The sequence below is a fragment of the Tympanuchus pallidicinctus genome, unplaced genomic scaffold (assembly GCF_026119805.1).
Source record: "Tympanuchus pallidicinctus isolate F22 unplaced genomic scaffold, pur_lepc_1.0 scaffold16, whole genome shotgun sequence".
NCBI classification, from domain to species: domain Eukaryota; kingdom Metazoa; phylum Chordata; class Aves; order Galliformes; family Phasianidae; genus Tympanuchus; species Tympanuchus pallidicinctus.
In genome coordinates, this window is record NW_026294679.1 from 26,031,470 (window position 1) to 26,608,185 (window position 576,716).

At 43.3% G+C, this 576,716-nt stretch overlaps 7 protein-coding genes and 3 long non-coding RNA genes across 22 annotated transcripts; 6 read left to right on the forward strand and 4 right to left on the reverse strand.

Annotated features, from left to right (window-relative positions):
- Positions 1–374: 374 nt before the first annotated feature.
- JMJD1C (jumonji domain containing 1C) lies at positions 375–146,620 on the forward strand. Of its 3 annotated transcripts, XM_052676596.1 has the most exons (26): positions 375–499; positions 46,046–46,210; positions 91,813–91,926; positions 109,309–109,414; positions 113,871–113,995; positions 115,220–115,363; positions 115,482–115,671; positions 115,764–117,439; positions 120,452–120,624; positions 121,662–123,871; positions 126,718–126,919; positions 128,587–128,801; positions 129,406–129,558; positions 132,179–132,268; positions 133,640–133,767; positions 133,936–134,149; positions 134,595–134,809; positions 135,299–135,577; positions 135,977–136,145; positions 136,567–136,657; positions 136,761–136,891; positions 137,652–137,774; positions 138,816–138,955; positions 140,284–140,460; positions 145,231–145,362; positions 145,707–146,620. In XM_052676596.1, the coding sequence occupies exons 4-26, from the start codon at positions 109,408–109,410 to the stop codon at positions 145,794–145,796; spliced, it is 7,074 nt and encodes a 2,357-aa protein (XP_052532556.1). In that variant the 5' UTR covers positions 375–499; positions 46,046–46,210; positions 91,813–91,926; positions 109,309–109,407; the 3' UTR covers positions 145,797–146,620. The 3 variants fall into 3 exon arrangements, with proteins under 3 accessions (XP_052532556.1, XP_052532557.1, XP_052532558.1); XM_052676597.1 differs by lacking the exons at positions 375–499; positions 46,046–46,210 and adding an exon at positions 88,192–88,322; XM_052676598.1 differs by lacking the exons at positions 375–499; positions 46,046–46,210; positions 91,813–91,926; positions 109,309–109,414; positions 113,871–113,995 and having other exon boundaries at positions 114,045–115,298.
- A 7,333-nt stretch (positions 146,621–153,953) lies between these two features.
- Positions 153,954–168,359, reverse strand: NRBF2 (nuclear receptor binding factor 2). The gene is made up of 4 exons (XM_052677260.1): positions 168,218–168,359; positions 157,647–157,731; positions 156,051–156,091; positions 153,954–155,343 (listed from the first exon to the last, which is right to left on the reverse strand). The coding sequence occupies exons 1-4, from the start codon at positions 168,269–168,271 to the stop codon at positions 154,627–154,629; spliced, it is 897 nt and encodes a 298-aa protein (XP_052533220.1). The 5' UTR covers positions 168,272–168,359; the 3' UTR covers positions 153,954–154,626.
- Positions 168,360–191,874: 23,515 nt separating this feature from the next.
- Positions 191,875–219,114, forward strand: LOC128077754 (uncharacterized). Of its 2 annotated transcripts, none has more exons than XR_008205169.1 (5): positions 191,875–192,048; positions 209,909–210,041; positions 211,872–211,932; positions 216,181–217,848; positions 218,373–219,114. It is a non-coding gene; the product is annotated as an uncharacterized LOC128077754 (long non-coding RNA). The 2 variants fall into 2 exon arrangements; XR_008205170.1 differs by having other exon boundaries at positions 216,469–217,848.
- A 19,209-nt stretch (positions 219,115–238,323) lies between these two features.
- LOC128077756 (uncharacterized) lies at positions 238,324–241,798 on the forward strand. Its single transcript, XR_008205171.1, has 3 exons — positions 238,324–238,383; positions 240,937–241,117; positions 241,667–241,798. It is a non-coding gene; the product is annotated as an uncharacterized LOC128077756 (long non-coding RNA).
- Positions 241,799–242,667: 869 nt separating this feature from the next.
- On the forward strand, positions 242,668–244,488 carry EGR2 (early growth response 2). The gene is made up of 2 exons (XM_052677450.1): positions 242,668–243,039; positions 243,275–244,488. The coding sequence occupies exons 1-2, from the start codon at positions 242,862–242,864 to the stop codon at positions 244,486–244,488; spliced, it is 1,392 nt and encodes a 463-aa protein (XP_052533410.1). The 5' UTR covers positions 242,668–242,861.
- Positions 244,489–246,436: 1,948 nt separating this feature from the next.
- Positions 246,437–249,488, reverse strand: ADO (2-aminoethanethiol dioxygenase). Its single transcript, XM_052677451.1, has one exon. It carries the CDS (start codon positions 249,406–249,408, stop codon positions 248,692–248,694), a length of 717 nt encoding a protein of 238 aa, XP_052533411.1. The 5' UTR covers positions 249,409–249,488; the 3' UTR covers positions 246,437–248,691.
- A 336-nt stretch (positions 249,489–249,824) lies between these two features.
- RTKN2 (rhotekin 2) lies at positions 249,825–435,882 on the forward strand. 8 transcript variants are annotated; one of them, XM_052676627.1, is made up of 16 exons: positions 249,825–250,458; positions 250,909–251,063; positions 251,847–251,956; positions 313,268–313,353; positions 315,660–315,749; positions 404,716–404,915; positions 407,236–407,294; positions 412,368–412,421; positions 413,313–413,430; positions 415,083–415,283; positions 419,688–419,782; positions 421,296–421,402; positions 422,346–422,477; positions 429,770–429,935; positions 431,868–431,975; positions 433,525–435,882. In XM_052676627.1, the coding sequence occupies exons 6-16, from the start codon at positions 404,737–404,739 to the stop codon at positions 434,058–434,060; spliced, it is 1,755 nt and encodes a 584-aa protein (XP_052532587.1). In that variant the 5' UTR covers positions 249,825–250,458; positions 250,909–251,063; positions 251,847–251,956; positions 313,268–313,353; positions 315,660–315,749; positions 404,716–404,736; the 3' UTR covers positions 434,061–435,882. The 8 variants fall into 8 exon arrangements, with proteins under 8 accessions (XP_052532587.1, XP_052532586.1, XP_052532585.1 ...); XM_052676626.1 differs by having other exon boundaries at positions 249,825–250,114; XM_052676625.1 differs by having other exon boundaries at positions 249,825–251,063.
- ZNF365 (zinc finger protein 365) lies at positions 371,071–387,776 on the reverse strand. The gene is made up of 4 exons (XM_052676633.1): positions 386,971–387,776; positions 378,887–379,067; positions 375,513–375,550; positions 371,071–373,334 (listed from the first exon to the last, which is right to left on the reverse strand). Exons 1-4 carry the CDS (start codon positions 387,675–387,677, stop codon positions 373,088–373,090), a joined length of 1,173 nt encoding a protein of 390 aa, XP_052532593.1. The 5' UTR covers positions 387,678–387,776; the 3' UTR covers positions 371,071–373,087.
- A 17,961-nt stretch (positions 435,883–453,843) lies between the features above and the next one.
- Positions 453,844–562,396, reverse strand: ARID5B (AT-rich interaction domain 5B). 3 transcript variants are annotated; one of them, XM_052676895.1, is made up of 10 exons: positions 562,295–562,396; positions 561,800–562,060; positions 553,011–553,236; positions 522,154–522,384; positions 491,360–491,472; positions 484,880–485,084; positions 482,534–482,586; positions 475,108–475,205; positions 463,712–463,910; positions 453,844–459,624 (listed from the first exon to the last, which is right to left on the reverse strand). In XM_052676895.1, the coding sequence occupies exons 1-10, from the start codon at positions 562,313–562,315 to the stop codon at positions 457,483–457,485; spliced, it is 3,549 nt and encodes a 1,182-aa protein (XP_052532855.1). In that variant the 5' UTR covers positions 562,316–562,396; the 3' UTR covers positions 453,844–457,482. The 3 variants fall into 3 exon arrangements, with proteins under 3 accessions (XP_052532855.1, XP_052532856.1, XP_052532854.1); XM_052676896.1 differs by lacking the exon at positions 561,800–562,060 and having other exon boundaries at positions 562,295–562,330; XM_052676894.1 differs by lacking the exon at positions 562,295–562,396 and having other exon boundaries at positions 561,800–562,119.
- Positions 466,532–470,151, forward strand: LOC128077560 (uncharacterized). Its single transcript, XR_008205057.1, has 2 exons — positions 466,532–466,705; positions 468,135–470,151. It is a non-coding gene; the product is annotated as an uncharacterized LOC128077560 (long non-coding RNA).
- Positions 562,397–576,716: the final 14,320 nt, after the last annotated feature.

Consider the following 576,716-nt stretch of genomic DNA (forward strand, 5'->3'; position numbering starts at 1 on the left):
CTTTGCAGCGCGGCGGCCGCTCGCCCCCTCCCCGCGCGCTGCCTGGCGGAGGGAGACGGCGCGTGGCGCCGGTCGCCATGGCAGTGGGCTGCGTGGGCGGAGTGGTCGGGGCCGCAGCGCGGCGGTGAGCGAGCGCGGGAGGGAGGGAGGGAGCGCGCGCCCCCGGCCCTCCCCCGCCCCGCGGTGTTTGCGTCGCGCTGCAGCGGCGGAGCGGCCCCCGGCGCGGCCCGGCCGAGGGGCGCGGACCCACCGCGCCGAGGGAAGAGCCCCGCGCTGCCCCCGCCGCGCGCCATGGGCGGCCCGTAGGGCGGCGGAGCGGGCTCGGCGGCGGCGGCGCTGCGCGGCGGCCATGGCGGTGGCGGTGGAGACGCGGCCGGAGCTGGTGGGAAAGCGGTTCCTGTGCGTCGGCGGCGGCGAGGAGCCGGTGGAGAGCGGGCGCTGGCGCGCCGGGGTGATCCGCGCCGTCTCGCAGCGGGACTCGCACAGCCCCGACCTGGCGGTAAGCGGGGCCGCCGGGCCGAGGCGGGGGGCGGCGGCGGGGCCGGGCCGGGCCGGGCCCGGCGTGACACAGCCCCGGGGCGGGAGGGCGGGCGGCGCCGGGCCCCGCGGGGCGCTCGGGGGCCGAGGCTGGGAGCGCGGAGCTCAGCGCGGGGCCCGGCCGGGCCGGGGGGACACGGCGGCGAGGAGGGCCGCGGGAATGTCATTGTTTCCGCTCCTTTTATGTCCGCTGTCACTGCGCGCTCCGAGGCGCGGGTGCGGGGGGCCGGGCCGCGGCGGGGGGCACGGCCGCCTTTCCCGGGGGTGGCCGCGGAACGCGCGGTCGGTGAGGCGGAGCCGTGCCCTGCTGTGCCCTGCCGTGCCGAGCGGGCTGCGGCGCGCGGGGCCGTCTCGTTCCCCGCTTTTGTGTCGCTCGGCGTTCCTGGAAGCGCGGTGGCACGCAGCGCGGCGATGTGCGGACGGGATCGGGGCGCTGCGTGTGCTGGGGGTGGCGAGAGGCGCGGCGCTGCCATTGGCGCGCGACTGTCGGGCGAACGGCCCCGGGGCTTCCGCGCCGCCGCAGCTCCGTGTGCCCGGCCGCTCGCCGCGCTCCTTGGAGCTCCGGCTCCCACACTGCCCGGGCTTTGGGCTTTGTTCGGAACGTAGAATGCGTGCGACACCTGAAACGCCGCTGCTTTTCTGGTCTGTACTGTGCGTTGTTTGTTGTTTCATCAGATACAACTCGCGTAGAGGTGCCGTAAGGAGGGCTGAAGCGAGGGGCGCTCAACCAGCATCGGGACCGTGGCTCCGGCTCAGGAGGTCCCACACGCTGTCCGCTATATGAGTGCACAAGTGTTTGCTCTTGCAAACTTTGGTGGCCCGGTGTTCTCCCGTGCTCTCCCCTTACGGGCTGGTACCGGACTTCTGGAGCATGGCAGGGCTCGGCGCGTGGCTATCTGGTTGCCTGTTTCCTGTCTCCAAGGCAGGAGCAGGTTTAAATCACAAAGGGTGGAGGAAGCTGCAATGAGGCTTCTGTTAACAACAGGTAGTTTATTGGGTCAGGCTGTCCCACGTAAGTAATTAATCTCTCACTGGTTGATATTTGTTAATATGAACAGCCTCTTCCCCTGCACCCCTGTGAAGAACAGTGGTATTTTTCTGTCAGGCCTGGTTCCATGTGTACTGTCTGTGAGCGCTGCTCTGATTCATCCATGGCTTCTGTTTTCAAGTGGCTATCCCTCTGAGCAGCTCCAGACCCTTCTGCTGCTCATCACTGGAGTGAAGTGGTAATTCCTGCCAGCAGTTTCACTGCACCCCAGGGGCTTTTTATCAGTGCACTGGTAGGCTCCTGGTCCCTCTGAGCTGGATGGCCTTGATGGAATTGCACAGTGCCCATCTCCACAAGGAGGGCATTTCTAAGGTGGTTCCAAAGGATCTGGTACTGAATTACCTCTTTGTTCTGGCTTCATGAGTACTGCCTCTTGGTTAGTGCTGTGCAGAGATGGAGAGGTGATGGGGAATGAGGTGGGTGGTGTGTAAAGATGGAGTTGGGGTTGAGAGGAAGAGCTGAGAGCTAACAAAAGCACAGGTTGAAGTATCAGTATTTGGAAATGGGCATATATGGACTAACAGTTCTGCAAATGTGAAGAATCTTAGGGATGTGTGGGGAAGCCTGGAGGCGAGGTACTTAATGGTAAATGGCCACTGGGTTTCATAGAAGCACATCTGTTGGAAACCAAGTTTTGTTGGTTGTGGAGGAACAGCTCGTTAGATTTGGAGCTCCAGATCTGAATGTTGGACCACCCGCTTTGCTGGGCAGCAGGCTTATGGAGAGTTCAGTTGTGATATACTAAGTTTCAGGGATGCATTTTGATAAGTAAGTACTGAAATATTTTCATAGTTGAAATTACTGTATGGGTAGGAAGATGAAGAGAAGTCAGTTACGTGTTTTCGTCTTCCTAAGATGTCTTTCCTATTCCCTGAAAGTATGTTAAATAGTTGTTCCCTTGCAGTGTAGCTAATATGTGATCTTTGGCTAAAGAAAAAAAAAAAAAAAAAGACATTTTACAAAGACAGAAAAATGCTAGAGTATCTCCTGTAGTTTTATGGAAATGCTGCCTTTATCAGTTTATCCATTGGGCAATCCTATGGGGAATGTGTTATGCACTGCCTGTGAGTACTGTTAGTTCTCCTGGAGATGAGTGCTCTTGCTCCTAACTGCTGGAATCCTCCTTGCCTGGGTTCTTGCCTCTTTTTTTAGTCATCCTGTGATGTTTGCAGATCTTTAAAAAAAAAAAAAAAAAAAAAAAAACAAAACTTGCTGCGCAGGTGCAATATGCATAATTTAACATGGGAGTTTTCTTGATGATTTTCCTGGTCTGAATCACATTGTGATAGCTAGACCTCTTGATCTTCCATTCTTGAACATTCCTGGTGCATGAAGAGTATTTATTTAAAAACAAACATACAAAAAGCCACACGCAAATAAAGGTTTCTTTAAATGCACATCTCTGTATGTGTATATATACATTTCGGTAGCTACTGACAGAATTTGTAGCGCTTTTCTGCTTAAGTAACAGTGAGTGTTATTGGAGGTAGCCAGGAATTGTATTTCTTCTTACTACTAACTGCCTGGAAAAGTCTGTGTGCTGCTCTGATGGCAGCGATAAGCCAGAGAAGAGAAAGAGCCGGCCAGCAGGAAGGAGGAGGGGCGGTGCCATACGATCCCCTGCTCTCTGCTGTCCTGTAGGAGTTGCTTTCTGGGGCACAGGTTGGGAAAGTCCTGTTGAGTGACTTCTGCCAAGATTTGATGTGGTCATGGCAGAGAAAATTTCCAATATTGCGCTTAAAAAATGTTAGTTTAGTGGAGTATGTGTGTATATATACTTCCATTTTAAATCAGTTGAATTATTTTACTTATTGGAGCTACTTCAGAGATCTGTGACCATTCATGGTTTGCAGCTGTATTTTGAGTATACTCACATATCCTGCTGTCTGCTCTCTATTATGAGAGAATGGAGGTAGGCTTTTAAATATATAATATGCAGTCCTTTATATAAAAATACAACGTGGTGATTTGTAATCCCATATGCTTTTATTACTGTTCTGCTGCCATGATGTCTACTCGTTGGAAGACAAAAATCGAGTACTTCAGGAGTCCTCACTGTCTTCTGACAGAGGTACCCTGTGACAGGGTTAGGTGTATTGCATGTACATCCTTTGTGAAACTAACACTTAGGGATTGGAGCAGATGCCTCCTTTTTGTTTACAGTGCAGTTTATATGCGACAGTGGGGGAAATGCATGAGTAATTTTGATAAACCATACTTTTGTAATATCTCAGTTTGTAATTTGCTAATGAGGGATTGTTAATTCAGTCTGTCTACTAAAGCCACCTGAAGGAAATAAGGGCAGACCATGCCTTTACCTGAATTTACCTCACAAGTAAGCCAGGGCAACTCACAGCTGAAATTTGATGATTGCAGTATGGCCTTGTCACACAGTCACAGAACTGCTGCTCTTCTGTGTGTTACGCTGCTTTTCTGCCTTTCATTGATTTTAGTGCCATGTTTTGTGTGTTCCCTGTTTTCCTTTCACTAAGCTACTATTTAAGGAGAAACTGAATGTATTATTATTTTTTTTAATGTGTTTGAGCTATTCCATTTAAACATGAAATATTTTTATTGTTCCCTGTTTTAGAATTATGTGCTTAGCAGCTTTTACTTGTTAACCTTGTAATATACTGAATGATGCAGAAACATCTTCAAAAATATTCTACAGGGTAAATAAAGAAATATGCTTTAATGTAGTTGTGCATAGCTTGGTGGTGGTTAGGGGGATTTAAAGATACTGCATGTTTCTCTCTGCTAGCATCTGGGGTAAAGATGAAGAGCAAGTTGTTGGTGAGAAGCCTGTCACGTTATTTACTCCAGCTCTGGGAGACGATGCTAAAAAACATGCCAGGGTTTATCACATCACTGCTGCCTCTGGATCCAGACAAGGGATATTGTTGCAGGATGTGTGTTGCGTGAGTTCTGAATTTGGTTTGGAATGAGAGGGAGGGGGGAAGCAGCAGGGATTTAGATGATTTTCAATTGTTTCTACTGTTCTGGGTAAGTCCTGAAGCCAAGCAGAGCCTTGTACATTATGGTGCATATCGGCTCGGCAATCTTGGCTCAGCAGTAAAGAAAACTTCCTATTTCCTCTCTGTGTTTCCAATAAGATTGAGTTTGTCATCCTGTGTCTGTGAATGTCACCTCATCTGTCTCCCAGAGTCAGTGCAGTTGGTATCCAGTTTCCTAGTAACCTCACAAAAAGATCAAATGTGGGAGCACTCCTGTGAAGCCAGCTGCGGGGCTCAGGCTTTGTGCTGTCTGTGCCTCTCCTGCTCTTTGCTTTTGTACTCATCGGCTTTGGAATGTGGAAACCAACAGATAAATAAAGCAGTGCTGATGGATTTTGAGGGTTTCTTTGAATATCAAGACTGCAAACAGAATTTAGGTGCCCTAATCTAGGGAACAGGTTAATTAATTGGTTTGATTATTAATTTAGTTTCTCAGTAATGAGGTGATGGGTGAGATACTGGAAAAGGAAAGTTTGTTCCTGTACTCTAATCTTTCAGGAGGCATTCAGAGAGACGCTCTGGGTATTTTGTTCATCCAGAAAGCAGTCATCTTACAAATAATGTATTATTCCTCATTCACATTACAGATTTTTTTAATTCCAGAACTTCACAGGAGCCTTTGGATGGCTGTTAGAAGGGCTGGTGCACAGCCATCTTCGGGCTTTTACAAATTGGTAGTCACTTTGTAAGGAGCCATTCGTTCCATGCAGATGCCAAGATCTTAAAACGTGCTAGAGAGCTGCAGGACTTTGATGGCAAATTAAGTGATGGCAAAGTGGTATTACTAAAATTTGTGCAAAAGTAAGCTCAGCTGCTTTGCAGTCCTGCTGTCGCTGAGCTGCAGAGATGCTTACTTCCCCCAGTGGTCCTGAATCTCTGCTAGGATCAGAATTGAGCTTCCATTTCAGTAGGGTTTCTGCTGCTTCTGGAAGAAGGTCATTGTTGATCGCCTAATGACTTTGCCTGAAGTTGATAGCAAGAAGGCTGTTTTGGAAGAGACACACTGCCATAATGTGATTTTTTTTTTTTTTTTTTTTTTTTTTTTTTTTTTTTTTGCCCATTTTCATGCTGTGAGCACTGATTGCTGCTACTGCAGTGATTTCCATCCTAGCTTTCCACCATAGGAGCTAAGTCATGTTCTGCATGGATGTGTGTGATCCATCTGATCCTTCTGGAGATTACTGTGTTCATGACTGAACTGAAGCTAGCTTGCTTCATTGTATTGACTTATTCAGAAAGTTGCTGTCCTTAATTGATGTGGTGTTCTCATACACCACTTATTTTCACTTCAAGTGGTGGAGTAAGAGCTCAGGAACAAGAAGAACCTCAGAGACCTTGCTGTGTTTTGCTTTATGGCCTTATTTGGAATATACATGTGTCTGTGTGTGTGTATGTGTGTGTGTGTATATATATGTATTTGTTACTACTTTTCAGAATTAAGTGGAATGGAGGAACCTGACTACTTATTTGGAAGCTGCCTGGGTGCATATAGAAACTGATGTTGGTCTATATGGTGCTTCCTGGACACAAGAGCTGCAGGATAAACATGAAGGCCTCTAGCTCTCCTCAACCATAGCAACATTTTTAGGCATTTTGGAGACTGTGGTTCCACAGACATTTCTCTTGGTGGCACTGCTGGCTTAATTTTTAACCCTGAACACTTTCCTGGTCGGTTCACCATATGGCATGCCAGGCGGTGTTGCTGAGGCTGAGGAGGCGGTATGGGATCACCTGGAGGCTGAGGGCAGGAGCAGCTGAAGCTGGCTGCGTTTCCAAGAGAAGTGTTGTTGGACCCATGGCTTAGTGAGGTGGTTGAAAGCTAGCTTAAATTACCTTTGTGAGCATTGCAGTAGCTACTAGATGCCCTAACCTTCTCAGCTCTCGTGCAGGGGTTTTGTGCTGCAGATAGATGGATTATATTTATTCATATTGAATGGTCAATTATTTTGCTTGAATAAGGAAATGTATGTTCAAGATAGCCTGTCACATGATCATCCACTGTCTGTTGATGCTACACTTATTTGCATAGGCAAGTTCTGGAAAAAGATACATGAAGGGAGACATAAGCCTATCCATATGTTATAATGCTCACACCTCTGCCTCAAGTACAATGCTGCATATAACGTTTGTGCATGAATGTGATCTGTGTGCACGTTCTGACCAGCAGTGTATTTGCTGTAGATGTTGCGATGACTGCTGCTAGGCTTTGCTGCCAGTGATGTTGCTGCGTGTGACAGCTCGTGTAGGCAGTGCTGGCCTGTTGTCAGCAACTGCGAGGCAATGCAACACTGGCCTAGGAGTTCAGTTGGCTCGCCAGGTTTCTCTTTCTTGCTAACTGAGCCAGGCTGTTTCGTACAATGATCCTTTAAAATCCAGAGTTGCTCTGCAATAGAGAGACAGCTTGCTGAGTCGTTGCCAGGTGGCCCAAGACAAATCTCCTTAGTCCTGCATGTCTGGTGAGGAAGGAAGAGAAAGCTGTATGTTGGAGGAACATTGGCAAGAGGGGGTTTACTTTGAAGCAGTCCTCCAGCATGTTTCCTTCCTTCTTGTTGTTCTTGGCTTCTCCTCTTTCCTGAAATACAGAATTTACTAAACTTCACAAATAAAGAAAACAATCCCAGTGCTGATATCAAACAGACAAATGAATCAGCACAATCTTAGGAAATGCATAACTGCTGAACTGCTCAGTTCCTCTAGAAAGTCCTGTGGAGTTCTTTGCCTGGAGTTTGTCATCAATCTAATTCTTTCTGAAGTGGAACTGGAAGGTTTTCATTGTGCAGCCTTGGTCAGCCTTGGCAGCTTAATCATCAGAGGCAGGAGGGAGTGGATGCTTGGGGTGCGTGGTTCATGGGGAAGAATGACTGCTGGGCTTTGGGCTCACAATGATCTGCAGAGAATTAGAAGCTAATGGGGGTTGTGCTACCAATATTTCAGTCAAATACAGAAGCTGATGTGTTGGAAAACTGAATTAGAACCACATCACACGATCCTTTAGGCTGCCACCGTGACACCTAGCTCTCCCATCTCTACAGTTCTGCTACGTCCTGGTTCCAGTTGCAACGATGGGCAGCTTCATCCAGCAGGGTCTTTGGGTTTTATAGCCCTTGCTGGATTTTTCCTAAATGAGCTTGAAGGAATCTGTTTTTCAATCTCAGTGGCATCCTGTGGCAGAGATGGCTCAGGCTTTAACTGCGCTTTGTTTGCGATATCGCTTGCTGCTGTTTCAGACGTGTTCTGATTCCTGTGTTGGGTGTACAAGTGAAGTCATCCCTTATTTGCCTTTTGCACACCACAGATGATTCTATTAGCTCTGTTCTACCCTTCCATGCTCCCTTCCTGGTGTGTGTCAGCGTGGCAACTTTCCTTTACTATTTCTTAACCCAGGAAACTTGGAGATATCCATTCAGTGTGTCAGTCCCAACCAGCCCTCAGTGCCTGCCCAAACCAGATTATTCTGAAGTGCAGAGTTTGTTTGCATATCTTAAATGGCTGTCTGCAGTGAGACGTGCAACTGGGTGTTATTTCCTTCCTGCAGGTTCTTTGGATAGATTTAATTTCATACTGTCAAGTTGAATTTAAATGTTTTCAGGAAATAAAGTAACATTTAAAATGAGTTTTAAGTCGTAAACATTTTCTCCTGTGTAGTATATTGATGATTTTTATTTCAGTTAAGGCAACCAAGCTGTTGCAGGTTCATTTGTGTTGGTCAAACCTAGATGATGGTGATCTGTTTAATAACAGTGAAGCAGTGAGTAAAGATTAAAAAATGTGAGGGGAAGGATAATGAAATATTTATGGTTTGCTGACTGTTAATCTGGGTGGTCTGTCCTAAATATATCTGATCCTCTTGTATACTGTCGTATTTTAACGTTGGTATATGGGTCAGAATGTGGCATGAATTTAGACAGTGTCACGACCATTTCTCAATCTGGTGGTTAACTTTTCTGTGTAATGGGTTACTTACAACTTCTGCGTGATTTATTTGAAAAGATAATCAATTGTGGCTAATTGAAAGAAATTTCAGTATCTTTGCGTGAATGGAAAATGGTTAAAGTGATTTTCTGCTTCGTACTGTGTTTTTCTTCCAGATACTGGTAGCCTATATTAATTTCTTACTTTGCTTCCTGTGCGTTTAGACAAAATTTGCTTCTAGTGACAGTCAGGCCTCAAATGAGATGGATTACAACTTGAAAAATATGAATTACCCATTGGGTCACTTATTTTCTAACTCCATCAGATGTTTTTATGTTTTTTTTTTAAGCTAAATTTAGTCCTTTCATAAAACATGGTGCAGGTTCTAGTATTCTAACATGGATAGACTTGCCTTTCACTTGACAGTTGAAAAAATTGCTTACTGACACTTCCTCATTCTTTTGAGCTCTGTAATAATGCCTAGTCCCAGTGAAACAGGTGTGTGTTTGTATACATTTTGCCATGTTTTTTTCTTTGTCAAGAATCTTTTGTCATTGAAGGGCTTTTCTGTTATCAAAGTTGTTTTTTAAATGTTTTCTCCTTCTGGTACATTTGAGTGAGGCTCACACCTCGATAACAAGGCAGCACAGCTCACCAACTGGTTTCAGATGTGGTACATGGAATAGAAGTTGAGCCCACATGTTACTTTTCTGATAAAATAATGAGCACTAAAAAGCTAAGTGCAGCAGTTTGTATCTGAACGTAATGGAGTTCTGCAGCTGTTGCTGTTGATTTGTATGTAGTTGATATCTCTAGGGAGTTCTTGGGTCAGTTGGCTGGGGAAAAGGACAGCACTCCGTAGCTTTTTTGAAGTTGTGCTTCACATTATAGCAGTCTGACTGGTTCCAGGTGCCTCGTACTTGTGAGGTCAGGAATGTTCACTGATATATTTGCAAAAGTTTGCTATTTGAAAGGAAATAAGTATGAGTTGTATCTCAGTGTTTTTCCTTTTGCTCTTACAGAAGAGGTGTGCCTTGGAGAGGAGCTCAGCATGCCTGCTCTTAAGAAGTGTGCCTTCAGCTGAGCAGAGTGCAATGCAGAAGGGTGCAGAATGGCCAGTAGGGGTTTAAAGACTGAGTTGGGCAGCATTTGGAGAGATGGGGAAGAAAGAATTGGAATTGTTAGTATTTTTGCTGAGAACCTTTTGTAAGAGACATTGACTACTCCTGCAGTAGGTGTGGAGTACCTGCAGGCAGTGGGGAAACAGCTCTGTGTGTGTCTGTGCGCATGCAGCCCACTCTGAGTTTGTGCTTCTTGCTGACTGCCCTTGCAGGTGATTTTTAACTAAGGCTGCAATTGAATTGTGTTATTTATGAGAGCTCCAACGGGCAGGTAGCCTTGATGAGGATTAGTTTATCAGATGTCTGGTAAAGTGCAAACTGACTGCAGCTTGATCCACCCTCTGGCTATTCAGAATCTCAAGAGGGTGAGCTTATTGTCTGAACCCATAGACCAACAGAATTAACCTTTTCTTTCAGTTTTTTTTTTTCTCTGAGCTTGGAAGAGAATGATGTCTAACTTGAATATGCAAGCGTGGTACTGAAAGCTACTTTTAATTAATACCAAGTGCTTTCTTCACCACATTGCTGCCAGCATCACCCACAGCCCATACCTTTCTTTTGTAGCCTGCCAGCAGAGCTGTGAGCAGTGCAGTTTTTGGAGCCCTAGGCAGCAGCAGCCTCCTCACCACTGGCACAGGACATAACTGCACATGGTCACATCTGAGTATCTTGCTACAGAACTTAACAATTGCTGCTGTAATTCTTGTGCAATAGAGCATGCAGGACTTCAGTTGTGCTCTGTTTTGCTGGTATTGTTGGTTGGGAAAAGAGAGCTAGGGTTGTGGGTTCTGTGGTTATGGCATTGTCGTGGGGAAGGCTCTTGTGCACACTGAGGATAGACTAAGGGCAGTGCGTGCTGTTACGCTGTGCTTGGAAACGTTTTTCTTGTTTCTCCATTGGTTATTTCTGTATAGAAGCACAGAATGGCTTGGATTGGGAAGGATCATCAAGTTCCAATTCCTCTGCCCGTATAGAACTTTAAACTTTTTCCCAATCTGTCATTAATGTTCTTTAAAATGGATAATACTTGTTCAGATATTGTAGTGAGAGATTTTACTACCAGTCTGGAGGGGAATGAAATCCCACTTCAGTAGAGTCACGCCAAGTGACTTAACAGTGTGAAGGGTGGGTAGCCACCGGGACTGGCTTCAATTCTGTGTCTGTAACTTACAGCATGTGTGCACTGTGGGAGATAGATTCCTGAGGAAAAAGCCATACAGCAGAAAGTGTTCTAAATGTTACCAAAAAAACGAATGACAAAGAAATCTTCAGACCTTCCAGTAGAATGGTTAATAGAATTGCACTTCCAACTCGAAGGCATTGTGAAGGTGCTTCAAAATGCATGCCATAAAATTACATCTGTGTACACCTTGCTGTGTTCTGTGCTTTTTCTTACCTTCTAATGTTAATAATAGCAAACCTCCAAGATAGTTAGCTTAAGAATGTTGGCAAATGTTATGCAGGGAAGGTTATGTCTTACTGTCATGTAAGCATAAATGTGAGAAGATTAGGCTGCTTTCCTTGTGGATGTGTGAGTCAAAATTATTGATATTGCTTTTGATTTTTTATCATCCAAGCAAAACACTCCGTCTGATGTTGTCTTGGGCCTGTTCAGCATTTTCTGTTCTCTCTATACCCCACTGATGAGCAATATTGTAATTCCTCTGTGGCTCGGATCTCTTTACTGCATCTTTTTACGGTCAAAATGTTTCAGGTTTCTCAGGCACATCCTCACAGTGGAAGGCCCACAGGAAACCTCCCTTCTCTCAGGCAGTAAGGTATTATTTACAACTAGCTACTTCCATTTTTAATGTGAAGCGTAAAGCTACTGAAGCCGTTGGTCGTTTGTCTTAACAAAGACGAGAAGGGTACTGCTGTTAGCAGTAGATGATTGCGCTGCTCTGCTGGCTCTTAGGCTCTGTAGGTAATAAATAGAGCAAAGATTTAGTGGAGGGCTGTGATTTTTGTTTTCAGTGATCTGAAAGATTGGGGATGGTTAACTTAAATGGCTTTGTGTGTGTGTGATTTTGTTTGTCTGAAGGTAAGACTGAGATGTTCTAGGGTAAACAGGCTGTGAATCACATGATAAACCTCTGCCAAGTCACTGTGCTGGAACTGCTGAGATTACCATTTCTGTGTATTTCTGTGTCCATGCAACTGTTTGCTTTGCAGGACTCTCTGACCAAGACCACGCTGTGGTAGGTGCTGTGTAAACACAGAACTAAAATCATCTGAGCTGGGGAGTTTACAATCCACGAGGAGAGGGAGGTGGGATGAGGACATCACAATGTGTTGTTTGTGTGCCGCTGCTGAGCCTTTGGGAAACCTTGTGACAGAGGAGATGTGAAAGAGGTTTTTGAAAGTAACTCGAGGACTGTTTCTTGGTTATGTTTGTCAAACATAAAGGACAGCCAGGAAATAAACTCTAAGGTGTTTCTTTTTTTAAAGCAGCCAGTGACAGAGGTTTTGATCCAAGGTGGATCAGAAACAGGACTTGGCACTGTGCAGCTGAGTCTCTGAAAGTTACGTTGATAGAGAAAGAAGGCAAAATGATGAACATAAGACCAATTGCTATCACTGCAATAGGGTATGTAATACAGAATGACTTGTGTAGCAGCATTTGTGAATGGGTGTGTGTTGAGCTGGATTCTCTGAAGTCCAAAGGGAAAAAATGGTGTAATAAGCGAGGTATGAACCTAGGTAAGGCTGAAATACAGGTCTGAGTGTAAGGACCATGATAGAAACAATGCTGAAATGAAAACTGAAAGCTCTGTTTTAGCCACATGTTTCTTGAGAGTGCAAACTACGCAAGTTAGTATCAATGAGTGAGTTTAACTGGTTTCTGTGACCCTAGCCATAGGGTTGTGCTAAGTAGTCTTATTCAGCTCCTATTTTGAGATCGGTCTAGATTTCTTTTTTTCTTCCTGCAGAGGGAAAGTATTGCCTCCACCATGCATCTTCTTTTTCTGTGCTATGAATCTGGGAAGTTGTTTTTGAAATGAATTGCACTGGTGATTTTCAGCTCTGTGTGCAGACCATTTGTGGTTTAGGAAATTGAGTGGTAAGTGGGACCAAGTACTTTCATAGTATTTTTAGTAGAAATTTGAATGATTACTAATCTCAGAAAGCTTGAATGCTCACAATGACTGTAAGCTGGCAGTCACTGGTGTTTTGATGGCAAGGATTGGTGGCCACTTGAGTTATCAGTAGGCTTAGTTATATACTAGTTGGGTTGTATGTTGTGTTTTATGTTATAGATGTGGCTAATGACCTCTTGATTTTCATTTTGTTGTAGCAGTTTAAGCAATTGGGAGTGGCACTAGAGTTGAGTAATGGTCAAAGGAGCGTAGATTGCCTAAGCACATAATAATAGTTTAGTTCCTTTTGCTGTGAAGAGCTGACTAATTTGTCAAGATGTCAAATTGGTCACAAGCCGAGCTCATCACTTCTGTGGTTGCGTCAAGAAAGACAGAAGAAATGCTCCATATGTTCTGATTGGTATTCGTTCAGTTTTGCCTAACAAAATTTTAGGTGTTAAGTAGGGTTTGTGACACCTTCCTGTTTTAACATCTCCAACCTGCTGATGAAATCTGGACCACCCTATCATCAGATATCCTCGTGATTTACTTCTTACTTCTTCCACAGGAGGACAACTTTACAGAGTTGCCAGGGGAGTTAAAACCACCAGTGTGCTTGTAATGCTCTGAGGCTTTATGCCTCTTGAATTAAGAGCGAGGGATTATCCTCATTTGGTAGATTTGGAGCTTCTATGAATATTTTATATTGACCAAGTTGTTGGAACGCTTAGCTGTGTGAACATATTGGTTTAGTTTAACGGGGAAAGAGGAGGTGGAGGTGTCTGGGGAAAATAGGCAGGAGCAGAAAGAATTTTGTCTTGGCAGAAAATGCGAGTGCTCTTAAGCTGTCCTCCCTTGTTTTTTTTTCCTTTGCTTTATTTTTTTTTTTTTTCCCTTTGGCTTCTTTGTTTTTAAGCCTACAGGACTGGTGTTGTTGAGAAGAACCAAAGCTGGATACGTGAAAGAAAAGTATTTTTTTCCATTTTCTACTCCTACTCTCAAGAGTGGGCTGTAATAATTTAAGGATCCAGACTGAGATGTAGGAGTCCTGGAAATGGGTGTGCCTGAAAAACCAACATAGCCTTAGGTATCATTGTGAGATGGTAAAGTAGGTATCCTCTAGACTTATTTCATCTCTTCTGAAGTAGGAAATCAGTTTGTTCACAGGTTCCAAAAAAGATTATCTGAACTATCAAATGTGGTAAATAGGGCAGTCCCACTTGATGAAGGACAGGAGTGCAGCGTGTCATAGGGTTCAGTCAAGGAGCGTGACTGAGGGACTGCATGGGTGAGCAGTTCTGTAGCAGTGCCTGAGTCCTCAGAGGTGGGTGTGATCCATCTGTGGGAGAGAAAGCCAACTGCAGCCTAACCCAAATTCTGTCTTCAGTTCATTGCTCAGAGAATCTATGAGATTTTTCTACCTTACTCTTCTCTGGTGAGAGGAAATGTGCCTTTGTAGGGAAACACTTTTATGGGCTGAATTGAGTGTAGCTTTCCTTCCCTCTGTTTATGTTGTAGGCTGTCTGATAAAAGGACAGATGAGAAGTGAGATCTAAATTTGGAGAACTGTGAAGAAAAACAGTACTCCTTGAAAGACAGACATTATTTTCTAATCTTACTAGAGTGCAGACAAGCCCCATTCAAAAGTAGAGAAACTATTAATAGGTGGTTTGGTATAGTTGAACGCTAAAAAGCTTGTCCAGTCTTTCCCCTCAAGTCCTTTGTATTTGAAAGGGAAGTAATAGAGCTGAGAGGGTGGGAAGAGGGAGTGAAAGAAGTGCCAAAGGAAGTTTATCTTCTGGGAAAAGTAGTGTAGTTTTACTTTTGGAACACAAAGAGTGAATGGAGGAGAGTGAAATAATTGGGGTTGTGGCACTTTATATCTACACAGATCGTGTTTTTTGGTATCCGATGCAGTTAGTCCCCTGCTCTCATTCTTGGAATACATTTTTGAGGTTTCCCCTGTGAATCAGGGCAAAGAGAGCAGAGATGATTATTTTCTGAGCAGTGTCCTGCTCTGGCAGCTGGATATTTCTGTCTTTATAAATATCACCTTAATGAGCTCTACTATCACAGTGACTTAGCTTCCACAAGGCATGGAGTGCCCTGGATGAGGGATGCTGCATTCTGGATGCAGCAGGTGTGAGATCCCAGGATTTTGTTGTCTGTGTTGTGGAATGTGTTTACTGTGGTGGCATTGGATGTGTTGACGAGTCATTGTCTGGTGCTAATGTATCTGCTAAGAGTTGGGATGGGAGCCAGCTTCCTATTTTGGACAAAAGAGCCTTCAAGCAGCACTAACAACATCAACTGATTTGAGCTTTGTGCTGAGTAGTCATTTCTTTATTCGCTGTATCAGTTCTGCTCTCAATTAAAGCAGTTGTGTTGACTGAAAATGTTGACAAACCAAGACATAGTAACTTGCAGATTTGAATCGTCAGGTGGTGCTTTTATTTTTATTTACAGATCAGTGGGTCCAATTTCTCTGTAATGTTTTCTTAGCTGGTCTTTGCCTACCTTCCTTCTAGGCCTGGTTTTGCTAATGTGACACTCTGGCCTAATAAATCTGTTGCCAGGTAGGAGCCCGAAGCCTTTGGTCAGATAAACGAGCTGCTGTGCTGCAGATGGAAGGCAGCTGCAGGATCCGTGTAACTGACACTTGCTGGTATAGTCTGCTCTGGTTTATTGGTGAAACTAGTATCTAGTTGTCAATGCAGCACACAGCACTGTGAAGGCCTGAACCATAATTAGTGTTCAGCACTGTTGGCAAAAAGCGTAATCAATTTAGATGATTATTAATAAGGATTTATTGAACATTTGAGACAATGAAGTTTTTCTCTATGTTGTCTTGCTGGGTTTTCAGAATATATTTAACACAAGCATATCTTCCACAAAAGGCATTCAGGCTTGGTTTGAAGGAATCCATCTTCCTTTGTTAGTGATTAATCACTGGCGTTAAAATAGCTTTCTATTTCCTATTGAGAAGCACAACAGGATGAATTTCAAGCCCTGAGATCCCCTCTGACCATTCTGCTGTATGTTACCAACTCTCTATCTAACCTTAATGTGAGTCTTGACTTTGAATGTGAGCTAAAACTTTCTGCATTACGGATGGAAAAACCCATGAGTTCTTAGAAAGCTCTAGTGCTGCCCTGAGGTGTGCTCTCAGTAACAAGGAAATATAGCTGGACTTTAAAAAGAATAACCTTTTGTTAAAGTGCGGATCTTCTTAGAAGAACTGAAGTCTTGGTGGTTATTGCCAGTGCTTGGCTTGCTGCTCAGAGCCAAGTGTGCTTTGTGCTGCTGGGAACAGGTTTGCAGGCTGTTAGCAACTCAGTTCATCTGGCACTGTCTTCACACTGAAGCTCATACATTGGTAAAACATCTTGATGAAAATGGAGTGGACGTGTTTGCTATGAGATTTGCTGTTGAACAGAGTCTCTGTAATTAATTACTTGAGGATATCAATTTATTAGCTCCCGACTAATGAAAAAGCTGTCTCATGTAGCGTTAGCTTTTGTCATGCAAAGACACTTTGTAGAAGAAGCCTCTGATCCTGGCGATTCAGACAGGATTTTCACTTGTATTCTCAACAGATGAGTTATTTGGATCACATAAATGTACCTTGCCTTCACAAACAGCAAAAAGAGATGAATCATATCCATTTTCTATGAAATGTACGTAAATAGACATATAAAACTTGAGGTTGACTGACTAGGCAGACATTTAAATGCTAACAAGAAACAAAGCCTCTTCCTGGCTTTATGCAGAGGATATAGATTTTTTTTTTTAAAAGCTTAAGCGATTTATTGGCTCTCAACATCAAGTCCTTCCATTTTGTCTTTTTCTGTATTAATGTCTTACACTCTACATAAATCACTTCTGGTGGAGTTCGGATGCATGGCCACACGTCTCCACTGGGTATGTCAGAATTCCGGGTGAACATGAGGATCAAAACTTCTGGCTTGATCCTACCGGGAGGAATTTGCAGGTGTGTTCCAGCAAACACTGGCTCGTATGCAGCAATCATAGCTTTAGTGGAAATCACCTCAGGTCCTGACACACACAGAGCATCTCAAGATGTTCGGCCACCCGCTGCTACCAGCCGCCATTGCAGAGCACTGCCTCTGTTCTCAGCCCAATTCCAGGCCTGCTGAGCGCAGAGAGGAATAGGTATCCTCTGTCTGCTGCTAAGGCTAGATGCTGTAAATCACTGCTGTCTTCTGGTGTCTCTTGTCTGTGGCAGTGCGGCTGCTGGCTCCTGCTGCGTTCCAAGCACGGTGGGAATGGGAAGGCTGGGGGAAAAATGTTACCAGCATGCTTAACTCCAAGTGTAAGGGAAAAAATAATACCATCCCAAAAGCTTTGAGAGGCTGCCAGCTCCTGTTCTAGAAAAAGAAATGGAACACTGAGCTGTGCTGCTTTCTCATGCCTGAGAAAGTTCTCTTTTTTTCTTCCCAGTTTATTAACATTTAATATTTTTCCAGGGTTTTTACTTTTACTCCCAGAGGTAGTCGATTGCTACATTCAAATCCCATCATAAAATAAAAGAGGCAAGTTAACACTTAAAGCACATGCAGGGTTTTTCCTGATGTGGTTATGACTCCAGTTGTGTCATCTTCCTCGTTGCACTGCTGTTGCAGTAAGCAGACCTCCCTTCTGCTGCCTGCGGCTCTTGTGCTGCTGTCCTGTGTGGGCTTGCTGCCCTTTCCTCATGTGGCTGTTGTTACTTCTGTGGTCCTTACACACTATTCCTGTATCTCCAACATGGTTTCAACATCATCTGTACAACTATATCAACTTAGATAAGGAAAAAAAAAAAAAAAGACCCTAAATTAAAGATCTGATAATGGTTCTTTATTTTCTTATTTTCTGTCCTCAAGCAAACCTATTTGCATGGATCACTTTTTCTACTTAGAGACTGACGACAAGGGCCAGCTGTGGTGAAATTTACCCTTCTTAAAACTCTATATTCCAAACTACAGGATAGCCACGTCACTTGGGAAAGGATAGCAGAGGAGTGGTAAAGCCAACAGTGGAGCTGCCCCTGGCTGAGTCTTGTCCCAATTTACACACAGCTCTGAACGGTCTGGCACTGCACATCTTTGGTTCTGATGGCAGCACAGTGGGACCCAGGCCTTCTCTTGTCTCACCTGTGTTTGCTTTGGGCCCTTTGTCCTGTCCTTCTGGAAAGCAGTAGTTATTCTATATCTCAACAAGAGACAGTGCACCTGAAGGGACAGATCAGTATGCTTTGAAATGTCAGCCTAGGGAGTGGGAAGAAAAGCACAGTCGGCCAAACTGATTTCCTTACATGTGAACAGACGCTTCATCTAGACCACAAAAGCAACAACAAAAATTGTTTGGAAGTAAGCAAAAGGCTCTGCTGTGCCTTGCTTATTAATACATCACACAGTATCTGTTTACTGATAAGATTTCCAGTTTCCTAAAGTGAGATGGAGAAAAGTTGGAATGATGGCCTTGACACACAGGCTGGCTTTTAAAGGACTCTTTTGGAAGAAATTTAGTTTGAGATGCATGGCTAACATTTTTCTTTTGTTGTTGCAGCCTGAGGTGTGCACTTGTGCTTTAGCAAATACTGACTGTAAATTGCTTGGCACAAAGCATCCCGGTTCAGAAGAACCTACTTTTAAACTGAAATTTTATCTATAAGAATTTTACTAATTTTTTTCCAAAAGGCTCTCTTGCAGATTGCTGCTATGTGGCTGGAGAGATGTGCTGTGTGGCCTTCATGGATAAACATGAATTTCCTATTTAAAGTGAGGTTTCAAGGTATGGATGCTGAACTGCGAAGCTGCTGTCAGCGTGTGTTGTACAATGGCCTCATGTGCAGCTGTGATTTAGTAAGCTGTACCAGATTTCAAGCCGTCTGCATTGCAGCCTTTTTGTTATTAATAGTTAATGATACCCTTCCCTGGCTGTAAGCAGATCCATGCCCACAGCCCAGCACCCGGCACAGGGGATGGGTGCATGCAGGATCCCCGCTGTGCAGCACAGTGCGTTTTGCTGAGAGTGGTGTGCATGGCTCTCAGGGTGGGAGCACTGCCTGGCTGCAGGGCACCCCTGGGCATGCTCAGCATCGGCCTGCTGCTCCTCCTGCATGGGCACACCCAGCATCGGCCTGCTGCTCCTACTGTGCTGGCCTTGGCCTGCTGCAGGGCCGGGTTACTGTCTCATTCGTTGTATGTCAGCCAGTGCAAGGTTTCAATTAGATTTGCCTTCGGGCAGTTCTCAAGAGACGGAGGGGGAGGAGAAGGAAGGGAAGCAGAGAAATCATTTGTGCAATTCAGAAGTCTTTGGAAAGGCTGCTGATGGGAGGAGATCTGAATTTCCAGGGTATCTCAAACGTGGAAGCCAGAAATGTGGATAACGCAGTGTTGGAAACTACCTTTTATTTCTTGATTTGTTTTTTCTGTCACAAAAGGAGAACGGCCGACTTGATTTGTCCTGGGTTCAAGCAAGTTTGAGAGTACAGCGCTAAAAAATAACAGCTTTACTCTTGCACTTCAGAAACAAAGAAGGCAACTCAACCCCAAATGGGGACAGTGAAAAGCAATCTCACCGTAGGCTTTTCTCTTTTGCTGACGGAATGATGTCACCAAAACTGTTCTGCCAGTGCATTCCTTACCTCCTGCCTGCCTGTTATCTCTGCAGTTTTGAGTCCCTCCGGCTCCTTCCTGCTCTGTACATACAAACAGGCAGGCTCTCTCAGGGCCTGAGGGCAGAGAAGGCTTGAGCCTTTCCTACAGCAGAGAATGGAGGATATTGACATGCCGAGTGCATGACAACACGAACTGTAATTGAGCCATCAATAAGGCTTTGGAAGGGACCATTTGTAGTTTGTCCTCTGAACAGAAATGAAAGAAAAACAGCGTTATGTTTGCAGCTGCAGTAGCAGTCCTACAAATTTAATTTGTATTTTCAGATGGAAAATTTTCCTAATAAATACTGTAAAATCAACATGTGAAGAGAAGGACTTTAAAAACTATGTTTGGTACTGGTTGGCCATAAGCATTTTCCTCTATTTAGCCTTCGTATTAGTGTTCAGACTGCTTGTGTAGTTTCATATTTGCACTTTGAAAAATTAATTCAAGTGGAAAGAGTTTTCATACTTGGAGCAGTTTTAGTTTTTTTCCTTTCAAGATACCTTAATTCCTAAACCTTGAAGCAGTGAAAAAAATCAGACTTTTCAAAAGTTAAATGTCTGTGCTGTTACTGAATTAACCATGCAGTGAGTCTGTAAGTCAAGAGTCACTCTTGGCAGGTGGCCCCCGCACAGGAGGTTTGGCAAGTCTTCACCATCAGTCGTCCATAAAGGACTGAATGTGGGCTCTCACTCCATGCCTTGGTGCTGCTCATAAGGGCATGAAGGGCATTTAGACCTGTCAGAATGTTTTACTGTGCTTGGGCAGAGTGTTGCAGTGAACTCGCTGTCCCTTGTGCCAGGAGGTTTGTTCCTAGTAGCTGCTTTGTGTAGCTTTATGTAGATATCCCTGTGCTTGGTGGTAGTGCACTCCCTTACATTAGAACTGAGATCTGTGTGTCCCAGGTGGGCCCCAGAAAGGCAACAAGATGCATGCAAGACTGTATTGCTTCTCCATTTTGATTAAGCTGCTCTGTGGAAGAAACACTGACTGCTGTCAGTGATCCAGAATGTTTGAGAGCCAATTAAAATAGATAAGGCATAGCCAGCTCCCTCAGCCAGCTTTACAGACTGTTCCTCTTATGGAGCTGGACTCTGTTTTAGGGCACTTAGAGCCTAGATATGAATTTCTAAGTTTGGAGAAGAATGCGTGCAGAAACCAAAGAAGTCTTAGGTAGGGATGCAGGAGGTGAAAATGAAAGAATTGAGATAGAGTCACAGAAAGCCTGTTTGTCCCATAACAAGCCCTTCCAGCCAGATGCAGCAGGGAGGCTTTCAGAAGCCTCAGATGGTGTGTAGAAGGCTTCTGAGAATGGTTGTTTCGTGGCTTTAATAGATGCCATTCATAATCAGTGATTGCTCTGAGGAGACAGTAATCATCTTCAACATTATGAATTTTGTCCTGAGAACAAAGGAAGAAAAGACCTATTAATTGCAAGCTGCGCCTTGCCTTTGCTAAGGTGATGAAAACCTGATCCTCTCATGAGTGCTGGCATGTGCTTTGATGTTTCAGACACCAGTATTACAATCCCCCTGTATTTACGATTGCAGCAAGAGTGTTTGCTTCCTACTTGTAATGCGTTAACTTGTGACATGCCCTAATCTAAAACAACTTTGTTCAGCAGCAAGACATGCAGCTGCTCTTTACTTTGAGCAGCTGTAATCAGTACCAGAGCTCTCATTATTTAGAGGTGTGGCAGAAATTCTTGTCTGATGCCATTTTTTCAGGCTTTTCCTTTACCTATAGTGGTGCTTTAGTTGGCATTCTGGCATGGCAGTGTGAGTGAGGCTGGCTGTGTTTGCTGGCAGAGGGTTCGTAACCTGGGCACTGGAAAGTCTGGAAAAATGAATGTTGGTGCATTTTGAGTGTAAAAGGGCTGAGATGAGAAAGAAGCTTTGTGTGTTTGCACTGAAGTCATTAGCAAAAGGGAAATGGAGGACGAAGCTGCTAAGTTCCAAGGGTGTGGTGCTGTACCTCAGTGTGATGCTCAAGTAAGGCTTATGGAGCTGAGTGAAGTGACACAGAATATCCTTTGCTTGAGGTCTTTCTCTCTGGCTCTCTCAGGAGAGGAGGTTGTGTAATTCCCTGCCATTCCTGTGGGTCTCAGACCAGATCTCTGGCTGCCAAAGTAGTTTTTTATATGATTTCCTCAAAGTTGACTGGTAAACCAAGACTTTATTCCTTCTGTCAGCTGTGATTTCAGTGAGACAAATTATATGAGTGAGGTAAAGCAGGTGTAGTTGATCCATTTTCATGGAAGTTTTTCTTAATCCTGTGTCCAGTGGAATCTCAGTACGTTGGTGCTAGGTAACTTATAAATAGAGGACTTTCAAGAGCTGCTGAAAGGAACCAACAGCCTTGGCTGTCTTCTGGAAATGATGCGGTTCTCCCATGCATTTGGGCAATATCAACTGGCCATATTAACACTTCTCAGATTGCTGCCTAGAATAGACTACTTTTACCATGAAAGAGGATAGTTTAAAGCTTGCCAAAGGTCTGCAGACCACATTATTTTCTGTTTCCACAGTATCACACCATGCCAACCACATAAACTGGATAACTTCCAATGATTTTGAGCATTTTTAAGTATTTACAGTAGAAACTCTTTGTAGCAGTCATGGCATGGTAATTAGAAGTAAAAACGATGCATGAAAGAAATTTAATCCTGTAGGTAGATGAATATCTGTAAGTTTTTCTTTTTCCTTATTTTTCCAAGTAGGGTGGTTTATTATTAAGCTGTGCTATCAAAATTCAATGAAAAACAACCACTGATATCTCTAACAGACCCAGAGCAAGCTTGATAGCAAATTCTACTAGACTGTCCTGGGTAATGGTTAATTATTGAAGATCATCTCAGTGTCTTGATGAAGCAGATATTAGTGTCATTACAAACACAGAATCCCAGTTGGCAATATTTTGGTATTTCTTAGGGGAAGTTGGGTGATAACATGGTAACTCAACTTTGAACAAACTTGCTTAGTGCACAAATAGGTAAAACTTTTGTCTGGTTTTCTCACTGCAGCTTTGTGGATAAGCAATTGGGAAAAGTTGTGTGTTATCTGGTAGCAAAGTCTGCAGGTATAGTTATCCATTGACACAGAGATGCCTGAATCATCTTGTCAGAAAACAGAATCATTTGTAATTTGTTTTCCTTAGAGACCAGCAGGTCAGTGCTAAGAGGTCGAATCTGGCTGCTGCAGTCTGTGTCATCTTCTGCAGTGGATTTTCTGTTCCAGAGTGTAGAAGATATCCATCAAGGCACACTTCCAATGCAAAACAATTTGTTACCGAGCTTACAAGCCACACACAGCAGCAATAAATAGGTGTCATTCTGCACTTGAAAAGTGTATACTTACTTGATGGTGCTTACAAGGGTTATGTTGCTCTGTCAGCTACTTTGTTTAATTAAAAAAACCCCAGACCTATAAAAACCCACCTGCAAGGTCTGTTTTCAGCAGTGAATGAATGGTGAAAAAGTTTGTCTTGGAAAGGTATTTGTTCTTTAGCTGCCAGCCAGTCATTTGATCAATGATTAATAAATTTCACACCAGCTCTTTGAAACAGTCGCAAACATGAAAACCTTTCCTTCTGATTCAGTGTGGAAATAGAGATGGTGAAGAACAGCTGGGCAGGTTGGTGATACGTGAGTGAGGAGGCAAGTAGCTGGTCTGAGGCAGCCCAGGCATGGGTCGATGGGCTGTAAATCGGAAACATTGCACAGCCCTGCAGAGACCAACAAATTAGCAGACCTTCTGTGCAGCAAAACCTCTGGTTCATTAAATAGTCTCTAAAACAGTCTGTTCTGACCAGAGTGCCCCACAAATGAGTAATGCCTCAGGGAGATCTGTTCCTGCTGCAGAGATTGGTATCCTGACAGGAGAACAGGCTCTGTGCTGATGTATTGCTTCTCCTGCAGGACTGGGAAAGGGCCAGGTAATCTCACTAGTTCTGGAATGGCCTCACTGGTTCTGTTTATCTGATCTTGTACAGCGAGATTTATTTACGTGGATCCTCCAGTCAGGGGAATTCAGAATTTACCTCCGTTCAGATGTTAATGGCACTAAATCCATGGGCGCACACTGGAATCTGTGCTGTTTGTTCCTGGCCAACAAGGGGAGGCTTTTAGTGACAGCTGCTTGGGACTGGGACGTAACCCTCCTGTTTGCTGTGCAATGATAGCTTCATACAGCACCTAGCGTGGTATGGGGTTCCTCTGAAACCCGGTGCTTCTTCCTTTCCATTACACCTCTATCTCTCTCAGGCTGGATTTACTGAAGGTGCAGCTGTACGATGCATTCATTCTGCAGGCTGGTACACTGAAACGTTGCTGACCAGTGGCTTAATTTCTACATAGGTTCAGCTTACTGATTGTGCTCTTCTGTCATCAGTAGAGCTGCTGCAGGGAAAACAAACCACAGCTACCTCTGGGTTAAATGTCATGTTGAAATGCTCCCTGACTTCCATGGCTTTTTTTCTGACAGAGTAACAGTTAAGATTTATTTCTCAAACTGTCTGAGAATCATTTTTATCGGTCCAGAATGCCTGTTTCTTACTGCAGTCAGAAACAAAATCGTGCAGTCTGGTTATGCTGTGCTTGTGTACAACAGAACTTACTTGCGTAATGCCCAGATTATTTTGTTTCCTTTGACTGTGGGAAGAGCAATTTTTGTCTCAGAGTACTAAATTGGATTACGAATTGAGGCATAACAAGAAATGATATCAGCAGATGCTTGACTGCGTATTGGGACTTGTTCAGTATCATCGCAGACTGTCCTCTGAGTGTGCTTCAGTGCGGTCCTTGCAGTGAGGGCTTGGAGTGAGGCTACGTGGTCTCCGTGTGTGCGGAAGGCCAGCAATGTGCTGATAGAAGCCCTGAGAACAGATGCAGCGAGAGTTAGCTCTGATCCATCCGCTGAATTTCTAGCTTCCACCTCCTGCACCACCAGGCTGCAAAGCAAGAGTCACATGCACGGATACTTGAGCAAAAAGTTGTTACTTAATATAACTATTGTTCTTAGAAATGTTCCCTACTTGCCAACCTGTGGTCTGCCCTCTGCTCATGCAGCTCAAGCTTGTTTCACTGCAGCCACATGGGTTGCCTTGACCCTTGTGCTGTGGCCGGAGCCAGGGCAGGGAGGGAGCGTGACTCCGAGCCCAGCTGCTGCCCAGAGCTCCCTCTGCTCACGTGGAGTGCGTGTGGAGCTCTGAGGTAAAGGGAACGGTAATTGCTGCCTTATAACTGCTGTTATTATACTGTAATGTAAATGTTTTTGGCAGAAGTGAAGCAGATTTACTGAAACTCTGCAATCTTTGTTGTTATGCTTTGATGTGGTTTTGCTTTTGTTTTTTTTTAAGATGCAATCCTAGCGTGTGAATTAAATACAAGTGTGCTGGAAGAAGCCCTTTGCAACTGCAGTTCTTTACTCCAATGGAATTATGTTGCTTGTTTTAGGTCATGTTATTTAAGAGGCTGAAGCTCACATTGACAGTTGGATCCCTGGAGGTTATTTGGTAGATGTGGTAGGCCCTTCTGTTTACAATTTAGTGTAACAAACACTCACAAATTTCTACTGGCAGGGAACAAAAAAGCCAAACCAACCTTACGTTATAATTGCTTTTTTAATTGCTATCCACTTCCAGGTTATTATTTTCCCATCTTCTTAATTTTAACAGGCCTTTTCAAAATAAAGTGGTTTTGCTATGTCAGAGTCCTTTTCTTGTTGAGGTATACATTATCCAGTTCTTTTCATTTGCATTTGGATATCTAGTTTTACAGAAAACCATCTTTCTAGTATAGTGGGGTGTATTACAGTGGTGAGGCACAGAAAAGCCGTGGATGCCCCATTCCTGAATGTGTTCAAGGCCAGGGGCCCTGGTCTGGTGGGTTGCAGCCCTGCCCTTGACGACATGGGAAGGCCGCTTCCAACCCAGGCCATTCTGTAATAGTAATCTAACATTTCACTCATCTCAAATGATTCCTGGCTTTCATATGCAGTGCTTGCATGTGTTTGTGGATTGCTTACTCTGTCTTCTGGCATGGTTTTTCCAAAACACGTATAATTCTTTCTACCTAGAAGGAGAATTCATAGATATTTTCCCAGTCACACAGAGCATATGTTTTCTTCCTGTTGGCTGCATTTGTGTGCCTGTGCTTTTTTTCTGGCTGCAGGAAAATCGAGCCATCAGGAGGCTTGGTTTTGTAGACTTCTGCTTTCAGCTCTTAAATAAAGCAGTGGGCAGACCAAAGCAGTGAAGTATTTAGTTTTAAAACGTTAAGCTTTACATAATAATGAGTTTCTTAATCATAAGCTCACTGCTTTTTGGATATTTTTGTTCTCTGGAAGAAAGCTGATCAGTAGTTTCTGTCTGACCCGTTCAATAGTTGGAAGCAATCTGAAGCCTGGCTGTTGCCATTTGGCAGCTTCACAGAAGGGGTAAATTACCACGCGAGTCATGACTTGCTAGATGTATGACATTATCTCTGCATAGATAAATCAGCAGCTCTGCAGTGCTTCAGGTCTAGTACTGCTGGGCAGGTACAGCATTCCTAGATAAGCACTGCACAGCCCTTTCAGAAGGAAACTTTCTACGTTGTTACAAGAATTGCAGCTCTTCGTCATCAGGAGTTTCTGAATTTCTCAGACTGTGTCCCAATCCTAATCTATTGCAAGCCGTTCCAGGCTGCTGTGTTTGAAGGGGTAAGTGACTTGGGTGAGGGTGCCTGTGTGTGTGTGAAGTATTTAAATCCTTATGTTCCTTGTCCTCTTTTTTTTTTTTTTTTTTTTTTTGGGCCATGTGTCAGGACAGCTTGACTGATGGCTTCCAAAACGCCCGGGCCCTCTGCCCAACGGGTCATTGCTGGTGCAGCCCACAGAAGCTGTGGATTCCAGCTGACCCTCAGCTGCTGTTAGCTCAGTGTGCTGTCCTAGCACTGAAATATGGCACACGTACTTTGCTGTTGGCTGACAGGGCCTTTCACCTGTTTGGAAGGTCATTCTTGACTTTTAGTGGTTACTTGAGGCTGTGAGAGATGGATGAAGATGCTCTGATAGTGCTTGCATGTATATCTTTGTATATGAAACAGTTTTGATGTTTTACAGTGGTTTGAGTACGTCTTGAAAAGTATCTGAAATGAGTTGGTGTCTTTTCTGCCAAGTATGCTCATCCAGCCAGCAGCTTCTGGTTCTGTTTTTCTGCTTTATTTTCATGTGTTGCTGCTTGCCCCAGAATGGATAGTTACACAAACCACGTCTACACCCACCATAAGAAAAGGGATTGTCCTGTCCCAAGTTTCTACTCACCCCAACTGGCAAGAACATAATTTTAAAGGTCTACTCTCTACAAGCGTTTGAGTCGCTAGCCAAGAGTTTGTCAAAAACATAGAAACTGTTCTTTCCTGTTCAGTAAATGTTAGTGTAGTGGGAGGGAGTTACTAGGTAGCACATGCACTGTCCTGGGAAATGGTTTTAGAGTAAAAAAAGTTATTTAGACGTGTTGGACTGAGCTTTTTGTCTCTTCCCTTTTCTTCATTTTTACCTATTTCATATTTGTAATATAATGGTTTGGAACAAAAATTGTGTAGTGTAATAGAGACTAGTTGTCTATAAGTACTTAATCTGTCACTGCTTTAAGTCTGTTTAAACTTTATAATGATAACAACCCTTCCACCTCTACATGATTAATCTAGAAACCAGAGGAAGTTTCTAGACTTTGTCAGAAAGAAAAAAAAGATCTGTATTTTAAGAACCTTACTTAATTTGCACATGTGTTTTCCTCTTTTCTTTTTAGGTTATCATGTGATAGTGAGTAAATTGTGAGAAGTGAGCCTTACTGCTGAGGCTCATTTTCCCTGCCCCTTCTCTTCCAGCTCTACTGTTTTCTCTTACTTTCAGGTTTGGAGGTCTGTACTATTGGGCACGTCATCTCCCTGCGTCCTTTGTTGGCAAAGCTCTCCAGGAATTTGTCTCACTGCGTTTAAGTGGTGTGGGAGGGAACAAGGTGAGGCTTCAGGATGTTTTGAGAGATTGGAGGCTTGGAGGCAGGGAACTCCAGGTACTGGAATAAAAACGTACATCTCTGAGAAGGATTTTAGAAGGATGTTAGAGGATGAGAGTGTTTTGGAACAGAAGAAACCGCACTTCTGATTCTGGGACAGAAGTTAATACTGGAAAAACAACAGTCATAACAAAGCAGTGAATGGTATGAGAGGCTTGTCCTGTATAAGCAGCTGTTAATCAGTAGAAGCAATGAAGCAAGATATAATCTGTAAAGCTGTCTGTACGTGTGATGTGGAATAGGTCACTGAGAATTTTTTACTACCTACTCCCATGTAACAGCGTTCTGAATTGGGCTGCTACAAGTTGTCTCCTCGCAGACATGGGAACATCGCAGAAAACCAAGTTTTACTGTTGAAATGGCATAGGAGAGTTCAGAATATGCAATAACAAATCCGATTTGCAGATTTGGGGAAATCTGTTCATTCTTCATAAAGTCTCAGTTGTTAGGTGGAAATCAAATTGCTGTTTAAATTATGGCACCATGAATTGAAATCAGAGACTAAACCATTGTTAAATGAGCACGTTCATTATCTACTGTTTTTAAGTCTTTGATTTCTGTTTCAGGTGAAGGAAAATTTTCAGTCTGTCACTGGATTTCTGAGAGAACTAATGGCTTAGGATGTATCCATGTTGCTTGCTGGACTTGAGCTATGCACAAACATGAGCAGGCAGACTCGCTAAGGTAGCATTCCATGTCACTAGTATACCTCATCATTTGTATCTGTGCATTTAGTACTGTGTGCTGGATGCAAACAATCTGTGGGGGTAGACTTTGAAACAGTGGAGTAGAGCTCTGAAAAAAGCCATGAAGTACTGCTTTTGGGGTCTGTTTCCTTGCTGTTGTTTTCTGTCCACGCTCAGATTTAGCTGATCGTGTGATGCTGTTTTGTCTCAGCTTGTTTCTTCTGTGAAATTGGGCTGGCAGGCCGGCTGGTAGATGAATTAAATAAGGAGCTGATGATAGCAGTTGGTAGGTTGTTTACGCAATGCTACTGTGGGAGATAATTGAATACCACCCGGGTATTTAATGAAATGTGGAATGATGCTAATTCTGGGAGGTAAGAATAAAGAGTGTTCTTGTCAGATTTGGTAATTGCAGTACTCCTGTCTATCAAGTGATCCTGAATGTGTTTGCATTTTCTGGAATGAATGAATGTCACAACAATAGAAGTGGGGAGATCCTGAGCAGATAGAGATGAACAGCAGCAAGTTGAGAACTTTTACCTATTCAGAAAGAGCAGAGCACTGTGGGGCTGCTCAAGCGTTTTCCTCATCTTCTCATAGTGTGGTGCTAAGGTGGGAGAATCTGCAGCAGTATGTCAGTAGCTGTTGCTGTCTGCAAGTTGGCTTCATTAGTTTGTGAGAGCCTGATACTGGCAAGTCCCTTCAGCTGCTGGGCTGCGCAGGGTAGGTCTGGTTCTTGGAGTTGATTACTAATAGCTTGTGAGCATAATTAGATATAATGAGTGTAACAATTATATTCATTAGAGAAATGTCTTAAAGATATTCATGTTCTCCAGTCCTACTGTAGCCACTGCTGGGGTGTGTCAGCTGTGTTTAACCTCTGAGATGTTGGTAACTGTCACCCGCGTGAGATTTTATTAATTGGCCCCGCGGGGTCTACTAATTGGAACGGGCCAGCTCTGAGTGCTAATGTGTGAATTACGGGTCAGGTAATGATGCCAGAGCAGTGATGAGATCTGGCATTTGCAAGCTGGGGCAAGGCGAAACTTTTTTTCTGCCCGTGTCTTCAGTTTATTGTACTTGGGCGCTTGCAGTAAGAACAGAATATTCCTTGTGCTGCATGAACCGTAACAAAGCGGTAATTGATTTGGCTGATGTGCAGTAAGCAGGTGTTACATCAGTGCCACTGTTACCTCCACTGAAGTAAGAGGCACCACGTGCATGGTGGCAGCTGTGGCCCTACCCGCTGTGTTAGCAGCACAAGGGCACGTGCTGCTCTCTGGTTTGCCCTGCTGATGGATGCTCACTGCTGATGTTCTGCTTGGTCTGTGGCAGGGTGGGGACTTAGGCGGCTCTTCTTCTTCTTTCCACTTAGGCATTTTGTAATCTCGTGAGGAATATATTGCTGTAATTGTTATGTTGTGTGGTATGCTTGATTAACTTCACAGACTGCCTTCTTTGCTTACAGTTAACTCAAAATTGAGCTATTGTGTGTTCGTGGATTATGTATAATTATACTTTCTAACTTGATTTCATTTTTGATGCTTTGATTAAACTTTCTAACCCTTGACTATTCACATCCTTGCAAGAGTAGGAGGGAGTATCGCAAGTGCTGTGCGCAGGGATATGCAACAAGAAGCTTTAAGGAACAAAACCAATTGATTTAGCAGGCTGTCTAGTATGGTTTTCAATATGTTGAAAAAAAAAAATGAAACTAAAGTACAAAAAATCTGCAGGCATCACTGAGATAAAAGCATCTTGGCAGCTCTATTTAAAGGCATAATTTATGCCATTTTATATTGTCTCCTATTCCTTGTTATTCCAGTGCAAAACTTAATTAAAGATGCAGGTTGCAAAATGAGGCACTGAGTTGTTAGGAATGATAATACTATCAGACCTGCTGAGTGGTCCCACCTGTGGCACTTTGTAGCTTCAATGCACTGCAGCAAAATAAAAAGAGGTAGATCAGTAATTTAGAAGGGGGGAAGGATGTAGTCATCATCCGAACACCTGTGTCAGTAAAACCATACATTTCAGAATAATTCTTTAAGCAAATAGTTTCTTGTTGGTTGGTTGGTTTTTGAGAAATTAAAAGAAAATGGAATACGCCGCTCTGTTTGTGAAAGCCTGCATTTACCTGGTTTTGCTGTTCATTATGGTGCACATGATTAATAACATATTTTAAAGTTAGAGGTTTTTTTGTAAGTCGTGAGCCCATCTTTCCCATGTAGAATGATTCCTTTGATTCTGAGGGAGTGATGAATGAGCAGTTCGTGCTCCATATAAGCAGCTTTTCACCCAGCTTGTACAGGAGAAGGCCCTGTGGAGTGGATCCCAGTTAAACAAAGCAGACTCACTAGTTCAGAAGAGCGTGCTGACCAGAGTGTGATAGCTGCCTTATGCATTCTGGAGCCATGAAGCACTGGGTAAGGCACGGGCAGCCGGGACACATTTGCAGCTGTTTTGCAGCAGAGGGACTGGACCTGCAGTTTAGTTTTGTTCCTGATACAGTCTGAACTGCAGGCTTATTTTTTTCATGCTTCGAATGGGCGTGTGAAACATGCTGCATCTGAATTAGTCATCAAGGAAGGTAGATGGAAGGAGGAAATGTTTCAGTAGTGCATGGCTAGCAGATACGCAGTGGCAGCCTCTGTGCTTTTGTTAGTTTCTTTGCTCACCCTCCAGCTGTTTGGGACAGCTTTTGGGCAGCTTCCTTTCTCTGTTCCCTCTGCTTTGAGACAACCTCTGACCCCACTAACAAGATGTGTGGGTGAGGTGGCTCTGGTCCAGCAGCAACTCTGGGTGCGGTCCCGGCGCACCGAATGACCCCAGCTGAGCACACTGAGCGCTGGGCGTGCGCTGCAGCACAGCACCGCTGCTCTTGGGCTGGGTGGGAGCTGTCGTAGCCACGTCACATGGAGTTCAAAGCAGCGCTTTGGCACTCGGCCTGGACTCATAAAACTGGTCTTTGCAGGTCCTCCAGCTCACTTCTGACATCTCTTCCTTGTTTGCTGGCTGCGGCCCAAGCTGCGCACTCAGTGACGCTGGGCCAGGTGCGCTTTGTGTGCCGACTGCAGTTACCAGGCGGCACAGGCACTGGGCGTCCCAACTCACAGCTGTGTGGGGTTACTGTGATTTCATCCAAAGTTGTCTGAAAACAGGCATGCATGGCTTATAGCCTCTCATAAAAAAATGGTTCTGTGTGCACTGGAAGGCTGGAGAAGTTAACCCCGTTTGGTATCCTTGCCAAACATGGTTTCTGCTAACCCTTCACCACAGTGTTTGGTTTCAGTGGTGGGAGCTATGTGGGGTTACATGTGCCTCTGTGCTCTCATCTGTTTCAGTGTTTGCTCTGAAATTAAAAATGGAATTTCTTTTATTTTTTGAAGCCTAAAATGATCATGAAGATCACTTAGCAGCATGCGCAAGAATTTAAAAAAAAAAAACAACACAAAATTCCTGAATTCCATCAGTGTTTTGTAATTGCCCCCCCCCATCCAGTGTGTGGAAGGCTTTCCTTGTAAATCAGTGCCAGATTATCCACATAAGATGATACTTTATCTGTAAAAATAGAACAAACTCAGCAGTGCTGGAATCGATCATTTATTTCTTATGCATATGCTCTCACTAAAGCACCATTCTTATGGCATGCGATAAGCTGCTGAAATACAGAGCATGCTGTTTTTAGCAGGAGCCAACAATTCCCTAATCTGTTAGGATGCTGGGATTATATTTCTGAGGTTGCTTAGCAAGGATTTTAGGGCAGAGCGTAATGATTTCAGGCTGGTTTTTAACCTTAGGATCTTGCTTTGGAATTGAGCAGGGGAGGGTTTTGCTTTTTTTAAGTCATCAGGCTGAAACAAAGGCCCCGGGTGTGTGAACATTCAGTTTTCTGAAACTGTTTACATGATGATTAACATTTAAATACATTACAGCCCCCTTAGTTTATGTGTGTAGCTGTTCATTGCTTCCTTCAGTAACATTTCTTCTGGGAATGTGGTACTTTCTGGGCGCTACTTGACAAGGCAGGAGTAAGCATGGGTAAGCATGAAGGCACTTGTGTTTGTGGTTAAAAAGCACAACTAGACAAATTGTGCAGACATTGCCAGAAAGGTGAGTGCTGTGTGGTGACAGAAGAGCAGGCTTTGCTAGCAGCGTTAAGGAGATTTCAGGCTGAGTTTCTTCGCTGATGTGAAACAGTGGTCTTTGTTTGGCTCTTCCAATGGCACTGGGAGCGCTGTGTAGCCTCATTGATTGGATCCATGCAGTGGAAATCTGACCTTTAGCAGATGTTTGAGAAGCTGCCAGCATTCAGAGTGATGGGCAGGCGAGACAGCTTGTTCCTTGTTGTGTCGATGAGAACTTCCATTAGATTGGTAACATGCGTGACAACGCCAAGCATTTAAATGATCAGCAAACATTGTGAAGCAAAGCAGATTTTCCTGAGCTGCAACAAATAACTTATTTTCTTGATGTGTAGTTTTGATAATTGATTAGCTGATAAAAGTATTTTGATAATTTAAGTGTATTTTAATTTTATTTTTTTTTAATTTAGATTTTAATTAAGTTTTGACTTTGCCTGTATTTGACTTAAAGGTCAGTTTCAGCACACTGTTAGAGCATCAGTTGGGGATAAATGCTTTCAAAGAAAAAAGGATGAGCCCAAATGGGCTGGGGAGGGGAAGGCAGCAGTGAAACATATCCCATCTGGAGCCCTTGGCTCAGAACAGGATGTTGCATGACTCCATGCAAAGTCTGCTCTCACGAACTGCATTCTAAGCAGTGTAGGAGATTCAGCTGCTCGATGGTGGGAGTTCGGCATGAAACGAGGTCTGTTTTCTCAAACTCCAGCAGTTAGAAGTACAGGAAAGAGGTGGGACCTTACAGGAGATTTATGTGATGAATAACTCAACAACACCAGCAGTTGCCAGATTAAACCCTTTCCTGCAGGTGCTGGCTTTCCTCAGAGCTTTACAATTGTTTTTCAGTGTGTTACATGTGGGAAGAGAAATTATTTAAAGGATTACGGGTTTAATGTGAAAAAAATATAAGGAGCGGTTTGCCTGTTTGTAGGTTTAAGTTGTAGAATCAATTGCAGAAGGATTTCTCTTGTCTTGGCACTAGCTAATTTGTGTACCTGTGTGCCTTTTGGGATTGGCTTAACCAGTTTGGGCATTCCAGATTTCCTTGGGCACAGTGTACCCCACCAGACAAGGCAGTGAGTCATGGATGTGCTGGTGAGAGAAGCCGCATGCTTTAGAAAACCTGGAAATCTCTGCCCTTTGCTTGCAGTGCTCAGGAACACCTAGTTTTTCCAGCGTTACGGAACTCGTTGGGTATGTTCCTTAATGATTCCCATGAATTTGTGCCAGAGTTCTTTGGCAGCTCATTTTGGTATCTAATAATCTGTACCAAACCATATGAAGGATTTTTGGATATGTGCAGTGTTCTTATTGCTTCTTCAGAGCAAAATGAGAGAAATTCCCCTTCCTTGTGTTTAGACCATGGGGCATGACTTGTGAGTCTTGTTTGTTCCGCTCCCATCTCCGCTGATCATGAGGTAGCAGCTGCGGTTGTTCCCTGGATGGGTTAACGTTTGTGTCTGTTGTCTTTTCATCTGTGACCTCTTCCTTCCCACCCTAAGGGGATTTAGGAATGGGTTTTAGCTGCGGCATTCCCTCCTCCCCCCTTCTTTCCTGTGCAGTGACTGGGAGCGGGGCGGCTCAGCATTACCAGCTCTGTGGGAATTGAAATGCATGGGAGGAAGACTGTCTTTTTTTCTTTCTGGCTTAAATGCCATTAGTTTTCATACATCACTGAATAAAAATAGTGGTGCCCGTATTTGTCTGTGAGTGATTGCAGACATTGACAATGCTCCATACTCTGATATGTGAGGTATTGGTGTCACAGTGAGACAAGTCTATCAGAAGCCAAGAGAAAAACAATAATGAACGTTACTTTCAAGAATATTCATCACATTCTTTTGATTTAATACTGTATTAATATGTTTGATGGTAAAGGAAAGATAACTGACTGCCCTTTCTTGTCTTGGATGCTTAGGTGAAATTCTGTGAGTTGGAATCATTCCTTTCACATCCATTGCAGGTATGCTGGAACAAGAGGTGTATTATATGTACTGTCTGAAGGAGGTGAATGTTCAGTTTTTAAGTGGTTTATGGAGTGAAGCAGAAGGCGTTTGTAGGGCACAGCACACACCTCAGGTGATTCTGATGTATTTTGAAAACAGATTCACGTCTTCGTTACTATCAGTAAATACTTGTGTTATCTCACATCACTAAGAATTCTACAGCTGGTGACTCCTTGAGTCAAACGTGTCTTCTTACAGTGTGTTGGTTTACCTGGAGGGGAAGTTATTCAATCATTTAGAAAACTGAAGCAGCTCTGAGGTGCATTAATATTGTGACAGACAAGAACTTGCTGATGATGATACATTTCTGATGGATTCTCATTAAAATCCAAATTTAAAATGTAATTCTCATTTGCAGGAAAGCTTCTAAAGGAAAAAAAAAAAAATCTGCAAATGCAGAATGAGTCCTCAGTACTGAAGGGAGGCTGGTCTTCATTTTCTGCGTATGGCAAAGGTTGAGTCAAGGGTTGCATGAAGCTGAACTTTCAGCCAAGGAGTTCTTACTGGGGAAGTAAGTAAGGAAGGGGAGAGATGAGAAGTACCAGTCTGCACATTCATACTTCTGGCTCCACATTTTAATTGTTCTGTTCTTTAGAGGATTTAAGTAACTTCCATAAATATCAGCCAGTGCAGTAGGTAACCTGTTGTATGTATCCCATCTAGCATTTAGAAGCTGCCTTTGACAAAAAGAAAAAGCTGTTTTGCTTTCCTAGAAACTTGCGCATAAGGTGAGCAAATTACCTGTGGTTCTGAATTGATGCTATTTTGTTTTCTTTAGGATGCCTCCTGAATTGCAGGAGGACTGTTTTTGAAGTTGCAGGCACAGCTCTTACAGTTGCAGCCTGTAACACCATTGTGCAGGAACAAATCTCCTTTTCATTTAGCATTACCATCTTTGAAATGCTGCTTACTTGAAAATACTTGCCTTGCTTTATTACAGGGAGTGCCCATTTGAGCTTTTCAGAGTCAAAAAGCTAGAGATGGCTAATACAGTAATTAAGGTTATTTATTTGCCTAATTTAGCACCTTTTATGTATACTCACTGCAATTGTGTTGTTCTTATGTCTTTACCTGTGGGCTTTAATAATAAGAGTTTTTGGAGCTATCTATTGGATCTATTATTCTCTTGATGTTATCAATGGATCTATTATTTTGCCTTAGAAAGATCTTTACAAAAAAAATTGCAAGGAGAGCAGAAAATCCCTGATGTTACTTTTTTTTTTTTTAGCTGTGGTATATTTGACATTTCTTGGACAATTTCTCATTATAAAGTAAGGTATGTTATGAGATATTTATTTTTTTCACACAGTTAATGTTAGTTTGGAGAATTGTGGTACTGAGAACTGAGATTGGTTAATACTTAGTTAAAGATTAGGTGCACCATAAAAAGTTGAACCACCTTGCTCACGTATTTGAGATATTTGCTTGCAAGATGAAATAAAAAATGAGTGTGCAGAATTGTGTCTTCTGAGTAACGCTAGCAGACAAACATTGAGAGAGGGTGTCTTCATGTATGCATCAGCAGTATTTTCCACCCCTATATTACTGAAGCTAATAAGCATCAAGAACTGTGTATCTGAAGTCTTTTCTGTGCTATGACCTTAGCAGCAGGACGACAAAGCAGGCAGCTGTTCATTGGAGCTGGTCAGCTCTGGTTCTGTGATCATGGCTGCTTTGTACTGAAACACCCCAGCAGCACCTGGAAGCCCACAAACATCTACACTGCGTTATCATGAAAGGACACCTGTCAAAACAGGTAAAATTGGATTGGAATGATTCTATTTCTGTTCTATGATATGGGTACTGCAGCGGTGATGTTGTGACTTGCTCTGCATCATGAACTCAGAGCAGAAACTCCTGACTCTAACCTGTATCTCTAAAGTTTGTTAAAACAAATCTGGCAGAAGATTTTTGGAATACAAAAGGTATTTGGGTAAACTGGGACCAAACAGTCCGTGTGCATAACTAATAAGTCATCATTCTGATTAAAAAACATTTACTTAGTATTGTGAGATGAAAAGAGGATTGCCTCAGTACTGCCGTTTCTTGGTAGTTTAAACACTACCTGCAGAATTGTAATGCTTTGGTCAAATATCTGATGAAATCAGATCAAATTACGGATATCTGTAACTGGGCAGTGGCTGCCGATGCTGAGCAGGTGAATTAAGACACTGTAGGAATTGGACAAAGCTCAGCAGGTGAATTAAGACACTGTAGGAATTGGACAAAGCTCAGCAGGTGAATTAAGACACTGTAGGAATTGGACAAAGCTGTGGTTTTGCTCCCAAAGTTGTGCTGAGTTTTGGCAGCATGTTTACTATTGTTGTTTGCTCATGTGTGCTGCCAGCCCAGATCCTAATCTCCACTAAGGATATAGCTCAGTTCAGAGCTAGAATGAACGGTGCTCCCAGTTTGTAGACCTACATGCTGTGATGTAACAGGACCTGTAGTGACTCAGTTCTCTGTGGAAGGTCTTGTCTTGGAATTCAAATAAAGGAAAAAACACATCTGAAAAATCTTAAATCTTTTGAAGCTTCAACCTGTTAGCATGGATTTTATTTTCCTTCTCTAATGCTACAGCTACTGCATAACTTCTGCAAATTTTGGTTATGGATCTCTTGCTAGCAGGTGTTTTCAAGCTTTTGGACACATCAGCCGGTTATCTGAGCATTTATTTTTGAATGGCTGATGTCTCTGTTATAAAGGAGAAGACACAGATCAGCGCTGTGAGACAGAGGTGTGGTTCTGAAGGATGACATAGAGGAGGCTGAAACCCAGAGGCCTGAAGCAGTCTGTCAGTGAGGCAGCCAAGGAGGGGCTCTGCACATGGGGTAGCACAGAATGCCACCATCATGCTGATAGGAAGCTGCAAGCAGGGTGTGATTCAGGTCTGCAGAACAAAAAAATCAAACACAGCGGTAATAAAATATGTCTGGGCCCTAACTAGGAAGAGCATAGAAATTATGTGTGCTCTTTATGATGCAGCTTACACCTGATTTAGGCAGGACTTGGAGAAGCAGATTGCGGACTGGGGTTATAAATAGCATTTCACACAGAAGAATGGAAATAGTGAGTTACTATTAAGACAAGGTAGATATTACTTCTCAGATGGAAGATTAGGCTTTAATTAATAGAGTACATTAGCTTCTCTACTCAAATATTTCTGGTTCTTTTATGAAGGAATACACTTCAGGGAAATACCTTCCAACATTTTAATGGATAATAATCAATGAAGCAGATAAATATTTAACCAAGTTTCTTTTACCTTTCATGATTCTTGTCTTGATACTCTCATCAAATTTTACTCGGAAAAGGAAAATTACCTGATGAGAATCACTTTGTTTGCTTGTTGTTTAAGATCATTTTTCTTGTGTGTAAGGGTAAATACTTTGTTGTCATCAGAAAACAGAAAAGCGTGACTTGGTAGTTGGAAATAATATATAAAATACAATATCTTGTCTTCTTGCTAGATAATTTTTCCTGCCTGCTCTCATCGTACTTGTGCATTGCTCTCACAGTCTGGCAAAAGGGTAGCAGTGAATTGTGCCAGGCTGCCTGACACCTTGCTGCAGGTGACTGGGAACAGAACTGGAGAAAACAACTGGTACAGTGGTGCTGGGTGACTGGTAAATGCTGCTGCTTCAGCAGAGCTCAAGTCCTGGGGATGAACAGCAGCAGTGAACCACTTCTGTCTGAAAAGTAAGCAATTGCTGTTACCACATGCTTCATTCCAGCCTCCTGTAGTGCTCTGTGTCCTCTGACAACCAGCAAGGCTAACTGTCACCTTGCCTTCATGAGGTATCACCACTGCACTACCAAGATCATCTGATAGCTATTAACATTTATCAGTTAACCCTCAGTGCTTGAAATGGCCTTATCTCCATCCAGTCACCTGTCACATCTGCAAATAAGATGTATATAGTTTAAAAAACAGCAACACCTTTGTAAAAAATAACTGTTTGAGACTTTGCAACAATAGTTTTTAGAAATTAACGTTACATCTAAATTATAGTTAGATATGGTAAGAAAAGTTTCCTGCATTGTCTGATGACAAAGAATTTGAAAGACTTCCTTTCCAAGTCTGCAGGACCAGGAAATTGTTATGTAACTGGTATATTTTAACTAGGTGCTGCCATGATTTAGTAGTTAATACATTCTTGAAATTTCAATATTGCTTTTATTTCTTATTTCAGATGAGAAATTTGCTGTATTTTTTGGCATCTAAAGCATTTTGAAAGCGGTAATACTTGGCTTAGGTGTGCTTGAAAATCCCAGCATGGTCATAATTTAATTTTTGGTTTGTGTGTCACTTGGCTTTGCCGTTTGAATTTGGAGAAAAGGTTTGCAAAGTAAGTATGTCAAGTATTTTAAGTACCGCCAGTGTTTCAGACACATTTTAAAAAGATTTTGCATTCCTGTGGACTCTGTTTGAGAGGCAAATCTTTTTGAGAAACTCATTTAAAACTGTGAATGGCATAAAATATAAATACTGCTTCCTTCAGTGCAATGTAGTTCATGTTTTCTCTTTCTCAGCTGTCTGTGTGGAATATGTGTTTTAAAATGATGTTTGGAAGACATATCTGCTTTTTGAAATGTCCGTCTTTATTTTCCAGAGATGGTATTGAGGCATCTTAGGAGGATGCTTTTTTCTTCACTCACCATCCTTGTGATCTTATTGATACTCTACGCAGTGTGCTGGTTGCTTAGCAATCCAAGCTACAGGCAGCAGCACCTAACTGCAATATACTGGCAGTTTTCTTCACTTCTGCAGCCATTTTTATCTGCATCTTTTCTCCTAAAGTTACTTGTGTTCAGGTATGCATTGCAGAGAATGCAAAATTAGGATTTCAAAATTAAGCCTAAATTATATACATTGTTCATTTCTATGCTTATTGTTTATCCATGTTGCATCGTGAGACTACTATTCGTTTGAAATACATGTTTTTATTTAAATAACTGTTTTGATGCTTTAAGATAGAAGAGAGCTACCTCGAAAATTCACGTTTACTGAAGCACGTATTCTTTGCTCCATCTGTTCCTGTTTCCTCCTGCATATGGCATATATTTAAATGTCTTTCAGCAGGCGTGCATCTCTGGTATATTTAGAGGACTGTACAAGAGATTAGAGTTGTCTTCCTTGTTCATCAGTGTATGAAGCGTATTGAGCTGTCTCGGCAGTGGAAGTCTATGATTACTGTAAGTCCCTGATCTGTGATTATTACCCTTCACTGATGGTTCATGCTGGCAGCAATGAAGTCACTGAGAGAAGCCTCGGGGCTATCGGAAGGGACTTCAGGGAGTTGCGGCAGGGAGTGGGTGGAGCAGGAGTACAGGTAGCGTTCACCTCCATCCTTCCAGTGACAGACAGGGATGCTGAGAGGATTAGAGAACCCATCAGATAAATACGTGGCTGAGAGGCTGGTGCTGTCACAGGAATTTTGGCTTTTTCAACCATGGGGCAGTGTACCCAGCACCTGGCCTGATGGCTGTGGATGGGTCTCGCCTGTCTCAACGGGGGAAAGGGATCCTTGTCCAGCGGCTGGCAGGGCTCATTGAGAAAGCTTTAAAGTAGGAATGAAGGGGGAAGGGAATAAAACGAGGCTCACTGGAGATGAACCATGGGAAGCAATGCTGGGATTGGTGGGACGAGTGGCTGAGCTGAAGTGCATCTCTATCAGTGGCAACAAGCAGGAGGAGCTGGAAGTCACTGTGTGGCAGGCAAACTATGGCTTAATTGCCATTACTGAGACGTGGTGGGATCACATACATTGATTTCCAGGAGCTCTGAAACATCAAAGGCTTGATGCTCTACAGATATGGTTCGTTCTTTGTGCATTTCAGCTTTCTGGGTTGTAACTGAGGGCTGCCTCTAGGATGTAATGTGCCTATACTATGTTCCTTTCAGTAAAGAAGGAATTAATGTATTTAGAATAATTAGTATTATGCTTCGTGGTGGTGGGCTACGTTGAAGGGGACTTTGAAGAGCTATCCCTTTTGCTTTCATAGCACAAATCAGAAGATGCCATCTTTGTCTCAAAAAGCAAATGAGTTGCAGGATGCCCTCATTACATTTAAGAGAAAGTGTTCTAAAATCCTTAGATTCATCGGCTTTGTATGTTGAAAGTAAATACTTTCTGGTCTGCAAATGCAAATGAAGAAATTGTGTTTAAGAAAGAGTATTTTCCAGATTGGTGGAAAAATATAAAATCGTAACTGTTTGTAAGAACGCATAGAGGCAAGAAAACTCACAATAGTGAAGGATTTGGTAGTTTGAAACCAATCCGTTGCTGTTATTCCAACATTTGTTTAGCTTTTCCTTAGGCTATGTGGGCTGATGCCAATATATTCTGAAATACCCATCTTTTTTTCTCTACTGTTTTACTCGTATGGTTTGTAAAATGCAGCCGTATAGCACTTTTATGTATGAAGCAAAGGAGTGTGATGATACTAAGACTTTTGTAATGTGGAGTGACTATGAAAATTGAAATGGGAATGGGAAGGATGGGGAACATTTTGAAAGTATATAACCATATTGCAAGCTCCTTATTAAAGAGAAAAAACCCTTCTGCTATCTTCTGTTGCTATTTCATTGCTTTTCCATGCGGAAATGGGTAGCACTTGTATGACACAGTAATAATTTTACTGCGTTAAGCTGTTTTGCTTTATAGTAAATTGTGCTTTGATTGCATTTGATTAGTTAAAGATATATTTAGAAAGGCTTGGCTGCTGGGTAATGCCATTTCCATCAAAGAAACAATCTGTAAAAACCTGAGAAGGCAGGGATATTGGGAACAGGATGGGAAGATTAAGTTTTATAAAAACACTCTTCCTGGCTCTGTTCCCTGTGTACGTTCAAGTAGCTTTAGTTTATACCAGCTAGGTATTTGGCAATGGCGTCTGTTTCAGAATGTAAATGGAGAAGTTTCTCAGAGCCTAGCTTAATTTGCAGCTCCACAGAATGCTAAAAAAGACTGCTGCGGCCCAGCAGAGCACCGAGGCCGTCTGGAGCTCTTGACTCTGGCTGTCGTTCTCTCCCTCTCTGCCCACAGGGCTGTGCTCGCTGCTCACCTTGGGATGCCTGGCTCCATGGTGCCTTGGCTGGGGCTCTGGGCCTCCCTCTGGGGCTGGGTGTGCAACGGGAACTCCAGCAGCCTCCTCGCTGGGCCAGAAGCGAGCCGGTGCCAAACATCCCATTGCAGATACGAACAGTTGAAGCCTGCAGCTTACATCTGATGCTGAAGGATGTGGGGAGGGAAGTGCTGTTATGGGCTTGCATTTTCATTTGCCAACGTGGGCATCTTGTTCTACATCTTACTGTTTGTTTTCTCATTCTCTACATTGCTGTGTGCTAATTGGAGGCATCCAACGGAAATTTGCTTTTCCTTTGGGTGGTACTATGTTAAAAATTTCTTGTAAGAGATTTTATTTATTGTCATTGAAATGTGGTTATTGTAAACATAGTAGGTTTTGAAGTAAATCTCTGCTAAATTGTATCAAGGCCTGCATTTTTGTGTTTGAGGGGCTGAAGAGCAAGGCTGTCTGGCAACTAGCTGTCTGGATTACATGCCAGGATTTTTAAGCATAGGACAAGGGGGAATGGCTTGAAGCTGTAAGAGGGAGAAATTTGGATTAGATGCTGGGGGGAAAACACATTCCTCGGAGGATGGTGAGGCACTGGCACAGGCTGCCCAGAGAAGCTGTGGTGCCCCATCCCTGGAGGCCTTGAAGGCCAGGTTGGATGGGATGGGCTGTGGGCAGCAACCAGCCATGGCAGGGAGTTGGAGCTGGGTGGTGTGCAAAGTCATCTCCAACCCTAGCTGTTCTGTGATCTTTCAGGCTATGTATCTAAGAATTCTATATTTCAAAATAACTTTTAGCAGCACCTGAGTTTTGAGTTCTCAACCCTTACTTTTTATACAGCTTACAGTACAGCTGTATATAGTGTAATGTTCTTTGTTTTAATTCAGAAGCATTAAGGATAAAACTTAATGGGCCTTGGGAATCACGTTGAAGCCAGTAGTCCACTTTGTGTTGATGAAATAATATTCAACATGGTACAAATTAAGTGTTCTTTTTGCCTTATTAAATGCATATTATAAGAGGCATTTGATTACACTAGACATAAATATTTCAGTAGAAGTCCTTAGGTGAGAAACAGGGAACACATGAGCACATCATGATTTGTAGTGCAGGCTTTGGTATAGCACTGGACTGCATAGTGACTGGTACATCTGCCATCACTTAGGAAAGAAATGACCTGTATTTCTTAAGTACCCATCAGCTAAAGTGAGTCATTTTAGCACACAGGGATAGAAGCTTAGTAGCCACCAACACTTGTCCTCAGATCCAGGCAAGCAGTGGCAGCATGTAGGCAGAGTGACTGCATCCCTAGTGTTGGGTGTGTGGGTGGCACAGGGTTGTGCTGCCCAGCTCTATGTAGCTCTGCTTTCGTGACTGTTCAGAGGGCTGCAGGGTTTGTGTGGTCAGGCATATTTATTTGGAGCAATAGAGACTGGACAAGTCACTATTTGTGGTGCTGCATGTTGAAAATTTCACCATGGTTGTTGTGTTCTGGCTTTGGAATGGCAATATTTTGTTGCAATTGTTTGGCTGACTCTGCTGAACGTTAATTTGTTGTCTTGCTTTACTTGGAAAAACACGCTATGGGCTTATGCTGCTTCCTGTTGGAAAATAGTGAGTTACAAAATTAGCACATTAATGCCAATTATAACTATAATATCATTCCGGAGGGAATTCTCCCTTTCTGCACAAGTGTTTACGTGGTGAGAGGTCTTGAGTGGCTCTGGCAAAACAAACTGCTGTATAGCTGACGAGGCAAGGAAGCACGATTTGGCTGAAAAATCTCAAAATCAACATACTCTCTTAAGGAGGCAGATGTTGGAGGAGCTTTTGCAGTGCACAGTTCCACCAGCGAAGCAAGAAGATGGAGTGTTTTCAGGCTCTCTGCTCCTTGGCGGGGCTCGGGTTGGCTTCACGTTTTGCTTTCTGGCACAGGCTGCTGGATCGCTTTTGTTTTTCTCTCCCCTTTTTATTCCCTTTACTCCCTTTCATACTCTCGTGCTGCTCTTCTCCTTGCAGCAGTGCGGTGTCCAGGGAGTGGGAAGCCCTGTTTGCTTCAGAGCCTTTACTCTTGCCTCGCAAAAATGTGTAACACGTTTTCCTGTTTTGAGCACGTATTTGCTAACAAAGAATGGGTGAAAGGTTGTGCTCCACGTTTTCCCTGTGCTGCTGCTGCCTTTCAGAAATGAACTCTGGAAAGCAGGGGGTAGCTAATAGACTTGGCACCAAGACAGGAGCGCGGTGAGGCTGGCAGTGTGGCTCCCCTTGGGGCTGTGGGCGGGAGGGATGCGGCGCCCCGGGCAGTGCAGCTGGCGCTGTGCCGTGCTCCCTGCCCCGCTTCCCCTGAGCTGCTCCTTTGCAGACCGGGCTGCTCGGTGCCAGGAGGCCCGCAGGCAGCTCACAGTAATTCCCACCACCATTGCACTGGATTTCGGTTTGTTTGGGGTGCAGATCTTGCACACAAAACACTAGATTGCATTGCAGTTATCCACCAGTTCTGGCAGGGGTCCAGAAGGCACAGCATGTTGTAGTGTGACTGTTTCTCAACTGCTGGATCCAGTTTAGGCTTATCTGTGTTTTTCAAAAACATTTGCTCACTTGATTCCCATTGCCTCCTGTTTTTAAACTCTCAGCGGTGCTCAGCCCTGTGCTTGGCCCCCCGCCTCATCACAGGCTGCCCAGGATCACTGAGTGTGATGAGCAGCAGGAGGCAAGGGGAGCAAGAGAACTTCGGAGAACGATTTTGACTATGCTGTCACTGACAGGTGTCTTCACAACGGAGCAAATGACAACATTTAAACATAACTTTCCCTTTAGAAGGGTTCAGTGAAGGTGCAAATACCAGGTGTTGCTGAGATGATTTGGGATATGACATTCTTCTGCTTTAATGCTGTACTGTATTTATTGTTAAATCTGTTTTGGTTGTCAAATTACTTTTCCCTAGCTTTGTTACACATTCCATAGCTTCATTTCTTTAAGTCTTTTTCATAGAATTTTGCCCTTTAATGAAAGGTGGCTGTTGACAGTTTTTAGTTTGAGGCTTTGCCATTGCTTTCCACTCACTTGCTAGAATAACAGGTGGCAGTTTAATAATGAACAGCTGAGGCAAGAGGGTCCTTTCTGTATGAACTAACTATTCAAGTAGAGCTGATATAAATGCTGCTGCAGGAGGGGAGCTGTGGAGTGAGCGAAAGTGGCAGTGCGGGAGGAGCAGAACCATCTCTGTCGTCTGTGTTGCCGTGCAGATTTTAAGTGGAGACGTGACTGTGGGCTGCCACAGAGGAGAGTAGCTGCAGTGGGTTATTATTATCATCAGACTCATGCTTGCAGAGGAATAGGGAGAGTATAGGAACAGGGTGGAAGTCATGTGGGTTTAAAAAAAAAATAAAAATAAAAATCTGTGAGGGGGGAAAACTGGGAAGATGAATTTTGGTATGGGCTCGGTGTAAATTTAAGTTGTATACACCAAAGGGAGAGGGATGAGATGAGCAGGAGTGCTGTGTAGCACGCGTTTCACAAGTGTGAGACAGGCAGTCTAGACAAGGAAGCATGTTGCAGGCCTAAAATTAACTGAAGCTAGACAAGATTTTTTCAGTGACAGCAATGTAAGTTCTCAGAAGGAGATGGAGGAAGAATCTCCAGTTTCAGAAGTTGCCATGGGTGTGAGAGCTGAAATTCAGGAGAGCAAATCATCTTGCCCTGTCCTATGCCAGGCTGAGACAAGCAGTGATGTGTTTTATAGGAAGAGGTGTTTCTTCTTTGCAGTGTTGTAAAATGCATTATAAAAGTGGAAAAGAAAAAAAAAAGCGATCTTGTAATGTAACGCATTTATGAAGTTCTTGTTTTCTAATGTGGATAATATCTGTATAACTTTTTGGCTGCATGTTCCCTCCTCTCTTTACCAGAGGAGACAAATGACTTGGCATGGTCAGCTTGGTAAGCGCAGCTGAGGGGGGTTCTGGTTGTTCTCCAGCTGTGCACTGGGGAGAGCCCTGTAACATGTAGGGCAGCAATGACACAAAATCATACAGATGCAAACTGGCTCCAAGGTGATTTAGCTGGAAATGAGAAGTGTGGTGTTGTGAATGTTTTATTTATTTATTAAGCCAGAAGGATTGGGATCCCGTAAGGGTACCAACGGCAAGGTGCCAAGTGGCTTCTGCAGGTGGAGCTGGCAGTTCAGAACTGTGTATTGGAGGTGCACGGAGCACAGAGGGCTTATGGTGTTCTTTCTGGTTCTCTTCCAACTGACTGCTTTTTTTTTTTTTTTTTTTTTTTTTAATTTAATCCTTGAAGCAGTGTGGGTTTTTTTTTTTGGTTGGTTGATTAGTTTGTATGAATTTAATTATGATAAATATTTGAACAGATAATAGGAATCATCCTCAAAGCTTATTGAAATATATTAGTAAGTATTTAGTGTCACACTTCTCAATCACAGGGTAAGGCACCCAACATTAACAGCTATGTTTTGTCAGATGAACTCTTTCTGTCTTCAGCACACGTGCTCTGCTGAAAAAAACATTTCTTCTGTGGCGCAGAACTGATTGAATTGTCATTTCAATACCATAACAGTAAAAGGGATAATACTAAATAAGCTCTCACGTGAAATTTTAAAACACGTGCTTTCAAAAGTGCATGTAGATTCTCTCATGCTGTGTACAAGTAATAATGTGTATCTTTTCCTGTTTTTAAATTTCTCCAGGTATATGTGGAATTTGATGACCTTGAATGGGAAAAGCGAGAATGGGTTAAAGTTTATGAAGATTTTGCAACCTTCTTGGTGGAGTACCAGCTGGTCTGGGCGAAAAGAAAGGACCCAAGCCAGACTCAGGGATCAAAGATCAAACAAATTCAATGGCCTGCATTGGTAAGATGCTTCAGCAGTCTCGTTTATTTAACTATTTTAATGTCTCTAATGCTATGCTCCTTAGGAAACCAGCTAGTTTACTTTGGTGGTGGTGGTTGTGGAATGTGGTGAGTGTGGAAAGGGAGGAGGGTAAGAAAAGGACAAGAAAATACAAATAAACCATGTTTGTAATGAGAGGCTGAGTGTGATGTGGTAAGTCGCTCAGACTCATTTCTAAATCGGCTTAAAGCACTGCAAAACTAGTCTGAGTCACAGAGTAGAACTAATGGCTCTTTACATGGTCAGAGCATCTAAAAAATATTAACGTAATAGCAACACCTCTTCTGCTCTGTGGAGGATTGAAACTAAGATGAAAAAGAAGCCTGTAACTTTGTAACACCTTCTTTATGGGAGTTGAGCACATCTAATATTTGGATCAAAGGTCAGAAAGATGAGAAAAGTGAAGAAATATCAATAAAGTGACGATTGCTGTCTTGGCTCATGAGGTGATAGTTGTGATGCTTCCTTTCTGGATTGATGCCCAAGCATAGAGTTGCAGAGAATTGTTTGAATGCTGTGTTGTTGATGCATCTTTAGGTAGGTCTGATAAATACCAAAAGTCTGATGAGATAATCCTATAAGGAATAAACATGTACCTGCCCCTCCCCATTTTTTTCCCCAGTATCACTTGTAGTACTGTAAAAATCAGAATTGTAGAATCCTTAGAGTTGGAAAGGACCTTTAAAGGTCACTTCGTCCAACTCCTCCACAAAGACCAGGGACACCACACCTGGACCAGGCTGCCCAGGGTCTGATCCAGCCTCACCATGAACGTCTCCAGGGATGGGGCATCCTCCGCACCTATGGGCACCACCAGTGCCTCGCCATCCTCATGAGAAGACCCAAATAGCTCTGAGGCTTTAGGAAAGATTGGTGTTGTTCATTTATAGAAAGTTGTGGCAGATTTCTCTGGGATTGTCAGGTGAAAAGGGAGCTCTACCATATTTCTCAAAATGGTGAGGAAGGGGACATTTTAGATATGTTTAATAACATGAAGCTCAGTATCTGCAACTTCAATCCTGGCTTTGCTATGGGAAGATGTGGTTTGGAATGGGACTTGCCTCTGCTTACTATTCCTTCTTGACTTACCTTGAATGATTGTGTAAATGTGTAAAACATGATAAAATTTTGGACACGTAGGCTCTCTGAGATACTTCCCCGTACAAACAAATTTTCAGTTTCATCTTAGTATACCCTTGAGAGAGAATTTTTAGTTTTACAGAGTTGTAATGTCACTTGCTCTTTGATAGCACCCATGTCTCCCTGATTGAGATGAGTATTTTAAAATCTGTTAGCAATTTGGAATGCAGTATATGTATACTTGGTTATTTTAAATGCTTTTAGTCTCACCCTCTAGGGTATGGAGATTCTTCTTGGACTTCAAAGAGGTGTCTTTCTAGAAGGTTTTCTAGTTTAGTTGGTGATCCTGTCACCAAGATAAAAGCATGTCTTTACTGATGTGTGAACATCAGTTGCACCTTCTTCTCACTACAGTCTTAATCAAACTTCATCTGATCCAGCTAAAGGCAGAAACTTCTTTCACCCCTGTTTTATCAATTGTTTTTTAAATTCTTGCTTTAATGTTTAAATTCCTGAGGTAGCTGATGGGTCTGGGAAGGAAGGTCTGTACAAGGTCAATTTGCTGCTTTTACATTAAAAAATAAGTAAATGAAATTCAAATCACATAGCCCAACACAGGGCTCAGTAGCTTGTTAGGGGACAGTTTCCAGATGGTAAGATGACAAGTTCTCAGCATTTGTGCTTGGCCGGCTTGCAAATGTTCTAACAGTTGTTTTCTGTGTCAAACTCTCTAGTCATCCATTTCTGTTCCAGAAAACTCTTCTTTAGGGGGAAGCAGTGATACAGAATATTAACTCAGATTAGAGCCTTCCGTGGAGCCTCCCCAAAGTTCTGCTCCTTATCAAAAGCTGCACTGAGCCCACCAGGACTTGGTGAACATGGAGAGTGCTCAAATTGCTATCCTAAGTATGTTCTTTATTTCCAGCCCGTCTGAACACTGATGTAGAGTGTGACATCTGTGAAAAGGCATTTTTAAGTTAGAACAAGCCTTCTCAAAAATAGGGAAGCAATGGAAAAGGTGGTAGAAATGTTGGTTGCACAACACTGAAGGGAATATCTGCACTTTCGTGTTAAGTCCGTGTTGCTAATGTGGTTTAGAAGAGTTGTTTTGCCATAGTTGCTAAATAAAAGTCTCAAATGCGATGCAAGTATATTGAAAAATTATTTACGTACTGTCTTGTCTTCTTATTAACTACCAAAATAAGAGTTTCCGGTACAATTTCTTCTAGGTACCTAATGTATATGTAGCAAAGCAATATTTAAGTATGTTCACGTAGTACATGCTACAGGATCTTGGACTTACTAAACATAATGAATGGAAACTGCTTGTTTATTTAGATGCTAATCACCTTTTGTTTTTCTCTTCTTTGATCAACATACTCTGTATTTACTGGGTGCTATTCAAACTTGATTAGAATGCAAAGTCTGTAATTTCTGTGGGCTTTTCTGTAGGGAATCATCGCTGCATGCTTCACAATTACCAATTTCTTTTATTATTCAATTATGAGATGCGCTGCCATCTCCACTTCACATGTGAAATTGCTGGAGTTCAACTTGGTCACCACATGTGCTAATTTGAATGCCTGTGGTGCGCTTGTTAGCTTTGCTGACCTTGTCCAGCTGTGTTCTAAGGTTGTATGCTCCTAGGCCAGGTGCTAAGAGAGTGAGGAAAGCAGAACTACTGCCTCTTTCTCCTTGTTTAAAACCTCTGTAACAGAGGCAGTGATCAGTTCTCCCCGGAATTCAGTGTTTTTTACCATTAGATTATCCTGTCTGATCCTACCTCATTTGCTCCTGGTGAATTTTCAGCAAATGAGCCTGGAACCTTAGTGGCAGCATGCTTCATTGTATTGGGATGGCTGCTGCTGATGGCTGTCTATCTGTGAAAACCTGCTGCAAAATAAGGGAGGTGTAATGCCCATCCATGCTGTGTTCAGATGCTTTTCCTTCTTGTGAGGTGGTTTTCCTGGACATAGCAGAAGAGAAGCCCTGGGCCGCCTGGCTGGCTGCTGTAGCTGGGAGCTGCCTCTAGACCACAACAAGAGAAGCTGTGATGGCACTGCCCCATAAATAGCTTTACAAGAATGCAGGCTGCATTAACCATAGCATTTCTGAGTTCAAGAGTGCTCAGCTGTGCTGGGTGCTGTATAAGCACAGAAGAAAGGACTATCCCTATCTCAAGAGAGCTTACAGGCAGTATAACAAGTCAAAGTCAGTGCAGGTAAGGAGAAAACAATGACAAGTGATGTCAAGCATAAATGTAGCCTAGGTATTAGGGAAGAGTGTTTGCAAGTAACTACTGGAGATGTTTTACAGATGTCAGTGCAGAAGAAGCCTTCTCAGCTGATGGAGTAGTGTGAAAAAGAATTACAGATTTTGAAAATACAACAAGTGGGTAGTGGAAATTAGTATGCATCTCTACAGTGAATGATAATAAAAGTAGCTTGTATAAAGTGTTGTAACTGAAGGCATCAACTTAGTTTGGTAAGCCAGGGGGCTACAAATAGAAAATACGAAAACAGAGTGACAGGCTGAAGGTGTTGGACTAGAGGAATTACCAGTACCTGGGAAACAGGTAAAATTGCTTTTGAATTTATCTGAAAACAACTTTGAAGAAATTGAGATGAGGGATAATTTTTTTTAGCTGTGGGTGGAAAATAATAGTTGTATTTAAGGGGGAATAAATAATTCTCCCTGATTTAGAAATAGTCTGGGTATTAGGATGTTTCAGATCAGAGATACTGTCACGCCTATTGTACAGTTAAGTCTGGAGGCTTAAGGCTGTGATGGTATCGTCTTAGCAGCCAGCAAGGGAGGTGGATGTGAGTGTGTGGGCAGGGTGACAGTGGGGAGCCAAGATACTCATATGGACAAAATGAGATGCTTCTGTGAGCTGTCAATTTGAATTTAATTATTCTCCCTCTAACTGAACATAAAAATGCCTAAAAATAAAGTGTAGAGAGACAAAAAGAGTGAACTGAGGACAGAATCCACTAGAGACTCTCTCAGAGAATGGTAAAATGATGTGGAAGAAAGTTAAAGGTGATAGACTAAAAGAGCACACCAAGGTGGAAAACTAAATTGTGGGGTTTCTTTAATAGCATCAACTTTATGTTTTTAAGGAAGAGAAAGCTTTGCTATGGAAAAGTGATGGAAATGTCAATAACATGATGAAATTAAAGTTTATCATTGAGGATGGAAATAAAAGAAATTTTAGACACCCATTTTAAGAGATTTTCCCATCATCTTAGAAAGAAAATAGGGGAAGAAGGATAATTGAAAAACCAATTAAGATTAAATGAGTTTAAGATAGATAGATTATGGCAAGGCAAGTTCGTACGTTGAGGAAAAGGAGCCAGGAGTGGATAGAGAAGGATTGTAACTGGAGATAAGGGAAAGCAAATGCCTTGAATGGGAGAACACTTGAGAAACTTCTGCACATGCAAACGGAAATGAAAAGAGTATTGTAGAAATGGGGAAGGAAAACTATTCTTTATTTTGGCAGTTTTCCTTTTGGAAGAAACTGGCAGTCTCCTGCGGGGTAGAAGCCAGAAGAGGGAATTATTTGACTGAATCAAATGTGATGAAAAGTAGGGGAATGGTTCGTTCAGCTGGAGGAGCAGAGCTGGGTACCCGGGAAGGTTGCAGATGGGCAGAGGTGACTGGTTAAGGGTTTTGTGTGCTCTCCTGGGTATTTTGTCAAGTGCGTGGTGCCTATTCTTACATCTATAAATAAAACAGTGATGTCTCCAGAGTTTGCTTTTGAATTCAGTATAAATTCATGTATAATAAATCAGAAGAATCCGTACTAATTCTCTAATGGTTTGAATGTGGAGGCTGTGCTTCACTAGCTTTACAGTGCTTACCTTGTCAAACCAAGATATTTGCCCTATGATCTCAGCTAATGTAAAACCCTGCAGTAACCGTATCACTGCCAGTTTCAAGACTGGCATACGGCAAGAACTGGTTCTACTCCAGTGCTACGTTTCTGAAGAGTGTATTTGAATTTTAATATAAGCAAAATCTGCTTAATGAGGAGATCCAGAATATGCTCACTGCCTGGAGGAGGATGGCTGCAGGAGCAACTCAATTCCCCAGCCCACTAAAAAAAAAACATATGTCTGTTTGCCTGACTTTTTCTTGGAACAAGTGAAGTCATTGCTAAACCAGTGGCTTGAGAACAGTCTTTCCTGGGACACTGTCCAGAGCTCTGCGAGAATACAGGGCCCCAGCCAGGCTTATAACAAAGCCAGGAACAAAGACTGGGTCTTCACATGCGCTCAGTAACTCTTCTGCACTGTGAGAATCTGCAGTTGCTTTACAGTAGACAGTGCCAGTGGCACCTGCGGGTTCTAGGCTGTCAGTCTGAGCCTCGTGCTGATGAGGAGGTTGCCTTACAGAAGAATGAGATTTGTCAAGTGGTAGACTATGCATCTGTTCTGGTGGTGTAGAGAACCTGTGCATTCATGTGCTGACTGTGTGCTGCATTACTTGGTGGTAAAACTGAGGAGTAGGAGTGTTTGTGGTCATGTGGAGGATGGACTCATGCAGCCTTCCCCCCTCCCTGCCTCAGCTGCCCGTTGCAGAATCCATCCACTTGAGTGCAGTCTGCTTCAGCTGGCTTGACTGTGTTGGATTATGAAGCAGATGCTTATATAGTGCCAGATTAATGGCATTTGTGTCACCACTCTAGAGGAAAAAGTGCAGTCTGAACAGCCACTTTCCACAGAGCGTCCGGATATTCTGGAGACAAATATAATTCTTTATTTTTGGTATTACGATGGAAAGTAGAACAGGTCCCTTGTTAGTTCTTTTTTACACTGCGATGCACTACGGCCTTTTCAGTCACTCAAGAATTTGTTTTCTTTCTTGTCTTGATGGCCTAATTTTAGTTTTTAACAAGTTAGTCTTTACATGGTGGTCCCTTGAATCAGACTGGCCTCCTTCAAGGTAGGGAGTTCCTGCAGATGCCACCTACTTGCCCCTGAGTTTTAACACATTTCACGACAGCCCCTTCTGCCTCTGAACAAGGCAAACAGAGGATGGTAGATACCGCAGTTAAGTCATTGTCAGGCATTGAAAATACTCTGTGGTGAGAAAGAAGTTCACAAAGGAGGTTGCTGCGTATATGGAAAATAAGGCAGAGAGAAGTCTTGTTCTCCAGAGGCGTAGGAATTCATGAAGGATTGGAGTTTTCTTCAAATTTGGGGGGAAGAAGTGCTGTTGTTCCCAAGAAAACCGATCAAAACTACTCATGGAGTTTTTCAGCGTCTCCATTGTCTGCGCCCAAAATCTGGTGCTTGTATACCTGCTAGTCTGGGGGCCTGATGGGGTGCATGCAGCAGAGGAGGACGTGCTTGGAAATTGTCAGCTTCATAGGAGATATTTAAGACACTTTTGAGCTTGAGGAAGAGAAAGTTTAAGTAACTGACTCAGCACAGCAGCAGTGATGATTTTTGCTGCATTGTGAAAGACAGTAATGCACAGAATGCACAGAAACAGCACTTGGAGATGGTTCAGATTATTTTGTTGGAGAGTACATTACTGTAATATTCCCACAGAACATAAATGTCTCGAGCAGTACCACATCCCGCCTGTGTACTTTGGCACTGGATTTTTTAAACTGCTGCTTACTGGTAGCTCTTGCTCCCCATGCAGGCTGCAAAGCAGAGGCCATTACCTTCCCAGGACGTGCCCCAGATGAACAGCTGTAGACTGAGATCTGTATCCCCAGACGCCTCCTTGTGAAATACGGGTGTTGTCCTGCAGCCTCCCACTGTGGGAGCGAGTGATAGAGTGGAAAAACATGCTGCAGGGGAAGGTTTGTCTGCGGCCCTTGTACTTCTTGTTCATTTCGCCCTACTGCATACTATTCCTTGTTCCAAAGATGTTGTCTTAAGGTATTGCCAATGGCAAGTTTGTACTTTTTGTTTGTTTGTTTTTCTTTATTCATGTTAATTTTGAGATTCTAAGTAATGGAGATCAGTTTTTGAGAGGATTTAGCTTTGTAAAGCATACTTCCATATGTTAAATAGGTAGTCTGCATTTTGCAATTGAATTGTGTACAGAGAATTGTTTTGAATGTTAAATTCATTTGCAGAAGTGCCAGAATTCCAAATAAAATCGGGTGTTTGGTTTTAGAAGCTAGCTGAGGTAACAGCACCGCAAGTCATTTCGATCATACAGGCCTGAGAGCTGCCATTTGGGCAGATCCTCTAGAGAAAGCCTCTTTACTGTGTCACAGCATCCTGGAAGTTTCTGTGCTTCAGGCTGCTTTGTGCTGGTTAAGTATTTCCTCTTGCTCTCCAAGGATTACTCAAAATAAATAGCAGCGTTCTGCTTAGCATCCTTCAGCTGTAGCATTAAGCGGCACTCCCAGTTGACCATACCTCTGTCACTTGCACCTGTTCAAAAGGCAGCAGTGAAATGCTGATGGTAATTTGTATGTATTTCTACAGAAGATACAAATCAAGTTTTGTGAGATTCCATCATCAAGCTGGACAGTTCAGGCAGCAATTGCACGGAGCTTGGTGCAGGATATCTGCGTGCATATTGGTTTTCCATTAGTGCTGAAGAAAATGAATAGCTTTGTAGCTCTCTGGATCCGTTACAACTGCCTTGAGCTAGAAGAATCAGCTCCACTTTAGAGATGTGGTGGTGAGAGGATAATAGGCAAGTGGATCCCGTTGGCTGTTTCAGCAGTGTTTTGGAAAGTCAGCTTCTGAAGTGTGGGTTTTGTGAGGTTGGAGTAGATAATCTCCTGAGGCCCTTTCCAACTCCTACAATTCTGTGATTTGGAGGAAAAATTGAATGTTTACAGTGCCTTTTGTACATCTCTATCACTCTGCTCACTCATAGCTTGTTTGTTGCTGTTTATATAACTAGTAATATAGAAGTATGGGTTTTAGATGTACTTATGTATGTATACAAATACACACACAGTTATGTATAAAAATAATGCTAGCATCTATTGACCCGTAACTGTTGAGAAGCTGTATAGTGAGAGAAGGATGTCAGCACAGTACTTGTCCGAGTGGTGGCTGCCCAGGATGAGCAGAGCTGTGCCAGAAAACTTCCATCTACAAGCAACAGCTCGGTGTTTTTCTTGTGATAGCAAGGAAGAGCAGCTGGGTTTTACACCTGTCAAATCCACTTGGCAACTAATTTTGAAAGCCACCCACTGCTAAAATCTCCACTGCTGCTTCTGTGCATTAATGACATGTCAGCTGTGCAGTACTGAAGCACTGCTCTCTTCATGCTGACTTGAGTAAGATGACTTACTGAAGGCATAATTAGAGTTTTATGAGTTTCTTTTCCTCTTTTCCCAGAATTCCAGCAGCTTATGCTGGGTGCTGTTGTGAAACCCATGATGTGCTGTCTTAATGCATACCTTCAACATAGAGCAGCATGGAGAACGCAGCCACAATGCAAAGCATTTTCTGAAAAATCATTTCCATCTCTTGTACATTATGTTTGGATACATACGGCCTGGTGCCCTACTACAGCATCAAGGCAGCCATTTCCTCTAAGGTAATCTTTTCTATGGACAATTTTGAGATGCAAGAGCCAAGTTGAGAGATCTTAAAATAAATAAATAAATATTTATTATTATTATTATTTAAAAACAAATTGGTATTGGTACAGGAAAAGAATCGATAACGCAGGCTTTGGAAGACTTCAGTCCTTTGAGTCCTGATGGTGTGGAACACAATGTTAGTGTTAGGGGTAACGAGCAAATTGAGCTGAAGAAAATGATAGTGCTTCAAATCATGGATCATGGTGCCAGTATGTTACCTGCGTTGCTGGAATGCTGTTGGTAGGAAAATGCTGTCATCTTTGTGTTTTTTTGGCAGAGACTGGGAAAAAAAATCTCACTTTGCAGCTCAGAGTTGGAGTTCAGTAGTGTAATGGCAGTAATTTTTAAAGTGCTTCTGTTCCATACAAGGGTCAAACCAACAAAAAGGCTACCAGACTTCTAGCTCCATCAGTTACAGATGTGCTTTCACAACAAGTCCAGCCAATCTCTCACTGCAGTTGGAGGGGACAGTGCTATTACCTCCCCTTTTCCATTCTTCTGCTTGCCCCCTATCTCCCTGCAAATTTCAGAAGATCAGTAATCTGTCTCTTGGGCTGTGTGCACACACTCTTGCTCCTACCACATTATATAAAAACATACCATGTAAGTGATTAAGTGCTTGTGAACAAATCTGTCATTTATTACTGTTATGCATCTGTACCTGAATGTAATTTATCATTTGTGGTTTATTATATTTTTATTTCAGTGTGCCGTTCTGTGCTCTTAGTGCTCAGCATTTGAAAAAAAAGCTTTTTAAAGGAAGAGAGCTCAGTAGTTAGCTATCATTAACAGAAAGTTATTTTGCTGGCAGCTGTTGCAGGCTTTCAGCTGCACTAAAGCAGACTAATTTGAGCGCTTGTAGCAAAAGACTGCCTTTCTTCTTTGTCATAGATGCTAAAACACTATAAATGACTTCTCCACAATGCGTTTAAATCTTTTTTCTTCATCGTATAACAGGTTCTTGTGAGCCACAAAAAGACAAAGTCTCCACAGCAGCTTCCAGTGCTGCCTAGGATGTTCCAGCTGTGACTTGACAATGTTCATCTGGGATTTTTAATTTATATTAGCTTGTGGAAAGCGAGGAGCATGGGGAAGTAGTTGAGGAGCTGCCTGCCTGCTCCAGGTACTCAGCCTGCATGGGATGCTCATTGGGACACAATCTGTATTTCGTATCGTCAGTGCACAGTCTGCGGTTACTTCATTTTTGGCAGGCACCTGTCAGGGGTTCGGGGTGCGTCCCCTCTGAGCGTGCTGGGGCGGTAGGGCTGTGGGAGCCTGTTGTTTCACTGCTTCCCTTCTCCTGCCCTCCCGGTGACATCCTCCTGGCCCTGGGCTGCATCAGGAAGTGGAGTTAAGGGCTGGATGTGCCAAAATGAACTTCCAGTGACTTTTTAAGAGAAAAACCAAAGCTTCAACTGGAGACGTTTGCATTTATTGTTTGCAGCGTGCGTCTTGCAGGACAGATGTCTGTCTGAAGCAAATGATGAACAACGCTGAAGCCATTTTAAAAAGTCATTAGGTATTGATAAGCAACTACTTTGTTATATGCGTGGTTGTGCAGCACTGCTTTCTGCTGCATGGAATGTGCATGTGAGTGGGAAAAGCATACACCAATGTGTGGATATTTTTTTGTGAAACCATTCTTTCTTGAAGTGAAGCATAGCAGTTTCTTCGGCAGTGGCTAGTGGTAATTCTTTAAGATAATTTATCTTAATTTTTTTAGCACGCACTGCAAGTGTAAAACACTGTTAAATGGAAGCAACATTTTTTATACCAGAAAGCAAGTCAACATAATGCTAAAACTGTCAGTTCAGAGCTAACCTCTGCATTTAATACTAGACCAGGCTGCCCAGGGCCCCATCCAGTCTGGCCTTGAACACCTCCAGGGATGGGGCATCCATAGCTTCTCTGGGCAGCTGTTCCAGCACCTCATCACTCTCTCTGTAAAGAACTTCCCCCTGACATCCAACCTAAATCTTCCCTCCCTCGACTTAAAACCATTCCCCCTCGTCCTGAAGTTATCAACCTTGATTCCCCTCCTGTTTTAGGCTCCCTTTAGGTACTGAATGGATGCAATGAGGTCACCCCACAGCCTTCTTTTCTCCAGGCTGAACAAGCCCAGCTCCCTCAGCCTGTCTTCGTATGGGAGGTGCTCCGGTCCCCTGATCATCTCTGTGGCTCTCCTCTGGACCCTCTCCACCAGCTGTCTTTCTTGTACTGGGGGCTCCAGACGTGGAGACAGTACTCCAGATGGGGCCTCACAAGAGCAGAGTAAAAAGGGACAATCACCTCTAAGCCATTCTAGAAAAGTTCATTAGGCTGACTTTGTTAGCAGTCAAAATAATTCATCAGTCTCAGTTCAGGTGGTTTTATTCCACTGATTAGGGAATGGACCTTTGTTTGCAAATAGTATCCTTTATTGGTAATTAATATTTTACTAAAGAAACATGGCTGACCTCAAATGACCCTGAATAAATCTGACTTCTTGTTTACAGATGGGTGAATTATTAACATAAATAAAGATATAGCGTTTATTTTTTTCTACTGACTGTCATAGGGTCTACACCAGTCATGGGCAGAAAGAAGTATTTTATTAAGCTTTTTGATCTTTTATTGGCTGCCTTTGTATTCCGTTTTTATTGCTTTATGAAAAGGGCTTGGTCCATTAGCTAAACAATTATCAGAAATTTACATGAAATCTCTCAACATTCAATTTTTGAACAGAACTGTTCAAGAAAAAATGAACTGTTCTTATGTGTAATGCATCATTCTGAGGAAATCTTTGAGTATTTCAGTTTGAAATTTCTCATCAGTTCTGAGACTAACTAACTGGGTAAGTACCTCATTTCTTTTAATAAACGATGCATGATTGTATTTCTGTTCATGGCTTTAGTTCTGGATATTTTTGAAAAATTTTCGTATTTCATTGAAGGGTTTCATAGGGATTTTAATGCATATACTGCATTGCTATAGATTGTTCCAGTACATCACAGTAAGAGTAAAATATTGCGTTGTAGGACTGGCTGAACAGATCCCTTTGAAACACTTAGCTGAATCCTGAAATCAGCCATACAGTGCTTATAATAGTTGGTTGATGAATTTAGTTACTTTGAAAGTATAACAACAAAGCTATACCTTCATATGAATACAACCAAAATCCATTAATTGTGCTGTATAGATTTTTTTTTTGCATTCATTTTGCATTTAAGAGTGTATCTGTTTTTGGAGAACAACATTTGCATGCAGTTTGGTACATTCACCTGGAATAGCTCAGGGAGGTGGTGGAGTCACCATCCCTGGAGGTGATCAGAGAGGATGGATGTCACACTGAGTGATGTCGCCTAGAGCAGTCGGAGACATGAGTTGATGGTTCAACTAGGTCACCTTAGTGGTCTCTCTAGCCTAAATGACTTTACTCTAATCAACTGTCTAGCGTGGCTCTGTTACCAAGCTAAAGTGTGTTGGCTTTTCTGTTTGTCCAGGGGTAGTTTGTTTTACAGTACTCTCACTATTCTAAATTGCAGTACTTTTATTACTTACAGTGCTTGAAGTAATGATTCATAAAACATTTTTTTTATTACTTTTAATGCAGACTTTCATTTCACACCAAGATATCAAAAGAACTATAAAATTTTGGGGTATATCTTTGTAGCCTACTGGAGGAATAGCTTGAAGACACACGAAAATACATTCCCTTTTAGGAACCTTTTTAGTAATGGATTGTGTACAAGAGGTCTCAGTATCCCCCCCATAAACAGCTGCTGCAAATTTGGCAGAATGAGATCCTTAACTAAGTCCTGAGACATGATGCTAACAGTTTTAGTTCTGAAGAGTGGGCAGTGCCTTCAGCTTTCAGAACGTGTCCTGCAGACTTCTTAGGACAGGCCTAATTATTACTGAATAAGAAGCATTTTTTAAATCTGAGAGCCGTTAAAGCATTGGCTGATGAACCTTTATTGGCAAGCAGGGCTGGCAGGTATTTGAGTGCAGTCATCTTTTAAGACTCATGGAGTCGTATAATGACTTATATTGGAAAGGACCTCAAAGATCATCTATTTCCAGCCCCCTCAACTCATGGTGCAATTAATTTGTAAACGGAGAATTAATAATATTTGGGGCATTTCACTGCAGTTTGTAGGGAAACAGCATTGTCAGGGAGATCTTTTGGAACCTTACTGTAATGGAAATAACCTAACATTTAAGTGGAGTCACTCTGTGTGTTTATTTATTAAGTACTGAGAACTTAATTGGTATTTGTCTACTTCCTGGTAAGATACTAGCTTCCATCCTGTGGAAAAAGCGGGAGTAGATATTGCATCAGAATTTGTAGCAAACAGTAACTTGTGGGGCATCACCTACGAAGAATTGCATGGAGCTCAGCTGGATGCAGCCAAGTGTGCTGGTGGGGCGGGCTGCAGGCAGCGGCGGTGTGTGATGGGGCAGGGCTGGTGCAGCTCTGGCAGAGCAGTGCTTGACTTGGTTTGGCAGCAAAAGCATTGCATCTGGTTGTTATACGTCTGACCGGTACGTGCAGTATGGAGAAAACCTGCTGTGAATTTTTCTTTGCCTTTTTTCATCCCCTTCCAAATGTGGTCAGGTAGAAATGCAGATCAGCTGTCTGCAGCGATTCACTTCCTTCAGACGTGCATCATCTCAGCTGAACTTTTCATAGGGAAGAAAACATTTTTCCAAGTGCTCTCTTATTAACAGTTCTAATCTTCTGTCTGTTTTGTATATATGCTCCATCTTGGCAATTGTTCTGGGTATATAAGCACTGTGGTATTTATAATAGTAGAGGATTATGCTTACAGCAGTGCTTGATGGCATTCCTAATTGATCACACGGTTATTCTACAATGAGCTATTTTCCTTTGTTACTGTCAAAATACCCAGTGAACTGCAATTAATCATATTTTGGCACATGACTGTGAAATTACTGCCACTGCTGTAGAATGTTGATTTCGACATCTTTGGCCGCTGCAATTGCACAATTTTTAACGATAGACGTACTTGGAGTTCCTTCAATACAAATAACATTATTGGCACATGTACCATTGTGTATTAGATTATTTATTAGAAAAACCACTATACCTTTTACTGGGTTTTTAAACCCTCCTCTGAATATCTAAAACAAGCTTGCTTTTGAAGTGGCAAAGTGACCGATGTCACCCCTTTAAACTTGATGAATGCATGCACAAAATAGAAGTGAAAGCAAGAAGGACGACTGTTACAAATGCCCAGACAGAGAAGGTTAACTCTGCTGGATGTCATTTCACTGGTCCTGTGTCTGTCTGCCCTTAGCTACAAAGAAAATTGGTAGGACTGGAAGGGATTACAGGCTCTGTCATATCCTTTAGCGTTTGGTATAACCCCTCCTCAGGGCCTTTGTTTATGTTGCTTTAAGCAAGTTCGGAATGACAGAAGAGTCGGAGTGGCTTTTTTCCCCTTCTGCCAATTTTTATAGGATTCAAGTTTCCTTTTATATATCCATGACACTTTAACATATCCTTTAGGTAATGTATTTATGATGTGGCACTGATCTCTGTTTTGTTTTGTTTTTAGTAATTATTTAAAGAAAGTACAGATCTGTTAATTAGCAGTGGATGCTAGTTGCCTTTTGAGATTCTTTGGCATGAACTAAAAGACCCATTTATTTTCATAAGGGAGAGGTGAAGATGGGAGATAACAGGAAAGTCATTGCAAGATTTATAAAACACATGAAATTCTGAATACTGTTGTTATGCCGGCTAGCAATAACATTTTGACTTTAAAAAGTAAGAGGAGAAAAGCCAGTAACTGTTTACATCAAATTTCTTATGGAAAAGACATCATTAGGCCAAAGCAGATAATTGCTTCTCACATGAAATTCTATTTTCAACCATGATAAAAAGCTGTGAGTAGCCAAAAAATATTGATAATCAAATATGCAGGCGACAGCCATTTGATTTATCAGAAACCAATGCTTATTCTTCCATTTCAAAACCAGCTATGAGAATGTATGAACTACCCACAAATTAATTGTAATTAGTAGGGCTAATTGATACTGTTGTGTTTTTAAGGCTGTAATGTCTTCAGATAGTCTTCTCATCAGAGTAGAAGAGATAAGAAAGAGAAGGAAATCCATATGTAAGATGATTTTCAATCCTGTATGTTTTCAACAGTTGTAATTCTTGACTACTGGCTTTATCATTGCGCTCTTCCAAGTCATCTGTCGTGCGCAGTTCCTGTCTTCAGCACGTTGGGTGTCACTGCCTGTAGCTTGGATCCACCTTCATGGAATCTTTGCCCGTTCCTCCTCTTCCTTAGTGGCTTTGATGAGTTCTCCAGCACATATTTCTGCCTCTCCTGCCTTGCAGACAAAATGTGCGTTATGTTCGCTATATTTTATTGCTTACAGGTTAGCCACCCTCTGAGGGACTAGCTTACAAGTGGGAGCTGTTGTGGAGTGGGGGGAATAACATAGTTCCACACTGCAATGAAATGATCAAGTTCCTTAGTAAGAAAATCCATCTTTCTGCTGTACGTGGAGAAATGCCAGACTTTCACTGCGTGAACGTGGACTGGGTAGTGCTCTGCTCTGAGATTAACGGGGCACTGTACAGACCTGAGTCATTTCTCTAGGCTCACACAAGCAGTGATTTGCAGCCTGGCAATAGTGTTAGGCTCAGCTTGCAACCACGAAGTTTGGAACCATAATTCTGTTACTGAGAAATCATTGTCTTGAGCAGTTTTGTGGCAAGACATGAGATGATTTGTCACTACGTAGGATCCCCAGGCATGGGAATAGGAAAGATTTTTTTCCTCCTTATCTTGGTCAGTTTCCCATTTTGATAAGATTTCAGCAGTCAGCCAGAAATTTTGACTCTGTTAATCTGTAACTGCTATTGGGATTGCTGCCAAGCTGGGAAGGGAGGATGCAGTCACTTCTGCCTTGACTTCAGGATGTGCTGCTTGTCTTGACATGAGGTTGTATCTCATTCTGAAAGGAGATGCTGTCAGTAACAGGTAGGGGTGTCTGCTTGAACTGCTTGTGTTTGGTTCTGAGGTATGACTGGTGCCGGGGTTAGTTCTCTGGTGCTGTTTGATAAAACTGCAAGCAATATCAGCATGTCTTGAGCTGGCTGAGGGGCAGGCTTTGGGATAGAGATTGCTGGCAGGAAAGAGGAAACTGGCAATTCAGCAAAGAAGTAAAAAACTTAGGTGTGATGGGTACTGGGGATGGAATGCAAGCATCGAGCATAGTTGTGTTGGTTACCTCCTTTTCTGGTTGCTTTGATTATTTCTTTATCATTTCACCATCAGCTTTTGTTTGCCTAGATAGAATCTGTTACCACACAAGGCTCAGTCTCTAGCAGGCGCTGCACGCTTTCTTTTCCTACCCGTAGCCAGGATGAGGTATATGCTGAAGCACAGCTTTCTGAAACAAATGACTGCCAGGATATAAGGTCATCCTCCACATTCAGAGAGCTGATGCAGAAGCGCTCTGGTGTTGGAAGAGGGAGTCTTTGTTCTCACATCAGCAAAGAGAGGCTGAAGGTGGATTGAATGATTCTGTGCTGTCACTGCAGCACGTAGCTACAACCTACTGAGTTAAGTGCTGTTGGTGGTAGCTGTTGTCCTCATTTTACCTTTGAAAGGAAAATTATTGCTGCCGTGGAAAACTGCTGATCAGAAGAGAATAGAATTCAGAGGATTTTTTCCTTTTTCTCCATCATGGCAATGTTTTCATGCTGTTATTTTTGGAGGAAAGGATGAGGAGGGTCCCTTGCACTGATCCTAGGGATGTTGAGTCAAGCACTGGCTATCTGAAGGAGGATGTGTGGTTGTGTGCTTAGAATTCCAAGTGAGGGACTCTACATGCACAGCTTTCATCGGAGCTCTTGGAAGGAAAACTGAAAGCAGGACACTGTGACACCTCCGCTGCTTCTGCATGGCCAGGATGGAGGAACTGGGTGGTGGTCAGAGCAGCAGTGTTCCACAAGTTCTTCACAATGCCTAGGTTTGGGGGATTGCTGATCCCTTTTTTGTGAATGTCACTTCAGCCAAACATGATGCTGAAGGGATACAGCATTCTTCTGCATTCTCTTTTTCCTCTCTTTGCCTCATGTTTCACAAGACTGATGACTGGAGGGAGGTCATCTCGGACAGATTATAGATAGTTTTTGTGTAAGACAGAGAAAGCTTTTCACTTCCAGGATGTCCTAAACCTGTAGGGACAGAGCAGTGGCTGCACAGCCTGTTATGTTGTTATGGAAGGGGCTAAGCAGATTTCTGAGGACATTCAAAGATGCCATTTAGCTATGGCTTTCTTCCTGTGGCTGTAGCAGATAGGAGGTCCTGCAGACATCCCTTTTGAACCCCGTGCCTGCAGTATGGCATGCCAGGGCAGCATGTGGAACACGATCTTTGAGATCAGGTCTTAAAACCAGTGCTTCTTGACACCTCCAGTACCTTAAGGGCTGCTCATTAGCTTCACATCTCCCTTCTCAGAGCATTCCCCTTATGGGAACTCTGGTTTCATGTCTGTTAAGAATTCAGCCTCACTAACCTTACTTTTGCAAGGAAACTTGAAACCATAGTAGTCTAGACAAAAAAAAAAAAAAAGAAAAAAGCAGACATTACAAATGTAGACGCAACATGTCAGAGAACCATTTGTTCCTCCTCTCATTCCCTTACAGTTCCTGAGAGCCATTTGGCATTCACTCAGTGACCTGATCCTCCTTCCCCTCTTGTGCTGCGAGGGGCCATGTTGTGGTGCTGGTAACTTGCCTCAGACACAGGGTGCCTGCCTGTAGCTTATTGCTTTGCTTGGGAATTAGCCTGAGAGCAGTGGCACTGGAGCCTGACATTTCTGTGCAGTACAGCAGTGTTTGCAATGACCAGCTCCTCCAAGTAATCCTTAGTATCTTCTGAGGACAGGATTTTTCACGCACTCAGTTCCGCTCCATGGTTCCTCTTTTAGAGCTGAATGCTGCATGCTTATATTGTGCACAGTGAGTTTAACGAGTTCACAGGATGCACAGCATGCAGCTGCTCACAGGCACATCACTAAGACAAAGACAGTGTTTCAGTGTGACAGCCTGCATAGCTGGTCACCTGACAGGGTGCCATCTCGGGGCCAGGATGCTAGCTGTGCCCATGTGTCCAGCTGAGAGCACTGCCATGCAGGCTGCAGCAAGTTAAGGGGCTGTGGCTGCATGCACAGCTCCCCTCGCTGGGCCCAATCCTGGGCACAGAGCGCCTGGCAGGACACGCTGCTGTGAGCCATGGCCTTGCCTGTGCTGCCATGCTCTCGGGTGTCCCAGAGTGGAGCTGATGTGCCACAGAACAGCACCTGGGCTTGTTGATGCAATCCCCAAAGTACTGTGCTGCCTAACAGGAATGAGTTGCTGCTCTGAGAGGAGCATCACTGCCATATCTAGGGGTCTGTGTGTTACCGTACAGCCTGTCACTGCTGTGTGGTGCTGCACTTTGTATTTAAGCCTCTTGTTCATCTCCAGTTGACAGAGGGAGGGCAGAGCAGTACGTTACTCACTAAGTATAAGCTGCTCTGGGAAATGTATTACATAGTTAACAGATTTATTTGGGAGATATTTTTCATATGTATTGACTGTTTCTCTGTGTTTTTCACACCAAAAGCATGGTAAATTGTCAATATAGTATATACAGGTAGTCTTAATTTTATACTAATCATTGTAAAAGCAGAAGGAGGCAAGAAAAGACTCGGTAAGCTAAGTGCCAAAAAAGCATAGTAACTTACTCCATTTCCAGTGTATGAAGGATGAGTGAGGGGAACAGTTATAAGAGATACAGGTAGGTATACAGACAGGTGTAAACATGTGGATATTTTTCTATTTATCAAGCCATGGAGTACCAAAGATCTATCTATATAGGTCAGGCAGGTTGCATCATCCTCTAATGGTAACCTTTTGTGAGAAAAATGAGTTACAAATTTATATTCATACATTATGGTACAGATCTCAAATTGTAGCCTTATAAAATGCATGCATGTTTTAATTATTGCATTGGCATATTCATACCAGTCTCAAATTCTGTTTTTCTGGACAGTTATTTACTGCTATACTTACGGTGGTTGTACTGGGGAGAAGGCAATTTATATTAGTGAGAATGGAAAATGAAACTTCTTCCTAATTAAACCTTTAAATTGCAGTCAGCAGCATTGATTCTTCTAGTCTGGCTCTGCTTTATGTGTAGGAAGGGACAAAATCATATCTAAGAACATCAGAAGAATAACAAGACTTGACTTAGGTACAGATCTGTTCTTTAAGAAAGAAAATACTCATTAGGAGTTGCTGCTTTCTCTGGACAACTGTATTCTCTTGGAAAATGCTGCAAGTAGTGTGTAAAGCCTGTAGCAGGTATCTGGGGGACTGTAACAAGCTCTGGAAATTAATACATATTTCATGACGTGTTTCCAGCACTGTTAATGGAGTCGATGCAGCTCTTTATTGTAGGACCGCATCCTGCCGTGTAGAAAACAGGCAGGACTATTGGCCAGGCCTGTCTGTGGCTTGCTGTTAGCGCTGGAACTGAGTCCTGCCGTACACTCGGCACTGCTCTAAAGTGCTTTGTCACACATTTTCCTTTCCCCCTTTCTAAGAAATGCATTGGCTTGCTTTTTGAGGGGTCCAAAGGAATGCTGGATTGCATGAACTGTGAAGGTGTTCTTTGGCTGTAAAGTGACCCTTTGATGTCAGGACCCCCACCGCAGCCTGCTGGGAGGGAACAGCTGATGGAAAACACTGCCTTCAGTGTCAGGCGCCTCTTATGTTTCCCTGGGGTGCTTACATGGCCAAAACATCGAAGATGGTAAATTTGTAACACGCTTACTGAGGCGGAAAGGCCAGTTATACTCAGAATTACACTGGAGGTTGTTAGCATGTAAGAGTCAAAGAGCAGACTTAGTATTTGCTGTCTGCTCGTGTTGATCTGTTCTTTTGGTTTTGGCAGCGTGCTGCGTGTGAATCATACGCAGAGGCCCCGGGAACACAGCCGCCCGCGCAGCAGCATCTGCCTGAGTCAGCAGCGGCCTGCGGCAGTCGGTGCCCGCGGGGTGCGGTGAGTCACGGCGCTGCTCCTGCGGGCACTGCGGCTCAGGGCAACAGGGCACGGTGCGAAATGAAAGTGAGCTGCTGTGCTCACCGCAAAAGGGAAAGGTCGTACCATAAGGAGGGGGAGGAGAGCCTTCTAATATGGTGTAAGGATGTCGTATTTTTGGGTCGCCAGGGACTAGTTTACAGGCGAAAGATTTCTGTAGTGCGCGCAGGGTCCAGCTGCTCCATTTCTGTGAGACTTGGGTGTTCTTTATATTAGTCAGATTCCTTTTAATGTGTCCTGCTGTACCATGTGCGGTCTTACCATCATCTGAGCCAAGCAGATAGTTCTTCAAATGGCACTCTGCTATTTTGCAGGAAGTGTAAGTACCAACTTAATTATGCATTAATTCTGGCTGCAGCACCTCTCATACGTGCGGTTGTATAGGAATATCAGTATGAGTATGAAGTCACCTCTATATCTTGTAACTGTTACAGGAAAACCTTCAAGAAGTAGTGTCATTTCCCTGCCTGAAGTGGTAAGAGCACTGAAAGCACAAGGGCTGGCTGGAACTGGCCAGGCAGAGGGTTACATCTCTGAAAAGGCATGCTTCCTATCAGAGCTAAAAATAAAACCTGCGAGTCCTGAGCACCAGAACTTGCCTACCAGCTAATTACGGGACTCATTTACATAGGCTTTCATCTCCTTCTAGGGACTGGTCTGAACAGCCTTCTGTTTAAATACTGTTCCAGCTCCTGTGTCTGCCTTGCAGCGCAGGTTTTTAGGCTCCTTAGCTCAAAAGGCAGCTGATGAGGGAGGTTGGTTTTGAGCAAGGTCTTCTGGATTTGTATTCCGTGGCAGCCTGCCAGGGCCTCCAGTTCCTCAGCTATTGGAGGAACAGAGCTGCTTGGCTTGTGAGCAGCCACATGCTTGGTATTCGGTTTTGGAAGCGCAAGGAGATCGTAATCTCAAACTGTAATTTTCTTTCAGGGGAGAGAATTGTTTTAGAGTGAGAGAAAACATGTAGTTCTAGTTAGGGGCCCCCACGCCTTCCACGCCTCGCATGTGCTTCTCTAGGTCGGTAAGTGGAATATTAAAGCTCAAATGAGATTGCTGGTATCTCTGTGAGGTCAGTATACTTCCTCGTGGTTGAGTTTCTGTAATATCCATTTGGAGTCTTGGAGATCACAGAAAAAACAACTCTTGCTTTTAAAGCCATTACCCAGGCTGCAAAGTCAGCCACTGAAAAATTAATACAAACAGTATTTTTGTTGAACTGAGTGTATGGTATCCTGGTGTGTGGTATATTAAATGTTAATCAAGAATTCAGTTGTTCCGTTCCATTGCTGATGCTGTAAAAAAAAAAAAAAAAAAAAAAAAAATAGAAATGATCAGGTGTCTTTAATTAACTAAGCATTTTTTTAATGTTTACTTTAGGTCAAGGACTATCTAGTGCTTATTTCCAGTATTCTTCATAGTTTCTGCTCTACTTTCTAATGCATGGAATAGTTTTCTTATCAAGAAGTATCAGTTATGAAGACATACCCTTTGTTTTCCTCCTTTATTAAAGTTCTTAATAATGCTTTGTGCTCAGATGAAATTGAAGTCAGATTGCTTTTAAGCTGATATAGCACAGAATCAAGTACACTTTTCATTTTGGTAATAAAAAAATATATTTTTTTATAGGCACAACTTTTGGAGAGTAAACTGCAGCATGTTTCCTTTCTGTCCAAGAGGATCTGTTGATGGATACCTCATAGGTTATTGCAGCCATTAAGTATGCTCTTTTAGAATCTAGGACCTTATGAAGGTTTTAGACTTCAAACTTTCAAGAATTGCATAAAGGATTTTTTTCTCATTTTCTGGTGAAGTGTAACAGTGCCTTTCATATGATCTTGGAAATAATATCAATTCGTCTTTCTTCTGTTCCATGTGTGTATTTGCTCACTGCTTTGTTGGCAAACTTCTTTTTGAACACCCAGTCTTAGGAAGTATTTTAATGTAAAGTTCACCCAAAATAATGATTCAAAATGTACTTTGGGTGTTTGGCAGAACACAAAGGGAAGACTAACATCACAGAGACGTGTTGGTGAAGTAAAGAAACTGGGAAAAGTCTGACGTTTTCCTCTGACACTTGTGATGGTTTGAAGATACTGTGTGCTTGCAGTTGGTCAGCTATTGTTTTACAGTAGTATCCTTTGATACCATCTCTTTACATCAGCCTTGTCTTCATAATGTTTTCTTCTAATATCTCATCTGTAAGATCACAAAGATCTTGGAGAAAATTTAGTTATAACACTTTTCTAAGACAAGAGTTTTTATTGGAAACTTCTTTAAATGCATGAAATAAACATATAAAAATGTTCATCTGAGCAACCTTTTTAACTAAGGACAATAACAATGATGTAGATGTAGATCTTTACAAAAGCAAACTTATTTCAGGATTGTAGAGAGGTAGTGCAATCTTAAAATGTTTTATGTGGGATTGTTGCCCATCTCTCACAAGAGAGAGGCGTTGATTGCATAGAAGTGTCAGCTGTATCAGGTTCTCTGTAATTCAGAAGCATTCGCATTTTAAAAAAAATATTTTGGTAGTGGAATACCACTAGCTGTCTCATTTGATTGTTTTACCAAATATTGTATCATTGTTCCAGAGAGCAGATAGTGCTCACATGCCCTTATTTGACCTTTTATACAGCCTGCTGTTTTGGTCTTGGTGTTAGCTCTAGGATTTGTTTGATAGTGGCAAGGGGTACAAGAATAAGGACCACAGGAAGGAAGCAAAAGGAAGTGCTTTGTCCGAAAAGTAACGGAGATATTACTGTGTTGTGCTTGCTGCACAATGCTGTGCTACAGTGATAACAAAATACAAACAAAAAAAACCCACACACAACAAAACTAAGCATGTGGACACAGCAGGCAGTTACACTGACTCAGAGAGGAGAGGACGAAATAGGATGTGGGCTTGGCTCAGGAAGTCAGTCCGTAAACCGCTACTTGCCAGCATTGCCGGGTCACCGTGTGTCCCCTCCTGCCTCTGTGGGGCAACCGAGGCTGCAGGGGGGGTTGGAAGCAGGCAGGCCTCCTTGGCTAGCTGCTTGTGGCTTTGTTAAGAAAGGGGGGAACTGGGGAGTGACCAGTTCCTTCTGCTGTTCTACACCACTCAGACAAGATTGTGTCAGCTAGTTTCTGTAGGAAAGATTGCTTTTTTGATTCCTTTTTAGCTTTCTGATATTTTTTTTTCTCTTAACATCCTTTGTGGTTCAGAGAGCTGTACGTGTGGTCAGAGAGGGAATTAGGCTGTTCCATGTTGACATGCTTTCTTCATGTTCTTTTTCTGCCCTCTTAGAAGTTTCTCTTTGTCCTCTTGTGCCCCTGCATTAAACTGAAGAACTCTCTGTACTGATTTCAGCCTCCTCCATGAAGACAGGTAGGATAGATGATGGCAGCAGCACAAAGAAATGGAGCTGTTAAGCCAGATTTCTGGGCCTGGCTGTTTTCTTCCCCTTGCTAGCAGCAGTGCTAAATGCCCAGATCTGCCCCAGTCCCTTGTGACTGCTGCAGCTTAATGCTGCAGCACTGGCTGCTGTGCATGGCCCTGGCTATTGTCAGCCTGAAGGATTCTTCCCCCAGGACTTCAAGGTGCCTGGAGTAGCTCTTTCATCAAAATCTTCTCTGGTCTAAAGTATGCTTTACCAGAAAAATTAATGCAGCAAGACAAAATACTCCATAGTTTTCAGCCTGTGGTCTTCGTGACGTTGGTGGGAAATCCACGCAATCCCTAAGTTTGTATATGGTTTTGTTTTGAGCTTTGAAAATGCAAGATAGCAAAACCTGATAAGGCTGTTGCTGAGGTCAGGCTTCACAGTGATCCTGCCTGGCCTGTGTTGAGGGCTACCACTGACATGTCTGTGGGGCACAGAGATAAAAGGCAGCGCTTCGCTGCTTCCTCAGCCAGGCCCTTGGGCTCCTCCGTATGAGGGTCATTGGTTTGAATGCAGTTATCAGCGCTGCTGCACGCTGTAAGGAGAAGAGTGGAGCTCCTAGAAGACAGCTTCCTGCTATCAGTGTCTGCTAACAGGGCAGTGCAGTCAGCTGCTCTGAAACCATCAGAGAAGGAAGAGAATTGGAGGGGTTGCCAGGTGAGGGACCAGCTAAGCTGATCACTGCGTTAATGGCAACAAAGCCTTGCCAGAGAGGGCCTGGCATCTCAGGAGCTGAGCAAATTGATACGGGGAAGCCACTCCATATTTTTTTTTTTTCTTCTTTGTTCTCAGAAGTAAAAGTCCAAGATAGTACAGTAACGTGATACTGCCACAAAGTTTCATGGGGAAAGCCTTCTGTAAGCTGCTTTCAAGGAATGGTTGTCCTCTGTGCAAAAGTTGGCAGCCCACTGCAGTGTTCTACCTGCATGAACGGTTGCACATATGGATTTAAGTTGTGCTGTAGGTCAGTATTTTGAAGTATTAAGATACAAAGTGAGGTTTGATGTGCAGTTATACTTCCATGCTTCCAAAGTACCTGCGCATGTGAGCATCTCTTAGAGGAATGCACTTAGAAGTACAACTCAGCACCTGAATCACCCCTTCGGCTAAACACAAATGTTCTCAAAGGTACCGGGTTTGCCCCGGTTTTTTTTTAACATGCATTGTTGTATAATATATATGAAAGCATCTTGAACTTCTTGGGTAGGCACAATGTGCAAATGTGGAGATGTTTTGGTAGAGCTTCAGATGGGTTGCATGTGGTGCCCGTGGCTGGGAGGAGCCACACAGTACTGCAGCACGTGCAGCAAGTCCCAGTGCTGGGTGCACTGTGCCAAGCAGTGAGCATCTCACACGTACAGTGAGCAAACATGCCAGCTGGCATCCCTTGTGTTTTGTGATAGTGGTGTGAATGTTTTGATAGCAGCTCTGCACGTTGAGACCTGTGATGAGAAGCTGCTTTTTTACAGCCCCGCCCTGGGCTGCTCTGTCAGCCAGCGTTCCTCATGTTTGAGGTTTCTCAGCCAGGGTGGTTATCTTTGAGAGGCTGGAAGAGGTTTCTCTGAACTCGGAGGAACATGAAGGAGTCAGTGCAGGTTGTGCTTTGGTCTGCTGCCCCGCACCTATATTTTGGAAGAAGAGTCTTTATTTTTTTTTCCTTAATTCTGAAGAAAATCTCATCTTTGGAAATATACTGAAACACCGTGTTAATGAACAGATGCAGGAACATGTGCTTGATTCTTCAGAGAAGCAGAGGCAGTAGATTGGGAAGTTATAAGAGGAACCACACACTGCAGGATAGAGGTGGCACAGCACATGACTTGCTGGGGAGCCTGGCCAGCCCAGCCTGACAGAAGGCCTCTTGTAGGGGAGGGAGGCACTACCAGCCCAGCCCGGGACTTCCTGGCCTTTGTGCTAAGGTTAAGCTTTCCTCACGTCAAACACGTGCTAGAAAAAGGATGTGGATTTTTGCTACTTGAAACAGAGGAAGCCTGTTGATGCAGCTGATCCTTCACCTCAGCTCCAGATAGACATCAGTGCAGTGGCTGCATCTGTCACCTGCTGCTTCTGTGGGGAGCTGAATGTCATGGGCTGAGTTCTACTGGTGAACGTTCCACTGTTATTTTAAATTACTCAAGTTGCGAGTAAGAAAGTGGGTAATTTTCAGTTCAGGAAAATAATCCTAAGCAGAAGAGGGTTTTCAATCTAATTTCTGTCACGGATGTATTTACATAGGCTCAGGTAAGCTTTTGTAAAAGTACATGCAAAAAAATGTAATGTGGTCACTCTGCAGTACATCTATATTAGTTCAGTTGTTAGTGTAGAAATTGATCTTACGCGTGCTTTTCTGAGCAGCACCTCATATTATTTAATATTTTTCCTTAATTTATGAGGATAGGAAAAAGTCATTCTCTTACGCAATTTTTTAGCTACATTGACATGTAACGCAGTAAGCCTTTTCTGTTTGTTCGGTAGGCCCAAGGATCTCCTGCATAATTTAAGACTAATGCTTTCAGAAGCTTGGTAAGTTTTGATCAGTCTCATTTCAACCCCTTTATTTGTAAATATGGAAATAGGAGTATTTAATTAACAAATATTGATACTTCCTGGGCTGCCTGGCCTAATACCAGGTTCGGAGGTTGGTGGCCTTGCCTGGCAGGGGGGTTGGAACTCTTTGATCCTTGGGATCCCTTCCAACCCAAGCTATTCTGTGATTTTATGGTACTTCTGAGACTGGTATTCATCTAGACTCCATGTTCAGTGTGGGAAAAATGGCAGTAATTTGAGATGTCCTGATGCGGTAGCTGTTGTCAAAACAGACTGCCTATGGAAAATCATTCTGCAAAACTTGGTAAAAGATATTTCTTCTCTGCCCTTCACCAAAGACTTCACAGACTTCAGATTAGCAGAGGGTCAGGTTCCCATGAAAGGGTGGAAGGAAACCTTTCTTCCGAATCAGACTGTAAGAAGATCTTGAAACTGGGCTTCCCTTTTTGGATGTCAGCATTTCATTGCCCTACTGCCCTGTTGTGCAAGAGGTGGAGTGGCTAACGAGTGGTTCAGTGAACGTGGGGGCCTTAGGTGTTGCCACGTAGCAGTGCTGCTTAGGACAGGAGTTCAAAGCAGATAGACTTTGCTAAGACGGGGGACCTGAAGGAATTCAGATTCTGTAAATGTGCAAGAATATGGAGTTGATGATCTTTTTCTATTAAGCCATTCCTTTTCAGACTAAAGGAAAAATTATCTATGTTGTAAGGGTTGTCAAGTGTTACCTCTGTCTCAAGGGAGAATTGTGCTCAATTGTGCTTTCTAAAATGAGCAAAGGCGATGTCACCAGTAACAGGAAATCTGAGTGTGCTGTCTGCATAGCCTCGTTTGGTTACTTGCGTTTTTCGTCTCTAAGCTTTTCCAACAAACTTCACTGAAAGAAAAAAGTGGGGGTATTTTGTATGAGTTCAACTGTCAGCACCATCTGCCCCAGGGATAGAAGGGAAGCTCTAGAGTATGTGTGTCCAGCCTTCTGACTTGCCTGGGCTACTCTGGGTGAAGAGAAAATTGTCTTGGGCCACATACAGGATGTATGTAAGTGGCACCGTGGCCATGCCCTGCATCCTGCTGCAGGCTGCCTTTTGTGGCATGAGGCCTCCTCAGAACGGCTGCCATGAATAGCTTTCTTTCTCTTTCTCACCCTCATCTACTTTGGCCCTTACAGCATAGTTTTTAGCCTTACTTTAGAGTTCTCTGTTTTGAAAAGCCAGCTTGTGCAACAGAATGCCGACTCCAATAAGGTATATATTTCATACTATTAAAGCAGTTCTAGTCTAGTGTTCAGCAAGATGTGTCAGTGCATCGCAGAGAAAGTGCTTTCGTCCTCTAGAAAGAGACAAAGCCCTAAGTGCTTACATGTGAGAGGCAAAGCTGCGAGGTGTTACTGGAGTGGAGAACAGAAAGAATGGTTTTCATCTTTTCTCTATAAGAATCGTGGCTGACAGAAGGAAGGCTGAAATGTGAGTTGGCAGGACGTTTTAGCAGGGAGCCAGAGAAGTATTCCAGTGACTTGCCAATGTGCTGCTAAATGTTTAAACACCTAGGTAACAGCTCCATTCCGGCTATGTGGTCGGCTGTAAGGCTTACATGCATGCTGTGTACTGTTGGGAATTGCCTTTGGGTGGGGCCTAAAGCATTTTCATGTTCTAGTCCTGTGGCTAATAAAATATTTTTTTATATTGCTTTTTGGTATATTCCTACCACATACGTGCAAGTCGAAGTAGATTGTAATACAAAACCCATCACACTTGGCATTGTGCGTTTTTTTTTTTTTTTTTAATTCTTCAGCTTTGCTGAACAAGTTGTGTTTTTTTTCTACTTTTCTGGCCCTGAGTAGGTGGTGTCTGGTTAGAACTGAAATGAAAATATATTGGGCATATTTGGAATGGAACATCTGGAGTTGCTGGAAGTTGTATACACTAAATAAACGAGTTAGGGTCACCTTGACTATTTTTAATAACTGCAGACTGGAAATGTTTCTGTGACAAAGAGAATGAGACCAATTGAAAGGCAAAAGTCACTCATAATTGCTGTTTCACTTGCAGAGGATCAGTTTTCTGAAGTTTGTGTCAAAGGAGTAACTGAGGGCTAGGGAAAAAAAAAACACAACAGAAGAAAAATCCTTAATATTTTTATAAAATAACAGGTGGAGTAAGGCTTGTGGAAGAGGTAATGTGTCGTACTGGCTTGACAGATGGAGAAGAAATTAAACCACTGAGCTTTAATAATGTAAATTTTTCTTCCGTTCTGAAATAGAAGTGTCAGTTGTCACGCATAGACTTAATAAGCACAGCACTACTACTGGAACAGATATCTGGTGTCACTGTAATGTTTTAATTCATTTCTGTTTGATGGGTCATAAATAAAAAGTTCGTAATGGAATGAAGAGCTTTATCCTTTTAATTTCTTTAAAGATCTAGAACTTAACTAAGTTAATCTTCACTTTCAATTTTCATATGCCTCCCATATTCTACAAGATTCGTTTTAATTTTGGTGTTATAATTACATGTGGCAATTACAGTCATTACATATAAATTTATTTCACTTGACTTTCTTGTACCACTCATTCATGTGCAGGAGCTCCTGCATCAACTTCTTGCAAATTCTCTTGCCCTTCAACTCTAGCAGATTACTATCCTCAGAAGAAAGGTGGTGTTTCTAAATATAGAAACCTAATTTAGAGTCTGCTGTGACAAGCAGCCACTTCTTCTTACTTTCATATTTATTTCTCAAGTCCACTGCTATATTCCTGAAATATTTTTCTTTGACTTCAAGCTAAACTTGATGACAGTGGAAGGTGCAATTTTTATAAATATATTTGAATCTGAGAGATCTTCCATTGCTAGAGATTTTCTATTCCACCTTCATACACCAGGTACGTATGTAGTTCTTCATTATAGCCACAGTTATAGCTACTTAATACAAAGTTGCTTCTTCTGAAATAAACTCAAATCTGTGCATAGATCTCTTTTAACCATTTTCTTTTGGTTCTGATTAGCAGACCTGACAATATTTATACACAAGCTCACCTGATGTAGAGGTTGGCAGCCCTGCCCATTGCAGGGGGATTGGGACTAGATGATCTTTAAGGCCCCTTCCAACCTAAGCCATTTTGTGCAACACCACAGAAGTCTCTTTTAGAGACTGAATAATGCCTGGAAGAGAGAAATTACAAATTCTGCAGGTACCCCAGACTGTTTTTTTGTTTGTTTGGTTGGTTGGTTGGTTTTGGGTTTTTTCATTTTTTCCCCCTCTTTTAAGGAAAACGAGTCCTGAGAGTGTCTGTGCTTACTCCTCAGTACTGTCTGATCTTTGATATTTATTGGAAAAGAGTTGTACTTTTTTTTTTTTTTAATAGGCTGAATGGTTATAGTTCACAGCTGATTTTTGACCAGAAGTAGGTCATTCGTTTTGTAGATTCTCCTGTAATAATTTACTGAGCTATGAAACGGAGAGAAAAAAGTGTGCTAGAGATTTGGTGCTTGCCTTGCTTGTCTAGCTCTATTTTTGTGGGTCTTGCTCTGAAGGAGGTCTCTTAAGAAAAATAAGGGCCTGCAAGAGGGAGTTGTTACTCTTGTTCCTTCAGTCCTCAATTCCTAACTTCCTGGAAAGCTTTTTCTTGTCATTTTAGGGGTGGGGAGGGAGTAAAACCTTCAAATCATTTTATCAAAATGAGAATATAAAAGGAAGCTTCATTTGTTAGTTTTCCACCCACTGCTTCCTTCATTTCTTGACTACGTGGAGCTTGAAGGTTGCGTAAGTGGATGAAACAAAACTTCAGAACTTTTGAATGCTCCCAACTTTCACACAGCGCCTGTTCTATAGATTGTTTTCTATCAGCTGTGTGTGGCTTGCTAGGCCGTACCAGAGGAATGTAATTTAAAAAACTGTTAATACACAACTTGCTCTCGCCACCGTTTATTCTTTCTCACCCTTTTTGTGATTCTTTTCCTGTGTCCTGTGTGCTTTCTTCCAAGCTTGCTTCTTCCTTTTGGTTTTGTGCTGGGTGCAGCAGTAGCTGGCACTTGCGGCCCTGCTGGTCAAGAGCAGTGGCCACAGGGAGGGGAGGGAGCCCCTTGCCAGCCCTTCTCACTTAAACGGGCATTGGGGGGGGTGTTTCAGGGACCTCTAACTGCCATGGGAATAGTAAAAACATCTCTGGCACAGTGGTTGGTTATAAAGCACTGAGGTTTTAGTACGGGTCAACAAAGACAGAACAGGACCCCTGCTCAGGGGAAGGAATGAAAAAACAAACAAAAAAACCCAACCAACTAACACCAAGATCTGTTTCTTGAGGATCAGTGAATGAGTGCATCTTCTGTCTGCTGTTTGATTTGGATGAAATTATGGAAGCATTTGAACTCAAATGTGAAATTGATTCGTGCTGTGCTGCTAATCCCAGCTAAACTGATCGAAGAATTGAAGCTGTTTCAGAAGTCAAGCCACTGATGAGCAGTTGCTGTGTGGTGAGTTCATCAAGGGAGTTTGGTGTGTGTCCTTCTTGAAGGCAAGGACATGAAAGAGATGAGTTATAGTCAAGGGAGCAGCGGAGGAAACCTGAAGAATGGCAGATTTAATAAAGATGACTAAATATAGTATGCATGAAATCACTGATAGAGCTTAAGAGTGAAAGGAAGAAAAGAAGCAGGGGGAAGCTTAAGATGCAGCTGGAGATGGTGCTAGTGCTTAAACCGGATCCAAGAATTAAGAGAATGCTTATGGGGCTGAGAAGTTGCAGGCAGCTTGGAGGGACTTTTGAAGTTACTGAATGAGAAGATAAGGGAGAATGAGAAAGCTGAGAAAGGTCCTGAAGGGATTTGAGTGGGAGTGGGAAGGAAAGACTCCATCGTTAGCGTTTGAGATAGCATAAATGACAGCAAATTTTCTGCCACGGTGGATTACAGATTTGCAAACCATACTGGAAGACATAAAGTAGATATTCTGGTGCTCTTAAGTGGAATTACAGTCCCTGGGAGGGAGGAGAGCCCCGACGAAATCACTCTTACAGGCAAGCTTTACCGCCAACTATGCAGAAGAATTACCTTAGAGAAGAAGGCTAGTGCACTGACTGGGAACCTCGCTGTAAGGAAAAAGCTTTTCTCAACCTATTCAACTTCCATTCAGTCTTCAGCTCTCAGCAGGAGGTGCTGGGTAAACCCTCATTTCTGTCTCAGCATATGGAAAAGTGCCAGCGGATTGAAGACTGGTATTAATTGAGAAAGGAAAGAGTTCCAAGGTTAAGGAAAATCATAATCAGGCATTGCAGCTAGGGAAAGATTTAGACTGGATAATAAGACCGTTGTTACTAAGAAACAACTGAGATGTTTTGTATACATATTGAGACCCTGGGCAACAAAATGGAGAAATTTGAGCTTCTGACAGCATTGGGGATAAAACACCAAGTAGCAGAAGCATGGTAGATTACAATTAGTAGTTAGACTAAATGTATTAAAGCGCTTTGTGCTGCAGAAGTTGTGCAGTAGTAATTATATATTAGACTAGAAAAAATGTATTGGTGTGAAAAGGACAGACCTAAATCAGTTTGGCTTAAAATCACTTTTGGAGAAAGATGACAGGAGTAAAGAATCTGTTACTAGCTCCAGGGTGAGACTTGAATAGGGATAGCCATCTCTGTAGTGTTTAGATAAAAACTGCTTGTTATGAGGTGGCTTACTTTCCCAGGTAAAGATTAGAGAAAAAATCCTGGATGTGATCGCTGGCAAGTTTCTTCGTTAAACTAGTCAACCAACAAGAACTCATTGGTACTTCAGACATCGTTTTGCAAAGCAGCAATGATATTCTAGAAAATCATTTTGGATTGAAGAGGCAGTTTCACTTTTTGCTTAATCAGCTGAGGAAAGGGCTGGCTTCACTATTCCTGCCCCTGCCTACGTGATCCCAGCAGTCGTGCAGCCAAGATGAGAGTTACATCAGCGAGGTGACTGCGAGCAAATAAGTCAATCAGGTGACAGGGTGAGCTCTGCTGGACTGGGCTGCAGGGAGAGAGGCAGTGTGAGAGGATGGGGCTGCTTGGGCCGTCAGCGCCTTCCCATTCTGTACTCTGATTAAGCACAGATTAAGATTAGCAGATCAAGCACAGTTGAGCATTGTATACTGGGCAGTTGTGAGATGACATGGTTTAAAGCGCAAGAGAGAAATAGATGAAGATAGGTTAGTTTGAAATTCAAGTTTTAAATCTTAGTAGTAAATTCAAACAAGTAAAAACTGACTGCAAATGTAAGGAGCCCAAGGACTGACTGTTGTGAAGTCAGAGATGAGATTCAGTTTCCAGACAAATCTTAACTAAGTTCTCCTGGTGTGCAAACCAAAAAAGATGAATATCCAGAATGAAGATGTCCAGTAAAGCAGGAAGCCCACGAACAAAGAAGGAGAGGAAGACTTTGGATATCTTTCCTTCTCAAACCAAAATTTGATCTTGCAAATTATGTGAAAACAAAACAAGAAAAATCTTTTGCATGGTAAGAAGGATAGAAAATAATGATAATACGCATCTGAAACATTAAATATAAAGCATTAAATTTTTGGTTGAATTTCAAGTGAGGATGATAATAGCTGTGAAGAAGAAGGCAAGATGTATAATAAGAGAATGGTAATTACTACAACTAGAAGGAGTAACTTAAAGATCATAAAATACTCAGACACAGGGAAATTTCTATCTCAGAATTAGGAAAGAATTAGTGCTGATTGTAACTATTTTAGCTAATCTTTCCTTCAGGGTGGTACCTGTGATTGGAGAAAGCAGTGCCTACATAAGGAGGGGGAAGGGAAGAATTAGGCAAGTAATTAAAAGACTGTCAGTCTGCCCTCTGTGTAAATATGGAAAGCTTTGGAAGGCATTTTTGAAAGTTAGAATAATCAAGGACTTGGGAAATTAAAGAAAACGGAGTAAAGTACGATACAGCTATTTCAAAGAGATTGTTAGTGATTCAGTACCTTTCTTTTAAAATAATTAATTTCCTAAATAAATAAGGCAAGCCTGTGGCCTTCGTGTTGGGCACGAGTTGACAGTGCTTTTCCCAGCCGGCAAGTAAGTCTCATTGTGCTCCGTTGGTGGGAGTCCAAAGATGGGATTAATACAGAGACAATCAGACAACCACAGAATGTCCTGAGCTGGAAGGGACCCACAAGGATCATCAAGTTCTCCACCTAAAACCCAAAACCTATCAGAGCGGTGTCTGAATGTTCCCTGAACTCTTGCAGCTCAGTGCTGTAACCACTGCCCTGGGGATCCTGTTCCAGTGTCCAACCACCGCCTGGTGCAGAACCTTTTCCTGGTATCCAGCCTGACCCCTCTCTGTCTCAGCTTCGTGCCATCCCCTCAGGTGCTGTCACAGGAGAGCTCAGTGCTGACCCTCCGCTCCCTCTGCAAGCTGCAGCAACCATGAGGCCTCTACTCTGCCTGCTCTGCCCTGTGCTGAGCACATCCAGGGACTCAGTTGCTCCTCATACACCTGGCCCTTGAGGCCCAAACCACCCCTGAAGCCCTCCTTTGGATGCTCTGTCGGCTTTCTGTTCCTCTTACATTGTGGTGCCCAAACCTGCCCCCAGTGCTCAAAGTGAGGCTGCAGCAGTGCAGGGTGGAGAAGCTGGCATCTCCAAGCACGTGAAAGTGCTTGAGTTTTTCTAGCAGGGAGTAGGGCTTGAGGTGCTTTATTCTGCACTGCAGCCCCCTAAATACTGCCAGTCTGCGGCTGCTGAGAGAAGCTGGGCTAAGGAGAGATGGTGTAATGAAAGCGGATTTAAATGTAGCATTAATTTGAGGATGTGTTTATAAGTGCTGTTTTATTTGGGAAATATAAGTGAGCCTGCAGAGATGCTTTGGAATCATAAGACTGAAAAAGACCTTGAGATCATCTAATCTAAATGAAGGCTGTTAAAGTTTATTAGTCTGCTATAGAGGCTATTATTCCTTGCAGCATCCTGTTTTCCTGTGTGAAGACACACCCTGCTCCCTTCAGTTTGTATTCGTCAACAGTGTTTTCCAAAGTGCTGCTCATTGTGCTGTTCTCTTTGGAGCACATATCTTTGTCTTTGAAGAGCAGAGTCCATAATCTTCTTATTATGTAGTTCTCCAGCTGAGGCTTTATGGATGCAGAACACAGGATGTACTACCATTCACTTATTCCAGTACTGTGTGTGCATGATTCTGCCAGCTTGTAGCACTTGTGAAGTTGAACGTAACCTGTTTTTTTCATATGCAACTCCTTTGCTGCTCCGTGTTCCTGCAGTTGACTGCTCCTGCCTGTGTGATGCTTTCCCATTTTTCCAGTTTGTCTTTTTGTCCTCCAATGTAATTTGCAGTCCTACCAAGCTGGTTGGTTGTCAATTTAATAAATGTAGTCTGTGTTCTATCATCTGGGTCACTAATGAAAGTACCAAATAAGAGCAGGCCCAGCGTAGGTGACTTTGGGAACTCCATTCTAGATACATATTTTGATGGTGAACTAGTGATGTTTTCTAATTTTTTTCTTGATGTCTGTCTACATCAACGTCGGTTTCATTTGGATCTGATCTCTTTAGTTTGCATACGTAATCGTCACAGGAGATGGTGTCGAAAACCTTATTGAGGTCAGGATATAGATCTGCTTCTCAACTCTGCTCTTCTGTTTGAAAAGGATATTTGCTTTTGACATAATTTATTCTTTTGGAATTCATGCTGGCTTTTACTCATCGCTGTGTTTTATTTTAAGTGTTTACAAATAGACTGATTATATCTGCTTTGTGTTTGCTTCCCTTTTCTTAATCTTGGGCTGGTCTTGTCATCGGCACCTCGAAAAGCTGCATCATGGACCCACTTGAACCAGGCTGGTCGGCTTTGTGCCAAAGCAAGGAAATGCGACTACTATCATTCGTCCTGACTTCTGTAATGCATTCCACCACCACGTGTCGAGTGACGAGCAATCAGAGGAAGATGAGGATTGTTAGTGTGACCATAAATTAGATAGGAATTAGCTCATAAGACATTAGCTATGTAGTGTTGAAATAGGTGGAGCTGTGTAGTGGTGAAGTAAGTCTGAGTGCCAGTAGTTCTTCACACATTTTGGGAATGACGTGCGTAGTATTTTCTCTGAAATGTTTGGGCTAATTGATTACATTTGATTCAATATGCAGATGGTACAAAATAGGAGGAGCCCTTAACACGGAGGATGAGGGGTTTTTTTATGCAGCTAAAATTGAATGCCCTTGAGATATGAAGTAATAGAGGTGGAACAGAATGTTACTGTATAAAACAAAGTCGTGGATTTAGGAGCAGATGGCAAATGTAGATGAGAGCTTATCCACTGGAAGCACTGGCACAGAGCAGGTCTGGTCCTTCTGGTCAGGCAGAGGAGGGCTGTGAACCTGCTGTGTGACGTTCAGAAGATCCCAGGCAGGGCTCTGGCATGCACAGGATGTGTTCCTGGAATGGAGGAGTCCAGTGTCTCTATACAACTATCAGCCACAAGTCTGTTTTTAAAATAAGATACCTAATTCTAGTGGGCCATGCTGGAGAAGGATCAACTCAAACTCGATGGGATGCATGGGAGAGCTGTGAGGCTGGCCAGGTTTGGATCTGCAGTCTAACAAGAGAGAGAGGTGGGAGTAGTTAGTGCAGAATGGTGACATCGTCATGCATGCTGTTATGGGAGGAATGAGGGAATGTAGCTACTGCTATAAATATACCTTGGAGGTAAATACTTCTGATGTACTACACAAACAGATCCTGAAGATCCTGAATTTACAACACAGGCCTGAGAAACAAATTGGAAAAAATAAAGAAAACCAAACACAACAGTGTTCTATAGTTCTTTTCAATAACCACCAGTGTACTTGAGCTTGGAAAAGGAATGCATTTCGTGCTTAGTGGGGAACTTAAGTGAGACACATTGTGACCTTTCGGAGGCCCTAGAGAAAGGAGATGAGCAAGATCTGGATCATTTCAGTTTTATCTTTAAACTCACAGCTGTCACAGTTTGGAGATGAGTGAATTTATAAAAAACGGAAAACTTGTTATCTGAGAGAGAGAGTTTCAACACCATCTGTCCTGTGTTTTCCTGAAAGGAAAAAAGTGCCTGTTGAGGTTGCTGCTGGACAAGCGTGTAGGAGGACAGATGTGAGAGCCTAAAAATAACGCTGCCTGGGGGCGGGGGGTGGTGCAGTGTGATATCCAGGGTAGGTTCTGATTTTTTTTTAACTAGGTGATGCTGGTGGTGTTTCAACACAGTTCAGTGTTATCCTGATGCAGGGATGGACTGACTAAAACACTGCCTACTCTATCAGGCTTTTTATTATCAAGTGTAAACTTTTACCTCAACGTCATGGTGGTTTATGGCTATAGTTTGTCCTGCAAGGAATAAATTGTCTCTGAAAAGTTCTCCCAAGCCTCTTAAACAACAGAGTCAGGAATCGAAGCAGTGTATTAACAACTGTGTAGACAGTCTGACACGGTCACAATACAATGATAAAACAGCATAGCAGTAAAAAATACTGCTCAGAAAGGTTAAAAGATGTTTCCGATTATAGCCTGAAACTAGATTGTATCTCTCCTTGGTTACATGACACGTGAAGGTGAGATGAATGGTATTTTTATTTGAGCACTATAGTTATAGACTAGGATGTTGTCTCGCTAAGGTGGGACGTTGTACAAAGTTAATTGAAACACACAGTATCAATGTAGCCTAATACTTAAATCTTAGTGTTTAAAAATATGAAAACATTATTGTCAAGGTACTCTTATACCTAATGTGGACATATTTAGAATATGAAAAAGATGTATTTCAAAACAAAGATGGCCAAGCGTGACCTTACCCCCGGCAAGCTGGAGCTAAAAGAGTGCAGAGGCACTGAGTCCAGAACAGAGCCATCCCCTCCTGCCCTGACAGGCTGTTCTCCATTAAGGAAATCCCCAGATCGCCAGATAGGAAAAGCAAAGCTGGCAGGTGTAACCTCTGGCTCTCTGGGGACAGTGGGTGTAGGGTAGGAGGAAGGAGCTGTTGCCTCACAACAGTGTTCGTGAAAAAAAAAGCCCTTTCTGAATGTATTGCAAATTTATTATATTTAAAAGTGTGTTTATTCTGCAGCTGTTATGCTTCCTAACAAACAGTGAAATACACTGCTGTCAGTAAAAAAGAGTAAACACAAAGACTGGAGGGATGGTCTTGCTGAGGAGTCTTGCTCTTCTCAGCAAATGAATCTCAGTTTCACTATAATGCGTTCTTTCACGTGATAAGTGTATTTTCCCTTCTCTAGCTCCGGTGGGATGTGTTCTTCTGAAATCCTGCTCTCTGTTCTTGAGTTTTTGGAAAGATTCTTGCACTTCATGTTTCACAGGCTTTTGAGGCTTTTGTTGTCTGAGGTATTTCCAAACATGAGCTCCTATTCAAACTGCCTTCTACTTCCAGCTGTTTTAGGAGACAGTCCTGCTCCCTGCAGAGCCTTTCTGGTTAACTGAGTCATCACAGATGACTGAGGTGACCCTTAAGCATGATGTCAGGAGCACGATGTGTGTCCTGGGTGTGTCAGCAGGCACACAGGGAGCACTTGCTGCTACAGGAGTTGCTTGGATACTGCTGTGGAGCTGTGGGAATGGAAAATGTCAGCACGGGTGCATTCTCAGCTCTGCAGTAACAGGAAGCAGTTCCGGGAGCAAGGCCTCTCCAACCTGCGCCCTGCCCTGGGGCACCTTCAGACTGAGCCAGCAGGCTGTGTGCAGCACTGCGGGGCAGCCCTGGGTCTGCATGGTGAGGATGCACCAAGAGCTCTCTGGAATAAGAACAAGACCGAAAATGTAAAGTGAAATGCAGTCTGCTTAAGAGCGGAGATTCAAATGTAGCAAGTGGACAGCATGGCTTAGATAATGGAAAGGGTTGTAAGGCAGGGGAACTGGAAGAAAAAAACAGCAGAGTTAGGAAAAATACTGCTCTGAAAATTGAAGTTAAAGGTATAGGGAGTGAGATGGAAAAAAGTGAGGCAAGTAGTTGAGCTCCAGCAAGGGAGAACAGAAAGGACGCCTATGACTGTAGGTACAGGTTGCCCTTGTGAAGGGAGTTACGCTCCACAGAAGCACATGGAGTGAAGCATGAGAGGAGGCAGGAAGCAGTGGGAGGGCAAAAGGTGGAGTCCAATGGACTGCAGTTAGTGGGATGTAGGAGACGTGCTGCCGGATGCTGAATCAAAGAGCAGCAATGCTAGAATCCCGAAGCTGGTGTTCTAGGTTGGGTAGTTTTGCTGGAGGCGAGGCTGGAAGGAGGGCAGATAAATGGATCCAGTAAGTTCAAGGGGAAAAGGATGCAAGAATGTTGTGAATGTTGGCAGTAAGCATGGAAAAGAGAATAAAGCCAAGAAATGAGCTGGAGGAGCTTGGCACTGTTGTGAGGGAAGCAAGGAGGCTGAAGGAATGCTGAAAAACATGGATGGCACCCAAGTTAGAAAGGGTTTGATGAATATTGCAGAAGGAGTGTGGGTAAGAACATTATGATCCTGCAAGTGTTGTGCTTGCTTTGTGGAAGGCAGAATCCAGTCCCAAGGTTAATTACTATTGTGGCATGTTACCATGGCACTGGGAAAACCAAGTGAAAGACCAGGATTTCATTGTGCAGTCAGCTGTAGAACAAATGTGGGATGAGAAAGATTCTTTTCCCCAAGGAGTTAAAATCTGAGATTAAGTCAAAAGCAGAAGACATATATATGTATGAAATAAGAGGCATTCTTTATGAGAATAAGATAAGGCTTCCATAAGGTAGTGGCCAAGGCATTGTCAAGGGTTTAGAGGTCATTACCGCAGGGAAGCTGTTGAGAGAGAAAATTGAAAGATGTTAATGCATCAGTTTTGTGAGTGCTGCCAGTAAGCTGTTCCTTAAATTGATAAATGAGCAATAGTCACATCAGGAGACATTGTTTCTGAAAGTGCACTGTGATGTGATGCTGGGAGAAGGAGAGCCAATAGTGGGCTGTGGGCCAGAGGTGTCTGAGACAGCTCTGTGAGCAGATCTGAGCTGGGCACATATGCATTAATTAAGGCTTGAGTAATCAGAATGCAAATAAGTGTGGGTTGGTGCTCTTAACTACAGAAGGAGCAGAAAAACTTGTGTTTCAGAAATGCTGCAAGAGTTTCATGTAATGTAGACCCAGCACTGGGAGTGGGAAGGTCACACTTAAAGATGACACTGATGTGATTGGACTCGAGTGAGCGGCAGAGTTCATGGCAGTGGTACTCAGCTGATGGAGAGAGGGGGTATAGAGAAATGGAGTCTGTTACAGCAGCATCAGGCTTGAGCTGGCAATCCACAGAGGGATGTGCAAGAGACTGCTCAGTATTTTGTCTTTCTATGTGAATTATAAAAATGGCCTTAGAGCACAGCTCTGTAGCTCTGTGTTTCCAGTGTAAGGGCTGGTGTCTGTGAATGGCATAATGCAGGGGAGAGGCAGAGAAAGTGCGTGTGATAGGCTGCTAATGGGAAGTGAACCGTGGAAGGTGTAAATGGGCTGGGAAGAAATGAAACCGCAGAGAGCAATTGTAAAATGTGATTTAGGTAGCTTAGACATGGAAAAGCAATCCTTGTACACAGGATTGGGGTTTGTAATGGGAGAAATGAAAATAACTGTGTCTCTAAAATTATTTGTGAACATGAAAATACGTGGTTTCTGAAGCTCGCTGATTATCTAAGCCCTGCTTTTTCCAGGAAATAAGAAAGCTTGTGCAGTACCATTGCCTTCAGTGGTGGTTTTTTAATGCCATGCTTCTGGCTTTTCTGTTACCAAGACTGCAACAGGGACACCAGTTCAACTACAGAACTAGAGAAAGTTTGCTAACAGACCTCATTGCCAGAGCTGCGATTACAGTGCTGGTGTCAGATGAAGCAATGGGGGAAAACTGCACAGTCATGTTGATGCACGCAGCACTGAGAGCGTTCCACGATGGCTGCTGGTGGAAGGGCACGAGAGATTTTAGAAGCTGACTGAAAATACTGCAACGGTAGAAACTGTGTTTGAAATCAGATCAATTTGAAATGACTGCAGAATTGGTTAGTGCAGATGTGCTAGTATTAGTATACTGATGGTGGTGCTGCTCATGTTTCTCTACACCCCCTGTTGTCTTCTGCTTCTCAATTCTGAGGAATTGCTGAAGATTGCCTGGTGAAGTTATGGCTGTGTGTGGCCGCCCCCAGGCAGTGTCTGCACATCACCCAGGAGGCAAGGTTACACGTGGACTGGCACCGCGGTGACTCTATTACATGGTTGCAGCCCTAGCAGTAGCGATTGTTTCACACACACGAATTCTCCTTTGGAGTTTGGCTCCTGCACTGAAGCGCACCATTTGCACTCAGCTGGTGTGCACGGCGACGTCAGCAGAGCAGCCGTGCAGCTCCGCTCACATGCTGCGCTATTTCTGCAGGATTGTCCCTAGGAAACCATCTGCCTTGCTCAGGAAATGTGGGGCATGCAAAGGAAGGAGATGAGCAGAAAAAGGCTAATTTCAGTTTTGGAGATGGATTTAAACACCTTTGATTTGTTTGTTTTAAAGGTTAAATATTTATTCACGTGTTCTTTCCTAGCGGGCAGCATCGCATGCATGCTCTCTCTGGGTTCTGTGTGTTTGGGGATTAATCCCTTTGGGTGCCCAGAGTGGGGTTCAGCAGAGCCCTGGCCCTGTGCACATGTCGGTGTCCCTATGCCTGTGTGCTTTCCACCACTGAACAAACAGAAGACAAAGCAAAGTGGTATGTCAAGCGGGGGTACTTCATGTGGTCCCTGAACACACAGCCCCTGCGGTGTGGCTGTCATGCCAGCTGAGCCCCCCGTGCTGCTGCTGCGAGCCCAAGGAGAGTGCATTCACCCAACTCCATTGATTCTAACGATTATCTGTAGTGGTAGCGATTATCTGCAAAGTAGGGCAGGCGGTGTGAGCAGCAGTACATGAATCCTGTGGCAGCCAGCCAGGGCAGTAATTGAAGGTCATGGCGTGTTTGCTGAGCGGAGGGCTGCGCGCTGCCTGTTGGCGGGGCCTGGCAGTGCCCGGAACAAAGGCGCTCTGTTCTGCGGGTGGCAGTGGGAGTCGTGCTGCTGTCCTGCGCCTATTAACCGAGCTGTGCCCAGGTGTGCTGCTTGGCAAATGAAACAATCTTGGTATGATTATTTTTCATAGGCTTCAGGACTCTAATGTTTAAAATTGTTGCTTAAAAGTCAGCATTAGTGCTTTTGCATGGCCAATTGGTGCGTGCATATAATGATACATATTGCTGTGTATGTGACCAGCAGTAAGGACATGAACCCAGTGTTATGTTGCCTTCACACATTTAGCACCAGCAGTCACACCGGCGGCAGCTCTGTGGCGTCTGTGCCCTCCGAAGGCATTTCCCTAAAGCAGCCCCAGCTGAAGCAGCTGCTGGGTGGGTCACTGCTCCTTGCAGTACTACTGCCCCTGAGTGCTTGCAGCCAGATCCCGGGGTGGTACTGAATGGGTGCTACCGCCCTGGTACTAATATTCCTTGTTGTCTAGTCATAGCTGTTAGTAAAGCGTCGCCGGCCTGGCCCCCAGGCAGCGTGTGAGCTGTAGGCGTGCAGTGCCCGCGACGCAGTGCCGCTGTGCGCACTCCGGGACAAGCCCTGGTACCAACACCGGCCCTGGGGGCGCGGCCCCGCAGCCCTCGTTGCTCACCGCCCGCAGGTTTACTGATGCATCAGAGCCCAGACTCACTGGAAGGGCTCGGGGTGGGAACGCGGAGGTACTCAGGCATCGACTTCCCATTATTCTCATATTTGTTTGGCAAAGTGCGCGTTTGGTATTTTTTCCACGAATTAAGGAGCGCGCAGCTGCGCTCGTTTAAAGGGCTCGGAGGAAACGATGCCTCTCTCCCCGCCTCCCCCGTGATTTCGTTGTTTCTCTCCAGGCCGCGTACGCGAGCCGAACCCGGGGGCCGCACCCGGCTCTGCCCGGCGTCCCGCACCGCCGTTCCCTCCGCGCAGGGTTACCCCGCCGCCCCCACGTGCCCGCGCTCCGCCCCGCGGGACGTGGCCGCCGCGCGCCGCCCCCCGGCCCCGCTCCGCCCCGCGCCCTCCCGCGAGCGGCGCAGCGCCATGCGCCAGCGGCGGGGACGCGCCAGGGCCTCCGCGGCGGCGCCAGCTGCGCGCTAAGCCCACAAAGGCGGCGGCCTCCTTCCTCCTTCTCCTCCCGGCTCTCCCCTCCTGCTGGCCCGCCCCCGCCGCGGCCGCCCGGCCCGGCCCGACCCGGAAGCGGCGCGGCGCGCTCCATTTTGCTCGCTGTTCAAAGGCGGCCACGGGCGCGGAGGTCCCGCGGGCCGGGCCGGGCGCGCCGCGGGGCGCGGAGCCAGGTACGTGAGTGCGGGGGGCGCAACGGGGATCCTTTCCTCCTCCTCCTCTCTCTCTCTTCCTTCCGCGGGGCCCCGCGCTCCTTTGTTCGCGGGGGGCGGCCGGGCTGGGCTTTGTGCGGCGGGCACGGCCACGCGGCGGGGGCGGACGGGCCGAGGAGCTGGGCGGTTGGAGGTTGCCTTCCGGGGTCGCGAGCCGGGCCGGCCGCCAGTTGTCGGGGAGCGTCGTCGGAAACGGCTCCGGCGGCGGCCGCGGCTCGCGGCGCTGCGGGAAGGGCTCGGCCTCGTGGCGGCCCCGGCCGCCCAACGGCCACGTCGCTCCCGGACCGCGGGGACCGTCCCGTAACGGTCGCCCTGCAGTCCGTCGCGCCGGGACGGGAGGAGAGGGGAACGGAGGGCAGGGGAGCCGGCCCCAGTGCCGGCCCGCAGCACGGCGTTCTCCTCGGAGCACACCGCGGCCGCAGCCGGTTCTGGAGGAGGGGCGGCCATCCCGGAGCGTAACGATTGTCATAAGAAGAGGTGCCAGCGCCGCGCTAACGCCGACCCAGGAGCTCCGCGCCGCGTGGAAAAGTTTTCCTAACGGCACATGCAAATTAACGTCTCCGTGAGCTGCGCCGGGTTGGTGTGCGCGGCCCCGGGGGCCGTGGCGCTGCCTGGGCGGCGAGAGGGGACCTCCGGGATCGGGGGCTTGGGCAGCGTCGGTGGGCAGGGCTCCTCGTGGCCGAGCGGGCAGTCAGAGCTGATGAGATAAAGCAGTGGGACTTCGGGGTTCTTTATTTCAGAGCAGCGGTTCAGAGGAACGCTGAAGTCAGATGTCACTTAAAATCGAGTGTGTGTTCTTCATCGTGGCCTTCAGGGAGAGAAGTTAATGTGGGTGTCAAAGAATGCTCGGTGCCAGCTTGAAGGGGGAGACTTGAGCGTGGCATTGAGTTTGTGCTAGTTCAAGCCTTCCTAGGCTCATCCTCTGCTTGGGAATGGAAAAGGGAGCGCCTTCCTCTGCAGGGAGCTCCTCAGCCCGTGTTCGTGTCGCTGCACGTCCCGCGTGCCTGCCTCCAGCAGCTGGCTGCTGTGTGTGGAGCGCCCGGCCAAGCTGCCTTTGTGCATGCACGGTGTGAGGTTGGGTCACGTCCATCCCTGCTCAAGTGCCCCGGTGCCCTGCCCTGCCCCGAGCCCAAGGACATCCTCAGAAGGCAGATTCTGAAGGGTGGGGTTTGGTGGTGCTTTGGCAATGTGGAGGTTCTCCGGGGCCTGACAGATGGCAGCTTATGTGCGGTAGAGCAGCCATCTCTGTAGGAGGATGTATGTGACATGGCATAGTTTTGCTTTATTTATTTACATATTTTTCTCTGTGCTTGTGGGATGGCCCACATCCTTCACATGTGTATTTAGGGGGCGTTGGCCTGTCTGGAGGCTTAGATCTGTGAAAGCAAATGAGGAGGCATTACGTTTCTCTCCTTGGCATAATCACGCTTGCAGATCTATATTTGGAACTGGTTCTTTTAATGCCAGCAGTAAGATAAACTCGTGGCTCACCCGCACCTTAATCTGTCGTCTTTTCTAAATCCCGAGTGATAACTGCAACTGCATTCCGTGCAGTCTCCTTTCAGCTAACCATGTGGTATGTCCTGTTTGTGCTCAGAAATGCGTTTCCTGACCCAAATAATGGGACAGAAGGGAAGGGGAATGGTGTGAAAAAGTCAGGTGGTGTCTGCTTAGACCTAGGGGCAAATGAAAAACCCAAAGGCTGCAGCACTGACGTTTGGAAGGAAAGTTTATCCACTTGTGGGTTTGTACACTCATGCTTTGCAATGCAGTGGTGTGAGCTCCACCCTCCTAACTCAAACCATTAGCACTGCAAGAGCCAATCTGGAACGATGGGGCAAGAGCAAAGGGCCTTTCTGAGCCATTAGAGGTTAAATAACTATTTGCTATGCAGGCTGCAGTTAGAATATTATCGTGCTCTCCTGCCCTCCTCGCCCTTTCATCCAGTTATCGTGTCACCGAGATGGCTGGCTGCCCGACAGCGTGGTGTTTTTTCCCCTTGCTTGCACAAGAAAGGGTAACAACTGAGGTGAAACCTTAAATAAAACAGAAAGGAGGATGCAGTGTGCTAAATCTGTGCGTTTGTAGCTTGGGGTATGTTTATTAGAAAGTAAGATGCAGCCCCAACAAAAGGCACTCCTTTGCTTGGCAAGGGCATGGCTTCAGCTCCCCAGGGATGTGGGCTGCGCCGGGGAGGAAGCACAGGGCAGCACTTGTACAGAACGGAGCGGCGCCCTGAGCTCCCTCCAAGGCTGCGGCTGACACATGGACGGCTGTGGGCAGCTCACTGTCCCGCAGTGGCCCTGGGGCCTCGTGCTGCCTCACGGAACCATCACCGCCTTCAGCCTGCGTCTGATGGGCTGGCGCAGCTGGGGTGACCTACAGGGCACGGCGGCCTTTGCAGTGCTGTGTGCGGCTGGGCTGGCCTTTGTTTCTCCGTCTTCTCCTGAATTCTGGTTTTAGTCAGGTCCCAGAGGGCAGCTTGCCATTGCTGCTTTCCCTCAGCCCCATTTTCAGTTCTTTCCTGGTGTTCAGTTCCTCCACGTTTTCCCTCGCATCCTGCTCGTTCTGCTGTTCATTAGTGCCTTCCTCTTGCCGCTCGCCGTCTGCCTTCAGAGCCAGCCGCATTCTCTCCCCTCCATCCGCTGGGATTTCCTTTCCACCTGACTCATCTCCTTTCGGCACAGCCGCGCTCGTTCCAGGGAAGCCTGCCAGCACGCAGGGACTGCTCAGCCCCTCTCCGGGAGAGCTCTTTCCGTCAGCGTTCCCTCCGCCCGCCTGCGCAGAGCCCGCTGCGGGGGGGCCGGGGGCCGCTTTGTGCGGCTCTGCGGCCAGATGGCACCGCGGCCTGCCCTCGCTGGTGGAGCGCGTCCAGGCCTCCTGGCACGGGGCCGGCTGAGGCGCGGGCGAGCGGCTGTGCGGAGCAGCTGGCTGCTGCAGGGAGGAGCGGCTGCGGGGGAGGCGGGCAGCCGCCGAGGAGATGCAGAGGCTCAGGGAAATGAGAGGGTTGACTTGAGGCAAGGTGAACGATTTCAGAACAGGAAGGGGAGCATTCTCGTGTCTGCAGTTGTTTCCACTTCAGTGTCCTCGCTGTAATTACCGCTGCGCTAGCTGGTCCTGCAGGCAGAGAGAGGATCTGCGTGCTAAGCTGTATGTTCAAGATATAATCGTGCTCCTGCACTTTGAGCTTCTGTGGTAAACACTCTTGCTCAAGAACAATGAGGGAAAGGAAGAATGTATGTTACAGTTCCCTTTTCTTGCTGTTTTTTCCACCAACGTCGCAAAGGAAAGGCGAAAAACACAAACCTCTCCTTTCTTGTCTAATTAGCAATTGTTACTCTGTTTTAACTTGTTTTGATGGAAGAAGTACTGCGTCAGTGTTTATGCAGTCCTGGGGGTTTGATGTGCTGAGCTTTTTTTAATTTGTTCGTTTTCTTCTTTTTTTCTATAGACATTCAAGCCCTTGGTTGGAAAAAGTGTATACGATTCGATTACTGCAGTAGAATTCCTTGTGGACAAACAGCTGGATTTTATAACTGAAGATAGTGCCTTTCAGCCCTATCAGGTAAGCAGTGTGGTCAGCATATGTGTACTGCATGTTAACCGAGTTTAAATCCTTGTGATTATTATGTGAAGGGCATGAGAAGTCCTTTCCACAGGCGGGTTCTGTGCTGCAGGAGCCATTTCCTATTGATTATTGGCAGTGAGTGCTCCTCATTTTGTGAAACATTACGTCTGGTCTGGGGAATTTGATGATGCTTAGGAGTAGCACGCAGCTAATGTCATTGAACCACCTTTTAAATGAAATATCTGATCCCTTTAAAGGTTAATCAGTGCAGTTAATTGTAGAGCAGATAATATCTGTCCTCCTGAAACCGGGCTTTGATTTCTAGGCCTTTACAGTAGGACAGTGATATCTGACTTATTGTTTGTTTGAGAATGAGCAGGAAAAGTGTTTTTCTTGTATCAAAAATAAACTGTTTCATGCTGTTGTTTCTAAGCCTGCTAAAAGTTCCAGTAGCTTTGATTTTAATGCCTTCTTCATTAATTAGAAATGCAGTCATATATTAATGTGCATGTATTTAATGGAGAAATAATGACTTTTGTTCCCCTCCCTGAAAGAAGGTCTAAAAATCTTTTATGATAAATAGAAAAACATTTGATACTTCAGTTTACATGGGACCAATTGCAATTAGAATAGCCATAAATTCCTTCCTATGGCTGGGACGGTACACTGCAGTGATACAGAAATAGTACTTTGAGTCTTGGAATAACAGATGGCCCTGAATAAATGCTATGTAATTTTGTCCTGACACCCCTTGTTCTCTCCTCCCCCACCAAGACGTTTTTTTCCCAATGCCAAATATAGAGCTAGAAAAAGAGAAGCGACTTGGAGAGAATGCTGGGGAAAGGAGAGGGAGGTTCAGCTCGTGGCAGGGCTGCTGCTTAGCATGTCTGCAGTGGGGAAGCTCACTGCCTCTTCTCAGGGTGAAGTGAGGTGCTGCGGCTCAAGCTGCTCTGACAGCTTGACTTTGGTGAGAAGGACACTTCCCACTGTCAGAAAGCCACGCTAGCTAGGTCAGCCCTGCCTTTCAGAAAGGGAGGTGGTGCTAGTGATCTGAGCTGGATTAGCAGAGGGTGCAGAGCACTGCAGCCTGCTGAGGGGGGGCGGCGTGACGCAACGCAGTGGGATATCCTCCTTTGGCAGCAGCAGCCTCTTAAATCAGCTGAGCCATGAAGTGTAAATTCACCCTCAGAGCCCAGCCGCAATCTCACAGATTCATTTTACAAAGCAAATACTTGCGCTAGCATCTTTCCTTTGCGTGAAATCTGTCAAGATCGTGTCTTTGATAACGTTCATTCCAATAAGAGTAATCAATCTCCTTTTGGCAGTGGATCATTTCTCACAAGATGAGCTGAGCAAAACAAATTGAATCTCAGGGAAGGACTGCCTTTTGTAAAACAGCCTTGTTGCCAAGCCTGGCTGGCAGCAACACAGCTATGCTTTAGGAGATTTGGGGTCCTTCTTCAGGGATTATTTACTGATGATCTGAGACCCTGAACTGCTTCCGTTCGGGAAGGTGCACACAAATGGAAGATGTCATTCTTGAAAACATCCTTTGTGAATAGCTGACTCATTGCCATCTTTGTAAATAGTACTGTAATTAATAGCATTATCAAGTTCAGTTTCAAAGGTTCTTCACCAGAAACCATTAGAATGCAGTAGCTTGTGAAAAATAGTTCCAGGTACAAGCTTCATCTCCCTGACCGTAGCCTTCTGTGGCATGTAGAGGGCAGCTGCTGTGTGAAAGGTGAGGTTCTATCCTCCTCAGACAGCTACCTGATAAAGCCTGAGGTGGGGACTGCTGATTGGCATGCATTGGGAATAGCCTGGGGACAACAGACATCTAAATGCTTCCTTCACTTTATCATTGCAAGAAGGTTGCTGGTGGAGATTCCTTGTGAGCAAAAAGGCATCAAAGATTTTTTTGTTTTTTATTTCTAATGATTATAAGAACTTTTGGAAACTGCATTCATAGGGGTATCTCTTTGCAGACCTGTAAAACCTGAGTGTTACAGTTGAATGATATGGGTGAGAACTTGACTGAGTGATTATATTTTTAAGAGAACGGAAACTATTTTAAAGTGTTAACCAAATTAAGTACTGGGAATGCACTAGACATGTTAATTTTGTCATCGTGTAACTGTTTTCTCACTAAATGTAACTTAAAAGGAAGATTGTTACTATTTCATTCTGCTTGTTATTTTCTGTTAATTTTTGGAAATCGGACTGCGCATTTTTAGCCCCATCTCACTGAATGTATGGTGGCTTTTACCTGCCCACTCTCCTTCCCACCCCCTTATATTGGAGGGCCTCCATTCTCTTTGCCATGAGAACAAGATCCAAGATAAATCCCAAGTAATCTTCCTGTGAGAATCTGCTTTTCTCAAAAGTACAAAAAATGGTCTTTTTCTCCCTTGTTTGGTTTGGAACTGCTGACTAGTTTTTGAGCAGAGGACAAACCGAGGACCCATTCTTTGCAGAGATAACTGTAAGTCTTTCTAAACATACTCAGTTTTTGATTTAAGCTCTCATGGCTGTGCATTTTCAATATGAAGTCCTCCAGAGACCATGGTGATCTGAACGCTTTTTTATTGCATTTTGCTGCTAGTGCCTGAAATTCCAGTACCTTTCTGCCAAAGCAAACAGAGTTTGAATCTGTGTGGGAAGACTCCATTTCACTTCAGATACAATTCTTAACTACTGAGTAATTTTTCCCATCGTTGCGTGCACTTGTAATATTGTAATGGGCAGCAGAAGAGGGTTTGGTATGAGTTCTGCTCAGACCAGTTCTCATCAAAATACAGGGCTGTTTAACATAACTATTGGGCTAAAGGGCTTCATGAATAAGGCGGTGCTGTCGTTTTGAAGGTGACAACTGCTCAAGGCAAAGAAAACAGCGCACTTGGCACACTCTTAGCCTTGGCAGGAACAAAGTTGGAGTAGGCAGAGAGCTAAATTACCCTCGTTACCAGAAGTGGTTCTTCCAGAATCAGACTAAAGACACTTTGGCAGGACTCGCTGGGGAATCATGAACCGCAGATTCCCATGCCATGTCTGCTCTTTGCATAAATATGTTTCAATTGTTACAAGATTCAGCGACCTTCGTAAAAGCTCGGTGAATATCATTACTATAAGCAGGGTGTGCAGCTGCACGATACTAGTCTTTCTCCTTTTTTTCCCCATTTCCACAGTGCTTCGTTTACCAAGTGTTTGTTCTTTTTATCTAAGTTCTCTGTGATGTTTCTTTTTCCCCATACACGTGTAGTCCTTTGAATCCTGCCTTCTCCATAAAAATGCCTTGGATTCTACACGTGTGGTGCCTTAAACACCGACCCACAACTTGTTTCCGGCGGCTTTTCTCTGGGTTGCTTCATAGAGGGTACAAACGGTATTATTGTCTACATGAAACTTGTGTGTGACTGTGAATGACTCATTCATTAATCTGGGCTGGTCAGACCATGTAGTCATGTTGTTCTTTTTATGGTGGTGGCAAGAGGATCCTGAGGAGAAAGCAGATGCAAATATGTTTGCTGTGGTAATTTGCATAGCAATGAAATGAAAATTATATTCCTTTGCAGGAAGCAATGGACAGAATATTTACAGCATGTTGTTTTTTTATTTTTTGTTTTGTTGTTTTTTTTTGTTAGTATCTGTAAGGAATGGACTTATCACATTTTAAGACCACATGCTCCTAATATTTTTCTGTTTTGCAGTCCTAGTGCATCATGTATATTTTGTGACCTCTCTCCAAGTAAAAAGCCACAGTTAGTGGGCTTCATGGTGGTGTTTGCTGCAGACTGAGAATAAACATGCTTTCGCATGCGTTTGTTGTTAAAATAAGTGAAACTGCCCCACTCAAATACCAAAAAGCAAAACTTTTTAACTTAACAATACTATTTTGTGGCCGTTGATGGTCTGTTAGTTGTATTAAATGTAGTAAGTGAAGCAGCAGATGATGCCTTTCTTTCAGCAATGCAATTTTCTTTAAGGACAGTAGATGAGGATAAGAAGAATTGAAGCTCAGTGTGGGGTGCGTGCAATCTCATCAGCCTGGTGTTTCTGTCTGGGTGGTGGTTGGCAGTACCAGGCACCGCTGGGCTGGAGCTGGTGCTTCTGCTCTCAGTGCTGAAAAGCTGAGCTCCAGCTCTACAGCTGGGCTGAGTTGTTTTACACTTCAAAGGAGCAAATGAAAAATAACAAAAACCGTGTTACACTGTACTTTTCCACACCAAAACACCTGTGTGGAAAAACCAGGAAAAAGTCTGCTTTGTTCAAGGCTCAGTGCTTTATAGCTCTGCCTGAGTTGGGCAGAGCAGGAGTGTGCTCACGCATAGTGCTGGGGTTCTGCTGGCTCCCTGCCCTTCCAGCACAGCTGCTCCATGGTGTGACTTAAAGCACTGCCTTGTGGCAGGGGCTTTTTTGTGTGTGTGCATGTTTTAGCAAGATAGTTTCCAGAGGATTTGTGAGCACACAGCACTGGAACAAATGTGCACAGTTGAGGCAGTGCAGAGAATTCAAATTAAGTTCCTTCATAATCGTTAAACTTCCTGTGAGAGGGTATTTCACCACTCAAGGAAGGAAGTGAAAGGGTGTGCACACAGGCTTCAGAAAGTCCCCTGTGTGATGGCTTAAAAAAAAAAAAAAAAAAAAAAAAAGTAAAAACAAAATGAGTCAAGCAAGAGAATGAATCAAGAGCACAATTCAGTTTCTCTGTGATGGAATTTTCTTCACTCCAACCTACCAACTCACATTTTCCTGAAGGAGTATATATTTTTTTATTATTATTATTAGTTTTCTTTAAAGATAAGGCTGATTGCTGATTGCTTTGGTATTTCAAAATGGTAAGGTCAGCCTGTCTACCTCTGTACTGAAGGTTCTGGATGTAAAGATATGGCACCAAGAAATCCCCTGTAGGAGATATTAAATGCAAAATGATAGGTGTGTGCACTTTGCTCCTCTCCTGAATGTGCACTGCATGCTTGAGAGTTGACAGGTCAAATGTCTAACACACCTTAATGATTGTTCTAGTAATAATAATATTAGTAATCTTGCCTACTAACCATGAAATAGAAACTCAGACTGAGGATCTGAGTACTATTAGGTATATTAAAAATTCAAGTTCTATATGCCATGAAGTAAAGCATGAGAAGGGAGTGTTGTGCAACTTCAGCTCTCTCCTTTTCTAGTTATTACAGACAGATACTAGGTATTTCAGGCTTGGATGCTTTGGGGTTTAATTGCCGTGCTCATACAGACAAGCAAGTGGTGTAGTAGGGCCTGTGTAGTAACAACATGCACCTATTTAAGAAAAAAAAAATCAAACATGTTGAAACAGGGAGTAAAATAAGGTATTTTTTTGTATGTAATTTAAGCAGCCCATAATCACACAGTACAGACTTCTTTCAGATTTCTACTTCGGGCTTGAGGCTTAAAAATAGCCTCTGCAGCTACAATTGCTTTTCCCATAAACTTGCACTTCCACTGACCAGGCAGGCAGGAGGTTTGGGGCTTGTCCCACCCTTTGTGGTTGACAGAAGCAGCCCAGGAGCTCCGGGTGCTGACCAGCTGGCAGCTGTGACCATCATGTGTTTGGCTTTGTTTCCTCCACGGATGGCAGAAGCACACCACTTTCTGCATCTTTAACTCTTCTCGGCGTTGTCTCTAAGAGCTGCCTCTATTCCTTACCATATCTCTGGTGTCTGGACCACCCATCGTCAGTCCAGCTGGCCTCTCTGGCAGCATCATAAGGAGCGATGATCTAAACATCTTGTTAGTGACACATCTATGTTCAAGTGTAAGTTCCTAATGTGAAGGAAAGCAAAAGGCTGCATCCAGCTAGAAGTGGGTCAGATGACTCACACCAGCCTTCACCGCCTGCTGCAAGTGTGGTACAGAAGAGTTGCATCTGAGTAAATGTAAGGAGAGAGGAGTGAGGTTGGGAGTCACGTCCTCCGTTTCCAGAACGGAAAGAGGTGTGCATCGATTCCGTGGCCTGTCCCTGTGTCTGCCTTCACATAAGAGTTGCATTTCCAGGGACTTGACCTGTCTTTATTCTCAAAGTAAATGGAATGGAGCTGTACCTATTTTGCCTTAATTTCTTAAGGAAAAGAAAGCTTATTTAGTCACGCTTTCATCTCTCTCCTGTTGCCCCACGTGTTAGTGAAGTTTGACCTGGGAGTGGAGATGCTGTGGGTCTGATGGGCCTTGGGGAAATGAGTGGCATGGGGGAGGCCGGCAGGCAGCACACCTCACAAGCAGGGCTGCAGCCCCAGGGACTGAGGGAGTGCTGCCTGGAGGACCTCAGGCCTCGGGAGGTGCCTGAGCCCCATTGGGGGAGCTGCAGCAGAGCTGGGCCTTGGGGCTGCAGGTCGAAGGAGCATCCCTAGGCCTGCAGCTTTCTCTGTGACAGCAAAGCAAAACCTGTTGGACATGTCCCTTGGTTTTTCCAGATTTGCAGTCACTTAAATGGTTTGACTAATGAATTCTACATCAGTAGGTAGGATTGAAATAAATACTGTGAAAATTGGGTATTTGAAACAGAACGTATGGGACAAAACTTATTTTTTCCCCGCAAAGATGAGGTCAAAGCCTTTCATGGAAGTACTTCTGAAAAGCAGTCTTGATGTTACTGGGTTTACACGTCTGCCCAGTGTTTCTGGGAAGAGAACATCCTGTGTTTGATCACAAATGGTTATTTTTTTTCCACCAGTAAATGCCTGTGGAAAATGCTGCTCAGGAGTCAGAGAGGCTCCTTGTCCTCAGTTCTCTGACCTTGGGCATTGCCAGTCTGCACGTTTGATTTATTAAAAATGGAAGTTTTTTTCATAGTTGTTTTTCTTATGTGACATCTTGACCAGTACTATTTTCATAATGCAGATACAAAGTCAGCTCCTAGAGAAGCTGGTTTCATTTTTTATAACCAGCTGGCGCTTTCCCAATTAGTTGCTGTCTGTAGGACTGGGAATTCCTAGCACCCTGGGGAGCAACTTGGATGAGGAAAATCCTGCAGCCCTTGGGAAGGAGTGCTTAAATGGAGGAGGGAGTAGCAATCTTTCTTGCATTTTGGTTGGGCAGGGAGGAAACTTCAAATTTTATTGATGTGGATTTTTACAAGAATTTAAGTTTTAGCTTAAATTTGACCTGATAATAAACATGATCTGATGAAATGTTTGTGATTATGTTTGTTATTGCTCCTTCCCCTGGTATGACATAGATTTATTGATGCATCTGCTACAGAATACTGCTGCAATCAGTGGTTTCACTTGGTATGCTCTTTAAATGAGGAAAGTATAGGGTTTTGGAGCAGCTTTATATGGGGAAGATCAATTGTGTTCTTCCCCCAAATTGTAAAGTTGAGAAATTGGAGATAAGGAATGGTGACTGACCTGAAGAAAGCCTCATTTATGCAGAGATCCATGAATTTGACTTTAAAGAAAAGGTCAGATTTATGATTTTCTTGGATTTGTGTGGATTTAAATAACTAGCATCACAAGGTCTGTGAGGTAGTATGTTCAGTAGAGTTCCACCGAGGCATGGCAGAAGGCAAATGGAGTACCCCGACTAATTGTAATCTCCACATGGCTGCTACCTTGTAACGTTTTCTTCTACTATACCTGTTTGAAATTACCTTTGTGAGAAGTGCTGGTTTGGAGTCCAGAAGCTGTGCTACATGAGAAGTGTTCTCTGCAGCCTTCAGCACGTTGCAGTTAAAGTTGAGTGCAGTAGTAGTTTCAATGCCTAAGTGACTTCCTCAAGTTTACCTCAAGGACTTTATTGCAGCAACAACTGAAATATCTGTGTTTTCTCATTAACAATTCAATCTTTCCTCTTTACAAACCATTATTCATCTGTTCTATAAAAAGACATAGCTACTGCTTTCTCTGGAGCTGCACAGTGTTGCAGTGTTGATCCAAATATGATATGCATCCCAGCTGGTCAGGCTTCTGTTATTTATAGGGAAATACCTAAAATGGCTCCGGTAGGTCAGAACAGAGCTCTTAGCATGAAAAAGTACACGATGATGGCTGCATCACCACTTTTGCACAGTGATCAGCTAGCTGTTTTACACCCAGCCTCTGTGCCTCTGTCCCTGATACCAGGAGAGTGCAGCTTTCTGAAGGAAGTTCTGCAAGAAAATGGCCTGATTGCTTTCTCAGCCCACATACATTGCTCCTGTGCAGCTTTGCCTTCAATCCTATTGGAAATTAACTTTGAAAAGTTCATTCTTAGTATAGTGGTGGTCATTTACAGCATGAGAGAAATGATTTTTAGTCTCCACTACTTTACTTTTTTAGTGGTATGTTGGTCATTGGTACTTTATAGCAGTAGCTTAGGAAATACAATTTCAGACAAACCTCTGATAGCTGCTGGAACATAAACCATTAATGTAATAGTAATTAAATGGACTAAAGTCCTCTGAAAGGACTGTGAAGCATGTTGTAGCTTACTTTGAAGGATTGTTTAAAGATACCAGATACATTCTTTTCTTCTGACAGAAAAACGGTTAAGATATTTTTATTACTGGGAAAGTTTTGTATTCTGTATCTGTATCTGTAATCCTTGTGAGTTGTGGAAGTCACGTGGTCCCAGAGCTCCTGAAGAGTTTGGAGTTTGTGTAGAAAATAAATAAAAGTTGAGGACGTCTGCAGAATGGCTGCTGAGATTTTTGAGCTAATGGTAATCCACTGCCAAGCTGAGAGTCGGTCACAGGAGTGAGACATTTCGGGAGGCAGTGACAGGAACTGTCATCCAGCTGCTGTTTTATGGTTTTCTTCTGCAGATTGAATGGAGAGACCTTTGCTTTTTAATACATTAAACTTGTAGTTATCAGTAGTTTTATCAAAGAATACTGTGTTGCTGAGCAGTGCAACTGATAAAGACTTGCTGGTAGATAGATCACCTTTAGGCAAGAGGTGCGATATCTGCTGTCTTTTAACTATGCTGGCAGTGCACTGCTTTCCGCCTCAGACAATTCAAGCTGCTGCAAGTGATTTCTGCTGGCCCTAATGCCAGGGTGCCAATTTCAGGTTTCCTGAAAATATCTGTTCCAGATCAAGAACTGAACTCCTAGCTTGACTTCTAGAGATGTTGAGCTGCCTTTTGGGCAGCCCATTTTTTCTGGACTGCTGACGGTCATAGGAGCACACTTTTTTTTTTTTTGCCTGGAGACACCTCCATCTGTGCAGCTTGTCCTTTAGGTGATACTATTTGGAGAGTAGTTAGATACATTCTGAAAGCTGTTTGTGATTCACAAGGTGTCAGAGCCTGTGTTTAAATTTTAATACCAACATAGAAAAGATTTTCTACAATCTGCTCAGTTAGCTACTCTCCTTGTTAGCATTAACTTGTCTCTGCTGGTTGTTTGCTTCAGGGAAACGTCTGCACTTTGAGGTTTCTTTTCCCATAGATAACTACAGTAGTGGCATTGAGTTGCTTAGTAAGTGATTTAAAAGCTTGGTCTGATGTCCCCACATGACTTCAGAATTGCTGGCTGTGGGGTTAGTCTGATATTCCCTGTCTCTCTTCAGGAGTTGAGAAAATGCATAATTGGGAGTAGTCTGGGTATTGCTGAGATGATGGTGATAGGTGTGTGGAGCCTGCAGTAATGGGCAAGAAGCATTATTCTGTGGAAAACAAAAGAGAAGCAAGTGTATGGCTCTGATGGAGGAAAAAGGTGTGGAGGAGTGCTGATCACTTGGGCTTTCTTTTATCTGTAGGTGGAGAAGAAGGTAAGCAGTAGGAGTGGTTACCATGGCTTTGTAAATGCAAGCTGACAGGCCTTCAGCTCAGGGAGTAGGAGCTGCTTATTTGGGGAAGTCTTTAAATCACGGGTGAAGAGAGACATTACATCAGGAGATTCCGCTTTCTGTCCCACGCAGTTGAAGCAAATAGTTCTTCTGTTTCCCTCCTAATCTGCAAATCAGATCAGGACTCAGATTGGGATTACGATGGCAGCATTTATCCCAGATGCTCGGACAGGGTGACATAACCGGGAGTGTAAGGGTCATCTTTTTTTAATCTCTGTTTTTCAAAGAACAAACTACTGTAGCAGTTACCAGAGCAATTTTTAAGTTGTTTGTGGCAGCATCTGTCTGACTGAGCATTGCTTTTGCTTCTGTGTTGACGGCTTCTTGCGTCCCTGCTGCATGCTTGTTCCACGTGCTGCTCTCATCTTCCATCCATCTCTCTGTACTGGATTTTCACCTACAGGTGTGAAATAACGTGCTGCCTTGTAAGAAGCAAGGCTTTCAGTGGGCACGTTCCACCTGAGACATTGGTACTCCTCCAGCAAGGCAAATTTTTCTGCTTGTTTTTGTGTTTGTGAGCTAAAATCAGAGAAAATACTTGATTGTAAGTGGTTTTTCTTTTCTGCTATAATTTTGTACTCCTAACTATAATGTATTTTTCATAGCATAACCTTTTATATTTTTGACAGAAGTTGGTTGATGTTCTTAGCGGTGTGAATTATTCTTGCACAGCTGAACAAATCAGTGCAACAATACTTCGTCTGGCTTGAAAGCATGACTTGGAGAAATGTGCCCTACTCCCTCTGATTTTCAAACCTGGTAATTATAATTCAAAATAACTGTCAACTCTCTAAGTATTGTGCAGATGAAATGAGGAAGGAATTAAGAGTTTGTGGAGAGAAATGTTAGGCATAAGGAAGAGTGAGGAGCAGAAAAGTGTTGATAGCTTTTCCTGACAGATGTTAACTGACAGTTGAAAAGTGACTAAATTTTTAGCCTTCATCACCTTTTCCTGTAGCACTGACTTTCTATTCAGAGGTAATGCTGTTACACACTGCAAAGATCCTGTGGTCTTAAATGTGTGGTGCAGAGAATATGTAAGTGTCTGTCCCTCTGCTAAGACTGCATTCAGAGCCTCTCGTAGAATGAGGACGTGTTTCTACCCTCTTCCTATGCCCCAGAAGCTGCAAGGCAGCACTCAGCTTGATCTGTGCCTGAGCTGGGGGTGAGGGCTGTGCCCTCCAGCCTCATGAAACTGGTTCACGAGTAGCCAGCAGCAGCTGGGTTTGCATGAGCCAAGTGGTGACCGTGCACCCGGGAGCACCAGAAAATAGGTCAAGTGTGGGTTGGGGTTACATAGAGAGCACCAGCATTGCCTACAAGCCTGAGCCTCTGCCCTTTGCGCAGACAACGCCATTTAAGGTAAAGCGGGAAGTTAGGGTCTCCCCCAGAAGCGGTTGTCCTCCTGTAGCCTGTTTGTGGCCAGCAGCCTCAGAGGAGCGGCACAGCCTGCTGCTGGCTGCTCCCAGCATGGCGGCATGGCAGGCAGCTGGCCTTTGGAAGTGGCTCAGAAAATGGCTTCTTAGAAGAACATGCTAGGGGGCTGTGCACGGGTGTAGGAAGACAAGTAGAACAACAGAAGATCTATTAATTTTAGTCTCAGTTAAAGTTGATTTTTGCTTTGCAAGAGTCTGCTGTGGTCCACTTTGCTTTGGCAATGGCTGCTCTGGGTGATGCTGCCTGGAGGACCAGTCGTTGCCGCCGCCTTTGCGTGTCAGTTGGATTCTCATCTTTTGCTGCTGGAGAAAAGTCTTGTAGCTTGGCAGAGGAGAGTTACCAATTCATAGGTAATGTCCTGTGAATACCTCTGGTAACCTGTCTGTCCAGACCTGTTTTTTCTTTTTTAAACTCATTGTCAGGCGAATGCTATTAAGGTGTGAGGTTTGTTAAAAACCAAAGATTGTAATGACTGGAAGATGATTACAGATCAGTGATAAATTGACATCTATGTCAAGTGATACAATAAGTTAAAAAGAGGGGGAAAAAAAAAAGGAGAGGGGGGAGGGGAGGAAAAGAAGGCTATTTACCTAATGGAATGGAAGCAAGGAGACAATTCTGCGCATGTTTCAGATGATGAGTGCATGGATATGGGTGTGTTTGAAGCCAGCTGTTCACATGGCTTTCTTTTTTTTTTTTAATGGGAGAAATTTTTCTTCTAAAAAGATGTCATTAATGAGGTAGTGTAGGTGCTCAGCAGTCTAGGTTTGACAGTCAATACTTTTTGCTGTGTCTGCTCTCTGAAGAGTGCTGTGGCAGTCTTAGACTGTGTTTCTCAGAATACTTCCAAATTGAATCTCCTGCAGTCAAAGTCCATGCAATTTTCAGATTATTTGGTGCAAAAGGGGAAGAAAAAAGAAGCTTATTTATGGAAGCTATCTCAAGATGTTCACTGATGGGATGAGAAGAAACAAGATTTTGCAGCTTGAGGGAAAAATACATCCATCTGATGAATATAGATTTTGGACATCTTTATGGTGAAATGACTCTTTGAGGCAACTTTCACTTTGCTTTGAAGCGTTGCAGGTATGGATGAAGTGAAGGAGTAATGTACTGCACAGATTTGCAAGCAACCTAATGCATTTCTTCAGATGCAGTACGGGCAAAAGCAGTGTTGATAAGTGGTGTGGTCAGAAATACAGGGAAATCTAAATATTAGACAATTGAGCTGGTAAAATGTGCATGATCAGGAAACGGAAGGTGCAAGCTTCTGACTCTTCGAACTCTGAATTTTTCATTCGCACTGTTTGAATTTAAATGAGTGCTTCTACCATTGAAGAACAAATGAAATGCCTATTCTTATGTGCAGCCTGTTCTGTGTAAACATCGTAAGCATGACTCTCAGGTTGGTTATGTACTAGTTTTCATTTAATTCGCGTCCTAAATCATCAGAAAACCTCTAAGCAGCCAGAGGAAGCTATAGTCAATTAAGCCACAGATGGTGAGGACTAATGTGGTGTTGACCTCTGAGAGGACTGCAAAATCTGCTTAGTTGATCTCTGTAAAACGCTAGCTGAAATGAGTTCCTACTGATGCTGAAGAGATGTCCTTTATGCATTGAATCCAAATGTGGATTCTGTAGCCAAGGAAGGAGATCTCCCAAATAAATACTTGCTGTTTTTTAATGTACAACGTGGGTTGAGACTTGGCCTTTGAATCAACAATTTGTTGTTGTTGTTTTAATAACAAAAGCCACAGCTTTCCACAACTGATTTTCCTGAAATACATATAATCAGTTCTCCTCCTTTTCACGGAGAAGAAAGCATTGACAGCTGGTGGTGGACTTAGTGTACCTTTCTGTGAGCAGCACACACTCAGTGTGATTGTGGATGTGGAGATGGAAGCTGTACTTGAACGTACCCTTGAGTTTTTGTGTCATGCACTGGGCTTTCATTTCTCAATTCAGTGAATTTGTTTTTGTCCCTCAAATTTGTGAAGAGTGGCTTTAACGTGCATTTTAAAATGCTGAGAAGACATGTTGGTTTGATAGCACAAAGCCTGTGGGAAAGATAGAGAGCTGTGGGAGCATTCCCACCACAGACATACCCTACTAACCAAAAAGGAAAAGGAACTCGCTGTCAATGGAACCTTTCAGAAGGCACTTGGGATGGCTTTTTGGGCAGCATGCACATTCTGTTCACCTAAGCATGCTTGTCAGTGTGGGAAGCAGTACTTTGTGGGTAGGGCTTGAAGTAGAACTGTGTACGTGTTTGGATTTTGTCTTCTTTTTCTGTGGATGCTCACTTTGAAATTCCTGTTTGATTCACAACTGACAGGAATTCAGAAGCACTGTAAGTGATCTGTCTGCACTTGTTCACCTGGGATTGTGAATTGTAAGTTACTTGTGTCTGAATAAGGTCTCTGAAAATGCTTCTCTGAACAAAGATCGCTGCGTCCTGGGAAGAGTATGAGGTGAGGTGGGCCTGGCTGGAGCAGTGTGGTCTGGAGTTTCCACACACCAGAAGAAAGAATAAGGATACTCAGAAAAACACTGAATACTTCTGTTTTGGAGGGGGGGAAAAGTTCATTCTTGATGCTTCTTAGGACTGGTAGAAGTCCAGCACGTAAGAATTACCATCTTTGAGTTCAGACTCAAGTACTGTTTGAACAATTAAGCAGAGTCCACTCCACCAGAGGTAAATTCCTCTGACAGTCTGGCAGGAAGGAAAAATAGCAGCAGCAAAGACCTGTAAAACCTGGCACAGGTTGGCACACTTGTGGTAGTCACATTAATTCATGTGCCTGGCTCCCAGAAGGGCAGGAAGAATTACCCCTGCCATGTCTTTGTGGTCCATAAGCCCTTTGCCTTCTTCCTGCTGTTGCATGAAGCTGTTCTTGAAACAGGGGCCACTGCTATATAATGTATATAGAGAGCATCCTAAGTAGGTTTAAAAAAGGAAAATTGCAGTCCCGTTTATTTGATTTGCATTTCATAAGGGTTTCAAACCAGAATTAGCATCCTCTTAGGGGATGTATTCCAAGACTTGTGGAAAAACTGCTTTGAGAGAGGCACTGTATTTATTTTTATGAGTAAAACTCCCTTCAAATGGGGAACATTCTAGAAGAAAACTCTGTGGGGCAGTTAATTCTTTTGTGGATTATACTGTCAATCCTTCCAGTTCAGCCAAGAAGAAAAGGAAAACTTGATGGCCTTTATTGCCAGCATTCTTATCAGTTGACTAGAGTTGTTTTTTCTTGAATGACATACATGCAGTTTAAGGAAAGAGAGTGGGTATTGCAGTCATCTGCTCATCCTCGGTACTAAGATAGAGACAAGACTGCAGATATCAGCCTTCTTCTTGTTGCCCTGTTTCTGTGATAAACCAGTTTAGTTAAGGCCGTCACTGCCCAGTTATAACGCGTTATGCAATTAATTTCCTGAATTTAGGTACTCAAATTTAAGACTAATGATGAAAAAAAACATCAATTGTGGCATATATTTTTATATGTAAGTAGGTGATAACTTTTTAAGATTTCAGGAACCATTTTGAGATTTCTGGAAACATTTTTTAAATGTCTTGACATTGAGCTTCACTTGTCAGTTACAATTTTGCTTTGCCATTCTAATTTATGTTGACCAGCATATATAGCATGGGCACATCTAGAAGCAAAATATTTTCTTTAGTGCAAACTGACAGTGTGTTAAATGCATATTCTGTGCGTGTGTGTTTATAAACCTTGGGTTCTCTGTGGTATCTTCCACATAATCTCAGTCTTACCTGCATGCAGTTTGCATAATGGATCTTTGATCTCTTGTGCTTTTTTTAAGCTCATTTTTTACATGGGCTCATAGTTCTCCAAAAGGACAGCAACACAAAGTGATGTTAGCAGTCTCATTTTCTAGGTGTCCAGACAAAGCACTCAGTCAGTGATGCCAGTACATTGTGTGACAGATTAGGAGTTGGAACAAAAAAGGTTCAAGTGTGTTGTCAGTGAGTTCACTGTTATCTTCAGTGTTTCAAGTTCAAAGAAAGCAAAGGTGGTTAGGAAGGATGTGATGTCTAAGAGGAAAGCAGTACCACGTGTTGCCTTCAGAAACAGGACTAATCAAACGTTGTAAAGATCAGAAACTTTGCAGAAGGAACTGATGGAATTAAAATAACATTAGCATTACAAGCCCGATTTCTGGGTGCCTAACTAATGTGTATGGTCTTGACATGAGAGTATTGGTGCTCTAAAGGGGATCGAAGGAACTCAAATGTACAAGAACTGAGTTAGCTGTATTTTGTAAGTCAGCCAGACCAGTGTTGCAGTGCTTCAGTTGATTGCATAAGTTTGTGGATCTGCGTGGTGAAACGTGGTACTAAGTTTAGTGAGCAGCATTGGTGGATGGTTGGACTGGATGATCTTAGAGGTCCTTTCCAGCCATAATGATTCTAAGTTGTGGAGATGGGTGTCTGCTGCAGCTGCAAGTGGGAGTGCCTGGCAGCAGGATAAGGGGTCACTGCATGGCTACAGCCACAGCATTGGTGGGACTCTCTGCCAAATCATACCCTCCTTTCAGAGCTGTTACCTCAGGGTAGGGGATCGATCCAAAGATGGGTTTGCAAGTGAAAGTAGATCATATCCATTCAGATCATATCCATTTTGATTGCCTTAGGAAAGGGAGCATTTTGCTACTCTGCTGTTCCTGAATAAATTCTAGCACGGCCCACCCTGCTCCACTGATAATGTCAGCAGCATGTTTGTGTGCTTTGTGATTTTAACCCAGTGGCCAAGGTCGTGTCAGCTTTTTGCTTTTCTTTCATTCCACATCACATGTGTTATAAAGATCACCTTGACCATTCCTTTCGGATCTGTGGCTGTTATTCTTTTCAAAGCACAAGGAGAGACTGAAATAATTTTCTCTCATAGCTAAAGCATTGTTGCGCTCTCCGCTATGGAGCATGGCACATCTTTAAGTGTCAGCAAGTGAGTGTTGAATTTGCAATAGACATCCTGTGATCAGTGAGTTAGCAGGAATAATCTCGTTCAGATGAATAGAGAGAAATTGCTCGTGTCACTCAAGGGCCTGGCAGCAGAGCATGATTCTCTGAGTGTTGCTTGTATCTTTGTTTGCTGCGGCTGGAGCTCTTCATAATGAATTGTGAAACATCAAGGAACTTGTTGGAGATCAAGGAAAGAAATTACTTGATCTCAGCAGCAGCACTGATAAAGCATTTCACATTTTGTGTGTTGAGAACCACTCTGATGATTTAGCTGTCTGAAGTTCTCTCAGCACAAATGAGCGTTCCTGCAGCTCATGGATTTCCAGAGCCGCCTTTTTACGAGGAGGCACCAAGCTGCACCACAGCTTTATTTCTCTACCACAGCCTCAAAGGCAGGAATAGCAGATTTGCTCTGAAATGCAGAGAAATAGTCATTCGAAGGGCCCAGAGATGAGTGATGGTTTAAGCCGTGCTTTCAGGGATATGGAATGGATGTGGGCCTTTTTTTTTCTTGATACACTGACTGTGCTGACAAATAGGACTTAATTGCTGGAGTTTGTTCTCTCTCAAATAGCGGAAAAGAATCTTTTCCAGAAGTGACATGGAAACTAAAGCATGCCCTAATGTCAAATTGTCTAATTAACAAAGGCTCCTCTAATGGAGAAATAGGAATGGTGTTTCTTTCTCTTGCTGTACAGGTATCTCTTACAAGTTATCTTGTTTTTTTTTGTCTGTGTTTATGCTCAACATGTCTGTATTAAATTTGACAAATATGCAAAAATGAGGGAAATCTTTTGATTCGTTTAATCACAGCTTAATTCTTTCTGCATACCTGTAAACACTGAAGTCTTTGTAGGCTAATTTTAGCTTGTAGTAAGACAGTATTTATGAAAGTGTGATCCTATTAATAGCTTACAAGTCTGGCCACATGCAGGCCCTGACATACTGTGTTCCTGTGAAATAACTTCTAGCACTGCGTTGCACTTCAGAGTTGGTTTTTTGTTTTCTAAAGGTAATACAGGGATTTGCAGGGAATTGGTAAAATTATCATCAAACTACTTAAAATTGTGCCCAAAGATATATTTAGGAAAATAAACAGAAATGTTGCAAGTAAACATAACATATGGTTCTTTTTCTAATCTCTACTTTAGGACGACGTAGACAGTCTAAACCCAGTTCTCAGGGATAACCCGCAGTTACATGAGGAAGTAAAAGCCTGGGTAAAGGAACAAAAGGTTCAGGAGATTTTTATGCAAGGTAATTATTTGGGAAATTGTGTTTTTTTATTCTGTGTTAGCTAGCTTAAGGCCATTAGTTGTGTGGGGCTCTTCCCGTAGCATTTGTAGTATAATGGAGGATGTATTTCTAACTTGGTGTTTTGGGAAGCGTTTGTTAAAAGAAGAAAACAAGCCTGTGTAAGAAGTTGTGCATGACTTCTTCAGACTGTTTGTAACCTGTTTGATGTCAGCATTTACAGCAAAAGCTGAATATCGTCAGTCTGAATTGGAGATGTTTTATAACATTGGTTGTGAAGTATTTGAAGGGCAACCACACCCTCTTTAGTCTGCCTAAAACTGTTGTGTGCACTGTTGGTATTATTGTTCTGTGTGAGAACTTTGCAGATAGCGATTTGTGCCTGATTCTTCACAGTTCTGTCACAGATGAATACATTCAAATTGACCTGGCCCCAGTTGAAAAGCATCTTTCAAATAAGTTACAGTCACAGATACAAGTTATGTGGAAACGGGTATGAATTGGAATAAATTATTTTGGCTCAACCATGCTAATGCTTTAAATACTTGTGTGTGTTTGCAGTGTATTCATTAACTTTCTACAGATTTGACAGCCAGGTAGCTCTATGGAGGCATTTCTAGCAATGGGAAGCAGAAGCTAACATCTGTGGGTCTGGGCTAAAATTCCTGTCTCACAGCAAAGCAGCTTTGGGGCAGAAATGCTTAAGTGCATGTTTTATAAATGAAGATTGGGAAGAGAGCAGTAAATAATCTAGTATTTTAAGAATGGGACTGAGATTTCTGTGCTGTCAGGTTTCTTTGGTAAACTAAGATGAGAAACATGGTAAGTATAATACAGATGCTACAAAACAAAAACAAGTGAACAAACTCAGCCCCACAGTTTTGTCCTTCCTTTTGTGTAGTTTTTAATTTGCTTAGGTAGGTCTATTGTCAAGGGCTGCAGAGGAAACATGCTGAAGAAGCAGTGCACAGAATTATGTAGATAGTAAATTGGTAGGCTCGTATTAGGCATTTTGGATTTTATCTTAATATCATCAGATACAGCATGATCTAATAATACCTGTTGGTGAATTTAATCCACAACTGGACTAGGGGGTAATGTGGAGTCAAATTATGGCTCTATGAAAAGGGAACTGAAACTGAGCTTATTATGTTTCACAAATAATAATAAAAACACATTTATAAAAGTCTGTGTGCACAGGTACAGAAGCAAAGCCCCAGCAACATCAGAACAGTCGTGTAGATGAAACTGCCAATACTTCATACACACAGCTCACTGAGGTCCATCCCGTCATTCCAGGCGCTGCCTTTGTGTCATTCACACATATATATTACAGAAATACACAATGTATATACACAATATATACAATATACAGAAATGTATGTATATAATACATAATTTATCAAATGGATGCTTGGATGCATTGACGGGAACCAGATCAGGAGTATTTTAGATGAAGAGCTGAGACCAGCAGAGGCATCCCTGCAGACCAGCCTCCCTTGTCTGCACTCGTCAGTGACTCAGGGAGAGCTCCCTGGCGGTGCTGGCTGCTGTCAGCTAGTCACGTAATCCTTCCTTTCTCCTCCCTTCCATTCGCTTTTTCTTTACCCTCTCTGTATTACTGTTTTCCTGTTCCCTGTGGCTTGAGCAACATTTTCACTCCTGCTCTGTCCAAACCCATCTGTTAAGGTTGCTGCCATCCTCTACACCATTTTTAGGATTCAGCCTTTTCTTCATTCTCTCACGCTGAAGTCATCATCTCGTATTTGTTGATGTCAGAATTCTTTTTCTGGGAAAACAGGAAGGTTGGAGAAGAACGTTGAAGTCTGGTTCTGAATGGCTGGGAGGAAGTGTGTTAGTTTGAGGAGGGGTCATTCAGTCAGAACTGCTCCAGTTACAAGAAGTGAGACGAGGAAAAAGCTGTCCCAGGTGACCTGTTCTTTGGGTGGCAGTCAGAGCAGCATGCTTCCTAGCTTTGGCAGAAAGTAGTTTGTTCCTTATTTAAAGCAAGCAAGTGCCAAACTTGGCCGCTTCAAAAGCTGTTGGGAAAAATACAGCCAGTTCACGGAACTTATTCAGCGAAGTGGCTTTGATTTTTAACAACTGAAATCTCAGCTATATCTTTTTCCATATCAGATTTATTGTCTCTACAATCCCTGAGACAGAATATATAGTAATTCTCTTGAAACTCTGAGAGTGCTTCAGCAGTGCAGACATTTCCTCATAGTGCTGCACATGCTGTTTGAACAGTGTGTAGCCGAGCATGATTCAGTTGGGGCTGCAGACAAAGGCAGGCCTTTCCTGTAATGGCTGCTTGGGGCTGGGCCGGGCTGGAGCCAGGCCGTCCGGTGTCGTGTAACCGCAGCTTCATCTTTCTCCTTCCTGGCACCCAGCAACACAGAATAGACTACACTGTTTTTAAAGGTGGAGAAAGTCTGTTTTGCAAGTAGATAGGATAAAGGCTGGGTGAATGACAGACACAGATGAGAGCAAGAAGTGTGAGGGAAGAAATTGGCACCGGGTCAGCGCAGAAGAATACGAGAGGAGTTGGAAGTTGATGGAGAAGGGTGGATAGAGCTTGTAAACTGAGAAGACTGGGAAAGGATTTGGAAGCCAGCGATCGGGAATCGTAAATACTAAAATGAGGCAAGAAGCTGGGGAGAGAGGAGAGGCTGGATCTGGTTAAGCAAGACTGAGACTGGAAATCTTTGTGCAGTTAGCAGTAGGATTGAAAAGAGGGAGAGCTGGAGTAGGAGAGTGGGAGTGGAGCATTGCACAAAAAAACCCTGGCAGAGCTGTGGGATGGCTGGGAAGGGCTTGTGACATGGAGAGTGTGGTTGATGCAGGCAGAAGTGTGGGAGCTGAGCTTGAGGCATTTGGCAGGGGCATTTGGAGTAGGGATTGCAGAGAAGCCACCAGGAAATGTGTCCCCATGGGAGGCCGGTCTGGTTCAAGACCAGGAACGTGAGACAAGTTTTTAGATTTTTGCTTTTTTTCTGCCTCTGCATTCTGTGCCAGGCAGCAACTGCCCTGGTGCTGCTGTGACCCTGGGTGTGCAGCTGGAAACACCCTCTGGGGATGAGCTAGCTCCAGTGGCTCGTGTGGTTCAGTGGGACTCAAGTTCGTAGCGGTGCAGTAAGTGGTGTGGATGTGGGCAAAAGAAGGGTGCCATTGGGTGCCATTGCATGTTGTTGCTGTTTTCTCGATACGGTTGTTCGAGGATTCCAAGGTTAAGCCCCTAGACCACTTGGAAACGTCTACATTTAGATTGTTTTGTATTTCTATTCATCTCTTAAATGTTAGCATTAAGAAGTCTTTATGATCACAGTGTTTCTTGTGCAGAGAGTGTATTGGACCAAGAAGCGTGAATATGGGTATTTTAGTTGAGAAGACTGTCACCTGTCCTGTTTGTTGCAGACACTGAAGCTTGCTTAATATGCTGGGCAGGGGCTAGAAAGACAGGGCAGTCCTGTCCTTACCTGTGCTGCTGAACAACCAGGCACTTTTAAGTGAATCATTTAAGTTAGGCATTTCCCAGCTCAACCAGTCAACCCAGTGACTGGTTTGACTTTGGGTTTGGTTACGGAAGTAGCGAAAACCACAGCAAACTGAGCTTAGAGACAGTGCTACTTGATCACGTGAAGTGCTGTATCAAGACTAAGTGCCGTGGAACTTAGAGTCCTGATGGTCAGGTGAGACACAGAACATGAATAGAACTGTTGAGCCTCTATTTCTGGGTCTTGAAATGAGCTGTAAACTAAATACTGTATCATGCCATTTTCTTTCCTCTCTCCTTGTGGGCTTTTGGAGATGAATTCAACTCATCTTTCCAGAAAGTCGGTGTGTAGAGTTTCTTTGCAGTTGGTGTATCTTAAAAGAGAAGCAAAGTCTTCCTAGTGTGTGTATTTTTGAATGTTTTGTGGGGCTGTAGCTGGGCTTGGATCGCTCAGCTGCCTTTTGACTGTTGTAATAGAGAGAAACTCTGTGGTCACTTATGGGAAAGACTTGGCAGATACAGAGTCTAAACACCAAAATCTGAATCATTTTGCCAGCAAAGCATCTGGGCATGTGACGAGCCTATGAAATAGCTTCTGTATAACCTGCTGCTGCCACATTCTAGCCTTTCAGGTTACTTTTCTGTGGTTGCTATTTGTCAACAGGAATTTTTCCATCATTTGTCATTAAAATTGCAGAAAGATTTAGTTAGATAACAAAACTGTATGTTGAAAATGTTGGCATTACAGTGTACCACTTGTGTTTCAAAATGTCTTCCTAAATAAAAGTAAAATGCACAGACAGGGCTCTGGTAGCTTGTTGTCCATGCTGTTCACATCATATTTTTGCTGTGAAGTTTAAAAAAAACAGGGCAAACCTATTAATGCTTCTTTTTTTCCTCTTTTTTTTTTTTTTTTTCTTCCTGATTTTCTTAATGGCTTTCTTATTTCTTCCCTTTCTGAAGGTCCATACTCCTTAAATGGTTATAGGGTGAGAGTGTACAGACAGGATTCTGCCACCCAGTGGTTTACTGGGATCATTACTCATCATGATCTCTTCACTCGCACTATGGTTGTTATGAATGACCAGGTGAGTTTGTGTTGTTGGCACACAGTCTTCAAATAAGCTACGCGTTCTGAGCTTTTCCATTTTTTGTGGTACTCCAAAAAGCCCTAAGCAGTTCACCCCCTTCGAGAGAAGTCTGTCACTTTCTCTGCAGAACATTCAGCCTGACTCTGCACTGGACTGGCCATTCATGCCATCCTCAAGCTGAATGTTTGCGCAATGATACGATTAGTTCCATCCCTACAGTTCTGCTTTTCTTCTGTTGTTGCTGTTTGACTTGCCAAGTCTTTGAAATGAAGCAATCTAGTTCTAAGAACTGGTCTTTCCTCTCAGCTGTGTTGAGAATTTCTTCACTGAAATCTTCTAGTACTCCAGTAACAATTCGTTCTTTTAAGCAATTGAAATGTCCACTTTCCGCAATTTATTGAATAAAGCCTTTGCTGCAGCCTAATTTACATTTACCGTGGTGGGTTTTATTTGTGTTCCTGAAGCTGATGTTACAAAAAGAATTAATGGTGGTGTTTTTAGTGGCAGTAATGAATTGTGTTTCAGGAGACCAGAGCAATGATTCAACATTAATATAGCAAATGACCCATCTGCCTCGAAATGACTGACTAAATCATGTGTGACAGTATGAATTTAAGACAGTCTAGTGCTCAAGTCTGTGCTTTCCCCTCGTTTGCTCTAAAGATTTTGCCCAAATACTCTTTTTACTTTGCAGCACACTGGTTGAAGATCTGCTGAGCATTTCTTTCTTTTTGCAGTATTCTCTCTCAGTAGCGAGAGTTCTCCTAGTTGTTCTGCTTCTTTTCCTTCAGAAGTTGTCCTGCTGCTGGAAGCAGTATTGCAGTGTGTTTCTGCAGTAGACATCACAAAATACTTGATCATTTTAAGTGCTACTTAAAGATTACCCCCTATGAAGATCTCAGTATCTTTTAATTTCAAATTTGAAGGTATTTATGAAGGAAGGAGCCATGAAGTGGTGGCATTTAAAAAAAAAAAAAAGGGGAAAAAAAGTTATCTTTAAAGTACAATTAGAGGATATATTTGCTTTTTTTGTACTCAGTCCCCAGCCTTTGAAAGTGACTTGAGTATCAGTTGTACTTGTCATTGTTATGTAGGCTTTTCTCTAGTTTACCTTTTGCACATAGCGTAGACTGGTGAACACTGGTACAGGAAATGTAGATTGGACAGTGTCCGAGCATCTACTGATTATTTGTTTTCCTTTTTTTCTCTCTCAATAATTAGGTATTAGAACCTCAGAATGTTGATCCTTCTATGGTTCAGATGACTTTTCTAGATGACGTTGTTCACTCTTTGTTGAAAGGTGAAAATATTGGCATCACTTCACGCCGGCGGTCTCGTTCCAACCAGAACAGCAACACAGTTCACGTAGATACATTTATCTTTTTACCTAAATATTCTTGTATACAGTGAATATTAAAAATGTATGTTTAGAGTCTCTAATTAAAATTGCGTTTAAGTCTGTTAACCACAGCATTATTTTTAGGGTCATTATACGCGTGCACAAGCAAATAGTCCCAGACCAGCAATGAATTCCCAAGCTGCACCAAAACAGAATTCTCACCAGCACCAGCAGCAGAGGAATACTAGGCCCAGTAAGCGGAAGGGTTCTGATAGCAGCATGCCTGATGAAGAGAAGGTGAAAGAGGAAAGATTTGATTATATAGGTCGAGGAGGTAAGAATGGTAATGGAAAAGCAAGGGAAAGCTTCTTAGAAAGGTGCCAGACTGAAACTGATAAATATGCATGTGTTTTTTTTTTTTAACAGAAAACCCCAAAAACAAAAATAAACACTTTCTTAGTAAAAGAAGAAAACCTGAAGAGGATGAAAAAAAATTAAATATGAAGAGACTGCGGACAGACAATATCTCAGATTACTCTGAGAGCAGTGACTCAGAAATCTCAAATAAAAGATTAACAGATTCATCCTCAGAGCAGAACTCAGAGAATGAGTTAAAAAGCAAGAACGCTTCAAAGATAAATGGAGAAGAAGGAAAATCTCAAACTGTTGAGAGAGTAGAACAGACACTAACAGATAGGCAGTCTCCATGGGATGAAGTACAGGAGGATAAAAAATGTGAAGAGCCAGAAAGGCTGAAGTCATCGCTCTTAGATCAGCAGGAAAAGCCTTCGCTCCATGCAGCAGAGCAGCCAACACCTTACGAGCAGAATTCCAAGGATCCACATGTTCAAGAGTGCAATGCAGAGAAACATCACGCTGTGGAGTTAAAAAATGAGCAGTTTGTGCCCAAACCTCCTACTCCGAAAAGCATTGTTGATAAAACTAGCAAAAACAACTCTGAAAAGGAGAGCCAGGATAATGCTGCAAGTACCTTTGGATTGCAAACGGTTCAGAAAACAGAGTCTCATAGCAGTGATTTAAAACAGCAGTTTGCAAATGCAAATTTCCTGGAAGCACGAAAGCAGGAAAGTGATCAAAGTTGGGTTAGCTGTGTTGTAAACAAAATGGATTTGATACAACCTGGTGTTGTGAAAGCATTACCAGTAAATGAACATTTAAATCCTGAAAAAGAGAAAGTGCAGTATGGCTCATTTATGTCTTCGTTAAATGTAGCTTCTGTAGCAGAAGACAGTAAACTGCGTAAACAAAGTCCAGTCCCTGATTCTGTGAAGTCAAAACCTAGTGCTTCAGTTGATCATCCTAAAACAAAGTCACCTGATGTTAAGCCTAAATTCACCCCATCTTCTGATACTGTGAAGTCTAAGGTTAGTTCCCAAAACAGCCATACTCCTGGATTAACAAGGTCAGCCAATAAAACCGATCATGATTTGCCTAGGTCTAGTTTTCATCCAGTTCCAGCTAGAGTTAGCGCTCTAGAAGCTACTAAAAGTCCTCTCATAATTGACAAGAACGAACATTTCACAGTGTACAGGGATCCCACTCTGATTGGACAAGAAACAGGAACTAATCACATTTCACCTTTTTTGCATCAGCATAATTATCCTCTGCATTCCTCATCCCACCGAACCTGTTTAAATCCAAATGCTCATCATCCTGCATTAACTGGTTCATCCCATCTGCTGCCTGGGTCTTCAACTCAGACCCCCTTGTCTGCTATTAACACTCACCCCCTTAGTACCGCCCCTCACCATTCCGTTCATCACCCTCATCTACTTCCTGCAGTGTTGCCCGGAGTGCCTGCTGCCTCCTTGCTGGGTGGCCACCCGCGACTAGAGACTGCTCATGCTAGCAGCCTAAGCCATTTGGCATTGGCTCACCAGCAGCAGCAACAGATGTTACAACACCAGTCTCCACATCTTCTCGGACAAGCTCATCCTTCTGCTTCCTATAATCAGCTAGGGCTTTATCCAATTATTTGGCAGTATCCAAATGGAACACATGCTTACTCAGGACTCGGCCTGCCCTCCTCGAAATGGGTCCACCCAGAAACTCCTGTTAACGCAGAGGCTTCCTTGAGAAGGGTAAGTCGTGCTGATTTCCTAAGTACATGCTTAGCTGAGGCTGGTGTCTTCCAGTAGTGGTTTCCTAGGTGCAGACAGGATAGTCATGCCAAGTGTGTCACTGAGTATGCAGTGAGGGCGGTGTTCTTGTGTAGATGTGTAGATGTGTAGAATTAGAAATGGAAATCCAGTGATAACTGTTGTTTCACGATGGATGTGAGTTCTTCCAGACCTTGATTTCCTCAACACTGTAAAGTAAGGTGAAATGTTTGGTTTTACTTAATCACCAAGTGAGGTTGGGCAGCGCACTTGGGACAGGGCAAATGCTTTCTAACTTAAACCATGGAAACCATTGGATGAGAGATGTACTACAGGAGGTAGGATGGTTGTCTGCGCAGTGAAATGTTGAGTGTGCATGCTAGAAAATGGAGAATGGCAGGGACTGAAGGAGTCCAAATCCAATGGGAAGGTCTGAAGAGAAATACTGTGTAGCATTTGTAAATCTGGAGCTGAACACTCATTCCTCTTGTGCTTAACACCTGTCTGTGTGCCTTTCATTGGCACCTCCTTCTCTCCCCCTCTGTTCCTGTTTGCCTTCTCAGCTGCTTTCTTCTCTGTGCTCCAGTCATGAGGATTCCTCTGTCTCCGCGCTAAGTGTATCCACCGCAGCCTCAGGAGAAATCAGTTGTTTTCAACCCAGTGCTGTGGTGTTTGTTGGCAGTCACGCACTACAATTACAGGAAAAGTTTTCTCAGTTCCTACAGGTTTAGGATACAGCATGCTCCTTGCAGGCACCCTATAGGAGCAGCATAAGAGGAGGCATGTGTAACACAGACAAGCCTGGGAGAGCTGTACTGCCAGCTTCACTCAAACTGAGCATGTGCGTACTGATATTAGAGGCTTCCAACTTGGCCTAATTTGGGCAGGTTTTCTCAGGGACCACAAGAGGCATGTCACTGACAGTGGTCCTTCTGCCAAATTGTAAGCCTTTGCGTCAAAGCTTGGAGTTTCTGAATGGTTATAAGGATTGTTTTCCTTTTCATCACGGGGAAGGCAATTCTTCTCCAGCCTCATTCCTGAGTGAAGCCAAACCATTGTGGCTGAGTCTTTCCCAAACATTCAGCTTGAGTTGGCCTTGTAATACAAAGTCAGTTTGATCTAAACTGTGATAAAGTCAAATGCAGCAGCTTTAAGGGAAAACTAAAGGTGGATTTATCTCTTCATGTTGCTGCTTGCTCCACCCTGTACTGAAGTCCATTTTGACGAATGTATGATAGACTGTTTTCACTTTGGCTGCCTGAAGTATGCAGCCATGCATACCAAGGCACGTAGGTTTTTAATTATGTTGATATGTGGCAATTGTCTTGTGGTGACTTGTCTTCTGGCTCGGGCACTGGAGGCCTTTTTTAAATATGTCTTAGAACCTCAGAATGGGTGTTTCCAGTAAGAGTTTGCATGGATGCCATGAAGGGAGGAAGGGTTCTGTACTGCAGCTGGAGCAATAGCAGCAGCCACCCTTGGTGCGGGGGGAGCTGTGCTGCGGAAGGAAGGCTGCAGGTCCTTGGGTTGGGCCACAGCTGGTTGCAGGTGGAGTTGTGAGGCTGTTTGGGCAATGCTTGGTGCTAGGGCAGATGTTCCCCAGCTCCTCTAGGGAGAAGGTGGTGAGTCTTTTTGCATAATACTGTACCACGGCTTACAGGCAATTTGTGGGAACTCGCCACAGCATGGGAACTCCTGGCCCAACAAGTGTGTGCACTCAGACTTGTGCAAAACCCTGATGGTTGCTTTAAATATTCAAAAGTCTAGAAACAATAACTTCAAAGCTGTAGCACCTGCAGATCTATTTTGTACTCTGTGTCCGTCTGTGTCATGAGAGCTTTGCTGCCCTTTACTGCAGCGTTTCTCTTCTGGTAGTCAGCAAGGCTGGGGAGAAGGAGAGGGATGTACTGATGGGGAGCAAAGAAGGGAGATGTGCTGGGCAGCTCCAGGAGTGAGTGGTGGAACTGTACTGAGAGACTTTGGAGTGTGCATGGGAGCTCTGCTTTCTGTCCCCCTCCCTTCTTCCGGGCTCATCCCTGACACTTGACCAGCGTTCCCCAGAAGAGTGTTTTCCCTTTCTGCCCAGGCTGCAAGTCTGCACATATTTTTCCTAAGGAGGCCTCGAATGGGAGAGGGGAAGGAGCCTGAGAGCTCTCAAAATGTGGTCCATTTTGCAGAGCTGTTCAACAACTTTCAGAAAAGATGCACAAGCAGAAGCTGATTGGCATTGCCAGATGCATTTAGGTATACAGTATAAAATTGTGCATTCTCTGCAATTACCATACTGCAAAAATGTATATGCCTATGATTTAATAGTATGCTGATTATGAGATTATGATGTATAAAAATATGTGGCAACATAAAGCAGATTAATTGAGATTATCATACTTAATCATCTGGAGGGGGAGGAGAGGAATCAACCAGAAAAGAGATGCTTGTATTGTTCACCTTGCTACACAGGTAGCAAGGCACTGTGACACTGCTCTGCTTATTTGTCAGTGACCCTTTTCAGAGACTTGTTATATAGTTGTTTTCCAGAAGTACTGAACCTTGTTTGTCCTTCAGAAGTGGCACTTCTTGCAAGATACTGAGCGCCTCATGGGTGTCTTATTAGTAACTGAACTTACATGCTGTCAGGCTGTCATTGGCTTGTTGATTTTGAGGAAGGAACTTGTGATGCTATTCTGTAAATTAACTATTCTGTAAATTAACAATTCCTGATGAATATTTAAATAGTAAACTGTTCCAAGAATGCTTCTGATAGATGTGAATTATTTTTTATGCTGGAAGTCTAGGGAGAAATATAATCAGATGTTCCAGTTGATCATAAAGTCATTTAAAATGTTAAATTTTATTTGCTGAATTTGATTTGATGCTGAAATAAAATATTTCACTGTACTCATCGTTAGACTGGATATGGAACCTCTTGTGGTACTGTGCTGAAGATCCCGTGATTTCCTTGAAATCTGACTTTTTCTGTGTTGTTGTTAACAGAATACTCCCAGCCCGTGGTTACACCAGCCCACCCCTGTGACCTCAGCTGACAGCCTTGGATTGCTGAGTCACATTCCTGTGCGACCATCCAGTGCAGAACCCCTTCGGCCTCTCAAACTGGCAACACATTCTAGCCCACCACTGTCCAAAAGCATAGTAGAGCATCACAAGGAGTAAGTTCACTGTTGTTCTAACTCCCAGTATCACAGCATGCCTGAGGGTGGTGGCACCCTCTGTCTCTGTTTCCACTCTGCTCCAGCAGGGTCACCCAAGAGCAGGTATGCCCAGGACCACGTCCAGGTGACTTTGGAAGGTCTCCACAGAGGAGACTCCACAGCCACTCCAGGCAGCCTGTGCAAGAGCTGTGACACCTGCATAAGGCAGAAGCACTTTCTGGTGTTCAGTAGAAACCTCCAGTGCTCCAGTTTTTGCTCACTGCCTCTTGTCACTGCTTAGAACCTAGAATCACCAAGGTGGGAAATGACCTCTGAGATCATTCAGTCCAGCCATCCACCGATCACCGCTATTTTCCCCTTAACCACATCCCTCAGTACAGCATCTACGTGTTTCTTGAACGCTTCCACTGATGGTGACTCAGTTGCTTCCCTGGGCCCATTCCAGCACCCAGCCAGTCTTTTGGAGAAGAAATTTTTCCTAACGTCCAAACTGAGTCTCCCCTGGTGCCACTTGAGGCCATTCCCTCTAGACCTATCTCTAGTTACGTGGGAGAAGAGGCTGACCCCCAGCTCGCCACAGTCTCTTGCCACAAGACAACACTGAAAAGTGCCAGGCTCCATTGTCTTTGCCCTCTCCCTTCAGCTATTTATAGACTTTGAAAAGATCCCCTCAGAGCCTCCTCTTGTCCAGGCTGAACAGTCCCTGCTCTGTGCATGCTGTAAAAAGAGCGCAGGACAGGAGGGTACGTTTCAGCAGCTGACATTGTCTTCTAGATTTGTTTTAGTTTGTTTGCAAACGTGGATGCCTGTGATAGGGAAAAGTTTGTCAGCGTGCTGCAAAATAGACTCTGCTCTGTTGACTTTTAATGGTACTTGAATTCCTGAGTCATCTGATGACTTTCGAAAAACTGCCTAATAAAAGATTATTTTGTGCTAATAGATAACTTTGTTCAGAGCACGGGAAGAAAAGTCTTCTGTTTAGCTTGTAGTGATACTTTAGACTAAACTGTGTCTGTATGACCTTTTTTAAACAGAGAATTGGAGAGGAAAGCATTTATTGAACCTTTACGTTCTGCTACGGCTGCGCCGATAAAGACAGAGCTGGAGCAAAGCAGAGCACAGGCAGCAAAGGAGAGCCATATGCACAGACATTTTGCAGATCCAATGTTGAACCAGCTGCCAAGGCCGCCACAGGAGACAGGGGAGCGACTGAGCAAATACAAAGAAGAACACAGGCGAATACTCCAAGAAAGTATTGAAGTTGCTCCTTTTACAGCTAAAATGAAGGCGCTGGAGGGAGAGAGAGAGAACTATTCCAGGGTAACATCCTTATCTTCAAGTCCCAAAAGCCATTCAGTAAAGTATGACAAAGATGCAGAACGCTCTGTGTCAGAACTGTACAAAATGAAGCATTCGGTTCCCCAGAGTTTACCACAGAGTAACTACTTCACCACCTTGTCTAATAGCGTGGTGAATGAACCACCAAGGTCTTACCCGTCCAAGGAAGCTTCGAGCGCATATGTTGATAAGCAAACTAATTGTCCTTCAACAGCAGCCAGTCCCCAGTCTCTTCCTTCTTACGTTTCTTCTCTCTCGAAGCCTCCCCCTTTAATTAAGCATCAACCTGAGAGCGAAGGCTCTGTGAGCAAGGTCCCTGAGCAGCTCTCACAGTCCGTGCAGTCTCACTCGGTTGGTTCTTTTAGAAATGACAGCAGGAGCCCTACTCAGTTGTCAGTCTCGTCTTCAAATGCACTCCGAAGCATGCCTGCCTTGCACAGAGCGCCCGTGTTTCACCCCCCTGTGCACCAGAACCTGGAGAAGAAGGAAAGCAGCTACAGCAGCCTTTCGCCTCCCACTCTGACCCCCGTTCAACCTGTTAATGCTGGTGGTGGTAAGATACAGGAACTGCAGAAACCGCCAACTTTAGTACCTGAACCTAAGGAAGCTCAGACTGTTTACAAGGGCTCTTCTGAACAGAATTTATCAGAAGTGTGGAAGTCTAACAACGCCGCCGCTAGTGAAAAAGTGGACTGGCATGCTGAGAGAGCGAGTGGAAAGTCACAGTCCGCCACGGCATCTGTTATTGTGCGTCCTCCTTCGAGCACGAAATACGAGAGTGTAGCAGCGGTGCAGTCAGCTTCCAAAGATCGAGTCAGTGAGAGATCTTCAGCTGTGACAAATCAAGCAGATTGCCTGAAAACAGCGGAAGCCAGGGAGACTGGAAGAGTCATTCTGCCAAATATGAACTCAGACAGCGCTCGCACACAGTATGAAAAGAAATTTCCAGCTGTCTCGCAAGGCACTGTTGCTCGTTCTGTCACCCCTACCACAGCTATGATCTGCAGTACCAAAATGGACGTGACCACATCTGCGGCCACAACTACCAGCGTGTTGAGCTGGGGCAGCTCAGAAGTGACTTATTCCTCATCAAGCACAGCCCTGGCCTGCACGCCGCTGGAGAGTGCCGGCTCGAGAGCTGCAGGTCAGGCGGCAGCACCGGCCCAGGAGCGCAAGGGCAGCACTCCGGCGCCAGCTGCACCCGTCCCTGGCAAGGCAGGCAGCGCTGCGCAGCCCGGCCCGGGGTTCTCCACCTCTGCCGACTTCGTCCATTTGAAAAAGCACAAGGCGGCGTTGGCCGCAGCTCAGTTCAAAAGTAGTAACCCCAGCGAGACCGAGTCCAGCTCTGTGAAAAATCAGACGTTTTCAACCTCTCTCTCCCTAGACAGTGCTATCGTCTGTAATACAATAAACAAAGCAAACTCTGTAGGCAGTGGGCAAGCTTCCCAGGCGAGTCAGCCAAACTACCACACTAAACTGAAAAAGGCTTGGCTGACAAGACATTCAGAGGAGGATAAAAACACTAATAAAAAAGAGAATTCAGGGAACAGCGTTTCAGAAATTATTAAGCCATGTACCGTCAATTTAATAGCTTCTACATCAAATGATTTGCAAAATAACATCGATAGTAAAATCTTGGCGGATAAGTTTGTGAAGGAAGATAAGCACCCTAGAAGAAAAGCAAAACGAACTTACGAGTCTGGCTCTGAAAGCGGAGACTCTGATGAAAGCGAGAGCAAGTCAGAGCAAAGGACTAAGCGGCAGCCCAAGCCAACTTACAAAAAGAAGCAAAACGATTTGCAGAGGAAAAAGGGTGATGCGGAGGAAGAAGTAAAACCAAATGGTGTTCTTAGCAGGAGTGCCAAAGAAAAAAGCAAGCTGAAGTTGCAGAGCGGCAGTAACAGCAGTGAGTATATTAATCTGCTCTGGAAAAGACAAACTCGTGTAAACTGTGGCAGTGTTAATCCTGGAGGGTCTGTGAGGTACGTGCGGTACCTGGGAAAAGAGTGAATGAGCGTGCTTGTGAAAAAGCACACTTTGGGTTTATCAGGCTTGGGGCCCTCTGAAATATCCCGGTGTAAGAAGTTCAGCATTTTTATGCATATGTGTACAAACTGGTTCTTGGCCTAAAAATAAGCCGTAAACAAACTGGTTTATGCTGTCATACTGGAACAGACTGATGCATATAGTTAGCTATGCACCTTGTACTGATTTTTTGGTGTGTCTAAAAGCTCTGCTGCGTTTATTTTTAGAGTAGTACTGGAGGTGGAGATTGTCCATTGTTGAACTTTAATTTGTCCTTTGATCAGAAAGCCGCAGGCAGTTCCTTGAGAGCCTGATGCCGCTGTTACAATTTGGTTAATCTAATAAAGCTCTGAGGGAGAGTCAGTTCACACTCCTGACAAGAATGCGTATTGATTGTGTGGTGCTCTTGTTTAAGGAAATGTAGGGAAATGGGAATTTCAATTTATATGTAATGATGTTTCACATACCAGATTGTAACTGGATTTATCTCAAAAAGAGAAACTGGTCTGTCAGCGGGCGGGATTTTATTCAAGAACTCAACCCTGTTTTTTATCCTAATTTATTCTTCTCTAAGGAGTATTCTTTTGTCTTTGTTCTGGTGAGCATGAGAAAGTCTACAGCTAAATTACTTTTTGCAAGAATTTTGAAGTACAGTTAGTAAGAAAATGAGCACTGCTCCGTGTAATTACATTCCTTGGCTTTTCACTGCCTGGTGTATAAAGTTACTCTTCTTGTATCTGAGAACACTTGCTGCCTAAGCTGTGCCTTGTCCTGGCAATGTTGCAATCTGTCTGAGGTATTTTGGCTTGGGTCCAGCAATGGTATTAGTGCATCTCTTGTTCTTGTTTTTTCTTCCAACTAAAGGGATGATAAGAGAACACGCCTTTTAAATGTCTCTAAGTCCTGGTTTCCCTTCTTTTTTTTTTTTTTCTCTTTAAAGTGAACTGTAGACACACATGTGACATGTTAGGTCTTGATAACCTTTGTATTGTTGCAAAAGATTTTTTTAATGGTTTGTTGTGGAAAGGTTCATTAGATAACTTAAGGGAAAGCAGTGTCTTCTTGTCCCGACTGGGGTTACGAAACTGTGAAAGCAATGTATGGCGGTACGTTATGGAGTTGTTTCCTGGAATGCAGGTCCAAAAATGGACAGGAGCTTTGGGTGTTCTGCTGTGCTGTCAGTAGCACAGGCTGTATACTGTACCTTAACATTGTGGCTCTATCCCATGATAGCAGCCTTGTGAGCTTACCTACTTCTCATGATACCTGGATAGACCCACAGTCCTTCTTAGACGTGACCTGTTAATCAATCAGCGTTTTGATAGTTCTGTCAGATGTCTTGGGTCAGCGTCATTACAGTTTGAGGGACTGTCAGAGCTTTTCTGACAAAGAGGGCTTTCCCCAAAGATTCATCCCAAACCGTACTTGGCGTGGAGCCTGCAGGAAGGGGAAGGCCATGGGGGTCAGCTGCCTGGGCCCCTGCAGGTGGCTGAACAGAACTGCTGCAGCACGGGGGCTCGGTGGCAGTCACCACGTGGGTGGTATGTGGATGCTGCCAGGGCTGAAGGCCGCGTTGTCCCTGTGCCACTGCTGAAAGCTGTGGGAGCTGTGTGCAAGCCAGACCGCTGGGAGCGGCGGGCTGCAAGGCTCCCTCCTGCAAAGCAGGAATGTTGTAGTCCTGCGAGTGCTGGGGGTCCTCCAAGTGCCTGCCCACAGAGCCTGGAGTCTGGCAGCTACCAGATGATTCCCAGCATCTCTGGATCCAAGGCAGTAAATGTTTTTCATGGACTAGCAAACTGTACTTTGGCCTTTTACTCTCGAGTTTTAGTCCAGTTACCTTTGTGCTCCTCGGGTGAGTCAGTGTATTTTGTGGGCAATGAACTGAGGCATAGAGTCTGTCACCTGCAGTGTTTGTACACGAAGTCTGTGGCAAAATAGTGATCTGAACTCAGGTACCAAGTCCAAAGTTAGCACACTCGCCTCTGCCATCCTGCACCAGATCTGTGCTCACAGGACGTGAACTTTCAAGAGCAGTGGTAGATTAAAGGACAGATACTGCTATCTATCTGCAGGTGGAAACTGGCGCTGCTTAGAAAAGTCATTACATCGAAACCCTGGTTAAATAACAGAAGGATTCAGTTTCAAAATGCTTATGTGAGAATTACACGTCTTACTCAATTGAAAGTGGTAGATGGGCAGATCTGCTCAGCCAAAAGTGGGATGTTTCTTCTCGTTTTCCGCAGCTGACATATTTGAAAGAGAGTGAAGGGATTCTGTGCTTCCTTACTCACTGAGCTCAGGTGAGCTATATGGGTTTAGAACTGCTCTTCTGGAATTCTCAGCTTACAACAAATTCTAAAGAAATAGGATTTTTACATTTTTTAATGCTTTCATTCATTGCGTTGTTGCCTTGAACGCATTTTCACTTGAAACAAAATGCAAACCTTTCTTTTCTTGAAGTACTGTATTACCTTGTGCATTTTTAAGAGGGAGATATTGCAAATGGCTTTAGTGGAATCCTTTGTGAATGGCATACTTAACGTAGAAGAAGGCCGTGTGTTTAAGTTTTTAGACTTGTGCTGACAGGGGAGAAAATGGCCGTGATGGTGCAGTATGTTATGGGTGTCAGAGATGCACACGTAGTAGTGCAGAATGCTGGCTGATCTGAGCGTGCTCCGAGTACGAGGGCTGCCTGTGCCTCATCTGAAACCCCTCTCACTTTTGCAGCTGGAATACCTCGCTCGGTGTTAAAGGATTGGCGCAAAGTGAAGAAGCTGAAGCAAACAGGAGAGTCCTTCTTACAGGACGATTCTTGCTCTGAAATTGGACCAAATTTGCAAAAATGCAGAGAATGTAGGTTAATAAGAAGCAAGAAGGGTGAAGAACCAACTCACTCGCCGGTGTTCTGTAGATTTTACTACTTTCGACGGTAAGAGCGGCTGTTTGCTGATCTCTGGTGTTCTTAACTTTTGAAAATGATAATGACAAAGGGCTTTTGTTCTTGAAAGCTTGTCTGATTTTTCCGGCTCACTTTGCCTGATAAACGATGTGGTATTTACATGTATATTTCTTGCTTCTTTTCTGGATTGACTGTGCTTCTATTTGAAGCTTTTACAGCGGTCATGAGAACAGCTGCCCGGTGTACCTTAGGCAGGCAGAAGATGGAGCGCATCACCATCACACAGGTGTCTGACATTTGAAGTGGCATTTTCAAAAGGCAGCCTTCAGTCGCTCTGGACAAGTTGTACAACCGCAGGGTTGTGCTCATTCGTAATTGTTCTTGTGCCAGTAGGTGGTGGGAACGCTGCTTAAGGCCTTATGGGAGTTGTCTGAGGACAGAGGAGTTGTGCCCTCCCTTTTCCCAATTCTGGCAAACCAAGGAGCCTCCTAGATCAGGAGGAATGCAGCGTAGCACGCATGGCACAGCAGCACAACTGTCAGCACGGGTCTGAACGGCATTAATTCGGATGTGGGCTCTGCTGGTGATACAGATCCAGCGTGTGTTGGAAAGGACATTGCTGTTCCCCAGATGGAGTTTTAACTTTTTGGAACAACGCTATAGTTAGAAAAGTCAGTAGTCCTGAAAGGGTTTGTTTTAAGGTTGGACTCAGAATACATTGGCATAAGAATATTTGCTTCCCAGTGTGGCAGTGATAGACTGTGAGCTGCTTCTCCTGCGTGAAAGAGACAACATCAGTAATAAAACTCTGCCAGCGTTTTCAAATGCTGTCATGGAATGTAAAGTACAAATGTTTTGAATTTAATGTGGTATATTTTACAGCTTTTTAATTATTTTCATTGTTTAGATAGTAGGAACCAAATTGTAAATGAGGCTTCCTCTGCTGTTGGTAGTCATTATTGTAACTGAATGCTCCTCTTTTCTTCTATGCACATCTGAATATCGTGTTTTTTGTTCTTCTGAATTTGGGACTGTTTTACTGACATTGCTGTGTTATTCCTTAAGCATTATAATAATCATACATGTTTGTTGTATTAGGCGAGATAGAGTAACTGACTGCTTAAAATAGGCTAAATATAGGCATGGCTAGTCAGGTGGTGTTGAATAGGATCACAGGAAAACCTTTTGTTATTTTAATGGTGGGAAATTAGCTGACACAAAAATGTCATCTTGTATTGGTGATTTTTCCTGCCTCGATAGACTTCGGTGGTGTTCTGACTCCTGTTTTCTGAGGTTGAGAGCAGTAGGATTGGAAGCGCTGTAAAATAGAGTCACTGAGTGATTGCTGTCCTAGATGCTGTAAAAACTAAAGGCGAGGTCTGGGTGGACCCAAACTTTAGGCAAACAAAAAAGACAACTTTTCTGTCTGCCATTTTAAAGCAGTAATAAATGTTACAGAGGGAGAATGAATAGTGAACTGAATCCAGTATGTGGTCTGCCTGAAAAGTTTCATATCTCCTTGCTGTTCATTTTAAAACCATTTTTTGTGGCAAAATTCATTTTTTAAAGTGGGAAATATGACAGAATGGTAAAACAGAGAACGTTTACTTGTTTTAAGACATAAGGTAAAGTAGTAAGTAAAGTGAGCCACAGAATGTAATGACGCATGCAGTTAAACTGTTTGTTTTCATTTGTAGGTTATCTTTCAGTAAAAATGGAGTGGTTAGGATAGATGGTTTCTCCTCTCCTGATCAGTATGATGATGAGGCACTGAGTTTATGGACACATGAAAACTATGAAGATGATGAACTGGACCTGGAAACTTGTAAATATATTTTAGATATCATAGGGGACAAGTTTTGTCAGTTGGTAACATCCGAGAAAACAGCCATGTCCTGGGTGAAAAAAGACGGTAAGGGACTCTCAGATTCTTTGTTCTCTGCGTTCTGCAGTTTTATTGAAGCATTTGCACTTGCTGTGATGTTCTGCCTCCTTCTGAGCACTTGCTTTCTATGGGAATACATGGGGACGGGTCAGGAGCCTTCCTCAGTGGGCTGTGGAGCTGCAGGGAGTTCCCTCCTGGTGCCCAGGGCAGGCACCTGCCTTAGCAACCGCCTTGCCAGCTCAGCTGTCTTGAGATTAAATGTATCCTGTAGGCAACAAGGTGAAAACCCACCTTTCATTTCTTGGGAGTTAAGGGTATGTTTTAAAGAAGTCCTTCATCATACTTGCAGTGCACATATGATGAGAGGGAATATTCTTTCTGTGTTATTTTAGTCTTTGGTTTTGAATGCTTTAACCTCTTTGTAGTGTCTTGACACAAGCATTGATGGGGATGTCGTGTGATGCAGCTAAGGGAATAAACGTTGGTGGCCTATTTATGAAGGATCACTTTCCTTCTCCACGCCTGGTTGCATCTGAGGGGAAAATCACAAATGCTTCATTTATTAAGACCATTCATTCTGTGCTTTGCATTTAAATTTCCGTCCTTTTATTCTGCTTATTTTGTATTTCAGCCAAAATTGCATGGAAGAGAGCAGTGAGAGGAGTCCGTGAGATGTGTGATGCATGTGAAGCCACATTATTTAACATTCACTGGGTCTGCCAAAAATGTGGATTTGTGGTCTGCCTAGATTGTTACAAGGCGAAGGAAAGAAAAAGTTCTAGAGGTCAGTTCTTTGTGAACCAGAGTGTTGTATCTGCTGTTTGTTCTCATTTGTTGCAAAGCTGCTGATCCATTAAGTGTAACTGACTTTCTGTAAAACATGAAGTTAGTACTTCTGTGTTTTGGTGTCTGTTAATTTCTCCTCTTTTTTTCTTTTTTGGTAAGTAAACATAGAATCATTCAGAAGGCAACTGATGAGGGGCTGCTTTAGGTCTTTATCCACTTTTCCTTTGTCTTGTGAGCATCACCTTGGATATTGCTTGTGCCTGCTCCTCAGGGATGAATCTGGTTCTCCAGCTGCAGAACTCTCTTACCTCCTGTTCTATGATAGCTCCCTGCTGTTAGGGCTTGGTGTCAATGCTTTCTGGAGTTTTCTCTTCAGAAGTACATGGATTGTCATACTGACTTAGCCTACTTTCTTATTACTGAAATGCAAGACAGGAAAAAATAGTCCACCGCGTATTTAAAATGAGTATTAATGGAGGTTTTAAAATTCAGCAGCCTCCACATACTCAGTTTGATCTAATTCCTGTGCTTTAATGGAAACGTCCACCTTAATGCATGGTAAGGTGCAACAGGACTGACCGATTTCTGAGCAACCCAGCCTGATTGCAGCTGAGTTGGGGATGGTCTTGGAAGGTGGGTCTGGACATCAGCTCTCTGCCATGACATGGCTGCTCAGGCTGGTTGTTGGGAAGGGCTGCCTTCCCTGGATGGCAGGCATCGTGCCCTGGCACAATCCTGTGGTGAGACGCTGTGCCAGAGAAAGATTCAAGTATAATGCTGTTCTGAGAAGCATTTCCATGTTTGTCATAGCAACTTAATGTCACATATGTGAAACGTTAGTAAAATAGTGTGCAAGTATTAGATGGCAAATCTTTAGTAAGTTTGGAGATTCTCATCTGCTTTGTCCTTGGCTGTCAGCGAGGAGCCTCCAACGCTGTGGTTCTAAGAAATGCTCTGAGATTGTCATCGAAGTTTCTGGGGAATGAACGCTGGTGTTTTCCAACACTGAGAACAGTCGTTAATGCTTGAAGTATGGGAAGCTGCTCCAGCAGCTCTTAACTGGCTTAAGGCCGCGTGTGCACATATGTGTGCATTTGTCTGGTGTGGCTTGGGATATACTCTGAATATTATTTACCCTAGTGGGAACATGCAATCAGAGGCTTTTTATAGCACGTGTTATCCAGCCAGGAAAATGTTAGTAAAACCTCTTCAAAGTTTAAAAAAACAGGGTACAGAAGCAGGCTTCAGTCTTTCAGCAGGGAAGCATTTCTCTTTGCTGTTCATCACAGCATTACAGGCAGAAGCAGAAGTATATCCTCCCTCTCTGCAGCTTTACTTCTCATGATACTGCAGGGTTAGTGTAGACCTTTACTTTGGCAGCCTTTCAAAGCTGAGAACCACCCACCCTTCTCTGTATAATACCACTTTATATTACAGCATTTTTCCTGGAACTGGTAGTTGTTTTTACAGTTGCTAAATGTAATGGAGAATACACTGGTTTCCCACTGCTTCAGCAGGAATGTTAGAGGTTCAAGTGTTCAATATTTAAGTATCTATCAATGACTTTTCTTATTACTTTAGAACATGAATGATTGTGTGTCTGTTTTCACCTTCGTATGGTTCCTGGCACCCTCAAGTGGAGTGCCACGTTATGGCATTCTAGTGATAAAATACGTTAGCTGGATACATGTGGCTGTGGTTTGGATTTATATTCATGTTCAGTTTTATATTTCAATGCGTTACAAGTTGCAGAAACAAGAAAATAGCTAACGGATTGAATGCTTGTGTGCAAGGAACATCTGGTAGGCTCTGTACATTACAGTGCAAAAAATAATGCTCTGAGTATGCTAAATGCATCTTCTGGTGTATTCAGCTTGTGCTGCTAATTACAAAAAGCAGAGCAAACTGGTGAAAAGTTTTGAAGCGTCTCTGAAAAGTAGAGGTTCTGTGGGTGGGATGTAAGGCTGGCAATGGAGAGAGAAACTGTGTTCCTTTTGCGGCCCAAAATCCCGTAGCAGATTGGTGACTGGCTGCCTGGCCAGACATTTCTCACTCTCATTCTTTCTCTGTTGTCTTTACGCTGCACCTTTTTTTCTGGCTGGGACAGAGAATCTCTCTCTCACTGGCTCATGCCCCAGATGATTTTCAACCAGCACACACAGGATGTGGTTTTATGGTTGCTTTAATCTGACAGAAATCTGTGATGCAACTTCCCTCTCCTTTGTGCCACCAGTAACTTTGATGTGGCAGTGTGTTTGCCCGAATCAGAACTTACTCACCTGTCAGTTGATCTTTCTGGCTTGGTTGGCCCTCTCTGAGTCGCTGCCTTACAGTTGGCTGCTCCCTACATATAAAGTGGGTATACTTTGAGGCTCTGAAGTTGTTGATGAGGGTCTGTGTTACTAACCTGGCTACTTCAGATTTCAGTAGTACTGTAAAACTGCTTGTTCTTTTCCTTATTTTGAGAAGATGTTGAATGCAAATATCTGTCACACAGAATACCAGTGCAAAAGGCTTTTACAGTGTATAGAGAACAGTGTTTCTAGATAAAAACAATCAGAATACATTATCTCTGTGTATCATTTAAGCAAAGTAAAACAGTTGGGATTGCTTTACAGATAAGGAACTGTACGCCTGGATGAAGTGTGTGAAGGGCCAGCCTCATGATCACAAGCACCTGATGCCAACACAGATTATCCCAGGCTCTGGTAAGGCCACCTGTAAACAAGCAGGATGGTGTTTTTTATTCTCAGATCCTTCTGTGAAGACAGACCAGAGTGGTTTCTTGAAAATTCCCGTTTTCCATTTAGAAACCTGCCAGCTGTGTCACATCTTTGCAGGAAGGCAAGTGGTTCTGGTCTGCTGAAAGTGGTGATGAGAGGAGGAGCTGTAGGCTGATGGGTTTCTGAAAAGGTTTGGGGGACAGGCAGTGAGGGCACTCAGGGCATTTGCTGAGGCTGGTTGGTACCTTTCCAAAGCAGAATAAAGCAGCCAGAATGTGCTAGTAAATCTTAACTTCAGTGTTAAAAGAAAGTTTCAGAACAGTGCCAACAAAGAGCATTGTGTGGCACCAATTCTTCAGAGCTTTGTTTCTCGCTATTCATTTATCTCTGTGCAGTTTGTTTTTATACTTTTATACTGTGTAGTTTGGTTTTTTTGTCTCTCCTTGCCCCTGAAGAAGAAATAAAAGATTCACAGATGGATTCACAAAAGATGGATGTCTGCTTGAGCATCATCAGGCAGAAAGCAGTGAGGGAGCTTGTGATTAATGAAAAACTGGCAGTAATTCTAAAACAAGTTTCATGCAGAAGTGTGGTTAGATGCGGTCGTTGCACAACTGTCTCTGTGATCTTCAGTAGCACTGATACAGAGCAAGGAGATGAAAACCCAAATGTACCTTTAAGCATGTTAAATAAATTGCCAAGTTATTTTAAGCTGGAAATACAGGCACAGTTGTTTTTTTTAATGATTTGTTGCATGTTAGTTCAGGTAAAAATAAAGGTTGGTTGGATTCTATAATATATTCAGATTGTGTCATTCCCCAGAACAGGTTCTGTTCTGAAACTGGCTTTAATTTTAAACTGTGAATGAACCGCTCATCTGGCACAGTGAAGCCTGCCTGCATGCCCTCTGCTTTTTTGTTCTGTGCATATCTGTTACCAAACAAACTTACAGTACATGATCACATCCTAATTTTTTTTTTGTCCAGACATGGCTCACTTCAGTCTGTAGTTGGGCAGTTTTATTGAATGAAGCAGTGATGTGCCTGCTGACCAGTGCTGGGTGACTGACTGGCCTGCTCTGAGCCATGTGAGGAATACGGAGGGGAGTTCAAAATACACAAGAGAGTAGAATGCACTTACTTAGTTAAAGGTCTCATCTCTTCCAGTGTGACTTTCGTGGTAGATTGGACGGTCCTTATACAGTATTTTTGAGTGTTCAGCTATTAAAAAAAAGCTAAATGGAAGTTTTTAAAAGATATGCAGGTAGCATTTTCAACTCTGCAAGTGTGTGTACTATACAAAGGGCAGCAAAACAACTCACAAATGCTGATCGTTTTCTTCTCAATTGTTCTCTAGTTTTGACAGATCTTCTGGATGCTATGCACAATATTAGAGACAAATTTGAAATAAAATCCCACTGTCAGTGTACTAGCAAGCAAAACATGCAAGCTGGCAAGCTCCCAGCAATGAACGGTGTGTCTCAGGTGAGTCTAAAATGTGTGTGCATGCACAGCAGTCTGTCTGGTACATGTGGATTTTTACATCTGAGCGGTGTCAGTGGCGTTTCAATTTGCATACGCAGTGGTTAGGTGCTGTCGTTGTCTTCTGTGTGCGTTAAAGCAAAGTTATACACTTAAATTTGTTCTTTACAGGTTTTGCAGAATGTCCTTAATCACAGTAATAAAATTTCTCTGTGCATGCCTGAGTCTCAGCAGCAGAATACCCCTCCGAAGTCTGAGACAAACGGCAATGCAAGTCCGAGGAGCGATGTCAGCACAGACAGCAAGCTAACGCCGCCCGAATCCCAGTCACCGCTGCATTGGTTAGCTGATCTTGCAGAGCAGAAAGCCAGAGAAGAAAAGAAAGGTACGGGTTTCATGTTGTCTTACCACATGCATGATTTTGAGGCGCCAGGAATAAGTAATTCAATTCATTAGGAATAGTTCACTCTATTTCTTGATTAGCAAGAAGAAAAGATGATACTGTTTTTCTCCATAATTTTAATCTAGAAACTTTCTCCCACTGGTATCAAAATCAATTGCCAGAAGAACTGCTAGCAGAATGCATGTGTAATGGGGCAGTATTTCCAGCCAGAGCATCTTTCATTTGTGACAGATACTCAGCTGTGTGTCCGAGGTGCTGAGGAAGGCGTTTTCATGGTTGCAGTGTTTGCGCTTTGGAGGATCGCGTTCATTCCCTGTTGCGTTTTCTGGTGCTCCAGTGCTACAGCATTTTAACCACCGCTATAAAATGCAGCATAACGGTGTCTGCATGCAGCAGTGTAAACTCCCAGTGATTATTTTTGTTTTAGAAAACAAAGAGTGTCCTTCTGGAAAACATTCGAAGGAGGAGAAAGACCAGGACAGTTTGGAGTCCCAAAACTGTAAAAGCTCCCCTACTGCATCTCAGAACAATGAGCAGGGCTCAACCTTACGAGATCTGTTAACAACAACAGCAGGCAAACTGCGTCTGGGTTCTACAGATGCTGGTATTGCTTTTGCTCCGGTTTACTCTACGGGAACAGCAGTAAGTGCATGGGTTTTTCCTTTGGGGTTTGAAAATGTGCAATATTTGTTCTGGTATATTGTAATTCCAGCAGTCTGATAGGTGTATTGCTTTAGATAGTAATTTGTAATTAAAAATTCAGTACAGATTTCCTGAACGAGCTGACAGTTATGCGTATATAAATGTGTGCACACATATTTACTTGAATGTAATGTGTGTGTATATATAGATGCACATAATTGGTACATGCTATGAAGAAAATGTTTGTGGAGTTAAATAAAACATTTGCTTGGCAAAATAAAGGGAGGTTATGATAGTTTGAGTTTTGTTTTACCTGTGTATTTCTAACCTGTTCCAGGTAAGAATGTTTGCAACTACCCACAAAGGAAGTAGATAGCTGTAAGCTTTTCAGTGATTATGAAATGTTGTCATTCTGCTGCAGGGGGGAAAGAGTCACAATTCTATTTGTTTTCACATTTTTAAAACACACTTCTGTTTGTTTTCTAATAGAGTAGCAAGAGTGGAAGGACTATGCCAAACATTCTTGATGATATCATTGCTTCAGTGGTAGAAAACAAGATTCCGCCAAATAGAGCACCAAAGATGAATGTAAAATCTGAAGTAAAAGATGAGCCAAAGGAAGACAGAAAATGTATTCAGGATGATGGCAATAAGTTGTACAGTGATATTCAGTATTCTTGGATCTGTGATAAACATGTTTTGTGGCTCAGAGACCATAAAAACAGCAACAACTGGAAGCTCTTCAAAGAGTGCTGGAAACAAGGGAGGGTAGGTATTGGGCAGTTCTGCCTGTAAGATGACCTCAGTATGAAGTATGGTGAAGGAGTTATGTTACAGCACAAAGTTTGCTTGTCTCTGTGTTTGCAAATGTGGTGTTATCACATTTTAGTGCAGTGGGCAAAAGTTAGTCAGCTATTATGCCAGGCATGTACCTTATGTAGTTCAAACTGAAATAAACTGCTAGTAATCAAGAAAGAATTACTGTTACAGAGATAAAACCATCAAAAATCTGTTTGATGCCTTGGGTATGGTTGGAAGTTTTGATAGCAGCTCAGTACAACCAGAGCCTTCAGTGCATCTTTCAGAAGCATTTGTATTACAATTTAATTGAAGGATGTGTTTTCTCCAGAAAGAATAAGTACTTTTGTTCTTTTTTTCTCTACACAGCCTGTTCTAGTGTCTGGTATGCATAAGAAAATGAACTTCAGCCTGTGGAAAGCTGAGTCCATTAGTCTAGATTTTGGAAACCAGCAAGCTGATATCTTGAACTGCAAAGACAGTATTATTTCAAACACCAACGTCAAAGAGTTCTGGGATGGTTTTGAAGACGTTTCAAGTATGTTATTTTGAATATATTATTCCATAGACTCTAAACACAGTCAGTGTTAGAAACAGTTAATAATAAACTTTATCGATCTTGAGGCTTTGAAGGAAATTTAATTTAAAAGAAAGCTCTAGCTAATCTATTTAAAGGGAGTAAGTATAATGAAAGCTTGTGTTTTGTACCTTCGCAGAATTTGAGATACACTAACACACAATTTCCTAGGTTAGATGTTATTAAGAAACCAAACAGCATAACTGGTTCCTTACCTGGTTGAGTTTGTTTTGTGTTTTTTCTTGAATCTCTGACTTAATAATCCCCTCTTTTATGTGTGAAGTCTTGCATAAGCAGGTTAATGTTACAAGCAATGTTTTCATTGAATAAAGTAGAACACCTGCAGTATCCTCATTCTTAGTAATTCCTTTGTTACTTGCAGAACGGCAGAAAGTAAAAAATGGAGAATCAGCTCTACTGAAATTGAAAGATTGGCCTTCTGGTGAAGATTTCAAGGCTATGATGCCAGCAAGGTATTTGAGTTTTTAATATTTAATATTCAGATATTCTAGTTTCTGTTGATTTTTATCTCTACATGTAAATGACACGAATTCATAATTTTTTCCCTTTCTTCAGATATGAAGACTTACTGAAAAGTTTACCCTTGCCTGAATATTGTAGTCCAGAAGGGAAATTAAATTTGGCTTCTCATCTGCCAGGGTTTTTTGTCCGTCCAGATTTGGGACCCAGACTATGCAGTGCATATGGTGAGTGTGCCCTAGAATTGTAGCAGTTAGCTCTTCCCTTATCATTGCAGAATGTTGTTTCATATTGCTTGATAAAAATCTGAGCATGATTGGAGGATAATTACTGACTGAATGTTGAAGAAATCCTTTACTGACTCACTTACTAACAGTGCCTCATGTACATCAGAAACATGAGTTTATATTCTTCTGCCTTTCTTTTCATCTTCTCTTGTGCTGTTTGTTAGTCTCCTAATGCATGTAAATGGTTAGTGACTTTAACACAGAGCTCTCACCTTCAGCAATTCCATATGAGAAAATACTTCATGAAGTATTAGTGTTTATAATCCCAGTCATAAACAAATGGCAAAACTTTTATCGTCATTTTTATCCATATTGTACACTGTGCACTCAAAAATCTGTTCAGAAAATATTGTTTCCCTCAGATCTTTGCCAGCTGCCCCTTCTTTCGCAGACTTGTTCAATTCTGTCCTACAAATCTGTCCTACAAATTGTTTTAATGGCACAAGAAAATAGTTGTGATTTATGAGGACTGTGATATTAAAAAAAAAATATCCGTATATCCTTTAAGATAGCAATCAAGGTGTGGATGTGAAGAACTGAACTGTGATAGTGATATGTAATGCTGCTGTAAGACTTTGTTTTCATTCATTTTGAGTAAACATATCTCTTAGAACTAAAATTTATTTTTCTTTTGGGGGGTTTCCTATATATTCTTCATATTGATCTTAATTTTACCTCAAATTTTTATCTTGTAACATAGGTGTGGCTGCTACTAAAGATCATGATATAGGAACTACAAATCTCCATATAGAAGTTTCGGATGTAGTGAACATCCTTGTTTATGTTGGCATAGCGAAAGGAAACGGAGTGCTTTCCAAGTCAGGTAAAGGCAGCTCATTGTAAGAGGTGTGAATAGGTGGAGTGATAAGTTGCTTTTTAAACTGACGCTGCTTTTTTGAAGTGCCTGAAGCACTTGCCCAAATGTGGGAGATTCTTTGTCTCATGGAAGATTTGTCCACAGATTAATTCTATCTAAAATACATTGCCATTTTTGAATTATGGAATTGTATTTGAAAGTCTTCAGACTTGTATTATTACTGTTGTTATTATTGGTACTGTGTGTAAGTGCTGTACCATTCCTGAGCTGGGGCTGTCAGGCCTAATGGAAGTGCAAGATAAAGGACGTTCTTAGTAACAGCTACTTCTAACACTTATGTCAGGGAGATGTATTTGCCAAATCCTCAGTGCTCCCTTTGAATGCACTGTTTGCCCATTCAGTCTGGGCTGTGATGTCATTTTTCATCATTGGGGAGCTTAAATTAGTGTACGTCAGTCTTCTGTATGAGGTTCATTGCTGATGTGGAAGTCCTTCAATCACAGAAGTAGTTTTGTTTCCTCTCCTTACTCTGTTGTTTTCTGGTTCCATAATAGGCAAATGTGGGTTATGGGTCTGACTAACAGAAGTGCAGTCTAGGGTTTGCTGTCTTTTATTTGCCTTGTAAATGCCCGGAGCAAAACTTAGCACATGAGAAGTCTTGATTCTTGACTAGCTGTGCTGCTGAATGGTATTGAAGAAACAACCACTAACTGCAGAAAAAAAAAACTTCTTATCTTCTATCTTTCTGGTCCAAGCCATGCTTGTTTATTTCGGGGAGGAGAATATTTCAAGTAGGCAGATGTGTTTTGTAAAATTCAAGAGAGGTAAAAAAGAGTTGAAAGACTAAATGTAGGATTAAAGATAATTACAGCACGTGTGTTCTGCTGACTTCCTGAGTACAGAAAAAGAAGAGAAAGGTCATCCGGGTGCTTTTGTTGTATTTGCCAAACTTTCATCTGCGTGGTCTCACACGAGAAGTTGGAAAAGATGTTTTGTTTCAGCTCTGCCACTGTTTCACTCCTCAAAAAATTTTTTGTCAAACCTTAGGAGTACTGAAGAAATTTGAAGAAGAAGATTTGGATGACCTCTTAAGGAAGCGGTTAAAAGATTCAAGTGAATTACCTGGTGCTTTATGGCATATTTATGCTGGCAAAGATGCTGACAAGATCAGAGAATTTCTGCAAAAGGTTAGATTTACAGGAGAACGTGGAGATTACTTTTAACTCTTTTCTAATGTGCTGCTTTTTCTTTTTTTTTTTTTTTTTTTAATTTCTAGTTTTCATAGTAACCCTTTTCTGAAATAGTTGTTATCAGATGCTGGAATACTTGTGAACAGTCCCAATAAAAACAAACCAGCTCCTACAGCCCAGCAGCTTACCAGTCTTCATAAGCACTAGCCTTCATTAGCTCAGACAAAGAACAACATTCCTCATCTCTTAGTGAAGAGGAAAGCAATGGGGATAATATACACAAGGGCAGAATTCTGCAACATTAGCTACTGTGCAGATCTTATTTATGCAGCATGTGATGAGCAAGTCAGAGCCAACTTAGAACCTCTCACGTTCTGTCTCAAAACGTAGGATGAATGTCTGCCACTGGCCTGCTGGCAGCAATCAGTGCCGTTACACAGAGATGCCATGTTGGAGGCAGTTTTCTGAGCCCTGCCTTGAGCATGTTTTTGTGTTCTAGAAGATAGTCTTGATGGATGACCTAGAAATACCAAAATATCACTGAAGCAGTTGGTCATGGGAGAAATCTACAAAAGAAGCTTTTTCTCTTCTACTGTGGCAGTAATTTGATGAGTTTTAGCTGCCTAAACTAAAGGGCTCTGTAAATGAGCTGGAGGCCAGTGTCTCTACTGCAAGTGGGGAACATGTAAGAAATGTAGCAGAAAGATTCTCTTGGACTGTGTGCCTGGGTTTCAGTCCCACGGGAGCTGTCTCTGGTGACCCGAACATTTGCTCTTTGACACAATGAACTGTGGGAGAAAGTGAGCACTAGTGAACAAAAACACAGCTAATTCCAGGAGGCTATGAATTATACATCCAATCTTTTCTGCTTATTCAAAAATGTGACGCTCGTGAAGTAGACGATGGCCTTTCAGTTTGGCAAAGAGAGCTGGGAGTGGCTGTGGTGAACAGACCGGTGAATGCAATGGAATAGGTGGATAATGGATGTTATTTGTAGTTTCTTCTACCAGAGCAACTAAGGGACATCGTGAAAGTCTGGGAGCAGCAGACTTAAAACAGAAGAGGCACTTCTAGTTATGATGGATGGATTGAATATGTCTTATTTTTTTTCTGTAGTCACTATGATTCATTAATTAGCAATTTTTTAAGGTGATGCTTGTTCCCCTGTGTTTAACTTAATAAGAAATGGTTGTTGCAGTACCACTGTGTCAGGAAGTATTTTTATTTTTTTTAATGTCAATCGTGAATGGTACTGTTTTTGTAGGTAACCTGCAAATGTTCAGCTTCTTTTAAAAGTCACTTTGAGATCTTTTCTGTACTTACAGATAGCAAAAGAGCAAGGCTTAGAAGTTTTACCAGAGCACGATCCAATTCGTGATCAGAGTTGGTATGTGAACAAAAAACTTCGCCAAAGACTTCTGGAGGAATACGGTGTAAAAACCTGTACGGTTATTCAGTTTCTTGGTGATGCTATTATTCTACCAGCAGGAGCCCTTCATCAGGTAAAGTACTCACGTTAGAAGACATGCAGGATTAAATAACATCAATATCATAAAATAATTCAGATTTTATTCTCTTACTGGCAGCTATTACTGCATAGGAATGCTCTATAAACTTTACCAGCTTGTACAGATAGCTGCTACTAGCGAAGAATTTCAGCACTTGATATGTAAACTGTTTGATTTTTCCTTCGAAATGAAAGAGTGTTCAGATTATTAGTAAACCCCCCTTTTCCACGTGTCATTTCATTTGCAAATTTTCTAAATAAACTGGTGCTAGTTAAGACAATGTTAGGTTAACTTCCCTGACCTACCTTAGATTTACTTGGGCTAGGTAAACCCAAGGTTAATTTAGCCCTGGAGAGGCAGGGAAGGAACCCAAACAGAGGAATATGTGGATGTCAGGTGTCTTCTTGTTTTCTGCCTTCAGCCACAGGGGAACTGTGGAGAAAGCTTAGGTGTAATTAGCAAGGTGGTTCTGCAGCAGAATTTGGGTGATGGTTTTCCACTGCACCGTAAGTTCCTTTGTACACAGAAGATACATCAGTCAGCAGCAGCTGACTGCAGCAGCTTTCCTTGCCATCAGAAAGAAGCAGCAGTTTAATTTTGGCAGCAGCTAGTCTGATCCTATTTGCAGTTCTGTAATAAGTATTACCAATAGAGCACCTCTGGAGAAACAATATATGGATTTATGTAGCAAGCTTTAGTCCTCAGCACATACATTTTCTTACTTTGCTATTTTTGTCACCAAAGAATTTTTCACCAGATGATTCTCCTTGGTTGTTCCTTCCCCTGTTAATTTTGTCCTGTTAAAACAGGAAGTGGTGCCTGCTCCGTTGCTGCTTTCCTGTCTGCCAACCACCACAATTAGGTGGCTGACAATCAAGGAGTGAGGAGCGTCCTCATCCTGCAGTAGGGGTTGTAAACCATCTTGCTGTTAATGGTTTATCAGTGATCTGCTCTTGGGTTCAAGCAAGGTCAGGCCTTTCTGAAGGCAGCGCTGTTTGGTTGCTGATCTGCAGAGCAGCTTCCAGCCACCATCTCTTTGGAGCACAGAGGGAGCAGGGCTTGCTATGCTGATGCAATGTAGTTTTCTGTGCTTAAAAACTAAAAATAAGAAAATGACATAGCAGTGACTAATGTCAAGTCCCCAGTCTTACTGGCCTTGGAAAGCAAGAAGTCCCTTTCCCAGACTAGTTTCCTCTGTCGTCTTTCTCTTTAGGTGGGCTTCATGTGATGGTATGTTGTGGGTTTGTTTGTGCCAAAGATGTGCCAGATGATCTGTGTGGATTTGTTTGTGCCGAAGAAAGTGAGAGAACCCAAATTATCAGATGTTGGGTTGCAGATTGCCTTTCCCCATGCTATGTTCAGGGGCTGGTGATTTTAAGCCTTTACAGAGGGGTGAAAGAATGTCTGGCTTGTTGGTATTCTTAGCTTTGTTAGGCTGTAGTGATTTGTATTCCCAGAGTCAGTAGGATTTGTATTGTATTCTCCATTAACCTTACTCTGATCTCTTGAAACAAGGGAGATCATCCCAGATACAAGACTGAAAGGGGAACCCACAGAGAATCATAAACATACAGAGAAAATTGTTTTATCAAGCACGAGGCATTTATATAAGGCACACAATACAAAACAAGACTGTTCCAGGCTTCACTGCAGTCTGTAGGTTTCAGAGCCAAAAATAAGACCACTGTTATCTTTATCTCCTTGGCTTCAAACTCCAGATTGCTTTTGAAGTGGTAATGCTCTAGCTTCTGGCACCAAGGAGTTAATAACATGGTGTTTTTAAAACCTTAGTGGGTGAAGCTGAGAACCTTTTCATCTTCAGTAAGTTCCTGCGAATCTGCCACGTAGGAGGAAATGAAAGCATCGTGTTCTTTCATGTACGTATATGCTGCTCTATATAAAGATGTATAAATACTGACCTTAGGGATCAGTACCAACACTTCACACATACAAAATGCATTTAAACACTTAAAAATAAGTCTGAACAAGAATATGTACCAGGTTAAGTTTACATGTTAATCATTTCAGGTTTACATGTTAAGTGTTTTAGATTTACATGCACATAATGAATCTTTAATAGCTAAAACTGGGTAACAGTTGATAGTAAATTTGGTGGTAAATTAACATTTTTATTTTTATTTGCTCATCTGCAATGTTGTGGAACAGAGGAAATGAGGCCAGTGCATGGAGGTAGAGAGCCCATTTGCCTGTGATTGCTGTGCGGTGTAGTCAGACACTTTCATCCTGGAACCAGTTGGGTTTCTTGTCTCATGTTTCTGACTGCTGCCCTAGAATTTTTCAGCTCGAATGTGGCAGAGGTTGTTCAGATTTTTTTGTTGTCTTTCCAGCTTCTGTGGATTTGCATCTGGCTTAATTTGTTGTTGGTATTTTATGGTAGCATAAACTGTTCCTTTTGCTTCCTTTAAAAACAAACCAAAAAGCAATAGCATTGGACTGGTCTCTGTATGGATATGTCCTTGAATATACCTTGAGTCTTGCTTGGTAGGTTTGTATCTTTCTTAGCTGTACCAATAGGGGATCTCTTTCTTTCTCCAGTGCTTGTGACAAGAAGCCCTCAGCTCTCTGGCAAGCATTCCTAGCTGAAACAATGGCTTTGTAGTTGTTCTTTTGAAAGATTCCACCCTTTCTGTGGCTCTGTACTGAGTCATCCTTTGTCACAGTCCTCCTCCAGGGATGCCTCTCTGGTCTTAGTTTCGTGATACCCAAATTTGCAAAATACTGTAGTGATAAATTGAAAGATAGCACTGCTTGAGTCAGTTTAGACTAAATGCAAAAATTGCTCATAGTAGAACAGGTTATTATAATGTTGTTTTTTTTTCTATAGCTGCATTATCTTGATTTAACAGCAGGATTATACATTGTATAATAACCTGCTGCAGGTAGTACGACATCCTGGAGATGTTCCGATAAGCAGGGATGACAGGGCCTGGGGCTTGTGTGTGCAGAGCGTGAGCTGGGGGCTCTGCACGAGGACAGGATGGGGGCAGCTGAGAGCAGGTCAGCCCTGGTCCTGTGCTCCTGCCCCGCTGGTGCTCCGGGATGGCCAAGGGGATCCCATGGGCAGGGGGTGAAGCTGTTCTGTGAGCTCGGCAGGAACTGACAGCCATGGGAGTGTTGTCATCCTCACCCTGTGGGCCTCAGGGGAGTCGCTGCTAAACATACTTGTGTGTGTGTCATTCTCAGTCAGTATCCTAATTGCATACAAGTAGAACTGCCTGTGGGCTGTCGGGGGCATTCCTCTGTTAGCAGGCAGGCAAGGTAAAACCTGCCTTCCCCTGAGATAAGGCACTGCCTGGGAAGAAGGCGTAAGGCACAGCAAAATGAGCGATGTAACAGCAGCAAATACTGTCAGTTCTGTGATGGAGGGAGACTGAATTAGTAACATCTTGTCTCAGTGAGTAGAAAGTGAAAGAGCTGGGTGGGATTTGCATGTGGCAAAAAGCAAAACAGGGACGGGTATGGACTTGAAATGGGTGAGAAACCTGCAAGGGAAGGGGGCTGGAATCAGCCGCCCGCTGTACAGCGCAGAGGTTTCTCCTGCAGCTCTAGCAAGTTCCCTGAGCACCAATGGGTGCCTCTGGGGGCACCTCTGCAGCTCTTTCCTCACCTACGGCTTCTGCAAGTGGGAAGCTGAGGCCGTGTGGCATCCGCAGAAGGGAACAGTTCACAATTCTGCTGTGGCTTTTTATGAGGTTTCAGAAACCTCACGTAATGCTGCTGTCAAGCTACGTCACTCTTCAGGATTTCACCTGCAAGCTGCCTTATAAACCAGGCATTGCTTTTGAAGAATAACTTTAACATGATGTCCTCAGCTGTGTAGGTCCCAAAGGTTCATTGAATATCAGGCATCACGACAAAAACTGGGAGTTGTACATCAAAAACACCTTGATATTGCTAGACATGGGTTTAAGATCCCTGGAGCTCTTATCAGTATGGAGCAGGGTTGGGACTGTTTGCTGCAGTAGCAGAGGCAGCCCTCCCAACACCTCAGAACTTGGTAATTTTGCAGAATTGAGCTTGCACAACTTGATGAGTGGCTGTTAGAATCTGGGGAGAGGATTGTGCTGATGTGCTGAAGAAATGGTACAAGTTGTAGAGGTTTGGGGATGAAGCGCTGTAGTATATTTGTTGGAAGAAGGCAAACAGGAATTGACATCCAGGGCCCAACCAGGGAGCATGTTTTCCCATCTCTTGCCTCTCCAGATGGGACCTGGTGGCAGCAGATGCTGTCTGTTTCTCTCCTAGACATCTCATCTGCAAAAGCAGTGGTTAAAGGAAGAAGTGCTTTTTGCCCTTCTGGACGTGTCCTCTGTTCATGGCTTTTTTTTTCCTTTGAAATATACTGACTTGCACGTCCTTTCCAGTGAGCACAGCAAGTTCTGCCTGGCAGTTCAGGCACAGCCCCAGTGTGTGTGGGTACCTGAGGTGCTGGTCCAGTGCCCAGTATGCTGCTCTGGATGCGGCCGTGCAGTGATGCTGGCAGCAGCAGAGGGGGGAATGGCACAGGAGGCAATGTAGAGCAAATGTCAGAGCCAGCTGTGGGAAGAAGCACCAGAGCAGAGGCAAATGTGCGTTGTCCCAGGCGTAACTTTCACCAGAAGCCAACTTGTTAAGTCTGAGTTAATTGCTCTCTACATTAACAGCATAAAAGTGCTCTTTAGTCTGAGAAGCATGTGGTCATAGAGTAGAATAGAGTAGAGTAGAAAGCACTAACAGTAGCCATCCTATTTTTATTTTGGATAGGTGCAAAATTTTCACAGCTGCGTTCAAGTAACCGAAGACTTTGTGTCTCCAGAACATCTTGTACAGTCGTTTCACCTAACACAGGAGCTGAGGCTGTCAAAGGAAGAAATCAATTATGATGATAAACTGCAGGTAGGAAATGACTCCTGCTCTGGGAGGTGAAGGCAGGGCGTGCTGGGGCTCATTGAGGTGCGGCACAGCCGTGGAGATCCCTCCTTGCTGCTGTTCACACAGAATAACAATGAGCAGCAGCGGCAGCGCCAGGGGGTGTAAAGGACTCTCCCTGCAGTTGCTGCTTTTATTTATGTATTTCACGTTATGTTTTAGAATGTGGAAAAAGGTGTTTCCTTTTCCTCTGACTTGGTTCTTCAGCCTTCTTTTTTTTTTTAGAAATCTACCCAGCTTAGTCCTAACTGCATTTACGTGTAGGATGTCCTGAGGAGCAGGTCTTACTAAACTGTCTGATGTTCTTGCAGGTTAAAAATATCTTGTATCATGCAGTTAAAGAAATGGTGAGAGCTTTGAAGATTCATGAAAGCGAAATGGAAGATATGGAAGAAAACTAAGCTCTCGCTGCTTTTTTGTGTTAATGGCAAAAAAAGGGGTTATTTTTTCTAATAGACGAACGGTATGCACACTAATTAAAGCTTCACAAACCATCAGTGCCAAGAAAATATAGTCATCTTATTGGTAATGACACTGCAACGGTAGAGCTTCATATCACAGCCACTGTGACTCTGTGTTAGACTTGCAAACAACAAAGCAGCGTTCTGCTGTCCTGTATTATAATGTACATGAAGTTTGTTAAATGTTAAAGATTTAAGATGATGTATTTATTTTTGGAAGAAAAAAAAAAAAAACAAACACAAAATTCTATGCTATATTGTTGATCAAATGTAAATGTGACTTGTACAGTTTGCTAAAATAATTCTGATATTTTTCACTACATTGAGACAGTTACTGTGAGAGTAGGACACAAACACCAGCTATTGCCTGCATTTGGGATCTTGCTGAGTCCGCACAGCAGTCATGTCATAATCTGAAAATTACTGCCAAATAATTGTAAACTTTGTAAAATATAAAGTATATAAAGTAGATATTAAATACAGACACTTCAGTATTTTATTGAAGCTATTCAGTGTACAATTAAACGTTTTCAAAAGGTGTAATTTATTTAAAAATTGTCTCATTTTGGTAAAATTTATGTGAACTTTTAAAGCTAAATATTAAACTTAATATGCTATGTAAATATATACATATATACATTCAATGATGTATTTTTTTAAAACATTGGCTTGCTTTAATTTGTTAAAAGTGCAAGTGTTACACATGCTTTGTACATTGAAGTTGAAAGGGGTTTTACATTTTCCATTAAAAGGACTTTATCAGATGTTGTCTCGTGTTCATTTTTTGTTTGTGGCATTGCTGTGACAGCCCGAGTTATTCAGTCCCAGGAACTGCTGATGTGTGCACTGCAGTGAAACAGAACAGAGGCGTTCTGTGTGGCTGCTGTGTGCCCTTCTGCCCTCTCTGGGTTAGAAGCGAAACTGCCAAGGGAGCGCTGCAGCACAGCCCCGGGGCTGAGCCAAAAAGCGCCTCGGAGCAAAACAACTCAAACATTGCTTGCGTTCTGTTTTCAGCAATCCTGCACGTTATTTGGGTGAAGGGGAAAAGGAATTTTTAGATGACGTTGTTTTTAACAGCATCTTGGCTTTTTGCAGTCCAAGTAATAGAGCAAAGTGTTGGTTTTTTTTTTAATTATATGTTTTTAATTAATAATGATGAATTTTCTTAGGCAGAATTCTGCAGAATTCTGGTTCTTTAGGTTGGAATTGTACATCAACTTGTGTCATGATTTGAACTAGCTGAACATTCAGGTTCCTGTGTGAAATGCTGGAGGCAGCTGTATGCCACAGCAGGGCAATCAGTGTCCTGCTCCCAGTGCCAAGGAGTCTGACAGGATTGGGGCATACAAAAAGAAGTTGCATATGAATTACCTGAAGATAACTGAGATACAAGATGTGGGGGTCCGCAAGTAAAGTTCCTTACTGAACTGGTTTGAACTTGTTTGAAGTTGTTAAGAGAAATATTGAGGATAACAGTTGCAGCTGATTGCCTGGTTCACACGCAGTGTGAACACCTTACCTCATGCTGTGTGTAGCACAGAAGCACACTGTTAGCTGCACTTGGAGTTCGGAATGTGCAAATGAGTAAATTTTTATCTCAAGTTCGAATGTTTTTTTTTTCCTCGAGTTTTGGTGCAGTACTTTAAACATCTGTAAGATGTGTGAAGACCACTGAAATGTGCATTCCTGCTGCAGAGCGTCAGGTCCCGTTCCCCCCCACTTATTTTTCCCACACAAAGAGCACTTGTTAGGGCACGGCCTGAGGGCTGTTGAATAGAATTGCTCATTTCTTTGGTTCCTGGCAGAAGGTGTCTGTCCTGGTAAAGCCTCGGGCTCCCTGCTCTGCTTTGAATCGTGCCAGGTGCTTCCCTGTCCCAAAGTGCTGTGCAGGGAGCACCCAGGCGCTTCTGGATGTCTGAGCGCTGGCCCCCAGGGAACTGAAGGCTGCCCTCATCCTGCACAGTTCTGACAGTGCCAGTCCTCATCTCTGCTCATGTCCAGTGAATCGCTGAGCAGTGGCTCATTCTGATTTCCAAGTGTCACTGCTCAAATTCTTTGTGACCACCTGTTCCTCTTCCGTGTCTGTTTATGAATCTGTAAGTATGTAAGAGATGTTAATCCGTGAGAACATGTGGCTGAAACTGGTAAGAAACAGCAAGAATCCTCTCAGAGAGAAAGATCAGGGAGATGGACAGGTTTGAAGACAAAGATCTCACTTTGGAGAGATGGAACGGATGGGATCAAGCTTCATTGCTGAGTGAAATACTGCACAGCCCCACCAGGGTTACTAGATCTTTGCTGCTTTCTTAGCAAAGATAAGTTGATAAGATCAGAAAAAGTTTCAACTGCATAAATAGGACCTCTCTGTAGAGCCACCATAGTTTAACTCTCCATTTGATTTGCTTAGAAGAGTTTATGTGAAGTAAATTGATACAGTAGTTACGCTAGAAGTACAAAGACCTGTGGTTAATGGGTATATCTGATAGATTCGCACTGTAAAAACCTGATGTGTTTTGCACGTTATTTGCAATGTCCTGATAAACTGCCCGCAACAGGGATGGTGTTTCCCCATAACTAAAGGCAGGGAAGATGCCAGAGAACTGAACAAGGAAACATGGCACAAACTGAGCACAACAGGGAGTGCTGTAAAGCGCTTTGTACCGTAGCAAAAAAGCCTGTGAGTCACGTGCTGCGCGCTGCATTAGCAGACCACAGAAAGTGTTGAAGGTTATGGCTACTCCCAGTGCGAGCAGTATGAAAGGCCAAAATTCTGTTCTTTTGAATTGGTATCCCAAATTCAGCTTTTCCGTGTCTTAAGATTTCTGGCTCCTTCACAATGAAGTTGAGCTCCTGGCTGCTATACAGGAAATGAGCGCAGGAAGCGGGGTTAGTGTTAGGCTAATGGCCAGAGCCAAGCGGGATTTTCAGAGCTGGTGTCAGGGCCAGGGGGTTGTTTTCAGATCAGTTTTTTTCCTTTTGGCCATTTTTATGTTCTGTAATTCAGTATTGGGTGTGTTCTCTCTTTTCTAAAATCTTTTTAGGAAATTTTCTGGTCTCTAATATTTTAATGCAGCTGAAGAATTCAGTGATAGCAGACGCAGCTGTTTGAGTGCAGAAATGCTTTCATCCATCTTCTAGAACAAGAATATAAAGTACTATTGTCTTTTACCAGCTTCCCATTCAGATCAAGCTCTGCCTTGATCTACTTTATCCTCTGTGAAACTGACTTTTTTTTTTTTTTTTTTTTTTTTTTTTTTTTTTTTTTCCCTGTGAAAGTTCACATCTCATCATCCTCTCCCCATCCACCCTTCTTACCTCACCCCTTCCAGCTCCTCACTGCCATCCACTGTACGGACACACATTAAAAGAGCAGGGAACGTTCTTCCTGTTGTAACTGCAGAGGTAACGAACAAATAAGTGATCAGCACAGAACAAAGTGGGCTGCCGTGATCTGAGCTGTTTCAGCTTGGGTGGATGTCTGCATACATTTCAGCTCCAACAGAAGTTACGGGGTTGCTGGAATTGCCAGCAGTGAAGCTGTTCCCTGTTACACATCAGGCAATACTGGGCTGTGACAATCTGATGTTAAAATCTGTTTACTCTTGCAGCTTGACGGAAATTGCTCAGATCTGTGTAAGCCAAAGCTCCATCTGATCAGCACTACGTTCTCATGCTCTCCGACCTTCTCAGTAGGTGGTAATTCTGTTCATACTCTCTCCCGTGACATCTTGTGAAGTCCTCTCTTGCTCTCACAACTGACAACCTTCTCCGCCCAGTGCTCATAACTGGGAATTTCCCTTCCTTCCTCCTTCCACAGCCGCTGTGCCCCGTTCTGCCACTTTCCCGTGCAGGATGTTTGTGCTCTCCCCCACATCCGCACTGGATGTGCTGCCTCCTCCTGCTACGACTCACACTGAGGCTTTGCAATGCCGTTCCCTCCTAACCCCCAGCCCTGCCTCAAAGAACAACGTCAGCTCTCCCGCGTCCCACCCTTTGACTCTTTTTTCACAGGAGTGCAGGTCCCCTTTGGTTTCCTTTCTCGGCCTTTTTGTTCCCATGATGCGCGGTGCCCCGTGGGGCCGCAGGGGCTGCTCTGATGCGGTATCCACAGCCACATCCCTTCTTTCCATCTCAGTGGGGTGACCAAGGAAACTCTGACTGAGGGGCAAACGATCCATAGCATCAGACGTAACAAACTAACCTCTGTGCTTTTTCATTTGTTTTTGTAGGTTTTGAAAAGGAAGTTACAACCTATATATAGCTGGTAGGAAAATGTTGCCTCAGAGCAATGTGTTTTACCTGATGCATTACAGCTGCACTTTAAACACGGACCTCTCTAAAGCAAAGTGGTAGACAGAGAATTTTTGTTGTTGCACATCAAAGCAAACATTCTGGGCACCTTTCAACCATACCACATGTTGTATTCTCTGTTGCTTTCTCCAGTCCCGGGCCATGTGGTTTGTCATAGCTCTGTGCTTCCTTAGTGGTATTACAGCGTCGGGTTAGTAGCTCGAAGGCAGGAAATCCTGTATTTGTACAGCTCTGAGGATTTCACGTTGTTTGATCTCAGTATTGCCTTAACTCACGCAGCAAATGGTCCAGGGCTTGGACAAGGTTAGGTTTCTTTGGATTGCAAAACAAAGACTGGAGAGAAAGGCAATGGGGGAAGACAGCCATAGCATTGGGGTTTTAAGAAGCAATGCACTTCTGTATGGTTAGGCCCCATGTGTCACATTCAGAAAGGTCTTGCAAATGCTGCCTGGACTTTCCATGATTTGGGGCACCACACTGCTGCTGATGCCTTTTGGATAGTTGTACTGATTGACTTTGTTTTATACTGTATGTTTAGTTATAATAAGCAAGGGATTTTATTATCTATTTTCTGGCCTGCTTTCATTTCATATTTTTAAAGAACTAACTTTCAATATGTTCTCTTAAAACAGGGAGGATAGACATGAGATAAATCTGGAGTTATTTCAAGCTGTATCAGAGAGATGCTGTCTCTGCCCAGCTGCCATCACCTCTCTGCAAAGCTCAGCTCAGGATCAGGTCTATCACAGCAGTCTCTGGTGCTGGGAGCTGTGCATGGCCAACGAGCTGCTGCTGACATGAGGACAAAGGATTTTAGGACCAGAGATGTCCTGATAACAGAAATGCTCTCAGAGGAAGAGGTCACTACATCCAACTTTCCTGTTATGTAAGACCAAAATGTAAAACCCATGCTGCTACATTTTGGGTTTAGCTGTCATTTTAAGTACCGCTTAAATCTGCGGTCTGGAGATTTAACTCCCAGGAGGCTCCACGTTGCCTCCCAGCTGCTGTTCCTTGGTTTCCTCTTTGTGGGGTGTAGTCAAGGTCTGGGTAATTGCATGTTCTGCAGTGCGTATGTTGGCTGCGTTCAGCAGGGATAACACTTCTGTGCTCCAAAACAGAGTGGTTTCTGCGGTAAATGAAGGCTATGAATAGCAGTCGGTGTCTGGACACATGCTTAAAATTGGTTCTTGGTGAGACACTTTGACATAATGGACCACAGGGTTTTGTTTCATCCTATAAAACAATACTGATCCAGTTTAAGGCCCAAGGGAACCTTTCCACCGGCTGTGCAAGGCTTTGGTTACTCGCTTTATGACCGTTTGTAACCTCACACGGTGTTGCTGCTGCCGTAATTCATGCAGTTTACTTCACTTACCGTATGTGAATGCTGTACTCGTTATCCTGCACAAGCCCGGGGAGAAGCCCGCTGCCGCGGCGACAGCCGGGGACGAGTGGGGCGGGTGTTCCGGTTGGAGCCGCGCGGCAGCGGGCGCCCAGCAGAGGGCACCGGAACGCCGCAGCCGCCCCAGGAGCGGCAGGGCAGGGGGGACAGAACGGCCCTCTCGGGCTGGGGAGCACAGGTTGAGCTGCTGCTGCGGGGAGGGAACGCCCCGAGCGCTTCTGGTCGTTTCACGACGCTGGAATGCGAGCAAACTGAAAAGCAATGGTTACTTAAAGCAGTTCTCAACGGCTGGGGCGCGAGCTGGCTGCAGACAGAGCTCGAGAATTTCCTTAGATCGACCACCGTGCACCTATCAAACTTGCTCTCTCATAGTATTCCTTATACAACATCTGTCATTGTTTAAATACACCACATGACCGCTCATGTACTGAGTACAGACTGAACAGTCCCTTACTTAGCAAAACCACAATATTTGGTCTTATTCCACTCACTCGGCTTTCTGCCTGGAACATAAAGCACTTTTACAGAGAGAAGTCGGCTGTGAGATGTTCTCACAAATGTCTCATGCTGTCAGAAGGGAAGGCTCCATCTGCTCCCACCCTGGCTCTTTGCAGGGAAGGCAGGGCGGAGGCTTGGGCTCTCCTTCCAGCAGGAGCACACAAGTTGGGTGCCAAGCCATGCTGCGACCTCAGAGCTATCATCTGCACCATGTTCAGGACAGGCCGTGCACTGCACAAGAAGCAGTTTTCCCCATGGGCCATGTAATGCCAGCTGTGTTCACACTGCTGGAAGGCCTGTCCTATCACAGAGAATGTGACATCCAGTCTTCGTACTGCACCACTCATGGGAATAGAAAACTGTCAGTGTTAAACCACGATGCCCTAAGTTTGATTTCATCAGCATTCTTGTGTTCAGTGGGTGGCACACAGCAGAAATAAACAAACAGTTGAACTGCAGAAGGAAGAAAAGTGTTAGCAACATGCTGCAACTTTTGGAAGTGGAGATTGCTCCTTCTTGGATGTTTTCCTACAAAGCAGCAGCTTCCTTCAGATCTGCTGTTCTGCTTATGCAGCAACAAGAAGGGACAAGTGGCCACATTATAACACCAGAAGGCAGAGCATGCTGTGACCCTGCCCCTCTGTAGAATCCTGATCCTTCAGCAGGGGCAACCAGGCTGCAAATTGCTTCCTACTCTCCTATCCCTGCTGTCTGCAGGCAGCTGAGATGTTTGTCTATAGCGAACAGCCCTGGCAGTGCCATGAGATGGGTGCTTGCCTAAATAACATATTTCCTCCCTGTGAACATATACCATTTTCTTCGCTTTACATTAACAAAATCAGTGCACTATACTGCTTGACAACCTTAGCAGCTGGGCAGGCAGCAGGTGACAGCAGAAATCATCACCTGCCCTTCTTCGAGAGCACCAGGCTGGGGACTGGCCAGAACAGGTTACCTCATCACCACTGCTCTTCAGGATTGTGCGCTGCAACTCTTGCAATACCAGAGTAACTTTTTTCCCCGCAGGAAGATGAACTGCCTGCTGCAATTCAGTACAAGGGACTTCTTACCTTTCTTCTCTAGCTTTTCCTAGCCTGAAGTCCCTACGTCCTTTCAAGCAAGCAACGCAACAGCCCAGGTACACAGAGACATGGGGAGAACTGCACAGCATAAGGTGCCCTTGCTGTACTTCACACGTGTTCTGGAAAAACAAAAGCAGGCTCAGAAAGCAAGCTCACACTGTAACAAGAAGAACTTAAAACGAATTGGCTTGCAATGCTCAATCTTCTTATTAATCAGTAACAGCTAAAGTTAACTAATGCCTCCCCAACCCATGGCTCCCTCACCTCCTTCCTGCAGGAAGCCTGGACCCAGGGCATAACCAGTGCTGGCCAGGGCTGGCTGATGCTGTGGGCAGCCAATGCCCACCTCGGACACCAGCTGCCACATGCTCTGCACAGCCCTCACAGCATCATTTATTCTGCTCCCAGCAGCCTGGCTCTGTGCAGATACACAGTACTGCTTTCTCTGAGCTTTCCCCTATCTGCTGGTGTTAGAAGCAAGCTGTTAGCCAAGTCACATTATGTACCAGCACGGCACTCTGAGTTCATCCCAGCTTTCCAGTATCTGCTGATGGATGAACACAGAACTTCAGGTGTACATTGTGTACTAACATCATTAGTATAAATTTGTTTTTATACCCCCCAACATCTGCACAGATTAACACATGCTTGGTGTCAGAACACCTTGGTTTTTATTTTCATGTCCTTTTTGGATCAGATTAAGCTGTAAACAATTTCTTTTTCAATCAAATACTGCCAGCTTGAATTACTTCCATTCACGCATCACCAAAAACAAAAAGGGTATTTTTCCTTAAGTATAGATTTCTTTTTTTTGACAATGTCACTTTATACAGAAACCAATAGCTAGATTTGATGCACCCTGATTAGTTATGTAAACAGATAACCCCCCAAAACTTATCAACAGAAGTAATAAGTTGGTTCCTTCATAGAATGGAAATTTCAGTCTCTCCTGACTTGAGGTTAACTCGGTCAGGAGCACAGAGTGTGGCACATAAATCCATCTAGGAGGTGTATAAATTGCACTGTATCTGAATTAACAAAGTTATGCATAATGAAATGCACAGTTTAAATTCATGCTAGAAAGCATTTTTCAATATGAAGTGGCAGCCAACTGGCAACCATAACAGTTAGATTCTGCACCATCATTTATGGCAATATAGATAACTATTACATATAGTATACTTTAAACCCCTGAAGGATTCTGTTACATGAAACATTCTCCAGGCAGTCATTTGGTTTGAAACATTGGGAGAAAGACTAAAGAGCTTGCCATAGTATACCAGTTACGGTACCTTCCGATTTTATGAAGTAGATTAGATATGATGTGTATTTCACAGTAACAAAGTTGCTTTAATGCCTTTTCTCCAACAGTAGGATTGTGTAAGATGTTTCTGCCCTCAGGCCATCATTGTCCTGGTGGTTTTCCCTTTTCTTGGTTCAGGTAACTACATAGAGCACTTTTTTTTCCTGTTTTTTAACTATTCATCAGTCCTTTTAGTATATCTTCAGAGAGTTCCAGCAGAGGGAGTTCAGGGGATGGGATGTCCAGGGGGGGAAGGTTGGGTATTGGAATGTCCTTTGCCTTCCCAGCAGTTGTTGCAAACTCCTGCCAAGATGGAGCTGAAGAAGCAGTTTCTGAGTGTTGCTGCAGACCCCACAACTCTGACTTCTCTACAAAGTCAGCATCTACATCCAACTCTTTCTCTACTGGAGATTTTTGGAGTCTAGCTCTTTCTGCTTTTAATTGCTTATTCTCCCTCCTCAATCTCTCATTTTCAGCTACCAGAAATTCCACATGCCGCTTCAAATCTGCAATTTTGGTTGCCTGCTCTTCTATGATTGTTTTGTCATCTTTTGGAGCTTTACTCCCAATACACGCTTCCACTGGCTCATTTTTTTTCTGAAGCAGAAATAACAGTGTATCCGGGTCCCTGTCAAAGACACCCTGAATATCTTGTAGATGCTTCTCTGTGGAAGGGCTGTATTTCTGAGTCACGGGAATCAACACATTTTGTTCATCAGATTCTTCAGCTGATGGCTTAAAAGAAGTCTGAAGATGTGCAGCTAATTCTCTGTCCACATTCTGTTGAGCTTTCATTTTTTCCTCTCTCTTTGCCCTTTTCCACCTCTCCTGGATGAGCAGTAACTGTTTCATGTGACTATCCCTTTGTAATTCCAGTGATAGCTGAGCCTGAGTAAGAACAAGATTAAACAGTTTAATTGGTGATCCTTAATCCACCTGAATATTCACTCTAGTAAAGTTACAAGCATGTAAACATTTACATAAACAGCATCATGGCATGCCCCAGGGAGAGGAGGAGCCTTTGTTATTCAGATACTAAATCCAACAAAAAATGCTCTCCACTGTTACAATGCAACAGTTTCAGATATGTCACCCAAATATAGTGGGTGGTATTGTTAAGGAGTTAATGTTTAGTACTTTTTTTTTGGGCAAATCACTAGCCAGGCTGTTGATACTCCTGAGCAGATGCACAGGGAGTCCAACTGATCTGCAACAAAACACCAAGGAAGTAGAGATTCATTTGGCATGTCATAGATGAGCTGCTACTTGTATCTAAGGAAAACAGCCTAAGTGCCTCACAGCAAAAGTCAACCATGAAACTAGTTGTATCACCTGCCTTGAATACACCCTGCAGACTAGAAAACATTGCTGGGGAAACCCATGAAAGTATGTGTTACTAGTTCTCTTGTCCCCTGCCTCACTTCAGCTTGCAAAAACTCTCAGGAAAGACAAGCATCTCTGCACTTTTAGAATTCCCAGTGTAGTTGCTGTGGGTCTCAGAAAACAATGCAGATTACAGCAGGGCTATGATCATCAGGGCACAATATAAGACACACATACATAGAGTTCTGGCATCTGCAGCATGTGGCTCTCACCTGCTCTGACTGGGTCAGCTTCATAGCTTCTGTAAGGTATGCTGTGGGAGAGAAAATTAATGAATGTTTAGGGCAAGGTTATAGAGTCTGTACGTTTCTTCAAAAGCTAAGAAAATGCTTCAGACTTTCCATATTCTGAACACTTACATCAAAGAAACAGTCAAAAGGTGAAGTATTTACCAAATTACAGTGGCTGGAAACATCCACTGTTTCTCCAAAGTCCAAAAGTCCATTAAGATCATGTAATACATTCTACACCCTTGTCATGGCATCGTGGTTGCTCAGCTTGAGACAATTTGTATTTGTCTCAAGGACCAGAGCTTACTATCATGGCAGACCTTTCCAGAAAGTTCCCAAAAAAGAACTTTTTCCACGAAGAGAAGAAACATGGCTAAGAAGAACTGGACTATTAATATCCATGCTATTTAACACAAATGTAGTAAGTAAAATACTCTCTTCCTTGATACACCTGTGTTATTAAGTCATGCTTTAGTTATATTCTTGATGAAAGTGTACAGTCTGTACAGTCCACTTTTTTCATTAACTTCCCCTCCAATCAGAAAATGTGCTGGTTTAGTGTCAGAGGAGCACTTCAGACTTCAACCTTTGGTTGCTAGTTAAAAATGACAAAATGTAAGAAATTCTTAACCAAATTCAGGCTGTAAGATAACGATACAGAATCATCAACTGAAGAAAAGCAAGTAACATTCAATACGTTGGGTTTTGCCTTGATAATATGAAGCGAGGGAAACCAGAAAGAAAAGTCTGCATATCAGGGGACATGCTATCCCTTGCTGCTCTTGGTATTCACAAATAACAGGTTTTTCATTCTGTGAGGTTTCCTAGTATTTATGAGTAGAAAGGGAGAATGCCTTGTATCTAGGTTACGATGTTTGGAGAAGCCACTTCTTTTCTGCACACGAGCCCTGTCACTGTAAATGTCCTACTCATTACACCAACTAAGACCTCCTCTTTCTTCTTCTGCCAAGCAGTTGCCGAACTGTCAGACAGCTGATGGACTGCAACACAAATAATTAAGCATGACTGGTTAAATGGACAGGTAAAGGAACAAAGAATCACTTAGGAGAAACTGCCAGTCACAGCACCAAGTTTGTGATGCACTCTGCTGTCCTCGAGTTCTAGGGAAGCTGAGCTCACCACTTGTTTTCAGTTGTCTTGACTCAAACACGAGGAATAAGAAGTAAATAAACTTGTACAAAAGTTTGTGTATTTGCTTTATCAACAGAGAGCATACTACTTCAGCCATGAAAGAACTGAAAAGGAAGTGCAAAGCAAAACCAGCTTGAAGCGGGATCCCAGCTGTAATTTGTACATGACACAAAGAGTTGCCTTTGTCTTGAATCAAGAACTGCCTTAACAGTAATAAACACCCCCAACAACCTCAACTGTGGGAATTTGTGACTTCGGCTGCCCATGTTAAAGTTTCTAAAAGGTCTGTGATCTGGTCTGAACAAAAAACAATTCACACTTGAAGAATAAAAATATATCTTATAAGTAACTAGATAATTAGTCCCATGAAACATGTAGATACACAAACTGATTTTAAAAACTGGAATGTGATGAATACCTACTCACCAGCAGCTTTTCTGTGACAAGAAATTGCTTCTTCATATTTCCCTGCTGCCAACAAGCGGTCTGCTTTTCTGCTCTGCTGGTGAGCCTTAAAATTAAAAAGAGTGTTACATCAATGAGGGTTAACCAACAAATAGTTCTGTATGTTTTAAGAGAATCTTCCACTAATTCCAGTTCCCAGGCTTTTAGGCACAAACCTCCCAGTCCTTTCTGAGGTCTGTAATTTAGTTTATTTTTTAATATTATGTCACAAGAGTCTGCACTGCACAGGTATGAACTGAAGTTTGTTAAAGCAGCAAAGATGGTGTGTATGTGTAAAATTTGTTTGAAGCTCTCTTCTGAAAGTTCATCTTCTTCATCATAGGAAGGCATTCAATGCAGCTGTGTAAAAAGATCACCAAAGTTACCTGATGATGGAAAGTATTTAGGACCATTTTACCCAGAAGAATGTAAGATACTTGAAAAATGCCAGGAAATGAAATGGTTGGGCAGTTTCTGCTTTGCCTCTTTGTTAAAGAAAGTGGAGAAGACCTTGGAATTTTCGCTTCTATTGAACATAAATTAATGGAATCAGCACAGCCACAATTAAAGGTATCAAAGTCACTTCCTTGCTGTACAGCAGTTAAGTCTGTACCAGCGTCTGTAAGCTACTACTGCAAACCACAAGGGTAGGCTGAAGATGTTGCTGAAAGCAAGCAATTGCTGCAAGTATTTGCATACGCTTATTGAGAAAGAGTATGACGTAAACAGCACTGCAGCATTCATGAAAGCAAATCTTTTTGTCATTACTACAAGATACGAATTTTATGGCTCTGTCTCCAAGACAAGTTATCTCATATGATTGGCTGTGACCACCAAAGCAGTAAGACTGTCAGTAATGCACAGGATTCATGACTGCTTTACTACATGCTGAATTTGAAATAAGCAGACAAGAAGCAGCTTTGTTTTCACAGTTTCACTGGCTTTGTGAAACAACAGAAAGCAACTCAAGGAACTGAAGTCTTCACCTGTTTATTTGTGTCCTTAAAGATTTCAGTTTCTCAAGAAAGCCTTTTCCAAATCCAAACAGAAGGAACCTGTAGGGACAACGGAGCTGAAGTCTGCCATCCGCCTCTGCAGTTTCATCTCTGACCAATGCAAATTCTCTATTCCCTCCCAATTAGACACAGTGTATCAGACTCCAGACGTTTTTGAGTGTAAGTCGCTGACTCCCTTGAAGCTTGTTCCAAGAGCACTATCAAAATGGAAGCATTTGTCCATACCTTAAGATATTAGGAACATTGATTCTGACATCTTGGTAGAAGCATCAAAAGTAAGATAATCCATACAAGACAGCCATGTGATTCTATCAAGACTAACATGATACTAATATCCATTTTTAAAAGAAAGGTTCTCAAATGCAGATGAATTATTCCACCTTATTCCTTCAAATCAATTTAACCTCTATGTTGTTACAGTAAATTCTATTTTCTACTAGGATTTTAGCAGCTCTGAAACCATGGAAGACAACAGTGTGTACAGAAAACATCCTTTTTGGAAATATCTGCTCTTAAACCATTTCTAGGAGCTATTTAATCACATTTAGACATTCTGCTTTCTAAAAGCTGATTTTATATGCTAATATAGTATGTATCAAAACAAACCAACACCAAAACCTTGATTCTTCACAACAAATACTAGTGATATTCCTCATTTTCATTCAGTCCTCACAGCACTGTGTCAGCAGTCCCTATTTCTTCTGCCCTGAGGTTAAATAATCTCAGCAAAGTGTTTTTCTATTGGAAAATCATCTATTTTACGGCCTTTTTCTATGGACTCCTCCAAATGACAAGTGCCAAGACAAGAAGCTTATTTCCCATGGGAAACAAGCAAGTATCAGTTCAAATTGAGTCAATTCCTCATTACTCAGGGTAGGTCTTTCAGTTACAAATTAGCTATGTCATGCACACAAAAACACCTGAGCTACATCTTTGCAAAACAATTTATTCGATAAATTAGAATTGATGCAGCTTCTTCTGCAAACTACATAGGCAAGTCTAAAAAACAAGGCAGCTAGAGACTAGAGATCTAAGAAAGCAACTCAATAAGCAAGGGGACTAGTTCCATCTGTTAGTTTCTACATATTAGAATTTGAAACTGACTGTTGTCAAAGGTTATTTTCATACATTTTAAACTACTGGGGGATGGTCTTATTCAACTCACATCTGAACATGCAGAACATCTGAGGACAGTCAGCTGTTCTTTCATGGAGCAATGAAATTATTTCCATTCCCAGTTAATTCCCAGTGAAGTTCAAGGGAGTGTAAGGAAGTTGGGCCAGGCCATGAATGAACAGCTTGGAAAGCAATGCTAGCAAAAAGTCAGGATTCTTTGACTGCAAGGTCAAAATGCCTTTCTCACTGATGCCAGGACATCACACTCTGCTGCAGGGCAGCTGACTTCCCAGTGGAAACAACAGAAGCTGAGTAAAACCAGTGATCCAGCAGAGCCTGCTATGAGAAAGCTAGGTGCCTTGCAGTTAGCTGGGAGGAAAGAAATTCCTCATTCTGAACGTTTGTCTGCCAGCTTGACAAGGAAAAATTTGACATTTATTCCACCTCCTGAATTAGATGATTGTGCAAGGATCAAGGAAATTCTCCCATTTTCATTGTAGAATACACAAAAACCAGCAGTTTGAAGAAAGTTGTGCAGCTGTTTCCTGGAAGCAAGTGAAAAATCTGCAACATAAGTACTTGAATGCTTAATATGCCATTATCATTGGTAAGCATCTACATCTAATCTTTTCCCCTTAGCACTCAGTTACATTTGGCCACACAGCATCCAACCACTGTTAGCAAAGCTATTCTGAACTCAAGAGTGGTCTGTATCCCATTATAAAACTTGCAATGGAAGAATGTATCCTATACCATAAAGTGAAAAAAAAAAAAAGGTTTTGAGTCTATCTCCAAATCAATCTCATGTTACATGAAGGTGTTTACACCTGCAATTCTGAAGTTGCTCTGTTGGTCCCTAACAAATCAAACAGGAATGCCTTGATTTTGGTACTGCTGCTGTAATGACTGCAGAAGCAGCTGATGAGAAATTGCAGCAAGTTTATCTGAGTTTTCTTTCCTCTCCCAGCAGCAGTGTTAGAAATATCTGTAGGATGTTGTGTAAGAATAATTACAATTTCTTAAGAACCTATGGAATTGGAGGGGTGAAGCAGTCAGACAACTACTTCCTGATGTCCCTCTCCAGCCAGAGGAGCAGGAATTCCCAGTAAGCAAATGGACAGGTGTAGCAACTTGACTCATATAAAAGGAAGCAGGTGTGAATGATTGATGACCAACCTAAAAAACTTCCTCAAGTTCCTTCAATGCATTTAGTTCCTAAGGGATTAGTGAGTGTCTTACTGCAATGCCTGAACTCTGCTGGAGGAGCTGCAAAAGGTAAGCTAGACAGCTTTTCTCACTTTCCAGCTGTAGCTGAGATACTAAGGGATGATCCCTGCATTTGTAAGTTAGTACTGGTATTTCAGATAAATAACTCCTATTTGATTTTCCAACCAATTAACCCAAACCATTGCAGATGGCATCTCTGAGCAACAGAATCAAACGAATAACCAAAATCCTCCCAGTGCAGTAATACAGGTTTTTTATTAGTATTATTTTTTTGTCTAAAGATTTCTTTAGTAGTCCAAAATTAATACTTAGATTTTTCTTTCCCATATAAACTAGATAATGGTGCAACTGCAGGCCATGTAAAACAAAGCCACATAGCCCCCGTGCCACACTTATTTCTACTCTCTCAACCTTCACACAAAAGAAACTGAAACCATATGGAAGTCCATTACCCTCTCTCCAGAGCAGTTATTTGCAACAGTTCTCCTGTAGTCAAAATAATCCTGTGTGCGTTTTGTTCTGTTCTTCAGCAGACAAAGCCTTGTGTAAGATCTTAAGCTTGCATCCTTCTTCTTTAATTCTAAGGAACTCTCTAATAAATGATATGTTGTAATGTGATTATGAATCAGAGATTATAGTTAGAGATTACAATAATCAAAAATAAAGACAGGAAAAACCCAGCTGCTAAAATAAGGGAGCCTGAGGAAAGCAGACTGCAAAACAAGTCACATGCAATATATGTTCATAGAAGTTTCAAGTGCAACCAAAATCTGCTGATAACATCCTCTATTTTATGCTATGAATATAATCTGTTTGGTAGCTTGTTTCCTTAAGGACACAGGGCTCTACTTTCTAAGATTGTATTTCGAGGAAAGAAAGAATTAGAAAATGCAGATCGTGTCACTTCAGTAATGAACAAGAGTATGCAGAGAACCTTCCATGTGGATTTTTACAGCAGCAGGCCACAAAGAGGGGCGAGGAGGTGCCTGTTTGCTTCCTTCACACACAAATGCTCTGTCACGCTGTATGTGGCACACGTACACGACCTATTTTAAACTTATTTTTTACCTGGAAAGAGTGAAGTTGGAAATGTTTGTATGGTTGTGTCTGCATCTGCACTGACAAACGGAATGAAGAGAATACTAGTGTGAAACTTGACCTGAAGGGTCCAAGGATAAATTACAGCCATCTATTAAATGTAGATGTATTTTAATGATTTTTTTTAATTAGAAAATGCTTATTTACAGTTACAATAAACACAAAAATATATATTTTTAAGAATTGTGATATAACTTACACGAAACAAGGGCAAAACATTTGCCACTAAACCTAAAGAAACTGCAATGTGTAGCTTTATAGACAGAAGCCAGTCCCCTTAAAAATGCTCACTGTGTGGTTTTAAGAAAGATACAGTCAACTAAAGGAGAAACAAACAAACGCAGGATCTGTTGTGGCTGCTCAACCAATACCACTTGCCACGTGCTAGTTCAATTTTGCATTTTAAAGCCTGTACTTAGCAAGGTTGACAGAACAATGACTCAACTGTAAATTACAGGTTAGTGTGACTGTAGAGCAAAATAAGTATTCTCAATATTAACAGACACTTCTTACTGAACTGTGAAGATGTTGAAGTTCAACGCTATCGTCAGCAGTAGTATCAGAATTTAAATACAGGGCAGACATGCAACCAAGTTATTGTCATTTTGCCAACCAACATTAATTCACTGAATAGCTCTGACTGACTACACGTGTTTTCCCAACCTATTCCAAATTTAAAGTAAAACATTCCTCTCCATGCACATGTGATTAAGAGATCTGGCATGAAATGAACTCAGATTCACAATGGTGGAGTCTGCAAAACCCCATGCAGGCATAGAGGCAGATCTTTTCTCTGATGAAGTTGCGGTATCTTCTTTACCTAATGCATACTAAAGTTAACCTCATGCTCTTCCTTTTTGTCCATACTAAATGGACTAAATGCTTTAAGCTGGTTTTCAAAGCCATTTCATGTATCTACAGTTCTTGTGCTTTTTGTCTCCTCGTATGTAGTTCCACAGATGGTACTACACAGGTCACAGTAACAGGTTATAAGCTAAATGCTTATATGCCGAAATGCTCCCATACGAGGAAAGGCTGAGAGACCTGAGACTCTTCAGTGTGGAGGAGAGAAGGCTGAGGGGGATCTCATCACTGTTTATAAATATCAACTTGACTCCTGCACTTTAGATGCAGGCTCTGCGATGTGCAGCAATGAGGCAGAAACTGAAACACAGGCAGCTCACAGCACAGTAACAAGAGGAAGTACTTCTTTACTGTGAGTGTGGTTCAGCACAGGAACGGGGCGCCCAGAGAGGTTGTGGAGTGAACAGACTATCTCTGGGGCAAAAATTTCAAATGAGCGGTGCAGAAAAGCTTCAGCATGCTGCATCACTGCGCCTCCAGGAGGCTGCTTCATTTTGGTCTTTCAAACTCTACTAGGCGTGCTTCCACAGAGCCACACCGTGCGGCTCTGTAATACGCACGTACCACAGAATCACAGAATCACAGAATCACAGAATCACTTGGGTTGGAAGGGACCTCAAGGATCATGTAGTTCCAACCCCCCTGCCTAGCAGGGCCACCAAACATCCACATTCAGATCAGGTTGCCCAGGACCCCGTCCAACCTGGCCTTGAACACGTCCAAGGACGGGGCATCCACAACCTCCCTGGGCAGCCCGTTCCAGGGCCTAACTACTCTCCTTGTGAAGAACTTCCCCCTAACATCCAACCTAAGTCTTTCCTCCTTCAACTTTGATCCATTTCCCCTAGTCCTGCTGTTGTCAGCCCTTTTGAAGAGTTTACTCCCCTCCTGGGTGTAGGTTCCCTTCAGGTATTGATAGGCTGCAATGAGGTCGCCCCGCAGCCTTCTCTTCTCCAGGCTGAACAAGCCCAACTCCCTCAGCCTGTCCTCATAGGGGAGGTGCTCCAGCCCCCTGATCATCTTAGTTGCCCTCCTCTGGACCCTTTCCAAGATCTCTATGTCTTTCTTGTACTGAGGGCTCCACACCTGGACACAGTACTCCAGGTGGGGCCTCACAAGAGCCGAGTAGAGAGGGACGATCACCTCCCTGTCCCTGCTGGCCACCAGTCAGTAAGGCCAGCGTGGCTCAGCAGAAAGGTGCAGAACCAGCAAGGAAATAATGCTCCTGCAAATGACGTACTGCTTAGTTACTTCTGGACTGGAAGCTATTGTAAGCTGCTATACATACTACACAGAAGAGCTTGGTGTTGTACTTTTAGTAGTAATTATTTGAATGAATACAACGCTATTGAGGTTTCCAAGGGGGTTAATGGTAAAGAGGCTGTTCAGCTGAATAGCCTATGGATCACCTCAGTACCTTCAGTCATTTTTCTCAGCTATGCTGCTGCCTCTGGTGCAAACCTTATTTTTCTTCTAGCTGGAAAGAATACTCCCATATATGTATGTTGTTAAAGAGAAAGCCAATGCTTTTATTACTACAGTAAAAATAAACTTCACTAGGTATTCCTATGACATTCTTGCCTAAAAGCTTGTTTTCTCTAGTCTGAATTCAGAACTGAGTGCATCTACCTTTTTTTCTTTTTCATTTTAGATTGGAAGAGCAAGTACAGCAGCTTTCAAAATGCGCTTTATTTAGAAAATAGAGTAAAAACTGGGGAAACCACAAGCAGGATTCAGTGGGTATTTCTGTACATGAACACTATCTGTCTTCTCCAATCAAAACAACAGAGGTGCAGGGTAGCACTGAATCTCAAACACACTGGCCTGCATGGTTGCAATGTTATGGTCGGTCTCTCGTAAGCTTTCATACGTGCATTCTCTTTTTTCTCTTGCTCTTACATACTGTGAACTTGGACTGCTATTTTCCCCTCATGTGGATAGACTACTCACTTCACTTACAAACCACTTGTTAATGTAGACCGTTGACTGGCTTGCACTGGAATAACTGCTACCAATACCGTACAGCATTAGCATTTAAAAATGTTCACTATATGCAATTCTTGCAGTATTTGCTTTGTTGTGTTATTTTTATACCAGTTGCCAGTTCATGCCTTCCAGTTTTTGTCAAAACAGCTCTTTACACTTCCCTTACACTTCAAGAAATGTGGAGAAAATAGTATTAGTCAGAATTAGGATTGTATCTTATATGCTTTATGAAATGCTATTATCGTGCAGTAGGAATAAAAGGTAGAGGTTCCTTAGAAAGCACCTTACAGAAAAGTAGAGAGGTATTACAAAGTTCTGGGTACCGGACTGCATGCAGTGAGCAACGTTTCTTTTTTAATTTTTTCTTGAGGTTGATACTACTTGCCTCATATATTTACTTCCAAACTTCTTGTGGTCACCCACATGCTTCTTAAGTATAGAATCAAGTGTTCAGCTGGACTAGATAACCACTGTCACGCTGCCTATAGGTGCAGGAACAGGTCTTTGCTCAGAGCAGTTCTAAGTTCCATGGCGTACCCCAAATACCGTATTTGCAGAGCTGAAGATCTAACTTCCTTAGCAGCAAAATAATAAGAACCATGTCTTTAACCTACTCTCTTGTAGTACAATGATGTTTCTTGTCTGCAAAGCATGCAGCACACTGTTCAAGTAGAAGGGGGCAGAAGACAGAGAGAGAGAAGGAAGAAGGCTGAAGTATCAGAGCTTCCCCAAAGCTCCAGCAAGTTGGAGGGTTGTAAAGAATTTTGGAAAAGTTGTTGCTTATTCCTAAATGAAGTAAACTGGGTACAATAGACACCTTGAGGACAGCTCAGTGGAAAACTCAAATTGCTGGTTAGTACTATAGCACAAGCCCTAAAAAGGTTAAAGAAGGAAAGACGGGTTTAGACTCAGAATAATTATTTGTTGTTTTGCCTTTGTTGCATGCTTAATTTTAAACAAAAACACATGAACTAAAGGCCAAACTCTAAAAAGGTAGGTGCATTTCTCATTGAAGTCATCAGATCTGAGGGTCAACTATTAAAACTCCATTAAACTAGAAAACAAACAAACAACACACCACACAGATGCTGAAACCAGCTGGGAAAGCAAAGCAATATTTGTCGAGAGTTACATACATAAATAAATCGGAGATTTATGGAAACCAAAATATAGTTAAACTTAAGAAAAAGAAAACTTTGTTAGTTTAAGGCCTTGATAAAGGCCAGCTACTTTTATCCAAATATTTAACATTTATATTTCAAGGGATAGAAACTGAATGCAACTGAAGTCAGCGGAATATGAGATATGATATGCCACCTGTAATTAGGAAGGCTAAGCAAATAATGAAGTATTTAACTGGACACCACCAATACAAAATTAAAGTGCAGTGAGTGTGCTAAATGTTGGCAGAAATGCAGACATTAGGATACTGCATAACTACTAAGGATTTCTTTTCAGTTCACCTCCCCACAAAAGTTAGGACAGTGTCTATGCTTTCAAGTAACTAAGACTAACAAGCTTGCAAACGCGATGTGAGCAACACCCAAGAACTAGAGCAAGTTCTAACGAAAGGCCTTAACTACAGGAAAAGCTATTTCATTAGAATTAGCAATCACCAGCACACTGAAAGAAGGAAAGTATCTTGTACTTAAAAAAAAAAAAAAAAAAAAAAAAAAAAAAAAAAAAAAAAAAAAAAGAGTCATTTATATCAGATAAGTGCATGCAGTACCACATAGAAGCTTAGGAGTTGTTGCTTTTCTTTCTCCCTGCTGCCCTCCTAATGGCAACTCTGGAAAACACTGTGGTTTTCCAGTCCATGTGACCTAGATATATGTAAGAGATTTTCATGAGAAGCAAGTAAAATGCATGATCAGGAACAGCATTAATAACTTGAATGAACATTCTCTTACTGGAGGATTGGCACCTTCCCTGAATGCAGCAAATCTGAAATTTATCTGCAGAGTGCAACAGTGAACAGAACTTGGAAAAACTTAAGTTACTTGAAACAGCCTGGAAACAGTGTATTTTTCTAAGGTCATCCATAGTACAGCAGTTTCAGAAAAAGTGAGTGTTTTGGGACACTCCCTGCAATGGAGTAGGAATGTACACGCTGGCAACTTCCTAACTTTCTGTATAGGACTATATAAAGCAACATCTTCCTGTATCATCCGCTATGTAGAAGTATCTTGATCTTATTTTTAGTCTGGTGCTAGACAGGTGTGGTAATTGCAGTCTACTGTTGTGGTGAAAAGATCATCTGTTAGGGTTGTAGCCAAGCGTTAGTCATATTCTTGTCATTCGCAATCCTTATGGCACGGCCTCAGTAAGAAACACTGCTAAGCGGTGATATCTGCGCTGCCACTATGTTGCTACCTACAGGCACTTGCTAAAGAACATTTGGTTAGTTCTCCTTACACTGGATCTACTTTTAAGAAGTTTCTAGAATGTCTGCAAACAGCAATAGGCTTTCCCTCCTCCATCGCTATCTGAAAGTTTGTCCGACTTTGTACCCAGCAGGGCTGGCAGCAGGCTGGGGCGTGGACTGGAAAAACTCAACTGACACAGGACGGCAAGGCCTGAACGGCTGCTTCTGCATCCCACACCTGAAGGCAGGACGGTCTTCAGAAACACTCAGCACATCACTGCATCTAAGGTACAGTCAATATGCAACTTCTCAGGTTTTTAATTGGAGAATTAACAGGTCTTCACCCTGGATCTTATCTGTGTGGCAGCAGGCTCCTAGTGCAGGCTGTTTAAAACCCGATTAGCTTCTATGAAGCTGCAGCTTTCACGCACTGTAGTTAAAGCACCGCAGAGACTTATTTTTAGCAGTGTTGTTACCGATTTAACGATATTAAAGGACTTCACCTCTTGAGGGAAAAAACAACCTAGTCAGGAGCTGGCCCGCGCGGTCTCAGCTCTTTGAGCTGGCACAGGTGAGGCCTGCGTCACCTCCACGCTCCCCCCCGGGCAGAGCCTTCCCCGTCCCCGGCTCGCGGCCAGGCCGCCCTCCGCCCCGCTCCTCACGGCACGGCCCTGAGGCGGTCCCCGCTCCGGTACCGGGCGGCACCGCGCGGCCCCACCGCCGCCTCCCTGCGCCCGGCACGGGACGGAACAGGTGCTGCTGGCGGCAGGAAGGGCGCTCTGCCGTCCGCGCTAAGGGCGGGGGTCACCCCGCGCCCGCTGCCGCCCGAGGCTCGGGACGCGCTGACGGCACCGCCTCCCGCCCCGCGGCCGCGCGCTCACCAGGTTGAGGGGCCCCTCCATCACTTCCATGGACGGCGGGGGCTGCGGGCACATGGGCGCGGAAGCGGCCTCCTCGCCGCTCCCGGTGCCCCGGCGCGGCCCGGCTGCCGGCGCCGCTCCTCCCCCCGCCCCGCCCCGGTGGCTTGTAAACACGGCGGCGGCTTCCGCCACGGCGCCGCGACGCCTCGCGAGAGACAGAGTCTCGCGAGACGGGGGGGATCCCGCCTCTCCCCGTCGCGCCCGGCGAGAGTGGGGCACGCGCTCGGCTTGCGCGGCTGACTTCCCGCCCGAGGGCGCGCGCGGCGGTATTACTGCTGGGACTCGGCGTGAGGGGAGCTGCGCTGACTCTGTTGCGGGCCGGTGAAAGTGGGGTCCGGCCCGTGCCTTCAACCCTAAATAGGCGGCTAGTACAGCTCGCTGCGTGGCGGGGAGAGGCAACGACGTGTCCCAGTGTCTCATCACTCATTGAGTTGTATCTGTGATTGCAGTACGTGAAAACATGACAGTGACAGGGGTACCAACACTGCCCCGAGAACAGGTATGTGCTGACAGGCTGCTGGCACTCATCATCCAAATAAGATCCCCTGAGAGAAGTGACACGTTGAGCTAAGGACATTGCTGAGCAGCTAGTGAGCTGGACAGCTAATTGCTGGTGATCGTCCTTATCTGTACAGTGTAACGTTTTACAGAGGCTACAGACAAAACTGTTGTGAGGGGATCAAGTGTAACTTCCACAGATGCTGAGGACGGCCTGAGTTTGTAAAGGTGCAGGTGTAATAGACTGAAAGGGTAAAGAGGGGAAAAAAACAGGAAAGAAAAGAGGACAGAAGTTAGGGGGAAAGGTGAGACACCTCAAGAACAAGAAGTAAAAATCTAATTAACATCAAGAAAAAGCCCAGGACTCTATTTGTTCCCTTTATAGATGTGATCCTCGGACATTACAGGCTTCTGTGGTCTCTCTGAGGGAGCCTATGTGCCTGATGTGCTGCAGCTCTCGGCCATGCCTGCGCTGTGGGGACTGGCTCTGCAACGCAGCAATGCTGGGGGAGTTTTCCTTCGCCTCATGTGGTTAGACAGTATTGTCTCTTCAGGCACAGTACTTCTGTAAGGTACTTTACTAGTTCCTGTTCTCATTTGCAGTAATTTATGTATTGCTTGGTTTAATTATGTATTACCTAGTCAGATCCTATGTAGTCCAGAGCGGTTTTAATCTGAAGCCTGCTGATTGAGTACGAGATAGGTGAAGTTGTCCTTTGTCAGCCAGGATGGGGAAGAAAGACCACTTGGTGCTTCACTGAGGGTGCTTGGACATACGAGCTGATACATTTTAATTGGTTTTAAAAGCTTATGGTTTCCTTCTTCCCGTTAGCTCATGTACACATACAGACCTGCACATACATGTACACTCAGAAAGGGATAATGTTTATTTGTCACCTGAAGGAGTGCAAATTCCATGGTGATCATCACATTTCTTCACCATATCTGTTTTTGTAATGACAAGCCCTTCTCTAGCCCTGATACTCCCTTTTCTCCATCTTGCCAGCAGTGCTATAGTAGGAATAACTCTACTAAAAATCTTTTCACCTGCATACAACTTGTTTTTTCAATTGTTAATGAAATTGTACTGAGTTAATGTGTCACAGTTTGCTGACTTTCTGGTCTCTCTGAGATTTTACGCAGAATCACAGAATTGTAGGGGCTGGAAAGGACTTGTGGAGGTAACCTTATCCAAAGCCCTGCTAAAGCAAGTTCCCTACAGTAGGTTACACAGGAAAGCATCCACATGGGTTCTGAATATCTCCGGAGAAGGAAACTCCACAGCCTTTCTGAGCAGACTGTTCTAGCGCTCTGTCACTGTCACAGTAAAGCAGTTCTTCTTCAGAAACTTAGCTGGTTGGTCATCCTTTTCCTTGCTGCATTAATCCAGTGGCAAATTTTGAAGATTACTAAATATTATGTAGGATGAGACTTTAATATACACTAGCAGTTTAGTTGCGTATTGTCAAGCTGTTATTTCTTACCACTCTACAAGCACCTTTTCTCATCTTTGCTGACTAAACTGCAGATATTTTGTTGTTTGCTGTTAAACTCTGTTGCTGATCTGTTTGTGTATATTTTTGAATTTTGCGTAAAAAGTTTGACTCATGACAAGAAGCTACGTGCTTGTTTTTTACCATGCTCATCAGTTCTCCGTAAATCATACCAATTTGCCAAAGTAGATCATTAGGTCAAATGTTTTCTTAGAAATAAAACAACCTAGTTCTGAGAAATGTTTTCCATTACTCCTGCTGGTGGACAGGAAAGACATTTTGATTTCCTGGGTTTAAAAGACAGTCAATGTCCGTTTCAAGGAACATTATCTTCAGTGCAGGAGGGTAATCTACCACTTGTAGAATGGAAGCTAAGGTAGTGGGGGAAATGTTACCAACAGAATAAAAGTTTAGGAGCCATATTGCTGGACTGAACTCAGATGTTACAGTTTGTTTGTGGTTCGGGAGGTAGCCAGCAGCACTGTGCTTCTAGCAAGGCAGGCAGTGACTGTACAGCCCTCAGGAAACCTGGTCAGGCCCAGCTGGGGACTGTTGGCAGAGGCTTAAACCGGGTATTTTCCACAATTTGCGTATCAAATGTTTTGTTTCTCATACATCTAGAGTAGCTTTGGAGACATTAAAAAGCCCAAGGCAAATAAAAAGAACATTGACAAGTTCATTTTTTAAAATCTTGTGATTTAAAAGCTGCTACTAATACTCAGTTTGCTTCAGAGCTATCATGTTGGTGTTTGCAGTGTTAAAGTCAAGGCAATCGGTGTCTAGTGTGATTTGTTGTTTGTTTGTTTCCTGATGAATAGCTTGTGCTTTTTGACTATGGCAACATGAAAATATCTTTGCTCCCTCATCCTTTAAGAAGCATCATGTTGCCAGTTCCTGAAGCTGCTGTGGAAGACAAGTAATGTCTCAACAATTAACTAAAATTAGTAGCAGTGTAAAATAGTTCTCATTTTTACTAATTCAAAATCTAAATTTGTATGGGAGGTCTCCTTTGCTCAAGGGATAATCTTGGGACATTTTATAGAATTTTATCTAAAATCCTGGTGTGCTGGATGCCATATACCCATTTGAAGTTGTCTCTGTCCTGGGCTGAAAATGGCTTCCAGTTTTTAACAATATCTGCAGAGTTGCCCTAAAAGATACAAAGTTGTCCTTCAGAGAAAACAGAACCACAGTAAATAGCCGACTCCATGATCTGTAAACTCTTCAGTGAAAACAAGGTAATTATTTCTTTTCATTACCATCTTTTCAGTGTTTTGCATGTTTTGCTCCTCCCTAGGGACTGCATGGGAATATCATGCTGACTGTATAAGTGTAAATTAAATGTTTGTCTAAAAGAAGAACTATTAAAATGTAATTCTGGCAGGATGTGCCTGTCAGCAGGAAGCTTCCTAAAATACCCTGTGTTTTAAGGGTGGAATTTTAGAGTAGGAGGGAAGTGTAGAATTGCTATTTACCTGTCTGATGCTGCTTTTGACACACATGATGAGCCAGCTTCATTTGACTGTCACCTCCTTAGGAGGCAGAATTCCTCAGCCCACACTTCTCTTAGCATTGACTACTTCTTTATTTACTCTTTGTGCCTTTGCATTTTATCTGGACTGTGCACTTTCAGTTAAGCTCCAGTTAAAGACAGGCTTCTCAGTCACGGCATTGTAGGAGGGCCTGCAGAGCCTCCCACACAGTGCCTTCCTCAAAGAGAGCTGGGGAAGTCTGTTCCTTTGAAGAAGCACTTCTGAAACAAAAGGGATTCCCCCGTATCTCTGGCAATTTATTTCCCACCACACATGTACAGAGCCGTTGGACTGATGGACCTGCTTCCATCTGTCAGATTGTTCAGAATAACCAGATTCAGGATCTCCTTAGGTGTGCTCTGTCCCTTCAGGTCACCTCTGGGGAATGCCTCAGAGGGGTGGTGCATGAAGGAGGGCTTTGACAACTGGGGCTGAAGGAACCTCTTCCAGAGAGCTGGGAGATCTCTCAGGGAATGAAATTTTGGAGAAGGCGTAAACTAAATGAAATCCCTTTCCTGTCACCTTTCTTCCTCCTTTTCTGTCTATTCAGATTTTGACTTTTTAAGGTTCCCCTTATAATTACATGTGGTTAGCAGTCAGAACAGCAAGCAAACAAACACACAAAAAACACCACAAAAGAGCGAGCCATTAAAATGGACAGAAAACTTTCAACTGAGGTGCCTTTCCATGCAAATTTTTATTTTCAAAAGCATTTTTGGGCAGCTTAGAAAACAGCAACCATGATTTGGCACTTTCCTTAGCTGCTAGAGCAACTGGTAGAATTAGACATCTAGTCAGATTTAGCAGGAAGAACGAACTGGTGAGCTAAAGAACAAGAACACAACCAAGACCATGTCTGAATAAATTTGCAGTCGTGTGTACATAGGCCACTTATTGAGAAAGATAAGAAAAGAAAAACTAAATTTTCATAATCCTGATTACATGCAGAGGATTGACCCAGATGCATGATTTTAGCTGTATTTATTATATTTAAATACAATGTATGCCTTCACATGTGTTTACTGAAAATAGGAACCACAGCCATTTAAATTAAATGCCTTTTTAAAATATTACTATTTAAAAAAGGAACTATTGAATTCCTGCATACTAAGAAGTAAAGTATATGACTGCGGTGTTCTAGAATTAATTAATGTCTTATTTTAGTTTTAAAATCAAGAAGATATTTTCTCATTGCTTGCAGAATAAAATAGCTAAATCCTCTGCTTAGATCTGAAAGTAGTTTTGCCCACAGCAATCAAACTAATATTTTCTTTATAGCTCGTTTTCTCTGTAAGCTTTCTACTGATTTCATTAGGCTTTAGATCAGGTTCCAAGTAACTAATTATATTTATAGTGTGATTTCTTTGCTTGGCATAACTAATTTAGGTAAAGGATCTGGTGGGAATGGTGAAAGGCTAAGTAGTATACTTTTACTCTGCTTGTCCAGGTGCAAGATACCAGGAAATTCTGGACTTGTAATCTCTCAGTATTTAGCTGAGCAGAAACTTAGCTATTTTCAATCCTTTGTGAGTGCATAATGATGAAGAGTTGATACACTGAATCTTTCCTTTGTCTCAACTGGCAGCAAAAGTAGGTGTCATAATCTGGGTGTTTGAAAGTGGTGATAAGAATTCAAGCATGGGGACCAGAGGATGTCTGTGTATTTTGCTCATTCTCCATTGCCCTAAGCTGTCTTCCTAATGTTTCAGAGTATATATCCCCTCCTACAGGTCTGCTGCAAAGCCACCACCCTCCCTTTCATCACTTTCCCATCTTTGCCACAAATCCCCTCTCACCTGTAACACACAGGCCTGCCCCTGTTTCCCCTGATCTACAATTCCATCTTTGAACGTGCCAGCTGCCCCTTTGCTTCTGTTACTGCTTTCCTAAAGGTTGCAACAGGCAGCTGGATAATGCTTCTCTCAGCTGGCCCACTCCTCAAAAATAAAACACCCTTCAGCTCTGGCTTCTGAGGATAAAAATGTTGGACATAAGTAGGTTTGTTTAGCAGCTTTACTTTATTAAAGAATATTTTCTGAAATCCTTTTCAGTGAGCAATGCCTATCTTGACTTCACAGAATCTTTCTGATTTGTTCCGTTTTTTCCCACTCAGATTGAAATACAAAGGCAGAGGCCCAATTCAAGTTGACTTTCTGACGTGAAATATGGTATTTGACAGAACCCTGTAGACTATAAGGCTATAAGGGGGATATTTAAAGGATGGATCAGAGGACTCTCAGAGGAGGCCAGCAGGTTTTTTTGTTTGGTTTGGGGTTTTTTTTTGTTTTTTGTTTTTTGTTTTTTTTGAGGCCTGAGCTGTAACATCATGATCTGATTCTAAACTTTACCGACCTTGAGTTACCTTTTTTTTTTCCTGATATGTTTCAATTCCTGAGAAAAGCAAGAGCTGCAAGCCTGACTTATAATGTACTCATTCAATTAACCACGTGAGAGCAAATCAAACCTTTCCAGGCAATTTTGTTTGAAGTGTCTGCACTCTTCTCTGCATCGTATGAGGTGCCAACACCAGTGGGAGTTTGCCTGCGGTAAGAGCTGTGGGTTTGGATGTATTCTTCCATTTTTATTAGGTCTTACACACATACAGAAATTTTGTGCTATTTAATCTTTTAACTGTACAAAACTTATCTGGCTATGAAGGAAGATAACGTAGTGATTTCCTTTAATTATTCTCATAACTGTTCCCATTATGTTCTATGAGCTAGTTACGCCTAAAAAATTCCAAACTACCTTTTTACAGAAACAAAGTGTTTAACTGAAATCCTTGCACCGTAACTCTAATCAGTATGAGCTTCCCCAATGATGCTATACCAAGATGGCTCATCAGAGCTCCTTCCCAATTAATCCCACTTGGTGATCTCCATTTTAACATTCTAATTTCCTTCTTTCTCTCCATTGATTACCTATATGCTTTCCCTTAAAATATTTTATATGGAATGAAGCTTAGCAAAACATGAGTGGTCCAAAAAAAGAGTTCTAACTAAACTTGTTGAATATTTATTGCTCTTAATAGTCAGGGTATAATTGCAGAATTGCTTAGTTGTTTTTTTGTTTGTTTGTTTGTTTTTTGTAATGTATGTACTGAGAGTTCCCCTCTGGCAATGCGTACACATAACACAAGACAGTCTTACAACCCCCTTTCAAGACAGGAGGAATTATTGAAAGTGAAATCAGGATATGAAGAAACAAACAAACTTTGGAAAGGTCACTTTGCCAGGGCCATACTCTACATTTTCTAATATAATCAGTTCAACAGTTATGCAGGACTTGCACAATACTTCACATACTCATCACAGGATCCAGTGGTGTTTGATGTCTTGATATCAGAGGGTATCAAAAAGATGGTCATATGACAAGAACGCTTCCATTTTTATTCTGTAAGATACAAACAAGTGAAAGACAAGAGCTCTTTACTGTGGAATTAAAATTCTGTACAAACATAATCATGGATTATAGTACTGAAAGTTTAGAATTGACCCCTAAGAACATTTATTTTTAGGCACTCTACACTCTTTGGGATGTTTCTTTTCATTATGGTTTTTGCTTAATTGTTCTGTTACGGTCATCTTTTTTTCACTACTTTTCCCTCTACTACTGGTATTTAGAGTTCATCCCCTTTCTTCTGAAGCATCATCTGAGTCTCATAACATGGAGATAAATTATTCTCTGGGTAAATATGTTCATAGAATCATAGAATGGCTTGGGTTGGAAGGGACCCAAGGATCATGAATCTCTAACCCCACTGCCACAGGCAGGGCCGCCACCCTCCAGATCTGGTACCAGAACAGGTTGCCCAGGGTCCCATCCAACCTGGTCTTGAGCACCTCCAGGAATGGGGCATCTGCAGCCTCTCTGGTCAGCCTGTGCCAGCACCTCACCACTCTCTCGTTTTAAAAAAAGAATAATGCCTTGAAATTGAATCTCCAGTTAAAGTGATTAGAGAGAGAGAGATGTCCGAGGCAGGCATAGGACAATAAAAGCAAATCCCTTCTAACTTTTCATTGGGACAGGAAGTTTAAGTAAATAAATACACTTAACAGCTCTTCAATTTCAAAATGCAGCAGTAAAAAGCTGATTCTGAATTTTGTTTCCTTGCTGCCACTTAAAAGAGCAATACAGGAACGTTGCTAAATATGAGTTCCAGACTTTCAAATCAACAGATTCTTTACTGGCTTAAATCACAGAATCACAGAATCACAGAATCACCTGGGTTGGAAGGGACCTCAAGGATCATGTAGTTCCAACCCCCCTGCCTAGCAGGGCCACCAAACGTACACATTCAGATCAGGTTGCCCAGGACCCCATCCAACCTGGCCTTGAACACGTCCAAGGATGGGGCATCCACAACCTCCCTGGGCAGCCCGTTCCAGGGCCTAACTACTCTCTACTCTACTTAAAGCTGAGAAGAAAGCTATTGCCGGTAGCATTAGAGGCACATTCTCTTGTTTCCCAGGATGAAACCATTTAAAATTTGCACATCTAACATAAGAGCACTAACCCACCATTTATCTCCCTGTACATGCTCTGCAAAGCTGTAACAGCATCATTTGGGTAAAACTGAGCAGACCAACTGTGTTCTGTGTGTCAGACACTCCGCTTAGTAGATCACAGCAATGTTTGACATAAATTGGGATACATTTCTCCCAACTGCAGTGAAGAATAATGCTATTTTTTTTACTACCATGGCCATCTCTTTTGGGAAGGGTCTTTCTGCAGAGTGTATTGAAAGAACGGGACAACTTGCAGTAGAAGGAAACAGAACATTCATATCACAGACATTGGAATACTTTTGATGGATCTCATATTCAGGTTTTGGCTGGAAGGCAATTTTAAAAGAAGCAACTAGTTAAACTTGAAATACTTCTATTTCCTCATAAGATTTACTTCTCCTTAATCTGTAACTCTTCATAGTGAGTTTCTATAACCATCAATATGACAGAACAGCAATATTGCCTCATCTGTCATGATTTACTTAATGTTTTCTGAATTTAGTAATATTTGATTAAAATTTAATGTGAACATATCATGTCATGCCACATATATTATTGCATCCATTAATCAGGTAACCATAATAATGAAATGTCGGAAGATTGGATGAAAAAAGAGCTGAAGTCTTTGATATATGTTTGGCATGGTTTTGTGAGTGATTAACGAAAAGATATCCAGTCAATTGTGTAAAGCTTCATTAATATACATTTACAATCATCTATGCACTGTATCATCAGATATTTTTAACCTTAGTTAAACTTGATTTTTTAATTTACTGAACGACACTAAATATTAATAATGATGAAAAATACGTAGTATTCTATTAACTCTCATAATGCCAGAATGATTCATAATGTGTCTTAATGCTTTTGTAACAAAATACGTACTAAAAATATTGTCAGAGTTAATGGATCAGTTTTGTTATAGGTGGAAAAACAAATGCTTTATGCATGGCTCTATAAGCCTCAAATTACGTGATTGTATTAAAATGAATGTAAGGCAATATTCCCATCTACTTTTTTTAATATATAAAGGTAATGTATGGCCTAATTTAGCAGAGTATCTATTCCAGCTTTGGAGATAATGTGTTGAAGAGAGTAAGACTTCATTTAGGGCTCAAAACTATTTTGATAAACATCTGAAGACTTCCAAATTTTTTAAAAGTCTGTAAATCCTTAATCTTCTGCACATGAAGCAATGAAGGTAAGGTCCAGGTAAACCAAGAGATGTGGCACTGTTTTCCCGATCTTTGTGACAAGGAGCCCTCATCCTACAGTCTGGATCTGTGTAGAAAATTCTTTTTTTGTGAGGTGGATCATCTGTGGAGCTCTCTGTAGCAGCAGAAGCACACATCTGGATCTTCAGCCCTATACAGTTAACATGCAGAATGTTCCCAATGGCTTGCAGTCTATGGCACTCATACAGAACATGAAGTGCACTTACTGTGTGCTCTGGAATCCTGTGTTGATAAGGTGCAGCTTTTTTAAAGGCTATTATTTGCCTCATCCCCTCTTTTACTTTTTGTAAGTATTTCATATTTATCAAGTTTTCAATTCTTGATTGCTTTGTGCTGCAGTTGCAGATAGATGCACACATTTTCACACTATAATAAAACAAAATCCCTTCAAAATATTTTCAGAATGCAGATGCCATGTATTTATCCTGTTCTTTTAAGCTGTCTGTGATTTTAGGCAAATAATCTAAAATTCTACCCAGTGCCTTCTCAACACATGGTCTATGCATTATAGTCCAGATAGTCTCAAACCACTGTTCGTGAGCTGATCTCTAAACTGGAATATTAGCACTATGAAAGGCTGCTCAGAGATCATTGTTGCATGGCGTTAGTCTGTACAAGCAAGGAGCAGTATATCAACATCTAGTCCATATTTTTATCCTACAATGACTTGTGTCCAGCTGATTTGGGAGCTCTGTTCTGAGCTCTGGGCTGAAAGCTGGCAGCAGTCATAAGCTACCTGGATAACAGCTTAGTTTGGAGCAGGGTGGATGAGCGTGCTCATCCATCTACTGATAGAGGACATTAAAAACAGTCAGGCCAGGATCTGTGTACCTTCTAAGCTAAATTCAGCAGAAATAAGCCCAAGCAGCTCCATCTGATACCAATTCTGCTAAGAAAGGTGAAATTACGGATAGAAAAAAAGCAAGGAGGCCAGTTACTACCTATTTGTGAGTTAATACATCCGTAAACAATCTTACTGCACTCTAGCCTGACTTCCTCTGTTTAGCCAGCTTCTTTAGACACTGAGGAAGATGTAAATAAAATTACTACTCCACCTATAAATAAAGTTATTCACCCGTTCTGACAAAATTTTTAATATAGTTTTTACTTTAGAAATATAAGATGTGAGTGCAGAGGCTCTGTGTAGATGCTGCACCAATTACTTCACATCATGTAATTCACACCCTGCCATGGATACACGTAGGTCACAGCGTTTGTCTTGAGCATGCAGACTGGTGATGAAGAAAAACAGGCTATGTTACCTATTTGTGAAGAAGTGTTAAGAAGACACTTTGCGGAATTCTTTCCTGGGCTTTAGGTGGACTTCTGAAAACAAATTTGCTTCTGAGCTCCTGTCAGTTAGACTAGCCATAACTCATTCTCTGTGGCTGTTAATCCTGCCTGTGAGGGGGTAGGGATAGTCATTTTCTTTGTAGCTGAAGGCAGGAACAGCATCATAACAAATAATGACTTTAGGATAAAACTAAATGGATGAACTGCAATTGCAGTTGTCCTTCAAAATTAAGAACAAGAGGAGAAAAATGCAGAAAATATGATCTAAACTAATATTATTTCCAGCTTTTGTGAGTGCTTTCCAACCTAGGACCTGAAATGGCTTGCAAATGCTAAGGCAATGAATGTTGAAACATGTCTATTAAACAGTTACTTGTCCATGTTTTTATACAGATGGATACTGAATATACGTGTCCCTTGTGTTGGCCAGAAAATTTTTGGGCAATGCTGTTCACTACTGTGAAGGTAAAATTACTTGTAATGTAGTTCCCATCCTTCATGTAAAGCATGTTCTTCATATTCACAGATTTGGGCTAGAAGAAAGCACTTCAGGAATTTGGTGTCTCTAAATGGTGCATGATCTTTAGTTATAGCAGGACAAATGGTGTCACCAATTTGCATGGAAAGCCACAGGCAGGAACTCCTAAAAGCGTATAGAAAGATTCTGTTCGGGTCATTTTTTTGATGGAAGGGGTTGAGAAAAGGTCATCCTTGGAAATGTAGCAATTGCTCTGGAGTGCTTGAAGTTATTTCCTCCTAGTAGCATCTGTTTTTTTCCTTCATGAGTGGAAAATGCTGGAGTGATACTACTACTGCCTGGAGCTCTAGAGGAGTCCAAATAAATTAACAGTTGTCAGACTCTGATGCCAGTGACTGGGATTTTAAATGCTTGAGGAAAAAAAAAAAAGAAAAAAAAAAAAAGATTGTAGCCTGTTTTGGCAAGAGGGAAAGTGAGCAGATCAGAGTCTGTTTCTCATATAATTGAGATCATTGAGGAGGTGTTTGAGACCTGGCCTTCTGCTGAGATGGAAGGGAAGTTTCTGCACAATTAAAAGGGTTTGTTACATCCATGTAAAATCTTGGCCCTCCTTTGATGTAAGAAGCTTTGTACTGCTTCTATCTGCAGTTGTGAGTAGTCAAGGGAGCTCTGCACTTTAGCAGTCAAGGGGGATTACATTCTGGGATGAACTCTGAAGGTCAGAGTTGACAGTTCCTTGTTCTTTGGTTGCTGGAATATGTAAATGCTGTTTGGGGCTTGAGGGAAAAGAGCAGTATGGGTTTGCCAGTTCTGATGTTCTTGTCATTACTGCAGTAGTCTCCTATATGATGAATGAATTCTTGCAAGTAATTTTACTTATTCCTTAATACTGTGAATGTGAAACAATAGTAGGGAGGGCTGCTTCTAGCAGACTGCATCTTGCAAGTTGGGGAAATGCCACCTCCACTAAGCTTAGGATGTGAAGATTAACTTTATTCTCTTCCACTCCTTTCCATTTTTATAGGGTTTTATGTTATTGTTTTCAGCTGAATATTTGAGAACCTAATGGTGCTTTAAACATCGGAGACTTTGTCACCTTACCTGTGCAGCTAACTGGGAGAGAGCTGCAAACAGCACAGGTTCTTGTGTGCAGCATAAGTAGGGCTCTAGGCAGGTGTTCTCTGGCTTTAGATTGTTCATTTGGAAACGAGGGCACTACTTTGTGTAAGTCAGGGAAAGCAAGGTGACAAAATGAGGTGATTTATTTGGCATAACTCAGATAACAGTTTGTGCAGTGCCCTCAGAACTGTCCATTGAGAAATTTCTCGCCTGTGCATACACCATCACTCAGCCCCTTTGTGCAGCACTGAGCTGAGTTACAGTACCTGAAATTTCCAGTGAGAAAGGAATCTTGCTGTCAGGCTCTCTCTGCCGCGCTGCTGATACGAAAGGCTGTGGGAGGCGAGTAGGAACGCCAAAGTGTCTTCAATTGTTACCAGATAGCTGTTCACAGAAAGGTCTTCCCAGAGTTTGCTGCATAGAAAGCACAACCCACACATCATTGTTATTCATTCGTTCACTTTAAGAGGCTTGTTTTTCTCAGATGTGCTCTTCCTGTTTGGCATTTGTAGCTTAGGATTGTTGAGATTTACAGCTGATTCACGAGCCGCTTTTGTTACCTACTGCAGAAGAAGGAATATGGCTGAGTCCAAAATGCAGGTTAAGCTGTATTTCCACCCCAGTACATTATACTACTCTGGAAGAGTAAAAAATAATGAAGTCTTAAAGAGTTACACAAAAATTCAGGACCATTTTAATCTCAAATAAAATGGGTAAGGCAATTAAAAGACAGTGGTAATGACTACACATTAGCCTCTCTTACTCATCTGGAGCCTATGTAGAGAGAGATTTTAAAATAATTAACCAAAATTACATGGCAAATGAAGTAAGCAATCAGTGTGTTTCAGTAGGCTTTTGTGCCAGAAAATTTGCCAGACGTGCTTAGAAAAAGGTGGTAAAGCTCGAGAGAAGGGGAGGAAGTTAATTACATCAGAATAATCAGACTAATAACATCAAAGCCATTCATGAGTGTATAGGAAATAAGTTGTGGAGCTTACATTAATATGAATCTAGATATGATATCTAAGTTAAGGCTACAGCCAAGTAGTGTGATCATAGATAAGCAGTTGTTAATTGTTGTTCCAGGGGAGAATTATCAGATAAAGTTATTTCTGCCTAAATTTTCTTCAGCATACAAGTATCATCTCATTTCTAGCTTTAATAAAGGCATCTAAAAAAAAGGTAATACTTACTTATTAAAATATATTTTTTAAGTTATTTGTGTGCAAGTGTAACTGAAAACAGTTCTGAATTGCCAAGTCTGATTTGATAAAGCAGCGTCTTTTCGGCAGTGGATTAAATGGGCTCTCTGACAGTCCCATTCACAGCTGTATCTAGGAGTCCCCTCCATAGGAATTCACGTTTGTCTGAAACAACACTGAGCATGAATCTGATTATTCTCCAGCAGGCTATCGTGGCTTAGGCCTCTTTAGATCAGTGACTTCTAAATGGCAGGGATATCTTTTTAATCCGTACAAATTACGTTAAGAATTGATCCGCATAGAGAAAATGCTTATAACTAAAACAAAAAAGCCAAACAGCAGATTTGCACGTAGAACGAATTTTGAGGGCAGTTTTGCATCAGCGTGAGAACACAATGCACTATCTTTGAAAATCACTTTATTAAATTAAATGTAAAATAATTATTCTGAATTATTTAATTGACTTTTCATTTTCTGTGTTTAATGTTCGTTTTGCAAGCTGCTTTTAAAACTAAATACTGAAGATCTGATTTATTCTATGTGAGCATTGTCAACACTTGGGAGAGAAATATCCAAATGGGAATCAATTGTATTCACTTCATAAATTATTGCTGCATTAACATCGGGTGTTCTGGTATTCTTGGGAATCTTTCTTGTCAGTGAATCTATCACTAAGAAGCCAACAAAACACTTTTATTGATATTAATACATGGGTTGCTCCAAAAGTAACGCCTCCTGTTTTCCCCCCCCACCCATGGAAATGATTGCAGCTATGAAGAACATGATATTAGGTAAAGCACTACTAGGTAAAGCAAATTCTCAGCTACAAAACACTGTTTTTCAACATAGCCACCACTGTGACCCATAGTGGTGGTCATAAAAATCTGCCCCAGTGGAAATGACCCACTATCACTGTCACCACTGCTGAAATACATCGCCCACTGCTTCGCTGTGTTCACATCCACTGTAGGTTTCCACAGACCTACAGCCAAGTGTTGATGAATGTCAGAGGGTGACATTTTTTTTCACATTGGGGAATTCATTTCCACACCTTAGTTTCATATGCACTTCCATGTCAGGCATCATTTTGTCAGACAACGCGTAGCAGATAATTGGTGAGAAGGTTCAACCCCTACTGCTGTACTACCAACATCTGCCTCTGATGTTGTAGGCCAACAGAATAAAATAGGGGGCACTACTTTTGGAGCAGCCCTTGTATAATACATGTTTAGTTTAAAGGATCAGCAGAAGAGAGAGGAGAGACATCTAGACAGTGTAACTTCTGCATAGAAAATATATACACTCAATTATATGGTAGAATAAAGCAGGGTGACTTTTCTGATGCTCTGCAAATCTTGTTTTTTTTCTTCTCCCTATTTTTTTCTTCTGTCCATTTTCTGTTCTGAAACGTGACTTTTCAGATCTCTTTGTTACCATTACACAAGTCACTGTCCTCCCAGTCTCTGAAGATGACTTTTCTCCAGCTGAGATTTGCAGGGTCAGAGGCTATAATCCTCCTGGAAGCCGTCCCCAGCTAATCACATCTTGTCCATCCTGAGGAACACGGGCACTTGCAGCGTGCCCTTATTTCCAGTCAGTCCTCCCATTACCCAGTCTAGGGTATAGCTTCTGTGCTTCTTTTCCAAATGTCCATAGTATACGTCCAGATTTCATCCCAGTGCAGTATAAGGGATCAGTGCAGGCATACTCTTGTGCCTTCAGCCAGAAAGCCAGGATGGCCATGGGTCTCATCACCCTCATTAGCAAAACATCAGAAACCTCTCTTTATGTTTCTTACAAGGAACTTCCCAAACCTGGAGAGCAGCAGAGAGCTTCTAAGAAGCCAGTTCCCTGATCCCTTTCCAGAGTCACCTCCTTAAAGGATCCTCTCATAATGGGAACTGATTACCTGTTTGGTCTTGGTAAGCCTCAGTTTTGCAGCTGTACAGGTGCCTCAGGGCTACTGTGGCAGCACTTATGACTGAGGGTATTTGTGTGTACATGGATTTCCGCACAGTATTCGTTCTGCAGTTAAACACCTTAAGTAACCCTTGGAAATGATTCTAGCTGTATTTAAAAGTGGTAGCATAGCAACTGATTTTTTTTTATTTTTTTTTTTCCCAAACAGTGAGAGAAGTGAATTCTAATCCTCTTGAGGGTGCTGTTTATTAAAATTTCCACAATGGAAATGAAGAGTATCTTCCTCTTTGCCAAAACAGCTCTAAACGAATTGTAACAGAAACATTTTCTTTGGTTGAGATATAGAAAACAAAGAAAACTTTGTTGTTGTTCCAGAAAGCTAAAAAATATAGAAGTATGAGGTTTGTTAGTGCATGTATTAAATAATGGCTTTATAGAATGAGGTTAGATAGGAGAGGATATGGACTGTTTGAGTGTTCTGTGTAATGGGTCATGAACCTATGCTGGGAATTAGGGTGCCTTGTAAATGGGCTGCCATCACACTGTGAAGGCTGAACTGGGTTGCCTGATGAGCAGCGTGGTGACAAAGAGCTGGTGTGCTGTGGCCCCGCTGTGGCTGCCTTTTCTTATGGCTGTCAAGGACTGCACTTGATGGGAAGTTTTCTGCTTACAGCCCACGTTAATTGAGGAGGGGAACTAAGTGTAAACAAACTGGTGTTTTAAGTTTGACTTTTAAACACCCGTCTTAGAAAAGGATGATTATACAGATTTTTCTCTTTTCCTACTGAAGGTATAAATTCTCTTCAATTCTGTTAACCTTAAATGTTCTTCTGGCTTCAGAGGGAGTACACAAAACCCTACAGTCAAATCTGAGTCTTTGTGCTTTAATGTGCTGCATCCTGAGAGACTTGGGCACAGCCAAATATGTAATAAACTGTGTGTATTGAAATCTGTCATTTCACACATGAATTTATTCTATTGGATTATTTTCACTGTATGTGCAAGGTATTTGGAACTCTATTCTGTTAATTATTCTTTTAATATTAGAGATGTTGAAGACAATGTATTTCTTTGTATCTGTTTCAGGCTTCAGTGAAACTGGAATGTCACAATTTAATCAGTTAATATTGCTTTTAATGTCCTCCTCCTTTTCTAAAAAGTCATATTGGTGTTGCCTATTGCAGAAATTGTCCAGAAATGTTCAGTTTACTCAGCATGTTGTAATGGTGCTTCCTCTCCATTTTATTGTACTAGTTGGCAATAAGTCATTCAGAGTCTGCTTTACAAAGGGAGGTATCAGAAGTAGTGAGAGAAAGATGTAATGACAATAAAAATTGAAATGCACAGTGGTGGCTGTTAACCATTTAAGTAGACATGATTACACCGATCGTATCTACAGTAAACGTAATAAATATTGGAAGTGGATTAGTTTTACAAAATTGTAATGATTTTCTGTTGACAGCTGAGCCATATCCAAGCATATAACAGCCTTCTTACTCTGAGAGCTTCTACTGTAAATAGAGTGTCCCTTTTCCCACCACAGCATCACCGTGCCAACCATACTGGTTCTGGATAGTACTGTCAGCAAACATAGGATAGGAGAAGCTGCAACCCTGAAACAGATGCTCACATATCTGGCTGTAATATGGGTCTTTATAGCACACACAGCCCAACAGCCAGTGCTTCCTGGAAGGCTCCTCTCCTCTCTCCTTTGGCAATGCTTCATGCTGCTTACCTGGAAAAGCCTTTCCATTTGTACATTTCAATAGCCACGTGCTAGATGAGAGGACAGAACTAAAGAAGGAATCTTGTTCTGCCATCTCAATAGCAAATCTGTTATATGTGTGGGTTGTCTCCATAATACAAGTGAAATTTTGTAAATGATTTTTGTTTTAATAGTTAGAACTTTAGATGAGCGAGGGGAGGCATTTTAAATAATGATTTTGCTATTTAAAGCTGGAAAGGGGAAGAAAAGAATATGCCAAAGGCCAAATCAGTGAGATTGTCGTGTAAAAGAGGCATGAAGGATGGTCCAGCCTGATGATTGTTTCCAAACATGGAGCAGGTTCTAGTATTAGAAGCAAACAGCATCAGCTCAGTAGAAGAGACTTCATCTTTAACAAGGAGGCAATGTAGTGTAAATGTGATAGAGAACCACATACTCTAAAATGTTTGAACTTCAGGAGAATGCATTAAGCTGTATTACAAACAGTTACGGAGCAAAATGAACTCCATTACTGAAATGCATGTTTTGCTGTCTATCCCCATAATGACACGAGTCAGCGTTGGATTTATCATATAAATAGCACATAAGAAAGATTTTTAACCATGTGCAATTTAATAAAAACGTTTCATGTAAAACCACACACTGAATATAAAAAGGATTGCGTCCTTGAAGAGTCTGCGAAGAGCAGAAAACTTTACAAATTCTTGTGTTTAACATTACTTTTTAATATCCCTGCATTAAAAATGAATGATTACTTTTTAATATTACTTGTAACCAACTATCCCCTACCGTATAGATCCATTTCTTGTATGATTTTATTATATGCTCAATAATAGTACCTATAAGCTCAGATTTCTTTTGAATATAAATGATTGGAAACAATATCTACCCCAAAGCATCTTTAATGTCATTATAGATGGGTAGGAGTAAATTAAGCGGTATTTAGCCACCAAAGTCTTTAATTTCATTGCATTTGAGTGGGAGTTAGACATTATGAGGTCCAATTAAAAAAGTCACTAATGTTTTTACATCTGAGTAGGAGTAAATTAAACAAAATCACTCCTGAGCTGCTAATATCATTTTAATTGAATGTCATTCAGTTTCTAACTGCTGTTACAACACAGTAGATAATGAGTCAATCTCAACAAATCATCTGAGCTGCAGGTACCATGGCTACTAGGGGTGAACACAGAGTTTGGGGATGGAGAGGGAAATCGTTGGAAGTTAGGAAGCTGACAGGAGTGATAGCAGACCTGACATCTCTTGGTTGATGAGACCTACGTTCATCTAAAAATATCACCCTAACTAAGAGCTAATCTAGCAAGGCTGCAAGCTAGGTCATTATTTCTGGTGTTCAGACATTAAAAAAAGAAAAAAAAGGCATTTATCCAGAAGATGCGATTTACAGAGCGAATGCTAGAAAGGCTAATTCCATTTATTCACACCTCATGAATAATTCATTGTTTGATTTAATGTTAATCTTGATGATGAGACAACAGTGAAACAATACTAGACAAATACATAGACTTAAATATGTGAAAAATAAAAAATCATCCTATCATAAGCTTTATTATTTTTTGATCTATAACAGATAATATTGCATTTTCCTTATACCTGGAAATCTTTTTTACTTTGGTAAATAGTAGGTTTAAGACAAGCTGTGGCACTTTGTATAGAGAACGTTAAAGAGATTAGAGTGAAAAATACTTTCCACTGGAACTCGAATTACTATAAAACAGTAATAACAGCAGCTCAACCCATTACAGGATGTTAGGCTTATATAGGGAAAAATGGCAGGGTTTTAAACTAGTTATTAATTTGTGTGAATCTTGTTTGTTCTGATGCTGTACGTGTGCACACCTGACTGCTAAGAGCAAATACTCCTTTCAAATACATTTGACGTAAACTGGCAGAAAATAGGATCTTCTGAATCAAGCTCAACGCCCTGTTCCATGCTCAGGCTGGGTGCTGGCTTTATTTACAGTACATACACGCTTCCTTTTGGCCTGTTTGGCTTAATGCTTTTGTCGCTCTGCAGAATATGGTGACAGCAAAGACGTTATAATCTATGTATGCGCATGTATCTGGGGCTGCATCTTGCTCATGTTATGTGTTCAAACAGTGCTGTCTATTCTATCATCTACTCAGAAACCACAGTGAGTTGACGGAGGCACAACTGACTCTTATGTGTGTAATCAAAACCACAGAGGGAAATTTTGCAGTCCTGACTATTTCTTATATATAGGACAATTAAAGGAAGTCCACTCTGGCAGATAGCATAGATCTGCCTTTTTCCTACCTCTTCTCTGAAGCCCTTTCAAAGGACTTGAGACATACTGCTTGTTCTTCCTAAGGAGAATAGAATGTCAGTGCTGCTGGACAGGGGAATGGGCTGCAGAGTGTCTTTGCAGGAATCTGACTGGAAATCTCTGAATCCAGAGCATGCTCTGTTGCAAAACCTCAGCTGGCAGGTAGCAGCAGCAGCACCCATTTTCCCAGGGCTTCTCCCCCAGCCCCTGCCTCTTGAAAACAGCATGCCAGACTGGTGGAGTGGCAAAAGCAGTCGTAGAGATATCCTTTGTCTTTCCAGGATTTAGCCCCCACATTAGAATAGAATAGTTCAGTTGGAAGGGACCTTCAAAGATACGTAATCCAACTGCCTGACCTTTTCAGCTCTAACGAAAAATTTAAAGCATATTAATGAGAATATTGCACAAGCATCTCTTGAACATTGGCAGGTATGGGGAAACAACCACCCCTCTAGAAAGCCTGTTCCAGTGCTTGAGCATCCTCAGGGCAAATAAATTGTTTCTGAAGTCCAATCTGAACTTCTCCTGGTGCAGCTTTGTTCTGTTCCCATGCATCCTGTCATAGTTTCTCAGGAGCAGAGCCCAGCAACTCCCTCCGCACTTCCCCTCCTCAGGAAATTGCAAAGAGTGAGGAGATCACCTCTCAGTCTCCCCCAGACTAGGCAACCCAAGTGTCCTCAAATTCTTCTTACAGCATATGCCCTCCAGCCCTTTTGCCAGCTTGGTTGCCCTCCTCTGGATACCTTCAAGAGCCTATCAACCTTCTTACATTGTGGAGACCAGAACAGCACACTATTAAAGGTGAAGCCATATTAATGCTAACTATAGTAGGAGAATTGCTTCTTTTGACTGGCCAGTCAGTGCAGGTAACTGCAGAATTTTAGTTGTATAACAGGAAAATTACAATTCCTTCTTGGCAGAAAGAACAGAATTTCCCAAGGACACTGTCTTTTCCACTGCTTCAAATACATTGCTTTGACAAAGATGACTATTGTCAAACTCTGCTTCTTCCTGAGTGTTTCTCTTATTTAATTGTGAGATTCTCCATTGACTATCAATTATAACCCACTATGTGTCAGTATGCAATGCTGGTATCTTTTACCTGTCTCGCAATAAATGGATGTCTGACTAGACATTCTGCACAAGTCTTGAACAGATTTTCTGTTTTCCAGTTCTCTACTGTGTCTCACTGCCTCTACCCCACCTTATTATGGTAAAGTTTATCCGCATGAGAAGTGTTAAAAATAATTTTCTGCCTATCTGGTATGCACAACCCCATTCTAAATCCTGTTGAACACAGATTTTTTACTAGATTTACAGTAAATGTACTTTTTTTCCTATTCTCTGTAGTATATGTTCTTTTTCTTCCTTTCTATTTTTCCATTATTTTTTTATTTTTTATGTTCAAAGCTGGGTGGTAATACACAGCTCTATAGCTCTTACAAAATATGCTGTGTCACTGAGTATCCGAGAAGCTTGGAAACAGTCAACACTTGATTTCCCAGACCAACATCTGCAGATTGTGCCAGTGCAATGAGTTAACATTCATCTTTGAAAAGCTTATGCATCCATCTGCAAAACTTTAGAAGCAGGTAATTTTGTACTTACAACTTTTACTTGTAGTAAGCAGATGAAAAAGAAGTAAGTGCCTGTGGATGTGAAGAGGAGGCAGTCCGCTAGACTTCGGAGTGCCTTTCAAAGGAAAGACTGAAGTTTGGGTCAGTTGGGGAAAGAGAGGTAGAATTGTTCATTTGAGTAAGTCTTGCTTTTAGGACTGACTTTCAAATGAGCAAATATGAGCAGAAGTTCCTGCTCAGAATTCAAGTCTGGCTACTTTTTACATTCTCCTTCTCTGATGTGGAACACCAAGGACACCCAGTCTTGGATTTTGGCTCAGTATTCCCAGCAGGCAAGAGAGCAAGCTCTGTAACTTAAGACTTTTATGGAGGTTTTGAAGAAAAGTTTGTGATTGAGCGTGGGCTAAACTCTGTGTGTAGATGTATTGTTACCAATGTGCTCTGGGACATACCAAATTATATTGTTACTTGAGGGAACAATGATGAAATGTTTTGATGCAGCCTTTTGTCTTTTCTGTGCACTCCAACATGTTACAGCTTGTTTTAAGTAAGCTGTTACATAGGTTGGTTTTGTCTCTTGTCTGTGAAGTTCCTGTGATAGCACTGCAAAAGTAATTACTAAAAACCCTTATCTCATCTAGCTGGAGAACAGTAATGACTCCTGAGGAACTTAATGGCTCTGTCATGCTCAGATTTACTAAGTAGGTAGGATTGTAGTTATTGAAATGCAAGGACACAGATCTCAGTTTGGAATACTGCTTAATGCCATGCCTGTGGCTAAGTGGCATTTTGTGAAACATTTTGAGTGTACGTATACAGTTGTTCTAGTTGGAGTCTGTGTCTGCCAACAGTAGAACAACAAAGCTTCTTCAAGGGGTCTAAGAACTACTAACTCAGTGTTAGAATACTAGATCTCGGTCTTACTTTTCTGAAATTCAACCTTACTTTTCTGAAATTCAACCTTACTTTTCTGAAATACAACCTAACTGCAGTTTTTATTACCACTCTTCTCACACTTCCATTGCATTTCCAATATCCCAGAGACTAAAAGGTTTGTGTGCTTTGAAGTACTGGGGTGGGATGGATTTCCAGGTAAAGAACTTGGGTCTCATACTGACACGAGTATTGCTAGGGTAGAACAGAGCAGAGCTGATTCTTGTGCTCGCAGCAAACAGTTTTTTGGCTTGGGGAATAACAGTCACAATATAGTAGAAGATACAAGTAATAAATGTTTTCATTTTTTCTGATCCTGTTGATCCTAAGTTAAGCATTTGATTCCCTGACCTGCTTTTAGTTAATCAGAGGAAGTTCCTTAGCTGTCAAGGTATCTACTCTCTTTGGTTTAGTAGTCCATTCGGAGAATTTTATCTTAAACTTCATCAGGTTGAGTAAAAAATATTTTTTCTTTCAAATGCACCATTTTAAAACAAAAATATATTTCTCAAAAATGTCTCGATCTAGAAATGGTTAGGCATGTCCTGTGTGAATTTAGATTTCCTTTCACTAATGAAACAGCCCTTTTCCAAGCACTTAGTTTCCTATCACAGAAACTATCATTTCCTATCATTTATCTCCTTCGTAGCTGAAAACTCAAGTTTTGCTCAGTGCATGTCAGTACAGAGCCGAGGAACTCTTTTCCCTCTGACTGGAGCACGTAAGCTATTCTCAGCATGTAACACAAAGATACCTCTGAAGTGTGTGGGCACATAATCAGGTAGAAGAGCTTTTGAAAATGCATCTGGTTTCGAATAAGGGACTTTATTTTTTCTGTAACCATTAGTTATGGAATTAGTTTGATGGCAAGATTTACGTTTACAGTGTGTTCTTAGTTCTTGCTTTGAAGTGCGGCAGCAAATGCAAAAATCAAACTGTCCATTGAATTAATCACCAGTGAATCCAGTTTGACCTTTTGCAAATGGCAGTACATTCAGTGCTAGCAGTAATGGTGATCTTGAGAGGGTTGTTTGTTCACAAAGTCAGAAGGAAGTCACAGAACTGGCTCTTTCTGGCCCCTGCCTGACCGTGGCCTCCAGGAAGCTCAAATAGTGAGGTAATGGGGACTCCGTGTCTGAACCATCTACCCTGTAAACTGCTCTGCCAGAGTTGGTAAAGTTGCACTACAGCTTTTTCATTATTCTGACTGTTGAAAGAATCGATATGGCTTACCATATTCATGCACTGTGCTGCTAGCATTCAACTCGTATACTTTTCAGAGTACTTGAAGCTGGAGATGCATTAGGCCTGCCTGAGCTTCAGCTGGACAGTCTGGGTGTCTATGTGTTTGTGTGGTATTTAGATTAGAGAGAAAGCTGGAAGGTCTTAATGTGAAAGACCCAGAACTGCTGCTTGTGAGAGGGGGAAGTACTCACACTCTGAGATCCTTGTACCCTGCCAGCTCAGGTGCAGATAGCCAGGCATGACAGTGCTACCACAATCCATTGTCCCAGCTGAGTCTCGGGGAAGAAGAGGTGTTATGGCTGTGACTAGGCAAGCTGCTAACAGTTTTAAGTGGGACATCTTCTTTCTTTAAGGATACTCTGAGGGACATACCTCCTCCCATCCATATTTACTGACAAGGTTTGGGCCAATGCAGATCAGGCAAGTTCTGTGCATATTCAGCTGCAGAAGAAAGATGCCCTCAGAGTATCATATAGAGTACTTAAGTCAAATGTTTAAAATTAGACACTCTCTGTGCATTTCAATAACCTTTTCTTCTTTATTTTGTAAACCAACCTGAAAACCTGGATGTTAGGAATAGTTCCTGAGCCCGTGGGCAAGGCTGGCTAGATGATCCTCTGCATGGATACTTGCACTCAAGTGTGTTGTCTTTCATCAGGTCTGCAGGGAACAACAGTACTGAGACTTGTCAAGTCTGCTGCCCCTTCATCTCAGTCTTTCCCAGGTACACAGCTGTCTGAAGTTCTGTTTGCATAACACTGTCTTGTTCACCATCTTACAAGATGCAAAGAAGTGAAATTCTGTCTGTAATTTGTTACATGACTTTTTCATCAGCAGTTAGGAGTATTTTATCAGGTTAGAAAGTTTCATATGATATAATGGCGGGTTTCGATTTAGAGGTCCAAAAACATGAAAAAGAAATAAAAGTTTTTTGTGGTTTTTGTCCTGATGAGCTTTGTGAACTTGCTTGTTTGTGCCCTTCTGGGCAAACTGCAAAACAGGCTTTCAAACTTGATAAGAGTATAGTGTGAAGCAGTGCCTTTTGAGCACAAGCTAGATTAAAAATAAACAAATAAATAAAGTTTAATCATAATCAATAGTATATCACAGATGTAAATAGATTTGTTTAGAAAGTAGGTCAAAACTTAGAGCTTCAGATTAGCTTAACAACTTGCTTAGGAAAGTGTGTACCTATACCTCTAGTTATTTTTTCTACCAGGATATCAGATTTTACAGTGAACACAGCTATGTGATAAACACATATAGCTGCTGGCTGCTGACAGAGGGACATAATTCCACAAATGCCCTCTTATCTTCATTGAGGCTTAGGTAGATTCTCTCTTGTTCAGGCTGATAAAAATTGAGCTCAGGCACTCAACAACTAGAAGGGACATGATTGTTAGGATGGTTTTCCACACATGCTCTACTCACATACAGCACATGAGACTTAACCGCTCTGGCAATCAGGTGGAATATGCCTGTGGTTCTCTGGTATAAATTGAGTACAATTGATTGCTTTCGACATCTCGTTCTCAGTGTCTTGGATATGTTTAGAAAATGCTGGTGCCAGCTGGCAGATTGCTGGTGAGGCTGAATGCACAAGGCTAATGTTCTTTCAGTGGCATTTCATCCCCACCATCCTTTCATCCGTTCTTCTCAATTAAGATAGATGCTTTGCCTGCACCTTTTTTGCCTTGATTTTCTAAGGCTTGACTTTCTTTCTCAAGCCTCACCTTGACTTCTGATTTTTGAGGTAGGATTTTTTTTTAACTCAGATTCAAGCAATTAGTTTCTTCTTTTTCCCAGCTAATTGCTCTTACGTTAGCTTCACTAATCCATAAGTGCCAGTAGTCTCTGAGATACTGGATCTCGTTTAATTTCCAAAGAAGCAGAAGAGAGCTAAAACAAGAAAATGTCACAGCATAAACAGACAGCAGAAGGGAAGAAAAAAGTAGATAAAACAGTTTCTTATCCTCCTACTTTACATTCATTCACTCAGCTATATCACATGTAACATCAGAGCATTATCATCTCTTGAAATTTACTTCTCACAAGATTGATAAGTAGACAATGTCCCCTAATTTGTACAATTGCACCAAGTCAGATATTCTGAGGAGAGAGATTGTTTTCCTGCCCAGCAGCTGTCATGGGATTAAAGGTTCCAATGTTTGTTAGTAAAGGTAGTCAATATTACTTCAATATTTTCCCTGAGAAAATAAGACTGAAATCAAAGCTGTATTTCAGGGGGAGGGAGGAGGAGGAGGAGGATTTTTAACACAGTATTTGTTTAAAAAATATGGAAGAAAAGCTTTGAAACTATGGAAATGTTTCTTAGGATTTTCTTTAAATGAAAAGTTACATTTTTAGTTCCAGTGACTTTTCACTTAGGAATTTAAATTGATGTAAAAAAACCAGAGTGGAATGTTTAAAAAATCTTGAAGGATTTTGATTGACTTAATCTGTGTTGTATCTGGGTCTCCATTTGTGGAAAGTTTCATCTTTTTATTCTGATTCCATTATTTTCTAAAAATAGAGGACATATTGAGGAAACTTAAGTATTATAATACGAGCCATTGAGAGGAAGAGCTAATACCTCAGACTTGAAATTATATTACCCCATTTTCTTTAACAGGTAGAAAAAGAAAAAAGAATTTTGCACAAGTTCTAGTTCATAGCAGTAAGAGTAAAATATCTGATGTGTGCAGGAAGTTTAGCACAGAAGAGAAGAGCTCAAAGAATCAGAAGACAAATTCCTTATTCATGTACAGATTCAGATACAAGCCCCCTTTGGCCAGCATGAGATGAAAAGTTTTTCATTTTTTTTAGAGGTGCTTCCTGTTGCTTCCCAAATTAGCTCCAAATTTCAGAGCTGCTTTGGACTTGTGTTTGCTTTGAAGTGTGATAAGCCTTATTGTTTTCTACTAGTTAAATGAAAGGCTGATTGATTTTATCAATCTCGATCTTAGCTCAACCCTGAAGTTATCTGTTAGCCTAAAGAAAAATAACAACAACAAAAACAGAACAAAGGAGAAACAAAATATTGAGTGTAACATTTAGAAAACTTTGACAATAGCACTAGAGCTTCAGATTTCAGCCTTTGCTTTTTATAAATTAATACCAAATTCCTTGTCATTAAAGATGTTTTTGCCAAATTATTGTAGAATTGGAGAAATAATGTGATACATTTTTCTATGTCGGAGGCTTGGATGAGAAAATTTTCAATTCAGGTAAAAACTAACAGGACTATAGAGTATCTTAATGCCTTGGGAGATGCTTAAAGAAATGAAATGCCTCACTGCCAAAATCTGTAGCACCTCACTGTTCACGCAGAACTCTGCAGTGGAGAATTCCGTTTTCAAGTTGTTGCTTGATATAGACAGTTTTGAAATACAGACTGTGGACTTGTGCATATATTTTTGCCGTTTATTTGGAGAATTTTGGTTGTACTATGCTATTTATTTGCAGATATTAGGATTAACTTGATATTTATAAGCCAATATTTGAAATATCGTGTCTTCAGACGTCATATGTACAACAATTGTTCCATCGGGGCTGGTACATATATGTGCAACTTACACAGTCATTTCAAAAGATCAGAATAGGTAATTAGAGGAGACAGTTATGAAGCTTTAAATATTTCCCTCTCAAAACCAAGCTAAGTGGAATGGAATCTGTGTGATTTGACTTGATTTGAACTTGATTTGAACACATTTTTCATTTTTAATTAATATCTTCTAGTTTTCTGAAATTAAAATAGTTTTATGGAATGAAAAATTCCACTGTGCTTTCAGAACAACAACAAAAAATCAATTCCAAACTAAATCTGAAGTAAAAATATAACAATAAAGTATTGCTGTTTTTAGAAATTAATGGAATATTACAAATGGTGTGATGGAAACCTCATATTTTTTCATTCAGACAGTGTGTCAGTATTTTGGCATTTGTTCCATTTGAGACAGGAGTTTTTTAGAGGTCTTGTGGAGGAAACATTTCATTCTGAGTAGGAATTATAAATGGAGTAAGCATAGCTCTATGATTTATTCTTCCCAGAAGCAGTGACCTGGATGAGTAAGAGTGAGAACTTAAAACTCAATGACAGCGTATGTGAAGACAGTTCTTTATAAAGGTATTAATCTCTGAACATTGGTGTAGTCAAGACCCTATTTGGTTCATGCCTGCCTGAGGCATACCACATCCACTGGTGTCCTTGATATTCTGTAAGCTATTACTCCATAGAAAGATTGCATACTGAATCATTCTGTTGCCTGAGAGTCAATATTATGTGTGTCCCAGAGAAATGACAACATCAGCTGATAAACAGAATTTTAGAGGTGGAAGCGAGGGACAGTTTCTGATCAATCAAAAAGGTGAATACTAGGAAGTAAGAAACATACTTTTAATTGCATAAGTTTGGAGGTGGCTACCGGATCATGGATGCATAGATTGAGTGCAGTTTTCCTGCTGAATATATTCATCATAATAGAAAATTGTCTCCAATCTGTGAATGCTTTACAGAACTGCTTGAAGAATCGCAACTACGAGGACAATTGTTAAGTACATAAGGGAAGATATTTATGTTTGCAAGCCATTGCTCTCATGGAAAGAAGCCAGCTTTAGTGCAGTACTAATTATTAGCATAGATCTGCTTATTCTTCTCATATTAGTGTGTGTAATCCTGGTGAGAAATACTCTGAATTTCTTCTGCTCGTTGCCTGCGTAGTGGCTCTGCCATGGATGGGGTTAGGCCATCACAGCAAAGCAGACCCTTTTGTTATCTCTGCTAGTGACATGATGCTAAGAGGTCCTCAGCCCACAGGCTGTCACATAGCCAGCCCACCTAATCCTCATCCTGCTGCTGTGGCTGGAAGAAGGTCTTGTGGTCATTTTGCCACGGCTGCAAAATTTCTGCAGCAGAGGATGAAGCAGATGAATATGGAATTAATGCCTTCAGTGCTAGGAGGAAAAGGTCGCTATTGCAAGATGCTGTGTACCTCCCTCCTCACTGGGAGCAGCTCATAGTGTTTACTACCTTGCAGGAACATTGCAGATCCAGCCAGTTAGTTAAAAATGCTAGTATTCTTGAGCAGATTGACTGAAAATTGTGATTATTTATATATTTGTGGATGAATAACTGATAGACTACCATTTTTAGTTTAGAGAATATTTTGTGGTTTAATGGTTTCTGACAAGCAATATGAGCAAATGCTAAATTGAAAAAGGCAATAATATATGGAAGTTCACAAATGTGAGTGTCACTGGCAGCAATTCGTTCTTTCTTGTTTGCTGCCCAGCCACTTCTCATTAGGTTATTCTTCATGGCTTAAAGTCGACCAGTTCCAGGAACAAATCAATACCAGGGAAATCCTTTTGTCTTTTTCTAGGGCAAAACATGTAAAGAAAGCTCAGTCAATGTGTCTTTTAATAACATCTCATGGAAATGCCTGGATTTCCCTTCATGTTCTATAATTAATTGAGCTCCTTGCCACCCACAACGTATAACTGTTCCCCTCTATAATTCTCTTTTGGCTTAATTGCCATTTGTTTTTCTGTTCTATTTGTCTTTTGCTATTTCTTTTCTTTTTTTTCCTTTTTTTCTTCCTTTTTTTTTTTTTTTTTATGGTGTTGGATGTGCTTTGTACTTAGTTTTATCTTTCTGTGCTTTTGCTTCTAAATGTCAGCATAATTTTTCTGCCTTATAATATTGGAGATGTTATAACCATCAATCAGTCCAATAGAAGAGCAGAAAAGATTAGATACCATTTATCTGTATTGGTTGCCCATTGTAATGACCCAGTGGACAACATGAACAGATAATCTGTTGCTTTGATGGAAACTAATTATTCTTAAGAGTGACAGCATAGAAATAGCTTTTGTGACATTGTTTTTAAAAATGATGAGTACCTAGTCATTGCTAGTGTAAGGCTGCAGTTCCATGCTATTCCTCAATGATTTCCCTGTATAAGCAGCAGGAAACCTCAATTTTTTATTATTTTTTTTCCCTAAAGAAAGATCCCTATTTGCAGAGTCAAAAATATCTGACATCCCATGTAAAATGCCTATTAAATTTAATACAGAAAACACTGCACTGGCTGCTGAGAAGTAAAAGTGTGCTGCCATCTTATTTCCGTCGCATGCAGTTGATCTTGTTGTTCTGTGAATATGAAGCCTGTTTTATTTTGACAGCTAATGGTTTTGCTAGTGTACTGCGCTGGCATTTCACCTCTTGAAAAGAAAGTTTCCTGAAGCTAAAAAATATGTCTAATTGAATGATGGAATTAAAAGCAAGTGATACAGTTAAAAATAGCTGTTTCCATCCTTTCCAGGCACATGTAAATCACACAACTTTTACTTCGTGTCAATTAAAGGACTTGGAGAAGGAATGCAAAAAATTACTGTCTCTTGCAAAAACTTCCAAGAACCTCCTTAAAAATTGCCTTTCTGATGGCTGGGTTCCGAAACTCAGTGCACTCAAGTTGTGGTTGACAGGGGAGGTATAATGGAAGAGTAAAGGCAATTGGGTCTGAGAACTGATGCAAATGGTCTGTCTGTGACCACAAATCTTTATAGTTGTGGGGCTGTCCTTGTCCTTCAAAGGGTGCAAAGTGCTTGCATGGCAGGCACTGTGTGCTTTAGCCAGAAGCCAGTAGCTTCCTGAGTGTCCTGCAGCTGTTGCTAAGTTTGGATGGCTGTCTAGTGGCCTCTGGGGCAAATCAGATAGATGAAGTGCCCTTTGGTGGTTTGCTTTCAGGGGGCACACATGGAGTGAGCTGTGGTAGCTGAAAGGCTGGTGCTTCTGCTCCCAGAGGTGCTAGATAGGTAACTGGAAATAGCATTGTTTTCATCCCAACTGTATAGCCAATTATTGGTGCATCTGAGAGGGACTGGAGCATAACCCCATCTGGCTAAGCAAGGGAAGGGAGATACTAGGTTGAGAAAGTTAAGCTGACTCTCGTGGGTAGATGATTGCTTTTTCAGTGGTGTCATGATTTCTGTGGCCAGTAGGTATGGGATGTCAGGCTGGTCAAAAAGTCATTTTCATGGTCACCTTTGAGGTGAATTCATCCCATCTGGACTGTTGTAAATCTAGGTGCCAGTTTCACCATGTTGTAAAATCATGTCAATGGCATTGTGAGGTTTGCATCTCTGCCAGCACATAAGGGCAGATCTCTACCAGAGGTCTGCGCTCTTCTGTGGTCTCTCAGTGTGTCCAACAACAAACTGAAATGGCTGAAAAATACTGAAGGCTTTGCAGTAATAGCAAGGCTTGGTTGCTATGCTCTTCTCTGCAACACTTTTTTGTAAGACTGGAAAGAGAAAGCTCAAAGGTTAGGAGGATGGGCTTACTAACTTGAACTGTTTGAACTGATGCATACCATGAGTACTAGTCCAGCCAACAGTGGACTGAAGTTGTTTTCATGAGCGGTCTTGAAATTTTCTTACTTACATAGTCTTTTGTAGTTGGGAGCAAGTGGAAGATAATGAAAATCTAGACTGTTAACTAACTAAAAATCTAAATGCATAACCTAACCTTGTATATTTTTAAAAATAGTAATAATACCCTGCAGCAGAGCTCCTAGAAATCCTTTTGCAGCATCTGAATGGAATATCAGGATAGAAAGAGTTGGTGTTGCAAAAAAATTCAGGCAGTTTTGCAGTGAACACAGTACCAGCAATTACATTTTTAAGAAGTGCACTTACTATAGGGTGGTTTTTGCAGCCCGTCCTAAGCTATTTGGTCCCGTCCACCTTCTCTTTTTCTTTCACAGGTCTCTTGTTTTCTCTCTGTACAAGTAACATAAACCTATGTATGAACTGAGGAATTTTGCTAATTGCTAGAAACTGTTTTTTGTAGGAGTTTTTAGCAAGGCATGCTTTGATACTGCATATGTATTGTATTAGAAATACATTCAATAGAGACATCTCTGTACATTTCAAATATGCATGCGTGTTAATGTATTTTTTAAAATTCTCTCAGAAATTCCACCATCTCTTTCTATGTTTTTCTCATTCTTAAATTGCTCTGGTGGTAGAGCCTGCTGAAATCAGCCTTTTTTAAAATACACAAAGCAATCTGTCGTCTTCTACACAGCACTTTGGATCTTTCCAAAATGTCTGTGACTGTCTTAGCATCTCTAAAAGAAAAGAAAAAAAGAAAAAAAAAAAGATGTTAAGAATTGCAAAGTTAATGACTAATCAGCAGTGTCTGGTCCCCATCCTTGGGACATCTTGTAGAACAATCAAGCCCTGCTCTGTCATAGTCCCAAGCAGTGATTGCTCCTGCATCCTATGAGTCTTGAGGCACTAGGGATGAAGATGGAACACCTCAGCAGCTAATTAAACAAGGCAACTTACAACTAAAGTACATGCCTAGCTAAATAGGCTGGAGTGCAGAGTCTGTCAAACAGATCTGTCTTTAAGTGCTTTACACCCTTCACTGTACCTGGTTGAACATTAACATCCCAAATTTGCTGATTTTCAGCAGTATCCTGCCACATGCAGAGAACTAGCTGAAAGAAGACTGGTATTTTTTGTAATGTAGTTTCTTGATGCATTATCCTAAAAAAAGACATCAATCTTCACTGTGGCAAAGAAACAGCACAAGATGTTTTAAACATTTTGAAGGGAAAATGCACTGTCTGTACTTTCCTATTTCTCTTCTACTACTTCCTCTCTCATTGGGGTGTATGTTTTTGTAAGAATTCAGAAGCTTCTAAAAAAAAACAAACAAAGAATGGTAGTAACAAAGTAAATTATCTGTTCTTCCCTGCTTGTTCACAATTTTTCTGGCCTTTTCTGTTGCTGAACCTTTTAAAATTTTTATCTGCACATTTCAAAGATCACCAGAACTTATTTCTGAAGAGAAAGTGAAGAGAACTCTGATAAATATGAAGCAAGAAGAAATGCAGATAGAGAGCTTTTCCTCAAAGTATTTTATCTTCATCTCCTGATCCTGTCTGGATCAAAAGAAATACCTGTGCCCTACTTAAAGAAATATTTGTTGGCAATAGGCATTGTAAAAGGACTGGGGTTTCTTGTTTGTTTTATGGGTGGTTTTTGTTTGTTTTTTACCAAAAAATACAGATGTGGAAGTAGAAATGCATAGGAAAAAATAGCATCAAGAAGCTCCAGCTAGCACAGCTATGAATAGTGGTAATCTTTGAGAGAAGACAGAAGAGATCACAGAAGGAAATTCCAAAGTCAGTGGAAAAGTCTGTGCTGTAATAGAAAGATGTCACTGTTTCAAATACTCCATCAAAAGAGATGGGCAATGACTACTGGTGTCTGAGCAGAGCTGAAAATGAATTTTTCTTTTCTCTAGGAAAGGCTGTGCTTCTGTCCCTAAACAACCACCTTAAATTCTCTGTTGCCCTTCAACAAGGGCCTGTGTGAAACAACTGGAGTGCACTATATTGAGATCCAAGCCTAGACCACTTGGATAAGAGGCTTGATTCTTGGTGGAAGGGGTAAGACTTCTCAAGATGACTGGACAATTTGGAAGACTTTGAAGGAGAGTGGCTTGGAATTATCTTTCTTGACAATTAGAACTGATTGCACAAATGAAAGAGCAAAAATAGTTTTGAGGTTTTTTTTTTTTAATGGAAGATTCTGACCGTCTGTTGTGTGTGATGTGATTTTTAATGAATGAGAGCAGTTAACATGAAACATAAACATGGATGTCCAGCTATCCTTCACATATCCAGCACTGGCTGTCATAAGGAACATTTTGATATGGTGGAAGAATGGAGTAAACACGTATGGCAGGATGGATGAATGAAATTGAAAATGTGCACACGCACTCAGGGGCCCTGCCAGGGTATGTTTGGCAGTCCTACAACATTGTAATTAAAGACAGACAACATTTCTGGGAGTTCACGAGTGAGCGTGGGTACTGAAGCCTGGCTTCAGAATGGTTTAGGCCACTGAAGGTTCAGCAGTATCTGAGCTGAAAGCGGAGCACCCAGCTAGTCTTTGAGCAGTGTGTGGACTCCAAGCCTTATTGTAAGTGCTGTGATACTGTTCATACTCGCTGTCACCCCTCACTCGCTCTGTCCTGTAGCTGAAATGGGAAAGTTGGAATGCGCCGTTACTGCTGAGGAGGCGCTTTGAGCTGTGGAGGTGGGGGACGGAGGCGTCTTGGACAGAGCCAAATAGAGCTTTCATCATATGGCAACTGCTAGCCTGTTGCACAGTTCATCTGCCTCCTGTGCTGAGAAGGTGTGTCGTACAGAAGGAGTGGTCTCTGCACTGCTTTTTACCGAAGAGCGCTCTGAGCAAGTTCCTTCCTGAGCAAGTGGACAAGATTCTGGTTTTGTAGCATAAATGTTTCTGACCAATTTGTTCTGTCTGCAAGAAGTTACTTGGGGTTTGTATATCTTTCAGTCCTCAAACGTCTATTTCTATTTATTTTTCAAAGCTCAGGTGTTTTAAAGCTGCACTTGGGACTGAGATCTTTTGTAGAGAATGTTAGGTAAAATGGAACGTTACTAAACGTTAGCCAAAGAAGTAAACTATAAAAATACTGACATAGGCTAAAGTCTGGAAGTGCAGATGCATTATTGCAGTATTTTTCATTCTAATTGTCTGTTTAACTTTTCTGTTAAATCAGTGAGAAAATGCCGATTGTTATAATTGGAATGAAATTGGAGTTAATTTATATTCTAAGTGGATGAAGTGATTTGTGAATGTTTTCTCCCACAAAAAATGCCTTTTGAGATGTAGAAAATACAGCAGTTTTCAAATACATGGCGATATTCCTGTTTTTCAGTAATCCAAAATGAAAAATGTTTCAACTGAACCTGAAGCTAAAATAAAAGCACACAGGATTTATTTGCCCTCCTCCCATCTCCACCCCCCAAAAAAACCCAAACAACATCAACACATATTTTTAATACATACATAATTATTTACAGGTCCTTTTTTCCACCTGTACTACTTTCCTAATACGAAACAAAATCAACAACAAAACTAGTAAGCAGAGGATTGATTCCTTTTGACATTATTCACATTTTGCTTCTTGTTTTGCCTGGTGCAAAACTAGCATCAGGCTGAGCCAAACAACCCTTATTTGTTCAATTGCAAGCACCTTTCAAATCAAGTGATCAGCAAAGTTTTCAAAGGCAGTAAGGTGTTTAATGTCCATGTATTTCTAAGCAGGTGGAGATACTTGATTATTCTGCATTAGTGTAGGTTAGTGCCTAAACTGCAGTGCACTGTGAATTTGTCTCTAAGGCTTACTCTTACACCACTTGCTTTCAACTCTGGGGAGACCATGATCTAAATAAGGGGAGAAGTGGTGCTCCAGATGGGCGCTGGAACTCAGTTTTGGTCTGAGCAGTGAATGTGCAGAGTTCAGCTAATAGCAGTTAAAGTTTTCTCATTGCACTGATATTCAGTGAAACAGCTGAAGTAACCCTGAACTGACAGAATTAGAAGTGGAATTAGCAGAATGTTGCAAGACAATATTTCATTTCCTGCAAATGTTTTCCCTGTTAATAAATGTCTGCCAGAAAGGACTCTGTGGGGCAAGAACATCTGAAGATACGGAAAACTTGAAGAAGCACTCTTCCGTGTTGCTAATGACTTGGTCAACTGAGAGCATGAAGTACAGCTCATTTTTGTTTGTTGTTAGGCAAAACATGCTTGATTCCTAAGTGTAGAAAATATGAGTTTTTGATATCACTACTTAGTCTAATTGACTCATCTGAGTCCTGTTTGAACCCTATGATTCATCATTTTTCAAATTAGTAGGGACATAGGTAGGATAATCTGTGTATATAATCAGTAGAACATTCTCAATGCTTTCCACTGTAATGGATTATCCTGTCATTTACAGTATCTCTTATTTCTGTTATTATCTCAGCTTCACATCCCAATTAAAAGCCTCATTAGTTCATTCCTGAGGAAGCTGCCCCTCTGCGTTGCTGCTGACAGCTGAAGGAAGTGTGTCAGCTTGCTGTGTAGAGCATTATTTGCTTGAAGCTGGCAGTTCGCTTTAGCATAGCCACCCTCCTGCTACACAGGAGATACTTAAGTGTCAAGCGTTTTCAGGCCATCCATCTTCTTTGGTTGTTCCACCCACCCATGCTCGAGCCACGTCCACCAGTGCTGGTGCCCCTCTCTGCCTTCCCTTTGTCGTTATGTCATTGTCAGTTGTTCAGTTTACTCAGTGATTAATCATCATTTGGAAGGTTCTGCTGGGAGAAAACAGAAAAGGGAGTATTACTGCAGGTGGTTTCTCTCTGATTAGTTAAAGCCACAATGGCCAGCTGCTGGGTCTTTGTTTGGGCTTCTTCTGAAGACTGCATGGGCTTTTTCCTTACCAGAATTCAACTGCGCTGCTAACTGTGGGATTGTCGTGGGTATCCCACTGCTGTATGCTGAAAATTAGACCTGTTAAGCTCAGCAGATTTGGGCTGGTTGTAATGGAGGAATCAACTCTTCTGCAAAGATTGATAGAGGGTTTTTTTAAGGAGTTCCTTTTTCTGTATTCACACTAACCCTGTTATGGGTTTAGCAGCAGAACTTTGCACCGCTTGTCCAGAAGCACCTGCCTGGATCTTTTGTGCATGAAAGACATAACGTTACCCAGAAGTTCAGTATCACATTTCTCCTTTCTATTTATGTATACCAACTTTTTGAAGAAGTAATAATTATGTAGAGTAACCTCTAAGAAGGAGGAATGGTAACATTCAAAACTGTGGTAAACAAGAGAACTCTTTGGAATTTTGCTTTTGTCTTCTGCACAATGACTTGAATGCAACTTTTTCAATATCTGAAGAGTTAAATATTCCACATATTGTCTCTTCTTCTGTACTTCTTGACAAGCATTACTTACCAAAACTTATGTTCAGCTAGAAACCTTGTTGATGACAGTAACAGCTATTCCATGCTTTCAGATCTGTTAGCTTGCCTGAGTATTAAATTGCTCTTCATATTTCTCTTGCAGATTAGTATTTCTTTTTATGCTACAGCAGCTTTTAATGTCATCAAAAGGAGATGAGATGAATAAGATATGTGTGGGAGGATGAAGCAGTGGTCACTCAAAGTATCCCGCTGTTTACTCTGGCCACAGAGTTTATAGTCCCTCCCACAGGACAGCTGGCACTGGGCTATGATTTTAGTACTTGCATTATTTGCAATGCACAGCCTCCAGTCATGAAATGACAAACTCTAAGCATTCAGGTAAACCTGTAGCAGTTGTATTCTGATGGGCAGGTTCGTTAATATTATGGGGTAACTTTGAGCAACACAGTGAAAGGCTACTTTTTTGCACGCTTATTTACTGTTTGTTTTATTATATGTATAAGAAAGGGTGGCTGGGTGATTAACTGTGGGTGGAAAGAGCTTGAAGCACAGCTAGATATACTGAAATCTGAAGAAGATGCAGACAGGGGATTAGGTGCTTTCACATTTAGCTAAAAGCATTTCTCAGGTTTTGTGCAAAAGGCCCTTCTGTTTGTATTTTTCACCCCACCTGGTAAGGGCGCTCCTCCACATCTTGTCTACATGCAGGAAGTGAAAGGCAAGAAATCCAAGGCAAGCAAATAGTGGTGGTGAATGAGATAGCTTTAAGCAGTTTTGTCATGCAGACCTGCTATTCGAGCGCAACTGGGTATGGCCATAGTGAGCATTCCTCTGCCTGGGAATGATTTTCCGGGGGTGTTTCAAAGAATAAAAAAGTAGCCTGCATGCCCTTTATTGTCCCAAGGCCTAAGCTAGAACATTTCGGGGGAGGGAGAGAGATAAGACAAGCCAGTAGTTGCATGTATGAGACTGTACACGGGCCTGTGTCCTCACCAAGAATGCAAGCATGGGTGGTAGGTAATGTGCTAACAACTGCTGTTGTAAGCTGAACTACTAGTATGTCTTCAATTCTGGGGAAATCAGGAGTCAGAAGAAGGGGAAAGAAAAACAGGAGATTTGCCTAAGAATCAGAAGATTTTGAAATAAGTTGTTTGAGTGTTTAATTGCTCACGCTCTGAGCTTTTGGAAAGTGTCCATCTAACGTTTCTTATGAGGCTAAATTTGCTGTCTAGCAGCGCTTAAAATAAAGAACACAGGGAGTTTTCCTCAGCAACATACCTCTAAGAGGGATGAGCATTTTGAGGGAAAGCACCAAAATGCACATGGCTTTCAGTAACATCTCAAGGTCTGGTAATACCTCTAGCTGTCCGTGCAGGAGAGCTCACCTGCCCAAATGCACAGACAGAGCCTCTTACAGTTTGTGTTAGTGCAGCAGAACACATTCTGGTATCACAATGTCCCTACAGAGATGGAGGTGTCCCTATGCAAACAAGAGATGTTTGGTTTTTGCAGCCCTAGGTCATTTTACTGTCCAAAATGGGAGGCTGCAGAGGAAAGAGTGGCAAGAGACAGGACTGGGAGAGATCATACCCATCAGGATGGCTTTTCTTCCAGGCTTTTCTGCCTGGTACGCACCAAGAAAAGAGACTCTCTGAAACAGGTAGTTCTGGTCTTGGCCTTTCTTTGCACTTACTCAGCATTACAAGAAAAATCTGGCTGTGAAACACTTGTCACTCACAGTATTCATGTTTTGCCAATTGATATGTGACTCATGCTATTTCACAGCTGTTCCAGAACCTTTTGCAACTACTTGTTTATTGATGTGTGTAAAAAAAAGCCGATGAAAAGGTCTAGAGAGTAACTGAGCTTTTTAGAGACTTACTCACAAGACAGTGCTATGGGAAAGAATTGGATCATGTTTTCAGGGCTCGTGTGAGTACTTCACATAAGGCTCACAATGTTGGCTGCAATTTGTTTGCCATGAAACATAAGAAAATGGCAGAAATGGAGGCACCGAGGAGCTATCTCAAAGCCCCTTGCCCTTATGGCTCTTCCCCTTCCTTGTCATCCCACAGCCAGTGTGAAGGAACAGTACTCAGCTAACAGCAGGGGCTGGGGCTCCTAGGACACGAGGGACCTTTCCCCTTTGGAGGAACGGGTGTCCTCTTTCTCCTAACAAAGCAGAAGTCTCCAGGGTGTGTACCCAAATGACATCCTAGCTGTTGGGGTCAGCAGCAGCTTGTCATCAAGAGGTCAGTTTGCTTCTTCTGTCCTGTGTTTGCCAGTAGTTCCTGTAGGGTCTCCAGCACAGAGCCAGGCAGTCCTTGCAGCTTAGGAGCTGGGAGAACCACAGAAACTGATTATTGCTTTTGTGTTGGGTGCTCAGAACTTTGCAACGTCAGAATTCTCCCATTGTGATTATTTTTGTTCACTCAAGATTTATTTAGTGCATCATAAAACTAGATGAATATGTCTTCACCACTGCAGTTATTGTTTTTTAACCAAGTTACAGAATACAGTGGACTTTGAATGCAAGCACAGGCTAACCCTAAGAGTAGGTTAATTTTTAAAGCATGAAAATCAAGTTGGTGCATTGTTCCTAAAAAGCACCTAAATTGCCAAGATTGTGTTTAAAAGTAACATTATTCTTTTAATTATTTTATTATGAATAATTAAAAAAAAATAGATTTAAAAGAAAAAATGCTTGAAAAAAGGGAGAATAGAAAGATCAATGAAGCAGGCTGACTGCAGGCAGCAGATGCTGATTTTATAAATGTCAAAATAATGTAACATTAAATACACTAAAGAAAGTAGTTCTATTCTAACTTATACTAGAAAATCTGTACTTGCTGAGATTTCAAAGGTGATTGCTTTTGTTACTTGATTAGTGCTGATAATATGTCTGAAGTTGAACCACGAGCTCTATCTACCCTGTTGTTAACAGCGCAGCTGCATCAGTTTGAAGACTATACCACATTAATGTACAGCTGTATTTGACACGGTGTCCAGCTTTTACATAAACGTGCACTCCAGTCCAGCTCCTTTCAAACTCTTCAATGCTTCCCTCAAACCTCCTGTTCACTGGAGCCATTTTGGGAATGGGATGTGATGCTGTGATTGACTCTAGAGCAAGCAGCTATTTTTAGCATTTACATATTTGCTACAGAGCAGAGCCCAAGATTTCATTCCGTTAGATGAAATCTGAACTGATTTGGTTGCATGTAATCCATGTCTGAAGAACAGTGGAATATTAAAGGAGTATCATGCCTCAAAATGACAGAAAAGCCAATGATCCTACTGTCCTCTCTCTTTAAATATGATTAAACCAAATATGTGTACATAATGGAAAAGTAAATTTTTGTGTTCATTATTTCTTACCATTCTTTTACTGTGCTCTTTGGAAACAGTATCTTTCTGGAAATAGTATTCAATTGTTTTTGTCTACTTCATGAGCTGTGACTTCATGAGGTATTAAGCTGACTATATGTGACTGTGGGTCAGCACTGCGTATATGTTACTGTAGAGCTGAGTCTTCCTCTTTGTAGCTAGCGATCCAGTTCTCTCACCACTTCCTCTGTGCCAAACTGCACAGTGTTAATGGCACTGAATTTTTCACAGGTGGGAACATTTTAATACATTGAAGAATTTATCTATTCATATTTTACTAACGGAAAAGATTTCTTTTTTTGCAGTTTTTTTTTATGGTTTCCAACAGTGCCTTTTAGGATTGTATAACAGCAGTGCATAAATCCTCAAGTGAACTTGTTAATGCATATCAGGTTCATCAGCACATAAATAGCTTTCGCTATTTGTTGTAGACCCACCATGTTTTGAATGCTAGAGCAGAAAAGTAAAGTCATTTGGTTTTGTTTATTTCCACACTCTCTCTACTCACAGCTCAAAAAGTTCTACTTCTGCGTTCTCCCCTATTGATGCAATTTTGATTCTCGGGCAATGAGTCAAAGAACAACTTTTGTTTCTCACATAATGAAGAAAAACAATTGGTTCACTGAGCATCATTATCTTTATGATACATTAATTGTTAATGAAAAGATTAATATGGACCAATAGTACAAAGTTTTCTTAATTAAGGGTAGCTAAGAGGACAATTTTCCGGGAACAAAAGAAAAATGAAAGATAAACGTTTTTACAAAAGTATGCACCAGAAAAATATTTGCAAATGCAGTCATTGTGAAAACCAAGAAGTATACCAAGCTGAGAACGTGAAAGACTTTGCACTGCATGCAGACAGTTTCTATATAAATTTTTCTTCCTATAATGATGCAAAGGGAAACAGACACTGAGTAGCATCTCCTTTCTAGGAGTAAATCTAGTGCTAGTCTAGTGCTAAATCTAGTAAACTCAGTGAAAGCTTCTCAGCCAAAACAATATCCAACTGGAAAGTGGAATTCTGTTCAAAATTTTCTCCTTAGGATAAGGATGTACTTTTTTGATGGAAAAAATTCAATTTCTTCTTAAATGTAAGAATTGGGTCATATGAACAAAACAATTGATTACGTTTTTAAGTCTCAATTTCACTTCTGTCTTTCTGTTATTATTTGTTATTTGTTTTTTTTCCTCTGTTGTGAATTTTCAAGGCACCTGTGTTCTCAAACTGAAAAAAAAAAACCAAAAAAAAAAAACAGTGACAGCGCAGCAGGAAGGGGAAAATGAAATTATTTCTCATTCAGCAAATTGTAGCATTTGATGGGAAAATATTTTTACTTCCATATGTTTAAAAGCTCAGCTGCCAGGCCAGATCCCTTCACAAACCCAACATGCACAGGGATCTGCTTGCACACATAGAAGCTAGAATAAATAGAAGCTCGCAAAATTAAGAGAATTACCTAGTTAACAGAGGCTCGCTCAAGTGAATATACATTGCAGCTTGGGGTACTGTCCTTCAGCTGATAAAATATTTTATAGCAATGATCATAAAACCACATGTCATTTCCTTTGTTTATAATCTTTTTGAGCTTTGAGAATATGTTCAAGAGATCTTGAATCGTGTCTCCTGAAATGACAAACCTACACAATTCAAGTGTTGTCATACGATAGGTGTATAGAAGAGCGGAAATCTTACAAATCCCGCTGGCACCATTGATGCCAATAGCGTTGGCTGGAGGTGCAAATGTTCCTGCCGGAGCTGTTGCAGTGGAAATGTGCACCAGATGAACAGCTGCCCTCCTCACTCAGCAGGCAGATTCAGCATGCCGAAATAGCTGCTACATAAAGCACGGAGAGAAAAGAGCAGATTAACGCTATTTCAGCTGTAAAGTACAGGAAGATGTCTTTCCCATTGTGACTATAAAAAGTATTTTCATATTTATGTAATATTTATTTCCATCTCTATGAGTGGGGCATTGATACAGACTGTTGTGCATTAAGATAGGAAAATGGCTTGAATATTCCATTGTGTTATTTATTCATTCGCAAGCATCCATTACACAGTTTATTTTCCAATTAATCCTAACTATCAAACAAATGTTCTTCTCCTTCTCTATCCCCAACAGTGACTTCCTTCTCATGAAACAGTTTTTTCTTTGTGAGAATTAACTAGATATTTCCTGGTGATTTTCTTGTGGTTGGTATGGTATAAGAATAACCATATAACAGCAACTGGCAACAGTGCTATTTCAGAAAGACCACTTACAAGAAGACAAAGTTCAGTAGTCTTCAGAGAGATTTTTTTCATGGCAAACTGTACTTCTAATGTGTTTCTGAACAAGGAAAAGTGGGAGATAAAGAAACAGAAGTCATTTTCTTTTTTCTCTCTACAGTTTTGGACTATGTAGCCCCTTCCCAAAGTTTCCTAAAAAAGAAAGAAGGATGAAAGATCATGAAAAAAATGAAAGATTATGAAAAAACTGAAAAGACGGAAGTTCTTCACGTGCATCAATGAGCTATGAAAAGGTAAGAAGCAAGGAATGAGAATAAATGATTGAGCTGCTCAATGTAGAGATGTCAAGGGAGAGTTCCTTGGGAACCAGTAGTGATCCTAAGCTATTTTCCTTCTTTATAGATACTTGCTTGTGAGGTAGGTGGTGGCAAAATGAATGTACTCACTGATGTGACCTTAGTTAGGGCAAGTAAATTATAACACCAAAACAGTAAGGACTTAAAAATTTTACAGAAGACTTTCTTGCTATAGAGTGTATAGGAAATAAAAAGACAGATGAAATCCAGTACAGATTAAAGCAAATTAGCATACATGAGGGGGAAAACACAACTGACACTGTGTGCACAGTAGCAAGCTCAGAACTGATTACCATCATGATTGCACTATCATAGATTCTGAAAATATTTAGTCAGTGCTTAGAAGTGGGGGAAAAGAGTACATGAACAGAATTAGGAAAAGAGGAAGGAATAGGAAACAGAAAAAAAGTTTGGTCATTACAAAAAACCATGAGTGCAGCTGAAAGGTTAGCATTCTGCATGGAAAAGAAATAATGGATGAGGAGTTTATGGAAAGCTGTAAGAAACTGTCAGTCATGAAAAAAGTGCCAAAGGAATTCTTCATCTCCTTCTATGCAATAACCAGAAGCCATTGAAAGAAATTTATCATTTATTCAATGCAGACTGAAAACAAGCCAAAGATGTTACTTCTCCTCACAGTGTGCAGTAAAACTCTGGAAACCACCACCACAGGATGCTGCAGATTGTAACTGGCTTGTGTGGTTTGAAAGTAAATTAGAAAAATCAATGGAAGAAAAAGCCCTCTGTTAAATATGAGGACTTCCTTGCTCAGGAAGCTCCTGAGCTCCAAATTACTTCAGAGTGAGGAAGCGTACTATGGACAGAGCACTATTCCTCTGTCTTGTTTTACTCTCTTTTTGATAACCTGACACTGGCTGCAGCTGGTGGCTTGGTGTCCTGACTTGTGGTTGTTACTTTCAGCCAGCAGGAATGTAAAAGTAGTAGCTTGCCTTTCCTCAGAGCTAAAATGGGTAGCAACTGAGTAACTTGTAATACAGCTGCTTGATGCACTTTCAGAGAGGAAGCATGTAGTGAGTTTTGGAAGAAAAGATGTAGTAATAAATATTTAGATAAAGAAACATATTGAGATGGGAAAAGGCAAGATACTTGAGTATCTCAAGAATTGCCTTGACTGTTGACTGTTTAGTGTTGTCTTTTCCAGGAAAGAAGTGGGAAAAATGACATCTCATTGCTGTTTCACAGAAAATATTATTTGAGACGTGAGCAGTGTTGCTGCAAAGAGCTGATATAGGTTATTACCTGCCACAGTGAACACTGTATGACTTGAGAGCTAGAAGTTCACCTCCTGTCCTTTGAGAACTTCAGCAAGAAAATGACTTGTCAGAGCCTTCCACGGAGACATGACTGATCTATCAAGGCCTACTTCCACATGTACAGTCAGAGCGTGCAGTCACAACCAGCTATGAAATCCCATTTGAGTGGAGGTTTGCAAAGTCAGATCCACAGCCAACCAATGTCCTTTTATGTTCTTATCCGTGCACAAAAAAGTAATTTCAATTCATGATTCAGTCTTATATTTGCCTTAGGAGAAATAAGAGATTTGATTTACTCCCCTGAGAAGAATTAAAACAGATGGGGTATATGTTTTTCACATGTTCTCAAGTATACAGTGGCTTAAAGGTTGAGTTCAGTTGCATAATCCTAGGGCTACATGTCTTGCTGTAATGAAAACATACAAAGAAGTCTTTGTTTTCTGAAAATTCTTCTTCTTTTTTTCTTTTCTTTTTTTCTTTTCTTTTTTTGAAGTGAAATTCACATTTGCTATCTCTTTTGAGTGAGGCTTTGAAGCAGAATGTAGCTCCCAAAGGTGGGTAATCTTCATGCTAATTTACTGTGCAACAATGTGCATTATTAAAAGGACATGTGAATGATTCATCCAGTGAATGAAGAAAAATTATTCCAAATGATTATTGATGAGTTAATCAAGATAGCCACGTCAACTTTCTTTGTCCATTACTGTGAGCAGTATTTCACAATCATAATAATAAGAGCCAAATGTTAATGACCGAGGTAATAAGAACCTAATGAAGAGCAGTGAAAAGTAATCTCTTTAAATAGTTTACAGTTTTCATAATCACTGAAGTGGTCAGTTGGTCCCACGATTCTTCATATTTCTTAATGTATGTTTACTATCAGCTTTTGTTTTTAACTTCTGTTTTCTTTCTCCATAAGGTGAGCAAATAGAGAAATTAAAGACCATAAAGCTGTATAATAGCGTACTAAACAAATCCCATTTTGTAACATGAATTCTTTCTAAGACAAAAAGATTTTTCACCTGGAGTTATAGGAGCCTGCTGCTGCCTTTAATTTCTTTTCTTCATTAATTCTTTTGTTAGAAATAATCCCTATCATTTCTAAGATCTGAGCACGGATTTAAAGTGTATTCAGATAACTAAGATTGTTGACTGCTTCAGTGTAGGAAATTTCTGGGGAAGAACATTTTACCTGCTTTCTTTCCTGATGTGCTTGTGATACACAGATGAAGAATTCAGGCACTGGTCTGGGTGATGAACCCAGTGAGCAAATCTACTCAAATTCCTTTTTGTGATTGGTATTTTTTCATTGACTGTATACTTGATTTGGCTTTTTTTTTTTTTTTCCTGCAGTATCTGAAGTTGTTCTTTCAAAGTATGTTTTTTTTTTCTTCAACATAACACTTGAAAATTCAGTGAAAGTGATACTGTTTTGTGTTACATTAGACTGACAGACTTGCCAGGTAGTTCTCCTTCAGAATGGTCCACAAAACATCCATCCATCTTCTTTCTTTTCCCAAATGATGACAATTCCTAGGAGCCTCTAATCAAATTTGGACTATTAGTGGAGAAGATCAAAAGCCACAAAATTAGAAAGCGTCACAGAAATGTCCTATGTGGCTCCTGCAGTGCCATCAGATAGTAGTAAAGGGGGCTGGGGTATGTATAGTATGTGGAGAAACAGTTTGGCTTGTGCAGAAATGACTTTCTGACTCCATTGGTCTTTTCCAGTTCTCTTTCCTGGACAAAAAACTTCCATTTTACAGGTTCCTCGTGTGATTGATTGATTCTGAAGGCTAGATAAAGTTGAACAGTTCAGCTTCTCACAGTTTGTTAGGCGGGAAAAAACGTAACATTATTTTGCCATACGCAATCAATTCGATGTGGACAGGAACACAACTTTGTCTCGTTGCTCCTCAGACTGCTGAGAGCCATTTTTCCAGGCTCAGCAGGACTTTTCATCACCAAGCCCAACTAACCCATGTCTTACAGCCCACTCAAACTTCTTGCACACAACCCACTCTAGAGGCATTGCCTGTCTCACACCAGTGTTGTCTGGACACTCATTGCAAGTTGAGAAGGTGCATGGTAAACCTGCCTGCTAAGATGCTGTTTTGCTTGTGGCTCCCCAGAAACTTTTCTTTTGCTTCTTTGTGTGACAGACCACATCAGTGGGAACTACTGAACCCCAGTGCCTTGACTCAAGACATTATGGCATGTGCTTCAGGTGAATGACAGTTGCGGACCATGATGCATATTAAAACACCACAAATAGAATAATAAAAGGGGATTGGTGTTTCAGCAGCTGCTGAATTTGTAAAGGTTCTTACTGCAAAAGGATTTGGCAATTACATGCTACTGCAAGTTGTGAGAAAGTTTAAAATCTGATCTCTATGCAAGTCTACAGTATGAACAATTCTGCCATGATAGGAAGCTGAGCTGGCTGAGAGAAACCTTGATCAACATTCTTCATTTCTGGCTTCTGTGGGTGGAGTGAGAATGAGTAAGAATTGGCCTGCCATAGAACAATTAAGAAATCTAGACTAGCCTCTCCAGTGACTGCCTCTCCATCTGCAGAGGCAGGACAAGTCAAAGATGCAGTGTATGAGCAGCCAGAGCCTCTGGTACAACAATGCCAATGCAGAGTGGGCTAGCTCCATGGTGTAAGCTCAGTGTAGCTCTGCTGACATCATTAAGTTAGTAAAGACTTCTATTCATATGCAGCAGATCCAGTGCAGACATGGCCCTGGCTATTTAGGCAGTGTTGTACACTAAATAAGTAAGAGTGTCTGCTTCTAAAAGTCTCCATGATGTTTGGTACATAGCTTCTGGATGACTGAATGAGTGTCTGCACAATATCGGGTAAATTGCATGGCACTATAGGAAAGAAGTTATGGGGTGAGATAGAAAACCTCCCCTTGCAGGAGGCTGATGTATCCTCAGAGCTGACAAAGTAGAAATCTTGTACTCCTGCTGTCAGATGCTTGTCCAAGTCCTTTGCTTGAAGAACAATTAGATAAGGACTCTAGATCTAATCTTTAGAACCTGCCCAGGGCTGCAAGCAGACAGCTGATGTTCTTTTGTGGTATAAAATACTGTATTCATTTTTTTCAGACTCAGCTCTTTGGGAATATTCTTGGAAATCTGGAAATAGCTGTATCTGCACAAGCATAGTGATGGTTGCAGGAGAAATTTGATGTGTTGCTTACTTACTACAATAACTCGAAACGGTAGACACAGTTACTGTGTCAAATAAAAAGTGAGAAGGATGATCTGACAACTTTATTATGGGATATTGTTGTTTGGAAAAGTCACTGTTCACCTAGTTCAAAATGTCTTGCTGTTTCCTCCTGAAGGGGAGAACATCTTGGACTGTTAGAATGAATGGCTTCAGAGTATGGGTCAGAAACACACTAATATAGAAAGTGAAGGCAAAATATACCTTAAAATTATTCTAAGTTCCCCAGAATATATATGTATGTCTGTGTGTACATATACTAGCACGGCATTAGGTAGGTAGCTGGATGTTGGCATTTTTGCTCTTAGGGGCTTGCAAATAATAACTACTTTTCATAGTCCATTAGTTTCTGTTGCTAAGCTGAATTTACCCTGATGTGTTTGTATGCATTTGTTTGTACTGTCTAGAAATGGAGGGAAATGCAAGCTGATTTTTGGAAAGCATGGCCCATCTGAGACATAAGTGTAAGTGTAACACCAGGCACTGTCACATATAAATCAGAAGGACCAATTTGTCCTGGCTTGGCCTCAAAACAGCTCTTAGAGAATAGCACGACTGGCAAGCTAGAGAACGTAAGAAGTCCCATCAGTTCAGAGTCTGTCTGAATTCTGGGGCCTGGGAGTTTTGGAAAGAGAATTTCATAATGGATTCTTATTTTATACCACAAAACAATTTTGTCTAAACATGGCATGTGGTCTTTCCCAGAGTGTGGGGAGAGTGAAAATCAGGTCTGGAGCCAAGTCCTGTCATTTGGAACACTTCAACTAGAAAAAGAATATAATACTTTTATATTGTTTAGTATATACTGTTATATCTAAGAGTATGCTCGCTTACACTGTTGTAAGCAAGAGTAAACTTGGGACAAACTGATGTAATGGGAATTTCCTAAGTCTTAATCTTGATCCTGCCAGGCAGCTTACTCCTTTTCATTTTGTAACGTGTTATTTTTCAGCAGCTTTATGTTATATAAGCTTCTAGTAGGACATTTGAATTATCACTTAGATAAGCTTTGGTTTCCTTTTTGCCTGTTTTCCTTGCATTATCTGACCTTTAGAAAAGTACTATTAAAATACATTTTCTGCTGTACGTAAATGATTTTAAGTGAATTGATTACTAGAGATACGACATTTGCATGCAGTGTGAGTTACCTATGCATGGAAAAAGAGATTAAGAGAGTTCTTTTATCGGGTCTGCAGAATCACATTTCTGTTGGATACACGCCTGCAAATCAGTGGCCTTGTAAGACCTCTGAGTTTTGATTTACAGGTTACAGTTAAGTTTTTTGCCCATTGCTGTAACGCTTATGATTTCACTTAAAACACTTGTTACTTCTTGAGACACTTGTTTGTGAACTTAACCAGAGATACAACTTGATGCTGAACTCTATTGTATATATCTCTAAGAGTCAATTAATTTCAACCTATTCATGTCCCCATCTGGTTCCTTCTGAGATTGCTGCCTTTGACTGAACCGAAGCTTTGCATTTGCACAATATGTAATTACATGTAAGCATTTATGTTGTTCTGCTCTCAAGTTCTTAGTAACCAATCTGTCTCTACTGAAGGCATATCTTTCCCCAGGAAAGGATGTGAGGCAGCAATGGTGGTGCTTGAAAACAACAGCTTGGGATTGCTAATGGTTTACAGCAGCAGCCTGATGACGTACTTTTGCTGGAAGACCAGCTCTCTGAACTGCAGGAATAAAAAGCAGAGCTTGGCATCTGAGAGCAAGTGTGATCTATGAGATGAAGTGACCCAGCCCAGGATATCTCCTGCTTATTCCCTGCAACCTGGCATTGAATCTTCATGTCTGACTCTTCCTGTGTTTGAAACAAACTCTTGTTTTTTTATAGATCTACTTAAGCACCACATATGCATTTGACTGTAACCCCGAATGAGGCTGAATGTGTATGTGAGAAAGATGGAAGTAAAATAAAGTAAATGAAAGCCCTCTCCAAGGATTTTGGACCACTCCAGATTCTTTCAAAGAAACAAAGGTTTCTGTTTACAAAGTGAGACAGCAATCAGTCTCTTTCTATCTTTGGGCCTTGCGTCTGCAAGGTGCTTTTAGAAAGTGTACAAAATATTTTACGTTTTTCAATTTCTTCACTTCTTGAGTTGGCATATGTGTTTCTGTGCCAATTCAGTCTGGTTCCATGCATCTTCTGCAGATACTAGTGTGCAGCAAATGGTCCCTTCATTCAAGTTGGTTCCCATTTACAGATTGCATTCAGTTCTTCTGCTGCTCTGCCTCAAAGCCCTTCCCAAATGGGGATCAGGCAGTGGCACAACCGTGGTAGCCATGAAATGGTAAGCTTCATGCTTGGAGGGGTGTCTTTGTTACTAGCAAATCCTCTGCCAGTTAATTGCAGCTGTAATAAAATTTTAGCTCACTTTCTTTGTGAGATACCATTGGCAAGTCATTCAGCAAATCTTTCCACTCACCCACATCCAGTAAGGTTCCTCTTTTTTTTTCTTTCTTTTTTTTTTTTTTTTTCCTGAAACGAGAAGATAGCTGTTACAATTCAGCCAGTCTGTATTTTTCCTATATCTGACCATCCCTTTTGCTGAAAGAAAACTACATGAAGTCCACTGACCATAAAAGGATGGCTTTTGTTCTTCATGTACTTAGTTGGTGGCTGATGTTCATATGTCTTCTCTGCTTCAATTCAAGCAAATACCCTGATTGAATTGGCAAATTAACATGACAATGTCAATGTCAAGACCCATTACAATAAAGAGAGAAAGATCTTATTTGCAGAGTAGTTTCTTAACAGCCTGGTTATGGAGGAGCACTTTCCCCTCTGGAACTGCATAGGTCATGTAATCACAAGGAATAGTCTGTGGTGATTAATTTGTTCATCTATTTTCATGCTTTTCTTCAAAAGAATTCCTGAGAAGACAACAGAAATGTCATTTATCCAGCTCCCATCACAATCCCTTAGCTGATTTTTTACAGAAGTTCCTAGAAAAGCTGTTTTTCATTCCTACAGTTTTGTTCGGTGACTTTAACTGAGGCAGACTGGCACAGGCAATGAACTTCAAAATTTTCTTTTCTTTTCTTTTCTTTTCTTTTCTTTTCTTTTCTTTTCTTTTCTTTTCTTTTCTTTTCTTTTCTTTTCTTTTCTTTTCTAGGGGGATGTGATTTGGCCACCTGAGGATCTTTCACCGGCTTTGTGGAGCTTTCAGCTGGTTTTGAGGGCCATATCCTGTTCCAGCTGTATCTGCACAAGGTTTGTTAACACGATTTCATTGTGCTCAGCTGTGTGTCAGAGTTGTTTTTTAATGCCCTCACTTAATCATAAGGATATTTAAATGGTTCTCTCCCCTGATTATGGGGACTTGCATGTTTGATGATTCCTGTGATCCTTAATCTCGGAAATATCCTTGTCAAGTCAAAGGAGCTGCAGTGTCTATACTTAAATAGAGTGACAAAATGGATCCTTAACATTTATATGAGTGATATAGTAGAACTAAAGGTTCTAGGTGATGTTAGTTGTCTTCAGAACATTTTTGGCAACATTGTGTTTTGTACTGATTGTGCTTAGCTATCTTGGTATAACTGCTGTTGGAATAATAAGCAGAAGAAAGTATATTCAGGCAAAAGACCCCCAGACTATGCCTTGGATCCACCCTGCTGCATCTTGAGTTTATCTTGGGGAAAATGTTCAGGGTGTTGCAGAGTCTGACCTATTTCTTGCATGCTACGTTTAAAAAAAATAAATACATAAAAAATCAACCTCTTTTTGCTTTGCAGAAAGAATTTTATCATGGCTGAAAAGCCAAATGCAAATGCTGGTGCTTTTGGTGCTTTATAGTGCTGAGACCGCTTCAGGAGAACATTGGTGGGGAAGTTTGCCTGTGAATTTTCTAAAAAGCTGAAGATGAGCAACGCAGGTAAACCTGAGCCATCGCCTGACTCCTCATTTCAGAAAAGCATTCCAAGTTCATCATTGTTCCCCATGAAGGTTATTGATTAATTATAAAATCAGATGCTTAGAATGGTTACTTGAGGGCTTATAAAATTGGAGTAAAAACAAATAGGAAAGATTCAAACATTTATAAAACAGATTTATTTCCGGAATATTTTGTTTGAATAACTCCCCACTAATTTCCATCACTCTGTTTGGGGAAAAAAAACCACTTCTATAAAGCTAGTTTTTAGTCTTCTTCACTGTCCTTTTCTTTTTGCTTCTTTTCTCTCTGATACTTTTTTGTACAATTCCCCCAACACACCACAATAGCAATGTAATACTGCTTTCCAAACATACATGTGTGGAGGATGGCTTTTTCTGATGGTTAATACTTGATTTTGTTGCTCTGTTAGCCCCTCCTCTTGAAGTGGTGTGGCTGTTCTGTCAATTTTTTTGTAAGATGAGTGTGTGTTTGTATGTGTGTGTGTGCAGAGGGAGTCCAGACTTCTGGTTGCTCTGGGCCACTATAATGGATGTTTAGTTGTGAATTGAATGGATACAATAAATACCACCTCTTTGATAACTAAAGGCACAATGGTTTTTAAACTTTACAAAACCAAACTGTGTTTTGGTAGCAATGAAATGTATGTTTCTGGTAACAGATTTTATATTCTCTGTTCTGTGATTCTATATATGCTAGAAACTATAGCGTTAGGAGTTTCTTGTTTTATTCAGATGACATGGCTTTCCCTTTTCCCTTTAATTGTTTAGCTCTGTTTAATTTTCAGTGTTACATTTTAAACTGCACTGAACACAACACTTTTGAAGAAGAATGAATTAATAAAATGGGGTAAAGTATTTTTCGTTACGACTTTAAAAAAAAGCAAACAGATGACTTTCTGGAAGGCTGTATGCTGCAGTCTCTAAACTGCTCAAGTTGTTGTCGTGTGAACTCATTTGTGAGCAGGAAGACAGAGGACTCATCAAGTGCCTCATTCCATAGTGCGAAATGAAGTTTGTGGGTGGACTTTTCACTGGCCTGCATTGTGCTTTGTCTCCTTGTGACACGCTGGTTAAATGGACAGGACGAGCCTTTGTAGCTTTGCAGTGTCCCATTGTTATTGGCAGAGAGAGAGCAGCGCAGCACTGGTGCAGCTGTTCATTAACTGGAGATTGGAAAACACGGTGCAGGGCAAACCAGAAAATGCTAGATCATAGTTTTGAATCTGAATCTCGAAGATGCTTCTGGCAGTGTGAAACACTCCCTTTCCTTAAGAACACGATCACCTCTAATCCTCATTGTGTGACACTGCAGATGGAGACAGTATTGAGCATCTATTAGCAATTCAGATACGCAGGGCTGAGACCAAAGTTTTGATCTTTTATGCTTTCTGAGGATGTCTGAAGAGTATTTTTGGCCTGGGGGTTTTACACAGACCTATTTGTGAGAAATGCTGAGCTCCCATTTCTTTTCTTTCTGCTTTGCTGAGGGTGGGGTTCTGAAAGCCACTGCTGAAAATTTCAGTTGTAGCCTGTCTTTTTGAAGTAGTTGCAATTTAAATACTTTGTGAGCATAAAGTATTCTAATTTCCTCTGGAATAACAAGCACCTTCTTTTAACAGTAGCCGAGGGGGAGCCAGCTAGAGACACTTTTCATGCAATCTCCCCAACTCATGCGAAATATCATACCTCAGGGTACCATACATGTTCTGCTTAGCTGACCTGGACATTAACCATTGCCTTTAACTTTAATAAGGGAGGAAGGGATTGACCAGGACTGCAGGTTTGGGATGTTTGCTGGAAGGCTAAGATGTGCTGCCACCTCGAATTGAGGGCTATCAGGTGCTTTCGCTGTTCACAGGATCCCAGAGCTGAATGGCCGCTGTCACGTAGGACAAGCAAACCAAGGGGTCCAGAGGATGTCATGTGTCTGTTCTCATGAGGCATTTCAGATGTCCTGGAAAAGCCATTAAAAAATGCAAGAACACTGTACTTCATTCCTTGTGCAGACAACAGTGCTGGGGAGCACCACTCCAGGGGCATTTTAATGCTGGTGTGAAGTCTAGATGTTTTTCTGGCAGGTCTGTGTTGATGGTTGGGGAACTGGGTTTTCCTGTAAACTGGAAGGCTTGTTTTCTGGATACTCCCGGTTTTATCATGGTCATTGAAATTCTGTTAATATGGACCAATTTGCCCTCGCTATTATTTACTCATTAAGCATTTTATTTAAGAAGCAGATATCACAGAACAAAGTAAAAATATCAATCGACATGTTGATCACAGAGAAGGCAATCTGTCACATACATTTCCTCTGCAGAATGCTCACAAGTACGGGACTCGTGAGATGGCAACTCTCTGTTGCTTTGGCTATGGTGCAAAAGATTAAAGCATGGAGCAGTTTGTTTGATTGATTTCAGTATAGCAGAGTCCTTTGCTAGTATGTGACCAGCGGCCCTGAGACAAAGGATGATTTTCAGAACGTGGTGGGGGAGCCTGGGGCAACTTTCACAGAGGTCACAGAACGCGGTCTGTCCCAGCTCAGTGGGTAAGTGATCTCCCTGCAGGAGAGAGCAACTTCTGCTTTTACGTACCTGAGTTTCTTATTTGCTCATTATATGACAGTATAAAAGACAATCAAAATTAATTAACATATCCAATCTTTTTTTTTTTCTTCATAAGTCTTTTCAGTTACTGAAAACTACTGTATTTTCCAACATTAAAATACTGCACTGAGTTATCAGTATTCTTGTGTACTCTTTCATGTTCAAAATACAGAAGCGTACTCCTAGATAACTCCAGATAACTTCCTGTCTTTAATTTAGTACATGTATGTACATGATACTTTTCAGAAAAATATAAAGAATCTCAAAAAAAGGTCAATGTGCAGAGTATGAAGTAGTACATCACACTGCCTTCCCATATTATTTTTCATTAATGAAAATGTTTAAAAAGTCATAAAATAATCATGGAAGTACTAATCAACAATCCTACTAGAGAATGCACTCACATCTGTATTTTCTTTTTTTCTTGTGATCAGAAAACACTGCTCACAGAAACTCTGTCAGTCCTTTTATCTCTGCGTAGGGTCACCTGGAATGACCTCAGCATTTCCATATGAGCAATAAAGAGCTGTGCTTTTCAGTGCCAGACTTGCTTTCTGGTCCAGCAAGTATAGGAACAAATGCTGAGCTCTTACTATTGTGAACTGCATATTTATAATTTTTAAAACACCTATTTTCAGAAGCAAATTAAACTCCTTTAACAGGATTCACAAAGTTACACAGGTACTTAAAATGCAGATAAACTCTAGCTGGGATTTTTAAAATGAGTGTTGGGACTCCAAAATACATAATTGCACCTTTGGGTCAGGACTGACCCTGGTTTACTTCTTGAAGATGGGACTTAGGAACCACTGTCTCTCAGAGAGATATCCGAAAGCAAGCAAATATTTTCCTATACAAAGCTGGGCTTGAGAAAGCATATGTTTCTGTGTTTTACTTCATTTGGCTGACACTTACACCATGCTTTAAATTCTACAGCATGTGTGCAGCTGACTGAATTTCAGCACTGCATTTCCTGAATCTGCAAGCTTTGTGCAAAAAAAAAAACAAAAAAAACCAAAAAAAAACAGACTTCACTCATGGTACCAATGTATGAAAGTTTCTTAGAAACTGCCACATCACCTGAAGTCCCTTAAGACTCAGCAGGTCACCTTGGTCTTGCCTGGGCTCTTACAGCAAGCAGCTTTAGACTCTGTTATGATGTCTCAAGCTGTCTGCGATAGCAACTTGGTCTTGTGTGTAAAGCCTTTCCTTTGCAGGAGTGCTAAATACTCATGCAACTCTCTTAATATACTTCGTAGAAAAAGTAACCCATCTTTTGGCTAATCTTAATCCATTTTTGGGCTTGTTTTCAGTCAGGAGAAAAAACCAACCTTGCTATGGCCATCACAGTGGGAGTACAAGTTGTACGTAATTCATTTTTGGAGTTCCTAGCACTGCTAGGACAAAAGGTTTAGGATTCTCAACTGCCTTAAGGTTCAGCTGTTGCAGTGTCTCAGGGCAATCTGAATTGTCCTAACCTGATGACTGAATTAGGAATAAGAACTAAGTTTTTCTAAGTTCCTACTACTTTGGTATAATTTGGGAACAATTTGGAGCAGAGTATATTGCAGCCATGGTTTTGCAGCCACTGTGTTTCATTGCAGATGTACCCCTTGCAAATAGAAACCCCTGATATGGTTAGAAAGTACATTATCTGCTAAGTGACAATATGTTTGTTAAAATTATGTTTCAAAGTAAATCACCAACGCAAGCAGGCATGCAATCTGGTGAACAAAAGCTGTTCAGTGCCGTGATGCACGTGCAGGCAGCATCCACTGCTCAGCATCTGCCACGTACAGGTGATCAGCCTGCAGCTGCTCTGACACACAGGTGAGCAGTGTGGGAGAGCATCTCTGATGCCGTGCTGCAGCCAGGAGCATCTGCCACTTGGCAGACCGATCCTCTCCCTCAATTGAAGGAGTCCTATCTGAGAGCGCGTGCTTTAGCAATGCAAAGACTTTATGACACACAAATGGAGAGCACATGTTCTGCTATAAAGAGTAATTGGATGAGGATCTGTCTTCTGAAATACTGAATGGAGAGTTCTGATCTGCATGCATAAGTATAATTTGTTCTCCAGTCCAGTGCAACACTTAGATGTATGCTTAATTGCAAGTCTCTGAGCTGCTCTGAAGAAAAGCATTTGTGGGAATACCATGCTAATGAGAGATGAGAAAGCAGCCACATGGATGAATACATGGGAATGGTGCCTTCTTTTTGCAAAGCACTCTCATTGTGCTCTTACTAAAACAACAGCAACCAAGCAATCTATTAAAAAGATAGAAATAAAATAAGGGGGAAAAAAAGGAAGAAAAAATTGCCCAGAGTAGAATAAAAATAATGGCAGAAAGGTGAACAAAAAGCCTGGCATTCTTCTGGTGTTCATAACAATACAGATTGTTCCATGGCGATGTCAACCACCTGGAATATTTAGATTAACAGTGTGGAGATCCATGATGCCACAAGAAGATTAATAATCGCAACAAAAATGGGATGAAATTCAGTCTCCATCCTTTTTACATATTTGATCTTGAGTTGTACGTTATGTGACAGGACTGCAATTAATATCTCTCGTAAAACAGAAGGCTCATTAAATTGGTCTCATTATGGTTGTTGAGGTTGTGTGACACTGGTGAAAGGGATTTCCCCATTATCTGTGTTTGACACGTATTCCTAATCAACTGGGCCAAGTCTGCTTTATCAAAGGGCTGTCACATGAGTGGAGACAATATTTATTCTGCCTTGTACTATTAAAGTAAAAAATGAAGGTTGCGTTGGCAAACACACAGCCTTCTGTCACAAATGGCCACACAGAGCATTTATTGAGGTGTTCGCTTTCTGCAAATGTGATTCTAAACATAGCCCACTTCACCTTTCACTACCAAGGATGCAGGACACTTGTTTTTTCCAAACCCCTATTTTTAAGGCATATTTGTTAAATGAAATTTAAACAGACTGTGAGGATATTTCTCAGCAAAGAAGTGCTAAAGGGCAAGATTACAATCAATTCTGCAATTTCCTCCAAATTTAATAATGAAAAGAAAATCAACAGCCCTACATATCCAGCTTTAGAAACGTACTAGCAATACGTTCTCCTTTCTATCAAGAGATCTTAATATGTATCACAGTATTGTCTCATTATTGAAAATGTTCTGAACTTTTTTTAAAAAAAATTTGTATCAATACTGAGTTTGTCAGAGATACAGGTGTTTCCTCTGTTTATAGAACTGTTGATAGAAAATTGAGGAGAGCTTTAATGGAGTGAGTCTTTTGGATTTAGAAACATCAGTATGCAAATATGGGGGTTTGTCAGCATCACCCTTAAAAGGTTTCCATTTTTGTACTGTTAGAACATTGTGTGTTCAAAAGAAACATCTGTGGTTGAATGCAGCCTCATGTTTGTATGAAATACCACTTCCTCCAGTCTTCAAACTAAATGCTCTTATTTAAGTAAGAACTTTTGGATAACAGGTAAATTCATACAACACATGTAAAACCTATGCAAATGCTGCAGAACTATTTTTGATATTTCATTCTTTTCCTTATGTATGCTCTGTCTCTGTTACTCTAGAGGATGGCTCCTTGTACTCCAGTAATACAAAGTGGTTTCTGATTTGTGAGAGAATATGGGAACTGGGAAACAAGCAATTTGACAGTGCTTCTGCCAACCTGTTGGAATTGTGTTAAACACCCCCAGTCAGGACTGACTGCTAAACAACAGAGGAATGAAGTGTGAGGGCATTATTGGCCACAGGAGTCCTTCTTTAGTTGTTTAAACTTTTTTTTTTTTTTTTAATGCCAGTGTAATTCCTTTTTTAGATTATTATGAAACTAAGAGAACAGTGATCTACCTTTTGCAACAGGCTCCCCGATCCAGCAGTACTGGATATTGGCTCAGGGGTGGTAAGTGAATCAAGGAGAAAACAAGTATCCTTCCTCCCCAAAAAGATGTGGGAGAACGTGATTGCTGCAACACTTACCCTCACATCAAGGAGCAAGGAAAGGAGATGTGAGTGCTGAGTCTGAACAAAAGCAGACACTCACCCATGAGCATTTGGAAGAGGTTTTGCAGGAGGGACGTTATAAGCACAGCTTAGTGCCTCTTGGCCTCTCCTTTTCTTTTGTCTTGAGGCCGATGTCTGGATGTCTAGGAAGTAAGCCATTTCCTAGTCAGCATTCTGTCCCTGCAAAAACTGTATCTGCTAATAAAGGGCCTCATGTTTACGATTTGCTCAGCTACGCAGGCAAACTTCAACTGGGACTGTAATTCATAAGGGAACACTTGTCTCCTTCTGCAAGAGATGATCTGACTCAGCCTGTTGATGCCGAGAGACTGGTCCTTTGTTTCCCACTGAGAAGGAAACTTACATTTTTCTTTCTTTTTTCTTCACCTTCCAAGGTGTAAAGCTCTTTATTGTTTCTCTCATCCCAAACAGACTCATGAAAGAATTGCTGTATCATACAACCAAAATTCTAAAGTAAATTTTAACAACAAACTGCATACTCTAACATTGTGGTATATAGTATATTGAAAGCATTTGAAGCATGATGGATGCTAATGTGACCAACGGGTATCTTCCATGAGAAAAGCTGTCTGTCAGTAACTTTTGAATATGGTATAGACTAGCTCTAGCTCAGGTTGTTGTCATGTCAGTGAGCATGCAAGGGGAGGATGGCTCTAAACGTGCAGTTTTGTATGTTTCTCTGTAAAAAAACTGTAATTGCCAGAGACAGAGCACTGAGTAGGCAGATTGCTCTTATGTACAGTTATTAGAACATTGAAACATCACATAGAGATATTATATTATAAGACTGTTGATCACAACTTGAAAATTAATAACGCACTTTTAGGCAAAATAGGTGAAGCTGTAAGTTTCTGATCATGTCAGTAATATTCTGTCCTTTTTACAGATATGTCTTTCGCAAGCTGCTAATGTGTACACTTATAACACTGTGTAAGTTGGTGCATAATTAAGTAATTTAGCATAATGCCACTTGTGTTTATTTATACCTGCTTCAAATTTATTAGATTAAATATCCTGAAAGTCAGTATTGTGAATCAGAAAGGATTCACAATGCTGAAGATCAGAATGGAGCTGATCTTTTGATGAATAGTTTGTGAAGAAAGCGATGCTTTTGCGGACGTAAATTGTCGTTAAATAAGTATGACTGCACTCTGAAGTTTAACTAGTCCCATTCCCACAAAGTTCCCGCAGGCTTTCTGGAGCTGCTGCCTTGTACGTGCGATGATCTTCTTGGCAGCTGCATAATGGCAAATGGTGGCAATTTGGGTTAGCAAGAACTCCCGGAACATTTCTGTGCTGGGAACAGTTGGCAACAGCAAGTTGCTTTGTTTGGGGCAATTGCTCCTGGTTTTGGTAGTGCCGGAGCTCCTCTTGATCATGTGCAGTGCTTAGAGAAGCATACATCCACATGTACTCTTTTGTTTGAATAGGTTATGAGAGCACAACTGCTTTCAAATTTTCATTCATTTTTTTTATTGCAAAATACTTTATCCGAAGCACTGCAAGATGTTGGCAGAAGGTATGCAGAAACACAGGGCTGTGTTTTCCTAAGTGCATCATTCCCTCCTCAGTGAACTGAAGTCTAAAGAGGAAATTCTAACAGTCAATAAGGAAAAGGAAATACTCAGTTAACAGAGCTGAGTGGGCAAACACTCAGGCACATTGTGCACACCGTCTGCAAGCTGATGTACTGCAGGAACTTCTAAATAGAACTAACAACAATGGAAACAAAGCTATTTCTTCGGAGTCTTCCCAGTCTGGAAGAAGGAATGGAAAGAAAAATTTTGCATATACAAAGCTCAGAGTTTTTCATTATCCCAAAACAGTGGAGTTGAAAATATAGCTTAAAGTGGCTAGAACAAGATTGGGACTTCAAATAGTCTTTCATTTAGAAACCTGGAAAATCAGAGAAGCAGAGGTGAAGTTCTCTTTTAGTATTGGGAGCCAACCTCTTCAGGTCAGTGATACCAGGGTCAGTTCAGGCTGATTGTGGAAGACTTTTACCTTTTTTTTTTTCTTTCTTTCTTTTTTCCTTCTTTCTTCCTTTCTTTCTACCTTCTTTCTGTCTTCCTTCCTTTCTTTCTTTTCCTTTATTTTTTATTTTTTTTTAAATAATAATTACACAGAGAAGTATCAGCATTTTGTCAAAAGAATGTAGTGAAACCAAAGAGCAGTTTGTAATAAATCTGAAAATACTGGAGCAAAATATTTTTGTCATGACTGTAGGGGTCAGGACGGTGTTTTGCCAGAAAATATGACCTCAGAGAATTCAGTGGAAATTTCAGAAGATTATAAATTGAAGCTATCTAGAGAAATGTAGGAAATCCAGTGTTTTTGTTTGAGTAATAGTGCAAATAAGTGAATAACTGAGCAATTAAGAGAGTGCAAGAGAAAATCTTGTCCTTCCTTGGATCTTCCTTTAATCTCCTTCTGACCAGCCTTGTCTAATTATCAAGGCAACTGATGTCTAACTGCACCAAGCAAGAGAAGATTGTTTCTTTTCACTCTGCTTAAACGATAAACGTTGTCATTGGATTGGAAACGTTGGATTTTTAGAAATGAATGTCCTTATGCAACATGGACGTACAATTTTCAAAGGAAATCAAGCCAGACTTCATCAGTTCAGTTACTAAAAATGCATAGAGATACGATGGGTTTTACATAGTTTATATATATATATACGCATGTATATGTACATATGTATATACTCTCAGCTGCACTTTTTTTTTTTAGAGAAGAGGACTCAAATAAATTAGGCTGTAATTCAGCATCTTATCTACATATTCCCCATAGGTAGATATGCACAAAGCATACATTTCTTAGTTGTAGAGCAAATAGAACAAGTAATTAAGCTAGAAAACTACCCTGTGACTGCCTGAGCCTTCTCCCAGTTTCTCTTAGTTACTACACAGCCAGAAATGCCTTCCTTTTTTGTACCTACCTACAGTGCATCCACACTTTCTGTCCTATAGATGATCCTATATTAAAACTGTGAAAGTTATGACTGATTTGGGCAATGTGTCAAAGTTATATCAGGAACAACCCTGCTCTTAATTTTCCATTAGGAGATATTATTTTTGTAAAAGATTATTTTTTTCTGGCAGTCATTATTCGTCAAAAAGGATTTTTGTTTTCCTCCTGAAGGGTGGTTCAGTGCCTTTTTAGTGGCTCTATGCCTAAGCTTCAGCAAGTGTGTGATCCAGTGTACCGGAAAAACTCTTTGTCCATTGCTAAACCTTATGAAATTGTAGATCAAAAGGATTTTCCTATCTTACAAGGACTGTGGTACTATTCATGGGCTAAAAATGACTGTCAAAGTAATAAAACAACTACTGTTGTCAGGAAAAGATTAAAAGCAGCAGCTGGATTGTACACAGACAACTTTCAAATCTTTCTCTAGGAAGGTAGATGCTTTAGAAAATGATCTGGCTTTTCAGTTGATTTGCCGTGATTGGCAGCCCCATAAAATGGCTACTGACACAGGAACTTGCAAAAGAAAGAAGGCTTTTTTTCCCCATGAAGAGAATATTCTGCTTCTTGCCTTCTTCCAAATTGGACTCTGCACTTGGAAGTGAGATGTAATGCAAGTGTCATGGCAGTGACAGGTCTCAGTCTTTTCCTCTGTTTCGTCCAATTTATCCAAACTCTTTTTCTGAAATTGTTCCTGCTGTCATTTTTCTCCAGCTGTATTTTAACTTACATTCTTTTTACTGTTTTGGTTTTGTTCCTCCAATTTTTAGCTTTCCATGCATTTTTTCCAAGACCGTAATCACCTGGAGCAGCACGGTGTACATCTTCTCACCATTCAAAATCCACGTTTATCCCTGGTACTGAGAATTGAATATTTTCTTTACTGTCTCCAAACTTCCAGACATCACACTTCTCAAATCTGCATGTGTGCAACATTTGAAATTTTATTTATGCAAGGTCAATGTAATGGTTTCTTTTAATTAATTCCTTTTTTTTCCATTTTAGTTATCTTTCTTATTTCATCCAGACATTATTCTCTTCAATAAGGTAGATCATTTTTCTGTGTGTATTACAAGATTGGGCCATCTGCCTTGCACTTGTTGATTTTTTTCCTGAATTGTCTTTATCTCTGGGGTTTACTTTTTGTGTACCTTTTTGATTTATATTTATTCTCTTAACCCATTCCCCAAAATATTTATGGCTCTGTAACTTGTTACCTTGGAGGGTAGGGCCTTTTGTTGCTGTTTTGGTTCTTTTTGTTTTCACCCCGATAGCAGCATACGTTGTTGAAATAACTAAATGGTTTGCCAACACTTTTCTTCTCCCTGGCTTCTGATTTTGGCCCTTCTGGTATTTCAGATTGTAATCCTGGGTTCCACATTCCCCTGTAAACATCACTTCACCTATGTACATCTCCTCACCTATGCTCAGCTGGAGTAATGAGTGTCAGACCTGTTATCTCTGCTGTTTTCCCCTAAGGTTCTGTGCAATGGAGTTATGAAATGGACGGCTTTGTTCCACGGTGCCCTTTTTTTTCTCCCCCATGCACTGGTTTGGCTTTTGTGGGTGTAAGAATGCATGTGTTGAGGAATTTGTCACAACTTGAAACCATTAGTGGTGGCAGAACCAGGTTTATAGTATGCTGAGCTCACAAGTTTGTACACTCTCTTCTTACCTGTTCAGATGCTGGGCCCAGAACACGCTGCACTGTAGTTATCAGATAACATCAGCAGTGTTCTTTGTATGTATCTATGGCAAAGATGGAAAAGTTCAGCTGGCAGCCAAGAGATTCTGTCCCTTCTGATCTATTTTTCAGTGCTCTGCCTGAAAAATACAAATCTGCCTGAAAAATACAAGCTCTGTTACAGTAGCTGGTAGTTGAACTGACTCAGAAAGAGTGGTTTGTGGAAGAGCTGCTGAGTAGCACAAGTCCTGGATACAGTCACTGGCTTGATGGCAGGCAATGCGATCCACTCCCTCTGCTGTTACACTGCTTGCAAAGTCCCTTTACCCAGATCTATGAGCACCACTGTCTGAATGCCTTCAGCTTCTCTTTGGGCTCCAATACTAACAGCAGCACTCACTAAAACTCAGCCTTACTGTCACAGACCTTGAAAAAGAAAAGGAAAACGTCTGATTCCCCTTTTTTTTCTTCCCCCCCCTTCCCCCCCAGTCTCTCTGAAAGAGAAGCACAGATAAAAGCAAAGCTCTTTGTGACTGATTTTTTTCACTATCTACTTGAAAGACAGTGGGTCAGAATTAAGGCATTTTTCTGCAGAGGAAATGTGTGGGATGTTGGCTGAGAGCCAGAAGCCACTAACATCCCTGTTGCACTAGGAATACTTGAATGAAGTGGGTGTCAACCTCAGGAGAGCGGGCAGTGCTACCTACATCAAAGAAAAACCTCTTCATTGAGATTCAAGGAGTAAAAATATTGAACGGAGATAAACCAATCTGATGGGTTTTTTTTCTGAGGGGGACAATGAAGGTGCAAGAATCATCACCCAATCTGGAAGAACATCCCCTAAGGTCCTGTGTTGTCAGGTCCCTTTCATTCTGCAGAAGGAGACATCCATGCAGTCACTGACTACTCTGAGAATTTGTAAGTTTCATCATTTAGGTCTGATTTCTCAACACACAGAATGTGGAAATGACATCCAAAAACTTTTAGCCAGTATTCCCCTCTACAACCAGTTTTTACAGTAGTTTTTTGTTTAATTTATTTTTTCCAAGAATAGAATAAACATCTTAAGTGTGTCAAACGTGTATATAGAATATAGTTTATCCAGATGCTCACCATGCTTGTGTCCAATTGAATGACCAAGGGGAACAGAGTCGTTTCTAGAGTTCCTTTATACCACCAAATTATGAATCTAGAGAATCAAATTGACATTTTTCCCAATAGGATTTTTGATGCTGTAATCTGCCCCGGATAAGAGTTATGCAATCTCACTGCCTTGGTACTCATATGTCAGCTATGAGTTCTATGCAGCCTAAATATGATCATATTTTTCTTGAATGAAGTCCATCATCAGAACAACAAGCCTGTGACAGAGTTTACTTTTCAGCTTCAAAAATATGATGTGTAAGCAGCAGATCTTTTGTCCAAAGCTACAGAGCCGTTCTCAACATGCATAAGGGAAAGGAGGTTCCCACCTGACTTGTGACACAACTGAATTATTAGAAAGTGATATATTTGTTTTATCAAATAAGGAAGAAAGTAATGTTGCAAAAATGGAAGGAAGCATTTTGCCTAGGTGTTGGCACTGACCAAAGAGATGGTTAGAGTAGAGTACCACAAATGCTTGAAAAAAGCCCTTATCCTCAAACAGAAAGTGAAGGGATGCTGAACAAGTGACAGCTGTGCAAATCTATCTCATTACATGGCAATTGTTGATTTTAGCTTTTGGATACAGTTGTGCACATTGACTCTAATGTCTGAGGTCGGAGAACGCTAGAGGATAGGGAACCCAAAATGACACCTAACAGGAATGAATTAAAAAAAAAAAAAAAAAAAGTAAAAAAAAAAAGTGAATCCGAGCAGGATTTAGGAAAACAGGAACCTGTCCTGGTCTACAGAAGAAGACAAGCTAATAATTGACTTTGCTTCCATTACAAATGATGTATTTGTGTTGTCAATTTGCCTTTCAAATCCTGAGTTTATTATGACTGTAACAGCATGACCTTGGCAGTAAGAAGTGTTTATGGACAATTGGTCTTCAGTATCTTAGCTCTGGGCAAAAATCACTGAAGCAACTAAATGCTGCCAACCCCATGGCTTTCCTCTCCCTGCCATGTTCAAACTGATCTTGAAATCCAGAGCCTCAGAGTATTGTGGTAAAGTGCCCATGGCCAGCAGTCAGGAACAGTCATCATCCCAGGGCCAGCAGTGCTGGAGGCTGTGTAAGCACAGCGAGAACATGGCTGCTACTCAAGAGGGATCCATCCGTGGTACTGGGGGAGCAACAAAAGTATGCTGAGTGAAGGGCGAGGGCACAGTGAGGCAACATTGGCCGGGCTAAAGGGCAGTGGTCTTAACCCACCCTTGTTCCCACAGATAGAAAGTTTCTTTGCACACACTTTCCAGCAAGCTAGTGAGTTTTACTGCTGCTCTGATTGAATGGATAACCTTTAAGAGATGTGAGCAATTTCTGGTTCATCTTAGTTGTTTGCAAAGTAAGGAGAAAAGGAAGGATGTAAATATAAGTAGGTTTGGATGCAGTACTGGAAGATGCTTACCTACCTACTCTGCAAGAAAAGCAAGAAAAATGGTCTCAGAGGTAAAATATTCAGGAAAATAGAAGAAAAGAACGTAACTGAAATGTTATCTTCAGCTACCATGATGAACCTTTCTTTTTCTGAGATCCCTGGGTAGCAAGCAGCAAATTAGCAAATCCTCAAAATGAATTTTGAAAGTAACCACACTTTCTGCTCTGAGAGAAAAGTTTAAAATGTCTAACATAGTTTTTGAAAGGCAAAGGAAAATGTGCCAGAGGGCTGAGAGTTCTTAAGACCAAGTTATAAGCCTTTGAAAATAGGATTTTATAATGGAAAAGCAGAGATCATTAACTATTGTAAGCACCTCTAAGAATGACACATCTATAGTAAATTACATTCAAATTAATATAAAACTGTAAAGATTCCCTGACAGCTTTGATTATGTAAGTTGATTTTAGTAGTTAAATGTTGACTTTCTATAATGCATTCTCCAAATATTATACTGAATGCTGCATCATATATAACAATTACCATGTCACAGTGCTATTTTGTGTAAATTAAATTATTGACAGCAATATAATTTTGTATTCACTTTATTATTTTGATTCATTTTTCTGTCAAAATATACAATGACTCTTCACTAGATTTAGAAACCAAAAAACCTCTTTAGATGGTGAAGTATTATTCTCCATACATTATTTTTCCTTAGCCTGTAATGAGGTTGGGGAGGAGAGAGAGAGAGAGAAGCAACATTTCATTCCTTCTCTGACATTATGTGTGTTTTCAGACATGTTGTCAACTTTAAATCATGTTACAATAAGGTGTGCATTCAGAAGGCCTGCAAAGTCCAGATCAGCTCTGGTCAGCCCCTTCAGGCACACAGCAGACTTGGTGGTTTTGGTGATGCTCCAACACCAGTGCTGCCCTGAATCGCAAGATGGGTTTCATATTATGATGATTATTCAGCCTAGCTTTAAGGACAGTCCATTGTACATCACAGGGGGAATACTTCCCATTCTTTGATATTTCTCACAGATGAAAGAAAGTACAAAACATTACCTCTCTCCGCTGCTGCTCTTTCTTCACACCTTTTTCTTCTCAGGTTCTTTGAGTATTATGGCAACAGTGATCATCTCTTCTGGGATGCTTGGAAGGTTCTTGCTGGTTGTGGTTCTATCTATCTGTATTGCAGTACTTAGTTTTCTCATTAGCCCTGTCCAAACGCACAGCCTGTACATTTCTTATCACCTGCTTGAGGCTAGAATGTGGAAATCAAGACACCAGCTGCATATTCCTACTGGACCTTAGTTCTTCTCCAGGCAGGTACCCTCACCTGCCTGTGGAGCCAGTCTTGCTGGCTCACTTACTGTAAAGCTCAAAATCTGTGTCAGAGATCAAGGCAGAACCTAGAGTGACTGAAATTTGATTTTGGGTTCCACGCTATGAGATGGAATAAATGCTCTCAGATGTGTTCAGGCACAAAAAGGGGCTGAATCCAGCATGTAACATGTGGGGGAGGGTGACGGTAGAAAAATTCCCTCAATTCTGAGTAGTGTTAAAAAGGTTCCAAAAAATGTTCATCTTCTCAGCTGTTCAAGGAGGTTGGGAAAAGCCTATTCTGCAAATTTTGATGGTGTTTAGCTGTGGCTTAGATACTGACAAGCTTTAGTCATGTCTGTACCTGCTCAGTATTAAAAAGCTAAGGTACATTGGGTGCTGAGAATGCTGGAAGCAGTTTCCAGGGCCTGGGCCAGTGAGCACTGACTTGTTGGTATCCCTACAGCTGTAGGCTAGCTCTTTCTTCAGCAGGGGTCTGCACCCCATCTAGTCCAATGTGAGCCCTAAACCTAAAGGTTATTTTTCAGATGCTCTTTGTGGTTGCCTTACTCAGCTGTGCTGAAAGTGTGAAGTTGAGGAGGTAGAGAAAAAAGCTTGCAAGTTGGTGAGGATGAGACAAGAGTTGAAAAGTAACAGGGGAAGGCTGAATCCTATCTGAGTTCACTCTGGATTTAGCAGTGTTCTCCAAATACCTGGGAATTCAATTGTGTCTGCCAACATGTGGCTTATATGTACATATTTGCTTTCTATGACAGTACAAGATTGCAAAAAACTTATCTCATACAGATGGAACATACCTAGTCTTTGCACTTGCATTTAATTCAATATGAAATGTTAATATATGTCTGCAGCATATGCTAAATTCTCCTTTGCTCCGTGTTAAAGGGTAGGAGCCCAAAGAGACACTCAGCAGTCTCTAGGACTTAGAGCAATGCTAAAACTCAATGACAACTTTTTAGTCTTCTTCACCATGCTTAGATTCCACGTGGTGTGGCACGTTCAAGATCTGTAGGGTGGTGGTAATAGCAGCGTGAAACTGGAAAAGGGTCTGTTTGCTTGAGGACTACCTGTTTTTCTATTAGATAGTCTGAGAAAAAAATGTTGCAACTCTGCCAAGTTTACCCTCCTAAAGTATTGCTGTGGATGCATTTTTTTGTTGGCAAACTGAATGTATTAACAGTTATTGCAAAGACAACCTTGGAGCTCCATGTTAGCATGATGGTCTGTGTTAGCTGACTTACTGAGGACTTCCAGAAAGTCCTCAATGGATGGAAGAATCATTTCCTTCCAGCTTCTTCTCTTGACTAATTTAATTTAGCAGCCTTTCTACCTTCGATTTTTTAACTTGCAACTAAAGATCTTTTCCCTACATCTTTCTGCACACAATTTATCATATCTTTCTTTGTATGAAGCAGTTTCACACACGAATGCATGTACAGCAGAATGGTTTTACTAGAACCTGCTTCTCTTCAGAGGAGACAAATATACTTGGGTTTCCTTCTGGCACAGGCTCAAAATGCTAAGCTATAATGCTGAATTTCTCATTTGGCCTCCTTTCCTGTTTGTTGTTAACTCCAATGTGGGAGTTGATCATATAAACACAGAAATACAGAGTACAGGGGGAAATACATTCTGTTTTGTCCTCTTTGTATAACTCTGGATCTTGTTGGCTATGCTAATGCATTGCTTGCAACAGGTTAAATAACCGTGGTGATGAGGAACAGGTGGTGATGAGGAGTTAATGTGAGAGGACATGGAGAAATCACACTGCGCGATAGGAAGTTGTTCCTCCCAGCATTTTTCTGTGCTAGCCTATTCAAAGTGAGACTCTGTAACTGTATCTGTGACTGCACTAGAACATGCAACAGCATTGAGTTCAAGTGCTAAACAAGTATATATCCTGTTTCAGCTAATTCTAGCATCTGAGATTCTAGGTGGCAGTCATTCCCCTCGATGTGCAAGTGCCCAAACACTGTGATGAAGAGTTAGGCCTTGATAGGACGCCGTGCTACTAAGCTGGAAAGAGGAATTTTGCACAAAAGGATTTAAAGCTAAAACAGAGCAAACAAAAAGCCCATAGCTAGTCAAGGTATCCTGAGAGTTGGGAAAGACAAACCTGCTGGGCAGGTATTCCCTAATAATGTAATTTTGACATTACTAGCCTGCCTCGATATATCCTCTATTTGTTCAAAGAAAATCATCTGCTCCTCTCAGTTATTTCAAAGTAAAGTCACAAGAATAGCTTGTTCCCACTCTATTCCAAATATAGCTGTTGGCAGCGATTGCTGAGATAAGGGGGAAGGAAAAGGAACTACCAAGGAAGAGGAAAGACAGGAGGGGGAAGAGAGAAAAGGAGCTGAAAAGGTTGGACAACAGAGAGTAAAGAGAGACGTGAATGAGAGGAGAGGTGAAAGAGTATGGACAGTACATCTCAGCAGAGAAAATAAATCAGAGAGTAAAATAAACTCCAGCAAAAGAGGTGGGAGCAACCCAAATACAGAATAAAGAAAGACTGTGCCCACCCCGAAGAGCTGTTTGAGTTTCAGCCTTGAAAAGTAACCAAACCTTAAATAAAACCATGCCCAATTTTGACTTGCACTCAGATTGTAAGGGTTAGAGCATCAGAAAACTTATGCTAATTTACACTGCTTGAAGATCTGGTCCTAGAAATTTTAAAGCAAAACAAGTTGCTTATTTTAATCTCTTGTGGGATTTTTTAAAAATTGTCTGCTCCAAAAAAACTTTGTTGGCAGTTTCAGAGAGAAAGCCATCCACTGAGTAAATTTGCTGGCACTGAACATCAATACTCTTCTCAGAAGTCTGCAGTCAGGATGGTCTTCTGGTGAGACTTGAGCATCTAGGCATGCCCTCGGGAGCAGGAAACAGATGATGATAAAAACTCAGGAAAAGTCAGAACCACCCTCAGACTGATTTACCCAGAGCAAAGAGATGAGGGGTTTCGAGGCTCACGGCAGACTGGTTTAAGACTAAGGCAACAAAGACGTGAGAATAAATGGGAACAGGTTGTGAAAAACAGCACACAGACAGGGCAAACACAAAGGAGTCCTTGGCAATCCAGAAATCCAGTGAATGGCTCTAGCTTCCCTGGAGGGTTGGGAAGTTTCTGAGAAACATTCCCCAGAGCTGCTCTGCTTCTCTTCTCAGAAGACAGGTTGGAAAACGGTGCTAGAGTTCCTTCTCTCCTGCTTTACTGAAAAGAGATGTGATATATGACCTTACTCTTCAGCTGAGATTAAGGAGACTTACCCAGTTCCATTTCCTATAAACTGGGTTTATCTGGAAAGCCTGGACAAGCTTTCTGAGTGCTCAAATGCAAGGTAATGGGACCACCAGAGCTGAAAGTGTGACACTTGCTATACTTCTTTTATTTCAGTCCTTCAAGGAAGAAGGCTGCTTGCACTGTTAAGGGATGTGCTCTATCACCCTCACACTGGACTGAAGGACCAGTGCGGCTATTAACAAGAGATATTTACACAAAATACAGGAGGCACATTAGAGCAGGAAATACAAGAGTAAATGAAGCTGCTTTTGGAAGATGGGACTAAAAAGCAGAGCTTAGCAGTCAGACTATTGCTATTCAGAGACAAAGTCATCATTATTTTGAGAGTCTTGTCAAGTGGATGGTATGTTGTATTAGCTATATCTGTCTTCCCTGTTATGAGATGCAACTTATTTTGTTGTTTTCAAGGCAAGCATCACACAGAGCTGTTATTTTACCCACTCAGCTTGTACACATGAGTAGGAGCAGCCATCTTTGGACCCAGAGCAATGTGCAGTTTGCAGACAACCTGTGAAACTTCTGGGCTGGGTGGCATGGTTGGTGTTGGGCTCCTGGGCAGTGAGAGATCCTGCAGGTAGCAGTGAGTGCTCCCAGCCCCACGGGACAGGCTGTGGAGGACAGCTAGGCTGGGTTGCCCGCTCTGTGGCATGTTCCTCTCTAGGGCACTTGGTATCTGACCCTAATTCTATGGGGAGAGAGAGGTTGTAACCTGTGGGATTGCAACTATCAGGCAGCCCTGACAGTGGGATCTGTGACCCACCCAGGCTGTGTTTTGTGCCTCCACAGACAACACATCCGCGGTGCAAAGCTAAAGAGAGGCGTTTCACGGCGGAACACCATGAGCGTTGACCTAAGACGCCGCTTTCTGCTCCTCAGTCCGAGTCCTCCGGAACTCCGGCTTGCCTGCTCCCAGGAGAGGGCAGTGGAGCCGCACACGCTCCGTGCCGCGGCCGGCGGGCCGCTCCGTTCCTGCGGGGCTGCGCGAGGTGAGCAGAGACAGGAGGACGGATCTAATAACGTGTGCTTGCAAGCGTGTACGAGAATATCCAGGAAGTGTTCTGCGTGTTTAATAACGAGAGTGAGTTGTCTGTAAACAAAAATAGATTTGGGGTGACGAAGATTACGGTTGCTTTTATTTGACTGGAAGTTTTCTCTGTTATGTTATGTGTATTTGTTTATGGCCACACACAGTTATACTAGTAACTTGCTGATTCCACACAAGTTTGTTGTAGCCTGAATTAGAAAATGTTATTGATATTTATATAACCATTTGGGATGCTGCTAAGGCTCTCCTGTGCCAAATCCTCACAATAAAGTCATTTACTTATTTCACATTTACAGGCATGCATCCTAAGACAACAAGGAGCCTTGGCTGAAAACAGCAGAATGTGGTTTTAAGGTACTGTAATTAAGGGTAGACTGGGATGCCTTCTCCTCTGCTTCCTAACCACCCCCTGCCCTCAGCGCACCAGCAGTCAGGCAGCTAGCTGCTTTCAGTAGGCTCACGTTTACCCCAGGTTTCCCTGCCTGGGTGCTGGGCTTCAGTGACCAGCCACTATGAGCTGAGAGCCTGTATCAGCCCTGTGGTAAGTGGCTTTTGACTGGGAATCCAGCAGACAGCCCTGGCGAAATAAAGCATTAGTAAACAAGCATTTCATCTTGTGAGGACATGCCAGACCTATCTGCACTCATTGAAAGAGGGCAGATTTGTGAAACTCTGAAATACAGCTTCAGAGACAAGAACTTCTCTTTTATGTGAAATGTTAAAAACAAACAAAACCAAAACAGAAAAACAAAACAAAACAACAACAAAAAACAGAACCAACCAACCAAAACAAACCCAAAAACAACCTGCACCACAACAAAAGATACACCCACAAACCCCACCCTGAATCCAGCACAAACTTAGGACAGACTTCCCTCTCTGTCTTCAGAGGACAGGGTCACTCACCTCTGATTGAGGAGCGAGACCCAGCTCCCAGCTGAGCTGAGGCCATGCTGACATCCCCTAAAGCAGCGAGGTGCACAGTGGAAGTGGCAGGGTGTGTTTCCCAAGCAGACCTACTGGTATCACTGTTGTTGGCGCACGAGGTCAGATGAGTTTTGCAACAAAGGCATAGCAACCCCCTGGAGCAACACAAACTGTGTGAAGTTAAACTGGTTAAACGATGCTGCCAGTTCCTGCAGATGATGAGCTGCCTTTTCTTCCTCAGCCACTCTTAAGCTCAGGTGCAGCAACAAGAGCAAGGTCTCGGGTACTTGCAGTAGAGAAGTGCAGGAAAATGCACCCAGTGCAACATCAGCTAGCACCTTGTTAAAAGAGCAAGTACAGAAAAATCTGGGGTGAGGAGGGGGAAAGTTTCAAAGAAATTTGGAATGAAAAATAAGTTCATCCCTTCAGCTCTGAACTCTAGTCAATGCTATATCCAGTCAGACATGTCATGCAGGTACAGGGAGAAAGCAGGACCACTCCATGTAACAGTAAACCTTCTGTCCTTTGGAGAATCCCAAAATGGAAGGTTCCTAAACAAAATCAGTGTGCGTTTCTGTGTTCATTGCCGATTCATTGCTGAAAGATCTGAAATCAATTAGTGAAAATACCTTGACTGGCTTCAGAAGAGGGGGCTGCAAATTGGGTAGTTTTGCCTTTGGAAGCCACAGGGTCCAGGGAAAATCCAGAGACTTGCACGCACAAGGGGCCACTGAAGTGCAGCTTCTCTCTTGGTGTAAGTGGGGCTTTGGCAATTTACACCAACAATCTGTCCGTCATATGAAACCACGTGGCTCATAGGAACCACAGGAATCAGTAGGATTTTATGCGTGTAAGGCTCATTGACGTCAGTGCGAGTTGGACGGCCTAGCCCTGGAGTCTAGTATAATCAGCCAAATGAGGATCAAAGGCACAAAACACATGCAGAGCACTACAGCACAAATATCTGAAAAGGGACCAGAAACATTTGAGTTTCATCTGTCAACATCTTCCTGAAGCACTAGCTATGTTTCCATCTTGCCTTGCACCACCAGACCCTGCTGCCTCCAGACCCAAAGCTCCCATTGAGAGAAGACAAGCGACTCAGTTGTCCATGTAAAGGCTGGACATCAGACACAGTTTACCCCATCCTTAGGAAGGCTCTTAAAATTACCCACCAACATCAACTAACAGCAGTATTCCTTATTCATGTCAGTCTTGGAATCCTTGCCACAGTGGAAGAACGTTACGTTTGCCATGTTAGCCCAAAGGTGGAGCTGAGCTACAGGGAGGCTAAAGCGGGATGCAGAACCTTGGTTCTTCTTTCTCAGCCTGTCATCAGTGGGCACAAAGGATCTAATAGAGGAAGATGCTGTCTAGCACTGCTAAAACCTGCATCTCACACCTCCACCGTGTTTTTCAGTACAGAGGGTGCTGTATGTAAGGCTACACATTTCTCAGATTAATGTAAAGTCACTTGTCCCGCTGCACAACAGATTCCAATATTTTGTTCTTTCATAGTAGCGATGAGGCCAATTATAGCTCAGCTGTAATGGAAAGGTACAATACAATTGCTCCTACTTCTCAGTCAAATTTCCCAGAACCTGTCTCTCTCTCTCTGTCTCTCTGTCACAATTTAACTTTTAAATTGAGATTGTGTTTTTTAAACGAAAAAAAAAAAAATCTAGAATCTTACTGAAATGGAACACGAGCTTTCTTTCAGCTAAGTTTCACGTGCCAAACTGTATTGGCTGTATGCTAAGCGCTAGAAAGAACTGGTAACAAAATTGTTGTATATTAACATATACCTCCCCCCCCCCCCCAAAAAAAAAAAAAAAAATCACCAAAAAAAACCCCAAAGAACTCTAAATCTCCTAATTACTGTGTGCAGTTCCCAGATCACCCATCAAGGAAAATATCTAGATTTATGCCTGTAGTTCCTTAGCAAGAATGACAAATGCCCTGAAACTTTGACTTTTTTAGCTACACTCCTGTCTCGCCTGCATTCTGCAGTGACTGGAGAAGCACTGAAACTGGAACATCACCAAAGGCACTGAAACAAAAACTGAGCAATTGAGACAGCCTTTCTCAGCTGGGCGCAAGGTGCTGCAGGACTGGAGCGGAGCCTGTGAGGCAGATGACAGCACTTAGGACCACCACAGAGGTAAGTCCGCGCTCCGTAGAGGCACCTGGGCAGTGCTGTAACTGACTCAAACCTACAGATATTGTAATCTGCAGTTAAAAATGCAAGGCGGAAATTTGTTTAGCCTTTTAGTGTATGCTTTGGCTTGTTGCTTCGGAGGAGGAGTGTGCTTTTGTGGCATCTCGTACATGGCTGTGTCTTACTGCTGCTTGGGCTGTTATTCCTGCATGCCTCTGGAAAGGGGCCTTGCACACTACAGATCATACGGGAGAGTTGTTTTCCTAAAAGCGGGAATAAACAGTCAGGAGATGAAATATTCCTAAGTAATGAGATTAGAGACAAGAACGTAACATGGGATGCGGCTTTCAACAATAATTACATCTGACACCCTCATCAGCAAGAAGATGTAGGGGCTGCGAGCTCTGAGCTTGGGAACAGCATATGAAAGACTGGCTTCTCTTGGGAAGGGAGGCACAGGGGAGGTTATTTTTAGCACTCGGGGAAAAAAAAAAGCAAGAAAAAAAAGCAAGAATTTAAGCACTCTTTGGTTTGATCCCGTTCTTATGGAAGAGGTCGTACAGAAAGAGGTGGTGTGCAAGGAAAATAAGAAACGGGAGCAGAAACGGTGCTGACGACGGGGCAGCGGCTGCGCTCAACGCCATGGGCTGACTCAGGACAGAGATGAGAAGGAGCGAGGTCCGAGCGGGAGGGGAGCTGCGCGCAGGAGAGCCGCGCCGGGAAGCTGCGGGCAGAGCGGGCAGAAACTCCTGTCCGCGCCCGGCAGCCGCAGGGCCGAAGGGTCGGCAGCGGCGGGGCAGGTGCGGTGCGCTCCGCCGTCGGGGCCGCGCTGCAGTTGGCTCCTGTTCCACGGCGCGGCGCTGAGCCGGGCGCCGGCGGGGCAGGGGGCTCCGGGAGGAGCTCGGCGCCCTCGCCGCCCCCGGCCCGCTCCGGCCCCACCGAGGAGCTCTCGTCGGCCGCCGCGCGGCTCCGCGTTCGCGGAGGTATTTATAGATCAGACACTTTCCAAAAAAGCAGCGCCGCGCCCGCATTGCTCGGCAGCTCTTTCCATCCGTAATTGAGAGAGAAAAAAAAAAAAGAAACAAGCTAGCGAAAAGGAGAAGCGGGGCTTTGCGAGCGCGACGCTCTCTCGACCCGGCGCTCCGCGGTCACAGGCTGCTAAGAAAGTGAGCGGGGTCCGGCGGGGCCGCCCCGGGACCTCCTCTGCTTTCCGAGCTTTAATTTTTCCGGAACGAGCCCTAAAAAGGGCAGCGGGGCGGGGCCGGATCTTCGCCTTTTTAGGACAAGGGCCCCGCCACCGGAATACCCCCTCGGCGGCGGCGGGCGGAGGGGCGCTGCCGGCGCGGCGGCGGCCCCCGGGGGGCCGCGCGGGGCCGGGGCCGCCTCCGCGGGGCGCGGGGCGCGGGGGGCCGGGGCGGGCGCGGGGCGGCGGGGCCGCACGCGGGCGCCCACGTGACCGCCGGGCCCCGTTCCTCAGTCCTTATATGGGCAGTGACGTCCCGGGCATTCAGGGGGCCCCCATAAATAGTTACCGCCAGACTTGTCCTCCAGCGCGAGCTGCGGCGGGAGCGCGGCTCTCCCGGGGCACCGCCGCGACGGGGCGGCCGCCCGCCCGCACATGCCCGCTCCGCGCCGGCTCCCCGCGATCCCCCCGCGTCGGTAGCGGGAGGCAGGGGAGCGCCCCGTCCCCGCCCCGAGCGCCCGCCGCCGGCCGGGAGCGCGGCTCCCCGGGCCGCCCGCCGCCCCCATGATGACCGCCAAGGCGGCGGACAAGATCCCGGTGCCCCTCGGCGGGTTCCCGCACCAGCTGACCGAGGGCATCTACCCCGCGGACGACATCTCCGCCGCGCTGCCGACTTCGGTCGCGATCTTCCCCAATGCCGACCCCGCGGGGCCGTTCGATCAGATGAGCGGCGTGGCCGCAGGTAAGCGGAGCCGCGCTGTCGCGCAGGTGCGGGCGGTGAGGCCGGGGCGGCTGGCGGTTGCGGGGGCGAGCGGGGGCGGCTGTCCCCCGGGGCTCGCCCGGCTGGGGTCCCTCGGGGCGCCGCTCGGGGGAGAGGCCGGGGCGCGACACGTGCGCGCCGCGGCCCCGCGCCCCCCGAGCGGCCGCCGGGGCAGGGGAGGCTCGCGGTGCTGACCGGCGCCTCGCCTCGCCCCCAGACGGCATGCTCGGCGTGGACATGGGCGACAAGCGGGCCCTGGAGCTCCCCTACGGCGGCGGTTTCGCGCCCGGCGCCCCGACCTCCCGCAACCAGACCTTCACCTACATGGGCAAGTTCTCCATCGACCCGCAGTACCCCGGCGCCGGCTGCTACCCCGAGGGCATCATCAACATCGTGAGCGCGGGCATCCTGCAGGGGGTCAGCGCGCCCGCCTCCGCCGCCTCCGCCGCCTCCTCCGCCGCCTCCTCCGCCTCCTCCTCGGCCACCGCCGCCTCCGCCGCCTCCCCCGGCGCGCTGCCCGGGGCGCTGGGCTGCGGCATGGCGCAGGGCCCGCCGGCTGAGCTGGAGCACCTCTACTCGCCTCCGCCGCCGCCCTACTCGGGCTGCGGGGAGCTGTACCCGCAGGACCCCTCCTCGGCCTTCCTGCCCGCCGCCGGCGGCGGGGCGCTGCCCTTCCCCCCGCCGCCCTCCTACCCCTCCCCGAAGGCGGCGGCTGCCGACGGCGGGCTCTTCACCGTCATCCCCGAGTACGGCGGCTTCTTCCCGCCGCCCCAGTGCCAGCGGGAGCTGCACGCCGGCCCCGACCGCAAGCCCTTCCCCTGCCCCCTCGACTCGCTCCGCGTCCCGCCGCCGCTCACGCCGCTCTCCACCATCCGCAACTTCACCATGGGGGCGGCCCCGGCGGGAGCCGCTCCCGGCTCTGCCCCCGGAGGCGGCGGCGGCGGCGGCAGCGGCGCTGGGGAGGGCGCGCGGCTGCCCGCGGGCGCCTACAGCCCGCACCACCTGCCGCTGCGGCCCATCCTGCGGCCCCGCAAGTACCCCAACCGGCCCAGCAAGACGCCGGTGCACGAGCGGCCCTACCCCTGCCCCGCCGAGGGCTGCGACCGCCGCTTCTCGCGCTCCGACGAGCTCACCCGGCACATCCGCATCCACACGGGCCACAAGCCCTTCCAGTGCCGCATCTGCATGCGCAACTTCAGCCGCAGCGACCACCTCACCACCCACATCCGCACGCACACCGGCGAGAAGCCCTTCGCCTGCGACTTCTGCGGGAGGAAGTTCGCCCGCTCCGACGAGAGGAAGCGGCACACCAAGATCCACCTGCGCCAGAAGGAGCGCAAGGGCGCGGGGACCGCCGCCGCCCCGCAGCCCGGAGCCGGCGGCAGCGGGGCCGCCCTGGGCCCCTGCGCGGCGCGGACGCGGACGCCCTGAGTCGGGCGCGGGGCGCGGGGGCGGCGCGGAACCCCGGGGGCGCAAGGTGCCGGGCCGGGCGGGGCCGACGGCTGTACATAGGGGCTGCGGCGGGAGGACGGATGCATGCGGTGCCGTCGTGGTGAGGTGTCCTTGGTGCCTTGTGTGGTGTGAGCCCGTACCCGGCTGCATGTGGGGGGTGCCTTACCGATCCGCTCCGACGACAGCGGCGACGCCGAGACCGGAAAGTTTGCCTTCCCTCCCTGGTTGTAGTATGGCTGTACATTTCTGCCTATTAATATTGGGATTTTTTTTTTTTTTTTTAGAGACTATATTTTTGTACGCACTGGTTGGGGTTGTTGTTATTTTTTTTTGTCTTTTCGGTGACCGAAGAGTGTTGCGTCTGCGGGGGGGGAGGGAAGGGCCCGGGCGGGACGAGCGCACCCGGCGGGCCCGGCCCGATCTGCGCCGCGGGGCGCGGGCGGCGGCACGGCCGTGTGCGGCCGCGGGCGGCAGCTGCGGGACGGGGCTCCCTCCCGCCACTCTGTACATAGCCCTCCGACGGCAGGGTCGGCGCTCACGGCGTTTATAAGCGACGACGAATAAATCTCTTAATTATGCCACGCTGACACCGTTATTTCCGTTGGTGCCTGCCGGGGGAGGGGGGCTCCCCACCGGCCCCGGCCCCGCCGTGCCGAGCCGCGCTGCCGGCCGCGGGGATTCCCGTCGGAGGCGTGAGCCGCGCCGGCGGCGGTGGGAGCGGGCGGGCGGTGTGACTCAACGCGGTGTTCCGCGGCCCGGGGCGGCTGCCCCGAGTGGGCTCCGGCACAGCTAGTCCGGGGCTGCACGGGCCGCCCCCCGCCCGAACCGGGCTTTCCCCTGCACATCGGCCTGGCCGCGACACCGCTTTTTTTTCCTTTTTTTTTTCTTTTTCTTTTTTTCTTTCCTTCCTCTTCTTTCTTTTCTTTTCTTGTTTTCTTTCTTTTTTTAACGTTCTATAAGTTATTTTTGAGGATGCTGACCCAGCATGGTGGTGCGTGGTTGTGCTGTGGAGCCCGGGACAGCTGCAAGCAGCCCAGCGCTGCGATGAGCCCTGGCACAGCCCTGGCACGGCTGTTCCGACTGAAGCCACCGGCAGCCCGCTGCCTTCCTTCTGCACTGAAACTTCCTGCTGTCTTCCCTGCTGCCAGGGTGCTGGCTCTCAGAGCAGCTGCTCTTTGGAGCTGGAAATGAAACAGGTCTCCAAAACTGGGCACAAAGAAGCTGAGGAGCTTTACAGCACCCTGCCACCTTCCCCACACAGCTCTCATAAGCTTTAGCCTCCCCTCATCTCAGCATGGGCAGCTTTGCCACCTAGTCCCACATGTTCCCAGGCTCCCGAAGGGACACCAGCAGCCGCTGCCTGCTGGTGGAGGGGCGACACATGGGCAAGTCTCAGACGTGGAGCACAGTCTCACAGAGTCGTTGGTGTCCTCGGTCACCAACGCTGGGCTACAGCGCAGGAAGGCAGACGGGCAACACTGGGCTTCCCGAGGCGCTACTACAGCTTTGGATAACCATGGCTTGGTCACAGCCAGAGCATCGTGGGCCAGCTCAGGTTCTCAGCTACCCAAGTGCACGATCCAAGGCTCTGCCCGTGGCCTCTAAACTACTGAGAGCAGCCCTGCCGCAAGATTGAGATGCCAGCAAAGAGCAGAAGTCAACACAAATTGTAAGTGAGCTGGATTAAGGACACAAGTATCTAGCGTAGAGCTGTGAGAAACTTTACACTGTGTAATAGTATCAGCACTCTTAAACCTGTGCCTTTGCTTTACAGTAACAACTAGCTTCACAAGCTGCAGTACCACATGTGCTGGATATGTCTGAAGGGCCAAATGCACCACTTGGGCTGCCAGGCAAAAGAAACTTGCGTTACCGCTCTTGTTCAAAGCTGTCACACTTGCAGAGAAAAGTAACGACTGGTCGGTGGTGAGATATCCTGTATTTATTCTGTAACTCAGCAATAACAGTGATTTTCCTGTTGTGAAAACGCAATAAACAGACTGCAGAGAGAAGGAACTATATTAGACTCAAACCTTCTGCTTACAGATATCCAGAACACGTGCAGTTAAGTTTCAGTCATTGAATAAGCAAGAAGAGGCTTTTCTTTAATGCATCTCAGATTCTCTTTTTCCTGACACAGTGACTTTAATACTTTGATGCTAACGCCGTTATTTAAAAAAACAAAAAAGTTTTGCCACAATTGTTAACAGCACTCTACAGGGTAAGGGACCACACTGTCCTCTGTGGAAAAGGTGCATTAAAATCCTATCCCATTACATGTCTTGACTAGGTCTTAAGCATGGAGAAAAAATAAAAAGCAACAAGAGAGACCTAAGGGGAGGATAGAGAGATGAGATACAGAACCGAAATGCTCTTTGTTGCAGTTTGTTTTTCCAGTACCGCTGTTTGCATGCAGCACGCTGTTTGTGGGCTTCTGGAAAAGGATGACAGTCTTCATTAGTGCCGGAGCGAGTGAGAAACACAGGCTGTGCCATTCCGAGGCACTGCATTACAGTTAATGACTACGCTTGATAGAGAATTGTTGCACATTAACTAATGCTAAGCTGCAGGGGAATTCCAGGAAAAACAGGTAAGCCCACTGCAGAAACATCAGACACTCCACAGTGCTGTAAGAATAAATGGAAATTGAGCAAAATAATTTCCACCAATTTTTCCTTGCAAAAGCATTAATATGTGTATGCATAATGCTGATGGTGTTTTACATTCATTCTTCCACAGCCCTTCCTCCCCAATTAAAAAAGTGATGCTGTATCAGAATCACTTAAAAATTCACCCGTCCAAGCAACCGTACAGGAAAAACAAGTCTGCTTTTATAAATACACAAAGAAACACAAAGGCTGGTTGTGGGACAGTTTCTGGAGCAGGCTGGTAACATCCCTTAGGAAGTGGGTTTGTGTTCAAATTCCCACACAGTGACCCAGGCTGGAGCCCGTGGCATGGCGTGCTCTGCCATCAGAGGCACCGGGCCACTCCCTGCAGCACAAACAGGTACATCACCTCTAGAAAAGTTTCTCCCGTTAGAAAGATCGCATCCCCTGCTGAGGGCATGCTGTATCTCAAGGCTGCTTACAGCACAGCAAGGCAAAATGCACTGCGTCTCTTCTACACTATGTTTATTTAAAAGCCTTACAAAAAAGTAATCTTTATAAATAGTATAAAGAGGGAAACCACAAGGCTTCCAAAGCTCAGTGTTCACCTGTCCATATAAAAACACAGACCACTTTTAGAGAAGAGTTATCAGGTCAAATCCTATCTGAACCTAGGGTGTGTGTACAGATGGATATACATATCTATAGGTTACAGGCAAGTGAGTAGTGTTGTACAGCAGCATCCATAGGACAGCAGCGGTCTTCTCTAAAGATGCCCACAGTTTCCACTCCCCTCGGCCACTGCTATATGAGAACTCCCAAGCACAGTTAATTAGCAGCTGTGAGTCTCCTCCCGGCTGAGGGAACATGCATAGGAATGCTCTATAACTTCAGTTCTCATAGCCGGATCTTATACGGAACGCAGTGAAGAACTGTTAAATGGTAATTCGGGACCCGACACCGTCCCTCAGGAGGGGAACTCATTTCACTCCCACCCCACGCACACCACCGTGTATCCATGGAGCGCTGCCCGCCCCAAGAGTTGCCCCGGGGGTGGGATTTTGCCAGTTCGGTACATCTCTTAGCGGAGCCCGGCCCGGAGCCGCCGGGAAGGCGGTGCGGCGCTCCCAGCAGCGAGGGGGTGGGGGTGACGGCTCCGGGAGGGTTCTTATTGCATTCGCTCTGCTGGAGCCCGACCCCCCCCTTTGACCGAAGCTCGGCGACGCACTCAGAGCGCTGGGTTTTCTTCCGAACGCTCAGTCGAGTAGAACCGGACCGCGCCACTCCTCCTTCATCGCACGTCAGCCACAAGAAATAAATACATCGTCACTTTATTGTCCCGAGCGGCCCTCGGCGCGCGGCCCTGCGAGCAGCCCGTGCCGGCGGCCTTTCCCCCGGCGGGAGCGGCGCGATCCGAGCGGAGGGCCGAACCGCGGCCCGGGGCGCCGTCCTCGAGCGGTCGGACGGGACGAGCCGGGCGGGGCTCCCCGCGCCGACGCCCGCCTCCCCTCGCAGCCGGGCGCTCCGCAGCGTTCCGTCCGGTCCCGAGGGCCGACGCGCGGCGGGCGCCGCCTCAGGGGCAGACGCGGGGCCCCGGGTAGGGCTCTCCCCCGCACCAGAAGTCGGCGGCCGGCGCGGTCTCCAGCAGCCACACCTCCCTGGGCAGCGCGGGCTCGGCGCCGGCCGGCGGCCCCTCCAGCAGGCGGTAGTAGTGGCAGTCCCGGCCGTGCTCGGGGTCGTAGGGCGGCGCCAGGATGTCGAGGAAGGCGGCGGGGCCGTCCACGGCGTCGATCTGGTGCAGGTTGTCGCTGTGCGGCGAGAGCAGGCAGGGCGGCGAGGCGGGCGTGTAGTGTTGCCGGGAGCGCAGCAGGGCGCGCAGGCACGGCCCCGGGGCGGGCGGCGGCGGCGGGGCGGCGGCGGCGGGCAGCGCGTCCATGCAGGCGATGCGCAGAGTGCCGTACAGCACCTTCAGCATGCCGTTCATCCCCGGGTGGTCGTGCAGCGGGATGCAGGCGCCGCCGCGCAGCAGGAACACGCCCATGCTGAAGCTCTCGGTCTCGCAGATGTGCATATAGCTGACGGGCGGCACGGCGCCGGCCCGCGGGCACCCCGCCGCCGCCGGAGCCGGCCCCTGCGGCGCCAAGTGTAGGTCCTCGGCGCGCACCTCGTCCAGCAGCTGCTGCAGCCGGTGCAGGTTCTCCCCGAAGGCCGGCCCCGCGGGGCTGCGGAAGGTGATGCGCGCCTGCCGCGCCACCCGCTGGATCAGGGAGGCCATGTTGTCCCGGGGCATGGCGGCTCCCGGCCCGCTCCGGCCCGGCCCCGCGCGCCCGCCCGCGCCAGGCGCTCCCGTCGCTTCCTCCCGCCGCTTCCTCCCGCGGCCGCCCCGACGCGCAGGCGCGCCCGCGCCGCCGTGCACCACGGGGCCCGTAGTCCTCCGCCCGCGGTCCGCCGCCCTTCGCTTCCGCCGCTCCCGCGCCGCACGGCGCTCCCGCCCGCCGCCCGTCGGACGGCTCGGGGGTGGTCCCGGCACGGCGGCGGCGAGGGCACGGGGCGGCGGGCGGCGGATCTGGGAGGAGGACTACGGCTCCCGGCGGCGCCGGCGCGAGGGGGCGGCTCCGCCCGAGGCCGCGCTCCGCCGGCGGCGCGCGAGGGGCCGCGGGGTCGGGAGGCGGTGTGAGGGGCGGCCGCCATCTTGGGGCCGGGGTGCGCGGGGCGCTGAGGGGCGGCCCCGATCTCTGCGGGAGCTCCGTGCGCCGCGGCTCCCGGCAGCGCGAAGGCGGCCAGTCGGAGCGGTTTCAAACTTAGAAAACCGCGCTCTGATCGCTGGAGCGAACAGACTCTTGCCACCTCGAGTCCGGTTCTTTGAGCGGGCGTCAGGTGCCCGGCTGCTGCTGTGCCGGGGCACAGCCCGTAACGGTTCTGACGGGCAGCTGGGTAGGGCTCCGGGGGCTGCAGCCACCGAGCTCGGTAACTTCATTTAAAAGCGATACAAACAGGTGCGTTTTCCCGATTACAGACAAGCTGCGTTCTTCAGATGTGATTGCACTTAAGAAAGATGCATGTGGCCTTGCGGTATTACACACCGCATTCATACGTGTGAATCAGAAGTGCAGATATGGCAGGCTGGAATGCTGGCACTGCTGACAAGGATTAGTGATTTGGAACCCTCTTCCCAAACCTATTTCCCACTTTTTATGCATAAGCGATGCACAGAACACAAACTTAGATTGCAGTGCAATTGATTCTCCTCACGGTGCTCAGTCGAGTTGCCTGTTTTGAGTTCCATCCGAATCCATTGGCAGTGTGGTCTCAGCCTGTTCTGACACTTCAAAACTTCAAGGTACTTCAGAAGCATTTCTCTCTGCAGTGCCAGTGTTTCTGCACCTGGCAGGACACCTGGGACAAGGGCGCAGAGATCCGTGCTTTGGGGTGAGCAGCAGTCAGCCTTTAGTAGCCCATGGCCCTGCGTGTTGGAGGGAACTACTGGGGATGGTCACAGCCTCCCCACTGCTGTGCTGGCTGAGACGTAGGCTACTGACAGACACCCAGAGGTTTGCCAAGTCTCAGTATTTAGTCTGCTTTTCTGTTCAGCCCCCTGTGCGGGGTCTGTCAGTTTAATCATGGAGGTATGGGCTGGAATTTTGGGCAGTTATTGTTATTGGTGATAATCGTTTATCATCTCAGCATTGGCTTAGGCATCTATTTGTGTTCTCACTCAGCAATTACGTTTTTTGCTTGGAAGCGATTGCTAAAATGGTTACTTTCCAACACTCATTCTTTTCCTGTGCAGCACAAAAATAAACTGTTTTGTGGAAGCAGAAATGCTTGGTAGTGGTAGGACTTTGTGCGCTTGCCTAACATGCTGTTGCAAGGACAGCTAGTGTGGAGAACCAGGAGCTGGAGCTCTGCATCTCTGCTTGATCTTGACTTGCTGGGTGATATGAGGTGAGTTACTGGACCCTTTGTGCTTATCACTCTGTAAACCATGAATCACCTCTGTGCAAGGATGTTTATTAAGATTTTAAAAGATCTTAGGAATATCTTCACGCAAACGTTCCTGGTGCCATGTTACGTTGGTGACAAGCTTTATGTTTTGCATAACCTACAATCCGCAATGTTTTTAACTGCTGCATTGGTTTGATGTGGACAAAAATATGTCTTTGGCACTTAACGTTCCAGCTAAATGTTACATCACACCCACATTTTTCAGTTCAGTGATATACAAGAAAAAAAAAACAACATGCAAAACAACCAACGCAGAATAGCAAGTTGTCCAGCCGACTGGCAAATGTACTGATATTATTATTATTCAGAAGATAATGTTCTTAGCTAACATCTACCATCTTGAATGCATGGGAAGGAAAAAACCAACCACAGTATAGTTGCTTGGCTGGGCTTTGAGACTACGTTGTATCGGTGATGCAATGACCAAAGTTCAGTGTAGTGGTTTTATGATAAAACCAGCCAGAGTGAGGTCAGGCTCAGGTTACAGTTTTGGCCTCCTGCTGTGTTTGTTGGTTTTTTCCTCACATGGAGAATGTATTCAGAACTGTTACATCTACTTTCTTTCCACCCCCACTCCACCACTTCTAAGCTTCTGTCCCTGCTACCTCAATTCTCCTGTGAAACCAACAGTTTTTTAGCTTTTTGCTTCTCAGTTACTGTTATGTATTATAATTTTCCCCCTAATTTGTGAAGTATCCCCTACTCATTTTCACTTTCTTCTAGGAGCTGCTTCCCAGGTCCTCTTGATTTTGTTTGAGAAGTTAGAATTACCTGCAATCGCTGGTAAACCAAGAGTCTCGAACGGAGAATAATGACAAGCACCTACCTAGAAGGTCAGTGGTTGGCTGTTAGCATGTTCTGTCATGGTGCTGGAATATTGCACGAGGTGTAGAACTCGGTGAGGCAGTACAGAAACCATCCTCTGTCATAATGCTGCCAGTTACTGCAGAGGTGTATTCACAGGACAAAAAATAAGACTGTGTCTAAGAAATTTTTGCACTGTTCGTGCCACTTGTTATGCAAGGGTTTAATTGTTTGTTTGTTTTATAAAGCTACCACCAATCAGAGAGAGAAATACAAATATCAGGCAGATATGATTATGATGAGAACAAGACTGGAAAGAGGGAAGGCAAACATGTCTGTAATATTTGCTGTTTCTCCAGTAATAATGGCTTACGTAAAAGAAAGTTAGTTATCAGTTATTCATCAGAGAATTTGTAAATCAGTAGAAGCACAAAGGAGTGCTCGATGTAACTGTACTGAAATCAGGAGGGGAATTAGGTTCATGTAGACACCAAACTTTAAACACATCTATGTAACATTAGAATCTCACTCACTTTTACCACTTCTTTACTGACACCTATCCTGTATTTCATTTATTCTATTAAACACGCAGTTCACACCTTGCTGTAATGCTTCTTTTGTTGTAGCCTGTCAGTTAAATATGCTATTCCTGTATAAAATACATCGTTAATGGATTTTATTGACAAGTTGCTACCGAACGTCTTGGAGCTGTTGGAGTGACTCAGAGTAGGAAAGGCTGTGCGGCATGCTACTCCTTGTGTATGAATCTGAGCAGAGCTCCTCTGATTTCATGGTTTCTGCTGGTGCCAGTCAGATCCGTGCTGATGCCCCTGGTTGCATCTAGCTTAGATTGTGATGACTGAAAGTATGAAGTTGTGTCCTCATTTCTTCTGAACTCTCTGACTGTCTAGGACCAATCCTGCCTAGGAAGAAGGAGACGCTTACAGGTGTGGTTAGAAATTGCTTTCCCTTCATGTGCTCCCTTGCTGATGTATCATTTGCAGGAAGATATCTCTGCCCAGAGCTACTTGTGTAGTGGCACTCTGCCCTTCTGCAGCAGTGGAGCTGCAGGGTACTTCCACCAGCTGTGTGCACTCCTGGCAATTCAAAGAGACAAGGGAAGAGGGAGAGATCTGCTAGTGGCTGTGGGGAGTTATCTCTGTTTGTCACATATATTTAGTGTTTTCAGAAGATTATCTGGCTGCATAACTTGGGACAAATCTGACCTATAAGTCTAAAATTTAGAATAAGTGCAAAGAATTTTGTTGAGGTGTCCATAACACTGAGTGTGCAGATACAGGCAGGAAGGTAGAAGATTCCTTTGATGGTTATTTGGATTAAAGAAGCCCACAGCTCAATTTGCAAGTGTAATTCTGAGTCCAGAACTGTCATTCTTATAGTGGGCATAACTTTCAAAACAAAGTATCAACAGAAGATGCACGGGTACTGTTTTCAGAATGTAATTAGAAGCAAATGGGAGTTGTTAATTATATTGGTTAAACTTTAAATGTACAGAATGCTGTGATTTGGACTATCGCTTTTCATCTTTCAACTGACAGAAACAGGCAGAAGAGACAGTTAAAAATGTTGCATTACTTAAAGCAACTTGTGATTTCTTCATTGCATATCTTTATATATGAATTGTATTAAAATAATTTCAGTATTATTTTTACACAAACGCATCCCAAAGCAGCAAAGTGCTTGAGTTATGTATCATCTTACTGATACAATTTACTGTTAATTTAAATGCTGTTCAAAACCTGTTGGGAAAGTTGAAATCTGCTTCCTGTGGTATTTGATACAGAACGAAAGCCATACTTGGCTGTGGTCCTGATGCTTTCCTAGCCCGTGGGGCTTATCTCCCGTGTGGAAGGTCCTGCTTTCGAGCCGGGGCCGTGCAGCATGGGTGAAACGCTGCAGCAAAGTGGAGCGTCGGCACCCGCTGTGTTGTGGCAGATGGGGCACAGCGTGACACCCGCCTGCTGCAGCAGGGCCCCCTCTGCCGTTTTTGAGACCACATCCCTGTCCGCTCAGTTCTTTCTACTGGCTGCCAGATCCTTGAGGCCCCCCCAGCCGCTGTTACATCAGTACTCCACTTAGTTTTTTTCTCTCCCTGTGACTTTTTAGGAGAATCCCAAGGGTCCTGTTTCGGTTACACAGTGAAAGAGCGGAGGGTGGGAGAGAGCTTGCAAGGTCATCTCTGTTTGGAAGAAGTTCTCTTGGCCTTTAGCCCTCCCCTCAGCAGCTGACTTTCAAATGGTAAGAGAAGGCTGTGTTCATGTGACCCAGGGGAAAGGCCCACTCTGCGTGCAGAGACTGCAGAGGCCTCGTCATCTGGCAGTGGTGGGGAAAGTTACTTTGCAAGGAAAGCCTTGTGTTTCAGTGCATGTCTGTTCCTCCCAGTATCACTACAGCACCATGTTTACTTTTGCCTGCGTTAAGATAATATGCATTATTTGAATGCTTTAGTATTAGTGTAGGGTGTGATTCTGTGCTGTTTTAGCCTATGAGCTGGAAGTAGATAATTTACCAGCTCTGGGGTCCCAGAGGGTGTTAAGTGTGGGTCTGCCACTGCTTGTGCTACACACTGCTTGTGCTTGTGAGATTGTGGTCACAAGTCAACTTTCCCCAGGGTTACTATCAAGGCCTTAAGTAATCCTACATCTGTAGCTTACAGAGTTACTGCTCTGCAGCTGAGTCCCTGTAACCTGCTTGGTGCTCACCCACAGCCTTCCCTCCCCACCACAAAGCTTAAGCATAGACTATCTTTAAGCTAAGCCCTTCTGTTTCACAATCATCAGTGAGGACTGTACGGTCGTCATGCAGGTGATAAGCAGTAACGTATGAAGCCGCAGTAACTTGATTGCCCTTGGGTGTACATCTGGGCTGTAACACATTGTTTTAAAAGTCTCTTTTCAGAGAGAGATCTTCTGTTGTTTCTCATTAAATTTTGAGATCAAATCTGTCCATGTGAAGATCTCTACAGCGTTAATCAATAGTGCTAAATTTAAGAAGGAAAGAAAAAGTTGTATTTGAGGAATAGCCAGGGAATATTTTTTCTGTTTTAAATAACTAATAGATATTGCTTCATGAAAGGCTTTAGTGGAAGGAAAAGAGGTGAGTGGTAAAGGTTAGTGGGCAAATATTTAGCGGGGTGGGGAAATTTCTTTCAATATTTTCAGATGTTTGTAGCATTTAGGTTAATCAGTCAGTTTTCCAGTGAAATCTGTCTTTGTCCTGTAGATAAAGAGTTCGTATTTAACTCCTCGAGACCTTGGGATGGAGGCAGGAAGTTCTGTGCGAGTGTTTGAATAAAGGAGAGGAGGACTGAGGCAGGCAGAGGCAAAAGGCCGGGCCCCACGGGGCTCTTAAAGCCACCCACACAGCTGCACTGATCTCTCTTGGACTTGTGGTCCTCAGCCAGGACTTGACTACTCGGAAGACAAAGTACTGCTTGGAGCACGTATGTGCCCATATGCTCTTCTGCAGTTGCAGTAATACACCTGTCAGTAACACACCGCTGCTGCGCTGTGCTACCCTGCACACATTTGTATCTATCTTGTATGACTGAGGAAAAAACAAATGTTGACAGTGTATAAAGGGAAATTAGTTCAGATATTTAGTATCTAGATTTTACTTTAGTATTTCACAGCATGCCTGCAAGTGTGTGTCAGATTTTTCCTAGGAAATTAGGATGCCTTCCAGCAGAAACTGATACATAGACTCAGCTTTTCCTGAGAAATAGCTTCCACTATTTCCCAAAACTAAGGATTTGGAGTTTGCAGGATCGGGGCCTAACAACTTCACATCTTTCTTACTATTCTTTTTTCTCCTTCTTTCTTCTCCAGGAAAACAATACTCTGTCATGTCTCCATGTTAAAATGACTAGAAATTGAACGTAGGGGGAGTTAGCATGTGATTACTTTTTTTAGACAGGATTTTCTTCACAGCTGAATTAGAGTGAGTCCTTTTTCTCCCAAACCAGATGGTAGGTGATTCAGTACTTCTAGCAGTAGAAAAATGATTTGTTTTCATTCCCCAGTAGCTGGTGTGAATGTACTTTTCTTTATCTATTTACAGATTATGTAAACACATTTTACCAGCATTTAGGTATGTACTTTACAGGCCCACTCCTGCAAAGAGTGCTGCATATGCAATGCCCATCTTAGGAGGGGCTGCCATTGCTTACAGAGAGCTGTTTGCATGAAAATTGAGGCATTGTGGTATCTGTATTTGGTTTTTTATGTGTACACTAAAATTTATGATGCTTTATGAAGATACAAACAGAACCATAAGTCCACAGAATAGTTGAGTGAGTTTGTGCACTTCTTTCACCTATCAAAATCTATGAGGATGCCCTTGATCTCTTTTGCTGTCTTTCTGCAATAGGCTATATTTCTTGGGGCTTCTGAGTTAAAGCTGAAAGCTTTAGCCCTATAGTAGAGCGTTAGGGTGAGTCCTTCCTGGTGCACAGGGGGAGTAAGGGCCTCATTCATGTGACTTTTTGGATTTGCCTTCTCCTGATGCAACAGGGGGGGCTCAGCACAGAGAATATCTTCTAACCTGCTGCTCTTGTGTGGGGGCAGAAAAGCAACACTGCAAAGGGATTCCATTAATGGTGAGAAATATTTGAGAATTTATTAAAAATCTCCGTTTATGTGTGTAAAAGGTCACCTGCATCTGTTTGTATGTGTGTATATAGATATATAATATGAATACTGCAGCACAGTTTCTTATTTTTGTGTATATGTGCTAGATAAAATATACAGAGTGTGTGTACATCATGTCAGTGTATGGGGGTCTGAGACAGAACAGAAAGATTTGAAGCTACCCACTTACTACATTGTAGGGAAATCGTGTGTAACAGAGTAAGCCACTGATTCATTACACAAGCAGGCACAAGTGAGGCTGCCCAAGCAGTCTGATGGCTGTCTTGCTCAAGCTGTTAGGAGCTGTTTTTGTAAGTTTGATGTGCTTGTGCCCTATCTTTGTTTCTAGAATTGCAGTGTTGAGCATACTCAACATATGTACATACTGCTGCTTTACTGAGACACTAATTTTCCATTTATGCAGCCAGTTGCTTTGTGTACCAGTCTGGCTATACGTACAATTGTCTGAGTCTCTTAGTTCTCATCTTGTCTCTTCTTACTTCAGCTGAGCCTTTTCGGGTTCCTGCGTAGAGAAGCTGGCCCTTTACCTTCTTTTCCAGGCTTATCAGAGAGTTAAAACTCAGTTCAACATCTCCTTCTTGAAAACAATGACAATCTTCCACTTCTGTGAATTCTGGTAGGGGCAAAATAAGACAAATTAATTTCTATCAGAATTATGTGCTGTGACTTGTCAAGTTTCTCTCCTCAAATTATCATTCAGTGGAGGGGTGGCCTAAGAGGGCTCTTGGTTGTTGTTTTCTTTTTTTTACATGGGTAGCCATGTCAAGTAGCCAAGATGGGGTGATTTCCTGTGCAATAAATTACATTTCCTTTTATACAAGGGGAAGCGTTTGGGGAATTTTGCTTCTTGGGCTGTGTGGTTGTTGATGTTATGGAGGGTGACAGAAAACATGCATCTGCAGAAGGACATGCAGTCCTGCCGGGTGCTCCTGCATGGGGTGCTGTGTGAATCTCAGCTGAGGTCAGGCTGCGTGCTGGGAGGAATGTCAGCTTGTTTGGCCAGCACTGCTTAGGTGCTGAGAGCTGCACCTCTTGACATATCTCTTGGCATATCTCACCCCAGTCTTGCTCAGTCTCATTTTTTATACCTGGGAATTGCTTTGTTATGGTACCAAAAAGAAATAAAAGCACAAAGTAGTGGGTACGAAGCTGTAACATTATACCTGTAAAGGAGCAGAACAACAGCTCCTAGCCCAGCTGTCGTTAGCACACAAGGGCAGTGCTATTAGGGTTTCTGTTGTCAGACTGTTGCTGTGCATGCCCTTGTGCACGCTGTCGTTGCCCTCTCACTGACAGCACAGTGCTGCTTGGTGCAGTGTTCCGATGTGCTCTGGCACTGAGATGCCTGCCCTTTACTGCTGGGCCCTGCACTGCACCATGCCTGGCAGTGTGGCAGTGACCGTGGTGTGCAGTAGGTGAAGGGAGCTCAGGGGAATTAAGCAGAGCAATCTGCTGATGGAAACAAGCCTGGCTTCAGCACTAAGGGCTCGGAAGGAGCAGGGCTGGGGACCAATTATATGTAACCTTCTGTGAGCCCCTGTGAGTGCATGGAGTGGAGAAAACATGGCTCAGAGCTTTGAGGGCTAAGTAATTGCTGGAAGCTCTGGGTTACTCAGGACAGAAGTATATGTTTATAAGCACTGGAAGTACTGAAGAGTATTTCTTCTGGTTTCAGTTAATAATAGGGCACGTTGTGTACAGTTTGTTTGCTGTATTCGTTCATTTTATTGTGTGTAAATACACTGCAGAAACAATTTTGTCTTTTGTTCAGTGTTACTCAGCATGATTTAATTCTTGTAAATCAAATGAATTGAGGGGAATAAACAGCCTGCTGTAGTCTGTCTGTGAAACAAGAGCTTGGAGGGACACGTGCAGCTCCCCAGGAGTCAGAGGGCAGTGAGGAAGGAGCAGTGTGTGCTGCAGAACAGAAACCCTGCAGTCCACCCATGCAGACAGGACAAGTCACTGCTAATGGCAGTTAGCTCAGTGAAAAGGTATCCTGACCGAGTCTGCTGTCCTGTGTGTGCTACAACTTGTTGCTCTTGGTGGAAGTGATATGATGTAGCACTAGGGCAGATGGGAGCAGATTTGGTCAACTCTAATACATTTTTGTATTTGGGAATGAAAGCAGGAGTTCAGGGATGAAGTGGCTGTACTGTGCAAGTAATTGTGTGACTCCTAAGTGACTTCTAAAAGGCAAATCATTATTTAATTGTTAGAAATGCAAACTGTTAGCACAGATCTTCTGGTTTGACTGAGCTGTATTTGACTGTGACAGAGAGAGCAAAGGTGATGATCAGTCCTGAAATCCAAGAGGCCAATCTATAACGTAACTGAAGGCAGAAACAGTTCATTAACTGCTTTGTAATGACAGTTTTTTATTTCGTGTACAAAAACAGTTGATTAATTATCTTTTACTTCAATAAGGTCATCACAATCTTCCTGTGTGAATCTATTTCACTTCAGTGGTTACATATGATTACAGTGAAAAAAAGGGCTTGATAACAAGAATTTGGTTGTTTTAGTATAAAGATATTGTAATGTAACCAAAAAGATAAAATGGGCTGAATCTGTGTGCAGAATTTGAAAGCTTCATGAGAAGCACAAGTTGAAAATGGCCTTTCTTCTGTTCTGCTGTATACTGTGCATTTCTTGCAGTATTGCACCTTTGGAACAAGGGCAGTCTAGATGCAAGAGTTTAAAAGACAATTGTGGTCAATCACAAGTTTTAGTGGCTTAGCACTCTGTCCCTCCTCAGCTGAGCTTCAGGAACCAACTGGAGGAACGCTGCTCTCATGTCCTGTGGTGAAATGATACCTATTAGCCTAAGCCACCTTCGTGTTCTCAAATTCTTCAACTGTTAACCTTACCACAAGTTATCAGCTATCCTTAAGCATAGAAACGTGTTCATCCTATTCAAGCTCGTGTGAGCAGAGAACATATTTCCTAAGGCCAATATTTAAAAATGCTTTCACCTTTCAAAGAACCTGCAGAATTTGATGAAGTAAATTTTATTTACACCTTTTTTTCCCCTTTCTTCTTCTTTTTTTTTCTGTCTGTAAAACTGACGGTTGGTTCTGCAGGTGATCTGGAGAGACACCAAATTTTGTTGGGACGTAAATGTAACTCCAGAGTCAGTGGAGCATTTGTGAAAATACTTTCTGGAAAAAGTTGTACTGGCTGAAAAGGAGAAGCTTGCATTCAGCTGACATCACTGGAAGATGCACATACAAAGTGAAAGTACTTTGTGGCCTTTAGGCTTCTGTTCCTGTGGTACATGAGGTTTTATACTACACAGAAGATTGAACCCTTCACTTTTGTTGGTAATAGAGATTGAGTATCTCTGATCGATTCCTGTCTGCTCTCTCTGGAGTATCCCTCCATGACTTAAGAGAAGTGCTGTGCCAAGAAGACTATTTGGATTGAAACACTGTAATACAGGAGTGATTAACTGATGTAATTTTTAAAGAGATGACTCCAGTAATTCCTTCTTTTCTAGATCATAGAAATAACTTGAAGGAATATGTTCACCAAAGTGAAATTCTCTCTACCAGCGTTTGGTAGTAGGTTACTTACGCTTGTTTACTTCAAACACGATGTCTTTTTCTCTTAGCCAAACTGGAAATCAGATTTTCTTCTTATTTAAGTGTATCGGAAGTAACTGCTAATGTTGGTAGGGTTACAGTGATCTCAAGTGAATGTCACCAGTGGAAAATCAGGCCCAACGCTTTTTGTGTGTTTGGCCAGAGGAAGGAACATTTCCATTTTCCATTGCTGATTGAGTTCCCCTAAAATCTTATCTTGTATACAGGAACACTGAAGCTGTTTCAAGAATATATTCAACCTAGTTCCCTACCACACAGGAAAATCATGCAATCAAGTTCCCCATTTGAGTGTGTTAGGAGAAGCATATTTCCTGTCTCCTCCCTTTGGCTGCTTTGTCCTAGATTTGGAATCTCTGGGATTCAAGCTGTCTGCCACTGTGTGTGAGGCCACGGGCATCTCTGTGCTGGAGAGAGCTGCCTCTCCTTGAAGTCTGTTCCTTGGGTGCTACTTTGAGGGCTGAGCTAGAAGGCTGGTGAATGACTTGCTTAGTCGTCTAGGTGAAACCAATAACGTGGAGGGGTTGTATGAGGAGTTCTTCTTCATCCTGCCTAGACTAATCATGACTAGATATATCAGAAATCCTGCAGGTATTCAGTTCTGGGTCCTGTCTGCACGTATCCACAGCACTGGACTCCAGGAAGCTGGATTTGGCTGACTGGAGGATATGGGTTGCATTAAAAGGCTGTTCCTTCTGGCATATTAGGAGCAACTGCAGAATAAATACAACTTGCTTTCATGTTGTATTGCACAGGGCTTGTTCTCCTTTTGGTGCCTTTGGACTTGATGATCGTTATGAATCCATTCCGTCTCAGGATACTCTATGATTTCTTTGCAGATGACTTCTCTAATGCTGCTTTGTTTTGATCCCAAAGCCTTGATTTCTCAGTAGTCTCTGCTGTTTGTGTAGCAGTGGGTTCACCAACTTTCCTACTGGAAATTCAAGGAGTTTGGGAGAAATGAGTGATTCCCAAAACTGACAGCTCACTTTTCTGGCAGTTCCATGGGTTTGATCTGGCCCTGGTCTCAGGGACAGCTTGGCAGAAGGTTAGGGAGAAAAGCAGCTCTGCTTTTATTGTGTTTCATGTGCCGTAGGCTGCTGATGTTAGGTGCTGAAAGGAAAAGTGTTATGAGAAGAAGGTTGTGGGTGAGGGAGAATCATTGCTATCAAGTGAACTACGGGGTAGGACGCTGACATCTTGGCACACAGGACAGGCTGAAGAGAAGGAATGACTGACAGAAATAAAATCCTCTTAGTCCAGGCAATGTCAACCTGTCATCGTGAGTTCAGTAGTTAAAGAACTGCAAGCCTACTACTGCCTGCTTTGCAAAGGACAGATCATGAATTGCAAGGCATAGCAGAGTACTTAGGGCTTTGAGGTGCTGACAAGCTGATACCACCCAGAATAACTGCATGGTCGTGGCCCACATGAGATAGAGTTTTAAAAGCTGAAAAAAACATGTCACCCTTGAAGACAGCATACAGCGTACATACTTAAAGCTAATACTGCCTTGCTTTCTGCCTCCACAGCAGCTGCATACACGTGTGAAGCCCAGGCACACCTGGGAAAGGGGTAACCATGCTGTGTAGAGCAAAGGACCGGAGAGTGATGCTACCAAGGCATATAGAACCCTCACAAGAGCTCATTTTGGGATGTGGAGGCAATATTGTGTGTCTGAGAAAGTGCAGGACTAAGATAAGAGAATGCAGGAGCACAGTGATGAGGGCCAATGAGGAGCCAGAAAGGATTTTACTGTATGTGGCTTGAGGAATGGGGCAATGAGTGATAGATCAGCTTGGGAAGGTAGTGGAGTATCTAGTTGAGCTGGAGTAATTTTGAAGTGTATCCAGAGTTTGTGGTTGATCTTTGACCGTATTGGAAATGTTCTGGTATTCTTCAGCAGTACTTATAAGCATCTGGCAGTCTTGGTGTCAGACAATTGAATCAGTACCTAGAGCACTGACATTATGCCCCTCTTGTTGGCCATACACACCTGCAGATTTAATATTTTTCCTCTGGAGAATATGGCACTTTCCCATCCTGTGGAAAAATGCCTCTCTTCTGCCATTCTCATGGAGATGTGTGGGGATGATATCACTTCCTAGCAAAGCACTGGTGAATCACTTTGTTGGTGTTCATGAATCACTTCTTTGCTACCATTTTCTGCACTGGTCTTAATATAATTTCCAAAAGCAAAAATCATCATTTCAGAGTCCTCTTACTTTTTGTTAAAGAGACAGTACTGAACTTATCTCACTGCCTGACTTACCAAACCAAGTTCCCACTGTGCTGCAGCTGAAGTTATTGCCACCCATCCAGTTCATTTCCTCCACCGCAGAGGCAGGCTTGCTCACCACAGAGTGAAGAGAGGGAACATATGTTTGTCTCAGAGGCTCAGGTGGCAAGTCTGATAATTTGGATTAAAGCTGTCCATTTCAATTGCTGGACATTTCACTGGACTGCTTGAATCCAAGGTACTCTTGCTCACTTTTATTGTTCTGCTATGGGTCTGATCACCTCTGCACAGGAGCAGAAGCGCTCTGAATTGCCATGGGTTGGTGTGCAAATGTTCTTCTGCTAGACGCTTAGTCAAAAGCCTCCTATATCTTTTTTAGCTACTAGGAAGTGTAACTGGTTGCTCAGATTCTCCATGAACTTTATGGTATAAAGTAGGCAGGAAGCTGGAGTAAGCAGCCTTGGTTTAAGGGATAATCAGGCAACAGGCTGTGTAGTTGCTAGTTGTGTTGAGGTAACATCAAGAGTCTTTGACATCCATCTTATGCATAGGCACAGGGCTTTTTTTTTCTGGGGGAAAAGGAGTGTGAATGGTGTGAACATGATTTCGCAAGGGTAAAGGCACTTGGTGGTTTATTTTTGGCAAAGCCTGAGGCTGCTTAAGTAGTTGTTATGACACCACTAATCCTTTGGCAACCGCAAGTTCAGGGAGCTGCGCAGGCAGCTTGGAGGTGCCTTTGCCCATTACCTTGTGAAATGAGGCAAGCGCGCCTCAGTCACAAAGATCCAACCTGTTTCTCTGATCCAGCACAGCATTTGCCCTGGCAACTCTACTGCTGTCTTTGGAGGCTATTTCCTATTGTTTTGTCTTGACCGCTGTGCTTCACCATTTCTCTGTAATACACTACGCACTGCAAGCAGGTGTATGTAACATTTCCCAGAACAAATTTAAAGTGAAAACTCTTCCTTGGAGGTCAACGTGCCATGTGGGACATGGCCCATGTGTGGGCAGCATCTGACAGATTCCTGCCACTGTCACCCAACTGGCTTGTCAGAAATGACAGCACCTGCCTGTGGATTACACTAACACAGCATTACCAGCCAAAATGGGAAGCATTAGCAGTGTTGTTTGCTTTGTGTGTTCATATTCCTGATTCTTCCTTGCTATGATGAACGCATTATAAATGTCTGCATGGATGTGTTAGGATGATGGTATTGGATACTCTTCACTTCTGATCAGCCTACATGTAATTATTGTAACATAAAAGCAGCTTAGAATACTGCTTGAGAGTTTTTCAGTTATCCATGATTCTATATATATGTAGACAGATAAAAAAGTAACCTGTCTGAAAGATTTCTCATTACAGAGTTAGTGCCAAGGATCAGATCATTCTCGGGAACTCTGGGATCTGTTTTCATATTTGCAACATGCCTATGTGCTGGAGAATTTTCAATTTTCTTTATCATTTGTGATGGATGAAATCACTTGAAATCTTTTTTTTTCTTTTTTTTCCTCCAAAAGGTTCTCTGGCTTTTTCTGCCCATCTTGCAGCTCTTAGCATGCTTCGTGTGTGTTATTTGCGCTCGATAGCAGAATGCTATTTTGTGCCCAATAGGGATTGGCAAAATAGCCGTTCGTTTACCCTCTCTCTAAGTTTGCCTTCAGTCCAAGCTGCTTAATTTTCCACATGGTCTGGTGTCAGCCTCCCATTGTAAATTATCTACCCTCATGACCCACAACCTGATTTTTCTTACTCTTCTCAACAGAGCTACTGATGACTGAGTTTAAGAAGTCAAGCTAGTGGTGAGAGAATACCTGTGAGTATTTTGGTAGTGGTGTGATCTGTACTTACTTGGCGTGTTTTGTAAGACTGTTTGACTTCTTTCTGCTTTCAAATACATGACCTTGGGAATTGGTTGGTTTGAATTTAACTTTTTTTCTCGTCTGTAGTCCCTGGAGAATTCTGATCGCAGTGCTGGCTTGTGGCTGTGCTGAACTAAGAAACAGCCGAGCTGAAATTTCCAGACTAAAAGATATGACTGCTTCTAGTAACCTTGGTACCTATCTTTTGCTTTTTTTCAAATAATATCCAGTGATGTCCATGTCTTACTGCATTGTATGTGTTTAGTGTTTTTGAAAAATAGGCTATTTCTTGAGTACCTATTAGAATTTATGAAAATAATGGGTCCTCTTCCATTCTAAGTGCACGTTTTTCTTCTTCCATATGTTTACATGTTTTTCTTCTTCTATATGTTTAGTATTGTAAATTAATCATTTCTTTCCATCAGTATGGGAAAACTTGAATAATGTACCATGTAATAGAAAAGGGAAGGAAAAACTCAACAACCACGTAGTCTGCCTGAAGGAGCTTTCAAAGTATGGCAAAATTAGCAAATATGAATTGTAGATCAAGAAATAAGGAGAAAAAGGGAGCAAAGATACGGAAGCTAAATTAAGATGAGCTTGTTCAAAGAGGCAGGAAGAAGGATTTGGAGCAGCAGAGGATGAAGGATGCTTTGTAATAAAGACTCCATAATAAGGGTCAGTATTGCTGTCTGAACCTTCCCTGGTGCAACTTGAAGCCATTCCCTCTCATCCTATTGCTGTTACCTGGGAGAAGAGGCTGACCCCCACCTCACCACAGCCTCCTTTCAGGTAGTTGTAGAGAGCTACAAGGTCACCCTGAGCCTCCTCTTGGTCGGATTGAACAGTCCCAGTTCCTTCAGCCACTCCTCCAGACCCCTCACAGCTTTGTTACATTTCTTTGGTCACACTCCATGTCCTTGATGTCTTTCTTGCAATGAGGGACCCAAAACTGAACACGGTACTTGAGGTGTGGCCTCACCAGAGCTGAGTACAGAGGGACAATCATTTCCCTGCTCCTGCTGGCTGCACTATTTCTGATACAAGCCAGGATGCCATTGGCCTTCTTGGTCACCTGCTCACACCGCTGGCTCATGTTCAGCTAAGCACTGACCAATACTGCCAGGTCCATTTCCTCTACACAGTCTTCCAGCCCCAAACCTGTAGCACTGTCTGGGTTGCTGTGGCCAAAATGCAGGACCAAACAGATGTATTATCTTCCAAACCTGTCAGGAATGGCCATGCAAAGTGAATTTTGGTGGCTTTTGGGAAAGCAGTGCTGCATGTGCCATAGATATGACCAGTTAGCATTTTTCTCCAGCCAAGTGCTGGGACTGTATCTGCAGCTCTCTGTTTGATAAAATCTGGGGCATCTGAAGGGCAGACAGGTTATGCTGGTGCTTCTGTATCTGCTGGAGAAGGTGGAGGTGTGCCTCTGATACATGGGGAAATACTGATGCATGCTGAAACTTCTATTACAAAGAACGCTGAATTGCCTTTAAAAGGTTATTCACAAAAGAGGAAAAACTAACAATGAACTGAGCAATTAGCTTGTCTTTTACTTTTCTAGGTACTCTTAACAGCTACACATTCCTCTACAATTTAAAATTAGTCTTGAAGACGTTGAAACATTAATTTGATATCTTTACACTCTTCCTGGCTGATTTAAGTTATCCTCCTGGTTTTTCTTCAAGTTAGTTGCCCTTTATTACTGTTACTGGTCAAATTAAGTTGTTATCTGTCAGAGATCGCAAACTGTCCACAGATCTGATCATATTTACGTATGTGTTTTCATTAATTGAAAGATGAAGATACATTGAAAAGTAAATGAACTTCGATAGCAGTTTGAGTGAGAAATCAAACCCAGGTTTTCAGCACATCAGTTTTCAATTAGATTTTAGTGATATACATCAGTCTATGGGTCATGTCTGCAGTTCTGCATGTACTTCAGCGTTTGTTCTTGTTCCGTATGTGCCTTTTCCTTTCTCTTTCTGGTCATCATTTCAAAAACATCAGCAGAACCATGGCTGAGCATTTCTTCTGCGCTTCGGGATGCACAAGAAGAACATCTGCAGAAAGAGGCCTCAAGTTCCTCTTGGATGCATCCGGATCATTTTGTTAGGGAATCACTGAGCCTGTGATCAGTCTGAGTGCAGCTGATGATGAGCAGGGCTGAGATGTGGTACTGAGCTGCTGATCTGATCAAATACTGATCAAATAGGTGTAGTTCAGATGACTTGAAAAATTAGATGATTGAAGCATCACTCATTAAGCCACAGCTTCACCATGAGGACTTCAGGGCAGCCACAGCTGTATGGAGTATCTTCACCAGCAGTCTTTCAGCCTCTGACAAAACTAGGATCTTGAAGGTAATTGTGGGTGGTCTTCCTTGGTCTGATTTCTAGAAATTTGGTACATCACTTTCTAGTTATGCAGCTGATACTCGTGTTTGTATGAATGACTATTTAAAGAAGGAAAGATCAGATGTTTGTTGTTTCATTTCAACATAAATCAAACTTTGTATTCGCATAGCAATTCTAGTTTTGCCCCAGGAATAGCTTTAGTATTGCTAAGTGTCTGGAGAGTATTGACTACAGAGACATGGTTATAAGCAGGCTATAATAGTTTCTACTGCTGTTAACAGTTCGTAGAAGAAAGGCAGCATTATTCATCAGTGTTTAAAATGTGCATGACTTGCATTGCACAGAAGTCAGATTGGGAGAATGTCAGATTTTTTTTCTGAGATTCTGCCAGGAAAGTCTTCAATAACTGGAGAAATTCTTTTCACTGGTGAAATCAACATGCAGCACATTGTGTTATTATAATTGCTTATAGCTCACCATGAAAGTTGTCTTTGTATGTGTGGATGTACGGCTTGTACTGTTTTGTTTTTATTTATTCTGCATTCTCTATTATAATGTTCTTTCCTTTTTTCCAGACCAGAAAGATTGTTATTGAGCTTTCCACAAAGCTGAAATAATGCTGTGTGTTAAAAAAATGTTAACAATTTGAAGAAGTTATAAAAATTTATAAGTTGACTGAATACTTTGGAAATTTCTGCATATTTTAATATAAATAGGTAATGCAAATGTTTGTTCTTTGCATTTAAAGGTGGGTCTCTGTTTTCTAAAGGTCTTGTATATAAATTTGATTCTTACAATTACATTAGAACAAAACCAGTATTTTTTCAAATTGCATAATAGGAAAAATGTATTTGCCAAAGACACAGAACATACGTGGTTATCTCTGAATGTCACACAGTCATGAAATTTAACATAAAATAATATCAGTTGTTTAAATAACTTAATTAAGTGAAGTTAGGGGACTGCCTGCTGCAGTCAGCTGAGGTCCTTCCATTCAGTTTCTTAGATTCTGGGCTGGCACACAAAGGGAAAAACCATGCTGCATCTGGCTGAAGACTGGAGGAGGTGGAATTTGTATAGATATCCTGACGTTCCACGTTGCGCTGGTATAACTTGCATAAAAATTCATGTTCAGAAAATCAAAGAAACTGTGGAAGATGAAGGAGTTATTTCAGATGGATTTGGTGTAGTGATGAGTTCAAGTTTTATTCAAAACTGTAAAATAGAACAGGAAGATACAAAAGAGAGAGAGGAGGCGTAGAAAGTGGTGAAAGGGAAGAGGTGAATTTCAGATTACAGTGAGGTAAGCAAGGACCTAAATAATAACAATTTTAACAAAGATTAGTCCAAAATGTTAACAGTTGTGGTTCACTGGAGATGCTATCTGAGAGGAAAGATATCAGACTGCTTGTTGGTTTGGTTTTTTTTGCTTGGTTGGTTATTTTGTTTTTCACTTTCTTGGTTTGTTTTTTTTTTTTGGTGGGTGGATGGTGAGGAGCGGTGTGAGTTTTGGGTGGTGTTCAAAGTAGAAAGGGTTTCTTCATTTTCCCTGAAGAAGAATGAATGTTTGATACTCTAATGCAGCTTCTCCAGAAATACCACAGCCGTTAGAGAGCAGCAGTTTCAGTGGGGTACCCTGGACTGCATGCTGTGTGCAGCTGGTGTGCTGCCCCTATGCTGCTGGGAGACTCAGGGGCTGCTCTTTGAATGCAAGTGCAGCACTGTATGTGGAGAGGTTGAGGGGCTGTCATAAAAAGCACACTCCTGCTCCAACTAACATAGAGGCACCCTGTGAAACCTGAGGACAGCAGTGGCGGCAGGCCAGGAAATGCTCAGAATCCACTAGTCTCTGTGTTACAGATGCTGGCAGAACATACAGCCCTAAAGAATACAGCAGGTGAAGAGAGAAGGGAGATGATTGGCTAGATGGATGCGTTTGAAAAAAGTAAAAAGATGCTGGGCCCTTAACATATAACTTAGAAGAAGAGTTGTGGGGCGGTTTTGTCCAATGAAACAGTGCTGTCCAGTGAGTAAGCTCACATGAGAAGGGACATAGGTAAGGTAAGCTCTGCAGTGTCTGCCTTCTCCTCAGGGTAAAGAAGTCCCCAGGGAAGTTGACACCTGTGTTGAGGCTACTGCAGTCCGGTATTTGAGGATGGATTCTGTCCTGACATTTTTGAAGGAGCTAGCGGTGCCGTGTAACATCAGCACCAATAAAAAGTGTGCAAAACTAATACAGAAGAGTCTCAGGTTTGGGATATGCTGTTTTTATAGGTCTTTCTCACAAGACATCCCAATACGTTCGTTGTGACTTGAAAAGCTTCCTTGGTCATTGTGGCCGGTGCCATGAAATAACATTGCTGCTAGATGGTGATTTGCTGTGCTTGTAATTTTGAAAGACTGATTTCCAAATGGTATCATCGTGGTAAATGAATCCTTCTAAGCTTATACTCATGAAATTGAATTCAGTTCAGGAATCTGTTGATTCTTCAGTCTCTTGTGAGTAGTTTCCACTGTAATATTCTCTGGGATCATTCATTCTGAGTGCTAAAAATGAGTGATTGGTAATGGGGAGTTATCAGAGACTCAGAGACTCATTTCCATGTTCCTTGTCAGTATGCCACTTCATACTGTGTTTATTCTCAGAGCCTGTCATATGAAAGTACAATTTTACAGAACAGAGACACAGAGAGAATTAATGATGTAAGTTTGTGTAAGGAAATATGTTGCAGAACTGATCTTGGGTTTTCTCGGCTTACGATCTTTAGCCATTGTGCTGCTTCTCCTCCTGCTCTGCAGCAGTTACTTGCCTTCTCACTGAGGCTCTTGGTCTTCCCATCTACCACAGTCAAGAAGACTGCCACAGACACAGTGATCAGGTGAGCCTGAATGTGGCAGATTTTTAACAAACGGCTGATGTACCTAAGTGTAACATGTTTATGTATGTCAGTACTTTGAAAACACTTTGTCAACAAGAACTATTATCTTCGCTACAAGCAATTTAAGCATGCACAACAGTTTGGCTTTTGAACTATGAAAAAAATTATTTGCTAATAAGATCTTGACTTATGAAAGACAATGAAATGCACGAGCACAACACAAACTTTTTTACTAGATCTTGTCAGCAGTTATGAAGATAAATTTTAGCAGTGTTAGGATTTTCCAAGCCTCTTTCAAAACGACTGTGCAGCCTTGCTAAATTTGCTGGTTGTCGTATGCCTTTCTCCAAGAACAGTTGGCCTTCATTGCTTCTGAGCAATATTTCCTTGGAAGCTCTAAGAAAACAAAAGACAACCCAGGGAAATCAGAACAGATCTCTACTTAGAGAGCTCTACTTAGAAACCAGCCACGTTCAATCTGTAGAGTATGTAGAATTCTGTAGAATTATTATTTTTTTTTTTTTTCCTGGGGAAAGGCGAAAGAGGGCAATAGGTGCAGGCTGGGGAGGAAAGAAGCAGTGCCATGACCCTGCAGCATTTCTACACGTTGAGTCACAGAGTGACATTTGAACAATTCTCACTGTACCCAGTATGAAAAACTTTGATGCTGGTCATACTGCTGGCTGTTCTTGAAGAAAGGTTAGGAGAAAAAAAGTCAAGGCGCCAAATCCATAGGTAGCTTTTCACATGTTTCAAATGTCAAGGAGTCTTACCAGAAAAACCTCAAGCCAAGTGATTATTTAGTGCCTTTTTCTTGGCTTCAAACTTCCCATCTTTAGAGCTGGTGGTTTCCAAAACCACAGTTATTCAGTTCAGCGTGTTCTTTTAACCAAATATCAGTTTGTTTCCTGATTTTGTTTTTCTGAAATATTTTACATTCTGCAGGGCAGAAAGGCCTCCCTAGTACGTGGTGGAGCAAGGAGAGCTGTGCTCTTTTGGTGGGTTAGTTCTCTCAAAGAAGAGTTCTCCATGCTTCTGAAGACGTTGCAACTGAAGTAATTAAAAAGAATCATTGAATTTTGAGTGAAACTAAGACAGAATCCTTATGTGCTTTTGGTTGATGCTATGTGTTCATGTGTAATTCCCTTTGAAGTTTAATGAGAGAGCTGGAGAGAGCTGGGTTTTTTGTTTTATAAGAAATATGCTCTGCTTGAAATGTTGTAGGGTTTAATCAGTGTCTTATTACATAGGAAGCTCGTACATATTTGTTTAATTGCTAGATAAATGGATTGGTACTGACGATGATTTTAGAGGATAATAGGTTGTTAAATTAATGTGAAGAGCCTTGTTCTTTTGCTTTGCTGGATGTTTTTTGATGGCTGAGTTTCCTGGGGTGCCCTTTTTAGGGCCTATGCTGGTGGTTATCCCTGTTATTGTGTAGGTATTAGGTTCAGTAAGGATCTAGAGTAGCTTGCTCTGTGATTTTAAATATCGAGAGAGAGATGCCAGGAAGAAAATCCATAGCCTTGGAAAAAGCTACACACTAATGAAATTGCACACTGAAAATTTCAAAAGTTAATACATTTATCTAGATACATTATCCCAAGTGGTACATCATACAGGTAAATAAAATACTTCTATAATAGATCTGAGACCTGTGGAAACTCAGCATTATACCATTGGTCCCTGCATCCTTTTGCTGTTCAGTGGACAGGAAGATAGGTGTATGCAGGTTTATTTCAGAGGCTCCTCTGCACTTTGACTCCTGTTGTCCACTTTGTGTTTTCACTTTGCTCTCCCTTATCTCCATAATTTTTTCCCTGTGCTCCAGTAATTCACTGTGTACCTCTGATTCTGCGTGTGTTGCCTTAGGCTATGGTCTGATGTAAGCTAGTTGTGTGAGGGTATCCTTTTCAAGTATCTCTACTTTTCAAATGGTACAGGTCATTCAAAATTGCAGAACATAGATGTGTGAGTATGCTAACAACGTTGCTGTCAATTAACAGATGTTCAGATCACAAGGTGACTGAGAACTGCAAAGTGTCTGAACTAAGGCTGTCTTTTCAGTGGAACTTCAGCCTTGTTTTGTAGATGTGCTGAGACAAGGTTTCGTTACATAATCATGTAGGATTTCTTTTAACCTTCCAGTACTGTTTGTGAGTGGAGAGATGGATAGGGAGCTGGTGCAGCCATTGCTGCTTGCATTGTAATTTGATGTGTGGCTTTGTATCCAGTTGCACATGGCACTGCACACTGTGTCAACCTGGCCTTGGATTAAATTAAGCTTAGTCATAGTGCACATATTGCGTGTGGTGCCTGTAGGGAAGCAGGTAAACATCCTTGCTGCTTGGTTTTGAAATCATTGCTGATAGATTGCATTGCTGAAGTCAGTGATATAAGATCAAATTAACATCCATAATTACCTGTGAAACCTCAGAATTTCACGTTTCAGAATGTGAAATGCAGCTAGTTAGCTTTCCACACTTTGTTTTCCAATATGTCTGGTCCAGTTTGAATACCTTGTCCCGGAGTGGGGAGCAAGTGCTGTACCACATGTGGATGAAGTTAATCAATTTGCAAGTATAAATTTCCCATAAATTCCCATAAATTTCCCATAAAATCCTTTGAGTCCTCATAATATTCGCAAGATGCTGTAAAATGTTTTGTTGCAAAGTGAGTATCTGTTTGTTCTCAGTAAGAAACACGGAAGTTTTTTTGTTCATGCTTTGTTATTTGCAAGTTGTATGATATCATATGCTTTGTTCTTCTGAAAAAAAAAAAAAAACACAAAAAAAAACAGAAACAAAAAGAAACTGTTCAGCAACAAGATATTGTTCTTACAACTCTGACAGTTTGCATGGAAACTACTTGCTTCTTGTAGACAGCTCCTGAGAGACTTGCAGTTATGTTAGGCAAAATGAATGATTTAATTATTTTCATGAAACTTGAACCTTCAGCATGTTCCTCCTCCCTCTGAATGTCAGACCTTATGTAGTCTTGATTTTCTTCCTGTGCAGGTTGCGATGAAAAAGAAATTATTTCAGTTAAGTGAATAATTCACACACAGTAATTTGTTTAAACTTTCTTGTTTGCATCACGTTGATGATACAATTGCTGGGATTTATATACCTTTGATAATTTCTGTAACTTTTTTTTTAAACTCTGTGTATCAATGCATAACAGCGTTTTGTGAGCCGTTGTTAATCACACTGGTGGCTTGATGGGGTTGGCTGTTCTTGGTGGCAGAGACTTGGTGCCAAAGCTCAAATACTTCCAAATAAATGCTCCTGAGATAATGTAAGCTTCACTTTCCTTGAAGGCTGCTCTGTGAAGCTCAGATGCTGGCTGTAAGTACTTTCACTGGTAGAATTTAGTTACAGAAGTGTTTGTGAGTTGTACAACAAAAAGGGGTACACAGAATGCTTGAGGTAATGGAATGCAGGAAGCGGTCTGCAGCGTAGACTTTAGCTCTCATGCTGTGTTGAGCTCTTTCTGTTCTTAGAGCTGCACAATATGCAGAATGTTCATATGCATCTGAGATGAAACTTACACAAGTGCTGGAAGAGTCACTGGTGTGCAGTCCGCATCTCTCAGATCCCTTTCCAGTCTTGCACCTGCTAGCAAGTGCTTTCTGCTCTTTAGACTGCTGTTATCGGCTGGAGCAGATAAGAACAGTGTAGGGCACTGTAGTGTATGTGATAGCTGTTCACTGTGACTAGTTCCTTCTGCTCACACCAAAAGATGGCTTATACATTTTTGCTTCCTTCATCAATCTTGCGGCTCAGACTAGCAAGCATTGATTGAATTTCTTCTTCATGCTTTGCAAAGTCAGAGATGGCACTGAAGAGGAAGTGTCCCATACTGTTCTTGAGAAATCTGGTGTTTGTATTAGGTGACAGAGCGTATTACTAAGTAGACTTCTTGAAAAGGATCCATGGGGATGTAGTACTATCACTGTGTGTTGGAGTGCTACAGCCACAGGCAGGGCTCAGTTGATACTGGTGACTACCTGGTACAGTGAGTACCTGAGCCAGCACATCAGAACAGTACAGACAGCTGCTAAAGCAGTACGGGGTCCTAGAGGCAGTAAAGATTAGCCAAGGCGTAAATGCTTTGCTGTATTATGCCCTCACTGCAAGTCCTGGGGAAATGGCACAGGCTTGATGAAGAAGTTGTGGCCCTACTAAATGCATCCTCTTCATCCTTCTGAAGGCCTCAGGCATCCCATTCAGCAGCATGTAGAAATATCTTTCAGCCAATACAGTCTGAGCAATCTTGCACAGCTTCCTGGCATTTGCCTGCATAGCTTTAACCTTGTGTTTCTGAAGGAGGCTTCAAATGGCATCTGGTAGCCCAAGGATTCAGTGCCTTCCCATCTTTTGGAAACAGATGTGGTGTGAATGGGCAGGACATGGTTAGGTTTGTTCAGGGGCAAATAACTGATAGGAGACACCTTTGTACCAGAACTATTTTACCATCCCTTGTGAAAGTCAGGGCAAAGTAGGTAAGGAGGATGTGGACCTCTAGATACAAAATGGGGAAGGGAAGAGCCAGGCACCGAGGCATGGAAGTCTGGATTGAAGCTGGGATAGGGCACAGGGTTTGCAGATAGAGTCTTGGAGGGATGCTGAGAGAGATGGTGGAAGTGGGATTTGGGAGAGAAGGAAGGAGGGTACCATGTACTTGCAGGACTATGGTGTATGTTATCTGGTACTCACTTGCACCTGCATTTGAGAGATTCCTGTGTGGGTCTGGAATTTTGGAAATATCTGTTTATTCTGTCTGCCTCCATGATTAGAAGGCCAATTTAAGGCTTTTATCTACTTGGGGAAATCCCTGCAAAGTAGGCTAGGTTTTGAATTTACAGCCTACTTAGAGACCCAACAGTATACACAGTGTAAATTCACACTTCAGCTTACTTCACAGGAACTCCCCCGCAGAAACAAACCCTCAGAGTCACCTCTGTACCTCAGTCTGATGCTAAAAGTGAGCGGAATCTTCTCAAAATGTGGGCCTCCAATTCCATTTTTATAGTTGGGTTTTTCTGTCTTTTTTTTTTTTTTTTTTTTTTTTCAGCTGCTGTAAATCTCTGTAGTTTGCTGAGGTTGGAGAAGCTGGGCCACTTCACATTGCCTAGAAGCTGACCCTTTGCCTCAACTAACCTTTTATTATCAATTGGCTGGAGGATATTTTCCTTTTTACTGGCTTCATTATTAAGCTGTTCATTCACTCCTACCCTGCCAATGTCTTTTTTTTCTTTTTTTTTCTTTTTTTTTTTTTTTCTTTCCTGTGAATTTTGTGTTGTGTTTTTCCTCCCATGTAATTTCCTAATAGTGAACTAGTGACAGAGTGGGCTGCTGGTATTTTGTCTTGTGGCTGGAGAGGTCAGACTGCTTCTGATAGAGACAAACACTCCATTACAGTAAACTCACAGAAAATTTTCCTTTTCAGCCTGAAAGGAAAAGGAAACAAACACTCCTCTGATATGCTTTCAAGAAATTACTTTTGTGAGCGAGACAGTATATTGGCCTGTTTGATAATATTCTGTATGAAGAATTAAAAAAAAAAAAAAGATGAAGATGTATTTCTTCTCCTTTTTCTCTTTCCCTTAGGAGGTTTGGCTCAAGTCTTAGCTTAGATCAGATTATAGTCTTGCACTGAAAACACCAATTGTTTATGCTATGCATGAGGGAAGAAGTGGTCAGTGCTAAAAGAGTAAAAGAGCATAGGTATAAAAGAGCATAACCTTCAAAGTTACCTACCTGCTTCTAGTATTTAGGAAAACTTGATTGTTGGCAGGAAGAACTTAGTGATAAAGCAGATGCATAATAGAGAGAGAAAGTACCTTGCCTGTGAAGGACAGCATCAGAACAAGCATTCCTGCTTTGCCTCTTCAAAGCACTTATCAAAACCTGCACGTAGTAAGGGTGAGACACGAAAAGCCCATGAGACACTTTCATTCCCTCCTCTTCTACTCATCATTCTCCAGTGTTTGCAAAAGCATGAATGGTTGCCCAATTTTGCTGTAGCAGAAGCCCTTGGCACTGATACCCTCTTGGCAGATTGCTGCCCTATGATGTGGTGCCCTCTGGGGAAATTCAGTCCTGCACACGGCAGTCATGCAGCTGGAAATCTCTTCGTATTCGGCCTGCTTTGTTCACTGGATGAGTTCAGTACAAGTGATTTTCGTTTATTTTTTTGTTCAAATCCGTGCCTGGTGAAAACCGTTTTCACCAATGAACTGAAGTAATGATTTCTCTAGAGGTGCCATGCTGAATTAGTGCTGTGCTGTACTGTATAACCATTGGTGATTTTTTTTCGTATTTCTTAGAGTTCAATTTCTTGGAGTATTGCAAATATATTTCAAAAAATAGGATTTCACACTTTGTAGTGTTCTAATACCCACAGCAACCACAGAGTCCAATGGGTTCACACTATCTATTATTCACCCTTCATTTGGATGATGTGTTTGTATTCACTGGAGAGAACAATGATTTATGTAAGTAACACGTATGCAAGCACCACTATCCTAGTGTTAATGCAAGTCACATGTTTAATAGATGCCTTTGTCTGTTCTTTTAAGCATCTGTCTTGTTTTTTATAAGCCGGTTGTTCTGATTATTCAGAAAGTTCAGTGTCATTAGATATTGAAGATTGGTAGCAGTAGTACTGGGTTTTGAGCTACATGTGGATAGTTTTCATGCTTGCTGCCAACTGCATGAACGCTATGGCCTATTATCTGGTAAAAAAGAACTAAAACTGACTGACCATCTCTGCAAGATAAGGAAACGTTCCCTTCAGCAGACCTGAGCAAATATGGAAACACTGCCCCCATCTACTTTTTGGCAGCTTCATTTAGATTTATTAGATGACTCCAAAAGTTTAATCTAGTAGTCTGTGGTCCAGTTGTGTGTAAGCAGTGTTGCAGTGTCAACTGTATATGGAATAATTTATAGGATTATAAATATAACGTAACATAAAATGTGCTCCCTGCTTCTCAGTGGGGAGATAAGGTAACAGGGCATTGTCTCACTGTTAGCTGTGTGGAGTTAGCTGAATACCCTGTTGTTAGAAAGACATGGATAAAATTGATCTAAGTGTTGAAGGAATAGAACTGCGAGATAATAAATATTTATGTCCCAAACTTGACATGGTATCATAAATCAATAAATTCTGAAGAGATTTAATTCTTCTTTGTGCCTAACTACTTAATCTATGGCACTACTTTTAGTAAATTTATTTTTGTGGTAACTTCAGTAATCTTATGCATTCCCTTTCTAGAGAAAAATGTAGTTGATTTCCACTTCAAATGCAGCCCAAACTTTCCGTTTGCTAAATTAATAAACCAGTATCATGGAATTAAAGCACACACCACATTTCATTGCCTGAGCTCTGTGATTTTTTGGCTTTGGCATTTGCTGTCCATTATTAAAATCAATGTCTGCGTTAAATACTGTTTTCTTTTCCCTACCATTCTATTACTGTAGTTGTATAGTTTTGCATGTTAAAAGGCTAGGTTGTAGAGTAGTTAAAAGTTTAGTTAATTTAATTGTGGGAGTATATTGTCAATTGAAAAATTTCATTGGAAAGGTAACTTTGTATTTGAAGCCAGTCTGTTATTTGAATGAACATCACAAGGTCAATTGCAGATCAAGAAAACAAAGTCAGTTGATGGGTGTGCAAACATAGGCCACCAACATTGCATGTACTTAATATTCTCCAAACTTTTGTGCACTAATGTTTATTATTTATGTAGTACTTATAGGGAAGAGACCGTCCTCCTGCTGCTCTTGCTCTGTGGTGTATCTATCTGTAGCACATATAGAACTTGTTCCAGACAGCCTGGATAATTTATAAGTCTTGGAAATAAGATCCTATAAGGAGTTGTACAGGACAAACTGCTTTAAGTATTCTCTTGAAGTGTTCACTTTATGTTGTGTAAGAAGCCAATTTCAGTTAGTGGCTTCTACTTGAATGTGGCTGATCTTCTTTTACGAGTTGTTTGGTGAGGGATATTCTCCTCAGCATGAAGTGCCTAGTGGAGCAGTCAGTGCCTGGCACTGGCACAGTGATTCGACTGAAATGGAGTGCTTCGTCTTTCCAATTGTAGCTGACAGGCATTTGTTGTTCTCCCTCAGCCACAGGGTAGGTACAAGCTCAGCCAGACCGGTATCTCACTACTTCTGCAGTCTCTGTGCCAAGTCCATGCTTAAGGATATTCCAATAACTCTCGTCAAAATTTCTGTTTAAAAAAAAGATTTTTAGAAATTTTTTTGGAGGGGAACAATCAATGAATTAGTGATCAAAAGCGTTAAAGGAAGAGTGACGTGTGTCTCTTGCAGTCTTCACACCTATCACCTACCATAAGGTTTTTCAGAAGCTGACTGTGCCATATTTCATCTAGTTACCTGCTTTATGTGCTCAGAATGAAAATGCAGAAAATCCCATTCCCCCCAGGGAAATAAAGGGCTACGTCACACCGCACAGCTGAACGTTTCAGAGCCAGTCAAACTGGATTCAGTCCCTGAACCTGTTCCACTGGTGCTTGAACTGCCCTTATAGAGGTGGCAGAAACCCACAGTGCAAAATGGGAAAGATCACTGTAGCACAAGGTCCCTATGTGCAAATGTTGTATCTCTGCATAATGTTATGACTCTCTTGGTCATTTCTGCTTCCTGTCAATGCTGTTGTTGCCAGGAGAACCCCAGCAGTCTCTTTTGTGCTGTGTTCCTTTCAAGAACTTTGAAACCAGCAGAAGGAAGTCTGGCTGTTTTCACACTGGCTGAGCCATGTTCTTTCCTGCCCCTTCCCCATCTGTGCTGCCAAGGAAATAAATCAAAGCTGCATTGAAAGGGCAAGGTTACAGGTGTTATTCTAGACAGAAAGTTTCATGAAGCGTGCCAGATCACACAGGCGAAATTTCATTACTTGATTTCTAAGACCTTGGGTCAGTGGCTCCTTTTCTTCCTCTCTGTTTTGAAAATGTGTACAGCATGTTATTTGGCAGTGGCCTTCTCACTGAGTGTACATGATACACATTTCCATGCACAGGTAAGCTGTAGCACATGTGAGTATCATGTGGAATACCTGTGCTTTTATGGTCATTAATGTTAGTGTTGTTTGATTACTGTTTTCATCTTAGTTTTATATGGTTACTGTGTCAAGAATTTAAAGTTTTTTTTTTCATTTCATTCATCTTGACCATTAAGAAGACACTTTAAAAAGAAGACCATCTAGATAGGATATATCTCATCATACCTCAACTGTATGTAGACTAGGGACCTTGTCCAAGCAAAGCGTTTAGGCTCGATCGCTTTCTCTCTCTCACTATTCAGTTAAGATAGCCAGAGTGATTCATCTGGTATGTAAGGCAGTGAATCATCTAGGGATATTGTCCTTCTCTGTGATGGTGATGAGGAGAGCTCAGATGACTAGCCTTGGCTAGGTATTAACTTCAGGCTAAAAGAAATGTGTTTTTCTTGCTCAAAGCCAGGGAAGTATAAGTTCAATTTCCAATTAGCAAAGTTCGGGCACTCTTTATGTTCATTTTCGCCTAGAGTGCTCCAAGTCTTTTAATGGCAGCTTTTGCCCACAGGGAAATTGATACACTGCAGATGCTTAAGCATGCCCAATGTTTCTCTTTCCCACATCTTCAGTGAGCATTGCTTGCATGACGAGGCACAGACAGAGATTCCCTTTTGCCAAGACTGCAAAGGCAGCTTTAGCTTTGGGCCGGATGTACTTAGACAGCTAGAATGGAAATATCAGTGTCTAGTATAAGGTGGAACTCAGATGAACTCGGATTCATCTGTCAAAAGCCTCACTCCTGGCTTTTTTTACACCAGCAGTGTATCTAGGTCAGCTACAGGCTGGGGTTTTCCTCACTGAAGCACTTTTCTTGTTGGAAATGAAAGTGTACTTGTATGAAAATGCTCTGGACTGAAAGTTTGTTTTCCTTCCTGTGGGATACACCTGTACTTTTTAGATCACTGTTGCTTTTTCACACTGGGCCAAGCAGGCCCCACATCAGAGCTAAAGGGACCATTTATGTTCCTGGCTAGAATGGTGCAAACATGGTGCTTGCTTTGTTATAAGCAAGCACTGGAGCATAGTTACTTGTTATCTTTACAGTTTATGCAAGATCTCTTTTCTCTGGAAAAAAAAAAAAAAAAAAAGAAGAGGGCTCCTGTGATTCCTCTTCTACCATGGTCATGTTATTTCTAGTGCATAATGTGAAAAATAAGTCAGGGGGCTTTAAATATCATCTTCTTAAGAGAATGAATCTGAATTCAGTACAGCTGCCTATTGTAATTGAATGTGTAACAACTGCAGCGCAGACCTTATTTCAATAGTCCTGTTCCTCATCTTTTTATGCATATGTAAATATTGTCTTAGATTATCTGATTTATGTAACTCAAGCATGCACTACACTATCTGTAGTGTTGTCATTCAAATCTAAGACTAATTCTAGAGATAAGCTGAATCATTTCATAATTATGAGGAATCACGCGGAGGTATCTCAGTGCTTACAGAGGAGTGTCTTGCTGTACCACACTCCAGATTTCTCAGTACGGCCAAATCTTCTTTTAGTATGTTATAGTTTAATTAGCTCTGGATCTTATATTCTGTTTCTCTGGGGTTGTACAAAAGTAAAAAAAAAAAAACAGCACCACCACCAACAAAAAAAAAAACATGACGTAAAATAGAAAATGTAAAGAAGTAATTGTGATCTTTGACACGTGGATTTGGTACCATCTGTTAGCATGACTTCTAAAGTCAGTATCAAATGTGTTTGTTGAGTTGAATTTTCATGCTGTTTTTCATAACATCTTGCTTCGTTGTGAAGCTGTCAGATATAGCTCCCTTGAGAAAGCCTCATTGCCAGTCTGATACAAGTGGCAGGAGAGTGGCAGAATCCTCTCCTGTTTAGAACTGCCATGCTTCCAGAAAGCAGTGACACTGTTTATTTACTCTAGCTAAGGTTCTATCCCATGAAATCTTTCAACAGCAAACTCTAATTGGGCAGTGAACCAAAATATCACCCCAGGGGAGTAATTGCCATGAAAATCCTTGTCAGTGTTTCCTCAGGTGTGTTGGAGGCCTACGGTCTTCCTAAGCCACTGAGTGGAATATTTGTATTCTATTTTTTACAGTATTACTTTGCCATTAGCTTGATCTGTTTTCTCCTCTATCAAAAGCATGTTGATGTTTCTGAAATTTCATCCTCTTTTTCGCTGCTTTTGTCTTTCAATAGCAAAGTGTTGGAAGGGACTTCAAGAGCTTATCTATCCAGAAGCTACTGAGCATTTCAGAGATGCCTCTCACTTTTGGACAGCATCATCTACAATGGTGTGTGTCTGTCCTGACCAGGGCATCTGAGTACTCTGGTTCCTGTCTGTGCCCCAACCATCATCTTGTGTGAAAAAAAAAAAATATAAGGTCTGGTCAATCTCTTCTGCCTATGAGTTCTTCCTGGACTTCTCTTCTGCTTGCTGAAGCATGTGGTACATAACTCACTGATCTCAGCAGCACAAAGACTGCATGATTTGTTAGATCAGCTGCTACAGCACAGTTTAGCTCTCCATTCCAGTGTCATTTCTGGATCTATTCTTAAAGACCTTCACTCTGAACCTTCTGCAGTTAACCGCTCCTGATGCTTCACTATCAACTTTTTGAAAGAATTCCTTGTGAGTGTGCTTTCACATATCAGGTATTAGTTGTCATGCTTTTCTTGATGTTCCTGTGGTGTTTGGAGGCACAGTATACCACTGTATACCACTCTGTCGCTGTCATTGTTACCCAGCATTCGGTCACATCTCGGTCAGCTCATCCACAGAAGCTGCAGAGACTGATGGCATCAGTCTGTATATATTCTTACTGCTTAGGATTTTCTAGTCTCATTTGCCTCCTTGGTCATATTTTGATCATACAAGTTCAGGAGAAGGAGAATGGTGCAATTAAATGAGGTCAAGATTAATCTCTTGAAATCTGTATTAAGAGTAACCACTACCCTCCTAGAACAGGAGCAAAAAATAGCAGCTTTGGTCACTTTGTATGATGATGATTGCAATAAGAATGGGAAATAGTACACTTCCCTCATGTCTCTTGCAGCCTCTAGAGTCAATGAGTGATCATTTTTGTCCCTTCTCAGATTGAGGAGTGAATGACTAATGTCATTGTGACTGCTGCCATCTAATTTCTGCAAAAGAATTCTCTGGTAATTCTCATGATTGGCATCATTTCCCATCATGTGCAAGTTGTTGGATAGAAAAGACCTTCTGTACTGTCATGGTATGAAGAAGATATAGAAGTCCTGGGTTTCTAGAGCAATTCAATGTATATGAAGCATGTATGAATCAGTATTCTGGTCTTCTTACACAGCAACTCATGATGACTGATCTATTTCTACAGTTGCTAATTATATTATGTTAAAAAATACTTGGTGTTGAAGTGACTTTTATGCAAAGTTTCTGTGAAGTTGTGATTTAAGGACTTATAAGGAAGGTATTACTGAAATATTTTGCTTTGAGTCAATATGACCCATTTCAAAACAGTTTGTTGAGATAGATTGCAGCTTGTTGCTTAACATTAAGCCTAAACGATCTACCTGAACTGCTGTGGTGTTTTTGGGACAGGTGACTTTGTATTCTGATTATCTCTTACAGCCACCCCCAGCTCTCTATTACCTAACCAACAGTGTATTGCAGTCTGTATTCTTACCTACCGTACTGGTGGATCATGGGAAAAAGCTTGGTCAGAAAGCCTCATTCTGGCTGGATAAGACACACCTTTTGTCAAGTTGGGTCGAAACAGAATGTTCTGCTTTGGTTTAACTCATTGAAATGAAATGTTTCCATTCAGGAGTACCAAAACATTTCATTTTTTGTCAAATTGTGGAAATAAAATATTTTGGCACTTGCTAATGTCAGAGTTTGAAGGTGAGGGTGTGAATTTCTCAGTGTTGACAGGAGAATCCCCCCTTCCACATAACAACAGATGTTCTTACACAGGACTGTTGGGGAGAGGTGGCATTCAAATGAAGAAGAAATAGGAGTCTGCACCATTCATCAGTCTAGTGAGAAAGCAGCTCTGTGCTCACTTTGAAAGAGGCCAGTGCAAAAGATACCTAGGTAAGTAAAAATTACAAAACACTTAGAATAAAAACATTTGAAAGTCAACAGGGAAAAAATTACAGTAGTATCTTTGGGAGGTTAAGAGGGCAATGCAAATACAAATGTGAGAAATGTGTACAGAGCCTTAGCTTGTAGCATAGAACCATCTTAAATACTTAATTGGCTTGTTAGAAATTTGCAGGGGTAAGTCATAGGACTGGGGTACCAGCACAGCTCATTCTGGAAGGATGGGCTTGGAGAAATGTTTATAATATAACTGAAGATTATCCATACTTCTTCTGAAGTTGATGAATAGATGTGACAGACCTAAATTAGAAAAAGAGCAGTCTCTTTGATGGGTGAGTGTGATTTAGGCCACTTTTCTGGGAGGAGTGAAAAGAAGTTCTTGAGCAGTTGGAAGTATGCACTTTATAGCCAAGCCTTGGTGGCAGTGGGCACTTCAGCTAGGTGATGGTTGGGAATGCAGCCTGGCAAATACCTCAGTGTACCAGCCTTGAAATACATTGAGGGCATTATGTATCACAGTGTAGAAGTTACTAGGAAGTTATTTAGTCTTGAGTATTAGTAAGAACGGCTTGCCTGCATGTCTAAAGAGGGGAATGTTTTTAAAACTGAAAATTTACTTGAGAACACAATTTGTATTCCTTGACAGATGGTGGAATATATTGTCAGATTGTCTATACAGAATTAGATGGAAAGTAATAACAAATTTAATTGTTAGGAATAACTAATATTAAAATAATGAGATTTCCCAGTTTATTGGTTAGCTAGCTAAGGAAAAAAGAATGAGTGGTAGATAACAGTGGATATTCAACCCCACGGCTGGGGCTTGGGAACAAGATGATCTTTAAAGTCCCTTTCAGATCTAGTCACTTCATCACTCTATGATATCTTATAGACATTCTTCTTATCTCAACTTCTCTCTGTTGATCTTTGTTATATTCTCTGACTAGATTACAAATTTAAATCTAGATAGTAAGACTGGGTAGTCTCCCTCAGTCAAAGTTGCCTGATTGGACAAATATCCTAATGAGGTGATGAGGAAAACAGACAAGGTTGGAGAACTAGAAAAAATTGCACAAGTAATAAAATCATGGCGCAGGTCACTTAAGGATAAAGTGGAATCTTCTTGACTGAACTTTTATAAGAACAAGTATGTCAGGTATTTTTCAGGTATGGTCTAAGTTACTTATTCTGCCTCAGAGCAAGGGAAGAGACTGAATAATCGCCTCGCATCTCCTCTAGGGATGGATTTTAAAGTTAGTACTTTGGGAGGACTTGTAAGACCCCTGCTTCTCAGGTGGAAAAAGGGCAAAGGTAAACATTGAACTGCGGAAATGTGCATCAGGGCAGGCGTACATACAAATGTATGTTTTGCATTGCACCCAAGGAAGAGAAGTATTTTTTTCTGGTCTGCAGAACTTCGGACAAAGATTCCATACTCCAGGTAAAAATAGTGCAAATCAGTCCAGCACAAGCATTTCTAGAGGCTGCAACACATTATCTGTGAGTCTCTTTTTGCGACTTAATTTTATTAAAGATTTATGTTGCAATGGTGAGGAAAGAAGAAGGAGCATGTAATGGAAGTGCGCAGTGCAGGTCAGTCCTAGGAAATGCATGGTTTTAATTGAGTAACACATCATGAGCTATATTTGTAAAGGTTATACAGCAGTTTCAAAAACAAAAGCATTTAAGAAAACCATGCCCTTCTGCAGACCACTGGCAAACAGAAAAAGAGCCAGAGTTCATCAATAGATGAGTCAGTGCTTCTATATCCTTCCCTGAGATACCCACATAAAATTCTTGCTGGCTTCAGCAGGAATTGTGGTCAGCCAGAAGAAGAGCGTGTTCTCTTGGCTCTGCTCTGGCCTAACTTTGATCTCACAAATTCATTGGCAATTTTTGGCAAGTAAAGAGACAAGGCTGTCCTAAACTGAGAAGATGCTTTAGCTATCCTCTTCCTTCTCCCCTCCCTTCCTTTTTCTTGCTTCTGCTTACCTTGTGGCCAGGGACTTTCTGTCCATTTTGTGACCACAAGGCTGGCCTCAATGCAAAGCCTTGCCTTATGAGCGACAGCCATAAAACTTCTTGCCTTTATTTCTCCATCTCTGCTTTCTTACAGAGGACTTTGCCCTTACTGCAGGGATGGCTCAATTGCTTGCAGGATACAGCGTGATTTCCAAATTATGAAATTGCAGTAGTTTGATGTACTTTTATATTGAATTATACAAATGCCACTTTAATTGACTGCTTGGAATTGCAACTAGCAGTTCAGCAGCTGTTTCACAAGCCATACTTGCAGTAGGGGAACCTCAGGCAGATGGGTGAGATGAATGTTGAGAAGTGGGAATCAGCGTAGTCATCCCAAGAGAAATCATCCCCATTTGTGAGTCAAAGCCTTCAGTCTCTTGCCTGAGACGAAGGGAATCTCCCAAGGCAGCTTATTTTGCACAATCTTATCAACTGAGATCAAATATCATGGTATTAGTTCAACAGATACACGCAATAAATACATGCATACCTCACTCAAATTCACATTTAGCTCTAGCCAAAACACAACCCAAACCATGATCCAAATAGCCTCCTCCTCAGCCCACCTTCGTTGCAGTTCTGCTTCAGTGGCAAATGCAGCACAGAGAAGACTGCCTGAACGCTTAATTCAGAAATTTACTGTTTAAGGCATTACTTGTATGAACACCAGCGTAACACATAGAATACCAATGCCCTTAATTTAGTAGTTTTGTCTGAGTCATTTTCACTGCGTGGGAGGGCTGTGAAGACACTCCACCGAGTGGAGAAACTTGCTGGTGCTGTCTGTCCAATGAGATTATTTTTTAAAAAAGTCAACATAACAGAACCACAGATCTGTTTGTGAGTAAAATGCAGTTTTGTTGCAGACTTCGGTACAGGAAAGGGGTGGTGATGCTCTCCACCCACTTCAAAAGCTGAAGTCAAGCTTAACTGATATGTATCTGATGCTGAAATAGGTACTGAATTTTTCATGACAGCAACACACAGACACAGGTAAACACTCCGGCTGCGTGATTTGGAGGGGCATAATGTGTTGTAATCCCCAGATTGGTCTGTGCAATTCCATCTTATTTTCAGATCTAGCAATAGCATCTGAGTTGTTACCCACCAACGGCCAAAAGCTATTCCTGTGTTTATTCACAGGGTGAAATTTTGTCCTACTGAAGAAAAGGTAACTTTTGCCACAGAAATTGTTCGCTAGGGCTAGGAATATACACAAAAATTTTTAAAGTAGATACAGGTGAAAGCAATTAAGTTTGGGAGAGAAAGAGGCACTGAGACTTCTGAGCTGCCAACATTCACCTTTCTATCAATCTTCAGTTTGTTCTTACTCAGTTAGCTTCTCTTCTTAAATGCAGCTGACTTCAAGTTAATATGAATGTAGTATTTCCATTTTCCTGGGCAAAGTTTTCTAGGACCCCACTGAATAAAACTGTCCCTCTCCTCAAGTGAAAACCTAACTTCACTGTGCCTGAATTTAAGAATCCATCACAATTTTTCTTTGAATAAGAGTTCCAACTCAACCTCTGCACTCTGTGTTTGGAGTGGACCCTTCACCAAGCAGAGATTAAGCATGTTTTTCATGTGCTGTACACTGCCTTCTGGCAACCATGGCAAATATGTAAACATGCTGAGCCTTGATGCTATGGCCCTGGTTCTTGTGAGCAGTGCCACTGAGTTCAGTGCTCTGCTCACACTAACTGCAGAATCAGTCGTGTGTTCCATGTCAGTGAGATGAACTCTGTTCCTACAGAAACTCCAGTAAAATCAGAAGTTTGTTAATAGAAAAAAACAAACAAAACAACTAGTTAGCTGTTATCACAAATGGAGCAAAATGCCAAATACAATCCTGCTGTTCTATTTGTTCCTGTACAGACATTTAGCTGCCAGGAAGACCAGTCTTATAAATGTGGCATTATATCCATGGTAACATGCAAGCCATGTTTAACTTTGCAGCATGGTAAAAGGTACATTAGAAGAAAAAAATCTGTTTTACTGTTGAGAATAGCAATTACGACTTTTAAGGTAGTTATTTTGACTCTTTGGAATTGACTTGTGAGGGTAAGAGCCAGAGGCACAACCCCTTCCACAAAACACTTGACATTGCTAGACATGCTACAAGGTATTATTGCTTAAATACAGCCTATGTTTTCATTATCCAGATTCTTTTTACTAAAAAGATACGACAGGTAATGATATTGGGCTGTAGTGAAGTCCCAGCTGTGCTATTTTACTGTTTAGATGCAGCGGTGCTGGGGCTGTGCAGCTATCATGTACCCTTTTTGGTTAAGTGTTGGACTCAAGGACCCTGCTTTGTGATACAGCAGTGTTCTGGGATTATAAGCACTCAGGTGCTTTTGTGCTGGAAATCAGATGTTTCTTACAGAGGCAGGCAAGCAGCTGGAGTAGAGAGTAGACTGAACTGGGATCTGGGCAGGAGCACATTGGGAGAAGTAACTGTTAGATCCCAACTTGGAGCAAAAACTGAAGCTGAAAACTACAGATGGTTTTCTTGTATGTATGATAATGTCAAACCCAAAAAAAGGGAGTTTTCACACTCTCTTGTCTGTTTAGTGCACAGTGAAAATTATATGCTAGAAAATGGAGCCCCGTGTCTATACAATATCGTGTCAGGCTCAATGGAAATTGGGTTTGACAGCTTTTCTGTAGGCCAGGCCTCTGGAGCCTCGAGCTCTATTTGCCATGGAGAAGAGCGAGGGAAAGAGAGCAATCACAGTGGGATCTGTCCTCCATGCTTTTTATCTATTAGCCCCTACATGGTGATGCCACCCTTAGTCAATTGCTGTGCTAGGACTGACTTCTAAAAAACAGGAATTTCCTCTCTAGAGGCAGCAGAAGAGCCCATGCTGGAAGTGAGAGAGGTGCTGGAGGCCACAGTTACAGCAGCTAAATCCCACAAAGCATGCTGGAGAGGAGCAGGATATTCTGGTAGCTACTGTCCTGTGCATGTCATGAAGCAAATGGGCTGGTGGGTACAGTAGTCTGGGTGCCTGGCTCTGAAAAGAGGGCAACATCTTTATGGAATATTCATGTTTTTGCTGTCTTCCCTCATCTGTTCTTCAGTGTTCTGTTTTTGTGGGTTTTTTTTTCTTGTTTGGTTGGGGGTTTTTTTGTTTTTTGTTTTTCTTTTTTCTTTGAGCTTCACAGAGGTAAAGATGATACAAGGTCACTTCATACAAAAGTTTATGAACATATGTACAGGCCCATACCTCTCATAATAGACAAGTGGAGATAGTTTACCAGCACAACCTTCCCTTACTTGATTAAAGTAATTTTTTTTCCATTTTTAACTAACAGTCGACACAGATGTATCAGGAGGAACTCAGACTTACCTTTCTCCAACTGGACAAGGAGGTTTGGGTTGTGCTGTGCTTTCTCTGCTTCTGTAAAGTGGACACAGACCATGTCCTCCAGCATAGTGCCTCAATTACTGAAATGACTGTTTTTACTCTGGGGAATATGGAGAGAGTCTGAGGTGCCTTGCTGCTAAATTCTCTTCTACTACCTTTGAAATGCTTATTTTCAGATGCATAAATTGATGCCTGAGGTATCTAATTTTGAGAAGATAATAGTTTTTCTTTATGAGAAGTTTCTTGAAAGGGTCTTAGAAATTATTTTGGATAAAAATTTGGATTTTACCTGTGGTGGTGGTGACCCATGTGGGAGATGCATGAGTTCAATCTGTAGAGGGGTCATTGCAAGGTGTATTTGTTGTATCAACCCTGTGGGTACTTTGGCCTTTACTCTAGATCTTAGGCCTAGTCATGCCATACTTCTTTTGCAGGATGATAATATCTTCAGGTCTGTTTGATGGGTTCTTCCTGCTTTCATGATGGAGAGGTGTGTAGGAGAAGGTGGCCAGATGTGTCACTGGTGTAGCAACCTTTCACTCATGGAGGCAGTTTGTGCTGGCAACAGCCTCCAGCACTTGAGGCATCTATTTTGGCAAAAGTGTTCTTGCTTCTTTTTACTATTGCAGGACCTGCAGAAAAGAAACAAAACCTGAAGAAGCCTAGCTTGCGTGGGGGTACAGTGTTAACTATGGGCTTTCTGCCTTCATATTCTGGTGTACATAGCCATGCCTGCGGATGTCATCTGTGTCCATGTAGCAAGGATGTTGTTCTTTCCCATGTTTTCTTTCTGGGATGGGAAGTCTCATTAAAGAGGTCCTTGAGCACTTGCTAGGAGAACTGTGGCACCTATGTGGACACACTGTGACTGAAAGACCCCATTCACTTAAATACTTTGCCATAACCTTGGCAGACCTCAGAGAAAACCTAGAGCACTTGGGTCATGACCCCAGACCAAATGCCTCTGTGGAGAGTCTTGAGAGGAACTTAATAGGGTTTTCCTTGTTCCACTGTTAAGTGCCTGCTGGTGGGTTGCTCTGTTGTATAGACAAAAGGACCCACTGAAAGGCTATTTTTCCATGAGGTTAACTTAAACTTACCGATGACAACCTTAGTGGGTGGCTATTGAACCAAGAGCGTCAAAAGCCACCATCTAAAATGACCTTTAGGCTGTTTACTCAAAGCAGTAACAGACTCGCCCCCGACTTCCTGATAGGGGCTATCACTTATCAAGAAATAAGAGCAAGTGGCTAGATATGGAAATGGCTGTGGGAGTGAGCCTAATTGAAAACATACAGTATCATACAGAAGAAAAATTAATACTCCAGTAACCTTTACCTTTTCTGTGGAATATTTATGTTAAAACTAAACCAGGAGAATTACCAGGAATTGGGAAAAAGAACTAAATGTATTCATGTATGTATGTATATATTCAAAACAAATAGAAAATCTTTTCTTGGGCAGACAAATGTATATAATTTAACTCAAATATCTCCTCCTAAGGCTGTGCCACATACTCTGTGATCCTTTTTCCAAACTATTCAGAAATCAGTGATTTTCAACTCATTGAAATAAAACATTTTTTGAAAGAGGTATGATGTAAGCTAAGTAGTTAAGCAGACAATAAAAACCAAGTAACTCAGTAGTTAGAAATACAGAAAACTAAATACTATGCAGAAGTTGATGAGACTGATTTCCATTCTAATTTAGAAAGCTGACTTAGGTTCTTACTTATGATTATATAGAAACCTTTACTTAAGACAAATATATATTTAATAGATGCTTTAAATACATGTGAAAAAGTGCCTGGAATTTCAGTGGCTTTACCTCAGTAATCTATATTGTAGCATTTCACCATCTCAAAATAAGCTTGTTTTTAGTTAATGTTCACCTGTTGCTTTTTTTTTTTTTTTCCAAGTAGTTGTTTTCTTTTTTTTTTTCTTTCTTTCTTTTTTTTTTTTCCTGTTTATTTGAGTCAGAAAAGCAGCACTATATAATCCCATTTTTGTATTTGCAAAAATATGTCTAGACTGAGTAGCACAAGGGTAGTCATCCTGGAAGGTTTTAGTAAGATCCCTCTCCACTTGGTATATACACGTCACATAAGTAAGTAGTGAAACTGAAAGTTTCACATGTGATACAACTCCTAGTAATAAGCTGTTGCAACTGGTTTTCGTTTGTTTGTTTGTTTGTTTTTAAGGAAAAGAAACACTGTCCTTTGGCAGTATTTCCTATCAAACCTCAGACGCTGACCTGCCATGTAGGTATATATCTTGGCTGCAAAATGACAGGACAGAACTGAGGATTTTTATGTTTACTCTTCCCACCTAGCACCCTCTGCTCCTGCCCCCTTCCCTGTGTCAGGTAGTCCCTAAAGGCACTGATGGGACACAAAGTGAAGGGATACAGAGCTGAGCACAGACAGATAAACAGACACATAGTGCTGACTAGATCTCAATTTTTTAGGAACGTAGCCTGAAAATACTTCGGTATTTAGAATGGATTGGAAATACTTTATTTCCTGTGAAAAAAGGCAGTTTTTTTAGGGGAAAGAGAGCAAGGTGAAAGTGATTAGTTCCCACCTCTCATTCATATAATTGTGTAGTCTTCCAGGTGAAAACCCATTCTCTTTCCCATAGTGGGGATGTCTGCCAATGGCAGGTGAGTTGGCACAAGGTGATCTCTGAGTTCTCTTCCAACCCAAACCTTCCTATAATTCTTCCTTAAACAGTATTTTTCCTTAAAAAGTATTTTTTTTAATGTGAAGGATAGCTTTCTGTCTTCCTGCACTGCTGTGATACATCATGGGAACCTCTGGCAATAATGCATGGAATTGAAGTCCAGATGCAGGAATTGGTCTGCGAAAGATGTAACATGCAGGCCATAACTCGAGTAAGTCACTGGAATGTTGAAATGTTTATCAGATTTTGGAAATTTCTGCACCATTTTTTAGGCAAAGCGGGCAGCTGAGGTGAAAAGGGTCATTTTGGTAGGAACCCAGCATTTCACTAAAACCAGTTCTCTACTGCACACCATTCCAAAATCCATTCTATTCATAGCATTCCAAAACAGCCTTGCCATGTTGTTAGATTTTTAGGTAACAAATTGTTCAACCTATCTGTGTCCTATGTTGGCCACACCAGTTGTGCATGTCTTTGAAGTTCCTTGAGATAGATAAATGTGAAGACTCCCCAGCTGCTGAAAAGGAAGTCTTCTAGAGCCAGGAGAAAGAAATATCCTGGGGGCAAATATGTTTCTGAAGCACCATTCATGTCCTGAGGAGAGGTACCTATACCTACTACTGCAGAAAGCCAGTGTGCTTCTGCACAGAGGCTGTGCTGTTTCAGAGAGGAACATTTGTCTTGCTCTCCTATTAAAATGGATCCTCTTTTGCATATTTTGTGTTCCAAAAGGAAGCACGAGGTCACAATCGAACTCTTCCTGACAAGATCCAAATCCTTATTATCTACTGACAAAACATAGGAAGAACCCTCAAAGGATTCAGCTCTTCCTGCTATGTTTCCAAATCACTGGGCTGGATGCTCAACCTTTTTACTGTCAAAGCCAGAATGTTTCTTGCCCAATTTCAGTAGGGTAAGAGGGGAATCCCCTATCCAAAGCCCTGTGGTTAAAGCACCTCCTGTGGAGGTGAGAGACATAGGTTTGACCTGATGAATATATAAACTCTGCTTCCTATCGTGAGTATGCTAATTACTAGACTGCGATATGAGAAGCAGTGTAATCAGTATCAAATCAATTACTCAAACTAGGTTTTAAAAGAAAGTGACCACAGCCAAGTTTGAAAGGCCAACCAGCGATTGGTCAGGATGCTCATAGCTGCAGTGCCTCTAGCATGGCAGGTAGTCAGGCTGTCTGAATTCGGGTTTCATTTGAGTGTGAGTTCAGTCAAGTTTCTGAGGCTGTGGAATATTCTGGGCATTGATGGGGAATATGGACTGAAATAGGGTTGCTAGAGGGAACGGACATTGTAGAACCTGGTGGGGAGGCAAAGGGGAAGACTTTTCTAGCCAAAGTTCTGAACATAATATCCTCCAAATGCTGAAATATAATGCCACATGCCACTATAAGAGTTTTTGAATATTTTATAACGAGACCACTGTTGAATTAGATGGACACTGTGTTCACCATCTGATGGTAAGATTTCCCCACCGTTTCTGAATGTGACTTGAAATGAATGGAACTTTACTCATGGTTAAAGGTTTTTTTTTCTTTGTTTTGTTTTGGGTTTTTTAATGCAATAAGAATCTTGTTAGACTGGGATTTTTAACAGTGTTATTTTGTCTCTTCAAGTCTCCTTCAGATAAGGTTTTCTTGTATTCTGAAATGATGTGGCAGAAGGCAAAAAATAATCTTGTGACTCATTAGGAAATAAACAGAGGCATAATTGCCATCTGTGTTTCAGTCCATTTAATCTTTTCTCTCTCCAGTCATGGAAAAAAGTTCATGAAAAAGTTGAGGTCTGGTTTTGTGATATTTTTTTCAGAGAAGCTGGCTTAAAAAATTACAGAAAAGAAAGGAAAAAAAAAAAACAAAAACCAACCAACAATACTGGCTCTATACATTATATTAGACAAAATGGATTAAATTTCTGACACCCTACTCATCAAATTCTGACCTTGATATGACCCCATTGGCTTTTTACTGTTTGATGTTCTCAAACGATTTGGTGCCACTTTTCCTTTGTAGTGCAGTTAATTTTGAGTGTTAGGTAGAGATCAATAGTCATAGCTTGAAATTGGCACCTTTGGAGGAAAAATATGTTGTGTGGCAGTAACATAGATTTGATAGTACTTCAGTTAAGAAAATGGTGTACTCTTTCATTATTGTTTTCAATGACAGTATCCAGAGTGTTATTTCATTCTCCTACCAAGATTCTGACAGTCTCTTGTAATATCTTATCTATCAAAGAGTTTTCATTCTTCTCCTTTCATGCTTGGCTTCTGAAGTGGAACTTTATTTAAAAGGACCCTGAAATTAGAAAGAATGACCATGGCACTTCTGCTATCAAGTTGGTCAGTAAGAAATAAACCCCCTTACTTCTAGACTTGTGTATGGCCTCCCATTTGCCCACACTGAAATCTCATTTTATGTGTTTGCCATACTAGAAAAGCTTAGCTACCAGGAAGGAGGCAGTGGGCTGCTGGATAGAGTCTACTCTTCTCACAGGTACCTGGGTTTTGCATAATGCATAAAAAGGATGAATGAGAATGTCATCTCTGCCTTTGTCCGCATGAAAGTGCCCTGTGCCTTGCTTTTGATCTATTGCTGCACTGGGAGGAGGGCCGCCCTTTGCAGAGAAAGGTTGTTCCTACCCAATGGCTTACAGTACGTGGCTGGGCCTTGGATTTGTGGGAACCTGCTCCTTTTTATGGAACCTCACCCCAGAACACTCAGTACTGTGGAGGTGGGACAAAGTTCCTCTTCAGGTGAACAACCAAACAGGTGCTGAAGAGTTTGGGGAGTTCTAAACACACTGCTAAAATCCTGCCACCGGAGCAAGTGTGTCCTTTCTTCTGTGTAACTTTGAATATCCTCACTAGTTTCATCAAAATTTGACAGAAGGATGGAAATACCTTTCTGACCAATATCAGTGAATTAGGTGCTTGCAGGTAGGAAAGAACATGCAGATAGGCCCAGGAGAAGAGTGACTGTGAAGACAGATGTCATGACACTCTCAATTGCAGGGAAATGTCAGTCCTGGCTTGTGCCCCCATGGTACCAAGGAATCCAGCTTCTGGACACAGCTGAATAAGGAACCTGGCTGCAAGTGGTTATCTGCTCTTGGAGCTATTAGATTCATTTTCATGTATTTCCTAGGAAAATTGTGGGTACGTCTGTTTTACCAGTTACTCAAAAAGCATTCTGCTGATTTCCCAAAAAGCAGTTTTGTTCAAGTTTGCTTGTCAGCTGCTTTCTAGGGAGCATTTTAAAAGCTAAGCATGAACAATTTCGGATCAGCAAATACTTGAGTTCCCTTTTTACTTGGAGTCAATGACAAAAGTTACCTGAATGTGTTTTTGATTTGTGATGATGGTAAAACAGGGAAAGTGGAATTGTTTCAAGACTTATTTTCCTATGCATTAATTACCAGTTAAATACTGCAGTGTTATCTGGACAGTTGCTCCTTTCATACCTGCAGCCTTTTATCTGATGCTGGGTAACAGAGACAAGCTTCCTCTCTGCTGGGAAATAGTCTCTACTATTCAGATTCCTGATTCAGAGGAAATCTAACCAACAAAAAACCTCATCAAAGTGACCACCAGCAGTCATGGCACGTGGAGCTACTTTTCTTAATGATTCATTTAGTCTCCTTTGCCTACAGCCAGATTTAAATAGCAGCTGAGGGGAAAGTTGTCAACTACAGTAATGTGATGCTCTGTGGGAGCAAGTGCTGGCTGTAGCAGTGGCTGGACAGGAAGACTCATGCTGTAAGCTCTTTCACTCAACTGAGGCTTATGGCTGCTGACAGTATTTGTTCCAGTCGTTTTTTTTTGAGTCTGTTACTGTCATAACTCCACTCATTTGTGGCTGTGATCTTGGGAAACAAATGCAATTAGTAAAAATGACCATAGTAAATGGCTTTAAACTGGAAAAGGGTAGATTTAGACTATATATTAGGAAGAAATTCTTTACTGTGAGGGTGGTGAGACACTGGAACAGGTTGCCCAGAGAAGCTCTGGGTGTCCCTTCCCTGGAGACATTCAAGGCCAGGCTGGATGGGGCTTTGAGCAACCTGGTCTAGAGAGAGGTATCCCTGCCTATAGCAGAGGGGTGGAACTAGATTATTTGGAAGGTCCCTTCCAACCCAAACCATTCCATGGTTCTGTGATTTGATACAACTTACTAATATGTGCTTCTTGAGTAATCCAAGAGGATTTTGAGAGCTGTTCTTTTAGGAGTGTTCAGCTTATTACAGCAGTTGGAAATGAAAGAAGAGTCTTATCAAGTGAGCCCTTTCTAGAGGCACAGCTCTTTCTTATCCCATTCTGCAGAAAGGAATTATCAGTTTCTGCTTTTCTCCCTTGACTCCTCAGGCTGTTTACTTGAGAACCGAGTGCCCAAGCCAGCAATCATTTTTATACCTCGGAAGCAAGCATGCCTCTTTTAATACCATCTCTGTTCATAGCGACTCTGTTCTCCAAGTCATAATACCTAATCTTACTGGGGAGGAGAGTGCACAATATACAAAGTAATGGCTGGGATGGCGTGCAGGATCTTTGGGTGTAAATCACTGCCACTCCAAGAAATTCAACAGAGCACTGTTCAGTTACAGTCACTGCCCCAAGTTACTAGCAATGAAGTCTCTGGTGCAGAAGAGTACCAAGAGAGACTTCCAAAATGCAAGATTGTCTTATTTTGAAAAGAAACGTGTGCCATGTCACTATCAGTTCTTGCTAGCCAGCAATCAGAAGTCAACAAATCACAAAATCTGAATGCAAAAGTGGACTGCTGAGAAAATGAGAGGGCAGCCAGATCCATCTCCAACTGATTCCTGAATCTTTGAGAAGATACCTCAGCAAGGATGGCTGTGCATGGAAGCAGCTGTGGCAGCTACACCATGTTGCTTTTCATAAAGTGAGGAACTTTGTAATAGGGACAGACTCTGAAGGTGATACTGTTTTTCTTTCTGCTTGTTTTATTATTGAGTCTTTGGAGAGCACGTGGGAAGGAAATATTTCTCCATGATTTTCTGGTTCTTTAGCAGCGGAGCAATGGCTGAACAGTAGGACAATGGATAATGAGAAGGGATGTTGTAGGTACCCAGGCCTCACACCTTTACATGTCTGAGGTCTAAAGACATGCAAGAGAGTCAGACCTTGTTCTAAGGAGCTTTATGCTATTGTTCTGCTTGAAAATACTTGGTGTACTGCTTTCCTGACATTTATTGCCTCCTGAAGGCAGTTGCATTTAGCATGCTTTTCTTCTAGCCCCAGCCTTCAGACAGGAAAGCCTGGGCTTATCAAAGCGATGTTGTCTGGGTGTGACTTGTATTAAATCTGCAGCTGCCTGGAGAAGTTTTCCCTGAAGGGAATCTGACATATCAGCTTCTCAGATGTGTGGCTGGAGTTTGTACATCATCTCATACAGGGGAGTGCATGTCTGTACCCCACTTCAAGTGGAAGGGCTGAAAGCAAGTTCTCTGCAAGGGTTTGTCTTTGTTACATTGATCATGTAATCAATGAGTTCATGATTAAGAAATCATTCTAACAGACAAAGCATCAGTGGTGCTGCACACCGGCCATTACCATTGGCATCAATGGCAGCTGCAGGTGCTGAGTATCACAGTTGTGCATGGGAGTCTGTGTTTGGCCCAGGCCTCACCTCCGGCCAGGAGAGGCTTAGTGCATTTCCTGCTCTGGAGCCTAACGTTCATACCTGGCAGATCAAGCTGCACTTAGACCCAAGCTGTTCCTCTTGGCTGGAATTTTTTAATTAGTGAAATAAAGTTATCACACTGCTTTAAATCCAGTTTAACAGCAGGAAGAAAGGTTTAGTGAAAGCAAACCTTTAATAAAGCTTCATTTATTTTAACTACAATTCTCACCATCCGCTGAAGGTCATGTAGGTAGGCCACCTTCTTCATATACCCTCAGTGAGTGCCTGCAACTCATCCAGGGTTCCTGAGCAACTGCCTTTTTTCCCAAGTTTGGTTTTAGGCCTAAAATGAGGTGCCAGCCTTGCCTCCTAATACCTAAATGTGTTTTGAGAAGCAGTTCCACTGTAGCTGCTTCTGCTCCTCTTGTTTACACTTTTCCTGACTGATATGTTTTGGTGCACTACCTATGAGTTATTTTAGAGCAGCTCCAAAGCTGTACCAGGGAGCATTCCCAGGCGCTGGCACAAGCTACCAGAGGGATGTTTACAGCATCCTTGACTGTGCATTTGGGTGGTCCCACTGATTACCAAAGCCGCAGGTAAGTCGGTCCTTAAATTGTTCTGTACATTGCACCGTGCCAGTGAAGGCAGGATTCAGTCACAGGGTTCAGCAGGAGCAAACAGATTGCTGAGCAGGTGAATGGAAGAGTAATCACTGGAAAACTTAAAGTTGAAGTTTGATTTCCTTGCTAAATCTGGAGATGCATGGGTGCACTGTTCAGGGATGGGATCTGTGAGAGATCCCTGGTTTGCTGCTAGCTGTATAAAAGTGCTATTAATAGTGAATTATTTTTAGAAGGGAAGCTGATATATTGTAAGAGTGTCAAATGATGATGATATGGTAGTTAGTATTCATAATGTGTGTTTGCAGCCTAGATAATTAAGCACTTCTAGATTTGCCAGAAGTTTCAGGTACACTCTTTCTGCAACTTTTAGTGCAGGCAAAATACCTGGCAGTACTTAAATAATTGAATTTGAGCAGCAACTGCAAATTCAAAAGAAATGTCTCTTCCTTTATTACAAGGGACTACACATGTGTTAAAAGAGTTTGGTCTAGTACATGAAAGCCAGATGTAAAAATGCTGCCTCCAGCTAGCTCCATCCCTTGCCAGCTGTCTGCTGTAAGTGCCTTTCCTCCCTCCAACTTCTGCTCAACTATCAAGTGACTGCTCATCCTCTCACCTTTACAGGCCTTTATCATGCTCCCTGACTCCTGCCCACTGTAGCTTGGGTCAAACCCTCCATTTCCATCCCAAACAGTACTATTATTTGCCTTCTATGTGGCCGTATATGGGTAGCATTGTTGTATTCTTTGCATGATTGTCTACAGAATGGAGTACCTGAGTATTTGTGGATCTGGAAGGGACCATTTTTATATGCACCTAACTGGCATGTTTATAGAGTGAGAACAGTATGCTTAGAAGCTACAAAGCATCCATGATATTTTTTATCCGAGCTGTTTTGGTCTGGAACTGAATATGGTGGGAAAGTGTTTTCCTCTATGGGTCAGGATTTCTCCCTCACATCTGTGTCTGTTGTACTTGGCAAATGACCAGAAGTCCCATAGTGGCTCAGTCAGGTGAACAGAGAGGAGCAGCCCAGCTGTACTTTCTAAACAAAATGGAGTACCCCCAGGTGGTGTTCTGGGGCGGAGGTTGTACCTGGCCACCCTCACTCAAGCTCCACCCTGAGGGGCTTCTGAGAAAAGAAGTGGGAAGAACAGACTGCAGGCATGACTGCTTGAAACCAGGGCTCATAGGTGGTAAGGGACCTATGGCAGGCTAGTGGCAGAGCTAGAAAGAGATCCTGTTGGCCTGATCACCTCTAATGGCATGACAATCTATTTGTGCAAGAAATCTAGGTAGTAACAAAAGTAAGTAGAGTTACAGTGAATTAATTGTGTCCCAGAAGAAGGCAACTTCTGCTCCAGAATCCCGACAAACAAACAAACCAGAAAACAAACTCCATTGCCTAGAAAACTTGTTTATGGTATGTGTTTGTGCCTGGAAATAGTCCAAAATTAAGTGACAAATGTTTGGAACTGGAGTAGATGAAATGATGCCATGCCTCATTTCTGAGCAATGGAAACCTGCGCCAGTTTGACCACATACTGCTTTGGTTCTGTCATGGCTCAGAATTTCCATGCTGAGTTTTAGCCTAAGAGCAGCTACCACAGCCACATTTAAACATCTCTCAAAGATCTTTAGAAGATGCTACTGATCTCCAAATGATAGCCTCTTAGATATTATTACTGAAACTTTCTGGAAGTAGCGCAATCCAGGAGGGAGCGATTCATCCTTGGAGTAACCCCATTTACTCCAGCAGTTTGGCCCTGAGGGAGCAGGAGCACTTGATGTCTGACAGCAGCCCCAAATGTCAGTATTTCTCCCCTTGCTCATTTGCTTATTTGCTGTGGTAGATTTCATGCCGTTATAAGCTGTTTATGTACAGCCTGATCAAAGTACTTAATGACAGGGTTAATTTCTACGTATAATGAGAAAGTCAAGACAGGAGACAGGTACTGTATAATCGAATTTTTCATTTTGGAATTTATTTCTCTTCATGTAGAGCTTAGCTTTGATTTTTATTACCATTAATGTCTGCATTTACTATTCTTTCTAGTCTCTCCGAGGAGCTAAAGCTACAGCGGAAATAGCGAAGGCACCAAACTGTTCCAACAGCTCCCATAAAAGTATGATGATAAAGTAAAGAGAGTCTGTAACTTCTCAGCTACGAGAGCTCAAAGTGCAGTTCGGTTTGGAGGACAGTTCTTAATAAAAGTGCTCTGCTTCAAATAGTCTGCTGAGGCCACTTATCTGTTTATGATTCTGTAGGTATGTGCGAAGGCATGGATGTTTGTGTGCATGTGTACGCAGCCTTGGGAAGAGCCATAGATTTTGCTAAAATCCAGAGATCTTACACTTAATGAAGTGTGTGTCTTCAGCAAGATTTTCCAGACATAAATGATTCCTCAAGGCATCCCTTTGAAAGAACTGATTGTGAAAAAGAAGTTAGGAGCTCTCATTTCCCAAAGAACAGAAGTGAGACATGGAGAGTTTGATCTGCATCTGTCCTGTTTGTTTTGGTTTTAATTTTTCAGTGCGCTGAGCACTGTGGATATTTCTGGATGTTCAAAAACGTAGGGGTACAATGATGGAGGCCTTAGAAAATATTGCTCTCATTGCTGTAGCTAGCTTGAGGAATTAGGCTGGAAGCGGAGACAAAATTAAACCTGGGCAAATCCAGCTCATTCTGCATCCACTGTGTTCCTTTTTTTCAAGCACTCTATAAATTTTAGAGAAAAAGGGATTTGGAAGTTCATGTGATCTTAAATTCTGTGAACCACTGTTAGGTAAGTTTCCATATAGCTGAGGTAGAAATCTTTCTTTGTGAAGATGTGCACCTCTATTAGCACCACTGTGCAAGCTGCAGTTTGCAAATGTGGTGGGAGGCTTTGCTCATGCTAATTTGGGCTCAGTCATGCACCTTCTTTTCCTCTTTTACATGCAAATAGCAGCTGTGTCAGTCTCTGGGATGATTGCTTGTTCCTTCAACAGAGGTTCCAGTGCATACCTTAAACCAGTGCATTTGTGTGTGGGTAGAGGTATATCATGGTGGTACGGTAGCTGACAAGGAAAGATCTGTGATGGAGGTTGGAACAAGTTAGTGAAATGGAGAAGTTTTGGAAGATAATGAACTCTTCTGGTGTGTTTTCATTTGTCAACCCCCCAAAAACAGGGAGTGGAATGGCAGAGGACTGAATAAAATGATGATCCATGATCCTGCCCCCGTCAAATAGAGGTGTCTTGATTGCCAGAGGGGATCCCCACTGGCAATCATTTCTTTCTTTTTCTTCATAGGGAGTCTCTCCATTTGAGTGCATCCTGGAATGCACCAAATTTGCCCCTGATTCACCAGGTCTTTCAAATCCATAAGGAACAAAGGGCTTGTGGACTGTCTTGGTGCAAAGTACATACAGTAGTGATATAAATCTCCCCTCCTCAGCCTTATAGGGCTGCAACACCCAAGGGATTGGGCAGCAGCCCTTGGGCTGGAGCAAGTCAGCTGCTAGCCTTGAAGCAGAATGTTATTTTCTCTTCTGTTTTCAGCACTTGTGACAGCAATTCTCTCCAGCCTTTCCTCCTCTTTATGGCATTAGCCACCTGAACATAGCCACTTCACGACTATGGCCTTTTCCTCTTCTGAAAGGCTATCCATGCTTTTGTGTCACAAAAGTCAATGAGAAATGAATTCAGAGAAAATCTTTTCAATGGCATCACTGTGGATACCACTGAACTTCAATACTGCCCTGTGGGCTGAGTAGTTTAAGTGTTGTATGAAAAGGACCAGTTTAAAAGGGTATTTAAGGATTTCAGAGTTTCCAGGAATTAGGATAATAATGTTTTTCTAGAAAAGGCAGCTCAGAAGAATTCGCTGTCCCTGTAAAGTTCCCAGTTGACTCTGTAGGCTGCTTGTAACAAGGGTTCTCCAAAGGTGGCAGCTCACCTTTCAGAAAGTCCAAGTTAGTGCTTTTTCTCCTTCAGAAAGGCTGCCATGAGTCATAGTGCCACAGCAACTCCGTGCACAGCTGCTTCCTTGTGGATCCCTGGCTTCCCTGCAGGCCATAACTGTGCTTCAGCTTCCTTCTGACCTGCTTTAGAGTTTCAAGTATATCCCTTCTGTGAGTGTGCAAATGAGAGCAGAGTCAGGGAAAGAAATGTGTGTGGATGCTTTAATGATGGTGATGGAGTAAAAGTGATTCCACCTTTGCATAGGGAAGGCACATACACCACTCTGTAATCTTTCCTTGGGTCTACGTGCAGAAAGAGGCCGTGACGTGTCAAGTTTCCACTGACTTCAGATTTGGCAACGCTAAATTGAGTGGGTAATGTATTGTGATACAACAGGAGGAAATCCTGCCCCAGCAATGACAGTGAACTTTGGTTTTGATTTTGAAGGTATTTTAGGATTTCAGTTATAAAAATTAGTGGCAATCCCCCATGCTGAAATAATCTAGTTATTTCCTGTCGAAGACAGGCTTTTAAACAACACGATTCTAGAAAAAGTGCTTTTTAAGTGGAGCTTTTCCTATTGCTGAGGAGCATCTTGAGCTATTGACCCCACAAAGTAATGCATGCATGTAATAAATTTATTCCCTGTCTATTTAAAACTTCCTTGTAACAATGTGGGTGGATCTGGTAATGCTGTGCTCCACCATAACAACAATTTATCCAAAGCAATTTGTTGCCTGGCCTAAATTTTGCAAAAGTATTCGGTCTTTAAAACCTCTGAGAAAGGGAGATATTTGCACCTGACATGTTTGCAAGTAACTTAGATCAGGTTATTGATTGGTCCTGTGTATGTTGTTTTCCAGTGGGAGGATGAGATGGAGAGGCCAATCCGTTACTGCAGCTATCTACCACTGGAAAGCAATAGTGCTAATGATACAGGTTTTCAATAGCTGATTTATATTATCCTGCAGTCAATAAGAACTCATGCTTTTGTCACTGTATTGTTTAAAGCAATGCTTTTGAGGACTGCAGGCCCCAAATCTGACCCTCTGTAACAGATCTCCTGTATTACAAGGAGGTGAAAATGTAAAAAGCCCATCAGTGCTTCAGAGTACAGTCTGGACCAGCTCTTGCTCACTGAGCAGTAGGTTCTGAGAGCTCTGAGCTGGTATGAGCTCGTTCCAGTGAGCGATTCCTGTAAAGCTGAACTATTGCTCCAGTGACTGCTCCCCCACACTGTGCCACCCCGAGGTGAAGGATAACGGAGTTCCAGTACCATCCCTGGGCAGAGATTGCACTTAAAATCTCAGTGACTGACTGCTAATTTAGTGGTGATTAATGAGAAATGTGTGTTGGTGGTTACAAGTGAGAGGCAGTAACTGGATCTCCCTTCCTCCTCCTAGCGATGTGAGTACTCTGGGCACTGCAGAGGAGCTTCCCACTGAATACGGCACAGCTGCTGAGGAGAGCATGGCAACAGCAAGACATGGCATTCACTGAAGAAAGCACTTGACAAGCCATGTGAGAACTAGCGTGAGCAGCCAGCAGGCACAGCCCCATCCTCTCGGATGTGTTTGAACACGATATTTGCCACATCAGAGAGGACTGGCATAGCAGCTCAACTCAGTTAGGCTGGCAGCTGCTCTAGGGATGCTGTGGGAAAGGGTGCAGGAAAAGGTGGAGAGTAGTCCTTTCCAGGCTGGATTGTCCTGCATTCAGGAGGTTGTATGAGGAGCCCAGGGAACAGACTCAGCTTTCAGCTTGGGCTGGAAGTTATAGCTGGGTGGCAGAGCAAATCGTGGGAAGGTGTGCGAGATGCAGCAGGAGGCACTGAGCCACTGTGGGCGGTCTCCCAGTCTGGCCCCTGTGCTGGACACTGGAGTGGTTCCCCACAACATGTGCGCAAGGGGAAAGGTTGTCTGCAAATGAGCTTTGCACTTGGAGATGAGAGCATAGCCTCAATGTGGAGGTTTGCACATTAAGATGCGCTGACCTGTTGGGACAGTTAATGTGCTTCTGGACTTGCACATAGCCTGTTTTCGGGGAAACATTTCATGCAGATTTGTAACATGCGATAGCTGCCAAGCATCTTTTACATAGTCACAGTCTAGTGACTGAAGGATCCACTAATTAAGAAGCCCTTAATTAGGCTTTTAAATGATAAACTGTAATAGCTCTAGTGCAGCTGTTGTAAACTATAGAGTAAATTATACCCAGTTGAAAGAGGCCTTAATTACATATTTATATAACAGACTTGAAGGACTTTGAAAGATAAAAGAATTTTTAGTGTCTGCAATTAAAGAAACAAGAGAGTAACAATAGGGCTCTTAAACCAATGAAAGCAAGGAAATTCAAAATTAATCTGCAAAGTCACGCTGGTACTTTGTTTTATGCTCATGGCATTCTAATTTTTGGGGTTTGTTTTTGTTCTTTTTGTTTTCATAATGCATGAGACAAAGAAGTATTGTCAGTCAAGAGTTTAGGTCCCCTGCTCTCACTTTCCTAGCTTTCACAGGTCCATGTGCAACCTTAGTGATACTTCAGGAAACTTTCCTTGGTTTTGTTTTTGCAGAAATTCCAGCAAGATTATCAATTACTTTTTCTCCTTGCAGCCTGGTTTACAGAATGGTGTGTTGTACACATGCCTTTGTGAAGTCAGCAGGAGCCCAAAAATCAGTTATACTGACCTTGAAGACCTTGTTCAGTCCAAACTTAGCCTGCACATTGTGGTGCAGTTTTGGCAGCCATTCACCGTGCTGTATTTACCAGGTGGAGTAAAAGTCTGGATGTACCTGGAACTATTCAGCTATTTGGAGATGGTGCTGTGAGCTCCCTTTTTGCAGCATTCAGTGCTACTCCACTGAAATTGAAGAGAGCTAAGCCTTTGCTCACATTTAGGTCTGGACCAGACTCCAGTTTACCTATCCTTTAGACATCAGCACTGCTGCCCTCTCCGCAACTCTGCCTGACTGCTTCTCTTGGTAACCTCACCAGTAGTCACAAACTTGCATGTGCTCTCTGCTTCCCTGCTTTACCCAACCCTGCTTGCTTCTTTTCCTTGCCACCTCTGATCACAAATAACATTGATGCACAGCAGTGAATAAACACTTCTTTATAGAGAAAAATAAAACTGTCTCTGCTGTGCCATCCATTGCCTGATGGGTTTGCTGATCTGTTGCCAATTCTTTTCATTTCATAGATTCCTGTCCCCAGGACAAGAACTGTGTCTTTAGTGCCTGTGTGCCTCTGCCAGGTAGATGATACGTGCATTAGACTGCAAGACTGTAATGTGTAGAGAGCTCAGCTCCTTTACCTGCTCTCGGGGATGGGTCTTTACAGCTGTAAGACTTAGCAGCCCAAGACAGCTAAACAAGGTATTGCTTTTTTGCTTATTCCAACCACATCCAAGCATTTTTATCTGTAAGTATCACAGCAAGGAAAGTAAGGAATGCCACTCTCACAGTTAATTTTTATGGCTGATTAATTAGCCCGAAGAGTATTAAATTGTGCTAATGTAGTTTGCCTCTTCGATGCTGTCTTTTGACTTCAATGGAACTTAGTACGTGCTTAAAGTTAACTACATGCCTAAGTGCTGTGGTGAATCGGGGCCTAGGGCATTAATTAGAACTTGGCTCAGATTTACTTTCAAGGCTTTTTTCTCTCTCTCTCTTTTTCTTTTTTTTAACTCTTCAGAGCTCAGCAGTTTAATTGGTATGCAGATGATCCTCTTTATTGCTGGTAGAAGCCTCTGTCACTGTTCTGAAGGTACTGAGACATCAAGGCTGGTACAGTGGGCAGGAAGAAACCCCCCCTGAAGGCTTTCAAGCTTTGTAGGATATAATGATGTATGAGACAGGGATTCCTTTGGAACCTGAAGAGAACATGACAGATAGAATAATATGGGAGGAAAACATTGTCTTCACAATTGAGACTGATGGTCTCATCTTGTCTCCTTGTTATTGTTACCAACCAAGGCTGAGATGAGCTTTCTTACGAAGAACTTCATTTCATGGCAGGTTCTATATGTTGGACGCACTGCGCTCAGTGGTAGCTTTCCATCCAAGGTACAGATACTGACAGGCTCTGAGGAACTCTTTGGGATGGTGCTTTAGCTTAAAACCTAAAATTCCTTCCAGCATTCAGATGCATTTTGTCAGGAGTGACAGATGCAATTTGATAATCTTTTACCACTTTGCCTGTCTATCTCAAACAGCTAGCTGGAGGGGAGAAACCCAGAGCTGTTGGGCACAGGAGTGTCAGCTTTATGAGTCAGCTTTTCTCACACTTTATTATTTTCACTTTCCAATGGTTAGTGAATGTTTGGAAGAGACAACTGATTTGTACGGATCTGTGTAGGATGGAGCAAAGCTGGAACTAAGAGAGCACAAGTTGACAGCAGTGCAATAGCTCTAATTGACAGATACCAAAGGCACTATTTAAAGCAATTTTTCTTCTGCTGTTAAAGTTAAAAATGGCCCCCAATTTGTCCTCAGATTCCAACATTAAAAAGAAATGTTTGCATGTATATTAATTTAAAACGGATTAGCTGGAATATTAAGTGCTCCTTTTATGTACTTGCATTTTCAAGTTAGATGATCCAAGATGCGTCTGTGCAGGGTGCAGGAAGATGACTGCTTCTTAACTCCTCCAGAGTAAAAGCTGTCTTTCAGGGGATACTTTGCACATGTGAGATTTGCGCTAGTGTGTTTTGGCATTCACAATTTCATCAGAAATGCATGTCAGCGAACCGGTGGCAGAAGGATTAATACACATGCAAAAATGCAAGTAGAAATTACACCCATCATTGGAAGGTCTAGGAAAATATGCCTTCCTGAATGTGAGCAGGACAAATTAGGAAATATCAGATTTCTTTTACAACTGGCTGCTACTCTTTACATTTCTGGAGAACTGGGATCTTGCTGTTAATCTTACAAAAATAGATGCTGTGGTGAAGCCTCAGGCATGAATAAAATTGGATGTTAATCTTAAAGCAGATTTTTTACAGCTATGCACTCAGAGCCAGTGAATCCAAATGATTTTGGAAACTCTGTGTTTGTTACTTGCTTAGATCAAAGTGCTGTGGGGAAAGAGGTCAGCGGCCCAGGTATATACTGTAACATTTGAGGGTCCTTAAAGTTGAGCAGATAAGGGCAGCAAATATTAAACATCTCTCGCTTCACACAAATAATAGGCAAAGCTGAAAAAAGCCTGCTGACAAGAGGAGTGGGTGTTGGTGGGTGACTTGCTGCAGTTTTAGAGCTGTTAAGTGTAGGTTTTTTAGCATTTTCATTATTTAAAAGTAGAGTGGTAGTTTCTTCACTCCCTCTGAAAAGTTACTAATTTACTCTGAAATACAGGGTAACCCACAATGATTTAACAGATTTGTAATGTGCTTTAGAGTGATTTCAAGTAACAGACGCCCTCCTTCTCGCCAAGTTTCCCACCGTCTCAGCTCTGCCTCCGCTCCTTTCTCTGTGTACATCTGCACCAAAATGCAAAGCAGGGGCTGCCCCACGTGTGACTTTCATCTGCCTAGTTCCAATGTCAACATGCTGGGCAGCGTTGACCACTCATGCCAATGCAGATTGGCCTTATTCCCAGTGTTCAGAAAGGGGCTGAGTCAATAACGTTTGGGTGTTGGAAATCCCATCACAGAGCATGGCGTGGTTTGAAAGCACCTGCCGCTCTGCTAGTACCACTGCAAGCAGACAGTCCTTCCTGCTATGCAGACCTCTTGCCAAGTACATGGGCAGTACCAGTGGAGCATGGCATTGGACCATGATTCCAGGGAATCCAGGCAATAATATCATCTGCAGACCTCTCTGTCTGATTCAGTGAAAGCAGCTGAGCTGTGTTCCCAAATGGCTCCAACAAGACAGGCTTTGTGTGGAGATGAGGCACTCAAAATGTTTTCCCTGGCTGTCAAGCTGAGTGGGTCTCAGCCAGCTCATGCTCCGACCAGTTCATGCCTACCGTGTTCAACAGCCATGCCTATGGAACTATGTTTAAGCTAGAAGTCCCCTAGCATGATAATATTTGAATATAATGGAACCTTGCTGAAGAGGAGTTGGCTGTGAGCAGTGAGCAGTCTCTGGTGGTTTGTGGCAGGGAGTTGGGACCTGGGGCTGAAGCCACAACCTCCAGGACCGAACCGCAGAATTTACACACTCCTGCCAAGGCCTGCCGATCTGTGTTCCTAGCTGAAGGTCTCTGTCTCCGCTGTTTTGTATGCTACTGTCTTTGCTGTTCGAGGGAGGAATCTATTTTATTCAGTATAGCAATACTATCTAGCTTACTTTAATTTTATTAGCTGCTGATAATGTGTTATTATTTAGTGCATCCATGAGCTCGTTTAGTGTCAATAACCAAGGGCAGAAATACTTGAATGGCAGCCTAGATGGAGATGCTTTCTCTTCCTCTATTCCTCATGAGAACCCACCTGCAGTACCACATCCAGCTCTCATACCCCCATCACAAGAAACACAAGAGCCTGTTAGAGTGGGTCCAGAGGAGGGCCACAAAAATGATCAGAGGACTGGAAAGCCTCTCCTATGAAAAAAGCCTGAGAGAGCCGGGGTTGTTCAGCCTGGAGAAGAGAAGGCTCCAGGGAAACCTTACTGCAGCTTTTCTTAAAGGAGGCTTATAAGAAAGATAGAGATAGACTTTCTACAATGGCAGGCAGTGATAGAATGAGAGAGAAAGATTTTAAACTAAAAGCAGGTATATTTAGATCAGATATAAGGAAGAAATTCTTTATTGTATTGGTGGTGAGGTACTGAAACTGGTTGCCCAGAGAAATTATGGATACCCCATCCCTGGAAATGTTCAAGGCCAGGTTGGATGGTGCTTTGGGCAACCTGGTCTAGTGGGAGGCCTATGGGGTGGGGGGAGTTGGAACTAGATGATCTTTTAGGTCTTTTAGGTCTCTTCCAACCCAGACCATCCTGTGATTCTATGCTGAGTTTCTGGAGTACTCCAATGTTTCTTTTGCCTTTCTTCCTTTCCCTGATCTAGAAGGCCAGGAGAAGGCTTATCCACTCATAACAAATGATTCAAGCTACATGAAACTGAAAGGTCACTGTAAGTTTCTGTTACTCTCCTGGTGTGACTGGTATAAATCACATCTTCTAGCAAACTTTTGTTACAAGGTGAGATGGTAAGTTAGTGCTACTGGCATCTGTTGGGTAGAATATTTTATTGTGAAACCATTCTTGTTCTGGATGCTCAGTCAACTGCTCTTGACCTGGGAGCCTACAGTGTAGATAAGTGTGGTCATGAGGCTGAACAGATCTCAGCCTCAGGGATTCGTACATGCAGCTCTCCTTGATTTGAACTGGAGAAAGGCCAGAGTTTGTTCACTTTCATGTTCTGTAACTGAGAAAGATGAGTTCTCTTCTAGAGAAGCAGTAATTCCTTCCATTCTTCACAAATAGATGATGACTAAAGAAGGCCTGAGCTGAGTATAGATCTTCTTACATTTACTCGAAATGAATGTAGCTCATAACTCTTATTTTAGCACCAATCTGGAACACTACTGTGAACAGATTTACAAAGTCTGTGTGTTTCTTACCTTGACATTCTGGTATTTATACTCATTCTTGCACTGATACTTGGGAGTTTAATGAAGCAAATGCCTGAAAGGTGAGTAGGTTGATAGTTTCGTATACAAACCTCTTCCTTTTGTGTACTCCATAATTTTCTTTGAGTTCTAAAGTATGATTTTCTTCTTCTGATACTAAGGAGTGAGGCACTGGTGGGTTTTTTTGTTGTTTGTTTTTGTTTGTTTGTTTTTGTTTTTGTTTTTTTTCTTCTAGCATGTGTGTCATCAACAGTTATTAACTTTGTTCTAGTTACAGGGTCGTTTGTTGCTGAATTGAAAAAACTTACTGACTTCAACCATATGTTTTTAGACTAGACACTTAACAAAAACCTTTACTGCATTTATAAAATGAGCAGTTTTAATCTGAAAGTCATTGAGAGAAACCAATAAAGAACTTCCTTGATGTGATTTCTGGACTTACTCTGTGGAACTGTATCACATGTTTTCAGGTATTGGACATAAAGGCACTTGAAAGGATAAAGAATGTTAAATGTAGATGGTAATGAAAATATTATCAGTATTTATAGATCAGGCAATAATGTCAGTGTATTAATGTGATATGAATTATCTCTTTGATTTCATGGACAGTGCCGTGCTGTATATAGCTCACTGCAATAATGTCATCCTTGGTATACACAGTTTAACTTTTAGAATGTGTTAGTAATCTATTTGCCTTGAAATGCCTTATGAAAAGTATACTTATTATAGAACACATACAGTTGCTATCTGCCTAGTGCTATCTCTTATAGCAACTTAAGCTAAGAGAACACATTTGGAAAAAACCCTCTTCCAAGCAGAGAAATTTTTTTGTTATTGTTGCTTTTGAACTGTTGCTGGAAACATTCATCAACAGTTAGAGATGCAGTCTTTCAAGTGGACCTCCTTCACTCAAATTATATACAGATTGCCAGATTCTTCAAGCCTGTGGTCGTGTCAGGAGTGTGAGGAGAAAGATATTAGCCTTTCTTTTAATCACTAGATCTTTGGAATAGGTATCTTGTTCATTGAATTGCCTTCCTTGTCATCTGTCACCAAATAACATCTTTGTAGAACTGCAGTAAGTGGAAGGAGAGAAAATACTGGAAAGTATTTCTGCAATTGGAAATGGGCTTGGCATATTTTCACCTTTCTGGAAAATAAATGCTGGGTTTGGTTCTTTGCTTTGCAGTCCCATTTTTCATGCCATTGAGTACTGGAACTCAAGAATAGTTCCAGTACTATCTTACTTTCTTTTCCAAGGAAAGAATAAAGGTGAGCACTGAGTAAACTGTGAATTCTTTTTGGATCAGACTTCACGAGTTCTGTTCTGACACACATTTTGGTGTTACTTTTTCCTGGGGGACTGTATTCACAAATTCTCAGAACAAATTCTTCAACTACAACTTCACACAATTTAGTAAACATTTGAATAAATTTCATAACATTTTACTGAAGGAGGCAGAATACTTATTTCTTGAGTAACTGAGCTTAAATTAAATGCTCATAATAATTAAAATTATAGATTAAAATTAGTGGCTTGCCATTCTATTGCAGAAGTAGGTTGAATGAAAACCTCTATCAAAAATTAGAGCTTAAACACTGAATTGAGATACCGAATAATAGTGTGTCAGGTGTATAGTCTTCTATTCAGGATAGTACTGTGACCAACCAAGTGTTGCACCTTGCTTGTAGAAGCTCAGGAAACACTGTGATACTTGGGCAAACATTGTGCAGCCTCAGCTGTAGAAATGTTACCTCTTTTTGAACATGATATGCACAGTCTCTTGGTATATGGAAATCTGTCCAGTGTTTAAGGAGATTGATAGTGTGGGAGACAGCCACAGATGCTCTATTAGTATACCTGAATGCTGAAGCATGGGGCAGGATATAGCTACTGTTCCCTTTTGCACCTCTGAAATTGGTGTAATATGAATTAGACTGTCATCAAATTTAATTTAATTTAAATTTAATTTGTGAAGCCCAGTAAAACAGAAATGGCTCTACATTGGCAAAACTTATGCCACCTGTATTAAATGCATGAGCAGCAATCAGTATTTGTGAAGACAGTGCTTTCCCAGAAATATTCATGTAAAGCTTCTAGGTGAAATCTGACCAAATTCGGATTGGTACCTGCAAAAATGGTGACCTCTTCCCTTTGTAGTTCAGTTTTCCTGTTGACGATACCCCTCCACCTAGATTCCCCCCTAGGCAGCTGTAGTGAATGGATCTGACCACAGAGGGAATCTGGCCCACTGAATTCCTTCTCTTTCTGTGCAATTGAATGAAAAGTGTGTGTCTTTTGAAGAACAGAGACTGAAAGAAATATTAATGACTGCTGAGATGTCTACAGAAAAGGATAAAAAAATTACTACAGCAGGGAAGACAAAGGGGCTCTGTTAACTCTTTCTTGTAGGTTGTGTATGTTAATAGTAACGACTGAAGTTTTGTATTTTTGCAGGGAAACACACAAGGCTTTGAATTGTATTGTTTTAATTCCAGCTAACTGAATGAATTAACTGGAAAATCACACACAGTGCTTTGATTGTCTAAGTCTCTGTATGTGAGGCTTTGGGAACAGTCTGTTATTAGAAAAGAACAGCACTAACAAGAAATCAGCCAACATATAATTGCTGGGTTGAGGGACAGTTTGGGGAAAGCTGATATTTATTTATAAATTATTAAATAAAAAGCACATAATATGCAGGTCATCACTCACTGCCTCCAACTTCAGATATTACTCATCCGCCTAAGCTTCGTGTTCTACGGGGCACTGCTTCTTATAACCACTTCAGGACTTGAAACCACCCGCGCGTAGGAAAGGAGATGCCTGGACCTTTGTTACAATGGCAGTTTTGGCTATGAGACTGCACCAAAAGACATGACTTTTCAGTTCAAGGACAGGATTCTTGGCCATAGAGCTGCTTTATGTGTCTAAAATACACGCAAGCACTTGGGACTCTATTTAGGTAGCCTAAATACTGGTCGGTGTTTCCTACTGACAGCAGTCATCTGTCCAATACCCTAAATAAAATCTGAAATAAAGCTTAAGAACAGTTTTGGCATTCGTTTTAGCGGGATGTTCAAAAGCATTTCCTTCCCATCAGTTTGGGAAGGAATTATGCAGCTTCTGGTTGTCCCTTGTGCTTTTCTCTGCCAGCTTAGTGCTATATGACCTTAGAATCACAGCTGCTTTTGGAATGTACAGAGAGGAGGAAGGTGGTGGCTAGGCTCACCAAGAGGCTGGAATGTATTGCATCCTCAGTAGTTTTAGCTATCAAATACCTGTTCCTGCTTCTCAGGGGGATGGAACTGTGGTTCTTTCACTTGTGAGCTTTTCTGTAGGAGAAGAAAAAACTACTATTGTTGGTGTAGCTCTTCACAGCTATACAGTTTCCTCTCGTTTCCAGTCGAGCTAACAAATCAAAATTATTAGGGATTAGCTTTCTGAAGCTTTCTAGCTTTGTGGAAAGAGTATTCTCTTCTCCATCTTTCCTTTAGAAGTAGAAGAGGTGACTTCTGGGGACACACACAGCCCTTCTCCCTTGCCTGGCCACCCTCTCTAGGGGCAGCTGTAGGTGCTGGTAGCTGTGGTACTCACAGTCAGATGCACAGGGCACCCAATCCTCTCTGCTTCAGAGGTGCCTGTTGCAAAGCAGGTGTACTGACACCTAAGCAGTTCTTCACATGGCCATGCAACAAGTGGGTGGGCAAGGTTTGGGCCTCGCCATGAGCTGTGTGTCCTGCAGACCAGGAGGCCCTGCGGATGGACAGGTGCACCATTGCCTGGGTAGATGGCACTGCCGGACTCAGCTTTGGGCTCGCTGAGCTGCTATGTACAGGTGATGTTCATGCTGAATGAACAAATTGTATTGTTACACCATTCAAATAGCGTTCATGCAACTTTTAACTGGTAGAGACTTTATTTTATGATTTCATCTACAGTTAAAAACTTCTGTATCCACATCATTGGGCAGACTTTCTCTCTCTGTTTATTCCTGAGGAGCCCTGCAGAGTTACAGCGAGTCCAAGGTGAAGTGATGTGAAAATTCTATCGCTGATAATCGGCTACCTACCTAGTGGGTACAAGACCGTGTTGTGTCAGAAGGTGCTTGAGAGGTGGAACTAGGCAGAATTTGACTTTGCATAGCTCTTGATAAGAGCTGCTAAATACCTCTTTAACTGTTTTTTGAAATTTGAACATAATTTCCTCAAATTAGTTATTTTTCGACAAAAGAATGCAGCTGCATTTATGGAAGATCTTGACATTTACAGTGTAAAACAAGCATAGAGTTTACCCTCTGTATGCATGCTGCCTGCATAATTACCAACAGTTGTAACAAAAAAATACATGTTGTTATAAGAGCTTTCAACAGAAATTTAGAAAATACTGAAGCTATATGCAACAAAAGAAAAATTAAAAACAAGAGAGCTTGGAAAATGTGTACACTTAGGAAAAAAAATCATTTTAAATCCTGTTCTATTATTCTCTCTCTGATATTAAAATCTATATAAAGCACTACTGATTTCCTTCAGCTCAACATAAGATAATTCAGAATATCCACCCTGCTGACCCCAGCTTTGAAGGGAAAAATCTCAGCGGTCTTCATCTGTGTCTTACAGAAAGCCTCAGTACAACTGTTGCACGTACTGAAAAAGATGTTCCCACTCAGGAGCAATTCACCTTCCCCTCTTCTTCCATCAGGATAAGGAAAGTTACAGGATTAAATGATCCTTGATCATGAAAGCAATCGCACTGGAGACACAGAATGCGCGTCTGCTCAAATGCTGGTAAGGACACAGCGCTTAGAGATAACAGCACAGCTCTGCCAAGAAATGCTGTCCTACAGTGAGGTCTGTGATTAAGTTTACTGAAGGAAGGGATCTTATTTTTGCCTGCTGCAGACAGAGGGTGCATCTCAAAGCAGCATAAAGTTAAAGATAGACACGGTGTCTGGTTCAGATCACGACACAAGGAAAGATTCCGGTTAATTAGTATTTATTCTTAGTTTATAGTTACTCCGTTCGGCTTGAGCAAACAAGCAGGAGTTGGAGCCCCATAGAATTGCTTCTCCCAAGTGAGAGATGATCTCCGTGCTGCGACCGCACTCGGGATCGGACTGTCCCTGGGCTGGCACCGCTCCTGGGCTCCGTCAGCCAAAACGCCGCCCATCCCTGCACGGCCCCGCTGCCACTGCGTCACAGCGGCCACGCCGGTCCCCGCGCGGCCCCGACGTTCGTGGCTGCAGCCCTGGGCCGTCCCGGCTCCTCTCGGCCGCGCCGCCGCACGCCCGCATCCCGCTGGCACCGCCCGCTCTCGGTGTCTCCGCTGCGGGCGGCGAGCTTTCCCGCCGCTCCTTGGAGGCTCTCGGTTCCCCTTTTTCACCACCGCTTTCCGTAACGCCACCACGGCTTTTACCAGCAGCCACCAGACAGCCGCCGCGCGCCCGTTTATCTGACACAGAGCTATTTTTGCCGCGAGGTCTCCCCGGCGCTTCTGCGGGCGGGCGGGAGGCAGGGAGGCACCCGGCGGGCACGGGACCGGAGCCCCGCCTTCCTGCAGCTGCCGTTCTCATTTTTTTTACACGGATTTCTCCCTGTGGGCGCTCAGGAGCTGAAACGTTCCCGGCAAGGTCTCCTGCTTCTTTAGGCAGGGTGAAGCAGCCGTTTTACGGGCGCCACACTCCCCGTGCCTCCCCTCCAACGCCCGAGCAGAACCTTGCCGCACTCGGCGCCCCTCTCGCTCGCCACTCCCAGCACAGCTCCGCGGCGGACGGGCGCGCGGCCTCCCTCCTTGCAGCCATAGGGCGCCGCCTTTCCCGCTCTGCGATGCGATTGGTCAGCTCGGCCCGGCGGGCGGGCCGCGACTACCAACGGTTCCGCGAGGTGGGAGCCTCCCGGCTGGGGCGCGAGGTGCGCGTGGCGATGCTGCGCCTCAGGGCGGGCGCGGCTGGAGGTCACGCTGTGCGTGATCTGTGACTCTCCTCAGAGATCTTTTTTTGGGGAATGTCTGCTGTAAAACCTCGACGGGATTGGAATTCCTTTATCTTAAGGTGGCGTTGGTCATTCTCTTTCCTTACCTGTCTCGAGGAGTTTAGGTACACGGTTTAACTGTGCAAACACAGCTGTGTGTTGCCCTGAGCTGCGCTGCCCTTTGCAGGGATCGTGCTGAGGAACCGTTAATTTAAACAGAGCTGAAATACCCCCCGGGAACTGTGGTTTCCAGTGCAAGGTCACCTGCAGAGGGGAAAAGGGCTTCTAAGCTTGGACATAAGCAGAATTTGTGGTCTTTCTGCCTCCAAAGGGCTGAGGGTAGTCTCTTGGGGGGCGAGGGAGGTTGGGGGAAATGAGAACATTTACTGAGGGCATTTTAGCAGTAGGCTTGTAGGGGAGGTGAGTTGGGGCTGTTTTGTTACTGTGTTAATGGTGCATTTTGCAGAGTGGTGCTTCCAGGGCTGCGCCAACCAGCCTGAGCCAGGAGCAGCTGCAGGGCAGCTCTGCCTTAGCTGTGCGTGCAGTTCCTGTGCGGGAGCTGGAGTGGATGAGGTGCTGCTTTTAGCACATGGGAGTCTGAAAGTAAAACCAAAGCACACGTACTACTAAAAGCATCTGCTCCAGAGCTGCTCCTTCATAAAGCAACCTGTGAAAAAGAGAAGCTGGAGTATGTTTTGTTCCTCACTAAATTATGGGAGTTTTGTTTTTCTACGTCTTAGTGAGCTGACAGTAAAGGCCTATTGAAATAGCTAAATCAGAATTGGATCAGGTGTTTTCCATGTCATACTGAGTATCGGCAGCAAAGCATTTGGCTCCAACAGTGCAGTTCCTTGAGATTTTGCATTTTGCACATGTGGACATGTAGTCTCTGTACCGACTTTGGTCTGACCACAGGCTGTGGGTACAGTATCCTTATGCTACCCTTACATATGCAAATATATGGGCTTAAGGATCGTTAAAATGATTTGAAGCTTTCTTTCCCCTTTTTCTGCTCCCTTCCCTCAGTTATTAATGAAAGTGTGTAAATATTCAGTAAATGCTTATGAGTCTTTTTTTGTTGTTTTGTTTTAGATTTTTTTTTTTTTTTTTCCTTTTGCTTCCAGAAAAAGTTAACAGCACTTGCTACCCATGTGGTGGAAACGTCTGGATGACTATGAATCCACAGCAAACTCTGAGCTGTATGGCTGCTGCAGGTAAACTCAGAGATTAATGATATTGATGATGTGGAAAGCACAAAGCTGAGCAGGAGCTTTCTGCTTGTGTTAACTGCTTGATGGTACTTCGAGTTCTGTACTGTATTCGGGTACAATCTTTTTCATTATCTAAGAGTTCTGCAGGTTCACTGGACGGAATTGGCTTTGTTTTGGAAGTGTGATGAGATGGGGCTGGCAGATGTGGTAGAGGGGATTGGGCAGACCTGCCACCCTGGGAAGTACGGGAGACGGATTATGGTTGTGAGATACTGGAGTCAAGATTCCAGTGTGTCTTCGTTTCTCCTGTGTTTTTGGGAAGGTGAAACTTGAAGTCCAGAACCTCAAGCCCAGGAGCTTTTATAACTAATTCCTGCTGTTTTCTGTTCTGGAATGATGGTGATCTTCCTTCAGCCTTTGCATTGTCTGAGAGCTCCGAGTACAAATATGTTCCAGGGCTGAAAGCGGATATAGTTGTCAGTGTTAATGTACAAACTTATAGCTGGTTTTCAGAGGAAGCCTTTCTTTTAAGATGAAGTGTATACTGCATGCTTCTTGGAGCTGTCTTCTAAGACTTTCTACAGGTTCATGAAGGCTATATTGAATGTTGGTGAGTAGATAACAAAGAGGATGTGATTGAGCTCACATTTTGAATTAGCTCTTCCACCACATGGATTAAAGTCCACTGCCCTCCTTCTAACTGATGGATTCAACCATAGATTTACATTGCAGGATTGCTAACGCATTTTGTAAAGTCCATGAGCTTTTAGCAATGCTCTACACAGAGTGCAAATGTCGAAGTAGGTGTATTTCTTGAGGTAACACTTCATGCTGCACTGCTAGCTTCTGAACTTGTATCATTACTAGCAGAGCAAGCATATGCTTGGAAAGATACTTTTTTCCTGAAATGCTGCTGGTGGTTTTGCTTGAATTTGCCTTGCGATACATGCTTGCTTCTATTATGCATCTTGTATAAGGAAAATGTTCTCTGATAATCAAAAGCTAGCAGAACACAGGAATATCACACTGTCCTGCTGTCTGCCTATCAGAGTCGTTCCAAAATGGCTGGTTTTGTCAAAGCAAGAGAAATTTACTTCTGCATGTGGCAAAGTCCTGATATGGGGGGTATCTCTGAAATGTCTGCTTGTGGCACTTAATTGTAAGTACACAATTATCTGTGACTGTCCTTTCCCCATTGTTTAGTTTGACTTTTCTGCCATCTCGGTGGGAGGTCTCATTTTTATGTGCATTTTGTGTACTTAGGAATTGAATGTAACTTATCTGTTTATGCGTTTTGCAGCATTCATTAAGATGACTCTTTCCCACTGCACTGAATGCTTTCCCACTGAATGTGAATGATGCATACAGTGCTGGGCCATGTATATTATTTTTCACCAGAAATACATTTTCTGTCATGCAAGTGACCAATTGTAGAGAAAAAAAAACTTGGGAATTGTTGCAAGTTAGGCATATTCATGACAGACAAGTGGAATGAATACGTGCACTGAGATGTTTTACTTTCTATAGCTCTTCTTATCACTGGACAGCTAAAATTCAGGCTGTCAGCATTAGCACCATGTTTCCCTGTTGGCTCTTCAAATTCCAAGTATGTTTGGTGAATTGCTGAGCTGAGTGCATTGGGGTGAGTGTGCATGGTGCTGGTGTTGCGATCTGTGATGTCTAAAATAGCTTCTAGACCTGCATGCTTGGTGCTTCTAGAAAATCCTCTCCATTTAAGGAGTAGTGAGGCTGTAATGAGCTTGGAGTGGAAGTTCTTCACCACGGCTCTTCAGATACATGAGGCTACTGATGTGGGGATTGTTGCTACAAGTAGCAGTCTTTTCAGCACCTGGGCCTGTGCTGTTTGGAGGAGGTAGAAGAGAGGAGCTGGTGCACCAGCCATTCACAGCAAGCAGTGTAGTCTATTGCCCTTGGACGTGCTGGATACATCAACCAGGAGAAGGCAGGTGTCTCATTTGAAGCATGCTGCTTTACCAAGCATCCTGCACTGTATGGTTCTGTGCTCACTGAGAAGTTGGAGAAATACCCAGCCATGCAGTTTCCCTTTCCTTATTTCTGGGGCAACGATGGACGGGCAATTCCTATAAAGCTGCTTATGTGCTTTTGTAATTGGGGTCCAGGCTGCATACGGAGACAAAAGAGCCAAATGTAAACTCCAGCCATCCTGGGGCTTCTGTGTTTCTTTCTGTGGGGCTTCCAGTCCATTAAACTCCCTTGGATGCCATGCTTTTACACTCGGAGCTTGTGTTGCTCAGAGAGAAGTGTCTGAACAGTTGTTCTGTAGACTTATGTAGGGCAGTGCATGTTAGATGCACCTCCCTCTCCCCAAGTCAAGTCACATCTCCAAATTCGTTCAGTTCAGAGCCATTTGCCTCAGTAGATCCTTAGCCATCTTGTCTGATGTGCAGCTCCTATACCTACCACAGGAACAGCTCATGGTTTCTGATGGATTTTCTTCACCTAAATCATAGCAATTAGAGAAGCGGTAGTTAAGGAAAACAGCTGAAGAACAACAGAGCTACACAACAAGCTGCAGGAGCATTGCTGCTGTAGTGCTGGGTGTCCAGGCAGGATGCCCACAGTGCTGCAGCTGTTTTCCCACCTTACCTTAACTCCCCGAACAAGGGTGGAGAAGAAACAAGAAGAGCAAGACATTTCCGTGGCGATTGCAACATGCTGCGATAGGCTGATTCCCTCTCCCTGCCCTGTGACAAGCACGGTATGGGCCACAAAGGGCTGCAATCTTTACTGGGGCTTTTGGGGCTTTTTTTTCCCCTATGAATTCCGTCTTTGCAGTAACTTCTCCTTGCTGAAGAGAGGGGCACTGACTAATTAACAGCTGTTCAGTTCACTGTTGATAATTATCTAACTTGGAATACAGTTCTCCTAAAACTCCAAGCAGACACTTTCTAATGCCTGGATGATATGGGCTCTGGTGTGTGAAACCAGCCCACGCTGTCCTGAGAAGATGAATCCTACTTTTTGCAAATGGCTGCAGTAGATGATTCCTGTAGGCATTATAGTCATCCTGCATAGTAGTCACCAGTGTATCACAGGCAACGATAGCACCGACTGATAGACTCGCTCATGGTTTTAAGTCAGAATAAAAAACAGGTTGGTAGGTACCTGTTTCACTACTCTCAATATGGTTATCTTGCACTCAATGGTGGTTGTTTTCTTCTCAGTCTGAAATCACATTAACATTAGTCATGTAAAGGCCATGGTGTTTTGAAATAAATATTTATCAACGTATCCTATTGTGGTTTAGTTTTAGTCTCCTGATGTGGTTGACTGGTGTCTCATATGACCATGACATTTGTAAATAGAGCAAAGAGGGTGTGTCGTTGCCCTTTATTTTACTGTCTTCTTGGTAACTGTCGGATTATGATATTCCCAATGTCAGACCTTCATGTGAGATTGTAACACTGCAGACAGGAGAGTAAGTTGAGTCCTTGCAGTTGCCAGCTTTTCCAATTGCTCTTAGCCCCGTTTCCTGAAGAGTGATTCAGGCACAGAAGTGCAGTGAGCCAGTGCCATTTCATGTGCCTGTGCAGCTGGCGCTGCAGAAGAGCACTGGTCCCGCAAATGTCCTTTGGCATTATGAGTCCCAGGCAGATGCTGCAGGTGCCCTCGGGTGGCTAAGTTGAGTCGAGTGATTTGTTCAGGCAGCTGCCCCTTTCCCTAGGTTTCTTCACCTGTTTCCTACAGGTGAAATACCTCCAGGGTGCGATCATCTGCTGACACCTATCAAGAACTCCTTGTACCTCGCCCAAAGCAGGCACGACTCAATCCTCTTAGTTACACTGTAGCTACTGTATCACTCATTGCAAGCTCAGTAATTTGGGCAGTCTTCAGGAAAAACATTTTTTTTCCCCTTGACACCACTTGGGAAAACTTCCTCACGTGTATGGGAAAAACACATCTTGCCAGCAGATAGGAAAAAACCTTAGTTAAAACAGTGTAATAAATTAGCCTTTTTGTACATAATTGAAGGTAATATATGAGAGTTATACATGTAGATTCAAGGCTGCTGGAGCTGTCATACATAAGGTCATGGAGGAGCTTGGAGGTGTGTGGGCTGCCATGTGGCTGGCTGTGGTGTGCTGAGGGAGGTCGTGAGATCCATGAAAGCTGCTTGGGCCCTTGTATCATGTCTCTTGTTTCTGATGATGAAACACACAAAACGTCTCTCCGTGTGCATTATGGTACTTGCTCTGTACTATAGTGTTTTTTTTTCATAGAGATTTCTGTAGCCATGGTTCACAAGGAAAGTAATTTGTGATTGTGGGGAAGTTCTCCTCCACTGGAGGCGATTTTTGAGAGTGAGCAGGCAGATTTCATGCCTGGATGGCAGGCTGAGGCAACAGTGACAGCAATGTTCATACAGTCGCTTCCACACTGTGCAGTGCTCAGTGTGTGCAGTTCTGCCAGGCCTGCCTGGAGATGGGGCTGACCAGACCCTGAGCTGCTCTCAGGTACTTCTCACCAATGCTGTCCTCTGAGGGGAGAGGTAAGGGCAGTGTGGTAGGGCACGTCCTACATGTGTGACTGCTGCCTCTTGCGTGTGCCACTGCCCAAGTGCTGATGTGTCCTTAAAGGCTGTGCAGGTGTATGAAACTGAGGGCCTGCTCCCATGAATGGCCAGGCATTAAGTTTAGTTCACTGTGGATTGTATTCTCAGCTCGTGTGAGCACTCCTGAGGGTCACCCAAACCATGCTGTGTTAGAGTAAGTGCTGTTTGCATCTTGCATAGCCTGACAAAAGCCTGCCCAGCCACAGCTGCAGGAGCACTGCAATCAGCTTAGGCTGACATGCTGATTCAAGTTCCTATATCACTTTGGCTGTTTCAAACAGTCATAAGCTGCAAAACTAGAATACCCCATGGATGAAGCTACCAGTTATACAGTCGAGAATGAATGAATAAAACAAAGAAATGTAGAAACTAAAGTCAGTCAGCTTGTTGCCTAGGAGAGAAGGATTTACAGGATGCCGGTGTTCCTGCTGCCTTGAGGAAATGCTCTAATGACAGGCCGGCAAGGCAGGAGAGAGCCGGAGGGCCTCATCATTGTGTCACACTGATGGCATGGTTCAGACCTCAGCTGCAGTGAGTGGGTGGCATCTATCGCCTTTGCTTGTCAAACTCCTGGTCACCAAATAACGAGGTGATTGTTAAGACCCTTCAAAATGTTTTATAGGTCTTGCATTTGCCCGTGTTCATTTTACATTTGCAAATCAGTGGAGTTCAGATGGGTTATCATGGGAGGGAATGCCTCCCAAGCCCTGTGGTGCTGGGTGCATGCCATGCCCGCACTAGCCAGGAGGTCGGGGCTTGTCAGGCAGCCTCAGCTCTTCTGGTTCCTAGAGCATCCTGACAGACTCTCCTGCAGTCCTAGATGTTCTGGGGCCAAACCAGGCCTTCTCAGCTCCAGGCTCTATGGGTGAAAGGATCAAATGACGCCCATGGAGGCTTGTTGCCCACCTCTCCAAATGCATGTGTGCAGCCTGTTCATTTTTCTGCCTCTTCCAGTTGTATTTGAGGAAGAACTCCTGGGCTGTAGATCTAGAAACTGCTTTGCTATGAGTGCTAAAGGTGCTCTGTGATAGCTGGCATTGTTGGTATTTAATTTATTGATAGCATCCTGAAGTAAAAAGCACGTCTTGTTTTGGTGCTGCTCAGCAGCAGGACAAAATGCAGGAAAAACCTGATGGACACCTGGGAGCAGAGTACAGTGGGAGGAGCCCCACTTCCCTCTCACCTTAGATTTTATCCTGAGGAGTGCAGAATTCATACAGTCAGTGCCTTCCATCAGCTCTGCAAAGCTAAAGATAAATGCTAATTGCCAGTATGAATGGGTGAACATCAGTCTCTGAAAAATGTGCTTGCTGTTTTAGATAAAAACAAATCAATTCTCGGGCTTTTGAGAATTTAAGCTTCCGTAAGTAAGCAATATATTTTTCAGAAGGAAGAGTTTCTACTAGAGGGCAGCCCAGTAAGCCTCAGTAAGGACAGGCAGGAGTCCCAGAAAGCCCAAATTCAAATCTTAGTTTTGCCAGCATAACCCAATATATTCCTAGACAAATCAACTAGATCATTTATAAGATGTGAATAATCTTCCAGTGTAGTCACAGTGTACTTTTCTGATAAACCCAGAGTGGTGACAGGTTTGTAGCATGAGGAATAAAATTCACCTTGCTAATGGAATACTGTGGTAGCTAATTAGGTAAAACATTTTAGTGGTGTCTTTGAAGAAGGAAAGAGGCAGGTGCTGTCAGTTCCCTGACTGTCCAAAAATCACAGAGTGATGTATCATGTCTTGGAAGAAGCAATAGCTGAAATAGCCCTGTAGCTTATTGGCATAGAGTGAAGGGATGGTGCTGCCCTCATTCTTAATTTATCTGTTCTAAGCAAACTGAGAGCTGACCGAGGCACTGACTGATAAGCACTCATGCTGTTCAGGGAGATCTGGGTTACTGTGGGACCTCCTTCTGCCAGAGTGATTGGGATACTGGAAGTAAAGCGCAGGGAAGGTCTTAAAGAAGCAGTTCAAAGACACAAACAAAAATCAGAACAAAAGAAAGCAAAGTTTTTATCATTTTGTGTGTGACGGTGAGGCAGCCTTAGTTAGCATTTGTTTCATAGAACCTCTGCAGTTGATCGGGACAGGAGATGAGTAAGATCATGCTCGCTTATGAAAGCACCTTCTTCCAGAGACCACTGCTTGCTCCTGATCTGCTGCTCATTAGCCTCCGCCCTGTGATACTGAGTCATTATATTCTTTGCTCTTTTCCGTGGCTGCTTTTTGGTGTGGAAACTGAGACAAATATTGCCCCTCTGCTGGAAACCATCATCATGTCATCTTCATCGTCAGTACCTGTAAGCCTAGATGAGAAGGGAATAGATTTATTTTTAGTTTGGATAATGATCTCTAACAGAAATGCTTTGAAGATCTGCTACGCTTTATGTTATTGTGGTGTGCCGCTCATGGCCTCTGACTTTTTTTCTACAATGTCACAAATGATTTTATTTCTTACAACAGAAAAGCTACTAAGCAGCCTTTAAAGCTACTGCAGAAAAAGGCTGTGAGATTCTACACTTCTTGTTCATCAGGTTCAACTCCAATGCCTCTGTGTTTGGCATGAGGCGCAATCATTGCCTTCAGCCCTACAGCTGCCTTGCAACCCTTGTTCAGTGTGCCACTGGATTAAATGCCCTTCCCACCTGCCTTGTTGGCAAGCTCGGTTGTGCTTTGTGTTCTCAGCAGAGCAAGAGAGGAATTGCTTGCAGGGGTCACTGATGTCTTTCACTGGTATGACTCGCTTCCTTCACTTGGCAGGCGTTACTTGTGCTGGGCTATTCTGGAGAATGTGAACTTCTCCTGAACTGTACTTAACCGAGGCTGGTTCAGGCTTGGTGCTGTGACTCAGATAAGCTGGAGAGAGACCCTCGGGACTTATGGAAGTAATTAGCTTAAGATGACTGAGATGGAAAGTTGCTAGCATGATGTGTTAGTGCAAGCAGATGCGTGCAGTCATCCCACTATGCCTTAATCCCTGAAGTGAGGCAGGAGCCTCCTGGCAGGGCCTGCTGGGCTGGGTAGTGGCCATCCCTGGGCAGTGGGACAAAACTGAAGTGGATAAAATCTTTAGTTAACAAAGAGTTGGGCACAGCTAGCAATTCCTCGAATGTCTGTGTCCCATGCTGTGTCACCTCTGCTCGTGTCATTTCTGAACCCCAGTAACTGCTGTTTCTTCAGCACAATGGGTCTAGGTGGCACTTCACCTTTCCAGAACAGTTCATCAGCACAGCTGTGTGATTTGCTATGTTAGTCAGCATATGCCTGGGGTTGGCAGCTGGGAATCCTGCAATGCTCTCTTGGCTTTTGGTAAGGAATAAAAAAGACAGATGTGGCTGGGGCTGCTGGTTTTGACAAGGCAGGGAGCATAAGGGTGCTCATCTCAAGGCTGAGCCCTTTTGAGCTCAGTGTGCCTTGCCTCCAACAGCAAAAACATCCATTTCACCTCTTTGCTGTGTTTCTGTGGGAATTAGGATGGCTGTGCCAAGTAATTCCACCCATTGTATGTGTACCACACTAGCAAATCTGATGTTGACTATCTGAAAAGGCCATGTAGATGGTTGTAACTCTCAGTGACTCCTTTGATGGAAGGATAGGAAGATCACAGTAGAACAATTTTTCTGTGGCATAACAGTTGCAAGAGCTGGAGTAGCCCAAGCACTCATAGCACCCTGAGGACTGGAGGCTGCTTCTGCTTTCTCCACGTCTTTCTCTTAAGCATCTGTAGCAATAAAAACAAAGATGTAGGAAGAAGAAGAAGAGAACATCTGAAATGTCTTCAAATAAAGGCAGATTTTATTTTTTTTTTAAACAAAGCTTGATGAAACAGTTTCACAGTAACACCAGTAATTACAAAAGGGACAAATCCTCAGCACTGAATAATTGTTCCCCTTGCAGTGAGCCTTGGTAAAACTCAAATAGCGTCTGACCTTATAGTACTAGTTTACAGTATCAGTAGTTTCCTGCCATGACTCAGTGGCTGGAACAGTAATATCTGTCAGTTTTTTTTTCCTCTCTCTTTCCAGATCTCTTTTGAAGCCTCTCTGAGTGGGCGGAGAGAGACAAGTGACAGATATAGTCCTGGTTCTTGCCCTTCCTCTTGCACCTTTTCTTTTTACAGATCAACCTGCTCCTGCCTTTTCTGTTCCTTTCAGCCCTTTTATCCATCGGACTTCCCTTCTGCGTATGTCCCTGAGCAAATCTGACTTTCCTTTTCGTTCCTGCTGATGGTGCCTAGGCCTGCTGATAATGCCTGGGAAATACTGAGCTCATTCACTTCTGTGGCTTTTTCACTGGTACTTCTCCCTTCCTCTGCAGTTATCTTGCTGAGCCTATGCTGCTATAACAAACACTGTTACCAGCTGAGTTTGATGGATTTCATACGGTCTTGGCTGAGTATGTTTTATAGCTCAGAGTAAAAGTTGCCTATAGGACTGGCGGTAGTCTAGCATTTGAAGGCACTTCTTTACCTTTGAGACTTCCACAGTTGGGATGACAAATGACCTAGTATGACAACAACAAACCCCACTTGCATGGGAGTGGTTTTCATTCTGCCCTGTGGCTTTGCTGTCACAGGTTCCCCGTGGCCTGAGGCTGAGAAGCAGCAAGTGATGCTTACTGTCACCAAGCCCCGACACCTTCCCAGGGGGGCTGGAGTGAATCCCTTCCACTCGTGCAGCCCCTGGTGGAGCTGAAGGCCCTGGTGACTGGCCCAGCCCGCAGCTTTGGCTCAGGGTCAGGGCAGCTAGGATAAAGAAAGGTGCTACATTCTGAGGCGTGAGTTATAATTGTGGCTCTGCTGCATACATCCAAGTGGTGTGTATTTTGGAGACTGACAACAGATGAGATAATCTCAGGCCAGAGTTAAGTGGAAAACATTTTGGTCCTTTGAAGGCCTTCTTGAGCTTTGTATGATCCTTTCACTTCCACCTGTTGGTGGCAGCCCCACAGGCTGGTAACTGCACATGCTCTACAAAGGCCACTGGCGGGTGGAGCTGCTGGTGCTGCTCTGAGGTTCCCTCGTCAGGACACGTGGTGCTCAGGAGCAGTTCCAGATGTGCAGGTGATCTATTGCTTACTACCTGGAACTCAAATTTTCTCCTGAGAGGCATGGAGTCCAAAATGAAGATTGGGATGCTTGAACGTACTGATTCATAGCCAGTCACAACTCTTGCAGCTCCTGTTTTTTTGGGAAGCCTCATGCTAATGTAGATGATGCAGCATAAATGTGTTTGAGGACAGAAGCTGAAGGGAAGATTTGTTAATGCCTGTCTTCCACTTCTCCAGCAGGACATGTGAACTCTGCCATAGCTCTGGTTCTTCTCCAGAAATCTCTGGCCCTGGCCCTAATCTAGGCTCAAGCCAGCAACGTGTCTTGGGCAGGGGGGTTGGGAAACAGGTGATTTTGGTTCTAGAGCTTCTGTTGGGGGCGCAGAAACCCTCATGAATCCTGATTTCTGAAGCTGGGTTATAAAGCTGGCTCTGCTCTGAACACCGTGTTATCCACGTATTTCAGGCCAACTCACCCAACTCATCACAGGGTTTTGTTTAAGCTGTAGTCTAAGGATGCTTTTTGGTTTAAAAATAAAAATCAAATGGGGAAGCCATTGCAGGCTGCCGCTGCCAGCCCTCAGCTCTGCTGTGCAGCACCTGCTGATGGTGAGATGCAAGCTTGTCTGTGACCTACATTCAGAACAGGCACCAGAGCGGAGTATGGGTGCCAGGCTTCTCTTTAGCTTGCAGGACTTTGAAAATCAGCTTTTTAGTTACGCTTAAGGAAACTTGTGAGTAGTTGTTCTGGCAAAAAAGGAGGAACGCTTTTCAGAGCTGCATGAAGTAGAAAACAGTTTGCCTTGTGTGAAACTGAAGAGACCAGTCTGTTAGAAAAGCCACGCTACTCAAACCCTGCTGGCCCTCCTGTTGCGGGGTCCCTGCTTCCATGTGGGTGTGTGTGCAGGAGCTCCTGAGGCAGGAGCAGCCGGGCTGAGGCTGAGGCGAGCTCCTGAAGCGGCCGCTTGCCATGCCTGCCAACTGGAGGTAAACAAACAGCAAAGCACTGTGCTTTGCAAGTCGCTTCTGTGTCCTTTCCTACACATCTTGGATGTGTACTTAAATTTTTTTACAGTATGTGACGCATCCTGTGAGAGCGTAGTCCTTCAAAGCTCTGTCTTTCTGTGTATATGTAGTTTTTAAAAAAGCAAAGCCGCTTCTCCGACTCCCACTTTCCCATCAGTATCACTGTTCCCGCAGCAGTCACCCTTTCCACCTGGGCGCTGTGAGCACACCTGAGCCGGCCGGCTCTCCGCCTGGCCGCGAAACGCCTCGCGCTTCTCCGGCCCTGGGGGCGCGGTGCTCCGGCGGCCGCGTGCAGCCCCGTCCCGCCGCTCTCCCCGGGGCACCGGCGCCCTCTGTCGGCTCCCTGCGAACGGGCCGAGCGGTGCGGGGCCGAGCGGCTCCGGAGCCCGGCCGTGACTCCCAACGCCCGGCCCGCGTGCGCCGTGGTTCGCCGTGCGCGCTCGCTTCAGCCAGAGACGGGCCGGAGTAAGATCGCCCGACGGATGACATCCGTCTCCTGCTCGTGCGCACTGCAGCTCTGCCTGAGAAGTCTGATTGCCTTTAGATCCCTGAGTTTTGAGGGATCTGATGAGCTGAAAGAAGTAGAAACCTCAAATTTTGGGTCTCCGATAAGCTGCTCCACACAACAGAGAGAAGCAGCTGCTGGGAAGTCAGTAGTGGGATTTCCCACACAAGTCCTTTGTGTGATGATTCTTTTCCCTTTGCTTCCTCAGAAGCAAGCCTTGTCCTCAGAGGCTTTGTTTTTGCTAATGAGGAGTTTACCAGCTCACAGAGAGCCTCTCAAACCCATGTGAAAAAGATAGATGCATTGCGGGACAGTCCTGGAGAGCTCCCAGGGGACACCATGCAGAGGGAGCAGGTCAGGTCAAGCTGAGTAATAGCAATAACCCAGGAGCTAAACTGCTACAGACAGCCCTTCCACTTCACCTGAAGTTTCAGTTGCTTATTTTTAATAGTATGTGGTTGGGGGTATTATTCATGTTAATTTCAGAAAATGTTTTCCTCATACTGCTGTTTCCAAATTCAGCAGGATACCAGAATTCATGTGAGATTTCCTATGCTTCTGAAGGCTGACAAAGTGAAACTACTCCCATCATTTCAGAATAGTGTTTGTGATAACAAAAATTGCAGCGCTTTGCTCTCATAAGCATTGTGTTGAGCATATTAGGTCCATGTGCTGGGGAGTTTCAGAGCATAACTCAGTCATTCCCTTTGGATCTTGTTAGCATGGCCATGTATCGCTGTAGACGAGCACTATGTTCAGTCAGAAGGGATGATGGTGGCTGAGGAACAGCAGCTGCCAGTGAAACTTTGCACTTCATTTAAATCCAGTGCTCTCATGAAAGGTGATGGGACCTATGCTTTTTCTCATCTTCTTCATCTGTGCAAGAGAAGGAGAAAAGGAGGTCTGTTAGTAAAAGTGGGATTATACAAGGTTCCTGGAGTACAGAAGCTGCAGTAACAGTCCTGGGGATTCCTGCTGCCCTTCCAGCTCAACGGGGAGGTGGAGCTGATGGAAGAGGCACCACTGAGCCCCATGTCCTTTGCACACCAAGCGAGAGCCTGATACATTGCATCCCTAGAACCAGGTGGGATCCATGAACCATGAAGAAGCTTTCTGCTGTTATCCTAATGAGCTTTTGAGTTTAAACTGCTTAAAAAATAAATGTGTTTGGCTGACAGTTAAAGTACTTAAGCAAAGGGCTGTATCACATGGAGAATGGAGGTGCTTGTCCATTAAGTGCCCCCAAAAGCTCCCAGAAGATGCACAAAGTGCTCTGAATCATCATTTTACCAGGACATCTTAATTTCCTGGCTTTTTCACTGTTTTTTTTGTTGTTTTTTTGTTTGTTTGTTTTGGTGTCATTTTTTTTCCTGCAAATCCTTCAGCCTGTCCTGCTCATTAGCAGCAGGGGAAATAATTTTGGAGAAACCCTCTCTGTAATTTTGGATGTTTTCTTAATTTTCTACAGAAAAGCCTGCCAGCCCAAGGAGGGTCGAGTTCTTAACCGTGTTGGTCTTCAGAAGATTTCTCTCAGCTAGTGGGCTCTCGAGGCCTTGTTTCCTCAGGGGAAAGCAGAGAAGTGGAGATGATGGAAGGTGGATTATTGGCACAGTTTGCTGCATAGACTGATATATCAAAATATCATCCAGTACAGTTTGTCAGGACTTGGTGTGTCACCTAGTAACAGACTTTGCAATTAGATCTCTCTATGGCTCTTGCATGTTTTAAAAAAATAATATATATATATCCTACTGGCCTTGTGAGAACTATGCTGTTTTACTCTCTTCAAGGAGCTGCTCTGGTTGAAAGACCATGCATGTTTTATACTGACCCCAGCTGCAAAGCCCTGGAAAGCTTCTGCCCTAAGCTGCCTCTTTGACCATCTCTTTCTCCAGCGTTTACCTTCTGAATGTCCTCGGAGCACCACTGTGCACTTGGCTGTGCCCAAGGCCAGCCCTTCCTTTCCCACAGTGTTCTGTGGGGGCCTGCTGTCTCTCTCCTTCAGTCTGCCTGGTAATGGACGACCCAAAAACATGGGAGGCCTCTGAGAAACGCTGCTTCTGAGACTCCAGTCCCTTTGGGTTGATTGGTAGCCCAACATCTGCAGTAGTGACCTAAGTATTTGTGTATATTTGCCAGTCACCTTGACAGAGGTGAATCATCCCAATTAATGAATTCTCTATACAGCTTTATGTAGCTATTGCTTCTGTAAACAAATAAGGAAACATGCAAAAAAAGGGATGGTTTGAGCCAAGTGCTGCTGACAGCTGTGAGCATATAGCAGTGCTGTGTCTGAAGCGTGTGGCCCTTTGATGTCACGCACTCTGTGGCAATGCAGAGTGGTGTGGTTAATGAGAAGGTGGGGTGCTGCACTGCCTCCTGTCATCCCCAGACGAGAGCTGCAGGCACTTACTCGAGTCTTTAGAGCATCCTGCAGCATCAGTGGGCAGCTCTGCTGAGACTTTCGAGTGATTTGTTTTCTACAGCTTTGAAGAAGCAGCCTGGCAGCGCAGCTTCAAAGAATGACATTTTTAATATTTTGATTGACTCAGTGCAAAAAGGGATGAGACTCCAGCAGCCTGGAAAGGCACGGTTACTGTGGTAGGTGTTATCCAGTGATTAATGTCTCTTACTTTAAATCCAAGCCTCTCAGCTCCTTTTGTACTTTTTTGCTAGCAACAGCAGATCATCTGCCAGTCTCTCAGGTTTGAATTTTTGAGGTGCAGATGCTAGTGCCAATTTTGGTTTCTTGGCAAATTGGGGTTTAGGAGTTCATCCTCAACTATGCTTTCAGATCCGTGAGCAGTGTGCATGGAAGTAGATGATCTGTTGAGATGATTTATGGAATGTATTATTCTGCTTTCCTGCAGCATTTTTACTGTATGGAAAACATTTTGTGCTGATTATCACTTGCCACATGCATTTAATCTATTTTTGGTAATTCTTCAGGGCCCCATCACCATGGTATCCTAGCACCAGAGAACATAATGCCGATATCCATTCAATATGAACTGCTGATGCACAACTCTCTTTAATATTAACACAGCTTCGTTGTGTTACTTACCTTTCATTTTTCAAATATGATACATTTCTGCTTAAAAAAACAAAACAAAACAAAAAAGGCTTAAAGCTAAGACCGTGCTGTAGATGGAACTATTTCTGGATGGACAAAAGGAATTAAGCATCCCAAGGGGCTGGGCCTGTTTCTCTTAGCTGCACTTTAGGGTGGTGTTGATGCACTTGAGATGACTTTATGAAAAAGAAAACAAACAAACAAAGAAAAACACAACATTGTTTAGCTTCAGTGAGGCAGAGTGCCATGGGTGGCTCTGTCTTGTGGCTCCAGCTAAATGTTCTTTTCTACATGCTGGGCAGTGCTGAGTCTGTGCAGCATGTGACAGGTTGCTGCTGTTATGAGAGGCATTGGTGTGTCGCGTGGAGGAGGTGGTCAATGAGCCTCTTGCACAGCAGTGGAACAAGGTGCTGTCAGGCTCCAGTGCCACTCGCTGCCCCTCTTCCAGCCCTGTTGACAGCAGAACAGTTCAGTCATTTTTAGTGGGAAAATGAAGTGTTTAGGTGTCAGAAGTGATGAGCGGGTACAAGATAATGCTGGAAGAGGTTGTGATTCAGCTTTTCCTTTTTTCAACATAACAGAAATTGTCTAAGGTAAATGTCTCTGTGCAAGACGTGTGTTTAATATGTTCGGCGTTTTTCTTATTACCTGTATTTATCTCCAGCTAAGTCATTATACTAATAATTCTGAAATAAATCCACAGAACTAAAATATGAATGAAAATAAGGATGTATTTATTCTTTTGGCAAGTACAAGTTCAGAGTTTATTTAAAATACATGAAGTGAACTACATGAAAAAAATCTAGGCGCTTTTGGATATTAAAAAAACCTCACAAGTTTGTGAGCAGATTCACTAGAAGAAGTAAATTTTGAGAGCTGAGTGGTTTCTCATGGGGCGAGTGCTGGTGCTGGGTCTCATTTGCCCACTGCATCCTACAGAAGTGAATGGTGTGGCCTAATCAAAACACGGTGTTTTGATGGCTTAGAAAATACTCATAGATGGATGGTTGCATCCCCTGGGAAAGGTCATGTCTCGCCTGTTTTAACACGGGCATCCACATGCTGTTAATCCACCCTGCTGGGAGGCAGGAATGGGTGCCTGAGGAGCACTGCCATCTCAAGAGTGCATGCTCTGTGCATACTGCTGCTCTGTGACTCTGGGAGAGCTGTTGGGTTCTCAGGAGATGAGCTATTGTGATTGAAGACCAAAGCAAAACAAACCACTCCAATGCACAGTATTGAAGCTGGGCTAGATGGTAATTCAGGGTAACAAGTGGTGAGCTGACCGTGCAGATAAGAACCACCTTTGCCAATAAGGGCACTATTTCTTTACCTTTTGAAAGGATATCCATTTTCTGTATGATAGTTTCCCATAACACTAGAAGAACGTTTAGTCTTTCCAGTGCATGCTGGAACTGTTGTTTGCAGTGTTCCATTTTACTAATTTCTGTATTATGCTCTACAAAGGAAGATACCAGGTACCTCTTGAATTAGTGAGGGCAGCAATAGCAGCTTGTGCTGCTGTGTTACCAGTGGTGGTCAGTGGCCCTGGGTAACTGCCTTAATATGAGATCCAGCCTGATGTGGCTCACCAGAGGCCAGGAGAAACATTTCTGTGCAGCTGTGAGTTGAAGGGGCCCAGAAATCAGTGCTCCCTCTTGGCTTTGAAGGGTGCTTGCTCAAAGTGGTCTTGGATGCTGCAAAGTTCACAGCCTCCTGATGCTATCTGTAGCTCTTCTTTCCCATCAGCACTGGGAGGGTTTATCTCATGTCTGAACCAGACCTTCCCTGCTGTGCCATAAGCCCACGACTTCCTATGTTTTTATATATGTTATGGACATTAGAAAGTAGGTTCTTCCTTTCCTCCATGCTGCAGCCTTTATGTATACAACAACTGCTTTCATGTGTTCCTTAGCCTTCTCATCTTTAGGAATAATCCCATCTTCTTTCCATTCTTCCTTGCTGGTACTTCCTGGCCTTTTATTTACCCTCTTTGTTTTCAGGATTTTGTCCTGTCATTTCCATATTTCATCAGGTGCAGTGCCCAGCCCTAGAAATGGGAGTGGGATGGGCAGGAGCAGTGTAGTGTGCCCTGGAGGGGGGACCTGTATGTCAGCGCTGTGTTTGCCCATAGTGCTGTGAAGCCACTGACTGGTTTCACATGTGGTGCCTGGACAGTTTTGTCTCTTCACGTAGTTGTGAAGCTGTTTCTTCCTGCATGGCAGAAACATCTTTAAAGTTAGTTTTCCTATTGAACTGACTTTTTTTTTTTTTTTTTTTTTTTTTTTTTTTCCCAGAGGTGGAAAACAGGTGCCAAAAGAAAAAAAAAATCTGTGAAGTCCAAACCCATTTGCCTATCTTTAATGCAAAGCCCCATCTATAATGCAAAGGCCCTGCTACAGGGCCCAGTGTTACACAGTACATTCTTCCCTCTCATCCATGCACTGCTGTTAACTGTTCTCTGCCTCTTCTCTGATCAGTTTTACAGCCTTCTGTATTTCCTTTGGACCACACTTGCCTAAGTTGCTTATGACAGTGTCAAGCCAAATAATACTGATCTGTCTACCATTTATTTTGGCTAGTAATGTCTTATGAACCATTGAAACTCAGCAGTCTCCCATGTTATGCATTCGAGAGTTCAAACCTCATGAGCAGCAGGACCAAACAGTGCAGCAGTGACACGTAAAATCGCAGTATCAGTAGTAAAACACCAGAATAGTCTACTGAGTGACACATCAGTTGTCCCTTTCACTAATACTGAAACTAGATGTGTGTTTTGATTCAAATAGGCACCCTAAAGAAGCTGCTTTCACCACACGGGCACATGACAACGCTGATGTTTATTCTTTTCAGTCTATTGCATGAAATTAATACCATTTCCTTTAAAAGTTGATCGCCAGCTAGTTTTTTCCTCTTCCCCCTTTTCCTGGCAATCTCAGGGAAGTCTGGCATGTACCGCTTGAAAGGAATTCACACTGAGCACACAAGATGGGTTGAAAGTAGCCAGCACAGCAATCCTTGTCTGTGACACACGTGCCTGTCTAAGGCAGGCTTCATGCTGTCTCTGATGGGGATTTGGTGTTGAATGCCTCACTGGGAGCAGCTGCAGTTCTGATAGGCAGCAGGGGTGATACAGGCTTGCAAACTGTCATGATGGTATTTCTCCCTAATTAAACAAATACTTTTGTTGTCTTTTGTGGTTCTGCACCCTGCTATTTTGGTACCATGTGCTGCTCCTGGAATGAACTGCTTTGCTGAGACACTTTCTAGTTGTCCTATATTTTGGTAAGATACATGCTGTCTTAAGAGATTTGTATTTCTGACTAATATCGAGCCGTGGTTTAGGCCTTGCAAAGAGACAGGGGTTGATTCAGAGGGCCAACGGTCAAAGAGAGAGCCCAGCAGGTGTGTGCTGTGTGTTACAGAGCTCTCCTACTCATTGCTCCTTCACCAGCCATGCCCATCTGCACGTAACTTCACCAACATCACCTGTGAAGGGGAGCAAAAAGTTTATAGTGAACTGTCAGCAGGTAGTGAATGCCAGTGTCAACGATCTTGATCTCTCCTTCTGCCACTTGCAAGCTGACACCTTTTCCTGAGCACTGCCTGTATTTTACCCTTGCATTCAAACTCTCTAAATTCTTGTGGTTTCTGTCTTCCCCATTGAAGCTCCAGAAATAAAGCAACCTCCTAATCATTTCTTCTGTAACTCTATGACTGGAAATGTAAGCGTGAAGGGAAATGTAAAGTCTCTTCCTGTTGCTTATTAGTCAACGTAATACATTTTCTAGTCTCGGAGAGATTATGGTAATATTTTATGCCACTTTTTTTCTAGTCTGCTTTCTCAATTATCAGATCCCTCGGAGGAAAGCAATTCAGCCATCAGAATAACCAGAGTTGGTTTGTGTGCTGTTTCCATTTTCGTTACTTAAGCTTGCATCATGAAAGGGCAAAAATAACACTTGAATGAGTGTTGGTCCTCAGCTCATCAAAGAGCACAGCAGAATGTGAGTGGCCCAGTCGCACACTCCAAGGCCAAGGATATTGCACAGTTGAACTCAGTATTTTTATCAGTTTTTGTTTGAAGCTTTGTTCCATGTGAGAGAGGTTAGCTTTAGGAGTCCAGCAGCAAGAGGAAGAAAAGACACTGAACTTCAGGGCAGAGAGCTGAGAACATGACTTTGCTGTCATGGTCCAATCCTTCAGTGGCTGTCAAGGATTATAAATCATCAAATCCACTAATTATTCTCACTGAAACATTTGGTTGTGCCCATAAACTGCATGAGTCTGTAAATATGAGAAGATTCTGCTTTGATGCCTTCTGTCATGCCAGCAGGGTTGCTGGTTTCTGTTTTCCTTTATGTTTCTATTCCTAAACCACCTTGCTGTGTGTGCCCTGTGCTACTGTTGCTCTGAGGAGCTGGTAATTGTTTTCATGTCAGCTGAGATTCACTCCTACTGAGAGAAATCATGACTTTTGTCTTTGTATCGCTGGAGTAGTGAAGGAGGACAAGAGTGAGTGAGTGGATGTCAGGGCTGGGTCTTAGTGGTGCTTAAATCACATAAGGTGTAGTGGCACACAGCTTCTTCTAAGCCTCCAGTTTGGAATGAGCCATAGGGGCTGCCTGCAGCTCTGTCCTGTGTGGAGCGGGATGTAAGCTGCCTGGCTGGGGATGCAGGCTCAGAGTTGGGTGCTGGACTGGGTAGGCCCTGCCTGGAGCATAGGCATCCTGCCCTGGGCAGTGTGGGTATGGGAGGTGATTCGTGGGAGCGGAGATGCGGTGGGTAGGGCTGGAGGGAGGCAGAGATCCAGTGTGGGAAATGCATTTGGGGGCTGAATTGTGGTTTGGGCACAGGCTGAAGGAAGCAAGCTTGAGATCTCTCTTGGGAGAATGGGAGCAGGGGGAGAAGAGTGTGACCAGGGGTGGGAGTCCCTGCCAGTGGCACCTGGCTGTGCGCAGCAGAAAGGCAGCTGCCTTTGGGACCCCTTGTTTTATGCTGGTGTCTCTGGGGTGGGGCTGGTGTGTGTGTGTGTGTGTGTGTGTGTGTGTGTGTGTGTGTGTGTGTGTGTGTGGACAGAAAACCTTCACATGCAACCTACTGCAGAGAAGACAGATGTTTCCCCCATATGAGGGAAGCTTTCAGATAACAGATACTGTGAAGCACACCTTGTAAAAGAATTCAATTGGATATGAATTAGCCATAACGAAATAAGTTTAGTATGGATGTGTTTGTACAGAAGCGTGAATGGAAGTATCCTTCCTTACAGGGCTTTATTGAGAGGGTCACAGATGTAATTATTTGCAGCTGTTCCAGGCTTGTTCCTACTGTCAGTGTAAATACTGGAGATGAGTGCACAAGCTGGCTAGACTTTGGTCTGACCAAGACAGCTTCTGGAAACTCAGGATATGTTATTCCTAAAAGGCTCTTAATTTTTCCCATCCCATCCTGATTGAAAACATTCATCCTCCAGCCAAAATGTGGAGAAGAGAGTAAAGGTTCCAGTCCAGCTCTCATGGAGAGTAGTGACAGGTCAGGGTGAGTGGCTGACAGTGGGTGTCAGCAGCCTGGATAGCGAATCACTCTGATTCTGGCACACTGGAGTGCACAGTGTCCATCAAGGTCCTTGTCCTACCTGGGGTTTTTTAAAACTCTGGAATCAGATTTTGTTCTGACACTGATGCAGGGACTTGTCAATTTGGCAACAATTTCCTCTACCTTGGGAAGTTACTCTATATTGTGACTGGTAAAAGACATTCTGTGCACCCTGTCTTCTGCAAGAAGCAGAGCAAGAAAACAAAGTGAAAGGGCTCTCAGGCAAAATAGCCTACCCACAGCATGGTGAGCATACGTGGTTTATAGGAGCACTGAAAGAGCTCAGTTCCTCCAAGGAACACTGTAGATTGCCTTGTTAAAGACAGAAGACAGTGTAAGAAACAGGATGAAAGGTTTTGCTATAAGAATAGTAGTTTATGATGAGCATGACCATTGTAGCATCTACCAGTTTACTGTTTACTTCTCTCAGTGGTCACACTTCAGCTGCAAATGGTTGGAAAAAGAAAAGCCACAGTCAGTGTAATTGATTACTATTGGGGCTGGTCACTGAATATTGTTAAAATCTAGTCTTGCTGTGTGTGTAAAAATGATAGGTTCATGTCTGGCTGTCCAAAAAGTGGTTTGTCCAGAGGGATAACACATGGGGTCAGCCCTTGGGAGAGTCTCCCAAGAGATCACTGTGCTTGTCTCCACTGACTGCAGTGGATCCTCCTTGATCTGTTGGAGCTTTCATATGTTAAAGTTTTGAAAGCCTACGCTTCTTGAAAGGGACTCCACAATCTTCTTAAAAACTGTTTCTCCCCTTGTTACTGGTGTTGGCAATTGAGGTCCCAGCTTGGCAGCATACACCAATGCTTTGTGTGACCTGGGGATGTGAGCCATACCAACTGCTCTGCACACAAGGAACCTACTGCTTCAAGCAGTAGTGACTTTCCTGGCCTTGCCTCTTGTGTTAGGACTGAATTTGGTCTCTAGAAATCATAACGAGCTTCTTCAAGAGTAAAATCCAATAGGAAAAGCTTTTCAGGGCTTTTGAACAGTGTGTATTATCCACATAATACATGCTAGCCATAGGACCCAACCTCAAGTGAAAAGGGACCTGGTGCCTGATAGCTTTCTAAATCTGAATGCACTTTGCTGCTCTGTACAACAGGCATGAGCAAACACAGCTGCCACTTAACACCTCTGATATTATTGTCCCACTGTGCTAATAAGGATGAGAATGTAAGATTTTGTACCTCATTTTCACCATGTGCAGGCTTTTATTCTTACAATAGGAGCTCCACTGAACAATGCACTTCCATGTGCTTCCATGTGTGCTGCTGCCCCTATGGCTGCAACTAGCAACTGCTTTGATTCAGGCACAGGCAAATTAGCACTTCTCTTTCTTTGCGAGTTCCTCCTCTCCATTTATTTTGAAATGTATTCAGTTGGCTATGCCTGAAGTGGGATTTTCAATGAAGACATAAATTTGTTTTCCTTACTTGAATTATGCCTTTGAGGTAAGAAAGATTTTGATGTTTACTGTGAGGTATTGAATAGACTTCTTGCTCGTGCCTGGGGGTGGAGCGAGCCAGGCAATGTTTGTGCCTTACTGCAGTCTGTGGCATTTGGCAGCATGTTGCTGCCCAGGGAAGGAGTTCTTCGCTGTTTGCAGACAGCATAGCCCCTAAAACAAGCAAATAAGAGGAGCAGTCGGACTGGAAACTCACTTCCCACCCTGGTGTGGAATCTGCTGGTTTCTGAAACTCCCAGGTAGGATGATACGCTGTTAGCCTTTCTTCTCTGCCTGGTCGCCAGTGGAAACTCTGTGTTGGATGGAAACCTTGTGCTGTGGTGGCTGGGGAGCAGCAGTGGTGTAACCATGGGGAAAGGAGAGTACCTGCTCCTCCTCTGGGGCAGCCAACAGGAGAGCTTCAACATGAGTCAGCAGAGTAAGAGGGGGCAGGCAGGCAGGCAGCCTGCACCAGCCTGGGCTCTCCCTGGCAAGTGGCATAATGCAATTTTCCCCAGACCACGAACTCAAGTATTAGGAGCAAAATCAGTCCATTGATTTAGCAGACTTTCCAGAGAGGAATCTCAAAAAAGAAGTGTAACATGCACCAAAAAGACAATATTGGATGGCAGTCACTCAGGTCCACTGCAACAGAGCAGACAAGCTGGTCGAATGGGAAGTAGCTCCATGCTCTGTGAGCGTCTTAAGGTTTTGCTATCTCTTGGATAGAGGTGATTTTAATGCAAAATTCCATGTCACTGGAAATTTTATTTAGATTTTAAGCTGTTGGGATCAGGGCCATATTAAGACCACACTGCACTTTTAAAAGTTGAAAGGTAGAACTGCTTTAAATATGCCAGATTTCCCAAAGAAGTGCTCTGCCATGGTAAAACTAAAAAGAGTGAGAAAGGTATGGTACTGGGCTGCTTTTAATGCAGTCTCTGTCACAGCTGACTTCCAGATGTTATCAGTGCACACCTGTTTAATGACACAGTCTCAGTCCCAAAATTCTGATTTTTTTTAAGCCAGTTTTGCTGAAAGACCGCCTTGACAAATTTGCAGGAAGGAAAACATTGCACAGTCAGGGAGGAATTCATTCCTTGGTTATATGCTACTTCCTTCATATTTTTCATAGAAACAGATGAAACTTAAATTCCGGAGCGTGATGCTACTGAAAGTGATAGTCTAGTCGCAAAAGGGTTTTTTCCTGACTGCGTGTCTCTCTTTCCAATCTATGTTTATTTGTATTGCTGTCTGAATTGGTTTTGGACACTGACCTTAAGATGTTTCCCTGACTTGAGACCTCTCGATGTGAAATATGATTTCCTTAAACCCATGGAGGAAACGAATCGGATGGGACTGGTTATTTAGATGACATTGTGCAACAAAACTTAAGCGAAAAGCCTTTGGAGTGATTCCAGGCCAGCTGCGGCTCGTCGGCTGTGGCTGACTCAGAGGACATCAGACGGTCGGTGCTGGACGGCGCTCTGCTTGCTGACACAGTGGCTTGGGAGAGGCTCCAGGAATGGCTGACGAGAGGGGAGGGAGGTGAAAACCAGCACCCATCCAAGGCATTCTTGCGTTGTTGACGATGACCTGTGCAATGGGGGGCCCACAGATTGAGGTGAGCGTTGGGCACGCTGCACAGCAGCCTCTACCTGTGTTGTGTCGGCCAAAGCTGCACTGCATGCTGCTCTGTCGGCAGCAGGGCTGCCAGAGTCACTGTGGATGCTGGAAGCGGTGGGCTGTTGTGCATCCATCTGGAGCTGGCTGAAGCCGTCCCTAAAAATAGCCTCCCGCCTCTGAGTCACACATCACCCATCTGAAAAGAATCGGATCAGTAGCCCTCAGCCTGGAGCACGCCCAGAGCCCTCTCCCTGTGTTGGGAGGAGAGGGGCCGCTTCCTGCCACACATGGCTACATGCGGCCTTGCTGAAGTAGCCGTGGCCTTGTCCCAGGCTCGGGGACTAAATAGTTCTTGTGCTGTTATTGGCAGAAGAAAGTTACTGCATGGTACAAATGTGCTTGTGGTCGCCTTTGTAAGGACTTTTGAGGACATCACCAGGACTTTATAGTGGGGGCTGTGGTAGGAGCAGCTATACTTGCCTGTGGATTGTGGAGGTAAATGTCAAAGTATGGCAGCTGGGATTTGCTGGACTTGATCAGCTACTTCCGTTTGTGCATGTCTGCAATTGGCACCTGAACAAATGTGGCTTGTGAGCTGCTGGGTCTTTTGTCAGCTCAGAAATAAGTTATTTTGTGTGAGTGTGAGCCTACAGCCAAATAGCAGAGATCAGAGGCTTCTAGGAGTAGCTGCCATCCTGTTACCAGCTCCCCACCTCTGCGTCCCACTGTGGTTCAGCACTGCTTCATCCCTGCACGATGGGTACAGGAATGGGGATTTGGAGCAAAGGTCCTCACCGGTGACTTTCAGTACCTTCTGCCTTCATTCCCCCTTTTTCCTTTTAAGTGTGCAGCCTGAAGACATGGGTTTGCCACAAATGTTTCTTTGCTTGGAAATCTGTAGCTTTTGCAGAAATTCTCGTCTGTATCATGCCAAGTTGGCCATGACAGAAACAAGTGCTTTCTAAGAGCAAACAGTGAACTTTCAACCCCTTCATCTTCTAATAAATAAAAAGTATTGGTGGCTGTGTTTTGCAGCCTTCCTGCTTGTGTTGTGGCTGAGATGACAGAGGAGAGGACATGTGGATGTGCTCACGGTGGCCATTGTACCTCCTTTCTGGCACAGTGGCCCCGAGGAGCCGCATGCCTGCTGCAGAACGCTCAGCTGACTCACTGCTCAGCACAGACACAGCTTGTATATGGGGCTTTCCAGGGCATCCCAAAGGAGACCTGCTCGCATGATTCAGACCTGGGGCTTGATAGGCTTCAGTTCATTTTAATTCCAGACATGGTTTAAAATAACTCATGGCTTAGAAGCTTGACTTGATTTTTCTTTTTTGTTTTTAGTCTGTAAGACATTTGTCTTTTATGTCCTTCCTATCAAAGCTATTGGTGCATTTCTGAAATTAGTATATTCAGGAAGTCATTTGTTTAGTTTGGATACCGCAGTACACCGGTTTTCCCATCACTGTAATATAAGGGACTAGATAAAGTGAAATACCTGATCAAATATGAGAATACTATTCTCTTTCCTGAAGTTGTGAGGGTCTTCTCTTTGCCTTCATATGCAAAGTGACACCGTAGCTGGAATTCATATTAAAGAAAATACCCAGCAGCACTATCCATTTCACCTCCACAGCCGTAGTTACCAATCTTAATAATAGCGGTTACGTATCCGTGGTTCAGTTTTGCAGTTCTCCACATATGTTAAGCATACAATTTCCTGTTATATTTTTGTTGGCAAAAATAGAACTGACATTTTTCACACAACTTGGTTTTTATTTGCTAATATCCGTATAAAACACTAGATTTATTGACAGAAAGTTTCAGAAGGACACCCTGCTTCCCCAGACTTGAAGGCTGTAGAAATTTCAGTTGTTGAGGAAAGAAATCTACATTCCTCTCCAATTCCGTGACACTTCCAGCACTGTCAATAAAACTGTGCTGTTTGCCAGGCTTTCATTTCCAGCTGGAACAGAAAGCAAACAGCAGGGCACACCCTGATTGCACCGAGTTACTTGGGCAGCACCCAAGAAATGACCACAACCACTTTTATCCAAGTAGATCTGTCACTGTCCCACCTTGCAGTAACTAGCTTGCCTTGAGACTTCCCAGGTCATTACTGCAGGTTTTGAAAGAGGACGTGGGAAGCATTGCAATGTTTTTGTCTGCTACACCCTGAGAAAGCATGTTTCTGCACTTCCAAAGGTGCAGCTGCTATGTGAGAGCTGCAAGAGGAGGAAATGAAGTCAGGGACAGACACAAGCCTGTGGATGAGCCTCTTGAAGGGAAAGTGGGAAGGGGATGGAGAGCAGAGAGAGAAGGTACAGCTGAAGCCTCTTCCCGTCCCGTTCACAGCGTGGCCCTATTAGCTTTGCTTGCTCTGAGGTTTGGTGTTGCAAGGAAAAGTTCCAGACACATTACTCATTTATGTTAGAGTCTGTTGACCTGATATTGTAAGCTGGGAAAACAGACTTGAAACAAAGAGGCCAGACATGAGTGAACAGAATGGTAATGACTTTACAGTAAATTGTCATTTTGAAGAGGTTAATAATATGCTCGTATTTTACTGAATTTATTAAAGCTCTTAGTTAAATATTATATGTTACTGGAAAGGAAATAAAATTTTATTTAAGTGGGAGCATTTTATCACATTTCCTTTGAAGTCCCTAAAATTGATTTTACAGGATTTTCAAAGTGGATGGTGTAGTTATAGTTTTGCTACGTTTGCTGCTGAAAACAAAGAAAGCAATGCTGCAAGATTAACGTGATTAAGAACCAGACCTTGCCAAAACGTGCGCAAGTGTGTGTGCATGCAAGTATTCTCCATGCACTAATTCAGACTGCTCACATGAGTAAAGTTAAGAGTCTAATTGCATGCAGGTATTGTTTCCTCAAAATTAAGTAATTTGGTTTCTGGGGCTGTGAAGACCTGGTGTTATGCAGCTCCCATGACCTCTGAAATAAGAAAGCATTGTAAAGACTGCATAAAATGACTTCTTTTGTTAAAATATTACTGAGATGAATGCTCCCCTCTCTGCTCCGATCGATATAATCTGAATGTTACATCATTTCATCTAAAAGAGCTGCAGGTTTATATACTTTTTCTGTGCAGAGCCACATGAAATGAAAACTAATGAGGTTCAAAAGGTTTCTGAACATTTCAAAAAAAGTTTCATTTCAGTTTCCCATCTGGAAACTGCCAGAATCGAGGGGGGAGGGGCCCTTATTTCTTCCATGAGATCCTCTTGAGATCTTTTGTTAATGTGAATTTGCCCTTATGAACCCACAAGGGGTCTATTCCCAGATGTTTCCCCGCCTGCTATTTGGGGCAGGTCCTGGATGCTCTCCCACCCTCCCTGTGGTTGGCTGCTCTGTATTGGGTGTCTATGGAATTGTGCCTCCTGAGTGCTGCTGGTGGGAGGGCAATGACCCTGGTGGGCTGCAGGTTCCTTGACTGCCTTCTGTGGTCTTCTGGGGAGTAGCACCAAAGATTTCTGGTCTAGAGACTCTCCCATCTTGCTTGCTTTTCAGGTTCATCTGCTTTGTAAAGTTTTAGCACTAAACCCATTGCTGCATTTGTTACAGCTAAGACTATGTCTCTTCCAAAGAAGTGATCTTTGTTGCAAATACATTTAGAGGCAGCCTCCTTTCTTGCTTGGCATTCTTGCCTGTTCTTTAGTTCTCCTGCATTTTTTCCTGATGAAAAGCGTTTTCACAGACACCTCGTAAGGCCTTGGCCATCCCCTGCTCATGGACTGCTGCTGTCCGATGACAGGGCTCTCCCATTTCAGCCTGAATTAATTGCTGTATTTAACATCTGCTAGCTCCCTGGAGCAATTAACTTTTAATAACTCTTCCCCTCTCCCCAGGATGGCTGGTTTTGTGCCACAGCCCGGCTTCTGGGAGCTTTTTGTCTTTCTGTCTTGACACCCAGGGCTCTCAAAGCATTTAAATGGAGGGTGAATGTGATCTGCTTGTGACAGCTGCCCCAGTTTCAGCCAAGATCCTTGTAGGTATAGATTTGTAAGGATGATTAGTGATAGTGGGGCAGCCAGTTGTAGCCCCCTTACTTGAGCTATCTTAAAGGTGTCCTGAATTTTCAGTTTTGTGTGATTTCCTCCTCCAGGCATCATGGCATGCCTTGCATGTCCCAGCTATCTTTAAACTGAACACCTAAGCATGAATTCCTTCCGCTTATGAGACGCTTAAAGTGAAGCTAAATCTACTGTAGGTGCAGGCTGCTCTAGCTAACGTCATATCAAAGTTCTTAAAGTATAGATAGGCAATGTCCCAGGCAAGAAGTTGCTTCAAGACCTGAAGTACCTGCAGTACTTTCCCTTCTGGCAGTGTGTGCACCTCCATGCAGATCGATGTGGGCAGATAGGGGGTGAGCCAGCGGCAGGACCACTGCCAGGGAGCCCCTGCATTGCCCCCAGCCCAATGGGGACCCAGGGAGCTGCACTGCCTGCCACCTTCTCTGCACCTGAGTTAGAAAAGGCTGGTGCTGAAAAAATCATCTCTACATACGTACCAGCAAAATTGTTTAAATGTCGCTTAGCTGATGTGTAGACATAACCCTGCTGTTTAAAACACACTATCTGCTCATAATCGCTTCAGAGAAGTAAAGGCAGCTGTAATGTGCCTTGTGGGGTCAATAATTACTCTTGAGAGACTGACTGTGTCTGGATTTAAGGACTGGAAAGTATGGAGTAATGCCCAAGTTAGAAAGCAGCATCTTTGCCAGTAGCAGTGCTGTGGAGAGCTGGAAGAGTTGCAGCCTCAGGAGGTGGGCTTAGGGCACATGGGGTGGTGGCTGTGGTGAGGGCACAGGAAGCCCACCTCCCGCTCCCTGAGGCCCAGCAGTCCCAGCCAGGAGCTATGTGGCTTCACAGCAGTCTGCCCTGAGCTCACAGACCTGCAGGTGCCTTGGTGCTGTGCATCTCCAGCTAAGAAGTATCCTCTTGCACCCAAGGCCATGGCCGCCTCCATTCTCTTCTGCTCCTGGTATGTGAGCCTGGCTGGCACTGGCTTTGCTCCTTGCTCCCAGTGCAGCCCAAACCCCATCATTCTGACACATCTCCAACTTGTTAAATCCTCTATTTATGATGTATAGCTCCAGCACTCGATACACTTCTTAGCTCCTTGTCATTTATGGATCACTGTCAAGTTCATGTATTCCACTAATAAATAACACAGAATAAATAATGCCACTAATGAATTGCTGAGCAGCATTCCCCTAGTGCCTGTACTGGGTGGCTGATCTAGTACCTCTTGCTGTCCCACTTAATGACTCGCTGCTGCTTGAATGTCAGCTGGTTTATGTTCACTTTGCTCCATTATAATAACTAGGCAGCACTTCCTTTCTGCAAGCCACTTCTGTAGCTGAGGTTTTGTTAAAACCTGACAAATGACTGCTTTTCCACCACAGAAGCCTTCAGTTTTACTATCTCTGTGCTCAGCAACTACTAGGGCTGAAAGAGAATGATCATTAAAGTAATAGGTCCTAAACACAGAGCTGGCATTTGCTGCACAAGTGCAAACAGCAAACAAGAGCCATAGGTGACTCACTAAGAGGCTTTGGTGTGATGTGCTTGCTGTAGCTCAACAGGCAGTGGAGCACAGGAGACAGCTCAGCACATGACTGTGAAGAAAAGTAAATTAAGGGGCAGGAAAGCCAAAGAGAGCTCCAAGCAAGATGGTGATACAATTACAGCAGAAATGAAACCCAAGCACTCTCTAAAGAGCTGTGTAGCATGTATGGTAGAGCTGTTAATGTACCTGACACAATACCTTTAAAAGCAAAATCCTGTTCATTTCCTCCGGCACGTTTCTTCCATGCGGAGCATGACGCACAGCGGGAGCGTAATACTGAAGGCAGTGCAATATGTGCTGGCGAGCAGCCAGCAGCAGCCTCTCCTCCTGGCCAGCCTGGCTCTGGGGCCGAGGAGCCTCTCCCCTGACATGCAGCACTGCCGACCAGGCACCTGGGCCCAACAGCCTGAGCACCGAGAGCACCTGGTGCCAGGTGGCTGCAAACCAACATTGTGTCTCGTGTCTGAGTGGGCTGAGGAGACACCACGTGGGGCTGCCCAGAGCTTGGATTTTGGGACTGTGCATCTCTGTTGGTTATGGAGAGGGGTACTTAGCAAAGGGACCCTGGTGCAAAGGAAGTGCAAGTGTAGTGGTTACACTGTGAGAAATGAGTGGTGACATCAAGGCCACGCCGCTGTGGCTGTGCAGCAGCATTTAATCTTGTTTTAAACAGGAAATTATGTGTTTCTTTGAAGCTCGCAAACCCTCTGGCTGAGTTTAGACACCATCAAACAAATAGATAGTTTGGAACATTTGGAAGCTGCCCGATTTCTTGCAGCTCTAGCTGTGAGACTGGCAGTGCTGCGCTGGCTGAGGCACAGGAGTGGTCACTGCCTGCCCTGAGTGTCACCCATAACAAATCTGTTGTCACTGGCCACGTTAGCATCTCTAACAGGAGGCCATAAGAAAGTAGGGGCAGGCCCTTTAGCAGAGTGTGTTGTGTTAGGTCAAGGGAAATAGTTTCAATTAAAGGAGGGGAGATTTAGATTGGATATGAGAAGAAGTTTTTATGATAAGGGAGGTGAGATGCTGGCACAGGTTGCTCAGAGATGTGGTGGATGCCCCATCCCTGGAGACATTCAGTGTCAGGCTGGATGAGGCTCTGAGCAACCTGCCCCTGTTCATTGCAGGGGAGTTGGACCAGATGACCTTTAAGGGTTCTTTCCAACTCAAACAATTATACAGCTGTGTGATCACCAATGTTCATTTTAAATCTTTTGGGTTCGTTTTTTGGCACAGGGCATTATTGAGACAAAAAGTCTTCTGATGTATGAAAGCACTCTTCCTCTTAAATGATATATAATGTACTGATACGAATTAATGCAATGAAGGAGAATGAATAATGGCAAATAGCTTTTCTAATTGATCCTATGTACAGTTGAATATGAGTGGAAATTAAGTGCTCTGGACTATTTTTAAAGGATGACACTGCTGCTTTCTCATGGTTTTTTTTATACTTGTTTGTAATGACTTGTTTGTCTGTTTGGCACTGCAGTTTCTAATAAGGCTGAGTCAGGCCCCTGGTAGACATCCTACATGTTTCCTGAAAGCAAGCACACAGGGAGACTCCCAGGGACTCCCTGGCACTGTTCTTACTAGTAAACAGGCTCCAGCAGGGTACCTTTTGAAGGAGAAAACACAGGTTGAACTATAAGGTTCTTCTTGTCTCCCAGGGCCCTCAGAGGAAGGAGTCCTTCCCTCTAATCATGTTTTCTAGCCCACTGTCCCCCCGCATTTTTATGGCCCCAGTGAGCTTGCCCCTGCTCCCAGATGAGCTACCAGCTATATCACCACTGGAGCTGGTTTGTGGTGCTCCCCTCTCTTTCTGGTGGCATGCCGAGCCCTCCTGGGCCTTACAGTCATCTCTGTCCCTGCTTGTGCTTCATCTCCAAAGAGGATATCCCAGGCTCTGAGGAAGCACAGCCCCATTGAATGGCATGAACAGTGCTGCAGTGAGGCACGTGGCCCGTCTGTAGTAAGAAATCGAGGCATTTGTAGTGGGGACTGGCGTCAGTCTGTTGTAGAATCTTGAGACTGCTCGATATTATCCGGCTTTGCAAGGTTGTTTCCTTGCAGGTTTATTTACGCTTATTTCGTGGCTAGGCCCTTGCAGACGTTGCTACAGAAGGCAACAAGAACAACTCTCAATTTTGTGAGTCCCTGCTGAAGCACCGAGACAGCAAATCGTGTTCCTGTTTTTTCTCTAAATAATTCAAAGGAGGGAAAAACCCAAGCATCTTTGTCTATAAAGACTTTCTTTATTTATGCTAAGGAAAGTTTACACAGCTTGCAGATAATTAATTTGTAGGAAATGAAATCTCTGTATCTTCTCCATCTTAAATACACGGTCACCATCTCATTCCAAATCATTCTGCCACTTGGTTTAGGACTTCAGGCTTATCAGGCAATGAAAAATGAGCAGAAAGAATATGTGCAGAGTCTTGCTTCATATCCTCTTCAGAGGAAATGGGCTTGGTTAATATCCTGACCTAAGGAGAAAGATTCTTGGAAGACATGAATGACAATCTGTATCGGTTCCACCAGATACAGATGGGAATGCCTGTTTGCCCTGGCCTTGGTCTGTCAGAGGACCAGGCAAAGCATTTTAACCTGCTGCAGCCTTCTGCTGAGCTTTGTAGGCAGAACTTTTAGGAAAGCACAGCCAAATTATGGACAGTATCGCCACTCCTGGTGCAGGAACGTAAGGCTATTAGAACGGCAGAAAAGCAGGACTGAGGTGATGGCCGGGCTCTGACTCCTACTTCCCGTTAGCCCAGAAAAAGGGTCAGGAAAAAGTTAAACTTTCCAGTCAAAGAGGGCTCACAGTGTTTGGGGTCATGTTAAGAATGTAAAGACAGACTCCTGAATGAACTTCTCATGTCTGCTGATCCTCGCCTCTGCACATCCTGCTCCCATGGGCAGTGGGAATGACAGAATTCTGGGTTATACTTGTAATATTTTTAGCCCAGACTGCAACAAAAAGTACCAGACATCTTATGGGAGAGCACGTTTCCACAGGCCTTCAGAAACAGTTGGCTGTCATCTGAGCCTCAAACACCAATGTGTCCATCAGCTAGCTGAAACCAGTATCCCTGCGCACATGGAAGGTACTTGTCCTAAATGAACACAATATCTATAATAAAAAAGCACCAAAGGGCACTTGAAACCTGTGAGCAGTGAAAACTTCAGTAAAGGTGAGCATTTCAGGGTGCAGAGGAGGACTGAAGCACAGGGCAGCATCATTTCAGCAGCATCTGTGCTGAGTGGGTTGGAAGCATTGTGAAGGGCTTTGGGAAGCTGCTGGGATGTGCACTGCTATGAGGCTGTGGTGAGCCACACTAGTGGTACTGGGGGCTCCAAAAGAGGCCAGCTCGCCATTAACCTCCAGTGCTTCCTCTGTGGTCTCAAGTGAAACTGCCTGTAGGCAGAAACCTTCCTCACACCTGGAAGTAAATCCCCAGCTGAGCTCATCAGACAAACAGGAAGGAAGCAGAAGTGTCATGGCAGTGTTTTCAAAAGATTTCTCGTCTTCCTCAGAAGTTCATGTGCTCCCGTGGACTCAGCTGGCCTTTGCAGCTCTCTTGACCTTCCTTGTTTAACGTGGCACAGCCTGAAGTTTTCCATTAAACCCCCGGCAGGCGTTCATGATAGCATCCACTCCTCCCCGTCATGAATGTCCAAGTTGTGGATTTCTTAAAATAATAGCGATGATAAATAAATAGTGCAATCCAGAACTCCTGTGAGAGAGGAGGATGAAGCTTTCATAGTAATTAGAGATCAAGACATCAAGGGAAGACCAGACAGGAAATAATGGGAGGACGGGACGCAGTGGGATGAAATGTGCCCTGTCGTGTTGTTGGCCGATGGCCAAAGGAACCAGTAGGCCCAGTTCTGGACTGGGCTGGGTTGTGATGCTCTCGGCTCCAAGCATCTGATCTCTGGGATCAGTGAGGGCTGTGATGGTGAGCAGTCACTACTGTGCTGCCTGGCTGGCCTGCAGAGGCACCCCAAAAGTGCAGCCATCAGCGTGGGCAGACCTCTGTGGAGGCTGGTTGTCCTGCTGGTGTCCTGCCAGGGACTCGATCCAGCGCACCTGATGAGTGCTAAATTCACTACATTTTTTTAAGAGGGAAAAAATTAGATTTATTTTCAAGATGGCTCATGATGTCTTTAACTTCCTTTCTTCTGTGGAAATAAAGACCAGTGCATGGAAGGAGGGACCTCTACCACACAAAATCGATATCAATTACGATGCTGTAAAAGACCAGGCTGTGCATAGGCACTGCGAAACGACAAAGCTGCATCCCCTTTGTGCAGGGAGTACTTAGCTCTTTCATGGTATTTGTGGCTGTAGTGGTAGTTGAGCTATTAAAGGAACAATTGATGAGGCTAGCTGACGTCAATACTTGAAAAGAACTTCACCTGTTTTAGAAGCAAAAATAAAAACGGATGTCTGTTAAAAAATATAATTTAAGGTAATCAGAATGCCATATAATAAGAGCTCTCCTGCACATAATTGGTGTTCCTCTCTTATTTAGCATAGCGGTTTGTCTGTATTCAATTTGCTCACATGGTTGGTTATTGCTTTTGGTTATTACTATCTATATCTAATGGTGAATAAACTTCTGTTCTTTTTTTTCATTCCTTTCAAAATGGCCTCGTGTCATTTTGCATTTAGAGAGAAAATACACATGCATGTGGCTAGACCAAAGTCCTAGTTAAGTTTAGCAGTTGCAGAACACTTTATTCAAAATTCAGAACTTGTCTGGCTCGCTCCAATTGGCAGCTGTGTGAGCGGGAGGGAAGGAGTGGGATTTCACTTCAGAGGTGAAGCTGTTAAGGTGCACCTGCACTCAGTGCTGCAGGATGAGCGGTTTTCTGCTGGGGGTCAAGTTACAGGTCAGCCTTCTGGGGGAGCACCAGGAGACCCATTGCGATTTTCTAATCTGATCTGAGTCGCTCGGAAGTTCCCTACATTTCCTGAACTTCTCTGCTAGCTCCATGTCAGAATCATGGCAGGGCTGAGGCTGGGGGGACCTCTGGAGGTTGTCTGGCCCCGACTGGGACAGGACTCAAGACAAAAGCATCATCATTTAACATGACAGTGCAATGGGAAATCACAGAAGCGCAGGTGGAAGTAAAGGCATTAGAAGCTTCTGATTAATGGGTGAAGAGCTTCCTTAAACCCTAAATTTAGTGGCATCTTTTGCCCTCATCACCTGTGCTACGTTTTTCAGCAGGAGAAGCTTGCTTTTATCACTTCCCTTTGCCACAGCTCCCTCCCTGCCCAGCCCTGCTGTCCCATTTGCCTGCCCGTGTTATCAGAGTTGACCCCTTAGATGATAGGTCACCTGGTTCTCTATCGAGAATATATTAATTTGAAAAAGAAGATCATCAGCTTTAACAGCTTTCTTTTTCTGTGCCAGCTGCTGTAATTTCTCCTGTCACCTCTGGGGATTTTAGCTAATAACGAGACAAAACCACGAAGAAAAGATAACAAAGTCCCTAATACAAAATGGGCTTTTCACAAGGAATGTTCCCCCCCGGAAAAAGGGCTGGTTTCTCTCCTCGGATGTGTAGGAAGACCAGCTGACGTGTGCATATCCGAGTACCATATTTTGCTGCATGTTTACTGTTACGAGATTTCTGATGAGATTAGTAGATGACCTGTTAAAGCCCTTTCCCACCCAATTATTTATGATTCTGGACTGCTCTAAGTTCTCATAATGGCTCCTTTATGACTCCTTCCATACTTTACTTGCTATTGAAGTTAAATGAATTGGTTAGTAAATTCCTGGATGCCCCTTTTTATAAGTCAGTTGAGTGCTGTATTTTGTTGCTCTGAAATCCTTTGGCACCTCATCTGTTTTCCATGAACTTTCAAAAATCACTGCTCAAGGTATTGCATTTGCTTCTATTAGCTCTGTTAGCAATCTTGGATGCTGTCATTCAGTCCTGTGGGTTTATAAATACTTCCCCAGGAATTCTTTTCATCTTCCCCTTTGATTTGCTTGTGGTTCAGTCAAATCATTGGTAGAATCCAAGCCTCACAATTCTTTTTTTCTTCTTCTTTTTTTCTTTCTTTTTTTTTTTTTTTTTTTTATTTGATTACAAAAAGGCAGCAGTATTGGCAAAGAGACCTCAGTTTCCCAACGCAGGAGTAATGGTCTTGGTTCAGGCAATCAGCTGAGCCAGGAAGACTGCTTCCTGCTGGACAGCTTCTCTGTGCGACTGCAACCAACACGCTGTCCAGAGAGCATGAGGATTATCCTTCTGTAAGGAGAAGTTGGCAAAATATGAGCAAATGCTTGATCTGAAAATCAAGACCAGTATTGCTTGAATAGCTTGCCATACAGCATTAAATCCATTTTACTTCAAATTCCAGTTCTGACAGCTCAGCAATGGGTCAGATGGGGTATAACAAAAATGGGGTTAAACAAGTGAACATTGTAATGAGAAGAATACAAATTAAAAGCCCTCAATACTTGTAACAACCCATTGATTTTTGTCCTGATAGTGGCATAATTCTCGTTGAATCTTGACTGAGCTGGGCTTAGTAAGAAGCACGCAGGTAATTCCCTTGAAAACATGAACAATTTTTAGTAATTTGGACAAAAAAAAGCTATAAAATCAGTAATTATTCAGATTAGTTTTCAATGACTCCCGTATGTTACAAACTAACCTTCTGCAGGCTTCTTTTTGTCTTCTGGATTTCTCCAGAAATTTCTGTACTCTTCTGGGTAGCTGCTCAGCATAGTGGCCTCCCTGTATGGATGCAGTGCACGGCAGAGATGAGTGCTGTCTGTCTCTACTCGCAGACCTTGAGTTCTGCTCTGAAAGAGGCAATAGTGGACAGAGGCATTTATGGAAATAAACAGCACTTATTTAACCAAATGTTGTCTTGGCTTCTGAACTCCAGTTACAAATGACAAGAATTAAATTATTAGATTTCACCAAATGGAGATGTTATCTTGATGAGTGGGTGTCTGTTGAAATATAGAGCTTTGGAAGAGTGTGTTGCATGATATTTGCAAACAGCCCAAATCCGCATAATCTCTAAGCTCCATTCCTAAAGATCACAGCACTGTGCATATCCTCCCTGATGCATCTTTTCTGCTTGAATTGTTTTGTTGAGAGAATCCTATCTAGTAACAGTATTTTCCTGACACCTTCAGTAAAGCACTCTTTGTCCTCCCTTCTTCTTCCTCCTGCGCAGTTTCATTTGCTTTCACACTTGCAAATGTCCATTCTATAGCTGATGGCTCACCTCCTGTTAAAGGAAATATAGGAGAAAACTAGCTGACAGATCTGTGAGAGAGAAACCTGGTGCTCAGACATAGCCATTGGACACAGAGGCCACACTAAGTATGTGATGCACAACTGCACCCACTGATGCTTACAGCTGAAATATTTTCTGTGGATGTGAACAACAACAAACTGTCCTTTGCCTGCATAAATAAAATCCTGTAATCAGCAGCCAGGGTCTATCCATATTCATGAACATAATTGAAGATTTCTTTGGACAGCCATTTGAGTACTTATTGTAGAGATGGGCATTGCTGAAATACAGCGCAAGTAAATGATGCAGGGTGGAAACAGACTCCTCAACATGCTTAAACCTGTGTCTTTTATATTCCTAGAAGTATCACATTTTCAAAGCTTCCTAGAGGTGTGAAGTGTATCTCTGTTTCCCACACACACATTACTCCAGAGACATCAGTCATCTGTTAAAATAGGTTCTGAAACAGTCTGAGAAATGTTGCTGTGTCTTGTGTGTTTGTTTTGGCGTTGGTGCTCCAGGCAGATGCAGGGGAGATGGGACAGAAGCATGAGGGGATGATGGCTGACCGAGGAGCCTGGGACAGCTGGGAACAAGGAAGCAAAGACAGGGAATTTGTGAGAAACCAGGCAGCTATCCCAGTGCTATCAACTCTCAAAGGCCAAGTGAATCAGCAAATCTGGGGGACAGGAATTCACACTTCATGTGTGTATGCACACATGCAGGCATGTTACAGACCTTTGCATTGGCACCTCCCCTAGTGTCCCTGCTCACTTCCTAACAAGCTGAACAGGAGGGTTGCTTCCAAGGTGTCCAGTGGCAGGACCAGCCTCTGACTTTATCTGAACCAAACAGGTATCCCTGTGCTAATAAGGAAGTAAAAGAGGTGTGTCCCTGACAGCTTTACTCAGCAACTGCTGAAGCCAGGAGGAGATGCTAAGGGACATCCTCAGGCTTTTGATATGGTCCTGCACCACATTGTTGTCTCTAAATTGGAGTGAGATGGATTTAAGGCTGTACTTCCTGGTGGATACAAAATTGGCTGTGTGGTCTTAACCAGAAGGCTGTGGTCAGTGGCTCTGTGACCAGCTGGAGGCCAGTCACCAGGTGTCCCCCAGTGGCTCATCTTGTGATCAGTGCTCTTCATCACCTTTATCAATGGCATAGACAGTGGGATCAAGTGCACCCTCAGCAAGTTTGCTGATGGCACTAAGCTGAATAGTGCAGTTAATACAACAGAAGGAAGAGATGCCATCCAGAGGGACCTGGACATGCTCTAGAAGTGTGCAACTGAATGTAGATCTCCATGTAGATGAGCTGTGAGCTAAAGTCAGCAGCACCAGCTCCTGCTGCCAGGAGCACCACACACAATTACGCTGGTGTGGTGAGTGCTGCTGCGGTTAGTTGCAAACCCCTCATGCTGCTGTGAGGCAGCTGGTAAACAGATCTGAGCGTGCTCTGCCAGTCAGTGTAGTGAGCTTCTTTAGAAGTATGAAATCTGGCTTGATTCTCTTACTGCGCAGACCTATTGAATCCATGTATGAAAGGGATGATGTTCCTGTGCAATTCAGCAGATGCAGAAAGGTTAAATTATAGGATGAACATAATTGTTCTTCCAAAAAATCCGATCCAAGCCATGGCCCGATGGGCTGTGAAGTAAGGTAGCAGCTGGGTTTTTCTCCTCTCGGGTGGCCCTCAGCTGACTGGTGCTGGCATGTGAACGGATGGCAAGGTGTGCTTCTTATGCCTTCTCCATGTTTCGTCTAAGGGTGTGCTCCATGGGATAGCAGGAGGAGCAGCGAATGGCAAAGTTCGTTTGCTTCTGCTTCGAGAGAGTGCTGCTGACTTACTGCTTAGCAATCCAGAAGCCTGCTGCATGTTTTTGACATGTCCTATTACTGCTGTCTTTGTATTTTATGATGTGATTGTATTAACTGGTAATACACCTGCAATCAGAGGGACAGCAAAGAAAGCTTTGTAGCTCTCTTTTTTCCCCCAAAGAAATGGATTTTCTGCGCATGGCAGATTGTAGGCCTGGTAAAAACTGTAACAAACAACATCCAGACCTGTGGCTTGCAGTCAGTCTTTGCAGATAATATGCATACACCAAGGTACAGATCTCTGTAAAATGCCCTCGGTGTCAAGAAGAACTTCCCTCAGAAATGCCTGGCTTTGCCTTGTGGCAGCCTCACAAGCTGAATTCCAATGCAGACATTCCAGACAAAATAATCTGAAATTGGAGCAATGTCTCCACAAAACAAACAGCCAGAATGTACGGAAAGAGAAAAATCTGTGAGGCATTCTTCAGTCTGCAATAGTCAGCCTGCAAAATAAAGTAGGAGGGTTTGGAAAACATACCTCAAGTTAATGACTTCTCAATTGGAGGCTTCAGAAGCACAGACTCTTCTTCCTAAAGGGCTAGAGAGGAGTTTGCTCTCCTTGGGCACCCTGCAGTCACACCATTGCATAAGCGCTGCGAGCTGCTCTCCCTCTGCTCTCCTACAAGTGGCCTGTGATAGCAGAGCATACTTACAGGAAAGCATCAGAGAGACAGCGTTTCATTCAGATCTTCCTCCTAATGCAATCTCATGCTTTGCTGTATAGTTCTGGAGTTGTTTTTTTTTTTTTTTTTTTAAGAATGCTGGGACCAAAATTTACCAGGGAAGGAAAGCAGGCTGCTTGTTTTATTTACACTTTGCATTCTTTTTACCTATTCTTCCTTTTGTGAGCTGTTTCCCTCTCCCACCCCTGCCTCCCTCTTCCCTCCTCTCTCTTGCAGCTGGAGGTGCGTGGCAGGGCCCCTGCAGGACCCAGAGCAGCTCACAGTGGGTGGGGGGATCTGTAACTACGGGAGATTTTTCTTACAAGTTGCATGGCTTGCATTCTGTGTTACTAGGGATTGAAAAACATGTCCCAATCAGCTTGGCTGGAGGCTCACTGTGATGTTCTTTGTGACTGTGAAGAGTTTACAATGTTGTGCCATAAATGAAGGCAGTCAGATAATGTATCTTGGTGTCTAAGGAGAGGAGCCTTGCTGGGACGCTAACCTGCATCCGAAATCCCCAGGAATGTTATACGCTTGCCAAATGGCAGTGCAGAATTTCAATACTTTGTGTGCTGCTGTGAAACGGAAGTGAGATCTGGGCACAGGCACAGAAACAAATTTACGTAATACCAAGCAGGTCAGAGTTCCACAGAGAAATGGCCCCTTTCACTGTTAGCCATGCAAACTAGAGCCATGCAAAGCTCTTGCTGCACTGTTTTGCGCAGCACTGTGTAGCAATATTTGTGCCAAACCATCTGAAGTCCAGAGGGTTGGAAGTGTGGCCATCTGGTAGGCTTGTTTCAGGGGTAAGCACCATCCCCAGCATTCTGCAATCTGACAGAAAGCCTGTCAACTGGACATGAGGCAAGAGGATGCTGGGATCTGAGGCTGGCACTGAGAGCTGAGGTGCTGTAGGGGACATGGGGGTGGGGAACGTGGCCGGGAGCTGCGGACCCGCGGAATGGAAGGATACGGCTCTGCTCTCAGTGCATGGTGCATGGTGGGAGAAAAACAGCTGCCTTTTGGTGGTCTTTCCTTCAGCCTTTTTTCCAGGTATGAGGTGTGTTATCACCTCAGGGTTTGCAGACGTGGGATCTGTGCTGGGTTACAGGTTTGGAAGTTACCCGTGCAGTTATTTCTGTACACGCCAGGGCAGTGACTCAGCCCATTCACAGAAAAAGCTCCAAGATGAAACCAAATATTTGTTTGTGAAACTCTGGAGGAAACAGAGCCTCGCGGCCCTCCCCCTCCCGCTTTCATCTATCACTGTTTTTAAACCATACAAATGAGTTGTAACACCAGTCGTTTCAGCAACACAGATGTTTGCAATAAGCATGCAGTTGGGAAGTGTAAAGTAAAGATGAATGTATCATTATTATGCGTAAGTAAACTTTTGTGGCCCATTTGTCAGATCAGGCTGAATTGCATTCTGTCTTTCCAGATTACAAATGGCTTGCATTAAAACAACAGCTTTTTAAGAAGGCTGGGAAAATGTCCTGCTCTGGTTGCTCATTGTAAATACTTTAGTGCAGAAACTTTGCCTGGTCTGTTCTCTCCCAGTCCTGGAAATAAAAGCTTAGGTGCAAGTGCTGTTGTTCCCAGACCAAGATCCTGTTGTGTGCAAGACTGCTAGCTCCTTTCATATCAAGGAGAGGTTCTCATAGCTATCAGATATTGCATCTATGACAAGATGCTTCAGTGATATATAGATGCATTCCTCCATTTATTTTTAAGTTGCTCTTAAACACATTTTCTTTGGAGCAATGTTTCAGCCAAACAAGACAGGAACGTAGGCTTTTTTTTTGGTGTTTTTTTTTTTGTTTTGTTTTGTTTTTGCCTTTAAACTAGTGAACGTTTTTAAAAGTGAGCTATGCTTCAGTGTTTTCTGGCACACAGAATCCATCTTAATGTGGAGTACATGACAAAAAGTGCCATGCTTTCTATAAAGATCTTAAGGAGAGTGACTGAGCCCCAGTACCACACTGTAAATTAACTATTGTCCTTTGTCAGCATCAAGTGTGCCCTGTCATGTCAAATAACCACAGTTGGCATTCTGTTTACGAGCACAGCCCATTCATTCTACACAGCAGTGAATAATTCATATAGCAAGTTTTACCCTGGGCAAAATACACTGACATCAAGAGTCACTAAACTATAGTCATTCACTGAACAAAATAGTTATTCATGCTTTCAATGTGAACCATTAAATCTTGCCAATTAAATTTAAGAATGAATCAAATTAATTCATTTAACATCTGAGCTCACAGTAACATTGTTGCACGCTTGCTGGGCTTTGCTTTTCTTTTCTCCTTTTTTCTTCCAAACTGGTTATACCTGGCAAATGAAATGCTGTGCCAAGCAACTTTTAGAAAACCTTGAAAGGGAGACCTGGAAAAAGAAGATGATTGCTAAGCCCCAGTACAGTGTCCTCAGCTTGCAGAGTTTCTTGCAGCACATATCACAAGCTACTGCATTTCAAAGGGCTGCTGGTGGCAGAAGGCACAGCTGAGCTGCCATGGACCTCCTGGGCAGCTGGGAGCTGCAGAGCAGGGGGAGATTGAATCACAGAAACAAAAAGGTTGGAAAGAACACTAAGATCACCTAGTCTAACCATCAACCAGTCACACCATACCCTCTAAACAACGTCCCTAAGTGTCACATCTACCCTTTTCCTCTGTTGTTCCCTCAGAGGCCTGCGATCTGATCCTCTTAAGCTTTCTATCTTGTCCCTCCTACACGGTCTTTAGGGTTGCCACTGGAAAAAATAGTAGCATAGTCGAGTGGAAACATAGAAATACATCTTCAGAGGGAGAATGGCTTTGGTGTGGCAGCTCTGTGTAGTGGTGAAGCATGGCTGCGAGGGACAGAGCCCGCCTCCCCTCCTGCCTGTCCCTCCTATGCTGACGGGCACAGGTGAGGGGGCTTGCAGGGCTGTGCCAGGGAACTGGGAGAGGATTTGTGGGTGATTTTTTAAATTGCTGTTACAGGAGGGAAAAAAAAAAAAACAACACAACCCTCTATTGTTCTTTATTGAAAATTTATCACAGGACAGTAAACAGCGGAAGTGAATTTTTCACCTGCCATCACCATGAGGGCCAAAGGGTAGGTAGTGCAGGTCCGGTCCCACCTTGTCCTGCGGAGCACAGATTGCTTTGTTAAGGCTGCAGGCTGTCTTTGGCCCCTTCGGAACTCCAAACACAGAGGTGGAATGGGAGTGGCACCTAATTAGAGGGAGTTAATCATTGACTCTTTTGTGAATGAGGGACATGCTGGCAGTGTTTGCACTGTGGGCTCTCCCTGCTGTAACCCCTTGGGTGCTGGTCATCTCAAAGGTTACAGGTAGTCTAAGGAACACCACACCTCCTCCTTGTGAAGGGATTGACTCGGGTTTGCCTGCTCCTTGGCATACATTTCTCCCAGCCTGCAACACCTCCGTGCCCACATGCATCCCTGGGCCTTTCAGCTGGTGATCAGCAGCTATTTATACTGCACGAAGTCCAGAACATTTTCTTCTTATTTGCTTAATTTTCATCCCATTTAATCCCATTCCCATTTGGAAAATAGCAAAGGAAAGACAAGTGTAGGTGGCCACATGTTGCCTGTGCGTGAAACTGCAGCTCTGGTGGGGAGTCACCTGGTTCAGAAGGGCTGCCTTGCTGCCGTCATCCGTCCTGCCCTAGGGCATCGCTGAGCCTAAAATCTGGGGTGAAATCCTCCTTGAGACTATTTGCCTTAAAGCAGGATGATTTGGCACAAAATAATTAGCTCAAAAGTATTTATCACATCCTCCTGTGGAATAGATCGTATTCCAAAACACCTGCTTCCCTCTAAAAAATCACAGCTTCTGATCAGTGTAACTTAACACCAACAAACCCTGGCTGCTGCTTTTATTGTGATTAAGGCTGTTCGTACCCGGCAGCTCTGCTGCTGCTGCTCAGTGCTGTGAGAAGAGGCAGGGGCAGCCTGGCCTGGGGGCATAGCTGGGGCATAGTTGTGCATGGCTGTAGGGCTTCACTGTTACAATGCTGCACCAAGCTAGCACCAGAATTCTCCTGTCAGCATTTGACCCCATGGTGAGGTTGTTTCACACTGGTAGATGCACAATTGCAGTTGAGGCCTTGTGCCTTGGTGTGGAACAGCTACAATTGCTGCCCCAACATGATCATAGAATCATAGAATGGTTTAAGTTGGAAAGGACCTTTAAGATCATCTAGTTCCAACCCCCTTTGCTCCCTGCTACAGGCAGGGACACCTCCCTCTAGACCAGCTTGTTTGAAGTCCTGCCTGCCTGCCTTTGAATGCTTCCAGGGAGGGGGCATCCACAATGTCACCTGCTCCACTGTCTCACTACCCTCACAGTAAAGAGTTTCTTCCTAATATCTAGTCTAAATCTACCCTCTTCCAGCTTGAAGCCATTTCCCTTTGTTCTGTTGCTACATGCCCTTCTACAGTGTCCCTCCCCAGCTTTCCTGTAGGCCCTCTTCAGATTTCCCCAGAGCCTTCTCTTCTCTAGGCTGAAGAGCCCCAGCTCTCTCAGTGTGTCCTCGTAGGAGAGGTGCTCCAGCCCTTTAATCATCTTTGTGGCCCTCCTCTGGATCCACTGTAACAGCTCCATGTCCTGCTTATGGTGGGGGCCCGAGGGCTTGACTCAGTATTCCAGGTGGCATTTCACAAGAGCAGAGTAGAGGGGTAGAATCACTTCCTTCTATCTTCTGGTCACACTTGTCTTGATGCCACCCAAGATACGGTTGGCCTCCTAGGCTGCAGGTGCATATAGCTGGCTCATTTTGAATCTTTCATCAGCTGACTCCCAAATTTTTCTCCTCAGGGCTGCTCTCAAGCCATTCTCTGCTCAACCTGCATCTGTGCTGGGGATTGCCTGGCCCAGATGCAGGACCTCACACTTGGCCTTGTTAAGCTTCATGAGGTTGGCATGGGCCCACCTCTCAAGCCTGTTCAGGTCCCTCTGGATGGCATCCCTTCCCTCTAGCATGTCAACTGCATCACTCAGCTTGGAGTTGTCTGGAAACTTGCCATGGGTCCACTTGATCACACTGTCCATGTCACCTACGAAGATTTTAAATAGCACTGGTCCCAGCACCAATACCTGAGCAACGTCACTCATCACCAGTCTCCACTTGGACCTTGAGCTGTTGACTGCAACATTCAGAGTGCAACCATCCAGCCAATTCCTTATCCAGCAAGTGGTCCATCCATCTAATCTATTTTTCTCCAACTTGGCGACCAGGATGTCATACAGGACAGCATCAAACACTTTGCACAAGTCCAGGTAAATGACATCAATTGCTCTTCCTTTATCCACTGATGCTATAACTCCATCATGAAATGCCACCAAGTTTGTCAGGCATGACTTGCCCTTGGTGAAGCCGTGTTGTTTACCATAATGTTAGGGGTTATAGAAGGTATGGATTATTCCGAACAGAAGAAGAAGGAAATTTCTACTGGGGGCATACTCACACTTCAGTAATCCAGCTTTCTCACCTCGTTTCCTTGAAATTGCTGCAGTGTCCCTCCAAAAACAATGCCAGTAGAGAGGAGCCCTTGTTCTCTCCTACACCAGCAGCCAGGGTTGGGGCTGTTGAGCTCTGCCTAGAAGTTGTCTGCATACGGACAAATGGCTTTGGTCTGCTCTCAATTTGTTTATACCTTAATCCTCTGGTAGCTTCAGGACCAAATAATTTATTTCTGATTGCTGGCGATTTTTTAACCTGGCACAAAAAGGCATAGGAACAGGCTGTGAATAAACATTAAAGCCAGACAAATTCGGGCTCAGGAAAAGGTGCACATTTTTCATAGTGGGCATAGTTAACCATCAGAGGGACTTGTGGAGGGATGCAGTGGATCTTCCATCACTTAAAGTCTTTAAATCAAGACTGCCTGTAACATAATATGCTATAAGCAGAAGTTTCAGGCTCAGTTCCAAGTTGCCTGGGTGAATTTGGTCTGTTTTATGCAGCTGGACAGAGCAGATGGTCAGAAAAGCTATGAAAATAACTCCCTGTAAGAGATCTGTGTTTAAATAAGCAAACAAACAAACCCTTGAAAATGATACCCACACGTACAAACGGACTAAAATCACACATCCTTAGCCACACTGGAAAAGGAAATGTTTGTATCTGTTGTAGCAGGCTGTTCCTGCCCCTCTGGCACAGGGTGATTTGCAGGGCAGTACTGCCCGCTGTGCTGGGGTATGGAGGCAGTGCCAGCAAGGTGGATGTGTGCCTTGCTCCTGGTGCCCTGGCTGGGATGGGAAGCCCTGGGTTCCTGAGCAGGGATGGAGATGTAGTGTGAGACTGGGCCAGCGAGATGTCCTGCAGGGACCAGGGTCCCTTGGGAGGCACCTGCTGGTTTTTGACAGTCAGCGTAACGCTCAGTGCCAGCATCTATCTCCCATAACAACGTCGGGAGGCGGTGATCCTCCCAGAGAGCGAACAGTTGGAGCTCTTCATTAAGACAGAACCTAATTACACATTTATTATTTATGTGGTTTTGCATTAATGGCCTGGCAGCAAGATTTATTTCTCAACGTATTTGTTTCACAATGTGGTTTCTTCAACGATCAATTGATATTTGGTTAGCTTAATAACTATCTTGTTAAGATTAAATTAAATGCTACTCTGATTTAACTCCATTAAAATAAATGTTGTCGTTGTTAATGAAATGCAAATCACTATTTAAATTGTGTCAGCGCTTCACTGAGTTACCACCATTGGGTGGCAGGGTGCTGAGGAATGTGCCAGGGGAGCAGGGGGTGCCAAGTGCCAGGCCTTGATGAGTGGGGGCTTCCCTCTGCCACAAGCAGGTCACTGCACTGCGGGGTACAGCTCAACAGAGAGGTTGTCCCCAGGCTTACCTGGTTTTCAGCACTGTGAGTCATACAGGCCCAGGCAGTCTGCCTCAGCAGGTAAGGACAGGGACGGGCATTGGTTTGCCTCTGCTTCTACTTCCCCATCACACCCCATTTCTCTGGCAGGCTGTGAGTATGTACTTGGAGAATGTCTTCACTGAGTTTAGGCTGGAAATAGCAGCCAGCAGCAGGTAAGTAGCTTGTTGGCTGTGACATCTGCTGCTCCTCAAGCCTGGGGAAGACGCTGAGGCAGGCAGTGGGACCCAAATACCAGCAAACTTGGCTTCTCCAGCACATTGGACCATGGGAATCGGTGGATGTGAATCACTCCAAAGCACTGAAGGGAAGAGCCATGTGCATACAGAAGTCAAAATGTGTCACCAAAACTTTTTGTTTGCGTGAGTGCTAAGTGAAACAGGAGAAACAGCAGCTGGAGTCTTCAGGAAAGTCTTGATGCGTTGCCAAAGGGCTATGCTAAAACTAGTGATGTTAAATGTGTGGTGTGTCAGGTCGATCTAGCTCTGCTTCTAGCACTGATAGCACATGTGGCTGCCCTGGGAGATGGGCCAGGACTGGCCTGGGAGAAAAAAAGGGAATGCAGAGCCCAACCTTCCTATGCCTGCGTTCTGAGGGGCCTGTGTTGCTCCCAAAGCAGAGGGAAAAATGAAGACAGTGCTGTGTGAGCAACTGTATTTCAGTCTGTGTGTGAGTGCAGATATCCTGTTTGCATATTTTCTTAGTGGCCAAATTTGTATGCACAAAGTCCTTGTTACTGATCTGCAAGTACTGCAAGTGCAAAGTTGGAGCAAAGCCAACAAAGAAATCCTTTTAGTACCTCTAGGCAGCAAGGAGCTGAGAGGGGGGAGTTCCCAGCCCTCCTCTCCTGCACATCCCAGCGTTTAATGTTCTCAAACTGTTAATCGCTGTGCAGAAGCAAAGAGCAAACCCCTAACGTACGCATGCAGCCCTCTGTAACATTTAGGCTTTTGCCCATGAAAGCACAAGGAGTTCATGTGTGATACAGAGCAAAGTTATACAGAATTAAATGCGGGGTTGTGTCTGTGCTCCCTGTGCTGTTCAGACACGGCCATGTCTTCTTCTGTGTGTGATTTTTCCTTTGCATTTCAGGCTATAGTGAAGCGGTAGCTCTAAGCCTTGATGGGGTTTTTAGTGTAGTTGGAAGAACAACACATGATGCTTTGTGCCATATTCATCTTCCAGTGCTTGATGCTTCGTGGGATTTTCCAGCAGCTTTCATTTATTGGATTTCCTGCTTAGATTTTTGGCGAAAAGTGGGGAAGATAATGAAACATCCCCTTTTAATTCTAACTTAATTGCATACAATTAGCTAAATACATCACTTGCTACAACTACAGCTAATGCGTTGTTAAATATTATTTTTGCAATAGTGTGCCAAATGAGATATTAATAATATTTGGTATCATTAGCACTAGATTACAAAAAATATTTGCATACTGCATATTAGGGTGTGATATGATGCGTTTCCGCATTGGATGACTATGTAGGTGACTAAGGATTATGAAATAGTTCTTAACACATATTCTGAATTTTAAAGCTTACAGATTTGTTTCTTTTCAAAAAAGAGTCAAAGTTGATTTTCTGATACTGTTTTTGTGGCTCATTGTTTTTGAATAAGTGTGTTGAGTCCAATTCCAGAGCAGAGTGCTTTCACAGTTATACTTTGCCTACCTCAGTTCCACACAGTTTGGTTTCTCTGTTCCTTTCTATTCCTACGTGCCAAGAATGATGAGGGGAAAATTGATCCTGCCTTAGGGATGAGGGCTGATCTCAACGTCCTCTGCAGGGCCTTCCCATCTCCATTTTTTTCTCCATTCTGCATGGTCTGGAGCTGTCTAACATTCAGCCAGCTCGCAGAGGAGTCCATGAGAACAGGTGTCTGCATTTTGCACTGCTTCTGCACTGAGGAAGGCTGCATGGTACAGCTCCAGCTGTCACCAGGACGTTTTGGAAGTGGTGATGGAGTCTTCTCTGGAGCTGAAAACATCCCCTCGGTGCTCCAGTGCCTGCGTGCTGCAGTGCTGGCTGGGTCCTGGGTGCCATGGTGCAGGACTGTGCCCAGCACCCTTTGTCAAGGCCCCGGGGCCTGCTGGCACACAGTGTGCAAACACAGCATGCTGTGCAATGCCAGAGGGGTTGGTGGGGCACATTAGAGTGACTTGAGGCACCAGGGTGTGAACTTCATCTCTCCTAACCCCAGGCACAGCTCGCTCCGGGCTTTTGGCGTGGCCCAAGAGTGATGACAGGAAGCTTTCACAAACTTGAAATGATATTTGGCTTTTTAGGGTCATACAGTATCTGGGCTTCCCTTTTCAGGGCTCCAAGTGCTTCCCAGTGCTTGGGGCAGAGCCATGACTAGAAACATGCTTTGGGGACCAGCAGCTCTCTGCCACTCACAGTCTGTAATGTGGGAGCAACAACAAACAGGACACATGGATGGGTAACAGACAGAAATACAACTTCTGGAGACTGATTGGAGGTGTCATAAAATGATGATTAATTGAGGAGAATAGAAGTGAGAGACTCTTTTAGTGGTGGTGAAGCTCTGGACAGAGAGCTGCAGGCTGGAGCTGCTGGGTGTGCTGTGCAGACTGGCCGCTGCCGTGCAGCAGTCACACACAGTGTTTGTGCAGTGCTCCAACAGTTGTGATTTGCTTTGAAAATAAATAGAAACACATTGCCCCAGGGCTGCCTTAGCTCTCCTCGAGGATCACCTCTGGCAGCAGGGGAGCTCTATCTGTGTTTCTCCTGTAGGCCTTGCAGATGTGCCACTGGGAAAACCAAGCGTGCAGTGAGGCTGGGGAGGCTGCTTGATGGCGAGCACAACTGATTCAGCTTTTATTGCACACTTCTGCTTTTTTGTTCCGAAGTAGAACTCAAAGACACTTAATGGAGGGTTTCTCCACTCCCTCCTTCTCCCCTTCTGTGCCTCGAGACAGAAGTGTTTGACAACAGAGAGGAAAGTAAGGAAGACTACAGAGTAACCAGAGAGAGGTGAAGTGCACATGAACTCGCTTCCGCAGCCTTTGACAGCTCATCTGGTGGGAATAATGAGTAATTTATGTAGCATTCCCCGCTTCAGATTATCGAGTGGCTAGACCAAAGCTGGGAAACACTCCAGGTCCAAATCAGATACAACAAAGAGGACATTTGTAGTCCTTTGTGTATTCCTGTATTGTATTCGTTTTTATTAATTTCCTGATAGTGGAAGCAATTGGGGCAGGGAACAGAAGGTCTCACGTCCCTCTCTGTCCTCGTGGTGGTCTCTGTGGTTGTCGGGGCCAGCACAGCTGTGGTGGGATGGCCTCGCTGCCTTCAGCCGGGGTCCCCTCTCAAGGCCAGCAGCAAGGCACTGGGAAGGGGAGCAAATGCATGAAGTGCTTCCTCCAGCCACCACCGCCAGTTGCTCCATGTTCTGTGCGTGCACCCAGAGCAGGCTTTTGGAGTGGCCTCACAGTGTAATGTTGTAACTGTGCAGCTAACTTGGAACATCCTTCTGTGCATTTGCCTGAAGAGAAATACCTCCTTTCTGTATAAACAAACCGACAGAGAGAACCAACGCAATGCAAATAAACACCTGAGAGGCATTTTCCTATGGCAATGACTCCAGTGTAAGTGCTTGGAAGAGCTCTGCTTAGAGAGAAAAAAGGGAATTTCAGCTTACAATATATTTTGCCTGTTCTGCTGCTAAAGCAGTCGCATGCTACCCATAACACTTAGGGGCATATTGCTTTACAGACTGCAAACGGCCTCTTTGGGTGACTATTAAGCAGACTTAACTGTATCCTCATTGCATTTATTCACAGCAGCTACGATTATTGAAAGCAATGCTACTTTTCCACTGGAAATCTTGGTAGCCACTCTGGTATTCCCAGCAGTTTCCAAACACGTAAGTCCTTGAAAGAAATAGACCAACAGATTCTCTGAGCCAGATTCTCTCCCACTGCAATTCCTTTACACCATTGCATTTGTCTTTTGCAGAGAGCATTGCTCCAGTTTTATACCAGCGCAGCCAGAAATAGAATTAGGTCTCCCTCCTCCAGCCAACATTATTCAGAGTAAATCCTCTTCGGCAAAGGAAGCAGCCAGCTAGCTGCCAGTTCTTGGCAGGTCTGCAGAGCCCTGGCATCGATATCAGTTTTAGAAGTTGAAGATTCACATGGGGTTTAATGGAGAGGTATTAGAAATTTCTTAAAATGAATTAGCACATTTTAAATCTAAAGCAGCCACTAGGATGGGCCCTCTGTACTCCCATGTGCATTTGGTATCCGCTAAGGAAGGAAACTGAAAACAACTTGCCCATTTTTTCCACTCTGATGCTAATTTACTATGTTAGTGTCTTGGTATCTCAGTTTATCTGTAATAATGGACAAGCCACTTACCTGGACACTCCACCACAGGGCAGTAAGGCCTATTGGATGTCCTGCAATAGTAACTGCAATTGTAGCAACCTCTATCAAGACGGCTTGGTGTTCAGAGGAGCAATGGTTATTCTGCTTTTTAGAGTGTGGAAAATGAAGCTGAGACTGGAGGTGCCCCATCACAGCAGGCTCGTGGTGGCAGCCAAGCTCCCTGGAGCTCTTTCAGGGCATGAGCACAAAGTCAGGGCAGCTGCTGAGTCATTTCCATATGTATCATTAAGCTTGCCAAGTCTATTGGAGCGTCAGGAGCTACCTGTCAGGAACTACCTTGTTCCCTGCAGCTACGCAGAGCATTGTGAATGGGATGGACTGTGGTCTGCTGGCAGGATTAGGGCTGGTTGCCTCTGTTGTTAGAAGTGGAGATATAATCCGTAGCTCTCCCCTGTAGTATTCCATTTCCATACAGTTGCTGATGTACTCTTCTTCACCCTGTTTGCTGTGTATCAATATGAGTCGAAATTCTCCCTCCTTTTAAGCGAAAGGCTACTATTCCTTTCCATTCCACACAATGGAATACCTGCTGTCTGCTTAAATGCCACTAACAAAACTTCTATGTTTGCAATGAGGTGGAGGCAAGATGATGTCAAGTGACTCATGGTTAATATGCAAGTGTGTGAAAGCCAAACTAGCCCTTGGATAGCTGTGGATAATTCTTTCCATCCCATAAAAGACTGGTAGTTCATACTGTTTTTCATATTTTTTTTGCTGGATTTCCATACCAATTATGGTATTTACTTAAAATAACAAGTTATGTGAGTTCGTCCAATTCCCAAGAACCCCACTGCCATTTTCATTAGGAGCTACAATTAGTGACACTATTATGTTGTTCATGTCCACAGGCATCCTGAGCGCTAGACCTGTATCCTGTGTGTAGTTTTCTCTTGTGTTACCTGGCAGTTGTCTGCTTGTATTCCCTCACTTCAGTTCACTACCAACCAGAAATTACACACTTGTAAAAGAGGCGTGCTGTTCCGCTGCAGTGACTCTATGGCTTTGCTCGCAGCTTTCTTTTTTTATGTGTTACTAGAAATCAAAGTTTCCCTACATACAGCATGAGCACTTTTGCTGATTACAACTTAGAGGTAGATTCTGAATTGAATCCTCAGTGCAAGGGTGAAGGTTAAGTGTGCTGACAACTTGTGGTCTTGTGGTACATTCCTTTGGAGCTGGAGCTGAGAGGGGTAATGGATGGCTCCGTTTGCAAATGCTGCACGCAGCACATTTCGGTAGCAAGCAACCATGTTTGCTGCAGCTCCTCGCACAAGTGGGACAACCCACACTGATGTGTAACTGCTGTGCATACTCGCTGGGTAGCATGGTTTGACTTGCAGCCCAGAGATACTGTGGCTTGACTGGATAAGAAATACTTTGGGGTTTTAGTTACAAGCTGTGTGTATCCTGGCATGGTATGCCTGCCTTTCTCAATGCCATTTTCAGGAGCTGCACACTACCCCATACATATCCACACAGGTGGGAAGGGCTCGCAGCAGAGCTCTGCGATGCTGTTTTTGTGGCAAACTACTCATAGCACGGTGCTCAGAAGCTAGGTTTGAGCTGTGTCTGTCAACAGCTGTGGCAAACTGAACTGCAGATAATCTAAACAGGATGCTTGCAGAAGATTGCAGTCACTGTATCTCTGTCAGAACCAAGGCAGACTGGCCTGAAGGTAAATCTGGAAGAAACCCTTGCTCTAAGCCCCATTTGAACGTGTTCTTCATTTCCAAGTTGACCAACTGGAGCGCCAACCTGCCTCAAATTTCATAGTCAAGATTTTGTACTGAGATTATGCGCAAAGTGGGTCAGCTATTCAGAGCTGGTGTTTGTTTGAATACTGGATTTGTACTGATTTCTTGTTATCTGAACTGACCATTGCTTCCTAGAAACAGAATTCTGCCTGCGGATTGCTCTGTGAGCGGCAGATCTGTGGGTGTGCTCTCATGTTACCGTGGGGGCACTCCTCCCGTGCTGCCAGCTCCTGAGTGCTGCTTGTTGGGGTGGGGAGCCGCTCAGGACAGGGGGAGTCACTGCCAGCATGGAAGTGGGGCTCTGTCAGCTGGACTGAAGCATAGTTAGGACATCTAGCATGGTCTGGGAGAAAAACTGCCACCTTTTAAATACATTTTTGCAACCTTAAAAGCTTCCTGAAGCTTTCTTGGGGCAGCAGGGTTCATCAGGACCATATGTGTATTGCACTGGTAAATGTGACAGTGATGGATGTAACATGTCCACAGATTCCTGTGTCTCTTGCTTGGGTGCATGTTGCCACAGCTTGAATTGTTCTGCCTCGGGATGGGCAGTGCAGCAGCCCCCAGGCAGAGGCCACAAGGAGGTCCCCTCCTGCACCTTTTGCCCATGCCTTTCTTCCCCGTGGCAGAACCTGGCACCCTGGGCACATCCCTACAGCTCTGTACCAGAGGCATCTCCTCGCCGGCCAGGGAGCTCCTCGGCACAGATCCGCACTCCGGGCCATGAAGGAGCAGGCAGGTGTGTGCTAAAAGCAAAGGGCCATTTGGCACATAGTCATTAGCTGTCGCCGAGTGCATTAGGCCTCTTATGTCTTTCAGAAAGTCATCGTTTTATAACAGAAAATTGCCATTTTATTCCAAGCAGACTTAATTTCTATAATAAGAATAAAGTCTCTCAACTGGGGTCAGGAAGAAGCAGACTGAGGCGCTCAGCAGGGGAGCAGGAACTGCGGGCACACAAGGGAGCACGGAGGGGGTGCAGGGCAGCATGTGGGTACCCACAGCCCGAGGACTTCGTCCCAGCACCTGGTGCTGCCCAGGCGGCATGCCTAGGGGAGGGGAAAACCAGTGTTTTTTTCCCAGGGCATTAAAATCCTAGTGTGTCACCAACACGCCCTGCCTCAGCCTTTAGCTGTCAGAGTGCAAAACGCTGCTTTTTGCCAGCGGCCAATGGGTAGTGTACAGGGCTGGCTCTCCCTGCTGAAGAAATGTGGATTATTTGTTGTGTTTGTGCCGTGGTGAGACTGCCACAGCTGACGCTTTCACTGCATGTGACCACTAGTAACACTTCATTGGTCTCTTCTTCAATAAGCATCTCTAGCTTTCTTAATTGAACGACACCCGCACCTCTTTGGTAAGGCCCTCTGGTACCCGGTACCCAGCCTGAGCGGAGCGAGCGAACGCAGCGCGGGGCAGAGCCCGGCAAGGCGTGCGGCGCCGATTCGTTGTCAGCCATCACCACCTAGCGGTCGGGGCTCCCCCTCCGTTCGCCTGCCAACTTTGCTGACCCGTTCAAGTTTTTTCCCCTGAAAAGGGAATTTTCAGCTTAAGCTCACGTGTGCTGGGCTCACACTGAACTCACACTGGCTTGTACGACAACGGGACCATCCCTCCTGGCACCTGAACCCCACGGGCGCCTCTCAGGCACCTCAACTGCTCACACAGAAAAATGGGAAGGTGTCAGCTTTTGCCCTGGAGGTGGATGAGCTTTCTGTACCACCCTGGTTCACATGCAAAACAGTCCCAGACAAGAGATCCGGGAAGATGTATCCACAATGTAGGTTTTCATCTACTTGCAACAAAAGGAACATTTTAGGTCTGAAAAATGAAAAATAAAACCCATTCTTATAAGTGCTTTCATGATGCACCTTGGAAAACCAGGGGTGGGAATGCCATGTGTATAGGGCAGGATGGACACCTCAAATTCCTTGTTAACAAAGCAGTGAAGCTGCTGAAGCCCAGTGAAAGAACAGAAGGGAGCAGAGCCTGTTGGGCGCCCTGCTCCTTCTTTAGCACGTGCCGCGTTAATCTGTTTTGACTGCGCCAGTTGTATCTTCCTCTTCATTGTCCCCACCTACGGTTCTGGAAACATGAACTCCTGCCTGTCCTTCAGCCATTGCTCTGCCCACCTCCCTGGGACCTGGCTTTGCCTTCTGCCAGCTACCCTCAGCTGCCCTCCACAGAGACATGGCTCTGCTGAAATGCAGGCGATGGCTTCCAACAATTTTTTCTTTAAGTAGGGCAAGGCTGTGATAAAACCTGTTCTTAGTGGTTGTGTGGTCACCATGGCAATTAAATGAACTGACAAAGGAGTTACAGTTCCTTCATTATAACTGGGATGGCGATTCTAATTATTTGATAACATGTGAAGCCTGTAGGAGTACGTCGGCACAGTGCTTTGCAGATGGACCTGGTTGCGCCTGCAACCATGGGTCCTTTGGCTCCCAGCATGGCTGAAACATTTCCTTGGCCACGGGACAGGTGGAGGACAGGGGTACCATTCCCAACACTGCCCTTTGAGGAAGATCCTCAGCGCCTTTAAAGCCCGTTTTCAGAACATGCTGTATGCAGCAGACTTTTTCAGCATTCCCCTGCACCTCTTGTCCAGAGGTGCACCAAACCATTTGCAGTGCTGGTAGGAGCCTGAACAGCCTTGGTAAGTGAGGAGCTATGGGGGCAGGCATAGACGTACTGAGGAGCTGCTTTGTGCAGAAGTGGTTCAGGTCCTTTAAGCTGTGAGTTATTTGGGCTCCTTATGCCCCAGGCTGGTCCCTGCACAGGGCCTCTGGCCGGGGGTGGCCCTGCGTGGCTTGGCTCAGATGCCTCTGGGCAGCCTGGCTGCGGGCAGGACTGAGGCTGGCGCGTGCTTCTGCCCAACAGGTGCCTGCAGAGCACTTCTCACAAGGGAGAAGGGCAGACCCTGGGCTGCTTGTGTCTCCTTGGAGAGACACTCAGCTGGTAATTCAAGAGACCAGGCTATGAAACGTGGCTAGCTAGAGGGTGGCATTAGCAGCAAAATGGGAAAGGACATTTTGTTCATGTCACAACAGGATCTATTTTTGAGAGTTTGTTGCATGTTTCATGTCATAAAATCATTTCTGGAATTATTTTTTCTTAAAAAAAAAAAGAAAAAAAAGAAAAAAAGATGCCTATGCCTGCTGCAGAAAGCACTAAAATAGTCCACTCCAACCACTTCAGACAGGATGTATGGAAATAATCAGCATTAGCCTGATGTAAGAACAAATAGAAGCAACTATTTGGTGACGCAGAATAAAGAGAGAGAATAGTGGGACTTCACTCAAGAAGAGCTGGTTGCACTGGAAGGGATTATTAGAGATAATAGAAGTGCTAATTTGTTTGACTTGGTAACTGCTCTAATTGGTCATCCCACTGAGTACAAATATCGGAGTGGAGTATTTCCAGTAACTCTTGAAAACAAAACAAATGTCTTTAGATCTGCTATGGCAGAAGGTTGTTTTTACTACTGAGATGGGGGGGTAGAGGGGACAGATACCATCAAGTGCTTCAAAAACGCGTTCTTTTTGGCTGGCAGGAGCATCTCAGAATCATTGTGGTTTGTGCGTGAAGAGCTCTCATTAGAGGTCTGGTTTTCAATTAGTCTCTTGTTTCCCTGGCTGATAACGTTATGTGTGTTAGAACATTTTGTTTTAAGCAAAGGTCACCTGTAAGGGCCCAGCCTGCACACATACTGCTCTGAGGTGACCTTAGTTATTGACAAGGTGTTCTAAAAATGTCTGGGAACTGGGCATCCAGCTCCTACTGAATTTCCCTCTGTGCAAGGAGCAAGCCCAAGTCCAAAGGGGACTATTCTTTGCTGCCTTTTTTCTCTGCTATTGCATAGGCTTTTTAAAAAACACTGTGTTTTCACAAAGTTAAACAACACCGTAACTGAGAAATATAACTTTATTATTAGAATGGTTATATTCTAAAAACTTTTACCTGGGGTTACAGTGCAATCCAATTTCTCTCCAATTAACTAACCCAGCATCTGTTCAGCAAGTAACTATAAATTAGGATTTGAAAAGTTTAAGAACATGCAACTTCTTTTACTCTCGTTTTTCTCTTTCCCCCAGAAAAGGACAACTTACAGTCAAGATTTTGGCGCAATAAATAATAAAATAAATATCTCATTAGTGAAGTAGTAGTTGCACTTAACTTTGGTGACAAACAGAGTAGATAGGCATGTAAAAATAATACTTTCAGTGTCAAGTGAATTAAGGAATGGAATAACATATTTGCTTTCTAGAGATCATTATCCTTAAAAAATGGTTCTTTTCATGTCCGTAGAAAGTGGGAGCAGAAGAAATGAAAAGTAGTTTCTATGATGTGATTTGCCTAAGAATGTTCTCATTACGCATGACCTGACCAAAACCCATGCAACACAACTGACAAATCCTTTCCACCACAATGGTTAGCATGAGGCCAAGTGTGACCTTGTGACAGAGTTAAATATTAAAATGTCGATTTTGCAAACAAAATACCTGAATTTGTTTCACACTGTGACTTTCTATCAAAACGATGTTGAGAATCTTTAAACATATATTGGATTGTTCCACAAACACCATTTAAAATAGAAGTGAGGAATAATACTCTTTCTTCACTCTGCTACTTTCTGGGAGCTCTGTGCACTGACAGATGTATGACATCTGTAGTTACCTGATCTGAGCTAACAGATTGGTCATCTGCTCTAAAAATATTGCAGCTCAGGTGCTTATTGCAGCAGTAATCATAGCGACACGCTGTCTTTTAAAACTCATTTCTGCTTACAGTCAGTTATAAAAATGAAAAACATTTTTCACAAATCTCTAGACACATACTGTAAAAATCACCTTCCACAAAAACAATTTACATCTGTTATATGAGCATTTAAAAATAAATTACACAGACCTGTCCCACCTATTCTTTTTCTTGAGAAAACAAATCCCATTGGTAACATGGACAGGATGTTCCTTTCTGTAGACATGGTATGAGGATTTATGTTACCAAAAAACTGTACACATGGAAAAATCATCTTGATATATACTCTGATAAACAAGGATCCTTTTAATTGGCACAAACCACTGTAAACTCAGGTATTCCCATCCTGCAGTCTTCCTCGCTCTTGGGTTTGCAGTTGAAATTCCAGAATCTATTATCCTTGGAAGGATTCTTCATGGAGATTAAAATCTGAAGGGTTTCAGTTATGATCACAGCTGCTCCAGCCCTCTCATGCTTCACACCAGGCGCAGCCTCACACAGTGTGCCATGCAATGCAGTGTGCTGCTCTGGTCTGCCACTCGCTGCCCTCCAGCTGCTGCTGCTTGCTGCCAGCTGCCGCCCGGACTCGGCGCGCACCATGCGGATGAGGGCTGCACTGCCAGGTCTACAGAAGCGCCCAACAGGCAGGGTAGCAATCTGCTGCTGTTAATGGCCTCCAAGCAACTCAGGTAAGCTTTCTGCATCTAAGTATGTCTGCAAAGGTAGCAGTTAATCATTGATCTTATACCCATCTAAGCTGGAAGAGTGATTATTTGGGTGCCGATTAAATGGATTCTTCTGAACTTCAGCTACAGCATAGATGGAAAATAAATTACCAAGCCACATGCTGGCACTAAAATAATTAAACATACAGCCACAGTATTGCCCCGCAAGATAACTGCAGTCATTTAAAATAAGCTCTATAAATAAATAAATAGATAGAAAACCCTCCATGTAAACTGAATAAAATGTCCCTTCTCTTTTAGTGCCCAAAGAAGGAATGGCGTTACTAAATAATATAAATATGCCATATTGTACATATTCCCTTATATTTTATTTGATATGTTTGGTGTGGCCAGACGGATAGGAAAAAGTGGGATGATTAACTTCATTCAGTATCTGTTCTGCCGAAGCCAAGCTCCTGTGTTACTGTGTATCTTTAGCCGCTCCTACAGCTGTTTGGTCTTTTTACCCATCTTGGACTTTGCGCTCAATTTCCGGGCAGAGCAGAGTGCTTCACCCTTCTTTTGTGCTCTCCATATTTCTCTTGGGCAATCAACAGGTTCGTAGAAGCATCTGACTGGCTGCAAGCTGGTTTTCTCTTCTTTTGCTTTTTTCAGCAAGCCTCTTCCTTTTTGAAAGGAATGAGGCTTTGTGTCAGGGATGTTATATGAAGTGTGCTGACTTCCTCGGCTCCTGAAATTAATAATAACGATTAACAATAATTATTACTCAATCTTCCAACGTGAAAGGTGTCCAGAATGTCCCAAACCCATATAATGTTGTAGGCAGAAAACAGCCTTGTTTTACAGGCGCCATACTGAAAGTTAATAATTGCAATATGAACTACATTTCTCAATACTCAAAAGCATCTCTCACCACAAGAGCTCCTACACATTACCAGGGGATCCCTCGTGTATCTTCATGTAGACTAGCATTCAGCATATGATTCTGTTGATACTGGACCGCTGTCACCTTGCTCAGGTCTACGTCCTCTTTAACTAAAGGGATGTTAACATTTAAAGCAACCCTCTGCAAAGAACAGATGTCCCTGCAGTCTTTGGAAGACCACGCTGGTTCCAATGACAGCAGAAAGCGGGTGCAAGAACTGTGGGGTTTGCTAGTGGGATATGAGCACTGCCTGGGCCAAGCCCCAGGATACCTCTGTAGCTCAAGAAACTCAGCTGCCTCTTTGCTGGCCACCCAGCTCCAAACTCTTCAGATTTGCTTTAGGCTGCAATATGAAAGGGGGGAAGAGGAAAGGAGAATAAAGAAATCGGTGTGAAGATGGGTACAAAATTTTAAAGGCTAAAGTAAGCTGAATTCTTTATTCTCTCTGTGATGGTTCAGGCCCAGTAGGAGATGATGAAATTGATGAGCTCGGGCCGCTAAATTTGTGGTGCTGCGCAAGCTAAGCCATGCCCTCTGCTCTGTGATCTTATCTTTAAACTACAGTTCAACTAAGAACATTACAGTCCCTTTTAACATCATCTCAAAATGTTTTACAACAGGTACATGTAGTGTAACAGCAGTACTATGGATGTAGGCACCAGCTGCTACGATACGCAACGAGAAGAGCAGATGTGCTGCCTCCTAAGATCCCACAGGGCTATTTTTGTTAGTTTGCCGTGTCTAGAAACCACCTATCTGGTATTAATTGTCCTGGGAATTAAACAGTATTGCACACTGACAAAGCCAGTTTTGGAAAAAGCTGCAGCTTGTGAGTGCTACAGTGACAGCCTCTCCCTTAAGGATGTACAACCTCACTCTTTGTTCTCCCCGTGCCATTCTCCTGGTGTACCTGATTTACAGTAACAGATACCAGTAATGTATTGTCCAACTTAACACTTCTCTGGTTGTGCCCCTTCCCCTCCTCCTCACATAACTGCACAGGGACCCTCTGTTTCAAACACAAATGTGGTACAAACAAAATTTGTTCCTCTTGATGTGTCTTTTTCCTTCAAATCTGGCCTCCTTTCAAGGCTGCTCTTGGAAAAATCAGAATTTGCCTTCATCCACAGAATGGGCAGAGCAAAACTCCCCTACCCCTCTGAGCATCTTTTCCTCTACGCTTCATGGGTCAAGTGAAGATATTTTTAATCTGATCATTCAAAATAAAAGGGCTACCACTGAATGCTGTTTTTGCCAGTGCCTTTTGAAAGGAGAACTTTACGAATAGTTAAACAGAAACCTCTGAACAGTTTCACATGTGCCTTTGAACTCCTGTTATTTGTCAGCAATTAATGGATTTTACTAAAATGCATTACATTTAGACCAAAGACTTCTCAAGTGGGAGTCTATCTTCCTTTCTATCTTCTTGATTACAATAGCATCTACAAGCCTGAAAAGAAAATACAAAGTCACCCATAATTTAGGAAAACAGCCCAGATTAGTTCTGCTGCTCACGGAACAGATGCTTGAGTAACTTGAGATGTTGTTAGCACCCATATTTTCTAAGGACACTTGCCTGTTTACACGTGATCTTTAAGTTGACAGTGTTACTGTCAGTTAGGAAATGACAACTGTCTCTCTCCTACCTACAAAATGTTAAAGATATTTTCAGCTGAAGCTTGGTCTGTGTTTACCAAACAGATTCCAGAACTGCAGTGTTGCAATAGGCTAGTAGAGTTCAATGGGAAAGTCATTTACTTTACATTAAATTATTCTTTTTTTCTTTAAAAATATTTCATTTTATTTTGATTTAGCAGTGATTTGTTATTTTTCCATTACATCACATAGTGATGGACCACCCTCAGGTACAGCATCTGATCAAACCAACCTGATTCAGGCTTTTGGTTCAATTTGAAATGCAAAAGCAACAATGTAAGCACACCAAGTTACATCTTTAAGAAAAGAATAAGAAGACATACGTACAGGCATCTGGGTTTCTTATTTAATGAAATATCTGTAAACTGCAAGGAAAACAGAAATAGAAAATTTATTAATATCAAATTCTCAAGTAGCTAAGATGTGGGGGTAAAATACATGTAATTTTAGTCTTCAAAATCCCATTTCTATTCCCACCACCTTTTAGTTCTAGAAAAATATTCAAGACAGAAACTTTAGAAAAAAACCTTTTTACAGATTATTATTGCTCCAATTTATTTTGTTTTTAAAACTTTGTGGATGGAATTTCACCCTGCTATTTTTATCATAATGATAATCACAGTAAACTGCTAAGCAAGTGTGGGCTGAACAGAGATGCTTCACATTAGATTGAACAGTATGGAACAATAAGAAGTAATTACTGTGTTGAAGATAATTAACAAGGGACAATGCTTGAATAAGCTGTATTAAATGCATTTTCTCTCAGAGCCCTTAATTTTGCAGCGATAACATTTCCTTTACATGAACAGCTAGGAAACATCAGCTAGCAAGCAAGAGAGCCCTTGGCTGCTGCACTCAAGACTGGAGGGCAAGAACACAAGTGTTTCTCACCCTTCCCAACCCAAATCTCAATATGAAGTAGGGACAGTATAGCTGCAGTGCCAGCACAACTTTGCAGGGCTTTGTTTCTTACAAGAGTTTGGTTGAGAGCTTGGTATCACTTTATCTAGCCTCTCTTTCACTGGGGGTCAGGAAAGGAAGCATTTAATGCCAGCTCAGCCTAAAGCAGTCCGGGAACTGCCTGGCTTCTTTGTGTTGATCTCTCGTCAGTGTCACTACACTGAGCCTTTGAGTATCATTTAATGAAGTCACTGAGCCAAGCAAATGTTCCCTGTGTCCCTGGTATTGTCCACGCTTTGCAAATGGACTTGTGCCCAGCCTGACTTTGCTGTCATCTGTCTTGGATAGGAGTCTGGAGCCATCCCATGGTGTGCTTTTCTGTAATTACCTCGTGAAGGTCAGGCTGGTCAATATTTGGATGGGTGACCTTAAAGGAATGCTGAAGTCACTCAGAAAGCAAGTCAGCTGCCTTAAAAATCACTGCCTTCCCCAGGGAACGCTGCTGAGCCAGGGATCCCAGTAAACACATCAAGAATATGGGAGATTTAATACTGAGGACCACCTTTGCAGCCCCCCTCAACATTCGCACAGATACTGGCTGAGATGTCTTATGCAACGTTTCAGCACATCTACATTTATTTGGTTCTTGCCTTTGGTCTTTGTCTTCCAGGCGGCTAGGGGAGCCTTTGCTTTCCACCATTACGTGCCTGTTTATTGCAGTGCGTGATCAAATGCCTCTCATCTCACCTCCATGGGGCAGTGACTATTTAACACAGACAATATGGGGTATTCACTGGATTTGAAATTCACTGTAGAAGCTACGTGGATAAAACTTGCCACATAAATACGATGCATTGTAGAGAAAATACTGAGTTTTAGTAGTAATAATGAGAGCTTTTCCAGAAATAGTTATTCTTAAAAGCAATGTTCAGACAGCAGTAGTTTCTCGTCTCTGAAGTCTGACAGGGAATCTGCTCACTCTTCTTACAAGTCTTCTGACAGGAAAGCAAGCTGAATTGCCAGCAAGCTAACATGTCTGCTATGGAGATCCACCTCTTTCCTGAAAATCTTCAGGGATCTCCAAGAAACTGTCAGTATGTGATGCAAGGGAAAGTGTTTCCAGCAAAGCCAAATAGCCCAAGTTGGAAAAAAATAACAATCTGGCAAATATTTCATTACTATCTTCTCTCTTTCCCAGCTCTGGATGCTCTCATCCTCTCTGCTCTTTCTTTGTTCAGAAGGAAATAAAGTCTGGCTTCAGTGGAGTCAAGATGGGATGAACTATGGGATGAACTTCTATATGTTGTTCCCTCAACCTTTTCCACACTGCTGCAGATCTGATAAGAGTTCAGAAAGTGTTCTCCGGCCAGTAAGACTACCCATGTGGCCATCCCAAGCCAGTGCAAGACCTACCCTGCTTTTCATTCCCAGTTCATTGCTTCCAGTCTTACCCCATTAATCAAAGTCCCACAGCTGGCTCTGCAGGAAACCACAGCAAGGGCAAGGAATGCAGTATGTTTCATCACCAATGGCACCATGGTTTTCACATGGCACAGTGCCTTGTCACCATTTTTACCTTTCCCTTTGCTAGGTTAGTTGTTCTGCCAGGTTAATTTTTCTGCTGTATGGCCATGAGGACCCACGAATAGCCAGTTGCAGCATCAGTATCAGTAAGCAGGAAGAAAGCACCAGCCTTGTTTTGTGTGGCTTTGTGTAGCAGCAGCATTTACAGTTATCACTGTTCTTTCCATCCCTCATGTACCAGTACCATTCTGGGGTGCATTAAAAAGACCGTGTCCAGCAGGTCGAGGGAGGTGATCCTCCTCCTCTACTCTGCCCTGGTGAGACCTCTTCTGGAGTACTGCGTCCAGTTCTGGGCTCCCCAGTACAAAAAAGACAGGGATCTCTTGGAAAGAGTCCAGCGGAGGGCCACAAAGATGGTGAAGGGCCTGGAGCATCTCTGCTATGAGGAAAGGCTGAGTGAACTGGGTCTGTTCAGCCTTGAGAAAAGAAGACTGATCCAGGTTCATAAATATTAAGGTGTGGGGGGCAGAGTGGCGAGGTCAGATTCTTTTCTGCAGAGTGTGAAGACAGGACAAGGGGGAACGGCCAGAAACTGCAGCGTAGGAAGTTCTGCACAAAATGTGTGCAAGAACTTCTTTACGGTGAGGGTGACGGAGCACTGGAACAGGCTGCCCAGGGAGGTTGTGAGTCTCCTTCTCCTCCTTCTCTGGAGATGTTCAAGACCTGCCTGGACACCCACTTGTGCGACCTGCTGTAGGGAAGCTGCTTTGGCAGGGGGGTTGGACTCGATGATCTCTGGAGGTCCCATCCAACCCCTACAATTCTGTGATTCTGTGATTCTGCGATATCAAAACCTGATTGCAGCTGGAAGGGCACAAAGCTGAGTTTTCATCTGTCTGCTGCCTTTGTTCACTATTCTATGATCTGGTTACATTAGGTTACAACTCGAGACTGTGTTCTACACCACCCATCAGATCATCAGAGCTCTAAGCAGCAAACAAAATTCACGCCGGTGAGACTTTTCCAGTTTCAATAACGAGGTACAGAGTTGTTTGAAACTCACCTTTTACTGCTTAACCACACTCCAAGTTTGGCATGACAAATATGCGAAGTGGCAGTTGAAACATAAATAAACATAAGTCTACAGAAATGTTGTACAAATCCAAACCTGTCTGGAGTAGCAATTAGCTTGTCCTGCTGAGCCTACTCACAGTCAAAGCTGAGCACTTTCCCCTGAGTGGTGGGTGACAATTAATGGAAGAACTCTGCTGACTTACCATGTGGTCACTGCCACCCATGTGGTTGCACGCAATCTGCTGATTTTGGTAATACTCTAGCTGCCTTTCTGCCAGATCCACACGCTGCAACAGGTTCTCGATGAAGTGCTGGAGTCTGGCTTTTCCCCTCACTTCTTTTTCTGCTGCTTCTTCGAGGAAGTGGTTGAAAGTAACAACTTCTCTGTAAGACAAAAATATTGCACAGAGGCAAGATGTAAATAATGGGAAGGGCGACAGTCTTCCTGCTGTCAAAGAATTACTGATACTTTCCAACTTTCTTCATGGTGATTTCTCATGATGACTGATTACTGTCCTTCTCCTTTATTAAGAGATTTCAGTATTTTTTTCAAACACTGAGTGAAGGTTTGGAACCCTGAATAGTGAATTCAAGTTTATAGGGAGTGGGTTTGGGTGTTTTTGTCCCGTTATTAGATCTCTGGAATAAAGTCTTGTTGGTCTGCAGGCCACTGGACAGAAATGTTGTTATCGTTAACCATCACCATTAACCTCTTATATTCTCTGGACACAGCCACCTTCTCCTTTCATATTAGAAACATGCCTATCTGATCTGAAACATGAAGAGAAGTGTATGAAATCTTCCTGGTTCATCATAATCTTACAATGGAAGTTTAATGTAGCTGCTGTGACCATTGAGCTCCATTTTGGCTGCAATCCTGCAAGTCCTTCCGAGTCCCATTTTAGGATTTGGAGCTGGTGGAAGCATAGGAATCATAGAGATGATCAGGAAGGAGTATGTGTGTGGGAAAACCAAGTTTTAGGTCAGGAATTTAGAAATATTTCTTGTCTGGTAACACAACTGGAAGGAACAGGTAGCACTGCTGACTCGGAAAGATTTCAGTGTGTGCAGAAACAGAGTTCATTTTGAAGTGCTCTGCATACTGGTAATACATGGGCTGCCACTTGGGCCTCTTCTTTCAGGAGTTCACAGTGGGAGACATTTGGTTACAGTGAGCCATGTATTATAAAAAATGGCAAATGTGGCCATGCAGGATTTCCCCAGTTAATAAAGCCTGGATAAACAGCTCCTGGTCTGCCAATGAAGCCATGTTCATTTTTGCTTTGTACAGAACTTAGGGTGGGGGATTTGGGAGAACCAATGCTTGCCAAATGAAAAAGAGCGTGATTAGTTCATGTTCATTTGAATTGCAGCGCCTGTGATAAAAAACATTTTAAGCTTAAGCTAGGAAATGTTTTATAGCAGTAATAGCCTTTCAGAGTGTATGGGAACTGCTGAATCACGGCCTGAACCTCTGATGATCACCTGAGGCGAGCCGTGAGTCAGCCAGAGGAGCACAGTGAAGGCAATTCACCTGAGCTGCCAGAAGGGGTGGAGCCTGGCTGCACCTCTCCTAGACCTATTTAAGAGCTGGCTGCCAGTGGGGAAGGATCTCTTCTGGAGATCCACCCTGCTGAAGGTTTGTAAACAAGCCCAGGGTATGGGTAAGCATCCAATCTTTTCTGCTTTGGTGTAATAACTGCGTAACCAAGCTCTCTGGTATATCTCATAACTGTAACATCTGTACATTCATTGACTGTGTGCAGGACTTTGTTTGTTTATAACAAATGCAAAGCTTCTCTGCGCTTCATCAAAGATTAACTCAGCATTGTTATAGACACTTATTTTAATAGCATGCTGTTTTTGCCTTATGAAGTTAGGCACAAGCTATGCAAATCTGCCATTTAGACTTCAAGTTGCATCAATCTGCACTACAGCAGTGAGCATCTGTGAGTTGTATGTGTGGATGATCTAGTGGAAGGAATGAGCTATAAACCAGCATGTATTTTTTTGGATGAGAACATTTGTGAATGTTAGTTTCTATCAACTTACCCACAAAATCTGGCCTAAGAAACTGAGAGATGCCTGTTCATTAAACTCTGCCAACACTTTCTAGTTTTAGGGCTGTGATTCTACTTGTTCAGAGTGACCTGGTAATAAAAAGCCATCAGAGAATGCTTAGGAAGAAGCTCATCTGAACTCGCAGAGGTTACATTTAAGGCTTTATTATCACCTCACATACAGCACTGCAATTCCTTTCATTTCACAATTCTACTCTGGATTTATTAAGCTGATGGCACTGCAATTGGCTCCTCCCTGCAGCTGACGGGAAGCTCAAAGGAGAGAAACTTACTTGGGTGGAGACCTGTGTATGGTCTGCAAGGCTGCTGGCCTTCTAACTGAGGCTGAGCAGGGAACCTGCCAGCCTGGGACACTGCTGGGATGTCCCCACCAGGCCACGCAGCCAGCCTCTGCCACAAACATCGAGGACCCGGCACTTGCTTTTAAAAGGCTGGTAGTTTCATGAATGCTAATATTTGTAATTGTGTCAGCAAAAGTAATTAAAAAGCACTCATTAGTCTCCTGCTCTATGGTATGAGTAGATCACTCACAAATTTTCTTTTCCTATAAATATGTAAAGAGCTGTGCCATAAGGGAATAGGGGAAAGATTCGGATCACAATCAGGAGAACAGACATACAGACTTGATAAATTCCTGATATCTGCCTTACTTTCTAGACTATTCAAAGTAATCCTTGGCATCCTGCAAATCATTGTTTGTATGAACTGTTATTAGCAGCAATAGTACCATTTCCATCATTTTCCTCTGTTCTTCCCCAATATAATCTATGAATCGTAAGAAGAACTTTTATCTGAAGATCTTCCTTTGTGCTGAAATACTACAACCACTCTGTAAACTCTTTCTATAAAGACAGGAGCCAGAAAATGCCCACCCACTAGAGCTCAGTCTCATGCCTTGTCTTTGTAAGCATCACCTTTCTCACTTCAGCTACTTTCTGTTTTCATTCCAACTTCTCAGAAGCCCCTGGGAATGACTGCTGGTAGGTCTACTTGCTCCAAGATCTCTTCCTCAGAGAGTTCACTTTGTGTCACTGCTGTGCCTTGGTCACTTGAAGGAAGAATTTTTACCCTCCTTCTGTCATGACCCATGGGGAAATACTCTAAAGAACTCATAGTTTCTCTGCAGCCAGCTTATCAGCTTAATTGCCTTTATTGTCTCTTGTAGTTTGTGCAGACCTTCTCTTAGCTTCTGTTTTATTTCTAGTATCTATTTCCAATAGCTGTGATGATTTTGTGCTTTTACTATTTAATTTACTTTCAGTTTATTTTTCCAGGCCTCTACCAAATTTGGGGGGAAATGTTGCATAATGATATCCATCTTTTACTCTTTCATTAGAATCAAATAAAGGCTTAAGTTGAAGAGATGTTAAATATTGTCAAGTTCCAATGCCCTGACATGGGCACAGTTGCTGACCATTAGACTGACTACTAGATCAGATTGTCCAGGGCCCCTTCCAACCTAGCCTTGATGCCTTCAGGAATGGGGAATCCACAGCTTGTCTGGGCAATCTGTTCCGCTGCCTCACCACTCTGAGTAAACATCTAACACCTAACCTAAACCTCCTTTTTTTTTTTTTTTTTTTTTTAGTCATTCCTCCTTGTCCCAACACTATCAGACTGTGTAGGATGACAGTCTCCCTTTTGTTTATAAGCTCCCCTGAAGTACTAGAAGGCTGCAATAAGGTTCTGAGCTCAACAAATCCGACTCCCTCAACCTTTCTTGCTCAGAGAGATGCTCCAGTCCTCTGATCATCTTCAGATCTGAAGCACTGCCCTTTCTGTTTGGAAGTCTCTGCTACCCTATGCTGACTGTATAATATCTGCAGCACCACTGCTGTATTAAGGGAAGGTTATGCAGAGCTATTAGCTCTCCTGGAACCCTTCTGTTCTCAGTGACGCCTCTTTCTCACTTTCCTCTGCTCTGTCAGCCTCCAACCTCTTTTCATTCCTCTGCTTCCCAGCCCTTGTTTTAAGAGCTCTGTAAGGTCTCGATCCTGCCACAACACTTTTAAAGTGGAGCAAATGATGCTGCACTTTGAATGTATGTAAATTTCTGTAACAGGCAGCAGTGATTTAGTCCGCTTGCCTATAGTTTGCAAGACTTACATTAGCATATGTTGTACAGCATAGTGTTTTGTTGAAGGGCTATGACCAGGCAGCAGGGAGAAGGGGCAGTTCCCTCCTTTGTCTCAGGAGCTGCAACCTCCCTCAAACGAAATCTTTCAGGGGGATGAGTGCTCCTTTCCAGGGTGAGTAAAGCAAGAGAGAACAAGAAACTTTTGAGTTTGGGGTTTGTGTTACCAGGGCAGTTGTTGGCACAGGGCTCGGCTGCTACCCTTAGTGCTTGCAGATAAACATGTGACTCAAAGTAGATGTAGAGCCTGGGGCACCTCCAGCTCCTTAACAACTGACAGTAAGGGATAATGGTTTCACACATTGCAACCAAACCCTCCTACAGATAGATAACACTGTTCCTGGGACTATTTACAGCAACTTTGACACCTGCAACTGCTCTGTAGGCGGACAAGCACAAGGCTCTATGCCAACTCCAAGCCCAAGTATCAAATCCCTTTACAGAATTTGAATACTTTGAATATCTCTGCCTAAAGTGGACAGAGAAACAAATCCTTTTGTTATTGTACCTGAGGACAGCAGAGTTCCTACCAAAGCAAGTTTTCATTGTGAGAATATTTAAAGCAGATACATTCATGAAGTATCAACGCTGCTGACCTGATCATCCCATTGGCATTACTGCCTGAAGGCTGGCATCTGTTACTCATTAGGCTGTGGTTTCACATTCCTGCACCAATATCAGCACATCTGATTTAAGAGGTTCACACCTCCTCCTCTCAGAGAGTTACTGTCCTATCAGTTGCACCCATTCACTGGGTTGTGGTCTAGATCTGAGCCCTGAACTTACTGGGGTGACGCTGTGAAGATTAAAATGCTTTAATTCACAGACCCATTTTGTGGGACACTTGAGCCAGAACAAGCAAATGGGGGGGTTATCTCCTGAGTGGGAAGATGAAAGGAGGTGGGGAAGAGGGAGCGGGATGCCTTGAAACCAGGAGTTGAAGAACGACATCTAGCTGTGGTCAGATTCTTAGAGCAAAAAGCTGAACTTTTATTGTACAACTGAAGCTTGTACTTAAAGGAAAGCTGATATTTTAGAGAAAGCATCAGTTGCACTGATCTTTAAGAGCTAACTCTAACTCTCACTGTCAAGCTGTTATTTACACAAAGTTTCATTAATCGCAAATTTTAGGTGAAGGCAATGGCAAAAGGAATCACTCACCACAACAGCTACTCTGAAATACCCCTTTTATTGCAGGCTGTACCAGAGCAGAGGCGTGACCAGACAGACTTAAAACAAATGTATTGGACCAGTTAAAGAAAGTACTGTCAGAGATGACAACTTACTGCATGTATGCCCTTGTTAAGAGATGAAGTCACCACTGAATGTTCCACTGTTTTTATACGACTTCCAGAAACAAGCCTCTAGCTGTCCTCTACAAGAGGAGTTTGTAGCTGCTTTTAGTTTGAATGGTTGTGTTTTGGTTTTGGTTTTTTTTTTTTGATGTCTTATTCAACACAACCTTATCCCTTTTGGGAAAACTGTTTCAGCATTAAGATCACAGTACTCATGCTGATTTGCACACTCATTTGTCAGACACTGAGTATCCCCCCTCGGGGTGCCTTTTTAACTTAAATCATTTGTTTGCTTGTTTCTAAAGGCTTAACACCATAGCCATTTCACCAGAACTGCCCAGGGTTCAACTGAGGCAGGTTGGTGTACTGGAACTTTGGTAGCTGTGCCAAAGTTTCTCTAAAAGATCTAGTTCTCATTTTCATTCCCTCCCAGATAAGAACAATTTAAAAAGGGAACAAAAAAAGCAGCTTTGGCCTTTCAGTGTTCTAAATTTGATGAGACTACAGCACCTGCTGCAAGACTTTTCTTTGCTTAGAGTAATACTGCTTTAACAGTGTATTAGTTTACTTAGTGTGGAACCCACACCTGTCCTACCCCTTACCAGTTGTCAACTTTTTCCTCCACAAAAGCCTCCAAAGAAGTTGTTTTGTGATCTTGTCTAAGATTTGACTTAAAATTTCTTTCCCCTTGTAGATAAATGCATTTTCTTTTCCCCCCAGACTGATTTAGTCTGTAGCCACAGTTCAGTCTCTGAGATCTAGAAGTGCATAATAATAACCAATTTATGGTTTCTGCATCCAGCCTATTCCATACCTGGTAACTAGGACAATCATTAAAACCAAAGACTGGTTTTCTTCCTTATGAAAAGCATGATACAGAGATATTTCTGGGATAAAGTTATTTTCTTTTTTTCTTCTACAAAGAGGAAGGAGGAATGAATTCTAAGTTACAGTGGTTCAACATCAATACTACTTCTGAGAAAAGTTATCCACATTTACTAGGCTGCTTATAGGAAAAGTCCAAAGAAACTGCTGAAAGCATTTATTTTTGAAGGTCGGCAAGTATCAGCAGTCCCTAAGGAGTGCCTTTGACTTTTCACAATCTGCAACAAGAACTCCTGCTTCTGCAATTTCCATTAAGCTGTCCTGTTTGGCTTTCTAATCATCTGGACTTCTTCCAGAAATCAAAGTTCAGATCCTCCTTTTTGAAGGAGAAGGTCTTTATTGGCACACTGAACAATTAAATTTTTGAAAACAAAGGAATGAATATACAGACAGGTCTCAGAAATTACTTTGTCATTCCCTTCATATCAGACTCACTGTACCTCTATTTCCACACTTGCTCTTTTTCCAGGAGGTCTTGTCTTCTGCAGCACCACTGAATGCTTCTTGCTTTGTCTCAAGAAGCATGCTTTTCTTAGAGAGCATAAGTCATGCATTTTTCAGCGTACCCTGTGTTTAGTATGGGGAATGATTCATATCATTTAACTTTGGGTATGTGAAGTTCAGCATTCCCGCCTAATATGGCTGCTTACCTAAGGTCCTTCTCTAGTCTGCAGAAGGACCTCCATGGAGCAATTTTACATTGGGATATTTGTCTAGAACAAGTAGGGTGAATCATGCTGTGAGCCCATAAGGGGACCTTGGCTGGATGGGAATATCAAAATTACTTAAGACAGTAAGTCATCTTCACAGCCTCTTTCTGCATACTTTGAAATCCCTCTCCCAATACCACTATTATCTGTAGCGTCATCTTGAGTTCTTGATATGCACTGTCAGTGAAGACCACCTGATTTTTCAGATCATGAAAATCAGTGGTACTGCTGAATATCCCCTCAACGAAGACGGGTTTGAATGCCTCCACCTTTGCTGTCCACTCTTCTAGGTGATCTACAGCATGGACTCTGTTACGACTCCTACAGATGCAGGAGCCATCAGCACCATTCATTTCTAGTGCTTAGATTAAGCTTCAGGAAGGAGCGATGAAAGCCATCCAAACTTCCTACACTGAACTCCTACACCACCTTCCTTATTTCTCCCAAGATCAGTGTCATGGCAACTAGCATCTCTCTTTGTAAGCCGGTAAACTGGTCTAGAGGCATTCCATTACCACGAGTCTTAATTTGTATTCCTGTAAAATAAGCTGTGCTGCTCCAAAAAGCTTAAGGGCTTCATCAAGCACTGCATAAACTAAGTAGATCATGTATAAATAATGTATCGGCTATCACTACGCATTTAATGGCTGCACCTCAAACACATTTTTCAGATGAACCAGGTTAGTCATAATGTCTGGCAGCTGGTACCTGGTCCTGCCACCGACAGTTTTGTAGTTTGCTGTCCAGTTCAGCAATGCCTCCAGCATGGCTTTGCTGCTGCACAGGCCAGCTCTCTGCATGGCCCCCTCACTGTGGTGCAGCAACTTCAGGGAAAAGATGCTACTTGCTATTTCCTACAGCACTTATCCAAGCATCTCTCCCATAAAACATAATGGATTAGAGGTGTCAGTGTAAATCAGGCTGCGTGCTGATGACAGCTCGCATGCTTCAATCCCACCACAGCAGGGTTGCATTGCAGGCACTAGCCAATGTCAAAGTCAGTGGCTATGCCTCCCAGATGCGGAAGCCACCCGCTCCAGCCATGCCTACTGGGACCGTGGCTCTAGAAACATCACATTTGGCTGCTGCTGACTGCCAGGCCCTTCTACGGCCAGCGAGAGACAAACCTTCCCTCGCTGCTCCCCAGGGCGGCCGGGCCCGCTCACAGGGCTTCCCACTTACTCCTCCTTGCGGTGCAGCTCCTCCTCGGACTCGGTGAGCCGCTGCTTCAAGGCCGCGATCATCTCCACCGCCACATCCACCTGCCGGCTCAGGGCGCGCTCCCGCCGCTGCACCTCCTGCTTCTTCTGGGAGAGCTGCACGAAGGCCGCCCGCACCTCCAGCAGCTCCGCCGTTTTCTGGGCCAGCTCTTTGGTAAGCTTGTCGATCCGCTTCTCGATCGTTTTGTCCACGGCCTCCACCATCCTGTTGAACTTCTCCCTGACGTGCGCCTCGAACGACGCCTTGGAGTCGGCGGCGGGCAGGACGGGCGAGGGGAGCCGCGAGCCGGGCGAGCGGGCGGGCGCATATCCGGCCAGGTAGCAGACCGGGCCCCGCTCGGCCTCCAGCGCCCGCCGGCCCTCGGCGCTGCCGCTCGAGGCGTCGCAGAGGCCGGCGCGGGGCGCGTACCGCGTGGCGCCGCCCGCGCCGCAGGGCTCCGGAGGCGAGGCCGGGCCCGCGCCCTTCCGCGGGGACGGCGGGCCGCCTTCGGGCGGAGCGCTCCGCTCCTCGTATCCGTGGCCGTACTCCAGGTGCGCCCTCAGCGCCGACAGGCTCCGGAACCGGCCGCGCTCCCCACAGCGCGGGCAGCGGAACGGGAGGCGGAGGCTGGCATCGCCGAGCGCGTCCTGCCAGGGGAAGCCGCTCTGCTCCGCCGCGTCTTGTTGCATCCCTGGCCGGCCCCCGGCGGCAGGAAGCGGCCCCGGGCGCGGGGCGAACTCGACAAACTTTGCGGCTCGCGGCTCGGGGCCGCGCCGCCTCCCGTCGGCCCCGAGGAACGCGGCCGCGGGGCCCCGGCACCGCCGGCCCGGCCCTGCGGAGCGGCTGCGGGGCCCGGCCCCGTCCCGGCCGCGAGGTGGCCGCCGCGGCCGCGCTCAGCCGGCTCGGAGCCGGGGCCGCCGCCGGGAGCCGTTTGCGGCAGAGCCGTAAATCAGCCGAGCGCCGCCGCGCGCACTCGCGGCCGCCCGCCGCCGCGGGGCGGGAAGGGGCGGAGAGGGGCGGGCGGAGACTGCGGGGCTCGGGCGCGCGGTGTCGGGCAGCGCCGGGCCGCGATCGGGGCTGCGCGGAGCGGGACGGAGCCGCTGTGCGGTACGGGCTGCCCGGTCTGGGCTTGCGCTCGATGCTACTGCGCCTGGCCTTGTAGTCGTTTCCGACATAAGTTTAGGAGCCAGAAAGACCGTTCTTGTAAAGCCCTCACTCACTCTCGGGCTAGAGCCAACGGACACTGGTGGTTTTCTCATTTCAAGAAGGAGGGACTGCTTAGGCGCGCTGCCCCGCAGTCGGTGAATATGCTTCTCTGCTGATGTTTTATGCCGCAGATACATGCCTGTTGTTATAAATCATTGAAAAAGCGAACAAAGCTGGTGGTAAAGTCACAGCCTTTTTGGAGTAGTGCTGAAATATTCTCCTGAAACCTGCTGCCTAGGGCTATGTGATGCAGATTTTTTATTATTATTATTACTGTGGGGAGAGCAGCGTGGTGAAGTTTAATTCGGTGCTAATATATCTCTTCCTTGAGTGCAGTGTGCAGGCAGTCTTAAACACAGAGAAATCCACTGCATTGATAGGTGCCTTTGATGTGATTAAGACACTCCCAGTAAATGATTCACCAGATGGCACATCAAACGAAGCTGCTCAAATAGCATTGCAGTGCTTCAAATAATCTCTGAAGTGTGTGGGCTACCGGTGCGGCTGCAACTTCTTGCTCTGCTTCTTTGTCCTGTATCACCTTGACTGGCTGTGGCTGCCCAGTTTGTGCGGTACAGAAGCACCAGGAGGGACGCCCCGGGGGGGACAGCTTGGAACCACGCTCTCACCTAGGGTCCTGCGGTTCCTGACTGTTTCTTTGTTGGGGGAGAACTTCAGCAGGACGAAATGTACAGTTGCGACCTTGCTTTGGCACCCATTTCATCTGATATACAAAACCTGCTTTAGCAGGGGGGTTGGACTCGATGATCTCTGGAGGTCCCTTCCAATCCCTGCGGTTCTGTGATTCTGTGATTTTCTCAGCTCCTGTCCCTTGTTCCATTATTTCCTCTGTTGTCTCCATCCTGCACTACTTCTCCAGGTCAGTGCTGATGCTGAGAGATGCAGATAGAAGTGAGGTACATTCAGCCTGGTGGGCTGCTGCCTCCCATCCATGTCTGGCAGCACTGACTAATGTGAGCCCTTGTGGTCCTGGGTATAGCAAACATGGATGGCTGTGAGGGAGCCAGGTCAGCTGCAGGCTGAACTTCGTGTATCAGTTACATCTGAAGTACCCAGTAATTCTCCATCCAAGATTTCTCAGAGTTAACTTGTACTGTAGGTGTTTGTTTTGCTGGATTGGGATTCTATTCATCATCTCCTGGGTGATCCCATCTGGATGTGCAATTCAATTGTTTTTTCAGTAGTCACTGAGGAGCAATCTCACCTTGCTCTAATAGTAAGTGCGTGTTCTACTGTGGAGAACGTACATCATCCATTACACATCTGAACTTCATCCCCTGTGATTTAAATCTGGAGTGGGTAGAACCCAACACTGTCGCTCACACAAAACCCAAATATGCACATCCATAATGTATGAGTCACCTCTGAAACTTTGCCAGGTGCTGGGGAGGCATTATCCTGTTTATTTGTATGCATCTCTTTCAAGATCTCTTTAAACACTTTGCACTAAGACTTCCAGAAGGATAAACGTTATTCAGGTGAAGCCAGCATGTCCCAGCCTGCCTGGTGCAATGTGGAGAATGTTCACAATATTCAGCTTTTTCAGGCAGTGATCTGTACTTGCCATGCCTGGTCTCATAGCTGCTGATTTTGGGTGAAAACTGATAAGCAGACCTCTTCCTATGTAAATCATACTTAAGAAGAGAAATCAGTTTTGTTTGGTGGACAATTCCACTTTACTGAAGGGGGCTGAGAGAAACCAGTTTGCTTTGCAATAGCTATACATGTTGATCTTCTGATTTTTTTCCCATCCTAGATGAGGAGAATAGGTGAGTCAGTTCTGTTTTATTTGTAGCCACTTTTCCCTTCAGACTCACAGCGCTGAAATGTTTGTGGGGTTTTTTTTTCTTGTGGAATAGAGCTGGATTCACTACTAACAGTTTGACTGCATTCATCAGCCTCTGCTCTCCCTTGTTTGTTCACTGGTTGGCTTTGAAGAGGAGTGTCAGTGAGGTTAGTCTCTGTTCATCATGCCCACTCTCCCTGTGTGCTCCAGCTGGATTGCAGGAGATAGGAATCTGTACAGAGTTCTTGTTGTGGACAATTTTCTTGTGGAAAATTACCCGCATTTAGTATTTATCATCTCCTCTCTTTTTTTTAATTGAAAAGTAGGAATAAAATCTAAAGAAAGACCTTAGAAACCCGTAGGAGCTACTTCAGTGATTCTTACATTAGTGGTGCCTCAGACTGGGATTCTTGTTAGCTTTGTGTGCGGATACATTCAAAGTGGATCAGACATACAACAAAGTTTGTGTTGCTTCACAGGCACCCACATCCACCTAGCAGGAAAAAGACTTCCTGCACTGCATTTATGGTGGAATAACTGAACAGCACAGTACTTAGAGCGACACTGAACCAAAAGGAAGAGGAACATAGGCATTGGCTTTTTTGGCCGCCCAGTGCTGGCTAGCTTGTTGCTACTCTTCTAGGCAAGCCTTAGATCTAATCATTGAATGTCAATTTACTTTCTTTTGATTTTTTTTAAAAGTGAAGTCTGAATTTTCGAATGAGTTTTGCTGTCACAACAAGAAGAGGCTGCACACTGTGTGGGTGCTCTTGCTCCTGCAGCAGTTTGTTGGGCCAAGGTTGACATCAGCTTCCAGCAGACTTTCTGAGCTTCTTAGTGATCTAGTAGGCCAGCGCTCTCTGGAGCTTGGAGTTGTTCACCTTTGCTCTTTTCCACCCATACTGTTTCATGCTTTTCTGGTTAGAAGAGCACTGCAGTGTTCGTGTGGGTTGATTTGCACTGCTTTTCCCATACCTGATGAGAGCTGTCACGTCACAGTGGTTTGGCTGTGATGTGGTGAGATGGCTGCAGGCATATTTTCCAAAAGACAGGAGAAGATTGAGGAGTGTCAGCAGTGGGCACGGCCTGCCTTTCAGCCATTTTAAGTTTTTCTCAAAAAAAGTTATTTTGATTAGCTAGGAGATGAAATGAAATATAACTAACACCTCCAGAGAAAGGAAGAGCTGGAGGAACTTCTTGAAATTGGGTTGCTATGCTAGGTTTAATGCACTCATTATAAAGGGGAAGAGTTATATGGGCTCAAAAGCTGGCAAAATGTAAAGGCAGAGCTAGGCTGGGTGCCCACTCCTGGCTGTGTTCTTGATGCAGCCCCCTTTTTTTGCAAATTACTTTCCCTGTTGAGGCTTCTCTTTCCATATAAAAATGAGGACACCCAACCTGGGCTATGTCAGATGTGTTCCAGTGGGCAGTGTGAGCTACTTTGCTAGCAGCCCCATGCTTGGTCCTGCTTCTGTGCTGGATGGAGGCTGCTCTGCTGTAGGCTGAAGTGCCAGGGTTCCATAACCCTGGGGAGGAGGCCCTGAAGGACAGGAACATCTGAAGTTTCCACTGCCTTTTCCTAGAGGAGTGAAAGTCTGAGCTGTAAGTTGTGAATGAGCACGGGAATGAGTGCAGCCCTGTAACAGAGCTGTCTCTTTCTGCTCCCCATACTGTCGCCCTTTTGAGATGCTTTGCTGGGCAGTGGCCCTTTGGCAACACCACTGAGACCTCCAGGTCTGCTATGGGGACGTATAGTAGCAGTGCAGAGTCGCAGCATTGCTGGTGACAGCGGGGGCACTTCAGTAGGAACATAGTCACAGCAAAGTTGCCTTACTTAAGCCAGCTCTGTACAACCAGGGAGGTACAGTCCAGGCACTAATAGTAGGATTAGGCAGCAGATTTATGAATTGAGTGATGAGATGATGGAACAGAGCCAAGAGGCGGGGAGTAACTGCTGTTCGCAGGGCTCTTCCAAAGTGAGATGCAGTGTGCTGCAGGAAGGGGTCTTTTTTGGATGAAGCTAAAAAAAAATGCAGAGTGAAATACAGTAAAAAAACATGCCAGGATAGCTTTAAAGGAAGATTTCACCCTACAGAAAGCCTTTCCCTCATTGGGACTTATTAAAATAGAGATGTTTTCTTCAAAGGGGAGAAAGTACAAAGCGTACCATCGAAGTAGAAGTTTAGGCTATTTTATTCTGCTGGTGTTCTTTTTGCAACAGACACAGGATGGTAAGGAGTATTGCTTTTAAAAGCTCATACCAAGTGCCTTCCATGTGAAATAAATCACACTGATTTCCTGACTGAAAAAAGTGTCCAAAAAGTCCTTAAAAAGGACTGATAATTGCCGTCAATACTTAATTAGCTTCCCTGGTGAGTAATCCTACGTATTGGGATTTTAAAAATCTTTTTCATTTACATAAGCAGAGACATAAAAAGAACAATATTGAAATTTCAAATTCAGTCCTCTGCCGTATCTAGGCTCTGTGGGAAGCAGTGGGTCTGCACTTTGTCTTCCCCTCCTCTGCCGCATCCCTGCCATCTGCTCTGGGGGCTCTTTGCCTTCTGCAGCAAGGCCTGTTGTCAGGGAGGTGGGAGTCAGTCGCTTTTACAGCAGCGGCATTCCCCTCTCCTTTGTCAGTGTGGAGAGGAAGCATGGCGAGTGGCTATGTTCAGGGATGGCTCTTTTTTTCAGCCTTGCTTGAGGATCCCTTGTGCAATGGAAGATGAAATCAGAGCATTTTTATCTGCATACAAATAAGAAGTAGGAAACTGTCCTGGTGAGTGCCAACGCTGTGCTGGTGCATCTGTATCAGATATGTACCCCTGCTATAGAGAGCATGCCAAGGAAAAGAAAATTGCATTTCTGCAGGAGGAATGTTACAGAACTGTTTCACCTCTTACGGGCAAAGGATCCACTAAAGGCCATACAATAGCAGCTCACATCAGAATTGTCAGGAATCTGTCTTAAATCAACAGAACATTGATTTAACAGAGCAGCCCAAGTCAACAGAATGTGCAAACAAAGCAGAACAAGCTGACAACGAACACTGAGTCAAACAGGCAAAGCTTCCACCTAGTCTGCTAAGATAGACATCAAACATCATATAGAAATGCAGAAGGTAATTCAGGCCTGTATCTTCAATATAATCTGAAAGTCCATTGATTTTATTAGATGCTCAGGGACAGTTTTGTTTTGTGTTCTTTCCTTCTTGCTCCTCTTTTCGGGTTTTCATACAAACAGTTCATTTTCTAGTTTGCATTACACATGAAGGTCTGGGGGGCCAGCTGCTGCCCTGGCAGATGGACAGATAGTCTGCAGGCTGCTGTGTGAGCAGGATGCTGAGTGGTGGGATCAATGGGGCTTTTAGAACAACTCATGTAAACCAACAGCCTTCCTGTATGATGTAGAGAAGGTGGACGTGATCTGCAGTGGGGGTTGGACATAAAAGAAAAAGGAAAGTTGAGAGCACTTAGTAGTTCCTAAGTGTGAGTGCAATGGAAGAACATTCTCTCGACTGTTCTGGCTCTGTGAGCAGCATTCAGTATCTGTGTCATAGTCAAGTACCTTCTCAGGCCGAGAGTGAGAAGAGCAACATGGCTGCACAGCCATTCTGAAGTCCTTTGCCTCTTCCACAGTGGACTGTGTATGTTAATGTCAGACATGCTGGACACACGGAGTGAAATTCACCAGGGCACATGGAGCTAGCATAAGGGCAATGTGTCGTTTGTCTCATTGCAGCCCTGCTCTCCTCTAGCTGGTATGAACTGTGGGAGTCCTGATTCACTGCAGGTACTGGCTGTTTTTTAGATCCAGTGATTTGTGCCAAATGGCTTTTGTATAAATAAAGTCTTGTGTGTGCAAAATCAGGTGTGCATTCATTGTCCTTCAAAGGACATTTTTTTTGTTATAATGAATACTACCCTTAGCGGATCCTAAATCTACAATGCTCTGAGCAACATGAGTTGTCATCTTTAGTATTTACCACTTTGAAGGCACAGACTAGGGGCACTCAAGCAGGTTTAGCTGATGGCTTTTTGCAGGTTCTTTGCAAAGGAAGGCTCTGAGGTTGATGATGTCCTCATTGATTGGGACTAAAAAGTGCAAGGAACTTCTGAGGTCTAAAGATATGTGCAGGTAGCAAGCAGGCAGCACGGTGCTCTGGCCAATTATACAAGATAACAATCCCTGGAAAAAGCTGCAAAACTGCATAAATAAAAGACACAGCTTTGGAAAATGCTCTGCTCCTGCCACATCTGCAATGAAAACGTGAGAACACATAATTTGAAGGTTGTGTCAGCTGATATAAAACACGATTGCTGAAAACAGATGTTTCCACATAACTTCTCTCTGAGATAGTAGGTTCTGAAGGCTGTGCAATTCAATGCTTCTAGTGCAGTGTGAGACTGGAAACTGAACATGTCCTGACTAAAGGAAAAAAAATGGAGTTGTGCAGCATGAGGCTTTCTATCTTTTCCTCAGATTTCTTGCACCCAGGTGGCAAGTATATTGTTTGTAGCCACAGGTATCCCTGCACAGAGCAGAAACAGAACGCAAACTGCTCCCATCCAAATGGGGCTTGCTTTTGTCACCTGGGTCATTGACTGATTTGTATGTTAGACTCAGATGAGTGTTTCAGAACTGAGTCAGGGCATGTTCTCAGCTTCCCATTCCCTCTTGAAACCTTATCCTATTTGTTGGGTTTTCTTTAAACCATGTGATTCCACTTTGTTGATACTGTACAAACGCAATCTAGTGCTAGAAATGTCTTCCTACAACTCATATTGCTTTTTTAAAATAAGCAATTAAATTTATGTGTGTGTAGCTCATACGTGCATCTAAGCATAACTAGTAATTTTTATTCTTCTGAATTAAATTGTCTGCAAAAATGTGAGGTGCTCTTTATTGTTACCATTATTTGCAATTTAAAATACTAATAGTGACATGAAATGTTGTCTCAGCTCATTTAACAGGCCATAAAATAGCTAAGAGGATGATAGAAATCTCTGAGAAACCAACCTCAGGTGAAGTACAGTATTCATATTTGCTATTCAACATCTGCTTTTTCATAACGGTGAATAAAAATGGGTTGTCTTGTTAGACAAATAATGCCATTATTAGCAAGAAATGTTTCCTTCTCACACTGGGGAGAGCACAGATACTGTTCTCTCTGTTCCATCCACAGATACTGTTCCATTCCCTTCCTCTCGGTTGACTTCAAAGGGAGCTGAAGTAACAGGAAAAAAAAATCATAGTGGACTTGAAGAAGACATCCTGCCCTCACTTTGGCTGTGAGGAATTAACAAGACCTCGTTTGCTTTGCAGGATGTGTCTGTCCTTAGATCTGTCTACCTCAGGAAAAACACGTTTTAGTCCCTCTTATGTGAAAATGGACAATTTTGATCTAACTGTTGAGCGATTCAACAAAAAATCCTCACCTGTATAAAAGGCGGTGTCTGATCGTAGGCTTGTCCCTCAGAAGAGCCTTACGTCCTTGAATTGAGTCCCAGAATCTGCAGTGTGTGATGTGACAAATACTTCCTATTTTGTCTCTTTTCAGGTCTTGTGGAAGTAAGTTATTTCACACTGCTGTGACAGTCTACAAGGGAGAGGGAAACACCCTCTCCAGACTGCTCAAAGAAAACTCAGGAAAACGAACAGAATGAGCACACAGCCTCTCCCTTCTCTGCTTGGCCTCGTAACTCTTCAGTACAGCTGGGAGAGCACTACCTTGTCTCCAGCTGTTGGTGGCAGGAGAAAATACTCGGGTTTAGGAGGAAGTTTGGTGGAGACAAGGAACTGGGAACACTTGGAATGAAAAACTGGTGCTTCTAAACATTTAAATCCCCTTGTTTTTCCAGTAGGTTTATTTCTTTCATATAAGCATCCAAGCAGATGATTGCTCAATGATTTCTTGTGCTACATCTCATTGAGAAATAGGACATAACTGCAAATGATGTTTTCCTTGAGGACCAGAGGTTTAAAACTTGTGATAGAAATTTCCATGGACAAACAGTTGTTATGTGCCTTTTAAAATTTATGTTGGTAGTAATGTTTTTTTCTTTGGTTTTGGTTTTAACTGAGTTGTTTTCATGCTCTGAAATAACATTTGCCTTAATCCTTCCTGTCTTGGCCTGATCAGATTGATGAAAGTAACCAGTACGCAATGGAGAGTTAGAAAAGAGCAGAAGAAAAGAGAGTTTTGTAGCAGGAAGTGTTACAAAGCAATAGACACTTGCAGCCCTGTGTTTAACTGGGCAACTGTTGAGGTGAACCAATGGTATACTGGTGAGAAACGCTGCTTAGGACAAAGTAAACACTTGTAGTAAACGTAGGTTCCTATCCATGCCCCTTTGAATATCCTCCCCGAGACAGGATCAAAACAACCTAGAAATGTATGAAATGCAAAGAAATAGTGCTGATTTGCTGTGGTTTTGCTGGGCCTTCCAATTGGGCTATTTTGACTCAGTTATTTGGGATGGCAGCTGTTGGCTCAAAACGTGCCTAGCTAAGGGATAGTCCCTAGTTAGTACTGTAGCAGTACTGCAGCACTGAGGGAACTCCAACGCCTGTGGCTGCCCACCTGGTACCTGATGATGCTCAGCCTCAACATCACATAGCTCTGCCATTCCTCACTCCTTAGATGTCTGTATTCTGGTACTTGGAAAAAATCAGGCCAAATGACAAACTCACTTCAGAGACTATTTGCTTTGTGTTGTGGACTTCAGAGATTCTCTACATTGTGTTTAAATTAAAAAAAAATAAAAGGAAGACCATCTGCAAATACTCAGCTTGTATGCACCTTCAGACAACAGCCCTGCAATTGAGTTAGATGGAGAATCTCCTTTTTACTGCACGATTATTGTCAGAAGCGGCTTACAACTGTTCTCCCAGAAATAGATGGGAGTTCTGTGGGTAACAAAGGGTAAGTGCTTTCTGTCACGATTTTCTCATATAGGAGTTTATCTTTAGATTTGCAATATTCTCAGAGCACTTTGAAACTTATTCTGTTTCAAATTTGACATGACAAACTGTTTAAATGATCCAGTGACTTTTCACTTGCACATGCAAGATGGAAAAATCATAACAAACTTGATGCTAAAAGTGGAACATGAAATGCTGTGTGAGATTCTCCTGTAGCACAAAGTGGTGACTTCACCAGCAGGCTGCCCAGCCAATGTTTGGATGCAACTGTCACGGAGAGGGCATTTTACACACCAGATGTCACATGCAGTAAATACATCAGAAATCAAAGCAGAACTGTATGCCCAACAGAAACCCGGGTATGATATGGAAGTGACAGCACAGAATCTCTTAGAAAGTCTTTTAATACTAAATATCCTTCTAATATTGAGCAGTGAACAGGACCTCTCTGAGTTTACTATGACCACAGTTTGTGTGTGCATGTAAAAGTCCCCATACTAGCAATGGATCCAAGTAGCCAGTTTCAGCCAACATTGAGTTTGAAAGGAATTAAAGATAATTTACATCCTTCAAATTCTGTGAAGATAGGAAATCATATTGAAAAGGAGACATAAATTAGTAAAAGTAAGGAAAGGCTGCTAATCTTATACTTTGTTAGACACTGTGCCCACATTCAGCGACTTCTCAGCCAGAGGAAGGCTTCTAGTTGAAGCCGCCAACCACCTGTGAGGATCATTGTCCAACAGGACGCTTCGGAGGAACATGACTTTGCCACCTGCATGAGGACTACAGATGAATCAACTCCAAAACCAGTGCCCTGGGTCTCTCAGGCAGAAACAGAGGAATACCTGGGACTGGTCTACCTCAGCTGTATTTCATAACTTGTTTGTGCATGAGCATCTTGAAAACACAGAGGATCACGAAACTGGAATTTGAAGTCACATGGTGTCATTTAACTTTTAATGTTCTCGGGTTTGAACTCAGAAATTGTTTCCCAAATTCACATGGCAGTGGAGTTTTTGTAACTTGTGATTTCTGTTACAAAACATACTTGGAGTGCATTTATCCCACATATGTTGTCTTTAAGAGGCTGAAGTATTTTAGTAGGGAGGCACTTCAAGATGGGACTGATGTAAGGAATACTGGGCAGAGATGGTTTCTGGACTCTTATCTGGAAAAAAAGAAAACCAATTCCTTGTTTTTTTTTCAAAACAAGGTTTTGAAAAAAAAAGTTTTTACTGTTTCTTTTGGAAATCCAATGGGAATATGAAGTTTTCACCAAAATAGTTCACTGTGGCACCTTGTTTGTGGCATCTCTGTTTTGTTAATGGTGCCATAAATATTAGAAAAAAGCTTCACACAGAGAGGTAACCCCAGTGCCATTTGGAACACTGGAGGAGCAGAATGAGGGCTGCAAAACATTTGAAAATGAAATTAGAACAGAAGATAAAGAAGCTCTCAAGGTAAACCTAATCTGTGTAAACCTGAAATAAGCGCTTATGCTAACTACTTTGGCCTCTGTGTCTAATTGTCAGAGAAAGGTATGGATGATGTACCCTAAATAATTTAGGCACTTGCACATTTTAGGATGCTATGTTCATTGGCTGAGTCTATGACTGCCCTAGAGAAGAAGCCTACTTTCAGACTGCTCAGGTGAAATGCAGCCTTCAGACTTTACTTCTGTGAAACCTTAGCAAGATTAGGTGATAGCTTATTGCTGTTGGCTGGATGATGTGAAAATTATCACATTAACGAGTAAAAACTGAAGCAGAAACGCAAGACAATAAGGTAGTAACCTTGTTTAAGTTGTTTTGTAGAACTGAATGTTGGCTTTCTGTTCAGATAAATCATTGGGAAGACTTCAAGTGACCTCAGCTGGCTGAAATGAGGGAATGAGTTAACAGAAGTAACAGCTGTGCCTTTTAGGTTAGCCCTGTCTCCAGTAAATGTGCAGATAAACACCCTAAATTCCAGAGTTTCTGCCATGTTAACCAGTGGTTTGCTTTTCAATTTAAAAAGAACTCAGTAGAAACCAGTTATTAAAAGCCTTGCAAATTCTTTTTGAGGCATCCAGTACAAATCTTCCTATATTTCCATCTAGGTGAAATCTAAATAGGAATTGAATAATTTCTACTGGCATGCTCTGATGATATTCAAGGAGTAGGTGTAGCAAGCTGTGGGAACCAAGAAATTAAGAAAAATATTGCAGTGCTGTCGAGAGTAGGTGTAGACATTTTGTACCTGCTAAACCAAAATGATGGGCCTCACATTTAAAATAATATGCTGATGTAACACTCAAGAGAAGGGGTGATTTAGGCAGACAATGATCTTTCCTCTGCTATCCAGTTTCCCTGATGCTAGAAGGAAGCTAAATGCTTTGCAATGCAAATAGTGTGGCAAATAAAGGATGTGTGAAGGCGGGATTCAGCTGAAAAAATCCTTCTCTTGAGCAACCCCAGGAGGCAGGCTGCGTTTTGCTCGCCCTGCCCGCTCCGGACTGCTCTGCTGGGGCACAGCCCCAGCAGGGGCGTCGTGCCGTCCCTAGTTCTGCACGTCGCGTCCTCCGGTGTTGGAGTCCTTCAGCGTGGTCTTGAAAGGAGAACACAGCGTCAGGGCTTCCACTGCTATCTGCAGAATAGCGGCCAGCTGGCTCCCGAGTCTCCAGGTAATGGAGATGGCGCAAAGCCATCTTTGCTTGAGGTCGGTGTGAGAGCAGCAGGGCACCCTTGGCTGTGGGTTCTGTGTGCAGGGAGGGTGTCCTGCCAAACGCAGCCCCTGCAGAAAGTCAGCTTAAAGCCTCAGCCTCACTTTTTCTGGAGAGGAGGGGCTGGGAGATGGGTGAAATATTTCATTCATTCATGGGAAAAGGCCTCAAGTTGCATCAAGGTAAATTTAGGTTGGATATCGGGAAAATCTTATTTACAGAAAGGGTTGTTAAGCAGTGGAATAGTCCCCCCAGGGAGGTGGTTGGGTCACCATCCCTGGATGTATTTAAAAACCATTTGGTTGTGGTGCTCAGGGACATGATTTAGCAGAGGGTTGTTAGAGTTAGGGTAGTATGGTTGGGTTGTGGTTGGACTCGATGATCTTTAACGTCTTTTCCAACCTGAGCGATCCTATGATTCTATTATTTTTTTAATTGAGCATCTGGCAGATCAAATGAATCACGAGGCTTGATCTTATAAGGAGAAAAACCAATGCCTCTAGTAAGTGAATGCAAAGCAGAACCAAAGTGCAGGAGCAGATAGGCACCAGCTTGGGGACTGTTGGCGTTAATTAGGGCCGAGTGCCACTCGCGTAACTCCCACTGCTTTCTGAAGGGTTCCAGTTCAGCTCAGTGTCAGTAGAAATGTGCAAGGGCTGCAGGCACGGGCACCTTGCACTGTTAGCAGTCACATTCTGGGACTTATTAAGGCGAGGATTTACTGAACAGACCTGCAAAATCAGTTTAATTAGCATCTACACTTCTTGGAAAGCTGCCACAGATTGCAGGGAGCTGTCGGTACAAAAAAAAAAAAAAACAAACCGTCTTCAGGTGATGGCCTGAAATGGGCTGGGGCACAGCGTGTCCTTCTCAGTGCTTTCATAGCAGCCGCGTGAGCCGTTTTGCCGAGCGGCTCCGTGAGCAGCCGCGCTGCCAGAGCGCGCTGCGCGGGCAGGCCGTCCCGCCACAGCCGTTGCTCGGGACGCGCGGGGCGGGGCGGTGGGGCGGCCGTTGCGGAGGGCGGGAGTTTTGAACGGCGGCGCTGCCGAGGAGGATGCAGGATGCAGCGGCGCGGGTCGGGAGCTGCGGGCGCGGAGCGGGTGAGGCGCGGGCACCACGCCGGGCCGCCGAGGAGGGGCGGGATGGAGCGGGGCGGTCGGGGGCTGCGGGGCCTCGCGCGTGTTCCTGTCCGCGTGCTGCCGCGGCAGCCCGCCTGCCGTACCCGCGGGGAGACGGCTGTGCGTTTGGGGGACTTGTGCGATGGGTTTCTGCTTCGCGATGTCTGGTGCGTTAGCTCAAGGAACGAGTCGTGGTTTCTTAGGGACAGATGCGGGCCTTGCTCAGTCTTTCTGGGCTGCGCAAAGTTGGACTGGGAATAAAACGTTGCTGTAAACTATTTTGCTTCTCCTCCTATAACGAGAGCGGAGACGGTACGGTGCTCTCCAGGGGTTGGTGCTGCGATCGCTGCTCCTTAACACCTCCATCACCAGCAACTCTGGGATCAAGTGCGTTCCCAGCAGCTTTGTGGATGACACCAAGCCTTGTGGTGTGATCTGCTCAACCCCTGGGTGATGGGCGCCACTCAGAGACCTGGACAAGCCTGAGCAGGGGGCCCAGGTGAACCTGATGAGCTGCAACAAATCCCAGTGCAAGGTCTTGCACCAGGGTAGCGGCAAGCCCCACTGTCAGTACAAACTGGGGCATGAAAGGATAGAGCACTGCCCTGCCACAAGGACGTGGGGGTACTGGTGGATGGCAAGCTGGACAGGAGCCAGCAACATGGCCTTGCAGCCCAGAAAGCCTACCATATCCTGGGCTGTATCAAAAGAAGCGTGGCTAGCAGGGTGAGGGAGGTGATCCTGTCCCTTTGCTTTGTCTGGTGAAGCCTACCTGGAGTACTGCGTCCACAGGTGGAGTCACAGAATCACAGAATGGCCAGGGTTGGATGGGACCTCAAGGATCATGAACCTCCAACCCCCCTGCCACATGCAGGGCCACCAACCTCCCCATTTAATACTAGACCAGGCTGCCCAGGGCCCCATCCAGCCTGCCCTTGAACACCTCCAGGGATGGGGCATCCACAAGCTCTCTGGGCAGCTGCTCCAGCACCTCACCGCTCTCTCTGTAAAGAACTTCCCCCTGACATCCAACCTAAATCTTCCATCCCTCAACTTAAAACCATTTCCCCTTGTCCTGCAGTTATCTGCGCTTTCAAAGAGTTGATTCCCCTCCCCTCTGTAGGCTCCCTTTAGGTATTGAAAGTCTGCAATGAGGTCACCCTGCAGCCTTCTTTTCTCCAGGCTGAACAAACCCAGCTCCCTTAGCCTGTTTTTGTAGGGGACGTGCTCCAGTTCCCTGATCATCTCTGTGGCTCTCCTCTGGACCCTCTCTTACAGCTCCCTGTTTTTCTTGTACTGGGTGCTCCAGAACTGGACACAGTACTCCAGATGGGGCCTCAGTACTGGAGAGACATGAACATGTTGGAGAGCATCCAAAGGAGAGCCACAAAAATCGTACAAGGGATGAAACACCTCCCCTAGGAGGACAGGCTGAGAGAGCTGGGGCTGTGCAGCCTGCAGAAGAGAAGGCTCTAGGGAGACTTTCAGTATCTAACATAGGGCCATAAGAAAGAAGAGGGCAGACCCTTTAGCAGGGGTGTTGTGATAGGGGGAATGGTTTCAAACTAAAGGAGGGGAGATTTAGATTGGATTTAAGGAAGAAATTTTTTATTATAAGGGAGGAGGTGCATGCACATGTTGCCCAGAGAGGTGGTGGATGCCCCATCCCTTGTGATATTCAAGATCAAGCTGGACCAGTCTCTGAGCAATCTGATGGAGCTATAGGTGTCCCTGTTCATTGCAGGGGAGTTGGACCAGGTGACCTTTAAGGGTTCCTTCCAGCTCATGATTCTATGAAAATGAATGATCTGCTGGTGCCTTTCTAGGTCTTCCTCTGTCAGCTGTAGAGAATTCTGGTAGAGTTTCCACCAAAATGATGATGATAGCTTTGGAAGGCATTCACCACCAAATAGCCCACTGGTGCTGGAGGGCCTAGGCTGAAGTAACCTATGCACGTCTCAAGTGTTATGCCTTGTGATGGTGCCTTGGTCTTCATTGTGTTCTCAGCGTGCCTCTTAGTTGTCTTAAGCACAATCAAATTCAGTGGAATATATATTTGCCCTGCTTTTGCTGAATTACACAAGTCTGAGATCTTCAGCATCTCGAGGGAAAAACAAAAACAAACACTTCCTTTGTTACTTGAGGAAAATGGGAAACTGTGCTTATTTATGTAGGCTTAGTGACTTGCTGTGTTGAGGTATGGGAGAAGGAGATTTTGTATGGCACTTGGTCCCATTTCAACAAAAATGAAGCTGCTGTCTCTAACAGAAGAGTTGGTAAATAGAACAAGAGGCCTAGACTGTAGAAGGGTTCTGAAGTGGCTAGAAATATAGAGTGTTACAGCTTGGGTTGTGCTGTGCTGAATGTGGCTTATGGACCAGAGCTGCTTTTCCTTTAGGGTTGGCAAATGGGGGTGGTTTGCAAAGAGAAATGTTCTGTGAGCAGATGGAAGAACAGCTGAAACATTAAGTCTCTTTAGACGATGGCATCAGGCCTTCAGAAGCAATAAAAGCCATTCCTGCAAAGACAGGAGGGAATGGCTGGTGGCTGCAGTGAGCTTCCACCTGCTGCTTGTGACTGCTATAAAGAGTTGCTTTCTCATGTCAAAGGCAGCTAATGACAGCAAGTCCCAATCAAGTAGAAAATCTGCCTCACCCCTTTCATGGGTTGTGGATTTCTCTGGTACTTGAGTTGTTGGGAAATTAATTCCCTTCTATTTCTGTTCTAGTTAGAGCCAGTTGCCAGTACTTTTCTACCAGCTGGAATACTGAACTTGCAAATTCAAATTATTGTACCAATTTCAGGCAATTGCTTATAGATCTGTCCCAGAGCACTTGTTTTGACATCAAATGTATAAGCGCTATATGGGTGAAAATAGATGATGTTTTCAATTCTGAAACAATTCCCCAGTGTCAGAAAAACCCCTCATCACTGATCTGCAATGTGTTTGCAAGCCAAGTAGTACTGGGTTATCACAGTACTACTGTGATAACGTATCTTTTTTTATGTGACAGAAATATTGTGCTTGGTCAGGGCACATCATGAGGAAAGTTATCGCATGGCATGTAGCACACCTTTGGAGGCAGCAAGCAATCAGTGGTCATTCACCTTCTGGGTCAGTATGGATAGAGCTGTTTGAAATGGCAAGTGAAGAATAATGCAAATTTATGAACGTTTCTTCAACCAGGAAGAAGATGATTTCCCAGATGTTGTTATAATACAATAAAATTACTCTTTCAGAAATAGTGATGCAGCGATTGATGGACAAATTGTACTTTGCAATGAATAATCATTGGGAGCATGACTGTGCCATCAGGGAAGACATAGTTGTAACTTCAGCATGACACAAGCACCATCTGATCTCCAGTTCACAACCTGAGGCAATCAAACATTGGGATATTCTCCTTTTCTTCACATCTGGTTGTTACCCAAATCGTATGTCAACCAGAAGTGAAAAATCATGTTTTTCAACCCTTTTCGAGGTAGCCAAAGAAGTAAAAAGACAAAATTTCAGATTTAGAATATTTCAGGTATTTTGAAATAAATTATTGATATGATATTCCTGAGTGTTAAGATTATTTTACTTGAAATCATTGAAAAAAAAAAAGTTATTCTGTAAGCTTTGTTGAGTTAGGCCTCACAGTGACCATATGGGAGGACCATATACTATCACCCTGTAAATGACTCATGGGACCACATAGTTTTTTAGTAAATTTCAGATGCTATGGTGAAGTGCTGTTAGCACGTGGTTTGAAATCTGCTTGCATAATGTATATATAGAATCAGTTTGATAATATTCTCTTTTGTGTGTGAAGAGAGCATTGTTTTGTGTTTAGTAGTAACTGTAATGACTGCATATAATTTAACTAGGACTCTGGATCCCAACTGGATCATAAATAGGACTCCTTAAAAAGTCAGGGTACTGTCAGTTGGATTTATGTGTTGTCTTTGTTGTTTTGCTTATCTAGCAACACAACATCCAAGAAAAGATGAACTTTGAAATCCGCATACGGGAAGGCATCCGTAAACTGCTTACAGTGAGCACACAGAAAGACCAGCTTTTGCAAGCAGTTAAAAACCTGATGGTCTGCAATGCACGGATACATGCATACAGGACAGAGCTGCAGAACCAAATGGAAGGGCCTGTCTCATGCAGAACTGGAAAGTGGTGAGTAAAAACTAATTCAAACTGACCATTACAAAATGGGTTTTTGTGTATGTGAATTGATTTCCACCATACACATGTATGTTGTTGCTGTAAGTCAGTGCTTTATAAGACCATTCCAATATCTTCCTTTTATTTTAGGAAATTAAATGCGAGTCATCTTTTTCTGGACAGATTTTATCATTGACATTAAGCAAATTCAGCTTATGAATATCAGCTAATGTCATAGACATATTTTCTTGATTACCTTTAGCATGTAAAAAGGTATCTAACCTGTTCTTAAGGAACAAGACAAAATTATCCCAATCAAAATACATGCATCTGTTTTTTGTTCTTTCTATTCATAAAGTCTCTTTAATGACAGAATTATCATGGCTAATTGGTACCCTCTGCTGGCCACTTTGTTAACTACATCAAAAGAGTAAAAGTACAACTTAATGAATAGTAAGAAAAGTCGGTTTAATTACCAATATTCTCATATTTCTTGAATGAACTAACGTATACACTGTTTATTTGGATAAGTGTTTTATTTTTTTCCCCAATGGAATAGATTTTGGAGGCCATGTTATGAATCGTGGAGCAGAGACACTACTGCATTCGGGTTATTGCTTTAATGAAATAACTGTACTGCAGTTCAGTGTAGAAACTCCTCAAGTACATGCTTAGCTCCAGTGAATTGTATCTGTAGGAATAACCTGCTAGTTTCTTGCTTTCAGAAATGTTTTATTACAGAAGAAATTTATTAAAGGAGAGAATTGCATTTTCTGACTGTCAACTATGGTCATGAAAGCTGATTTTGAAAGCTAGCATTGTGATTTGTATAAATATTACAGTTGTGTTGCTTCTTCTTATGAAGTGATGATCTTTATAGTGATTTGTCTTATATTTTTAATGATGGATTGACATGGAATATATATGTGTGCTGATTTACACCACTCTTGGTCTTTAATGTCTGTGACCACAGGATGGCACATGTCTGTAACACGGCACGGAAACTTAGAATCATTTAGTTTGGAAAAGACTTCTAAGATCATCCATCCTGTCCAACCATCCACCTACCACCAATATTGCCCACTAAACCATGTCCCTTAGTAGCAAGTCTACACGGTTCTCGAACTCCTCTGGGGGCAGTGACTCTACCACTCCTAAGGCAGCCTCTACCACTCCTAAGGCAGCCTGTTCCTGAGCCTGACCACTCTTTCAGAGAAGTTTTTCCTATTTTCTATCCTGAACCTCCCCTGGCACAGAGTGAGGCCATTCCCTCTTGTTCTGTCACTACCTGGGAGAAGAGGCTGACCTCCACTTTGCAGCAACCTCCTTTCAGGTAGTCGTGGAGGGCAATAAGATCTCCCCTGAGCCTCCTCCAGTCTAAACAAGCCTGGTGGAGTTTTCTTAAAGTTGGCTGTGTTGTTTAATTTGCTCAGCTTGGAGCTGTGTCTTTACGGGGTCCTTTCAGTAGTCAGCAAAGATCATTAGGACAGATACATGTCGTAGGGTTGTTTGTCTATCATTTAGATCTTATCTTTGATTGTGCACTTGATAGTACACTCACAATTCTTTCTTTTGGTACTTATAGAGTACTGGAATTTTATTAAAACTTAATCCAGAGAAGATGATGATGTCTGAGAGAGAAAATTCTGGAAGTGTTTTGGGCTTTCAAATAAACATTGTCCTTCTTTCTTACGTCTGCGGTCTGTTATTTCTGACGAAGTCATGATACAGGTAGTGATTAGAACCTGATTCGGTTAGGCACTTTGAGCAGTGGCAGACAGAAGGATTTCAGTTAGTCATTATCAATAGATTATTTTGATTCAATTTAAGGTTCAGGCTGAGATTTGCACTCTAGCCATTCTAGCCTGCATGTAAAACCACAGTTCTAACAACATGTTTTGTAATTGGTCTCTGTTAATAGAGGAGGACGCATTTCTCTGCAACCAACAGTAGGATCAATAAATGAAGCTGCTTGTTCTTTCGTGTGTACAGAAGGAGAATAGTTAATAATGTATTTGATTCTGTTGGAGCTGGAAAAGACATCAAAGATGAATCGACTTCTAATGTGCGGGTTAAATAAGCTTTGGAATAAAATCTTGTAGGGCATTAAGAAAATTGATGGTGTACCTTCCTTCCGTATTATCTTCGAGAATCTAATAACTCGTATCCTAAAGCAGAGAGACCGAATTTAACTTTAAAGAAAATTCTTTGAAATGAGCTATTATATGGTACCCCTGATGTTTTTTAATGTTTAAAAGACTGAGTTACAGTGACCTAAATGCACAGATCTCTGACTTTTAAAAATCTTTTTTCTTTTTTCCTGTTTTGGCAGGTTGTCAGGTGCTGGGACAAAGGACCGGATGGCATGTAGAGGAAAAGTTGCTCTCTCAGGTAAGTGGCTGGGTTGTCGCTTCACTGTAGCAGCCAACTGGCAGGGTAGTATCTTGTAGTAAAAAATTACACAAACATGATGATATTTTTTTAAAGTTATATTGTGATTCTGAGGGCATAAATCCTCTTGAGCTTGAAGGTGTCTTATGCTTTGAAGTCACAGACTTGCTTATGAAGATCCTACCTCACATTCCTAGTTTTCTGTCAGGGACTTTCACAGTGGGAAGTGCTTTTTATTTTCAGTCATTAAACACTGGATGCACTTCAAAGCTAAGCGTAAATGAACTGAATGTGCTGAACTGCCCTCCCCAGCCCCAAATTTGTAACGACCTAATGAACTGAGGACAAAATTGTAGCAACTATGCAAATCTTCTTTAGTTAGTGTGGGTAACTTCTACAGTAAATGTGCAGCAGTATGGCTTCAATGCAAATAAAGAACATTTATTAGTGATTTCTGGCAGGATGGTACACGGTTTCCTAGCCTGTTAACAGACTTCTGAGCTATGAGTTTATCACTTTGACTATCTGTGCTGTGTTACTCATTACGTTTGCTCTGGTAGCTTGGCTAACAGATCTGTGCTCCATGACCTGCTGCACTGAAGATAAAACAGTGTAGAAGGGCTCCCTACTTCGAAGTGTTTAAGTTAATTCTGCATGTTTTGACATATTTTTAAGAAAGGTAACCTCTAGTGGAAGAAGAGTGATGATCACATGGTACAGTAATGTTTTCTGCCAGCACAGCTGTTGCAGAGTGTAGATCTATCTGTCTTCCTTATGGTAGTAGGGTGAAAGCATCTGTCTGCCTTTCTGTGCTGTGGTTGTACCTGTCACTGGATTTATAGTTATCTGCTGTGAAGGCTTCTAAGATAATACACTTCTGTTATCTTCAGAACATCAGAATTACAAAATTGTTTGGAAGTGAAATATTTAGCTAGTTTTGATGGTACAAAGGATACTTGCTGTTATGTGTGATCTTTTAATTATTTTGTTGTGTTACTAATATGGTGGTCCTCAAATTGAAGATTGTGATCCTGAGGAACACAGCATGGATCATGGTGAAGAGTATCAGCTACCTCTTTCTAAGCTTGAGTCTGTGAGCGCTGGGATGCTGCCAGGCCTCATCCCTCTTTTTGTGTCAGGGACCCTGGTCAGGTACAGCTTACATCAGAGAAGACTGTGTGATCCTGCTTAGAGATTCATGTCTTTTAAAGATCATCTGTGAACTTCTTGTTTTCCACTCCGTGTCTGGAAAGCAGAGAACTAGGGTACGTGAGAAGGGACTGTGCGTTTGGCAAGGGCCTCTGGGCACGATTTCCAGTTGGGAGATCCTGGCACGGCACACACACCTCCCTGCTTCCTCCTTGCGTTGTCTTATGACTCTTCATCTTGTGCCTGGTGAGCACGCCGGAGCGGGTCCTGTCTGCTTCAACAGCTGTAATGTTCCATCATTCATCATTCCCTGTCTTTCCCATTATTTGTGTAGGGAATTGAACGTACCGCACTTCTCTTTTGTGTAGTGATCCGCCATGGATTTGCAATTGGAGCTGCCCAGCACATTCAGAAAGCACTCATGCATGTTTGTGTGCCTGCCCTGCCGAGAGAGCAGTTGTGAGCACAAACAGCTTGACTTGCAAGGTGTAAAGACTGAATTGGCTGGGAGAAGTTGGAGATGAGGCGTTGGTGGTAACTGTGTGTCTAGGCACGAAATTTGAGAATTGATGATAGGAAATAGATTTTTTTAATTATTTATTTATTTTTTTTTTAGAGGAAAGTAATCCATCCATGTACATCATCGTCACATGGTTAGTGTAGGTTAGAAGCTTAGGCTGTTACCAAAACAAAGAGTGGCCAACACCAAAAGGTCAGGAGCAGCTTTGCAAGAGTACTGAAGAGTGTACTCTACAGGAAGCAACTACCAGTACATCAGATACTAAGTGGAATACATTTCCTAAGACTAACATTTTCATACTTACCCCCATGTCTGTGAACAAATTATGACGTTTGTGTCTTACCAATCATTTGGGGGTATTGATTGATGCTTGGCTGAACATGAGCCAACAGTGTGCCCAGGTGGCTAAGAAGGCCAATGGCATCCTGGCTTGCATCAGAAACAGCATTGCAAGCAGGAGCAGAGAGGTGATTGTTCCCCTGTATTCAGCACTGGTGAGGCCGCACCTCGAGTACTGTGTCCAGTTTTGGGCCCCTCACTGCAAGAAAGATATTGAGGCCCTGGAACGTGTTCAAAGGAGGGCAACAAAGCTGGTGAGGGGTCTGGAACACAGGCCGTATGAGGAGAGGCTGAAGGAGCTGGGAATGTTCAGTCTGGAGAAGAGGAGGCTCAGGGGAGACCTCATTGCTCTCTATAACTTCCTGAAGGGAGCTTGTAGTGAGCTGGGGGTCGGCCTCTTCTCTCGTGTCATTAGTGATAGTGATAGTCATTAGGACCAGAGGGAATGGTTTCAAGCTACGGCAGGGGAGATTCAGGCTGGGCATTAGGAAGTATTACTTTTCAGAAAGGGTGGTCAGGCACTGGAATGGACTGCCCAGGGAGGTGGTGGAGTCACCGAGCCTGGGGGTGTTCAAGGAAAGGCTGGATGTTGTGTTGAGGGACATGGTTTAGTGGGAGCTATTGGTGATAGGTGAATGGTTGGACTGGGTGATCTTTTAGGTCTTTTCCAACCTTGGTGATTCTATGATTCTATGATTTACTTTGTCAAAAGACAACCCGTTCAATGTTGATCAAAAAGCACAATCATAATTTAAAGTTATTCCATGGAGTTCTAATGAATGTCAAAAGGAATCATTCTCTTTAAGAGTAATTAACTGTAGTGCTTGAATGTATCCAATTTTAATCCATGGGGCTTTACAGCTAATTGTAACTGAAGTTAAGAAGTGTGAAAATCGATCACTGTTTTTGATAAATTGCAGCTTTTTCAATTCAAGAATGAATTAAAAACTGATTTACAAGTATCATCTGAAACTTGTAGATGCCATTGTCTACCTAGGTGCTGGTGGTTCTTTCACTGAGGTGTAGATTTTTCAGTTAGTATGACATTGAGTGCAGCATGAAAAAGCAATGTTTACTCTATTGCTCTGTTAACAAGAACTATCAAGTGCCTTAAAATTGTCGTTTGAGGTTTGCTATAAACAAGGATGCGAAATGGTTTTTCTTGCAGTTCTTTACTGCTACATTTATGCAAATTTAAGACCTTTTATGTTTTAGGAAAGAAAAGTTCAGTACTTTTTCTATGATGTATATCTATATTTATTACATCTACATATATGTATGTGGAGTTCGAGAGACTTCTGCATCAGCTGTTTTAAGGAAAGCATTTTTTGTCTATTTCCTTATTCTAAAAATATTTAAAGGCTTTAAAAAATGCTTGCTATGCAAATGCATCTTTAGAAAGGTAGTTTCAGAACAGGGTGATGCATTTTTCGGGGTTTGGTTTTGTTTTTAGGAAGCTGTGGCAGTCTAATGCTACATACTAACAGCTCATTGTTGAGAAGTCATTAGATACTGTGAACATTTTCAAAACTAGATGTATTTGTAAGTTTCACAATTGAAATTTAATCTATAATGAGATGTTCATAATATAATCAAAATTAGCTTAAATTAAAACATTTTATTTAATATTACTTATGAAATAGGACTATATGTAGCTTTACTTAAGTCAACTAGTTGTGTGCATAAAACCCAGCAGGAATACCTGGCAAATAATCCGTTGCCAAAATAGCTCTGTTGTTTTGCATACTGTATGTGGATTTTTCCATTCGCCTTCTGTGAAGATAAACACAGGAGTCAGCAAAGCTCCCGCATAACAATATTAAAGATTTTTATCAGCGGACAACTGAGGTATTGCTGTTCACTGCTGCCATCCTGTGTCACTTAATATATTGCATGTGCTTTTATACAGCATTGTGCATTTGAAACCAGCTTTGGATTTAATGAGGCCTCACTGCATTTATCTTTCAAGAAGGAACCAGTAAGGAACGTTGTCTAAACTTGTGCCCTCAAAGCTGGGGAAAAATATCATAGAATCATAGAATGGCCTGGGTTGAAAAGGACCACTGTGATCATCTGGTTTGAACCTCCCTGCTACGTGCAGGGCCACCAACCAGCAGACCAGGCTGCCCAGAGCCACACCCAGCCTGGCCTTGAATGCCTGCAGGGATGGGGCATCCACAGCCTCCTTGGGCAACCTGTTCCAGTGTGTCACCACCCTCTGGGTGAAAAACTTCCTCCTGATATCTAACCTAAACCTCCCCTCAGTTTCAGTTTAAAACCATTCTGTACAGGAGTGGGTAGGTAAAGTGGAAAGCTTGTTGAAGAAGATACTTTCCTAATGTTAAAATGGCAGGTGACTTAAATTAATGTTTCTGTAATTGCCTCTCTACTACGATCCTGATGCAGACAGATATTTTTTATGTAAGCAAACAAACTGCAGTCTTCTAATGTCAACTGAGACAATTCTAACTAGGAACATGATTACAAATAATATTTTCTCTGTGGTTAGTAAAACAAGACTTCAGTGTTTGCAATACAAGTATCTCAATCTTTCCATTAAAACAGGAAGTTTTTCTTCTGGCAGTTGGATGAGTGGTTTCCAGCACCAGATGAGCAGAGTTTCAGCTTATCTTTGCGTGATCGTGGACTAAAATACCTCTCATAACTATGCTAAACAGCCACTCTGAAATGTTACTTTTAGGTCCTTTCAAATGAGATTTAAAGAAGTCTTTAAATAGTTTATTTATTTAATTTTTTTATTTAATAATATTAATTTTTTAATTTTTATTTAAATTTAAATAATATTAATTATTAAATAATTTATTTATTTGTTTAATAATAAATCTTTGTTCTAGCACAATTTATAAAAGAAAATGACATTTCAAATAGAAATTATTGATGTATATGACATTGGTAATAAAACTGAAATAGTTCTACTGTTCATTGTGTAGACAGCCCTATGGCCACCAGATCAACATGAAAAGAAAAAAAAATTTGTATTTAATTTTACACTCTGTTGTACGATATTACCTGTATCTTAATTTCCCTGTTTTTTCCCCCTTTAGATATTCGAATACCATTAATGTGGAAAGGCTCTGATCACTTCAGCAATAAAGAAAGTACGTAAGATCTAATGAACTGCTATGATAATCAATTAGTTAAGCCTGTAAATTGAAAACTGGATGGAGAAGTCCATTCTGATCTAAATCTGATTTTTTTGATCTTTCAGTAGATCTGTGTCTTACTGTAGCTTGGTAGCTCTTAACTTGAAGCTGTCAACTGTAGCAAGTTGGGAAAGTTCAAAGTCATATGGCAGTATGTTTAAAATCTTGTCTTTCCAGAGGTGAGCCTCCAGAGGAAGAGTAAGGATAACATTATTAACTAAATAGCTGAGAAACTTCCAATTAAACATGATATTCTCTCTCTCGTCTACACTCAAGAGAGTAATATTGAAGGCTGTTTCTAGTGGGAAATTTAAATGAAAGTTCTCTATTGCTTTTGAGTGGATTATTGGATAGTCTTCAAGTACATGCATTTTGCTGTGTCATGGAGATTAACCCTAAATCTGTTCCAGCTGTCACCTGGCATTGATTTCAGTTTGATTTTCAATAGGGTCAGAGGGGGTAAGGCTGGCAAAATGGTCTAATCCTATGTAGTTCATTCAAAAAGTGATACAGATGTTGGATCAATTCTCTTTTTGCCTTAAATCAATTTTATTAAACAAAATTACATTTCTGCTAACATTTCTGATGCTGTTAGCACAAACTGCCACAGGTTATCTTGCAAAAAAAAAAAAAATTGAGCGGAGGTAGGTGTGTGAATGTGGAACCATGCACTAGCTTTGGAAGTTCAATTGCTGTGAAATCCCATAATGTGAAATTTAGGGTGGGAATAATTTGAGGGCAGTTCCTTAGAGGCTCAAATTTCCATTCCTTCTCTGTTGTTTACTGGGGACATTAAATATTGTGATGTGTAATATGCTAATAAAGCATTTCTTTGGCTCTCCCCAGAATCACAGCGCTATGCAGTGTTTTGTTTGTTCAGAATGGGAGCTGAGGTTTTTGATACAGAGGTGGCAATTGTGGATAAAGCAATAACAGATATCTGTTTTGAAAACGTAACCATATTGTGAGTATAACTTATCTGTTGCACGGAGTACAAGTATCCCTGTTTTCTTTTGAAAGTGGGTATGATTATGAATATGATTGGCTGAGGTCCTCTAAATTTTTCTGTGGGCAAGAGGAATCTGTAACATTTCTGTTGAAATGAATTTCAGTGGTTGGTGGATCCCTCTCTCTGGAAGGTTGTGGGTTTTTTTCATGTGCACGATGATCACAGCAGTAGATGCATCATTTAACTGTTGCTTTCAGGTTTTTTTTGCCATGCTGAAACATTTTTCTTTAAATAAAGAGATTAGCTTGTAACTCAAGGACAAAAATACACCAATGCTAAAAACTGGAAGCACTATAAAAATGCACTTCTGTAGGCATGGGTGTTACACTCAGTGTTTTAACCATTGCTCTGTAGAGCAGGCTATGGTCTCTTCTGATGTTCCCCAAAGTCACTGTTCTCTTGAAATCAGACATTTGTCTTCCACACCTCATGTTCTGTTATGCTCTTATGAGCATATGCTACAGCTACAACCCTCATAGTTGAAGAATACTAGACAGGAAATTATTCGCTTATCTTTAAATATAACCTAGAAAAGAATAGAAAGGTGTTCACATATACTTTTCTGTTGCTCTGTAAATTTTTAAGAGTCTTGAGAGACACTTTATTATTTCTGTGAGGGTTGTGTTGGTTGTTTTTTTTATGTGTGTGTGTGTGCTGCTTTGTTTTTTATATTAGCAATTTAGATTCAGTCTCCTGAGGAAGACTGACTGGAAATCTAGAACTACTGAAAACTTTAAATCAAGATCTTAAAAAGTGAGTAGTTGAGAGAGCATGGATCTGTAAATCAAACTTTTTTAACACTTGCTCAAGTTTAGAGTAAGGGCAAGAATTTAAATCTGCTTCTTGAAAGATACATCTGTTCTTGGAGAATTTACCATTACCATTTTCTGTAAAATAATGCAGCAGAAGCACTCAAAATTCCCTCGTGTGCCCACAGATAAAGAATAAATTCTTTAAAAGCCTTTGGGATAATTTCCTTATGAATATGTAGTGAAGGATTTGTACCAGGAAGATGAGGTTAGGCTTCCAGTTTGATGGCTCAGCTCGAGAACGTTGAGAGCTGGTAGAACTGAAAAGAGACAACAGGGAGTGGGCAGAAGAACGCAGCAGCAGATAGATAGATACTGTGAATATCAAATTTGTTGCTTGTGATGAGGTAGGATTTAGTTTTCTCCTAATACAAAGTGGGCGGGTGCGACAGTTCGATCTGATTTGGGATCACAGGCATGATAGGTTTTCAGTCGTGTTATTTCTGCATAACAGTAGAGGGCAGATTGAGGTGTGCTTATATGCCTTGCCTGTGTATTTCCATCACATGAGCGGTGTGGGTTTTTTCTCCAGTTTTTAACCTAAACGTTGAATTTCCTGTTTGCAATTGTTTATGGTTTAATTATAACATCCATCTTGTGACTTCAACGCTAAATTACCACTGTGTACTCTAGCCTTTAACTCCATTTTAATGTATGTCTTTCCCTGAATCTGATGTAATTCCTTCCCTTGATTAGCAATACATGTTATTTAATAAATATATTGTAGCAACAGCATTCCTTGGCTAGGTGCTCAATTCACTAACAACTGCTGTGAAACTTTCTCCCCACTCCCTTCAGTGATGAAGCAGGACCAGATTTCCAGGTGAAGGTTGAAGTGTATAGTTGCTGTACAGAGGAGACTTTATATGTAGCAAACACCCCTAAGAAACTAGTAAAGAAGCTTAAAACATCCCTCAGCAAAGCTACAGGGAAGAAACTCAAAGCTACGCTGGAAGAAGACGGCACTGACTCCATTTTGCTCTCTGACCCAGTCATCCAGTAAGATACTCAGATGGGTATTCTGGTTTTACTGTACTTTTTCATAGAAATAGCCCAAAGACATTGTCAATATTTGGAAAGGTACCAAGAACGCGATTATTTATGTATTAACCAGGTGGAAAAGAATTTACATTTTAAATAGGAAATGAGAAAGTAGGTGTGAATTCCAGCTATGTAGCTCAGCCTGGGGCCCAGTTCTGATCTTTAAACACATGAGTAGACTATCTTTCTTCTACACAGCTGGTAAATCCACTGTTATTTGCAACTCAGGAGTACTTCAGTTTGATCTCTGGAGAAAATCAAGCTTGTGTGATGTCTGTGGCCCTCCATGTCGCCCTTCTCTTCCCCTGTCCCGTTCACTCCATGTATCAATTTTGCACCCAGGCAGTTTTGCTTGTCAGAATGGTAGACATTTCTAAAAGGTGCAGGTTCTGTGCAGTAACAAACGTGTGTGGGCAGGGGAAGCCCCTCGTACAGCACTTCCCCTAGTGAAGCTGACAGGGCTGTTGCGCTGTGTTGTGTACACGGGGGCTGTTCTGTTTTCTGGCTTTTCAGCAAGTCTCTGGGCTGGCTGGGGCATTTTACAATTACTTGCTGCTTAACAGGAGTTTCCTTAATTGACTTCAGCACAGAACATTTTGAAATGACGTACGATTTTCCATTTTCATAGAAATAAATGCTTTTCTCAGTAATTCACCTGTGTTTCCTTTTAAAAATGATCTTAAGTCTTTCATGTATTTTTAATGAAGTGAACTGCCTACTAATATTTCCCAACTACTTTAATTTCATTGTGACTTAAGCAGCCCAAGTACCTAAATTGTAACTACTGCAAAATTGACTTTTTTAATGTTTATTTTTTTTAAGAAAGTAAATATTACTTAAATTACTTCAAATATTGCTTTTTTCTTTCTTTTTTTTTTTTTTCCTGATGGCTCAGTAGCAGAGAATCCACGTATAATTTTTGCCACATTTTGAGGAAAAGTCTTAGTCTTGTTTTGTACATCTGTTTGCCCAGATTATAAAAGGAAAGGTTAATTCATAGTTTATCTATGTTGAGCTAATATTGCTATACGCTAATATTAGTGTTCTGATGAAAAACAGACATCCAAGATGTCTTAGCCACAGAGCAAGGCAGTTTTACTGCTAACATTAGAGTACCTTCCACCTCATGACAGTGTTTCTCAATATGCATCATGTCAGGTAGATATGCTTCCCTCAAGCTCTGGCTGGCTGATGACATGCTGCCATAAGGTGCAGTTGGCTTCACGTATAACCACAGGCTTATTTGTTGGCCGTGCTCACTTGAATACAGATCGTCTGTCTTTTAAGGAAAAAGAATTAGTAGGCAGTCCTCACTACTGCCCCCTCCCTCATTTGGGTTTTGCTTTAGGTTTCTCAACTGTAATTTTTTGTATTTTACTTTCTCCCATCTTGAAAGTAATTTTTTTTTTTCCCTGCCATAAGTCATCATCTCACCGTGGCTGTTAATTTCTTACCAAAATTGAATTACTAGTGATGTGTTTACTAATGGCTTTGCTAGGTGATTAAAAAAGATTATTGGGAGCAAATGTCTTACTACAGGCTGAAAATAAGTTGTCTTTTTTTTTTTTTTTTTAATATAGCCTCCCCTTGAGATTTATACTATTAAGACCATGGTAATGTAGCCCTTAGAGGTGAGCAGATTGCATCTTTCAAGTTCTCAAAGAATTATACGGGTCCAGTCTGTGAAATTAAACCACAGCAATAAAAAGGGAACTTGCTGTATTTTATGAACACTTTTGCTCTGTAGATTTCATCTGTATCAGCTGTTTCCTCTCAGAGCACACGTGGGATGAAGTTGTCCCTTTTCCAGAAATTCTGTGATCCTCCCGTGCCAAATTTCTTAGCTTAGAAGTTAGAAGCCTCCCTGTCAGCCTCGTAACTTCTCATAAAAGCTTGATGACAAACTGTTTTAGATGGTTGCTTTATTTGTTCATATCAGCTATACTGATACTCTGTCTGCTCTTAATTATCTTTTTTCATTTTTTATGCAGTCTTTTGCCTACTTCATTTTTTTTCTGTTATTATTATTATTGCATTTGTCATAGGAGAAGGACATTCAGTGCAGGTATGGTACTGATTTCCAGAAGTTGCACTTTGGAGACGTGCATGTTCTGTGAGCTGGCAGTACTGGCCTATGTGGGGACTTGCTGCTGGGGCCTCTGCTGAGCTGGAGATCTGGCTTCTGTATGCTATGTTTGGAAATTCACATTGATATTTTGCTAGAAGTACGTATTCTAACCTAATGGCCTCGTTTTTATTGCTGGGTTCTTTTTAGGACCTGATGATTATTTTTGTTTTTACCTTTTGTTATATAAGATGCAACTGGAAGCTACGCATATTGGCTGTTTTGACTTGCACAACCTCCACTCTGTGTCTGGATGAGTGGAATGAGATAGGATTTCTAACATTAATATTCAGGAACAGCTTCTGGAATCTGAGCTGTATGAATCCAATATGCATTGATAGGAGGGGTGAGATAGTTACATTCCCCCCAGTGTCTGCACTCCAACGTCAGTGCTCCTGCCACTCGATGGGCGACAGGTCGAACTGTGGGCCTTCCCCACGCTGTATGAGATGCAGTGGGCAGATTGTTCTTTGTTATTCAGACAAGCTGCCATGTAAGGCAGCCAGCTAATTCTGTCACATGAACAGGCAAAACATACTCAGTAATCCTGATCAGCTTGTTAAATATAAAATATAGATGCAGATAACTTTTCTAAATTATATTGAAGTTGGCTAAAAGGGATGACTGTTCTGTTTTAGAAAGAAAGTATTACTGGGAAGCATATTTTAAAAGTGAAGTAGCTGTTTTCTTGGCAAGGTTGTTGTGGTAATTAGTCATGCTTTAGAAAAATAACTAAATCAGCACAGAAGTTTTATCCGTGAGAAGAAACTGAACTACTTTGTACCATTTAAATAGAGTGGTAATGCTTAACTGAATAGCAAAACATAATCAGCAGGGAATCTTTTGTTAGGGAATGGTCTACAGGGAATATATACAAATGTTGATGAGTTTTTGTTCACATTCCCCTCTGAATGTTTTATAGAAGTGGTTCTTTGCCCAAAGTGCTATATCATATTTGCTTTTCTATTTATTGCTTTGAATTAGATGTGTAACAGACCTCCCTGCTAATCTTCTGTCTCCTCTCTTTCATTAGGGTCAGAGCTGGATAGCATCTGATTTTAAAACTGTGTGCCCTCTGCTGTTAGAAAAATTAACACTGGAAAGTATTAGTATTTATTTTCTAGTGATGTCAGTTGAGTAGTGTCTTAACATCTTCTATACCACTAAGATATCTTATGCTATACAGAAGGTTTTTAAAGGATTTTATGCTCAATTCTGTTAGAGAAAGCAATTAGTGATTCTAAGTGTTTGTTTTCGTGTGAACTTTTTTTACACTGCCATTAGCCAGGTGGAATTCTTACTGCATTGCTAGACTGTAAATCTGTTACTTTGTATTAAGAGTATTTGGGGAAAAAGGTTAAACATGTACCACGTTTATACTAGTTTATTCCAAGAGCTGCATTCCACATGCACTGTGCTGAATTGCAAATGTGATTTTTTTTTTTTTTCCCCAGCTTTTTTTCCCCCCTAGGCAAAGTCTAAACCAAAGATACAACGCTGTGATACCTGTAAGCACAATAAGTGAAAGAGTCCTTTGTGCCGCAAAACTGGCTGTAGGATTTCTACAGATTTCTTCTGCTATACGCAAAGAAACAAACTATTGGATACTATTCTGTATAAGTGTGTGCATAACCACTTCTATGAAGTCTACAGCCAAAGCAAAAGAGCAGAGCAGCCTGGAAACGCAGTATAGATTTTAATTGTGAAACTTGTGTTTTCGGAGCAAGTTCATCACCTGTTTCTCTGTTGCCTATAGGATACATTTTTGCACTCATTTCTGAGTTAGGCCTAGGGTCAAAAGCTGCAAACCTATCAGAAGTTCCTTGGTGTCTGAGTAGAGAAGAGAGATGCTGTTAGTGTCCTTGGGCTGCAGGAGGCTTGGAAAGCACAGGCCTTGTGTCTGGGGTTGCCAGTGCAGACAGGCAGCTGGAGGCACTGCGCTGATGGGGCTCTGTGGCATTGGCCTGGAAGTCACGGGGTGGGAGGAACCGGAGGTGCTGTGCGGGGCAGAGGCAGGAGGTGAGGATGTGGCCATCAGCTGAGCATGCTGGGGAGCAGTTCTGTGGGAAGGGGCTGGGGGTGGCAGCCTGTGGCCACGGACAGCTGCTGCCTTGCATCTCGGCATGTCCCTGTAAGCAGATGTGTTATCTCGGGCATCCATAGGCTCCCTCTAGTTACTGTCCATACAATACAAAGCAGAAATGACTTAAAACGTGCCCTTTTTTTCCCACATTTAGTGGAGCAAAGTACAGTTTACTAGCATATACCACTTTGGGGCTGGAGAGTGCCAAGGACAGTTTCAGGACCCACAACCTTACCATTACAGGAAATGGTAAGTACATATGGTAGCAATTTAAGGAAATAAAAACCCAGTAATATTTTGCATTTCTCTTGTAAACTAAAGAGTTTAAAGAGATTATTTTTCTTGATACTTAATATAGAACAACTTAAACAAAATATTTAACTGTTCTAAAACAAGCATCTATACACAGCTGAGTAAACTATAAGTTGAGTACAATTTCAAGTCCAGAGGAAAATTTAATTCATTTGGGAGTTTCTTCTGTTATTTGCATCTTGATCTTAAGTGAGTTGTACCCATGTATACAAACTATTTCCCCCTTTCTCACAACTAAGGGAGGGTATTGGAGCGAAGAACAGCTTTTTCCTCTGTAGTCGAAACAAAAGTGTATTTAAAAAAAAGCAACTTAATTTGAGCAGGACACAGGACAAAAACGTGCACTTGCGATTTGCCTTGATAGCTGTATTTCAGCTGTGCGACACACAGGTTGCTGGTAGCAGTCAACCAGGATGCCAGCTTGGTGACTATGCTGCAACTGTAGGTGATATTTCAAGAAACTGAAGTACAGTTCTTTGTACTTCATCCGTGTTCCCAAAACTATCGTCCTTCCTGCAATCCACCCTTCAGTCCTCCTCGTTAAATTAAGATGTGCAACTTTGTATTTCACTCATTTCTGGTAACTTCATTTTTTCACATGGGTAAACTTGACCTGAAAAGAAAATTTGATTATTTACACTACATTATTCTGAATAAGCACAGACAGAGCATTTGTTTCTCAACAGGTTAGAATAATTCTGTGTATCTTTGATGCAAATTTCTACTTCACATTCTTGTTTTATTTCATTAATGTGCATAACTCACTCTGGTGAGGAATTACATATCTGGATATTTTGTTTCATTACAAGCATTTCTAAACCACGACTAAAGACAGAGTAATGTCAATGGAAAGTTGCATTACCTGCTTCTAATTACAGAAGAGCATGTTTTTTACATGGCGAAGCTGAGCAGTTTTTTGCTAATTCCTTGGAATCATGAATGCTTTTCTAGTTGCATGACAAGACAGCTACAAATTCTGTCTTAAAAACCAATCTGAAGCAAAATGCTTACATGTAAGAAGTCACGTGCCGTGATGGGAAGCGCTTAGGAATCCTACTTAGATGAAGTACCAAAGTGATTATCTTCCAAAGTGGTGTAGAGGTGTTGGTGTTGTTTTTGTAAGAATAACTTGTTCTTGCAGAACAGTATTTCTGTTTTTATTTAAATCCTTTTAGAACTTCTGATAATTTTTAATAAAAAACTTACTGAAGACTAAGAATCAGTTTTACTTTAATCCTACAGGATGAGATCTCTTTTCTTACATGTAAAGAATGCTTACTCATATTCATGATCTGAAAGTAAAGATGAGTATTAAAAGCTAAGCTGTATTTACGGGAAGTATTCAGAACTCTGAATACTGAATACTCTTTTTTTTTTTTTTTTTTTTTTTTTTACCTCTTTCTTTCTTTCTTGTTTTTTCTTTTTTCTCCTGTCTGCTCCTTTCCCCCAGAGGAATCTTCTTTTTGGCTCCCCCTGTATGGAAACATGTGCTGCCGTTTAGTTGCTCAGCCTTCCTGCATGGCTAGAGATATGATGACAGGATTTCTGAATCAACAGGTAAAAAAAGGTCTTGCTTGTGTTTCCATGCTCTTCTGGTAGCAGTCACCAACAGTCCACGGTTAAAACATTTCTGGTTTTCCCAGAGTGGTTCCTTCTTCCCTGTTCTGCCTAGAGCGAGGGAGGACATCTCATAGTTACAGTTTATAAACAGCATCGTCAGTGGCTAAGAATCAATAAATCAATGTTTTCTTGGTGTGCTTATCAATAAAACCATTTGGGCTGCTAGATACAGGTTGAGTTGTTCCAGAATCTGTTTAGCCTGGCACTTAATAGCAGCAGTCCTAACGGTCTCTTGGCTTTTACCCCCATACGTGTCACTCACTGTCTTAGCATGGTGAACTGAGCGGGGAGCAGCAGTTAAACTCATCCCTCCAAAAGCAATTACTGTGAGCTCACTTTACTTCTCTGTTCTGATTCATTGCACAACTAGGCAAACAAGAAGGTGTGAGCAGAGGGCTGAAGGCCACCAGACAGGAGTGCCACGTTGTAGGCTCTGGTCTCATCATGAAATTAAAATGTATTTATGAATGCTGTTCAGAAAATTATTTTAAGAACATCTTTGAACGTACCACACGCTTCCAATGTTAAATACTCTTTTTATTTCTTCTGTTGTTTAATTAACGTAGCAAATAAAGGTGGGCTTTGTCCTTATTGTAGACACATTGTTCTACGCTTTGTTCTGTGTGAAACGGCAGATTCTGTGTTGGGTCATAAGTGAATCTGGGAAAACTGTAAAATGCCAAAAGACATTTAGAAGTATTGGTAGCATTTCAAAAAGCACTGATTCTGAAGTGTTCTGCAACAGAAGGTCTTTCTTTTAGGAAAGAATTGATTCAGCGTGGAGAAGTTTTGATCACGCGGGCTGATTGGTGTATACCTCACAGTGTGCTCTTAATTTGTAGTTTGTGTCTGGCAATTTCTGACTACTTCTTCCCTTTAGCAAATGATAGGAAATCTAACCAGCTGGAGGAGGCTGTATTGCGTACTGAGAGGTGGAAAGCTCTCTTGCTATCACTCACCAGAAGAAATTGAGGCTAAAGTGGAGCCAGCCCTGAGAGTTTCGATCAATAAGGTAAAAATGATAATGTGTAGCTTTTTCTGCTTGCTTGTGTTTTGGTGTTTGTTTTTGCTCTTAATTATTATTCCGAGGGAGGTTATTTCTGTTTTAAGATGCATACGTTTGGGCTCCAAGCTGCTTGTATGCAAAAAGCTCTGTAGGTAGTGTGTCAGTGGGAAATGCTGCAGCAAAATTTCCAGTCACTGAAATTTCTTTGCAAGGGTGTTACATTTCTTAGCAGCAGATGTAAGTTTCTTCTGTTGCACTAAACTGGTTAACATACAGGTAAAAAGGATGTTGTTTTCTTTAGGAAAAATGTGACTTGTTATATGACTGTTCCGTTCCCCGCAGTCCTTCAGCAACATTCTGGGAGGCTTTTGTCCTCAGCAAGGTGAAATTTTAACAAAAGCTTTTTGTTGTTTTATTTTATTCTGCCCCAGTCTTAATTAGAGGGAGGATTGGAAAATTGCTCAAAATATTTTAGTGTCTTAAAATAAGCTGCTTTTCTTAATACTGGTTTTGTACAGGGCACATAACTTTGGAAGTTCTGTTCTCTATGATGGTATTACTTCTGTTTTTCATAGTCTAATAGGCAAAGTCTGGATTTAAACCTTTACATCAAAATTCTTCTACTTGACTAAAGATGCATTAAGTATTTAATTTTAAACAACTATTTATGTGTTCACTTTATGGATGTTATTGGAAGGACCTTCTAGAATGAAGAGCATTAGAGTGAACAGGTGCTTTTAAAAGCTGTTTCTGTGCAGTCATCAAGAGTTAGTGTCACATAAGGATGAGCAGAGGAATTTAATGTTGTTTGCAGTTGGCCTAGCTGGGTTCATCTTTCCTAAGCAGAAACATTTGGAAACTGTTAAGCATGGGTTGGTCTGGATTCTGGTGTTGCACTTCTGTGGCTGCTTGATGCCAGCACTGGCTCGAAAAGAAGCATTCCCCCCAGCCAGTCGCTTCCTCTGGCCGCTGTGTGCTTCATGCTGGGCAGGCAGTAGGGCAGCTGACTGATAAGCTGGACTAGGGAACTGAAGTGAGTTAAAATTAGCTTATCTTGGGGGGAGGAGGACGGCTGGCTTCAACCGTGCTTCTCCTTAACGCAGTCTTTTATCTAGATCCCTACATGATCACATGAGTGCTCGTATGGTACAAGGAAGGAGCTAGGGCGAGACTGGTGCTGTATAGGGCCATGAAGTAACAAAGAACTGCTTCTGACAACAGCACTATCAGCTCTTGTTGGCTTTAAAGTTTCTCAAAAATATGATTCATTTTCACCTTGAGTAATTCTTCTTGTATATAAACAAAACATTTAAGCTAGAGATAACAAGGTAACCTGCTTTCGTGCGCTAACACTTCACGTGCTAAGATTTAAATTGATACCTAATTAAAAACACACTTCTCCCAGTGTCTTGTATTCTAACAAAGCCATTTTTTTTCTTCCAGTTTACTTATTTACTTGTAAAAAAATGTTTTGACATGATACATACTTAAACAATTTTAGTTGTACACCTCTTCCGTCACTTCTAATTGCGTCAACTGAACTTCAATGAAACTGTATTTTCCAGTTGTTCACAATATCTGTGGGGAAATGGCCAGGTTCAGTGAAACACGGAGTGACCACATCCGTATTTTAAAATGTGAAGGAAGTATTTTTGAAAATTGTCTGTCAGAATCTCTGTCTGTTCTTTCCTTAGGGGTTGCTGTTTTGGTCTGTATCCTTACTTTGCTTCTCCTTTTCAAATAACCATGTTCTCCTAAGGGGTTTTACTTCTCTGAGTTACCAGCACACTTAGAATCTAAAATCCAGCTTTTAATGGGAGTCTGTCTGTATGTTGGCAGTTTACCTTTACAGGTAACGTACACAATGTACATAAATCATGTGTATTACACCATTTTGCCAAAGTACCAAGCTGTTGGAAAATACGACCATGAATCCTTCTTTAATTCAAATTAAAGCCAGAAAGAAAACAAAGCAATTTAAAACATATTTGAATACTTTACTATTTAAACAGTTTCTCTTGAAAATAATGTAACGGCTGTGGATTTTCTGATTCGTTTGTTGTGAAACTTGTGACATAAATGAAAATGAGCTAATCATATGGGCTTACTGCTACGTGTTGTTACTGAAACAGCAACTTCAAAATCAAAGTTGAGACTGAAAATTAACTCTAGATGTTCTAACTAAAATCTCTTCTGGTTGCATCTGGTATTGTTACTTGTAATGTGAAGCTGATCCTCTCCATGTAATTGAAAGAGACTTTCTGGAAAGTAATCAAGTCATATGGATTTATGAGGAACTCTGGAAAATAATCATACTGATAGTCTTATTTCCCTTTCCTTTGAATTGAGACTTGAAGAAGCTATGAAGACCACCAGAGTCATTACTTTAACTTCAAATGCCTTCACTGCTACCACTGTTGAGCAATAATAGTTCTGCAGTTCCTATTATGCAAGTGTTACTATTATTGTTCCAGCTAAGTGTGATTATAACATATTATATTGCACAACTAAGTAGAGAAATTGTGTTTTCTCGAGCAAAGAAAATTAGCTGGAATCCAACTTGAACAAGGAATATTCCTAATGGACCAATTCCTAATATTTTCTTTCTGTTTCTTTGTTTGCTTTGCTTTGAAGTGAATGATAAAGGCTTTGCCTACACCTGGTAACTGGTGTATGTGCCAGCACTTCACACTTATTGCTCAGTATCCTGAATACATACATACCCTATTGTATCCTCTTCTAAATTATAGAACTTTCTCTGTGCACTGCATGCGGGAAGCTTCAGGAATTCTGGGACGTGGCTTCTGGTTAACACAGAACATAGCTGACATGATTTCCTTCCTGGCGAATTTTGCCAGCACGATCTTTGGTCTGGTGCCATGCGGCGCAGCAGGCGCAGAGCTATCGCTGTGCTGGTACTCGCTGTGGTGGCAAGCAGGATGAGGAACAAATGTCTGCAGCCTTCAGTTGCTAAGTTCTTGTTGGAACATGTTTTGGGCTCTAGGTCAGGTAGAGAAATTCACTGGAAAATGTAGCGATGGCTCCGGCAGCATAACTTCACAGGGGATCTTGCAGTATTTTTGGGAAACTGGGAAGTTTATCTTGGGACTGGAACAGAGGGTATCAAGTTCATGGCAATGTGAACACTTCGGGAACACGCAATGCAAGCAATACTCACTACCTCTGTCAGGCAACTCCAGCACTGGTGAAGCAAGAGCAGACCTGAAAATCAGTGCTCTGTGTAGTGTACTTACGTCCCACTGGCTGGTTTAGATGAGCCTTCACAGGTGAAAATTTATAGGGAAATCAAAAATTAGTTAAATGTCTCCAGATATCTGGCATCTTCTGTCATGTTGCTCAACTTGCTTCTGCAATTGCTTGAAAAAGATGGTGGGTGCGGGTAGGGAAAGCAGACAGTGCCTGCATAGAACACGTGGACCTTGTAACACATGCTCAAATGGAGTCACTAGGAAGCTATGCTTTATAGCTCCCTGGTGCTCCTCAGAGTGCTGGTTGGTCATACAGTAACATCACCTCCTTATCCTGCCTTTAAGTTGCTGCACTGAATTGAAGACAGCCATGATGACGCAGTGATCCTAACGTTACTCTTCCATATTATGCTTATCATCCTGCAAGCGTGTGAATGTTATGGTGATACAAGCTCACAAAACAATGGAGATGAAAGGAGGAAATGTAGCTAACATGGTAGATTCAGACTTGCACTAATATTTTAAAAAGCCATAGTTTTACATTCATCAAACACTCCTGTTTGCCTTAAAACAATTTACAGCAGGAGCCAACAATTGTATTTTGTTTCCAATGTTGCTTTTATTTCTTGCCTTGTTTCTTGGTACTAAAATCACAAAGGAAGACTGTTATATGCAATTTGGTTTGTTTCATCTTAGAACAGATACACAGAACTGAATTTTTGACTTCTCAATATTTTTCTCAAGAACTGCAATTTGTCTTAAAATGATCTTTACAAACTCTGCTCCTCAGTGCTTCAGAACTGGCTCAGCAGTAAGGGGCTGCCTCAGCAATAAAACGCTTCTCTCTTTTTTTGTTTTTGTTTAACTCTGCTTAGTAGATGAGCTTTCCAGATGAGCTCATCAGGCAAAACCTTTTTTGATTTGAAGGAGAAAGATATTGTACAATCAATGAATGTACAAATGTCATGGGACGTACCGGAGAGCTTGGCTACACAGTTGTCACACCAAAGCAGAAAAGACCGGATGCTTACCCGTATCCTGGGCTCACTTATGAAACTTCAGCAGAGTGGATCTCCAGAAGAGATCCTTCCCCGCTGGCAGTCAGCTCTTAAATAGGTCTAGGAGAGGTGCAGCCAGGCTCCACCCCTTCTGGCAGCTCAGGTGAATTGCCTTCACTGTGCTCCCATGGCTGACTCACGGCTCGCCTCAGGTGATCATCAGAGGTTCAGGCCGTGACTCAGCAGTTCCCGTACAGATGTGTAAGTGAAGACTCATATTTACCTTATGCTAAAAGAAAAAAGTCATTTTCCTTATCTTCAAAGAAAATTAATCTTTTGCACATAGTCAGGATGTACAACTGCCCTCAGCCTCTCTGAAGTTTCTGAGTTTCCTCTGGGCTCAGCTCAGTTTTTCTTACTCCAACTGGCTGGTTGTTCCGGGCTTTACAGGAGTGGTAATGGAATTGGTTCTGCTGTCTGTGAGATCGAGGAACGCGGAGCAGTGCTATGGATAACATGATACTTTAAGGCAGTTCACTTTTTTATTTTTAAGAAGAAGTGGGCTTGTGGTGTAATTTACCCAAGCTTGGCATATTCATCAGCCCATTACTGTAATGGCACCTCGTATCACTCTTTAAATATTCAAACATCAGGTATAGATTGTTGCTTGAGGATTTATCTCCTTTGAATAATAACGCAGTTATGGGATAAAACCTGGAGCAAACATCATTAAATAAACTTGTGTGTATGGTATGCTTGAAGTTCTTACCTGTCAAACGTTAATCTATTTGATTTAATTTTTTGCTGGTATCTATGGTTACCTGAGTTAATGGGACATAGAGCACTTATGGATGAATTACTTCATCTCCTATTTTTAGACAGAAGAATTTAAATGAGCATATCCATCAGATATGCTACAAGCAGCTGTTATGATTTCAAACAGTTACTGAAGTAATGCAGTGAAAATCTGGGGAATATTCTTGAGAATAACTTTTGTTTTCTGACGATCAGAACTAGACCTATCCCCATGGGTTCTCACATGTAAACTTAATTTCTATTGGTTTCTATTTGACATCTGCAGTGCAAGTCTGACATCTGGTTGAACGCTGCTGTAGTAGGGAAAGTGGCTGATCTGTCCCCACTGTATTTTAAGGTGTGTCCTCAGTCTACTCGGACATTAGATTTGCTGCCCACCCAGCTGCTGAACACAGTGCTGGCTTTAGCTATCAGCTTCCTTCCAAATGCAGAGTGCTCCCCAAGCCAGGGGACACCCCTGCATGGCACAAGGCCTCTGCATGTTCTCAGTGCGTGTTAGGCAGCTCCCTTTCCTTCCAGGCTCCAGCGCTGGCCAGTAAGGTGCTGCCTGGTTCCTTGGTGCAGGAACTCATCACCCCGTCGAGATTTGGGCCGAGGCTGGGCTGCTCTCCTGGATGTGCGAGTGTTGTAACAGGACTTTGCTTGCTTGGCCAGGCGGAAGTGTATGTGCAGAGATGTTGCGGGCGTTCTGCTTCTGTTTTTGTAAACAAAGTGGTGTTAATTACTCATTTGTTCACCGTGTTGTTGCAAACAGCAGTGTTGATCAGTTATTTTCTGGAAAAAACTTCTGTTGTGTTTTGTGAGACTTCTAAAATTTTTCAGTGTCTTACACATGAAACCTATGTTTTTTTTTCACTCAATGACAAGTGCTACTTTTTATGGTAGTAAAGGCATAACAAAGAAACCAGATGCAGTTTTATTTTTGTAGTACGTAGTCTGGCTGATAAAATCAGTTGAACTATGTCCCTGAACAGAGGGGATAACCTTGGCTGTAACAGCACTGCTGCATATTTCTGATATTAGTTGAACGTTTGAAGTAACGATTCATTAGTTCTGAATGATTTATGCTGCATTTGTCATTGTTTTTAATTATTTATATTGCCCTAAATAAGGCAAAACTAAATTCTGAAACGACAAATGTTTGGCATTACAGCAAAACTTTTTTTCATGTTGGAAATGGTTTTAAGTTGAGAGAGGGAAGATCTAGGTTGGATGTAAGGGGAAATTCTTTACAGAGAGAGTGGTGAGGTGCTGGAACAGGCTGCCCAGAGAGGTTGTGGATGCCCCGTCCTTAGAGGTGTTCAAGGCCAGGCTGAATGGGGCCCTGGGCAGCCTGGTGTACATTAAGTGGGGAGGTTTGTGGCCCTGCATGTAGCAGGGGGGTTGGAGGTTCATGATCCTGGAGGTCCCTTCCAACCTTGGCCATTTTGTGAAACTTGTTGAGTGGAACTGTATGAATAGCTTAAAATGATAGAGGCCTTTCCCAACCTTAATGATTCTAAGATCGAGTCCAACCATGAGCCCATCTCCACCACGTCCCCAAGTGCCACCTCCACAAGTTTCTTGAACACCTTCAGGGCTGGTGAGCCTACTGCCTCTCTGGGCAGCCTGTGCCAATACTGCATCACTCTTTCTGAGAAGATATTTTTCCTCATATCCAACATGAACCTCCCCTGGTGCAACTTACGGCCATCCTGAACTTTCTTAGCACTCTTGACAACTTCTACAAATGCTCCTTTAAATGGAGACATGATGAGTATCTGAATAAATTTCCTTTTGCAGTTGCCTTTGCCCTGAATGTCCTGAGTCACTGAAATTCAAGTAAAATACATACATTCAATAAGAATAAAAAATTGCAAGATGTGTAGTAGGAGACCTAACTGTGAAAAAGTGATTGTCCAGATGAAGATTTTGGAGAAAAAGAGCTTGCTTGCTATTGTTCTATGTTTTTCACCCAACAACTGTGAAAAGTGATGCATGAGAACAGCTGGTGAAAGTACTGGGAGGGGAATCACAGAATGTACATTCTGTAATTACAATAATTCTGTTCCATTCTTTTTTTTCATATATTGTATCATTTAAATTGTTGTGCGAGAAAATACTTTTATAAGCGATTCCTGACCTTAGTTCCTTTTTCCCTTTTTTTTTTTAAATTGGAGATTAATCTGAATTAGGTAGGAAGGCCAAATTATACTCCCATTATGCTGTCACTGGCCATAGTCTTGTAGGTGTTGAGCTGAGGCAATAACTCATTACCACAGTTTGTCATTTTTAGGAAACCAGAATTCAATCTGTGGATAAAGACTCCAAAAGAAGAACCAATAGCTTTTCTGTTATCACCCCCCTGCCTGGAGAGGCTGCAACGCAACTTTTTGCTACTGACAGTAGGGAAGAGCTTCAGAAGTGGATGGAGGCTTTCTGGCAGCACTTCTATGATCTGAGTAAGTAAGCAAGCAGTGCTAGCATTGCGCCCTTCCTGAAGGATGTTATGTAACATCAAAGGAATCTTTGAACAATTTCAATCACAATTGCCTCATAATCCTTTGTTTGCAACGATGCGAAGAAAAATGTCCTTTGGAATAGTATTAGGTGGTGGTCATAGCTATTGGGAGACAAATATCCGCACGTTCAGTCTGGCTTTTTGCAGGAAACAAGAAATAACTGTGTCCACAAATCCAAAGTAACTTGACCTCTTTTAGCAGCATTCTAGATGATTTTTAAAGGACTAATAAACTCTCACTATCTCTTCCTCCACTTAGCTGAGTGGGGCTCCTTCTGCCTGCACACCCTTATCAGGTTTGTTGGTTTTGTGAGATTCTGCAAGACTGAAACCTTTGGGCCTGGAAGCCTTAATGGGAAATAGTGAAGATGCAGGATCCATCTGGGGCCTTGGCAAGGATTCAGCTTCAGCCAGTCCTTGCGAGTAGAAACATGTATATTCCTTACCCAGCAGTATTATGTATTAATTAAGTTGCAGTTTGCTGTGTTAAGGATTGATTTTGCTGGTAATTCTCAGGTTTTGGTATGGTACCCCTTGCCACAAGGGCATTTGCTCACGTAGCCACAGTCCCATCCATTCATGCAAACACACACTGCCTGCTGGAAACTGGTGACAGCTCTAACATGATGCAAGTGAGGTAAATTGATACCCTGAATTTTTTATTTTCCATGTTAAAATGTTTGAAGATCTTCAGTTTAGTTTGGGCTTTACTTTCTCCAGTAAGCTGTCTTAATGACCTTGGTAACCTCTGTAATAAAGCTGTTCTTACAGCAAGAAACGAGTTTCTTCTCGTATAAGACAGCAAAATGGTTTTCAGGTAGCATACCATGGTTCTTGTTTAACACCATGTATTAACTATAGAAACTATACAGACTAATTTGTCTTCATCTTTTTCCTCTGCTTTAGTAGTTGACTCATAGGTTTACTAGGAGCAGAGAACAGCTGACAGTTATTATGCTGTCACTGACAAAATACAGTTGAATCCTGACAGTCACTTTCACCAGGGCAGAAAACAGAACCAGCTCAATTGATGAAATGCCAGTGTTTAATCAGAGGCCACACCGAACAAATCAGTGAACAGAGGTTTTCTTATGTGGGTGTTGTAGTTTGTAGTTCTACTCCTTTTTCTCTGAGCTACAAGAAGAGGTTTTATCAATTACAGAAAACACCAAGCAAAAACTAGGGCATCTTCTTTAAATTAGCTGTGGAGTGGGGTAAAAGAACTACTACTTATTCATTATAGATAGAATACCCATAGATTTTTTTAAAGACATTTTCCTTAGGTACAGAAAAAATGGGTCACTTACCATTTAAATGCCTTTTTTTTTTTTTCTTCAGTGGTTCTAAAAAATCTCTTAAAACTAATGTGCTTGGAAAACTTGGAATGATTGGTATGAACAAAGTAATTTTACTGTGCCTTGTTTTCCTTAAGGTCAAAATCTATTAATAGTAAAAGAGATTTCCTTGTCTGCTGGCAGATAAAAGGCGAGTTACCCTTTATGAAAGACAAAACTGTTCCTTTACTATAGTGGTTGTGTAACACCCAGCTTGCAGTATGTTGATAAGTTATGATTTTTTTTCTGGTGAATTTATACTGGGTTGGGGGTTTGAAGGCAAATTATGATATTTAATCATTATGGTATAACAGTACTGTTGGGATGCTTCAATTAAAGGTGGTAGCTCATAACTTCTGTGCTAAAAGTCGTAATTAATTAAAAGTTGAAAATACTGAAAATGCATCTTGAGCATTCCTGCTAAGTAAAAGTAGATGCTTACTGTTTGGTATTGCTTTGGAGATGGGTTGTGTTAGGAAACTAATGACTTCGGTTTTTTCAGGCTGAAGTTCCAATCACTGTTCTCTTTTCTCTCTCAGGCCAGTGGAAACATTGCTGTGAAGAACTTATGAAAATTGAGATTATGTCACCACGGAAACCACCTTTGTTCCTGACTAAAGAAGCGACCTCTGTCTACCATGATATGAGTGAGTGGGATTTGTCTTTTCAAGTTGCAGGGTAACAGAAACAACATTGTCTGCATTGAGATGGCTTCTGGTGTTGATGTTGAAACGCTGGGTTTTTCAAGGGCAATTGAGACAATGAAAGAGCAACATAATTGCATACCAAGGAGTTCATGTTAAATCTGAATTTGTAATTGCACCATTTTATTTATTTATTTATTTATTTAACCTTGAACCAGAAAATCTGTGATCTGAACTGTAAATAGGGAGACCTGAACACGAGAAACAAAGCCACCACTAGAAATAAATGCTCACTGTGGGAGTAGTATAAAGCACAAGGAATGTAAAGGCAAAATGGTCTCATCTAAAAAATTAAAATTATTTAAAAATTAAAAAATGAAATAAAAATTAATTTGCTCTTCTTAACACTACTTTAAGGCTTACCTAACTTAACTTACCTACTATTTTTTCTTAATAACGTTGAAAAATATGCTCAGAAAATACCTGGATTGTATGTAAGACTTAGTTTTGCAGAGCAAAATAGTTTGCAACAGGATTATTTTAATAGTTTCATTACAGAAATAATATTTACTGACTAGAAAAAGTAGGTCACTGTTTTAATGGATCTAATGCAGTAATGGCTGAAAAACACTGTGCGGCTATAAATGCCTGACTGCTTGCTGCTTGAGATTGGAATTGTGAAGATGCTCAAAATGCCGTGTGGGTCATCGAGCTCCTGTGCATCAGAGCAGCCAGCAGTCACAATACTACCTCAGCTGTGAACGCAGAGCGGGAAGGCAGTAAATCAACTATACAGAAGTTCCATGAAGGTAATGCTGTAGTATAATTCTGCTGATGCTCAAATATATCGGTGTGGAGCAGAACACAAACTCTGCTTCATTCTTAATATACCAGTGTTTTTCTGCTTATTGACAGTATTCATAGGTAAAATCCTGTGTTTAAAATTGTGTTTAAAATCCTTAACGTGCGACCTGAAATAGAAAAGATATTGCTTCTGTTTTAAAGGCTAGCATTATTGTGGTCTACCTAGAAAATTCAATATGAGAGATCAGAAATGGGGCAAGAGTCTTAAAGCACATAGAGAAAAATGGTATATGTAAAGACGTTCAATTTTCTGCAGGCTGGAGGCACAGGAATATTTAGTCATACATTTTTCCATGCACCTTGTGTAAAATGAAAATTTCAAAGTGCTGTACAGCAAAATATATCTATTATGAAGATTGTGTCTCTGTGTGTGTGCATATATATGTATGTATGTCTATATATATATTTGTAATTTTTTTTCAGCTTTTGCTTGGAAAGAAGGATCAATTCCTACTCTGTTCTCTCAACACCAGCTGTCATGAAAACAGTTCTCTCCTGTCCCCCAGCTTTCTCTTATGAAAGCATATGTAATCTTTTCCATTTCTTCCATTAATACGCTTAATAGCAGTCCAGGTTTCATGAGACATGGTTAATACAGTTTTGTATTCTGAACAGTAATAAAATAGAGAGGAGTAAAGTCATGGGTAGCATTTTAATCTGAGTTAATTGCTGTCCCTTAAAATTACAGGCATTGATTCTCCAGTGAAACATGAGGGCTTAGCTGATATCACACAAAGAAAAATTGAAGAGAGTGATGGTGAGTTCCTGCTTTGCCAGCAAAAAGAGCCTGCGTCTTCCTTCTGGGCTTCACTCTTTGATGGATCTCACGAGATGGTTGTTCAGAAAAATATGCATACTGCAAGTCCTAATGATGGCAGAGGGAAGAAAAGAAGAGCTCCACCTCCACCCTCTGATAAACCAGCGTACAATGCAAAAGCACGTGGGAACGCAGAGGAACGGGACAAGGAGAACTGGGAGAGGCCTGATGGCACATCTTGCAGTTCTTTAGATTCAGTGTTATCTATGGAAACACAACAGTTGCAGGCACCCGCTGCTGCTCCTCGCAGAATCTGTCCTTGTAGGAAAAACAGTTTGGCTGACCATAGGAATCCTGTGTCTTTGGTTACTAAAACAGAGTCTGAAACCAAACCGGTACCAACCCCTAGACAGAAATGCATCACACAAGTGCTAGACCCTAGGTCACGGTTACAGCCACAGACTTAATTACTGGCTTAGAAAATTCCCTGGAATTTTAAGTTCTTCAGCCTTATACTGCAACTTCTGAGTGAAAATTAGTATTGGCATATAGTTTCTAAATACTGAGGCTAAAGCCTTGTTGCTTGGTTGCTTTGTTGTTCTGTTTCTCTGTTTTTGGTCTTTTATCTAGAACACTACTACTAGCTGCATTATTCATTTACTTGTTATTGCTAACATCTGAATAATTACACAAATAATGGGGAAGGGTTTATCTCTATCTCAAATAATGATGCTATTTTTGAAACAGTGTTTCAGTACTTTTCCCTTGAAAAACTGTCAGTATTCAGGGTATCTCAGTGTCTGTGCTGCAGGGATTTTACTGTGGGCATTTCCCAGTCCCTCTGCTTATCCCGTCTGCAGCTCCTTAAACTGATTCAACAGGGAATTTCAGATATTCAACACCAGTCTCCCAGAACTGATTTTCCTGTGCTTCGTGCTTGGTTTCACCTGAAATATTCCCATATCTCCCTCAATGTTTAAGAACTGCTGCTTGTAAGATAATGTGCTGTGAACAGTTACTGCACACTTCTGAATGGCTCTGGATGAGTTTCTGAAGCAGTGCTACCCATTTAACGGGATCTCTGTGGTCCTCTGTGCTGCGTGCACGTCTGAATGGACTGCGCCTGTCTGCGTACGAGCAAGAATGGAATCCATCAGTATGGTTTACTTTGGACTAACACAAACACGTCAAAGCAGTACTGCCTACGAATACCTATTTGGGATTTTTTTTTTTAATCTTTTTTTTTGATGAATGAGGCTTTGTAGCATCACTCCTCCTTCACGGAACTTCTCAGCTGTTCCTTGTAGATAGCTTTTTGTAAAGGTGACGGCATTACTGGTAAACAAATAGGTTTTTTATTTCCCCACTCATTTTTAAAAAAGAGAACAAATTCTTCAGTTGAAAATATTGAACTCTGATGTTCTTTCGTCACCATTCGCCATTTTTATAAGAAGTGTGGGTTATTATGGTTCCTGTGGCACCTGCAAAAAATCTATTTATGCAGAAAAGATTCCTTTTTCCTGGATCCACAGCTTAAATATCCAGCCCTTTCCTTGCCTGATGCGTTTCTCTCAGAAGCTGGAACTCAGCCAGGAGCAAAGGTCTGCTTGCAGATTTTCCTCTAGAGCCTTAGTATTCAGACTTGTGTTGAGTCATATCAGCAACTGTATACATACACTTCATTTTTTTTTTTTTTTTTTGAAAGTACAGATGGCTTTGGGAGCTTTACCATTTCTCTGGAAGGTATTGTGTGCGTGGTTGGTTAGTTTGTTTATCTATTTTTTGTCTTTTGCTAAGCTCTTGCTATACAGTTGTAAAGGTATCTGCTGCATTTCCTCAGTAGTTCATTGGCTGTTTGGGACGGAATTTGATGGGCAGGTTTCATTTACAAATCCCTTGGTGGGATTAGAACCCTCTGTTTAAGAAATGTCATTGTTCGTTCTTCATTTAATCACATTCCATTTTCCCTTGGAAACAGCCATAATAATTCTTACAACAAATCGTGCTGTTACTTAAGTGGATGGTTTGTGAATGGTTTATAAATAGGAACAGAAAAACTGAAGAATAACGATGTGATTATGTAAATTAGACACAGTCACTAAGTGGACTGTGCAATTCTGAACAAGAAATAGGGAAAAATAAACATAGGGGAAAGAAGGTGCAGCTGCAGATTATTTAGCTTTAAATCTAGCATTAAATGTAACTCTCCTACAAAAAAAAAAGAATATCTTTTTTCGTGGTAACCCCCTTCCAATTAGTTGCTATATTTCAAAATAAATCTCTTAAATATACGAGGCAAGAAGACAACATAACGAGAATTCATTTTTTAATTCAACAGGCCATTGAATTTCAATGAGCAGTTTCCCTGTTAAATTCAGGAGCTTTGTTTTGAACTACAACATACATATTTTAGGCAGGCATTTAATATTAAATTCTTCAAGTGACGAGCATTCGCCCATCCCTCCTGTTGCAATAGTTAATTACCTCAGGTACGTTTTTCACTTGATTTTTCTATTTGCATTTGTAGCTCCACCTTAAGTTATTTTGGTCTTTTTATGCCTTTGATTGCTTATATTGATCTCTGTAGTATCAGCTTTTCTAATTGCTTGTGTGTAGCTATAAATCATGATTATGTCCCTTTTAACCTTTTCTCTGATGAGATATACTGAATTCCTTAACTTTCCTATGGAAATGAATGCTATCCAAGACTAATTCATCTTCACGTTCTTCTCTGTACTTCTCACATATTTAAATGTTTCTGTGTGACCTCTGAATGAGATGCTACGTGTCAACAGTGATCCAGCAGGACTGTACAGACATAGTGTGATCTTCTTACTCTGATAAATACCTCCCTACCCTATTTCCACAGAAATCACATTATCCTTCTTTTTGCAGAAGCATTACCTTGGATGCTGACTTTTACGGCTCAGGTCCTCTTCAGAGTCTCTTTCTAGAATGTGGTGCTTCGTCCCCTTATTATCCTAACGTATTTTTTCTTGGAAGTATATACTGTATTTTACCAGCCTTAAAATACTGCTTATGAAGCGATCCAGATTGCTGTCTGTAAGTGACCTGTCCCCATTCTTTACTACTCCAGCAGCCTGCATGTCCTTTGCAAATTTATTGCAAGTGATTTTTACAGTTTCTTCCAGATCATTGATTTTTAAAATTGAATGCAAGGCAAGGTTTGTAGAAAGAGGTGATAAGTTTTTATTAGATCGGTGACATGGGTGGGGGTGGGGAAAAGCAAACAGGCCATTGAGTTCATGTCTCTTTTTTCCAAGAGCCTTTAAAAACTGCATAAGACAGAAATTCAGGGCAAGCCTCCATGCATCCTGCTGATTCCCTATGAATACTGCATTTTGAAACTAGTTATCTGTTTTCAGTGCAACAGTCTGTACTGATCTTTATCTGTGACGGGTATTTTAGAGAAACGAATGTTCGTCTGGTGTGCGCCGGGTGCCCCGGGGTCCTAAGGATAACACTTCAGTGCAGGTGTGTTTGTAAGCTCAGCTTACTGGATCAAAGCAAAAAATGCAGCCTGTTGTCTGAGACCTCTTCTCCATGAGGTGGTGTCGATTGACATAGACTCTATCCTTGAGTTAGTCTCATACCATCCATTTCACTGCATTGCCCTGATCACCGTAAGCAAACGAGGCCATTAATTACCCTGATCATCCTCTTTCCGCACAACAGTATTGTTCTTGCAGTCCTAAGAAATGTCATGACACTGCTGAGACTTGTTAAACTAATTACATGTTTAGGCTCCTACAGCTGGAAATGTTTCTGCTACCGAATGTAGTTTCTGCTATTTTAAGCAACCAATATATAATCCCTGTTATGAAGCATCAGTTGACTTCAGGTTTTAATATTTATTGTACTGACTTAGTCTTTTTTCTTTTTTTTCCCCTCATGTGTTGCCTCTTATTACTGCCTTCTCATCTTCTGTTCAGCAGGCTGCTTTCACTGATTAAAAACTGCAGGCTACCAGTGAGCGTTGATCTCAGCAATACAATAACGTCAGTTCTAGGGAAGAGATTTGTACTCTGCTTTTGTCTACTCAAAAGAACATAAATAAAAGTAATAAAGCCAGCAAATTCTAGGAGTATAATTACAAGATATATCTGTGAGGAAAACTTAAATTTTTTTTTGGCTTTTCCACGCGGTGACCAATTATAATATTTCACTAAGACGCTGGTCCCCTTCTAATCATTAGAAGACTTGTTCAGGAATTAGAACTTCTCCATTGTTGTTTGCCTCAAGTGTGCCTGACTGTAACAAGGGCGAAAATTCAGCAGGAGAACTCAATAGCTGAGTCATTTGACTAGCATGTACAGACAGTGCAGAAATAGGAACTAATTCACAAAGGGTGAAGGGAAGTCAGGCAGCCTCCTGCTGGGGTGAGGCTGGGTAAGGCAGCATGAGATCAGAGGCATCTCCTGGCCCTTGCAGCCCAGGTATTTGCCTCTCACAGCTGTGCAGGCAAACCAGTGCACTGCTGCCTTGTGGTGGAGTCTGGAGCAAAATAGTGTTCTTGCGGAGACACTGCACTGCTAGTGAACTGCCCCACCTGCCTACTGTTGTGCAGCAAAGATGTTGGTAGCTTTGTGCATCTTGTTCATTTGCTGCTTCTGAGCTGCACTGATATGCTGCTTTTGTGAAGAACACGTCAAGCTTGCTCTGAAATTTGTCCTGCTTGTTCTCTGCTGGAATTAATTAATTTCTGCTTAAAAGCAATTAAGTAGTGAGATTGCAGCCTTGAAGTATAGCGAAGACAACAGCCAACCTTTCTGTTAGGAAGCACGGTTTAAAAGCTAGTCCAAACTTGAATGTGAATTTCACGTAGCATGAACAACTTCTGCAGTGCTGCCTGCACAAGGCCTTGATTTAGCAACTTTTTAGATGGTACTTTGTGTTTTGTGCTGTTTACTTGGTCTTGCAATTTTGAAGACTTTAGCTTAAATGTTTACATTTTTATATTTGTAATTTTTTTTTTCTGTAGTAATGGTTATAAGTAGTTATTTTTATGGTACTTTTTACATATCTTAAAAATACTGTCCTAGTATTCAGAATTGATTTGTAATTAATTACAGGAAACGAATGTATTGTGAAATATTGGAACAGGAATTCTAATACTGTGCTGCAAACGTACTGTATTTGGATTGAAATTAAAGATGCTTTTAGAGAAAAAGAGTTTCAGTGTCATTTCCTTCAGTCCTAGAATTCCATAAACTTTTTTTCGTGGCTGGTGGCTACTGTCCAATCAGAGGACCTGTGACTACCTTCAAAGAGCTCGCATCCGACCCTGACTATTGAGCTTGGCTTCCAGCTACTGGGGGCAGCAGCAAACAGCACTGCTCTTGGTTTTATTAACAGAAGGAAGAAAGTATTTGGCAGTGTGCATCACTTGCTCAACTAGCAGGGCAGTGTATCCAGGAGATCTGTGTGTGCTCTGCCAACATCACAAACACCATCCTTTTTTTTCCCCTTGCTTTGGGCAATCTTATAGTGACTCCTGTTCTTGCTGGACAGAGCTCAGAGCAATTCTGCTTGCTTAAAGCCAACTGCTGCTCAAGTGAGGTATACTTTTAATTATCGTAAAAGAACTGTAATAAACATAGAGGGAGTTGTTAGATGTTTTAATTGTAGACTATTTGACTGATTTATGAATCTGTGAAAAAAACAGTATGATTGATAATTGCAAGGCAAGCCAATGCTGCTGAGTGTTTTAATGAAGATTGTCGTACAGCTAATGCTGCAGTATGCTTTAAGCAATGGTAGAAAAATCAGATATGATGATCTTTTCACATACCAGTGCCAAACGGTTATACTGTGATCCTTCCGTATGTGTATTTATAGATTCACAGAAAAATCTGTTTGTGAGACATTAAAATGCTCTTCATAGTGAAAAAGCAATTTTTCAACATGTTTAGATCAAGAAAGCTTTCTGAGTGTTCTTAATGCACCTTCCCAAAGGGAGAAAATTCATAACTAGTGAAGCATCTTTCACTCCATTGTGGCTTGTCTTCAGATTTCTGTAACTTTCACAGCGGGGACAAGAGAGTACCAAAAAGAGAGGATTTTCTTTTCAAACTTTTACATTTGTACATTTTCTTTCTGAGAGGCAGTCAATAAGAATCTCTCACCTGTGGTTGGGGTTTGTTTCATCACTGCGTATGAAGGTCGTACCAAAATATATCAAGAACTTCACATTGTTTTCTTTACCCTGAAGGCAAATGGCACCAGTCTTTTCCATCTTTCTTTGGGTTATACGTTCAATTTTCTGATCAATGTACGTTTCAAAATTCCACGCACATCTTGATTATTTGGTGCCCAGAGCTGAATACGCTTTAGCTGAGAGGTACTCTTGGGTTGCAAGAGCTCCATGTTATGCAAAGTACTGTCTATGCCTTAGCTGCTCTTTCCACCTTAGTGAAAAACAAATGTTTCCACTGATCTATGGCTGGAATCAATAGTTCTTAAATAAAGACCTTAGGAAAGAAAAGAGTTTCCTAGCTCTGCTCTAGTGAACTTAACATCTGACTTTCAAATTTCTCAACGGCCGGAAAAATATGAATGCGCAACTGTCACACGTAAGATGCTTTGTCCATACAACATTTGTTTTTCAGATGGTAGCAGCTGCTGTACTTCTTTTGTTTTTGCGTGATCATTATTCTTTAGTCCCTCACGGCTGTACACAAGAGTTGAGAGTATTTAAAATAAACTGAAAGCAACTGACTGGGCCTTCTCATGATGTGAATGTATCAGCTGGAGTCACAAGAGCTGGTGTACAGAACTGCCAGACTCAGCCTGCTGATCTGGTCGGTAGGAAAATCTGGTGCTGGATGCAGCTGCTTTGATGATATCGTGGGAATACGTTTTCTCATGGCCGCTCCAGGGAAGCACATCATGTGGAGAAGAAAGGGATGGGAATGAGCACGGTGTGGACATCTTTTCTCACACTGGTCTGAATTTAGGTGCTGCAGGTTTGCCTAGGGAGTCAGGACGGACAATTCAAACAGGAATTTCACAGCTGGAGAGCACGGCACCCTTTGTATGAAGAAGTTACCTTTGGGTGGCTTTCTGTTAAGGCCTTTGTTGGGCCCCTGGCTACTCTTGCTGCAGATCGGTCATGTCACAACGTATCTGTCACGGGCTCCAGGCACCCAGAGCAGTTCTCCCCCTTGCAATGCAGAAAGAGCCCCTAAGGGATGCATCAAAGCATCCCTTTGGTTGGTGAGGAGGTGCAAGGGTTTTAGTAATTTTCATTATTTTAATAAGAGTTTTTGTGTTTAATACATGACACCTTGTTTGTGACCTCATGAGAAAGTTTTTAAAATATCTGGTTGGCTGTTACTCTTCAATGAAAACCAGTCTGCTTTCTTCAGACTAACTCTGTTTTATCCCAGTGCCTGCTGTTGCCACTTACCACTATAGACCAACACACACTTTTCTATTTCCCCACTGAAGTAACGGTATAATTCCTTGGTAAGTAAAGTTGGTTAATTTCCAAGCAGTAATGCATAGCCCACTATTTACATTCTTTTGTAGGAATAAAACAGAACAACTGTTCACTGTTACTCTTATAGCCTGCTAGACTGAAGTTTATTTACTTGCCTTTTTCTACATTTGTCCTTAAGCAGGGCAAATTCTGTTACTTATACCTGCAAAATGCAATTAAAAAATACCACCAATTATTGTCAGGCTCCATCTATATGCTATTCAGGCACTGAAGACAACCAAAGGGTTAATCAAGAGGAAGAATCTTACTTGAATCAGAGTGCAGAGTTCCAAGGGTATTTGTTCAGTTCAGGCAGTTGGCCACATAGAGCAAGAGCAGTGCAAGGTCACAGCTTCTCAGATTCTCCTCCTGTAAACGGAGACAATGACAGTAGCTTCCATCGCACTTTTTGAGGCGCTCCTTAGTGATGCCACATTTGGTGTGGCAGCACGATGCTCCGGCACCAGGACTGAAACAGCACCAGGCACACAGGCTCTCCTGAGCTGGGAGTGTGCAGTGGCTGTGTAACTGAGGGGCTGGCGGTAGGCTGTCGCTGTCACTGCTAGCATTTCCCTGCATTAGCAAGGCTTTGATGCAGCACAGCTAGAATGCCAGTGCTCCCACTACAGCTCTTCCCCAGCACTTGAGAGCTTCAGCCCTCGTGGCCTGGGACACTGAACTGCAGCTGCACTCACCTCCTGGTTCCCACTGCTTATTTATCTCCTGGTGGCACTGGTCATGCAAAGATTTCCTCTCCCATTTGGACTCCTGCTGTACTATTTCAGCATAACCCCATGTCCAACAGGCCTGCGTTTTCCACTTATTTCAAACTAATAAAAAAGAAAGTAAATTCATTCTTTCCTAGAAAGAGCTAGCACAAAGCAGTGTTAGAGGAATGCTGTGGGAGTTCCAACACTGTGACTGCTGTTGCCACTGCTGCTTCTAAGTTAGGGCTACTACCTTGCTCTGCAGCTCTGGGCTCCATTTGCATCTCAAACTTCCTCCAACTTTCTTCCCTGCCCTTCCTCAGACTCCAAAAGTGACTCAGGGTGGAGGAAAGCTTTATAAGGAGAAAGAGTTGAATTTTTCATTTCTACAGCACTTAACTGAATAAAAGTATTTTTAACATAGGAACAAGGCAGATTTGGAAGATGACTGTATGAGTTCCATATGACCCACAGCAACCAAAACAGGAAATTTTCAGAAAAGCCATCTGACATTTTCACTGCCTTTCAGCCTACTGAGCAACTTCTTCAGCTTGTTGTAGTGACAATATTCAAAGATTATCCTGCTCCGTGCTCGTACTTCTGTTCTGAAGCCCCTTACAACAAAAGTTTTGAACATTCGAGCTCTCCTTCCCTTTTGGTGTCCTGTAGGAGTCAGTCCTTTCTGGTAGGAACATACTGCACCCTCAGCTGGCTTCTGAAGTGTGTGGTGATGTGGCAGCCAAAGGATGGCTCCTTTCGGCCATGGAGCAGTTTGGACCTGCCTCATCTGAGACACCGCAAGAGCAGCAGTTACACAGGCGAACACCTTTCCTGTGTCACCTCACAGGCACAGGAGCTGAAGAGAGATCAGAGCTTCTGATCCCAGTACTTTAGTGAAACTGGGGCAGCAATCCCATTATTTTCTCTGGCCGTATTCCCACAGAAGTATCCCTCAAGAGCTCAAGCCAGAGGTGGTGCCCTGGGCACGCAGCCAGACGGACTCCCTCCTGTCCACCCAGAGCATCCCCGCACACCCACAACACATCGCAGGCACACCGCTTGCTCTGCCTCGTGTCCCGCTCCAACGCAAACAGTCTGAAGTGCTCTGCAAACACCCAGCCTCACAATACCCCTACTTCATTTGTTGTACGGCAGGAAAAGCAGCCTGCAGAGGTTTACGTGTATGAAATATCCTTGCATCAGCCTGTATAGTGATATTAAGGCCTGATCATGCTCGTTTGCTTTAAGCAGCATTCGCATCCTGCCATCAAATCAGATATAAATTCTGGTTCTGGCAAACTAAAGCAAACAAGCTTTTCCACGGCTCCCTTCTCTGCCCAGCCCGTGTCCCAAGGTGTGACGCTCATTTTGTACTCCCCTGGAACACGGCTGTGGCTGACAAAGCCAGATTCCCCTCCAACATTTCCATTCATGCATTCTGTCAAACCACATTTTCTTTGATTTTATCAAGATCTTCTTGACTGTGATCTTCAAAGCAATTAATTCAATGTTCCATGATTGCAGCTGCTGAATAATTGTTTGTTAGAGTATTTTCTTTCCCAGGCAAGAGATGTAAAATAGTTGCTCTCCTCAATAAACAACTTGTCAAATGTGATTAGTTAATGGACCCGTAATCACGGAATAGCATGAAGGTAAGGATTTGGTAAGTGCTATGTGAAAGTGCATATTTAAATTAAAGCTATAGGAGAAGATTTTCCCATAGGAAATCTTGCTGTCAATGCTGAAATAGGCTATTTACCATTCATAATGGTTAACTATAGATCATTAATTAAAGAAAACAAGAGATTAGCCACCAAGCATTTCGAATTAAAGATGCACTGATTGTCTGAGTGACTTTAAAGTCGATATGGGAGATCAGGTTAGTGCACAGGTCCCCATGCCTGAGCTGGCCTTACTGCATAACTGATACGCAGATGTAAAAGCCCGTCAGAATTAGGGTCAGGAGCTGCCATCCAGCCAGAAGCTCCAAGAGCTTGTGACATCTGACATCCAACCACCAGCCCTGCCTCCCTCCGTCACTCCTGGTGAGATGCATGCTGAGAAGGAGGACACTGCAAAGCAGAGGGCTCCAGCTCAGTGTTTGGTGGCAGAGACAGAACCTCTCATTCTTGGCAAGCAAATGCTGAATTCCAAGCTAAACACAGTTACAGTGATGTATATTAAAGCTCAAAAAGTGAATTAATTTGCTTGTTCTTATCTTTAAATATTAAATCTACCTTTCTGCCTGTCCTTTTGAACAAACCTCAAGCAACCTTACAGTGGCAGCTGCTGAGAAGCTGAAGCCCTGTAGTGAGGACTCCTGCAAGGCTGGGTTTTTTTCTTCCCTTCGTTTGGGAAATGTACATTCAGTTCTACCATTTATTAAAAGAGTGCTCCTTCCCAGGAAAAAAAAGAAAAAGAAAAAAAAAAAGCACACTTTTCTTTTTGCTTTTTTTTTTTTTTTGTTAAAAGCTGTATCTATTGTAGAAATTTAATTCTCCATTTGGGAATTACAGCAGTAATACAATAATAATAGTTGTTGGTTACCACATGCTAATTTCAAACTATTTGAGGCAGCTGCCTTCTGCTTTCTGTGCACTCTCTTAGCATTAGACTCCAACATAAAGTGAAATTACTCTAAACTGTCTGTCAGATTTGACTATTCTTTTAAAATTATGTCGTTGTTACTTACATTATGTAATACCAACTGGAGGAATTTAATTACTAAGTCACATATGAAAAATAAGACTTCAGCTTGCAACTTTCAAGTAATTAACCACCTACCTACCAGCAAAAAAGGTGCAAGGCACACAGCGATGGGCAGGGCCAGGCCAGGGCCACTTCACTGCTGCACACAGGCAGAGCCTGTGCAGTTGTTGCTGCTTGCAGAGCAAACCTTGCTCCTTTCTGTTCGCTTTTTGGAGGCCAGAGGGAGGCAAAGCTCAACCTGACTGCATCAATGCTTCTCCTAAGCATTTGGTGCCCTACAGGCTACCACGCACTTGCCAATAAAGCAAGTTTCTAAGTACAACCCCTCTTTGCTAAGAATACACCTTTCTGCCAAGCCCAGTTCCTAACAGAGAGGGTCTCAAAGTGCCAGTCCTGAAAGTGTGCAGGTAAGCCAACTCATCACTTACCTATATGCATAAACATGTATAAATACATAAAACCATATCATCATACCATCATCTACATAAAATACAGTGACCACAGAACTCCAGCAGCTGGAGGCAGGCAACGCAGGCGACCTAACATCACAAGGCTTGCAGAAACATTCCCCAAAACAGTTTAACCCAGACTAGTACCAGGTCATCCCTCCAGGTCGCTGCACTACACTCAAGGAGTGGATGCAGGTGTATTCCTCTAAAGCTGCTTGCTGAGGGATGGATTAGATGGCTGCACACTGCCTGCAAACTGCTCTCATGCTGGTTAGCATGCAGCTGGTGTGGTTCACCCACACTGCCAAACAGAGTGTTTTAATTCTCTCCCATCGCAGACAGGAAAGTTCTGAACAAGACCACGGTTAATGAAAAAAAAAAAAAAAAAAAGCAAACAAAATTAAGAAGAATAACAACAAATCTCAGTGAAAGTGAAACGATGGCTCCCATTCACTCAGCCCAGGATGACAGAAGCCGCAGCACGCTGCACATCCATCAATGCATACTGCCATGGTTGGGCTTCTGCTGAGCTGCCTGTGTGCTGGAGGCGAGTGTGCAGATGCTGGGACCCCAGAGCCAGCAGGCTCCCCATGGAGCAGCAACCCAGGATTGCTGCAGGAAGGACGTGCAGCAGGCAGATGAGTTAGCTGGGGCTTTTCAGCTGCATAATGAGTGAGCCATGGAGATGGGTGCTAGAGGGGCAGGCCCCTCCACACACACAGCTGCAGCCCGGCAGGTTGTTGAATAGCCAAATCAGGGAAGCCTGCTCTAGGCTTTATACTTACTTACACTTTATACTTACTTCTAAATACAGAGAAGAAAATAAACAGTGAAATAAAAAGACACAACCAAAGCCATGGGCTGGTAAAAATTCTCTTTCCTTACCACACTCAAGCTGATATTTGGATAAATCAAAGTTCCACCAGGAAAGTCAAACAGATCATGGTCAGCAGCGCTCCCTGCAGCTCCGAAACTCCACTGGGCTCTTGAGCTGCATGGAGGGAGCCACCGTCTACTTGAAATTAAGGCTCATTGGAGCATGTAGCTTTAGCATCATGTTGCCTGCTGTGGAACACCTTGTGGATGGATGCAAGTGTTAACAACTGGCTAACCTGGGAAGTGTCAGCTGAGAGAAAGCATGATGCCCTAGGTACAGCTGTGATATGATCATCTCTGTACACAGCACAAGCTCTCTTTGGGCAGGGTGGACCACAGGCTCTCACAGGATAACTGTTAGAATATTTGGCTGTAGCAGACAGAGATGGACAGGTCCAATACCAGAGCAGAGAAATGCTTTACCTCTTGCAAACAGAGACCAGTTCTGGTGTCCATCTATTCAGGTGCTGCCAGAGGCACACTCAGAGGCTACTTGGCTTGCTAGCACATGAGAGCTTTCTGAGAAGGACAAGCCAAACAAACAGGAAAATCAGAGAGCACTTATTTTTTAGTGCACAGGATTGGCTTCTGATGCCACCAGAAAAGAAGAGACTTTCCAGCTACAAACCTGCTAGGTAGCTCCCACTGGTACTAGCCACAAACTTTGCAAATGTACGTCTGTGTGGGGAAGTTGTGACCGCTGCAAAGAAATCATCACTGCTGATGGAGCTGGGCCAAGTTATTTTCCATTGTGGAAGCATTTCACCACAATTTATTACTATGACCTTGCTGTCTGTTCTCTTGGTTGTCTCTCTCTTCCTCAGCATCCAGAGGCTACCAGGATCTTGCTGTGCCTACTCAGACTACAACTATGGAGAATGTGTTGATTTTCCTATGAGGCAGCAAAGCAGCTGTGCATACAGCAGTGCAGTGAAATATAAAAAAAAAAAAATAAAAAATGCTGTTTTTGGAAAGAATAATAATGAGAAAAACTAAGCACATCTCCAAAGGCAACCAATCCAGACTCCAGAGCAGTCTGGAAGAGCAGAAATGGCAGAGCCCAGCATGGCACAGGCCATCGTAGTGGGAATGCAGAGCCATTGTAGTGGGGCTGGCACAGGGCTCTACTTCACCTTGACTCTTGATGGAAATACTCAGCATGCAGACATAGTCCTTTGTGTCATTCACATGGAGATTCAGCCTCATTTAACACCTTGCAGCTCCTAGGAACACTTGCTACACAGGGCCCATCCAGAAAGCCACAGTTGGAAGGCATTGGGAACTGCTGGTCTCCGTCTTGCTGCTTCCAGTCTTTTCATTCATGTTTCCTACAGAATGCATAGGCAGGATAGGCAATCAATAGGTGCTATAGGCAAGCTGCTCAGTGGCCCTCTGCCTGAACTTGGATAAATCATTTGACCTTCTTCTGCCTCCATCAATCCCGCTGTAAAAGTAGCTTAACGCTGTGCTCAATGAGGAACAGCTGCTCCTTCTGAGCAGAGCCATCCTGCCTCAGCTACTGGGGGGCTACACAAACAAACATGCAGCCAAAGGAAGCCAGCAGAAATTAACACGGTGAGGAAGGAGCGCAGATCTGCCTGCATGTTCTGGCCATACACAGCAGAGTGAAATCAGGACGCACTGCATGGCATATGTTAAGTTACTGGGAACAAAAATCCCTATCTCACTGGCATATATAATGCCTTCATGAATTAGCCACTCTGCCGTCCCATTCCTGCTTCAGATGCCGATTTCTTAACTGCTACAGGACAGACTCTCTCTTCTGCTCCTTGTGGCTGTTTAGTACAAGTGTGAAATGATCAGTACTGGCCGCAGCCTTGGCTTGGATGAATTTGGCTTGGATGAACTCTGCCCACACTGACACGGATGTGACTGATCTCACCAAGATAAGCTCACAATGTAGTAGATTGTTGTCAGGCCTTATTTATTTAACATTTATTTTATATCATTTATTGAATAGTATTTGGTCAGGTTAAAATATAGTTTCAAGTGAGAAAATGCAACGCACTGCCTCCATCCATTCTTTCTTTAAAACTAGACAAAACTGTTGCTGAAAAAATGATCTGCTTTGCCTGGCACAAAAGCTGCCGTAAGGGAAAAAAGCAACGTGCAGCACTTCTTTTCCATACATCCTCCCTCTCCTCCTTCAGCAAGAAACAGAATTTTACTGTGAGATTATAAGGTGCTGAGACAAGAAGCCTGTAATGGAAAAGCAGCTGGATGCTCAGGCACACAATGACAGCAGCACATTCTGGTTCTGCTGATAGGTGGAACTTCTAAGTACCAACAGACTGATGTATCTCAGCAAAAATGATGCCTTCGCTTTTGGGTTTCACTTCATGCTCTGCACAGAGGTTACCTCCACGCACAGCTACTTCGGGCACACACTGCAGCTGCACAGGGCAGAACTACACCCAGAGATCTGCTCCTGCGCAGGGCTTTACGCGACTCAAAACCCAACAGAGATTTTGATTTCTGATATTTGACTTTAATACAAACTAGAAATGATGAGATCTGTGACTTCCTCATGAAAATGATTGTCTCTTGCCTACAGCTGAGAAGAAAGCTGAGGAAATAGCTGCCAGCAGCCTATGCAGGGCATGGGGGCACACTTGAAGTCTGAGCCAGGACTGCTGGCTGCCACAGAATGTGCTACCATACCATACTGGCCACAGCCCACATCCTTCACACACAGCGATGGAATGCCTCTTACAACCACCTTGGAGAGAGTAAAGTACCTTTAATGAGCTGTCATCAAGTCTGTCCTTGTGGGAGCCCATCTTGGTATTAGAAATATTTGGGAGATTCTGAAGACAATCTGGAAATGATGTAATTGAAAAAATTCTGATGAAAACAAACACTAATGACTGTGTCTGAAATTTGTCGCTCAACACAAAGCAGATACTGATGGCAGAGAATAACAGACCGCAGCTGGATATCTGGAGTCCCTCTATGACCTGAAGTTAAAGCACAAGCACTGCACACTGCACAAAGACACTGCTACAAAACTGGTACAGAGCCATCCCCAGCCCTGTCTGAAATTGGGTATGCCTCTGATAGGTCACTGCTGCTCTGCTTGTAGGGCAGACAGGAAGGACTGATGCCACTCCTTTGCAAAGACACATAAGGGCCTTTTCACCTCATTTCCCTGATGGCAAATGCTGGGTCTTCAGTACTTGAAAGGTTAACATAAATTGCCTTTTTTGCATTATTTTGTGTTAGTTTCACTTTCTTGTTTATGAGATGTTTAGAAAATGGTTTTTCCCATCATCCAGCTGGTGTAAGGCAAGATGCAGGGTTCCTTTCCACGCGTGCAACACTGAGCACACACATCCTCTTCCCTGTGCGTTAGTGCCATATGTAAATCAATACTTTCCACTCTCCATCGATTGCTTTCTCCATCAGCAATTCAGTTCTCATCTAGCTACAGTTCCTCTAACGCTGCCGAGGAGCGGGGATGCGGCTGGCAGGGCAGCAGCACCCAGCAGCAAAGCCTGGCTGCTGCAGGACAAAGCAATACACTGCTGTGCTTGGCCACCCAAATTTTCTAAGATTGAATACTTATGGAAATGTGACATATGCAGTCATGGTGTATTTCTGTGTGTATCTGTGCATTTCAATTTGTCCATCAGCTTCCTCCAGAGAAATTTTGAAACTAGCACTAACCACATAACGTGCTTGCAGCCCCAGGGCAGGGCAGCAGCTCAAAGGTGAGCAAGTTGCATGGGCACTAGGAAAGTGCCCAGGCAGCTGCAAGAGGTGGACACCTCATACCTACTGCACGGTGAGCTGCAGTGCAAGTGCAGCCCTTACAGACTGGTAAGCCCAGGGGGAAGCACCCTCAGCACAGCTCAGAGAGGGGAGGAGCTTACGCATTCTGAAACAGCAGAACAAACCCACCATGAGAAGCCAGCCCACCAGAAAGTGACCTGCTGCAGCCTGCATGGCTTGTTTCCAGGTTTGCTTGCTTGTTCAAACCTCTGTAAAGTGCACAGAAAAAACTCCTCCACCACAAACTCACCATCTCACTATTCCAGGTGACCACTGAGAAAAACATCCACTTTATGTTTTTCAAAGGAGCTTCCCAGACAAAGAGTGGCGCTTTGCAGCCTCTGCAGAAAGCCATCCTCTGCTCTCTCACTCGTTGATACTTGTAAAAAAGATGGGGAGGAAGGCAGACCTGATGGGCACTGGCTGGCAGCTGGGCTTGAGCTGATACAGATTCATGTTTTCCTGCGTTACAAGAAATCAGCAGTGGCACTGATTTTTCTGTACCTCTTTTGTAGGTCACCTTCAATAAAAATGTTAATAATGCTTACTATCTGTATATCTGAAATCTCGCACGGTGACTCTGTAATTCACTGTCTTTATCGGCCTTCTTTAATGTATAATTTAACGCTTGTATAACTATTTTGTTTGGGTATGACTTTCAGAATTACGACTAAAAAAAAATATCTGTATGCTAGTTAACTACATTTTATGGAAAGTATTTCTTTCATGTTATTTTAAAACCGTGGAGCCTGGGGAAGAATTTTATGGACCACAGAACCTCGCAGGGTAGTTAATTTCTGTTTGAGCTGGTTTCTCTGCTATTTTAAAAAGTGCCATCAAGATCAGTGCTATTTCTCTTGGTTGGGAGCCAGCTGACTGTTCTGCAGTTGCGACACATCTCTGTGCAGTTAGCAGGCGGGCAAACAGCAAACACAGGAGCTGAAAGCTGAGCTGGCTGCACAACCACAGAGGAGCTGGCTGGTTTGTGTGGGACAGCTCCTCAACTGGGCATCCTACTGCCCAGCACAGGAACCAGATGGATGGGGAAAGTAGATGGAACGGGCCATCATGCCCTGGGAAGAGCAACACTGCACCTTACACTGTGATGGGGTATAAGGGAAAGCGCTGGGGAAATGTGAGGCTTTTCCTGAGCTCCTGAGCTCAGGAGGCCTAAATAACTGCAAAACAATCCCACATTATAAGACATAGGTACAGAAAACATGCCCCCACCAGTTTACCTCCCCCAGGTTCTGATGGACAGGAACTATTTCATCCAAGCAACACAGGAAAAACCTATGACGATAAAGCAGCTCCTATACCCATTGTTACTGGCTTCCACCACAGCTCTACTGCCAGCATGGAGACGTTTTCCTCCTGCAGGCAGCAAAAGGGCTTTGGTCACGCGTGTGCTGCAGGCTCAATGGAGCATGTGGGTCCTTGTCATGTTTGCGTTAAATCGGAGTAAACTCACTCTGCTTTAGAAGCAGTAGTTGGGTGGTTAAATGAGCCCTAGGCAAGCTCAAGCTACGCACTAAATATTCTGCCTTTTGTTTCATAATGAATTATTTTGTGTATCTAAGCAAAGCATTTTTTTTGGTCTTTTCTCTGCAGTTTGTTTCTAGCCTACTTGTGGATTTGTGTTGAAATCTTTGCCTTTTGCTTATGAGGTCAAGTGCCTTTAATCAGGAGCAAAAAAATAGCGTGCTTTTAGTCCTAAATTCTCTGTGTGACTGCCAAATATAATTAGAAACAAATGGCTTTATTCCTCATTTGAGAGCTTCACAGACATTATGAGAGAAGGGGGAGCTTTCTCTGCTGGCTGTGTTTTGGGGAGCTCGCAAACAAACACACTGCCATGAAAAGATTTGGTAAGAGGGGCGCACGGCACTTGGGAACCTTGCGCTGGCGCAGCCCAGACGTCAGGAAGAGATGTAGTGCGAGCGGGCAGCCATGGGAGTGTGCACCAGCAGGGCTCGGGAGCCTGGAGATGTGCACTGGGCTGCAAGGCCCAGGGAGCCCATGGCACTGCCCTGCTGTTTTAAACAGCAGACAGATAGTTTTGGCACTAACGCGGCAAAAGAATCACTTGCTGCTCATGTAAGACGTTTTGCAGCGTCTCCTCACAACATGGCGCCGCCTCACAGCCTCACCCCACAACATGGCGTCCCCCCATAGCGTCACCTCACAACATAGTGATCCCCCACAACACGACGCAGCCTCACAGCGCACCATCGCCTCACAGACTCACCTCACAACGCGGCACCGCCTCATGGCGTCCCCCGACAACATGGCGCCGCCTCACTACGTGGCGTTCCCCGACAACACGGCGGCGCCGCACAACACGGCCGCACAGCTCAGCCCAGCACCGCATCCCTTCACAGTGCCGTCTGAAGGCCTAACCTCAGCTCAGGACACAGACAGGTGGCACGGGGTGGCTGGGGCACGTCCTCTCACCTCAGCCAGGGGGCAGCCGTGAGGGTGCGGCAGGCACACGAGCGCCCACCCTGCACCCCTGCTTTGTGGGTCACCTGATACATCACTGAAGGGATTTTTTTCCTAATTACACTTAAGAGCAAATTGAAGGAAAATGGCGGGGTTTTGCTCCCTGGCCGACCTTTTTTCCTCCCTTGAAGACAGCTCCATGCATGCTGCCCCTCAGCCCATGGCCATGCTGCGAGATGAGGTGCTGGCCCGCAGCTGTGTGGGGCAGCGGCTCACCTCAGCTGCTACATGCTGCAATGCTCGTTACTGGCAATAACGCAGCTGTGGAAGCTCCTCTGTCTCCAGAAGAAGAGGGGAAATATTTTGTTTTATAATCTGTTCTCGAATGAACTGCGTGCACTGAGGAACATACTTCCAGGTCCTTCAAGTGCATTCTTGGCCCAGTGCTGCTCCCACATCACAGTGCAGGTTTGTAACCCGCCTCTGCCCCAGTGTAACTGTTGTAACAGTTGTAACGGTGCCACTGCCCCAGAGCCTGTCCCTATGGTGCTGGGGGGTGATGTCCCTACTGCACCAACATGGCCCATCCCATGGCAATTCAGGCTCATGGCTCAGGTAAGACACTAGATGGAGAGTGTCACATTTTTTATACTTTATTATTATTATTAATCCTTTAAAGGATGAATTGAAGAGCTAAGTGAAAGGCAGTGGAAGCTCTAGCAGCAAGTGAGCCCACCGAAACAGGGCTGCAGAGACACAGGCTGCGTGCCCTAGCTCCAGGAGGGTGCTTGGTATTCCTGGAAGGCCTGCAGGAGTGTGCTGCCAGCCTCACCTGCTGGCTCCTCCCAGCAGCAGAAACATCATACAAGGTTTTCCTGGAAACTAACATCAGGGAACCTCCGTTCTTCAGCCCGGTCAAGGTGGACTCCAGCTGGGTCAGTGAGAGCCATGCTGAGCAGAGGTGAAGCTGACAAACACAGCAGTAACCGCGAGACATTGTGAGAGGCAGCTGAGCCCTGGAGAGGTGCTGTGTCCCCCTTGGGATGTTAGCACTGGCCTGGTCCTTGGCTACACCACCTGGGTGACTTTGCCTGCTGCCCTCTGGGGACCAGGCTGCTTCTACCCAGGCCTGCAGGGCACAACTTCCCTTGCTGTGTGTCAAGCAATAGCCACACATTCCTGAAATACAACCAAGAAAATTATTTTTCCCGCTGTGGAGGACAGGAGTGACCCAGTGCGCAAAGCTTGCTGCATCCATTCTTCAAGGACCGCCATGTTAAGGGAGGTGTTGGACCCAGTAAGGCATAGAACACTAATTAATTTCACTCAGTGATTGTTTACTGTCATCAACAAACTCACCAGTTAGCATCCAGCTGCAAAATCTTTGTGGTGGAGCTGAGAAGGCAGAGAGTGATTTTCAGCCACGACTTTAAGCATGCCATACCAGTGGGGAAAAAGCTCTGCTCTGAAATACAAATGGAACAAATTTTCTGGAGAAGGTATGAATGTTGTCCCATCCAAAGGTGTTCCTGCAGTCAGCCTGACTGAGCCACGCTTTAATGTGAGCATACTGTGAAAATAGAGGGGAACTGAAGATCTTGTCTCCTCGTTCTCTAGGAAATTGCAAACTTCCATTTCTTTAATCTAATCGTTTGCAGGCGGGAATATTTTCTCTAGAAAAACCAATATAACAGGGCTGAAAGGTCAGATGGGATAATATGTAATCCATGGTGATAAGGGCTGTTTACAGAATTATTAATCAAACACAAAAGGGAACAGATAGTAACATTTTTTATTAAATATTACAGTGGATCAAAAAGTACAAAATATCTTTTGCCTGCTATGTGATTGGGAAACTATTGGCACATAATACAGTATCAAAAGCATTAATAAGTACAATTTGGAAAACATACAAAAATTGAGTGTTTATAGTTGGCTCAGCTTTATTTCTGGTAGTGTTTAAACTAACACAAAGGTTACTCAATAACCTTTTAAATGGGAAACTATATAATATTACTGGGCCATTTTTATATATACAAATCATCACCTTACAGAGCATATAGGCTACATAACTTGAATCACAAAAAGTATACAATATTTACAACAAAAGAAAGTTAAAAAAGTATAAACAGCTAGTAGAGTATGCTGCCATTATTAGAACATATTTAAAACTATGGGTCCAGGGGAGGAGGGCGGGAAGAGGAAGAGAACAAGTGAAGTATCGACCACATTTACAGCAAACACCACTGTTAAGTGCTCATGTAACAGTTCTCACGTTGCAGGCCTTGCACCACGGCAGGAGTTCCTGTTTCTCACTAAAATCATGACGACTGGGTGAGCACTGCACAGGAGGACAGCGTGGGAAGGAGCATCTTGGCAGCCCTGGGAGCACAGCAGCATAGGAGGCACAGCCCTCGCCCGCTGCCACCACGTGCTGCCAAGCCAGCTTGTCCCAAGCTGCAACAGGCGACTTCCCAGTCCCTGACATGCCAGGGAAATGGCTCATGCAGCAAGGCCAACTTGCAAAATGTCCTCACTCACTCACCTACTCCCCTGCTTGGAGTGTGCTGTACTGACAGCCAGGTGCTACTGTGGATCCGCTTGGTGAAGGCAGGCCCAGCCCGCAGCCAGAAGGCACACGTGAGCTGCAGCTGCTGGGCCGTTACCTCATCATCTCACAACCTTTAGCATCCCTAATGAATGCTGGACATAGAGCGTTCGGCTTGCAACATTTCTTGGAACTGGTTCTTGGTAAATAGGTTTATGACTCTATTGCCAATTAGATTCCACAGTTTCCTTTACAAACCTATCAGTAACAATGGTTTGATTGCACAAAGAGAGGCTTGTGCAATTTCATTCAATAATAAGGCCCCTTGAACTCAAACAATGCAAACAAATTCCCATTTAAGACATTAAAAAAAAAAAGTCTTTCAGCCAATGGAGAATTCAATAGCCTTTTGAAAGACTTCCAAGATTTATCTTAAGAGTTCTTAAACAAACAACGCACCCCTTCTGCTGGGGCCTTACGCTACCATTTCTTCTCATTTGTCCCAATGTCTCACCCAGCACACACAAGCCTCCCTGGCAGGAGGGGTCTGGGCAGGTCTCCTCCCAGGGGAGAGAAGGCCCTCCCTCCTCACTCTCCTCCCCAGCCCTGCTCCGCATTTGCTCTGCTTCACAAAGGCTACGACCAAACTCCAATGTGATGTAACCAAAGAGAAAGTGGACACTGCATAAACAAATGCACAAACTCAGGACACAGATTTAACCAAAACAAGAAAGAGAAATGCGTGCTTTACCAAACACACTCCTATTTGTGTTTGCTGTAGATTCTCATATTCTCTCCTCGTCCCCCCGCCCTCCTTCCTCCCACCCATCCCCAAACCCCTGATTCTCACAATTCAGATCTAGTGCAACTTTACTAGAGATGTCCTCGACATTATGGCCTCTGCCCAGCTGAGCCTGCGGTTCTGTTCCTGTAAGATCCGTGGAGCAGCAGGATGCTCTGCAGTGGCACATCCATGTTCTAAGTTCTACTAGTCTGTTTATTGATCAATTAAATATAGCTTTACCACAGGAATATAAAGTACTGAATTGAAGAAGCTGGATCTTTAACAGTAGACGAGTATATTATTCCGGTTTCCACCTTTGGATATTAACTATGATACATTATATATTGTATTTGGCTTTGTATCACGGGAAAATTTAATGACATGCCTAGCATGCAAAGTGTTTCTTAGTAGTTTCCATGTTTGTTTTCACATCAATTATGTTGTCTCTGAACAGTAAACTGAGATGGTCTGAATCGCAACCAATTTTCACATTGTAAAAAGCCTCTAAGCCACACTCCTCTATCAATGTCTACACTCAGCTGCATGGTGGTGACGTCCTTCAGTGTGAACATGCAGCCACAGGATAGCTTTCATTACCAAACCCAGCCTGTGCCCAGCTCTCACTCTCTGGCAGATGCCCAGGGAGGGATGTGGTCCCCATAGGGGTGCCAGGACCATCCCAACAGACACTTGGCTCCTTTGCCACCTCTGGTGCCAGCTGTGCCCAGTGGCAGGGCTCATCGGTGCATGACCTCTACCCATCCCAGCAAACCCCGCCCATGGCACAGGACCTGCACACCCCCAGTTCAAACCAGCACAAACTCCTGTCCTAATTGCTAAAATTCTTGCCATTCTTGCAAATCATATGCTCTGCCATCCGCCATTTTGTGTCAGTGAGGTTTGGTTTTCCAGACCGGTTCTCTGGTACACAGGAGGGTTTCACAGCCTAGGTAAGCTAAGTGCGACTTATTGACAAATTCACGGACCACAATATGGGAAAGCAAAGCTCAGCGGGAGGGAAAAGCAGCACGAGCCACCACAACAGCATGAGGAGAGTGGGAAGTGCTCAGCACCTGCAGGGTCGGACCATAGGGAAAGGAACCTTGTTTGCACCCTTGCACCATAATGTTACCTATAGTACGTTTATATCCATTAAGATGAATCTGAACCAGTTGCTTCAGTTTGTAAACAGTAAACATTACCACAAAAATGAAACAAAAACACTGCTCAGAAGTATGAAGAAGCTGGAAAAATTACAAACATAAAAAAATTAGGACAGCCACAGCCTTTTAAAAAAGTTGCAGGTAAAATGATATTGTTTAATTTAAAAAAAATAATCAAGAAAAGAAAACAAAAAAGAAAAAAACAAAAAACAAAACAAGAAACAAACATAGAGTACAGATTATATCGGACAAACAAAACTATATAAATTATTGTGACCAAATGTGACATTGGTAGTTTACGAAGTGGATATGTACAGTCAAATTAATCAGTGTTTACCCTTCTGTTCTAATAGTGTTAAAATGAAAAATCTATTGCCGTTTTACTATACATTGCATTGATTGAATCTTTAAAAGTCAGGAAAAGTTACCCAAAACAGCACATCCACCGATCGCGTGGGTTCTCGGCCCTCTTCTCCTCGCCAAGTTCATGTCGAGTCCTCGACTCATTTGCAGCAACACTCGACCTCTGGTCCTTGGCTCAATGAAAAGCAAATGCAAACGTCGCCTCTCATTTCAGTGAGCTCAGGACTGGGCCTGCATTTCCACGGCTCCCTTTGAACATCTGCTCTTACCATACACAAGTACTTTCAGAAAACACATATGCAAAATCCAAAGAATTTTTGAGCGTGTGTGTTGTTGTTGTTTTGCCAGGGCAGGGGTGAGGGGAGAGGGGGCTGGCGTGGAGCCAGAATTAAAGAAGTTGTCCTGTCTCGATCACAATCCAAAGCTTTCCGCCACGTGGGATATGACGGCATCCTGGCTTACAGCAATACAGATCTGCGAGATATCATCACAGCGGGAGGAATGTCGCTAACTGAACTGTTCTCCTCAGACTTTTTTTTTTGTGAGTGAGGGGATTTACAGTTTTGTGCTGGGATGTACGGAGGACAGCTGGGAAGGTGGGAATGCAGCTTGAGGGTTTATAGCAGCTAATGGATAAATGCTGTTATGCAAAAGGTCACCGTACGAGCTTCCTACAGGTGTTGCTGCAGCTAAGTGTCTATACAGTTGCTGAGAATTTGCAGGGGATGTGAGGAATTGTCTCTGCACCATGAGGGAATGGAGAGCCAAAGGTTGCATTAGTGGGGAGAGCACGGTCTGATTTTTCAAGTACTGTAAAGGATGGGAATACCCAGGCGGGAGGCGATTGTTCAGCCCTGTGCACAGGGCTCCTGGATACAAGCCTGGGAAGATTGGGGCTGAGAGGGGAAATTTGTGGCTCTCCAGAACACTGCCTGAATGCAGGCTGTGCAGCGACTTGCTGCCTTCCCCCTCCACATCGGGAACCTTTTCTTTCACTGAGGTCTCCTTTGGTAAATGCAGAGGAGAGACAGCTCGGACTTTTTTTTCCGAAATGACTTTGTCCAATTCCTCCAGGCCTCGCTTCAAAGGCCGAGCAGCTCCGATGTTTTGAGGGCTCATTCTGCGGCCAATGATAGGATGCACCATCCCCTCCATCTTCCTCAGGTTCTCCAGTCTCTGTGCCTGCTTCCCAGACCTGTGGAGTAACTCACTGTGTTTTTTAGGGGCAGTCATGGCCATGGGGGACACGCGGCAAGCTTTGGGGTTACAGTCTAGGCTCACAGCCTGGCTGCTCGCAGCCTGGAACAGCGAGATACCTTTGCCTTCTTGCTGGGCCATAGATGAATGAGAGAGACTGGAGCCAGGAGCCTTTGCAGTCTGTTTGTGTATGCTCTTTGGAAGACTCAAATCTGTTGGCTGATCATCTGAAGAGGCTTCCACTGCCGCCTTTTTTTCTTGCTGATGCAATGATGGGTGATAATTTAAATTTAGTTTTTCTTGGTGTTTGTGTTGAGTAAAAGTAGAAATATTTTCAGACTCTCTGAACATGTCCCGGGGGAGGTACTTTGATGTCTGTTCATTATTAAGGTGGTGCTCCGTGTGCCTATAAAGGTTGTGCAGATGAGGTGATGAATAAAAATCTGCCAAGAAAGTGGGCACACGGGAGTGCTGCAGTGCCCTTTTCTCATTCATTTTATCTTTGCAGTCCTGGATATCTGTCTTCGGTACGTACGACTCAGCAAGAGAACTGAGGTGATGTTGTGAAAAATCACAGCGCTGAGGATCCACTTTACTTAGCATGTCATGTTTAAAAACATCATTAATCGATTTCCTTTCTTCCTTGGATTTAAAACTCTGCACGTGTTGTATGACCGATGGCCTATTAATTGCTACGGGATCAGAATTAGGGACGTGGGGACCTTGTGATAGGCTTGATGACAGTTCATCTCTGCTGTTCAATTTCTTTTTGCTAATCAAAGGTGGAGGAGAACCGTAAGGATAGCTACATGATAAGGTTGCCCCACTGACCTGCGACAGCAGCTTTTTCTTTGCCAGGGGTGACATAATGCCTGGATTACCCTTTGAGTAGAGCAGTGGTGTGTAACCAAAAGAGGAGTCGTCGCTCATGGACCCAGGCAGCTCTTTCTCCTTGAACATGTCAAAGTTCTGGACCACCAGTACTTTGGGTGCTTGCTTCAGTGCATTGTGGATATCTTCGTTTCCCAGCTGATCTACTTTCACTGTGCAGTTTGCAATGTAATCAGCCATCTCTGGCAATTTATCATCTTCCATATCACTTTGAGTGGGCAGCTGGACTGGAAAAGTTGAGAAGGGCATTTCCGGAGGTTCGTTTTCTAAACTCTCAGTAAAAGCTTTATGTATCCTTCGTTCTGGCTTTGTGTCTTCCAGAGTATCTGCTGAGGAGTGCAGTCGTTTTGTGGCATCCAGCATGGTATCTTCATCCGGGGGCACGGATATACTTGTGAAAGATGACGAATGAGGAACTTCCTCCTTGGCTTTCTCACTGCTTGAGCTGTTTTCTGTCATGTCTGTCTTTTCCATAGGCAGTGGCCGAGCTGCCTCTGGCAAAAGAGGTGGAGGGCCTTGACTGGGTTGTTTTGTCTCTCCTACTGTAGGATGTTCTGCGAAATTTTTCTGGTCTGCTGATTCTTGATCCTTCTCTTGTTCTGATGAAACCTAATAAAATGATTCAATAGACAGTTAGTTATGAGAATGCTGTACATTTTGGCAGACTGATCAGAAGAACATACACAGTACACTGCTTGCTACTGCTAGAGATGTACTTGTCAATCACCTTGTTGGAATGCAAGAGCTCGAATACCAGGTATTGGAGTCAAACAAAGAAACATACTCCTAGAAATGTACTCTTGCTGCCAGTGTCATAGTAAGGCATTTCAAAGCAGCAGATGTTTGTAGCCTGACTAGAGGTACCAGTGGCTTCACCACTGAACACTGAGGTTAGTCTTTTAAAATTAATTAGGCAAACGCTGGAGAGCAGATTTCATAACACAAACAAAAAGGCTATAAAGATTTTTCGCACTAGCCAACTTCACCTATGAGATGTACACACATCCAAACATTTTTTCTTACGTGAAGCTGAAAATGCAGGCTCTCTAGCATTGTTCTTAAAATTCAGTGATCACAGAGGAGATCATTCACACCCAGTTCTGCATTAAAGTGTGAAAATGACAGAAATGGCATACTAGGAATCCCTATTGTAGGCAGCAAATCACTGCTGCAGCTTAACTAGGACACGCATTTTTTTATTAACGGATTAAAATGAAGTTGTCAACATTCCGTAAGCGCGTGTGCACGCTATTACAAACGTAGCTTTTATATGTTATCGTCAACGGGACTGCAGCCCTTTCTGCTTCACCATTAATACAGCTTGTGTTCACAATTCACGCTATTCATCCCATTATGTCGCTGGCTGAACTGTGACCCGCAGAGGTCATCAGAGCGTCCCATCTGTGATCCAGCTGACTGACAGCCTTTTTCAAAACTGCTCTCATTGTCTTCTGACATGTCACGGTGTAAGACAGTCATAAAACAGCAGCATTGTGTGAACCCTTTATTATTATTGTTTTCTTTCTTTCTTAGTTGTAAAGATAAGACACATCAAGAAAGTTACTATCTAAATGCTGCTCTACAGTCTATCACAGGAGTGAGAAGAAGGCCCTAACGAATCTAATCATCTCAGAGATTTATTTCTTCACAGCTGCTTTTAAATATTCCTGTGTGTTTGGCTGGTCTATTAGTTGCAGTGTCCATTAGTCATCGTAACTTCTTCTTTTTAAACTAATAGCTGCCTTTTGCAGTCCAAATACCATCATTAGGTCCTTTACAAAGTACTATCCCTAGTCTCTTGAGCTTATAAAATTACAGGAAAATACCACACAGATGAGCAAAGCAGGGAGGAAAAAAAAAGATAAATGATATTTAATAACTGCACATTCTGCTCTTTGTTTCTGTTAAGCAACATTTTGATTGAAGTTTCAGCTATTGTGGAGAAATGTGCATTTTAAGGCTAATAGCATTTTGTCTGGTATCTTGTTACAGAGACGATGTCATTGCAATGGCAGGAAAAGAGAGAAGAGCACAAAGACAAATGCAATCCTAATAAATTAAAGTTACATTCTCCCCCTGCATATTTCTTGTGCCGCATGAGTTGAACGTGCAATAGACAAGACTAGCTTGGAGAAGATTCTATATAGAGAAGATTGTAGCTTGGTTATCCTTCAGCCCATAGCAACGGCCTGCTCTGAAGCCACATGCAGGAATGGTGTAAATGGTGGCTTGGCTGGGGCCACGCCTACACATCCACACGCAATGATAAAGGCTCCCTGTGAACAACACGCTGCCACTGCTGCCTGGCAGGAGGCCTGCAACAACCACGGAATCTGTGCTGGGTGAGAGGGGGAATGGTTTTAAACTGAGACAGGGGAGGTTTAGGTTGAGATATTAGGAGGGAGTTTTCCACTCAGAGGGTGTGAAGCACTGGAACAGGTTGCCCAAGGAGGCTGTGGATGCCCCATCCCTGGAGGCATTCAAGGCCAGGCTGGATGTGGCTCTGGGCAGTCTGGTCTGGTGGTTGGCGCCCCATACATAGCAGTGGAGTTGAAACTAGATGATCTTTGAGGTCCTTTTCAGCCCAGGCCACTCTATGATTCTAACCAGGCCACAGCAGATTGGAGGCTGCTCCACCCTGAAGGACTGGATGATGCCTTGGGCACAGAGCTCCATCTGCAGAGGAGCACCGATGAGCACCTGCCTAGGGGGGAAGCGTCCACCCCCGTGGGCCTCCTCACTTCTCTGGCTTCGTGCAACCATCCATACAGTGACCTGTGTGAAGAATGCAGTTTTTAAGTGCCTGTCCTGATTAAACAGGAGCAGGACACCATCATCCACCCTAGAGGTGAGAGATTCATTCTTCTTTAAAAGGTACCATTTTACAGTGGGAAATGGCCGCATTTGTGTATTTTTATTGTCTCGGCTCAGCTCCTTCTGCTTCCGGTAAGTGCAGCTCTAAGAACTCTTCCTGCAAACCACACACAAAAATAACTGCAGTTTAAGCAGCAGGAAGTTTCAGATAGGGAACAACAAAAGCAAGGAAATTCAAAGTGAAGGCTGATGCCCTGTTGCTGGCTTGTTATGCTGTGCTTAACTGTGGCAGTACCAACAGTACGTAAGGTATCTCGCTGATCTAAGACCCCACAGTAAACAAGTGGGCACAAAGGAGTGACGGGGAAGGGAGCATAAGCCTTAGCTTTGCACTTCCTTGCTTTGGGCAATCTGTGTTGCAATGTTCCACTGACTTAAGGAGGCTATATGCACTTCAGGTATTTGCAATCAGAAGCAGAGGAGCTTTCCCCCAGCAGTGTTCTCTGCTTTAAAATTACAGTGCAAGAGAAAATAAAAATCCCTCTCTGTAGAGCACTCTTACATTTGACATTAAAGATGCTGTTGATCAAGGCAACTGAAAACAAATTCTGGTTTGGACCTCAGATGACATTTTCCAGTGTAAGAACAACTTAAAATGGTAGTGGGACATCAAAATCAGAATATTCTGTTCTTGAAACAACATGCAAATTCTCAAATGCATCCATGCTTACTAGTTCTGTGATGTTTTTAAGCAACAAGGAGGAGAGTTGTTGGTAGTTGACTCAATACTGATTTCAAACTGGTTTAGAAACAGGACTTATGTACCTGCCAGACAGCAATGAAGGCAAGGGAGCAGCCGTAGTCTGCCGGGCATGTCATGTGTTTCAACATTCTTTAAATACTTACTTTCACTGCAACGCCTTGAAAGCTGCTGCGATCTGGCAGACTGAGACAGAAAAAGCAACATCTTGTGTATTTAGTTGTGTGCAAGGAGCTTCAAGGTCTCACTTACACAAGGTGCAAGGAGGACACAGAGTGGCTCAGATGGGCAAAAGACATGCTTAGGAAATTCTGGAGCAAAATGTCCATTAGTTTTATAGCACTGAGCAACATACGAAACTTACCCTTAATCTGCAGACAAGTATGAATTCCACTGATCTATCTTTACATGGGCTATGAACACAAAATTGGAGCTGTCCCATGAGCACACATAATGTGATTCTATGTGGAAACCAGGACCTGCCCACGTGAAGCAGGTTAGCAGCATCTCTGCTGAAAACCATCTGTGGTACGTGAGAGACTTCAGTCTCAGTTAAAGCTTGGCAGGTGTTTGCTCAAAATTTGACCTTCGAGTCTAAAGAGAAATTTAGTATAACATGATAAAAATCCTGAGAAGTGATATGTTTTCTGATGGATATGTGCATACATCTGTAAGTGCAGCAGGGCTAATCCAGATGTTACTACAATGAAGACCAGCTATACCCAGTTACCACAACATTATCAGCAGTATTAGAGGTTCCCGCACCCTATACTTAAGATTAGGAAATAACTGTAGTAGTTGTGTGGTTTCCTTTTGGCAGATGCTGATCTTTTCGTGGTGACCACTGTGTAACACAATGAGCAGAAATGATACTTATTTTATCTAGAGCTTGGTCTTCTGCCATCACTCCTAAGCAATATGGAGCTAACCAGTGGCTGTTTGTAACCCTGCAAAATCACAACAGAGATAGTACCACACCAATTGAACTTCTACTGCTGAGCAAACTCAAAGGCCAACTGTTCGGGATTCTCCAGTTTAAATTATGTATTTTATCACTGAATTTTGATTGATTAAAACAGCACTTTTTTAATTGAAAAGTTGAAAAGCAGGGAAGCAACCAACCTCAGATGCATCTTGGGGTTTCTGTGCATTATCTTTCTCCTTCTTGCTCTTTTGGTTTTCATTTTTGATGCGTTTTGTTCCAGACACTTTTGTTTTCGCATCACCCTCCTGGGAACTGTTATCCTGTTTTCGAGGTTTCACTGGAGGCAGTGGCTTATCTTCCTCTCCTTTAATAAATCTTTCATACGGCAGGATTAATCTAGGGGATTAAGGAACAAATAATTGATCAGGTTTTGCTTTTCTAGCAAAGAATAAAATGTATCTACTGTGAGCAGTTTACTTAATATATCTATTTTCTTCCGTGGCATAAAAGCATCACTGTAAACTCTATATCTACAAATCCAAGTATGATAAATCAATTTATTTGGCAAGATTACCGTGTGGCATAAATTGAGTGGAGTTGGCGCATATCAATTGTCAGTAAGGCTGCAGTGGTTCACACAGCCACACCAATTTGTACAGATGAGGATAAGAGCTACTGTGTTTTAGACTGATTAAAAAAAGACACAACCATTTACTTTTATTTTTTCTCCCAACCCTTAAAAGCACGCAGCAAACCCCAAGGAAACACCTCCAAAGCCACAGCCAACCCGATAACAGCTATACAATTTCCAGGCTGGAGGCTCCCCCGAGTGCAAGGATAAATGCCAGAAACTGGGTGGAAGACATTCGAGTATGGAAACCTGCAACAGCAGGCACAGCACACAGCGTGGTGCAGTGCCAGCCCAACCCGACCCTTCCAAACACACCCTCAAAGGGTGACAGTCACCATGGTCCCTGCCTTCCCAAATGAGTCTTTTCTCTTCAAGAGTTAAAAGTGAAAGAATTTTGAGCAGTGGAACCTTCCTCCACAAAGCATACAGAATCGCTTTAAAAAAAAGAAAGAAACACAAACAGAAAATATTCTCCCCCAAAAGCATCAAACACTCTGAGTTTTAATCTATCTGTTTTCCCTTTGCTATTCTTCATCTGAAAGGAAAAATAACTGATATAATTAAAAGGGATGGATTGCATTACAATCTCAGTTTCAACTTCAGTGATTAAAGTTTTTATAATGCATTTGGTATGATTAATGACTCACTGTGGGATTAATACAAGACTGAGACTTTAAAAATATGAACTTTAATACAGCAAACATAATTTTTTTTTTTTTTTTAAGACAAGTTGACTCTGTGAGGAAAATGTACTTTGCTTATAAACAACATAAATCTGTTCAAATACCAGGAATCCTTAATTATCTTTAATCTAGGACTCCAAGGCAGAAACCTCTTTGGTTCAGATATTCGTTTGTTATCCTAGAATCAGCTCCTAAGCATGCAATTTTGATTTACATACTTAGATGTTCAAACACAGTTTGGGCTTAAGAGAGCAGAAATTAGATTGCTTGTGATCATAATATTTTACATTTTAATAAAATACAACATAAATTATGTTAAAATATAAACCTAATTTATGCTATATTAGAACCAAAATTCATTAACTGAGCATGCTCTGACATGGTATGTGCAAAGAGGCGTGAATAATACTTTCTAGCCCTGAATTTGGCAGGGCTCCAGTAATGAAGCTAAGCAGAGCCCACAGGGAATATTCATCTTCAGATCCCATTACAAACTGAGTTTAAACATGTTACAGCTGCTAAAACTGGAAACTGCTCCCTCTATGCAAACTTAGCAAAATAATATGTAGTTGCCAAATACCTGTTTCCCACTGTAATATTACAGTTAATGTTTATATAATAAAAAGCATAACTAAGCAGAATCAGAAAAAAATAATCTTGTTCATACTTGAGGCTGCTGAATTTCACTCACAAAGCACAAATATTCGTGCAAGCACCGGATGCCTCCCTGTGCTGCACAGCGCTCTTCGGACTTGACTCGAGGCAAGGCTGGGCTTCACACAGGGCAACACTGATGTCGCTCTGCCATGTGTTAAATATTTAAACTCGCTTTTAATAAAAACACGTTTTATGACAATACTTGTTAGCGCTGCGAGGCGACTGTTTGGCTTTGTTTTGTTTCCATAGAAACACGCTGCCCGTTACAAATTCCCACCTCCCCTCAACAGGCCCTCAGAGCGTCCAAGTGCTGTGCAAGCAGGCGCCATGGCCCACTGGTGTGCCTTGCTGCAAGGAGGGCACGTAGTTGTGGCCCAATGGTGGGCACTGCTGCAAAGATGGTACATGGGGGGCTCTAGGCACAGCTGGGCCTGGGCTGCAGCAATGGCGAGTGCTTGCACGCCTCCCAGCCGGCCTCCCAGAGCTCCTCCTCCTTGTGGTGCACCTCACCAGAACTCATTAGCTTTGGTGCTAATTAGCAACTGTGCCTTAAAATTTCCTTTTCTTATCCTGAGTTCACGTGGGAGTACAACATTTTCATTTTAGTTATTTTTCACTGAGCTCAGCAGTTGGCAGTTCGACAGCAGTAAAAATACATTTCACATCGCCGGTCAAAGGCCTGGAGCCAGCAGCAGGAAATCTGGAATTAAATGTTTCTTGTATCTGGAAGCAGGCATGACTAAGGTAAAACGGAACCAAAACACAAGGATGGCTTGTTGGAGGAGCTCTCCGCCTCGCTCCCAGCACACCGCCTGGCGCACGGAGCGCTGTGGGTGCAGGGGGCACGGGGGATCCCACGCAAGGCGGCACACGGAGCCCAACCACACAGGAACGCTCTGCGTGTTGAGACTTCCGCTGGTTACAATTTTCACTGAGTGTTTTTTCAGTTATCCTGTCATGGTACAACACAATTACCCACAGGATATGATCTTATCATTTGATTATTAGAAGCTTTTATAGCACAGGAGTAATAAAGCTAAGGCAGCTCTCAGAACGGTTAGAGCTCCGGCTCACATGCCATTACCGCTCGCTGCACAGCCAAGTTAAGGTCAATATTGCCCAACGCAGGAAGAATGCGATCTGCTATTATCCAAATAGTTTAGCAGAATGTGACATGTCTGAAACGAACGCAGGATTTTTGTCAAATATTTGCAGCGCAGGTAAGATTTAATCAATCTTTGCACAAGGAAAGGAAGGACGGGGCTCGCAAAAATGCGCCTCGACACCTCAAACGTGCTGTGCTCAGAAACAACACCCGCACTGTCAGCGCTTTGGACGGGGCTGTCTTCGGCGGTGGGGGGAAGTATCAAAGTACTTATGGAGGAGGAAAGGGGGGCCGTTCTCTGGTCGAAGGAATATTTACTTGTGAAGCCTGCGAGGAGAGCACATAAAAGGGTCTTTATCATGATCAAGACTCCAATATTAAGATTAATAAAATGTATTATTTATAAGTCAATTAACATAAATAGAATATGTAAGCACTAGTGTATTAAAAAATCTTTCCACAGGCAGCAGATTTTTAGCAGCATGAGGGTTTTTTTTGTTTTGTTTTGTTTTGTTTTTTTTCCTGGAATAATACAAGAATAACATTTTCCAGCCAAGAGCAGAAACAGTAGGGGAGTCTTTGCTATCACAGAGCTTCTTATTAAATTCAGTCACTGTGAAAAGCGAGTCTTTTTTTTTTTTTAAATAAAGACAACTTAAAATCAATGCAAGTTAGATTAACAAATCAGTACTATACTAATCCTGATTTATTACGATGGGCAATATTAAGTTTAATCACGTATAAACTGCTACTCAAAAAAAGGTTTTGCTTTACTAAGTCCTGAATTAAATAATGGTGCAGTGTACTGAGTTTTCAGATCTGCATCATCTGATATTATGAAAAATTCAATGTACTTCTCTGCAGCAGATGTCAGAGGTCAGCAAATCTATTACAGTAATGTAAGTAATCTGGCTTTCTGCCAACATTTTTTTGAAAAACACTGAAGCAGATAATTTTATATTTACAAATTCTAAAATCCTCCAGGGACTGAATATCTTTCTCAACAAAAAGCAGAAACTTCACATTAGAGAAATGTATTTCACAGTATATCAAACATGTCTTCATCATTAGCATTTCATAAAAAGAAAAAAAAGTCCTTAATCTTTATTAGTCAACATTTTTTTTTTCCCCAGCTACAGAAATAACAATACAAGGTCTAATCTGAGTCAATAACCACTGCATTTTCATGTATTGATTATAAAGAATGAATGATTTTTTTGGCCCAACTCTGCTTCACGTAATACATGAGAGCACGTCTATTTATAGACATGATAAAAAAAATAGTTACAATAATGCAAAGGATCTGACCAACCCAGAAAGAGGAAGGAAATTAAATGTTAAGGCTGCCAGTTTCCTCTCTAATTCTCCCCACTGTGCGTGGATATTACAGGGTGCTCCGGCCAGGGAGGAACCATATGCCCGTGACACAGTGCTCTGTCCATGGGCTGCACTGGGGGAAGGAGGGCAGGAGGCAATTCAACACAACCCCTACGGTATTTTTATACCGTTTGTCTCAGTGTTTATTTTTGTTTTCTTTCTGGCAGAATAAAATATTCCAACATGCCTCCTATTGACATCATCTTGCTTTCTCAAGGGCTCCAAGCCCAACACAAAACAGTGCGCAAGGGAGCCTCTCAGCCACAAGAATAATCTTGGAAGCACATAAAATACCAGAGCCCATTACTTGGGAGACGCTGCCCCTTTTCCATTCCAGGCAAGAAGGTTAAGGAAGTTGTTTGCAATGAGAATGGAAAAAGACTTAAATCTGCTCTACCGAATGAACACAACCATCGGTTAACCCATGGAACTCACTGCCAGTGGTTATCTGGGGGCCAGGGGATTAGTGAGATTATGCAAGGTTTAGATGCTAATGTAAATCATGAGAACAGTAAATGCTCAGATTCAGAAACACTGAGAAGGGACAGGCAACAAATCACCTTGCTGGTAAGAGTTTGGAAAACACTTCCCTCCGGGGCATACTAAGTCACAGGTGAGTGGGTCTTGACTCCTTCCCCTGAAGGCACAGCTGGGGAGAAGACCACTGTTCTGCCAGGTTCACTAAGGGATCTTTCTGTTAGGTCCTTGAGAGCAGTAAGGCAGAGCCATCGTCAGCCCTGTGAGCATGGAGCCAAGACAAGCGGCACTGAGCTGGGGCGACTCAGCAACAGTCCTCACGCAGAGGCAGGCAGTCCCAGGGCAGAGGGCCTCCAATCGATAACCTCAGTTGCAGAAGCCTCACTGTCTTCCTGGAAACCCAAAGGCAAAGCATTTGGCTGTTTTAAGGGACCAGCAGGAACACCCTAGCTCTGATCCCCAAAGAAGGCTTGTCTTTTGTACACCAATATCCTTTAAAAGGAATAAATCTCCGAGCAATGCTGTCATAGGAAACAAGTCACCTTCAACAGCAATCAGCTGGTGAGGATTGACAGGAGTGTTAGACAGCTCTCTGGGCACCAGTGACCATTTTCCAGCAGAGAACAGGGGGAGGAATAACCCAAACTCTTAAGATCTTAGCCTGTTTTCTGAAATGGGAATATAAAACACAATGAGGAAATCAAGCCTGATTTCCCTGTGCTGCATTGTACAATCCAGAGGTTACGAAAGCAAGCCTGCATGCTTTCATGCAGAATACAATAGCAATAGGACTATTTGCATATGTCTGAAGTACAAAACTGGCATGTATTTTATCAGCAAAGGCAAAATATGTTTGAGTTCGATTTTGTTCGCAAAGAACGTCCCTTCCTTAAAGAAATGGCTCTTTCATCCTTTCATCAACAACTTTCCTCACAGCCCACTGGGAGTGCTGGTGGGTAATGAGAACAGCTCGCTGCTGAAAGGTGGGAACTGCACTGCTGTGAGAGAATTCAAAGGCACTTTGTTTTAGGTAAACTAGAAATTAGTGACATTACAAACAGCTGTTGATTTAGCTGCACTGTCAGGCGATGCAAGCTCAGACACTCTCCATCCTATGGCTCAGTGAAGGGAAGCAAGCAACCATTCCAGATTTAGCGCACAGCAAAGGGTGATGAGGACAGAGAAGCTTCCCCAGATCACTCTACAAAACTCGCAAGCCCTTCTGGGTCAAGACCCCAGGTGGAAAGGAAGATGTGAATGGGGAAACAGTTCCCCGCAAGGGAGAGAGACCATCAGCCTGCAGTCTCTGGAAGAGAATACTTGATCATCTGCTGAGCTCAACCAATGACTCTAGTCCTGGCCACTAAGTCTACCAGGCTGGAAACCCAGTTCTGAAGAAATTCTGAAAAAACAGCGTGTTCTCAGATGTTCTGAATGGACAGTTAAGGATCTGTTTTTTAATGGTAAACAATTACATTCCTCTGTCATCTGATACTTTTTAAATTTTGGGGAGGGGGGAAGCTTTCTGAATTTTCAATAGTTCCTTTGTTAAAGCATCTGTTACTCACATAATTGAAAATATGTTTGTTCAGTGGTATGCTTGAGAGTGCAGTTATTTAATCTTAATGATAAAGCCCTGAGGGCAGAAAATCTCAAGTAGAAACCTCTTTTTATTTACCAAAAAAATAACCAAAACGAAAAACAAAAGACACTCAAAAAAAAAACAGGAAAAGAAAAAGAGGGCTACGATACCTCATCTGTCTTCAGGCTTAAATTCATGCTTGATGGAAAACTACTGAGACAGTTTGAAACTTTAAAAGTTTTCTGGGAGTCTGTAACTAGCTGTAGTGGGAGGGGGGCAGGAAAGTGGGGTGAACACAAAAATAAAAACAAGTTGGTATTACAAGAAAAAAATATTGCTTGGCAAGTTTTTTGGGGTCAAACAAAGAGCTAGCTGTAGTTTACAGGATGACATAACACTTGATTAACTTTTGCCTGAGGATGTTTTCACACTTAGTGATGTAAACCAAAACCTCAGATAAATTACAACATATATTAGAAGACTACCATAAACATTTTCACTTATATGCTCTAAAAGGCTCCTATTTTTCCTTCCCTCCTAAAAGACCAGCTGCTATTTCCTACAAAGCTCCACCAAAACACTTAAACTTTACCAAAATTATCTGAACGCTTTAACAAAACCATGCAGCATTTGTAAGCAATGCAGGACTCTCCTTGCATATTGAATTACTTCACAATATCCTTAGGGTAGAGAAACTTCATGGTTCTTAAAGGGAAACCATATAAGGGACTTATTTTGACCTGCCTTGTGTTTCTGATAATACATAATATTTTTGCATGTGATTAAGACTGAAAAATGTCAGAATGGGCTCCAAGTTGGACACTGCATCTCACCGTTTTCAGTCTGCTGGAAGGGGACAGATGTACAGCATGCACTGCAGGTGCCCAGGATCCACAGACCCCAGGAGTCTGTCCCCAAAGCATGGCACAACCACCATGCAGAGCTGCAACGCCCTACTGCCTGCTGAGGTCCCCTCTCCATCATCTGATCCCCACAGTGTCCTGGCAGCCACGGCTTCAGAGCAAGCTGCCATTTGGCTATCCAAATTTGCAGAGAGATGAGTCCTGCCATGGACCCCTGCCACCTGGGTCTGACCAGGACAGCTGGGTGGCCGAGGCTCTGGTGGCTCACGAGGGTAAGGCCGTGAGCTACCTACACCATGGTACAGCAGGGCACGGCACAGTCCAGCTCCTGCATGGCTCTGCAGCACCCAGACAGGCTGCAGCCCTCAGGGACTACCCACTGCTGGCCATGGCATCTTCCAACACAACACATTTGGCCACCGCACAGCTGAGGGGCAACGCTGCACACTGCTTCACACCAGGTGCCCCAGCCCTGCACATTTGTCCGTAGCTGCTGGACGGAGCTTGCTTCGGAGGAAACCGAGATGAAAGACAGCCAGGCTCTGAGGCACAAAAAGGCCCCAACATGCAATTGCTAGCGTTTTATTTGGAACTTTTTATACCTTGCGAAATAGCAAGTTGGTCGTGGTTTTTGTGTTGTTTTTTCTTTTTTTTTTTTTTTTGAGGGGGTGGAGGTGTAATATTTATGAAAAACCCCTAACAGCAACGTCACTGGTGCTGCAGAAACACAGCCTATCGTTTACACAGGGTAATTAAAGCTGATGATCATGTGTTCTGTGTAAAAGCGAAAGAAACCTCAGCCCCTGCATGTGAAACCCACATCTGCATTAGGGGGGAAGGAGGTGGGGAGCAGAGCTCTTCGCAGAAGAGCGGCCGTTTCTGAGGGCTTGCTGATAACAGGGAGATGGGGCACTGACAAGGGCTCACGCTCCTCAGGAAGGCCCAGGCCAACACAGCTGACACAGATAGCAAGGGAACCGCCAGCACAGAGCACAAACAGTAATGACCAAAAAACAACAACTCCTCAGCTCTGCACAGCCCGAACCACAGAGAGAGCAACAGCTCCACGATGGGAAAACATTAATGCTTTTTATATTGGTAATCATCTGTAACATGAGCAATTAAGTACAGTACTAATGGACTATAGCCAAGAGCCTGGTACTAATATTAAAAACTGACAGAGATGGATAGGTTTGGAAGGGAAACCAGGCTGACAAAGACATTTTATGAAGTGCTGGGGCCTACCTGAAACAACCCAATTTGAGGCAGGTTCAGACCAGCCATGCCTACAGTGACAATAACACATTCACTGGCATTACGCGATACCTGCTATGCTTTAAATAAAAACACCCTTTACTTCTACTCAGCAACCTGCACTTTCATTATTACACTCATTAATAAAACAGAAGTTGTCTAACTAATGCACAAATAACACTTACTGAAACACTTACTACCTTGCTTTGTTTTAAAATGAAAACAGTTACTGGAAACGCAAACCATACTGCCTGAAATGAATCAGTTGATAAGGCATGCAGAATCTCCCCTCTGCGGGAGGAACAAGGCCATCACTTCCCCAAGCTGCCTGCCACCCAGAGCCCAGCAGGGGCAGGCGTTGCAGCCTCTCCAGCCGTGATGTGTGCTGGGGAGCAGAGTGCTGCCTGCCCTTGACCACACCAGCACTCCTATACTTCGGCTTGGTTGTAGTGTTGCCACCTTGGTACAGTTTCTGATTCTTTTCCTCTCTTTTCTTTGAACCAGGCACAGGGTCTGGAAACCCAGCCTGCAGTGGGGCGCTGGGAGGAGCGTCTGGGAGGCCACGTGGGAGCCACGTGCATTACGCTCTTCAGTATCTTAATGCTGTCACAGGAAGGTCACTGCCGTTGATGCAGCCTTGATATGCTCAAGCCAGTACAAACAGCTGGTAGCCTCTCTACCAACTTGAGAAAACCTAGTTACCACAGCATGGTGCCCTTGGCATCTAGTTGTGGAGACGGATGGCAGGGATGATGCAAACAGCAGCACCAGCGACACCAGGGAGCTGCGTGTTCTGCCTCCAGTAAGAAGGCCACTGGGATCCAGAAAGGAAAAATCATGAGGTTTGTTCAAAATTTACTTCCCAGCTTAATTCAATTTCCAGTTTAGCTTTACAACTCACCTTCAAGTTAGAAAATGTATGTGCGTCCTGAATCATTAATGCGTATTCCTGCATTGCAGTTCTAGCTTTAGATTAAATGTCATCTGAGTGCATTGGCTAGAAATGAACATTACATTTACAGGTGCTGTGGTTAGAATTACCAGCTGAAACAAACCATGACAATTTCATTTACTTTTTTTCCAAATCTGACGCTCCATACAGCTTTCCCGTGGTGGAAAAAGAGGGTCTAACATCAGAAATTTTTTTTGACAGCCATCCACAGAGACCTGAACAATAGGTCCTGCCTCATGTCAGAATTACACCTGGCTCTGGAACCCAAGGGCTCACATTTGAGCTCTTCGATGTCTTAAGACTCATCTCGACCATCAGCTAAAGCTGTCTCCTCCCTCAGACTCCTGGCAAGCAAAATAGTTTTTGGGCAGCTGGAAAGGCTGTGGTACCTTGAAGGCATGATGAATCTGCTCAGCTTGTCTAGTGAGCACAACAAATTGTGGTACTTTGTAGCATATCCCTAAGTAACTGCTGAGTAAGTCACAGGAAGGAGTCTCTAGGCATCTATGAGAAGAAGAAGAGCACAATTCCAGGGTTTTGCATGTACAATAATGACCCACTAGCATGAAAGTAGAAGAAAGAGAGGGGGGTTCATCATGTATCTGTGAATGGTTCATTTACTTTCCATAGCTAGCGAGGAACTGTTCTCTCAGTGAATCTTGAATTTCAGCACCAAGCCCAGGAACACTTGCTTCCTACATGCCCTGAAGCCACAGAGCCTGAACTCTCAGCATGCCTGGGTCTCCTCTGACAAAAAAAAACCACAGGGTTCTGCAAGGTACACCTGGCCAAGGGAAGCTCAGGCTGCCAGCTTTAACCCAATCAGCTGGCCTGTGTGCAAGAGGAAGACCTGAGCCTCTTGGAGCTGAAATGAGGGAGGGGAAGAGCCGAGTCCAGACAATCTGATGAGTCAACTAGGGCAGTCTATAACATCCGTCAGCAACGCAACAGCAGAGGAAAGCCCATCTGACATGTATAGCAACTCACACAATCTGCCCCACTGTTTGGCTCCAAATTCTGTTATAATGCATTAGATGGAACTTCTTGGTGCATCCAGGCCCTCATGCCACAGCTGCCACCTGTAAAGGACAGCAATGAGCCTTTTTCTCCATGGTGTGGGCAGAATCTCCCTCGGAGTGGCCAACATATAAAGCATGAAAAAAGGGTGAGAAAATGCCCAACACGCACAGCTCTGTGCACAGCAAGACCAGCCTTTTCCTGAGCCCAGCACCATAACTTGTTTACATTCTAGAACAAGAGATTGGACTTTCCTTATTTGAGCCTGAAATTGCAAAGATTGCACTAAAATTTTCTTGTCTACAAAAAAAAAAAAACAAAAAAAAGAAAAAAAAGGGTTGTTTCTAAAAATCTAAGTAAACCAAAACAACATTCCAGCTCCAGTATTCTATTCAGTGCATGCTGGCTTCACAAGCCCTGGAAGTTATTATCTACATGGGAAGAATAAGAAATCAACAGTTCTGACCAGCAACAATGGCTGCAGAGAAAGAGTGTTTGGCAGCAGCTTGCAGGCAGGGAGGAGGGAAGGAATGCAGTGAAGAAGAGGAATGCAGTGCTCTGCATGACCTACAACATTAACAGCACCCTGCATTGTGGGCTGCCCCATTATTTTGATCACAACCACAATTTGCTTAATTGGTATTCCTAAAAACCGACAGAAGACAAGTGTCTGCATCAATTAGCTCATTTCTCATTTCTCCTTGAGTATGTTTTGCTCAATTTTTCAGCTTCTTTACCCGGAAATCGGTTGTAAAAATTAAGATATGTACCAAAGAAAATAGATGCTTGTTTTATGTATTTAGCCACTGGAGACATATACTGTGGTTTAAATTACAATGGATTATCTGACTGAACTGTTGGGGGAAAATTTACTGTATCTTTAAGAAACCTCTTTCTCTCTCTCTCTCTTTCTCTAGTTCTTTATAAAACGCTTTGAAGGTTCTCCAAATTAATTTTTTCATTATTAAACAAGCATTTCAGATTCGTTATCTTACCTTTCATAATGTCTGCGAGTACATGTAGCAGCACTTGTGCTTCCAGGGTTACCACCTAATTCATCATAAATATGTTTCCATTGTCGACGGGCTGTTATCTGTAAAAATGGCAATGGAAAATTTAATCTTGCATCTTTACAGATTCTACAGCGTTTGAGTTCACAACAACAAATGCATGTGTGACACTTTCAGAACAGCATGTCCTACAAGAACAATAAAAGCCGCTACAGAATATATAGAGCGCACAAAGCTCTGGGTGTTGGGTTTCTTTTTTTTTTTTTGGTAAATTAACACTATGCCTATTTTCTCTCGCTCTAAAATGGAGAGATCTGACTGATTCATTATCAAGTCACAAGCAATCCAGCCTCACAAAAGAGAATCTCAATCAATATAGGGTCATTAACCATAAGAAGTTATGCAGACAAATCCCACGGTGAATTATGAAAATGAAGCTAGACCCGTACTCAGCACAAATAATGATTACGTAGTTATTTTAACTGAATTAGAGAAAATAAATCTGCTGCAAAACCCAAATCCACCACAGAATTCTGTAAATCCACAAAAGCAGAGTCTGTAACTCTATAGGTTACAAGCTGTTTATTTTTATCCATTTATGTCAGTAGAATATATAGATCAAATAGTAGTGAAATCTTAACATACTCCAATCTTAATATTTGAGCTATGTATTTTATTGGACTACTCTGATGAAAATAAACATCTTGTAACATATTGAGTTGCATACCACGGCTCTGTTTTTTGTACAGAAATTAGGATTATACAGAATAACAGATGGAAGACCTGGCAAAAGAATTGTTTCTGAATACCACTTCATTATTTTATATATTCCGCTATATTTAAAACAGGAAGAAAAGCAGGAATAGGACAAGCACAATAGATCACCCTCCTCTGCCTGCAGCTCATAAAAAAGGCCAGTGGAAAATTGTGGGGGCAATTTGGGGAGAATTTTGTCATTTTCTGTGGAATGCTGTGGATTTTAATATATTCAGCCCTGGAGGCTTCTTTGGAGTTACCCACAGAGTAGTCAATGGCATTTACTGAGGAGCTAAAGGCAGCAATCAGAAGAAAACAAATATTACAACTTGCAATCTGAGGCCTGTAATTTTAATCTAAACAAGAGGAGATAGCTACCATCATTAAATATTACAGGGTAAAAGGTATTTCTTTCTAGCTCTACATAAAAGGAAAATCCTTCCTTTGCTGAAATCATTCTCTGAAGCCAAAAGGCTGGCTGGAGACTTAGCATTTGGTATCGTTACAGTTCCTCCAAGTTCGTTGCTTGTGCAGTTCTCAGAAAACATCAGCACCAGCTCCAACTCACTACTAGTACTTAGTAGTGCAGATAAATTTGGCACAAATGAATTAATGAAATGAAACTAAACACTCATCTGAAGAAAAAAGTTCATTTTGAAGTCCTTACAACATCTCTTCCCCAAGCTATCCACACTTCAGTCTATTATTTTTACTGAAGGGGTTGAGGAACAGGAATCATAATGAGCTGTAACTCCTGGGAATATTAAAGGATGCTCCTTCTGCAACCTGAAAGGTCAAAAATCATTGGATCTAGTCCCAGGCTGTAAAGGAAAGCTTGGATGGAAAGCTAGTTCTGGTCCTGCCTCCCACACTTTTGTTATGGGTCACTGGGACAGGCAGAAGAATAAGGCATGGCCAGAAAGCCCTTGCCTTTCGATTGCTCCCCAGAATCAAAGGTCCCCCAGGGGCTGTTGCAAGAGGCCTTTTATCAAATGTAACCTGGCAGCCTCACAGGCTAAGGGAATAAAAGTGCTCAGAGCTACCCTGTGAGCTCTGCTATGCCCTCCTAGAAAGCCCAGCCCAGCTGGCTTGCAAGGCTTTGGGCCAGGACTTCATCTTTGACTAAGTACAGTGGGGCTGTGGCGGAATCTCTGAATGAAAGCAAAAGATTAGTCAGCAAGAGAAGGACAGCAAGTCCCCTTTTTAAACATGCCCATGCTACTACGAAGCACAGTGTCCATTTTCAAAAGGAACACAGCAGCCTCAGAACCAAAGTCTCATTAACTATGAGCCAAATCCAAAGTTGATACTCAAGCTGGATCAATAGCAAACACAACTTTCCTTAAGGTGAAAGGGGAATTCCTCTGAAGTCACTGGACACTGTTATTGGTGTCCATCTCCTCTAGACTGTTAAAAATAATAGTATTTACACAAACATTTGTCCAGCTTTATCCAATTCCGCCTCTGCAGAGGATCAGAACTCCTTGGCAATTAGCAGAGTTGTGCCCTCCCACGTATAAATTTGACATTCCCTGAAATAACTGTTATTCTAACCAAGCCTGTAGATGAGTTTTCCCCTGCTCTGGAAAGTTTAGTTTTTATGCTTAATAAACTTCAAAGGACTAAAGTAAGTAATAAATTGCATCCTTAAACAATCTGAACAAAATGCAGTGTTGTGGAAACCTCACAACTGCCATGCAGGGCAGCACTGCTTGAGCTGGATGCTCATGCTGGCCGCGTTGAAATGAAGGACTGCTTGCTTTTTTCATTGAAGTCTCTCCCACCCACCTTAAGTGACAATGAACTTCTTGAGCAGCCAGGAAAGGGCAGTGCCTGGCAAAGCTTTGCTCATGGTTACTGTTTGTATCAAAATACCTGCCTTGCTTGCTTTTACACAGTGGTTTTCTACTCTGAACTGGTTCATATGTGGTCCTTGTTAGTAACACACCCATGGCCGGGGCACATGAGAAACAGAAAGGCAGGTAACAGAAAAGTGCAAAAACATTACAATGTTTTAGTTGGCTGAGCAGGGAATTTCCTGTAAACACATTCACAAGTGTCATTTTTAGGGGCATGGAGCTTTAGTAAAGTAAGACTAACTAACTAACATTATGCAAAAGCTTTAATAACTATTTCCTAAGCACTTTCCTTTCACACTTCTAGTAAATTCACTTTCAGTTTCTTGACTTCGGTTGACTTGCTGCAGTAGACAACATACAGAGGACAAAGTTCTTTGCTGCTTTAGTTCTCTAGTTTGTTTTTCTCTGCTCACACCAGAATATACATCTCTTGTAGTGTCTGCCACAATTCTAAGAGCACAGGATGCTCCAGGCTCACCAACCAATCAAGGCAATTGCAAAGGCCAGCCTAATTTCTGGCAGCTTTCCATCCCAGTGCTGGCTTCAGTTTTATATATAGTGGTCTTCTGGTTTGCAGACCCTTCCCGCAGTTTGCTCCAACCTACAGCTCCACAGTCCCAGTCCATGGCCACTGGGATTCAGGGGCATTGAAAACCTGCATGCCATCTTTCCCTGTCAGCAGAATCTGGAGTCAAGCAAGAGACTGCTCAGTCCAGGGATCCAAGAGCAGATTTGGATCTTGTTCCTGTAAGCACGGTATTAGGCTGTGACTGGTACTCAAAAGCAACCAAATTAAAGCAATGATCTTATCTATTAAAGGAGAGGACTGCTTATACAAATGCTTTTAATGGTATCTTCTGCTTTGAGGAATATATTATCTTCTCCATTGCCAATCCCAGCTTCTTGCTCCCAATTGAATGGGGGATTTTCTGGTCATGGTACATGATCTTTGTAAGGCTCTTCAGAACAGAGCTCTGGCAATTAGGAGTTTGGCATTCCACTGAGGTATCAGTTCCTTTGGGCTCGCCCAGACACAGAACTTTTGTATGCGTCAATCATTAATTTCTAAAAACTAAAGCAATTTACTGCTGCTTCCAGAAGGCAGCAGCTAAATGGGATCTCATTGACCTTCAGTGAAACTTAAGGGTTAAGATCCACCCGATTTTCTTTTTGCCCTTTATCTTTCTAAGACATCTGCAGGTTAAGCCCATTCAGCACGACAGCCTTTCACAATATGCCAAGGCATTCCTCCTGTGCTGGCTCAGAAGGAAAGAAGCCACCTCAGGACTTGCCAAAGACAACTCTTGAAATAATTCTTGGAAGTTTCCCATCTCTGAACATCTGCATCTTTTACTCTCTTGACTTAGGGTGACTGACAAAATTCCAGTCCATGGTTGTTAAACGCCACTGCAGCTGAGCCCCCTGGAATGTGACTTTTCTTCCAAGGATTTGGGGACATTTTAAATCATTCATTCTGTGAGAGCTTGCTGCAGAGAGTGCTTTCCAACGCACTCTCTTACTACAAGCAATAAAGATGCTTATTTCATCTACTTCACTGGAGAGAAACATGATCCCACCAATTTAAAAGAGACAGTTTTGTCTGTAAAGGGTTTAGACCAATTTGCATGGGATCCTGATTTTATTAAGGCTGTACTATGTCCAATCAGAAATACATGGGAGTGTGGTATTACTGCTACGGAGGACAACTAACTAAGAATTAGTAACCAAACAGATAATGGAGAAATAAGAAATGACTCTCACAAGCAGTCTAACTGGAGAGCCATTAAATAAAAGCATATGACACACAATGATGACTTGACACTACTAAATATCCTGTATGTACAGCTAATGGTCTCTGCTACCACATTCATTCCAGTATCTGAAACATAAGGAAATACAGACAGATAGTTTAGAAAGTTATTCTCTGCACTTCAAATGCAATCTCTGGCAAGTTTCATTCACTTTTAGATCCTTAAACAACAGGTCATACATTGTTCTGAGAATATTTTTCAGCAAAAGCTGAAAAACACTGTACGTAGCCTCTGTTTGATTATCATTTTTAAGATCTCATAATGGCATCTGTACATGTACAAGGTGGACAGGGCAGGGGTTGAAACTGAAAATGGGCCAAGTAGCACTTTCTGCCAAACATGAGGATGTAAACTGCTATAACTAGGCAAGTTTCTACACTCACTTCTAAGAAACTTGTCACCTAACCACTCCAATTTCCAATATGTGATTTTAACCAGTACATAATTCACTGCCAGCTCAGAAAGCAGCTGTTGCATGCTGAAGACAAACATCTCCTTGTAAGAATTCTTCTATTTACAGTACTTCCAAGAGAAAAAGCTGAATGCACAAACCAGAAATGTGAAATTTTAAAAACAAGGTAAAGATGATGAAACCATTATAAGAGACTGATCCAAGCCAGATGGCAGGGTCTGGTCCATACAGATAAATATGCTAATCAGGGTAGGCTCCTGTCACTCTAAAACTGAAGAAAGCCTTTGCTCTGTGCATAACTTCTCATCAAAAATAGTGCAAATGAATCACAATCACAACAGTTTGTGAGAGTGGTGGAATCTCGCTGTTACTGAACTACAGCACTCGCTTGAAATTTTAAATATGGGACTACGTAAACCTGCCTAAGATTCTGGAACTGAGGTCCACATTATCCCAGTCATCTGTTGCCTTCTTGAAAAATGAAAACCAAACCAAATTCAGGAGTCTCTCATTGATGCTCACCATAATGAAATATATACAGACAAATGCAATTTGGCAAGCTCAATGAATACAAACCAGCTACAAATTTCTAAAAAAAACGAGTGTGTACAGGTCAAAGTTTTGCAACAGATAACTCTAACATTCAGGGAATACAAAGCAAAGGCACATCCATACTGAGGGGGAGATGTTAACATAAAAGGATAACATCAAACAGCCTCCATGTGCAACCCGAATCATATCAGCATGGTCCTCCCAGCTTCAGCTCTTTCACAGAAAGAGTGCAGAAGCCAATCACAGCTGTAGAAACAGCCCACACTTCAGCAGAGATGCTCCCAAACCAAGGCTGGACTCCCATGTATGTCAGACTGCTTGAGCTTTTACTGCTGTTTTCATCAAAGGTAGCAAATTCCCCTACCCAACTGGGAACATCTACCACCAAGGAAATGACAGGAGAGAATCCCTTTGAGAGAAGGATGGACTGATGCTACCCTGTATGAGTCTCATGTGCGTGAACTTTCCCCTCTGATCCTCTCACATTTCTTCTCACATAGTCCGCTGTTGTCGGTAAACCTGGCTCTCTGACATCTTGTTCAGAAACTCATCTTCCTGTTCCTGCTCCCTCAGGCACTGAGGTTCACCTTCTTCACCATCTCTAGATCCTCCTGCCCTCTCTCATTCTGGCACTAGAACTCAGCATTCTCCAGCAAGACCCCACTTTGGCAGCCCTCCTGTCCTCAGTCTCACCAAGGAGATCTGAAATGCTGCTGCCTTCCTGACTGCTCCAAACACCTCATTCCCCTTTCAGCCTTCTCTCGGGCTCTGGATCAAGATCAAGATTTTAGCCCTTGCTTTCATTGTGCTTTACAACTCACAGCAATTATTGTTGGCTCATAATTTCTGTAATGATGTATCTATGGTAGCTATTCATGCATATATACTCCTTAGCACACCTACGCACACTCCTCTACATAAGTATGGTATGTGCTGGTTAATGAAAGATATAGAAATAACATAAGCCAAATCAAGCACGTGTTTTTGTTGAGAATGTCAGATTCCGTGTTTCACAAAATCCTAGCTACACCCATGCTAATAAACTCGGGTTGTTAATTTACAGAACAATATGCTTTATTGTAGGGAAGGAAAACAGTGAGTTCTGTATTCTGCTTCGAGTGACTTTCAGTCTCCTGATAGTGCATTTCTTCTTGTCAGTTCTCTACAGCACAGATATGTCCCAGATTACTTCGTAAACAAAGCAAAAATAATTTCTTTCATCCAACTGCGGCAGGAACTGAACAACTTAATCTGATCATTGTGTGCAAAGAAAATATTTCCAATGACGACATCTTCCTATGTCAATTGGTTTTTATTACAGATGTCATCTCTATGTGCCATATTAATGCAGCTCTTTCTTCTCTTTTCAAGATTTTAATCTAAGTTTGTTGCTCTAATATTTTATTGGTTTAAAATACATGCTGTAAAATCCATGGCCTTCAAATTTTCCTGTAAGCTAAAAATAAACTGCTCTTGTCAGATACGGTTAGCAGATAAAAAGTGTCAGAGACTTTTCTGAATTACTTTGATAACTTCCTGTTTATGTGGTACTGACCCTCGTCTAATAAAGTTCTTTTACAATTGGAATAAGAGAAGACTCTGCAGCATACTATTCCTTAATGGACAATGCTGATTACTTTTGAAAGCCTTTAATACATTTCCCATATTAGACATGAACAGATGTCAGGGATGTTGCCAAGTGAAATTTCTTTTATGCAATCTTGGCTTGTTGTACAATAATAGCCCTTTCTCAACATGGGAAAAAATTACAGACCCAACTAATTTCCTTGACAGGGAAGAGTTACATATGTTTTCCACTTGTAGCTTTTACGACAAGTTTACAATTTTGCCAAACCTGGAACTAATTGGGACTGTTTCCAAAAACGGTCCAATAAACCCACACTGTGTACAGCCAGCTTAAAATGCAGCAAATGATTGTTTGCTTTTACATCTTTTTTTTTTTTCTAACAGGGAAAAGTCAGATTGCACAATTATTTCATTTAAGTTACTTAAACACTTACTGTTTCATATCCTCCCAGTTTTTGAGCAGCTTGAAACATAGTCCAAAGGTTAACTGTTAGAGGGACAATAAGTATTTAGATAAGCATTGCATTAACCAACATATTTCAAAGAAATGTAAATTAAACAGTTCTTTAAAAAGTAGGAAAAAAAAAAAAAAGCTCACAGCCCCTGAAAAATCTCCTGTGAAACATTTTCCAAAGAGGTATTTACATAATCTGAAAAGTAAATATTAGCCCGTACTATATATATATATTTAATTACATATAAGAGAACATACTTAGATTCCTTAACAGGACTGGAAAAATACACTGAGACAAAGGTAATGGGCTCATTTGACTTCACTGATAAGAAGCACAGTACAATGAGACTGTAGCATGTTTCCAAAACTTTGATAATAAAAATTACTCACTGGGGAGAATGTTGCTTTTAATTATTTGTTTAATACTGATTTTATTAGCAAGCAAGCATGAGCCACATACTAGCTCACAGAGAAAGCCTATCGATTAAACAACAATATCCAATATTTACTGCAGCTCAGATAATGGCCTCCATAATCAATAAGCAATAAGCTGCATTCTAATGGATCCTGTGTAAATGAACCCGGGGGGAGCACAAATGAAAATTACCATAGTAATTATGTGGTCATGCCTTGCCCATGGCTGTGGGGCGAAAGGAACAGAGGTAACTCCTTCAAAAGGCGTGCTGGGAGCTGCTTGTTGCTTCCTGCATAATTTCTTCCCTCTCACTTCTCATGCTGGCCTTATTTTATTTTATTCTTTTTGTTTTATGCTAATTGACAGCAGAAAAACTGATGTCACAGCTTTATGTAAAGTCAGTGCACTGTTCCTCCAGGAAGCAGCGGTTCCCAAAAGACATGCTGTTTTCACTTCAGGCCAGACTCAGCAATAATGCTTCAGAACACAGAGGACAGGATCTCCTCTTCCACGGGGGGATGCTCTGATGCAGTGTATACACTGCTCATTCCCACTAAGCTATTTATATTGGCAATGTTTGCACAAGTCTTGCTGGACAAATACAGAGCCCTGTCCTGCAAACATTTCTGCTCTTCTCAGTGTACTTAGTCTTGGCATTTAAGTATTTACTGGATCAGGCCCCTAATTTATAATGAATGACAGGCAACTTTCAGTGTATTTCAGCTATATGTTAGGAGAGGGCCCTACCTTGTATGGGGAATTTTAGAAATAATGCCTAAGCTTGTCTTTCAAGCCCACCATGCCCCCATGTGCAAGGGAGCACAGAATAAAATGGGGAGGGGGGAGAAAAATCCTCTCTTCAACACAAAATGTTCTGAAAGCCTCATTGAACCTTGTATTGCTTCAAAGCTATCAAGAGCTTTGCTTAGGCCTTGATTTAATCTGAATCAATGCATAATGCAACGAAGCTGTTCATAGTACATTAATTTTACTTCCATTTCAAGCAGTCAGTTTTCAGACAAACATTGTAATCATTCGGAGTTATATAAGTTTATAATGGCTGCTGGAGGCCTGTTGCAATCAGTGCCAATTGCTATTAGGTATGTAAATTGTTATGTAAAACACACAAGTTTGACATTCTTCATCAAAATAACACATGGTTTTAATCTGCGAGATAAATTAGAGTAAATAATATTTCAATCCATAGAGCTCTCCCTTTAAGGAAAAAAAGTATCAATCAGCCTATAGATAAGGAAAAAAATACCCCCCTTCTACAGCTTTTGTTGGAAACTCTACATTGCACTGCAATATTTATGTAGAATTTAGTTACAACTGTATCTTCTCCACCTACAATTGCTTTACAGATTATGGCACTACAAACTGTACATGCCAAAGCAATTTTAAACACTGCATTCTGTATTAAACAGATACAGTCTGGTTTTATATTCTCCAAAGTCAGTAATTTATTAACTATAAACACATTTCTGGGCTGAAAAATCTGATCCCTTTTGTGCCTTTCTTGACCACCTTTAAATGTCCTCCTTTAATATTTGTCCTTTCATAAAGAACATCTGGGCACAATAAACATACGTCATGTTATTAACTCAGAAGAAAGGCATTACAGACGCTGCAGATTTACAAAACAGAAAACTAGAGAGTTTTCAACATGCCTATTTCTAGTCATAATCAGCGGATTTAAACCTATAAATATCCAGCAGCAACTACCCCAAGAAGGAAGAGATGCAAATCCAGGCATATGACAGTAAAATGCCTGGACTGGAAAATGTGTAGATATAAACACAGTCCCCCCGTCCATAAGGATTTAAAACAGGCTCTGTGTGCAAATACTTTCTCCAGAGAAGCCAAACCGTTCTAAAATGTCAACAAGAAAGTGAGAAAAAGGATACTTACTCTGCTTAAAACCTAAATAGGGTATTCGTTCAATTGGTGTTTTCCTTTCTTTCATATATTTATAAAGTGCCACAAGGAAAGCCTGCTCATCAGCTCTGCATTCTTCACCTACGGCAATCTTTGATTTATCCTCACTTGAGCCTTTTTTACAGTTGCTGTTGTTACTCTTGGGTTTGGGCAAAGCTGCCTTAGCCTCACATTTTACCTGGGAAAAAAAGAAGATGTCATATCAGATCTGGATAACCTTTAATTTTCACTTAAAGAACAAATACCCACTCCCAGCAGAATGGATTGCTGAAAAAAAGGAGGCCAAACCATGCAACTGTGTTTGAGGGGAAACAAAGGAAGCTATTTTTAGAGCTAAATGTCTTGTTCTGAATCTTAGTCACAACATTTTTAAATAGCCACATCTTTAAATCATTATAACCCATTGGTAATGCTCTCCAGATCTGCATTTTTATGACTATACATTGCTATGTCACAGACAGCTCCCATCTCTCACATACACTTGCCATTAGCAAGTCTAATAATAACCTTTGTTCCAGGACTGACACTGAGCGTTGTCAACTCCCGCAGACAACCCTTGGAGTTGAGGGTGCTCAGCTCCTTCCAGGAATGCTCAGCAGCCAGCTCGGAAAAGACTCATTTTTCTCTCCTCTGGCCCACCAAAATAGACGCAGGTCTTGGCAGGCCTTACCCAGGCAGAACCCTCAGCACACACAAGCGGAGGTTCTGCTGTAGCACAGACTAAGTCAAAAGGGCTGGAGCATCTGCTTGAAGTTAAGCACAGCCCCAGGTACTGAGGTACTGAAGGAAGAGACTGGTTACAGCAGCCTGTCCCACTGGGCTCCCACAGCCCCAGTGCACGTGAGTCCCACAGCCCCCACTGGCCTTCCCAGCAGACTTGTCAGTCAGGAAGACAACATACTGCAACCACTTTAACCTCTCATCAGTATTCAAACCCAGGAACCGGCTTCATCTTGCAGTTCATCTTGGAGATAATCCTCACATGGAATCAATCAAATTACAATTTGAGCACTCACATAATTTAAGTGAAGCAAAACCAAAAGAGCAGAACCTTGCGAAAAAAAGGGGGTTTTCAAAACCCTCCAAGGTGAGACCAACGCGTGTCCAGTGAGAAGCTGCCCACTGAAAGGTAAGGGAAGTGCTAACAGGCTGTCTTTTGGGTTTGCAATGTCCTGTCACTGCTTGCAAGCACTGCGAAGAGCCTTCTGCAGCTCCACACCTGAACCAAGAGATGTCCTTTGTGCTCCAGAGTGAGTACCAAGAGCCAGCACTGGGTATCTTGAGAGGAGAGGAGAGGGAGCAGCACATCTTGAAGAGCTAGAGGGAAATTATCGTCAAGCAAAATACTGACCCTCCTTCTTGTGCTTCCAACCAGGTGCTTTGTGGGCACTTCTTGGCATTTTGGAGCTAAGTGCTATGGCCAAACAACAAACATACCACTGGAACAGCCATTGCTTATTTTATCTCAATATAGTTACCTTGTATTCAGGCACAAGGAAAGCAAGATCTTTTCTTCTGCATTGCTCTAAGACATTAAGTCTGCAAAGAGCACTGGTTAGGATCAGCTATCTCCAGAGTTTTCTACAGACACTGGGCAAGGCAATGCTAGAGGGGAGAAGTGGTGGCACTTATCTGAGATACTTGATGCCACTGAAAGCTCTTCCTGTAGGACACTGCAGGGTACACGCTTGCTCTGCCCAGGAAACACACCAGGTACAGGAAAGTGGACTTCCTGCCGAGTTTTTCCTCATCCCTTACTCCTGAAGTTTGTTTCCTGTATTGCTCAATAGTCTCTGGTTGCACGTTACAAAGAGATACTGTCTTCTCAGGGCACAAGAGACCATGGTTTGCCTTTCAGTAATAGATACGCTCACTGATTGAACTTCGGTAAAGATCCTGGGTTTCATCCAAAACTCAATGAAGTTAAGGGGAATTTTTTCCTACTAACTGAACTTTGGATTTCATCACTTCACTTTTCAGTTCAGAGCTGTAATCCCTTGACTTTTTTATTTTGCCTCCTTGCAAAACTGTTTAATAGCTTCCCATATAAAGTTTAGATTATATTGTCAGAACGTTCAGTGCTATATCAAAGACCAGGTTAACACTTCCAGTGCAAACCCATAATTTCATTAAATATAGGATTTTTAATTTGAACTGCAAGTACGTGCAAGCTAACACATGGAGTAAATTCACTGGACCTGAGAACAGCTTCTCAAGCTCTGAAGCTCTCTTGCTTGTTAAAGTCAGTCCGTCAGTTTGTCTGCCAGTCAATCACAATCTTTGTATTGTGTTTTAATTTTTGAAACCAAGCAGTTCAACTGCACTTGCAAAGACAGGCTGGGCATAAATGCTGAATCAAATGAAAGCTCACTTCTCTGAAAGCAAACTAATGGTAAGGGATGTTACTCCCAAAGAGACAAAAGGAAACAAAGAAAGTATCATATAAAAAAAGCCACTGGGAGTGAGAAACTCCATGCTACACATGATGTCCTTTCCAGCACACAGAGAAGAGAGGTCAAAGCGCCTGTGGACCTCAAAGGTGCCAAAATGCAAGGAAAGGCCTCCAAGCAGTGCCAGGTTCAGAGGAGCTCTGATGAAAATGAAACATTTCACCTGCGCATGTTGGAGGCGAAGACTCATTTCTGGCACTTCCCCCAGGTGACAGGAGACATGAATGAATGCTGTGACCTCTGATTAATCAGAAACAAAAGGGCCAAGCATCATTCTGGATAGCACAGGTGTAAATCCAGTATAAATGCACTGCAGTCAGAACTCTGCTAGATTTCCACCACGGATCAGAAATCAATTCCCTCTTTCGAAATGCAATTCTGAATCTCCCTAAAGGGCAAAGCTGTGGTACAAAATGCAGCATTTTGCTTGGCCTCGCTCTCTTGCCTGGTCCAGTCAGAAAGCAGAATGAACTTGTTGTAAAGAGGGGGTTCCATTTCCAGAGGAGGTAAAGCTCTTTCGCTGCAGCTTCCTTGTGCACAGCACACTCAGAACGAAGACAAGGACTAAGGTCCTGTAAGGCAGCCCAGAGCTGCAGCATGGAGGCCGGGGCGTGGTGCGGTGGGCTCTGGAAACATCTGGCCACGTCTGCCTGCGTGCTCAGGCAGAGGTGTACGCGCCAGAATCAGGCAGCCAGTGAGCATCATGGGTGCAGCAGGGGTTTGTTTTCTCCTGCCAGAGGTCACACACACAGCAGACCACTACAGAGCTGTATTTTAGAGCTTCAATCAGATAAAGTCTGAGGCTCTCAGAATAAATCTTCACGTCTGAGAGCATGCCAGGCCACCTGTGGCCGCAGGAAAAGCAAATCCTGGCAACTTTTAAACTAATTTCCCAGATCTTGCCATATAAATGAAGTGAGAGATTTACTTTAGCATTTGCACTAGGAGATGTAATGAGTAGATTCATTTGGGGACAATTTCCATGTGTAACAAGTTAATCCTTTCAGATATTCAGAACAGTTGTATCAGCCAGTTCTAAAAGGCCTTCCAGTGCACTTTTACACACTTTGGGAATGCTTGTTGGGAGCACCAAGTAAGAAATGTTTGCAGGTACAGTGAGGGTCACACTGGAGCCTGTGGGTCACACAAGCTGGTCCAGCAGTGACGACACGGGCACTATGACAGCCTCCAGGTGCCCCCCAGCAGAGCCAGGCCTGCCTCACCAAATGTGCCAGCAGGAGGGAGCTCCCCAGGATCCTCCCCAACAGGCAACAGGAGGATGCAGTACCCAGACACCAGATTATAAGCAAGAGGTGGCACATGACTATGCCACTTTCCAGCAGCAGTTGGAGGCCCCAGACTGCAGGTCTGTTCCCCTGTGGCTCTACTTCCACCAAGCCACCTATATTCAGTGCTTCTACCCAGCCAAATGCTCTTCTGTGCCAAGTTAACAACAAAACCCTACAAAACAATCTGTCTGCTCATGGCTCAAGGTAAACGTGCCTGATGAAATCTAAATTGTATGAATGTATAAAGATTTTTAGTCAGTGGCAGCTGAGAACACAGAATGCAGCAGATCAATACAAACGTGTGGTCTGTGTTGGTCTCGACACCATCTCTGCTCCTTCCCTGCCCAAATCCTATAGTCCCTGTGTCTCCGTCAGAGCCATCTGACCACTGTGCTGAAGTCAGGCCTGCAGTCAGATGCTGGGTGCCATCAACTGAGGATGAAAGCTGCACAACTTCTGTTTGAAGGGGATTTTAGCTGGAACAAGGCCAGGACCATCACCAAAACTTTTTGGCACCTAGCACAAGTGGCTTTGTCCCACTTACTCTAGCTGTTTTCAACTCTGCTTTTTATGGACCTGCTGTCAGCATTCATCAGATTTGGAGCAAGGTTAGAGAAGAAAATCGGATGGTGAAGCTAGCATGGAGCCTAAGCTGATGACCTCTCAGCTCAGTGTTCTCACAAGGACAGGGCGGCAGGTGGGCCTCCATCCCTTGCCCATACACTTCCAGTGTCCCCAGGAACCCACGGGCAAGGTCTCTAAAAGTGCAGTGCATCTGCTTTGGAGGGTTTTTGATTCACTGCCCCCCTCTTACTGAAGCATTTCCACAACCCTGAAACGCAGACTGATGTGAAGAGCCAGAGTGAAGTCAGTGTGACTACATGCGAGGACATTATATCATGAGCACGTCTATTATTTATAATGAAATTAAGCTGGCCAAGATAATTAATGCTATTAATATCTGCACAATGATGAGCGCAGTATGACTAGATAAATAGACAGAATTACTTCTTATCTGAAATATCCTCTCATTTGACTAGTAGGGTGAACCCAAATATAAACAGAGAGGGTAAATAATTTGGTATGAAGTGTTGCTGTTGTTTTTAATTATCTAGTACCTATGCATCAGGTGCCAAAGAGCAGGGCGCTTTGACAACACAGCACATGCTGCATTTTGCTAGCAATATTTTAACATGAGAAACGGCTGGGATGGGGGAATTAAGGCAAATTGAGACATTTTCACGCTGTAGATTTTGCACATTCTTCTGCAGAGCAAAAACATTCAGGCAAACTCTATAGAATCTGGCAGGACCCTGCAACTCAGCACACCAGGCTTCATCGCCTTTTACCACGCCTGTCCAACACGACAGTACAGCCTCCAACTGAGCACAATAGGGCACAAAGAGAAGAGAAACAGTAACTTAAGGGCAGAGCTTCATCATGAACTTCAGCCTCTTTTATCGTCATCAACAGAAGGCACAATTTTAACCGAACTCCTAGGGAGGAGGAGGAGGTGGAATTTAATTTGCCTTCCTATGAGAAACGCAGAGCAGAACACTTCCACTTGACCTCTTTAACCTCCTAATCTCCCAGGACATTCACTGCCTATAACAATACGAAAGTAAATGGATCTATAGATTCACTGTATTTCCTAAAGAGATGGTCACAACAATGGGAGCATTTTCCAGATACACATCCATCTAATTTAGTGAAACAATGGGCTCACAAGGAGTTGGGTGAAACATTCAGGCTATGCAAATACAGTTAGCAGGGGCTCGAAAGTATCAACAGTGACAAAGTTCTGACAGAGATAAAAATCAAGAAGTATTGCTCTAAGTAATTTTCCATCTTTGCATCTTACAGTTTCAAATTAAATCATCTTCAAAGGAGCCATTTGTGCTGCTTTTATTTTAAGAGAAAATCAAATTCCTATTTAAAACCACACATACAACAGAGAAAATAGGACGTAAATTACACTACAAAAACTCCATTTTTAAGTAATTTTAAGTAAAAAGACACAAACCCACAAATAACTAAGAGATATGCCCATAAACACAAAGCAAGGATCCAGTTTTTACTTTCAGCATGGGCTAAGCACTGCAGCAAATAAAGAAGACTCTTTAAAGCAGACCCTGGAATGAATATGCAGCTCAATGTGAAGTATTAAAGAATCTATCTTTTTTTTTTTTTTTTTTTTTTAGCATTTGTACTGAATCTCTTCTTCATCCCTCAACCCTCCCCCTTTTTTTAAAGTCGAGATCTTAACATCAGAGTAATCTCATTTGTGCGTGCTTCTTAGAAACCATTATTTAAGCAGCTCTTGTTTCATACTCTGTTTATCTTCAAATTTATATTTAGAAGTGCATTGTAACAGGGTGAGCTGCTCCCTGGTTTATTTTTAATTTGAAGATACTGTCACAAACTATGTTTGTGTGTCACAGAATGTGAAAACTAACAGCGGGTGCCAAGAAAGCTTAAACACTACCAGTTACCAACAAGCTGATAGCATTAGGTTGTTAGGCGATTATAGGTACTGGTAACTTCCAACACAGACGAGATTTAAAGTAAAGAATAAAACTGTTCAAAAAAATTACATTTATCTCCCCAAGAAAATAAATTACATTCTAATTTGGAAACAACATGCTGGGAAACAAAGGCAGGGCCGTACCTAAAAAAGGAGAATGTACTGAAAGGAATATTATCAAGTGATTTACCTTGGCAACAGCTTTGCTTTCAGAATTATTGTTGGAATCCTTAATGCCATTTAATGAATCTCTTCTCTGTGGGCAAGGCTTCTTTTTGCGTGGTCTGCCTTTAAGATTTGGTGCTGAAAATTAATGGAGAACAATTTGAGTACACTGTCTTATACTGGATTCTTAACAGCTGAAAGCATCATAAATAATTCCACCACAATCAGTCACAGAAATGTACACATCTGTCTACAGTAAATGCTTATTATGAGATTCCCGTCCTCCACGGGTTACATCTTGACACACTATACATTTCTATATCATATTCCCCAAGGCTAATCTATTCTACTTTCACATAACTAATTAATACAAAGTCAAACACTGGTCTCTGAAGGACTCGGAGAGAAAGCACAAATATTTCTCCATGGTACAAAAAAGAACAAAGTAGAATATTAATAGGTAACTTTGCATTAATGAGCTGCTGCATTTATTATTGTTAATCTTCAAGTAAGAGCACTAACTACTACTTCCAACTTTGGGAAACATCTGTTTTTAGAAATGTTCTGAAATATTAAAATTCCTTACAGCTCCAAGAAATGTTTATATACTCTGTCATTCTTGTCAAAGTTCTTCTAAAAAAGTTTTTAAAAAAATAAAATTACCCCTGAGTCCTGAAACGGATCAAAAAACATAACTAGCTCTAGAAGTTGACAAGTACTGAAATAAGTGATTGATTGTTTCATAAGGGTTACATACCACACGTATAAATTAACATGAATCACTTTCAGTTTTGTCCAATTCTTAAGATAAAACGGCTCTGAAATAACACAGTGACTAAATCCTGGCCACGCTGTGGGAAATGGATCTTTGTAAAAAATACCAGGCTCATCTTTCAATAATGATATTATGATATAAATTATGATCACATATAGAAATAGGAGATGAAGCAGATGTTTGCTCATTATTACGTGTCCTGCCTGCTTTTGGATTTAAAAATCAGCCTCCAACTACTCTGGCAACATTGAAAATGATAAACAATCATTAACTAATGACTGTACTGAAGAAGATAATTTCCCTTAAACCTTTAATTTCTAGGTAACCATTGTTTTCATTACTTAAAGGGATGATTAGAACAATGTCAGAAATCTAAACACCACAAACCTCTTGAGTGCCTTCTAATTGTTTCTAATCTTACATTTGTCACACAGCAAGTCAGTGGTTTCAGGACATTTTACATTTTAATTAGTTTGCAAACACAATAAAGGGTGCTAATTTGATTTTATAGTTCGAGTAACAGCGCCCTATTTGGTCTGCTCAGAGAAAAACAGAAGCCCTGGGTTTAACACCAGAAGTCCGACAGACACATCCTGTTCCTTCCCCAGCACCAGCACACAGCGAGCGCAGGTATGCGGACGTGTGCAAGTCCCCATTTGTGTACGTATAAAAACGCCTTTATCGTCCTTCAGAAATATCTCCATCTATCTGCAGCCAAGCACATTCTGCTTACTGAAAAGCACTGCAGAAAGCAATTTGGAAAATGTCATCTGAGGCTAGCAAGCAGAATCAAACAAAGAGATAAAGCAGTGATTACCCATTGCAGCTGACAAACATCTGCCCCATTTCTATCTGTCCCCACAAGCGCTGCCATGCCGGGCTGCACCCTGCCCCAGCTGTGCGAACGCTCCGCCCCGTGCCAGAGCCAGGGCTTGGGGGCTCAGGGTGCAGGCTGCCACATGCTGCCCGCGCCCAGGCCATGCCAGCTGTACCAGTGCTTGTGCCATGCTGGGCAGGGTGCTCAGAAGACAGCAGTGCTTCCTCCACGTGCTACCTGCTGGCTCACACACCAGCGGAGCCCAGCCTTCAGCTGGATGGGCCTTGACACAGCCCAGCCTCAGCACAGAGGTGCTACAGCACGGGCCAAATGTGCGTGGATGAGGATTCCTTTTTCTTTCTTCCTTCCTTCTCTTTTTTTGTTTTTTAACTAAAGAAACCAGTTCAAGGCTCAGTGTTTTCCAAACACACTTGTTATGCCAAGCTGCGGCACTGTGCTATACCACTCCTCACGCTTTGCTAAAAGCTCTAAAAGCAGAAAGGCGTTTGTTACCGGACTCCAGGTACACCAAGCATGGACACAAACACTGTTGGCGTTGGGGCCTCCTGTGGCCCCTGAGCACCACACCGCTGGGCTCTGTCACAGCCTTCACGTCACCAGGCCACACCAGTGGCACCAGAACCAGAAAGTGCCACGGGAACCAGCAGCAAAAGAGAAAGCCCTTGCCACTGCCCCATCAAAGAAAACATTTGCAATAGCTCCAGTCACACTTGAAACAAATCCATTAACATTTGCTCCCTAAATCATTCTAAATAGATGCATTATTCGAAGATTATTTATATTGCAGTCAGATGCATTTTGTTCTCTTGAGCAAGGAAATATGACAAGGATTGAACGAATAATTCACAAGGCACACACTTATTTTAATTTTTTTTTCATTTTTGTTTCATTTATGACATATTCATGAGAACGCTGCAGATTTCCTGAATTTGTTATTCATAATGATCTTAAAGCAACTTTATGAACATGCTGTGGCTTAGTCCTAGTCAGCATTCCTGATAGCACCGCATGCTCAACACGGAGTGGACAGCAAAATGAACATGCACTGGTTTCTCCTCCTTTCTTGCTGGAGAGGGACTTCTGGCAGAAATACCTGAGAACATCTGTAACAAGTCAACTTCTTTACATGTTTGTGCATATGGCTTTCAAATTCACTTTCTGAAAGCACTTGCGCCAGTGAGAACTGATAACTTGTACGTTCCCAGAAGGTGAGAACTAAAGCAATGCGAACTAATGTAAAAAAATGAATAAACAAGTACAGAAAAATGTTTGCTTTTCTCTGCCACCCCTTCAGTGGAAAAGCCTGGAACAGGCCTACAAGGAAGACAATACACTCCCAGTTCCAACACTATACTTTTCTTCCTGCACATTTGACATGTTCCCTTTTGCCAATTTGTGATTTTTTTCCTTTCTTTCTTTGTGCTTCCTGATGCATCTCACAGATAAGAAAACTCCAGAGATGAGCTGAGCTCATCCAGCACTTGCCAGCCATCCCAAAAGGCAGGCTCACATGGAAAATGGCAGCAAGCATGAAGTTATCTTCCTTGCAAAATCTGTAGCCACGAGAGCAATCCAGAACACAGAAGGGAAAGCCACTTCATCGCAAGTCCTGACACTCCCCAGGCGTGACCAGGCAAAACACACCCAGTCACACATCACCAGAGTAGAAGAGAATGCCCATAGTGCTGCAGAGCTCCCAGAAGGGCTCAGTGACCACTTAGCACTCCTCCAATGCCTGCTCTGTGTCAGTGGGTTGCTTTCCTTTCCTGAGCATCAGACCAGGCTGCTGGCACTCCACAAGCCTGCTGCTCGGAGCCCACGGCATTGCTGTCCCAACAACACAAATTCAAGGTGAACAAAGAGCTAATTCAACCACAAAGAACCAAATGTGTGGTCATTAACCAGCATGCACGTGCACTGGGCTTTGTTTTTCAGCTATTATTTGGTAAAAGACTTGTGCATCCAATTAAGTGAGCGTGCATGAAATGGGTACGCCATGAATATCATCAGCCATGATGACAAGCGTATCTCAACCACTCTTCCTGTTCAACAATACATCTTACTGCCACCTCAGGGAAAAGAAAATTATTTATAAGAACCTGCCCAGAGACAGGAATGTTGTTTCTTTGTCTGTGTCTGAATGGGTCCTGGGTGCTGTCTGGGAACAGGTAGTGACAACAAGCCACACAAAACACTGTATGCTGTATGACAGGAGGGATCTGGGAAAGCCATGAAATGTTAACTGAGCAGGACACAGCAGCTGGGCAGGAAAAAAGAGAAGCAGGAACAGCTTATGGCTATGCCAGTGGAGAGAGAGGGGAGGAGCTGGAGATGCCAGTGGTGTGCCACCAGCCCTCTTCACCATGTGGTGAGAGATACTCTAGCTTTACAATATAATCTTTCTGTGCCTGCGGCCACTGCTCTTCTGCTACTACCACCTCCACCCCCCAGCTTTCAAGGATATCTTCTGGATGCAGGAGACGGGAGCATTGCCAAGCTTCTCCGACTAGTGCAACTCATAGATCTGGGTCAAACATGGGATGCCAAGTTCTAGGAAGGTAGAGAATGAGATCTGTGCCAGCTGCCAAGCTCAGCTGGGACTGAACACCACCTAAGGTGGAAGAGTGTAAGCCATCATAAAAAGCCAGTAAATACATCAGCTTTTCCTTCCACTTGCATCCCCAGGTTGATGCAGGTGAAGATAACATCTTCCCTGCTATCAAGTCAGGGGGCTCTTACTTGAGCCATACCCACGCTAAGAACATGAAGTGCCATGCGGGCACGGACATCCTGGGATGCACAAGTAAGTCAACTGACAGCGACCATGGTCTTGGGGTAACCCATCAGCTTAGTCCTAGTAGAGCTATCCTTTTCTTTTCAAGCATCTGATTTTCATTGGAAGCCAAATGAGCTCAGTCTTCTCCATAACACTCTTTTCTAGATACTTATTTTGACTGATGTTAAAGATGTGTTGTTATAGGGAGGGTGTTAAAAAAAATAGTGGCCTTCACATAGCTGAGGTCAAGCTACGTTGGCACTCTGTCAAAACTGGTGGTGTAGCCAAGAGGCTTTAATGAGCTTGGAATGCATTACCTCATTTGTCATACCTGGATCACTTACTCATGCCGAGTCCAAAATAACCTTGGACCTTGCTGGCTGCTCAGCAAACCATGTAAGTAAACAGTCCTGTACTCATGCCTAAAACATGTACCTTTTTCTTGCTCACTACACTTATTTACTCCATTATTACCTACTCCAGAGAACATCTATGCAGTCGTAACAGCTACGATCAAAGTTCTCACCTTTTCCAGGTCTCTCTGACCTGAGAAACTATTCCCAGACTTTTGATTCTTGTTTGCTGACGCTCCTGCTTCTCAGAAACACTTCAGAAGTGAGAGAAAAAGAGAGAGGAAAGAGCCATTGTATTATGCTGAGAAGTTTACCAGGATAGGTGCTCAGCATTGCTAACGGCCTTAAGAGCTTACACTGCCAACCAGATTCTGGCTGCCACTGTTTCTGTGACCACACTTCTCTTCTGTGGAAAGACAAAGGGAAGAGGCGCAGCTGCTTTTCCCAACTGCAAGAATATGACAGCATGAAAGAATGAGCTTGCAAAACTGTTCACAGTCATCAGCAAAGTGCCAGGGAAAGATGTGGGTATGCATGTAAGGTGGGTTGTACAATCAGATCAGCCGTACACGTGACAGATGCAGGTGCACTGGAGAGAGACAATCACAGAGCAAAGATTATGGTAGAGCACTGGAGGGTGGAAGGAGAAGTTAATGAACAGGGAGGCACTGTGATACTGGATGCAGAACAGAAACGTGCTCACCAGAGACTACCTGCAGCATACCTTCTAATCAATAGTCTCGCTTCCTCTCCTTCTACAAGGTGCAGGACACCTAGCAGACCGTGTACTTGCAGAATCCTTTTGCCCTGCGCCAGTCCTTCAAATACCTTGCAGCTCTCACCCTCTTTTCTCTCTCTCCTTTCAGCTGCAAAACCATCAGCAGATACAGAACAGACTAGGAGACTTTCCCACTCAGGCAGATGGAAACAGCAGTGTCAGATCACAGAGCTAGTCGTGATTTGAGTGCTGAACAGAAGAAGGAGGTGCCATACAGAGAAGCCTGGCTGTCAAAGTCAAGGTGAGAAGAAGGGCCACTAAACTCCAGACCATCCATGAACCAATCATGTGTGCTGGAAGGTGGCAAAAGACTGGTTGATGAGGACTTTCCTAGAGCAGCTTGGCAAAAGTTAGCTCTTGCCTGAAAAACATGCTTGCATGTTGCACCTTTTAAAATGTAATGAACAGAAAGTTAACAGTTTTAATGGTTTTAACACTTACCCCTCTAGGGGGCTTCTGGCATTCTGCAGTATCTGAAACTTCAAAAATACATACTGCTAGATTTAAGCACAACCTCAAAAACTGCTCAAAGGCTAGTTAATCTCACATACTGTTCTGGAGTCTCAGCCGATTCCTGGATTTCTTCATCTCCTCTGTCTCTGTTTTCTTCACCTCAAGCCCTTTTCTGCAACCTGATTTCAGATTCTGCGTTTCATTCATTTCCCCTTCACCCCTCAAAGTTTATGGAAAAGCTCCTGCTTCCTGGAAACTGCATCCAAGACAAAGGGCCTGGAGCATGAATAGCCCAGGTATGGAGAACAGCTGGTGGGAGACACAAGCTGCAAACAACCTGGTATTGCATCAAAGAATCAAAAATTACAGTGGCTGAAAAATAAAGGATCAGACAGCCTAGATCTTTGTTTAGAAAACAACACTATCAACTGAATATGGAGAAACTCTCTCCTAAGTACATCTGTAACAGCAAGCAATGAGCACCTACCAACAGCTAACATTCTTGTCTTCTGGAGGCCCCACAAACAGACGCCTCTTGCCTACTCAAGCTGTTCATAAAGCAATTGGAATACTAAACCCAATTTTTTGAAGCCTCTTCTAAACACAAACACTTGTTTATTCCTTTCCACAATTGATACGTTTTGTGGATTTATCGCCTAACATGTCAGACTTGACCTGGAAATGCTGAAGCAACACAGCAAACAACCATGTGAGGAGCACAGAGTATCCACACTGCTTTCTAACTCACACGCAGAAAGGGAGGACTTGTGGAGCCATTCCTGGAAGTTTTGTTTTGGAAATGAGATAGCCCATGCTCCATGTGGGGAAAATCAATTTGCTACCTCTCTAAAGAAAACATTCCTCATTTGGAAATAACTGAAACAGACACTTCCTTGTGTGGATTAATGTGGAGACATATGACTTGCTGCAGACTGTTGTTTTGACCCCCCTCCTGACCAGACAATCTCTAAAAAAATAGCAAAAAGGTGGTATTTTTCACAGATTATGGGTCAGAACAGTATTGTTTTTAATAGAGAAGTTAGAGGCATTGCAAATATCAGGTTGGCTAACTGTGCCAAAAGCAAAATGTTTTTAGTTTCCATGGAAGACAGTGACAAGATTCAGGATGAGGCTTGGTCTTGTTTTCTTTATTTCAGCATAGCTGGAAGTTAATTAAGACTCCTGCTGTAAGGGCTTTGTTTTGTCCTGCTGACTAATTCGGGTTTAAAAAAAATCAGAAAAGGATATATTTCTTTGCCAAAATTTATGCATATATTCACGGTTACAAAATACAGTAAATTGAAAAGGGAAGATGAAGATTTTAGAGAAAAATCTATGCCTGACAAATGTGTGACATGCAAGTAGTCCTCAGAGCAAATCAAAATAACAATAATTTAAAAAAATCCAGGGTAGGCCTATTATTGGCTACAGATGACAGAATTGTTATTAATGATTCAGAAAGAGGCAGAGGTGTTTGGTAAATATTTGTTCCATATTTGCAGAGAAGCCAGATGATATGCTTGCAAAAGAATATAATTAAAGCGAGTCAATTGACTCGGTTTTACATAAACCAGATCTTAGAGCAACAAAAAAGAAAACAAATAAAGCACCTTATTTTATACTTCGAAACTGCAAACTTGATTAGAGAAACCAGCAGCATGCAGGGAATTTACCTGCACTTTGGCAAGCCTGTTGATTTAATGCTAGATAACACTCTGATTAAAAAATAACACTACAACACTCTGATTAAAAAATAACACTACATAATTTTTAGTCAAGCAAATATTAAATAGATTAGAAACTGGCTAAGTGATAGATCTAAACACAGGCATCAGTGGGGAATTTCTAACAAAGGAAAATATTGCTGGTAGGATTCCACAGGGGTTGCTGTTAGACTTGATGATGTTCAGCATTTTCTTTAGTGAAATAAATAGGAGGTCCCTGACAGTAACATTCACCATGACACCAGCCAGGCCTGGCACAACGCTAACGCGGGCTAATTCACACAAACAATTCAGTGGGAAAACCAAGTCAAACATAACCAACTATGCCTAGCACTACTCCAGCATAAACCTGAGAGCTCAATCCCAGCTGGTACTTCACGGGCCACCCCAAACGCTCAGCCTGTGCTGTGTTTCAGCGAAATGACTGAGAAATGAGTTAACCAGGTAATATAGGTGCCATGAAGGAGATAAAGGCAGGTACTCAGGAAGCATGAGGCGCAGTGAAGCGCACTGAGGCACTGGCATTGACATATACAAGAGCTGAGGCCAGCGCACCAGGCATGCACACATTCAACTGTCAGACCTTCTAGGAAGGCCTGAGCCAGCCATGTGCTGGCGGGCACAGCAGAAGAGAACTGGGCACGCAGAGGGCTGGAGCTGGGTGCCGATCCTGACCAAGTCCCAGTGCTGCCAGGACAGCCTCGCCACTGCGGGAGCTGAGCTGGCTGCAGGAGCCAGAGTCCAGCTGTCTGGCTGCGTTCCTCGCTCCAACAGCTGCTTCTCTTCTCCTTTAGAAAAAAGGTGGTGGGCTGGATGAAAGCATTCACTGGCAATTTTGGCTGATGAGCCACTATCTGGTTCATACCAGATCAGATGACTCAGGGTTCTTTTGGTGAGAAACTCTTAGAATACAGGAACTAATACAGTAGAGTACTGTGCTGTACAGGACAAGGAGCTTGAAGAGCCACAGCCTTGATTCAGCAAAGCACAAGCCTAACTTGCAAAGACTGGGAGCATGCCAAGACCTCTGATGACCTTACAGGGGCTATTCAGGCCTCTGAGGTTGAGGTGGTGCTAAGCATTGAATTCGCGGAGACAGCACAACTCCATCTGATTGAAGGTGAAACACTGTGCTCAGGCAGCAACACTCATGGGGCTGGCCATGAGTTCCACAAGGTCTGCAGTACTTCAGAAACCTGTGGTCCCTACCCTAGAGACCATGTTGGGAGGCTGTAACTGGTGTGGGGGCCCTGGCTTCTGTAGGAGTTTTGCAACAATATGCAAGTCTAGGTGAAAAAAAAGGAAAAAAAAAAAAAAAAAAAAGAGGGAAGAGTTGAGAAGGCACAGGCAGACTGTGTGATATACATGACAAAAGCAGTACAGAAACAGCAGCAAGAAGGGAAAGCGCAAAGCAAACCCTTGCAAGTCAGCCAATCTCATCAGAACTCAGCAGAACACACAGAGTAGACTTCCCATTAGAGTGCATTAGAAAACAGAAGGCAAATAAAAGCTCACAGCAAACGTTAAGAAGGCTTCCCTAGCAATATTTCCCTTTCTCTCCTGCAAAAGCGAGCGTTTGTTAAATTGCTGTCTAGCAGAGTCAGCAGTACCCAATGGAGACGTGACCTACATACCTCGGCAATACAATGGCTGTGCAGCCGATCACGTCCATGTAGATAGGCAGATGAGATGGGTAACTGACTGGTGGAGAGTGGGCACTGGGGTGAATCCAAATAGACAGAAATTCAGACAGAAAGCATAAAATGGATCGTTTCCAGAGAGCTTAAGGGAATGACAACAGCAAGTAGGAAGCTATGATCATCCAATAGCACGAAACATGAAAATTACAAATACATTATTTGAATCTCTCTCATTTCTGATTTATAGTGGATAATACCAGAGATCAATACCACTTTTTTTTTTTTTAGTGTAAGAATCCTACAATGTTTTTTCTTTTTTTTCTCCACACTTTATCATCACACTGCAATCACGACTGGTTAGGCACAACCACCCCATCTGAAGATGTTAGCAAAGTGACAAGCAGCAACTGTGGAGCACCATCCCTCCCTGACGCCACACTCACTGCAGTGCATACCGCCAGGACTGCGTCCCGTCCTCACTCTCACACAGCTGTTGGGGCTGCCACCTCCTCTGGGATGGCCAGGAGCTGAGCAGGCTGGGCTGGGCTGCTGCCCACCACGCCAGGCGAGGGGAAAGCAGGCAGTTTCCTCCAGTAAGGCGTGGTGGTGCTAACTCTGGTAAGTTTGCGCGCACAAAAGCGGCATCGCCACGGCCACCAGAGGATGGAAGCCGGTGGTTGTAATGCCCTGCTGCCCATTGTTTGGCCGCGTTCAGTGAGCGCTAACCTGGGCAGCTCGGTGAAACTGCCGCGACACGTGCAGAACCGAGCCCGCCTCCGCTCCACAGCCCGTGCCAGGCTCCAGGACTCAGAACGCCCAGCCAGAAGGTTGACTGACCCACCGGCACACGGCAAGGCTCCGACACGGCGCGGCACTGACCGGGCCCTGACCAGCAGCCGATCGCTATCGAACAGACGGGGTCTACGATATAGCCTTATTTGGGCAAAAGCAGCCTTCTGAGCCGCCCCGCCGTACTTTCCTTCGGAACGGCTCTATTTGGCCGCTTACCCGCTGCGGCGGAAGCTGGGGGCGACGCGCACGGAGCCGGCGGGGCGAGGAGCCCCTTACCGGGCTGCTGCGGCCTGAGCGCAGCCGTCATTGCCCTCTAGCGTCGCCCGCCCGCCAGCCCGTCCGGCCCCGCTCGGCCCCGCTCGGCTCTGCCCGGCGCCGCTCGGCTCCCCGCCCGCCGCCCCGCCGCGTTCATTCATGGCTAAAAATAGGCGGGAGCGGCAGCGCAGCGAGCCCGGCGCGGAGCTGCGGGCACCGGGACCCGCGCATTCCCTAATATGGAAACGGAGCCGAGTTTTCAAAAGCGGCGGTTTATTTGTTTCTGGAAATGGACAACATATGTCGGAGATTTACTATACGGAACCAGGTGTATATATAGCGTCGATCTTTGTATGCGCCCATTTTCATTCTATATAAAGGCTTTATGCAGCCTGGAACTATAAATTTAATAATAGATTACTAAATTAAGTCTGCACAATCACTTCATAAAAAAAAAATCATTTCAATTTAAAATACAGCTGTAGGGGCTTGGACAATTTCCTGCATAATAGAGGCCCATCCCTGCAATGTAAATAACCCCGGCATTAAAACAAGTCGATCAGGCACATCAGGAAAAAAACCTTCACGAAAACAGAAATGCGTTTTGCAGCCTATCCCAAGTCAGGATGCCAAGCCCTCATTTTATTCGAATGCTGCTTTGATAAATCACTCCTGCTTCAGCAGGCTTTTTTTTCCCCCTTAATGTCCTGTTTTCCTCCCAGCAATCCAGGCCGATTAAGCCTCAGCGTTCTGACTGTACCAAACCAACGGGGTTTTGCAACAGGAATTATTCACTGCTTTCCTGTGTACCGTCAGCATTCTTAAAATACTGTTACTATAAAACTAAGCAGCACGCTCTTCAGACATGCGTGACGCTGCCGCTCTGTTTATTTCCAGCTGCAATTGTGCAATTTTAAAATTCTCATCTTTCTCAATGCCCTTTCCCCAAACAAATACCTCCGATAGTTACAAGATTACAAAAACAAGTCCAATTTGGTTCAGAGCCTCACAGGCCACCTGTAATATCAGTGACTGATTGCACAGTAAAAATGACAAACATTGCTTCAGTTGCTATATATCCTAAGTTAATTATCAGGCTTTCTCTTCCTAATTTGATGAGAATGAAATATCACAAGAAGTACATATGGCAGTGTAAAACATAATCGGGGAAAAAGCAAAGCAAACCTCTGAGAAGATAAGCAATTGGGTTTGTACAGCCAGGTACGTGTGACGTACCGCCCTTCCCACTGCCGCAACCACAGAAGCACAGACCTGGAAGGGCTCCAACCCCTCCATTCTGCACAATCCTCCCACGTGTTTAGCGGGATTAGGCTCCTGGAAGGCTGCACGGGGTTCAGAAAGCTCAAAAACTTCAGTTCAGTGCTGCAAGAAATACATGGCAAGAATTTTACGTTCTAATCTCAGTCAGTCCTCCCCTCCCAATAGCATCTGCAAGGGCTTTCGCATCACCCAGGAATCCTCATCCCACTTCCAACAACAGGACCGTCCCGTGCCCATGCTGACTGCAGCGATCTGGGTTCTTCCTAGAAGCCTCCCACCCAGACGTGACCCGACTTAGCTTTGTTTAGGAAACCTGACAGAGCGACATGAATGGCCAAAGCTTCTGTATATCTAATTCCAAACAGATAAAGTATCTTCAAGACAAACCAGCACCTCTCAGAGATTTCCAAGTACATTATTAAGTAGATCTGGGCTTCAGCAGAGGTGAATATGAAGATTCATTATCCCAAGAGATAAATATTGACTAAGGAGAAGCAAAGGTCAAACTGGTCAATATTTACTCAAGAAACTAAATCTTGGTGCAGTGTAACACACGCGAATGTCTTCATCAGCTGCCTCTGGAGATCTTTTCATTACGACTAAGGATTTCAAAAGTGTAGTTCCTTTCCCTCTAAAGTCCTTAACAGGAGAAGCTCCCACGGACCTCCTGCAGTCAGAAGCTCTCCATACCCTCAGCCCCAGCAGAGGGGTCTGTTTGCAAATGCCATCTGACCCATCTGCACACCAAAGCTCAGGATCCATTAACAATTCATATTGTTCGTGCCTGACCTCTGCAGACGTGAACAATATGAATTTTCTGACTCATCACATGATAGTATTCCAGGCTACCATGAACAGGAATTTCTTCTTTGGTAAGGATTAATGTACTTCCTTTTCCCTCTGTCTCAAGTATCTGTAACTTAAGGCAGAAATTTTATCTCAGGCTTCTATTTCACATAAGGAATTACTTTGAGACAATGTCACTCAAGACCTTTGGGGAGTTGCAGTACTATTATTTACTGTGGCAAGTATATTAGTCTTATTATTTATCTAAGGTTTCACGTTTACTGCCTCCTTTCTGAAGTTCTTTTACCACGCTATTTCTGTCTGAAGCCACAGCCCATCAGACTCTCCACAGAACAGCACTGCTGAAATATAAGATTCAAGGTAGTTCATAAAGCCCGGTTTTCTGGAGATGCACCAGGAAGGCGGACACCACAACCCCATGGCTGTTTGTGAGGCCTTTCCCTGTATCCCCTGGGGACCTTCACACGACCACTCAGTGGATGGGAGGGTGCCCGCCCTTTTACTTCTCTACAGTCTTGTGACCAGGTGTACACGCTTCTATTTCTAACCTTTGTCTCCACAAAACAGCCGAGCACAGCACACATTTGTTGCAATCACCATGGAGATCAGCTGGTTTCAAATTAGGCACAAACTGTTTCCTTTACTATTTTTACTGTGTTTTGAGCCTATTATGCTCTTCCCAACCTGTCCTTTCTTTATTCTTACTGGTAGACACGATAACTCTCCCTCACCACTGGGCCAAGCCATTGGGCACAAGGGGTGAGGTGAGCCTCACCTTCTGCCATTCTGTGGGCAGGCCTATACGGGATGGCAGAACTACATCTCTGCACATGATGGCTCGGTGTGTGTCCAGCCTGCAGTGGTATGGATGATCCACCAAGGGCTGCTGAGGGCAATGGAGTTACGCTGGCACAGACAGGAACTGGGCAGGGCTGGAGGCAAAAGACGCAAGTGGTGAAATGAGAAGCGGGAGGATGGAAGGAAAGGGGAGTGTGGGAACCAGGCTCCTGCGGCTCTGGGGATTGCACACGGAAAAAGAGAAGTGGCACCAGCACCAGTTGCTCCTCCTGGTGGCAATGGCTGAGTGGCCCCTTGCTGCAGCCAGGCTGCCCTGTTTGCCCCTGAAATATCACACTGCTGCTACTCAGCTCCCAAAGATGCAGAATCTGTAACAGAAGCTCTTTTGGACACGCGGAAAAAGACACAAGGACTGACAGTGCTGAATGTAGGTTTCCCACAGCCCAAGTCAATTGGCTCCCTGTGCCAAAAATGCAGCAGGCTGGGAGCTGACAGCACCAAAGATGCACATGCCAAATGCAAGCCTTTCCCACAGTTCTGTGACAGGTACGTTACTTCCTTTAAAACACTCTAACGTCTCCACTAAAAAAAAAAAAAACGCCCTGGTTCTGGAATCATATGCAATCCATAATGTGGAACTTAAGTTTAATTCAAAGGCCAATTAAAAAAAAAATCAATGAAATGCTTTTATGAAACAGGAGATTGATCTGCAGCTTAAAACTTCCAGTAATGTAATATTTTAGAACTTTAATAAATAATGCTTTTATCTTGATTGCAAAATAATACCCTGCCATGAAAACACAGAGCAGAGGTAGGAAACTGTTCAACAAGAATTAAAATGTCACACTTTGCACAGAACGGAGCATTACAATTATTGGTGAAACACATTTTTCAAACTTGTTAACACAAAATTAACAATTACATACATCACTTAATTCTATAAGTGCATATCTCTCAAAGTACCCATTAGCTAACCTTGCCTAGTTTGGTTTTAATATAGATGCAGGCTTTGCAGCACAGAGGGGATGTAACCATGTGAGTGCTGGCACAGTAAACCCTGAAATGGCAAGTGCTATTAAATTGAGATGCAATCACATTGAAAGGGAAACATTAACAAACAGCAGACAATTGAGAAGAAAATACAGGGCGCTTGTGTTCTAATACATGTGCTTCAAAACCTTATATAACTATTCATTGTCTAGTTCATCTGGCCAGGGGCCCAGTTTGCTCTATGCTATGCTATACTAATTTTATAATAATAAACTGTTACACAAGCTTTACGCAGTCATGCATATGAAGAGGTTGTGGAAGACATTACATTTGATTATCTTTCTAGCAAAGACACCATCTTGAAATTAAACACAGCTTAGCAGGAATGTATGTGGAAAAGAAAATAAAGGGAAGGAGGAAAGAGGGAAGGGGGGAAGGAAAGTGAGGAAGAAGAAAGGGGAAAGGGGAAAGGAATGGAAGGGTTTATCAAGACAAAACAAAAAACAGAAAACAAAAATCTTTTTGAAAATGAGATGTTAGACTGTCTTCCCTCTCTGAATATCACCTGGCCCATTATGCATGATAGATGAATACCACTAATCCCATAACACAATGCAAGAATCTGCATGTTCCTGGACAATATTCATTTGAGGGCAATTTTGGGAAACACATGCTTTTTTTTTTTTCCTTTTTTTTTTTTTCCAGTAAATGCATCTTCTTTTCATAAAAACAAGGCAAAATGGTTTACAAAGCCAAAAGGAATGCATGAAAGAGCTGGGATTTAAAACCCTTTATGTTATTTGTTGCTTTAGCATGAACCAACACGAATCACTGAGATGCTTCAGTTAACTTTTAGCCATACCACAAAACATTTTTTTAAGACAGCAGTTGGAAAACGTGGGCATGAGAGAGACAGGGCACAAAAGCATATACAGTACGAACCAGATGCAATCCAGAAAAGTCATTTCATATTCCACATTTGTCTATGGAATTGTCTGAGAATTTTCTGCTGAACATTACTTCCAGGTTTATCGTAGCAGTTCAAAAATGGCTATATTTAGTCACTGACCAGTGCCAGAAAGCACTACCAGACTATAGGATCATGGCATATTTTAAGTTTGAAATCGCATCTGCCATCAAGGCCAGAAATAAGTGCCTTTTATTATCAGAAAGAGTGAAAGCCTCAGACATCCAAGATATGTGATTGTTTTTCAGCTCTAAGTCACAAGATAGCGACCCCAAAAATCACATTATTCAGATTACCATTGTGCGTCTGCTACCTCCCTACCACCCCCTACATATTTTCATTTCAACATTTTAACATCTAATCTAAAAAAGCCACTAAAACTAGTGAACCAGTGTTTTATGTGGGGCTCCTGAGGCACTTCCACATGCAAATAACAGCAATACATACCAAAAGCAGAGTCGGCAGCCAAGAGGCACACAAGTCATGGGGTGTTGGAGAAAACACCAAAAAGCTTCAATGCCATATTCTGATCTAAATTACATCACCACGGAGATCACAATCTTTCTCTTAACCTTCACCTTTGAAGTTGAGATGGTCAAAAATACAATTTCTATCCAAATGAAAAATGCCAGAATTTCATTGTTTTCCTCATGAATGGGGGTGTGGAGATGGGGATGGGCAAAGGATGGGCACACACCAGCATTGCCATGGTGCTCGCCTGCAGCCCCACTGCCGAGAGGGCTCTCCAAAGCAGAATTTCAGCTCAGCTTGATACAGTTAAGGCATTACAGCCCCACACCAACAATTTCATTGCAATCTCTTTGTAGGGAAAAAAAAGATCAAAATGTGGAAACAGAAACATGGTGGCTGTAGGGAATTAGTGGGGGAAAGATTTCTATTTTCTTCAAATGGCATCTTCCAGAAGAGTGAGAAAAATTTCATGTGAGGTTGAATTTACACCAGAAGGGAAAAAGTAGGAATCAAGTGGCAGCACCAGAGAAGAGCCAGAGCTAAGTGTCACACATCAATGCCCTGCATTTAGACCTTGGCCTGGAAATCTCCATAAGCTAAGTAGGACTCTACTCTAGCTGCAGGTGGAGTGCAATAAAAGAGAACAAAATTTTTCTTGGCAATTAAGCAGAGCTCATTTGTTTTCTATTATTTATTTTAACTACTTTATCCATCTTGTTTTGGCTTCCAAAACGAAGAAGGCCAACAAACTGCTCCCTTTTGTAACTGCACCTGGCTGCAGGACTGCCCTCCTTGCTCCATCTCTGCCCCTAACCACGGCTCCAGCTGGAACCTGCAACGCTGCTCTGGGGCTGCTCCTCCCCATGGGCACATGCAGAGCCCCAAGAGGCAGCACAGCCATGTGCCTTCTCTGGCTCACCTGCATGGGAGCCACTGAGGTTCATTCATCTCAGCTCTCTTTGCTCTCCCGAATAGTTCTGAGGGTTGCTAGGCAACTATTGTTGAATACATGCATGAGGCATTAATTGTCTGAGTGCTTTAAAAGAGGAAAATTCTTTAAAACTGAGGACATTGCCATACCAAAAATAGGATATTTCCTTTATAAAGGGCAACACTCGTGGCTGGGAATGTTGATGGCTGCAGCATGTCAGAGGCGAGATGAGTCATGGCGATTACTCACAGCGCAGCACAAAAGCAGCATCTTAGGAGAACTGACTTTTATAATAAAGTTTTATTTTAAATTAAGTGCTTCAGATCTAGTTTTATCTCCAGACTGCTGTCACTGGGATATCACGGTCCACATTTTCACCATGAAATTAATGGTGTTGGGTCCGTCCTCTGTTACACAGCATTACAACTTCCTGAGCGTATCAGTTCACGGCCTTCCAAACCCAAAATGGCACTGGCAAGCTTTCCTCTTTGCTGCACTTCAAAGAGACGCTCCAGCCTCACTGCTGATCCTAAGTGCTCTGTGCTCCCTACCCGTAAATGTGGATTTCATTTTATAGGGTCTTTTTTTCCAAAATACATTCCAATGTCATGATCAAGTTCTGAAGACAGTAAACACAGACTTCCATAAATTGACTTTAACTTCTAAACTAAACAACTGCTAGGATTTGCAGCTAGGTAATTTTCCCTTTTTTTTGTTTTACAATAAACCTATCTCTGTCGTAACTAAACATTCACAACGTACATATATTCAGCCTAATTACAGGGTGCCTTTCAAAACCACCAGCACCAAAAAAACCCATGAAGAGCCATCATTTTTTTTTTTTTTTTTTTTTTTTTTGTAAATGATTATGGCTCATTGCAAAATCAGGATATATAAAGGAATGAGGGCAACTGTACTGCTGAATTTGTACATGTATTCTGAGCAAATGAGTCCTAAATATCCCAGGAATAATCTTCAGTCTGATCTTCAAACTTGTGCTCTACTTCTGTGGAAGCATGTAAAGGACATAGGATCACCTAAACAGAGTTCCAAAGTTCACCTGAGGTTAACAAGACTTGAAAGATGAAGTGTTTTATTTATTGAATGAAGTGGGAAGGAGAATGAACACCTCCTGAAAGTAAACACGGCAACCCATAGCCAAGACTTGCTTTCAGTGGGAAGTCAGCTTCTTCTGCAGTTGCAGATCCCCTAGGAAACATAGGAGGGTGGTGAGGAGGATGGAGGTCACACCATGTTTCTGTGTTGGAGCAGCAGCAGTGCCTGTGAATGTCATTCATGTTAGCAGGATGGTCACCATTAGCCTTTTCACATATTCTCTTACCCTTTCTGCAGGCTGAAGCTGCTGATGTCAAATGAATTCCTCCTCTTCTATTACTCACTTGTTACAAACACCTGTTTTTTAATTAATGCTCTCTTTAAAGCTACTACAGAAAGAGGTAAGGTGACTGAAGATGTCTGTGAAGGACCCATCGGGGAAAACTCATGGAGTTGGTTAAGTCTGTACAAGATCTTGTAGTTGTAACAGCATATTTAAATGAGATGCTATCAAGTTACATTTTCCAGTTACACTTCAGCTGAGGAGCAAGCCCCTGGCAGCAATCATTTAAGTGATCTAAAATGAGGCAGATCCTCCCTGAGCTGGGCTCCCCACTGGAGAACAAGCAGAGCTCCCAAGATTGCAGCAAGGGTTGGTGCTCTGAGACGGGCACTGCTCACAGCATCTGGGCTGGTGCTGAGAGCAAAGCAAATTTTAGGAAGGTTTGGTTTACTATGTAGTAATGAATGTGCAACAGTCCAGCACAACCTAACCCCTGCTGACCCAGATGCTACAAGTGATTGTATTAAATCAATGTAATGTAATGGTTTTCAATGCCAGAAGAAAACAGTAGGATATTATTGCCTTGTTTACTTTCTGCCTATACAACTTCAGAGTGACTGCTGGATGAAAACCGTATCTCTTGTTTGAGTAAGGATCATGTCGTTTGGAAAGCAGCCTTGATTTAAAAGCTTGAAGTAATAAAGAATCTATGTTACCTCTAGCTAAGCTGTTCCCCTGGGTAATTACCCCTCACTGCTAGATAATTGTGCCTTAGTTTCATCATTAATTTACCTGTTCCTTCTCTGTAGGACTGGGTCCTACTATGTGCCTGTTCACCAGATTAGAGAGGCCTCTGCAGTCACAGACCTGGCTGCCCAGAGAAGCTGTGGGTGCCCCATTCCCTGAGGTTCCAAGGCCAGGCTGGATGGGGCTCGAGGCAGCCTGATCTGGAGGGTTTCAACCCTGCCCATGGCAGGAGGCTGGAACTGGATGGGCTTTAGGCTCTCTTCCAACTCAAGCCATTCTGTGATTCTACAGAACAATGCAGTGGAGCATTAGCAGCGCAGTTATCCCATGAAATAGTATCGTCCTTTTGCAGAAAGCCATAATCATTTGAATGACTAAACAAAATGTTAGCTCTTAGAGGCTCTGATAATGATTTTCTCTGTTATGTGCAGCAGCAGTAACACCTCTTTATTTCTTCTCACTGTTCCCCTGCTTATTCAGCTAAGAAGCAGGTTTGCCCTCATATTCTAGTCAACTGGTTATCAGCCATTGCCCTTCAGTAATTCACGGCATTAAGACCAACAAAGCAGCCCAGAAGGAGCAAGGAAATGCTTGTTTGATCACTAAATGACCAAGACACAATGATATATATTATCCAGGTCCAAACTTAAGCTGAAATGTAAATTCTCACTGCTTCATTGGCCTTTGCTTTATAATGGACAATAAATCCATTAAAAAGCATTATGAAGTCCTAATTGCTGATGAGAAACCTACAAATAAGCAACTTTTTTTTTTTTTTTTTTTTTTTTTGAGCGAGGTACTGCCATTTTTTTAATTGCTTCCTTATTGAGCGGTGATACATGAAAAAAAAAAAGCCATCTGAAGAAAGTCCCAGCATCCACTGTCTACCCCTGGAAGATAGTTGCTCATACTCCTTTTAGCAAAGAGCAGCACTTTCTCCAGTGGACATGAGACAGAGAGACTGCTGCAGTCCCTTCAGTTCAGTAGCTCTGAAAATATGAACTAATTCATATATTCTCCACGATCTATCTCATCACTTTTCAAAGATGCTGACAGGTACTGAGAACTTCCTCCAACAGCACTGGTCAGTAGAGTGGAAGAAAACCAAAAGACTCCTCCTGATCACAATTAATGCCCTCACTCAATTTCACAAAGAGAAAAGCAAAGCAAAACTTCCTAATGCCTTAGCTTGCCTCTTTTGTAGTTTAATTTAAAAACAAACAAAAATAAATTCACAAAAATGCAGCCACGTGGAACTTGCATTCTGCAGGAATCTCACCAACCAGTAATTACTACTGCAGTGTTTAAAATTTCCAAAGAAAGCAAACAAAAAAACAAAGAAAACACTATTTTTCAATTAATTTTCTTCCTCTGATTTCTCTCCACATTGCATCATCTCCCAATTACTCTGATTTTGCTGAGTGTGCCAGTTTCTTAAAGACACAGCCATAAAATGTATGGACTAATTGTTGAGCAGAACTGAAGAGCTATTAAAACTGCAATAGTACAGCACTTCCAATGGTAGTCTATTATTTCTACATGATTGCTTTTGTACAGTCCAACTCACGCAGAGAAACTCTTAGATAAATTAACTCCTTAGTCTTGACATAAACATCAAAGGGAGAACTAGAGGAGAATGAACGTTATTTTCTGCTGCTATTTTACACACAGTGTTTGTAACCTCCACGCACGTTCCTGGAAGTTGCAAATTGTTTAAACTGAGAAACCCATTTGCTGTTTTATCAAGTCTGTAACACATAAAATTTGGCTGCAGAATTATCTCGTTTTCCCATTTCACATTTCCCTGTCATTTACACAGTGGAGCGTGTTTACAGAACTTTATAACTATAATATACAATTCAGCCATTTTTAAACAGCTCTATAAGAGTAACACTGAAATGTACACATTTTAAAGATTACTTAGTGAACACCAAACCCTTTCCCAGCTGTTTTAAATTGTGAATTTCCCAATAAACGAGTAACATACTAAAAAAGCAAACAAGATCTGACATTATTTAGTCTAAGTTTCTAAAATGGCATAACATCTGTAGCTAAAAACAATTTTGAATAACTATATTTAACTATAGCAGTATTCTATTATTCCTAGCTCATTTTCCTTACAGACTAGGGGACTTATGTGGTGTTCAAACATTTCAAACATTTCTTCTAATTGTTCAGTCCTTCCAGCAGACAAACTGCAGCGAAAAGGGGGAAAAAAATCTCCGGTCCTATCTTTTATATATATTCATGTGACCAACCCATGATCTCAGTTAAGTGCCACAACTGTTCATTAACACACATCACAGCCCCACAGTCAGCACTGCAAGCTTTGAAACGGTGCCAGAAGCAGGGGCTCAACAAATGGCACTTTGACCTTTTCACTACTAACTTCAATCTTTATTAAAATCTCTAAGACGTCAGCTCTGTCTCTCTCTTTTACCATCTTTTATCTGCTTCAGAAATACCTAATATTCATTCATTAAACGGGAAAGTTTGCTACGTTCTTACGTAATGATAGATCCCCTTTTCACTTGGATCGGCTGCTGAAATGCCTTTGATTAAAAAAGCAAAAGAAATACACTCTCCCCTTGCCAAACAACTCTAAATTCAGATTGCTCACTCATTTCCAGGGAAATCAAGCATGGTGCCTAATATTAAAAAATCCTGCAGTGTCCAGGCAAATTCCTCTCCATTTTATGTCTCTCTTATTAAATTCCAACCCAGTAGCACACGAGATGCTCCCCCTGCTCTTTTCTTCCCGTTCTAATTTCACATTGGCACCCTGGCACCATCCGCCTGGCTGTCTGTGCGCGGACAGAGACTCATTTTTTGCCCAGCAGGGTTTCCATTCCCAAAAATGAAGCCACCAAAACCGGTGGCCCCATGGATAAAATGGAACTAGAGACAAACACAGGCTTTGATCATTTTTATGGTGCTCAAACATAAGTGGGGGAGAGAAATCATGTCTTTTTTTGTTACTTCTTTTTTTTTTTTGGTGTAGTAGTAATTAACTAATTAGATGCTAAAGAAATAAAAACAACAAGAAGTTCACATGAGTCATTCATGTGTTTTCACTGTTTGTAATAATTCTGGCACACCCTGTATGCCTCATTTCTTGCTTCAAATAAGTACTGGAAAATATGCATAGTATTTGGGACCACGGGGAATGACATACCGATTCAAAGTTTGCTTTGTCTAAGTTTGCATTTTCTAGATTTGAAATGCAACTTCAAGGAAACTTAAAACTTGCCTGCAACCTTTAATTTCTACCACCCTTCTCCCACGGATTATCTCTGGACATACCAGCTATTCATTTGGGCAGTGCCGCGCAGCATCATCATTAGGTGGCTTAGTTGCCTGGGATACTGCTCCAGCCCCACACTGGGGAACCCGGGAAGCAGGAGCTCAAAGGGGGAAAAGTAAACAAAGTAATGAGTAACAGTTACAGCTCCTTAAATGTGTACATTAACTTGGCGATTGGGAAACTGTTTGCTTTCTAGAGGCAGTACCCTCCGATTGAAATAATGACAAATATTTTGGAAATTCCATCCGAAGCCAAAATGAAATTACTCAAGTGCACTCCGCGAGAACAAAGCTTTTTAGTATACCTTCAAATGAACTCAGGTAAGTTTACAAATGGCCTATACCTAAAAGACCATTAACTGAAATTACATTTGTTTTTATTGAAAGACAGCCTCAAGTGCTGACATGTAATATATGACATGTGATACATAATAATACTCCTAAACCAGTTCTGACATAATATCTCCCAAGGCATAATAACCACAAATGACTGCTTTAGTTAAGAACTAGCCAGAAGCAAAATAGATCCATGTAAAAGTAGCTTTAACCATAAATACCTCAACAATATTTTATGTCACTTTGTAAAAAAGTTAAAGGAGACCCATAATAATTAACAACAAAAACTTCATGTTCTTTACTATTGTATGGTGGTTGTGAAAGGTTATTTCATAGTCCCGCAGCTGCCAATGCTGTAAATTATGCAGGCACCAAGAAGCATTAAGGAGAAATAATAGCAATTTAAACCGAGGCTGACGTAATTCATGATAAACAGTCGCTGGAAAATATTACAATGTTGTCTTTTTTGAGCGGGTTTAATCAGAAGAATGTGACCATATTCTGACACAAACCACTTCTCCTTCTGCTCGCAGGGCAGGGAGGCGGGCCTACTGCTCTACACCCAGCCCCGCAGCGCAGTCCCGTGGCCCCTGGGCACTGGGGCACAGAACACTCACGTGAGGATGCTCTCGCGAGTGCTTGTTCAAAATGATAACAACGAGGAGAAGATGGTTCCAGCAGTGCAACTGCACACCTCCGGCATCACGCTCATGCTTGTGATGAATGTGGCTCGGGTTGCTTTTTGATGTGAGGGCAAAAAGTGATTTTGATGAGGGAAATATAAAACTAGCCACACAGCTGACATCTACCACCAGGGTGAATGGCCACCAAGAAAGCGGGCGCACGCAACACACAGCAACGCCCACATGATAGTTTACATTGATCACGCACAGAGAGTGGCACACTCCCTAAACCTGTTTTGCTGCAAGAACGCATTCGGCCTCTGCCGAGCTCAGACTAAGGAAACACGCAACCCCCACAATACAATGTCATGTGTCCACCACCCAACCAAAACACAGAAAAGGAAAGGAGCCTTCCAAGCAAAAACAATGGACTGGAGGTAGGAGCACCACTGCTCTGCCATGGAGGTCTCATCTCCCTCCCCACAATCACCCTGAGCCATGTCAGTGCTGCCCAAGGCCCCAGGCCAAGCCCCCGGCCATGCCTGGCCCTAACAGCTGCAGCAGAAGGTGGGGGCAGGAGGAAGAGGCACCCCCTTGCCCAACGTCCCATGTCTGCTGCCTGCAGGGATGGAGCAGCACTGAGCACCCCCAGCTGTGCTGCAGAAGCAGGCCTTACAAGAGTTCTGACTCTGGTTTTATGGAGTGAGAAACAGTCTATCTTAATATTTATCCTGGTTACACCTGTGGTTGCTACTGAAAATGCATGCACACACACACACACACACACACACACACACACAAAAGGTAAAAATAAAACAGCATTTGTTTTGAAGTTCTTACAGACAGGAAGGTATTTTATCTTACTTTTCCACACACTACTTATGCTCACTTAGCAGCTTGCTGTTAACATTGGGTGTGATTCTGCCCTTAGTTAACTGGTGAAGTGAAGGGAGTCCTTCTGGATTTACGCCACTCTCAGTGAGACAGAATGTGACCCCCTATCAGTGCTTTTTGCTTTGAGTATACAAATATTTTATGCATTTCAATGAGTGACAGAATGCAAAACTTGCAAATATTTATTTTTAGATGTATGGGGGAAAAGCAATTAGAGCTAAAAATGTGAAGAATGAAGAAATCACTTAACAGAAGCAATTATGTTGAGCATATAAACAGCTCTGCCTTCAGACATTTTATTCAAATACTGCAGAGCACACTAGAAAATATCAATTGTTTAAAAAAACTGCAAGTATTTTTTCACAACTGAAAAATCAATCATTATAAACAACATCTGGGGATCATTAATATCTCACTCTACAGTTGAATTAACAAAATAAGAAGGTCTGACCAGAATCCAGAACATTTCCAGATTTTCTTTTTCAGGCTAAAAGCTTATGTTTGCAGAGGTGGGGCTTGAGGGGGAGGAAATGTACATTTATCTATCTACACTGTATATAGCACTATTATACATTAATCACTACTTCCGCTCCAGCTATGTCCTGTTTTTGTTTTGAAAGAGTTAAAATTTGAAATATTTAGCTAAGCCACACTACCCAGGGCCTAGGAAAAGTTGTGCATGTTTTTCAGACTCCTGGAGATGCCATCACAAAGCTCCATCTAAAGAGGTCCCAGCAACATGCTAAAAGAAAGTCTCCATGCTCTTCCCATCACATTTGTAACTGCTTCAGTGTTCCACTCTTATCAGAGGAGCACCAACAGTGGTCTCACTCTAATACAATTTTTATGTCTTAGCCTGAATGCATCTATTTAAAAACTAAAAAAAAAAAATGCCACCGAGGAAAGCGGAGAGGTAAAAAGATTTCAGAACTTTTGAGCACTTTTTAAAAGGAGAAAAAGCAAGCTTCCATTTCCACCATTACAGTGTGGATGTTGCACAAGATGAGATTCAGCCGGCGCAGTGCCTGACCAGCTTGAGCCTTTGCCCTGTCCCAGCTGGGTGTCCATCTGCCTAGGAGATGCCAAGGGTGGGAGACCCCTCTGTGCACAGGACAAGACAACATTCCAAAAATGCAGAATAAAAAAAGAAAATGAAAAAAAAAGGCTCTTCCATTGTTGAGCTGCCTGCACTACTTCATGCTGGATGCTGATATCGAAAGGTGGGGAACTGATGGCACACTCATGAGAATCTTATAATTAATCACAGCTAATACCAGCTGATTAAATAATCCTATCACTTGTTAAGTTACTATAAACGTATGAGTGATAAAACACTTCTTCTAGTCAGTTTTGGAGACTAAAATCTGAGCTTGCTCTGTTCTTACAAAGAATGAAAGCTTGCCACATCAAACAGATACCAATTTTGGCTAAATTAACTTGGGACCTATTCTTGATTATTAAAATGTAGTTATGAGCTACATTGATAAAGACACTCATCAGAGATTTCAAGCAGCAGATGGATACAGACTAAGGAAATCCTGAAGAAGAAAGAATATTAGTGTGCCTACTTTCTGGACAAGTGATCATCTAATGGGATAGGAGAAGATTAGAAGAACTGAGATTGTAAGACCCAGAATCAGAGGAAGCTGCTACTGGCCTTGCTGAGTTACACTGATGTACATTACCTTGGAAGTAACCAAAACTGTCAATAGCAGAAATGCTGACATTTTACTTCTGCTGAAAAATGTAAAAAACCCCAAACTTTCATTCTTAAGAGTGATTATTTTGACTCACACAAATAAAGACCGTCATCAACAGTAAAACGGGAAACATTCCTTCTTTTGTCTTTTTCTTTTCTTTCCTTTCTTTTAAGTTTCATTCCCTGTTTTGGTTTTGTTTTGTTATCTTTTACCCCCTAAACCACATATTTTAACTATGAGTCACAAACTCATAGTTCAGACGCATAACGAGAGCAAGAACAAAATTTCAGCTGCTCCAAGAGTAAAGGTACCATACCACTCCATATTCTGAAGCCATCAGCTCCCATCCTACATATTGTCTGCGGCACTTGACCTATGTCTAAACAGTCCTCTCTTCTTTGCAGCCCTGTTTCCATGGCCTATGACAAGAAAGAATGTAAGTCCTGAAAATATCCCAGAAAACCCCAGAGGTTAGGAAAGTCATTCCTCACTCCAACTCATTACCAGCAGTGAGAGGATCTGCTTTCTGTATTGCTCAGTAGAGAGATCTGAGCTAATCAAGGTACAGTTGTTTTTGCTTTGTTTTGAACGTAGATGGGTTTTCCCAAGCAAGCAATATGTTGTCAGCTTTTTGGGAGGAAGGGAGAGAGAAGTGTAGTGGGGATTGCAACACCTCTATGCATCACTTACATAAAGAGAAGATTCTTACTGCATTGCTCTTATGATAAAATGGAGAAATTTAATTCTCTCAGAAGAAAAAAATGATATTAATACTACAGCAGGATGCAGTTCTCTCACTTTTTGGTATGAAATGTTTTACAAAAAATTAGCCTCTACAGGAAAGAATAAAACTTTTAACCTTCTTTCAGGGGCCAACATGCGTTTACAGCACCTCAGGGACCAAATAGCTTTTTTAATGGCACACTGGACCCAGCTTGCTACAAAAGTAAGCCAGAATGATTTACCAAATATATTTTTAAAAAAATGAGAAGAAGGAAGGCACTCAGTTTTCCCTCACACTCTTGTTTTGTACAGCAGTCAAACTCATGCACACAAAATGGACGACAAGCTTCTGGTTCATCCATTGTGGGCAGGATTTACAATATTCATTCAGAAAAGCACTGTGACAAATCTTTCTGTGTTGGTTTTCACCCGGAGAAGGTGACGGAGCTACAGAAACCCACCTTCACCTGACTCTCCTGCTCCTGCAGCACCATGCAGTCCCAGGCTTGTGGAGACTCTGCCAAGGAACACAGCTGTGCACAGTAGGGGCCAATGTGCCTTCTGCAATGCAGCCCACTGTTGGCTGAGGAAAGAAGCCACACTCACCAATGAGCCCTGGAAGTCAGAGTAGGTGCAGGCCTAGTAGAAGATCAAGTCACCTTGTTCAGGTAGGCAAGCACTGAAAGGTTGCATGCTGTTGTAGCAACTACTTTGCACACTGGCCCAGAACCCTCAAACACATCTTCTGGACACTGTGCATGCAGCTTGGTCTCCAGCTAGCCTCTTTAATCTATAATGAAAACTACTAGAACCCCTGTTTTTCATTCCATTGCTCTTGCAGCATATATGATAGAATCATAGTATCACAGAATCGCTCAGGTTGGAAAAGACCTCAAAGATCATCGAGTCCAACCACAACCCAGCCATACTACCCTGACTCTAACAACCCTCTGCTAAATCATGTCCCTCAGCACCACAACCAAACCGTTTTTAAGCACATCCAGGGATGGTGACTCAATCACCTTCTTGGGGAGCCGATTCCACTGCTTAACAACTCTTTGTGTAAAGAAGTTTTTCCTGATATCCAACCTAAACTTACCCTGGCGCAACTTGAGGCCATTTCCCCTTATCCTGTCGCCTGTCACCAGTGAGAAGAGACCAATTCCACTCCTGCTGTAAGCACCTTTCAGATATTGGAAGAGAGCAATAAGGTCTCCCCTCAGCCTCCTTTTCCTTAGATTCAACAGCCCCAGTTCACACAGATTACACAGCAAATACTAGTAAATTAAATGTATTTACAAAAGTTATTCCATAGCAGCAGCCCCAGGGGCTGCTAACTCAAACAACTTTGACAACTGTCTGTAGCAATGACCTGGAGTTGAAGAGAAACCATGACCACGCAGATGCCAGCAGAGACTCCAAGGTGCCAGCCCCCTTGGCAGGTATTTGTGGTGGCAGCTCATGCTGGAGGCACAGCAGGAGTTCCAAGACAGACAGTGGCCATCCACATGGGACGGCCCGCAGCAGCTAGGCCTGGAACACCTCACGCCATCTCCTCCAGCCCATGTTGGAGGGAGCCGATGCACCGCATCTACAGACCTTTCCAATTTAAAGAGACAAAAATCTCACACCAAAAACCCAGAATTTTTCACCTTAACTTCTGCCAACGAAACTTGATCGTTTCCTGCTTTGTTTGTTTTTTTTGTTAACCTCAGAATGGGGAAAAAGGGTGGAGAGATGAGAAGGAAATCAGAGCAGAACAAAATGTTTTTGTTAGAAAGGTGTAATAAAATCAGGAATAATACTTCCTGGAAAAACACTTCTCTCCATTAAAATTGCCTAACAAGAACAACAACTACACACCACAGTGAACAGGGATCTTTGTAGAGGCGTCTCTGGTCTCTCCTTGCTATTAGCTGCATCTCTTGCATGGTGTGCCAGTGCTCAGAGAGGGTGCGGCACCTCACACAGCAGTTTCTGATGGAACCCTGCATCCTCATCAGAAGTCTTGGGATCTCACAAAGCTGTTTTTCATCCACACTGCCCCAAATTTTATGTTTGCTTTAGATTTTGAGGAATTCCAGGCGATGGGGAAACACACATGGTCCCATCTTCATCTTTCTGCACACTTCTTTCATTTGCAAGTTAAGAAATAGCCAAGCCTCTCAAAATTAAGTGGGTCTGGATTCTCTTGTCAGAATTTTAGCCACATTTCTATAATCTGGTCTCCCCCTCAGATTTGACTGATAAATACCAGTGCCTTAGAGTAATCCATTTATCTACTATACCACCCTGCCTCTGTTTAGCTCTAGCAGTCATCACTTTCCACATGTGACATCAATCTGCATGATATCAACATAAACTGTTTGTATAATGAACTGTTGTACATTTTATTGTCCTGCCAGCAAAGAAAGGGATAAGACGGCACTTTGCCTATTCCCTTCAACAAAGGTAGTATAATTGACACCGTACACTCTGCAATATAGCGATGGAACCATACTCTCGCTAGTTTTTCCTTCCTAGCACAGCAGGGCTTGCAAATTTTACATTCATTATTTTTGTAAAAAATATTTTTAAAGAATAGTCAGTTTTTTATTTTTTAATAGGCATTTAGAAAATCTGCTTTTTAAACCAAACTACATTTTAAATACACATTATTAATTTCTATGGCAAAGATTTCTGTGGCTCTGGATTGATAATGAGATAATTGCCTCGCAAAGGTCAAGAGAATGGCATAGTTAGCTTTCAGAGACTGAACAAAGCACTTGCTATGGTTCACTGAGCATAGTTTCTGTATCACTCCACATCTCTTTGATTCATCTATTACTAATATTCCATGATACACTTACATTATGGATCCAACTATTTCAACAAACCTGTAATCAAGGAATGACCCTGAATAAAATACTCTGCAGAAAACAGATGGTATGCTCATCAAACGCCTTCAAGCCTAAAATAACCTTTCCTATATGAGAGGGATAGTCAATTAAAACTGAACTTTATATTCTAAGCTAAAGCTCAGAGTAAATAAAACTCAACATGATAATACTGTGGTATTGGAACAAACTTCCTGGGTATTTCATTCATTTTTTCCACCTCCCCATCCCCAAGAGGAACCAACATTTATAACCATAATTGAAAGCCTGTAATGTTTGGTGTGACTGTAAGTGAACTTGACAATTTGGACCTAATTTTGTAATAGTTCAACACCACAAAATTAAAACTCTTCACAGTAGCAGCATGCTCCAGTGACAACAGCACAGGAGGACAGCTCTCTCCTACCTGCCTGGAGCTGCTCTGTGCACGGTACAGGAGCAGTTCCACACCACTGAAATGCCTCAGCTCAACCTGCTGAGCTGGCGCTCCTCTCCGCCACCACAACAAAGGCCTGGACTGAGCACAAAACAAGTAACCAGCATGCTAGGGTTAGGACAAAGCGGGATGTTACTCTCCCATTACAGGCACTGCTGAGCACCTTCCCTCTCGCTCCCATTATTATGGACTAAGCACATTTAAAAAATTGTCTAAAAGACCACAGAGCTTCCTCACAGAGATGTACGGAGCCCACAGCAAAGGTGCAGCCTGCAGCTACACAAGGAGATTTCGCTAGTGTGATTCGCGGCGCTCATCCATCTAGTAGTAAGGGTAATAAACCTTGATTCTCACAGCACAAGCTCTTTACTAAAGAAATTACACTGGACCCATTACTAGAGCTGACCTGAGTGTGTGCAGAATAAGCATTCTGACACATTTCACCAGCACAAATCCTGCACTTGGGTTGACTCAACAACACAAAGCAAAACAAAACTGAAATGTTAAATCACCTGGCAGCTATTGGAGTTGCCTCTTTCAGCCCTCCCTCCCCAAACTGTGAGGTGCTGCAGACTTCCCTGGAGTGGCATGGTATTCTCTATACCTTTTGAATTAAGAGATCACCTCTCAGAACAGCCTCTGTGCATGGAAAATCAAACTCCTAGTTGAAACTCCTGCTGAAAAAAAACCATCTTTCAGAAAGGCCAGAAACACACAGTCTGTAGCTGACATTTGTTCAAGGCCCTTGGAGCAGATGCGTGGTTGATGAGTGCTCTGCAGCAGCAAGGGATGTGCACAGAGTTTTCCTGTTTTGCATTTATTAGCATATAGCACCAACAATGGCTTTAACAAAACAACATACATTGTAAAGCTTCTGCAAAGACACAGGCCACAGGGTAATGGTTAAAGTAGATAAATTCCAAATCCAGACAAGGGATCCTTTCACTTGTACTGAGTGACTGTGCTACACACTCTATCCATGTAACATTATCTTTGATTGTGATAAACTCAAGCTGCAAATGTGAGATCAGCAGTAGCTAGAAGCCTTCAGACTCAGAGGAAAGAGCACATCTGGTACTTAGAATTTCAAACAATAAATAGCATTGATTCACTTTAAAGGAATCACATTTTCCCCTTGGAAATCGGTGGATACCTATGAAGAAGAAAAATGTCTTTATTATGTGAAAAAGAAAATAGCTGTGAAGTGACTTACCAAACTCATCACATATACTTTCATTTTCTATAAGGGTTGGATGATCAAATGTATCCCGACAGTAGAAGATTTGGGGGTTCTTGCTTGTTACTGCAATGCCACCCAGGGCTAAAACGAACTGGTCTGTTAGTATTGAAGAAGGCTTGTCCTGAATGCGCTTTAACATGGAACGATAGCGACAGTACTGTGGGTAGCTGAGAATTAGCAGGTTTGAATCTTCATCATCCTCACCTGGAAGAAGAAAAAAAAAAAAGAGAATTACCCTTATTACATCAAAAAAAATACAGGACAAAGCTGCTAATCAAGCAGCTCAGAAAACCCAGGGCCCCAGGTTCACTGTCTTCAAGACTATCTTTTATAACATGGTGGTTTTTGAAAGAAAGGTTAAAAATAGAAATAGTTAAAAACATTTATTGGAACAGCTTCTTCTCTGGCTTCCTGTACAGTTCTGCCATGCTTCCCCACAAAGAACTCTACCTGACTAAGGAAACTCCACTCTGAACAAGCTGGCCAATTGCCTGAATCAAAGTGCTCAGCATCCTTTGCCAACTTGGCTGCTTTGATAGAAATATTATCTGCCATTTTCACTCAGCTCTCTATACAGCCCCACTGAGCTCATGTTGACACTACCTAACACCTTTTAAAAATAACACGTGAGCCCCGGAGAGCGCAGCTACTAAGGCTCTTCTGAAGTGCCTGATACTGGCCACCAAAGGGCCACGGACAGGAGCATGGCTGCTCTGAGCCGCACAGTGGTGCAAAGCGGCCCAACAGATGGAGTGAACTTTCCTCAGATTAACTGCAAATGCAGCAGGACCTACAGAGCACAATGAGCAAATGAATTTCTGAGAAGCTCATACTGTCGAAAGGTACGCTCAAAATGTAAAGCAGTCCTGAGTACGCTTCTTTCTGTCCCCCTGAGTTTTACATGATATTGGCCATAAAGGTGGCGGATGCTGAACTATCACAATCAAGTTTCATCATATGACACCAGCAGGAAACCCAACAGCAAAAATCCAGAGATGCAAACATGAGAAATTAGTCATTTGCAGGTATGCAGCCAGTACTTAACAGCACTTCTTTTTATGCTCGTTTATCTCCTCAGGTGGGGCAGCTGAACATGCCTTTCCCTGCATGCCAATGAAGACAAAGCAAGAGAATGCAGCTTACATTTTCTGCTTACCCTGATTACTGAATAACTCAGTACTCAGAGACAAAAGGTCTAATATTTAATCCCATTACTAATACTGAAATCATCTTTCTCAGCCTTAAAGTAAAAATCACTTCAGATATTGAAAGAAATGTCAGATCAGCTCTTTCCGGCTAAATACAAAGGCACAGCTCGTCTCGATTTGCGTGAGGCAATGGAAATGTTGACACACAAAAGCCTACATTTACAGAAGTCTCTGGAAGCAGACAGATTGTCCCGAATGTCACCAGTGCAGACAAATGTGATGCTACAAAAACCTCAGCACAGCCGAGGGGCTGGGGAAGCCCTGCTTTTATGGGCACAGCACCTGAATACAGAACTTTGCCCACAGCCCTGAGGTAGGTGGGAAGATGAAACTACCTGCGTAGAAGTTAGAAGTAAGAGTAATACATTGTGGTAAAGAACATTTATGTTACTTCTCTGAGAAAGAGAAATTTCTGGCTCCAACATCTCTGTTCAGCCACAAGGATGTGACCATGCCTTGATTTCAGTAAGTGTCCCACGAGCCTCCAAAACAACGTGACAACTGCTCCTGGGATTAGGTCAGTCTCTTCCTTATTAGCAAACTCTAAAATCAGATCAGGAAAACCGTTCTAGGAATTAAGCACATGATCCATCCTTTAGCTCCTCTGAGAGTTTCATATATATGCCTGCCTGACCGTTATTACTACTTTATACCTCTGTGTAGATAGTGGTGAGCTGAATCTGTTGATCTGACAACGCTTTTCTCAAGCCAGGATGTGGTCAGCTTTTTAAACAGGGTGCACAGAAACGTATGTTCTATCAGCCTTTGTAGTAAACCATTACTTTCTGGACAAATTTCTCTAAGACCCTGCACAGAATTATACAAACTTCCTAACCCTGCAGACCAGCATCTTAACTCAAACCCACAGCATAAATTAAAGTCACGCAATTTTTCACTGGATCACTTTTACCCATGCTTGTGCAACTCTGCTGAGTACTTCATGATGCATTTTTTCCTCTCCTTATTCACTCACTCTGTGTTCAACAGAAAGCTCCAAGAATGAATAAAGACTGAATAAACTGAAGATTTGTTTAGTGAAAGACAAACAGTGCTCCTGGAACAAAGACTTTTTTTCTCAGCCACACCCACACAAGAAACGAGAAATCAAAGTAGACCAATCCCTATTAAAATGGAAGCCCAAAGAAGTATTTCTCTTCTAGCACAACCAAACACGTCATTTAGCAGTGGGTTTAGTGTATATTGCTGAATATTTTTTGTAAACATGATCAGAAGGAGTTTACTGTTAGGAGGATTGAAATGTTGATTGCATTTCATTAAAATCCAGAAAAACAACGTGATTTCTAAAAACATTTGATTGAGGTTTTTGCAAACCACGGTGCTTTATTTCTGTGTCTCACTCTGTAGCTTCAGTAGGGAAAACAAGGTAAAAGATGATACCTACAGTATGCTGCTTGTAAGATTCCACCGAAATGACTCTAATCCTATGCTTATAGCGTAATTACTTGTTTTAATAACCCCCCTCCAATGTCAATTTTTCATTTACTTATATATTTCAGAGCTGAAATCAGAGCAACTGTAATTACAGCGCAAGGTTCCGCCCCTGCGTTACAAGCACTGCCTATATATGCACAGATGTAATCCAACAGTTCCCTTTGTGAGGGGTAAAGAGAGCCGGGATTTGGCACAGCCTGGCATTTATGTTGGATTACATGTTCTTCAAGTTGTCTTTGTAAGCAAGAGATGCATGAAATGCCAAACACAATGAATCTATGCAAAAACTGACTTTTCAAATCAGCACAACCATTTTTAATATGTAATGCAAGACAATTAAAAGCCCCGAAAGAAAAAGAGCCTGCTACAAGCACGCATTCCTAACAAATCCATCCAGAGCCAGAACTATTTACAGAAAGAACAGAGAAATACAGAAATGTAACTCTTTTTTGTTTGCTTGTTTCGGAAACATCAGACTACAATGTTATTGCTAACCGCCATAATCTACTCCCAACATCAGCTAGTGTTTTTTTTTTTTTCTTTAAAAAGACCTTCACACCATGATTTTATAGAGCTTGATGGAAAAACTATGCATGTTCCTTCCTGTACCTAATTACCTCAACTGCAAAATCTGCCAAGTATTTTGCCCTTTAGTTCCTTTAATCGTATTAGAGCAAATGCGTTTGGATGCCAACAGAAACAAACATTTAAAGATTTTTGCTTAGAAGCCTCCAAATATGTATTCAGCTCTGTTAGCAAAGCACACACTCTGCTCCTTCCCAGAAAGCAGGGAGTTATTTCTTCAGAAGAAATATGAATTTGTGCCTCTTGTAAGACTAAATGTCTAGTTTCAACCCAATTTAAGTAAAATAATGTCAATACGAACTGCTCTCACAATGATTTATGCTACCTTCTGTTACTTTATTACATTAGACATTCCTTTCTCCAAGCTTTATACTTTTCGCCGTGCTCCTAGCAACCACATAAAGGCTGAGCAGCAACTTTACGCGCCTGGCACGGCTCCAGGCTCGACTGTTATTGATAATTATATTGAAGTTTCAATTTAATTGCTACTCTGTTGTGACACGGAATATTTTTTGTAATTAGGCATTTCCCATTTTCTGTCCATTCATTTTTTGTGTTACTGAAAACCATCTTTCTTTTCCCAGAAAAAAATCAGCAGAACAATGATGCAGATAAGAGCACGTACATCTGTTACTATCATTACCAACACCGCAGCGTGAAGAAAAAATTTAGAGGAAAAAAAAAATTGTGAATATAATTTCTCAGAAGGTAATTTTCTTTTCAGTTTAAGTGCTCTTATTCTTCTTCCAGTTACTCAATGATTTCCTGTTCTAATTACAAGACATTATACAGAAAGTCATTTTTAAAAAGGAAATGTACTAGAGCAGGAGACTAAATAGCGTCATTTGCTTGCTATGGTTTGAAATTCCAAACTTTTGCATCTATTTTATAAACCCTCTGCTTTACCCGGTGCGATTTATTCTGCCCCAGATCCACCATCTCTTCCAAGGCAGTTAGCACAATTGTATACATCAAAGAGGAAAACACACTTGCAGTTAAACTGCAGGCGAAAGGGAAAAAAAAAAAAAAAATCTTTTTTTTTTTTCCTCCTGACTGTAGCTGTTAAATTGGAGGCCAGCCAAGCCGAGGAGTGGAAAATATTAAAAAGTAAAAAAAAAAAAAAAAGAAAAAGAAGAAAGCTCGTGATTAAAAAGAGAGAGAAGAGATACTCAGTTCTAAATCTAAATGAACAAGCCGCAAACTATTTCATAAAAACATACTGTGACGTAAATTACACATCAGCGTTGCAGTGTTGTGGTTATTTTGAGAAATGGCTTGTACTGTAAGTCAGCTGGTAAAGCCCCACCCTTAATGATTTTGTAATTCTCCATACAGCGATCAAGCAGAGCAGTCATGAAATTGCCAAGAAGGAAAACAGACTGAGCTGCAGAGAGTTTGTAATAAAAAGATAATGTACTTTTAACATAACAGAAGTAGAAGATTGGTTTTATTAACTAAAAAAACTACTTAAAAGGTCCCAGGCTTGCCATTTGTTTTGATAAATGTTAACACAGATCTTCATACGATAAGCAATGGAAGTATCAGGGGAACCAGATAAAATGGGACAATGCTTTGCTGTGTGGGTAGCAAATTGAGCAGGGGAGTTATTTGGAATGCAGAGCAAAAATGAAGGCAGCAGCAGCAGCGTGGTGTCCATCAGCCTTCCTCCTGCTCGCAGTATGAGCCGCTCTGCCGTCTTCCATTAGCTCCACTACTAAGGGGGCATCCCACAGGACGCACAGATCATAATTAGTCTGCCATGCTTGTATGCATGCCGTGGCCACACCATCGCTATGCAGCAGGTAGGGAGGGAGGGACGGCGCATCTGGCTATGTGGAGGCACTGGGATGGCAAGGGCTAGCAGTACTGAATGACGACAGCCAGGGCTCCCAAGTGGTCGCCTGCCCACTCAGAGCAGTGCTCAGTGCCTGGCGGTAGGCTGGGGCTTCAGCAACACACTGGGAGCACGTGTGAGGGGCTACACTTCATTCCATACAGACACTTTTTATTCCTTAACAGAGTTTTAGCGTACCACCAGCATGCAGATCCCTCCACAGTCAGATAGATCTCTTTACAACCTGTTATGTGGTAAGGCTCAGATCCTTTCACTCTCTGGAGTTACTACTGCCCTGTCATCGACAATGACCAGTCCAGAGACTGGGCATGCAGACCGAATGATTGACACAAATGCCACCAACACAGCTGCCATATGCCAAAGCAATGGCTCAAATGCATGCTAGAACATCCCCTCCCAGGAGGCATGTTCGCCACCAGGACATAAAAATGCTGAGATCATCTGTGATTGAAGACTTCTGCTCTTTAGCACTCAAGACAGACCCAGTTCTCCTTCCCCCTTTCCATTCCTTTGGCTACAATGTCCTGCAGGACGAGCACAAGAACACAGGAAGATGAGATGAGGATCACAGAAACATAAAATCATTCAAATTGAAAAAGGCCTCTAAGATTATCTAGTCAAACCATCAAGCCATTACCACCATGCCCCCTAAACCATGTCTCTATAACAGCCATACCTACCCTTTTCTTCAAAGTCCTCCACATTCCTATGCAGCCTGTTTCAATGCATTACCACCCTCTGACAATAAATTTTTCCTCATATTCAACCTGTGTACAGCTAAAAGCAACAGCAGCAGATTGGATGGGAGCATTCTCAAACATGCCTGTTCTACTAACATCCCAAAGGCCACAGCACAGCTTGCCAGCAGGCAGACCAAGCATACTGAACAACCCAGTTCCCTCAAAAAATGCAAGAGCAATAGAATTAGCAGAACACTGCAAGAATACCAGAAGAAGGAAGAAGAAACTCTGTCTTTATGACTTAAAAACCTTTAAGATAAATCTCAAAATGAGACCACCTCTGCAGATCACCCCCCAGTCTCAAACCTCCCAAATAACCCCTATAATTCCCCAGATTCTGCATCTGGCTGAGAAGCAATGCCAACTGTCACCTACTTCTCTGGGTACTCCTCCAAGTGATAGGAGTACTCCCCAAAGAAATAACCTCCAATACTGCATTATGGCAGGCCCCTTGCTTGACCACCTCACGCATCTAATCCTCTGCATAGAGGCCAGGCTAAGAGCTGCAGCAGGAATCCACCAAAAAACCACTCCCGAGTGCTCTGGCACACTGAGCTCCTCTTTCCTTGGGGATCAGGAGGACTTACCAAAGGCAGCTCCTCCAAGTCACCTGCCTTTTCATTCCCACAGTCCCTGTTCACTCTACCAATGCCACCTGGTGTGCCTTGGCTCGCTAATTAGTTACAAGATCTAAAAATATTAATCTGAAAATCATATTTCTCTCACAGATAAAGACAAATACAGTAATGATTTAACCCTGTGACACGGGACAGAAAATCTGTGTTTCTGGGTTTAAAACACTCTGAGTAAATTACTGACACAACAGGGATACTGCTTTGTTAGCAGGACCCACTCTGCTTGCTTTGAGAACCCCCCTCTATTTGAATGCTAATGCAATCAAGAACAAAGGACACGTGTTGCAGGATATGGAACACAGTGATTACATTTATGTTTACCAGATAATGATGATGTTAACAAGTTGCCTGTAATTCTTACATGGACGTCTGCCTGCCTGATTTTGCTTTTATATTGATCAAAAGGCAAAAGCTATTTTGCCAATACACAGAATACCAGAGGCAGCCTTCCTGCATGTATCAGATATTTCTTCCCTTGTAAGGAGGAGTCAGAGCTAATTCTGAGAATTTTGTGCCACTTCCCCAGCTCTCTGTTTTTTGTCACAGCGCCAGAAGAGCAGCAGTCGTTCAGAGAATTCCTAAGATTAGTGTAACATTTGAAAGAGAGGACTTACAAACCTACTGGAGATTTTAACTACTGTTCCACCCAACAGCAATGCAGTCATTAATTAAAAAAAAAAAAGAAAAAGACAGCAACATCTCATGCGTATGTAAAGCACATGACTGAAGAACATTTTACAGTCAGTGATTTGGACTGAATTTGTTCTAGTCCTACTTAATGGGGACAAAACAGGGCATGTTCATCAATGACTGACAGTAGGTCCATATAATTAAATCTTACATAATATTTATCTCATCAAATCACTTTGAATTTAAACCTTAAGTCTGACTTTGAAGAAGACAAAAGAAATTTAATAAAGTTTCCAGACGGATGTTCAGTGCCTTCTTCCATACCCAGATGCAATACGCAGCTCTGCATAACTGTGGCTCCTGCTCTGCACACCCTGGGCCCTCCTGTGCCATAGGAAGCAGGTTTATGAGGTGTTTCCAGGCTCCAAAGAAGAGTAACTGACAATCATCATTTCCAGCTTTATATAACCCTTCCATCCACAGCCCTGAGACTGCTTTATGGAGATGAGTAAAAATTATTATCCCCATTACACAGGGAGAGAAACTGAGACAGAGAGAGCTTAAAGGATTTATTCCACAACATCAAGCAACTTAAAGAGCAACGGAGACAGCAAACAGCCAGCAGAAGTCCTCACTGGCAAGGATTTCTGGGTAAGGAGAGTTTTCCTAAGTTTCCTTGAAAGGGAAGCGACCATCCCAACCTCCTGCCTCCACAGAAACAGGGCAAGCAAGGACCAGGTGAAGCTCTGCTGAGGCATCTCTGCCACTCCTCCCCTCTGCCCTGCCTGCCCACCTCAGCCACTTCTTCAAGCCAGGAGCATCCTGCGCTGCTGCCCAGCCAGGATCAGCCCTGCACAGAGAGGTTCGTGGTGCTGAGCCACAGATGAGTGCAATGACAGCAGCTGGAGGAGGAGGGGAACAGTGCCAGGAACATGGCTGAGGTCAGGGCTGGGCCCTGAGAACCTCTCTCTTCCTCATCACCCACATCTCCCTCCCTACTTGTTCCTCAGGGCACACGAGCAGGTCAGCCCGTGGCCAAACAGCAACAGATCACTATGGAAAATGGCTCTGATGGTTTTACACTGCCCTATTAGCTTTCTAAAGCAGATGGAGAAGGGGGAAGGGGGAGATTGGTTATAGAAGGGAGCACATGCTGCCTGTCCTCTTGAATGTTCTGGGTCATGTGGACCATTCAGGTTGAATGTGCATCAGCTTTAAAACAAGTATTTATCCTGGTTGTCGTGGTTACTGATAAGCAGCTTCAATTCTGCTGATAACAAAAAGAAAGAATTAAAAAGGGGAGGGAAGCTCAAAACATAATTTGGTAACATGACGAAGCCAAGAAGAGGAATTAAATCACATTAAACAAGCCAACTGTACTGTAAATGGCTCTGCCTCTCTATTTGCTTTTAAATCATCGAAGAACCAAATATGGCAGCTGCTTCAGTTTTAACAAACAAACAGTAAAAATCCCTTCTAACAACGAAAGGAAATAATGATATACGTTCCTTTAGCTGCATTCAAACATAATTTAATTTTCCTGAGGTGAGATTTGCACAGGGAACAATCAGATAATAAGTGTTATCATTCTCGTAGACAAAACTGAACCAGCACTTTGCAATTCAAAGTGCTATTTAATGCACCATTTTCAGCAATCTCTGAACACCATCCAACACACCACTGTACTACGCTTCAGTACTTACATGCAAACCTGCTTCTGAAAATACTCAAGCAAGACAGTACAGCAAGCGCAAGTACTGCACTGCCGCTATGGCTGCAGCTCCACACTCCCTGAAGAGTTCTCATGAGCAGGTTTACAACCAGGGACTTCTCCTACACCCTCTCTTCATCTTTTCTATGACAGCTACGACTATGTGTCCTGGGCTTCGTTCTTCTGAGGCACAGCACTGTGCAGAGAAAACAGTGTGGACAGAAAAACTCTACGCTTGCAGAGAAATGGGCAACTGGAGCTACTGGCAAAAGAGGCACCCACTGTTTTACAGGGATGATAATTAACCACTGGAACAACAAAACAAAGGCAGTAACAGGTTCCCTAAGCCAGTGCTCAAGAAAGAATATTTTTTTCTGATGATACTTTCCAGGCTGACGATTTCTAAACTTGTGTTCTGTTCCTCGCCTTCTGTGCTAAGGAGGTGAAGAGGTACACAGCAGATCCATCTTGCTTGGGAAAATGTTAAGGAATGTAAAATCAAAAGACATGAGAATCCACTAAGAATTAAGCTAAGTTCTTGGGCTCAGTATTAGACTAACAGGTCTCCCGTCATCTCCCCTCCTCCTCTTTCACACAGCATTCACACAGAAAGTAGAGAAGTACATGACACAGCCCAACTCCAATGGGACTGTCACACCACCCCTCCCATGGGTAGAATCCATCGCCTTCATTTTCCATTGCCCCCAAACACATGGGTCAAAAGCCTTATCTCCATGTTCCACACAGTGCCTTCCACCATCATCCTCCAAACTCAGAAGAGCTCAGCCCTTCTCAGAACAGCAGCGGCAGACTGCCGGTCCCAGGGCCGTGACACACGGGGCGGAGGGCGGAATGGGTCCAGTGATTTAAAGAGTGCAGCTCTGCTTCTGACATTTATGCCCTCTTTGAAACCCTTAATGAAGTAACAACCCCGTTAATTCTTGCCGGGTATTTAGTACACATAAAAACTGCATTATCTACTATTTACCATGTACTACACACAAGCGGTATCTGGCTCCATATAAAAATAACAAGCTCACTGTAACCCTCCGCTCCCTAACCATACTGCTGATTTCTTTGACACATGGAGAAGTGAGAATAATTACATTTTACTGACTGCGTCTCATTACACTGATTTAAGTAAGACTTCCAAAGCTGCAAAAATGTGCTTTCCAATTTCGTTTGTTTCCAGCAATTCCTCCGAAGACAGTTAGTAAAATCCTCAGAAATCATCATCAATATGGACAAAAATCGTACCCTTCTCATGTGGACATTTGACAGAGGGATAATAGGGTCTAGAAACACCACAGTCAGACGTTTCTTTTCTATTTAATGTTTCCTTCTGTGCCAAACATAATATAACAGACAAGTGTTAGAGAGACATGCAGGGGGGAGCCTGAATAGCGAGCTTTAAAAGAGGTCTTTAATAGAGAAGCAGTATGCTTAGTCTTCGACAACATTCAATGGCAATTTATTTGCAGCCATTTTCTCACGTAACCTTTCACACTGGAGCAGGTAAGATAGAGCACAAGACAATTTGTCAACTGCCAGAGATGAACAAAAGAAACCATTTTTAATAAGCTTCAGCAGCCCCTTTTATTTGTTTTGCAACATGTTAATAACTTTTTTGGAAGTCAATCAAAGGCAAGAAGAGCAAAAGAAGTCAAGCTGGGAAACAAAAAAACACAGTTTAAGAATTTTACAGATAAACTTAAGTTATCATCTGCGGTGTAATGATGCTTAAACCCGAGAGCGGCACAGAATTTGAATTAGCATGCTGCTGTTTCTTAGAAAAAAACACGCTGTGGTTACAAAAAATGCTACCTCCATGTATTTTTTCTCCAAGAATTCACGCTCCTTTATCTCATCGCAATGCAGTATGTACCTGTCATCAGGATAACCTCACTGCCACGCAACCAGGGCAGATCAGGCTGGCGGGGAGCTGCCCGGCTCCTGGCCGCTGACGTAGCTGCATCCCTGCGCTTCCAGCACCTCACACAGCCTCACTCCCCACCTCAGCGCCTACTGACATTGGGCCAAAAAAGTCTCCACAAGGCTCAACAGCCATCGTCGGGCCAAACGCTCCTAAGAACTCTCAGCCCCATTTCTGAGGGGAACACCTTCTGGTGCTGAGAAGTCAGAGCACCCAAGCAGGGAGCTATCGAAATCCCAACACCATAAGCTGCAAAATCTGATGAAGTGTGAAGTAATTTCATTAATGTTATGAAAACACAGAAAATTCCCTTGGAAAATTTCACACAGGTTTTCCCATCTCCTTGCACATTACTCATGGCCTGAGAGACGTGTGAGGAGCAAACAGAGAGAAATTAAGGTTTTCTCAAGTCAACTTGGATGGAGTCCTAGTCTCACTGAAAGAAAGAGCGGGCTTGTGGGCTTCAGTGGGAAGAGGGCTGGGCCCTTTGAACTAGGTTATTAAGGCATCTGGAAGAGAGGTAGAAAAGTTTATGGTGAGAGAAGATGCACTCGAGAACAAAAGGAGCTGCCAGTCAGATGAGCACCCTCCTCGCTCAGTGGTGAAAAGGCTCCCAGCCGTCAGCAGACACACACCTGCATGGTTTGATACCCCAGCCCCAGATCAGATTTTCATTTTAAAGACTTTGCAGGGGAGTTGTTATCTAGTAGCGGAGGGAAGGAACAGACAAAGAGAAGCATTTGCTCCTCAAGAAAGTGGAATAGCCTCCTGAACAAGTAAGGCTGCCTGTGATGTGAACCTGCCAGCCCAGCCCAGCCCAGCCCGTGCTCCTCCTGGGAACTAGCACTGCACCTCTCTTCCTCTCCTGCAGGACCAGGAAGCAACTCCTGGCGAGGGAGAGAAGCCACGCTACCTGAATTATCTGAAGAGGCCTCAGGTGGAGGCAGGGTGAGAAAGGATTTCAGGACAAGTTATGCCTATGAGCTGAGCAGAACAAGTAAGTATCCTCCCACTCCTTTCTCTAGGCAGACTCTTTCCAAGTTTTCAGCGAGAGCAGAAGTCTCCAGTCAATCTGCCCAGGAAGGGCCTGCACAGGGCTGCCAACGTTCCCAAAAGCACCAGTGGCTATTGCTCTGCTCCCGACGGGTTCTGGTCTGACACCCAGCAGAGATGAAGGCTCTAAGTAGGAAACAATCCCAACATACTATCTGCTAGTCTGGAGTGTGCTCTAATAATAGATAGCACTGTCTGTTTCAAAGCTCTTAATGGACGCTAATTAGTCCTCAGGGCATTCCTATGAGGCAGGTAGATAGATAAGTATTATTTCTTCTGTTTTACATGTGAAATAACCTCCCTAGAGATGTTTCGACTTGCTTAAGGCCACCGAATGAGTCACGGAGCTTCAGTCTCAGCAGGCCTGGCTCCCAGGCCTGGGTTCGGACCGCTCACCAGTGCTCCTTCACCAATGCAAGGGCAAAATCTTCACTTCAAATGTGGGCTGAGCGAGGAAGGAACATCAGAGAGGGGTGGCAGCCTGGGAAAAACATTCTCTGGGAAGGGAGCTTCCAGAAGAATGATGAAATAGAGCCTGGTATCTACTGAGTGCCAGACATCAAATCTAGGGCAAGGCGAGATGAAAAACACTCTGATATGAAAACGTAGGAGTTTTTGCTACCTACTCCATTCAAGCACTGGGGGCTGTTTATTGTGACTTGTGACTACCACTAATGTCAGATAAATGGTTTTAGGTTCTTAATTTCTAGCATAACCATGAATTAACACAGAGTTCCACAGGATGCATACAGGTAAATCCCTGGAAAAAGGAACGCACAGTGTCAGCATCACAGCAGTCACTCCTCACTTCAGCTTTAAAAAAAAGCCCTTAATTTTTGCTTCCACAGTGCTAAAGGACCAATATCCAGCAACTATCGGCTATGCAAAACATTACTAATTTACCAGAGGGAAAAAAATTATTTATGCGGTGCATTATCAATCTTAAACGGTGATGTTTAAGCACAAGGCTGATGAACTACATGCAGTATAACGCAGCTGCTTTGCATTTTGATTCCTTTATTTATAGACCACGGCAAATTAATAACTCAAAAATGTTGTTCCAGGCAAAGTAATGGACACACAATAAAACTATTCATTTCCTCAAAGGTCACTCTAGGAGAAGCATACATTGTTTAGAAGCCTACCAACAACGCTATTGTTCCGAAGAAAAGTGAAAATACATAATAAGCAGTTAGTGCACATATCTGCATTGGAGACCCTAGGCTAATTTAAAGTGCAATCTTAAGGCAATCAATCATACTCTAAAATTACTTCATTTTCCAAACTGTTTACACTTTTTAAGTTACAAATCCACTTTCTGCTATTTCAACTCACGATTTACAGCTCCAGATTTAGCCTGCCTTGGCTTGCTGCCAAGCGCTAGTCATGAGGGAGCTAATGATCTGAACAGATCAGTGTTTTATAATGGAGAAAAGCGCATGTAAATTTCCAGTATGTCTGCAAGTAATCAAGGCATGCTGACTATAAATGAGGCGGCCTGAAATTTATTTTAGGAGAAATATCTTAAAGCCGCACTTTTTATCCCGGCCAAGAAAGAAACAAAAGAAAATCTCTTTTTAAAAGGTACTCCAAGATTATTCAAAATTATTCTAAATGAAAGTGCTACACAAACAATATGTTAAAGAACAGTACAATAGCTGATTTCCTTTAGTGTTTCTATCTTGGCCAGATCGTATCCTTATCACGGCAAGCTGGAACATTAAACTCTCTACTTCATGGAATCAAAACACAAGAGTGCTTCATATTACATTATAGAAAAATGAGCCGTTCCCTACAAACAAGGTCAGATTTCTGGAATGCCAAAGGTCTACATTCAAACAGAGCCGGGAGGAGGGGAGGCTCTGCCCACTCCACTCTCTGCAAAACAGTGGGAAATGAGACCCAGCAATCTAAATGCGTTTTAATAGCCAAAATACTAGAAAGAGAACAAGAAGTCTCTCGGGAGACGATACTTACATTAAGCATGATCTTTATTGTTTCATTACAGCGGCATAGCCAAATAATGACTTTGTGTTACTGTACAAATAATGCCGGATCCTCATTTTCTAGCGGAAATAATTACTCTATTCTATCATATTCTGTTTACCATCAGCTACACGCACGCTCCCCCTTGCAGGCACAGCGCAGTGGTAGCTTTGGGGCCAGACTGAGAAAAGTTTTAGGCTTTTCCAAGTCTTTAAAGGTTGTACGAAGGAGGCATATTCTGACCCAAAAGCAGCTTTAAGAATGGAGCTATAAATATTCTTGTATTGTACTTCGTGAAATTCAATCCATCATGATGGATATTTCGGTTATAACATTATTACATGCCTAAACTCAATTGTATAATTGCATAGGGCCAGAAACAATAAGCTGGCATCGCTTTGTTACAGCATACTACAGCTTTAAAATACCTGTAATCATAAATCAGCGTAATTATTTGAAGTACTGTCATGAAGCAGAGCAGAAAAAGAAAAATTAAAATAAACTAGCTGGTAGAGACTCTCAGTGCACTTTCTAGAGATCAGAGAGCTTTGGTGGCCTTAGCTCTCACCACCACTCCAGCCAGGCAAGCCTTTCTCTCCACACAGCCTGGACAGGCACCCAAAGCAGCTCACTGCCCCATAGCTTTCCCACAGCAGCCACAGCATCGAGGCAGACTGCGCCTTGGTTCTTCAAGAGGCAAAAATCCCTGAAGATGGCTGCGGCCCTTCTTCCCTCCCAGTACCTCACATTACACAAGGGCTCTCCAAATCTCATCCCTGCCCCCCCGCCAGCCATGCCGAATTTCAGGCTCACTGGAGGCACTGGGCTACAGCATGACTGAAGTTAATATTAAAACATGGATTCCTCCCACAGCTTCACTGAAAAACAACACTGAATTCACAGGGAAGAAGATCTCCACAATCTTTCCTGTTCTGTTCTCCTTGCTGCTTTTAAATCTCTAGTTCCCTTTATGTTTTTTTGTGATCTCCACAGATCTCAAGCAATGTACTTTGTTGCTTTTGATACTTATGCAAAGAATGCACAGTCTTTCACAAAGATGCTCCCTTGGCCAAGCGCTTTCTGACTAGCAGAGCTCAGCAACACACATGCTTGTTGTGTACACACACCTACTCACAGTTCCATCACAGACAACTAAGCACACACAATAAATATGACACAGTGACTGGAAGGTGATTAAAAACCTCACTTTGTCAAATACTCAGCTTTCACTATCACACGCTGGGACATCATGAATTGGAAACACAACTGAAAGTAGGTAAGATCTGAATTTCCAAAGTAAGAGGAAGAAAACCCCGTTTCCTTTAAATACATCTACCAGAAGCAAAAAAGAGGGAACAAAAGATCTGGGGGCAGGGGGTAAAACAACTCACAACCTCAGGAAAAACTTCTAAAAGAAAAACAAATGTAAATAAAAAGAAGATATATAAATAAGGGATATGAACAATTTTTGAGAACAAAAAAACATTTGATATCATCAGAGCCTGTGTCACAGAGTGGCTATTAAGCAGCATAAACATTCATTTTCAGTCCCACTGAGTCACCCAGAAAAGCTGGCTCTCTAAAAATGAGGCCGATGGAGTCTGAGATCCAGCCCTACTTTTCTTTACTCCAACTTGGAATCGTTGTACAGTTACAATGCAGAATGTCAGAATACGGTAAACAGAACTGAAAAAGGGAAAGAAAACAATTTTTTTCCCTACAAGTCAGGTTCAGTGCTTTTGCCTATTAAAGTAACCAAATATGTTTCTCTCTGAAATCAAAGCCAAAAGGCAGCATGCCAGACACAGTTAACAGATAAATCAATGTTCCCGAAGGGCGGGCTTTTTTGTTTTGGGGGGTTTCTGCCTGACAACAATCTTGTGGCAAGCAAACAGAACACCCACTGCACATCTTGTCAATCTACTCACATGAAACAGGAAAGGAAAAGTGAATACTTTCGAAGATCTACTCGCTGTTTGGAAAAACTTCATGTTCTAACCTCTCCGTCAAAGGTCACGGTTTTCGTAACTACAAAGTCTGCAGCCATTGTGAAGCCTCGACATATAGTGTGTAATTGCAGTTAATTTATCACTAAGGTTATTGTATATTAGCTGGGGAGTTTGTAAACACGAATGAATCAGAGGTTTCATTTTTGTGTCCCTTACAAACTGGAAGACCTAACAGTTTCCTGTTCCAACATTCAAAATAGTATTGCTTCTATAAACCCACTCCAGTCTCCTTGCCAGCAGTTTCCATTTAATTAAACTGACAGCAAAACAGGGCCCTTACTAATGTGTTCCAGACCAGTTTTCCTTCAATGTAAATTCTCAGGCATGAAATTACATCTGAAACAGACACAATAATCCCTCTATATCTTAGTCAGAAGTTTAATCTATACTAAAATAACATTTTCTTTGTCTATATTGAAATGTGCTTTAGAATTCAGTGATCTTTTCTCAGTTGAAGTTCAGGGAATTATTTAACTTCCATTCACCCTACAGTCAATTCAGAATTTTCTTCCGGCCTGCAATTTATACATTCACTGTTGGTTTCTAGGCCATGGGCGGCAAAATGATCTCGTGTGCAAGAAACCAGACTCAGGTCAGGCTTCAAACTTTTACTTTCTGGGAGTGCAACAGGCTGGTGGCATGAGAAAACCAGTCTGCAGCTGCTTGAAGCCAGCTAACTTCTGTGAGCTAGCAACCTGATCTTTCACACAGATCCTTGAGTCAACTAGCTGTAAAGAAGGAAACTGATGAGATTTGTATGTACCTTCAATAAAATGAAGGTGGGGTTTCTTGTTTGTTTAATGGTCCATAACGTTTTCCTCGTCTAGTCAGTCCTGTCAGTGCAACACTGATGCACAGATACCCATGGCACCCAGGGAGAAGGGAACATGCACAAGAGCAGTTGTTTATCTCCTGGGAACTATGGGGTTCGTGGTCATCAGCTCAATGAACTGCAGCACAACACATTTACGCCAGGCCTAAGTGAGATGGGGATCTCCGAGATACACAGAGCATTTCACTCCTGGCTCACGTGCTGCCTTTTTCTGTGCTGGTACCAGGACAGCCAGGGGACACCACAGCCACCAGCAATTCAAGCCTGAAATAGCAGAGGACTTTGAGAACCTGGGATGGATGTGTCCAGAGTAAAATCTGGAAAAGCTGCAATTAGTAGAAGGGCAAATAATTGTTCTTTACTCAATGAAGGCAGCGTGTGTCACAATGGGGACCTCACTGCGACTGCCAAGCCACACCTTTTCACTTGATAGGACAGAGAAGCTTTATCTCTGTCAGTTACACGGTGATTGCAAAAACACTCTCCAGGCTTGCTGCCTGACCTTGCAGCCAAGTCCATGCTATGATACTGCAGAGAAGTTGCTCTGCCTTGCTGCTCTGTGGGCTCCTGCTACAGGACACTGAGCCAAGCCTTGCTGCTGCAGGTCTCCGAGCTCAATGGGAATGGTACAGCATTCAGCCAGTAACACCTCAAGCCACATCAGGACAGACACACTGTGGCAGGATGGCTGAGGTTCAAATGGCTTAGCAGTGACTGTCATCTCAACTTTTTCATCCTGGAAGGGATTCTGGCAATTACCTTCTTTCTGATGCCAACTATGCTTTCCAAAGGTAGGTAGGCACACTGATCTAAAAGGGCCTGAAGTCATCTCAAACACGGATTTGGAGTGAAGTTTTAGCACCACCAAATTTTGGCAACAAGCTGTATAGATGAGCTCAGATACAGGTACATAAGCACTCTTTTTCTGGCCTTGTCCTACCTGTGACACTCAGCACAACGTGTGCCCAAGACTTCATGTCCCGACAGCTTGAAATAGAATGGAAATACGATGACCATATGAAGCACAAGCAACAAAACCACTGTTTAAGATAAGATAAAACTAAACCACATCTTTTTCCAAGTCTTCTACTTGCCCAGTGAAAACTCTGCAAAATCTCTGTCATGTTCTCAACAAAAAATACCTTCTGCCAAAAAAGTGCTCCATGATTTTAAGTAAGAAATTTGTCATGTACCCAGTATTTATGAATGATGCTTTTGGACTCAAAACGTTTTCGGAGCCCTAACAACATAATTTCTACATACTGTTGTCACAGTCTTGTGCAGTGGAAGACAATGGCTAGTCATTAGCTTGATTAGAAACCCTCTCAGCAGCTACTGTTCTTCCCTTTCCTTGAGGAACCCTCCTTCTAGAGACAACACTCATCAAGCATTCTCCAGATATAAAGCAGGTAAAGCACTTGTAACTTCTAGGCTGACTTTGCAAGGTGACGAGGGGCAGAAGGGTCTAACAGAGTAGCAGCTTTTCTTCATCTTGTGCTTCCCCAGGCTGACAGAGGAAGCCATGAGATATTGATGCATACAAACACCCTGCACGATTGGCCAGAAATGAGGAACAGACTTTTCATATTCATTTATACGCATTCGTGAATGTGTGATCAGTTAAAAGTCTGCCAATGACTACCATTGGCACAACACTACCATTTCTGCCACAACAGGTGAAAAATGCTCCTACTCCATTTGTGCAAAAATGCTGGACTTATGTTATCAAACACACAAATTCTTGTCCACCCTCCTTTTCTCCTGCACTCCCCGCCTTCAAAATAGTGGGGATGAAATTGGCCTCATTTCCTGTAAATTTCATTTAGACCCAAATGTTCTTAAGTATGTTGTCAGGGAATATATTTTAAGGCTGTTACATTCACATCTGATCTCCTACCCTATGCTTTTAAGATATTAAATAGGCTTTACCCAATAAATTACATGTTGCATGCCTTGCAACTGCATGGCATCTGAAATCACTGAAGGCAAAATCCTGGGCCATTCAGTCACTGTACACAAGCCAGAGGGCCCAGTTCTAAACACCCTAAGGCAAAACTGAGCGCACGACCTTCCCCACGCTGCCCCAGGCGGTGCTCCCCCCAGCTCTCCATGCTGCCTCACCTCTTCCTGTCCCCTATGGAGCCACAGTTGGAGACCACAATGGAGCACTGCCTCAGCACCAAGCTTCTCATGTGTCCCCAGCCAGCCTGAAACCTGCAGAAAACGGCACTGACTGCCCCAACACCGAGTGGGACGATGATCCCAGCAGCTCTATTCCTGTTGAGGAATATAATAGCTGGGAAGGAGAAACAAAGCAACTCTCTCTCTGTCCCAAAAATACTCATGAAGATACACACCATCCTGCCACTCACACTGCTGTAAGTTTTCCTACTGCGCATCATAGCAGCAAGCCCGAGCCCAAGGTACAGCCCTGAATAATTACGCCTAGAAAAAGAAGCGCTCCTTCAACTTTTCATAGAATCATATCATAGAATCATAGAACGGCCTAGATTGAAAAGGACCACAAAAATCATCTGGTCTCAACCCCCCTGCCATGGGCAGGGTCGCCAACCACTACATCAGGCAGCCCAGAGCTCTTCTCCACCTGAGCTGGAAGGCTTCCCTCCACAACCAGACAGTGGGCAGGGAGGCAGTTGGCAGCAGGGCTCCAGGGGCTGAGCATTGCTGCTTGAGCAGCCCAGCCCACTGCACCACCAGGAGCCTGCCTGGCACATAGCACAGGACCCCATGTTTCATGTTTTGCAATAGCACAGAGACAACAAAGAAAACAAATTTGAGAAACACTGTGGGAAACGCGCCAGCGTTTTAATGAACGCTCCCTTTAGAAATGAAGCCTTTTTTAGCCAAACCACTATGATTTTGTTTTAGTGACTCATACAAATGGATTCTGGATAAGGTTTAAAAACGGGATATTTTCTCTTCTGCTTCTAGGTTCACCTCAAGACACGAGAATGAAAATATAGCAGCAGGAATATTAGGCTGGACTTATACTCACCAACAGACACTAAATAGGGATCTACTAAATTTGTAAAGCTTAGCTGAAGTTTCAAATATACAATTCTGAAAATACAATTCCTCCTGAAGTCAGGCTGGGCACAGGTCATAAAACTATAAAAAGATACTTTGTCCCTATAGACCGTGAGAAGCTAATCATTAGCCACCCATTTATAGTGTTTACCTGTTTATTTTGTTATTTTAATATATTTCCGTTGTAGGAGCCCATTCTTTATTTCTACCACATGGGTAAAAATAAAAAGATCCACTGCCTCCAGGCAAAATATTTTTAAAGACAAGGACATTTGCCAGATTAAAACCAAACATAAAAACAAAGTGTACATAAATTTCTGTTTGACTACTGTTGGGCATTTGAAATGGCACACGTTTTCTTTGGAAATATTTTCTTCCACTTTCTGATACAAATGATGGTAAAATATGTACCCGGCAGCAAAGTGAGGGAACTAAATTTAAAATGCATAAATGCATTTTCAGACCACTCTTTCATTTTTGCTTTTTTTTTTTTTTTTTTTTTTTAAAACTTTCTTTTTCCAGGGCGAGGGAGGAGGGGGGAGCTCGTACTGCTGTACTGAAGTACTGTAAGTTCTTTTGCCTTTTAACAGAAATATGTAAACAAGGTGTATGACTGTAGGGTAATGTTCTAGTCACAAAGCATTCAAGAGCCAGAGTGAAGCTATTTAAAGAATGGAGTATTCAATTCCTGAGGCCAGATGCTAGTATAAATACGAAACTATGTTCACACTGCAGATTAAATTATTTTTAGTTTCTCCATTTCAACTGCCAAAATTATTTCGTTGCGTTTTGCTTCGTTTTTTTTTTTTTTTTTTACACTACACCACAGAACTTATGGGGCCACTTTTGCAAGTTTCTGAACAAGGGATTACGTACACAAGCACACAAGGACTTTTTCAGCTATTTTCTCTGTGCAACCAAAGTGGAAGTGCACATTGACATACATTGGGTCACTTAGGGAGTAAGAAAATTAAAAAATGGAGCCGAAACATTTGAGATTCTTGATGTAGACTTTTATAGCACCTTATCATTTAATTTTCATCCCATAAAGCTTTTAATCTGGAAATACTCTGTGTGAAAAAAAAGTGGAAACTGTGGTTTTAAAGTAATTGAAGAGAAAAACATGCATAAAGACAGCATTACACACTGTCTACTGGGTTTGCCAAGAGAGCTCACCAGATACTGCTAAGAATAACAAGTTGAAGTCATCAGTAATTAACTGAAACCCAAATAATCAATAATCCTGTGACCCTGCCACAGCAAGAACACACTTGAGTCCAAGAAGGACAGACAAGGCAATGAACCGGGGGTGCTGGCAATGCATACAGGCTCAGTGAGAAGCTGGGTGAGGACCTACTGTTGACACATGCCACAGCCTACACATCACCTTCGAGGCTGACAAGGACTCCATCCTGCTGATGACCACCACACTGTTGTCATGTTTTTGGTCCTGTAATTATCTTTGCTTTGCTTCACCAGCCGGCAAGAGTGAAAAGCCCAGGCTGCATCGCCAGGTCTTGACCCATCTGCGGCTGTCAGGGGGATTAGCACAGCAAGACACAGAATGCAGAGCAGGAACTGTGCTGAGGGACATCAGCTGAGTCCATGCCCACTGCAAGGTGCACCACAGTGCTAGGAACGCACCAAGGAAGGTCTAGATGTAAGTCCAGAAGCATCAGTCTCCAAGAAGGATGAGCAGAAACCATAGCTTGGTCAGTAGAGAGACCTCCTGCAACACTAAGGAATGTGGAATTACTGAGCAGACTTGCTTTGCCCTACGTTGAACGTGCATATTTTGCTGATGACTTACCAGAAGGCTGAGGCTAGCAGCACAACACAGCTGGCTGGAGGAAGGCACAGGGAGGGGAAGGGTCCTGTGGAACAGGGCTGCAGCCCATCTAATATCGGGATGTGTGAGCAGACACTAAGTACCTGTGGAGGCCCTGTCACCGCCCCGGCTCAGGAAGGCAGGGGACACCAGGCTTCATTACAAACAGGCGACACAGGACATGCTGAAAGCTGAACATGCTCTTGGCCCCAGTTCCTAATTAACTGCTCTTATCAGCCCCAGATCTGGCATCAGAACAGCGAAGCCTCTTTTCCACAGACGGGCTGACAGTCTCCGCCTTCCTGGGCATTTACAACATACTTTCAAAATATATGAGCCCACACTTGAAAAAAACCTGGGACCGGAACATCTGGGCTTCGGTTGTTTCATTTCTCAGTAATAAAAAGCGGAAAAATGATGCAGCTGTGTCTAAAGTTTGGAAACACATTGGCTACCTTGTCGTACTTTACCTGTTTCCCTTCACCAGACTCATTCACAGGATCAAAATGGGACGTGAGGGACCTGGAGGAGGACAAGAGGGAATGTTTCCCACTTCTTTTTTTTTTTTAATTTCCAATCTGTTATAGGATCCTTGAATTGTACAACACAGAGGGATCCATTCCACTCATGGCACACGTGTGTAATTCCTCCGGGCACTAATGGGAATGGCAAACACGCTGCGAGAGAAGGATTGCTCCCTAATACTGCAGCAGTATGAACAAGGCTGTAAATACACCTCTAGGTTCTGGTAACATTAGAAACCAGACTAGTATCTTTCTCACGGCTTATTATGATATCACCAAATCCCCTCCATGTATTTATAGCCCTGTAATTCAAAATTATTCCAGGTCCATAAATGTTTTTGGCAACTGAATGTAGAACTGACGCTATTATTTCACATATTATGGTACTGTCCGTGAATGTGAAATTTATTTCAGCGGAGGCTCCTGGAGTTCATTCATCAGATATTTTACGCCACTGTTCTTTTAATGATTCATTTATCCTTAGTAATATTTGTATTCTGAAGAGTGGCGTCTCCAGCCGACAGCACAATGCTCTGCTGAATTATCTTCTTCTCTCACAGCATAACAAAGTGGAGCACAGTCAAATTGAAGATGGCCTTTAGTACACTGTCAGAACAATACTGCTTACCGAGCATATCCAGACACATTTCTCAAACCACATGTAATGCTCTGGCTGCCAACATGCTCATAAAGTCATTAACCAGCATCTTAAAATGAGGGTGTGATACATATATTTAAATGTTTAGGAAAATCAAATGTGTGCTCTGCTAGAAGCTTATTTTGAAATTCAGCTTCCACATCTATCAATTATGCAGCAGTGTGCATATGGAAAAATTCACCTTGATTTTTCACAGGCTGCTAAAATATACTCCTGCTAAAATAATACGCATTATCTATCACTAACAGAAGCTTCTTTATAGTGTTAAGTATTTGTCCTTCACAATGTAACAGAGAAAGAAAGACCTAAGCTCAAGGTTTACAGCGCCGATGATTCGTTTTTACAAGCAAATTACGATTAGCAATAAAATTAAGGAGGAACTTATTTCACATGGTACAGATTGTACTGAACGAAGTAAACAAAGGTGATGCCGCAATGCTTTCCCATGTAAAACCTACCCAGTTACACGTTTTCTAAACACCAGCTTTCTCTGCCTCCCGTGCCCACAAAGTGCACTCCTGTTAACACACACATACTGGGCTTAACCCCTTCCTGCCCAGGAACCCTCAGCTATCAGTGGCCTCACCCACATGCACTGCCATGCCAGCAAAGGCAAGCAGGAACCAACTTAACCACAAGCACTATGCAGTCACAGCATTGACACTTAAGAGTCTTCAAACTGGGGTTAAACAGAGCAAGGATGCCACAGCTGCCCTCTTCCCCTACATAAAAAGGAGTTGAATGAAGTCTGGCTGTCCTCTCTCTCCCAGCACGGGATGGCCTTTAGCACTGCTGGGTGTAGCAGCACCCATGGAAGGGCCAGAGCATCTCAGCACGGCAGCGTGGGCAGCAAGGAAAGCACTTCAGGGTGGGGTAAGGACAGCTTCCCTCAATGAATGGGGTGCACAAATCAAGACAAACGTGAGGCTTCACTTCCCTGGCTATGGCACAGCGGAACTACAGACTAAGAGAAGAGCCAGGAGGGAAGAAGAGGATGTCCTCCGACGCACATGACCATATCAAAGCACACTGTAGGCATCGAACCAGCAGTGCAGCCAGCAGACATGGCACCAGGAGGAGAGTGCCAATCACCTCCCTCCGTGGCACTGGGCACGGCACATGCAGGGACTCAAACAATGCAAGTCCCAAACTGGGGCCCTCTGGGATCCAGAAACAATATGGGCAGGGAAGGAAGTCAGAGAGAAGGCTAGGGAGGAAAACAGCACCCTCCAAAATCAAAAGTGGGGAAAAAAAAAAAAGAATAAAAGAAGGCAGACTCTGAGATATAGTCAGATGCAAACACGGCAGCGCTGCACCGAGAGGCACACGTTTCCAGTTACTGGAACAAAACCTCATGGTCAGTAAGAATTAAATGCAAGATCCAACAGTGACTAGAAGGGAAAAAATCCTGGAGAGCAGACACATGTGGGTTATTACACAGCCTGGCAAGGTCAATCTCGGTGCTAAAAACAGACAAAAATAAAAAAAAGCTGTCAAACATTTTTAAAGGGATACTGTCCCACAATGGCTGCCTTTACATTGCCTGTGAATGGCCTTTTTTTATCTACTTATTCTGCAGTTGTGTAGGCCTCTGCTGTTCCATGGAGAAGCTGCACCAAGCCCTTATTAATGGGGCAAACTGCTGCATCTTCAGCCTCAGCAGAATGTGGGGCAATTCCTCCAGCGAATTTTAACTCTTCCCCCACTGCTGTCCCACAGCAGCAATTTCTTCCATTCCACTTCCAAACCAAAGTGCAGTTGCAGGTGGCTGTGCTCCACAACACTGACAAAGTGCCCCGTCATTCCAGAACATCACTGAAAACACTGACACAGTGACAGCCGCTATCAGCACAGCCTGATAACTGTGTCAGCCTGCTCCTGCTGCAGGAAGCGTGGGGTGAGCTGCCATTTAGGGGCTACACAGAAAAAAGTTACATGGGATTCTGCTTTTTCTCGGCAAGACTTATGCATTTCAAAGACCAAAACACCCACCTCCTCCACTCCCAGCTGCTCCCAGCCCCCTTTCATAGGAGCTCAAAGTCAGGTCAAGATCTGAAATGAAATTCAAATTTTATCTCATTGATAAAGCACACTTGGGAATTTGAAATACATGATGCTAGAATTCCTTTCAAGAGCCACAAGTGGGTGAGGTTCAACACAAGTCAGTGGCAAAAGAAAAGCTTCCATAGCCAGCACCGTGTATTGAAGAGTTCACAATACCCTCATACACTTCTGTAATGAAACAGGCTGCCGCCAGAGGAGGGAGGAATGAAGAGCACTTAAATCATCTCTGTCGTGCAGCCACAGGAGGACCAGAAAGCTCAGAAAGGCCCCAGGGACCCTGCCAACCCCTCCAAGGGCAGCAGGGGCTGGGGAGACAGGGAGCACATGGGGAGAGGGGCCCAAAGGTGCTACAGGGCCACCCAAAATTAAAGTGAGCTCTTATCATGGGACTCTTAGGAGTACACCTGGCCTCCCAACAGCAGCAACTGCCAGCATTCAGAAGGCAGTCAGCAGCCTATCAGTTATCCTCATCCAACTGGTTAAGATGTAAAAAATAAACATTTATCTCACCCTCTTTGTGCAAGGCCAAAGTTGCCTGTCTGCTCAGCACCACAGGTTATTCCTAATGCTAAACACTGAAGGTAAATGGCAACGAAAGCAAAGGGAGGCATATGAGCAGAGGAAGGGCCCCACCCAGCACCCCCCTGCCAAGCACTCCTAGCACTGCCCATAGCCTGCAGGTGCTCTTGATTTGCAGCAGCACTGCTGGCATGTGCTAGGCATGGTCCCTTCCCCAGGAGCCATCTTCTTCCACCCAGGCTGCATGGAGCACGACACCAAGCCAAGTAATTGCCTCATCTGCAGCAAAAGAGCTCTATCAGTTGGGCTGGTGAAAATGAATAAGAGAGGTCAGTGTGACCCTGGAGACAAAAGCCAACATAGAGCATGCAAAGGCAGAGAGGGGAAAATGGGATAATGGGACACTTACAGGAGCTTGATCAAAATCAAATGGGATTCAGCCAGGACAACAGGGGCAAGAAGGCAAAAAGAAGAGCAAAAAGAGCAGACAAACGAAGCAGGAAAGAGAGTTGGAGGCATGACCCAAAACAGCTGTACTTCAAATGGTCAATCATCAGCCGGTCAGAAATTATTGGATCCAGTTAAGTCAGGCAAGCCTGAATTCAGCAGCACCTGACAATGAACAAGGAAATCTCCAAGAGTGTCTGAATGCAGCTTTACTGCAGATTGTCAGTACCAATAATACTATGGATTGCCTACATTATGTCCTGACAGTCTTCATCTGGAGAAGACGTCCCAATTACAATGGTAAGTGAATTCAGAGGGTCACGCGCTGTTCCCTTTGGTTCTCCCTCGCTGGACCCAAACTAACACACGAAGACTGCACAAAACCCCTTTAGTAAGCACCAGTACTTGCTCATCCCCATCACTAATGCCATCAGTACAGGAATAGGATATCCCACAGGGTGCCAATCATCATCCATACTGGCACGATAAAGCCAGTATTGTCAAATAGACAAATAAAGAGAGGTGACAGGAGCACGAGGACCAAACCCAGCGCTGTGTCAGGACAGACTCATGCCCCACAGGAATGCCCAACGCTGGCTCACAGTGACACAGCTGGGGGCGTGCAGCTCCCACCTCCCCATCCCGCACAGCCACCGCAGCCCAGCCCAAGGCGGCGGGGCCCGCCAGCACTAAACCCAGCCATTTGCCCTCCGTCTCTACTCTCAATTTCAGCTCTGACTCCTCTATCTTTTATTCCTTTTTCTAAAGACACATTTAGAGACGAAACCATTCATAACTGCCTATCCACAGACAGTTTGTGGCAGCATAATTGACAATGAGTCTGCAGCAAAAATGAAAATGCTGTTTTAATAACCTTGGCCTAAAATACATTCTGTTGTATGCCTCAAAGGGTTTCAATGAAAAGTCAACCTGTATAGACATATTTTCTTGGCTTAAACAACAATCCAAAGCATATAAATGTAGTCCAACTATAATGACATATTTATAGGCCAATAAAGCTTACACTGCAGCTTTCATACTTCACTTAAAGGAAGTCTGTAAGAAGCGGTGTTATATAAAATAATTTGAATTTTTGTCAAACTATAGCCCAAGGAATACAAATATGCAACTTTGCCATATTTAACTGATAGTGTTTACATTGCTTAGTTGCTAAAAATTTTGTAAAATGAAATAATCCCTCACTTGGTTACTTCCCACTGGTTTACCAAATATGGATATACAAGTCCATTTATTACAAAGAAAAATCCCCTAAATGATTCTGAAGACAAAAATAAATAACTAGCAACCTTAGTAGTGAATGATTTAATCAGACCAATTCTTCTGGAAAAACAGGTTCTCATGTTCATTATGAATAATACATTCCTGAGCAACTCTATTTTTATATGCTGCATTGTTTTTCTTTATTTTTCCCAACATTTGAAAGAAATATTCAGAAAGCTATGAATAGACTTAAGACATAAACTGCTAGCATTCAATATTGGCATATTTGTAGAGAGGGACAGAATGTATAACATAAATAGCTCAAAATGCAGAAATAATTCTTAAAAATAATTTCTCAGGTTGAAATGTTGAAGCTCACAAAAAAAGCCGTTACAGATCTGCTGTATTTAACTCACTAACTCCTAAGTCCTAAGGAAAAGTCCTGCATAATTCACTAGTGATAAAACAATGGCATTTTATAGAGAAAAACATTACTGGGAAAAAAAAAAAAAAGGAGAAAAAAGAAGGAAGGAAAAGAGAAAAAAAGAGAAGAAAAAAAGAGACGAGGGAAAAACAGACTAGGAAAGAAGGAAAGTAAAAAATAAGAGAAGAAATTGAGACAGAGCTACATAATTTGAATTAGGGTCAACTCTGAGTTATAGGTGCACAGCTTCTCTGGGTTATGGATTAACCAGCTGTCAACTAATTTTTGTCTAATCAAGTGCCACACAGCATACCATACAATGCAGAAGCTGCTCGTATACCAAGGTTCCACTTTGCCTGGCTATTGTGTAAAGCTGCCCTGCTCCCCAGCAATGTGTTTAATTAAGTACCTTCTCACAGTGCCACTCCCTTGGTTCCGTATCAGTCATGTTTTCATTTCATACAGGTTATTTCACCCTTCACCACTTCTTGGTACTACATGAAACTGATTTTGTTTCTTGTGTAAAGTTTTTTTTAAAGACTTTAATAGGGATATAATTTCCTATTACCCTCTACAGCTTGGTCCAAAAACATCTAGTAAGAAAACTTTCAGAATCAACTTAATTTTATAGGATTTTTCTGTAATGGAAACATGCTATTTTATAGGAAAAAAAGGGGATCCAGAAGATCACTTTGTTTATCTGTGCCTTTTCAACACCTGGTTCAGCAGCTTCCTTGTCTACAGCCAGGGTTAAACACAGGTGTCACCAGCAGCTTTGTGTATGGCCTGCCAGATCAGTGCAAGAACGGATCTGTTGCTTTCAGACCTTCCATACAATGCTGCCCCATTGCAGCATCGTGAAGAACCTCTCTGCAAAACGTCTGAATGGGCACAGCACGGAGAGTCTGACCAGAAGGGGAACAGAACTGTGGTAGTGGGAAGCCATTGACACGCAGGAAGTGACCACTCCACTTGGGCTGACTGACTTTGCTAAGGCGACTGTGCTGATGCTCACAGCTGAGGGACCTTCACACAACAGCCCACCACACTCACAGTTTAGAGCAGTGTATTCAGACAACAGTTACCCCACTGCATTGCGCGGGAGACCTCATGCATAAGTTACTGCTAGTAAAGCTTTGATCACTGCAGCTAAGCATTGCTACTACACTGGCAAGATGTTCTATATTGGAAAAGGTCTGCGGGCACACGCCCTAATAGGCAGTAAAACTGCCATTTTGACAGCAGAGAACATACAGCACAGGCAGCTGAAATCCCCATGCCCTGGATGCTGGGCATTATGTTATTGCCTTTACCCAGAGCTGGAGAGATGGCAGTTCTCAGAGCGCAGAATTAAACCTGCTGACCACACCAAATGAGAAGTAAATGTTCTTCACTGGTGGGGCAACACCAGAGCTCACAGGCAGCTTTCAGGATGCAGTGCTGCCTCACAGTGAAGATCACTTTTCTGAGTTTTTCTCAGATCTGGGAAGAAAAATATCCTTAAATTCTTGAGCTTTACCAGCAGTTAAAAATATCCTTATTATTAGATTAAGAAGTTTCTTGGATTGCATTTCACAGGCTAGATCAGTTATCTATCAACATGCCTGACACTACAAGTCTTACTGAACCCTTGGCTTCACTACTCCTATCACCCAGTTGTGATGAAGAAAATAGTGATCACAGTCAAACATTAACCAAAATACCCTTTTCTACTTTAAAAAATAATAAAAATAAGGGACTAACAATAAAGCCAGAGCCACTGACCAAAAATAAGCAACATTAGAACGTAGGTTAACAAAATTACAGCATATACTTTAGATTCCATAAGCATTTAAAGTATAACCCCTACTTTCAAAGGCTTAACATGCAACTATAAGCTTTAGGCTTAAAGATAATTTTCTTTGGCTCCTAGGGTAGATAACAGCAATTTCGCAACTTACCACAAGGGTCTTCTTGATTGTTAAAGACAAAACCAAGAAAATATTAACCCACAACAGTTCAGTCTGAGAAACATTAAATTTCTTTTAACACAACAAACAAACACAAATAAGGGCAGTGTGTAAAGCAGATGCCAGGGCAATAGCAGAGAAAACCACTGCACGTAATCATAAACTAGAAGAAACCACACACAAAAGCCAAGGAAAAGAGAAAGAACTGCATAGGTCTTTTGTTTGTTTGCTTGTTTTTTTTTGTTTTTTTTTTGTTTTTTTTGCTGGAGAAGTAATGAAAAATAAGATCATCTTCCAGTTGTACTTTAATCTTCCGACCTACACATCTGATGGTGAATGTGAGATTGACAAAATCACTTCACCGTTTGGTAAGATCAGAAAAACAAGATGCAGAAGATAAATCCTCCACGACAAATCTACAGCACAGTGTAACTTGGCTTTGGTGCCAACACAGTCATTCTATTAAGACACTGAATCTGGCCTCTTATCTCCTATTCACGTGGTTTCAAAAGCATTTCCTCACATGCAACAGCCTTAACTTTTAATTTCTTACCTTCCAACTCATTACATCCTGAATTTGTCTTTAAACTTGGAACATTTGTTAAAAGTTTGGTGCAGCAGAAAAACGTTCCTGAGATGATAGCTATTACGCATCTGAAGTACTAACACCACAAAAAGGAACGTTTACCAACAGGAAACCTAACTCCTTTGGACCCTGGATCCCCAACACAATTTCAAAGGTCTGATTCATCACAGAGATACAAAAGCAGGCCCAGAGCCGCAATCCTGTTTGCAACCATCCAAAGTATCAGAGGTAGCACCTCTCTCCATAGCAACAGCCAGAAAAAGAAAACATGTCTGCCAAGTGCAAACTACATCCAGAGAACAGAAGGGCACTCGCTGGAGGCCTAAGCTGTACAGTAACATTGAAGATTACAACAAAACACACCAGGTTCAAAAGAAAACACACCAGGTTACAGCGTAGTCTCCAAGGAAATAGTGGACATTTCCTTACCAAAGCTGATCCTACAGAGACAGGATAAGCACTAGAAACAGGTGAGACCTTGAGCTTCCAAAAAGGTGAGACAAAAACTGAAAGGCCTTCAGTCTTCCCTTCCACTGGGAGGAGGCCTAGAGAAGATGTGGCACATTCTTTTTCCCACTGTGCACAATTTTCATCTGATCCCAAGGCCTGCACAGCCCCAGGGAAAACCCTTGACGATTTATTGTGCTTCCATCTTCAGGATTTGAGCCTTACGGTTAAGCTATATTTCTATATAGCAGACAGGTAGCACAGAGTTACATCATGCTCATCTCCAGGAAGCCAAGATGCAGAGTGAGCAAGCCTGCAGTGAGCTCACCACCACTCCTACCCGTCCAGCTGGGACACCTCACCACCACACCTCTGCCCAAAGTGCAGACGTACCTTGGGAACTGGCAACAGTTAGGCAGACTTCATCTGCCACTGAAGCAAGTCAAACAGAGGCCCTCCCCAGGGCAGAAAGCAAGGGACACTTACCAAGGTCAGCCTTCTCCTTCAGGATGTCTTTGAAGTTCAAGCCGCTATTGAGTGTGGATTGTCTGTATCTCATCAAGGCCTCCTTCTGCCCATTCTTTCCCACATCCATCGGCTTTACCGGCTCAGCCCGGAAACCACACTTCCACTTGGAGAAATCGGACTGGGCCCATTTTGCCAAGTCTTCAAGCTTCACAGTGACTTTCTCTGAAACAGCAATAACTTCATCCTGCAAGAAGCAGTCAAATAAGAATACATGTCATGCAAGGCTCCACAGTGGCTGATAAACTCTTAACGCCAACCACCCCCAACAGGCTGTTGGAAAAGTCTGTCCTGTTGTTGGCAGATTGATTTTCCTGTGATGCAGAATATCTCGTACTTCATTATTCCTCCTACCACCTAGTAGGAAATATTAGTTGTTTATGCAAAGCAAATACAATGTAAAGAGAATTTCTAAGACCAGGGCAATGATCCTAAAAGGCATGTGAAATACAGGTTGCCAAAGCACATTCTGCATAACCGAAAGCCTTGAGGGAAAGTTTGTTTTTTAGGTGCAATTAGCTGCAAATGTAAAAATTCATGGCTGGATGACTAATGGTTATAGCTAGTCCTGAAATAAATGGACTAAGTAAATCTCAGATTCTTGGAACTCTGACTCACCAGAAAATTCCTGTGTTTATGGTACATTTTCCCTAGGCTTACACACAAATACTGAATTTAACTTTTGTCCTAAAAATTAAATAAAACTGTGATGTAATCCCAAAAGAAATACTACATAAATGTTATGTGCTTCCCACCAAAAGAAACTTGCACATTCTCATGTTTCTAAAAACCCTTTTCAAGATCAGAAGAGAACTGTAATTTTTTTCCCTTCTTAAACATACATTCTAAGAAAAGCACTTAAACCTAGTTTAGCCTCCAGAACATATACTTGAATTAAACAGCTCTAATTGCTGAATTTTATCCTTCCAGGAAACAATCAACTCCTCTCAGTTGCGATGAATAAGCAGAATGTTTTAAGCTGACTGTAGTAAGCACGGGCTCCAGAAAGCCTCAAAAAATAAACAAACATACATACATAAATATCCAGGAAGATACACTCCAGATTTTTGTAGTTAAAATAGCAGAAATAATTTATGTTGTAATGAGAGCTGGCTGCCCACCACACCTTGCACTCTGTACATTTCTACTGCTAAGTAAGGTTACAGGTTCTTGAAATAAATAAACCAGAATCCAATTTTCCCCCAAATAAACAGAAGTATTTGCAAAGGGGAGAGGAATTCTTTCAGTTATTAAACAAAGAGAAAAGCACGATTGATTCTCTTTGTGTGTATGTTTTTTTTTTCCCCACTGAGCAAATTCCTCAGGAAATAAAATACTGTTCAATAGAAAAATAAAAAAAAATAATAAAAAAAAGAACAAAAAAAGCTGTATTGTGATAAATTAGACACAACACAAAACAAAACATGAAGGATCTCTTAAAAAAGCAGACCTGATATTCCACTCTCTCATATAATACCAAATTCCTTCATAAGCAGGCGCCTTCATTACATTTACTGCAATAACATGTATTTGGTGAGAAACGAAAGGCATGCTAAGCAAGCTTCTAATAAAATCTTTCCCTTTTATCACTGCACAGTATAAGAGCTTCCCCTGAACAACAAACAATAGCGGTGATGTTTTAAATCTCTGTTTATGACAGACGTCAATACTTTGTAAACAAGCGTTGTGTACTACAAAGTACAATTTCAATGGATGGTTTCACCCAATTTCATTACACCATTCCCTTGAAATTAAGAAAAAAAAAAAGCTTAGTTGCTGTGTATTTTATAGCTATTACATGGTGACTAGTAAATGTCAGGATGAAAAACATACACATGCATCTATCTTAGCCTGCCTGCAGACGGTCCAGGCAGCCTGTGGATAAGCCCTCCTTCAGGATGCTGCGTACAGCCACCGCACCATGCTGAATGCTCAACACCAGAGGCATATAGCAGCACTTTTAATAAGAACCTGATTTGGAGATCAGGCATGTTTTTGGTTAATATATTATTTTCCAAATAGCTCTCATGATCGAATGATTATGATTTCAATTACTAGTTTCTTCATATCCTTTCCAAGAACTGTTATGACTAATACTGGCTGGCATACAAAGTAAGCTGAGCAGACAATTTATTAACCAAAAGAAAAGTACAATCACTATTACATCATCAATGAATAAACTTGTTTTTGATAATACAACCTTCACACACATGCACATGATGTGCACAAGGGAAGCAAATAAAAAGGAGAGAAAAGAAGTCCAATGCTGAAGGGTGCCGGGGTGGTCGCCCTTCACAAAATGGCTCTGAGTGTCTGCGCACAGCATGAAGGGCTCACAACAAAGCTGGAGGACAGGCTTCCCCACCACCTTGACACAGTCACATCCACAAGGATGGCAGGGCCCTGTCTGTGGCAGCTCCATCCCTAGGGCCCCAAATGGGCAGGGATATCTGGGAAGAGCGGCTGGCCTCCAGCCTCAGGTTCTGTGGCCAGGCCTCAGGCGGCCATAATGGCGGCCTGTGCCCCAGGCTGCTGGCCAGCACGGCCTGCCTGTGCCTGCCCACATCAGAACCCCTAACACTGAGCTGCTCCTGATGCTGAAGCCACTGCTGTGGTCCTCCTACTTGTGTGAGGCCCAGGCAGCTCCAGGGCAGGCCGTTTTCCACAGGTGCTTTGCTAACACAAGAGATTACCAGCCACAACAGAGGTCACTCACTGCTGCAACCCCTTGCTTGTGTCTACACGTCTTGCTACCCTTCCACGTCCCCTAAGCACCCCTCCTGAGCACTGTGCTCAGATCTGAACAGGGAATGGCACGCAGCTCACCAGACGTGTCCCTCCCTCACCATCCGACTCACCAACAGCCACACACTCACCTCTGCAGCTAGTCTAGAGGAGCCCTTCCAATGAGATGACAAAGGCATACAGATGTTAAATAAATAAAAACCAGGTACGCAGTGACACATGATTAACAAAACTTTAGAAGATTAAAGAAATCTGCTGTATAGCCTTCATGTCATTCATAATTATATCTCTGTGTAAACATGAAAAACCACCCATGTCGCATCCACTGCATATATATATATATAAACAAAAATCAACTCGTGTATTAGCTGTGCTCTGAAGTTATATGTTTGTGAGGTCTCCATTGCCTGAAAAGTCTTTAATTGCACTTTTTTCCTGCTACACCAAAATGAGGTTTACTAGGGGAAATGGCGAGTGGTGATTCCAGCTCTACTCAGGAGTGGGACTTACCTTGGGTGCCCCTGACAGACACTGGTGCCCAGTGGGAACCTCATTCCTGGCCACATAGTTGTTTAATCACGAAATAAATACTGACTACAGAAATAGGCACTTTTCCCTGTTTCCATAAAAGTAAGCATCTAGTGAGCCTGCCATTGCAGCATATCTTATAGGGCTCCCGAGCAAAGCAGAATACTTCCACTTCTCAAGTGGAAAATGGAGTGATGGTTAAGAAAAGGTGCTAATGCAAACCCTCCTTATCCTTCCCTTGTTCCTGAACGACGCAATCAGATCAGCATTTTCAGAAAAGAAATACAGGGAGAAGGGACAGTATCTTCTTGAGAGCCGTTATGCTTAAATATTATGTCACTGTTGTCTAAGCAACCATCACGGCTCCTGCAAGCACAGACCGCTGTATTGCCTGACTCAGCAGATGGCTGGAATACTTACATTCAATGAAAGAGGTCAGGTAGTTAGAAGAGCTTAAAGCGGATAATTATTTTTTAGAAGAAATATTAACTCTTACAAGGCAGGGAGTCACAGGGCACTGCAGGGGGGTTGCACATCTCGACCCCACACCCGCATATGCTACATCACAACTTCTCATTCACTTCCAATAATGAGGCAAGATTTGTATTTTAGAGACGCCAAAGCAACCTTAAAAGAATTACGGCAACTGAGATATCTCAAAATTTTGACGTGCTGAGACTGTTTTCACTCCAGCGCTTCCAGAGGTCATTTAAGGAATTCTGGAGGGCAAGAGCGATCCGAACACCTGCTTGGCTGTCTCCTAACATCAAATATGCGGCCTGGAGAGAAAGGGGAGACGCACTGTAAAAACTCTTGCCAATAATTACAGGAGACACCGCATGTCATTTATCTGATCAGTATGATTTGCTTTGGAAAACATCTTCAGCCTTTTTACAGAAACCTTTAGCACAGCAGATAGCTGGGGATGCATATTTTACAACCCAGTACATTGCTGATGAAAACACATTCATCCACAGGAGCAAAAAAAATACAGTGTGACTCTTGCAGGCTGCATTCACTGCAGATAATAGAACTGCGTATTTCATTGGGACATAATGGCCCCCTTTTATTTCAGGGTTTTTTGTTGTTGTTGTTTTTAAGTTTTCCACAATGTAGGTGAAAACATCCTTTACGTAACTCGCACAACACTACTGCCTGCCCCAAAGTCCTGGCACTGTGCTTTCTGCTAGGCACAAATGATTACTCCTATTCCGCAGATGGGATCACTGAGTCACAGAAAGGTGCATGAGAAGATCCCATGTGTAGCTTGGGCAGGTTAAACTTTCCTTTCCCTTTTCCCTGGTCTGAGTGCCTCGGGTAGTAATGTATCCCCATGCCGAGGCTAGATGGAAGTGTCCTGCCAGATGCTGGGCTAGCAGCTCTGGAGGTGCTGGTGTGCAGGGAGCCACAGTGACCAGCAAGCACTTTGCACCCACAGACCCCAGGGAGAGCCAGAAAAGGGAGATGTGCGTGATCCAGGAATCCATCTGGCACATAGGAGAATTTGGAAGAGACCAAAGCAGAACCTCTTGTCTGTTAATCTTTTGCTAATTACTTTAAAGGGCTGTAATGATCTCATTAAACACAGGTGACAGGTATTTCTTCAGCCTCCTGCACTGTTTCCCCAGACTGCGCAGCCCTACAAGGCTGCCTGAAGATCCCTCTGATGATGAATGTTGGGTCCCACCCGCTAGTTTTGCCCAAGACCAAACAGAACAGATCAAAACAGAGGGCCAAGCTGAAGCCCCACAAGCTGCAATCCCCTCTGTGTCTGTGTAGCTCAGTATTTCCAAATGAGACATGCAGAGAGTCCTGGGGCAGGGCACACTGCACCGCAGTGGGATGTGCAGTGGGGGTCTGGTCCACCTGGTCCAGGAACCAGGTGGTGACGGACTCCTCAGGGCAATGGCTGCGAGCAGCCAGACCTGACATTTCTACTGCCTGCTTCCTCCTCTCTTTCTTTTTCTTCCCTCCCGCTGCTCCTGAGCAGAGGTTCAAATTGAATTTATATCTGTCACTGCAGATAGAAGTCCTGACCAAAGAGAGAATAGGCTTCAGTCAAAATGTTTTCCCATCAGATAGCTCGCGGACCTCGAAGAGTTGTTTCAGTTCAGGCAAGTTGACAAGCAATTCATTCCTAATTTTGCCTACTACAGTTACAGTACGAAGAGCTTTCCTTGTAGATTACATAATTATATTTTTCTTAACAGGGAGTACATTGCATTAGCAGGTTTAAATTATGCAAGCTTATTCTTTTGTCTTTTGTTGTATTGTGTTCTATTGTACTGGTAAAACAATATGTGCTTTAATTAGCAAATATCTGTAAATAATTTACTTGCTTTTCATGCAGCAGAACAATGGAGCCAATTTTCACATACATCCACTGAGCATGTCTAGTGGGTTTCTTGCCAGAATCTTCCATTGTTCCATATCTGTATCAATCTGCCCATCATTAGCAGCTAACGTTCAACAAATCTGAAAGAAATCAAAGTTTCAGCCCCCAGGAGCACTCCTCAGCCCCTGAAACTCAGGCTGCACTTTGCAAATGAAGATTAGAATATCTAGTAAATGAAAACAAACTATTTTATTATCTGCATAACCCTGGCACCTTCACGTAGAAACATGGACGCCTGCCAAGCACTAAGGTCACTGGATTAATGCCATCAAATGCCGATGTTCATCTGACCTCCTGACTTCTTTTCAGCTACAAATAAAAAGCTCAACTTGGTGTGACGCCACGCATCACGCACGCATCCTGCCTCGGCAGGGTTAAATCTGAGCGTGAACCCACACACACACACACGCACACACACACACAAAGCAAAAAGCTCTTAAATCAAGAGTGGATGACTGTTCTGAGACTTAAGGCATTGTTATTTTGAATGCGAATGAAAGGGCCAGAACAAGCACTGCAAGAATATTTCAATTATGTATTTCCCAGAACTGCATCTCTGAGCAACTGATGCAAATATTGCTCCCATAACAGCAGAACTTCTTCCTGCACAGAGGCGTAGGGCGCGTGAATCAGAGGGTACTTCTATATTGTACGCATATTGCTGCAATATTATTAAAAATGCAGAATGTATGTACGTGTGGCTCTCCTGAGCAATACAGTAATTATGATTAAGGGACAAGCGGCACAAAAAGAGCCAATTTATCTTACTTGTGCTTAGGAATACTATTGTGTAACTAAGCAACTAAAGACAAAATATAGTCTAATTAATTCACTCCTATGCTTATTTAAAAGACACAATTAGAACATTTTTATTTTCCAGCCTGCGCACTATCTCAGCACGCTTGAGGGTGTACCATGTGAGGCCCATTACTCTCTGAAGACAAGAGTTTAATGTTCAGTGCCACAGATCAGACTGGGAACAGCCACTTCAGGGAGCAGAGTTTCCACAGCCCAAACTGGGAAATTAAGGGAGAAACACAGAAACGTGCTGGGAGGGCTCTGCCTCGAGTGGCCCATCGCACCCAGCAACTATGGCTAATGGCAAGCAACATGTGCTCCTCCCTGACACTGCTGCCCTCTTTCCCCGCCAGCATACACTGCTGGTGGTGAGAGGTAAAAATATACACAGTGGATGTGCAGTTACCAAACCTGCAGCATTCTATGACAAATACCATTTCTCCAACACTGCTATGACGGTGTGCTTGATTTTTCAAAGCTGAATTAATCCAAGCGAGTGTACAGCAGGGTACAGCAGGGGCTGACGCTATGAGCATGATTTTCAGGGCACCCTTTAATGGCCGTGAGCCATGTCTGAGCCATGCCATCACCGCTGTGCTGATGGGGACAAGCGTGGTGCACACGCTGGGACGGGGCAGTTCCCGTCCATGCCATCCTGCTGAGCCCCTCACCACGGGGGGGGGGGGGGGGGGCAAGGATGAACCTGCAGCACCTCTGCTCCCTGGGAGAATCTCTCCAGCAGTTCTAGATGGCATGCATGCATGGAGTGACTTCTGTTTTTTTTCCCCAATTAGTCTGAAAATGCAAAATATTGCGAGGGAAATAATTACAGGAAACCAGCTCTCTCCTCTCCTCCGCATGAGCAATGCTTGCTCATGTAAATTACTTGCATGAGTAAGGATTATTCGCAAGGCGAAAAGCATTGCATCAGAGCCCGGTTTGGGAGCGCAGCTGAGACCAACACGAGCTCGTAGTAAACTCGGGCCCTGATGAATGGGCGCCGGGCGGGCTCCCGCGGGCGGCCCAGCGGGGCGGGGGCAGCGGCAGTGACGGTGCGGGGCGACGCAGAGCGTCACATGGCACCGAATGCACCGGGCCAGCGCCGGCTGGGGCTTTTTAGGAACTGCGCCTCGCAGCCAACGCCGCCCTGGATTTGATGAGAGCCGGCTTCAATACGTATTTTCAGCCCTGCCTAATGAATACCAACAGCTTTGCCACACTACAACATAAAACGTGACGGGCGCTTAGCCCTGGAAGCCCTTCTGCCGGGATTCATCCCTCTGCGGCCCCACTCTGCCCGCGGGGCAGGGGGCTGTGGACCGGGGATGCAACCCCATACCCGCACTTTTGGGACCCGGGCGGGACCCCGACCCCGAGCATCCTCGGGCCTTAAAGCAGGGGAGAAGCTCCCACCGCGGCAGCTGATCCCTCCGCAGGTGACTCCGCGGTGGGACAGGCATCGCGGTGGCACCGCGGCTACGCAGCTCGTTCGAGCCTTGCTCCGGGGCCGTGTCCGGTGCCGGCGGCGCCGGGGACTGTACTTAAATCCGTTGCAACGAAATCGGCCTCTACGTCCACGCATCGCCGATGGGCTCCGGCGAGCGGTGCCTTCGGACGTTCCCGAGCGGCAGCGGCCCCGCGCCTCCCCGTAACCCCACGGCAGCGCACATTCACCCCCCCCCCCCCACCCCAGCCCGCATCCTCCGCCGGCCCGGCCCGCTCGGGGCTGTCACACGGCGGGCAGCGGCCGTCCCTGTACGCACGGACGCGGGGCGCGCGGCGGCTCGCGGGGCGCTCGGTTGCCCCCTCCAGGCCCGGCCCGGCCCCGCCGCAGCGCTCTGCTCGCGGACGAGGGCGCGGAGCCGGGACAGCGCAGCGCAAAGTTTCTGCCCTCTCCGCGTCCGGCGCGGCACCGAGATCGCGGGACGCGGGTCCTCCCGGTGCCGCGCTCCGAGTGGGAAACCGTCCGCATGGGGCTGAGCGGCGCGGGTGCCACCCTGCCCGAGCCCGGCGGCACGCGCCGCGCGGCACCGGCGGCGTTCGCACGTACCAACGCGCACAGCCGCGCGCCGGGCGCTCCCGCACCGCCCCGCAGGGACCCATCCCGGGGCGCTCCTACCGCGCGGTGCGTGACAGCCGCGCGCCCCCCAACCTCCCGCACACGCGCAGCCCCGGGCACCGCGCCCCCCGCCCGCCACCGCCCCCCGTCCCGTCCCGTCCCGTCCCGCCGCCCCGCAAGCAGCCCCGCACGCAGGTGGGCCGGAGCCGGCGCCGCGGTTCCCACCTCGCCGTGGTCACTGGTCCGGCCCTGCGGGGTGTCCTCGGGGAGAAAGTAAAGTTTGGCGCTGGAGAGAAGTTGCCGGCTGGTGCGCTCCTCCCAGAGCAGCTGCAGCTCCGCGATGCAGGCGGGCTCCTCCGCGCGGCACCGCACGAAGAAGAAGTCGCCGAGGGAGAGGACCCGCGCCCGGCCGCCGCCGCGGCGCTGGAAGCGGAACGCCCGGTAGAAGACGTAGGGGCCGTGCGAGCCGCACGGGGCGCCGACCCACTGCGGGGAACAACAACACGGCGGCGGCATCAGCGCCGGCTCCGCGCCGCGCAGCGCCGCGCGGGGGGGGGGGGGGCGCGGGGGCGGGCGCGGGGGGCGCGGGCGGGCGGGGGGCGCGCAGCGGCGCGGAGCCTCCGCGGCGGCAGCGGCGGCGGTGAGCGCGGGGCGGGGGCGGGGCGGGGCCGCGCGGGGTTGCGCGGCGGCGGCGGCGGCGGCGGCGGGGCCGCGCGGTACCTGCAGTGCGCTGCGCTCCATCGCGGCTCCGGCGCGATTGAACTCAACATTCTCCCAAACTTGTTGGCGTGAATGGAGCCCGGCAGGTCCTGGCAGGGCGAAGCCGGCCCCGCCGCCCGCCGCCCCCCGTCGCCGCCGCCCCCGCGCCGCCCCGCCGCCGCCGCCACCCTCCGCCCCGCCGCGCGCCCCGCGCCGCCCCCCCGCCGCGCGCCCCCCGCCCCGCCGCCCCTCCGCCGCCCCGCCGCGCCCCGCCGGCGCCGCCGCTCCGCGCCGCCCGGCCCCCGCCGCCCGGCTCCGCGCCGGCAAAAATGCGGGGGGGCGGCGGAGAGGCGCGGGGGGGCGGCGGAGGGGCGGCTGCGCGGAGAGAGGGGCGACGGCGGCGTCCCCCGATTTTTGGGGGCCCGAAAGGACGGGCGGGAGCGCTGCGGATCTGACAGGACCTGCGCGTATATGTCTAATATAAAGCCCATTTCCTGCGGCGCGAGGGGCGCTGCTCGGCCCGGCGGGGCGGCCCGCTCCGGGCGCGGGGTGCGGGACCGGGCTGTGCGCTCCCTCTCCCACCAGCCAGCATCCCCCCGCCCCCCAGTGCGGGATGCGCGGGGTCCCGGGAGGGCGGCGGCGGGGGGCGGTTATATAAACACCCGCGTGGTGATGCTCCCGCGCCGGGAGGGGACGCGGCAAAAATCGGGGAACATTGCGGGGGATTCGGGGCCGCCCCGGCCTCAACGCTGCGAAAAGCCGAGGGGACGGGAGGAGGGGGGGGGGGGAGCAATACACAAATAAATAAATAAATAAATAAACGGGGTGAATAAATGAATGGGTAAATAAATAAATAATCCAGTGCCCCGTAATGACGGCAGCGGTGACGTCAGCACCGCGCGGGGCAGCAACAAGTGCGGGGCGGGGCGGCACCGCGGGGCCACACGGGTGTGCGGTGCGGGACCCGCGGGGCGCCGATGCGGTGGGCACGCGCGGGCTTCTATTTGTTCATTTGCGCTGTCTCTGGGGGTAGGGCCGCTCCTTCCCACAGCACGCACGCAAGCGGCAGTTTCCATCTCGCACCCCAATCCCTCCGCTCCTGCCCCAGACCGCGGCTGACAGCCACGCGCCGGCACGTTGCGGTGCTACGAGGCGGTCGCACACTGCGGGGCGGCACCGCCTCCCTCACCGCTCTGCCATCGGCTCTACGCGAGTTTCGCCCCTCCCCGAACCGAAATAAACTAAATCCTCGCCTTGTTTATAGCAGAAGTTGAAATTCCGCATATAATCTAAAGTTGGATTTTGTCCTGCGGGTGCTGGGTAACTTCATATGCATATTTTGTAACTTTTCTCCAGCCAAAAGAAACGTGCAAAATGCCGTCATGTTTCTGTGCTCCCCTTGGAACATACCTTGTGCTGAAGCTCCTCATGAGGGCTGTTTTCAGTGGGGAGAGGGAAGAAGGCACCCGGTGTGCAGGGTCAGTGAGCAGCCGTAATGCTGTACCCATGGCAGCACATCATGGGTTACAAAGAAAACGGGATCGGGATCAGACAGAGCGGAGGCTGAAAATGAATACATAAAAACCAAAATAAGACTGCTCCTAATCAACAAAGCCGAACCCCAAAGCATTTAAAGCATCAGTTCATTAAATAACTTCGTTTTCATGCCTTACAATTAAAAATACTTGTGGCTAAGAATGTTGGGAGACGTGAAGCAATTTGAACCAAAGTCTTCTAAACCCGTTTTCATACTTGGAACGGTACCCAACTGTGATCCAGTCTCAAACCTCATGTTTGCATGCACAGGGGCCAGGGCAGGCAGCAGCATTTGCTGTATTCCAGTTCGGTATTTGCCACTCGGGGCTCTCCCTGCTGGGCTCTGCAGTGGCTGTGGGCACCGTGGGCAGTGGGGGCTGCTCAGGGCCAGCTCTGCACATAGCAGGGCTGGGGTGGCTGGGGCAGTGCGTGCCCAGCTGCTGGCCGAGATGCACCTCTCAGATGTTGTTAATTGAGTCTGATGAATTTGGCTCCGGAGGGACCTATTACAGCAAGAATACAAGTGACATCAGAGCCGTAAGTCATATGAATCAAGTCCCTGAATTACATCTGAAGGCAATATGAAAATGCACGTGGGACTGCAAACGGTGTCAAATAACTCTGTTGTACCTTATTAATACCACCGAGCCAACAGAAACAGCCATGTTATCACCCTAATGACATTACACATGTGTAATGCACACACACACAAGCGGGCTGCGTCACCACAATGCCATCACTCTGCTTGCAGCCTGAGAAGCGTGGTGACAGAGCACTCTCTCAGGTCTGATGGACCCTGGCTTGTGGCAGCCTTCTGCTTGTAATGGAGGCAGAGCTGGGCCGCAGAGCCCCATGGCTGGACACCTTGTTGCCCATCCCGGTTGCCCCTCCTCACTGTGGTCCTGCAGCAAGGCACCAGTCCATCCGCCTGCAAAGCTGCCTTTATCCTGAGCAGCATCTCTCCAGTGGAAATGGTCCTCCGTGCAACCCAACTGTTTATTTTTTAATCGTAAAACTCGGAAAGGAATCTTGTGTGCGAGGGCTTCAGATGTGCTGTGCTTTATAATGCTGCACGGGTCATGCACACACATCCCACATCCATCTCCTGTCAGATCATTTACCTCGACTGCTTTCAGTTAGAACAGCCTATACACACACACATCCTCACATGGGGGAGCTGCTGTTGTAAATACTATCCAGAGAATGCCAGCCTGTGTTTGCCCACGGTAGCCCAAGCAAGTTGTGGCTCTCAGTGTGCCAGACCTACATCGATCTCAATACGTGACTGACCTCCTTCCACTCAGCATGCCTCAGCCAGCATGGCATGTCTTCTGCCTTTGGTTTTAATGAACTGTCACTCCAAAGAGGATGGGTGGCCGCCAGTGCTTGGGGAGCTGGGCAGGGAGACCACAGCCCAACCAGGTGAGGGATACCCCGGGCTCACATCTGTTACTTCCAGGACATCTTTGCTTTGCCCATTCCCCCGAAGCCCTGCGGATAACATACTGGATTATTCAACCATGGCTTCGAAACAGCGCAGCTATCTGCCATACCAGAGTCTTTACCTCACCTCCAGCTCCTCCCTTCTCTGCTCAAGTGAGCCCTGCATGCGTTGTTGAAGTACAAGCATCCCCGAGGTCTAACTGTGGTGGATCCAGGCCTCTGGGGATGAGATCTTTTTTTTTTTATTTCAAATCCTCTTGAGAAACAGATGCTTTGGCTCATCTTCATTATACCTACTCTGATTTATTTTAATTGCTCTGGGTATCCGGAATACTACGATTGCATAATCTCATGCATATGCCTTTAAAAGGAAGCTTGGCTGTAAGACCGAGAAGGCAATGCTACATACCAAAAAGGTACTATGCAAAATCTAACTTAATTTGGAAATCATTGGAAAGAGTTCTACTGAAAATTCACGGGAAAACGTATGCCACATTTGAGTGATGATTTTGAGAGGTGCTTTATCTAGCTTTTGGATAGAAAGGGCTCTGAAAATTGCATTCCTCCAAAATCTTCTGCCCTCCATGCCCAGAAAGGAAGTGCAGTGGGTGGTAGCGATGTGCAATGGTGTTATGGCCCTGGGGGCAGCTGCAGAGCACTGTCACAGGACTGCACAGTTACCTGAGTGCCACCTCCTTCTGATCTGATGCCATTTCATGAGACACAAATTTTGTCTGCTTGTAAAAAAATCCTGCACAGGCTTTCTTGCAATTAAGAAAAAAAATAAGGTACTGAATAGTTCGAACTATGGGAAAAAGAGTTTGTTTTGAAGTCATGTCAGTATGCATTATCTGTTATTAATGCATTGCTTTTCTGGAGAGAGATCCATATCTTACAGCTTTCTCTTTCTGCATGTTTTTTAAGTATCTCTCTTTGAACAAATTAATGCCTGCCGTAAATAGTGTCCCTGAAGCCAGTGGGGGAGAACTATGAAAGAATTTAACCAAAAATTTGGGAAAAAAGAAACAAAGACAAAAAAATACCTTTGGCATATTGATATGCTTTCCTGTCTTACAGGGAAAGGAAATGCCATGGATTTGGTAGGCTACCTACGCTGTATTGGTTATTCAAAACCATGAGCTGAGGTTTTATCTTGCAGGAAATACATTAGATCCATCCCCAGCAGCCCTGCTGTCCACAGAGAAATGTATCTGTGTGACCCATGCCTCTGGATGTGCAAGAGGTACCATAGGGGGTGTTCAACTAAATGGGCTTTGCACAACACTGAGATAAGTAAGCCCAATAAATTTCACTGGTGAAGGAGGATATCCCTAATCATATCTTATCTTTTCTGGTCTTTAAGGGGAACCACGAGCACTTTTCCCTTCATTTCACTTATATCATTTGTGTGGGATCAAACTGGATTCACGTTTATTGAAAAGGACAGACCCAGAACTGTAGCCAACACTACCACGAATACAGGTGCTTTGAAAAGGGACATGTAGGGTATCCATGCTAACATTGCTAGTTTTTCCAGAACAACCAAGTTTATTAATCCCCTTGCAGCAAATCCAGTGCATTCTTTGTGGACCTGTGGCTGCTTTGCACAGCTGGGTCATGGGGACCTTTAGGAGCCCAAAGCTGCTGTCCTTGCAGTGTGCAGCACAGAGCTCCGAACTGTGGGCTCTGATCTATGCCTGGGCTTCTGAGCCCCTGCTGTTGGACTCCTCAGAAACCATCACAAGCAGCAATAAGATGTGTTGTGAACGGCAGCAACACCACAATTTAAAGGCTACACCTTTTAAACGCCCACAGATTTACTTCAGGTTCAGAGGCTGTAATGAGATTCTAGTAGGGAGAATGAGCCCACAGAGACTATCAGGAATATTAATGTTATCACAGAAGTTTATTAGTGCCTGCACATCTAGAAGTGCGTAAGGAAGCCCTTTGGGTTTTGTTGCACTATCAGCAATTATCATGAAAAAAAAAAAAAAAAAAGATTTTCCTGCTCCTCCCTCTGATTTGGTTTTGCAAATGAGGCTCCAAGATTTAAGTTTGTGAAGTGTTTTGGTACATCAGTGGAGCAAATGCTTTCCCTGTTGTCTTCTGTATACCTCCATTTCTCAAACAAGAGCTGAGGGCTTCTCCTCTCCTCACTTCTCATAAATGTGCTGCTCCTAGCTCTGCTCCACGTGCCTCATGCTCAGGAAGTCTGTAGGTGCTTCTGTCATTGCACAGAATTACAGTAACCCTTCAGAAGTGGGTTCACACACCAGGTTCTTTCACTGCTTCCAAAGCAGCCAGAGCCTTTTGCTTTGCTCTGTTTTGTTCCTGCTTGCCTTTCTACTGGTGGAAGGTATTGCCACTGCTTGATTTACAGTGGGAGCAATGCGGTCCTGTTGTTTATTCAGATGCCAAGAAGAAAGCAGCTATCGGTTTCATAAGGAAAAAGCCAACAAGATGTGAGCACGGGCTCAGGAAATGTACCCCTGACACACCAGAAATCCTTCCTGTCCCTTCTCATCTTTTCCTTTTTTATGGGTTAAGGGCTATAAAATCTTGTGCCTGTTATCTGTGCTGAGATCTAATGCCTTGATCAGCCTTTCTGACAGGTTTGCATTTCTTTAAGCTCTTCATTTGTTTAAAAGGAGGAAAAAAGTCACAGTCATACTGACTGGTGGGATTGGAACCTCTAAGCAAAACTCATGCTGTGCTGAGCCAGTGGTGCTGCAGAACTGATAGGCTTGGTGCTGGAGGCTTGGGAGGAGGAACGTGCCCAGAGGGACATCCATTTCCCCTGCAAGTGTGGTGCAGGAGGCCTGGCAAAGATGAACCAGGCTTTTATAATTCTGTGATTTTCTGACTTCAGAAGGAACCCATCCATTCTTAGTTCCAATGGAGCAGCAGCTTGGGTGCAAAATTTCACCTCTATTTACATTTTGAAGGAAAATATTGAATGCATGCTTGCTCTCAGAATGACCCAGCCTGGGATGAGGACTCCGCAGTGGCCGGCCATGCCCAGGGGAGGAAGGCCCTGCCTCTAGGAAGCAGCAGCAGCAGCTCCCACTCATTCTCACAGGCAGTAGAGGTGCTCCTCTGCTGGGCAGCTCGCCCAAAGCCACGCTGCACTCTCCACCAGGCAGCTCATTCCTTCATCACAGCGGTGCCATGAGCATCTCCCCGGACACAAGCCCATCAAGAGATCTCTCCCTACTACCGGGCAAGGCCTCAATTCGGTCTTGGTTAAACTCCTGCTGCTCGGTGTGCTTTCAAAAGTGGGGTGTATTGCTGATGAGGAGCTCTTGGCTGTTACATTTAATTAAGGATTCTGCTGAAAGTTCTGCTTAAAACAACAAAGCTCGCTGTTCAGAAAAGCATAGGTGATTCCCCCAGAGGTCTGGCCAGCATTCCTCCTCCTATTGTACAACATTATTGATTAATCAAAACTAATGCTCACAGCTGTTGCCTGATGGATAATGGTCTTTGGTGTTTGCCTGCATATCATTATTTACTACTGTATTGATGTTATTTATTTCTTCATTAAGTATTGTTGACTGTTTAATTATGTGAAACACAACAGCAAGTGTCATGCTAAAAGCCATGGGAAGGACTGCCCAGAGCTGAAGTCTTTTGACCACAAGCTGTAAAAATGAATTTGAAGATAAAAATTCTTCAGCCAACATTTTGAGTGAAGACCACCAAACTGCAAATGCGCTACATGCAATCTGGAGACCAGTGCCAGCGTGCCATGTTCAGAGAGATTTGCAATGCTGATTTGATTGCGCGTGGTAATCAAATTGCCTTTCAGAGTTGTGTGTTTTGGTAACTCCCAAAACACATAGGAAAGGTCCTTGTCTATTATTCTTGGTAGCTGCATATTTGAAATAAATCAAGAGGAAACTGATTTCCAAGATCTTATACCTGAGTGGTGCCTAACAAAGTGCCTTCCAAAACACAAATTCTGTGCCAAGTTCTGATGACCTCCCAGGCTACATGTGGCTCTGCCCAGCATCCCTGGTGGAAAGCTGGGGACACCCTCAGAGCTCCCCCCATGGTGCTCCTTTTGCCCCCTCGCTCTCCATGAGGGATGCAGGCCCCTATGCTGTTGCCCCAGCATTCCCTCTCCCCTTCCCTCTCAAAAGCACCAGGCAGGTCTCTGCCCAGCCCCTCTGAATCAGGAAGCCAACATCTAATTCTTGGATCCATGGTGCATGACATAAGGCCAACCTGGAACTACTTTTATTTGCCAAGACCAACCCATGAGGATGTGGGGACAAAATCAACATCTTAAATTCTCTCTGGAAACCAAGAGGTAGTCAAGACAAAGCAGATTTAAGACACACGATGGCTTTCAGCAATCTCTAGGTACCAACCGTTTTAAAAGGCGGAAAGATGCATGACTGCAAATGTGCTATTAAAGTACATGGATCTTCTCAGTCTATGAACAAACAGAAGGACTCATGAATCCCACTATAGCTCACAAATCATTAACATACCTACAACATATCCAAAGTCACCTCTGTATCTCCTTAGCCACAAAATAAAAATTCCAGGCAGCCCTCAGCAGGCCCTTTCCCCAGGGCAGGAGGACACGTAGCTCTGGCAGCCTTGGTTGGCTATCAGTATGTGTTATTTGGTACCTACTACTCCAGATGTTTCCATACAGACTCCTATATATCTCTTTCTTTCTTCCGAGGTAGTGCATTGAATTTAATGAGGTCTTAGCTACCACTTTATGAAATGTACACAGAATGGCCAGTTGCCAAATCTCTAACCTCTCTGCAGTCTTCTCCTAACACGCTGGCCATCATTTTCTCTCTAGGGGCCCAGAAGAGGACTAGACTTATGCCTGGCACAATCATGTCACTTGCACCTGGTCCAATGCACCTCAAACCCAGAGCATGACTCAAGTTTGCTCTGGAGATGAGATTCTCTCCAAACTCTCAATACACAGTGTACACTCACCTCTTACTTTAGACGCATCTGGGAAATACCCCATGCTCTCAGGTAGTGTCTACAAGGGGGAAGAAGCACACCTGCAGTACCACGTTCAAAAGTGCCAGGTGTATGGCCATGCTCAGCTGTACTGTATGGACACTGAAATCAAAGTAAAACAACAGCAGAATCAGGCAGTGCCTGTCAACTAGCAGACATCTTTGTGGCTAGATGCTCTGGCCTCATATTGTAGGTCACTAAAAAAAAACCAACCAACTATCCCAGTGGATTAGTTCCTGCTATCTTCTGCCTCTATTCCCTTTTTTGTTGTTTTTATGGCATCGTGAGTACCACAATGGTGGTTCTAAGAGATAGCATAGGCTTAATGACAGAAGAGAAAATGCAATAGGAAGGCACTGGGAGCAGAAAATACGAGAAAAATAATAAACAGAAGGAGGATAAAAAAAGAAACACAATGGACCCAGGGAATTTGGTCTCCACTTCCCTCCTTGTTTCCTATCCAATCTCCACGTTTTCATGTATTTCCTCTTCCTAGAGCCAGCTCTTCCTCCTGTGTTTTCAAATGTCACAATCTTTCCTGTATCCATTATGCCCGCATTGCATAGGGTGCCACGGGCAGCTTTCCAGCAGAGATGCACAGAATGATGGGGAGCACAGCTAGGATTTTCAAAAGAAAGTAAGGAAATCCTTATGGAGAACTTGGTGAGAATTTGGCACTTGGCACTCTTTTCCTCCTTTGAAAGTCCCACCCTACAGGAACAATCTAAACAAATGTATGCCCCAATGCTGATAAATCCATTTGGAAAGATATCAAAGAAAAGCTTGCTAGGTTTGGAGACCTTTGAAGAAAGGGAAATATCCTGCCAATCTGATGCTGAGATCTATCTCATTCCACCATGTGTTCCAAATCATAAGAGCCCTCCATGGCTCCCCTTCTTCCTCGGGGCGTGGAGGGCAGCATGTTGCCTTGCTGAATAAAGGAATTTGGAGGCCAGGAGGACAGCATTATTTGAGGAAAATTCAAGTGAAAAATTACTTGACCATGGAAGTTGTTACTGTGCCTAAAAATATCTCAGTGACTCAGATTACGGAAAACGGCAAAGCTATAGAGCAAAACCATAGCCTCTTCTCAGCAGTCAGCTGGCTTCATTCACCAGCCTGGCATCTCTTCCCCTTATGGTTTTAATATCATAAGAGAGTTTTTTGCGTTGGGTTTCTTTTTTTTTAAGTCTACAGTAAGTTAATGTTTAATGGATCGCCACGTACTGTTCTTGGTGTTTACATGTTCTCTAACTAACCAAATTTGTAGAGCAAATTAAAAGTCTGTAAGACCAGGACAAGCGAATTACTGATATTTGTTGCTCAGAAACTATCTCCTCGTTCAGTCCTGCATGCCCCCAAAATAAAAGGCTTCAATTACGTTTTCACCTTCCCCAGCAATATCAACATCTCTCACAGTTGCTTGCCAGGGCTGTTGCTCCTTAGCCTGCAACCGTTACGGCTTTGTGCACATATGCTTCCTGTGAATGTGCAACCTTGCAAAGTACCATGGTCCCAGTGTTTGCAGTGTAACCTATTAAACCAGGCTGGCTCAGGACCAGCAGTGCTGGAGAAGCATGGGAGAAGGAAAGGTGGAGACTACAGTGTTGCTGATGCTTTTTTTACATGAATGAGATATGTAGGTGTGGCCCGGTCCTGTCACTGATCAAAATATAAATAGCAAATGGCCTCTGAGTGCACCATTGCCAGCCCTACACAATAGGTCCCTCCAGAGGCTGTTACCATGAGGGCCCACGGTCCGTCGCTCTACAGGTGCAGGGACCTCTCCTTTTCTCCCAGCACAGGTGATGCCCAGGCTCTTGCCCTTGCTTTCCCCATGGACCTCCCCACAAATAGCTGAGAAGGAAGCCACCAAATCCTTCAAAAACCTGTGGCCCTGATGGGAAAGTGAGGGAGCCTGGGTATACTGCCTTCCCCATGCACACACTTAATATCTACCACTCACTTTGCATGATGTCTTGGGCCTGTTTCTCACGTCTCTGAGATGTTGGTGGCGATGTGAGCTGCAGCTTGTTTCCAGGCTGTGGGAACGCCCCACTGCTGCTGCACAGGGCACCTCCAATATCAGCAAGTGCTGCAACAAGCACTGCAGGATCTGGAGAAACCAACACAGAAAAGGAATGATGCTCATGTTACTGACGGTAAAATTCCCACTGGCTCTGACAGGGCCAGGCCCAGGCCCTTGTGTTTTCCCAGGCTCATGAGGATTTTACATTCTGAATTTCAAATGATAGTTTATTTCTGGCTGACCTGTTTGGCTCGAACTGTTCTGTGTTTTTGACTGTTGGACTTATTTTTAATCTACAGTATTAGTACACAAATGTAATCAAGAACAAAATGTTACCAATGTGGAGTTTTGTTCCTACCCGCTCCGATGAGCTGAGCACTTTAAGTTCCCCAAACCTATAGGAATCTGCCTGCGCCATCTGACTCCCTTCAGAGCAGCACTACGTTCCTTGTGCTGCAAATATACAAAGGGGAGGAAGAGGCAAACATGATGTGCATCGGCCACTCTTGCTTACAAGAAATGCCACAGAGTGGATTTTAACAATTAACATTCCAGATTGGGTAGGCAGCTACAGAGAAAGCTCATCGGTGTTTTGGTTTTGGTTTTTTTTTTTGGCCAAAGAAACTTCTCACACACGCATGCATTTGAGTCATTTTTTGTCATTTGATGTCAATAGCAGGCTGTGACATTCCTCTGTGTTATGTTTTTCCTCCCTGCTATTTGAAGAACGAGATTTTATCTTTCTTCCCATCCCCCTTCCCCCACTCCATGCCTATTTTCCTAAAACCTGCCTTTCGGGTCAGCGTGCTGCAAGAGATTAATTTTACACTGCAAGAAACAGCGAGCAGGCTATTTCAGCTCTGACATCTGAGAAGTCTGTTATAATACTGCAGTTTCTCTAAATTAAATATTAGGAAAAATTAAACCCAATTGTGGTTCGTACTCCTATGGAAAATATTTCTGTTCAAAACAGCCCCTCCACGTTACACGACCAAAGTAACTACAAGCACAATAAATATGCAGCAAGTTACCAGATTATTCAGGTTTTAAGGCTTATAACTAAAAGTGGTTTAATGTTTCATGCCTAATAATAGATTGCTCCTATCACATTTCTAACCTTTATTTCTACCAGCTTTGAAGTCCAGCCATATAAAGGCTGTTTGTAGAACCACACGAAAGTTAAAGCAAATATTACTCAGAGTGATTCATACGAACAAGAATTTGCAATGAAGGCAGAGGGTTTTTTGTGTCTATATCAAAGGAAATGAAATGTTTGCAATATTTTCCAGTTGATAAATGCATTAAAACATTTTAGTTGTGTAGTACGAACATTGCTGACATAAACAGACTTTGACCTGAAACAGATTGTATTAAGCTCTGTGGGGGAGGCGGCATTAAAAAAATAAAATTAAAAAAAAATATCCTAGATTTCAAAATCTGCCACAAGGTCACTGCAATCCTTAATTAGCTGAATACATTAAGAGAAGGCTGGAACACAGACTCTAAAGAGAGCAAGTGTATGTTTAATCCTCTGTTCTTTGCTTACAGATTACCCTTTCAGAATGAGTAACCTTATTTTCTTTTTAAATATCTATTTACCTTTTTGAGCTTTGCATAGCAAAGCAGGTTTGGTTTTTTTTTCCTTCTCTGTTGCAAAAGAAATTAATTTGTAGCTAGTTGCTATGCATTGGCAGGATTTCTGCATAAAGAATGTAAGCCATCTATCTTTGTATTCAAGATATAGTTAATCTGGCAGTTAAAATACTTTGGAAACATTTTGATGACTTATCTGGAAAAGTAGCTTTGCATTTTCAAAGAAAACTCAGAACTGTATTGCGAGGGGAAGATAAAAGATATATGAAGTGTTTGTTCCAAGCGATACTATTCATTTAAAGATCAGAATGTGACCCCACCCAAGCAATTATTGTGGAAAAACAAGACAAAAATCCTCATACAGCTTTCTGACACAGTCTTTATTTGGGAAACAAAATAACTATATTACGGTTATAGCCTAATGGATTGCAAGCTGTTTTATTGGAGGCAGCTGAATCCCGTTTAGCATAAAAAAGAACTCTGTTTGCTATCAAGAACACATTTACATTAATATGACTTTGACAAAGTAAAATAAAATCGCATTAAGATGATGTAAGTAGATAAGACAATGAAATCTCTGTGAGATAGTTTTGGCACACCAATTAGAGTCAAGTCCCTACAGGAAAGGAGCATATTTTTACACCGAGTATCCATGTGCTTTTAAGTTGCAGAGCAGCCAAAATTAATTCCACGCTTAAAATATTTCCAGCAAGGGAAAAAGAGTTTATTATTATCTTTATTTTTCCTTTGAAAAGGTAAAAATTCTGATAAACTGCATTTATATTTGCAATAACACAAACACGTTTTGTTCTCCGCACCAGTCTGTAATCATCTTGATTATTGCGAGGGACTTTCCAATATAGAGCAGCTGAAAACAAGGTTTTAGATTACATGGTAATTTAGGAATGCATGAAAAGCCAAGCAGTCCCCATAATGGAGCGCTGCACAAACTCCATGGCTTTTACAGCAAAACATAACATATGTTTTGTGATTCATTCAGATGATTTTTGGGGTTTTTCGGGCAGGGCTGTACCAAAGCGCACCGAGTGCTGTCCTGCATTTGGGAGCCCCACCGCTCTGACAGCCACAGCCACCCCAACACCTGGAAGGCTCTCCTTCTGCATGGTCACTGGAAGCAGGGCGGTGATGGATGGCAATAATGCTGCGGGTTTATGACTAATCGGGCCTTGGCAGCCCCGACGTTTCCTTTGGAGCTGAATTCCCATATTCCCCTCGCAAGGTACGCACGGTGCTGCGTGGCCGCCAGTCCCAAAGGCGCTGCACCTGGCACAGCCCCGGCCCGTGTCCCCTCGGCGCTGGACGCCAGGTGTCCCCACCTCGCTGCGCTGCTGCTGCAGAGCGACCGCAACTGTCCCAGCGCTGCGTGTTCCATCGCCTCTGATCCGCCTGTTGCAGGGCTGCGTGCGCAGGGAGAACGTGTGTGCTCGCAGATATCCCTCAGCCGGGCTCATATTTTATGTTGTCACTCGATATGCCTCAGCCGGGCGAGGCAGGACTTTGCGGAGTTTGAAATAATCCAAATTCAATCACTTTAAAGCTGCTACAATATGCAAGTCCTGGCAGCCGCTTTAAATTAATGGAACATCAGATGTGCTCTGATCCTTTCAATTTCCTTGGGCAAGGGAAATTCGGCAGCGGTGGTGGGGGAACATCAGGCTATCAGCGAAACGAATGTCAGCTTTTGTCCGCTGATAGAAAACGCAACCAGCAAAAAGAGGCACTGTATTTCTTGCTCCGTAATTAAAATGTATTTCTCTGTGCAGAAGGGATTATCTCAGTGTTTTGGACAAGTGAACACCACATGACCTGATCCATACGGACGGGCACTGCCATCAAACCAAAACACAACGTGGCTTCTTATTTAGGGCTTCACAAACACAGTCAGGTATTTTTGTCTGGGTGTAGGTATTTGTTTTCTGTGCCTGCTGGCAGGTATATCAATAAAAATAGCAAAACACTGGCCGCCAAAGCCCAGTCCCAGGGCAGAGATGGGATTTTGGCAAGAGCTGGAAAAAAGAAATCTCCATGGCGAGCCCATGCAAATTGCCTTGGTTTGGGGTTTACTTTGTAAGTGCAAACATTCATCAGGTTTGTCAGAAGGGCCGCAGACCTGAGAACCTTTTGATCAAACCTTGGCTGTGTTTGGAGGAAGCCTGCGCTGGAATATGTTTTTCAAGATGCAGTTCAGTGGCTTCGCTTTTGAAACACAAACAAGCCCAAAAATTCAAATCAGGGCTCTGAACCTTTGCACGGGTGTTCATGGAGCACGGTTTCACTGATACATAGGGCTTATCACCAGGGCTGTGTCCTGGCTGCAAGGGCACGTGCTTCACGAAGTCTCTTTTCCTGAAACAGTATGATAGCAGCTGTCAGAGTTAAATTCAGGACAAGGTATCTTTTTAATTCTGATTTTTCACTTATTTGATTTATATGAGGAGAGCCTGGCTGCTTCTGTGCTGAGCAGGGCTCGTGTTGCCAGACAGTATGTTTTAAGTTATTTTTAAAACGCTGCCTTTTGAAGGCTCTTAAATCCTTTGATGTAAATGAAAATAAAATCATAGTTTGGAATCTAACAGAGACTTTTAATCTTGATCTTAAAAGCGTGAATCATGCTACAGCACAGAGTAAAACTACTTTCCATCCTTTGCATTCACCTTCCATGTGCATGCTGATATTTTGATATTTATGGGTGGCAATTAGGGATCTCAGGTAGTCCCAGGTGCCTTGTGCTAAGCTCTGTGCATAGCTACTACTGACAGCCTATGGATGAGATTTCCTCGAGTCTTACTCATTTAAATATGACATTTGAAGCGAGCCTGATTAAAA

What these genes read in the sequence shown, in the direction of transcription:
- JMJD1C (XM_052676596.1), top strand. An exon ending in AGAACAGCAACACAGTTCAC is followed by an intron (nt 115,364 to 115,481) that starts GTAGATACATTT and finishes CATTATTTTTAG; the next exon opens with GGTCATTATACGCGTGCACA. An exon ending in TGGTTTTGAAGACGTTTCAA is followed by an intron (nt 136,146 to 136,566) that starts GTATGTTATTTT and finishes TGTTACTTGCAG; the next exon opens with AACGGCAGAAAGTAAAAAAT.
- NRBF2 (XM_052677260.1), bottom strand. Translation starts at nt 168,271, where the DNA reads ATGTGCCCGCAGCCCCCGCCGTCCATGGAAGTGATGGAGGGGCCCCTC. An exon ending in TTGTCACAGAAAAGCTGCTG is followed by an intron (nt 156,092 to 157,646) that starts GTGAGTAGGTAT and finishes TCTCTCCCACAG; the next exon opens with CATACCTTACAGAAGCTATG. An exon ending in AGCTGACCCAGTCAGAGCAG is followed by an intron (nt 155,344 to 156,050) that starts GTGAGAGCCACA and finishes GTTCTTACTCAG; the next exon opens with GCTCAGCTATCACTGGAATT.
- EGR2 (XM_052677450.1), top strand. Translation starts at nt 242,862, where the DNA reads ATGATGACCGCCAAGGCGGCGGACAAGATCCCGGTGCCCCTCGGCGGG. An exon ending in GATGAGCGGCGTGGCCGCAG is followed by an intron (nt 243,040 to 243,274) that starts GTAAGCGGAGCC and finishes CCTCGCCCCCAG; the next exon opens with ACGGCATGCTCGGCGTGGAC.
- ADO (XM_052677451.1), bottom strand. Translation starts at nt 249,408, where the DNA reads ATGCCCCGGGACAACATGGCCTCCCTGATCCAGCGGGTGGCGCGGCAG.
- ZNF365 (XM_052676633.1), bottom strand. Translation starts at nt 387,677, where the DNA reads ATGCAACAAGACGCGGCGGAGCAGAGCGGCTTCCCCTGGCAGGACGCG. An exon ending in GAGCTGCACCGCAAGGAGGA is followed by an intron (nt 379,068 to 386,970) that starts GTAAGTGGGAAG and finishes TTTGTCTTACAG; the next exon opens with AGAAGTTGTTACTTTCAACC. An exon ending in AATAAGAAACCCAGATGCCT is followed by an intron (nt 373,335 to 375,512) that starts GTACGTATGTCT and finishes TATTAATTTCAG; the next exon opens with GAGCCGAGGAAGTCAGCACA.
- RTKN2 (XM_052676624.1), top strand. Translation starts at nt 400,691, where the DNA reads ATGCAGCGGCGCGGGTCGGGAGCTGCGGGCGCGGAGCGG. An exon ending in CTCTCTGACCCAGTCATCCA is followed by an intron (nt 415,284 to 419,687) that starts GTAAGATACTCA and finishes TCCCACATTTAG; the next exon opens with TGGAGCAAAGTACAGTTTAC. An exon ending in CTCTGTCTACCATGATATGA is followed by an intron (nt 431,976 to 433,524) that starts GTGAGTGGGATT and finishes TTAAAATTACAG; the next exon opens with GCATTGATTCTCCAGTGAAA.
- ARID5B (XM_052676894.1), bottom strand. Translation starts at nt 562,090, where the DNA reads ATGCCGCCGCCGTGTTGTTGTTCCCCGCAGTGGGTCGGCGCCCCGTGC. An exon ending in AAAGCAAAGCTGTTGCCAAG is followed by an intron (nt 485,085 to 491,359) that starts GTAAATCACTTG and finishes TTTTTTTCCCAG; the next exon opens with GTAAAATGTGAGGCTAAGGC. An exon ending in ACTCGCAGACATTATGAAAG is followed by an intron (nt 463,911 to 475,107) that starts GTAAGATAACGA and finishes TTAATCCCCTAG; the next exon opens with ATTAATCCTGCCGTATGAAA.